The sequence below is a fragment of the Pseudopodoces humilis genome, chromosome 19, assembly GCF_049639895.1.
Source record: "Pseudopodoces humilis isolate 2021_Gansu_Grassland_sample_001 chromosome 19, ASM4963989v1, whole genome shotgun sequence".
In the NCBI taxonomy this organism is placed as follows: Eukaryota; Metazoa; Chordata; class Aves; order Passeriformes; family Paridae; genus Pseudopodoces; species Pseudopodoces humilis.
Window position 1 is genome coordinate 3,478,045 of NC_142218.1, and position 576,716 is coordinate 4,054,760.

The following is a 576,716-nucleotide window of genomic DNA, read 5'->3' on the forward strand; positions in this document are numbered from 1 at the left end:
AGGTGAGGTGCTTTTCAGAGAAATCTCTCAAATGTTATTTTCTATTAGGTGGTAAAGCTGATGAGTTTGGGCACAGAGAGCCTTGCCAGGTTCCCAGTAGGGGACTGATTCTTCAAACATCTTTGAGTGCACAGCCACTTAGTAACTTCCCAGGCTAAAATGCTTTCTCCCATCAAAGCTTAGAGCTTTGTGTTGTTGATTGTTTAGATTTTTTTCTTCTTTCTTTTTTTTTTTTTTCCCCTTTTTTTAATTATTATTTTTTTCAAGACACTCTGTGTAAGTGAGCTGGAAATATCACCCGTAGCTGTGATTCAAGTGAAATTCCTGCTGCTAATTACACAGGCTTTTTGCTAAAGGTAGTAAATAGAAATCATTCATGGGTCCTTAGAGGCCTCAAAATCATTCAGTATTCAGGGTAAATATATCAGGGAGCTTCATAAGAGAATAATTTTAAAACAAAGCTTGGTCAGCTCTTTAATAATTTACTGATTGTGATAGGAAGGAGAATATCTAATAACTAGCAAGATTGGCTTTCAAGTGGAAAATAAATTAGTGTTAGAGGAGTGTTTTTTCAAAGAATCATAATTACTATTAGAGAAACATTTGGTTATCATATCAGTTCCTGATTGCTTTACAAGCACTTACCGAGGCAAAGGCACTTTATGTGATTGTTTAGGAAGCTGCAAAGACAGACTGGTTCACATGACGCTTGTCTGAAACAGGGAGCTCTCAGCAGCCTTATCAAGTCTTAAAATACTGCAAGTGGGCCACTGGAGGGTTTGTGTATCTGGTGGCCACCTCTGTTCACTGTTCTGCCATGGGAAGGGAGGCTCCTGGACTCACAGAGGTGCTCCAAGACTGGAACACCTCTCCTGTGAGGCCTGGCGTTACTCAGTCTGAAGAAGAGAAGGCTCCTGAAGAACTCAGAGCCCCTCTGGTGTCCAAGAGGGCTTCAAGAGAGCTGGGGAGGGCTCTGGAGGGACAGGACGAGGGGGGAATGGCTTTAAACTGAAAGAGATTTGGTTTAGATCGAATATTGGGAAGGAATTGTTCCCTGTGAGAGTGGGCAGGGCCTGGCACAGAGCAGCTGTGACTGCCCCTGGATCTCTGGAAGTGTCCAAGGCCAGGTTGGATGGGACATCCATTTGGAGCAACCAGGGATGATGGAAGGTGTCCTTGCCATGGCAGGGGTGGAACGAGAGGAGCTTTAAGTTTCCTTCCAACCCAAACCTTTCTGGGATTCTGTGACTTTGGCCATCTGTCAGCTATTGAGTTTTATTTCTAAAAGCTGAATTTAGGGTAGCTATAGGAGTTCAGTGGGGAATACAGGCTTGCACAGAAGGCAAGCCCTTGCTGTGGGATATTTTGCATCTGCTGATGGTGCTGACTATGGCAAACCCAGATTGCAGCCTGTAGGAGAACAGTAATGGGAGAAGAGAAATGTGAGCAGTCCCTACCTCCATCCCCCAGGCTTTGGGTCTGTTTTGGTCCAAGAGGCCCAATGGGTTGGCCACTGAAATGGCAGGACCTGGGGGTTTGGTGAACTTGGCTTTATGGCAGGTTTCAGGCTCCTGAATAGGGAAGATGAAGAACCATCATGTGGGAAATGTGGGGGGGAGGCCTTGCACCCTTGTGCAAGTCTTGAGGGTGTCACAAATGTTAATTGCTCACCTAAACACCTTTAGATGGGCTGTGCCATGGGATGGGACAGTCAAAGGAGGAGGGAAAATTGAATTAAATAGTGAAGGAACGGGTGAGTGGGGTTTTGTTTCCTCCAGGTCCTTTGTCCCTAACACCACATTGGCCTGAGGAGGTTGCTCCTGTTTCCCAAGCTGATAAAGCTCTGCTGGGCTCCTGTCTCCCCTGCTAATGACTGTTAATGACACAGCACAGAGAGGAAAATATGGCCTTAATGAACCCTGATGAATGGCTATGTCTTAAAAAGGAATAAAGTGATATTTTTTGAGGGGGGGGGAGAGTGAAGATGCATTAATTCTAATTACTTTTATTTTATGGCACTCTATATTTTCCAAATAACTGATAAAGTTTATACTTGGCTGTAACACTGCAGTAAATTCCTAACAAAAAAATATTTGCTATCATTATGTTAGCTTATAAATTTCTCCGTAGATTTTATTAGATAAGCTTCATGAGCAATCCATTAAGAATGGGGAGCTGTAGAATTTGCAAGTTTTCCCTGTAGTTTACTTGAAAACTTCCACGTTTTCCTGGATGAGTGCATAATGGATGTGACTCTTCAGTCACAATTCATTGGCACATTGCAGGGGCTGGTGCTCTGCTGTGCAGGAAGAAGAAAGGCTTCCACCTCCTGCCAATGCTCAGCTGCTTTCTTTATGTGGGCTCAAATCCCCTGGGTACAGCTCATGAGGAAAAGGGAACAATTTATGGTTTACTCTGAGCTAATGCGCATCGTCATAAATTTTAACAGAACTGGTTTACTTTTAAAGTAATTCCTAATGTTTTAGGCCTCTTGCACTTTCTAGAGAAGTTCCAATCACGGAATTGCTGAGGTTGGAAATGACCTTTAAAGATCATTAAGTCTCCAACTGTGTCAACACAGCAGCACCACCACTTTCAACTAATCCCCATCCTTAGTGCCACATCCACAGGATTTTTGGAAAGCTTGCAGGGATGATGATGATTCCCACACTTTTTGGGCAGCCCATTCCCATGCCTGGCTACCCTAGTGATGGAGAATTTTTTCCTACTTCTCTCTACTCTGTACCTCAGTGTTACTGTGGGTTTCAGTCTCCTCTGGGCTGAGCCCCTGTGGGATTCTCTCTCAAAGGGGAGTTTCCTTTATCTCAGTTCTGTTTCAGGAAGGATACTCCAAAAGGCTCTTTAGCTTCTTGTTTCTCGTGTTTATTAATGTATATTATCAAAAGAATTGGCAGGTCTTCCCCAGATTTTCTGCTCAAGTTCAAGCCACCATTGCCTGGCTCAAATTGTCTCAAATAGCACAAAATGGTCCCAAAATACATAGCTTTTTTATCTTTATATTTATTCTCACCCAATTAACTATAGACAGGTAAATTATTTTTCTTAGTGACCCAATGACCCAACAGCTGTGTGCTGCACTGTGATATTCTCTATTTAATCACCTACTACTACCCAAAAATCCCTAGAAAAAGAAGATGAGGAAGAAAGAAGGAAAAGAGGCAACACCCTAAATCCTCCATCTTGTTTTCTATTTTCTATACTAGTTTAAACTCTAACTTTTTCACCAGTGACTTAAGAAAACTCTCTAATCTACACACACACACTTTTAGCTTTTCTATTTAACAGTTGTTTTCATGGTGTTCTATGAAATTCAGTGTTTTCTTGGATGTCAGAACCAGGTATCAGAGATAAGGGCACACTTTCAGTGCCTCAGACTCCAACACCTCTGGGGTACATCCATGCAGTGACAATTCTCCTTTATATCTGCAAAACAGAGGTGAAAAACCTGCTGTAGGTTCATGTGTGTCTGAAGTGCTGAATGCTTCTGGATTTTCCTTTCTGACAAACTGTGCTTCCCAAAGTTTCACAGGCTGGAGTGGTTGAGACAACTCTGTTGTTTTTCATTGATTAACCTAAATGGTTTATACTAATTTGTTTTGGTTTTGGGGGTTTGTTTTGGTTTTGTTTGTTTGTTTTTTTTTGTGAAATGTACCTTGTAGAACCTTAGTTTCCAAATCAGGATTCTGCAGTTTCTGGGAAGGAACACAGAGTGAGGCAGTGGAAGAAGCATCTGTGATTTGTTGTACTGAACTTGATGTATTTGGGGAGAAAATGACTTTCAGATATGCTAGCTAGAGTTAAACTTCTCATAGGTGTTTATTCTTCCTTCTACCCCTAAAAAAACCCAAGAGATTTCTAAAAGTTTTTAGAATTAATCATTCTTTCATTCATGCTAATGCCTGTTCCAGGAACTGGGCTTGGAGTAGTCTTTAACTGGAATTCTCCCTTCTTTATAGCTGTCAAATACAGTAGCTGTTTGTGAATCCAAATAGATACAAAGATTATCACTTTCAGACGTTTTGCTGAGGTTTCCTATTGCAAGTGGCATCTCTGAGTTGTCTGAGTAGCAACAAATTGATGTCCCCTGCCTGGAGGAGCTGTTCCTTGTGGCTGATATAAAGGCACCAAGTTCCTCTTTCAAAGGCAGCATCCCCTGGAAGGCTGTGCAGAACACCTGCTTGATGACACAAATGTCATCCAGAACCCACTTCACACCATTAATTCAGCTTAATTCTCTATCAAACAAAACTTGCATGGAAGCTTTCAATGAGAAAAGTGAGCAGCACCAAGTACTAGAGCTTGAGATTTATCATGGCCCACGATGGAACTCAGGTAAAACAGGAGTTTTACCTGTTCAGTGCTTTGGAAACAGCTGAAAAGAACGGGATTAGTGGAGAAATATTCCATGCAGGGAAATGCACTCGAGGTCCCGGTGAGTCAGAAGGTGGCAGCAATGACTCTGACATCCCTCTGTTGTGCTTTGCCTTGACAATAACTTACAGCTGGCACTGCAAGAATTGCAAACTTTGGATAACAGTGAAAAGCTCAGAGGGATTTTAAAAATATTGAATAAAAATAAAAGGTTGGCTAAGCAATCTGCTGGTGGCCACTGTTCCTTTAGTCAGCCTGTCCCCCCATGGAACAGCACAGTGCAAACAGCTACTCCTGGTGCTCAGAAAATCCTCTGTGCTCCCTCCAAGGCAGCCTGTGGCTGATCCAGGCTCCTGTTAGCCTGGCTCTGACTTCTGTCCCTGCCACCTCAGGCTGCACATGAGAGATTTCCCCACTGAGCACTGTGTTTTCCAGAGGGAATATTCCCTCTCCCAGAGCAGGTTCCACCCACCCTGAGTCTGCAGCCAGCACAAGGAGCCAGGTGCTGCCCCTTCTGCTCTCCAGCCAGGTGTAGTGAAGTACAGCCAGGCAAACCAAACATTGTGTGTCACAGCTGGCTCTGGAATTTCAGTAATTGTGATCTATAAATTGAGCTACACCCGTGGAAAGTTGTGCTTTCTTTTAGAAAGATGCTTATCAAGGTCCTCTGACTCTTATTCTATTATATGGGAAGACAGTTTAAATTCAAAATTTGCTGCTAATGAAGAACAACTGCTGGGCCTTTTGACATTTTCAGACTATTTTGATGTTGCCTCCTTGCTGTACCTTTCTATTTACTTGTGTCTGCCTGTGGTATTATTATATTGTTTTTCCATGCTCCAGCATTGTTAAAATAAACTGCTAGATCCAGGTCCTTTTAGCATTTCCCAGAAGGTGCCATTGTGTTCATGTCTAAAGGTGAACTTGTATTTCTGAATAATTGATGGCTGGTAGTTAATTTCTTTATCTTCAGAAAGGAAGAAACTTATTAATGAGGATGATGCATGAGAGATCAATGCCAGTGTGTGTGACATCAATTAATGATTTCAACTTGTAACCAGGTTGGGAAAAGCAGCTGGACTCTGTATTTGAGCACATAATTATCAGTAATTGTTCTGATTACTTGGTGGGAGTGAAAAAACAGATAAGGCACCTCTTAAAGGGTACAGAGAACTGGCCAGAGGTCTTCTCCCTGCTACTGAGGTGGATTATTATTAAATCCTCAGTGGTTAAGCTGATGCACAGATGTGGTGTGGGTTTATTTTACCTGTGGGGATGGCATGTCTGGATGTGCACATATAAATCTCTAAAAATGGATGAATCTGCACAAAGAGGTGAAGCCAGTGCTGGAGAGACAGTTTTGTTTTTAATAGTAAAAAATTGTAATCAGGAAGGCAGATGGTGAAGTTGTAAATGGTATCAGGAGGATGGCCTGAGGTGTTAAGTTTCCTTTCTTGAACACCATGACAACAAAAGCTCAACAGATCATATTCTAGACCCAAACCTTCAGTGCACAATATAAGGAAGTGGAAACTTTAATCTGCCCTTTGAAGTTTACCTGAAACTTTCACCCATCAATCCTGTTTTTTAACCAGGATGCTGCCTAATAGGAAGCTCTGTAATGAAAGCTGTAAGCAGGGTGTGTATTTCTTTGTAAGTACATATTTACTGCTTGCCTTGAGGGAGAAAAAAGAGTTTGCTGTATTGAGCAGACTGATCTTGGTGTGTATTGAACTTCTCAAAGCTGAGGTTCTCTTTAAGCACCCACTGGCATGTGGAATGAAGCTTCTCCTGTACCCCTAGGACTCTGCCTAGAGCCAGACTTGAGTGAGAGTTGTGTTTTGGGGATCTGTGCACCCTCAAGGAATCCTGTAGAACTGCAAAAAGATGGTTTTCTACCCTTCAGAAAAAGCACATGGGCTGTGGAGTACTCATGTTCAGGCAGAGGAGCTGTGATGTCTGTAGCAGAGGCAGCCTGGCTGTGGTCTGTGAGTCAGCTTTCTGCTGGAGCTGTGAGCTGTACACACTGCAGAGGACTGGAGGAGTTCCTCTACCTTCCCATTCTAGCCTGGTAGTAGGATTGGATATTTATACACTAACTTTTCTTGTTAAATCCTCCAAAATCGTTTGTATTGATGCAGTTTTGTGAGCTGATCTTGTTGAATCTGTTGCCTTGATTAAAGGCATCCACTGTCCTAACGTGACAGCGCCTTCAGTTGTTTAGCACTTCATTTTCCTCACCACAAATGGTACAGCTTGTCCCTGGAAAACAAAGAATTACATTTTTTTCATCTCATCTGACCCACTGAGGGAACAGTTTTACAGAGTCAAGAAGCCTCGAGCGACAAGCTCAAGAAAACTTTGGAGTTTATGTCAATGTTTTCTTTTTTAAGCCACTTGAGAGCTATTAGTAACAGCAAAAAAAAAAAGCTGTGGTGTTGTACACCAGGATGGGATCACACTTAGAACTTTTCTTCGCCATTTTTAGAAAATAATGTCATGTAATGCACACTAGCCCTGAAACACAGAAATCTAACAAGACCTTTTTGCAGGGATTTTAATTCTTCATGCCAGCTCCAAAGCCACCTATTGCAAAAGCCTTTGTGTGTGTTACTGCTTGGTGAGCACCTGAGTTGCACAGCACAACTTGTCCCTGTCTTGCTTGCTGCTTTATGAACCAACATTATGGCCCTGTTTGAATTTCAGGAGTTCCCTTAGCTGTAAATTAGTTATACTGATGGCATGTCTCTTTATTTTTAAATTACACATTCCTTATCTGCAGCATGTTTTCTCATTTCCCTTCTCCAGCCTTACAACTTCTTTTAATAGCTGGATTTCATCCCACCACTATATATCTAGTCCTTAAAGATGCTGTTGTTGTCTGGAAGACTATTTCAATCCTCCTGGGTTACAAATATCTATTGACTTTGTCATTAACTGAAATAATTTCAGACTTGGGGATTTTGTGCTTACATCTGCCTAATTTTAGTTTATCCTGTTCTTGCTGCAGTCATCCTGCATCTTATATTCTTTGTTTTCCTTTCTCACAAAACTGATCTCAGACAATCCTTCATAAGTTTTTAGCCTGATTTTAGTTCAGCCTAATGTTTGCCTTTGCACTGTTTGGTGTCCCAGACAGTTGTCTCTTGTCAGCTTTTTCTGAGATTCTTGTAGGCAATTTATTTCTAACCTTTCTTCTCTATCCAGATTTTCCCTCCCACCTTTCTTCACCTTGCTTATGATGCAGACTTCTTGGTTTGAAAATCTCCCCTGTAAGAAGTATTAAGTTTCTCTCCTTTTCACTCCCTGAGCTCTTTGGCCCTCAGGAAGTCAGTTTACCAATTATTTGTCATTCCGAACATGAATGCCAGACATTGTTTCTGTTTCTTCCTTTTTATTTAGCTTATATTAAAGCAACTTTAGAGTTTGTTTTTTACAGCTGTTTTTTTGCTACTGTTTTAGTCACTTCTTACCAGCACCATCCCTGTGTTTCAAGACTTTCTGTTCTCATTGCCCAGGCAATTTGCATTGATCTAAGAATTATTCCAGTGGTTTCTATGTCTACTGTGCTGGCTGGATCCTTTCTGCTGCCTGGTAGATTATTTAGCGAGGTTTTCTTGTTGTTCTGTTCTCTGCTGTCCTTTAATCTACAGTTGTACTTGTTTGTGATTGTCCTTGTGCTGAATGAAAGAGAGGCACGCCTTAATTTCTGAAGTGATGTTGACACCTCAAGGAAGGGTCACACATCATTGACTGGAGGGGTTTTAGGACTGGCCACAGGATTTGGTTGCCCAGAGCAGCTGTGGCTACCCCGGGATCCCTGGAAGCATCCAAGGCCAGTTTGGACGAGGCTTGGAGCATCCTGGGATAGTGGAAAGTGCCCCTGACCATGGCACTGGATGATCTGTAAGGTTCCTTCCAACCCAAACCTTCCCCTGTTGAGACACAGGGACCTCTTGAGCTCATTTTTGGCTGAGGCTGTGAACAGCTGAGGGGGGAGTATTGGCTGTAAATCGATGCTGTCTCTGTTGGCTCCCAGGGCAGTGCTCTTGCTTGACCAGTCAAGGACTGCAATGTGCAATTCTTCAGTGCTTACCCCAGAACCACAGAATAGTTCAGGTCAGAAAAAACCTTTAAGATCCTTGACCCAGCAGTGCCAAGTCCACCATCAACCCGTGCCCCAAGTGACACATCCACGTGCCTTTTAAATATTCCCAAGTGCTTCTTCCAGTGCTTGACCATCCCTCCAGAGAAGAAATTTTTCTCTGATTATCCCACCAGGCTGAGTCCGGAGGACATCTCGGCCGCAAAGAAACTTCCGAACTCCCCTAATTACAACTCTCCGGCGCTCTCGTCGTGTTTGAAGCCAGAGGCCGAGCGGTTGTTTGAACCCACACGGGTGCGTTCGCAGGGTGCCTTTGCTGCTGCCGTGCTTTGGAGCAGGGCAGCGCTGCCCGTGCCCGGGGCACCCCCGGGAGCGCCCGCGGCCGCCGCCGGTCCAACACCGCCCCCTTCGGGCCCGGAGCCGCGAGCAGCGGGGGGACAGCCCCGGTAACGGGGGGACAGACAGCCCCGGTAACGGGGGGACAGACAGCCCCGGTAACGGGGGGACAGACAGCCCCGGTAACGGGGGGACAGACAGCCCCGGTAACGGGGGGACAGACAGCCCCGGTAACGGGGGGACAGACAGCACCGGTAACGGGGGGACAGCACCGGCAATGGGGGGACAGACAGCACCGGTAACGGGGGGACAGCCCCGGTAATGGGGGGACAGACAGCCCCGGTAACGGGGGGACAGCCCCGGCAATGGGGGGACAGACAGCCCCGGTAACGGGGGGACAGACAGCACCGGTAACGGGGGGACAGACAGCGCCGGCAGCAATGGGGGGGACAGCACCGGTAGTGGTGGGATGACACCCATAACGAGGGGGTAGCACTGGTAATGGGGGGATGACACCCATAACGGGGGGACAGCAGCAGCAGCAGCACAGGGCCGGGAGGGAGCTCGGCTGCTGTCGCTGCAATCCTCGCTGCAGGCTGGGTCACTGGCCACAGCCTGCCCGGTGCGCTGCTGGCCCCACAGGTGCCCAGTCCGGGTGGTCATTGCTTTCCTTTTCCTGTGCGGATTCCAGCTCAGGTGACCGATCCAGACCGATCTGATCCCTAGTCAGGGCCTTGGGTTCCCCCCCAGCCCTTAGGGCAGCCATGCATTTTGGGTGTAGAAGTTACCTGTGGACAGCAATTCTCAGAATTGCGCTCGGAATTGTCTCCCTGCCCATGCCTAAGCCCTGGGAGTGCCCGGGTGCCGCTCGGTGCTCAGCAGTGAACTCCCGAAAGTAAAGTGAATAAGGATGGCAATTACTATTTGCAGCTGTAGGTGCCCGTGAGCTGCTCGTAGCACCGCCCCATCAAGCGGCAGGGCTCGGGGGCCTACCTCCTCCTTGGCTCCAGCAGAGGGTCGCTCCCTCCATCCCATCCCCGCGCCGCTCCCGGCCCCAATCCCACCCCCAATCCCAGCCCTCCGTTTAACGCCAGCCCCTGCGCTGCCTCGCCATCCCCGCTGGAAGCAGGGCAGGAGCAGCGAACCTGCCTGCGCCAAGCGATGCTGCGCTCCAGCCGCGGGGCGCCGTGCGTGCGCTCAGCCGGGCTTCAGTAGGCACCCAGCACCCCGAAACCTGCCCTCCCCGGGGGAGGGGGCAGCGGGGCCGGCTGTGCGCGGGCGCAGCCGGCGCTGGGCTCGGGGGGCACCTCCCGCCCGCCCCGCGGCCCTCCCCGGCCGAGCAGCACCGCGGCTCCGGCTGCCGGGGCCGCGCCCAGCCACCCATGCGGGGGATACCGGCGGGGAGGCAGCGGCTCCGCGGTAGCGGGGAGGGCAGGTGAACTCCGAGAAAGGATGACCGGCGTCGCCGCGATCGTCTTTTTCCTGCAGCTCTTGCTCAGGGCGGACGGACAGGTTTTCCCAGGTGAGTGATGCTCGCCCGGCCGGTGCTCCGCTCCTCCATCCGCGGGCGGCTCTCCCGGCAGCCCGAACTCCTCGCCTCGTCCGTGCCTCCGGCCCCGCGGGGAGCTGCCGCTGCCATCCGGGGAGCGCCAGGGGATGGACACTCCTCGGAAGGCGCTGGCCAGCGGCAGCGAGCAGCCCCGGGCCCCGCCGGTTCCGACAGCTCCGGGGATGCCGGGGGCTCTGCCCGGCCGAGCGGGGCTCCGCGGGGAGGGGGGGCAGAGCCGGGGCTGGGGGCCGGGGGGGGCTCGCTCCTGCCAAAGTTGCGTGTTACGAGAGGTGACGGCATCGCCTTTATTCCGGATTCGCGATACGTGAGGCGTTTTTTGGTGGTGAGGAGCGTTTGCGAGCCCGAGGCAGGAGTTGGCTCCTGCGGGCTGTGCGGCTCGGGGGGAGCCGCTGCCTTTCCCCTCCGGCCAGGGAAAGGGCTCTGGGCTTGCTCTGGGAAGTTTAGGGGCAGCTGTTTCACCACTTGCATGCCACAGCTCCAGGAACTTTCTCGGGGGGCTCAGCCACTCGGACCGGCTCCTTCCCAATTGTCGCTTTCTCCGTCGCTGATGTGAAGGAGTACTTTGCTCCCTGGCATGTGTACAGTAATAGTAGTCGGCTATTTTCCCACTCCTACGAGTTCCTTAAGGCATAGTTTGAATTACTTGAAGATGACAGGTGCTTATAGAGCTGGCTTTCCCCTCTCGCGCTATTATGTCGGTAATCCAAAGCTACACGGGTCTTGTATGTTGTAATACATCAATTTTCTCCTGGTTCTTGCAATACATTAATTTTCTCACTGCAGTTTGTGCTCATGCTAAAAAAACAAGCAGTTATAGCTTCAACTTAGGGGAAAAAAGTATTTTAAAACTACCTGTATAAGACGAGTAAAATTTCCCTGTGTTATGTCGCTTAACATGGGGATGTATCTCATTGCTTGTGACTCGGGCATGCCGGGGCCACGAAACTAACTTGAGTTCATCACCAACACAAGGAGGTTTTTGAGGCAGCTCGAATCACTCTGTCTCGCCGTTTTAAAGCAGCAGCAGCGTGTTGGAGATGCTGAGCACCGTGCACACCTTCCCCCGAGCCCTCGGCTGCAGGCTGGGCTCAGGGACCGGGCTGCCCGGGGAGGGCCGGACAGAGCCTCGCCGGAGGAGGTGTTGTCATCAACCCAGCTCGCTTTGACACCACCGGGATCTTGTTTACATTGCTAGGCAACTGCACAAAGCACAGATTTATTAGAGACAATCTAACCTAGTTAAATAACTGCTTCCTTGGGTAAGCAATATGTGGAGCTATTTATTTCCCCCCCTTTTTCTCTGCCTCCCAACTGTTTTCGTGCTCTTGACACTTGTCACATCAATTGAGATTAGATCCTGGGCTTTTGATGAATCATTTAGCCAGATGCTTGGAAAGAAGAGTGTTCTGTGAAAATAGCAAAGTTTTAAGGGGGCAGAAGGCACTTTGTATTTGAGGGATATAATGTAATATGAGCTAAATGCATGAAAATGTAACATATCTTAATTATTTTTTAGGAAAGCAGTGAAATATTTTAATTATCAGTTCAGTGGAAATAGTAACTATGGGGTTTTTTTCCTTCTCCCTCCTATTTGAGTGTGCATCCTACCAACCCAAAGCAAAAGGCACTGATTTTAATAACTTTTGTGAGCTGTTTGTAGCACTGAAATTAGGAGAAAGTTTTCTACTCTTAATATAAATATCTGCTGTGGAGTGTATCGGTTTGGACTGTGTCCCTATAGCTGATTTTTTTTTTTTCAAATGGTAAAAAGCAAAGTTTTGTAGGTGCACTTTGTCCCTGAAAATTCGGTGAAGTTTGGAGTGGCTCCAGTCAATGCCGTCGGTGTCTTTCTGCATCTTCCATCAGGTGGTGCTCTCTCCACAACTTTTAGCATGCAAATACCTCCCGTCTCTGACAATTTTTCAAAACCTACTGCGTTTATACAGCAGCCTTTTGTTAAACATCCCGAAAAATACTATGCAAGTTGTTGGCTAGGGTTTTTTTTTTAAATTTTTAAGTGATAGCTGGAGTAGGAAATAAGAAAGGCACAAGTCGAGACGAAATGTAGTCGGTTCCTACCGGATTTGCGCAGCTGCTGCTGCTGCTTTGTGTTATCCCCAAAGTAAAATTAGGAATACTACAAAGAGACAGCAGAATGCTCATGGCTTCTCCCTGGAATACCTCGTTTCATCCTGAGGGAGCTGGCTAACTCTCATTTCTTTATGTAATTTCTCTATCGCTCTATTTATAACTCTTCTCCCCAGCAATTACTTCCCCTTCCCTGCAGTCTCTGTATTTATTTGTAACTCAACATATGCTTTTCGAGGTTCTAAACTTTTTGACAGCCCTAGGGTCAGCTGATGATTTAAATGCCTTACTTTTCCACGCAAGGCACACCAGGTAATGATAGTGGTCCCCAGTTCTTGCAGGATTTTGGAACCGAAGGAGCATCACTTACAGGGAACTTCTCCTGAAAGTCCCTGTGGGGTTTTTCTCCCACCAAAACATGTGGAGTATTCCTGCAGTTGCCGCACACTTTACTGTTGTCTGTTTTGTGAGGATTTTTAGCACAACAGGGGGATAAATAAAGAGATTAAAGTAATTTGCAGCTGTGAGAAAGTATCCTGGGGGGGAAAGTAGGACAGAGGGTTTGCATGGGGGTTGTTGACTTGAACACCAGATTATTTAACATTTCTTTATCTTCTGATGGCGGTGCTTGATTTAATTTTTGCCCCTATCCTGGTCCTTTTTTGCTGGCAGAGTTCGAGGGCTCGGATGTGTAGCTGCTGCCACATCGCCAAGTTACGGCAGCTGAGAGTTCATTTACTCGGGGATTGTCCAGGGAGGAGAGAAGATGAAAAGGGAGCAAACCGCAAGGAAATTTTTTGGGGGAAGCTTTAATTCAGTAGGAGTTCATTTGCTCAGGGTTTGCTGTCAGTAAATTGGCGGTGAAAAACGGGTCCTTCTGAGCGAGCTGCTCTGTGTGGCAGTTGTTAACAATGCAGCCATTTAACTCAATAATCACTTTTCTCTCCCTCTGGGGAGCTGTTAGCGCCACAATTCCACTTTATTTTTATCCCCGGCTGGCTCGATTTGTTTTCTAATACATAAACAATTAATCCTAAGAAGGTGATGTTGTGAAACTGCCTCTTTTGACAGCGGCAACGAAAGGTCACAGTGTGTATAAAGGCGTTTGTGAATCTCTGAGGGATAATCCTTCTCTCTTACAAATGCAGAGCCCTTTTTAACCATCCCCCCTCCCGCGAGTCCCTGAGCTCTGCTTCTCTTGTTTAATTGTACTTTTAAAGTCTGTTATGCTCTGCTTGCAGGCCCACGTGCTCTAGTTTTCATTAAGATTATGGGAATGATTTGGGGCACTTACTGTAGAATATTAAAGTATATTTTTTTTTCAGAAGGCACCATCATCTGTTGCCATGGAAACCCGAATAGTAGTAAAGATGTAGGTCTGAGGCTTTGAACCTCGAAAGCCATGGACAAGGGTTGTTTCTTATAGGAACAATTACTTTTGTATATGAAATCCAGTTAAGTGGAGAGAAGAAAGGGAAATAAATTGATCTGTTCAGCATTGCTCTGACAATCCTCTTGAATAACATTCAGCACAGAAGGATCAGTGTCTGATTCTCTGTGTGTGTGTGGTGTGGGTTTTTTAAAGCTCATTATTTATCACAATAGTTGTTTTATGCCTGTGTTAATTTTCATTGTGATTTTATAAGTGAGGTGCAGGAATGTATTGGCAGGTATTGTTCTTTGCTTGAATGGAAAGTGCTGAATGTACAATGGAGAGGTGTGCAGAGGAATGTAAATATTTTGGCAATGGGCAAATCTGAGACAGATTTAACGTGTCCCTAGCTAAAAAAAGAAAAAATAAAAATACCAGATGTTGTCTGAAATCCACCTACCAAAATGGGATTGTGTACATGGGTTTGCTCACTGATGAGAGCGATAATTCTGTTTTACCACAGAAATCCTGCAGCCTGGTTGACATCCCCACAAACTCTTACGGTGTTTGGGTGACGAGCAGCAGGATGTGTGTGTGCATTGCTATATAAAGCCCTCTGTCTTTCTAGAGAGACGTTCCTTAATTTTTTATGGAAACTGCTGCAGTCTGTTTCCTTGGTGTCGTGTAATGCACAGATTAAATATGTAGCTGAGCTTCCAAAATACGCTTGTAGGAACATTCATAGATAAGAATTGCATGTATTTGAAATAGCAGCAGCGTGCAGGGGTCACCTGCTGCTGTGAACAAGTTGTAGCCCAGGTCTCCATCTGTGATTCAGGAAACCTTCTGTGCCTCCCATTGCCTCGGTGGCAGAGGGCTCCACTCCCCTGAGGAAGGGCTCGTGGGTTGATATTCCTTGGCTCTGTGTTCATATTCTTGATAAGAAGATGGTATATGGCTCTTATGGTATTTCTGGAACGTTTTATGGAGCAGCATTACTTGGCTCATTTAAGCCAATGTATTTGGCCTGGAGTCACTTTTTTTTATACCACTCACAGTTCCTAGTTCTCTTATTTTTCTTTCTTTGGCTGGTGCTCTTCCCTGTTTGTGCTGGATGTTATTGCTTGGATTGTACCTTCATTTAGATGGTCTCTGCTTTTTTTTGAGACATCCTTACCTACCTCTTACCTTACCACCTTCCTGGCCTGGTGCTGTCCCTTACTTCTGAGTGCCATTCCAGGCAAAGCCAGAGAGGAGGAGCAGGCACACAAAGGTGGTGGGTGATGATGGCATCAGTGAGGGCTTCTCACAGCCTGGTCCTTTCTGTGCACTTTCCATTACTTAACAAAAACAGGTTCATTATTGTGAGCCCTAAAGATCATACATCTTCATGGTAAAGGAGACAATTACTGTGTCTTAACTGGACCATGCATCATTTAATCAGTCCTGCTTGTTTTTTAATACCAAATAAATACATCCCATCTATCACTGCAGTTCAGAGATGTCCAATACTTTGTAAACTGGATGACAGGGCATTGCATGCTCCAGAGGAAAATGCTGATAAGAAAGAAATTTCAGCTAAGGAGAACAAGGACCTCTGGAGAAAGAAGGCTGTTAAAGTGTTGTTTAATGCCCCAGTTAAAGATGATGTAATTCTGGGGTGTCCTGGTAAAACAGGACAAGAAACCCCAGGAAGAAAGAACCTACTTAGTGCTTGGTCTTGTTTTCTTTTGAGTAGTGCTTGTAAATCAATCCAAGGCCAGTTGCTTGATTTCTTTTCTCCAGCTGAATCCCCCTGGGACTGCAGCCTTGGGAATTCAAATGGACTTGGTGAATTCTGCTGCCGCTTGAAGTGGTGCAGCTCGTGTAGCTGAAGAATGATTGAGCTGCTTATGAATTTTGGGAGGATGGGACCTGGCTCTTGTTCCTTGATATTTTTGAGTTAATCTCTCAGGAAGGCTGTGGGGTTTGACAGCTGATGATGTTGTGTGGGCACAGATCAGTGCTGCAGCCTGAGCAACCTCCGGTTGCGCAAAGCTCTTTGTTCAGCCATGCTGTTCCCGTGGTGCTGGAAGTGCTCAAAGTGTCCCATATCTCATGTTTTTGTAGCCGAAACGGCTTCAGATCTGGCTTTACAGAGGAAACAGAGTTTATCACTTTTTTTTTCCACATACATCCTTGTCAATCTCAGCTTCGTTCCCGGTAGTGACTGTGTTGAATCACTGGGAAGCTGCTCCTGGCTGTGAATTCAGCTGTAGAGTGAAGGAGGGCTGCTCTGCTCTTGTCCTCTGCAATGCTGTAAAGAACAACAAAATCAAGAGTATTACCACTTCAGGCAGAGTTTACCCATTTTTATGTTGAGGATCAATCCTTCCCTCTTTGAATTTGAAGGCAGCATCATTACCTGTGTGAGCAGAAGTGGGGTTTCGTGCTCTGCTGGGGATATTATTGGAATATTGTGCTTTGACTTCAGCACTGCTGAATTTATTGCTGCTACCTTAATCTGAACATGTGTGAGTCTTCCTTCCCTTAGTACTGACTCAAAGGTCAGCTCTCAATAGCAGAGGGGAGAAAAGAAATCCTAAAGAGGCAAATATACCAACTCTGTGAAGTGGGCTTTCAGGATGGCCTTTTTAATGGCAGTGTGGAGTAGGGGATGGTGCCACGTGGTTTTGTTTATTTGAGAAGATTATGATGATTTGTAGGAGTGAAAAGCGTGTGTGATTGTGACCAACTAGTAGAAGTAGGGCACAAATCAGGGGAGGAAGAAGGGAATTAAAGCAATCTGACTGCTTTGTAATGGGCCTTTCTTCCTTTAAAAATGTTTACTGGAAGTGCTGCAGCATTTGCTGGATAAGCAGAAGAGCGTTTCTGTCAGCGAGATGGGAAGCTGCTGAGCTTGATGGTTTGTTTCTCCAGGAAAGGGATTTGCTGTCAACATGTACCCACTTAGATGTGGGCAGCCCAAATCCCATTCTGCATTTCGAGGTGGGAATTCAGTGCTCTAATGGGAACAGTTGTTGCTGGAAGTGTAAAGTGCAGCGTGTTTCTACCACAGTCAGGCATTTCTCAGGGAAATATTTCATGGTGTTGATGTTTCTGTGGAGGTTTGTGGCTGAGAGGTAAATTTAAAAGCCCCAACCTGCTAATCCAAGAGGCTGTGTCCATCTAACTCCACAGGGCTGCTTTGGGTTGGTACCAAGCAGTTTCACTAAGTTGTTCTTTAGAAAAGCACCAAGATGAACAATAATGAGCCATTTCTGGTGTTTTCCATTCACATCCACCTGTTTAAAAGAGGTGTATCTCTCTAGAAAGTCTGCTCTGTGCTTTCTCTGGCCTTTAGCTTGGGTGTATTTGTCGAGTGGCTGAGCAGAAGTGCTCGTTGCCTTCTCATTGTTACCTTCTCACTCCGGACTCGAGAGGCAATTGCTGGTTTTGCAATGGTACCAACTCTTCTCTCCTAATGAGCCTCTTTAATAGAAACTCCCTTTTCCCTCTTAATTGTTTATTAAACCTGAAGGGATGGCTTTGTGGTGTGGTTAACTTTGGAACACTTGAAGAGCCAACTGCTTAAATGCTTTAGAGGCACAAATTACTGGGTTTTTTATACCCTGAAGAATGTTTTCTTTGCAGTTGTTTAAGGGAGAAACAGAAACAGCAGCAGAAACATGAGCAGTACCACAGTCAAGCAGGAAGGGTGGCAGCTGACAGGATCCTGGTGTTTGGGAGGGGATTAGTGATGGAGAGAGTGATGGGAAGGAGAATATGGTAAATTTACAGCAGTAGGAAGAGAGCAGGTATGAAGAGAAATGGGAAAGGGGATTTTGCCAAACAGAGGCAGTGAGGAAGCAGACATAAAATGAAGCTCTGAAGTGGGCTGCTGGATGCTCTCAGGTTGGGAGGGTGGCTGGCACTTACACAAACTCTCTTTCTTTAAACTAAATGTCCACCAGAGTCATTGTGAGATAGCTCATGGCTGCAATTTTTTCTCCTTAGGCTGAAACATGGGATACAACACCTAGTTCTTTAATTTCACAGTGCTTGAACATCTCCCTTCACAAACCAAACCCATATGAATATTTTGAATTTACCAGCAGCCCTTTCTAGGTTTGCTAGAAAAGCATATATTTATCTGTTATATTTTCCAGTTGCTAATATTTTAAGAGCCTTAACCATGCCAGCAGCAGTTCTCCCTGTTGCTCCTCCAGCTCAGCTGGTATTTCATAGCTCTGCTCATGTGTTCACACGACAGTTGCACCCTGTTTGTTTCAGTAATGGAAAAGAATAAGCATGTGAAAGGAAAAGCCTGTTCTGTTTACACTCTGCAGAACACTGCTGCCCGTATCAGAGTGGCTGATCAGGATGTTCTGGGTACCTCGGTGCATCCCTGGGCCTGGCTCAGAGCCTGTGCCAGGCAGCCCAGATGTGCCTCAATTTGTGCAGCAGCCAATCCTAATTAAACATCCAGGAGCTGTCACCCACCCAAAACCAGTCACTCATCTCTGCTCCTTCCCCTCAAAGGACTGGCTCGGAGCCTTTCACTGTGCAGACAGATTTTTTTGTGTTGTGTAGCTGGCTCTGGCTGCACAGGGCACAGTCACCTGGTTGTCAGGAAAATTAATTCACAAACACCAGAGGTTTATGTCAAGAAGGAGACAGAGGAGTCCTTTTACTTTTTTCAAATAACAGGAGAGGCCATGGGGCATTCCTCTGTGGTCTCTTGATTTTTGGAGGTCACAGACTCCTTTTTATCTCAATTTCCCAGCATCATGTCCCTCTCTCTTTCCCCATTGACTGAGGTACTTGAGAGGTACAGACTTCCTGGAACGCCTGATACCTAACATTCCCCTCTAATGTATAACCCTCCCTCTCAATTTTCAATTCTTATAGAATTTATGTTGTTTCCTCAGTGTCTCTTTCATCTTTCAATGTCCAATCTCATTTACCTGCAAACCTATTTTGTTTGTAAAGGCAAATATCTTTTTTCCATTCATCAATCAGTGGAATCCATCCCATTGCTTCTTTTATCTCTCAGTGCTGGTTTTATCTGCCAGCAGACCCCCGGCTTGTTGGTAAAGACAAACCCATCATTGCTCTCATGCTGGATTTGACTTTGAGATGGGTGGCTCGCAGCTCCTGGGGTCTGGCTGCTGTGCCAGCACTGACTCATTCCCTCTCTGGAAGGTTCCCCAGGCTCTGCTGCTCTCCTGCCTGGCGAGGCAGGTGAAGAGAGCCAGGGCTGCCTGCCAGCATCCCCTGATTTCATGGCACTCCCTGCCTGCCTTCAGTGCTCGCTGGGGATGCTGCACTGCACCCACAGCTTCATTTTGGGAAGGGGGGAATTTATTCATTTGTATAAATTAAATCCAGACCCACTTGAAGTTCTCCCCAAATACAATCTGAATAATTTTTGCTTTGTTTTTGTTGAAAAAGAGTTGCCCTTTATAAATGTGCTCTTTATAAACCAGGCACTTCCCTGCAGCTCTTGAGGTTCAAACACTCCAGCCTGAATCAGGGAGAATCAATCCACGTGATCTAGTAAAAAATAATAGGATTAAAAAAGAATTCTTGTTTTAAAAGGGATTTTTACTATGCAAATGTTGGTCAGAACATTTCCCCAGCTTCCTGAATAAATTTTTTGTTGGCGATAGGGTTTCCTACGCAAAGAGTAAATATTTTTATGATTAAAACATGGGAGATGGTGTATGTACTAACAGCTATCAGCACGTGGTAGGAATGATCAGAGAAGTGGAAAGCTTGGAAATAAACACAGTGTCTCTGTTGGCACAGGGATAACCCTGGAGACTGCCAAGGCCAGAGCCTGCAAAAATAAGAAAGTATAATTAATTGTCCTTAAATGAACTTACCAAGCAAAAATAACCCTTTTAAAGTAAACACTCAACTTTGCATCTTTTATTATAAAGCTTTTCCATGTGGCAGAGCTTTCCATGTTCTATAATATATTTATTGAGATTTCTGTGCATATTTATTGTAAAAAGAAATTAACATACAGAATACAGCTGCACTGGACCTCTGCTTTACCCTTGCACTTTGATTTTCTAGTAAAAATACAAAAATATTTCTGATAATGGCTGGGAAATAATGTTTTGGGATGTTACTTGGTGTTTTCTGGAGTTCACTTGGCCTTGATGGTCACTTGATTCTATATGAATCACTTCTGGGTTTTGGTGTGGGCTTTTTGATGGTGTTTTCTTTTTTTTCTGGTTGTTTGGATTTTTTAAGAGGTTTTTCTTCCATGTTAATGAGCTGCTCCTGCTAACAGAATGCTCAATAAATGAGCGTTTCAGTGAAAGAGATACTGAATTTCCTTGTGTCCTTTAGTGTAATTCCCAGTGGTCACTGACTTCAGGGTGACTTGCAGGTATTTAAAACATGAAAAAACAGCAGCATTAACAGTGCACAAACCCCAGATTTGTACCATCCTGCTTGTCAGGTGTAATTCATGCTAGAATTACTGGAGAGAATACACGAGAATGTTTGGATTACCCAGAGAGCTCCTCCTCATGCAGGGGGTGGCAGAAGGATCCCTCATCAGATTCAGACTTCAGATGCAATTTCCATTAAAGTTGATAAAATTTAGAAGTAATTCCTTTATAAGTTTTTGTTTAGTGATGGTAAATTTTCCAGTTTTCAGTTCTTAAAAAAATAAATGTCAGAGTTGAGAATCTCGAGCAGAAATTTAACAGAACTCCTGAGTAGCATTGCAGTGTAAATCCAGAGTGAAGGTGTATACATAGTGACTTTTGAGTGGAGCAGAGAAATCTGGGGGTGATTAATGCTGTGATTTTTGAGAGGACTGACTGGCAATTGATGGAATATTTCATCAAACTGAACGTGGGTTTGAAAAGCAGCAAGTGCACTAAGGGCAGAATATGCCACCTGCTGTATTTGTATTTTAAAAAGTATATGTCAGGATGTTTTTTCTGCCTGGAATATTCCTCCTGAACATCCTCTTATTTCCAGGAGTGACAAATTAACATATTGAGAGTACACACAAGTGACAGCAATTTCTCCTCTTTTGAACAAAGATTTACAGTATCTAAATCCATTTAATTTCTTGATCTCTAACTGAGAGTGGAGCTGTGAAGGGGAGAGTAACTCAGAGGGAAGGAAGGGGAATAAGGGAGAAATACTTAATGTACAGTGAAAGGAAAAGAATGCGATAAAAACAAGGAAACAATTACTTTGTTAAAGTAGAAATCTTACTGCAGATCCATGGGGCTGTGGAATTGTGTCCCAGAGGAAATGGTGGAAACCCTGTTGTCTGAGTCACTTTAATTTAGACAGGACAAAAAAAATTGAACAACCCACTGCAGGCTTTTTTCCCCCTCTAAATTTCTGACTTCATTATAGTGCTGTTAAAGAGGAAAAAGGAGGAATAGTGAGGAAAAAGGAGGAATAGTGAGGAAAAAAAAAAAAAAGTGATGATGCTGTATTTAGCATAACACATACTAATGCTTCTCTGCTGCTTTTTAATTAATCTGATTATTTGTTAAATATCAACAGCACCATGGTGAAGGCAAGATTGTATCATGTGCTCCTCCAAATCCCCCTCACCCCTAAATGTGCATTCAGACCTTATCAAACCTGGGGAAATAGTGAGTGTGGGATTAAAAACCCAACCAACAGAGCACACCACAAACAAACAAACAACCCCACAAAAAAATCTCCAAAACCCCCAAGCAAACAGAAAACCGGCCCAAACAAAACAACAAAACCCAATTAGAAGTGCAATATATGATTTGTAGGTGCTAAAGCAGCACATAATGTTCCAGCCAGGGAGAGGAGGAGTGTTAAGCATGTGCTGCTTTATTTCTGTACCAGAATTCCTGAGTGGGTGAGTTGGTGGAGAGCTGTGGCAGGGGAGCATCAGCTCTCACCCTGGGGGCTGAGGTGATGCCCCAAAAAGGGATTTAGGTGTCACATCACACCTGCAATCCCTGCTGCTGTGTTTGATGTGTGAGTGGGGGCTGCAGAACCCCTGAAAATCCCTGAGCTGCCGGTGGGGAAGGTGGTGGGGACGTGGGTTAATCCTTAACCTTGGAGCACCTGAAAGGCCAGGGCTGAGCCCAGAGCTCCGAGCTGGGCTGGTGTGTCTGAAGGCATCTGGTGAAGGCCCAGAAATTCTATAGCTGTGGAGAAACCTGAGAGGAAATTAATAATTCTCTCTGTGGAGCTCAGTTTGCATAGTGTGCAGTAAATAATGCATGGGTCCACGGAGCTTACAGTAAAAATAAAACAAAATATTGAGTAGCTGCCCCTCCAGTCAGGGCCATCCATCTTTTGCATAAACAGCTAAAGGTCCCGTGGCAGAAGTGTGTGATCAGGTGATTTTTTTTTTTTTTTTCAGTCAAACTTGCAAGAGGATTGGCACAGGGTTTTTTGGATAACCTTCTATTAGGGCACTAACACCCTTGAGAAAGCTTGATTATTTATTGATGTTAATATTATTCTTTTCTTTGTGGTGGGGAAACCCATCATCTGAGTGCTCAGGAATTTGTGGGCTTCTCTTTTTGGCTGCAGGAATTTACAGGGGGGGCTTTGCTGCTCTGTAACTCTGCAACATCCTCATCTTTTTTTATATCACCCCAGAACTGATAGAGCAGGGCTATGAGCAGAGGTTTGGGGATTTAGGTAAAGTGCTTTTCCAGTCTAAACAATTGTATGGTTCTATGTTGAGAAAGAAGCTCATGACAAGACACAAAAATTTAAGGGAAGTGTGCTGGAATTAATAGATTTATTTGCTATTTGCTGTCATAGGTTTCGATTCCGCTGGCACCTAACTCATGCAGGAAGGTGAAGCTGTCACTTCTCAGGCTCTGTCTGTGTCAGGATGGTCACTTAATTAATTAAGTTAATTGTTCAGAACTAGATGGCACTGGAAACTTTTCTTTTATGAGAATTGAGGAGAAAATAGGAGCCTGGAAACTTGACCTGTATTTTATTGGTAGTTCACATCCATAGAGCTGTGAAGTGACCATGAAGGGCTGCCAGGAATTTTATTGTGGTTTAGACTTGCAAGGAGGCAGTTGGGCTGAAATGAATTGGGATTTGAGCCTTTATGGCTTTGTTTAAATTTATATTTGCTACGTGGTGCACTCAAACTTCTTGCTTGAATCAAAATCAGCATCATGTACACAATTAAGGTCACCCTGTGCTTTGCCAGCCTTGACTGGAGTAGAAGAAAGCAGGGTGGGGAAACCAGTGCTGTTGCAATTAAATGGAATCATTTGAATCCCATTAAAGAAGAAAAGGAGGAGAGAAAACACTGTTATTTATCAGCCAACTTGTGGGAATTAATGTCTTCTGAAAATTAGCTTCAATCTTAGTTTTTTGCTATTGTTCTCAGCGTTGTTATTACCTCAGAGTTAAAGAGAACAAATTATAATGAGTTTTTCCCAAACTTTCCTTTTTCTTTATGCCCCTAGGCTTCCAATCCATTTTCCTTACTCTGCTCTCTGCTTTTGCAGGGCATTTAGTGGCTGTTCATTCCTGCTGTGTTCCTGCAATGCCCATCCATGTTAAATGATATTCTAGGAATTTCCAGTGGCACAGCAGCAGGCGTTTGCCTGTGTGCTCGTTGTATGTGCCCAGTACATCTGCAGATCAGTTCCTGTTCTGAGGCTCTCAGGGTGATTTAGGGTTATTTAGGAAACCTCTAGATTTTTCACTGTGACAACGCTGTTAAGAGAAGTAAAAAGGTAAAAAATAGCAGTGGTTAAAAATGTTTTAGCATATTTTTCTTGGTGTTTGGTCTTGATTTTGGCTTTCCTGCACTTGTTTGATGGAGGGAAGGCAGGAGGATGGAGGCTCATGCCAAACTGTTGGTACCAGGAGGGAAGCCCTGCTAAAGGGGATCTTCCTGTGCTTTGCTTTTCTCCCTGGGCTCATCCCACCCAGCCACGAGTGCTTCACCTCAGGCCTGCCAGAGGCTGCTGGAGAATTCTGTAGAGAATGCCCACCAAGGACGTTGAACTCTCTGGAGTCCATCAGGAGCAGGGCAGTGACTGTCCCCCTGTGCTGAGACCCCAGCTCGGATCCTGTGCCCACTTCTGGGGGCTCAGGACAAAGGCACCGAGGGGCTGGAGCGTATTCAAGGTGGGAACGGAACTGGGGAAGGTTCTGGAGCCCCAGGAGGGGCTGAGGGAGCTGGAAAGGGTCTCAGCCTGGAGAAAAGGAGGCTCAGGGGGCCCTTGTGGCTCTGCACAATCCCTGCCAGGAGGGGACAGCCGGGGCAGGGTGAGGCTCAGCTCCCAGGGAACAGCGACAGGAGGAGAGGGAATGGCCTCAAGGTGTCCCAGGTCAGGTTTAGATTGAGATTAGGGAAAGTTTCTCCACTGCAAGGCTTGTCCAGCTCTGGCACAGCTGCCCAGGGCAGTGGTGGAGCCACCATCCCTGGGGGAAATGAAAAGGTGTGGATGTGGCACTTGAGAACGTGGTGGTTTAGAGGTGGCTTGGTCAGTGCTGGGTTAACAGCCTGACTCCATGGTTTTAGAGGTGTTTTCCAGCCTGAAAAATTCCATGATTCAGTGTTGGGGAGAAGCTTGTGGCAAGTTGCAAAAATCTGGGAGAAGCATGGTGGGATTAAGAATTTGATTTTTGCAAATTTGCAATTTTCTGTTTGTCACGGAGAGGGATTCTGCTGGCATCTAATTCTTGCAGGAAGACAGGGTGGGGACTTAGTTAATTGTTCAGAAATAGATGGAACTTGGAATTTTTCTTTTATGGGAACTCAGTACAAAATAAAAGCCTGGAAGCTTAAACTGCAGTTTACTGGCAGTACATGTCCTTAGGACACAGTAATAAAATAGTGCAAAGTAATGGAAGGAATTGCATCTCCAAGCTAAATATTTATGTATGGATTGACCTTGGCTCTTTCTACTCCCTTCCTTGCCCTTTAATATTTTAAAGAGGAAGTAAATACCAATGAAAAATTATTTGTTGTATTGAATACTGTCCCCATGGATACCTCTCATCAGATGATAACTTTGATTCCAAAGATATTAGGGGGGAGGAAAATGTTTATGTTGCTGTTTTACAGCAAGGCAAATAGAGTACAAGAACATTAACTGTAATATATGAGTAATTGCACAAGGAAATGATTTAAAGAAAATGTATTTAAAGATGAGCATGAATCAAGGTTCCCCTCCCCCAGCCCCTGATGATACTCCACTGTTAATTAATTCTTTCAGACTTAAGGATATTGCAGCTCTCTGCTCCTGGTTTACCAGGAAAATCAAAGTACTCTGACTCACCACACTTGTATTTGGTAATCCCACAGGTGAGAATGAAATCTTATCTATTTTAGCTAACTTGAGCTTTCCTTGGGACAAAGCAGCCCTTTGAATGTTGCACTGAAATCACTGGGTTTGTGAGAGGTGTTCACAGCACTCTCCACACTCACAGGAATTCCTGCACTGTGGGATGCTCCATCAGGGAGCAGGTGGATCTTTGGCTCTGTGTTTCCATCAGGGATTTGGAGGATCAGGTTCTCTGCTCCAAACTCTGTCCCCATCTTGTCTGATAGCCTTGAGCAAGTGCATTTTTCCATGTCTCACTCAAGTCTATTGTAAGGAGCATCCTGGTTTCTTTCCCATCTCCCAGGAGTTTGGAGGTGCTTGATGAACACTCCTGGTGCTTGAAGATCTCCTGATGAAAGCTGACGTGGGGATGTGTGTTTTCAGGCTGGCTCCTATTTCTCAGTAGTATCAAATGATAACTTCTCAAGAAGGTTTGTTTAGATCTTGGCTGTCATCCAGGAACATGTGTTCAATAAAATCAGTGGAGCTACTTCTTGTTCACTTTCCAAAAACCTCATGAGCACTGAGTGGAGCCAGTTCTTTTTTGGAGGGAGAGATCATAGAATCATGGAATGGTTTGGGTTGGAAGGGACCTGAAAGAGCTCATTCCACCCCTCCATGGCAGGGACACCTTCACTATCCCAGGCTGCTCCAAGTCCCATCCAACCTGGCCTTGGGCACTGCCAGGGATCCAGGGGCAGCCACAGCTGCTCTGGACAATCTCCTTTATTCCTTCTCACGGACATGGATAATCCACATTGTTATAGATACATTTTATGTTATTGGCTTTTCACAAATATTAAGATGAATGTTATGTGTATAAGAATGAGAAATTTTGTTGTATTAATATAGTTTTCTTTATTTCTGTTATTTATAAAATTTAGAAATAGTAGTATAATACATATGTTAGGTTATGGCATAGTATTTAAATAAAAACTGTCTTTGTTTGTATAACCCAAAGACTGAGAAAAAAATAGCTAGAGAACTCCTGCATTTGTAAACTATCTTATCCAGATGAAGACAGCAGTGACCAGAGCTCTGGGAGAGGAATTTATTGCATTTCTGCTATCAGGGAATGTGAAACCCGGTGGAGCCAAGCAGATTGATCTATTGGGAAGGGGGCAAGAGAAAACTAAACAGAAGAACACCAAAGATCCTAAGAAGAATGTATGAATATGTATGAGAATTTATGGATATGTAGTAGGATTCTGTTTTTAAGGGACAATCCTTTGTTAGTAAGGTGTGCTCTCTTGGCTGAATGCAGAGACACCCGGCCGGATCTGTATACTTTACTTTATTTTTCTCTCCTAATTGTTTTTTTATTAAACTTTTAAATTCTATAAAAATTACGTGAACCTCGTTTTTCACACACATGACCCCTCCTGAGGCTTTCCCAGCTCTCCCTGTGGGTCAGGTGCTCCAATCCCTTCATTACCGTTGCCTTTTGCTGGATTTGCACCAGGACATCCATGTCTGTCATGTAATACTTGTGTCTGTGTGTCTGTTTTAATCCTCTCTGCATGGATCAACCCTCATACAAAACCTGTTTATACTGTCACGTTTTTCTCTGTGTGTATTTTACACATATATGTATATTTTAGGATTTATTTGGAGGTAGCTGATGCGCAGGGCAGGTTTTCCCGGGTGATTCTTGCTTGATTAAATTTCAGTGTGTGCTTCCTCAAATATTTGGCTTTGCTGAATAAATTGGTGTATTATGCTCATCCTGATTTACTGTCTCAGTGCTGTCCACTCAGTACAGAAAGATAATAATCAGAGTGCCAGTAGCTGTTATATTTTCATTTAAGGGAAAACATACTAATTCTTTTTTTGAGACAATATACAAGGGGAGAGATTTATTTTTTTGTGGCACACTGACTTGTCTAGAACTTTTTTTTTTTACCAGAAGCTGAGTTGTTTTTTTTTTTAAAGACTTCTTGAGCAATTTATTTGGCTCTTTTTGAGAGCTGAAAATGCTTCTAGTACTTGGCCTCATTAAAGTGTGGAGGTATCCTCTCTGTGGCTTGGACACTAGGACTGAACCTAGCTTAGAAGCAAGCTTGAAGTGTGTTTTAAATTTGTGAATTATATAAAAAAAAGTCAGTTTTGTCTCCTGTGGTGTGTTGGGTAGGCTGGGGCTGTTTGTGGTTTAACTCACTGAACACATTTATAGGGAGTGGTGCTACCAAGTGTAGTGCTGCATATTTGACACCTCCAAAAATCCCTTTTTCTGCCAGCACTCTCTATGCAACTTATTTTTGCATTTGAACACATCTTAATATAGCAGAGCAATCTTTGTAGGAGAAAGAGGATTTTTGTTTTTCATTGATGGAGCTGCAGTGGAGAGAGCTCTCAGTGGAGGCAGATTCCTGCTGTGTTGAGGGTAAGGGCTGTGTGCCCAAACCATCCTGCTTTGTCTGGGTTTGCTCCTGTGGCTCCACTGACACCTCCAGCTCCCATTTCAGTGCTGCTGTCTGTCTGCTTGGAGCAGTCTTGTTAAATTGAATGATTTTTGAAATATCCCCCTGCCTGCCTGCAGTAGTGTGTGAACTGCAAGCACTGCAAGTATTCCTGGGAGCAGGTTGGAGAGTATTTTAAATGTGTGCATTAAACACAGGGTAAGAGAGAGCTGCTGTGCTCTGAACTCCCCCTGTTCTGGCGAGGAAAGACATGGGAATTCATCTGGGCTTGGACATGTCCACAAGCCCAGCAGCATGCTTGGTGTAGCTCTCATCTTGCCTGTGTCTGAAGGAACTCCTAAACTTTTTTTAGCAGACGGAAAGGATGGTTTAGGACGAGACTTTCCTGTCTGAGCTGATTGCTGAGGCTGTGCAGGCTCCTCTGGCTGCAGGGAGCCTTTGGTTGATGTTGGAGGCTCCCAACCAGACAGGGTCAGCCTCAGCCGTGTCTGTAGCTGTGCAAATGGGGGTAAAAATAACTTATTTACCTCTTTTGCAGCAGTGTTAGCAAGGCAGGAAGAAAATGTGGCAGTTTTCACCTTATTCTTGCAGCATTACTTACTTTTTTTGGGGAAACTTTCAAGTTTTTTATTACATGATGTAGGAATTGAAATGGAGTATTTTACTGGTGAGTGAAATAGGAATCAATACCCCAACACTTGTTGAGGAGCAATCTTTAGCACAGAAAATCTGCTTCAGTTCAGAACAAAACATTACTTTGGAATGAACAATTAAAATCTATTGATTTTTAACTCGGAGGTATTAAAGTAAGGAAGTTTAGTGTCAGCTGCTAAATTGCTTTCTTTTAGCACTGTTTTCTCATCCAGATAAAGCCTTGCATGTAGAGCTGACTGCTTTTTTCCGTTCCCCCTGGCACTTTCCTCCAAACTTCTTTCCACATCTGTGCTGAGGATCAGCACAGGCTGAAAATTGTCAGAACTCCCGATGGGTGTAGAAATATTTCTGAATTGGGTTGTAAAAGAAGTGCTTTAGTGAAACCTCTGCCGGCTTTGGGAACCAGGTGAATTTTGGCAGGATGTTTTGTCAGGTTTCCCTGCTCCCTGTGCTTCCCATCCCTGCCCTGTGTATTTTGTACTGGGGGAAAAGTGCAAAGTTGTGAATTTACCCCAAATCAAATGTTGAGTCAGATGATTCTCTTGGGGTTTTTCTATGAGTTGAAGGATGCCAATCTGCACAAAATCTCTCCACACAAGCTGGTGATTCTTAGCAAAGCTGAGAATAACCCCCTTGTTCCCACAGAGCCATGTGGCAAATACTTTATTTCAAAAAAAGAAATTATATGAACAAATTTGGGGTTTTGGGGATGATTTTATCCTCCCCCTCCCCTCATTTTTTCAGATTTAAAACTCAAAATAATGTAGCTGCTTGTAATTCAAACAGCCTGCTCTGCACTTTTGTATTTGACTCTAAATGTTGCAGATTTTGATGTCTTCATTTTGCAGTCCTAAAAGCTCAAGAGTATGTATTTATATCCACTTGCACATATATTCTTATGCAGGAGGACAGAGGTTTCAGGGGGGTCTTGAAGACAGTTCCATTCCAACAAAACTGGAAAGTTGATTACTGATCCCATGAATAAATGTGATTTTGTTTGAATGTCTCTGCTGTTAATAATTAAAGGTAAATTACAGTGTTTTAAAAAAAAGTTTGTGGAAAGATTATAATTTGCATATATGGGCCAAAGTCTTTTCAGGTATGATAATTTCCAGTGCAGCAAGAAGGATGCTTAAGAAAAGGCTTGGGGAGGAGATGAATTTTCAGATTTGAAAAGAAAAAAAACTGGGTTTCTGATGTATCTGACTTTCACTGATGCTGCTCACAGATAAAATATAAGCAGCAGAATTTTGCCTGTGACTTCAGCTGTGTAGAGGAGACATTAAAGCCTCCTTTGAATTTACGTGAAGGTTTGTGCATTAACGACTGAGCAGCTGTGCTCAAGGATCTGCTTCAAAGCCCACATGTGGAAAAGTTCCTGGTCACTCCTTGGAGCTGACCCACGGCCGTCTCCTCCCTCCAGCTTTGTTGGACCAGATGACTCTGAGGGTTTTTAAGCCATTTTTCTTCCTGTGAGTGTGGCACCTCTGTTTGTAGGCCTCTGGCAGGATTATTTCCCACACCCCAGCTGGTTCCCCTGGAGGAGGGGAAGGGCTCAGCCCAAGCCCAGCAGGGACAGGGACCTTGTTCTGCTCTGATTGCTGATCCTCCTGCTCCGTCAATATTTGGTGCTTCTCATCTGTTGGAATATTGCCCTTCTCAGGAAAGCAAACATTTGCTCTTCCCTCCTTTCAATATTGGGCTCTGAGAGAAAGGTGGTGATTACTGCTTCATACCAGGGGTCTAAAAGCATCTGAGTGCTGCCGGTTTGTTTTTCTTAAATGCCAACTTGTTTTTCTGCTTGGATTGCTGAAAATAATGTGTGTATGTGTGTAGCTGTTCTGTAACATGTGCAGATGGAGGCCCTGACTAACTGTGAGGTTTGGGGAGTAGCTTGGCCCTGAATTAGGAGGATTAATCACATGTAGGAAGTTATTCCTGCATTTCCATTTTTGCCAAATGTAAAGCTTTGGCACATGCAGTATCGTATTTGGGCTGATGTCCAAAAATAAAAAATGGTCAATAATGACTGCCAGTTACCCTGGCAAGGAACCAATTATCCTGTTGTGTTTGCATCCCTGTGTGCACATGTCAATAAATAATCACTCACCCGTGATCCCAATCAGCTCTCTCTGATTAAACATATGTGTGCTGAAAGCTTCGAAGCTCTAAGTGGTAGGAGATATCAAAATGCCTTTACTCATTTGGTTTTCTTTCCATCTATTAAAATACCCATTGAGGCCTTAAATTGTTTGATTACACTTAAAGTTGACTATGGAAAATCAGTTGCACATTGCATGGACTGATCCATATTGACACAGAAATACCCATGCAGTGTGTGAACTGTGTAATTGCACTGGGAAAGTGTCTCAGTGCTGAATAATGGGATGCTGTGCTGCAATAATGGGATTTCTGTGTCCATTTTAGAGCTGCTCAACTTTGAAAGTTGTACAAAGTGACTTTGTAGTTGTCCTTGTTTGTGAGATTTGTAATAAGCTGTTCTGCATGCCAGTTATGCATGAGATATCTGAGACTTTCAGATAAATGCAAGATCAAAATAATTATTTTATAAGCAGTCAATAGATATAGTAATGGATGTTGGTAGAGATGATTTTTGAGGCTGGAGTGGTTTTAGTGGTAGTTGTGTGGACAGTTCCCAGTGTTCCCTCTGCCTTCCCCAGCAATGAATACTCCAAAATAACACTGACTTTGAATTTGGTCCATATCACCTGCAGCAGGCAGCATCAAATTGACTCCAAGGCTCTGGAAAAGAGAAACTCTGTGGCTGCATGACTTCAAAGAGAAGTGGCATTTCTATTTTTCCATGTGCATGCCCTGTCCTGCAGGAGAGCACAGGGAAAGCTGAGGTGATGGCAGTGGGTGTTTGTAGGGAGCCACACAGCTTTAGTGCTGTTATAGATCCATATTATATTGTTGGCTTTTTGTAAATATTAAAATGAATGTTATATGTAAAAGGTTAGAAAACTTTGTTATATTAATATAGCTCCTTCTATTTCTGTTATTGATGAAACTTAGAAATAGTGGTATAATATACATATATATTGAGCTGTGGCAGAGTATTAAAACAAAAACTACTTTTGTTTGTATAACCCAAAGACTGAAAAAGATAGTTAGAGAGCCCCCCTCCATTCTTAGATTATCTTTTCCAGATGAAGACAGCAGTGACCAGGGCTCTGGGGGAGGAATTTATTGCATTTCTGCTATCAGGGAATGTGAAACCCGGTGGAGCCAAGAAGATTGATCTATTGGGAAGGGGGCAAGAGAAAACTAAACAAAGAAACATCCAAAACTTAAGAAGAATGTTTGAATCATGTATGAGAATTTATGGATATGTAGTGGGGTTCTGTTTTTAAGGGACAATCCTTTGTTAGTGAGATGTGCTCTCTTGGCTGAATGCAGAGACACCCGGCCCTATCTGTATACTTTACTTCATTAAACTTTTAAATTCTATAAGAAATATGTGAACCTCATTTTTCACAGTGCCCAGGACAGGTTTTCCTCAGAGTGCTCAAGAGCAGATGTCCCTTTGGTTTGGGAGTTAACACGTGGATGTTGGGAGAGCTGCTGGAGTACGAGGCTGAGGCTCTGCAGGCTGAGCCTCAAGTTTGCCAGGAGCACAATTTAATGTTAAATGTAAATGCAGGGCTGCAGATGGCATCCTCGGGTTTCAGGCATATGAATTCAAGCTGCTGCTGGGCTGGGTTTGAATTATCTTCCACCGTGGAAAAGCTGAAGCTGCACGAATTGGACCTTGGGTTTGTCTTTGTTCAGAGGAGAACAGATTGCTCATTTTATGACTGACAGCGTTTTGCACTGAAAAAACCCCAAGTTCTCACAAAGTTCCAGGTGCAAGGTGCCTGGGCTGTGACAGATTTTTCCTGTCTTACTGCTTTGTTTACCTGATTCCAGCCATGCTGTATTTCATGCTTCAGTGATTGTTTAATTTGTAATGATCCTGCACTTCCATGAACTTTCTGTGTTCAACCAAACAAAATTTGTCTCTTTTTAAAAAGAAAGTTCTGCTTCCTATTGATTCTCTCAGGAATAAAAAAGAAAAAAGAAAAGGATATAAATAGTAGTATTCTACCTATTTGCATTTAGTTTTTTCTGTTGGATGTGTTGCTTTTTGTTTCTGTCCTTGCTCCAAATAGTTGTGGGCAGCATTAGCAGCTGTTCCTCCTGGCATATGCTGTTTAGTACAGTATGACACCATCAATTAGGAAACCTTTTATTGGGATGGATAAAAATGTTAAATACAAAAGTTATGATATCCTGATTTGATTCTGTCTCGAATTTAGTGAAATTCTCTTCTGTGCTGCACCACCAGTTAGCTGTTGGTATTAATTTTACTGTCTTCCCTAGTGCTTATATAATTGAGGTAAGTTCATATAAATAAATCATTTGAGATTGTGTAATGTAGAAATTTCTGTGGTTTAAAAATGGGAGAGGGGGTGAGGCTCCTATGGCAGACTTTCTAGCCTAAACCCCTTGGATCTACATTGTGCTGCTTCTCAGAGATCATTTCCTAGCAATTTACGGCTGTGTTTAGACCCTGATCTCAATGCTAAGGAGGATCAGCTCTTAAGATCAGCCTACTTCAGCAGGAGTGATCTTCAATATTCTCTGCAAAGTGACTAATATTTATCAAATGGGTTATTCAAGGCTCCCTTTTCTCTGTGCATGGTGCTCCCCCTGATGCTCTCTTTTGGGGAACTCCCCATTTCTCCCTCTTTCAGTTCCTCTGGAGCTCCTGCCTGTGGTAGAATTGATGTTATTTAGGAACAGCCTGGCTGTTTGCAGATGTTCTCTGCAGACTGGTCCTTGCCTGAGCTGTGGGACCTTTTGGTCTGTGTGACACAAGGACACACATGTTCACTCTGTGAAGCTGCAGAACATCAGCTTTAACCTCACCCTGCTGTGCTGCCAGAGCTGTGGATCCCTGTGTAGGAACCCTACTCCCAGCACCACAGCTCAACTCCATCCAGGCAGAAAGAATGCATTTAAAGTATATCTTCTGGTAAAGAATTATTAATTTTCAGTGCTTGGAGTCTGAGAACTGATGTTTGAGTCAGACTTCATCACAGGGCACAGTTTTTCCTCTCTGGTACAAGGGGTGTGTAAGGGCACAAATGTCAGGTGGCAAGTGTTGATTCCTTAATACACCAAAAACCTTTTTAGTTACTGCTGTGTTGTTTCTATTCTTCCACATAACAGGATTTGAGAAAAATAATTTGTAGAAGCAAGTCTCTTTTATTGGAAGAAGCCAGCAGGGGAGCTAGATTTGTGGTTTTGTTCTCTGACTCCCTGAAAGTAGCTGAGGAGTTCAACAGGAGATACTTCCAAATGAAGGTTAAGCAAGATGTGTAAATTGTTCTTGAAGCCCCCTCTGTGCTTCATAAAAGCATAAAGCATTTTCATATGTTGTCATTTGGCTCCTGGATTTTGCAAACCAGCTCCTCTTTTGGGCTGCTCTGTTTGGGGGGGAGTTCACTGGCCATCCTGTGAGGCTGGGCAACAAGATGTGCCCAATCTAAACAGGCAGATGTCACAGTAAAAATGATTTGTGCGTGAGAGAATGTGTGTGTCCAGAGGGTAACGTGCAAAACAGTCAGGAAGTTTAACTTTTACTACTTTGGGGCAGGTTAGTGGCAGATGTCACTGCACTGAGCACGGAAAATTGCACAATATGAATGTACTCTGTGCCAAAGGAAACTTGATGGGGCTGTAGATGACATGATCAATAGAAAAAGAAATATGAACAGATCAATAGCTTCAGAAAGCTCTTCTAATTCAGAGAGAGGCACAGCATTGATTTGTAAAATAAGAGTATGGATGCAGCAGTTAAAGCACCGTGTGTGTGCATGTACTAGATAATAAAATAATGTACAATGCCCTCAGCCTCAGTCAAAGGCAGAGAGGAAATCAGCAAACGTGTGTCCTCTCTGAAGCAGGAGGCTGTGGAGCATGTAAATGAACAAACTGTCTCTGAGGGAGGGAAAACTGCACCCACAGAGGGTGTTCATCAATCAGGAAGATGAACAATCCTTGCTCCATGTTGTGCAGTTGTCCTGCATGATGCCATGACTGAATTAGAAGTGTCTGGAGGATCCCACAATGTAAAAATCAGCGTTTCTTATTGTGGAAAATCCAAATCTCTCACTGGCAAATGCAGGCAGCTGTTCTGGGAATTAATATCTAAAATCAAGGAAAATTTATTCTTCTCTCCTGAAGGATCCTGCATCTTGCCAGCGTAGATATGCCAAGAAGTGCTGACTTTAAATGGGACTCATTGATGTGCCAGAATTTTTAAGTTTATTTTGTTCTTAGACTTCTGTTTATGGCTGAAGGGCTGTGACCTTTCCTAGGCTCAGTTTCCTGAGTGGGTACCTGTTTTCTAGGGACAGATGTTGCACATGGGTCCCATATTAGGAGTGTATGAAGTGGGGAAATACAAGAAGGTTGCAGAAAAAGGTTCAGCCCAAATAATGGGCCTGAGGGGAGCAGCAGAAATTCCTCACCTGGATGAGAAAAAGTTATCATAGAACAAAACTTACCATTAAAGGAATTGTACTGTTAAAAAAGACCAGCCCTTTGTGTTTTATACCAGTTTTTTCAGTGCCCCTTCCACACCTAATTCTACCACTGCCTTTTCCTGTTGCTGTGTTTGTAGGAGAGCATTTCAGTTCTAAGGTGTGATAAGTTACATTACTTCAGGTTTGGATTTGTGTAAAGCTGAGCTAGGCAGGGTTTGTGTGTGCTATGGGTATGTGCAGAGGTGAGTTATGAACTGCCTTTATAAATTTCCTGCTCTGAACACCTGATTGAAATAAGGAATCTGAGGCCTGTGTGATGTGGAATTGCTCAGAATTTCATATTGCAGTTTTTCTGGCAGTTCTCATTTCAGGTCGGCAGTGGCAATTAATTATTAATGACCATACGTAAAGTTGTGGTCTTTAATGATATTAAAGTTTCTTTCATTTGTGGTTTTTAAAAGTGGGGGTGTCTTCCTAAGTTCTCCTCAGCTGAGCTGAGTGTGCTCCTCCTTGCCTTAGGGAAAATTTATGATATTAGTGAGAGTGAAAAGCTGCAGCTTTCTAGCTGTACAGTGCCTTTGCTGCAGTGGTGGAGGGAATAACTGTCCTTGAAAGGGCAGATTTTGCCAGATTCTGTGTTGTCTGTCAGAAATGCTGCAAGGTGAGTGACTGCAGGTGTTTGTGCTATCCAGCTGTTGGTTCTGTGTGTGTGTTGGGAGGGAAACCCTTCAGATACTGAAATCACCTGGACACCGAGATTTTCTTGTCCAGCCAGGTGGGACTCCAAGGTCACACAGTGCCAGTACTGTTGTTATGGTTGTGTAACCTCACAGAAGAGAGCAGGCCAAGCCCCACGTGGGGCTGCTGAGGCTTTGTGCAGACAGGGATGGTTTCCTGAGGTGGTGACCGGTCTGTAACCGCGGTCTTTGCAAACAAACACCCGTGTGAAACCCCCGGGCGACTCCTCCGAGCAGAAACTCTACTTGAGTATCCTTTGTTGGGATTGGGAAAGCCTAAAACGAAATAATCCTGCCAGAACAACTTCTAAATAAGCAGCTTTAGTTATTCAGGCTTTCTGTGCATCTGAATGATGTGTTGTCAGAGATAACGTTGTAGAGAGATGCTGGTGTATTATAAAAATGTTATCGAATTAAAATGCGAGCACGATCCAGCCCAAGCCATTCTATAAATATCTTATTATGAAAGGCTCAGAGATGTTTCTCTTAGCAAATTTAAAATAATCATTAGAATCCTTCAGCAGATTGCTGTTAATTGGATTGAGAATTAAACAGCTTTGTATGAGTGCAAAGTTAATTAATAGCTCATTACTTTTTAATAAGGCAAATTCATTTGGAAATAAAAGAGATGCCATGGAGTTTACCACAGATTTGAGATGAGATTGGGAATATCAGCTATTCTTTGTGAGAGAAAAGACTTATAATTAAGTTGCCAAGGTTGGCTGGTGGTGAGGGAGATGGAATGAGAAGATTTGGTGACTCCTCCAGAGCTGGAGCCCTTGAGGTCTCGTGGGATGCCCTGAGCTGTGGTGGAGCACCAGCCACAGCCTCCTGACCTCTGGGAAGCTCTGGAGAAGGGAGGCACTGTGGAGCAAGAACAGGGATCTAAGGTGCCCCAGAGCATTGTGTAGTTAAGTTAAATGTCTGAAAAAATGAAAAAATAAATTCTGTTCAAAAGTGCCACCTACATGAAATGTTTGTGGCTTTTTTCCTTTCCTTGACAACTCTTTACCTCTCCCAGTCCCTTCACTAGAACCAACTCCTGACTTTCCTTATTGCTCCTTCCTTTCTCATGTCCCACATCCTATTTCCATCTGCAGACTGCCTCCTGCTCCCATCCCTTTTCCCTGTCCATTAAACCCCCCCAGACCTCTCAGGACTCAGGTGAGCTGGTTTATCTCCACACCAGCAAACTGGGGTTAAGGGGCTGCACCTCATCTCTGGCCCCTCATGTGCATTCCCTGTCAGCTGTGCTGAGGGGTGTTTTGTGCCAGTCATCCCAGAGCAGGACTGGAAAGCCAAAGTTGATGAGTATTGGAGAGGGAGAGGATGTCTTCCCCATGAAGGAAATGTGGGAAAGGTCCCCGCCCTGTGTTGCTGCAGCAGATGAATTGAGCAGGTGCCACCTCATGCCAAGGGAAATGCCCTGTGGAAGTTTGAATTAGCTTTATCAATATTTCCCCTTCCTGGCATTTAAGAAATTTTTCTGGAAGGGATCCTGTTACTATATCATTTATTTTAGTGGATTATTAGATGGATTTCTGGATTAATTAATTTAATTCTATATTATATTAATTTATTATATATTGATATATTATTATATATATGATATATTATTATAATTGATTTCTGTATCAGCTATTCAGTTCTTTTACCTGGGGCTGATGCCACACTGATAACTCTGTGGTTGCTCAGGTCATTTAAGTTGTCCTTTAAAACTCACAAATAAAAAAAAACTAACTCCACTGAAAATATAAAAAACTTGCACATCTCCTCTAGGCTAAGTCATGGTATTTGGATTTTACTCAGTACATAGTATATTTAATAATCACATAACTTCTTTATTTCTCTTCCTCTGCAAACACACCACAGATTTTGGAACTTCTTAGGTTCTAGAGATGCTTCTCCCCCATTCCCCATCTGCAGGGGCAGCAGGGTTCATCCCATTCAGTGGATGAATTTAAGTCTCAGTTTTCTGTATGCATGAATCCAGAATCTGTTTTGTCACCTTTCTCTTTATTTTCTTGTTTGGCTGCAGTTAGCAGAGTGTCTTCCAGTCATGTGGAAATAGGAAGAGATTTTGTACCACTCCTTAAACCAGCCTGGTTTTGAAAATCAGTTTTTTCCCCTCTGAAGTCAGGATAGAGCCACCATCTGCTCTCCTCCCTCCCATTTTTCCCCTCCCTGTAAAATACAACTGTGAATCTTGGCCAGGTGAGAGGCTATTGCAATGGCTCTGATGTTTCCTGATGCTTTTGAGGGAAGGAGATGCCCTTTGTGTCACCGTGCCACGGCCAGTCCTGCAGGCTCCTGAGCCACAGCAGCCCCTGGGTGAGCAAGGTGCTTTTACAAACAATTACATTTACAAATGAATCAAGAACAGAAGCTGATGAGTTTTGTGGCTTCATGAACTATGGCTTTTGGGATGAGGTGGGAGACTTGATGCAGATTAAAAAACCCCAAGTCTGGGCTGGCCTCACACGGAATCTCCAGGGTGTGTTACAGCTCCTGATAAAAGCTGAGCATTAGCAGGAACTATTTTTAGAGTGAGAACAAGGAAAATAATTTCAATATAAAGAAGCAGTTTTGTTCCTGAATGAAAGCAAGCTCCAGTAGCATCCCCCTGTGAACTGGTGTGTCAGGTAAGGAGTTCCACCCATGGGGAAATACCTGACTGGGCCCTTCTGGCTGCACCCATCTCTTCAAATCCTCGGTGCTTGCTGTGCCAAGAGACGTCCCTTGCAGATGGGCCCATCTGTGCCCTGACCCCAGAGGTCTCCAGAGGTCAGTGGTTTGTCATTTGAATTCTCTGCTTGAAAACATGGCAGAGACCACTCAGACACTTGCTCATCCCATCCCTCAGCTGATCTATTACTACGTTTTGAGGAGAGTTATTGAAATCACTGGGTGAGAAATGTAGCTGAGGATTTCCAGTGTTACCTGGAAAGAAGGGAGTGGGGAAATACCTCAACCCCCTCTAGGCTTATTTAGAAATAATTAGGTCAGAACAAATGCCTGAAACACACAGCTGATTTTTCTAGGTTATATTTTCAGCTGTATCCAGATTTGTTTTCAGGACAGAGCAATGTTCTTGGGAGTTGTCTAAAGCCATGTGGACTGTGCAGATGAAGTGATGGTCACTCTGTTGGTGATCAAGTGTCCCAGGCCAGGCTGGGCAGGGCTTGGAGCACCCTGGGATGGTGGAAAGGTGTCCTGTCCATGGCAGGGATTTGGAACAAGACCATCTTTAATGTCCCTTCCAACCCAGACCTTTCTGTGATTCTGTGATCCAAGGCAGAACTTTGTGTTATCAAACACGAAGTGGGGAAGTTCTCCTGTTGAATCTGCATCCCTGTAGCAGCAAATCAGGGGTTTTGCCTTTAGCATTGGAATTTCTCTGGTCTGTGTAAAGCAGATCCTTTTCCATTTATCACTGCCCACTTTTTAGCCAGGAGAGCTGCAGTAAGTCCTGAGGTGATATCCACAGCTCTCTGATTGCCATCCAGAGCAGGCCCTCCTTTTTTTACCTGCTGACACGTTTTGCCCCAGTGGTGGGGAGAGATGATAGTTCAAAGACTGAGGATGCACCTCCAGGCCTAATTAGAGCAGGAAGGAGTCCAGGAGCTGCACTTTGGGATTAAAGAAGCCAACATGATCCTGCTGAGTGCTGCAGGCACTGAGTAGGTGCTTTATGCAGCTTTTACCACTTAATCAAGAAAAATACATTGTCTGGGCATCAGTATCATTGTGGGCTCCTAGATGCATCAAACCTGGGCTCTATCTTTTTACTTTTTAATTTCAAGATATTTTTGAAATAAGATTAACTGATGCTTTTAATTCAAATGTTGTGCCCCAAGCTTTAATGAAGGAGTGGGTTTATGAGGGCCTGAAATAAGGATGTGATTATTCTAGTGACGTGGTGAGAAAAATGTCTGTCTTTAGGTGTATGAAGGTCTTAAAGAGCCAGAAGTTTGTTTAATGTAAGAAAAACTAATAAATAAAATTCCCTGAAAGCTATTTATGGCTGAAGCTGTTATAATTTCTGACTTTTCAGAGAAAAAGCCTTTTTTGTGTGTGAGCATCAGGAGTGCTGAAAAAAAGACATTCAGGTGTGAAGTAAGCTGAGCATTCTTTGGCAGAAGAGCCTGCGATTCAAAATTTGGGTTGCCATCCAAATAATCTCTCAGTTTTGAGGTCATTAAGATTTTTTTTTCCTAGGTGATGTGATTTAAAAACCTGGTGAAGCCCCAGTTAATGATAATAAGTTGCTTCCTCTCCTTATGTGTAGAGTATCTAATATTTGCTGTAAGATTGGATTTTCCCTGGCTTTTTTGAACGTGTTTATTTTCTTCTGTGATTTTTTAATTTGTGATAAATGTTAAAGTAATGATAAATTTGGCTCATCTTTGTGTTTTGCAGCCTCTTAATTGCAATTCTTACTAATGGTAGTAGGAACTTAATCCATGTAAATGCTCTGAAGAGCTCAAATTTTAACTGTTATTGTAACCTAAACCATTGATCATCCTACAGGAGAATGAATAGGAATTGAAATAGCTGATGGTTCTGACAAGGAAGAAGAAAAGAGTTGTTTTGATCATATTTTTTTTAAGATTTTTTATAATTTTTGTTACATTTTGAATACATGCTCCAGCCACGAGTTGTGCATGTAAAATGTATTTTGTATTGGGTGCAGATAACACTGCCTTTATTTAACTTTATTTTTGGGAAATGAAACCATCCTGAAATATTTTCCAAGAGGAATTAGTAACAAATTTGCAATATGTCTCTCTGCCCAAAGCAAGTGTCTTCTGAGGTGATGAATTGCTGGGAAGATGAAATTTGCACCTTCTGCAGACTGTTTTCTACCACTTACCTCCAGATGTGTATAAATCTTCCAACATTTCCCCCTCCAGCCTTGCTGTGAGATGTCCCAGGTTTTTTTATCTGGCATTTTCATTATGTTCCAGGAATGCTGGAGAACAATTTTTATTTTATCCTGGTGAATGCAGCCAGAAGATGGGCTTGGGCACTCCTTCCTTCATAGGTCAGCCTTGTCTGCTGTACTAAGCTTTTCCATAAAATGCCAGCTTTCATTCCCTTAAATCTGTATTAAGGAAAATCTGCTTTCATGGATCCCCAGGGCACAAACTTCTCTTGTATTGCTCGTGGCCAGCCCTAAAGTGATACTCCAGCTGCAAGACCCAGTGATCCCTAGGGAGATGTAGGTGATGTTGGATGTCAGTTTGGCTTGCCCATAATTTTGGTGGGGTTTGTGTCAAGGTGTCCACCATGGGCTTCATTTCTGCAACATTTTTTATTTTACAGCTTGAAGAGGGTAAAGCACAACCACTAGAGATGAGGAATATTCATGGTTTGGAGCTGGCACATGAGATCATAGATAACAGGAGTTTAAAGCCATAGAATCCTAAAATATCTCATGCTGGAAGCTAAAAGAGGCTTATCTGTGCTATGGGGTGGTCAAAGGGAGCCCAAATCTGGCCATAAACTGCTGTCTTCCCATTAGAGCTGAGCCAGTGACCACAAATACCACAATTGGCATCCAGCACTCCCAAATCCCTGTCTGCCTCCAGGGCTGAGCCCCGAGGGGAGCTGGAGGACAAAGCTGCAGAGTGGGGGAGAGGCAGGAAGAGAAATGAAGGCTTAAGGTCTGTTCTTGCCTTCCCATCAAGCCTCCATTCCAAAGGAGGGAAAGAAGATGAATGTTGCTTTCAAAGAGAGTGATGGTACTGGGGAAAAGATGTTTTGCCTCAAGGAAATACATTTGAATAGGTGCTGGCTTAAGCAAGTGAATAATTTATTTTGAGAATAAGGCATAATTTTGTGTGTTTCAAGTGTATAATTTTAGTAGTTTTCTTATTTGCTTGAATAGTCATAAATTTTTTTAAAGGAATTAAAGGCAACATTAGGGGTTTGTCTGTTGGGTAATGCAGTGTTAGTTGTCAAAAGGCTTAATAGAGTTCTACTCTTTATTTATTAGCTAAGATTGTTTTCACACATGGCATTTAAAGAAGATAGCACAATATAGGTACCCACATGCAGTATCACGCTTCAGTTCCTGATTAAACATCTGGCCCAGCCAATTTATTTTCCCTTTTGAGATACTTCTGGGTCAAACAGTATTTGTCTGAAGTCTTGGTGTGTGAGCTTCAGTTCTATTTTTAAGGGTGTGTATTGAAATAAAAAAATGGTTTTCTTGTCTGGTTTAGTGTGTTATGGGGAGGCAGAATGTGAAATCTGCACCCAAAGAGCAACAGAATCCCCTCCAACTAACCTGATTCAAAGTCACTGTTTGTCAGGATCAGTTCTCCTGAGATGCTCTGGGGTTTTGGGTAAGGCACAGTTTGTGTTTGTGGTTAGTAATTGTAGGGACAGGGAATTGTTTAACATTTAGTGAATTGATTTTGAACAAGTGTCTTCTGTGATGCCTGTAACTGCTGCAGGTGCATTTGAATGCAGCAAGAACACAGAGACAGATTTTGGGGGATAATTCCAGAAGTAAATGAACTTCACCTGTGTGCTGGCAGAGCTGCTCCTCTGCTGTTCAGGGCTTCTCCCACATCCCTTCTGGAATGCTGAACCACGAAACAGCAGCTGGGATACAGGGATGCTTCAGACCAAGCAACTGTCATTTCTTTATTTTTCCATTCTTTTTTTTTTAAATTTTGCTTGGGTAGGACAGATAATTGGTGATTCACAGGTCAGAACCTCAGATTTTAAAACAGAAAGGTCAGGAGTCAAGGGGCTTATTAAATTTTGCACCAGAATTGAGTAGAGATGCTTTGTGAGAAACTTGCATAACTAAGCAGTTTGTTTTATAGAGGTTTGGATTCAAAATGTGCAAGGACAAGCAGGGCACAGTCTCCAAATAGTGAAGGAGTGTCAGTTCTGCCTGGCTGTATTGCCCAGATGTGCTGTTTGATGCCACGTCTCCTTCTGCCCATCTCAGGCTCTGCCTCTGTGTGGTGACTTTTTTTTCAGATGCATTTAGGCATTCAAGGCTGAGAACAAGACAGATGCTGAACTTATCCCATCTGGAAGGGGAGCTGCTCCCTCCTCCTCCTCCTCCCTGGCTGAGCTCCCCACAGTGCTGTCTCTGCCTGGCTGAACATGTCCATTTATCCCCATTTAGCACCACTGATGAGGGCTAACCTGCCTCTGAGAGATTTTTGGCACTTCCCACTCCGTGGCATCTTATTTCTCCTCTGTTGAAGCCTTTAACTGTTTAAAGGATTTTATCTACCTTTCCTTCCATGCATAGCAGTTTTATCAGCACTGCTGATGCTCTCTGTGCTGCTGCAAATGGAGCTGTGGTGCCAAGGGCCACAGATCAGCCAGGGGATGCAAGGCAGTGTGACTGTGGTGGGTTGTGTTTGCTAACAGCATCTCAGAGAAATACTGACTGCTACAGCAGGTTTGAGCTGATGATTCTTAAGTGGAATGCCTTGGCCATGCTGCTGCTGCTGGGAATCCTCTCTCAGCTTTGTAGGTACTTTGGAGAGGGGGGGAGAATCTTTTGGTCCTGACCTTGCTCTGCAACCCACTCAAATGCCTCCTGTGCTGTGTGCCAGAGCTTCCCGAGGGAAAGAGCTGCTGGATCCTCTCCAGCGTGTGGAATGAAGGACACGAGACCTGAGCAGGATTCCTGGGAGGGAGAACTTCCCCCAGGACTCTGGTCCTTGCCTCAAACAGCTGAAAACAGCCCAGCCCATCTATCCTGCTGCTCCTGTCCCACCACTGCTCTCCTCTCTATCCTAGCTTTGAATTATTCCTGGGAGCAAAACACAAGTTCTGCCACAAGAAACATCTCGTTGCCATTTGCTGTGGATAATTCAGGAGGGATACTCTGCTGAATGGGCTTGTAATGTTCCTTCCCAAATGGCATTTACTGGTTTTGCTTGCACTGGTAAAAGAACCATGAGAAGATTTAGCATAGAGAGCTTGCTGCTGTGTCTTGGGGGGTGGGGATTAAATTAATGATCCTGAATTTAAGGATGCTACTTATCTTTCTGCTTCTATTGCAGTCTTCAAATAAATGAAATTCATGAGGTTTATTGGCTCATAGTTATAAAGCATCAATAACGTTCCCCTTGGCAGGCTTTTATATGTGTTTGTGTGTGGTGAATAGAGGGAAATGTAATCTCCAAGTTATCAAACTGTTTTACAGTGTTCTCCTGAACTGCAGAAACCCATGGGAATATTTATGCCTCTCCTGGGTCTTATTACCACAAAAATTATATGTGTATTTTATGGGATAAGAAATATATTGTACTGCTTTCTGATAATAAACAAAACAGAAATATGAGCTCTTACAAAAAAAAAAAATGTAGTGGATGCTTTTGGGCTGGTTTTAGTTGTTCCATCTCTTTGTGATGCTTTTCCCTTGGTTCTGACACCTCTGAAGATGGTTCTTGGGTTCATTTGCCTTCTCCCCCTTTAATTCCACGGTGTGAGCTGGGTGTTCCTGCTCATCACCCTCAGCAGAGCTGCCCCCAGGCTGTGTGAGCACAGGCAGCTGCCCTGGACCCTCCAGAAAAACTCAGGGGTGAAGAGACAAACAGGCTTTATTTTTAATATATTTCTTAAATTTAAATAAATTTATATTATTATATTTAATAAATTTAAACTTTATTTAACTACATTTAAACTTAATTACTGGATTTTATTTTTCCTCCAACTGAAGTGCAGCAGCATGGGAAGTGTCTGCAAATCACTTGGATTTCCCTGTGAAGGGAAAAATCTTAGTGGCATACAGCTCTGCCATGAACCCTCTGAGCTCTTCCTTGAGTTATGTTTATCCTGCTTCAGCCTGTGAAAGGATTGTTCCATGGTGTGAGGCTTCATGTGCCCTTTTTTACCAACTTATTTCCCAATCTTGGGGAACTGAGGCCTCTTGGATCTGTTGGAAATGTGCTGTGTTTAGGCACCTGCTTATCCTGACAAATCTGAGCCCTGGGTCTTGTGATTTATTTGCAGATATCCTGAGGGGACACAACTTCTCTCTTGTCCGAGGACCCAAGCAGGTTAATAAAAGGACTTGATGTGCCCAGGAGCTGCGGAAATGGGCCTACATGATTAATGTAGATGTAACATCCTATTGAATCCCAGCTGACTCTGAGGACCAGGGTCTGGACATTTGTATCTTTGAATTTTATCCATGTGAGAGCTAAATCTGGTGTGAGAAGTAAGGGCAGTGTAGAATAAACTTGCTCAAGTGTTTTCCTCTTCATCTGCTACAGACCTTGTCAGGTGTGTGACCACAAAAAGCAGTGGAGTTTGATTTCTCCTTAAGTGATAAATAGGAGCATGCAAAAGGAGGCTGAAAAAACAATATTCTTTTTTTTTAAAACTGTATCTGACCTGCAATCTGCCTTTTCAGAGAGATGTAGAAAATTGTTTTGTCTTAAGAGCATAATTATCAATTGCTTTCAAGATTTGCGCTCACTTGGAGATTAGGAGAAAGTGGAAACCAGGGATGCCCTCATAGGACGAGACAAATTTAGATGAACCTTTTATTAAGGAGTTTGCTTAGTTTCTGCTGTAATACTGTGCCATCACCAGCAAAAAGGGTGGCTTTTTTTTCCCCCTAGCTCAGTTTCTCTATAAATATTGATCAAACTTCTTTCTTCCCAAGAGACCCTAATCATTTTTAGAAATTTCTCAGTGCTTTCCAGACTCTTTACCATGGAAGTGCAGCTTCCCAGAGTGTGAAATGCAGTTCTAGCTCTGTCAGTGTAGAGCTACTCTGCTTCTACACTTGTTCCCACTGCTTTTGGGCTCTCCAGGCAGCTCTGGCTTGTTCCTGGTGATGCTGGAAGGTGCTGTGCCAGCAATCCTAATTAGGAGTGCCATGAGCCACAGTCAGGAGCAGAGCAGCTAACTAGGACAAACAAATGTGCAAGTGGCACTATAATTCAAGTTGCAGGGGAGTGGAGCAGGAATAGTTTGCAAATGTCAGTGAGAAATTCAGCAAGGGCACAGGGGAGAGCTGTTACTCTGAGGATTTGCTGGAGGAGTTTTCTCAATGACCATCAAAAGGCAGGACCTTTGCTGAGTCTTTCATCGGTTTTGAATTTGCTTTTCCTTTCTGGTGGATCCTGCATCCTCATCCAACGCTCCTCCTCTGTCCCAGCTGCTGTGCTGGTTGTCCTGACCCTCTGGTGTCCCCAGCTGTCCCCACAGCCCCTCCTGCACGGTCCCCTAGGTGGCTCTTGGTGTGGCTGAGGTGGATGCAAGTCTGGGAATTCAGCACTAATTAAGTTCCTGGACATGAACTGCTTCACCAGCTCCACTTAAGGGATTTGTCTAATTGACTGAGGAAATAGTTTGAAGTGGAGGAACATTTCTTTCCATTAATGTTCAAATGAGCTGCAAATGACTGAACTTCGAAGCTTCCATATTTCCTGAAGATAAAAGGTTTTTCAAAAATGGGAATTGAACTTTGTTTTAAATCAAAAATGGATGCATTTTTATTGGGGGGATGTTTTAAGTAATTTTCTGTATAAATTATTTGAAAGCTGCAGATGACCAGTAAAGATGGGCTGTAACATTTCCAAGTCTCAGACTGGGCAATATATATATATATATATATATAAATAATCTTTTTCTCTTCTAGAATGGGAACTGGTTGGGAAAGAGCAAAGACATTCCCTAGACTTAGCAAATATCTCATCATCTGAGCTGTCTCTGGTGCAGAGTTATTCCCTTTATGCAGCTGCCAATATTCACAGTGTCTAGGATATACCTTTCTGTCTTCACGGGGTAGCAGAATTGAGGTGGGAATTGCAGAACCAAGATGTGTTCCTTATGGGATGGGATATCAGAAGAGGCTCAGGGTGGGAGGGAGGGGCAGGAGTACCAGACTGAGCACTTCACACAAACAGAGGCAGGTGGGGGCTGTAGGATTAGTCAGGGACTGATGCAAGAGGAGACCACCATCAGAACAGGCTCACTTTCTTTTCCATGCCCTTTTTGCTTCATGATGGATTAACTCTTGGAAAAGGGCCACAGAAACTTCTGCTGTTTTACCATATTTCCCTTTTTAAAAAATTCAGAGTACAGGTGGAACATTTTAAGGGTAAATGTTGTTGTTCTACAATAAGGGAACCTTAAGATCAGTTCTGTGGAATCTTTAGGCTGCAGCACTCTAGAAACCCCTCACAGCTCTGGGGTAATTATATAAGGAACAGACCCATTCCTTATAATATGGGTTTGTCCTAATAATATCCTTGTATTGTTTTCCCCATCTGTTCTGCAGCCATTATATTCCTGTGCAGAGTGGTGCAGCAGGAGCAGAGTCTTTATGCACTGCTAATGTGGGGACTCTGGGGGATATAAATATCATGACTCTTCCTCTGGAAAGGGGAGCAGATGGCACCTAGCCATGTACACACTGGGATTTCCTGCAGAACCCTCTGGGATTTCCTGCAGAACCCTCTGGGATTTCCTGCAGAACCCTCTGGGATTTCCTGCAGAACCCTCTGGGATTTCCTGTAGAACCCTCTGGGATTTCCTGTAGAACCCTCTGGGATTTCCTGTAGAACACTCTGGGATTTCCTGCAGTACACTCTGGGATTTCCTGCTCGCTGCTTTGATGCTGTCTCGGGTGAAAGGGAAAAAGAAACTTTACTAAGTATTCAGCCTTTTTGGGCCACCTAAAATCAGAGGCCAGACAAAATTAAGAGAATCAAAAGCAGTTCTATTTATTGAAGGGCCTTCAGGTAGATCCAGGACAGATGGAGCCCCCCAGGGGCTGCACCCAAAATGGACCAGGGGTCACAGGGTTTCACACTTTTATAACTTTGGTTCATTTGCATATTGGGGGTTAATATTCCAATTCCAGCTTCAGTTAATGAAGTCATTTACCACAAGTTTGCTCCCCCATAACTCCCGTTTGTTCCCATCTCTGGGGGCCTGAGGCAGTGAGGTGTCCTTGACTGCCAGGCCTGGAGAGGAATTGTTGTGTCTGCCCAAACTGGGAAAGCAGCAGCTCCCAGTGTGTGTGGAGTTTAGAGTTATACACTGAGAACTGCAGGGTTACAAATAGATGGAAAATATAAAAGCTGAAATCCTAAGGAATGAAGCTCTTCTTGCTGCCCTCAGCAGCCAGGGCTGGTGCTGAGCCCTGTGAGCAGGACAGGCTGGTGGGCAGGGCTGGCAGGGGGGTCCCTGCACAGGCTTTTTTCTTGGGCAGGGAGGCTGCCCTTGCAGCTCTGGTCCTCTCATGACCACAACAGCTCGTCCCCATCCCTAAAACAAAGATGAAAAGTGTTTTCTAGAGCAGTGATGCAATATTTACTCAGAAGATGGAGAAGCAGATAAAAGGAGTCGCTTTGTTCTTCCCCTGCTCCGTGTGATGATGCTTTGAAGGATGTTAAAGGAAGCTGGCTGCTCAAAACAAAGCCTAAAGAAAAAATATAATAGGGATTGTCTTCTACAGGGTTTATTCAGGTTTGTAGGTCTGCATCTCATTTTTATTATGGAGAAATAATCCCTCATCCCTTCATCCAATAATAATTGGATGAAGCAAATGCAAATCTACACTGTGTTAGCTTAATTCTAATTTAAAGCATATATTTGATCTATCTTTCAAAGTATTTCACTTCTTGTGATGCCAATTCAGGTTTATAACCCTGTTTTTAACCCTGAACCTGGATGTGATCATCAGTCTTTGACCCAAAAGTGTTGCTGGTGGGAGCTGGTGGATTGGGATGAAAACCTGTGTGCCATTGAAAGAAATCCTGCACATACAAAAGTAATCTGATTTTAGATTATATTTTGAGTATTCCAAGCATCAAGTAATTCCAGGTAACTGCTGAAATTAATCTGCTCATTTTTTTTTTTTTTTCCCCTAGTGTCTTTTTGACCATTTCCTACAACAGGCTCTGCCTCCATGCTCAGGGTGGGTTTTGTTCAGTTAGGCAGCAATTACAGCTCTTGAAAGCCCTTGCCTGACTCTGTAATGAGGACCTGGGAGCTCAGAGCCATGGGAGAAACCCGTCAGCACAACAGCACAGATTTTATGTGTATCTAGTGCTTAGCAGAGGTAGTTTTAGAGGCTTTTATCATTTGTCAAGGAAGAGTTAGGAAGGGAAAAAAAAAATCAGAATGAATGGGTACTGTCAGAAATTTCTCTGGCTCTGTAGTGAAGGGGATACATTCAGTATTCCCTGTGATGCAGGTTCAAAGTGATCTGGGAGGTTTCTCTGCTGGGTAAGAACAATCCCAGGATATGAGGTGGTCTGAGAGGTGTGAGGGATAAATGGTGTGAGAGCATTTCCTGGTCAAACGGAGCTGCTGGGCAGACCCCAAGTGGGGCACTGGGCTCTGTGGGGTGCATGCAGCTCTGGGCACTGCGGCTGTGCCTTAGCAGCACCCTGGGCTCTGACAGCTCAGAGCTGGGTGGTCCAAGTCACTAAACCAGGATCTTGTGGAGGTCTCTGGGGCACCAAATGTAAAAGTGTCTGGTTCTTTTCCCCAGGATCAGGATAGACGAGCAGAGAGATGGTTTTCACGTTTGGACTTAGGATGTGTATTTTACCTTCTCTATATTACACTTTTACAGACGGTAAGCACTTCTACACACTCACCTAACAAGCTCCAGATGGCCACCTCGGGCTCTGTCCACAGGCCACTGGTTATATGTGTTAAATCAGTACAACCAATGCAGGAGAGACAGCTCCCAAACTCAGTGAACCCTCCTGGTGGCCATGAGACTTCCGACAGGAAACTGTGCTAATGGAATTTAAATATAGGCAAAGAATGGAAGTACATAAAATTGCTTTTCAGATGCCTTTGAGCTCCAGTTTCACTGACACATCTGCGTCCTGCTGGGTGAAGACTCTTAGCTCTGTGGTCCTGTGTTTTCCACCACGGCTCCATGAAGGTTTGACTGGTGGCTGGTTGTGAGTGGCAACACACTGTACCTGCCCAAGGAGCAAAGTGACCTTGAGGAGACTCACTCAGCCTAATGTCTAGTACTCATTTGCTTTTAAGCCCAAACTATCCAATTAGCAAATGGTAACTAATTTATTTTTATGTTTAACCCAATAACCAAACACCTGTGTTCCACACTTTTTCACCCAATCACCCATCACCACCCAAAACGATGAAGAAGAAGGAAGAAAGGCAAAGGCAAGCCAATGCCCAAGAACCTCCATCTTGTCTCTTATTCATTATTATATCTCAGCCTCTAAACTCTGTATTTTTCACCCAGTGGCTTAACATAATTCTATTTAATTCACCCATTCATATTCCCAGATTCTCCACTCGGTTATAGAAGCCTTCTCCATGGTCTTAAGTTAAACCCAGTGTTCTCTCAAGTGTCTGAGCCTGTAGATAAAGGGACATTTGCTGGGCCTGGGACTCCAACAGACTCTGACTCTGCTAACAGCTTGGAATTAGGGGTTTTATTCAGGGGCATGCCTGAGGTGTTCTGTAAGAGCATCACTTGGCCAAGAGCAGAGGGAGAATTGGTGATGGGAGCCCTTGTGTGGCTGGGGTTTGCAGGGTAATAATCCCTGTATGCAGTGATGCCTCAGAGTGGCTACCTAAAACAGAGGCTAGACAAAATAAAGAGAATAAAAGCAGGTATTTATTGAAGGCCTTCAATAGGTACACCTTGGGCAGTCAAAAACTACAACCAGCATGGACAATGGTCATGAGTTTTTCATAGGTTTGATCTATTAATATACGAGGGGTCAATTCTCCAATTACAGCTTCAGGTAATGAAGTCATTCACCCCCAGTTTGCCCCATCCCCAATTCACTTTTGTTTCCATCTCTCAGGGCCTGAGGCAGTGAGGTGTCCTTGATTGCCAGGCCTGGAGAGGAATTGTTGTGTCTGCCCAAACTGGGAAAGCAGCAGTGAACTCTGTGTGGAGTTTAGAGTTATACACTGAAGCAGTACAGGATCTGAAAAATAGAAAAGCTGAATCCTAAGGCATCAGCAGCAGGGCAAGGTCCAGGAGCCAGTGCCAGAGAGTTTTGTGTTGAGGAAGGGATGCTGTGTCTCCTCTCTGCAGCTGAAGCATGGCTGAGAGCCCTCAGAGGGTCAGACCTTGGTGGAAATGGAGAACATCCCTTAGCAGGGTGAGGTGCCCCAACTCTGCTGAGGAAACTTCTCTTGAAGACTTCTGGGCAGCTCCTACAGCTCCAGAGGTTACCCACCCAGCTGGAACATAATGTATAGGTGGTATTCTGTTGAAAATTAGTTTTCTTCATGCCTAATGTCCTCAGTTCATTCATCTGTTGAAAGGAAATGATTGCAATAGCACTCTAAATGCCTTTAAGAGACTTTTTGTAGTTCCTGTGCAGTCACACACGTCTCTTATTTTCCCCTCAAGGCTGCTGAGGAAAAGCCCAAATGATAAATCTGTGAAGACAACTAATGGGAAATTATATTGATTGTTCTTTCAGAGTGTTACTTTTTATGCCAGTGGTCTGTGTGTCAACTGCTCAGGTTGGGGGGTTTCTTTTTTTAAACAGGTTCTGTTGAGGGACCTTAGGGATGTTTGGGAAGACAGCAGGGGGTGCAGGAAGTTGGTAGGAGCTTGTTTTAATTGACTTTAAATGCCATGTTTGTGAGAAATAACAGATGATACCCAATTCCTGAGTGCCTCATTTCTGCCTGTTAAGTATCTCCAGTGTAAGGGTTTTTTCTGGCCCTATGAGGACAACTTTTAGCACTCCTGATTTCAGCCTTCTGTGTTGATGGAAGGAATGTTTTCTGATGAGCAGCTCCCACACAGACAAAGCTGTGATATCTATCCATACAATACAACTGGGGGGTAGATTCTATTGAAAAATTTATTCTTTTTTTACATCTCACCATGGCTCTTGCACTACACTGACTCCAGCAGGGTGGGCCCAAAGCTCTCTCTGAATTTAGCCTTTGCCAATATGTCACAGTCCTCAGCATGAGCAGTTGGTTTCCAGAATAAGTGTAAAAGCTGAAAGTTTGGTTGTAACAATACCAAATTCCTGGCTTGCATGTTTGCAAGGGAATGAAAATAAAACCATATTATGCCTTAATAAACCCACTAAATCTCTCCTTAGGATTTTCCAGCTGTCACAGCCAGTTTTCATGGCCATCTCCAGCAACTCAGGAACAGTGGGGTGTATTTCTGATGACAGCAAACAGTTGAGTTTGATCTCCAGCCTGGCTTGACTGCATTGGCATCCATAGGTGCCCTTACAGAATTTCCTATGTGTCTCTAAACCAGCTGGGTATTGCCTTCCCTTAAATTCATGTTCAGCAGCCTTCATCTCCTTCAGATGCAACCACAATATCAGCACCAAATGACCTTTGCTGTATTTTTGTTGCTGCCAATGTACCAGAAAATCCCTGAATTTCCCTACCCTTTATCAAAGAGTTTCCTAAACTGCTCAAGAAAATATTGTGCTGTTGCACAATTAGCATTAATGTGTACAGGTCTCATGGAATATAAATCCTACATCTACTTTCAGTGGAATAAAAATGATGGAGTTTGTTGCCATGGACTGCCAAGAGAGAGTAAATCTCTTACTGGGACTGTAAAGAAGAAGATCATGTAGCACTTTCTTGGCTCCTTGAAATGTCATCTTTAACAAACCCCATCCCATAACTCCAGATGATGTGCTGTACAGCCACTAACACTGAAAAGTTGGTGCTTCTTTGCAGTCTCAGATGTTTATCTTGAACATATGTTGTGAGAAAGGAAGAAAAGCCATTGCAGGGAAGAAACAGTCGAGGCTGTTCTGGGTGGGCAGGAGATGGGAGCTTGGTTTCACATTGAGAAATGTCAGAAGCATTGCTGGAGCGTGGGAGAAGTCACAATATTTGGTACAGGGTTTTGAGGTGCTTTTTTTTTCCCCTTGAAAATCTCTTCTCTCTTCACCATGTGTTTTTGTGGAAGTGTCAACTGATGTTATTACACTTGGCATCCTGAACCCTAAGGTTGCTAAAAAAGAAATGTGAAGTGTGCATTTGTTTTCTCTTCAATAAAGAGGAGTTTTTTGATGTTGTAGGATCTTCGGGGCAGGTTCAGCAGTGTTTGCACACTGCCTGGTACAGCCAGTGCTGCAGCCTTTTCTCTGCCACCAAAATACAAATACACCACCAGCAGCACATTATTCTGAAGGGGAATAAAAAAACCTCAAAGAAAATCAGTCCAATCTCATGGCTTTTCATGTGCTTGACCTCTGCAGGAGCAGTTTAATTTCTGGTTTCAGCTCTTTCCTGTGCTGTGAGATGTGGTCTCACTCCCAGTTGATTGTGCAGCACACAGCAGCGTGGGTGAGGGCTCAGGGTTTGCATCCCCAGCAGCCCTGGGGCTCTGCTCTCTTGGCTCCTGCAGGAGATATTCCCTTCCTGCTGGAATAGGCTTGGTGCAGGGAGTGGGGAAAATGAAATATGGTGAAGGGTCTGGAGGGGAACTAGGCAGGAGTGGTTGAAGTGACTTGTCTGGTTCAGCTGGAGAAAAGGAGCTTGAGGTCAGATCCCACCGGGGGCTGCAGCTCCTCCTGAGGGCCAGCTCTGATCTCTGCTCTGGGACAGGGGCAGGATCCAAGGGAATGGCTGGAGCTGTGTTAGAGGGGTTTAGGCTGGATGTCAGGGCAAGGTTCTTCCCCAGAGGTGCTGGCACTGCCCAGGCTCCCCAGGGAATGGGCACGGCCCCGAGGCTGCCAGAGCTCCAGGAGCGTTTGGACAGCGCTGCCAGGGATGCCCAGGGTGGGGTTGTTGGGGGGTCTGGGCAGGGCCAGGGCTGGGCTGGGGGATCCTGGGGGTCCCTTCCAGCTCAGGACATTCTGTGGTTCTGTGGGACTACAAGAATCCATAACCTGTACAATTTGTGCAAGTGCATATCCCCGCCTTTACTCATTTACAACAAAATCTCCTCTGTAAAGGCAGAATAACTTTCAGGGTAACAAATGGGTGAATGTTAAACACTTCAATTAAAAATGTCTAATTGCCTTAAAACCCAGTGAACCCAGGAAATGAAAGGCAAAGGTGCCCTGGAGGACTGCAGCATGCAGATGTTGTGGTTGCAGTTGTCTGGAGCTGCATCTGGCCGAGCTGGGCTGTGAGGGAGTGTGAGAGCCCCAGTGTTCCCCAGCAGGCTGCCCAGACAGGCAGGCTGTGTGCCCAGCCCCAGCTGCTCAAAGCCAGCATTGTTGGGGACCAGCACTGGCTCCAGGGATCCACGGGAAACCTTCCTGGGGCTGCCAGAGATGCTGGGATGGCTCCTGCCAACCTCCTGGATGCAGCTGGGGGTCACTGGGGGCTTCATGCCGTGCCCCACGAGAATCTGTGTGTGAAGATTCCATGTGCTGTTAGAGCTTTGGGGTAAATGTTCTTATCCTGATTAGATGCAGCATTTCTGTTATTGGTGTTTAATGGTATATTGTGTCTGCTTAGGGTCATTTGGTAAGGATTTGTTTCTTTTCCTCTTGCCTCGAAACTTCATAACCGTGCTTTTTGTTATGTGGTATCAAATCCCCTCTTTTATTTAAAACTATGAACATAACAAAGCAATTATAATCTGTTTTATCCCGTTATAAATTTGTGAATACTATGGTAATGGTGCAGAATGTACTTTTAATCTCTTGTTTAAAGTTTGAGTTAATCTTTTATTTATATATGTATAGACTCAAAACCCCTAAGGTGCTTCAACACCCCTCTCTCTGCAGCAAGCACCACCGAATTTCTTTTTGCACGCAGTGTGTGTAGTTGCGTATCTGTGTGATCATCACTGCAAAGCAGCTCCATGACTTAAAGGAGGTTTCCTGCTCTAGAAACGTGGGTTTGTTTACCTTGTGTGCTTAAAAAAGAAAGTGTCTGCCAACCCTAACAGTGTTTTGTGGCTTCTTGACTTGGGGTTTAACCCCATGTAACAATCAAGGCCCACACAGGGTTTAACCCCACAGAACAATCAAGGCCCACACAGGGTTTAACCCCACGGAACAATCAAGGCCCACACAGGGTTTAACCCCATGTAACAATCAAGGCCCACACAGGGTTTAACCCCATGTAACAATCAAGGCCCACACAGGGTTTAACCCCATGTAACAATCAAGGCCCACACAGGGTTTAACCCCACAGGACAATCAAGGCCCACACAGGGTTTAACCCCATGGAATAATCAAGGCCCACACAGGGTTTAACCCCATGTAACAATCAAGGCCCACACAGGGTTTAACCCCATGTAACAATCAAGGCCCACACAGGGTTTAACCCCATGTAACAATCAAGGCCCACACAGATGCTCACTCAGCCACCAGTGGGGTAGGACAGAGTCAGAACGGGAACAGTGACAGCTCCTGAGGTAACATGAAGGTAGTTTAATGGGGTGTACACAAAAGGTGTACACACAAAGCCAACAAGGAGTTCATTCCCTGTTCCCCATGGCTGGGCAGGAGTTCAGCCATTCCCAGGGGAGCTGGGCTCCAGCACACTCAGGGGTGGCTCCAAATGTTCCCCTCTTCTTTCCTCTTCCCCCAGTGTATTTACAGAGTCTGATGTCACAAGGTCTGGAATATCCCTGGGGTCAGTTGTGGTCACCTGTCCTGGCTGTGTCCCCACACACCCCCAGTGTGTCCATATGAGGAGCAGGAAAGCCTTTGGCTCTGTGCAATCCCTGCTCAGCAATAACAAAAACATCAGCATTATCAACCCTGTGTTCAGCACAAATCCAAACCCCAGCCCCAAAGCAGCCCCTGGGAAGGGAATTAACTCTACCCCAGCTGAACCAGCACACTTCAGTGTCTGAAAGCCTTCACTGACCACGAACAAGGTGTGTTAAACTCTGTTAAACCAAAATTGTGCTTTAATTGGTGCTTTTCTTTCTGCAAAGATGTGGGCAGTGTGTACTGGGTGAGGGGAGTATTTCATCAGCCTGGGCTTTGGGGTGCTGCTCTTCTACCTCCTGCTGCAGGATTGCTGTTTCAGCTTATTTCTAGTGGAAACTCTAAAATGAGAGTGGGAAAAGATACTGAAATTAGGCTGGGGAGAGGAGGGAAGCTTTGAAGGCAAGGAGAGCTTGCAGGGAGAAGTCAGACACGTTTCCCTGACAAGCTGGCAGTCAGAGGGATGTGCAGTGGTGCTGCTGTGCATCTGCTGTGCCTCTCAGTCAAGTTGAAGAATTAGCAAGCAGGGGAGCTGTAGGTGATGTTTTGTAGCTGACTTGTGCAGTGACTGGTTTTACACCCAGATTTTGGAGCCATGAAGTGAGGATTTTGTAGCAGAGATTGTAGCCTGTGAATGGTTAATCTTATCTCCTTTTAAACTTGAACTTTAAAATTGAAACAGACCGTAATAATGCTGAGATTGGGCTCTGCTGAGTTTATAGCCAAAGTAAGTTAATGATGTAGTCCTTTTCTGCCTCCTCATCACTGCCCTCATTCCCAGAACACTTCATGTGCCTGCTTTGATTTTCTTTCAAAATCAAAGACATCCATATTGGGAGGCACTATGAAGTCGCCATAATAAACAACCACGAAGGGATGACACAAAGTCATTTTCTTTAGTGAGAAAAGTCAAGGTCTATAGCAACCTTGTGACAAAAGCAAATCTAGCATCAGCCATTCAATTTAACATCAGCCAGCAAACTGGAAATGTGCAGCAAAAAAAGGTGAGTGACTGCAGAGGAGGGTGGGAGCAGAGGAGTCGATGGCAGATGTTGGGAGTTGCTGTACTGTCAAGCATGGGATGGCCTCTGTGCCCCTGGCTATGGCTGCTGGTGCCTCTGGAAGTGATGCTGTCCAAAACTGGTGATTCCTGCTGGGATCCCCATGTCAGAGGAGGAGAGGAGATGGGAATTCTGCAATCACACAGCAGAGAGGGGCACAGGGACTTCCCCCTGTTACACTGAGAGAGCTCCTGGTTGAAACACTGGTTTGGGTGGAAATAAACACTTCTGAACAAGCAAATCTTGCTGTCTGAAGGGAATTTATCAAGAGTTTGCTTCACTGTAATCGGGTTATTAATGTTCAGTGGGTCCTGACACATCAAAGGCACTCGTGTGTCTGAATGCATCTTAGTGCAAAGCAAAGGCTTTCCAAGGAAAACTCAACAGGGAAGTTCTTCAAAAGGGGGAACGTCAGCCCAGGGCAGCCTGTCACAAAGCAGCCAAGGCTGTTCCAGCTTTTCCAGTCGAGTCTTGGGCTCAGATTTTAAGACTTGCATTCCTGCTCTGGTTCAGTCCCTATCAATGCTGTCACACGAGGATACCTCTATAATATCAATGACATTAATGAGCTCTCCTTTAAAGTCCTGGTTATTCCTTCCCTTTATTGGGGTGGCTGTGCTGGTTATCTTGGGGTGGCCCCTGTGGGAGAGTGCCAGGAGCTGGGGGGACTGCACTGCCCATCTGCTCCCTGGGGCTGGGGCCCCCCTTGTGCAGGTGCCCCCAAAAGTCACTCTGTGAAAAGGTTTAACGGGACAAGGGTGGGAGGACGAATGATCCTTCTGTGGAAGTGGCTTCTCAGCCAGTTCCCTGCACAGCTCAGGAAGGTGGGCACCAAGGTCTCGCCCTGGGGTGAATTGGTGGAAATATCTCACTTTGAGGGGCTTCATTCCTTAGGATTTCAGCTTTTATATTTTCCATCTATTTGTAACCCTGCAGTTCTCAGTGTATAACTCTAAACTCCACACACAGTGTGAGCTGCTGCTTTCCCAGTTTGGGCAGACACAACAATTCCTCTCCAGGCCTGGCAGTCAAGGACACCTCACTGCCTCAGGCCCCCAGAGATGGGAACAAAAGTGAGTCAGGGGCAGCAAACTTGGGGTAAATGACTTCATTAGCTGAAGCTGTAATTGGAATATTAACCCCCAATATGCAAATGAACCAAAGTTATAAAAGTGTGAAACCCTGTGACCCCTGGTCCATTTTGGGTGCAGCCCCTGGGGGGCTCCATCTGTCCTGGATGTACCTGAAGGCCCTTCAATAAATAGAACTGCTTTTGATTCTCTTCATTTTGTCTGATGTCTGTTTTTAAGTAAGCCCAAAAAGGCATCAGTGTTCTTTAGGATAGGAAAAATGGGGCTGTAGTCCTCATGTGCTGGAATGCCGTTTTTTTATTTTTTATTTTTTAAATTATTATTAACAGATGGCATTTCTAGGAGAAAGGTTAAAAGGAGATAATTTGAGCTTTATTTTCAAAGACAGAGAAATCTCATGTCCCACACAGAATAAGTGCAAGGAGGATGAACAGAAAGATTAGAAAAGCTTTCATAGCATTAACATCTGATACATCTATTTATTATGCTTATTACTTGATTTTGTCAAGTGGCAAAGACAGTAAAAATTCTTTATCAAGCATTTCCAGCACACCATTAACTTCTTTAGACCTTGTGAGTGTTGCACAGTACTTATGGCAGAGACACTCTGTAAATCACCATAAAAAGAATACTATGTCTGGAGGTGGATAAGCATGATTATTTAAATAGGAAATAATTTTGGTCAAGTAAAATGCTAAGTTATTTTTTTTTTTTTAAGAAACAGCTTCTCAAGAGAATATTCTGTCTCCTGTATAAATTTAGCAGAGAAGATTATCAGTTGATTTGCTTCTGCTTCATACTCAAGTATGCAAAGCTGCTAAAGAGTTTTTGCCTTAAACTTCCCTGGGCTTTTTTGTCCTAATTTATTCTGTATTTCCAATTAAGCTGTATGTTGTTTAAAAAGAAAAGAAGTTACCTATTTTTCTTTATTTTTTTTCCCTGAAAAATAAGTTTTTCTTCTAGCTGAATAAATCCCCAATGGAATCTTCCTCCAGCTTTTATTGAGACAAAATTACAATAGTTTTTCTGGAAGATCAAGATTGTATTTTTCACTCTGGATTTAATGTGGCCTCTGCAGAAGTCAAGGATACGCACGTGATGTGATTATTATAGCATTCCTCTGCCTCCAGATTCAAATGTGCAACACTTACAAGAGTTTATAGTGTAAGAAAACAACGTATTTCGGTTTTATTTTAAATTTGGGGGGTAATTTCACTGCAGTTAAGCACAGCAGCAGCAATGGGTGCTGGGGTCAGGCTGTAGGCGATTTTCCTCTTGCCAGGAATGACTGAAGAGCAGTGCCCAGGCACCCTAAGGAGACACTGAAGGGTTGTTTTGGGGCCCAGGGATGGTGGTGTCCCTCAGGTGTGATGCTACCCTGCAGGATTTCAAAATCATTGTTAATTTATTGGGTTTTTTTCCTCAGCCTGCCATTGACACCACAACTGCAGGAGCTGAGAAATCACCTTTGAAATATCTTTACTGCTGATGGAGAGGGTTGAAGTGGTGGATGTAAGGGATAATTGTGCATTTTTATGATTATTTAGGAAAAAGTGGTGATGGACAGGGCTGAGCTGCCTGGGATGTGGCAGAGGGGGAAAGCTCCAGCTGTGCTTGAACTGAGGGGTTCTGCAATATCAGATAATGGCTTCATGTTCCCCTCCAGGTACAGGATTTCTTTAGTTCCCAGGTGTGGGTATTTCCCATAAACCTGGAGTTTATGCATACCTGGGAATGGTAAAGCCAAGGAGCTCACCTCTGGGAAGAAAATAGGAAAATTTCTCTTTTGTAGTGCAAATTTTGAATTTGGCCTGGGCTGCCTGGGGTGGCAGGATGGTGAGATTCCTGCAAAGACTGTGCCACAGGATATTTTCTCACTGTGGGACTTGTGTCTGCTCTGTCCCCAGCTCTGTGCAGCCCTGGCAGAAGCTGCACCCTGGCTGGGTGTCCCTGGGGCCCTCTGGGGTCACCAGGACACCAAAGTAACCAGAATGTCCCTGGCATTATTGAGTACTCAGATTTTTAGACTCTCAGGCTGTAACTCTCGAGCCCCTCAACTGCAATGAGGGTTTGTCAAGAACAAAATAATTGGAAAAGCAGGGCTGTGGTTTCAGGTGTCAGCACTATCAGACTTTTTCCCTAAAGCCTGCTTTAAAGACACATAAGGATGCTGTATTTCTGTGCTCATGCAACTTCTTAATGTTGTTTTAAGATGCTTTCAAGAGTGTGACTCTAGATATGTTTTATTAGATACCTGTAGCAAATACCCAGTGATTTACATATTACTATCAAACATCAGTATGCAGAGGAAAATTAATTACTGCACACAGCACTTACAGGCAAAGGCAGGGCACTTTCTTGATAATTACAGTATCACTGCAGAGTAAATACATCTCTCTTCTTTGGACAATGTAATTTATGGCATCTCTGGAGCAGTTTGACTGCTGTACTTCTGTTCCCAGAACAATTTTCTGAGTGGAGCAGCTGTGGCTCCTCAGAGCTGGAACTGGAGCTGTTTGCTCAGAGCCTCTGGAAACCACAGCAGCAGTACCTGCACTTGGTGTGTTTCTCTTGGATTCATGAGCTGCTGAATTTTGGGAGTTGGGAATAAAGCAAATTGGCTTTTTTTTAAAACTCCTTGCTCAACTGAGAGAGAGGGAAAACGGACAAAATAAAATTCAGATATAAAAAAAAAAACAGTGCAAACTTCTGGTGCCAAGTTTTTTGAAAGGTAAGTCACAAAAGTCATAAATCTGAACATTCTGGCAGCGCCTCTACTGAGGACACACAGCTTTAGCCTTTCTGCTCTGACAGGATGTGCTGTGAGGATTAAATATTAAATGTGCCACTGAAGGAATGAGGTCTCTCTGTTCTCTGGCTGATGCAATGCCCAGTTTTGAAGCTCCTAGAGCTTTCACCACCCTGTGCCATTGGTGGTCATCAGCCTTTGGCCACCAAAGCAATATCAAGAGAGGGAATGGTGATTGCTTCAGTGCTTAGAACACAAGAAAATAGTGAAATAAAAAAAAATTCCAAACAAATGGGACCCTACTTCTACCTTCCCAGTGACTCCTGTGTCTGCATTGGTGACCAAATCTTGAGTGTTTTGGACAAACTTCCATGTTTGTCTTAATTCCTGGGGGAGTTATGTTGGTTTTAGTTTAAATCTCTGCTTTTATAACTCACATTTTTCTGTTCCTGTTTGTCAGGGGCATTACTTTACCAACAAAAATTATTTCAACCAACCAAAAAATCCCCCAAATCACACTTTATATGCTTTGTTGGTCAGACCTGTGAAATTTTAAATTCATGGTACTGTTAATTAGTGCCATTAAGATTATGTAGTCTCATCATATTTAAAGATAAGCCTCAGGTAATAGTTAATGGTGCTGCAAAGTATATTAATAAAATTACTTGTAGTAATTAAGGGAGAAATGGAGGAGTGTGAGAGAAGTTTGGAGTGTTAAGTTAGGAAGGAATGGGAATGCAGCCCAAGGGGTTTCTGGCTGGCTGTCCCATCCTCCCCACCGTGTGTGGCTGGTCAGAGGGGATGCTGGGCTTCTGGAGCTCTGGTGGACCATCCCCTGCTCCTCAGTGTGCTGGGAGAGCATCCCCTGCTCCTCAGTGTGCTGGGAGAGCATCCCCTGCTCCTCAGTGTGCTGGGAGAGCATCCCCTGCTCCTCAGTGTGCTGGGAGAGCATCCCCTGCTCCTCATTGTGCTGGGAGAGCATCCCCTGCTCCTCAGTGTGCTGGCAGTGTGCTGGGAGAGCATCCCCTGCTCCTCAGGGTGCTGGGAGAGCATCCCCTGCTCCTCAGGGTGCTGGGAGAGCATCCCCTGCTCCTCATTGTGCTGGGAGAGCATCCCCTGCTCCTCAATGTGCTGGGAGAGCATCCCCTGCTCCTCATTGTGCTGGGAGAGCATCCCCTGCTCCTCAATGTGCTGGGAGAGCATCCCCTGCTCCTCATTGTGCTGGGAGAGCATCCCCTGCTCCTCAATGTGCTGGGAGAGCATCCCCTGCTCCTCAGTGCCTGTGCTGGGAGAGCATCCCCTGCTCCTCATTGTGCTGGGAGAGCATCCCCTGCTCCTCAGGGTGCTGGGAGAGCATCCCCTGCTCCTCAGGACTTGTCTGGGCACTCGTGTTTGCACAGAGGCAGCTCAGCAGTGGACTGACCCCTAAGTGTAACATAAGTAAGAAAGGATGGATTTAATTCTCTTCATTTACTCAGAAGAATTAGTCATGGATCATTTGCAGGGCTTTTGCTGCTACAGACAGGCAGTGTAAAGACCTGAAGATTGATTCCTGCTGCTGCTTTGAAGGAAGCATCTCAAGGAGTTGTGTTGTCAGAGTATGTTGGGTCTGTATTTTAATCAATAATGGGACAGGGCTGCAGGTGGGCACTCCTTGAGCTTTTTATTCAGCATCAGCCTCATCAGTACAGGGTGAGACATGGAAGATGGTGAAAGCTCATGCCATTACATCAGCAGACCACCTTTCTTGGTTACAATGCCTTTTTAAAAACTTCCTAGCCAATAGCATAATGTTAAAAGCTTACAAATGTTTGCTTTAGCCAGTCATTAAAACTAACTATACACTTTGCCTCTGGCAATGCCTGCTTGTCACAGCCTAAAACAATGGATAAAGCTGCATTATTAAACTTACATGTTTCTATTATCTTGCCTGTCTCTACACAGCTCAAAAACACAGCCTAATTGTTCCCTGCCCTTGAATATCTGTACTCTTGCATCTTCTATTCTGAAATCTGCTTTCACACAGCTTCTGAGAGTTTTCTGCCTTTCTTATTTCCCACAAAAGTATTTCCAGATCTGGACATTTTGTGTTATCAACAACTTCTGGCACCTCAAGTCACCCATGAAAGAGCTTTGGCTTTGAGCACAGCGGACTGTCACTGGTCCGTTTTGTGTCCATTCTTCCTTCTGTGCATGTAACTGGGTGCTCATTTACAGCTAATCACTAAAATCAAAGGGGTTTTATCCACTATAGAAAGGTTTCCCATCTTGCCAGTCTGTTTGCTTCTATAATTGATGATATCATATATAATTTATTGCATCAGCTAAACATGGAATTTGGCAGAGTGGAGATGAAGAGACACCCCTGTCCCATTCTGCCTCCCCTTGTAAAGCCCAAAGCACTCTCTCCCTGAGCTCTGTGGTCATTTCTGCCCCTTACAAACATCACTGCTCATCCTCCACTCACCTGCTCTGATTGCTGTCAAGAGGAAAAGGTGGTACCTGCATTGTGCTTTTCTTTCTCTGGCTTCAAGCTGTGGCACTAATGGCATTCCTGTAATTAAATGTTAATAGAAGAGGTAAAATATTGTCTTAGGCTCTCTTTTGAGAGAAAAGGAGAATTGAATGGAAGTTAATGGCTTCATGGCCTCTTTGCAGTCCCGTGCCATGCACAGCTCTGTGCTAAATACCAAAACCTCTATGACTGCAGGATTTTAGTTCCTTTTGGAAGTCCTTCTCTGTATTTAAATGGATTTGATCTTTCCTCCTGATACAATAGTTAACAGTGAAAAAAAGCAGGTCTCCCTGACAGTACATGAATATCTATGTTTGCTGAATTTCCAAGCCATGTTTCTCTGTTCTGGTGTTGCTTGGTGCTATTTCTAGCTTCCTCAGATAATTTTTGTTGTTGTTTTCGTTGTTTTTTTTTGCTGGCTGCTTCAGAACAGACAGAAAAGAAGAAAACCAACCAAAAAACAATCCCCCAAAAAAGACAATTGGAAGATTAATGACAATTGGAATTAATTCTGGTGACCCATCAACCACTACTCAGCCTTAAAGGAACACTGAGGGGAAAAGAAGCTTCAGTGAACAGTTCAGATATGAATTAATTCACAGTTTTAAATAAAAACTGTTTGGGAATTTTTAATTGTAATTGTTTTATGGTAAGAAGTGTGTAAAAGTCAGTTTTTCAGTGGAAGTTTGAAGACAAATTTGAAGACAAACAAGCAACTTCCTTCTTACACTTTAAAGGAAACAGGAGATGCATTTCTCATGGTCCTACAAAAATATTGGTGCTTGGATTGAAGTGTCTGAACTGTCTCCCAGTGATTTCCTTTTGAATTGGAGAAATTGTGGCTTTTTTTTGCTCTCAACTCCTCCCTGCCTGGGACTTGTGAAGCTGCTGAGCTTATGGATAAAAGGCTTGAGCTGCATCTCCTGCAGTAACATTCCCGAATTCTGATGGATCCCCAGTGCTGGAATGGAGCCTCCACAAAGGGCTGGTCCTGCCAGGAGAGGGGAGCTCAGGAGGAAAATATTCCTTCATATCAGGCTGACTTGCAGCTTTGAGGACTCAGAGAAGTGATTCTGAAATATCAAAATGTGTCATTTTGATTAAAAAGATGATCAAAACAGAACCTGACAAGTCCTATTTCAGAGTTTAAAAGAAATTCAGCTCCTTACTCTAATTTGGAATGCAAATATTTTCATGTTTGAATTTTTTCTGACCCAGAAATTTTGAACTTAATTCAACTTCTATTATAGTCTGGCAGAAATCTCTAGTGCCTTTGATTCTTCTGTTCAGTACAGTGAAACGTTAAATTAAAATGAGAATGGCTTTGGTTTATTCAAATGAGAAATTCTTCATCAAAGTTTGGTCTCAGAGCAAACCATCAATGCGAGGGCTTCCCAATATAGATCTGTTGCCTCTTTGGAGATGCAGCTAGAGCAGAAAACATAATGCAGATTGTGTTATCCTGCCCCTGCAGTGGGCTGTGAGAGCGTGGCTGTTCAGCAGGCAGAGGAGCAGCAGATGGAGAGGCTCTGGGCTGTGTGTTCAGCTGAGCCCTTGTCTGTCTTATGGCTTTTGGGCAAATAAATCCCTTCTTCTTCCTTCACTTGCAGGGTGTGAGTACAGACCTTAGCTCTGAAGAGTGTTTCATGTGCTGATCTTTCTGCAGACGTTTGTTGCTGCCACAGAAAGAGAAAAGGCAGTAATGTGCAAAGCTAGATTTCAGCTTGTTTTCCTTAAGCTTGTTAGTTTTAGGGTGGAATTTAAAAACTACTTGATGAGGTTTAGGTTTTATTTCCCCATGGAAGCCTGTGCCAGCTTCATCCCAACTGGAGCTGAACTTTGCTTATTAGAAATCTCTCACTCTTAATTTTCTTTAGTTACATAAGGAAAAAAAAATATTTAACAAGTAAACTGTAGAAAGCAGTTTACTTTTGATGTTTCCAAGCAGTATTATGTAATAATAGATTTTAAAAATAACTATTTCTCCACTTTTTTGTGGGGGCTGACTTGGGCAGTGGGTAGCAGAGGAAGGTCTGTGCATCAGGAGATTTCTGTGTGGGCATTTCTGTAGCTGATTCATGGCACTGGCAGAAACATCCATTGTACTTCCTGCAGTTAATGCAGGGGGAATGGGAATGCTGGCCCAGGCAGAGCCTCTTCAGAGCCCCTGAGTTAACAGGAGTTTGTCTGAGATCAACAGAGAGATGAAAAGAAATTATAGATGAGGTGAATTGAGGGATCATCGCTTTCTCTCTGCTCTGCCCACAACTTGTGATGCTGTTCTAACTGGGCAGAAAAAAGTTTGGGATGAGGTTTTCTTTAGGAAGTTTAGAAAAATGCCAGTTTGCTGTGTCTCTCCAAAGTGACTGCTATGGATCATAAAGAATGGAAATTAAGAGCATCCTGCCTCTGTTCCTGCCACTGCAGCTGCTCCATGTGCAGAATTACTCTGGATGGAGGAGAGGACTTTTAGCTTTTAAATTCCAAGTTGCTATTTTGATCCTGGATAACCTCTGAAAGGCTCTGCCTCTGCCAGTTCTCCTGTGCCGTGGGAATGATTTACTGGCTCCTTTATCCTCATTTAAAAATAAACACCTGTTCAGTGCAGTCCTGCTCTGGCTTGCATTCAGACCCAGGATTTTTACAACTCTAGATGGGATTTTTGCTTTTTAAAGTGGGTGTTCCACCTTGATTTCCTGTTCCTGCTCCTACAGATGGGTGGCTGTGTTCAGGAGAGGCACATTGTGCCTCTGGAACCTGGTCCCTGCCACACAGCAGGTGACACTCCATCCCAGCTCTGGCCAGCACTTGCAGATGACTTTGTGGGACTGTTTTTCCTTCAGGTGAAAGCAAAGCCAGCTCAAGCAGTGAGGAAAGCATTTCTGCTGCTATGCAGGAGCCTAATCCAAACCAGTGGCTGTGTGGTGAGAGCGAGCAGGAGTCATCGCTCTCGGGGAGGAGATGTGGGCTGAGAGAGCTGAGCTGAGCTCTGCACATAGCTGGGATGAAGTGTGAGGTGGAAATATGTCTCTAACACACCACAGGAAGTTTTCTGTTGCAATTTGCAGTTTGCAAACTTTTTCTTGGATTGTTTGGAAGAGGCCTAGGCCAGACACTGCTCATTCCAGCCAGTTCTGAGCTCTGAACTCCACTCTGGAGCCCAAAACAACCTTGTGTTTCCTTGAGAACACTGCCCTGGAAGGGAGTTCACTCCCTCACTAGCATCTCACCAGCTGCCATCACAAAAATCAGGTTTCAGACACAGGGAATGCCTGCTCTAAATCCTGCTTTCAATTCCAAGAACTTCCCCCTTTTAATGGCCATCTTGGGCATTATGAGATCCATATGCTTATGTAGACTGTCTAGGAGGTTTTAGACTTGTGAGGAGGAACTCATGAGCTAAATTTGGAGCCATTAAACCACAGTTCCTCTCTTGAGAGAAATTTTCCCGAAACAAAAATTGGATTTGATCAAGATGTTCCTGTTTGCATTGCAGCTTTCATTCCCTGGAGGGTTATTTCATTACCATGTGACATCTGCTGTGGATTTCGAGAGGTGATATTGAAAATGGAGCTAAAGGAAATAGGGCAAATAAAACATTCTTGTATTGGCTGGGAAGGAATTGGGCATTAAAGGGAACTAAAAGATGGAGAGGAGGGGTGGGGTTATAGTGAGAGACAGGAAGGAGTTAATGTTTGGAGCATCCTGTACCTTAAAGGCATCTTGTGTCCTTTCCTTTGACTTTGGGGCATTGAATTGAGAGGAGCTGGTTTTGAGGGTTCCAAGGTCCTTTCCTTCCAGATGGTATTGAATAACAGAATTGCTGAGGTTAGATGGTGTCTCTAGAGATCCTTAAATATCTTCTCTGTCCTCAAAGCAGGGTCAGCTGGAGCAGGTTGTTCTGGGTCTAATATCTCCAAGGGTGGAAACTCCACAGCTTTTACGGGCAAATCTGTTTTAGTGTTCAATCAAGGTTGTGATAAAAATTAATTTTTATGTTTAAATAACAGCACTTCACCTTTTCCTCCTCTTGTCCTTTTGCTGGACACCAGTGAGAGGAGAGTTCCTCCATCACCTTTGTTCCCTCCTTTAGGGGAGCCAGCTGTACCTGTGAGCTGCTGCTCACCACAGTCCCTTTAGCACAACTTCTTGCTGTCTTCATCTCTTCTTGTTTTTTTGCCTAAATCTTTTTTTCCCCCCTTACCTGTTGTCACACTCCTGGGCTCTCAGACTTTCACTGCTAGCTCACCTCTGATTTCTTGTACCTGCTGTTGGCACAGGGCTGGAACCAGACCCCTGTATCTCCCTCATGCACATCTCCTCCTTTTTGTCAGACTGGTGGTCAAACCTGAAAACAGATTTGAGTAAATCTATGGCAATTGGCATGTTAGGGAATGAATGTGTGGGAGGGGATCAGTCACACCTAGATGAAAGTCAGCAGCCAATTTATAATGGGAATTAAAGGCCATTTAAATGCTACAACAATAATCAGAGTGGTTTAGTGGGATCCTAAAGCTCATCCTTCAGGTAGATAGGAGAGAGTTCTCACAGAAGAATTTCTGCTTTATCTTCTCCACCCTTCCCCTAATAAAAAATCCTTTATTAGCATCTTTGTGAAAAGATTAAAGTTACATTTTAAATAGTGATCAAAATTCAAGTCTGTATCTCCTTTAGAAGCACCATCTAAATAAACCAGGGTATTTTAGAGCTGTGGCACTACTGGGTGCATTATCTTGGTAAGCTTTGTGAGCTGTTATTAACAGAGCTGCACAGATTCCCAAAGGAGCATTTGCAGTTCAGGAGAGGGTTAAGATGAGGACACAAATCACAGAGCTCCAGCCCCTCAGTCAAAACAGGTGGAGATATTTAGAGAGGAATTGGTAAATAAAATAATTACTCAGAATAAATAAGGAGAGGGAAAGCTTTCCCATCCTTACTTTTACTATAAAGTGCAAAATCACTGTTTTCCTGCATGTCACAGCACATCCTGAGCACAATTAAACCTTGCTGTCCCTGGCAGGTCAGGAGGCTCAGGAGTGGTTTGTACAGCCAGCAAAGGCAGCTTCACACCTCTGACCTGCCAGATTTATCCTGGGGAAAAGCCCACAAACAGCACAAGTGCTGCACTTCTGTAGATCCCTTCCTGTGTATGATACACCTACTCCCTGTGAAATCTCCTTCTGGTCCTTCACTGGGATAAATAAGTTGGTGGTAGAGTCATTTATTGGCCAGATGTGCCCAAACAGCTGGAGCTGCCTCACTGCTGCTATGTCAGTGCCTTTCCCACTGATAGTTTTTTTCCCCCTTTAATATTCCCATTATGGCATATTTTTAGCTTAATTAGTAGCAGTCCTAATATGCTTTTCTTTTTTTTTTTGTTTTGGCATTTTGGGGCTGCAGGGGAGGCACTGGGGAGGGCAATGAGTCTCTTTCCAACTTCAGCACAGTTGGCAGTGCTGATTTGATACTGAAGAGCCATGGAAAGTAACTCTGTAAATGATGCCCTTTGCTTCTCAGGGCAGGCTTTTCCTGTTCTCCAGGTATTTCCTCAGTTGTGCACAGCCTGTGCAATTGTGGAGTCAGGAACAGCAAAGTCAGCAGACTCCATCTTTGGTAAAATAAACCTAAATCAAAGACACTGCATTTTCCATCACGATTTACAGCAGTTATTTGTCATCCTCAGTGCCTTATTTCCAGCTGTGTCCAAGACAGACCTTAAGAGAAAGACAGTGCTCCTCCCACCAAGGTAATCCTTTGGATAAAATAATCCTGTCACGATCTGCTTCCTCCAAGTGCAAATCTGAGTGTGAATCTGTATTTTCCTGTCTATATACTATGAGAAAAAAAATGACATTTATGCCATTTTACTTTGTCAGTGTTAGGTGCAGCCAATTATTTCAGCTGATGGATCTGCTTAGTCTCTAGGAGCTGTAGCTCTTTGATATCTACTGAAAGTATTTGCCACTTTCAGTGCTTTACATCTTCAAAGCACTGAATAAACACTTAATTTAGTGCAGAACCCACTAGGGATGGTAAATGAATGAAGAATGTACAAACTTCCGCTTAGAGGACTAAAAGGCCTTTCAGGGAGTTGATGGAAAGTTACTCTTGCTTTACACAGCATGTGATTTATGCCAGTGCTGGTTTGTACCTGCCTGTAAGGGATATCTCTGCTCAGATGATGAGATTAAAACCTCCCCCACCCTCTTTCACCTTGTTTTCAGCCATTCCCTTTATCCATGTGAAGCACCACACTCGATAGATAAAGTTATTCCAGGTTATTCCAGGAAGAAAATTTGCTCCACAAAATTCCAGCTGAACAGTTGGACTTGGTGCTTTTAAAGGCTCCTTCCAAGCTAAATGATTTTAGGATTCAATGAAAAGCCAAAGTTTCATCTTTAAAAATTTCCCTGCTGCTCTTGTACCCAGTTTCACTGTCCTCAATGACCTTTCCCTGGTTTTGCCAGTGCCAAGGTATCTGGCTTCTGGTGTTCTGTTCCTGTGCTGAATGGAAGCTCCTAAGGAGCCTGTGGCTTAGTTCCAGTGGATTTCCAGTGTAGAGCAAATACTTTTTCACAGTCAGGTCTGAGAGCAAGTCCAGGCATCTGGTATGAAATCTCTCCTCTTCTGTTCCTGCTTGCCTCACCTTTGCCTTCAAAAATCAATGTTCTCAGCTTTTCTCAACACTGAGTCTGCTCTACCCAAAAAAGAGTGTTTATTCCAGCTGTTGGTATCATTACTGTTACCAAATAAATCACAAAGCTTAATAAAGGGGGATGATGAGTGAGCTTAATTAGTTGCAATTAAAACTGCTGCTTCCCAGCCAGTTATGGGGACTGGAAGTGTTAAACTAACTCACACTGAACTTCCAGAGAGTTTCTTTTATCTTAATCCAAGCAGGGACATGGAGAGGGGGGTCTGTCCTCCGAGGCCCAGCATATTTTGTGTGGTGCTCTCTGCTGTGTTCTGCAGATCACTTTGGGCTATTTCTCTGCTATAGCTTCCAGTAAATTGATATCCATGTGGGCACAATTAGAGCTGGGGCTCTGAGTGATTACTGCTGGCTCCCAGGGTTTGAACACAGCTCTGCTGAGAGCTAGGCTGCCCAGGGATGGCTCTCAGAGTCCTGTGAGCTGAGGCTCAGCACTGCCTTCCTGCCACTGTCCAGAGGCAGCTGCTGTGCACACCCAGCTCCCAGGCACACTGGGAAATCAATGAAAGGCTCGGAGCAAACATCTCTGAGTGCCCAGCAGACATGATACACAGCAGGATCTATTTTTACTTTATGAAATTTGATTCTCGAGGTGTTGCCATCCTCCTGCAAGAGTTGGGTTGGACATGGTTTAGTCATTAGTGCCTCCAAGCAGCTGGTTCCCTTTGCTGTGCTCTGAATCCCTCATGAGTTTTGTAGTAAAAATCTAACACAAATTACCTTGCTAATCTATCTTTTGTAAATACCACTGCAAAAGAGGCAAACTTTGCATTCATGCATCCTTTCATTATTATGATAATTAATTTCAATTTATAACTAATTAATGCTGCTCTACGTCTAACCTGCCCCCTATTAGGAGTAGCAAGTGGGAATCGGTGAGTGTGTGAATTGCAGATGCTGGGCTGTGCACTGAGAGAAAAACTCCCTGGCAGCAGCCAGGATCCTGCAGGGAGCTGCTCTTCCCTCCTGTCCCACTTCCCAGCGCTGCAAACCGTGATGGATACCTTGGGCTTTCATCGCTGTGAGGTGTGAGGAGGAAGGTGAGAAGTGGGAATGCTTTGTAATTAAAAGTAACAATTTAGCTGACAGTGTGATCAGAAATACAAACCTGTCTGGTGGAGCAAGGAGAGGGGAGGAGGAAATCAAAATCTTGCTGTGCACAGGTGCTCTTTGATCTCAGTTCTAATTCAGAGCAGCCCAGTCCTGCTGCAGGTGGCATTAGATAAGAGGATGAATGCCCTGGATAGATTTTGCTGGCGCTCTGAAGCAATTAGCTTTTGCTTGTTTGTAAAGTGAACTTAACCAGGTACTCCCACTCTTCCCAAAAAAAGGGTTTGAGACGTCCCCATCTCCCGAATGGATTAATTATGGTTTCATCTCCCTCCTGGATCAATTATAGGAGTCTATGCTACTGGCTTTGCTAGGGGGGTTTCTTGTTCTCTTTGTCTCTTTTCTCCCCTGAAAGGTGCTCCTGAAGTGAAATCCCTCTGAATAGGTGTAAAGCAAAAAGTTCAGAAACTCTGTAACATTAAACTGAGTTTAATAGTTTAATAGTTTTAGTTCCTGGGCCAGGAAGCTCCTGGCTGGCATGTGATGACATTCCTGAAGGTGGAGCAGGAATGGGGGGACCATGCAAAAATTCCTGGGGGAAGCAGAGCTGCAGCTCAGGGCTGGGATGCTGCACACCCTGCTCGGTGATACACCCTTATTTTCCAGACTGTCTTTATGATAAATACAAATCTCTGTGGCTGCTTTTCTGTTTTCTCCTAACTTTGTGCCAAACGACCCCTGCAAGGAATAATGATGTGCATTAGGAGCTGCAGCTGCGCCCCTGCAGCTGCAGGAGAGGCAGGCATGACCCTGCTCAGGAAGGTAAACCTAAACCCTGTGCTAAAGCCTCACTTGAACAGGTATTTTCTTGCTGGTGATCTGTAGGCTGGACTGAGCCCAGCCTGGGAGGCAGAGGAGAGGTCCCAGTTTGGGAGAGAGGTGTGCTGCTCCACCAGGGATCAGCTCCTAGGGCTGGAGGAAAGCTCCTGCTGCAGCTTACACAGTGCACATTTTAAACAAAGCTCCTTTCTCTGTGAAGAAATGCATGGGCAAAGAGAGGCAAGAGCTCAGGCTACTTTCTCATCTATTTTGTGCTTATTTTGTACATTTTTCAGGGCAGATCCAAGGACCTTCCTGGAGAGTGCTGTAGGAAGCGCTGGGATTGCATTTGGAGCCGTGGCTCACCCGAGTCCTTACCTCCAGCAATTAGTTTAACAAATCAGCTTTCTCAAGATCCTCAGCCATTTGCTGCCTCACAGTGTAATTGTGTGTGACTGTTCCTCATTAGACAGCAATATTTACCTCCAGGGAACGAGGATTTCAGCCTGGGATGAATCAAACTTTGGCAAATGTCACTGCTTTTGTCAGGGCTGAGATAAATGAGCCGCATGGAGCACACACAGATTTCAACACCTGGGTTTTGTGTTGGGGGCTGCCAGGGGGAGCCAGGGCAGCTTTGACAAGGCTGATGCTTGGGAACCCTTGTTCCCTTCCCGTGGAGCAGGAATTCAGAACCTGAGCAAGGCTGGAGGATGTTTTATTGTGCACAGTCGGGTGGCACTGGGGACCCATCGGCAGGGAAGCCTTGTTCGTACCAGTGCTGCACAGGCTGCCAAACTTGTTAGCAGTTGTGTTTTAGGGTATGCACATCTGTGATCCTGACTGGCATCCAAGTTATTCAGCCCAGTTGTGCAGGAATGCAAGAGGTAAATTCCAGCTTCAAGCCTGAAGGTCAAAGCCCTCCCTTAGGTTCTCTCTGCAGGGGGAGGTGGGGATTCTCCTCTGGTTAGGGTTTGACAGAAGGGGTAAAGCTCTGCTTTGCTCACTTGACCACATCTTATATTATCATTTTATTTATTTTTTGTTGCCTTCATGCAAATCTGTTCCAGACAGTGGATTCTTATCTCCAGGGTCCGAGCACAAGAAGTTAATGAACCGTTTGAACTCCAGTAACCACTGATCTCTGTAAGCTGAATAAGCCAGGCTGCAGCTGCCTGAGCTCCCCTGAGTGCTGCAGAGGGACTGACAGGGGGCAGGGAGAGGAGGAATAGGAGACTTCAGAGAAGCAAACTGGCCTGAGATTTTTATTTTCTTTTACTTACTTTACCAGTGGTTCAGACTTTAGGGTTGGTGCCCTCCATCGAAGCAGAAAGCAGGAAAAGCAGAAGGACCCAGTGGAGGTAATTTGTCCCTCCAAGGGGGATTTTTTTCATCTGGGCTTGGAGGGTATTTATCAGGAGATGCCAGGATATGGCTGAGGCTGCCTGGTGACTGCTTGAATCTTTTCTGTAAATCTCTGGATGTGCTTTGTGGGTAAATAAGGGATTGGAGTTCTCATGCCTCAGCCTTGGGTGCTCCTGAGTTTTGGGATGAGGCCAGCACAACCACTGCCTTCCAATAGCCTGGCTTTTCACAGACTACTGCAACTGTCATGCCATTCTCTGCTGACTGCTTTACAGAAACAGTAAATGGATTTTCCCTCATGGATGGCAGGTTTACAAACAGAAAAGAGCAGGCAGGTAGTTCTGTTAGGATACCAAGGATACCAAGGGCTCAGCCTCCCCTCCTGGTGGTAGAACTTGGGAGAATAAAAAAACCTCAACTCTGCTGTGGTTATAAACTGAAAAACTCAAAACACACCGAAATAAAAGGAAAAAGGGAGCAACAAACCATCAAAACTAAAAAGTACTGAGAAGACTATTTACAAGAGCCTGGCTTCCCACTGCCAGAGGGCAGGGTTAGATGGAATATCGGGAAGGAATTCATCCCTGTGAGGGTGGGCAGGCCCTGGCACAGGGTGCCCAGAGCAGCTGGGGCTGCCCCTGGATCCCTGGAAGTGCCCAAGGCCAGGCTGGACGGGGTTTAGAGCAACCTGGGACAGTGGGAGGTGTCCCTGCCATGGCAGGGGTGGAATGAGATGAACCTTTAAGTTTCCTTCCAGCCCCAGCCATTCCATGTTTCTAGTGGTGCTCTGTCAGTTCAGGATGGCCAAGCAAAGGGAGCCTGGTCATGGCTGTTCTAAGAATTGAGCTGGTACTCTTAAATTTTGATCAAATTTTTGTCCTAAACTTCTCTGGATGGTGAATGTGTCACTTTCATGTGTCAGGTGAAAAATCCTTGCTGTTTGAATTACGACAGTAAGGAAAAAAAACCCCTCACATTCTTTTGATCTTTACAATAAAACAGGATGTGGAGATTTGGAGTAAGCCACTGTCCAGTGATATTTGAGCACATCTTTCTGTATCAGCTTAAAAGCTGAATAGATCCAGATATTCAGAATTCTCAAAGATCTTACTTTGTTACACTCATTTTAATGCTTTTCCAGGGCACCACAGTTCATTCTCTTCCTTGCGTTTCACATGCAAAGCATCCGGTTTAAATACAAATTAGTCTGAAAACAATCCTCTCTTTACTTTAAATTTTAAAAGCTTGGAATTAGCTTTTAGGCTCATTAATATTCACAAACATTGCTTAGTTAAGCTTGCTTTAATTTCTCTGTGTGCTTTGTTAACAGGGATTATAGTGATGTTTGCATTTGCATGAGAGACTTTTAGTATTGTGCAAATTTTGGTCATTATTATGGAAAAAATGTTGAAAATCTGCCTCAGTCTCTCCTGTACTTTCTCTGACTCTTGTGCTTCTTGATAGCTTAGTGAGAGTGTTTCTTTCCATATGTATTAGGTGGATTTTGCATTTCTCTTTGAAAGGTGTTTGAGAGTTTCAGAACCCCAGAGGAGAAGGAGACTTTTGGTCTCCAGGTACGCCTTTGGCATCGCCAGGGGAATGCATCCCTTGAAATTTGGAAAGCACATCAGCCTTGGAAGGGTCCCAGATCTGCACAGCCTTGCCTCAGCCTGTGGCACACTGTCAGTGATTGTCACCAGCCTTGGCCAAACGAGCTGGAAAGCACAGCAGCCTTTTCCTAATGATCTTCTGGAGCCGGCTCCCAGCTCAACACCTGGATGTGCCGTGTTTACAGAGGGGGAATCCTCGGCTGCTCTCCCCCTGCTGAGCTCCAGGATGCTCAGAGCTGCTGAGGAGCAGTGGGTGAGGGACTCTGCAGCTCCTGTGCTGGGAGGCTGCTCAGCCTGAGCACTGCTGGCTGCTCCAGGAGGATCATCCCAGCCCTGTCCTCCTGCAGGGATGGGCACAGCTCCTCCAGCCCAGTCTGTGCTGAGACCCTGACTGATGCCACCAGCCCATCTCAGGGCAGCAACCATTGCTGCTGTTGGCTTGGGATGGTTGGGATCACCTTCTGAAAAGTGGGAGGATTTGATTTAATTTCCTTTTCTTCTTTTTCCTGAATCATAGCTTTAATGTAGGAACATTAAGTTTGGTTGTTTGGGTTTTTTTTTTTTTTTGATTGAGTATACCAACATTTCCAAGACATATATGACTGTCATTGTAGTGCCTTCACACTTAATTTAAAAGTTCATTTCAGCTCCCCAAGCCAAGGGGAGATTCCTATTGATAGGTGCCACAGGCACCTTGATCCTTTACCCCCGGGGAGAAGGACAACTCAGACTGGCTGTTTTTTAATAAGAACTCGATGACAGAGAAGAGTTTGCAACTGAGGCAGAAACTTGAAGCTTCTCATGTCACACCTGCCCAGGCTGCTGGGTGTGACAGCCCCACCACCCGGGGGAAGCTCACCACTTCTCTGGTGAAATGGTGTCCTTGACAATGTCAGTGAGAGGAAGGAGGTGTTATAAACCCTCTTCTGAATCTTGCAGGGTTTTTTACCTGCCCGTTCTTGCACTGTAGCACAGTTTAATTTCTTCCCCCCATCCTGTCAGCCTGATTTAGAGCAGCTCTACAGCACAGCTTTCCTGCTAACTTCGGCCTGGATCTTGTAGAGAAGCAGCTTTTGGCAGAAGTTGTCCACAGAGACCACTCCCGCTTGTATCAATGACCCAGACAGCTCTGTGAGTCTTTGGAGGACCTCAGGTTCTGGGTTTTTTGTCACATCTTTGCTAGCAGGAATATCCAGGTGTGTGCCTGACTAACATTAACAAGGGCTGCTTCTGGTTTAAGCTGCACAGGGAAATCAGTGTCAGAGCACCAGGGCAAAGCTTGAGCTGAGCAAAGCTGCTCTGCCTTTCTCTGGAACTTCCTTTTTCAGCTGGAACTTGGTGCAAGTGGCTCTTGGCAAGTCTGAGAGATGGGGGAAAGAAGAGAAATAAATATTGGACATGTCCTATAGGCAACTTCCTGTGCAGAGGAAGGGTAGCAGGATTCAGATTGCTAAACCCTAAAATCTCACAAATCAGCAGCCAAGTGAAATTTATCCAGGAACTTGCTATCAGAGGGAACTTGTTTTTCTGGCTTCTTTTGACTGCATCTTGCATGTTACAACTTTCCCTGGGATCTCTGACAAGGTGTTCCTCCCAGTCTGTAATTTCATGCACCCCTGTAATTTATCACTCGGAGAGTTTTGGCTTGTGTAGCAAGAGAGGCAGCAGAATCTATAAATGAGATTTATAAATATAAACATTACTTTATAAAACAACATTATTTTGATCACGCAATAAGTGAAATCTTCATTTCATATAATGTCTTCGGTGGCTCTTGGGTGTTGTTTTTTGATGGGTGCAAGGTTAAGGGCAAAAAAATTGCTGTGGAATTTTCTGAGACCACCTTTTTCATTTGGATTTGGCAGGAAAATGATTCATCATTGAGTACCAGCTGTGCCCAGTCCCATTGCTGGGGGATGCATCACAGGAGCGTGGAAGAAACACCAGAGGAAAGTCCTGGTGTAACTTCTAGGGTTGTTCTCTTTCCCACTTGAGCTAGAAAGGTGCAGAGGGTTAATGTGTCTTAGGATTTGTTTATTTATTTATTGAAATTGAATCTGATGGATTTAAGGTTTTCCATTATCCATGTCAGTGTCTAATCCTTTGTTGAATCAGTAGTAGCTGGATGCAGTTCTTTGTTTGCTCCAATTTAATAAATCATGGCAAAGGTTGGCAGGGGGGATAATAGTTTCTGTACCTTTTTGACTTAGAGTTCTTCATCCAAAGTCTCATTAAACTAATCTGTCCTGCTCAGAAAGAGGTGAGAACCTGAAGGTAACTGAAAAAAATCTATGAGAAAAAGCAAATAATCCCTTTATTTAATGGAAGTACCAATTAAAACTTAAGTGCGTGACAGTTCCATTTGTCATTTTGGGCACTGCTCTGAATTTGTGAAGGAGATGCATGTCTGTTTTTCTTGCTTTAATCTGCTTTATAAAGTCAAGTTATGGTGAATATTACTCTGGAGAATCTTGCAAATTTCTGTGATATGTGTTCCTCCTGGGGAAGGTTGTAAACTTGGGAGGTGCAGCTTGAAAACTTGTTATCAGCTGTTCTCTGTTAAATTTCTTGCTAAGGATTCATCCCCTTTTCTGCTTTTACTCTCTATTTGTTGCGTCTTTACTGCAGTTCCTGCTGCCCTGACCCCCAACACTGGTCACAGATGTATTTGAGGTCTGAGATGACATGTGACATGTGACATGTGACATGACACAGGTGTATTTGAGGTCTGAGATGACATGTGACATGACACAGGTGTATTTGAGGTCTGAGATGACATGTGACATGACACAGATGTATTTGAGGTCTGAGATGACATGTGACATGTGACATGTGACATGACACAGATGTATTTGAGGTCTGAGGTGACATGTGACATGTGACATGACACAGGTGTATTTGAGGTCTGAGGTGACATGTGACATGACACAGATGTATTTGAGGTCTGAGGTGACATGTGACATGTGACATGTGACATGACACAGATGTATTTGAGGTCTGAGGTGACATGTGACATGTGACATGACACAGGTGTATTTGAGGTCTGAGATGACATGTGACATGTGAAATGACACAGGTGTATTGCATGAGGTCTGGGGGAGGGAGCCCTGGTGAATGTGCTCCTCCAGGTCTGCATGGAATGGTTTGGGTTAGAAAGGATCTTAAAACTCATCCAGTGCCACCCCCTGCCATGGCAGGGACACCTTCCACTGTCCCAGGTTGCTCCAAGCCCTGTCCAGCCTGGCCTTGGACACTTCCAGGGATCCAGGGGCAGCCACAGCTGCTCTGGGCACCCTGTGCCAGGGCCTGCCCACCCTCACAGGGAAGAGTTTCCTCCTCATATCCAATCTAAATCTCTTCTCTTTTTGTTTAAAGCCATTCCCCCTTGTGCTGTCACTATCAGTCCCTGTCAAAAGTCACTGCCCAGCTTTCTTATAAGCTCCCTTTTAGTAGTGACAGGCCTTGGTGAGGTGTCCCTGGAGCCTTCCCTTCTCTGCATGTCTCATACAGAGTGGATTTGGGCTGGGATTTGTGTATTCAAGTGGATAAACAGATGCAAAACCCAGTTCTCTTCTTGTATTTCAAACCATCAAAACTTTTGGGGACAATATTGCACTAAAAAAATCATTGTTGGCTGTAGTTTTGGAGTTTCTGCTTTCAGATCCTGATTTATTTGGATTTTTTTTTCTTTGGTTCTGTCATTTAAGTAGCTCCAGCAGGGCAGTGGTTGGAGATCAGTGCTGCAAGAGGCAGAACACTTTATCCTGCCAAGTACATGCATGTGTGTTTTTGAGTCCTGCTGACTTGGATCAGAGTGCTTTAGATTACATAAAAGCATATCAAGAGAGTTTAAAAGACTTGAATTAAAACAGAGAATTCTTCACTCCAAAGTAAAGTAAAATAATGATATTTTGAGATTTGGCTTTAAAGTTTAACAAAGTAAGGTTGTTGGAAGTGTAAAATCATAGAGCATCACCAATATGGAACTGATGAAAAAGGCAGAATCATTAAATCTTCCACAGTTTGTTTTGATGAGGCAAGCCTTGCCTTGCTGGATCAAACTGAAATAAAGGGTGATTTAAGAAGTGGCTGTTGAGGCTGTGAAAATACTTTTTTTCATACGTGCTTCCTTCTCTTTCCCTGTGCACCCATAAAAGCTGTTCATATACCTTACCTAAATAGAAATTAGTCACTGAATACCTGACAGAAATTTTAACTATCTTTTATTTAGGGTCAATGAGTCTTTGGATAGCTTTTATTGTGGTATTATGAGGTGACAAAAACATCAATATTGTCCCAGTAGTATGGAATTAATTACCTGAAACCTCACTGCTGCAGACAGTCTCTTTGTTTTGATTTAAACATTTAAGTTTTATCAAAGCTACAAGGTATTATTTGCATCCAGAACATCTGAATTCGGGAATGATTTTGAGCCTGAGGCTTAAGGGATGTTTGTGCATCTGTGTGAGGCTTAATGTAGCATCAAGGTTTAAGAATTGTTGTGTGACACATTAATTTATTATTGTGAGAGAGAAGGAGGAATCTAAGGAGAAGAGAATAAGGATCCCAAAAGAACAATGAAAACATCCAGTTGCACAGATGTGTAAACTGTAAAGTTTAGCACTGGTAAAGGTGGGATTATTGTTTCTGAAAACATGTTGCAATTACTCACTCTGCTTTGGAGACCTAAGTCCTTGCACACACTTTCTCATTTTGAGATGAAAACTGCTAAGCAAGAGGAGTTTAGCTGTGCACTAACAGGATTTCTCTGATTATGTAGAAAGGTAATTGTAAAATCAGTTGGTTTTTTTTTTAAAGGAACAACAATAAAACATCCTACCAAAGCAAAATCATAGTTTTCTAGATTTAATAAAGTTCTGAAATATTTTACTTTAGCTAAGTCTTTTCATTCATATAGTTTAGATCTTCACATTTATGGTGTCCCATGCAGGGATCAGTGTTGGCAGACGTGTTCTTATGGAGCTATGGTAACTCTGAAGGAGGGGAGATTTAGATATTTAAGAGAAACTCCCCCCCATGAGCCCCTGGCACGGGGTGCCCAGAGCAGCTGTGGCTGCCCCTGGATCCCCTGGAAGTGTCCCAGGCCAGGCTGGAGCACCCTGGGGTAGTGGAAGGTGTCCCTGCCCATGGCACAGGGTGGAACTGCATTAATTTTAACATCCCACATAACCATTTTATATTTCTGACTTGAACTGGTTTTCTTAAGACACCTGGAAAACCTGGCCAGAGATTCTTGTGTGGATTGTGGTGAAATCTGGAGCTGCAAGATTGAAATGCTTATAATTTTTTCCTTGTCTTTGAGTTAAGTTCTTACAGTTCAGGACATTTGAAATGTTGTAGAGCAGACAGAAAAGATTACCCAGTTTATTGAATCCTCTTTGCTTTTGCCACAGTAATCACTTTTACTTGAAACAAAGAGATAGCTCAAACTATGGATTATTATACTATCATAAGAAAATGCTTGTTAAGAATGAAAGAATTATGTTATCTAAAGTAAGACCATTTTAATATTCCATGGCTCTGCAGGCTTGAAATCTTAAGTTATTGCCTTACAATCCTCTCACATAAAATCCACAAGCTCTCTGGAGGAAGGGTTCTTGTTTCAGTTCTCTCAGAAATGGATGTCCCACCCCAGCCTGTCACCATCCTAAGGAAAACCCTGTGGAGTGAATTCTGGGCTATGTCCCACCTCTGGGACCTCCCTTTTCTAAGCAGAAGTTTTTGCAGGATTATGTGTGAGAATAGTCCTTACAACTCAGTCACAGGAATTAAGCACAGGAAGGACCATCCAGTGGTGCTGCATCTTCTGGTAGTCAAACTACTGATTTTCACTTATTTTCCTTCCCCAGAGCCAAAAAAGGCTCTGTAGCTCTTACCAAACCAAGATCATGTCTTGTCTAAATGTGTCTTTTGGAAACTTTTCATCTCAAACATCAAGATATGGCAGCTCCAGTCCTTCCCTTTGCTGTTTGCACCAGTGGTTAATCACCCATATACTGTAAAAAATGTGTCCCTTCTTCCTAATTTGAAATTGTCTGAGACTCTGTGGAACAGCAGCTGTGAATCTGACAGAGCAGTGTTTCATGTTCTTTCCCTGAAGTGATCTAATAATATTTAACATCTGTGGACCACTTGGTTTGCCAGGATTTTAAAAGGCTGCAGTGAGAGAGTTTGCATTATAAAGGGCACCCCACTTTTGTACTGCTCTCACACATCTACATTTGATGACTTCTTTAGTATTTTTTGTGGGCTTGCACGTTTGCTGCACATTTATTGAGCTCTGCAGTACCAGTGTAAACATGAATTTGCTGTGTATCTTCATCTTCCATCCCTGGGTGCATTCTGCATTCTCTGTGCTGCCCTAGAAAATAAAAAACTATCTTGGGCAGAAATAGTAACTAGGTTTGGGCAAACGTTGCAAGTGTTTTTCAGTCCTAGAAAACTCAAAATTAAAACCTGGAGGGTGCACTAGTTTGTGCTTGAATTCAGGACTGGTTTAAAAAAAAAAAAAACTCCAAACATATGAACAAATAAAACAGCCTTGTACTCTGAACAAAGATTTGCAGCAGGTATGTTTGTGCTGCTTTTGCTTTTCATAAAGAAGGGTTTTGGTGGTACAGGAAATCAGAGCTCGTTGTTTACTGAGACACATGTATTTGGAGGCAGGGCAGGGGATTTGTGCCTGCAGGTTCCACCTTGTCTGTTCCTGGCTTTGTGAGATGCCCCAAAGAGCCTGGGAGGTGCCAGCAGAGCTCCTGGGAGAGGAGAGAGGCTCTGGGGAAATGCTGAGGGATGTGAGCGGTGTCTGAGCTCATCAGCACATAACCCTGCGAGCCCCAGAGCTCTGTCAGGGTGGGACTGCTGGGAGAGCAGGGCACCAGACAGGGGTACCTGTGCCTGCTGCAGAGCCAAATGGGGCTGCTGGGGGCTGTGTTAACCAAATTAGCTTCCTCTTGGTGGGGCTTTGCTCTGCTTTGGCATAAGCAGCAGATATTGGGGGGGTTGTGTTTGTGGGTGACAGCACAGGCTGCTTCAGAACTCCTAAGAATTAAAAGGACAATGTTTATTGCACTGGAAGCTGCAGAGTGTGAAAAACGACATTCACTTTCCTGGCAAATTTTAAAAGGTTTAATAAAAAAAGACAAGAGGACACAAAGACAATAAAGCAAAGGGTTAAAAATTTCCAGGTGCTTGGCTCTCTGCCAAGAGCACACCTGGTGTTTTGGAACCCTTTAGATACCATTTCTATTGCATCAACTTGATGCATATTTATAGACTTTTATGTATATTCAAACTTTTCTATTAACTAGTTTGCATTTTCCAGGAACTGTTTAGCACTGCCACTCCTTGGATCTAGATTTTTAGAGTGTTTGTTCGTGGCTTGTGAGTTTAATCCTCTTCTTATCACCTTTTAATTTGAGCTTGGCTCCTCCTTTCCACAGACAGTGAGTGTTGATAGCAGCAGGGTCCCCAACATCTGTTCACTGGAGTTATCCTAACTGAGCAGACAGTTCAAATGTACTATATCAACTATTACAGCAAAGCCATTTTAACATTATATATACAGCATTTATCTCAATACTTGCAAAAAGCCAATATTATGCTGTGTATGTATAACAAGAGGCTGAGCACTGCACTCTCTATTGCCTCTTGAAACTTTTCATACCAGGGGTGGTTTGGCCACTTGGGTCTGTTGTAACAAGTGTAGGAATATCCTGAGAACTGGAAATGAGATGAGATTCCCGGCCCTGGAATTTCACTACTTGAGAAATTCGGTATCTTTTCTACTCCCAGGATTTCCACTTGCACGTTAACTTCTCCTCTACAGGCTTCACTCCTCTAGGGCTTTCCTGTCAGTGGCACAGTGGGGCTGGAACAAGATGTTATAAAGGTTCTTTCCAACCCAAACCATTCTGTGGTTCCATGAAATGCTGAGGATTTGTCCTGTGTTGAGCCATCCCTGTCCAGCCGGGTGCTGAGGCTACAATCCAGCACTCATCCCTTATCCTCTCCGGGTGTTCTGGGACAAGAACAAATCACCTGCTGGTAGAGAGACTGGGTGTTAAGTGTCTGGATTCAGCTCTTTGATGTCCTCCAGAGGTTTTGTGCAAGTTTGATATAAATTTCCATGGTGTTAAGGACATGGGAGCTATATAGGAGCCTAATGCCAATTTGAAAAAGGTGTTAAGTGATTAGATCCCACAGGTTTTCAGTAGGAGTTATGTGCCTGGCTGCTGCTTTCAACCTTGCTAATTGCCATCTTACAGCTTTAGGTACATTGCTACACATAAAAGTGTGTCCTGTGGTGCTTATATGACAGTTTTTCACTCACACAATAGGGACAATGTTCCTCCATTCCACAATAATGAAGAGCACGTGAAAAATTATTAGATTCCTGAATGGTGTGGAATCATGGGCTAAACATTTGAACTAATCTAATCCTTTGAGCTGCACTTCATCGTAAGCAGTTCACTGCTCATGGCCTCGGTTGCTTAATTTCTCAGCAACACCTGAAAGATTTTGCATTTGAAAGCTGAGTTTTGTGTGAAAAACATCCAAGTTTAGTCCTTAGCTGGCCTCTGAAGCAAGGGGCTATGAGCACACAATGCTGGGGCAGAGGGATTGCAGGGAACCACAGCTGACACAGAGGATGCTGAGAGGGGAGGGGATGCTCGAGTTAATTTCCTCTTGTTGCAGAATACTCAACAGCCTCTCTTCTGCATGGCTGCAATCCCACCGTGCTTCCAGTGGCTCTGGAAGGGATGGGATTAGAGGAGCAGTGATTAAGATTATCCTTTCCTTTTAATGCTTGTGTTATGTCTGTATTGGAATAGTCACTGTGATTATCCCCATACCCTGAGATTGATTTGTTGTCCTCAGATGATGGAGTAGGAGTGTGGCTTTTATGCAGACATATTGTGAGTGTTGAACAAACTCAATATTGGTTCAGAGCTCAGAGGATCTTTCTCTAGGCATTGGTGTGATAGAAAATCTTCTTTTATTTTGCCTTTACATGAAAGATCTGCCTCTGGCCTTCAAATACAATATTTTGGTCCATTCCTGCTCTTGGCCTCCTGTGGAATTAGTTTTTTTCAGATTTGAAGTGCTGTTTTGTTGGGTACCAGTCTGTAATGCATTTAGCTTCAAATTATGTTATATTAAAGTTCAGTGAAGCTGAATCTGTTTTTATTTCTCTGCCAGTCAAATCAATATCCTTCATCTATTTGCCAATGGGAGGCAGAAAAAAAAGAATGGCTTATGTGGGTGGCAGTGCCTTGATTGGCACACGAGAGGAACAAACAGGAGCAGATAAATTGTTTTCTGTTTTTCATGTTTCTTTGTTTTCCAAGTTCCAGGGTTTTTTGTTTTGTTTTTTTTTTTTTGTTCAGTAGGGTCTTAAGCAGCTCTGGAAATGATGGAATTTCAACTTGTGAGGAGCACATGCTGTCAGTGCAGGGTTTGTTGTCAGCTCCTCCCGAGTGAAATCCTTGAGGACCATGAGGTGCTGCAGGTGTTCCTCGTGCTGACACAGGTGATTTCCCCCATGACTCCTGGATCCTCACTAAAAGGCTGAGTTTTCTTGCAAAGAAAAACATGAATATGACCAACTGCTTAAACCAATCCCTGCCTAGAAGAAAGGCTAAGAAAGCTTCTTTCATGCTTAAAATGACAGAGATGCAGCCGTTTGTTACTGCTCTTTTTGAGTCAGCTAAAGCTGAAATGCCACTTCAGTAGGCTGTGAGCAGAAATGAGGGAAAGCTGCACCATGGCACCAGTGAAGGATTAGTGGAGGTTAAGGATTTCAGGAATATTCCCTGATTCTGCTGCTGTCAGGCTCAGTGGGGAGAGGCTCCCTGGCATCCCTGAGAGCCAGTGTGAGCTGATGAGGAGTGCTCTGACAACTCCATCATGGAAAAGCTGCTGGCTGCCCTTGAGCCCTGCCATCTCCAAAGTGAGGTGACATCTGACATCTCTTGTGCTCAGACAGCTCTGGAGTGCCTTGATCTCTTAAGTTTTAATTTAACATCTCACTTTCTAACCATGATTGTAAAACTGGCAAGCAGGATGTAGCTGTATTCTGCTTTTCTACCTGGTTATTTTCCCAGGTAAGATTCTCAAAGCATGATAAATCCATTTAAAGCTTAATGCAGAGTGTATTCTTAGAACTGAGTTTTTTAGTGCCAAGGCTGCGATGTTTAAGCTATAAACACTTACTTAAGCAGGTTTACAGGTAGGTGTGGATATGGGTTCTTAGTTTTCTGTATGTTCCTGTCACTGGCTGAATCGAGCATTATTTTCATTAGGTTTGGCTGTTACTTTTGATTTGTCTGCTTGCATTTGAATTGAAATTGGGAAAAAATGGTTTCAGGATGATTAAATACATAAAGCAGTTAAACTTACTGTCTGCAGAAGGAGAAAATAAGCTTCTAACTTTTTTTTTTTTTTTTAACATTAAAATTGATTTACCAAAGTAACTTGGTAGATATAAACTTGAAATGGATGTAATAGATGAGCCATGCAGAAACTTCCACTTCCTTGCCTTGGGGGTGATGTAGAAGCAATGGGGGCATTTCTGGCTCTGTGGGTGGGGGAAGGTCAAGGAGGAGCAGGGAGCTGAGGGTTCCTGTGCTGGGCACACTCCTGCCCTGCCTGGTGTTGGTAATTTCCCTGGATTGAGCAGCTTCATCCTGCTCTGGGATTAAGAGCTGTTTTCCTTTCCAATTCTCTCTCAAGTCAGTAAGCTTTTTCCTAGCAAACCATAATACCTTGCTAGTCATCTCTAAAATGTTCTTCTGGGTGAATGCACACTCCAGATTTTTACTTAATTCCCACATTTTCACTCTGCTGGCCTCCTGATCACCACAAATCCTCTTTATCCTGGAGAATTGTGGATATGGAAAACTTCTTTTAAATAATGCTCCATATGAGCAGGAGATAATTATGTTTATCTGTGTCGTGCAAGCCCAGCTTTCACACCACATTAAGTCTGAGAAGTCAAGCATTTAGAAAAAGAGCAGCATCACAGCTGAGCAGCAAATCTATGGGCTGTTATCACCACTTGAGAAGGATGCTCCTGCCAGCTCCCCTTCTTCCTTGTTGCTTCCTGTGATTTTTGGTCAGCAGAATCCCTGTGAGGGTGGGATGAAAACTGAAAACTCTCTTTTTCCAGCAGGAAGGAAGCTGCCTTCCTTTACTACAGTGTCTGGACTCTTCCCATTGTTTGGATTCACCTGTTGGGGCTCTTTTAAGAGCCAGGGAGTGGGGCTTGCTAACATTTTACTTTCCAAACCTGTATTTCTGTCTGGCTTTGTGCAAATTCCACTTTTTTTTTTTTTCACTCTGGGTAAGTGCAGAGCTTCATCAGGCTTTCAAATAGAGCAGAAATTATCTGTAGGTGAACTCGGTTACTGATCAGGAACAAAATTTATATGCTTTTGTTTTATTAACACAAGGCTTAAGATTGCAGCTGCCATGCCATAAATTTTAAGTAAGGCTGCTGAAGTGGATTATTTTATACTTTGTGAAACAGCACAGAATGTAAACATTTAACAAGATTGGACCCAGCAGCAGCTTTACAGAGCTGGCGTGCACTCGCTGAAGCAAAAAATGAACATGGAAAGGCCAGACGTGTTTTGAGACACAGAAACCAGCACTGATTCCCAAAGGAGAACCTTCAAGTGTTGAGATGAGCACCCAGACAGGTGTAGCTGTGCCTGATGAAGAACTGAGGGGTTTTGCCCTTTCATTGATAAATATGTATTTAATAACTCAGGCTCACTTTTGCTCCAGAAATCAATCACGAGGTTTTTACTCAGCCCTTTTGGTGAATTCCTGCTCCTTAATGAGCTGTAACTCTGGATAAGAAACCTCTCTAACAGTGCTTGGGTTTCCACCAGTTCCATGTGGTGATAATTCAGAAAGGTAAATTTTGCAGTGTGTGATACAAATACAGTCAAGAGAATCTGTGTCCCCAAGTGGAACTTTAGGAGAGAGAGCCTGTGAATTCTGATGATGTACAGAAGGATATTGTGGACCAGGGCTGCTTTTGTATTGTCTTGGAAGGGGGGAATGTGGGGATTGGGACATTCTGTTGGTGTCAACAGGTCAGGTTTTTCCTGCTCTCTGTACAGATGTAAAATCACTGCTTAAAAAAAAAAAAAAAAAATTATGGCACTTGGATTTGTGCTGCTGTAACAAAGTAGAACATTCCTCTCTGTGCACTGAACAGATAGAGGTTCAAACACTTTAAATATTGAAATTGTATTATTTTTTCCAGGATGCTAAAAGATGCTAGTTTTGCCAAAAACTAACAAGGAAAATATGGGACAATCCATCTTTATGTACAAGGAGAGCACTCCAGCTCAGCTGGAGACTTGGGAGCTCTAATGGAATGTGTTCCTTTCCAAGGACCCAGCTGTGGAAAAAGACTTCCTCTGGACTGGCAGCACTTTTGTAACTCATCCTCCTGAAGTCCAAGACTGAGAGCTGCTGCTGTTCCTGAGAGATTTTCAAAATCTTGCCTCACATTTTGGTTTGATCTATGCACTTAGTTCCCTCCTTATGTACATTGCATTATCAACAGAGAAATAAAGCAGAGTTTGCATTGTGTTCTTTGTCTGCTGTGGGGTTTATTGGAATTCATAATCTAAATTGTGTATTAAAAATACTGGTAAGTGTTGATACAGCATCTTCCCATTTTAATTTCCTGCCTTTTCCCAGGACCTCAGCATCAATTGGTTGTTTTTTCAACCACTGCCACAGTAGCCCTGACCTGAAGACCATTCCAAATGATGTTCCCTCTGTTCTGCCAAGTCAATATTTTCTGTCTGCTGTTCTGTAAATACCTCATGTTATTAAGTCCCTGTCCTTTATTACATCTCACTGTGGTCTCCCTCCTGGGGTAGGACAAATATTTGCCTCCTTGGAAAGGGAGAGAGAGACAAATACAAAGAAGGATCTGAGTAAGGGATACAAAGTGGTTTTTCCTTGTGCCTAATTAAGGTGGTTATTTGGATGTGTGTTTCAAAGCAGTGTAATTGGCCACATCACCCTGCACAACATCAGTCTTTCTGTAACTGTGCAGCTATTGTAGAGCTGCTGCCTGTCCTCTGTCAGTGTGTTCCTTCTGTGTCTGCTCACTGATGTGCATTTTTTCATTATGTCTGAGTGTTTTAGGTGTGTGACAGCATCTGAACTCAGTTTTTGATAATGTGTGTGTTGTGTGCCTGCCCTGAGGATGGACACAACATAGCCCATTGTATTTACTGGAAGCAGAAGGCAGCAGGAAAAGTGCAGACACAGCTGGGTAGTGATAATGCAATGAAACAACTTCTCCCCATGTCCTTGTTCTGCAGCCTCAACTCTGCTTCCCAACATGGAATAAGCAGAAAGATGTTAAGTACTTAATTTCCTTAAAATGTCAATGCTATTGAAATCTCAGCTCTTAAGATCAGAGGAGACTCGAGTGAGTTCTGTCATTTTAAGTGTCTTTGTCAGCAGGATGCCAAGAACAAACCTTCATTTTCACTTGATGCTCTCAGCAGTGACTGGATCAGGCGCATCTTTTATGGTGCAGCCCACCTGAGCATCTCAGAGATCGCTCACTGTGAACCACTCTGTGCTTGATGTGTCTTGGGCATGTGACACATTTCTCTGCTGCTCTCCCCAAATCCAAGTATCCTCCTAGGGATTTGTTGGATGTTTGCCTTGGTCACAATGTCTTCTCCTTTCTTTGAACTGAGGAAGTCAGAGATGATCTTTGGCTTCCTCTGCCTTTCTTCAGTTATTTTCTGTGCACTCCAATGACAGAGCAAGGGAGGAAAAATTTAATTTACAAACTATTTTCCACAGAGTTTGAAACCAGCTCCAAAGTCAAAGATGCAATATTTAACAATTAGAAATGGATACTGTGGGGCACCTCCTGTCAGAGTAGCTTTGCTGCTGAAGATGTGTGTTGGACAATGAATTGCTTGGCTCCTTGATTCCAGTGCCCAGATAAGGGGATTAAAGTTGAAAATGGACTTATGGCTGTTCTTTAAAGCTTGGTATATCTAAAGCTGGTTCAAAAGGAATTATTAATGTCTATGTTGAGTGGGAGGACTGATTTTTTTTTTAGACTTAATTTCTATTACCCCCTTTGAAACCTCAATATAACTCAAAGAGGTCAAGAGCAAGTATTTCCTATGGGCAGGCACTAAGGCTCTCCCACTCGTGCTGGTTGGAGTTCTCAGCTGCCAAGAGTGGAGGAGACTTCATATTATTCATATTCATATTATTTGATGTGTGGAGCATAAGCTGAGAGAAATTTATATCTGAATAAATTTTACCTTCTGTTTCTTGTGTACTTTGGGAATTTCAGAAGCTGAACTGGGTTTTTTCTTGCATTTCTCAGCCCATGCTGGTAAGTTTGGTTTGAGTGTGTTTGCTTTGCTGTTCAGCTCTTCAGGCTACGAGTCTGAGCCTTTTGGCAGCATCCTGAAGCAGATCTGTGTAATCAGAGCCATAAAGGATTTCCCTGTGTCTGCTGACACAGGGCTGGGGTCAGGCCACTGCCTTAGACAGGGAAAATGATTTTTCACTCAGTTAGCACTTGGGATTTCCTTTAGGTGATTATTTTTTTAAGTGGCAGACAGAGCACCCATGGCAAAGTCTCACTGTTCGTGGGGTGGTCAAGAGGAGAGAGGCAGAGAGGGTTTGTGTGGCATTGAGTCAGTGTGGAGAGAAAAGAGCTGCAGGAGCTCTGCTGTGCCTTTGTGTTCTGGGGAGAAGAGTCTGACAAAGGAGAGCTGGATGTGGAGGGACATTATTGAGGAAAATGTCACCTGTGAAACTCAGCATTGTCTTCCTGCAGCCTGTGGCAGGGAACTCTCAGCAGTGTTGGATGGATGGCAACTCTCCTGTGAAGTAGAGGGGGGAATACAGGGCTTGTTCCAGCCTTTTAAGTATAAACAGGACACAAAAATGTTGTGTTCTTGCCATTAACTAAAGAATTTGGGTTTTTTTGCACCCCCTTGTTCTTTCTCAAGTGAGATTGCACACATCAGCAACTTGTATGTCAATTTTCATACCTCTCATATTTGAATTACAGTCATGTCTCTCTTTCCTGGACCTGTTCTTGCAGGAACAATTTATTACAAACTACTTGAATTCGATAATTCTGTGAGTTTCAAACTCAGAAGATACTGTATATTTCTGTGAGTTATCCATCCTATTTATAGTTACCATCCCTCACTGTTTTTCCCTTGCATGAGTGCTGGGCATGAGCTGCAAATCTGAACTCCAGCAGCCTGAGCTGGTGGGGGCTGTTCTTGGTCAGCTCCTCAGTGCTGAATTTGAATTAACCTGACCAGTGGGGCTTCTAAACTTTTATCTTAGTGCTGTTACCTTAAAATGTACACTTAAAATTATTTCTTAAGCTCTCTGGCTCTTTCCTGTTAGTTATATAAAAGCAAAACAGTGTCTTGGGCAGAATGTGCTCCAAGATGAGGATGAAACAATAAAATTCAAGTGACAGATGTTGATCACAAGGCTGAATTCTCTGCTGGAACAGCAGTGACGAGGGCTGGGTGAGAACCCACAGCTGCTGCTCCTCTCATTAGCACAGAGGGCTAAATGAGGGTGCAAGGTAATTAATGTCAACAGAGTGGCTCTACTCTGATTTACACCGATGTTACTGAGCTAAACACCATGCCCTTAATCATCTTTGAAGTTTGGCAAATTGAAAAGTTTTCTTGCAGATTGTAGCTGTAACACTTAAAGTAAAATCATAAATCGTTTTTGCCCCTGCTCCTCTTGCTGCCCTGTCCTTTCAGGTTTCTTAGAGGCCTGAGGGGGCCCCTTTCATCTCCTAATTGAGGTAAAGGGGGATACTTTTTCTGCTGAATTCAGGTTTTACTTGCTTAAAAGCTCTTCCTTCAGGCAAGAGGCTGTGCAACACTCCATTAATGTCAAGTGGCAGGGGTTTTCCTCCCCCTTCAATTGGGAGAAATCACAGAAAAAGGGAAATAAGCAACTTCTGTAAAAGTCTAGAAGTGAAAAATAACTTTTCCATTTTCATCTAAGCCTAGAATGCACGCAGGAATTTCAAAAAACTTGTTTTTTTGTCTAAGTTGCAGAGAATTCCAGGGAATTCTGGAGCAGGATGCATCCCTATGGAGTGGATTTTGTTGTGCCCTCACTGTCCATCTTCTCCCTGCTGCAGTCTCAGGGTGCCAGCACAGAAGCTCAGCAGTTTTAGCTGCTCCCAGGAGACAACTCTAGTTTTTCTTTAAACAAGCAAAATGCTTTGTTGTTTTTTTCTTCCCCCCTAAAACTCTAAATCACTGCAGACTTTATTTTATAGAAGTTACTCAAACTAAAATTTGTTGATATCCATTAATTTTGCAGAACTTGGGGAAATCATAGCACACAAATAAATCAACACCCCTGAGTTGAAAGAGTTGGAATTGACATGACCTGGTTGTCTGCAGAATTTTTGGGTTCTGCTCTTTTTTGAATGGAATAATTTAGCAGCACTGAGAATGTTCATATCGAAAGTGCCTGGCACCTGTTCCCTCCCAAATCACTTTTTATTGCTTCAGAAAAGCGTGGAAGATTTCTTCCAGGGTTATAGATGGGGAAATGGTGTTGCAAAATTACTTGTTTAAAATTGTAATGAACCAACTTACAGGTAATTAAAAATGTGAGTACTTAAAAATTCATTAACCTTTTTAGGTTTCCAGAAACCAAGTCCAGTCTGAAGGGATGTCAGACATTCTGCCTTGAACTTTGTTGCAAATGCTGTTGTTGATGTCAATGAATTTTGCATCAGGTCAAAAGGGTTGTGTGATATAATACATTGAATTTTCATTAGCTTTGCTTTTTAAAAGGTATTCTGGAGATGCACAAATGTTTTGTGCCTGTCTAGAAAGGAATTTTTATATGTAATATCTTCTTGGAAGCTATCTCAGGTAACATTTGTATGAGGAAACAGCTTGGGTTTGCAGTGTTGATTCTGAGAGTAATGTTGCGGAGATCACACTTAGACATTTATTGTAATTTTGTTGTTTGCTGTTACCTAAATGAGAGGGAAAAAAAGCCAAGGATTTTCCTTCCATAGATGACAGTGGAGTTTTTCAAGTTCCCAACAGTAAAAAGATCTTAGCACTCTGATCCCTTCTTGTAGCAGTGGTGTCATAACCAAACTGAAGATTTCCACTTGTGTACTGCAGGTATTTATATTCACTTTTAGTGCCTGTTTGTCATCTTCAGATCCTGTTCCCAGTCTCAGTACAAGAACTCTGAGGAAAAGTAATTTTTTTGATCTACAAGCATCCTTTCACATCCCTGTTTACCTCCCTGTGCTCCTTGTGTTCACCAAGGCTCCTCTCTTCCCTGGTTCTCCTTTCCAAGCTAATTTCTTCTGTGCTTTATTTAATGTGCATTTGATCAATTAACTAATCTGGAATGAAAATACAAGTCAGTGGTCTTTAATTTTTGTGCCTTATAATGCACAAAAAATCCATCAGAGAGAATGCAACATCTGTGCAGTTCTTTTTAACAGCTATTTGCCACTCTGGTAATGTGGGAACAAAAGGACATCCAAGAAATTTGGAAGGTAATGTATTTAAAACTGAATAAAAAGGAGCACATATTTTACTTGTGCCACTCTGTCTTGAGGCATTTCAGGAAAATAAGTCAGCTGGCTTGGCAAAAGATTAGACATTTACTTGAAAATCCACTGCTAAATTATGTAGGATGAAGTTTTAGAAGAGAGATAAAGCTGCCTGCTTTAAGACATGAGCCAAGCACTCATGGCCTGGGGTTAGGCACTGCCTTCCTCCCCAGGAGCCTTGTTACTGCCTGTAATGATCTTTTCTGCTGCTTGCTTACACCTTCTGTCAGAGCTCCAGCCCTGGACAAGCCGCTGCACTGTTCCAATCCAGTATGCTCCTCTTCCCTTAGCTCACCTCAGTACAGCAATTAATTGGTCACCAGGCTGCTCAGGCTGTTGTGGAGTGGTGTGAGTGATTTAGGAGCCTGGGGTGGTGTGTCAGGGCTGCTCAGGCTGTTGTGGAGTGGTGTGAGTGATTTAGGAGCCTGGGGTGGTGTGTCAGGGCTGCTCAGGCTGTTGTGGAGTGGTGTGAGTGATTTAGGAGCCTGGGGTGGTGTGTCAGGGCTGCTCAGGCTGTTGTGGAGTGGTGTGAGTGATTTAGGAGCCTGGGGTGGTGTGTCAGGGCTGGGCTCTGGGGCTGCCTCTGCTCTCCCTGTGCTCACACCTCTCGCATAGCAAAGAGCTGAGTGCAGCCATTGCTATTCGAGGAGCATTGCCCAAAGGGAATTTAAGGGAAAAAAAAAATAAATGATGGTGTTTTATCCTTTTCCTCCCCTCTCTCCTCAGGGTTTGCCTCTGATGGTGGTGAGGGGTGGCACAAGGCTGCCTCCCCCTGCCCCAGTGCCTGGGCTGGTTGTTGCCAGGGGAGGCTGGGGCGGTGGCAGGGAGGGAGGTTACCAGCTCAGAGCCCTCAGAAATACCAGATGAAACCAGTGGGAAGGGATTTAGGTTGGGAGTAAATGACACAAAGCCCTGTGTTGGTTTTACACGTGTGTGGGGAAACCTAAGCAATCAATCTCTCTGTGCTGACAATTGAATAATTCTTCCTTTTACTTTACGATGGTATTTCTGTTTCTATGGCAACCAGTTTTATTTTTTTTTTTTCCTAGGCTGGCAAACTCTCCCCCAACAAATCCAAGGAAACAGCCAAAGCTTGGCCAAAGCTTTTAGATTTGCAAGTTAAAGTCCCCAGAGGAGGATTTGGCCCCAGGGATGCTGTGCCACCCCTCAGGCCAGTGCAGCCCACAGTGTGTTGTCTGCTTTTAGGCTGAAGGTGGAAATCGTGTTATCAATACTCCACTTTTAGAGTATAAGGCAGACATACAGAAAGGGTCAGAAAGGCCTGACTTGTGTTTCATTCACACAATCTGGTGGTGCTGTGGTATTTTAAGAAGCTGCTGTTTCTCCTTCAGATTAAATGTGGTCACTGCAGTTGCAAGTTCAGTCACTTATGGCCAGGTGGAGCATCGTTCCACATTGTTCCTAAGAAGCTGCATTAACTGACACATTATCTTTGGTTGCTAAGGAGTGTAAAAACTTGGCTTAATAAATTAGATCCAGAAACTGCCTCTGGAATCATCGGTCTGGGCAGGCAAAATCAGAACTGTGCCATTCCCTTTCTGCATATTCTCTGCTAAGAAAGACTAAGGGCTGTAAGCTTTCCTTAGCTCTGTGTCTGTAGGCACTGAGATCTTGTACAAGGGGAGGGAAAACTGTAAATTCAGGCCTGTGTACTTGTATCTCCAAAGGACTTTGAGGTTTCTTTGTCACACATTGGGAAGGAGCTATATTGTATTTATGCTGTGATTGTAGTATTCTGCTCTCCACGTGATTTCCCAGCTGCTGGATGGGAAGGAGGAGAACTGGGTGAAAGAAATTTTCTTTTTCTTAATGTGTCTCTGTTGCATTTACAGCAGGGAGTGAGGTATAAAATAGTCACTAAAGAAAAGGTTGGTTTGGTACAACACAATGCACTTTCCTTGTTGATGAAAGAAGGTGGGATAAAACAACTAGGGATTGGAAATGGTTTGTTTTCCTCCCAGCACAACAGTCAGCAACATGAAGGTGTGAGCTGTAAAGCATGAAATGCTGTGTGTAACACTCAGGAAAAGCTGGCTATTGATGGCAGCAGACTTGCCTCCTCCCCTGTACTATCCCCTGTAAAGTGGTTGGGAGAGACAGGTGAAATTAGGAAATATTGGGTTTTAGTGAGGCACATGAATTGCTAATGTGTGCCCAAATTTCTCTAGGTTTGGTCTAGAAGTGCCACTGGATATCAGGCTCCCGTGGCAGGGCTGAAAATGCTCGGGACAACCCTATCTGGTGAATTTGTACATGTGTTTCAGCTCCTAGGCAGGCTCTGGAGGCAAAGGCCAAGTCTTGGAGGAAAGAAAAGACAGAAACTGGAGCTTTAAGGTGTTTGGTAGCAGCTTAGATGTGAGTGTTCTGTGCTCATATCTCATGGGAAGAAGAAGCCTCAAACCACCCAAGTATAAATGTGTTTTGCAAGCAAATGTAATGGGGTTTTTATTGACTCCCTGTGGAAAGTTTTTCTCTCTCAGCCTGGCTGGAATTGTGGATAGTTTGTAGGTCCTGTGGATCCCTTCCAAGAAGCTCATCTCTCTGGTCACCATGGTGTGGAAGCAGGATTTATTTGTGCCAGGCCTGGAGGGCTGGGCTGGCTGAAGGGACAGGGTGGAACCCCCAGCGTTGGGAGCTGATCTCTGGAGCAGGGATGGTTTGATTCTGACCCTTCTGGATGTTGTCACCCTGCCCATGCCATCGAGCCAAGGACGAGAGCTGAGGGGCTGGAACAAGGTGTGAGCTATGTCCTGTGCTGGCTGGACAGAGCAGTAGGGCCACTGAGTAGAAAGGAGAGTGATGAAGGTTCTGTGCTGGGCATTTACACTCCTCATGCTGTCAAAAATGTAAAGAAAGGCTCTTTTCACCCTGTGCCCTGCAGGGATTAGAGAGTCCAAACATTAACATTTAAGAGTTGCAGGAGGATCCAGTGCTTGGATTTGCAGGCAAAACCTTGAGTTAATCTAACCAAAGCATTGGGTGGGAAAAGACCTCCAAGACCCCAAGTCCAGCCATTAACCAGGCACTGCCAAGGCCATCACTTGTGTCATTTAGCAGCTGTGTGGGGATGTACTGGGGGTGTTAGCAGCACGTGGGGGCAGAAGCACAGGAAACAGGCCCTTATCTGTGGTACCTGGCTCTGACACCCAAGAGAGCGCTGAGTTTCACATAACACCATGGAGACAGCTTTTAGAGCTAAGTAGAGAAACTGGGAATGTGAGTGTGTGGGTTAGCTAGAGTTTTCTTAAGTCACTGGGTGAGAAAGTTGGAGTTTAGGGTTTAAGCTGTTTTAGAGAATAAGAGAGAAGTTGGAGGATTTAGGGTGTTGTCCCTTTCTCCTTCTTCCTTCTTCATCTTCTTCTAAGGGTTTAGGGGTAATAAGGAATAATTGGATGAAAGAATCTGTAGGGTCATTTGGTCACTAAGAAAAATAACTTGGCATTTGATTATTGAACAAATAGACACATGAAAGACCTTGGAGAGATTCTTCATCCTCCATTTTGCACCTTTCTATCTCAGTGTATGTAGCTCCTTTTACTCTGTATATGTGTAATATAGATAAGGAAAGAATAAACAGCTAAGCCCAAATGTGAGAAAACAGCCTCTCTCTCATCAGTCTTGGTCCTGGGAAAAAAAATCCAGCCACCAGTGTCACACCCAACACTAGCACTGCTGAAACATTTCCTAGTGATTGGAAAACAAAAGCTGCAAGTTCAGCAAGGCAATTTGTCAGATCCTCTGGCAAAAGAAGTCTGGTGCTGGAGATCCAGTACCTGTTTGTCTCATGACCTGACTCTCCTTTTAAATGAGAGATTTGTCAATATCTTTATTCTACTGTGGCTCCTCCACCTTAGGAGGGCACTTCCAGGTGCTTCCAAAGCTTTCAGCATCATGCTGTGTAAGACTTTCACAGCTTGCTGTGTAAATCTGATACTTCATTACCAGTTTGGCTCATTGTTGGGGAATTAATGTTTTTACAAAGTATTAAACAAAGGGGACATCACTAAAATGAGCAGATTTCAGAAACGGTTTAGAAGGCTGTTTAGAGACCGTGGCAAAAGCCTCACTTAAGTCTCAATATCTAGCTTCTGTTATTCCTTTATCCAGGCTGTTTATGGCTGTGGGGAAAAAAAATTGGATTGATCCATGACAATTGTTGGCAGTTACTCATTTCCTTGTCATCCAAATAGATATGGGTGATTTGTCTGTAAATATGTGCTATTGCTCTGTGGAAGAATCTTAAATTAAGCCAAACTGGACTGGAATCAGCACCTTTTTTTGACAGGTACAATGTTTGCCTTTGTACATATTCTAGACTCTCATCAATCCTCTAAGTTTTATTGAAAAGAAGCAATGAAACCACCAGTTGTGAGAATTTTATCCAGCCAAATTACAGATATCTGACGTTTGTAGAGATGTTCAACTGTCTTCCCTCACATTTTATCTATTATCACAGTAGTGTTTTCTTAATGGCTGCTGAGGTGTTGTTTCTTTAATATAGTCCAGGGGTTTCTTGATGGGTTTTATAATATTATTGTAGCTGTTTTTGTGTGCCACTGGCCTGATCTCCATTTGCTCCTGAAGGGAGCTCACTGAAGGAATATTGTCCATATTCACTGTCTTCAGTCTTCCTGCTTGCACATGAAGTTATTGAAGAAATTGTGATTCAGTTCTTTTAGTTTCTCAGCTCTGTCCATTTTCTGTGCCGTGAAAGTTTGCTTTAAAGAACTTCAAGGTCTCCTCATCATTCCATGGCTGTTAAAGTTGCCCATAAGATGGAATAATTTTTGCAAAGCTGTGAACGCTCTAGATGACAGGTGATAGGAATATTAGGCAATGAATTTTGGGGAAATTTTCCTCCCACAGGTGAAATTCTGTAGCCACTTGCCCTCCAAAGAATAAATCTCAAACAGCACCAGCATACAGAACTGGTTCCTGATGGTGTGGTGTGTCCACCTGTGAGCTAAAACAAGAAGGGAATTTAGCTTTAGGGAGCTGTGAGGTTGGGATGGACTTGGCTCACCCAGAGCTGGATTTCCAAAGTGGAACAGAGGGATTCAACCTAATACAAATGACAGGAAATGCCTTGCAAATAGTGGGGGGATTGGAAACACCTCTCCAGTTTCAGCAGTGGCAGAGGTTTCATGAATAAATATTTCTCTCTTGCTGATTGAAGTTTAATTTTCTTGGGTTCCTTCCAGAAGGAGCTTGTGCCTTCTGATTCAGGCTCTCTCCACCTCATCCTCGCAGGAGAGGGAGCACCTAATTAAATTTCATGTCCCTACCTAGGAACAACCTCTGCTTTTGGCTGCCACTTGACAAAACCACAGCGAGAGGGTGAGGGGGAGATGAGAGAAAATAGTGATTCAGGAAGATGTTACAACTTCACAAAAAGGAGGGAAGAAATGGGAACACATTATTTTCCTCTAATTATTGCGGCAGTGCTTAATACCTCACTTTTCTTGGGGGCTCCCAGCAAGCTCTGGGGTACTTGAGGCTTTGATTTCAGGTTAAAGTTGAACATCCTTATTCTCAGGTGTGTAGAGCTCTCTGTGTCTTCTCAAGGCAGAGAAGAGATAGATGCAGGAAATTTAGAGCTAAAGGTGGAACACTTCAGACTGCTCGAGGAGATGGAAGGTATTCATCTCTATTTTCACCTTTTCCTTCACATAATGGTCCTGGTGTGCTCTTTGATCCTCTGGCAGCTGGGAAGTGCAGCCATTGCTGCCTGTTAAAAGTGACATCTTGGTGGCATTACAGGAAATTCATTTCAATTCTTGGTTGGGAAATAATGAACAGTGAGTTTAGGGAAAACCTGAGTAATAGGAGACCTTAAGCAATGTGGGATTTTAAAGCTGTGTTATGTACCTTTAATCTTTCTGAAGATTATAGGGTGACAGGATTTTCTGGAAATGGGCAGGCTTGTTAAAACAGTGTGTGGAGATCAGCAATGAAATAGCTACTTTTATCATAACCCCTCAAAGAGATCTCTCTTCGTGCAGTTGGGAGATAAGCGTAGGTTGTACCTGGGAAGTTATAATAAATGCTAATTGTGTTTAAGAACTACTTCTAAAACTCCTGCTTTTTCTATTTCATGGGAGGAAAGAAGGGGAAAGAGGGTTGGATGGTGACTCCTTTGAGTGGTGACTGAGCTAATTGACAAAACATGTTATTAGACTCTGTGTGTAAAAATATATTTCTGTGCTTTGTAACAGATTCCTTGAGTTTACAGGAATGCTCTTTGTTTGGGAACAGCTATGGTTACAGTAGAACTTCCCTTACCCACCCACATGGCTGTAAACACAAACACACTAGAGTGAGGAAAGTGCCACCATCCTTCATTTCTCTCACAATACCCACTGAGGTTCACGTTCCCTCTGCTTGCAGCACACACCAAACCCCAAAAGTGGCTCCTGCTGCCTCCCCATTGCACAGTTTTCATGGGTCTGCAGCGAGTGACATTGTTCTGGCAGGGGGCTGAGAGGTTTTCTCACAGCTGACAGTGCAGCTTCGTAGATCTCTCATGGTGGCATCTTGGAATTTTCCTGCCTTTTAATTTGGATCTGGGCAACAAGCATGAGTCTTCTGGCTGACCAGTTGAGATCTGCTGCCTGTGGAGCTTTGTCCTCTCTGTAGGTGTGACAGATGTGTAGGACATGTAGACAGATTAAGAAAGGCATTATGAAGAATAAAACGTTTGGTCACCTTGTGATGTGAGAGGTCAGAGGTTAAGAAAATATCTTGTTCACAAATTCTACCCATCCATAGGGGTTAAAGGACAGCAGCCTGATAGGGTGGCCTCAGGTGCTCTGTCTCAGCCTGATGTCTTGAATCAGGCTTGCCAGCACAACCCAGAGAAATCTTTGCAGTTTTTATTTCAGGTCCTCAGCTGGGACAGAACACATCTTCCCTTTCCTAGAACCAAGGTGAGTTTGTCCTTCCCAATGTGCAGCTGAATCTGATACGTTTTTGGGACCCTCAGAGTGTTATGTTGGAGGCATATTTTTGCTGCCTTCTGCTTCCTTTGCCTTGTAATTAATTCTGATCATGAGACACCCAGTGCCACAACAGAGTATTCAGAATGTAGGTTAGTATTAAGCTATTGGGAAATTGGTTCCCCTCCTCTCAGCTTTTGCAGGCTGGATGGATGTGAGTGCCAGGGACTCTGTGCAAATTCTTCCCTTTTGGTTATGTGGCTTTCCCAGGAGCAGGTTTTGCTTCTGTTTGTGCTCTCCCATGCTGGGTGGAGGGAAGAAAACTGCACACTGAAGCCTGTTTTTGATGAAAGGAGCAGTGCCTACGACAGCTAAATGTTCCCTGTGGGCCTTTCACACTGTCAGGGAGAAAACCATGTGTTTTCTCATGAAAATTCTACTTCAGACATGTGCAACATCAACAGCACTCTGCTCCTGTCCCTCCCCTGTGTCGCTGTGCCATCTGAGGAGCTCAGTGAGGCCCAGGTAAGCAGAAGGCTGAGATGTGGCTGTCAGTATCCCCAGAGGTGGAGCAGTGAGCTCTGCTGCCAGCAGTGATGGCAGGAAAGGCAAGTATTGCCTGTTTCACTTCCTATTTGATGGTTTATGTGCACACACCACGGGATTTGGGTCCTTTCTCCACTGCAAGCTGTCCATAGCACCTTTTCTCCCAACCCTGGAACCCCTCTGCAGCTCTCGGTGTTGGCAGGAGCAGCGGTGCCCGCGGAAGGTGAGAGCCGGTGCCTGCCTTTGACCTACTTGCGAAACTCATGTTTGGAAATCCAGCCCACAGTACTCACTCCCCTGGAGCAGACTTCAAGCAGAACGTCATCCCGCATAAAGCAGCTGCGGGGAAGGCAGGAAAGGTGGAGGAGCTGATGCTAATGCACCGTGCAAAGCGCCATGTGCCACAGAAATGTCAGCGTGGGGACGCGTCCTGCGCTCCCAGGCACAGCAGCAGCGCCCGGCTCTGGGCTGGGGGAGTTTGGAGGGAATAATACCTGCCAGCCTGGATAGAGAGGCTGGGAAGGACACAGGGAAAACTGCTGGTGGAGCAGAGCTTACAGGTTCCTTCCAGGTGGGGAAGGTTTGAGCAGTGTTTTGTGAGAGCAAAGAAGGAATTTCTTAATCTGACAACTTCATTTTCTGTGAAGGGAAAGCATTTGTCTCTTGTGGAAGAGAGGGAATGTTCAAATTGTAGGACAGCCTTCAAATTGTGCTTTCTGAACTTGTGCCTGATAAAGAAAGAGAGAAATCTTGCACCAATAAGAGTTTTATCATTAGTTTGTTACAGGAATGTTGTTTGGGGTCCTGCTCTGGGCAGTTACACCTGCAGCATGTCAGCAATGCCATCAGTTAATTATTACAGTGGTATCACAGCTTTTACACATCAGAAACCATGAAAATCATAACCATTAAGCAATATCTGTTGGAACCTGAAAGATCTTTGGTACAGCAACATTAACTCTGTGTAAGACTTTGGGTTTCTGTCTTCTATACTGAGGTCTCCATGGAAAAATAAAACAAAAAACAAAACCAACCAACCAAACTGGGAAATAATTGCAGCTGATGGAAACAGCCAGGTTTAACTGGTGTTTTTTCAATGCAAAAAGAAGAAAAAAAAGAAAAGAAAAAAAAAGAAAAATATGTTTGCAAGGTGTAATCTATAATAAACATTCTTTTGATGTACTGGCTTACAGTTTGAGCTTTTTTATGCCATTATAGTAGAAATTCTGAGCAGCCCTGACTCTACAACAGGAAACTACTCATTACTAGCAGGAACACAGAAATACAGCAGGTAATTTCTCTCAGCTCTCGAGAGAAAGGTAAGTGGCTTGCAGGGAATGGGAGAGAGAGGAAAGTCCAATTTTCCAGTTTTTCTCTCCTCCCTGTTCATGTGAAGCAAATAATAGGGCAAAATTTTTTAGATGTAATTCTGGGTGGGTGAGTGAGTGTGCTCTGCTATACAGAGGGCAGTGGTGACTATGGGACACAAATGTAGTGCTTTGAAACTTAGAACCCCCCCAAAAGAAAAAGGGAAACCTGAGACCTCTACATACTCATATTTTGGATGCAAGATGTAGAAATAATCTGCAATTTCACACTTTAAATCCCATCCATTTCAGAGCACAAGACAATGAGAGCTATGGCTGTGTTTTGTTCTTATGCAATCTCAGAAATCTTTGCTGTCCCCACTCCCAGCCTGGGACAGGCAGGGCGAGCAGGAAGCTCTACACTTCTCTGTGGTGCCTTTTGAGGTTTTAGAGAATTTGGAGCAGCTCTGCAGACATTTTTAGCTGGCCAGATCAGACCTCTGTGACCTACTTGTCATGGTGTGAGAACAGGTTCTCACCCACGTGGAGCCTGTGATCTGCACTCCTGTCTGCAGCTGCTGCTGAAGGATGGCAGACAGCAATCATAGAAAGCATTTTCAGTCCCAAACTTCGCTTCCATGGCAAGTTATCTTTACCAGATGCTCTCTGTTCCTTTTCCCTGATCATTTTTTGTACCAAATAACCAAGTTCAGATGAATTCCAAACAGGATTTAGTCTTGGGTAACATTTTGCAGTGGTTAGGGAGTAGTACCAAATTTTGTAGTACCAAATTAGTGAGCACCCAGCTGTGTTCAGTCCTGCTCTGCCTGGCTCAGGTCGGTAGGAGGGGACAGGAGGTGCTGTAGTGAAGTTGTGGGGATGTGAGGAGATAAAAGGAATGAAACTACAGAAAGTTTATTTCTTCTGAATATCATGTCAGGGTTCTAGTGGTCTATTGTTGCTGTTTTGGTGTGTTTTAATGATACAATTTCATTCCTGTTAATTAACTTTGCTTCACAAATCTTTATTATTTTATTATTTTTAACACCCCTTTTCACTAAGACCTTTTTTTTTGGCAGCAATCTCCTGGTTCAGCAGCCATGGATGTACATTTGTGTTCTTCTATTTTTGTACATATTCAGTTCAAAGAACAGGAAGGTATTTGCCCTGCCCTGGCTTGAAGTCTTAGGTGGCAAACACTTTTTTGACAAACTCCAGAAGTTTAAGTCTAGCTCTAAAACTACTTTTATGTCAATGTCCTTTCAAATTAGCACTGTAGTCAAGCACTAATTAGCATCCCATTCCTCACAATGGCTTCCACCCAAGTGCTCCAAGAGTTAATTTTGGCTCCACATTTAAAGTTGAAATTGCTGGTTGTGAGCGTGTGTGACCAGCAATTTATTACTCACGGGATTTTGAATCTTCCCAGCATGGAGATTTCCAGCCTGGCTCTGACTTCCCATCAAGTAATGCTTGTCTTCAGCTCTGATTCCTTGTTTAAGGCCATCAAAGTTAATGCTGTGGTTAAATTTTTCATAGCTGCTGCTTCTCTGAAGTCCTCTTGACCCACCTTAGTGTTTGGCATCAGCCAAATTGGGGAAAAAGGTAAAGAAATCACCAGAGGCTTCTGCTCTGGATTTTGCTGTGCATTTCAACTCCCAGCTTCAGCCTGGTGAAGTCTGCTTGAAGTTGGTATTCTTTCAATGGCTTCAGAGAACTATTGCAAAAGGAACTTTGCTTTCTCTCTCTCATCTAAGTGGAAATGGTTTTATCAGCTCTTTAAATCGTTCAGTGTTTGTACTTCTTTGTTCGAATTCAGGACTGCTGATGCTGCTTTGATTTCTGAGGTATGGCTTGCTTCTAATAGCATGTTTTAAAAAGACAGAACACAATGCAAATCAAACCCCTAGTTCTCTTTTCCTGTCTCCTTTCCACACACAAAACAAAAATAAATAAACAAAACAAAAAAACCGAGCCAAAAACCAACCCAAAGAAGTAATTCCAGCTTGAGTTGAGTGCTGTGTGGGTCTCGTTAGAATTGTGCCTTTACACATTTGGGTGTGTGTGGTTAGAGACACTGAAATGAGTAGAGAACAGCTCTGTTTGACAGCCACAAGCTTTGGAACAAATCTGGTTATTACTTCTGCATTTTTAGCTGTAGTTGTCTACAGGATTTTTGCCTCAGAATATATATATATATGTTTCCCATCTTGTGTTTATTTGCAATCCTAGATTTGTAAGCAACTGATTATTTCCTCCCTGGTTAAAAATCATCCCAGGCAGTATTACAGATGTAATTTTTTTTTTTTTATTGCAAGACAGTGTGCATCTGTAAACATATTTTCAGTGAATATTTGTACACAGAGTTGAATGTTTTCTTTTTGCAGAGAGTGTGCCAGGAATGATTGTATTTAAAAATTATACACCTGGCATCGGTGTGATTAGATTGCTTTCCAGCTTCTGAAGGAGTTTTTGCTGTTTGCTGCCTTGTTGCCATGGTGGCAGTAGTTTTGTTTCTGGAAATTTAGACTGTCTTCTTTATGAAGGCCCTATCAGTGCTATATTTACTGCTTAGAGTAAAGATTGGTTAAATTCCTATTGGTTAAAGAGGCAGGTCCAAACATCTTGCACATAGAATTGTACATAAAAAAAAGTTTAAATAATCTGACAGAAAATTGCTATACCTGGTTTGAAGTTAGTGTTTCAAAATGTTATTATTTTCTATTCAGGACTCATTTTTTTTTATTCAAACAAGTGAGGGTAATGAGTGAAGGTCCTGCTGTCATCAGAAGAGCAGAGAGCTGTCTGCAGTGTGCTTTCCTCTTGTTCTGTGTGTTAGGCAATAAAGAAAGCCAGAAAATATTCTCTCCATCCTTTCTGTCCTCCTCCTTTTGGGAGCTGCATCATTTGACTGAAATGGGCCATGTGTCTCCTGGAGGTAAATCATCTCCTGGTTATAGCAATTATGGAGGAGGTGTTGGGGCAGCTGAGAAGTTCTGGATGAGTTGAAGGCTGTGGAGTCAGTGTGAAGCGAACATGCACGTGGCTGCTCTGCCCACTGCCGACACCTTTAGAGGGCTGGGTGTGTGACAGGGGGTGAGGGCTGGCAAAGCTCAGCTTTGTGCAGAAACTCCACATGGAAAGTGCTAATTTCTGCCTCGTTTTGATGTGCTAATGATAGCAGTGCTTTTGCTCTGCTGTGCTGTCAGCTGAGCCTGGAAATCAAGGTTACCTGGGTCGATGATGCTTTCTGCAGCACTGGGAGAAATGTTCTCCTTCCTGCTGGCTGTGCCTCAAGGTCTGCTCAGGTCTTCAGAGCCTCAGGGCTTGGCTTGATTTGCTGTGTGCAAAACAGGTCAGGAAAACAACTGATGATACTGATCTGTGCTTGTTGCACTGGTGAATAGGAAGAGTAACATAACGAGACCTTCTCTCCTGTGGAGGATGTTTGAACATTAAAATCCCCATGAAAGAAAAGAAATTTTCTTTGCTCAAGTGCAGTTGTTTCTTCTTCTGTGTATCATTCTTAATGTAGATAAACGTGAGGAGAAAATAAAAGCATCCAAAGGAACAATTTAGGATTTTTTTTTAGCTAATATAGAAGTACTTTGTGCTTCCAGTAAAACATTTCTCTAATACCAAGGCTTGCAGCACCTAAGTGGGAGAGGCAGGGACAGAAATCTCAAGTGTCACAAGCATCCAAAAGCTCTTTGCTTCCAGGAGTTAATCCTGCAAATACATCTACTTTGCCTCATGATTTAAGGCAAACTTCGGATTTCTCACACCTTAGATTTTGAGAACCAGAGTATTGTACTTTCATTGCCACTTGGATTCAGTACATGATCCTAATTCCCTCCCTTTGCTTTCCCACTAGCTTGAAGCTGCAGGTGGTTTGAATGGTGACTTTTCTGAATATTGACAAATTCTCTAAGTGTTTCGGGGCAGAGAAACAATAGATTTTATGACTCCTGAGTTTAGCAAAGCTTTACTGGCTTAGAGGCTTTGGAAAAATCGTTAAGAATTAGGATTTGATCTGCACTTCCATTTGCAGGATCACAGCTATGAGTATAAAACTGTCAGAGAAAGTTCAATGTGTGCAAATCTCAGAGCATTCAGCAGTTATTTATTTTTTGCTGCTTGTTCCTCTCTTGCACTGTTGCTTCCTCATGTGTAGAAACGTGATCTCAAGTTGTGCTGGGGAGGTTTTTTGGAAAGGGTTGGAAAGGGAACCTGGGCAGTGCTGGAGTCACCACTCCTTAAATCCCTGGGGGGATCCCTGCAGAAGTGGCACTTGGGGACGTGGGGCAGTGGTGGCCGTGGGAGTGCTGGGGAATGGTTGGATTCAATCATCTTGGAGGTCTTTTCCAATCTAAATGACTCTGTGAATTTTAGAGATGGAACATGACTGCATTGCAATGGGGCAATGCTTGGATTTGTGGGAAGCATTAGGAAAATGGAGAATTCTCCATTTCCACGCTACTTGTGCAATTCCATCCCAGGGAACAGTGGTCACAGCAATCTCCTTCTGTGCTGTAAAGCAGACTCATATCTAACTCATCCTCTGAGGGGAACTGAGGCTGTTTAATTTGAAAGACGGTTTAAAGTAGTTTGTTTTCCTCTAGAACAATCAAACATTCTCTGAGGAATTCCTAAATTACAAGATCATGTCATTGCTTGAATGCAGTGAGCACGAGGATTCTTTGAGGAGAGAAAGCTGCTTGGATTCCTCTGTTGTGTGAATGCAGAAGAGATCCTGGCTCTCCTAAGTGCAGCTCAGCTAACAGAGAAGGTGATCTGTTCTCCTGATGGCCACGGCTTCTCCATGCCTGTGGTGGCTGGAGGAATGGCTGTGGTTATTTTCCCACCTCGTTTTCTCTTCCAGATGATGCTCAGAGCTGCAGGTGGTGGTGGCATAAGGGAAGCTCCCATGCAAACTGCAGCAAAGCAAAAGAATTTTGCTGCCCTGCTGTTCCTTCCTTCCCAGTATCCCGTGGTGGTCTGTCTCCAGAGTGCTGCTTGCCAACAGCAGCTGCTGGCTGGAATTTTTAACAGGCTTTTGGTATTTTAAATTCAAGAATCTTCAATTATTTGAGATCTGTTTATAAAGAAAAAAAACCCCACAAAAACAACAAACCAAAGAAAAAAGAACCCAACCCAAACACCCCAAAACCCAGGAATATACCAAATGTTTGGTATATTTGGGATTTGCAGGAAAGAGCATAGGAATTTTCAGTAAACAAATGCTGTGTGATTAACAAATATCACAGAATCATAAAATGGTTTGGGTTGCAAGGAATCTTAAAATTCATTCTCAGGGCAGAGACACCTTCCACTATTCCAGGTTGCTCCATGCCCCATCCAGCCTGGCCTTGAATGTTGCCAGGGATCCAGGGGCAGCCACAGCTGCTCTGGGCACCTGTGCCAGGACCTGCCCACCCTCACAGGGAAGAATTTCTTCTTAATATCCAATATATATTTGGAGACAACAGGATGAGGCATCTTCAAGACATTCATATTTCTGTTATATTTCCCTTGAAGCCCCAAAAGTTTCCACAGCCAATCCCTGAATGCAGGGAGGGCTTTGTGGGGTAGCTGCTCAGAGTGGCACATTGTTTTGAAGCTGCTCCTCAGTAGGGATAATGTGAAGTTTTTGTGGGCAGTTCAAGTTTTTGCACCTACACAAGCTCTGCCATTTAAATTGTGTTTGTAGGAAAGGTTATTGCTGCTCCACTGCATGCCAGCATCCAGAAAGGGATAAAAACACCAGGAGATTGTGTAACGTTGGCAGAACGGGATGAAATTGAGTTTGGCACTTCTGGGTTCTCTTTTGTGAAGTTGGCATCTGTCTGATATCTTACTTGGACTGATGGAGAGCTCTTCATACTTAGCAATCATTTTTAAAGCAATTTACCAAGGGATCAAGTGACATTTCTGCTTGTGAAACTGGATTAAAGCCGGGGACTTGCTGGGGCTTTTGTGCAATGCCATGACAGGTTCAAGTCCCAACATCTCATCAACTCTGCTGCATGACAGTAATTGGAACCAGGGGACATTTTCTTACACAGTCATGAAAATATTGCTGTTATTTGTTTTATTTTGTTTTGGTTCAACCACTCCCCCTCAGATTTTTGTAATTTCTCAGGAAGGTCAAGGGTTTTGATCTTAGAAGGAGGGAAAGAATCTATGCAAAAGAAAACAGCATGTTATGTTTTGGGTCTGTGAAGAGCCCTCACAAACATTTGTATGGATCAGCAGTGTCAGTGGAAAGAGCTCTGGGATGCTTTGATAAGACTAAGTTGGAGGGGAGGGAGAGGGGAAGCTCACACTGTAGTATTTTGCTTTTTAAGTACCAGCTGTCCTTTCTGCAGCCCTAGAAGATTTATCAAATTAACTCCCCTCTCTCCCCATGCTTAGTTTTAATATGTCCACTTGTACCACAGAAAAAAATGCAATTAAACCTTTGATTTCACTCAGGCATTGGTACAGTGAGAACATTTGCTCATTTACAGCGGTGGCAAGGTCATGAGCTGCACACTTACTTCAATCTAATTTTTGTGATTCTGTAGGTGACTTCTTAACTCAAATTTTCAGCTCCATTAATTAAATTTAAGCAGTCATTTATTTATTTTTTTTCCCACCTAGGATTATCAGTTGAAAGGGATAATGAGCAGAGAAAGCACAAACATTGCTTTCTGCTTTTACATCTTGATTTGAACTCTGTGCTGCTACTACTAGAAGAAAACATGAAAGAGTCTGAGAGATGAAACCCAGAGCTGCTGGTGACAAAGGAGGGGAGGTCACACAGCTCGTGGTCACTTTAGTACAGCAGGGACATAAAGGAGAGACAATACAATTGTGTCAGAACAAGACAATCTTTTCAAGCAGCATTAATTCAACTCCGAGTTTTAAAAGCAGTATTGAAGTTGTTCAGAAAATCCATTATCAGAGGCCACTGCTGGAGCTAAACCACATTTTCCTAATACACTGAACAGTTGTCAAATGAGGTCTTCAAACTCTTATCTTCCCATGTGTATGTCCTGCTCCTACTTTCATTTGCTTGCCTGGCTGACTCCTCCTGTGTGTAATGTTAGGGAGGTCTGCAAACAAGCCCAAATTGAAAGTGTCTCAGTGTTTAAGTTTCTCACAGCTAAGTGAAAAGCACTTAGTAAGAGTAATGCAGCATTATCCTTAATGCTAGAAAATTCTATTAAAAGGGTCTATAAAGTAACACTTAAAGACCTTTTCACATAATCTAAAGTGAAGGTAAGTACTGACCAATAAAACATTGTTTTTTCCAGAAATACTGCTTTTTCTGGAAGCTTAATATAATTATTCTTCTATTTAGCTTTCTTTTCTGAGGTAGAATTTGAAAGGGAAATGCTTGACCTGCTAATTGATAGGTCTTATCCGTGATTTTAATGTAGTCACATCAAGATGGATTTGAATCGTTTGTTGATGTGTCTGTCCCACAACCCCACATTATGAAAGTGTTTCCAACATTGTCTGCCTTGCAGGGAATTTTGTAATAACAACTTGTAGATGAAGACTATAGCCATGGGTGTTAAGTTTGCTCACTGAATGTGAGCATGGCAGCAGCGTGAGAATTCCTGCTGGGATGGGGAAGGAGCTGCTGGTGTTCTCCCTGTGCTCAGCGGGAGCAGGGCTGGGCTCTCCAAGGCAGGGCTTGTGGGAGCTGACAATGGTCAAATAAGAGATTTTTAGGCTTCAGGCACCGGCTTGAGCCTGTGGGAAAGTCAAGTGCACAGCTTTCTCACTCTGGCCTGGAAATCGTAAGGAGTCCAAACATTCCTTGGAGATGGAAAACAACCTTTGCAAGGTGTTGTTTGTCTCCTTGTTGTTCACTTGTAAGAAACAGTCAAGAGGTGTTGTTCCTGATTGTCCAGAGATGGTGATGTGTTGGTTTGATGGCCAATCAAAGTTTTGCCTTTTTGGACCTTCTCAGAACTGTCTATAAAGGAAGATCTGAAAGAATAAAAAGTGCTCTCTCTTTGCAACTAAAGCTAGAGAGTCTGTGTGGTCACTTTGCCGTTCCTGATAGAGTGTGACACAGGGCTCTGTGTGTGGAGGAGCTCTGGGATCCGTGCAGGGCAGGCTGGGCTCTGCTGGGAGCGCCCAGAGGCCCTGAACAGCTGACACTTGGCACAGTGAAGGGCACAGGACCTGTGGCACAGCCAGGGGACAGTCCCAGCGTAGGAAGGACACGGACCTGTTGGGCAGAGCCCAGAGGAGGCCACCAAACTGATTACAGGGCTGGAACACCTCTTATAAAGACAGGCTGAGAGAGCTGGGTTTGTTCAACCTGAATAAGAAAGGCCTTCATGGAGGTCTCAGGGCCTCTTCCAGGGCCTGGGGGTCTCCGAGAGAGCTGGAGAGCGACTTGGGACAAGGGGTGGAGGGACAGGACAAGGGGGATGACTTCAAACTCAAAACAGTAGTTTTAGATTAGATATTAAAAGGAAATTCTCCCCTGTGAGGGTGGTGAGGCCTTGGCACAGAGAAGCTGTGGCTGCCCCTGGATCCCTGGAAGTGCCCAAGGCCAGGCTGGACAGGGCTTGGAGCAGCCTGGAATAGTGGGAGGTGTTCCTGCCCATGGCAGGGGGTTGGAACAAGATGATTTTTAAGGTCTCTTCCAACTCAAACCATTCCATGATTCTGGGATTAACTGCCAGGAAGTTTCGGAGTCTGCAAAAACGTTCACAGGTGGAAATCCATGCGCTCTTTCTTGCTGCAAAAAAACCCCACTCTGAAATAAAAGTAAATGAATGATACAGAGAGTTTAATTTATTTGAATGTGGTATTTCATACCTCAGGGAGGAAAAAAAAGAAACAACAATTCTTTCCTTAAAAAGTAGCTTTCTGATTGAAAATAGTGTTTGAACTTTATGTTGAAGATCTGGGATCTCAGAAGAAGTTAGATATCCATTAGTTTGTAGTTTTCCTGGAGCTGCAACACAAGAATAAACCATCATTCCTGTGCCCTGTCTCTCTTATAGGTGGCAGGGTGAGGCTGATGGTAGTTCAGACTTTCAGTCCAGTTTCTCTTAAGGCTTTTGGATCTTTCAGGCAGAACAAGTGTGATATGTGGGTGACAACAGCAGTGTGATCATTTTGAGGAGCAATGAAAACACCTGATGACCTGAATTGGGTAAAGACTGTGTGAGGACAGGAGATGGACAAACCTTCAGACTTGAATTCCTCTTTATTTTTCTTAATCTGTTCTTGTCAGTGTCTGTAATCTGCCTCACAGTGCCATGAAGGAGTCAGCTCAGAAGGAATCAAAGCAAACAGCTGGAGCCTTGAATTAAAAACCTGTGACACCTTCCTGAATGAGACTGGCTTGCTGGTGAGCAGGCAAGTCAGGATTGGGTGAATCGATGGCAACTGCTTCTTTACTTGCCTAGGAAGTATTGGTGTAAACTTGGGGGGTTCTGGAATGGGGAATGAAGGTACCAGCCAGGCTGTTAAAAACAGGGTATGGATTGTATCCCCCTGAATGTATCCTGACAGCCCAAATATTGTATATTGGGGTGGAACGGCAGGAACGAGGTGCTCTGCCGTTTGTACACAATGCCTGATTCCCAGAGATCTCTTTTCCTGAGTCTCCAGCACAGGGGTGTGCCACCCTGAAAACGAAGCCTTCTGATCTTGTTTTTCTTAGTTTTAGCTGCTTTCCCAGGAAAGTAACTGTAAACATAAGTTGTTTATCACATTCCTTCTAAGAAACGTCTTTTGATGGACATTTCGCATAACCAGTGTGATTGGGAAGGTGGTAACTTTATTATTCAATCCTTGGTCATTGGAGAGGATCTATAAATACTGGAGTCAGACAATAAAGATTACTTTTTCCTGTCATACCACTGGGAAGTGTTCATGTGAATCATTCAGTGTCCTTTAGCAACAGGGGTGTAACCTAAAAAGGAAAGCAAAGTTGTGTTGAAAGGCCTTGGACATCAGTATTGGCCAGTGCAGCTTCTAAATTGTGTTTTAGGAACCTAATTATAGCAAAAATAAGATGGTTTATAATCCATCAAGTTTCCCCTCCAAAGAGTCCCCCTCTCCCAAGGATTTCTGGCAGTGTTTCTTTGTTCAGCCACAGGAAAGCAGAGTTTCAGCAGGTAAATCAGCGTTTGCAGCAAATCTCGGACTTCCTAGCATTAATCCTAAACTCCTTCTCTCCCAGCACACTGCCAGCATCTCATCCATCCAGGGAATCCATTACTGTGACTCAGAGTATAGATGTAATAGAGATTCCAAAGAAGTGAAGGGCTTTAGCTCAGTAACCTGCATTTGATCACATTCTGGTCCTCATTCAGGTCTCTGGGGTGCTATGATAATACAAATAATGGAAAGTTGCATATTCAGCTGGGTATATCGTTTTCATCTCCAGCATAAGGAAAAAGGATGAATATCCATTCCAGGGGACATTTTTGGAAGAGGCCTGTGATTGATATCTTAGCCAAAAAGATTTAAAACTTAGAAAAAACATTTTATAATTGCCTCAAAATGCTGGTACTGAGTGGCAGCAATTTTAATAATTTAAAGATTAAAATAAGAACATTATAATTTAATGAAGTCTCTTTATATGCCTGTGGTGTGTGGTGTTTCAGGCAGATCATGGGTTTTTAAAGTCACATAGAAAAGGAACATACTTTAAAAACTTTATAATAATTAAAAAATGTGAAAAATGGGTTGTTCAGTAAACTGCTTCCTGTATTTCCTAGAAACCTTCTCCTGTTGGAGTACAGAAAGTCCACAAAGCTCACTGGAAGCAAGTAAAGGCTTTTTTTAGGTTGTTGTAGAAAATCATGGATTAATGATAGAATTATGTGACCTCCATAGGAATCTAGAAATCTGCTGAGCTAACTGAAAAACAATATTTTAAATAAACTAAATTCCCTGGTAGACAGGGAATTTATCTGTTCAGAGCAGCTGTGGCTGCCCCTGCATCCCTGGAAGTTTCCAAGGCCAGGTTGGACGGGGCTTGGAGGACCCTGGGATAGTGGCAGGAGTTGGGCTGGATGGGCTTTAAGGCCCTTTCCAGCCCAAACCATTCTGTGTTTTTGTGATTTTCATGTGTTCAATCTCTTCTTTTTGAGAGAGTAAAGGTATTACAAAATTATGTGGGATTGCTGGGGTTTTTGTGGGTTTTTTTGTGTATTTTTTCATTTGCTTTTGTTTATTTGTTTTCACTCTGAGCAAATTCCTCAGGAAATTTTAAGTTTGCTGTTGTGGGTGACATCTCTTCCACTCCAATATAAATACAATGTGCACAAGTAGAGGGAAACTGTCATGGTGCATAATTTATACTCCTCATTGCCACATCCCTGTTCAATTAGTAATAAGCTTTATGGTAGTCTGGTCCACTGGGATTCATCAAAATCACCTTAAAAAGGACTTGAGTTATGTTTCTGTGCTCTGACAGCTTTCTTGATCATATCCCAAAGATTGTGTGGCACCACCTCACTGCTCTGTAAAACAAGGGGCAGACCTAATGCTTTCACCAAGTTTCCAGGGTTTGTTTCCTGATCAAGCTCTCTCAGCTGTCACCCTCATGTTTGTACACAGGTTTTTTATACAATAAAGGAAAATAACTTTTGGCACCAGGTGCAATGCAGATCAATTCCCTCCATGTGACATTTAGCAGAAAGAGGAGAGGCTCTTTCACTAGGTCTGTATATTTATATATTTGTTATATTTGTATAAAAATTAAACTTGCAAAGCTGGGGTAAGAACCAGCATTTCTGCTCAGTGTGTACATCAACAATATTTTGGAATTCTCCCAAAATTCAGTAAGACAAAAATCTAACTTTGTAGCTACTAGTAAAGGTACTTATTCTAGATTATTGATGCTTCATATCAAAACAGCAACTGCAAGTTGGGGAAGTCAATTGGAGCTTGTTAAATGAAGGGTTTTAGAGGAACTCCACTTGTTTTTATGTTTCTCATTGTCACCTTCTTACCTGTGAAACACTGTCAGTTTGCCAGGCCTGAAAGTCAGGTTCTATTTTATAATTGCCCTGTTTAATTAGTACCAGCATGTTAGTGCACTGACTTTATCTAAGATATTAAATCACATAACTGACACTTTCAATGTTGTAAAGTGTGGGATTGAATCATGGAGGATTGGTCCAACAGGGTATAAATTCTTTTATTCACTACTGAATCTTTTAATGTTGATTGCTAAAGCTGGAGAGGTTTAACTAAAAGTGTAAGTTTTTGGAAATATTAACACAGATCCTAAAAGACAGACTTTACAAGGGAATTGGTAAAATTGGATGCACTGTTTCCCTGGATGATACCAAAAGATTATTTGTGTGCTTGAAATGCAGTGCCAGGGGTGGGCAGCCTGGTCTAGTGCAAGGTGTCCCTGCTGGATGAGCTTTAAGGTCCCTTCCAATCCAAACCATTCCTGGATTCTGTCACTGGTTTGGAAAACTCAATGTAGTAAATTTAATTCAAGTTTAATTAGCATTGCTACAGACAAATGAGTTAAATGTGTGAGTCTAGGACTACCCTGGGCATTGTAAGCTTTTTTTATACCTTTCTACTGGACCAGACTGGAGGAATGGAAGTGAAATGATAATTCTTGAAATCTTAGTTTATTTCAATTCTGCTCCAAACATAAAAACAAGGAATGTGTTGTTACAGGTAGTCCCTCACACACAGCTGGAGGAGGATAAAACTATTAGACAGGAAGAATTAGGATTTTGAAATGTGATGAAATGAAAAAAAAATGGGATGTAATTTAGCATTACAGAATGCAAGGTCATGCATCTCAGGACTAATTAGTTTTTTTTTGTTTGAGGTTTGAGATCAGTTGGAAGTGACAAGAAGGTGTTGGAGCATTAAAACCAGGAGATTGAGATGAGTCTGAGATGTGCTTCTGCAAAGAGAATGTCTTTCTGTAAGGCAAAATGGTAAAACAGAAATGTGTTATATAGATCAAAAATTATTTTATCTGGAGTATTCTGGAAGATGATTCCATCTAGACAGCACAGGTACTCCTTCAGAGGAGAGATGAATTCAGCACATCACAGATGTAAAGAAGGGCTATAAGGAGATTTGGCATAATTGAGAATTTTTGCCATGGGGAGACTGAAGTGAGTAGCTTCCTTAAGGAAAGCATGGAAAGCTCCAGCCACTCCAGGTTGGAAAAAGAATGAATTGAGCAGGACTTCACTGGCTGTGAGGATCCAGCAGTGCCATCACAGGACTTCTAGTTCCAAAGAATAAACAGCAGAGGTGGGCAGGAACAGGAGGCAGTGGTTGGAACCTGCCTTAGCACCACCCTCAGACCTTGTGGCTGGGATGAGATTTCTTTAGTGTGGGAACCTCACTTGAGAACAGCCTTTTGCTACAGTGAAGCTATGGTTTCACAAACTGCTGGTGCAAAAAATTGGCATCCAAACTCCTTCAGAATGAAATTGTTTTCTTTTTCTAAGTAGCAATAAACAGTGTTTCACTTCTGTCCTCACCATGATGTCTTCCAGCCATCCCAAGAAAGCTTTGGTGACATTGACAAGAAAATATTTATCTGTGTCATTGGCCATTTTTCTCTTGAGGACACCTCATTATTGCCTCCATCATTCAATGTAAGTTAATAAAATCAAATCAGATCAATTAGCTGAGGATCTGCTAATAACTGTTGTAATTTTGACTCCAGGCACCCAGCCTGTGCTGTCACCACGAGTTCAGTGTTCCTGGGGCTGCTGTCAGCACTGGGGAAAGAGGTCACTTTTTAATAGCTCAGGTTTTCACATCCTTGTTTTCAGCTCAGAGTGCCATCAAATCCCATGCTTGTGGTAGTTTCTCCATCACAGAAGTGCTGTGGCAATTAGCTCTGGGCAGGTGAGAGATCTCCCAGCACAGCTGGCTCTGAGCTCTGCTGCTTGTGTGAGGAGCAGGTCACCAGGGTAAGCCAGTGCAACTGTTTGGAAAGCTGGTGCTGGGACTGGGATTCAGGTCAAGTGTGTTCAGAAAATCTCTGTTCACACCTGTCCTGCATCTGGAGGCAGATCTGTGGTTTGTCATCTTCACCACCGAGGAAAGAGAACATAAACCAAAACCTGATTAAACAACAACTCCAGTATTATCTTTATATCTGAAACCAAGTCCCCTCACTTGGATTGTTATTAGTCTCTAAGATAATAAAATTATATCTGCTGGTTAAATAATTATTATTATTTTTTAAAATCCATATTAATTGTAGTCTCTGTTCTGGGAAATTCTATTAGTTTTCGCCACAGATGAGTGTTTTCAGATAAACAACATCTTTATTCCAGCTGGGACTTCATCATCAAGTTTATCTTAATTATCTAATCTTAAAATAGTCTTAAACTGCGAGAAAGGCTGCAGTGTAGTCAAGTCTCACAATTATTTGCTCCCTGTGAGACAGTACTTTAGAATTTAAAAACAAAACAAACAGAAAAACAAAAAACAACAAACCAAAGCTGATATTGATAGTCTGGTGAGAAGTCTGTCTTGTATGAAGTGCAGAATGTGATGGAAAACAGTTGTGTCTCCTGGGTACAGCCTGCCAGGTAAAGTCATTTCCATGGAAAAAAAATCTCCTGCAGTCCCTGTCTCCTCCCTGGGGTGTTGGCTCAGCACATGGCAGATGCTCTCTCTGCAGTGGCACTGCCCCATGCCAGTGCCTGGCACGAGGGCAGAAACAGCCCTGTCCCCTCTGTGAAGGTGACAGCCAGATGTCAGGCTGTGGCAAAGGTGTAGAAGTTATCCTGGGAGTTTACAAATTCCAGAAGTGCACAGAGATTCTCAGTGTTTGAATATCAGTGAGGCTTGTCCATGGAATCACAGAATAGCCTGGGAGCCACAGAATACCCCCAGGATCCCCCAGCCCAGCCCTGGCCCTGCCCAGACCCCCCAACAACCCCACCCTGGGCATCCCTGGCAGCGCTGTCCAAACGCTCCTGGAGCTCTGGCAGCCTCGGGGCCGTGCCCATTCCCTGGGGAGCCTGGGCAGTGCCAGCACCTCTGGAAGGTGGGAAGGTGTTTGAGGCTGGGAATGTGTTCTGAGGAAGATTCAGTGGGTCCTTACCCTGTTCCTGAGTGTTCCCAGGTAACCTCTGGCAGGTGTCTGACCTGATCCAGCTGTTCTGCTGGTTTTCAGCGGACTCTGTGGAGTTCCCTGTTGACTTTCCCTTTGCCAGTCACAGAATGTGCTGATGAGGGGATTCTGAGAGGACTCTGGGTAAAAAAAGGTGTTTTGATGCCATAATTGTTACAATAGGCTACAAAGTGCACAGATAACAAAAGGAGACTCCTGATTACCTTATTTTATTATTGTTTTTATCTTTAGCCTTTCAAGTACAAACCTTAGCACAGTGAATAAAGATCAACGGAGGCCATAGGACTAAACAAAAGGAAGTAATAGGAACATGGAATGGTTTGGGTTTAAAGGGACCTTAAAGAGGGAGGAAGGGATATCTTCTGCTGTCCCAGGATGCTCCAAGCCCCATCCTGCCTGGCCTTGGACACTTCCAGGGGTCCAGGGGCACCCTGTGCCAGGGCCTCTGGCCATCTGAATAAAGAATTTCCTCTTAAATTCTAATCTGAATATCTCCTTTTTTATTTTAAAAATGTGCTTTCAAACATTCTTTCACTCCATCCTTCTTACATTTTTGGCTGCAGTGCCTAATGTGCAGTTAGCTCAAGTATCAGTATAATTGCACTCTGGTTATAATTGGATAAGTATATTTAATACCAATTCAGTTGATCAGAAAGTGAATCTAATTTCTGAATGACTTAACGTCATGATCATAATCTTTTGAAGAATCATATGTTTAATAAATCAGATTCTCACAGAGGCATCTTAAAATTTAAATGACTTGTATGAAAATGGACAATGAATTTATTGGAAATTTTATACTCAGTTAAGCTGTGGAGCTGAAATCATGAGGAGAACACTTATTAAAAATCTTTGCTTCTGAGAAGCTGCCCTTTCACCTGGGGCTCTGGGAATGCATTACATTTTAATGGAGTTTCCTGGGCTGTTAAATACTGTATGCAGCCATACTCACAAATACCCTTTCATCTACCAGAATCAAGTGGAAAGGTGCTTTATGGGGCTTGGTGAGGATGTGGATAAAGCAATATCATGCACAAGGTGTTTGTCTAATTTCTGGAGATGGCGTCATTCAATTTCAAGTGTAAAGAGAAGTCTTTAAAGCAAAGACAATTATCTTCTTAAATTGCTGGTAAGACCTTATTTCCAGATGTAAATATCCAGTAAATGAGCTTTTTGTGCATCTGAATTGCACTTATGAACTTTGACTATTTCACTGTAAGAACAACAATAAAGTTTGTCTGCAGTACTACCAAAAGTGTGGGGTTTTACAAAATCCTCCAAGATTCCTGAAAAGAAATACTGATGTACTGTCAGTGAAACAGCTTTGAAGCCTGTTTCAAATTTAGATTTTTATAATCTGACCTTTACTGGGCCATCTCTGCTCACATCCATCCCAACTGCAACACCAAGGGCTGGTGAGGTTGGGAGAAAAAGCTTGGAGCACTTGGTTCACATGTCTTGATGGACCAAGGATTAAAAGCTGACTGAAACCATGGTTCATATGACAGAAAAGGGCTTCTTATTCCAAACTGGTCATTCAGTATCGCGAGAAGTGATTGCTTTTAGATTCTTACACCTTGTGCCTTTCAAGTCTTAGAAAGAAATGTTTAAAGGATTTAATGCTTCCTGGCAGAGTTCAGGCTTGACGCTGCTAAAAAGGAACAAGAGTTCAGAAAATCTGTCTTGAAAAATATTTTCCCTTGGAAATGTATTATTCTAAGTTTCAGCCTTAAACCAGAGGTTATCTATAGCAAAGACAAGAATAAGGCCTTAGATGATGGAATAGGAATATTTCTCTGTGTTTGTTACCAACCTGGTTTTGTATAACAGGGACAGTAATGCCTGAAACTGTTCCAAACACACGTGCACAGTGAAAGTAAGATGTGGAAATCTTGTCCATTCTAAAGATTGGAATTCCTCTAAAATCAAGAAGCTCAGCAGATACTGAGCTGTTCATATCCTGTTATTAATAAATCATTTTCCCCCATCAGTAGATGGGGCTGGAGTGGCTTGTGGGGACTCCTTCAGCAGCATGTGGCTCATGGGCCATTTTTGAGCCCACCTGTGACTTGTCACAGGCTGCAGGTGACCAAGGATGTGGCAGTGTAACACCCCAGGGGATGAGAGAGGCTGTGACAGCCCCCTAACAAAATCTGAGCTGTCTGTAGAGATAACTGCACTCATGCTGAAGTTACCCTGGATTTTCTCCTCATTGCCACACTGCCCCACATTAATGCAGAGTTTGGGATGCTGCAGCTCTGCTAAATGCACATTCTGGGTCAGGGACTGTGAGAGGAAGATTCATGGCTGTAATTAGAGAGGCACTTTGCACATATGCTTATGTAGTAGTAGGAAATTTGGTTAAACAGATGAGGAGCTCTGTATGTTTCCAAGAACTCACAAGTGCTGTTAGGCAGAGACCTATTTATTCCTGGCACATATTTCCTCTGTGTTTTGCTCTTTGGGCAATGAATTTACACAGAGGAGGCTGGAGGATAAAAGCAAACAAATCTTTTTTTTTCCTCACACTGTTTCCAGTGTGCTGCAGAGGACAGAGAGGCTTCCAGGGCTTGGGATTCTGAGCAGCATCCTGGGTACTGCAGTGCCCTGGTACATCAATGGGCAGAATAAATAAACTGAAAAGCTATTAAAAGTCAGGTAAAAAATTACTAAAATTCAAACCTGGCTGGCTGTTAGTGCCTCAGCCATCAGTCAAGAGATGGAACCTTTCAGGAGCTCTTACAGAGTCCAGGATTTGCTGTCCTGTTCCCAGTCTGACTCCAGGGCACCTGGAAGCAGAGCAGCTGGAGAGCCACTGTCACTTCTGGGGCTGACTTGCTCCTGACACATTGAATGAAGATCATGGTTTGACTGAAAACAATTTAAAATACATGTCTTTAAATATCCTTGACACTGCACTTTAACTGTAATTCAAAACAGTCACTGTCAGCAACAAGTGAAAGGGCATTTGGAAGAGATAACCTTGATCTGAGATATGTATAAAGTTGGAGCTATAGGAATTGTTAGAACTCAATAAAAGTTATTTATACAGCCATTCTCTGGGAGTAGCTTCCAATAACAAAGTTATTAAATTTAGCATGATATACCAGTGGCAAGACTCATTGCAAGTTATTGCCATTGTATTATTAGCCAATTAGATTTTGTTTGCTGATACTCAATAACAGATGATAGCTCTCTTTTTAACTAAATCTGATATTTAACCAGGGTGGACTTCAGCTAATACTTGTCAACCTTAAATATCAGGGAGTTTTTGGAGCTCTGCACAGTGCTGGATCTTAATTGCACATGTTCAGAAGCAGTTTAAACAAAATATCAGTATTGTCCATCAAGAATCAACCCACTTTGTTAGAATCTTCTCCAGGAAAACATTTAAATTACTGATAGCTCTTTTTGGAACTGTTTAGAATACAGATGGAATGTGTGTGTGTGCGCAGACATTTTGTCCTCATGCAGATTGTGGGTAGTTTTCTGTGAGTGCAAAAGGAAGATGCATTTTGGAAGTTCAGCACTGAGTTAATTTACTGCACTTGGCCTCATTTGGGAAGTTAATGGGATTATTATAAAAATGTCAGTCCAATAAAAAGTTAAATTCTTCTCTGAAAAGGATATGTCTGTTCTTGTTATGTTTGACTACAACCAGATTGTGTTTAATTTTCTTCTGTGTTTGCTGGTGTGGCAAGAAACCAGACTTCCTACCCTTATTTAAGCTAATCCTTGTGTTTTATGACCATGAACTTCCAAAGAAACATCTCTGTTGGAAGGAGATCTTCCACCAAAACAGGAGCCTGAACAGCAGAACAGGGAAAGCAGAAATACTGGAAGTTTTGTAGTTGCTGTTGGGATTCCTGAAATGGTGTCTGTTGAGACAATATTTTATTCATCACCAAAGATAATGTGAATCAGTCAATGGCTGCTTCTTGCTTAAAGTTCAAACACATTAATTTGAAGTTTGTATGAAAGCTTATTGAGAAAGAGAGGCTTGCTAATGGAATATAAAATAAGTGAGAAACAGCTACTTTCAGACAGGTTCTTCTGCTCTGTAGAGTAAAATAAGGATGTCATTTAAGAGTGCAGCTTGAGCAGTATCAGTGTGACAGATAAAATGCTGAAATGAAGCAAGTCCATAGAGAGCTCTGACTTATCAACGCTCCAGTGTAGCAGCTGAGGTAGAATTTAGTGGAAATGTACTATAAATACAATGTTGGACAAGCCTGTTAGGATTCACTGAATAATTAGCCCAAAGAATTTTCAGATAATTGAAGAAAAGAAAAGCAATGTTCTTTTTTTTTTTTTAAGAAACAATGAATACCCACAAATAGTTTTTACTGACCAATAGAACTAAGCACATCTTTAGCAATCATGGCTAACAATTTAAGGTGAATTTTTGGAGTACAAAACAGGATTATTTTAGGAAAAAAAAAATGTCCTGTGACTTAAGAAATGAATTGAAGCTAGGTAAGACTTTTCTAATATTTAGTCTACAGTATAACAGCAAGTGTGTGCTACAAATCTGTGATTTTAAAAAGAAATCTTCATTCTGTTATACCATGACTAAAGCAGGAGTCTGCTTCAATGGTGGAAAGCCATTAAATTTATGGATTGGAAGATTATTAGTTAGAATCTTGAGAAAAGTTGGTGGGGAATGTCTGTTTAAGAATCTTTTATGGGTTTGATAACATGTTAATTTCACAAGTTTCATTTCCTTGGGACTGGCAAGTCTGAAAATTCTTAGCATCAATCTTGGTGTGTTGCAGCAGACTGGAACTAACTGAACTGGGAAATTCGGGGTTCTTTGAGAAGGTGCAGGGTATTAACTGACTTTTTTGTAGCTTGAAAAAAATAATTCAATCAGATTAGAAATTTGTACAGGTCTCTAATATTAACTTCTGCTTAAAGCAATAAAATGTTAATATTGAGCTATTGAAATAGTGACAGCTCAGCTGTCAGTAGCAAAAATGTATTCCTGGTATTAAATAAAGGACGTACATTTTTGCAAGGCAAGTTAGATGAGTCATCCTTGATTTGGACATAGAAATTGAAACAAATGACATTTAGTGTTAGTTCTAGTCCTGGGATACTTCAAAGTGATTTCACTGATCCGTGGTGGATTATGAAGTACAGAATTAGTAATGAGTGTTTGAGCTGGTCTGGGGCTCAGTGATGAGACACAGAGGGAAAGTTCAGCAAAGAGAAACCTGTAAGGATGAATTTAAGGAAGAGAACTCAGCTTAAACCGACAAGTTCAGGGAATGGAGCTTAAGCACTCATTCCATGCCTGTCAGGATCCACGGTGCTTGCTCTGCTCCATGGGATTAGGAGCAGAACTGATAAACTCTGCTGGGCTCTGCTGCACATTTGGCACCAAAACTTCCTGCAGGGAAGTGCTGGGAGAAAAACTTGTTATTGCTGGGAGGGCACTGGAGGTGTTTCACCTGACAAAGCTTCACCTGGCTGTTCCTGGTGATGTTCCTCATGGACACCAGGTGTGATCCCTTACTTGGGGGAAGCAATATTTTGATTGTAGCAAGGTTCCTTTGCAAGGAACCTCCAACTGTTGATTTCATCCCTGCATGAAGGACATGTGTGCATTGAAACTGTGCTCAGAGCTGCTTCAAAACATGTGGGAATAGATATGTAGCGCTGAACCTGCAAAGTCAGCAAGGTCACAAGGTGTGTAATCAGAAAAAGGCTTAGAAAATACATAAATATATGCTGATGAGTGTCTTCCCTAATGGATTGATAGCACTTGAAATCACAATTCCAGTTTTGAACCAAGAAGAGCTTTTCTAAACTGCTTTCAGGATTTTCAAGGATGACACTGATTTAGGGAAAAAAAAAACCCCAAACCCTATACACATATATATATATTAATTCTAAAGAGAAATAATTTTCATTGTTGTTTTTAAAAATAAAGACAAGTTTTCTGTATGCTTTCCCTGTAATCTGGATTGCCAAGGCACAGAACACGCAAAAAGAATGAAATTTAGCCAACTCTAACAAGAATGATTCAAACCTTGGCCAGGCAATTGTTGCTGGTATCTCAGAGAACTGGCACCTTCCAGAGCATAGATAAAACTGTCTCTGTTACATGTAAATTTAGCAAGAATATGGCAAGGCGAGAACAGAACTGTCCTGTGGCAGGTGAATCACTCCTCGACCACGGGACTGACACTGGAAGCAGAAACCAAACCACATGGGATGTATTTGAGGCAGTAGAGAAATCACTGATGTTTGTTGCTGACCCCCAAACATCTGGATGCCTCGAAAGAAGCACAGAGAAGCCTGGGATTTGTGTTGAATGGTTGAGTGACTCGCCTGAATTTGCGCGAGGTCTGAGCCCAGTTCTTGAAGAGCTGCCATCAGAAGAGGAAGCTGTGAATGCTTTACTTCAGTTTATTCCTTCTTACACACTGGAGAATCTATTCCCCAGTTTCTCCTGGTGTGGATCCTCTGTTAGCTAATGAGGCCTAAAAAATGATCAAAGCTTTCCCTGCAGTTTGAGGAGTCAGAGCATCTTTGTCTCCCTTGCAGAGTCTGAGTTTAAATACCCTTTGACTCAGTAAAGATGACTCTTTCCTCCCTGCAGAAACCTGTTCTTTGAAAATCCATGGCTATAGAACAAACATTTGGTTAGGATAATAAAGTACTCATTGAAATTGGCCAGGTGCAAGAGCAGGTTGATATGCACTTGTCTGATGTCTTCTGTCTTCATCTTTCTGGAAGGAGTAGAAAGCACATAAAGGACTTACTGCTCTTCCTGAATGAGGAAATTCCAATATTCTTTGATTTATCCCATCTTAAAGCAACTCAGCACAAGCTTTACATGTACATTTTCATTCTTCACTCTTTCCCACTTCCAGAAGAATATACAATGAGATTTCTCAGGAATCTGCTATATGAATTCTACAGTCTGAAAAACAAGTTACAAGTGGATTTTTGTACAATAAATCCCACACTAGGAGTTACTTTAATGAGTCAAATGCATCTTTTCCGGCCCTGGTAAACAAGAATGTCTTTGGAAGGGATGAGAATGAATGATCAGAAACAGCAGTGGATTAATTTGTAGAGTTTTATAGTTCATAAGCACTGCCTCATCCTAACAGCATTTGTTTCTTCCTTTACTTTCCATTTTGTGGGTTTAAGATAAAAATTGAGAGACTAGATCTCAGCTCTCATGAAAGTTTCCAAAGGATTGTTTACTAAAAAGTGTTCATGCTTTCTTAACTTTTGCCCATTTTGTTGCTGTTTATGGGTTATTGTTGTTTTTATTAGGTTTATTTTTTTAGTAAATGAGAGAAGTAACTACTTCTTTTTGGAGGAATGATGGAGTGGATCAGTGAGACTGATGTCTCTTCTCATTGTGTCTATCCCTTTCCCACTTTGGGATTGCTCTAAATGCCTGTTCAAATTATATCTACTGCTCTGTTTCCTGTGTGTGTTTAGAACCATGGGATAACTGATGAGGCTTCTCACATCAGTGTGTTTCTTTATCCCCTTTTAGAAGTATTGTGTTTTTTATCTGGTGAGTCTGTGAGACTTTGACATTGGATGACTTTATAAAACATTCAACTAATTGGATTTGTTAAAATAAATAAATCAAACACTAATTGGAATGTGCCCTGCCATTATTTTTGCTTACTGAATGAGATATTATGGCATGAAGTTCTTTTTATCATATTTGTGCACTTATTTAAACACCCCCCTGGCGCACACTTCTGCAAATTCAATTATATATTCAAAGGAGCCATTCAATTTATGCAAGGCTGGTTTACATTTAATCCAGGGGCAAGTCTCAGTAACTGATGATAGGTCTGCTCAAGATTAATTAGCATCATTCAGATGAGCAGTGGCATTGTTACAAGCCCGCAGTGTAAAACAAGGGATATTTTATTCTTCTTATGTGAGCCATTATTTGCTTCAATATGACCCTTTTCAGGAAGGGAGAAGCTTTCTTGTTTAGATTTCATTTTGTGGAAAGGTTTTAACACCACCTGTGTTATCCAACACCATCAAAGCTTTCACCATTCCCACTGAGCAACTGTGTTTGTTTAATTTTTATCCAAGCAGGAAAAGGTCTCCAAACATCCCAATTTCTTGTCTAAAAATCCTCATTCCTGCTAACTATTTATGAAGATCCAGCACCCCATTTTGGTGACTGTGTGAAAATTGTCATTTTCCTCAAGCTACGCTGTGATATGTGGCTGAAATGATGACATGCAGACTTGGTAACTAAATTCATCCAGTGGTCGGTTTTCCTTTCTCTTCAACCTGAGGATTATTTTTTCAAGGTTAATGGATAGCCCTGTTCTGCCTCTAAGCAGTGAGATTTCAGCCATGGATGATTTTCTTTAGGGATGGATCTAACCTCTTCCTGTCTTTATGTTCCATCACATTTGGGTGTAGCTCACATCCAAGTATCTGCATAGGTGAGGTGTCTTTGGAAATATTGAATATTAAGCTGATGTTGACATCAGTGAAAACAACACTTCTGCCTGTTGCAATTCCTACTTTAGTGAACTCCTAAAATCTCCAATTTTCTGAAGCTGGCTGCCTGTAAGGGAAGCTGCAATGTCCCACATGCCAACTTCTGCAGGAAGGGGGCTGCCACTGATGTCCTTGCTTGGCAGATATGAACACACCACTGTGGCTACGTGGCTTTCCCAAGGATTCGATATAAGGAAGAATTTTTTTACTGAGAGGGTGGGGAGGGCCTGGCAGAGAGCCCAGAGCAGCTGTGGCTGCCCCTGGATCCCTGGGAGTGTCCAAGGCCAGGCTGGACAGGGCTTGGAGCAGCCTGGGACAGTGGAAGGTGTCCCTGCCATGGCAGGGGTGGAACAGGATGAGCTTTCAGATCCACCATAAACCATCCTGTGACTGTGACAGAGCAACCCCAAAATCTGTGATCTTCTGATATATTGTACTACTTTCCTGCCGCTTTCTGAAGTTTCTCTCCTGTTCCATAATACAATATGCACTGCAACAGTGTGAAGAGAGGAGTTGTTGACTTTTTGGCTCACAAGTGACTGAGGCTCTGGCTCCCAGCTGAGCTTTTATTTCATTTTTAATTCTGCTCACAGTGGGACACACCAGAGCAAGAAGCTGGTGGGCACTGCCCCTCTCTTGGTAGGCAGGACTCACACAGGCAATCTGCTCATCTGAGCCCTTAAAACTGACTCCAACTTGTTCTCTTTGTCCTCATTTCCTGCAAATTCACCTCCACATTCCAATTCTGCTGCCTCTAGTAAATTAATCCTTCTGGCTTATTGCCCTGTCACTCTGTGTTTGGAGGTTTCTCCACTAACCTTTTCTTTCTCTGAAATGTAGGTGTCTTGCTGCTGCTTTTAAGGCTGTCCATGGTTTATCCTTTCCTTTCCTATTCAGCTGTACTACAAGGTTAGCTTTGGCTTTCAGGCAAGGCACTTTAAAGCTTCCTCAGCTGTTGTCTTCTATCAGCAGATGCTCCCAATTAATTTCCACAAGTTCTCACTGTGTCCCTTTTTCAGCTCACACTCCACCTTCCTCAGCGAGGATAAAATCACCTCTTTAGCTGATTATACAACTATTGACAACATTCCCAGTTCATTGAGCTCTGCTGCCCTGTATTTTGCTATTTATTCCTTGTTTTGCTTCTGGGACTTTGTAGCAGCTCCTGTGCAATTCCTCTGTGCACAGGAGACCTCGTTGGGCTGGAGCAGAGAACGTGTTTGCAATTCCTTCAGAGGAACAGCTCCCAAACATCCCTGTGTGCTGAGCAGGGGAGTGGGGATGCTTTGTGTCTGAATTAAAGGGAATCTTATCAAAATGAGAATGCCCCGTGTGGAGGCTGAGAATAGAGGATTTGATTTCGCCTCTTGCTCCTGCTCCCTGGGATAAAGATGATTTTCACTGCTCACTCCCACACAGTCCAGGCTGCCTGGATCTTCTCTCAGATTTTTTTAATGAGCCTGTTCAATATTATAATTTTGAACTTTTTCACCTAAATTAATTAAAAAAAAATAAATTAGGGAAACAGTTTAAGTGTAATCTTGCTTGTTGTGACAGCTGGGAAGGCTTCACAAATGCAATAAATTAAAGGCAAGGATTATTTAAATATTATAAAATCATGACAACTCAGAAATATTTGCAGAAGCTACTGAAACATGCAAGTTTTCTAGGGTCATAAAATCTATGAACAGATCTATTTATAATGAAAATATAATATAGAAAATTTTTAATTTTTAGGGCAAGTGTGATATCTCTAAACATTTTTCAGCAACAGAGTATTTTGGGGTGTCAGGTACTCTACCCAACAAACCTTCCTGAAATATACTTGACTGGAAATGTTTGGTGAAGTTTTGCAGAACCACTTTAAAAACAGTTGCAGTTGGAGTGCACAGAGAATCATTTAACAGAGTAAGGGATTGAGAAATATTAATGACATACATTTGTAATTTGTGAGGAGTTCCACAGGAACTGAGACAAAGTTTGGGCTTTCCAGGGGAGTGGGTAGTATGGGTGAAAATGTCTTTAGTGTTGGGTAACCCTTTATTGCAGAGGAACCAGAGGTCAGTGATGCTCCAGGTGTTTATTGTGGGAAGGAGGGTGGAGTCAGGAATATCTCTGTCCCTGCAGCTCTGCTTGGTGTCAGGAGCCATTGGTGCTTGGCTGGCTGAGCTCTGCAGCCCTGGCATGGTCCATGTGCCCAGTTCCTTTGGAGGGCTGGGATCTGCAGAGAAAAATGGTTCTTTCTTCCCCAAGAGGAAACCAAACCTTTATAGCCACACCTTGGGCATGATTCAAGCCTAAACTGAGGGACCCACACACCCAATCCAATGGATCCAGTAGTGAAATACTTTGGCAGGCTGAGCTGGGTGGAGCTGAGGAGTGCATGAGATTGTAAGGGACACCAGTGTGGGAACATCCTAGGGAATAAACATCCCTGTTTCTCTGTGTGACCCAAGGTGCAAAGATCTGCCCCGGAATACAAAATTTCATTCCTCAGTTCCTGGATTTCCCTTGATTCTCAAGTTCTCAGGCAGCTGCCAGTGTATTTATGAGAGTTAAGTTCTTCCAAGTATTTCAGGAATTGCAGTAAAGATCTCTCAGTCAACAGTCTGGAAGGTGTGAATGCCAGCCGACATCTGCTGCTTCTCATTCTCTTGTTCAGAAACTACAGGGCCATGCTCAAAAGTATTGACTTGAAAGACCTTGTGGAAGCTCTGTGTGTTTGTGGACCACACAGAAATTTGTGTTGTTAAGTTTAGGAGATGGTTAAAGATAATAATATAAATAAATATGAATAATGAATATAATAAACAAATAAATATAAATAAATATAATCTTTTTGCTTTAAAACCAAAAGAAGTGAGGCTTTGCTGTAGTAACAGTGATGCTGTGCTTGTTTGTCATTTGCATTCCTCCTTCCTTTTCCTGATTTTTTAAAATATCTTTCTTGGAGGTTCATGCAAATATTCTGCATGGGGGTATCCTGTAGAATTGTCCTTGAAAATAACAGGTTGAAATAAAGGGGACTGATCTTAGAAACAGTGGTGTGGAGGGAAGAAAACAAGGGCTTCCAGTGGATGTAGAACGTGGAAAGTACAAAGATATTTTTTTGGACATCACCTTGGAGCTGCATGAAAAATAATGTTCAGAAAATTACTTTTATTTATTTTTATTTCCTGTGTAAGCTTGGGTACAAAATATCTAAGTGAATGGCCTACCAAAAAGAGAGAAAATTAACCCAGAAATGTTTTCATTTTTCTTGGTTTTAGGTGGTTGTTCATTTGATGAGCACTACAGTAATTGTGGGTACAGCGTCGCCTTGGGAACCAATGGATTTACCTGGGAGCAGATCAATACCTGGGAAAAGCCAACAATGGATCCTGCTGTCCCAACTGGTGAGTGAGGAGCCTCATCAACAATGATGACATGCAGGTCTTGGCAAGAATCAAATGTTATTCCTATGTATGTGTGCACTGGCTTGGGGTGCACACAACAGCGGAGAAGGATTTTATTCAGCCATAAAATGTAAATTTTGTGTTCAAAATAATCTGGCAACAGAATTCCTAGATGTGAGGTTGCTTTTTCCAACATCTGCCATTGGATATCCTTGCAGAATTGTTTTACATTTCTTATTTCTCATTTAGCAGAGAGGAAATGTTTTGGATATAAAACTCCAAGGTTAGGCCAGCTTTTGGCACGTTTCTGGATGAGAGAATTATCTGGGCAGGTTCATTTTGGACAGGCCAGATGAGTAAAGCCTTAAAAGGTGTGGAAATATTGGACATTCCAGTTACCATTTAGTTTTCAACTGATTGTTTTAAATTCCAATTTTGAGAAAGACAAGAAGGTTCCTAGAGAATGAATTGTGGTAGCTAACGCTTGATTAGGCTGGGACTTGAGGCAGGAGAATTTTCATATGCAAGAAAAACATTTCCAGAAGAGAGAGTTACCAGTTTCTAATTTACTAATATGTCCTGAGTAAATGTAGACTTCCATACATGTGATGGTTGGAATATTCTTAACAGAGCTCCCAATGGTGATAATTTCCTGCTTTTGTTTTTCATTGGAAGTTACCATTATGCTTTATGTAGGAATGCTACATTTATGCTTAATGTAGCAACTTGAAGTGCTGTGGAATGCTTTGTTTACATTAAAAAAGGACTTGATTTAAAAAAACACTTTAAAGTTCACTAAAAATCCTACTTTGTCCATGTTGGTTGCCACCTAAAATAGCAATACAAGTCTCTTTCAGGCACACAGTGGCAAAAAGACTTCATCAGCCTTTAATTTCATTCCTAAAAAAGCAATATTTGTTCTGGTTAGTGCATTGCACTGTGAGAGCATGAGCTATGTGGAAGAACAGAATATAATGTTGTTCCAGACATATTCTTATGCCTGTAATTATTGGGATAAGAGACTTGTAATTGCTGGCTGCCTGGCAAGGACGTGGTGTGGAGCTGAGACAGCAATATCTCCCTGCCACAGCCACTGACAGACAGCCCAGAATTCAGCCCTGGGTGCTTGTCAGTAAAAAACCAGCACAGGAGACACCAGCCCGCCTGGGCTTCCTCCAGCACTGAAAGCTGTTTAAGTTCTGTGGGTTTTATATCATTTTATCATTGGAAATTATTCAGAATAGGAGCTTTCAAAGTCTGTTATACCTGGCACTACTTGGTTTGGCATCCCCAAAGGAGTTGATTGTGGAAGTTGCAGATTTTTGGTCCTGTATGTAAGAGTGTATTTCATTATTCTGGATGTTGTTGTGCTTTAAATGATGGCAATTTTATCCTCAGCTCTTGGTTCATTGTTGTATCCCTATTTTGTGTCCTTGGTAAAGACCAAGCCAGAGAGACATGGCAAATCTTTGATTTAGCTGATCCCAGAGGGAAGGAGTAGCAATTTACACAGTTCTGATGCAATTGAGAATGTGGAACAAATGGGAAGGTTTATATGGCTTGCACTGGATGAGTTTAATGCTATGTTAACTCTAAATGTTAAAATAAACCCTTCCTGGCCTCCTTATGAAGGTGTATTGTCATCTGACACACCCTGGAACCATGGAGAGGTCAGCAGAAATCACAGAGCTGGAAAAGACCTCCGAGGTTATTGGCTCCACCACTTCCCTTGGCAGCTGTTCCAGTGCTTGACAACCCTTTCAACAAAGAAATATTTCCTAAGATCCAATCTAAACAATATTCAAGCAACGTCCTAGAATAGCATGATTAAAAAACCCCAGAGCAGCAAACCAACCCCAAAAAACCCAACCCCAAACAAATCACTGCATACACACAAAAAACCCCATGCCAACCCCAGAACATCACAGTGTAATTTCTCCAAATACTTGTGGTTTCCTCCTTTCCTTGATATCTGCTATAATGGAAAAAAAATTATCTAGAGATACTCCAGCAGCTGCAAATTTAATAAAGGTTAGGCCTCAAACAAAAAAATGTGGAAAACTTCATTGAAGTTAAGAGGCAAAGGTAAAGCAGCCATCAAGTGGGAATGTGCTGATAAAGAAATACTGTGTAAAAAGGTTTTAAGGAGCATGAGGGGAAATGAGTCAGCTCCTGATGTGACTGATGGATGTCACAGGACTGTCCACAGGGAACAAAGGATAAAATCAGCAGGTGGCAGATCACTGACCACAGCAAATGGGTACAGAAGGACCTGGTGTGACAAACCCCTTGTTCACAGGAGCTGTCCAGTCCTGCTAACCCTGGAGGAAACTGCAGTGTTCAATCAGACCCCCTGAAGCTGGCAGAGATTTTTGGAGCTATTATTGAGAGCCTGTTGCTGGCTAGAATTGTGATGTTTGTGTTGGTTACTCTTGGAAAAGCTGTTTGGTGGGAATAAAAGTTGTTTACTTAATATTCGTGTAGTGGCAAAGCCAGGTGGATAAACTGAGGAACAGCAAGTTCCACTCATCTGAGTAGGAGGAGTGGGACTCCACTCCAAGCAGGGACATCTTTAAAGCTGGAGTCCTAGAACATGTGAGGATTAACTTTCCTTTCCATTGAATTTCTCCACAGCAACTGAGAGAAGCAGGGTGTAAATTCACTGAGCTGCAGGGTGTAAGAGGTGGTCACAAAGAGGTGTTCATGGAATAAGCATCCAGAGGCACGACAGCACAGCACAGAGAGTGGTGGCAGGAGTGCCAGCAGGGCTCAGGGAATGCACCAGTAATGCAGATTTTCTTCGTTGGAACCGTATTTTAAACGCTGCCTTGCTTTTATAGCTGGAAATAGATTAAAATTCTACCTTGTGGAAATGGTCAAAACAAAAAGTGAGCAGGAGTTAGGTTGGTTCAGTGGCACTGAGTCAGTCTGCAGTGCTGGCAGCATTGCTAGCCCCCACCTGCTCAGCCCTTTCCTCTGGAAAACGTTTTGGCTTTCCTAAGTACCATCAGATCCCTTTGAATTCAACCAAACCACAGAACTGTGTCCTCCTGAATACTAATTATGCTGTCTAGCACTTTCTAAAGTCCTTTTCACTGCTAGACCCCAGAGTGCTCTTCAAAGGAGGTCAGCACCATCAATGAGAGCCCGAGTCCCCAGAGCTGTGTAATTCTCTGCTGACACACTGCTGCAAAGGTCTCTGCCCAGGGATGTCTTTCTGGTCTTTATTTTTTTTAATTAAAATGTCAAAAAGAAGAAAAAAAAAAAAAAAAGGCAATTAAACTGCCCCATTAGCAATGTAGAAGTTTGTAGGCAATTTGTTTTACTCCCTTGCCAGCAAATAAACAGTTTCCCATGAATTCTGTGATTAAATCCTTAGGGCTGGAAACAGTGTTAATTGGGGGATTAAGAACCAGATGTTTGTTGTTCTGAATAAATGTTTCAAAAATGTGGAACACATGAATCGTAGGTATCCAACCCCCAGACTTCAGTGGGGCTTTGGTTCCACCTCCTTGCACAATAACAGGAGTGATTATAACAAAATATTCTTTAACAGATGGGTGTTTACTTAAGCCTGAATCCCTCAGTGATGAGTATTCTGCAGCTTTTGGGCTGTTTGTTCCACTCTTTGAATTGTAGAAGTTCTCAAACGTTCATTTTCCTATCTGTGGCTTCAACACATTTTTTATTTTATTTTCCATTGTTGAATAGGGAGAATAATCAGTTGTTGCTCTCTTATAACCTCTCCTATGTAGTAGTATGCAGCTAAATCTTTATTCTGCAAGACTAAAAGTGACCCAGTCCTTTTAATCTTTCTTAATTATCTTGTTGTGTTCCCTGTGCCTTCAGACATTATTCTATCACCTTTTTTGAGTGTATTTGTCTGAAGCTGTGCTACCAAACAAGGAACCAGCACTCTGCTTGGCAGTGCTGGATGACACAAAACCAGCCCAAGCCAGTCTGGGATGCTGTGAGAGTAGGACTCGAGCTCTTTGTGGGTCTTTTTTGAGGCAGATGTTTGGTTAGCACAACAAAGAAATGTATTTAAATCAACCAGGCAAAAGTACTGCTCTTATTCTCCATGTCATCACTTTCCACTTTCCACCACTTTCCAAGGAGCCAGGATCTGGCTGCTCTTGTAGCAGTTGCAAGAATAATATTAATAATCAAAGTATTTAACATTTAAAGTTCAAAGTATTTTACTATCATTTGCTAATTAACTCCAATGGAGACTTAACCAGGGCTGACTAGACTGAAGTAATTACTTTAATTGTATTAAATACGATTCTATCTGAATGCCAAGGCATCGTGTCTTGTTCATTTGTGCAGCTGCATTCTTTGCTGTTATATTTTAATCCCACATTTACTTTGTGAAGTTTTTCCTGCTCCCACTTAGCAGATAAATAATCAGCACACAGAGGCTGAATTTCTGAATTTCTGGCCCCATCTGCCTGACTGCCCACTTCCTTTCATCTCTGTAGCACTTAGAGCAAGTGCTACTTTGCTTTCACAGAAACAAACAATAATTCTTGCAAAAGAACTGGAGTACATGTGTATATAAATATAGATCTGCATCTCTGCATGCTCCATACCACTGCTGTTTCTTGCTCAACAGTTTCCCAGCTGGACATTGTCTAGGAAACACAGGTGTAGCTGTGAAGAATATATGGATTAGCAAAATGTTTGGAATAAATGGTACTATTCAGAACGACATCACTTCTAGGTTACCTTGCATGTGCACATGGCCTCACTTTGCATCCTTATTCCACAAAACATTTTTTGCAAAGAACAACAGGACCTGTTATTGTTGAAGGGTAATTTTCTGATAGAAATTGGTGCATTTTTATCTCACATAGAGTTATTTAGGTTGGAAAAGCCCTCTAAGATCATCAAGCCCAACCATTAACCCAGCACTGCCAAGGCCACCACTGAAGCATGATCCCAAGTGTTTCCATGGCATATTTTTGAATGTTTCCAGGGATGATGATTCTACTGCTGCCCTGGGCAGCCTGTTTCAATGTCTGACCACCCTTTTGGTGAAGAAATTTTCCCTGAGAACCAATCTAAACCTCCATCTAAATGGTGGGTGTTTTAGGTGACATTTTTAGGCACAGCTGAGTTCTGAGTGTGGCCTTACAGAGCCAGCATCCTGTGTCCCAGCTGGAGTTCTGCTCAGGGTGTGCAGTGCATCACCTCCCCTGCATCACTGAGAAGTCACAGCACAATTCCTGCCTTTCTTCTTGCAGCAGAGATAAGGGATGGAGGGCTCTTCCCACACCTAAATGAGCGTGATCCCTTGTTCCAGGAACTGGAGGAGTGTCTGAGCTTCTCACTGGAAGAACAGAAGGGTCATCATCATTAGTGTTGCTATGTGAAACACTCATTTAGCAGGCTAGCATTGAGATGTATCCAGGAATTCCAGATGGCCAAATTCCACTCGGGCTGCACTGAACTGAGTGAAGTTTTATGGGAGTCTAATGGGCCAAATGCTTTCCTGTGTCACCTTTCTCTTTTTGTGAGTGGCACCACGGAGTTACAGCAGGAATGGGTAATTATCAAACAGCTTTCCTTCTGGAAGGAGATAGCCCACACTGGGTGGGCAGGATCCTTTCATTCTCTTCAGGAGATGAGAGATGTGAAGCTACTGCTGACCTCTAGAAAGGCCAGAGACCCTCTGTGCATAGGTCAGGCATTTGTCTCTTCTCCCTGCAGGCCAGAATGGTGCCAGCAGGAGTTAGACTCAACATTTGTAAACTTGGAAGGCGAAGCAGTAAAATTAACATTTTCCCTGTGTCTGAGTGTATTAATTCTTGCTTACAAGAAAATACAAAAATAAACTTGTTAAAGGAATAAATTAAAATTCATCTGTGTATATGATGAATCACGATCCAGTTTTGTCTGGGAGGGAGAAAAAAAATTGGCTCAGCTGCCTGTATATTTTTTTTTCTCCAAAAATATTTTATGCAGGGGAAATTACTAAGAATGAGTCAAATATGTTTCTCCCTACTCTTTCACTTCCATACAAGTAAATAGATTAGTCTGTGGCTTGTTAATGAACTCCAAGTAATTTCTCAGCTGTTAAGGTCTAAAGAGAAAGGGATCTCTGGAAAGTTTCCCCAATGTGTTTTTATTTTGCTATTTACTCTGCAGCCTCCTGTCGGTGTTTTGGAATGCTTTCTTGTAGTTGTAAATAATTCTTCCCCATTTCCAGAATTCCACCCCTGTTTGATGCTAACCTGAGTTGTTTGAGGTTGATTGCAGGTGTTGGGTTTATTTTAGTGGATGTGCATGCCAATGTTGAGGTTTCCAGGAAAGTGACCTATTTATGAATGCAGCTTTGGTAGGAGTGCCACACTGCAAGCAACGAGAGGGATTTTATTCTGTACTTACAGCCTTCAATTGCTCTGTTTTACTCTCTCCAGACCCTAAGCCATCCCTATAACTCCTCCTGTGATGGCTGCTCACAGCCCAGCACCAGGATTTAGGTGTCCCTTGGAGGATGTGTTGTCACCCATCTGTTTTTACTACCTCATGTTAGGTCTGGGTTGTCAGTAACTAAATCCCACCTGTATATGTAGAAAATCTTGCTTATTCAGCAAGGAAAACCATGAGCACTTCTGCACAGAACTGATTTCATACAGGTACCAGTTTAAGAGTGATTAAGTGTTTTAAGAGTGATTCTTACCAAATATTTGCTCTGTCTGGTGTTGCTGTGTTCTAACACCCAGGAAAACCTTTCCCTTGGGATGGGCTGTACTGGTTTTGATGAAATTGAAACAGTGGGGGACTGTTTGACCTAAATCTGTGGGGAAATTGCAGACCTGTAAATTAAGTATATCACACTTAGCTAACTCAGTACTATTACTAACTCAGTAACTCAGTATTGCTTTATTCAATGATGTAAAAATTAATGTAATGAATTAATTAAGAACATTTATCTCTCTAGAAGACTTCTGCTGAGAGGAAGTTACATCCCAGTTTTTAATTCTCTGTCATTCCCACTGTAAAGGTGAGAGAGAATTTCTCCTCACATGCTGCTATCAGAGGTCAGCAGAACCATCCTTCCACTTAGAGGGAGATGGTGTTTTGGTACTGAAATCAAGCTTAGCAAGGATATGCAGCCTTCAATGAGCTCACAGGGTAGAAAGAAATGATATCAAAGATCGGAATGGCTTCTAGGAGGTGTTTTAATGGCCCTGCAGGGATTGCTGTCTGCTGGGAGCACGCAGTTCCTGCACCTTGATGTGTTAAATGGTACATTTGAACTGTTGTCAGTCTCTTTCTGACCCTTTCCTGCCAGAGCTTCCCCAAACAGAGCTGTTTGTGAGTGTCAGGACCTTTCCATTATCACCATTAGTGAGATCATGGCACTTTTAAAGCACTGCCACAACATCACTCAGCATCACCCTGGGAGGAAGGACAAGCAAGCTGCTGCTGTACTCATTTCTCCTGCATGGTTTCAGCACAGAAACATTAATTTTTCTCAGCACCTGTTGGGTCTAGCAGGATCTGATGCCTCTCAGCATCTGAGCACACAGCCTGTATTTTTTATAATGTGTTATTTTGAGCTCAGCTAGGACATACTGTCCAGATGCCAGCATGTTCAAACTGGTTTTTGTTTGAGGGCTAAGTTAGGGAATTTTATAGCCATACCAGTGGAAAAATATTTCTTATGAACGACTTCAAAATCTTCAGGAGCTGGGAAATAGAAGAGAGAGAGGTTTCTTCCACAGAGATGAATTTTAATATGAATTCTATTGAAATAAATGCATCTACAGGTGTAAACAAGGTGCATATGTAGGATGAGGGATGGGGAAGGTCTTTCTGAAAAAAATTAAATACTAAAATTGATAAATGTGAATGAAATTAGTGGATATTAAGGAAGAGGCAAAGCAGTGAGTAAATAGGAGAAGAAGTTTTAGGAGGAAGAGATAAATTCTAGTGCTTTTGAAGGAACTGACAGGATTAGGGAATATTGCAGGTCTACTGAGGGTTGATATTTGTAACAACATTTGAAGAGTGAATTTTTGAGTAGACAGAATTCTGGTTTTAATTTTATTTCCCCTCCCCTTAAACTGTGAACAAGCTCTGCATTGGGTATTTTTCCTTTTTTTCTGGAAGGTTTGTGAACAGCCTAGAGATGGACAGGTCAACAGGAAAGAAGTTCTTAAAGAAGAGAAACCTGCGTGGGGCAGGTGGCCAAGGTGGAGACAGAGCAGATTTGAGAGAGGGAAGGAGAAGGCCATGAATGAACTGACAAACTCTGACAGAGAAGGATTTAAAGAAGGAAATGTTGGGGAAATCAGAGGCAAAATTACTCCTCAACATGATTCAAGAAAGCAGCTGAGGCATTAAATAGGGATTCAAGGCAGAGGGTGGGCAAAATACAGGAAAGGCAGGAAATATCACTAAGGTTGTTGCTCAGCCCCTTATGAACCTTGGTAGCTCTGAGTCAATTTTCAGCTTTTTTGGAGTTGTTTAACATACAGTCAGAGGAATTCACCTGAAATACCTTAAATTCAGTGGGAGCTGGGTGTAATCTCTTAGAGGGACTCTGTGCTGCAGTGCATTGTCTGGTTAATGCACTTTCCCCCCTTTGTCTCTTTTGCCCAGTGAACTCTCTTCTTTCATCTTTATTACTTTTTTCTTTAGTTTTTTACTTCTGCCACCAACCATCACACCACTTAACAGACTCCCAGCACCTGAGCAAAAAGCTGTGGAAGAATATCTGAGATTGCAGTGTTAAGGATTATTTAACTAATGCAACTTCTTTACCACAAGCTTTATTCAGAGTATAGTGAACTAACTGTTAGTCTTTCTGCCAGCTTGAAAATAAACAGGATGGAGACTCATAATGAGCAGATTTTCAGATGCTTTACTATTTAATTAGAAGGATACAGATTGTTTGATGGAATGATAATAACAACCTCTGATCACTGGTTCCAATGAGAACTGTTGCTATTGAGAATTTGTAGGGGAAAGACAGTTCATTTTTCATGCTTAGGAAATATTAGCATTTGCTATTGCCAGTATCAGATATTTAGTGCATGTAATTTGGCACATGAAAAATGCTGGCTTTTAAATCTCTTTTCCAAAAGTCATTGATGTATGTACAAAAGCAAGTTGTTAGCAACAATATTAATATATACTCATGGGAAAAAAAATAATATAAGCTTCTCCTGCATAGGCAATCTAACCTCCTCTGTGTCATTCACCTCCTTTGGAAGGGACTGGAAACTGTTGTGCTTGTATTCCTTTGAGATGTAAAGCTGTTATATTACAAATTATTGCTTGTTTTCAGTATTGACTAGATAAATAAATGCAATTATGTTTATCAATGTTGAAAATTAAGCAACAGAAAGCAATTGTGTGTGTTTGAGGATCTTTTCAAATGAAAAGCTGTATTCACTGAATTCTCATCGGCTCTTTTTCTCCCTGACATGTTTCATGATGTGAGCTCTCAATTGAATGAACAGCTGCAGTAAAAATGGCACCAGCCAAGTCACAGGGAATTCACAGGAAATTGAGATGCTTCAGGCTTCAACACAAACCATTTGGGTCCTCATTTACCATGAGAAATGCTTGGCTTTTCCTTAGTAAAATGTCTACAAACATAGGAAGGTGTCAAGCCCTTGGGTAAACCTCATATGGGTGGAACGAAGACACTTTGCTGGGTGGGTTTATATTTCTAATGGTGGAAAAAGCTCTTCCTTCTGGTCTTCTACTTTGGATTTACTTACAGAGCATGCATGAGGGGGTAATATGAAGGAAATGTCAGTGCTGATCAGAAAGATGCAGTAAGGGAAGCAGAATAAGAAACCCTCAGCACAGCTCAGGTGTCTAAGAACCTCCTTGATTCATCTCATTCTTCTAAAACAAGATCATCCTTCACACTGAAGATCTGACCCATCCCTTAGATCTTTGGAAATGCCATCTGTTGCCTTGTAGGGATGCTGGCAGAGCCAGGATGTTTTGTCCCAGCTTCCCACCCAGCCCTGGCACACACAGCAGATGTGGCAGCACGAGGAAAGCACCAGCCTGGAGGCAGCAAGTGGCCTGCTCTCTTCAGAGCCATCAAACAGCAGAGCTGTTTCTGATTAATCTTCAATGCTTTAGAACAAATGTTTCATGTCCTCAGAGTTTATGCAGCGCTTCCATTTTTTAATTTAATTTATACTTCTGTGCCACTCTTCTTTAACAACCAAGTTAGTAGAGCTTTAATGAGCGTGATGAACATTGTCATGGGGTAACTGCTCCTGGTGCCTCCTCACGACTCAGTCTGCCCCATAAACTCACAGTTCATGGAAATAGAAACCCTCCAAAATCTTCCTCTTGTTTTCCATGTATATGAGACTTTTTTTGTATTTCTTTTTTCCTTCAATACCATCTTCACCTTATGATCTCCTCTAGTTATGGTAGTGAAGATCAAGCTGTGAAGAAATTTGGCAATAAACCCCAAATCACAATCTCCATCAACTCCAGCCTAATAGGAGATAATCAGAGTATTAAAAAACAAACAAACTATAAGCTAAATTAACTTCTTACTAAATTTGTTGCAGTCTAGGGTGACTGAGTGAAGATGTGCCATGGATATTGCTGTGCTTTCTCATGGCCAGTTTTACTACTCCATCTGTCCACAGCAGAAGAATCTCTTTCCGTTTCAGTTTTATAGGTTTGAGTTGTTTAGCAGTACAGTTATGGGAATATTCAAAGGAGGAATCAGAACCAGAGAAAAGTGGTTTAGCTTAGTTCTCATTAGCTGTTCATCTAGAACAGATTGCCTAGGATGGACTTCTGGAGTGTGTCTGATTGCTGCAGCGTGGTGACTTAATGGGGAGATGTTTTTATCAGCTTGTTTAAGTGTTCCTGTGCCAACTGACCTCACAGCTTGGTGTGCAGTGAATGAGCTCTAGAAACTACGGTTTCAATCTAGGATCTCATTTGTATGTCCCCCTTTGAACTTAATTTGCTGTTGTGCATTTGTTTGGTTTGAATTTGGCATCTGGCATTGCTGATCTGAACTAAACCTCCACCATCCATCCATAGACATTTGTTGTTCTTCAGTCCAGCTTTCTAGTCCAAAAAATCCTGGTCTTTACATTTTTCCATTTCCTTATGCTCTTTCTTCTGATGTAACATTCATGTTCCTAATGCTGCTTTTTCTAGGAGCTAGGTTTTACTCTTTTACTCAGAAGCGTTCTTATACAGCAACAAACCAAGAAGCTTTCAAGCCTTACTGCTGCAGCTCTTATTAAACCACCAGGACCAGGCTGGATGGGGAGTGGAGCAACCTGGTCTGGTGGAAGGTGTCCCTGTCCATGGTAGGGGTTGAATGAGATGAGCTTTAAAGTCCCTTCCAACCCAACCCATCCTGTGATTCTGTGACTTCTGCTTGTCTCCATTCTCAAGACTGTGTGTGAATCACCTTTCCTCCTTTGTTCCCTTCTTTGCCTTCATCCCTCAGGATCTGCCACTCGCAGCCTCAAGCCCAGGGAAGAGACAAATCTGCAAAACTCTCTCCTTCAGCTTGTCAGGAACACAGCACAAACACACTCCTGCAGCTGAGCTGAATTTGTACAGAAAGCATTTCCCAGCCTTGTAGCCTTCAAGTGAGAAACAGGATTTCAAAAGCTAATTTGCTTGTTTTTGTAGCCCAATCTTAATTCTACAAGGGAGAGAAGATGATCTAATCTAATTTAATTTTGCTCTTTGAGGAGAAGGGAGATCACTTGGCCAGCTGCTGCTCTGAGCAAACACTGAGCGTGCAGGCTACAAGATAAGCTTTGAACTTAATCAAGTCTCTCTGCAGTTTATGCTAATGTGTGCTATTGGGAGAGTTCTGAAACTTTCACCTCTGATTGTATTAATTAGTTTGCTGCTCCAAATGAGCCGTATCTCACTATAAAATAAGGAGCTGTTACACATCAGGCTTTCCCTGTCCCTGATGCTTTAGTGTTTGGGAAGAGTGGACCATGATTTCAAAATCAGGCCAAGCCCATGTCCTCACGGTACTGCTGCTGTTTTGATTTCCTTATGAAACTTTAGGCATAATCTATTCAAGCTGTTCAATTATTACAAGAGGGAAAAGCATGGTCTCCAATCCTGTGCTTGAAGAGGAAGACTTTTCCTCCCAAAACATTTTAACTTTTCAAACCCAAGGAAAGGAAGCATCTCTGAGCTTCTGTGGTCATATTGTTGAGGCAGTGACAAACTCCTCCAGAAAACAAATCCACTCTGATCTGGGGCCACAGGGTTCTTAAAGTCTGTTCTTATCTCTGAGGTGGATTTGTTGCATTCTGAAACCTGCAGTTTCTACATGAGGTAAACTGACCAACACATGGGGTTTGTTTTCACGTCTGTCACTTTTACAGCAGCCTGAGACTTTCCACCAGCTGGCACTGCCCCACACCCTCCAAAGCTCCTGACTGGAGAGGGACACCTCTGCTTCCATCCCTGCTCTGCATTCCCAGCATGAGATCTGGCTTCCTGTGAAATCCACAGAGCTGTATCACAAGGTGCACAGTGTTGGCAGGCGTGTGTTATAGACATGTACAGTAATAGAAAAGTCATTCATGCTTTGGAAAAATTGGAGTTCTGTTGTGATTATCATCTTAGCTCTTCTTGCTGATGAGCTCATCCAGGTAATTAGCAGTGTCCTGACTCTGATCCTGTCCATGCAATATTGTCCCAGGCTGTTTGACAGAGCCATCCCTGGCTTCAGGAAAACACAACTGACCAGGGGTTAAATTCAGGGTTTCTGTGCTGCTTTTCTTGGTGGCACAGCAGAAGTCCATGACTGTTCCTAGAGTAGTCAGGATTTCAGTGCTTGGGAGACTTCACTGCAGCCTGGATAACGTGGGCTGAGAACCAACACCTTGTGAGGTGACTCAGAACCCCAAAACTGCTCACCCAGGCTGGGAGGTTCTGACTGTCTGAAGATGGTGGCTCCAGTCTGTCTCACTCCCTGCTTTGCAGAGGTTCTCCTGTCAGCATGCTCATTTTACAGATTTGCAGTCTGTTAGGATAAAAATCCTAACTTTCTCTTCCTTATATCACCTTAAAGACCATATAATTTCCCCATACATGTGGTTTAAGTTAAATAACTGACCTTTTCATCACGTTTTGTGAGCAAACATAGGTCCAACCTACAGCTTCACAGCCAGGCTGGCCTGTTGCTAAACTTGATACACCAAATGCCTGCAGGTTCTTCATTGTGCTTAGACCCCTCAGCCATCTCTCTAAGCAAAGAGATTGGATAAAATCTCAGTTTTGGCTCAAGGATAAGTGTTCAGAAATGCTCATTTGGATCCAGGCACTGCTTTGTGAGAGCCTTTACAACACAGGTAATACACTGGGAATTATTTTGGCTTTCTTATTCTATCAGCTACCTCTTTAGATTTCTTTTTCCCTTTGTTTAAGACTTAAGAAGTAGCTGAATCACCAACATCATTCTTGTGAAATAGGGATTTCATACCTTCCATATTAAAGATAAAACTTCATCTCGAGTCCTTCATGAAGACTTCACTCAGCCTCCATATTCTTGTGGAAAAAGAGAAGATACTGAGATTTATATCTGAAATTAACTCTTTGCTCAAATTGCAATCAGCCCAGTGGTTTTCCCTTACTCCTTTTAATTAAAGGAATGTGACCAACAGTAGGGTTTTTTTAAGCAGCCTAAAGCTTTCTGCCTGCCTTTATATTTCTTTTTTTTTTTAGCTCATGAGATAGCAGACTCCCACCTGCTTTTTCTGAATACTTTTTCATTATTCCAAGAGCAAAGGCAATAAACATTATCTCACTTGATGATAGTTGTATTTAAAGCTTTCTTAAGCTGAGGTCAGATAAAAAATCTGAGCAGCATAAACTGGGGTTGTGAATGTACAGTGCAGCAGCCTGGACAGATCCCAGTGGGATGTGGCAAATTTTCTACAAGCACAAATTCTGTTCTGTGTATTTGATGTCTGTATTCACATAAATCTACTTGAACTTAAAGCAAGTGATAAAACCTGTCAAACTTCAGGTTGGAAGGGGCTCGAAGCAACCTGGGATAGGAGAAGGTGTCCCTGCCCATAGGACATGGCCAGGGGCTGGAACAAGATGAATTTTAAGGTCCCTTCCCACCCAAACCATTCTGTGATTCTATAAGCAATAAAGTCCATTCCATATTCTATTTAATAGGGGGGTTGGGATAGTAACTGAAGCATTTTCCTTCAGTTTGTTTATATTTGTGCCTGAAGACTGGCTGTGTAGGTGTCTCCTTGTTAGAGTGGAGGGATGGAGAATTTCCCCTCTGTCCCTCTCTCTGCCAGGTGCTTGGAGCAAGGCTGAGAACCTTTTCCACCTCTGTCCAGCTGTGTTTCTGCAGTGGGATGAGCCTGTCAAACATGTGCTCAATTTGTTATTAAATGGGGTTTTTTTCTGTCATTACCTCATTCCCCAGCCTGTGATCCAAACACCAACCTGCATTTCCCCCTTGCTTATTTACATCCCTGTAACTAATAATGCTTTCACAAACCAATTATGCTTTCACGAACTGATTATGCTCTTACAAATACATGCATAATCATTTATTGTCTCTAATTGAAAGTTTGCTGCAAAGACTCCATTCTCCAGGCCGGTGTAACAATTTCTGCTGGGTTATTCGTGCTTAGCTGGGATTGTTGAGGCAGTGCAGCACTTCTGTGCTGCCCTACCCCAGCATCTGGGTGAAATCAGGAAATCCCTGCACACAAATAATAACTTCTGCAATCCTTTTGTGTCAACAGCTGTGCTAAAACAGGGCAAGTGCTCAGGTGAATAGGTGAAAGCTGAAGGTTTGGATAACATCTTTACCAATTAGTTCAGGCCTGTAAGATAATTCTGCTAATTTCTGATTAGTTAAAAGTGGAGGATGGTGCAGAAGGGAATTATTTCAGCCTCAGTTAGCACACAGCAAACTAACTTTTCCAGCCTTTTCACTGCAGACTTACTTGAGAATATTAACAGTTCAAAGTACTTAGCTCTAAAAATCTCATAATGAACATTAGAATTATTTTTATTTCAGGATGCTGTCCTAACTGCAGCAGCAGTTCAATCAACCTTACAGCAGTGCAATCTTATTGAATTTCTGCCAGGAATGCAAATGAGAAGCCATTCTTCTTTAAAAGCTTCAGCTAATATAATTAATTGCATTCATTTCCAAGGTGATGTCTTGCTTGTTTGGGCGAGTGAGCAGTAGGGGATAAAAAAAATGGAAATTTCATCAGTGATTACAAAAGAGATAGTGATTTACTAATTGCCTTTCACCTTTTGCTGACAGTTGGTATCTCTTACCAGTCTGCCTCCAGTCACTGGAAACAGTTGTGTGGTGAGAGATTAGGATAGATACACCGTGAGGAATTCTTTAGTGGTGAATTTGTTTTTCCTTCATAGGGAACTACATTTGTCTCCTGTGCTTTGTAGCCAGTGCAGCCATTTAGGCTGTGACCCCTGTGCTTCAGGTTAAAAAGTGTTCCAGCAGAGAACTGGAGCTGGGAACAATCCTCCTTTGCAGGGTGCTGCAGACCTTGTTGGTAGCTGTGTCTCATGTTTTCAACTCCAGAAATATAAAATAAAGAGTGATTTACATCAGTTCACAAAGGTGCCATGGGATGCTGCAGATGCTGCCCATTTCCTCCTGTTTCTGCCTTGTCAAAGCTCAGCCTCCCACACATTAAATGAGCATTATCAGATTCCACAGCCTGATGTGGGTGTTGGTACCAGGCAGGGCAGCAGCTCTCACCTGCTGGGATCTCTCCTGCTCCTTCTGTTTCTTTATTTCTCCTGCTCCTTTTATTTCTTTGCTGCTGGGGGGTTTCAGAGTGCTGAAAAAGTGACCTGTGCTGGGGCAATGTTTCAGCTGCTCACAGGTGTGAAGAAGCAGATGTTTTCCTGAAAATCCATGATTATAGAGTGATGTGCATTTAAGGAAACACTGCTCTTATATGAATATAAATAAATACAGCTGGATCTCTGCTGCTCCAGTTCAAGGCTGGGAAATTGGCTTAGGTTTTACCAGAAAAAAATTAAAAAGGAAAAGCTTCAGTCAGAGAACCCTGAGAACAGACATGATAACACATTCAGGAAACTTTTAAAAGCTATTTAAGCTTTGATGCAAAATATATTTATACTCCTGACAGTTATACTTCTTACTCTTCCATTTAAATGTCAGATATTTCATATCTACAGGAAACTCCCAGTGATATGGCTCAGTAGTGTCAAGGAACCACCTGCACAGAAAAAGAGCACAAGAGTTTCATTTGAATCCCACCTGTGAGGGGGAAGGCAGGAACCACTAAAACAGGCTTTGCCAGTGCTCTGGGGTTCAGAGGCTCTGTGATTCCCAGTTCTAGACATCAGGATGAGAGGGGACACTCCCAGCAATTTCTTTATTTCTGGGGAAAGGAAATGAGACCAAAGGGAAGCCATGGGATGCTCCAGCAAATCTTCTGTTGTGGAAGAAGAACTGGAGAAACCTTGAGTAAAGGTCCATAGATGCCAGGTGTGCCAAATTCATTTGTCTCTTAACAGAAATAGAGCTTCTGTGACCATTTCACAATAGCTTTAAGTCTCCTCCTCTGCTCTTCATTTGCAGTAGCAATTTAGACAGATTAAAACATATCAATTATAATTTAGGATGATTTTTCCAATTTCTTTTGCTATTATTTATTTGTTTTGCTAAAGGCAGGATTAGAGCTCGTTGCAGCCCAAAAGCTGGGACAATGTAAGGCTTGGGAGCTGCAGAGAAATGGGATTTTGTGTGTTAGGTGACTGCAGCTGTGCCAGGTGCTGAATCAGGGCAGTGCTTCCTCCCTTGCTGCACCCTGTCCATCCTTGCTGGCAGCCTGCAGAGAACTGGTTAAATCCATCTGTGCAATGAGATCTGTTTGATGCAGTTTAATTTTGCAGAAAAGTGTATTGAATGGAATCAGGGGAGTGCATCCTCAGACAAACCTCTGGGCTGTGCTGGGGCTCCTTGGGGCATCTCCAGGTTTCACTTGCCCAAAGAAAATGTGCCAGCTTTGACCCCAGTGAACTGGCAGATCCAAATCCATCAGCCCATGGATCCAGTGAGGCAGAGCCCCTGCTCTGCCCCGGATTCCCAGTCCCAGAGCTTTAACAAACCACAGCTGGAGCCTCCAAAAACTATCAGCAGATAAACAGAAAGTATCAGAAGCTGAATAAACACTGAAGAGCTGGAGAGTGTAGTGAAAAAATCACAAACAATGTTTGCTGCTTCACTGAGGCTTAAATCATTCCCCTGTAGCCTGTTCTATTTGGAAATGAATAAATTAATACTTTGTACTGCAAGAATGGTTGCTTCTCTGGGAAAAACAAGTTGACAGTTGGTTTTGGGTTTTATTCCTAAAATACTTTTTTTTTTTTTCTGGGGAAAATCAGTACAAAAGAGCAGACAAACCTGGCAGTAACAAAAGTAACAAGGGGTTAAAGGTCTGTCTCTCCTACAGCTGTAAATAGAATATCATTCTATGCTATTTCCTTTTGGTTTTGCTGTTATCCTGGAGTACTTTGCAAGCTGGTTCTGGTGTAAATTCACTTTGTTTACTCCTGGTTCATCTGTTCTTCTTCCTGAGGGTAAAGTGGGGCAGGAAGGAGTGAAATGGAGTTCTGCTCCTTTGGAGGATCCCTGTCCCTGCAGTTCCAGGTTTGTGCATCGCCCACTCAGCCTTGAATGGTGGCAGAAACCTTAAAAGGCTTAAGGCACTCATTAAACTCTGAATTCAGCATTTACCCCTTTCCACCCCAGCAGTTGTTGCTGGCATTCAAAGCCCCTGGGCCCAGTTGAGTTAACTGTGGTGGCTCACCCAGTTGTTCTTTCCTGCCTAAATCAGAGATGTCTCCCCTGAAAATAACACAAGTCTGGGGTGCAGGTGGCACAGCTTCAAATGTTAAACAGACCCTGAGTTTGTCACTCTTTTGCAGTATACCCAAGTTTTGAAGTTGTTTTTTTTCCTTTAAAGCAGTTGTGGTTGCTACTGGATATTCCAAGACTTGTTTGCTTTTGACTGGTTGCTAAAGCCATGGACTATTCTCATATATATATATATATATATATATGGGAAAGGCAGTGGAAAGCTCCAACAGCACAGAGGGACAGGAGGAACCTGGCTGGAATGTCTCAGTACATAACAGGAGACTCTGACCTGCTCCCACTCAGAAAATCAACACTATTTCCATTTAACTGCTACATTTGCCATATATCACATTTCTTTTGTTTTGGAGCTTTTAAAAAAATTGCCTTTAAAGCTATAACATAGAATACAAACCAAGGCATGAGACTCTCCAAAAACTGATTTAACTTCAAGTTACTTGGCCTGAAGATGCTTTGTGGAACCTCTTTGCTCTGGAAATGCCCATCAGAAAGCTTTGGTCCCTCTCCCTCCTCCAGACAGGAGACACAGTTCTCCAAGCTGAAGAAGCAGAACAACTTTATTTTCATTTAATAGGATTTTAAAATAAATTAACTTTGGATTATTACAAGAGTAATGTGAACTTTTAAAATGTGAATATTGGTTTCTGAAATTTAAAAAGCAGGTGATATTGTATCATTTCTCTGCAACAAAGGAAATCATCTCATCTGGAAAGGGGAAATGTAGAAGAACTTATTCTGCCTCCACAGAATCATTCTGCCTTCTGTAGCTGCTCTTTGATCTGTGTGGAGTGTGGGCTGCAAAGTGAAAAAGAAGTGGTCAGGATTGTTTCAATACCTTCAGGAAGATTTTTTCCAGTCTGTAAAACACATGGATACTTCTGTGTGCCTTCTGATTTGTAAACTCAGTTTATGTTTCGTGTCCTGGCACAGCCCTTAAGAATCCAGTTGGATTGAGTAGTCAGTGGAAATAAAAAGTGGATTCTTTTTTGTGTTGAAGTGATAAAAGAATAATGAGTGTAATCTAAAGGAGGAGAAGGAATTGCATCGTCCTCTGGAATTAAGGTTGATGTTTGTATAGATTAAATAAGCTAAACAGAGATATTTATGGAGGAGGAATCTATCAAAGATCCAAAATCTGTGTTTGAGCTGGGCTTCAGAACATATTTTATCCCTTTACAAGGCAGTAAATTGTCAAAATAAAAACCCCTAGAACGGGCTTGTGGAATTTCTTACAGGAATGAGTGGGAAGTCTGTAGCAATATGTTGAAAATACAAACTTTAGGTTTTGTATAAAGGTTATTTATAATCACAGGAATTAAAAAAAAATAAAAATAGAATTTGCTCTAGCCCAGGGGTTAAGACAACCTTTGGTTTGGGAGTTGTAGGAAAACGTAAGGCAATGAAGCTGTAAAAGTTGAAAAGAATGGGAACATAAATAATCATACAGTTAAAAGTAAAAACACAAGGCAGCAATAGAAAAAAGGGTTATAAAGGATAGGGCTGATGGCTATGATCACCTATCCCTGAGCCCAGCTCAGCAGCATTAAAAGCCAAATGAAAAGCAAACAAATTCTGGACGGAATGAGCAGAGTGAGGGAAAATTGCAGCTGTCCTGTCAGGGCTGCTGGGATGAGCAGAGCTCCCCTGCTACAGAAGGGCTGCTCCAAGAGAGATCAGGGCACAGCCAAGGCCAAACTGGGATCATCTGGGGTTCTGAGGATGTCAGATTTGAAAATTTGGAGTTTAATAGCCTTTGGTAAAATAGAGGTGGGAAAAGGATTAATGGGGGCTCATGGATGGATAAAGGTGTTCTGCTGGGAATAAAATGGGAGAAGCTCCAGGAATGTCTGAGCTGGTGGGATGAGCAAGGTGGAGGCTCTGAGAACTGGTGTGAGAAAGGGATGTATGCACCAGATCATGATTCCTTGGAATAAAGAGAAATACACCAGAGGCTTTCAGGGAAAAGAGTGGGATAAATGCTCTGAGGACTTTAAAAACACTGGCTAAGCCATAACTCAGTGCGAGGAGGAAAAGGGAAGCGTATTTCACCAGACTTTCTTTGCAAGAGTGTTTTATGCATCCAAACTCTTTGCATGTTGTTGGAATAGCGCTGGAGAGTGGAGATTATTGAGTGGTACTGGGATCAGTGCTGAAAATCCAGGCTGAAGAGTGAAAGAAGAGGGGAGAGAGGCTCTGAAAATTGGTCATTGCTGTGATTTAGTTGTTAAAATGGCCCTTCCCCCAGGGTGTGTGCCACTTCTAGAGGTGTAACATTCTTATACGAATTTATTTCAGTATTTATGGCATCATCTATGGTACTACTGTGGTTTTCTAGTCTCTTTTACCTCTCAGATTGACTGCTTTAAGTATACATTAATCATGTATTTAGACTGCAGTCATAGTCAAAACAATGTGTTTGTACATTCTGTATTTGCTAAACGTGACATTTGGCCAGGCTCTGGGTTTTTCCAGTATTTCATGGATTTTTTCTGCTAGTTTTAAGAGACATTCTGTTTATTAGCTTGTCTAGATGTTTATTGTTTATATGTCAAATTTTTCAACACTTCAGTTGTACTGATGATGTTTTTCTGGCTGTGAAGAGGTTGCTTTGTCCTGAAGGAATGATTGTTGTTTGTCTTGTGGATAGGAGTTAACATAAGTATCTTCATAAACAGAAAATACAACAAAGCCATCAATATTGATTCTTATATTAAAGAAACATTTATTTTTTTACTCTGTTTCCAAACTAGTTCTTGCAGGCAAAAATGAAATATTTAAGCATTATTTCTGTTCTTGAAAGTATAAGTTTTCCCAGAAGGTGGGCTTCAGGTTCCTGGGTTGATTTTGACATCTGTACACAAGAATGCAATTACTGAAAAGTAAAATTGTCTGGTAATATTTGAGAGCAGAGTAATAAACAGCCCTGTCTGTGACCCTGTTCTTTGGATGCTGGTAATGGGAATACTTTTCCATCTCTTTGTCCTGCCTCATCCATGTATGACTGGAAATTTCTGCAATTCCCATGAAATGTCCCCAGTGGCAACATTTCCATGGGAAGTTGACTTCACTTTGAGAAAGCACTGTCCATTATCCAACACTTTTGTTTATTGGATTAATTTGATCTCTTTGGAAGACTGTTCTACTGTAGGAAAAGAAATAAATTTCCTGTATCAGGTGATTTTTTTTCTTAATGATACTTACAGATGTGGAGGTTGGCTGCTGTTACCTGGAGCTGTGGTGTTAAAGGAGAGTAGAAGAGCCTCAGTTTGGAGAAGTCTCTTGGTCTTTCAGTGGGTTTTCACCTGGCCTCCCAAAGTGTGTTGTGAGGAGTAGCCTGCAGCCTGGTCCCTTGCAGATCTCATTCCTGTGGGCTGTTTCCTCTTTCAAGAAGGAATTCCCTTGGGAAAGGTGAAGATGGTCATCCAGAAACTCTTGGTCATCAGTAAAGAGGTGGCTTGGGTGGGTTTTGGTGAAATCCAGGATAATATGTGAGCCTTTGAGGTCTTTTTTAAGGAAGAGATGGGTTGTTCACTGTCTTAGGACAATCCTAGCACAAACTTTGCCTCTTGAAGTTCACCCCTTAGGATGAGTTCTTAAATCCCATTGGCAGCTAAGGAACTACACCTGAGAAACACCAAAGGTCTGTGCTCCTTTTATGATCTTTGCAAAAAACAAAATCACCATTGTCTCCTCATGCTGAACTAAAGCTAAATGGACCTTTGTGGGCTTTTTGGTTTTTGGGCTTTTTTTTGGTATTTCTCTTTTCCATTCCCACATGGTGGTTTCAGTGCATCTCTTACCTCTCTCAGCTTTCTTGGAGCTTGGCCAGTTTGCAGCAGTTGAGGATTTTTTTTCTTGAAGGTCTCTCTATCAATTGCAGTTGTTTTCCCAGGAGTGGGGGGGAAAGTATCTTTTCCTGTTCTGCAACCTGTCTTTCTCATTCACGGCGCTTCTCTAAAGCCATAACATCTTAGCACATTCTAAATGTCACAGAGGATTTGAATAACTTCTACTTTAACATATGGTGTGGATCAGCTGTGAATTCCACTACAAACACCAGGAGCAGAAAGCAAACTGCATGAGGGAGGCAAGGCAGAAAGCAAATTAGGTGGGGGGAAAAAAAAATAAAAGAAGTGGAATTAGTGGAACAATGAGATAAATCAATACACCCATACTAGATATTTGGATAAAATAATACGAAATTCAAGGAGAAATTAATGGCTCATCTTGTCTATGCCCACCTTCATGTAATGTTTTCTGCCTGCCTGTAATGTCTTTTTAAAAAAACTATTATTGTTTCACATTTTACATAATTTTAAGTATTGACAGAAATGGGGACTTGCAATTTAAAAGTAATTGTTTTTATTAATTAAAATCCAGAGATGAGCCAGGTTGAACTCGTTTGTGGTCAGACAAGGTCTGTAGATGACTAGTGAAGGAAGGAGCATTTCCTTTCATGGCCCCAGACAACCCTGTGAAACACAAATTATTTATCAAGATAACCAAGGTCAGAGGGTGACCTGCCACTTAATGGAGTTTTGTAGAAATTTTTTCTTTTTCATGCAGTTATTTGCAGTTGATGAAATGCTCCATTATGCATCAGTGTACAGTGGGTATATATATATAAATGTTGTGTGTATATATAGTCTTTGTACACTCATGAATAAAATATTTTTTGTATGAATAAAAAATAATAAAATATGAAAAAAATAAAATATGCCTATATATATATATATATATATATATAGGCATTTTCTGCTGAGGAAGGATGGAACAGGCAGGACTATATGAATGAATTTCCATGTAGGTTGTTCTGAATTCTGCTTTTCCTGTTGACTCTTTCCGTGGCAGTGTGTGACTCCAGCCTCCCCCAAGTGAGCTGGTGTAACAATCTCCAGAATCCCCAGTGGCACCCCAAAGGGTGCAGCTGTACATTCCCTGTGGCACATGGCTGGATGCCTTTCCAGAGTTGGAAGGAGGCTGTTTTAAACACAAACTTCTGCATCTCAAAATATGAAAGAAGCAGCTGAAGTGCCCTGGAATGGCACTGAGACAGCTTGTGGAGGTAACTTGTAGGAGGTTGATTCTTCTCCACTTCTAACTTAACTCTTTCTTAGAATGGTTTGGGTTGGAAGGGACCTTAAAGCCCAGCTCAATTCACCCCCAGCCATGGCAAGGACACCTTCCACTGTCCCAGGCTGCTCCAAGCCCCATCCAGCCTGGCCTTGGGCACTTCCAGGGATCCAGGGACAGCCACAGCTGCTCTGGGCACCCTGTGCCAGGGCCTGCCCACCCTCACAGAAAATTTACTTTTTGTGATATCCAATCTAACCCCACCTTCTCTCCATTTGAAGCCATTCCCCCTTGTCCTGTCACTTCAGGCTCTTGGAAACAGTGTCTCCTTCTTTCTTGTCAGTTCTGTCAGGTACAGAAAATCCACATTTAGATCACCCCGAAGCCTTTTCTTCTCCAGGCTGAACAATCCCATCTCTCCCAGCCTTTCCTCCCAGCAGAGCTGCTCCATCCCTCTGATCCCCCTGGAGCCTCCTCTGGGCTCTCTGCAGAGCTCCAGGTCCTTGCTGTGCTGGCCCAGGGCTGGTGGGGTCTCACCTGAGGGGGCAGAGGGGCACAATCCCCCTCCTCTGCTGCCCAGGCTGGGGCTCAGCCCAGGACAGCGTCTCTGGCTTTTAAAATTTCTTCTTGCAGCGCATTCTGCATTCATATCTGAGAGATTAATCTTATTTTATTGTGTCACCTGGCCTCTGTCACCTCGTGTTTGGTGGAAATCCATTGTCCCCCCCAAGGGCTTCTTTGTCTCATTGTGCATTTCTGGTGCAGTGAGTTATGGAGAAAAGGGAATGCTAGGGAATTGTTCTCTGGGATTCTCATAATCCAGTGAAAATTATTTCATTTAACTTGTGGCTCTTCCTTCTGCTCTGGACTGAGCAATGTTCACTTGTTTGGTTTTGCACAAAAGGCAGAAATACTGTGGGCAGTTTGTCTGAATCACCTCAGGCTTTGGCTTCAGCCCATCAGAGCAGACCCTCGAGCTGAAATCCTCTGACAGCAGCAGGAGTTGGGACTCTTTAGAGGGTCCCAGCTCATCCCATGCATGTACAATACATTTTACCTCACTTAATCTGGACTTTCCTACATTTAACTAATCTAAGATGCTGTTGAAAGTGTTTGCTGCTGGTGGGTCTCACTTTATTGGTTATCCAAAGCAGAAAATTTAAAAAGCAAATTAAAGCTGAGCGAAAAGCTGCTGGAAAATGAAGTGCAATAGGAGGCAGATATCACTATATGTTTTACAGAAATAGACCTGTCAGAGGTATTTGTTTGTGCCTTTACAGCTGAAATTGAATTTTCTAAACCATGTCAAAAACTGAAGAATGACACAGTGTAAAGACTTAAAGATGCAGATAAACACAGAGCTTCTGTGTGGAGGCACAGAGAGGATCTGTGGTAATTGTAGGAATAAATCCCCTCATGTGAGTGACATGTGTAACTCCAAAAATCCCATCACCAGTGACACATGTAACTCTAACAGCCCTGTCTTTCTCCTGTCCTCAGCTGTGTTCTTTGTCCAGGCACAGGCTGCACCACAGCCCTGGAGATTTAAACAGCTATTTAGAAGTGTGTCAGAATTAAAAACAAACAAACAAACAAACATGAGATCCCCGTGTTTTGAAACAGCAACTTCAATATAGGCTGGCACTTGTTTCCAAATGGTGATTACAGAAAATTTGGTGTGTGTTTCCACTCCTGGGCACTCTCTGGTGGGCTGACAGCACAAATGGTTTTGTGCCTGTGAGAGATGGTGCTGGTGGAGATGCAGATCCCCATGGATATTCCAGATCCCCATGGATATTCCAGATCCCCATGGATAGTGAGGCAAGCTGAGTGCCCCTGTCACAGACACCCAGCTGAAACAGAGAAATTAAGAATTAGGAATCAAGCGTCAGGAAATGCTTTGACTAAAAGAGGGGGCTACCAAAACCGTATGAAATGCTTACTGCTCTCAGAAGAGCAGGATGAGAGCTAGACTACAAGATGAAGAGCTAGAATACACAAACAGGATGCAAGGACAAAGACACCACGGGATAAGGGGATTCTTTGGACACCTAAAACAGGAGAAATGGTATCCAAGTGTGAAAGATGGTCAAGGGACTAAAAGGAGCATGTGCAAGGAGACAAAGTGAAAAGTTCAACTGAAAGGAAGATTGCTGACTCCATCCCAAAGACCTCCAGACGACCCCCAGAGTGACCAACAAGGAGCAGAGCACAGTCACAAAGAGGTGTGGAGCTGATTTTAATATGAATTGGGACAGGCAGGGTTTGGAAATGAATATGTATGAGGTGTATTGTGTAACCCGAGTTTGTGGAGAATAAAAAGAGAGGGGTAAATCTCCAGGATGTGCACTTTGGAAGAACTATCTCCCATATAAGTTATCTCTTATAACTTGCTCTGCAGGTTATAGAGTTTTCTCTCTGTGTATCACAGGGTGATGATTTGGGAGCAGGTTTGTGTAGGATGCCAGCTGAAGTCATGAGCTGTTCTGTGCTGCTGCAATGATATTGGATGTTATTTGATGTCAATTGATATTCCTGTTCACACCCCAGTAAGTTCAAGATCATCTCTTTTCACGGGTTAAAAGAGACTTGGAGAGTTGCAGGAATCAGGACACTTGTGCTCTTTGGGTGATGCCATGGGCTGTGTGGGTGCAAAAAGGTCAGAACAGAATGAAAATCTAAAGGAGTTCCTGAGAGGAGCACAGGGCTCAGCTCTGTAATTGAGGCTCCAGCTGAAACATTCCTTAAAATAAGCTTGGAATTGGGCACTTAATTGAAGATTTGTTATCTATGGCATTGAAAGCCACAGTCCCACTCCCCTGCCATGGCAGGGACACCTTCCACTGTCCCAGGTTGTTTCAAATCCTGTCCAGCCTTGGACATTTCCAGGGATCCAGGGGCTGCCACAGCTTCTCTGGGCACCCTGTGGCAGATTTTTTATTTTTTATTTTATTTTTTATTTTTTTCTTCTTTTTTTTTTTCTTTTTTTGCTCTTTTCTTTCTTCCTTTTTTTTAAAAGACAAATACTTTTAAGGTGCTTGCATCTTCCAAACACAAAATATTAAAAAACAAAATAAAATATTAATTTTATTAGATTTTTTTTTTTAAATTAAAACCCTTGCAAGCCTTTGCTTTCCCCATACTGTGTTGGGAATGTGTTGGTTGTAGTGCCTTTCTTCCCTGTGCATCCATCAGTGCTTATAGGGCTTTTACAGATTTGTTCTTTTGCTAAGACCAGATTGGTGTTTCTTTCTGCCACTGAAGGAAAAGGTTGGCTCAGCAGTTGGAAAATCAGGTTTTCTTCTGTAAATACTTCCCCAGCCCCCAAAGCTGCTCAGTCCATTCAAAATCAGTGTATGTGCTCCCTCTGGCCCCCTTCTGACCCTGCTGAGGCTGATGGTTCTCAAGCCTCTCTGAGGACGTTCATCTTATTCTCTTGATCAAGGACAAATAAAAATCAAATTGGACAGAGCAAGAGAGATATTGGGAAATCAATCACAATGTGAGTAGGTTTGGGGTTTTAGGAGATGGGAAGCTTGGAAATTTGGGCAAGTGGCTATTACTGACAATTTCAGAGTCTGCCTGAAAAAAATGCATCTGATATTTGCTATTTGTTGTGGGAACAGTTGTTCTTCGCTTGTAAAAGTCTCAGTGATCCAATCCAGGAATAGAAGCAGTGTTTTTGTTGCTTGGAGGCACATGTTGTGATGAGCAGAACTGGATAGTGAGTAACCCATCAGCTGAAAAATGCCACAGACAGGATTTAGGCTATTACAGAGCCCAAACAATGTCCAAGGCGTCAAGCTGGGTTGGTGAATAATTCATAAATGAGAGAATTGTCCATGTAACCAGGTAAAGCACTTGCACAGGGTTTTGCTGAGCCTCTTCTCATGGTGGTGACTTATGAGCTTGTGTGATGTTCCCTACACCCCCACAATAAAGCTTTTTTGTTTCATTTATTTCATAGATGGGTCAGGAATTCAACTGGCATCCCAACCCTTCTGCCAGAATTTCACAGAGACTTCAGACATTGCCCTCCATGGCCTTTTCTTCAACAGATGGCCTGATGGGCTAAAAAAAAGCCTAGTTTACACCAGGGTGGCCACATCCATGACCTCCCTAAGATCCTTCTGCCGTGAGAGCAGAACCAGAAATGCAGAGCATGTGCTGTCACATTCCTTCCAGGGGTTTGTAGAGCAGCATGGCCTGGAAAGCTGATCCTGCATGGAATGCTGATGTGAAGAGCTGGGTGTTTGCAATGTTTTTTACACTTTTCCTGTGGATTTTTTCCTTCTCTAAGAGATACTTCATAGCAGGAAAGTATTAGAATATCAGTGATTTATTCATTTTTCTGAGCATAACATCACCCATGCTGAGATTAAATCTTCCAGGGAGTTACAGTTTCATGTTTGTTTGGTTTTTGATGTTGTAGCAATAAGCAGAAAAACTCTGGCCTTAAGGGGTGAGGAAGGCAGCCGGCACATGAATGGCAGAAGCAGCTGAACCCCTGAGATGTCTGAATAATTTCCAATGTATTATCACCTCCTTTTTCATTACTGCATTAGAGTTCATTAAAAAGATTGGGTCTTTGAACTGGCTGACACGGTGTTCACTGAAATATTTTGCCCAGCTCCCACCACTGGCTTGCATGTTAATAAGTGAAGCTCAAAGTCTGGCCCTTGGTTTTGAAATCCTCTGGTGGCATGTCAGCACTGGGGAATAGGCTTGTAATTGGATTTTTAACAGATATGAGTGTGTTTTAAGCCCTCCTTGAACTCTGTGAGTAGAACTGATGGAACACACCAGTAAATAGGGAAAAGACAAGTAAACACAGGATTTGGAGCATAGTGATCACTCTGTGTCCCTGAGTTTCTGAAGGAATCTCTGGGATGCTCTTCCACCAAGTGCAAATAAAAAAGATCAAACAGCTGCTGTAAATAATACTGGTGGCCAGTTCAAATGAAGATTCAGGTGAGACATAAAGTTATTCTGTTTTTTCTTTCTTTTCTATTTTATTATTCAGCCTAGAAAATCAATGTATGTATGTATGCTGCATGCATTAACAAGGTGTTATTTGTAGCACCTGGATGCCTTGAGAGGAAAAAGCCCTAGAGAAAATAAAAAATAAAATTTATGAGTTAATATATTGAGTTTAGACAATATCAGCCTTGAAAGGCCTTGTGAGTGGAATAGGGCTTGGCAATTGTTATCCTAATGACTTATTCATTAAAGAGAAGAAAATCTATATGGAAAGAACAAGAGAAATCTGTGTTTCTTCACAAACATATGCATCAGCACAGACTCCAGCAAGTGCTGTAAGAGTGTGTACTCTTCCCTATGCCCATCACAAGGGACTGAATAATGCTGCCCCACTCTGTGGTGGGGTAATAGATTTGTGCAGTGCTGACTTCAGAACACTGAGGACATGTGTCTGCATTAATTAGGGAGCAGATTCTGTTGTGTTTGCTTTTATTCAGGGAAGCTGTGGTGGTTGGACTCTTTGGGGAAGAAGGACTGACTCCTTTCCTTTCCCACTTTTTGTACCTGCTTTCAAATTTGCAACATTTTCAGGGCAGAAAGAGGCAACTCCCCAATGAAGCTGAGGTATCAGGACAATAAAACCTCAGGAATATGTCTATTGATTTAGGAAAGAAAGGCAGTTCTGAATTTTATGGTGTTGGAGATGGCCCTCAGATCCTTGACTTATTTAAAATTTGTCTTAGCAGCAAATTCTCTGGTAGCACATCTTTGAGCAGTAGCGGCTCTGCTGTGAGTCTCAGTAGCTGAATAGAATTTCCTCTCCTTGTGATTTCTCCCTGTATAATAAGCCTAAAACATCTTCAGTTTAAAGGTTTCAAGGTTGCTAACTAATTACCCAGACTTAGAAGGCTTTCTCTGGAAGATGTTGCACTGCAACAGTTCAATATAAGACTTCAGTACTATTTCATTTGAAAGCATAGCTGAATCTAAGGAGCAAATACCAGACTAATTAGTTGCTTATCAAGTGGGATCTGTCAATTTTTATATTCTTTATCTGAAGTAAAACCCACGGTTTCATGCTGTTGAAATATCAAACAATTGGGCTGATTTCAGGTTGGCCTTAATGCTCACTCTGTCTTTGCTTTGAAAGGAGAACTGTTCTGCCAATATTTACATTTATTAAGAAAGTGTTGATTTTTAAAAGTCTCTGGTATATTTGCAGCACAAGGCAGCAGCAGAACTGATTTTCATGGATTTAGTCCTGTTTCAACCATTGGAGACACTCCTGGCTGTGCACTGAGAGGCTGGAGGCCAAAGCCAGGTTGTGGTTTATTCTGTGACCCTCTTGGCTGTGTAAATGGCATTTCACACCTTCTGTCTGACTGTGATAAACGTGAGGAACGAGTCCTAAGAACCCTGCTCTTGGCTCTGGTTTCACTGGGAGCTTTAGCAAGAGCATGGTTCCAGCTAGGACAGCTGAGAAGTTCAATGAAAAAGTGGAATAAAATTAATTTTCCTTGTGATTTGTCCCTGGACAATAAACCTAAAACTTCCTCAGTTGTGTTTTGCTGTCAGTGTCATCATCTTTCAGTGCTGCCAGAATGTTGGTCAGAATACCTGGAATTACACAGGTGTGGTTTGAATGCTTGTGAAGGCTTTGGTTTTTTGGGAGGTGTTTGGCATGGCAAAGATGAGTGAGCAGGTGTTCCCCAAGTGCCCAAAAGCTCTCTGGAATTGGCTGTGCAGCCCTGAGCATCCGAGTCTGGAAATTCCCCTGGCACGCTGCTCCTGATGCCTGGGAGCACCACACTGAGCAGGGAAACCCAGAGATTGTGGCCTGACTTACCCGTGGAACACCTGAGACATCAAAGCAGCAATAACAACATTTCTGAGAGCTTGATAAGTAATTAAACTCATTTCCAAGTTGCAGGTAAGCAGTGCTTCACATTTTAACACATCCTAGAAGACTTTGGCTGTAAAATTGTGTGGTTGAATACATGGAATTTTAAAATCATAGAAAGGCTTAGTTTGGAAAGGACCTTAAGGGTCATCTAGTTGCAAAAATATCCCAAAGCCTACAAAACACTTCAGAACTTGGTGCTATTTGGCATTTTAGATGCCTTTTGATGCTTGATTTCTAGCACCACTGTGTATGAAGGACACAGTAGTCCAGTAGTTTCTTAAATATCAAATGTTTAAAACAATATTTTACACTGAAGTGTAAGAAAAATATGTTAGAGAAAAATAAGTATGTTAAAGACCCAGAGAATTCCAGGGAGGTTAAGGGTATGCTCTTTAGAAATACAGCTCTTAAAAAACTGATGGGGAAATGGTTGCACGCTGAGCCTGACTGAGTCTGGAAACAGGAAGAAATTACATTGCACTGTTATTCCAAATTAGTCCCTTTGATAGAGGCTGTATGAGTACAAAATAGAAACTGAGCCAAATGGGGCAAATTATCTCAATTTTTGTTAATTCGTTTATGCCTTGTCACAATACACTGACTGAAAAAAAAAATTCTGGAACTGTTTAAAATGGTGCAAAAATAGATCCAATGTTTTAGAAGAAAAGTAGGATAAGATTCTTAAAGATGATTTATTTTTTTGAAGAAGGATTACATTTAGCATGTGGTACCTACAGCACTATGAAATCAAAATTTCATAAAGATATCTGTGTTGCAAGAGTAAATCTAGGGCATGTTACCAGTTTGTACTGGAATATGCTGAGCCTTTGCCTTACAAGGGTGAAAAGTATTTGTGTCTCAGGAAAGCACAAGCTGCAAGTGGTACGTGTTCCAAATGGAAAGGTGTGTTTTAAATGGACTGCCTGGAGATTTGGAAATTGGATTCTTCCTTCTAGCATAACCAGGCAAATCTGCAAAGCAATTTTCAGATGGCAGGACTGCTCAGTCTCGGTTCCTCTGGTGGCTCTCATCATGGGGCTCAGTGTTAGAGAGCACTGAACAAATGGAAAGGAGCTTTGTTTTTCCACAGGTCATTCCTACATTTGCCTCCCAATCTGAAGTGTTTCATCTCGGGTACATTTCTTACTCAGCCACTGAAAATAGTGTTTGCAGAACTGGTTTGAGCAGAGCATTAAGCAGGACTATCTTAAGATTTTTACTGTTTTGTTTTTTTTTTTATTTTAAACAAAATGTTTTGATGTAGCATCTTCCTTATGCCTTACAGTTGGGAAGGGAATAATTCTGCACGTGGAGCAGCACTGAGCCCTTTGTGTGGTTACAGCATCACCATCCTCTGAGTTACCACACATCACTGACACAAATAAGATTCCAAACTGGAAGCCTCAGTGCATCTCAGTGCTTTATCAAAGGACAAGAGGAGGCAGGCTAAATGACCTTGCTTTTTTTGGGTTTTTTTTGAGAAATTTTGGTAGCTTGAGAAATACTCAAGTGACCCAGGATCTGATATCATTGCTTCTAATAAATCAATTATCCTGGCAGCACAGCTGGCTACCTGTATGTGCACTCCCATTCAAAGGAAAACATTATGGGTTTGATGAGGTTACTCCTCACAGTGAATTTATTCTGGCAGTGAATTCACATTCTGTGAATGACAAAGTCATGAGTAACCTATGCAGGTTACTCTGGTGGTGTGTCAGCAGAACCTCCAAGGCAAAAACTGCTGCTGCCAGCCTGTCGTGGCTGAGGAGGTTGGAATTAGATGATCCTTAAAGTCCTTTCCAAACCAACCTATTCTGTGACTGATAAACACGGAGGTCATTTCAGCAGTTGTTTTTCAGGAGTACAAACTTCCTAATTTAGTCCTTATTAGGGTTTAGTCTGTGAGTGGAATGTCATTCCAGCAGACAGAGGATGTGTGCTGACCCTGCTCTGGTGCCCATGGAGTTAACACCAGTAGCAGCCAGTCTGTGGAAGGGTCCTCTGGAATGGGAACTCTAAAAGATCTGTCCCAGGTTTTTGCTGTTGGCACTGCTGCATTTTTAACTGCTGATTTTTTGAACTGTGTTGCAAGCTTAAGTAATGTTAAAAAACAAGATTTTGTAATGTTGAACTATTGTTTTATGTTGAAGTATTGGAGGAATAAATCTTATTCATTTATGCATTTGAAGATGTTTTCTTATTTCTCCTGTGATTTTTGTCACCACAGCTGTCTGGTTCAGTGCAATCTGAAAGACAACAGGGGCACTCAATTTTCTTTTGGAGTTGCCTCCTTAAGCCAAGATGGTTTAGGTTAAAGTATCCTGCTGATTCTCATGCTACCTGTGTTCTGCACAGATCAGAAAAGAGTTCTGAACACTTACTTGACAAATACTTGGCAGATTTGGGGATGTATCTGGAAAAGATAAAGTTACCACGGTAGTTTTCTTGTGTGAAGAGATCTGAGAGCTTTAATCACTTCAGGGAAATATCAGCAACTTGTAACCATGACATGCAGAGACACACATGTTTATCAAGAGATATTGCTGCATTTTCTCACAAGCCAGACATCTCTTTAATTCTCCATGTGGTATTGTGAAGCCAACCAAAGGAATAAGTGACACCAAGTGGCATTTCTAGTGGCAGAAGTACAGTGAATATCTGTCACACAGTGCATGATTTGGGTAAATCTGATGTACATCCCAAATTATAATATTATTGTCAGTGGATTAAAAATTCTTATGTCCAGAGGCTGACAGGAATCTGGGGTGTGTGTTTGTGTGTCTGTATATGAAAGATGGCATCCAAATTCTATTCCTTCTACTCCTAGTTGGAATTTACAAGCTAAAAATGGAATGAAAATCATCCTGGTTTGCTTGAATTCTTTAAAGCAGGTTCTAAAAATGAGCAGGATGTGGATGTTGGGAAAGTCTCCATCCCCAAATCCATATCAGAACAATGTTGATGCTTGGAACTGTCTAGAACACAACTCTTCAGTAAGGGTAGAATTTGATATATTAAACTGGGAGGAGTAGAAATATGATCCTGGATTAGATATTTGTGTAGGAATATGATCCTGGATTAGATTTGTGTAGTAGAGATTAATGGGAAAACTGAAAGCTTAACTGCATCTGTGTGCTTAGAAGGTCAGGCTGTGTGCAGGAATTTGTGAGCTAACTCTGTGTAAATCTGCATAAATGGCTTGTTTGTTTGCAAGGCCGTGAGGAGTAATTATTTTTCAGGGATGGATAATCCTACTGAGAAAATGCTTGTTAATAATTTGGCACTGATGCTGATCATGCTGAGTTTGGGGGGAGGTTCATTTGTCTGGGTCATTTAGAGCAGGATCAGAACCCCAGAGAACTGCTCAAGTGTATTTTAATTTGAGTTCTTTCTACTCAAGGTGTTTACAACCTGTTTCAACTGCAAAGTGTCAGAATTGTAGGATAAGCCTTGCCTGTGGAAAAATCCCTGTTCCTGTTTGAAGTCCTGCCAGTACTGAGGCTGCATTCAGGTTCTAAAACATGACAGAAGTTTCTGCTTCACCTCTTGGCCATCTGAAATGCTCTGCTGTAATTGCCTAACATCCAATCAAGCCTCAATGTTTTATATTGTTCCAAGATGTTTAATTTAGAATTTTAGTTTTTAGTCCTGTTTATGCCAGGAACATCTCCCAATATTCTTTGTCTGTTAATGAGCAAAATGTGTAATCCCCCCAAATGTTTTACACCTGCCTAAATTACAGCAATTTTGATAAATAGGGTTAGTGAATTGGAAGCGTGTCAGAGAGCTGCTCTTTTACTGAAGTGTGTGCAGATCTTGCCATTGCTTCCAGTGGAAGAATTAAGATGAATCTGTACACAGGAAACTACTGCCTGCTGTAGCGTGGATCTGGATGTGTTTCAAGCACAGAATCACGGGGATTGGGTTGGTTTGGGATGGAAGAGACCCCAGAGACCTCATTCCACCCCCTGCCATGGCAGGGACACCTTCCACTGTCCCAGGCTGCTCCAAGCCCTGTCCAACCTGGTCTTGGGCACTTCCAGGGATCCAGGGGCAGCCACAGCTGCTCTGGGCACCCTGTGCTGGGTCTGCCCACCCTCACAGGGAGGAATTTCCTCCTTAAATCCCATCTAACCCTGCCCTCTGTCAATTTAAAACTGTTCCCCCTTATCCTGTCGCTCCTGGCTCTTTTCACAAGTCCCTCTCCAGCTCTCTTGGAGCCCCTTTAGGTTCTAGAAAGGGCTCTAGGGTCTAACCAGGACCTTCTCTTCTCCAGGCTGAGTAGGCCCAAATCTCTCAGCCTTCCAAGTGAATGTAAACTCTGAGGATAAAAATGGCATTCAACTTTCCAAAATGAAAAGGATTCTACCAAGAATAATTTCCAACACAAGTGTAGAGACTTGAAATTGGGGTGAAGGGAAAAGCTCAGAATAAGAGTAGGAGATTCTAGGTTTATTTAAATCTCCTAGTTGCAGGAAATGAGAACTGGTGAGTCAGTGAGAATAGCAGTAATTATCTGCTTCACTTAGAGAAAAATGCACGCTTCAGAGGGTCCAAATGATTACTTTGCACTAGTGTTAATTCTAGAAATTACTGTGTCTTTTTATGGATCTTCCTTGTGGATGTCAGACCTAGGAAGTGTTGGGCAAATGACCAGTTATCATTTTGGTGAGGAACAACAAGTCTTTGATCATCTGAGGAGATTTTGAAGTGAAGTGGCTGCTTTGCCAATGTATTTCTTTCATAGCTGTTTAATTGACCAGTAAATAGAAAAGCAGTGGGAATTTTTACTTTGAAGAAGAAAAAATGGGGATGATTCCAGGAAGCTTGGAGGGAAAATGATTGAAACAATAATAAATATTTTAATCCACTTAGGGAGGGTCCAGCACAGTAGACTCATCACCAGAACCTTTGCAGAGGAAAACTCTGACTTTCCATTGTGCAGAAATGAGTGTGCCAGTGTAATAATGGATTTAAACTGGATTTACCGGGTATTTCAGAGCTTTTGAAATACCTTTCAGACTTTATTATCTGAAGTAATCCTCAGGGGGAAACAAAACTCCCTGTTGGTTTTTAAGGTCAGTGCACGCAGAAAACCGTCAAAGGTGGCGGAGGGTTCACAACAGGCCCCAAATGTCCTTCCTAATAAAGCATTAAATTCCATTCTGTGAGAGAATATGGACAATTGGACAAGTAGAGTAGCACTGAGAGAAAAATGTGTGGGGAGCTGTGAAGAACTAAAGCTAACAGCTCATCAGCTTGGGGTAGGCTGGGGGCAGTTTCTCATATAGAACTTCTGAGTTTTGGTGAGCACTGTGAACTCTGCTTGCTCTACAAACTCAGTGTATTCCTGGCCATCCAAACCAATCATTTTGCTGTGGCAGGAACCAGGGGAAAAAAGTGGATTTAGATGGATCAATGAGATCAGCAGTTACAGTATTTCAAGTTCCCACCCAAACAGTGGCATCAAGTCCATCTGCCATGGCCTGCAGAGCTCAGAATGGCTCTGGTAGAATCCTGCCCTGTTGGTTTTCATCAGGAAAGTCTGGACCAGAAAATGTGATTCAGTAGATACCATTAATTTCTAATAAAAATTTAACAACATGCATATACCACTGTTTATTTCTAAATGAACTGCAGTCCTCAGGAAATAAATCTCTCTGTACTTTTGAGCAATTTAGTAAAAAATGCTTACACAGGCGTCCAGCTCGAAAAGCACATGGGAGTAACAGCCTTTGTAGATACTGGTAATCCTATTTCTGCCTAATATCAAAAAGACCAGAAAGTGAAACATGATAAAATATTACAAATTATGAGTCCTTTAAGTGTACTGAGCCTATTTGATTAAAACAGGGGTGTGTATACAGTGGCTCAAAGGCAGCGTGTTTCAAGCTACTCGAAAAGATGCTTTGTTACTAAACACAAGTGTCAAGTTATTTGAGCAAAAATACTTGTTAAGTTTTAGTACTATCAGATGTCTCCTTAAATAATGATTAAACTTTGGTGTAATGATTGGTATGGTTTAATAATCTTTAATTATAACTCTATGGTTTTGGGTTTCTTTAAGCACAAATACTGTGTAGTGGTGTGAACCGGTCACCAAATTGATCATTTGATGCAGAAATAGCTTCTCTTTGGATTAAATTATTCTGTTATCACAGAGACTTAGGCACCTTCTCTGAGCACCAGGACAAGCCACTGTTGGCAGCTGAGCTGCTTCAAGGTGGCATTTCCTTTTCTCTTTTGAAATATAAGTCAGAAACCTTCAGCTGGACAATGTCCCCCTGAACTGTACAATCCCCTGAAAAAGAGGGTGCTGGTAGCAGCCCCCCTGTTTAGGTTGCTGCAGTTCTAACAGGAGTTAAGACAGGCAAACAAAATTGTTTAGAAGAAAAATGTGGTGTAATTTAGTTCCCATGGGAATGAGCAAATGCTGGTAATGTCAGCTGGGAAAGCCGTGGGCTGGCCATGGCTCCTTCCCCCCCGTGCCAGCACGCCCCCACTGGGGTCTGCACCAGCCTCTGCTTTGGCACTTTGGAGCTGCTCCTTTTGAGAAATTGTTGTGCTGCCATACTCTGTGGTGCCTTGTGAGATGGCCCTTAATTATTTTTGAATCCACTCTGCCAGATTCCATCCTTGGCTATGCTGCAGCGCTCCCAGAATAGCAGCAGTGACTACAGCAGCACCCAGTGCTCAGAAACTGAGCTCATCAAAGTTGAAAATTTGGTGCAAAAATAGCTCAGCCTCTGACCTTTAACATATTCTGAGTTTGGAGCTGTAGTGTTGATTTCTTAGATGTACACAGAAGTGACCATATGGTTAGAGCAGGGTTATGTAAATTTGAAGACACAATTCCTCTTCAGACATCATTTGCTCTGTTTGCCTTTTGGCATTACATTTAATATGTGCTTTCTGTCACAAATAGAAAAGGTAATAATCCCTCTGCAGTTTCCTGGAAAATGTTACATATACAAAACATATGGAAATGTTAGCTGAGTTGCAGAGACCATAAATGTTGGCTGGCAATGGAGCTGCATGCCTGCTAATGAGACATTTAATTCTGGCTGACATGGAAACCGCTCCTAATACTCTAGAATTATGTAATAAAATATATTTAGCTATTTGTCTTTAATGATTAAGCAAACAGAGAGCCTGATGTATTGAAAATAAATATGTGCCTGAACCGTGGAGCTCAGTGCTGCCCAGGAAAGCGATGTTTGCACCAAAATACTTCTGGCAGCTGCCTGGCTGATGCCAAAGGCAATTCAAGAGTGGTTTTCCACAAAGCCTTCGTTGGTTCAACCTTTAGGGTCCAACTGGCCCAGCAATTTAGATTTGATGTCAGTTTTAATTAACCACAGCAGCAAGAAGATAAGCTCAGTTTATTAACTTGCCACGAGCAGGGAGCTCTGGGTAGAGCTGTCTCAGCTGATGGTCTTGTGAGGCTTTGGAGACACAGAGGTTTTTTTTAGACACAGTAGACTGGAGCCTGAGAACCTTGAACAACACCAGGGTGACAACCTGAGAGCATTCAACCTCAGAGGCTTTAGAGTATCCAAATTAAATAAATTCAATTGTGAATTATTATTATAATAGCAAGTTGTGAACCTGGAACCATTCATCCACACACCTCTCACCAATGAGGCTGCAGCCAACAGCTGCTGCATCTTTGGGAAGGGAGAAGGAGGCAGAATGGGGTTTGTAGTCTGCCCTTCATCTTTTAAGATGTTGTAAGGGAAAAGGATTAGGTAAAAATAAAAAGATGTGTTCAGAGAGAAAAACAAGCTGGAAAATAAGATCAACACAAAATAAAAGCCGAGAACAAAGGCTGCCCTGGCAAAGGACTGTTATTAAATTTGTAATGGTTTAATTGATCAGCCATTGGATCTGGATAATGCAGAGCAGTCTATGAGGATTAGCATGTGTTATTAGAAGTTGTTTTCTGTGTCTTTTCACCATTACATAAATCAGACCTTCATGGGATAGGGAGCACTGGAAACATGACTTTTAAATGTAAATTTTGTGCATTTCATGTAAGTTGAAGCATATCAGATCCTGTTTCTGGAGAGAGGTTTTACACTGGGAAACAACAGACTTTTTTGGCTTGCTGCCCCCTCCAAGCAGAGCTGATGTTGCAGTGCCAGAGATGCAGTGATTTAATTATTCAGTTGCTTGTAGTCACCAACCTAAAACATGTTTTCTTTGCATCTGTATCCACCTGGTTGGAGAGATTTTTATTTTTAACCATAGGGTTTTGACAGAATACAGAATTTAATTTTTAAAATAAGCACCGTGTTTGAATAGAAAGCTGAGGCACACAGAGTAAGTAGCAATTGCTCAAAAAGGACTGACCATTTCCTCTGAACTCCTTTCCCGTTGGTATTTCAAGGGAGAGGTGCCTTTGGCAGCAGGTTATGCCCCAGGTTAAATCAGGTGAGGAAGGGATGGTGTTCTGCTGAACCCTTCTTGAGCAACATCTGTGTGCGAGCCTTCAAGCAGAGATTGTGACTCACATCCCCCCAACATCTCTGGGACTTCAACCTTCAGCTGCAATAAAGCTCTTGGGTGCTAAGAACAGGGATTTTGATGTCATTAAATTAAGACATTATGTTGGATAATGGCTGTTACCCCTATTTTTTATTTTCCCATTTAATTACATAAACATTATTAACTGTTTAAATCAATTGCCTACATTTTACCAGAGTGGTAAGCTCCTGATTGGTAGGATAAGTAGTTGTCAGGTTACTGGAATTAAAAAGCAAATAAACCTGTTCAGTTTGCAAGGTTTAGTGTACATTTTCATCAGTTTTGAAAGATAATCACATAACAAAATTAAATTTGCAGAGAATTCTTGACTATTGTTTACAGTGAATTGTATGGTTTTTATTAGAAATGCCTTTACCCGATAGACTGGTGCAACTCCATTGTTAATGGACTCTTTTTTTTTTTAATATCATTGCCAAACAATTTATACCATGTTTATAAATAATAGAATAAGGACACTGTTGAAGGAAACTACTGCAGTGACCTTAGCAACAGTGAATGCTGGCATTCAGTCTATTAAAAAGGTTTTTCACTGCTGAGATTTATAGAATTGTTTCTGATTCTACAGCACACATAAGTTTTTGCTTCTCAGTGAACCCAGGCTCTCAGCTGTGGCAATCAGGCTTTTATTAAAGTTTATAAAATGTGTGAGGAAAATTCTAGATATAGCAGTGGACTCTAGAGATAAGCACAAGATACACTGTGCATGTGGACACCCCTGGATCCCTGGAAGTGTCCAAGGCCAGGATGGACAGGGCTTGAAGAGACCTGGGATGGCAGGGGCATGGAATTAATATTTTTTAAGGTTCCTTCCAACCCAAATCATTCTGGGATTCTCTGATACACATAACAGCTGCCACATGGCTGTAAATGTCAAGCAAAGGTGCTCTCCTGAGTTCTCATGGACAATGATTTGTGCTGTAAATAAAAATGTGAGTTTGTTGGTGAAGAGGAAAATGTGATTTGAGTTCTGGTGCTATTCCAGCCACAGTTCTCCTTGGTGATTTTTAAGGAGGAAAGGACTGTGTTCTAGAGATGCAGGTGGAAAGCGAAGCTGGACCACCTTGCACCACTGAAGTGAGAAATTTTGTCATGAATCTTAGTGATAAACTGTCCAGTGCTTGTTATAGACTAGAAATGTTAGATGTCAATGCCTTCAGGAGCTCATTGACTCAACAAATGTCTTTAGAACAAACATCTTGAAGTGCAGGGAAGTATCATTGCTGTGTTTGTGTCCACACCTGTGAGAATTAATTTTTTGGTGCTGATTTTCCACACTGGAAACAGGTTTCTATATTGAGTAGAGACTACTGGACACCACTCTGGCCTGTACCTGAGGCCAGAAACAGGTAATAGAGAAAGAGATATTATATTTTTTTCTGTCTTGTCACTTCTGTGGTGCTACAGACAGTTTTCTTGCACTTCTAGATCATGCCTTGGTGAATAACTGAGGCAATACATCCCTCCTGTGCTTAAAAATTTCCTCTTGTCTCTTCTGTGCTGGGCACTCTCGCTCTTCCAAGTGTTGCTTTTCATCGCTATTTTTAAGAGTCCTGTCTTCATGTTTCAATTGAATTTTCTTCAGGACAATGAAGAGTAAAAACCTGTGTCACTGAGGAAATGATGAAGTCAGAACCTGAGTCCTGAATGTTATCTTTCTCTTGCAAATCTTGCAGTCTGTGTCGTTGGCTGTCCTTGTCAAGGCCACAGAATGACGTGGCCAAAAGTTGCACAAAATGTTACACTGCTAGAATGCTTCTAGCAACAGGGAAGCAGCTGTTTTTATTATTGATTTAAATATTCTTGCAAGGTTAAAAGAGCATCCCATTAACAAATGGAGTCCTTCCCAGCCTCTTGCAGAAATCCCATTATCCCCCTTAAAGTCCTCTGCTAATTAAGCACTTGCTGGCTTATTTGTCACTTGATCATTTCCCATAAGGGCTTTGCAGTTGAAGAGGGTTTGGTGACTCTAAACCACCAGCAAGCCATTAAAATGTGATTTATTTTTTTTCTTTGTAATCCATGATGTATTTTCATCTTGTTTCTTCTGTTAGGGGTAGTTTAATCTTCCCAGGTCGGTGAAAGCCTCTGCAGTAGATGTTCCTTTCTTCAGCACTAACTTCAGGGGGGGATGAGGGGAAGCTGCCACTTGGCTGGAGACAATTCCTGTGTTGTGAGCATCTTTCAGCCTCTGTGGGTCACCACCATTCACACTTTGGACAGCATTTGTAAAAGGAGAGTGGTTTGATAACAAAGCACTCGTGGTTTATGGGAAAACACACTGGAAATGCAGCAGCCAAGCATGGCTCAGTCAGAGGAATCTGTGGAAAAGCAGCTGTGGACCTGTGGGAAACCTGCTTTTCTTAATTCTGAGCATGGTCCCACATTTATTTGGTTTTATATACAAAGAAAAAGGGTTGCAAGCTTCCCCCATCCTAAGGCCATTTGGAAATGGGCAAACCAGACCCACATTTGCCATGCACTTCATCTCTCAGAGAGGACTGGGGAAGTGTTTATGTCACAATCGTCACTTTAAATATCTACAGCAAATATTTGAGGTCATATGAGATCAGTCTCGTTCTGAGAAGATTTTTCTTACAAAAATCCCCCACAGCATAATTCTTTTCATAACATTCCTTTCCAGAAGAAAAGCTTTTTACAAATAGTAGACGGTTGCTTTAAAAAATTCTTCCCCATTATTCAATAATTTCCCAAGTGAATGAATTGTCCTCATGAATGAAACCGAACCCAAATTGCCATTTATATTCGTATTTATCAGAGAATCAAATAGTTTCATTGGTAGATTAATTCAGTATGGCTCACATTTGAGAATTAAACCCCATGGGTGTGATTTTGCCCTAATACATGGAAAAGGGATGTGGTTATGAAATATAGAAATTCTGGGTTTGTACAAACGCTGCTGTCTGTAGTACCTCAGTGAGGGGAAGAGAATTTCTGAGCCTTTCTCCAGGGTTATACACAAATAGGGATGTAAAAATGTGGGAAGTGGGCAGCAGGTAGGTAATCATAAATTTCATAGAATAAGAACTACAAATTAAGTGACAGAATCTTAAAGTGCATAGAAATAATAATTTATTTCTCCCAGCACAATGTATAATCAAACTCTAGAGCTCGTTGACAGACTCTTACTCCTGACTCAACAAAATTGGTGAGAGAAAGATCATTCTGTGGTTAATTAATGGATGGGGTTAATGCAGCTTTTGACTTCAAAAAAATCTATATATTGCTGATTGTCAGAAGATTGAAATGGTAAATTCTGCTTAACAGCACCCTATGAAGAATTTACCTCCTGCTTAAAGTGGCTGCTTTGCCACTGCTGTAAACCAGCTGTGGGGGTAGGTGGACTTTGTGTTTTACTGTCCACAAACATATTTTGTCATATTTAGCATGGAAAGTGTTCAATATCTGTTCTGTGGCCTTCAGAGTGACTTAAAGGCAGCTCAGAGAGACCCTTTGCTGTTCCCTGTGATAGAGATGGGAAAGGGAAAGGATCCTATTCTCTGTTTCTGTGTTTGGGGTAGGGGAGTGACCCTGGTCCTGTCCACTGGGAATGGAATACTGGGAAAGGGTCAGAGCGCTCCTGCAAAGCAGAGCCTCACCCCACAAACCCTTTCCTGCCCAGGCTGTCAGGAACACTGAGTTAGTTTGTACCACAGCAGGTGCCTGGAGGGTGAGAGACAAAGGATCTAACTGGAAATGAGAGGTTTGGGACTGAATAAAAGGGGAAAAAAATACGAGGGTAGTCAAGCAGCGGAGCGGGTTTTCCAGAAGGGATGAGCAATCCTCTGGAGATGTGTGGAACACTCAGCTCTAAGCTCAGGGCTGATCCTGCTTTGAGCAGGGGCTTGGCCCGAGGCCCCTTCAGCCCAGATTATCCCACGTTGCTTTGTTCTGCCTTAACAAGGACAGGTGTCAGACTCACTTGCTCGGAGATAAAGTTGTTCTTTGGCAGTAAACACAAGCGTGTCTGAAAACACACCGCTGCACCTGCTGGAAATCTTTGTGTCGGGAAGTGTGTGCTCTTTAAAACTACATTGTACACCCGAGTTTGCTGCTCGGGGTTTTAGAAGCCTCATTTTGCAGCGGAGCATTTTGACAGCTTCCTTTTTTCAAGTCTTTGCTGGTTGCTGTAATTTGACTTTGGGAGCAGCTCAGCTCTTGAAAGCCAGCGGTGAGACAGCACCAGCCAAGGTCTGCCGGGCGCTGCCGGCGGCTCCTCGCGTTCCTTCAGCTGTCATTTGTCAGAGCACGCCCGTGTAAACTTAATGAACAATGTGCAAAGCCATTCAAAACTCAATTATGGCCTTCTCTTTACTGCAGACGTGCGAGAAGGCAAACATAAAGTGCTGATGTGTAAACACAATAGCCACCATCTGCTGCAGAGCACCGTTTGGGCTCCGGGAACAGGAGCTCTGCTGCAGATGCATCAATAATAGGACGCTTATCAAGGCATCATTATCCACCAAGCAGGGGAAAAAATTGAAATTTATGGCCAGCTAGAGAGCACTTCATGGTTTAATTCCCCAATTTTCAGTGGTATGTTTAATAACTAGGAGAGAGTGGTGTTTAATGTTCCTGCCATTGGAAAGGATTTTTGAAAATGAATTTATTTACAGTCTTCCCATCCTCCTTGCTTCAGACTGATATGAGCATTACACATTCATTTTTACATAGTCAGGATAAAACCAGCAAGATATTAATTAATTTAACCTGTTGATCCAAGAACACCATGTTTAATTGACCTTACACTCAATTTGCTTTAATGAGCTTATACTTCCCTGTCAAATAAACATAAAAAAGAACTTTTATCCAGCATAGATAATTTTTCTTCCCCAAAATTCTTTTTTTTGTCAGTTTAGTGTAGGCTTGAAAACTTGAACTTTTGTAAGGAAGTCACCAAAAGAATGAAACTCAATGATATTTTTCTTTCTTTTTTTTCCCCATTGGATATGCAACAGTCTAAACAAGAGTTTCTCCAAGATACCTTTTGTTTTATTCATATTCTTGCCTGGAGCCATTCAGGAGGCTTTCAGTCATCTATTAGTCGATAATTTCCATTTGTGACATGTTAATTCATTCCTTAGTCCTTTGTATGAGTGGAAACTCTGACAAGTGATTTGTTGGTGCCAGAGCAGATTATATCTCTTTTATTTGAACACATAGGCCTATAAATTGAGAATAAGTCCCATCAGCTTCAGCTCTGTGCTCAGCCTAAAGAAGGCTGTCAGACCCTGAATCTCAATATGCCAATTTTTATTAAGGATAATGAGGAAAACCACATTTGTCTTTAAAAGGCTGGCTTGTTTTTTATTTATTTTCTCCTGGTAGGAGCTGTTTTCATGATCTCTCACCTACCCCTAAGTGATGGATCTTGCCCACACAAGTTCCATAGACATGGAAATTTGTAATAGGACAGTGGATCTCATCTGTTCCTCTTGGAACATGCAGAGCAACTTTGTGAAGGTCCTGGAGGATGGGATACCTATTCAAGTTCACACTGTAAAAATAAATAAAAATAAAAATAACGATAAAAATAAAATAAAAATAAATAAAAATAAATAAAAATAAAAATAAGAATAAAAATAAAAATAAGAATAAAAATAAAAATAAAAATAAAAATAAAAATAAATAAAAATAAAAATAAAAATAAAAATAAAAATAAAAATAAAAATAAAAATAAAAATAAATAAAAATAAAAATAAAAATGTGTCTATTTGGGGCCAATTTATAGGATAGAGGGTATCATATATTCACAGCTGAATTTTATAGAAGGAATATTTCATGAATTTGATTCGTGTGCCTGATGTCTGTGGTTGTCTTGATGGAATTACAGGTTTTCAGCCCCTAGGATGGCCAGGCTTGAGGTGTTTCTCTGGATCCTGTGGGATGAGCTGTGCCTGGGGTATCCCAGGAAAGGGTTTGTGGGAGAAGCTGCCACTCCAAGGCTCTGCAGAAACAAAGGACTGTGGTAGAGTTCCTAGGGAACAAATCCCTCTAAACAAGGTGTGATTTCTCTTCTCTGTCAGAGATGGCTCTGTAAGTGGAAATTCTTCATCTTTTCCACCACCATAAAACAATGCCTCTTATCAGGACTTTTCCTGGGAAAGTTGTGTTTCTTACAGTGTTTCCTCCAGTATCTCTACATTGTATTAAAAAAATCCCATATGCTATAAATAAGAAGCTGGGAATGGTTTATCCATGGAAATTGTTTGCAAGGCTATTTTTTTAGCAAATACAACTAATTATTTTGGTAAGTGCTTTTTGGTGGATGGGTATTCTTCTTGCTGGTGTTGTCACTCGCTGGATTCAGGCTCCCCACTCTCCCCAGAGCTGTCAGCACAAAAGGCCATGAATAGCTTGTGATTCATTTTTTTGTGGGTGGCGAAAAATAAAATTGCAATTATTGTTTGGAACTTTTTATAAAAGCTGATGTTTTTTTTCTCCCAGAGGAAAGCTCATTATTCTTACATATGAATCTGTAAAAGTGAAATACTCCCTAACTTTTGCTGCCACTGAGCACTTACCTCCCCCGGTGCAGTTCAGGGCTATATTGTCCTAGAACAGCTTCAGAACAGTTCTTTAGGGCAGGATAATTTATGAGTTATCCAAATTAGAAAGGTTGAGAGGCATTCCCAGAAGTGAAATGCTGTGCCAGGTGCAGTGCAGTCAATTGTGGTGTAAAAATCCCTTTTCTTTGGTCTCTCCCCAGTGTAGGAGGCACTTGGTCAAAAACCTGCTGAACTCACAGGAGCTCTGCTGCTCCTGGGGTGATTCTGGGCTGCTCTGCCTCCTCCAGGGTGAGATCTGGCACTTGGGGAACTTGTCTTCATTGTACTCAAGTGGCTCTGAAATGCTTCAGGCAGAGCAGCGTCTCTCAGCAGCTGCTGGGCTCCTCCAGACTGTGCTGCCCTTACTCAGCAGTTTCACAGGGTCTTCTCTCCCAACATCTCTGCAGAAAAGCAGTTCCTGCAACTGTGACCTGACAGTAATTCTGGAATCCCAAAATGGGTTGGGTTGGGAGGGACCTTAAAGCCTATCCAGTCCCATCCCAGCCATGGCAGGGACACCTTCCACTGTCCCAGGTTGCTCCAAGCCCTGTCCAGCCTGGCCTTGGACACTTCCAGGGATCCAGGGGCAGCCACAGCTTCTCTGGGCACCCTGTGCCAGGGCCTGCCCACCCTCCCAGGGAACAATTCCTTCCCAATTTCCAATCTAAATCTCCCCTCCTTCAGCTTAAAGCCCTGCCGCTTTTCCTGTTCCTCCATCCCTTATCCCAGGTCCCTCTCCAGCTCTCCTGGAGCCCCTTTAGGCCCTGGCAGGAGCTCTGGGGTATCCCTGGAACCTTCTCCTCTCCAGGTGAGCACCCCCAGCTCTCCCAGCCTGGCTCAGAGCAGAGGGGCTCCAGCCCTCATGGATCTGGGTGTCACAATCAGCCTCCCCAAATCTGGCTGTCTCAGGTTCCCAGCCTGCTGCCCCTCCAAGCCTGCTGGCACCTGTGCTTTCTGATAATAAATGTTCTCAAGTCATAGAAACAGAGCCCAAATTCCATTTCTCAAAAGTTCAGTTTATATAAGTAGATTTTTAAGATTAGTGTGTATATGTTACATGCTGAAGAGAGGGATTTTATGATTGACTGGGAGTAGAGTTACATCAGCAATGGGCATTTGTAGGATCCTAATTTTTAGAGAGAAACCTGAAAGTTTGGATTCAGCTCTAGCATTTCTCCATGTCCTTTCTGTGAATCTGGAATTTCTTTACTTGGGACCATTTTGTTTTTTGTTTTTTATTCATTTCCACTGAAAGACAGCATTGCCAGAGACTATCTTGCCTACAAACTTTCTTAGAGTCTCTTCCTCTTCCCCAGCTGTGCTTGCATTGTGCTGGAATTTTCCAAGGTCTTTAGAGTAACTTTATTTATTTATTAAAATTTTTTTAAAGATTAATTTCCTCCCATCCATCCTTTACAAAAAGCATATATGTCATATAAACACAGGGGGGAAAATACCCAGTGAGAGAAAGTTGGTGGTAGCTGTTATAAATTTGTAATATATTACTGTTCACTGCACAGAATTGATCCAAATGTTTGCCTGGCTCATCTGAATCACCTGCTATGGCGAGGAAGAGGGAAATTCAATAGGTCAGAAGTGAGGCAGGGCTTTTCAAACTCAATCTTCTGTGAACTGCGAGAGGCCAGCAGACAAACACGTCTGTAGCATGGCTTGGCAGCAGCATCAGAGCCAGGAGTGTCAAGAGGGCTGTGTTTGATTAAAAATTATCATGCCTGGCTGCTGACACTCAGATTCCCCCCTCCCCATCCCGGTGTTTTCTTTAGTTCTTTCTGAGTGTGATTGTCTGCACCCACATGAAGGAGATCCTGTAACCAGAATTGAATCAAATAACTCTCATCATGTTCTCCCTTATTGCTGACATTCGTCACCTTGATGCATCTGTGAGGAGATGAGTGGAGACACAATGTGCTGTAAAATAACTGCTTGATGAATCCAAATGCAAGTTCAACATTGAGTGCCATGGTTAATATGATGCAGACTTCCAGGTTAACAAACTCATAAATTGCCTCAGTATACATTTTCCTCCCTAAACTCAGCCTACCTTCCCTCCCACAAGAATTATTGTCCTGTTGCATTATTACAAGTTGTTGCTGTTCTGTTGACAACCCTCACTTGGTTGTGCTCTGAAAACTGGAGTTTTCTTAACATGACCTTCAAATATTCAAGTGCCAGAGTTCCCAGGTATGGACTGGCATGAAGGGTGTTGGGGCCATGCAGGCAAATATCAGCTGACAGTATATATCTGCTGTTGGTTTTGTGTTGAATCATAGAATTGTTAAGGTTGGAGATTACTTTCATTGATCATCAAATCCAACCATTAGCCCAACACCATGCTCACCACTAAACCACATCCCCAAGCACCACATATACGCATTTCTTGAACACTTCCAGGGGTGGTGACTCCACAATCTGTTCCAGTGCTTTACAACACTTCCCATGAAGAATTTTTTCCTAATATCCAATCTAAGCCTCCCCTGGTGCAACTTGAGGCTGTTTCCTCTCATCCTGTCACTTGTTACCTTGTACTGAATGTGCCTTTGGGAACTGTGTGCAACAGGAGAACCTGGCTGTTGCTTGAAGTGGGAATGTGCTTTTGTTTAGAGTGACTGTGTGATCACAAGGTGATAAAATAATACAAGCAAGACAGTATTTCTATTTTGGTTTGCAGTTTATTTAATTAAAGTGGTTCTAGCTAGCTCTGAGTCTAGTGGTGTGTATACCTGCAATGTTAATATCCTTCTCTCCCTAACAGCTGACACCAAACAGCTGCTTCCTTCAGAGGAATGGTTTGTTTTGTGGCTTGAGAGGTTTACACCAAAAATCCACACAAACCCACCCTTTGTTCTCTTTTTCCTTTGCTCTTCAGGCTCCTTCATGATGGTGAACAGCTCTGGGCGAGCATCAGGGCAGAAAGCTCACCTGCTGCTGCCCACACTGAAGGAGAATGACACCCACTGCATCGACTTCCACTATTACCTGTCCAGCCGGGACCGCTCCAGCCCCGGCTCCCTCAACGTCTACGTCAAGGTCAACGGGGGCCCCCAGGGCAACCCCATCTGGAACGTGTCAGGGGTGGTGACCGAGGGCTGGGTGAAGGCAGAGCTGGCCATCAGCACCTTCTGGCCACATTTTTATCAGGTAGGGGTTTGTAATATTTTTCCCCCTTTCTCTCCCCTTTGTTAGTTTGGAAAATCGACACCTCCCTCCCTGGTTTTTCCTCTCAGAATAAATTCACCTGCAGTGGTTCTATAGGCAGCTTAACATATTTCTTCCCTTCTCCTTCACCTTTTTTCTTGAGTTGTTGGCAGGCCACAGGGAGATGGATGGGAGGCAGTTATTGACAAGACCCACTCGTTCATGATGAAATTGCCTCTTGTATTGGCGCCTTCCATGGCACTGTGTGACTGTAAACAAAACAGTTTCTGGTTGTGCATCTGTGCTCTGCAAAAATCTCCCTGCATTATTTTTGGACCTTGGTTGGTTCCATAGGAAGGAACATTTTGTGACTTGGCCTTGTGTCTTATACCCCTACGAGGGGTGTAAGCACATAAGGTACTAATAAATTCTGATACCACGGTATCAAATGTGGATATCTTTCACTAGATCCTCAGTTCCTCCTCTTTCTAGCACAGCTTTATTTATTCTGTTCGAAGATTATTTTTTTATTTAGAAAAGGACAAAGCCAAGGAATGTAATGGCTACACTATTTTTTGGTTTTATTAGCTTTACACCTACTTCTTAGCTGCTTCAAAACTTCATGTGGCAACTTTGCAGCCATTGTTTTAATTTCAGTTAGATAATTTGCACACAATGGACTCACATACTACTTTTTATTTGTTGAAGGAGTACTTTTGTCTTGTTTTATATTCAAGACACACACACAAAAAAATAAGCCTGGAAGGTAATTGTATCCTAAACCTTGCAGGAGATTTGATGTAATAAAAGACATGAGTGAGATAGGGACTGAGATAGAATGAGCTATGAAAAGGCAGCAAATAGTCTGTGTATAAAAAACAGCAGGTAGAAAAGCCTCTCTTTTTCTTGCTTCTAATAACTGGGAAGAAGGTCTATAAAGTCTGAGCTGGAGGAGAATGCTTTAATGTGCTGCCTCTGAAAGAGTTGTGGGTACCAGCAGAATCCACAGAGTGCACCAGGCAGGCGAGAGGGAAGGATAAAGAGATGCAAATGTGTGGAAAGTGGTGTTTTAAGGGCAGTGCACAACTTGTGACTGTTCTGAAGGCACACTGGAGTGCTCCTACTCCATTCATATTAACGTGATCCTGGGCATGAAGCAGGATTTGCTTCATCGTAGGTGCTCCACAGAGATAACAGAAATGATCTTTCACCCAGAAAATCAAAGCTTGAAAAACCTGCAAAAGGCAGTCTGATCTCGTACTAAGAGGGATCCTGCTCTCAGATATATCAATAGGAGGCTTCCTGAGCCTCACTTAGGTCTTTTACAAGTACTTTGGCAGGTCAAGTTTGCTGGTTTTGGGCAAAAGAATCTTTTAAATCAAACAAGAATTTTACACTAAAGCACAAAAATGAATGGACTGGAAGGCAGCAGTATCTGCCCAGGAGTAGTTCCTTCCTAGAAAATGCAAGGGGCTTCTTTTTAAATTTGTGATGAGTGAGAGTGATGTTTCCTTCTAGTCACACTTGAATTTTTGTTCCTTAAGCATGACTTTTAAAGTTTGAAATCTGTCCTGGATATTATGGGGGTCTGGTAGACTGATTTCAATCTCTGGTTTTACAAATCACCTTATTGGTGGTCTGTAGTCCTGTGAGTTTCTACATTTAAACAAGGTTTAAGAAAAAATTAAAAGAAAGAACTTGAAGCTTGTAAAAATGAAGAGGAAAAATTGTTAGTATTTGCCAGCCTAAAGTAACACTTCTATTAAGTCTACTAAAGTAGACTTCTACTTTCACTTTTTCTTCTACTAAAGTAACTTCTGCTTAAGTCCAGAGGTGGGAGGACAAGAAAACTTGGGTGTGTTTCTGAAAAATGTTGTTGATACATGCTCCAGAATGTGCCATGGCAGTGTTATTTAATAAAATCCTAAATGGGTTGGGTTAGAAGAGACCCCAAAGCTCATCCCATTCCACCCCCAGCCATGGCAGGGACACCTTCCACTGTCCCAGGGTGCTCCAAGCCCTGTCCAACCTGGCCTTGGACACTTCCAGGGATCCAGGGGCAGCCACAGCTGATCTGGGCACCCTGTGCCAGGGCCTGCCCACCCTCACAGTTGCCATTTCTTTGCCAGCTTTAAATCAAAATTGCATTCCTGGAGAACTCTCTGTGCACAAGAGGCCTGACAGCCCATTCTGTATTTTGGAAAGACCGGGTAAAACCAACATTTTCCCTAAATATTGAAATCTGCATCAGACAAAATGTCAACTACCCTCCTAAGGCACAGAAACCATACCACCCTGGATTGGGATGTACATCAAAAATTCAGCCAGACAAAACAATCTGAAGCTCTCTGTCCTGGTCTGAGGTTTTGGCAAATTCCTTGAGCTTTGGAGATGTGGCTAGTGGAAAACTGGCATCCAAAGCAGTTGCCAGAGGTCATGTTTTAGGTTTGGCAGTTCTGTGCAAGGGTCACAGGAGTCATCAGGCTGCAGAAGCACCTAGCTGAGATAGAAATGTGGGGAGATTTATCATGTCTACACTGAAGTTTCTTGGATTCCCAGCCTGCAAATGTTTTCCAGCGTAGCGAGAAAAAAAGCTCTAATGGTTCTTGGAGAAAGGTAATACGTGTAATCTTGAATTACTGCTTGCCATAAGGATGATCTCAGCCCCAGAATGCACCAAGGGCAGCACTAGAGCCTGCCAGGAGGTGTTTTTTTGATGTATAGCAAGGAATGTTATTGATCCATGCTTGGAGAAAGCTGTTGTAGCACAACAGATGAGCTGGGCTACGCTGCTAACACAGACATTGTTGGTAAATCACAGCGCTGAACTGGGGCTTGTTTGGTGGGAAGGAAACATGAAATGACTTTGTATTTGCAGTCCTCAGGAGCATTTAAGAATTATTTATTTTTTAAGAGTGAAGCTTTGTATTTTGTCAAGAATATTAATTTCTTTGGAGTTCTTTAAATGCAAAGCATTATTAATTGCAAAGCATTTTCTGTCTCAACCATCATGCTGCGTTTCCAACTGAATTTAAAAGGACATGAGTGATACAGAGTGTGAGATTTGCAGAAATGGACCCCATAAACATTTATTCCTGCCTTTTCCCCATGCTGGGTCTCAATTCCCAATTTTCAGGAAATCCTGGACGCTTCCATGCTTTTCATTTTGATAGGGATGAGATGCTGCAAAACACACATAAATACAAAAATGTTTAAGTTTGAACTGGGGAAGGGCAGGAATATCTGAGTGTAAAGCAGAACAGAATAAAATAGTCAAACAATATTGCTTGAATTGAGAGGAGTCCTCTACTCAGTGGATTCTGCACCAGTGAACAGGGATTTTTTAGGGGCTGAGTTGGTTATTATTAACTTAACTTATTATTAAGTTATATTGTACAGTATGAAAGACCCTGAACATGTTGATAATTAACCAAAGTCAATTCTCTGTGTATTGGTCCTCACTTTTGCCACCCACTCATACCTGATGCCAATGCCTTGGAGAACTTAACAAGTTCTTGCCTTGCAGATAATTGAGAATTACTTTGTTGTGGCTTATGACTTTTCACAAATGTAAAGCTAAAATAAGATTTTGTAGCTGTAATGTTGCACTTGTATTCAGGTCTGAAGGGAGTTGCAGTAGAGCCTTGCATGACCTTCCCAGTAAATGTAATTTTTATCATGAATGATATTTAATTGCTAAAGTAATTATAATTTCCATACTAAAGACTCCTATTTTATAGTCTTATTTTATACAGTCCCTAAAACCCTATCAAGGACCTTATAACACAGAACACTTGCTAATGGTTTTTGGCTTATTTTATCTTCCAGTGGCTTGCTGAACAGTGACAGGCTGGGAATGCCAGCTTTTATTTAGAACAAAAAGGACTTTTGAAAACTGTTTTTAAATAGTTAACTCAGTGTTCTAGTAGTGAATTTCAGAAGTTACAAATGACTGGAATATTTTCTCCTGTGGAACAAGTAGCTGCACCAGAACACTGCTCTAATGGCAGTAACTGTGCTGGCTGAACATGTAATTAACTCTGTCCTTGGAAAGCTGATTATTTACTCACAAAAGAATCAGCAATCCAGTACAGTGTGAACATTGCTTCAGTCAGACAGAGTGAGTGAGAGTGGGAATTTCCCTTTCACATGGAGAGGACAGTGCCCATTCCATCTCCACCCATTCATTTTTTAATGTAGTAAAGGAAATAAAGTCTTCCTTTGGGAAGAGAATCACTAATTTGGGAGGTAGCATCACTGATTACTCAACATCAGGCTTCAGTATTATTATTATTATTATTATTATTATTATCAATATTAATGATAATATTATTGTTGTTATTATGGTTGGACATTTCTAAACTTCCTGTTCCTTACAGAGTCAGTGCATGACTCAAGTTGGAAGGGACCCATAGAATCATTAAATCCAACGCTCTGCTCCTCACAGGACTGCTGAAAACTCAGCCATGTGACTGAGAGTGTCCTTCAGATGCTCCATGAGCTCTGCCAGGCCGGTGCTGTGCTCATTTCCAGGGACAGATCTCACTCCCACTGAGGAACCTTTTCCTAATGCCCAGTCTGAGCTTGTCCTGACTCAGTTTTGTTCCATTTCCCCTTGTCCTGTTCCTGGTTCCCAGTGCAAGATCTGCACCTTCCTCTCCACTGCCCCACTTTCCAGCAATTAACTTATTTTTAATGATCTCTTTATCAGATTTTTAGTTTTTTATTGTTTGGTTTTGGTTTGTTTTTTTCCCTGTGCTGCTGATTTTTTGGTAGTCCATATATTTTTATAACAAGATACTTCAGGGCAGTTTTCCAGGTTAAAATCACAAAGCCACAGAGAAGAATGAGATTTTTATTAATCTGTGATGGAATATCTGTCTTTTCAGACCCACATTACTGGAATGTTTTCATAATCCAGGTACAAAGATTAAAAGAAGTTTGTTAGTGTACCGTTAATGAAAAGAAATTGTACACATGTTTTTTAAGAATATTCCTTCTCAGATCATGCTCATGGAATCCAGGGAGAGGCAAAAACAACATCATTATATCTGGGAAGATCTTATTTCAGTCCAGAATCCAGTGCCATCCTTTGCTTGTAATTAACTTTCTGCAAGGGCCTGCACAGAAAATCAGGTTTTTCTCCAGAACAATCTGTGCATGGTCACTGGCTCAGGAAGAGAATTCTGTCTCGTGTAGGGCTCTCTCCAATTTCCCAGGCATTCTGAGAACAAGATATCAAATTATTACCAACCTAATGTTCTTGGACTGGTGCTTAAGTGAATATAGGTGTGCCCAGGGCACTTTTTGCTTTTCCAAATCAGGGATGTCTTTAATCCTATTGAACGTTGCTCTAATCCTTTCTTTTTCTTCCCCAACAGATTTGGTATTGCATTCACACACTGAATTGCCCTGGTGTCCCTTCATTAACAAAATGCCTCAAATGACTCAGAATAACAGCAGAATGTGGTGACTGCTGAAATTACTGGTGTAAATCTTCTTTCTCAGATTTATTTTCTTCTCTTTTGTATTTCAGGTGATATTTGAATCTGTCTCTTTGAAAGGACACCCTGGGTACATAGCTGTGGACGAAGTCAGAGTTCTCGCCCACCCCTGCAGTGAGCACTCTTTATTTTTCTGACTGTACCAGCATGTTGTAGGTCACAGTTTGCAGACTAAAGGAGAGATTTACCCAGTTGGGTCAGCACTAAAATGTCTTGTCTCCCTCCAAGACCCCTAAGGACAGTCAGCCTTGCTTAATTACCCACCTTTGCAAGCTGTGCAAAAAAGTCAAAGCTGCTCTCGCTGGAATTCTCTCTTCTTTACTTGTTAATAAACTGATGGCTTTATTATTTCTTAACCTTTTTGCTGTAGAAAACAATCTAAAAACTTCTCATAATAACCTGTGAGGTTAACTTCTGAAAAGAACAACCAAACAAATTGTTTCAGTGTTTCCTTGGTAAGAAGCCTGTCCCAAAGGTTGGTTGGTTTCACTGCTCAGAAAGCTGTGAAGAGATTAGAAATTAATCTTATTCAGACACTGCACTTATCCAGGAGTAGAAACTAATGCAAGTTCATTACATTATTCAAAAACGTTAATGCTGCATTTCTTCTATTACAGACACAACAATAAGCTGAGATTTATTTACATTTTATGTTTAAAGAAGCATTGGGCCTCAATCTTTGAGTGTGAACTCACCTTCAGTGGGGCTTGAGGACTTTGTATATTTTATGGATGTAATGTACAGCTACTTGTAAAGATTTTTTTGTTAACAGTCCCTCTTTCTGGCTCATGGTTTCAGTAAGTCAGTGACAACTGCTCACAAAAAAAGATGATGGATCATATGGATGGAGTGAAATCAACTGTTTTCGCTGTGATCAGAATGTCAAAGAACATCTGCCATTCAATGTGACAGACATGGTTCTGCTCAAGTTTAACAGGACATTTCTGATAACTGCAGCATGGTTAATTGCTGCTTAAGTAAATTATATTTGTATTTACCATGTGCTCATTGCTCAGGCCTTTGGGTGCATTTACTTCATTAAGGAATACTTACAGTCTGTATTAACCAGATGTTGCTGATAACTGGCAGCATCCAGACAAATCCCCAAATGGTCTGTGCCTTCCACAGCGTGTTGGGTGATCTCTGGTCCCTTCACTGGGGAAGAGGCCACTAAACAAACCATGGGGCAGAGTCTCAACAAGAAAATGATGGGATTTAAAGCAGTTGGGCAGGATGCTGTGTTGTGTCCCTGCTTAATGAAGTAAACTGATTTTGAATCAATTTCTTCAAGTATACAGAGGTCCTTCCCCAAAATTAAATGCATTCTTGGTGACTCAACAACAAAATGATTCAAAGTTGGTTGTTTGGGGTTTTTTCAATCTGTTTGCAGCCCCCAGCATGCAGAGCTCATTACAAGCTGCAGGTTCTCTGCAGTCTCTGTAAATGCTGCCCCTGCCTGGTTCCCAGTGCTGCTTTTGTTGTTCAGCAGTGACAGTCACCAGGGTAAATGTCACCCACGTGTTCCCTTTCCTTGTACAGCCTTTGCCCCTCAGATTCCTTTTACAATTGTTGTAAATCAAAACATGGGGACCATGAAGCTCCTGGTGACCCTGGAGGTTATTGAAATCATTGGTCTTATTTCTTCATTTCTGCTTTACCTTCACAGCTGACAAAGGCAGGCAAACCACAGTCAGCAAAAACAGTGAAATGCCCCTAATGGCACAGTAATAGTGAAAAATAAATGTATTGCTGGTGCTGCCTCTTTTTTCCCTTTGTCCTGTGAAGCAAGACACTGGAATATCCATTTTCCTTATGCTGAAAGCTCATTGACTGTGTGTGCATGAGCCCTTGCCACCACAGCACAGCCCATGCTCCAGATGCTGGGCAGACCTAAGGAGCAGGATGCTGGCACTGGTGGGACTCTACACCTTTGGATTTGTAGCTGACTTACAGCTGCACACTTTAGACTGCAGCCACAAATAAAAGGATTATCCTGAAATACCGAAGGAGCCTTCTGAATGTCACCCAGAGGGAGTTTTCCAGTAAGCCTGGATGCAAATTCCTGCTGCAGAAAGCAGGATAGTGCAGAGCCCCTGTCCTTCAGGAGCTGTCAGTGTGTTGGACAGGGCACAGGAGCAGATAAAACATTTGACATGGTGTATGAACATGTGTTCTCTGTTCATGTGTCAAACACTTGTACATCAAGTTTCAGCCATGCACAGCCACAGATGCCCACATTCCTTTAAAGCTGTTTGATTCCAACAGAAGAAAGGTTACAATGCCCTCTGAAATGATGAATTTCAGTGTCTAATCATACCAAAAAATGTGCAGATGATGTTGAAAAACACTGACCTTTATAGGTGCAAGTTTTTTCAGTGTGTTGCACTAAAATTTTTCAAATGATGCACAAACCTTTTTCTGAAGCCCTGCAAGAAAATAGCCCACTTAAAGGTGTTGCATCCACTGCTGTAATCTTGTTTATATTTTTTGTTAAATAGACACCAGCCTGATATTTAATCCAAAAGATAACCCCCTCATCTAGTTTATTTGTAAAAAAAACACCAACAAACCCTAATGTCTGCATTTTTAATATCACTGGTTTAATTTTGAACTAATGCTGAATTTAGTGTCAGCAAAACACTGATATCAGTGATCTTAAACTAAACCAGTGGTAAAATGCTGTCAGGTAAATGAATATTTCATTTAATATCTGATTTGATATTGATGATGCATTATTCTAAAGGTCTAGGACGTATTTGATAGTCAAGAAAAGGAAAAGGATAAAAGACCCTTGTGAAAATGGGGTTTGGGTCAGTCATGCTTGACAAGCAGAAAAGCAGTTGACTTTTTTTGACCTTTTTAGAAATATAGTTTTCTGAAGAAAAGAGATTACTCAATTACTCTTTATAGCAGGCAATAAGAAATTGTTCTGGTGACCATGAACTTGTGATTTGATGCAAGTCTGTGTTTTCAGGGGTGCCAGGGCTCTCTGAGATCCCTCCAGCCTCCCTCTCCCAGCTCCATCACCACTTGGGAGGAGTTAAACACCCAAGGGCGGCTTCATTTTGGGAAGCCACTTTGGCAGGGAGAGCACAGAGGCTTTGCAGAGTGTTTGGGGGGTGCTCCTGCCTCGCTCTACCCTTGCAATTCCTCTTTTGTCAGGAAAAGCCCCCCATTTCCTGCGGCTGCAGAACGTGGAGGTGAACGTGGGGCAGAACGCCACCTTCCAGTGCATCGCCGGCGGGAAGTGGTCACAGCACGACAAGCTCTGGCTCCAGGTAATGAAGAGCCCTGCTGGCTTCTCCTGCTTAACTTGGGCCTTTCTTTGCTTTTTTCAAGGGAAATAAATAGGTAGAGAAAGACTGGTGGTGGTGAGGAAAAAATCTTTTCATTGAGATGCTTTGAAGAACAGCTTTAAATCACTTCTAGGGGAGAGTTTGAGGTGACAAAGCATGGAATTAGGAGACAGAAAAAGGAAAAAATAGCCAGTGACAGAAAAATTCTATTTTCAAACAAATGCCCGTGTACCTGTAAACACCCAGCCATAAAGCAGAGGAGAGAGGAACAGTTCTCTTCTGCTTTATCATGCTAGCTGCTTTCCTTTCACCCTCTAAAATTGTTCTCAGCCTGGAGTTGGTGACAATTGTTAAGAAGGAAATCTCCAAGGTCTGAAATGACTTACCTGGGTGGTTCAAATAGCCAATCCCAGGTTGCACCCAGTTCTACTTGCTCCCAGTTTCCCTTGGCTGTGTTGACAGCAGATTTGGTCTCGTTCCTTTTAGTCACTCACTAAAAGACCAAAACATTCCCTCCCTGGATGTCTTATTTGCAGCCTAGTGATCAAACTCATCTGGGTCCTGCTCTTCTGCTGGGTGCAGCAAAACCCTTGGGAATTCCTGGTCAGTGTTGGAGTTTGAAATGGAAGAGACCCCAACGTCAGCACATGGGCTGTGTGTTTCCCAGTGGACGACACAATCATTTCTCCTGCCCCTTCAGTTTCTCTGATATGTGGACTCCCAGCATTACCATTCCAGGAGCTTTAAAAATCATCAAGTTCCTTAATGTTTGACTCCCAAACAAGTCAAGAGGATTCTTGTTGCACGTACGTAGGGCCAACATCATTTGCAGAACACTAAAGCCAGTCTGAAAGTTTTATTCTCAGCTTGGGCTGATGGGACTGAGGGTTTGATCACCCCAGAGTTGTAACATCTGGGGCAGACAGGAACGGCCTTTGTAGTCAAATAATTACCATATTTTATCAAATTTTATAACTGACTTCAGGTATTTCAATAAAATATAAAAATAACATTTTCAAATCTAGTTTAAATCAAGGAATTGGTTCATCTAATCATAAAAATTAAAATAAGTACTGGGAAAAAGGCTTAAGTTGGTGAAACATGTAGTTGGCATTATATAAAAATGATTTTACATTCAGTAACTATGCTCTCATCATAGCTGTTCTCCTAAAAATTACATTTTTAGCTTAAATTTATTTACCTATGGTGTATGTCTGGCACCCACTGAGATATATTTTTGACTTATTTTATCTTTTTTGGGTTCTTTCATTAAAGTATTTCCCCAGTTACAATTAAATCCGTGCAAAAACAATTCTGACCTGCAGCAGTACGAACCTTTCCCTGTGAGGAGAAGAGTTTGGGGAGGAAAGAATTGCTATTGTTAATGAGAAAACCTGCTTTCCATTCTCTAAAACTGCAGCATTTAATGAAAATAGCCTTGGAAACACCCCTAAAAACTGCTTAGTGGAAACTGCCAAAACAGCAATGTGCTTTCCTTTGAAATTCCTAATAAAGTGGACAAATGAGCAAGCTGAGGTGTTCATACTGCAGAGAACAATTTCTGGCTAATTCTTTGCCTGTCTCCTTTCCAGTTGGAAAAATGTGGTCTGGCATTGGTAGAGAGGTTTATTGGGGAATGTTGGATATACAAGGATGTCTGCTCATCCAAGCAATTTATTTAAATTGGTCCAGAATCAGAGTTTTGCATCTGGAAAGGCCAAATTTACAGAATCTGTTCATTTGTAGTGCTTTCCCAGGTGGGCACAAAGCCTTCAGCTGTTGTGTTTTCACATCCAAGCCGGGCCTCTAATTACACTGTGTGGAGCTGCAGTCTGAGCTGCCACTCTGCAGCCTTTGCAAGAACTAATCTTTGAGTCAGAGAATATCCTGAGCTGGGAGGGACCCCCAGGATCCCCCAGCCCAGCCCTGGCCCTGCCCAGACCCCCCAACAACCCCACCCTGGGCATCCCTGGCAGCGCTGTCCAAACGCTCCTGGAGCTCTGGCAGCCTCGGGGCCGTGCCCATTCCCTGGGGAGCCTGGGCAGTGCCAGCACCTCTGGGGAAGAACCTTGCCCTGACATCCAGCCTGAGCCTCCCCTGGAATGGCTCCAGCCATTCCCTGGGTCCTGTCCCTGTCCCAGAGCAGAGATCAGAGCTCAGGAGGAGCTGCAGCCCCTGAAGGGATCTGACCTCAGTCTTCTCTTTCCTACTCTGACCAAGCCAAGTGTCCTCAGTGTCCTGGCCCTCATATGGGTTCTTTGGGTTCTTTTCCAGACCCCTTACCCTCTTTGTAGCCTTAGAACACACCAAGAGCCCAGTTATATCTCAAATATTAAATAGAAACACAAACTTAAATATATCATAGAATCTCTGGTTTGGGTTGAATGGGACTTAAAATTAATCCTGCCCTGTCCCCTGCCCTGGCCAGGGACACCTTCCCAGGTGCTCCAAGCCCTGTCCAACCTGGCCTTGGACACTTCCAGGGATCCAGGGACAGCCCCAGCTGCTCTGGGCACCCTGTGCCAGGGCCTGCTCACCCTTACTCATGTATAAGAATATTTGGGGCCCAGCTCACACAGCCCTGAGGATTTCCTGAGGGAACAGCTGAATCCTTCTCTCGGAAAGCTGTGTTTGTACAAAACCCCTCCAGCAACGTGAACAGGGAGCTCTGACCTGTGTTAAACACCCCAAGGAGTGAATCACACACAGATGCACCAGTGCAGAGCCTGCCTGTCTCCATCATCACATCATTTCTCTCTGCAGCAGTGGAATGGGAGGGACACAGCCCTGATGGTCACTCGAGTGGTCAACCACAGGCGTTTCTCAGCCACGGTCAGCGTGGCCGACACGTCCCAGCGCAGCATCAGCAAGTACCGCTGTGTCATCCGCTCCGACGGCGGCTCCGGGGTCTCCAACTACGCCGAGCTCATCGTCAAAGGTAGGACAGCAAAGCCTTGACTCAAGAGAGGTGTTTCTGCTGTATTTTATATATGTTCCCAGCCTCTTTGCAGCCACAGTCCGCCCAGCTGCAGCCAGGGAGGCGGGAAAATATTATAGCATGGACCAGAGGGACTGAAATGAGGCTCTCTCCCTTGCTGAGATGGTATTCCAGCTTTATTCTGGGGATTGCGTGGGGAAAGAGGAAGAAAATTGATAACGTGCTCCTTTTTGAAGTCAGGGGAAGGGGAAGGGTTACATTCACACAGCCAATAAGGAAAACTGGGGAGGAAGAGATAAGAGGGAAGATTCTGAATACATTCTGTATTTCAGGAGTACATCTTGGGTTATACCATTTTTCTCAATGCATTATAACATGTTTCTTCCTGGAGGGTAACTGTCGCCCTGAGAATCAGACCTTTCCATATTGTTTTCATAATTTCTGGCCACTTTCCCAGGACAATAACTATAAACACAGGTGTTCATACATTCCATTAAAGATTTGTCTTTTGATGGATGTCTGTCATGGCCAGTGTGGTTGGGAAGGTGTTAACCTGACTATCCAATCCCTGGTTGTGGTCAAAAACTTATAAATACTGAAAGAACAAATAAACTTCCTTCTTCTTTCATCTCACTTCAAGCTGTGTCTGTGTGAATCATTTTGTGTCCAACAGTGACAGGTAACTGTCTATAAAAGCTGCCATCCTGTTGGACCTTCTTTCATTCATGTAAATATGAGAAAAAGGGTAAAAGTGTCATGAGTTTAAGTTGGTATCTGGAATATTTGAATTTAAACTTTGGAAACAGCCCTCTTTGTAAGCTTTTATAGTAAAATATGGTGGCTATGGGGATTTTTACTGTAGTCAGCTGAACAGTGTGGTTATCAGCTTTACCTGCTCTCCTTTCCAGTATTTTATCAGGCAGAAATAATCTTGTGGTGGAGCATTGCATGCCAGGGGAGACTGTCCAGGGCCTCTGGCAGTAAATGTTTGGATTGATTCTGCTGACGTCCTCAAGTCCAGAGTAGAAGCATCAGTAGTTCTTGAAGGGAGTTTGGATTTTAGCCATGTTGATTACTGTAATTCAGGAGCCTGACACATGCAAGGTGTGTCATAATCTCACCAGGCAGGTGGTGAAGTGCTATCCCCTACTCTGGGTTCCTCTTTATTTGTTTTTAAATCTCACCTCGAGCTGCACCACAGGAGTGCTCACTGACTCTTCGGTGGTGAGCTCAGAAGGTGGCTGAGGGCACTCTGTGTTTGGGGTGAGAGGAATTTGAAGTCTGGGTCTGCTCCCAGGCTATAATTTCCTGATGGAAATGGAGGGTATGAAAATGGATGGCAGCTGTAGGAATGAGATCAAGCTGTCCCCTGTGCTGCTTTCTGCCAACTGGTTCAGGCCTTTGTTATGATGCCTTTGTTGTGCCTGGGAGTGCTGTGTGGTGCAGATGTTTGGATGGCACAGACCACGAGGAGAATGCTTGTGCTGGATGTGCTTTTAATTCCCACGCGGTGATCTTGTATCCTGTTCAAATCTGGAGGAATTAATTCACTATTAAGAGGGAATTGAGCTGCCAGGAGTGGCACACCTAGGATTGTACCACAGCTAAATAGAGGGAGGGCAGAGCTTGCAGCTATCAGAGCATCCCAGGCTCAGTCAGGTGCCTGGAACTTTGTGTTTGTTGATAGGAGCAGGGAAAAAAAACAGAATAAATTAAAACCATGAATGGCTGGATGTCCAGCAAGAAAGATGCTGGGGGCTTCATTGCTGGATTGCTCAACAATGCACCTACCTGGAAGAAACTTTAACAGGATAATATTGCTGTGCAAGATCCCATCCTGTTCCTCATGCCTGATTAGGATGCAGGTGAGGTTAAGTGGCTCATTTGAGGTCGGTTTGGTGTCACCCCATGACACACTGGGACTTCCAACCAGCCTGACTAATTTTAGTGTGAATAATAGCAAATTTGTAATGCATGTGCACAGGCGGAAATGAAAGCAAATTGGAAGTGTTTAATTGTGAAGAGATGATTATTGAATTGCAATAATGTACTTGAGCATACATTCAATTAGCCTGTAATTGAGGTTTTGCTCAATTGATGGGCCTGTTCCTAAACCTGCTAAATCCAAGCTCAATCTCTGCTTCTCATGTGCTTTTTCTTGAAAAGAGGAACATAAAATCACAGGGTGTTTCTTCAACAAAAATTAAGATTTAAAAGTGTGTCTATGTAATCTTTTTAACTGGAAGATCTGTTTGCTTCCCTGTGCATAGGAAGTTTTCTTGAAGTATTTAGAACAGAAAGTAGTTTACATTCCTCAATATTAAATAAAAAAGCTTGCTAGATATCAAAATAGAGGTCTGATTTTGAAATGTGCATGCTCCTAAAGCCCAGATTGGACAGTACATACCTGTTTCAGCAAATGGAATTAATAATTAAATGAAACACACAACCCCTTGCTTGTCTCTGGGCACCTTCACAAAGAGCAATGTATTACTGAAAAGAAATTCCTGGCAATCTTACACAAAAGAATATAACAGTATTAGTTCCAAATTATTCCAGTATGTTTAGTGGCAGGAGATACATTTGTAATCCTGTGAAAATGCTGTTCTCTAGGCAGCTATTTGCTGTATGTGCTAATGCTTCTCTGTCTCCTGGCTTGTATAAATGACAATACATTCATTCTTCTCTTTGCACTCTCCAATCATAATTTCAGGCCAGAAAAACCTATCATTTCCATCTGCACCCCTTGCCATCCTTTGGTGCTCTAGTGGAAATAGCTCTTCTCTATTTCTTCTCTCTCACAGGTGCCCATACAGTAATTTAATACAATTTTGTACAGGGCAGCTTAAAAAAACCCCAGAGATTCTGTGTCTCGCTACACTGCTCGCACCTGAATGGAACATTTCTTGCCTGTAATTTTCTTTTAAGTAAAAGCTGTGTGGCAGTTACTTGTATTCTGAGCAAATGTAGGCCTTCCTTGTGTAAAGATTGTTTAAAATACTGTGGAAATTGGCTAGAATTTTATCATTTAAGGTCTGTATTAATGCTGGTGTCCTACCAGGACACTTGTCACATTAGGTAAGGCTGTGGATAACATTTTAAACTCTGTGAGGGTGTGTGGAGAACTGTTGGCAGTTGTTTCTATTTTTCCTTGATCCCTTTCAGGTACTCTGGATGCCCAAATTAATCACTCAATATATTATAAGAATCCATGCAGAGCTGAGGGAATATTACAGCATCTATAACCTATTTTTATGAGCCAGTTTTCTGAGATTTTCACTCTTCAGAAGCCTCTCAAAATTATTTTCCTGCTACCTGTTGCTACTTTTACCATTCTTTTAAGGCTCCTGGCATTTTCTTAGGGTTTGTTCTGCTCCTGCAGGGGTAGGAAGATCCTGTTGGGCCTCAGCACAACCTCTCCACTGACTCCCAAGTGGATGTTCCAGTTCTCTTCAGTTTTGTCTTGATTTTCAAAGTGTTTGGTTGGAAAAATAACCTGTCTCTTAGCTGAGAGGCTTTCTGTCATGGCTGTGATATGTGGGACAGCTCTCTCTTGCTTTTATCAGGTTTTTATCAGTCACACAAGGAGCTGATGCCTTGAGTGACACCAGAGGGAGAGGTGGGTTCCTTGTCACAGTTGTTTACCATTCTCTCTCTGGGTCTCTTCTGGTGTGATGCTCGTCACTGTAATTCCACCATCTGTTTATGAACTCACCAGGTACACACTGAAATCTGCTCCAGTGATTGAGTCTCTTCCTAAAAGCAGGCACTGGAATTTACAAAAAAACCCAACCACAAAACAAGGGAAAACAGATACAAGCGCTGAACAATGAACTGAATAAAAAAAAAACCCTGTCAAGTTGTTGGAGTTGAGATAGTCAGGTGTGAAAAACATGATAAATAACTACCTATTTAAAGAAATCCATATATGGAAGCTTCTCCATATGAAATATGCTGTGAAGATTTCAGATTTACAGTTCTAAGACAGACTCATCAAGGAAAAGCTCTACAGGTGTTTTGGCTGTCTCAGTATTTATGACTGGAGATGACTCCAGAATAGTTTCAGTTAATTATTCAACAGCAGGAAGTCCTACTAGGAGAAGGAATTTTCTGGAGCTTAAAACTCATAAGAAATGAAAACATCTTTGTTCTTCAGCTGAGCCTGATCTTGGGCTGGAGCTGGTTCTAGAAATGTCACATCAGCCTCTCTCCATTGATTTCCTTGCAAACAAGAAGTTCAATGAGGGTAGGAAAGTATGTGATTCACATGTGTGTAACATACTCTGGAATGTGTTCCTGGGAAGGAAAGTTACTTGTCTTCCATGTAATCATAGAGGAAACTCACCAGCTCCAAAGTTTTTCACTTCCTACAGAGCTGTTATGGGGAGATGTGGTGAATATGAGAAAGACCCTTTGAATATTTCCTGTATTGGTTTTGTTGTTGGTTTCTTTTTTAATATTTTCATGACTGATACACAGATAGTTCTATACCCTGAGATATTAATTCCAAATGTGCTCATTAAAACTGACATAACATCCTTGCCATCATGGGGTAATATAACCTCTGTTGGTGATGCTTAAGTGCCTATACTTCACCCAGGAGATTGGGGATGTTGATATGAAAAGTATCTTCTGCATTGCAGCTGTCCACTTTTGCCATCAGGGTGGCTGGAGGACCACGTCCCTCAGTCCCTTCCAACTCTTTGGGAGACAAGCTCAGCTGTGGCACGTCTGCTTAAGATGTTACTGTTAAAAAAAGCATTTTTTTCATGTGCATTAATAAGTAGCTGGCAGGTGTGAAGATCCCTGTCTGAATTGATCAGGTTCATCCAGATCACAGATGTTTCTGGGCACGTTTGAATCCATCTGCCTGAGTTCTGCACATTGATCAAGGCCCTCTGAGTTATCAGCTTGCGAGCAGGAGTCAGTCCCTGGCTGGTGCTCCCAGCAGTGTCAGGACACTGATAGAAAGGGTTTCCTCCAGCTGCCTGCTCTCTCTTTGCCTGTTTCCTCCCAGTTTACACGAGCTCAGTCAGTTCAGAAGGCCCCCGTGCTGTGCTGTGGGGAGCTGACACAGATTTGATGAAATACGTAAGGCAGCACATCCCGGCTGTTCATGAGGCTTCTCCTGCCTGTGAAATACCTGAGTGAGGGAGAATGGCTCTGTCATTAATGGAGTGTCTGAAAAAGCCACTTCTTCCTTTATTTCTCTGCAGTCACAGTGGTGTAGGGAGTGTAACAATCCCTTTGGTGGTGTTGGCTGGTAATTACCTGGACTTGTCACCGCTCTGTTTAATTCAGCTCAGCTCAGTTGCTTTAACTCAGTTTTAATCATGGGGTGGCATGTGGTTAGGGAAAAGAGGAGACAAGGAGATTACAAACACTCACCAAGAGCTGTAACTCCAATTTCTCTTCTTTCCATCCAACTTAATATCTGTGAAGCCAATGAAGGAGATGGGAGACAACGCTGTTGTATTGAAGATGTTCAGCAGTATGAAACATGAGTCCTCTCAAAAAGAAGTATTTCCCTCTCCTTATGTTTAACTTCCAAAATAGAGCTGGGAAATGAAGCTATTTCTTTGAGAAGTGATAAATGTGGAGTTTATATAAAGGAGCCAGTTTTCAGCATTGCTTCCAGTGCCACACAGACTTGCAGTAATGGTCCAGAAATATGTTTTCTTGGTTTCTCTTGTTGATTTTAATCAACAGGGTGTAAACAAACATATTCGGGAGGAATACAAAGCTGCAAGGGGTACAAAACAAGTTCATAAACCAATGGTGTATTCTCAATTCAATCTATACTTTTCCCAACTTTTTTTGTTTCTCTCCTCAGCAGGATTTTTGTTGCTGTGTAAGATGAGCAGGGAGTACTGCTTTAAACTTGACTTTGTTTCTAAAATCTGGGAAATTATAATGGCTCTCCTGTCACACCACTGAGTGTCTTGACAAAATGCATGATATGCATGCAAACCTTTTCATTTCTAGTTAGAATTATTAAGGAGATTTAAGGCAACTGCATGGAAATTAACTCAGGACTGTTGATTCTCAGAAAAGAACATAAAATACCAAGAACACATCCCCGTGCCTTTGCTACCTGGAAGTGTTCTTGCAGTGAATGACCACCAGATATGTGCCATATCAAACGAGCCTGGCAGCTTTCCATTCTTTGCTCCTTTTTAATGTACAAATTTTCATGCAGGATGATTGTTAATGATGCTCACGTGACATTAAAATTCAAAATTGCACTTTTATTTTTTATTTTTTTGCTTATGACTGAGCTTAAAGACGGGTCACATTCACTGATAACTCTCTACTGCTCATCCTTCCTCTGCCTCCTTAATTGTAGGGAAGTTATTCATGGGTTTCTCCTGGAAAATAGGATCTAAAACTGTTCTTCATTTATCCACCCTGTGCTTACAATGCTGCTGGCTGCTTTCCATTCAAGGAAACTCCCTTGAAGTGTCATCTGTCACCATTTGTGGATGGTGGTGAAGATTCTGGCACTTATGGGATGTAATTGTTGATCATGTCCTGTTATCTCAGCAGGGCAGGGATCAAAATATATTTCTTTTGCATCAACATATATTTCTTTTGCAGCAGAAAAAAAACACCCAACCACTAAAAAGTAATGTTTTATTTGATGTAAAATGCAAGCTAAGGTGTACCAGATCTCTTAGTAAGAACAGATGATTGTTAGTATGAGAATCTTTAATAATAAACCTGGAAAAAAAGGGGTGTATTTGTAATACAGTGAGATCTGCTGATCCCATGTGTGTGGGGGAAGCCAATTAATTTCCAAAGAAAGCAGAAAACTGTAGATGCAAATACCTAAACCCAATGTGGTTACTGGAACTTCTAAAAATTTTGCAGCACCAGATGCTAAAGAAGCTGATCCTGATCTCTTCCAGGCATGCAGAAATTCCTGCAGCTAACAGGCTTTCTGCAAAAGTCTTGCATTTGTTGTAGGACACTGAAATAAGAAGTTGATCACCTGTGGAAGGGACAACTTCTGCCCTCAGTCAGGTGCTGATGAATTCCCTGGCTGTCTTTGCCTTGATTTGAGCTTTCATTTTTTGCTGGCAGCATCCTGTCAGTCTGCACAGCGCATGGTCGGATTTCTTAGGATGTGTGAAACGTGCCCAGAGTTTATTTTTATTGTTTTTAAACAAACTGCAAGGCAAGATAGAAAACAGTTAAAATTATTTGTTGTTTCTTTACATTGTCCTGACTTATTGAACTTAGCTTTCTTTTGCTTTGTATGTGTTGAAGCACCGTGCTGAGGTCTAATCCTTCCTTAAACCATCTCTTCTTGTGGGTGTTCAGCCATCAGAGATTCCAGGTCTGGGTGCCACACACATTCTTCTCCCTCCTTTCAAAACACCTCTACACACTCTGCAAGGTGAAACTCCTCTGCTGGTTTAGAGATTGGCATTTACAAGCTGAGCCTTTAATCCCAAAGTAAAAAAAGTTGAAGGTTCAGGAGGAAAAAAATGATGGGAGCTCTGTAAACACTTGACTGATTTGGCTAAGGACACTGGCATTAAGGCAGCTCCAGAATCTTCTTTCCTTCCAATCTGGGAGATGGCAGAAGGCTTTTGAAGTCTGTGAGAGGTGCTGAATGGAGACCATTGTGAGGGTTTGTGTCAGGAATCCAGGTGAATGGGATTTTTAATGTTTGCACAGCATTTAGCTCTGAATGCTGGAGCTGAGCTGAATTGCTTTCCCAGCCAGTGTACCTGAACTCCAGCTGATGCTGGTGATGTTTGCATTTATCCTCTCTGAATGAAGAGACTGCAGAGCCTGTTGAGGTGTTAAGGAAAGAATGATCACTCTGAAGTTTGTTCACCTTTCAACACTGAGATTGTGAGACAAGGAAACAGCCAAATCTGCAGTTTGGAGTAGAGATATTGCAGCTCTCCTTTTCCATCTCTACCCAATGAAGAATGCTTCATTTTCCAAAGCAAATAATTTCCCAGCATCCATTCTAGCTGCAAGCTAATTAAACACTCTTCTCATAGACTCACCCCCTCAAACCTGTTAATTCCTTTCCAGCTTTGCTCTGATGTGCTGATTTTCTGCCCTCTGATACTGGAGACTGGTTCAGGTCACACCCTCCCCATCACCCCTGTCCAGCTGTGACTTTTAAAGATGCTTTAGATCTAAGATCAGAAACCTGATGAGCAACAGTATGATGGCTACAGCAGGTCCTGCAAGTATTTTATTAATTGGCCTAGGAATTTGAGAAGAAAAACCCCTAATATGATGTTTCCTAGCTCCTGAAGTCCACCCTTCCTGCTGAGGAGCAGCACTATTACACCTTCCAGGTGAACAGGAATGGCTTTAAACTAGAAGAGAAGAGATTTAGGTTAGGTGGGATGAAATTCTTTACTCAGAGTGTGCTGAAGCCCTGGCACAGGATGTCCAGAGCAGCTGTGGCTGCTCCTGGATCCCTGGAAGTGTCCAAGGCCAGGCTGGATGGGGCTTGGAACAGCCTGGGACAGTGGGAGGTGTCCCTGCCATGGCAGGGGATTGGAATTAAATGGTCTCTAAAGTCCCTTCTAACCCAGGCCCTTCTGTGGTTCTGTGATTGTGATCTGCTCTGGTGCCAAGAAACACAAAATCCCTGTCTAAAGAAATTATTCCAGTTTTCTTCTTTTTTTTTTTTTTCTAACCAGGTTTCTCTCCAGTGCATCTCTTGCTTCTCTCTCTGTTTCTCAGCAGGAAACTTTCCATCAGTGCTTGTTTGCATGTAAGGAAGATGCAAATAGCTGCAAGACTTGGGCTCTCTCTGTTTGGATCCCATAAATCAGAGTTTGCATATGCTTTCCTGTCCTATTTATTACCCTGCAGCTACTACTGACTTACATGACAGACTACAACTTACAAACTGTTTGTTCCCTCAGCAGGGTACAGACACAAATTAAAATGGAAGAGGTTTGGATTACTTGCTTCTATAATTTTCTCTTTTCTTTCCTTCTTATTACAGCAAAACCTTCCTTTGCTGCTGCTGCTGCTGACTATTTTTTGTCTGACCCTTGTGAACACTGCTGACCATATCCTGCTGCCTTTTGATCAGCAGTGTGGTGTTATTGAGTCTTCTGACCCAGTCTGCTCATCAAATGGTGATTTATCAGCATTTCCCATGACTCTGAGGTTGAAACTCTAAATTTAAACACTTCTGTGCTTGCTCTTACATTGTTTTTTCCCACCTCCCTTTTACTTAACCTTACCTGTGCTCTACTTAAGGAGCCTTGTGGATAATTTGCTTTTTACTTGTGTCAGGAACATGGTGCTTCAAGGGTGATCCAGAGTTTTGGTGCATGGATTATTCTGCCTTTTGCTGAGGCTATTCAGAGCATGCTCAGCTCATGGAAGGTTTTATGCTCATTGGTGTAGTCACAAACCCAACTGCTCTTGAGAACTGAAATCTTGTCATAAACCAGCATTTTATACAAAATTATATATATATATATAAACCACAGGATTCTTTAAGACTGTTTCATTTACTTCTCTTACAGGATTTAAAATGGAGTAATTAGGAAAAAGACATTTTTTGTTTCCAAGATAGAACTTTCCCCCCACATTCATGGTCCTCTCAAAGCCTGTCCAGTGGGATTTGATTCAGCATTAGTTGACACTGCATTTAGTCAAGGACACTAAGGAATATCATTCTGGCACTGAATTGTCCTTAAATTCACCATAATGTCTTTATATCTCATCTTCATGGAATGACAGTACTGTTATAGTCTTTAGAGTGGGATTATTGGTGTTTCCTGAGCAAAAAGGGAATTTTAATAGCCTTCATTAGAGCTGTGATAGTTTCAATAGGGACTAGACTATTCTATCTTCCAGTATTTACTTTTAACAGAGAGGATGTGAATTTTCTGTGTGGCTCAGCCCCCAGGTGTAGCAGCTCTACACTCATAAGGAAGTTTTATTGTTTTTCATATATCTCACCTCAATTACAGCTGTCATGACAGGAAGAAAAAGATGTTTAATGTCATCTGACCTTTTGTAAAATGCAGGCCACAGAATTCACAAGTCCTCCTTGCAACATGAGCACTACTGTATAAATAAAGCAGAAGAGTCTTCAAAAAAGATTGTGATTGAAAGGTTTTAAATTATAGAAAATCTCACCAGCCTTAGATAAGCTCTTTAAATACTTAATTGTCTTCCCTGTGTAGTGTTTCTACCTTATTTGAGTGGGATGTTTCCAGCTTTTGCACCTAACAGATCTTAAGCCTTTCCTCTAAATATAATCAATCTTGAAGTATTGAATGTGAATTCGTATTGACCATGATCCAGGCTTTGTTTGGTTAATTTATGTGTCTTAAGTGTCTTTGCAAGGTCCTTTATTCTGTTGAAGAACTGCTGTCAGTTCTGGGGAAATACATCAGTCTGGACTCTCAGGTATATTTGTGAAATATTTTCTTTTGTATCCACAATGAGTACGTTTCCTTACCGGGTTTGTTCCGTTTCTTGCTGGGGAATAGGGAAACCTTTAAGCAGATGGATTTTATTAATATTTCTTTTCCCAATTCTAACACAAACAGCTTCAGCAGAGACAAGGAAAGGCATTTAAACATGTCCTACATGGTTAAGGCAAAGCACTTGTTCCACGAGCAATGTTTAATGTGACAGGAGACCATTGCCTACGTGGTGAAATTCTGCATCAAACAGTAACAAATAAAACATTAATTATTGCAAAAGTATCCTGGAGACCTCAAAAACAGCTAATGGAACTTGATGGAAGTCACTGGTTTTCAGTTCAGGTGTGGTTAAATTTAACATTATTTTTAATTAAGCAGCCTTTTGGTGTCAGTCCCAGAAGGAAATCCCTTGAGCCCACCCCAGGAGGGATTTCTGTAGCACAGAAAAGCTTTCACAGCTGGGATGTGCAGAATTTTTGTGTGTGCTCCTGCACCAGGTTTCCAACCCTGCCTGCCCACCCTTAGGGCTCAGCTTCTTCCCCAGCACCAAAATGTGTTCCCTGGCACCTTCAATTTTGGGTGTTTTGAGGGAATATAGGGCCTCCTGCTCCACCTACTGTCCCAAGCCTTTGGATCTGAACATGAGTGCTGTGGGAATCCTGTGCTGTTTCACCAGCTCTGAACTGTCCAGCACAAATGTGAGCAGCAGGAATGAAGAGATATTGTGTGTGACCTTGTTGTTCTGAGAGCTGTGAACTCCAGCCCTGTCACCTCTGTTCTCAGCTCCAGGAATTCATCCAGGAGGTAAAATTCCCAGATCTGTAGTGAGATTGGAGTAATTTTTTTATTTTTTTTTTTCAGAATTCCTTCTGTTTCTCTACATATTTATGCCTTTTAACTCTGACAGGAATAAAGCACAGAACGTATTTTGAGATCTGGCAACCAGCAGTGAGCTGAGCTGGTAGTTTGGCCATTGTACATATTCTTTTGGAGTAAATGAGGCTCATATTTTGTTTGGGGCTGTCTCTCCCACCCTTTTCCTTTTCTTTTTTTCAGGAATATTGAGTGGTAGTTTCAGTCCTCCCCAGTTTCTCGCAGGCTCTGGAATGCTTTTTGTGAAATACCAGCACCTATCACCCATCATTGCAGCTCTCAGGGTGAACAGCACACTGTGCAGCATATTGGAATTTTCTAGCATTTATTGCTGCCTCAAAATGCATTTTGTGAAAAAAGAAAGAACTGATCTTTTGGTGTAATACTGTGGAGTCTCTCTGAGGGAACAGCCTAAATCAAGAAGTATGTTTCAAGGCTGAGTTTTAAACTGGAAATAAACAGAGATACAGCCCAGGAGGGGGAAAGCTGGAAGGAATGTTGTGGTCTGCAGGGTATTGTGAAACTCTCTGTACCATAAAAGCCTGAAATAAAAAGAGAAGTATTGAGTGGTAAAGAAAGATTCACCTGGTTTTCCATGACTTCACTGGTTATCAGTCACTTGTGGTGTGTCTGCCTGCTACATCTGGGACATCAGATTACTAGAGCTGGTAATACTACTATTGCTGACTTTTTATGGGAGGTGTGGGGGATTTTTGAACCAAATCCTGAAGTTGCTTTATCCCTGGGTTCTTTTTTATGTGGGCAGGGAGAGGGAGGGCTCCCAGCCAGAGTGATCCCTTCTGGTTAATATCTTGGGTTTTTGTTTGATTTGGTTGGGATTTTTCACATCCAGAACTTACTGATGCTTGGAAAAGGCTTTGTTTTTATCATCTAAGTTTTATTTTTGTTGCTTACATCCCAACAAGTTGCCAGCCTTAGCTGTGAGTTTGTTGGGTTTTTTTTCCTGCCAGCTTTGCCTTGATCATTTTGGATAAGTGAACCTGCAACCTGACCTGAAATGTGAGGCCTTTCTCTGTGGCTCACAGTGCTTGAGACAGAAGCTCCCTGGTCGTTTGAGCTGGAGGATAATCAGATGGAGTGAAACTGGGAGGGGGGAAGAGCTGAACAGATGTATTTACTTGGAAAATACAACTTAGTGCTCACTATCCCAGCTGGCATATGAATAGACATATGTAAACCACAGAGTGTCTGTGACCTCTAAGCACATGCAAAACACCCCAGAATATTTTTATACCATGTGCTCATAGCATTTGCTCAACTCTCTAAAGTCTAAGCAACCTCAGAGCCATCTTTACTCTGTGGCAGCTGAACTTACTTTAGTAACCTGCATTTCACTCCTGGGATTTTTGGGGTGGGGGATGTTGTAGAGGTTTAACAGAGAGTTATATTTCTGCTTCAAGAGCAGGAATGAATGGCACAGATGGATCAGATTTATGTGAGGTTTCAGCAGGAAAAATAAATGATATAAATATATATCAGCAATGGACTTGCTATTTAACTGAGCATGGCTTCCACAACGATGCTGCCAGGAACTACAGGAAAATAAACTTTCTAACACAGAGCATGACCTGAATATCACGTGAGAGCATGAAGAAACAGCCCCCTGAAGTTCACACTGTGCAGCCAGGGAGATATTCTGATGAAAGCTATTTCAAGTGCCTGTGTACAGTAAATTAGCAACCTCCTGTATTTACTGCACTCGGTGGTATGTACTGTACTGCCTGCTTGAAAAGCTGTAAAAAAGAGAGGGTTCTGTCTAGGGTAAAACCATTGTAGGTATTTGTGTCAGCTCTGAGATTTTTATAGGCACCTGTTCCTTGCCTTTCTCATTAGCTGCTCTCCAGGGCAGCAATTGGAGTGACAGCTATAATGTTATCCACTCCCCGACACCTCTGCCCACATCAAAATGTTTTGCTGCAGGTGAGGTGATAATTTTCCTTGCATCAATCAAACTTCTGTCAGTAAGATCAGACAAATGGCCCTCTGGTTCCTGCAGCATATATTTATCCTGTTTTCAATCTGAACAGGAGAAAATACAGTAGGTAATTCTGGCAGAAGGGGATAGAGGAAATGACTAATAATTGGCCAGTAAGACACTTGCATTGATGGGGTTATTCCACAGTAGTGGTGGTTTATTTGCAATTCCAGCAGTGTGTGTGAGTCCTTGTATGGGGGCTGCACTATTGATACATGTGGCTTTATATGGGTTTTTATGGAAAACAGAAGAGGAAAGGCAGTTTATTTCAAAGTGTAATGTTAAAATTGTATGTAAAATATGTATATTTTTAGGTGTGTTTCTTCAGTAGGTTACAGTCTGTACCATGTGCTTTCTCTTACCATTTGTGCCTATTGACCAAACCAATGTTCCAGGGGGTTCTGGCCCAAACTGAGAGCAAAAAGGAGTTCAGTTTGTTGTTGGGTATGTGAGATACTGTGCTAGTATCCTTGGGGAGAAATGGGTCAGCTTTTATGATCAAACTCTGAAGTGCTTTGTGACAAAATGTGTTTAGGTAACACAAACCAAAACAATCCCTGGATCAGAACAAAGCACAGAGGCATCAGTGCAGCACAACTTTGATTACAGCCCCGTGTTCTCCTCGTGCCATTGACCCCTGCAGACACCTCCAGGTTTTGCTTATCCCAGAAGTTCCTTTCAGCAGAAAAAGCCATCTGTACTTGCCAGACCTGGCCTGTGTGTGTAGGGATTGGCCCCTGGAGCTTTGTGCTGATACAGGAACAGAACACTGAGCTCTTCCCTTCTGTTTTCTCCCAGGTATTACCTCGTGGTTGTTCAAACAAGGCTTGTCACAGTTAGAGATAAAACCACGGAATAATTATGGTTGGAAAAGCCCCCCAGGGTCATCAAACCCAACCTGTGCCCGATCCCCACCCACCCCAGAGCACTGAGTGCCACATCCAGGTTCTTTGAACATCTCCAAGGAGGGTCTCCAAGGCTCCTGAAAGGAAAACGTCCTTTTGTGTGCACAGCAGAGCCAAACCGGGTATTTGCTGAACTTTTGTAAACAGATGGAGACAGGAGACAAACTAAAAGGCAGCAATTATGGCAGTGATTGCAGTTCTCCAAACAAAGAGAAATTTGCTTGTTAGTTGGCAATATGAGACATTCACCTGCCAGAGCTGAGAACCCAGAGCTGAGCAGGGACTCCAGACACCTGCTTTGCTTTGTCTGGAAAAGTGACCTTCTCTCTGAGGCTGCTAAAACAAATGCTCAAAACAGGAGTACTTGCTATCACTTCATGTGAATATTTCAGATTGTTTCTAGAGTGGCTGTAGCTCTATGCAGGGGTAAGCTTGAAATCCCAGTGTATTCAGGGCAGTGGCTGTTGTTACCCAGGAGCACAAGCACAGGGAGGTCCTGCCATGCTGTCTATCGTGTGTGAGAACAAACATGCACTTTAAGCCTGGATTTGTTAAACTTCTGTGAAGAACTGAACCCAGGGGACTTAATGTGGTATTTAACTTAAATGACTGTGATTGAGGCCCTGAGGCCAATGGCATAAAATGTGACAGTGTGTGAGGATCGCTTACCTGAAATTATACCTCAAACAATTTGTATGCTAAATGAGTTGTCTGATGCTTTGGTAGGGTCTGCAACCTGTTTTCTACTGCAGGTGTTGGTATGTTCCTGTTTGGAAGCATCCCTTGAAGAGAAAAAAAAGAAAAGTGTTCAGTAAAACCCTGCAGGATTCCATTTTCAGGAAAACTTAAAAATACAGACTTAATTAGAGGAATAAAGTAATGAAGATGTGGAGTGGTAAATCTTACCTGAAATCAATATTCAGGAAGAAAACAAAATTTTGTGGGGTGTACACGAATGTGCTGGTCAAATATCTGCACACAGCAGATCCCCACAGGTAATCCAGTGCAGCAAGCACACTCTTTGGGGATGGTTTGTTTGAATATGTGGCTCAGGCACCCCTACCCCTGGAACAGGAAAATTCACTTTTTCATTTAGTTTTTTATGGCTCCTTAGCACTGAGGGTTGTTTCAGGATGAGACCTTAATGAATGTCAGAGGACTTGGCTGGATTTATCAAATTTAGTTGTCAGTGGCCACCCTGTTTCTGTGCAGGAAATCCACCCTTGCTTGCTTTCTTTTGCCCATCCACCAAATCAGAACTTCCCACCCTACACATCTTCCTATCCCTTCTCTCCTTTGTTTCCCAGCCTCCCTGCCTCACTGTGCTTTGATTCTATCTATCCCGACCAGGAAACAGATTTCTAATTCAGGGATAAAAGGATGAGACTTGGAGTTGAGAGTCCTTGATGTCCTTAGGGAGGAATTACTCTGTCTGGAGCTTTGTGCAGTCATCTGATTAACTGTGTGAGGGAAGAATAAGTTCCTCTCCCCTGCCACAACTTGTGCAAAAATAAGCCATTATATCTTCACCTGAATCCCAGAGTTTCTTGGAGTGGGTGACCCAAAAGGAGGCATTTTTTAGATGAATGTTGCTGCCTGTATTGAGCCACAGGCTAAAACTCCTGGGCTAAAAATGAGGTTTGAATTCTGTTTTTCCAAGGGAAGATAATTAGCACAGTGCCTGGGATAGCTGGAGGTCACATCAGTTGTAATCAATTAGTGTTTTACTTATCAGTTGGAAAAAGGTGATTTCAAATGTAATTAGTAAACAAAAGCCTTTCATGTTCTTTAAAGGCCACCTCAGGGAGTGCTGGTTTTGGACAGGATGAAGCCAGCTGATGTTTCATATGATTATTTGGAACGTTGCAACAAAGTTTATTTTAGTGCAAGACACTTTGCTATTCAGTGGTTAGAAGGAAACTTCTTGAAAACAGCTTTTTTCTTTGTGGATTTGTGGTGCAAAAGAACCCACAGTAAACACCACTGCCATCTGTTTTGAAGAAGAAATGTTGGGCTATGAATTTCCTTGCAAAAACTGAAAGCCTTTTTAGTAGCTAAAAATGTATAACTTTAGAATTTTTGTTTGATTTTTCATTGATTTGATTGCATTGAACCAGATGGGTTTGTTTTTTTTTTTCATGAAGAGCCTTCACCACATCCATGCTTTGAGAAAATACATGGCTAGCAAATTTGGAGCTGATGGTGAGGAGATGCAGTCTCACAATTGCGTCTCACAATTTTCTCAGCACTTTTGGAGGAACGCAAACCTGCTGTACCACCAATGGTGAATGTTTGGCCAAAGAGATTTGCTACGTGTAATGCTCATTTTTACATCTGTAAAATCCACCAGGAAAACAAAGGAGCTTTGATTCCAAAAAGTCTTTTTATTTCCCCCAGGGAATGGGCACGGCCCCGAGGCTGCCAGAGCTCCAGGAGCGTTTGGACAGCGCTGCCAGGGATGCCCAGGGTGGGGTTGTTGGGGGGTCTGGGCAGGGCCAGGGCTGGGATTGGACTCAGTGATCCTTGTGGGTCCCTCCCAGCTCAGGATATTCCATGATTCCATAAAGATTTTCCCCTCACTAAGTTTTGCCATGTGAATGGAGCTGCGTATAGACCCAAACAAGTAAAACTGGAAACTGCAGATATAATCAGGAATGCTTTTATGTATCTGGAAACAGTGTGTTCCTCTAAAAGCTTGCTAATTTTATTTTTAAAAGGGAAAATAAATATCTGACTCACTCTCCCATACGTCTGCTGTTCTTCTATAGAAGATGCCTTTGCTAACAATACTTTATGTGGCTTGTCTTTTTAATGACTAAATAAGGATTTCTGAATAGCAACCATCAAACAAATTAGTAGAGATCAAAAACATCTATTTTATTAATCCTGATAAAGTTTGCTGTGATTTCCCTCTCTGATTCAACCCTTTCTTTTATTGATAACTGTATTCTGAGGAGGCTGTGCTTGCAGATCTGCCTGACCCCTCTAATCTTCTCTCCAGACTGACCTGTCACACTCCTTTGGGGAAGGATTTGAGTTCTCATTCTGTGTGCTGGATTAAATAAGTGTCACTGGGTTTCTGAGTACCTTCCAGGAATTTCCTCTGAGCAAACCTTAAGTACTCTGTCTGTCAAGAGCCGCAGTTCCTGCCAGCTGCTGGGTTTGGACTCCAGTTCTCCCAGTTGGAGCCCGCCAGTAGCAGGGTTCAGCACTCATTGATATTCATGGAGCACCTCCAGGCTTTGTTCCTCAGCAGCACCCCTGGGCTCTCCCAAAGCCTTGGACCAGGTGTGCTCTGCGTTCTTCCCCCTGCATTTCATCTGATTTGGCTCCCTGATCCCATTCCTTTATTTGTTTCTTGTCACCAGCTGTCTCCTGAAGTCTGTTCCTGGAATTTTTTGAACCTCCTCCCCCTTGTTAATGTGGAGAGCTCGTTTGTGGGTGGTCCTGCATTCCCAGTGGTTTTACTGGGAATTTAATATTAATTCATACTTGGAGCCTGATGAGGTTGTAAATACATACAGAAAACCACTTTTTCTTTTATTTTCGAGGGCTATACGTGCCAGTATTTAACACGTAAGAAATAATGAAATTTTGGGTACTCTCTTGCTTTATTTTACCTCAACATTGTTTTCTGTGTTAATAAGGACTCCACCAATAGTTTTCCTGTCTTATCCCAGTGGCAGGAGAGTTGGTGCCTCTCTGCTGGTTGCTGACTTGGAACTACACATGGTTATACTCACAAGCCATCACTGCTGCTCTCTAATGTATCCAGTTCACAGGCAAATAAAATATGCCATCTTTCAGGATTGAATTACAGAATGGAAATGAAAGAAAAAAGATTAGTAAAAAAAGTAATGCCTAAAGAGTAGCCTCATTCTTCAGGGAGAAAATAAAATACCTGCTGACAGCTTTTACCTTAATGATGTTCTTGCTTCTGTCAAAACATCAGACACCCCATCATCTTCACTGGCATTTGCAAGACTCTTTTAAGAGATGCAGAGGGAAGCAGAGTGTTTTGATGGGTGGGTTTTTTTTTAGTTGGAATTCCTTTCCATAACCACTGCTTCTGAAAATAATATATATATATATAGATAGATAGATAGATAGATATGGATATATATATATATATTTCCCATCTGTCCCCTCTCAGGTTCATTTGAGAAGGATTTGGGAGCAAGAGGAAGTAGATAAGGTATAAAATATAACCAGAGAACAAGTGTTATCTCATGTAATGTCATTAATGGTGGGAATTGCTGCTGCACAATATCAGTGGGTGCAAAAAGAGATATTTGTAACAGAAATGGGAATGGGAACTGGGATATTCTGCCAAAACCAACCACTCTGGTGTGTTTGTGCTTGCCAGGGACTGCAATTCCCCCTGTGCAGAGGTGCAATGTCTTCAAAGAAGACCTTGGAGAAGAAACTTCAGCAAGGTTTCTCTCTCTTCCTCTCTAGAAGCATCTCCTAGCAGGAGGTGTGGTTGTATCTGTCTTTGGGGCTGCCCCCAAGTGCTCTGTCCTGGGGCAGGACACCACAGTGGGACTGAGCCCTGGGAGCTGGGGTTTATGGAGTGCCTGCTGCTGGTGCAAAGGATGGCACACTCACACATTAGTGACCTGTTTGATTTCTTATTTCCTCCAGCAAACACTCTGACACACTGATTTTTCTGCCCACACCCACTCCCATGACAGAGAGAGGATGGAAGAGTGGAGAAACCAGAGTCATGGTGCCTGGGCATTGAGGATGAGGGAGGGATTATTCCCTTTGATCCACACAGTCACTGTCAGTCCCTGGGCAGGGAGGTGTGGGAAGGATAAGAGGGAAGAGTTGGACAGTGTTTTCTCTTCTGAAAAGCATGTTCAGCACTAAGCTGCCTCTCCCTGAGCTGAATCAGTTTGTTCTTTACCTCAGGTATTCTGGTATTGATCTCATCTCCTCCCTCACTGTTCTCATGTCAGAGTTCAGGAATCAGAAACATTTAAAATTGATGTGCCATTGAAAGCAGATCTATTCCAGCTGACACAGAGTGGATTCTAACTCTGATTTTGATTCATGTGCTGCTTCCCACAGGTAGTATTGCTTCTTTAATTATCTCTCTCTCAGGACCCTGCTGAATCTATCCTGAAAAACTTCAAACTCTACTACCCCTGGAAATTAAGGTGATCTCAGCATTCATGTTTCATGGAAAGACAAGATCTTAATGTAAAAATTATCAGTTTCTCTTTTCTTCAGCAAGTTTTCTGTACTGGAGGGTTTATACAGAGATGTGGTGAACAAACAGTTCATTGTAAGATGTGTGGCTCTTGATTCATTCAAAGTTTTCACTTAAATTGCAGCTTTATGAAAAGTAGTTTTCTCCTTTAATTGTTTTTTTACTTTCTTTCTCTATTTTCTTCCTTGACCAGATGGAGTAAAATTCAAATACAGGCAACTACATTCATTCTAAGGGGCTTTTAAAGGAAATAACAGATCATGGGAAATTATATTCTTCCTCATCTCCACTCCTCAGCAGATTTGGATTGCCTCATTACAAGTCCTATTTTCTTTACTTTGAGAAATTTGCCTTCAAGGCTTTGTTTTCCCTTTTATACCTCTACAGAGTGGAAGTTGCCTTTCTACTTTCTGGCTTGTTTTGTGCGTTTTTTTTAACAAGAAATGTTAATAGGGCTGATAGTTTAGAATGCACACTTAGGAAACGCATTTGGGAGCCCCTCTAAATGTAGGAGGTTGTTTAAAACAAGCTTTTCCAACATTTTTTCCTCCTTGTTAAATGAGCAATTTTCAACAGCTGCCCCCCTTAGCTGGAAATTCTGCCACATTTTGCAACCCACCTTAAAGGCTGAGGCTTGATCCTTCAGGCCAGCACCTGTGAAAATATTAATGAAAAACATGTCCTTATGTAAAGACAAATTTTGCTCTGACAGAACTATTGGATACTGGAGGGGAACTGTTGCTGCTGCATCAAATCCTGATATTCTGCCCCTGCTCCCCACAGGTTCCTCTGCTGGTACCTGTTTATCTGATTAAAGGAAATAAAACAAGCAGTCCTTTAAGCCACCACATTGGACATAAGGGACACAGAGCTCTGTCAACCAACCAGAAAATATAACTTGATAAGCAAACTAGCCCGAAAACTGAATATTGCAGGCATAAATCCTGGGGTGTTCCTGTCAGTCCCCAGTGCCACAGGTGGAGTCACAGAATGCTTTGGGTTGGAAGGGACCTTAGAGCTCATCTTGTTTCAATCCCCTGCTGGGGGGAAAAAAAAAAAGGAAGTTGTGCTCTTGTAGTGGCCTGTTTAGTTCTTCTTCTGCACTTCTGGCTCCTACCAGCTCTTCCTTGGTTGTATTTGGAAGTCTCTAGTGTGTTGAACAGGTTTAGCACAATTAAAGATGAGTAAATGGCTGGGTTTGTGATCAGCAAAGCCCAAGCTGTGACCATTTGTCCCCAGCTGTGAAGTGATGGGGCAGAGGGCAGCACACGACCCTTTGGAAGAGGGGGCAGAACAATTCCTGTGGCCTCAGGAATGAGCCCCTGTCCATTCTGAGAACCTTGTAGGAAAAAAGAGAATGGAATCATGTCATTAATAGAGGTGGAATGAATCATTTAGCAAGGCTGGATCCTTTGGGTTGGACACACTGACATGGATTAATGAGAAACTCTAAACCAGGTAAGGAGGAGCAGCAGAATATAGATCCTACCAGCTGTGCCTTTTTAGGCTAAAGCACATCACAGAATTTACCACTGGAAACAACTTTTTGTTATCATCCAGTCCTGGTGGTGCAAAAAGAAGGGCTTGTAAGAGTGTTCCATATTCTGTTTGCAAATCTTACCTGTTCCATGGGTGGCTTGTCATTTGAACCACCAGAAGCGACCCAAAATCACATTTTGCACTGCTATTCCCAACAAATGAAACAACAGCAGTAAATCCCATAACACAGATCATCTTGGGACAGAGGCAATGAGAAGATACTTTTGCCACTCTGAACCCTGCTGCAGTTCTTCAGTGCATTTGATGTGTCAGATTCCACCTGTGCCACGTTGGAAGGAGTTGGGCTGCATTCAGCTGTTGTGCTTGTACCTTGTCCATCAAGACTCTCCATCTCCTGCAGGGGGGAATTGTGAAGTTTTCCAGGAAATTGGGCCTGTATGGGAGAGCTGTGATATCTAAGTGCTGGTTTGAGTCACTGCATTTGCCTCCTGTGTGAGGCTGCAGTTAATTCTGCTGGACACACCACAGTGATATCCTGAGGGATGCTTTTTATCAAGGAGCACAAGAATCCCACAACTGCAAACCAGCTTCTCCTCACATGCAGCTACTGAGCATTTCTGTTTGTTTATATGTAAGAATACAATGCCTTTAGATTTATTTCACTCCTAATTGTGAGATGCATGTGCTGCTGTCATCCACATAAATTACTTCTCATTGAAAGTCCTTGTCTGCAAACACAATTGAGTTTAACATCCAGGCACTTCAACTGAGCCATGAAGAAATATGTCCCAATGTGACATCAGCTTAAGCAAAATAATTCATTGTCTCTTAATTCCAGTGAAAATGAACACAAGACAGGCTGCTCAGAGACAAGCTGGTGCTGCTGCCTTACCTCAGCTCACCTGCAGGAGTTTGTTGTCCTGACAAAGGGAGAGGTGTGTCTTAATTTTCATCACTGGCTCTTTTCATGTCTGAACACTAAAACTCCTGCAGAAAATGTTTTGATTCACAGGTTTAGAATCTAAATCTGTGCTGTGATTTTTGAGGATAGGAATTGGGTGCAATTCAGAGGTAAATTAATCTAGCTGAGTAATTAATTGTGTCAGATGAAATATCTAAAATCTCCACTTTCATGTACCTGTGCTGCTTTCACATGGTTACCTTGGGTCTCTTGAGGGATCCTGCTGATTGAAGAGGCAGATACTGCTGCTGCTAAACACATGGAGGAGATTGAACTTAATGAATCAAAGAAATGAAGGGGTTTGCAACACCCAATTCAAGTAAAAAGCCACTTAAAAGATACTTGAAAAAGGCCATGCAGGTCAAGTTAGCTAATTGTGGATAGCAACTTGTGGATTCCATTCTGGCCACAAAATAGAGGCACAGCTTGGGGTACCTATGGGATTTTGCCATGGGAGCAGAGTGTGTGCTGCTTTCTTCATGATCTGTTTTGTTGCCTGCTGTCTTCACACAATCAAAGCTTAACAAAAGTCTGTGTGTACCTTATGTTGGTAAGGCAAACTGCACCACAGCCTAGTTTTAATTCTTTGGTATATTTTGCTTGCTTGTGTTGAATAATGCAAAGGCATTTTTTCATTTGGTGTATTTTTTTTTAGTTTTTTTTTAATCTTAATGTGTTTTTTTCAGGCAGCTGGGGACCTACTCTTAGTTGTTGAGAGTTCTTTTTGTCAGGTGTTACAGGTAGATCTTTAAAAGTCCAGATCTTTAAAAATCAAGCCCTTGTTTATGCCTGCAGTGAAAACAGGCTTTAACATATAAGTGTAAATTATAGCAGCAGCTCTGATGAACACAGACACAAAACCTTTATGAAAAGATTCGTTTTCTGATGAATAGAATCTTCAGAACACTGCAAGCACAAAACTGACACTCTGTTTGTGGAGCTGCCAGCAGCTCCCCACACCTGCTTTGACTCCTCTCTGGCTTTACAAGTACAGTATTTCCCTAGTCCTGAGCTCTTTCAGGCTGCTGTCATGGATTTTCTTGAATTTTTGAGCTGTGTGTGCCATTGAGTGTGCTCTGCAGAACCCTGGAACCAGTCCCAGTAATTCTGTTGTCTGTGGGAAGAACTGAATGAGTGACTTAGCAGGGAACATTGAACTTTGACAAGGTGCTCCTTGAAAATCCAGCAGTTCTCCTGGACCACTCTTCTTCCCAAGACCCATGTCCAGGACCTTGAACAAGCCAAAATCTTCTTTCCTGATGCCTGGGGTTATGATCCTGCTCAGTTCCCTGTTCCTGTCTCCCAGGACCATGAGCTACTGGAGGGTGTCCAGCTTCACCTGCAGCTCTTCCAGATGAATTGTGCTGGAATTTCCCAGCAAAAGTAACTCTTCTCTCTGCAGCAGGGGTGGCAGGGGACATTGCCTGATGACCTTCCTGTTGTCTCTGATCACCCTCTGGAATTTTTCCAGTAATTTCAGTGGTTAAGATGGAAGAGGCAGCAGTATCCTCTTTTTTTTTTTTTTTTTTTATCTGTTCCTACCTGCTGTGGCAATGCCTCATAAATAAGGACCTTAAACTCATGGTTAGATTTAATAACTATCTGTAAAAGTCATTTTAGTACTGAAACCCTTGGTTGTGGGACAGAGCTCACTCACAGCCTCTTGTGTTTGTGTTTCCTTTACAAAATGTGGGCAATGTTCCTGCAGAAGCACCCCTGGTTTTGGGAGGTGTGATGAAATGTTAACAAAGTGATTTTCACAGATCCACCAGATTATCTGAATGTAAGAACTGGAATCCAGAGCTGGTGCCACAGGCAGTAAGGAGCTGTAAGTTAAAATTGCAGGGCTTGGTGTAATGGATTGGCAGTAACGCAGTACTTGGAATTCATTTGGCATTTACATGCACAGTAAATTCCAAATGAGCTCCTAAGAACCCTATAAAAAGAAAAAAAGGGTGTATGTGAAGCACTTGTTTCTCCCTGTAACATATATCCTCTCTGTTCTACGTTATAACCTGGCTTTGTATCATTGGGAAGACCTTTTAATTTATACAAAGAGGTGATTTACATTCCTAGATAAAATCCAGGCATTTCCAATAACATCAGGATAAGTGAACCACTGTTTCCTTTGCAGCTGAAGCTTGGGGATTCTGTGTGAATTCATCTCAGTTTTACTGCCCATGTTTCAGGGCAGCTTGCAGTGAATATTGGTAGATCTCAAAGAAATATAGCCCTGGATTTTATTACCAATGAAGGGAATGCCTGCCAGTGGCGTGGCAGATCGTGTTCAAACTGGCAGCTGGTGACAGATGTGGATGTAATGGCTCTAAATCACTGTGTGGACTCACTGTATTCCATATTTTACTCAACTTCCAATAAGAGTCGTGCAAATAAATTAAAGTGCAGCTGTCGAGATCAGCAGCAGAGTTGAAGGCATACATATAATATAAAGTATTCAAGAGCTGATGCTTTTTCCTGGAAAAATGTTGAAATGTATTTTGTTAGATGAAAGCAGCAGATTTGTTTCCCCTGTTTGTTTTTCTTGTCTCGCTTTTAATAATCAAGAGCACTTGTAATCAAGTTTCAGATCTCAGAGGGGTTTGTTATAGTTTTGGGCTGGTTCTGTCTCTGTTTCTTTACTCCCAGTGCACTTCTTTCTGGTTATTCCTTCACTTAAACTCTGCTGGAAATGAAATCCTGTAATGCTGTGCTCAGGGAGTGGAATACCTGTGTGTGAACCAACCAGAGCTGCTAAGAAGGTCCAGATGGGTTTAGCTCAGTTCTTGCCTTTTATGAAATTACTGCACGATCCTTAAAATCAGGGTTTTTTGTAATCTTATCACAAACCATCAGCAGACAACTCTATTAAAAGGCCTGTTATTCCCTGTGTGCCCCAGAGAGGCCAGCCCTGAGTGTCCCCAGGGTGTGCCTGGCAGACTGATGAGCTCCACAACAATTCCATTTGTCTCCAGACCTGTTTTAGCCACATGGCACTGCCTGTTTTGTCTGTGAGCTGCTGGCTCTGCTCTTCCCTGGATTTGGGAGGGATTTCAGCCAGACTTGGAGGCAAGGCTTCCCTCTCTTGCCTTGCAGCTCCTGTGTTGGCTGAGCAGCTCCTTTCTTGACTCATCTCATATTTCCTGATACCCTGAGATCTGCTCAAATATTTGTGTTGTGGTGGAAGGTACAAGCATCCATGCAGAGCTTTCTTTTCCCTTGCCCCACATTTTGTTCCTGATCCTTGCAGAGTTTTTGTCAGCCATTAGTTAATGGAATTAGGACTCTAGGAATTTGTGCTGGGATCCACAGAGCTATTGTTTTTTTAAACATTTTTAGAAAACATTAAGCATTTTCACCTAGCATACAGTGCTCTTCCCTCCAGCCAGGCTACAGCCACCTGTTCAATGAACTAAATTCATCAAGTCATTTTTAATTGTGTTCACTGGAATGTAGAGCTGTGCCAGGGTCCTACTAAGCAACAAATGGGTTCAGAGTGGGCACAAAGCAGATTCTGTTAGAAAATCATTCCCTGTGGTGCTGGCTCCTATCAGCTGGTCTGTGAAGGATAGGGAATCATCAGCATCTCAGGTTACTGAGGAAGAGCAGAAACTTGGCTTATTTGAATTACGGTGGTAATTTCATTTATTTTGGGCTTTGTACCAGCATAAACTAGAGAAGAATTTGGTTGGCAGAGCCAAATAATCATTGTATTTCTTAAATAATTAAGTGAATCTACAAATAGCTAAGCTGGTGAATGGCTGACAAGCTATTCATTAAATCCAAGCACTGCACCAAAACCTGTGTCTGCCTGTTCTTAACTCCAGAGATGTTCTACTGTTCTTAAAGGCACCTTGGAAAGAGGCACTCTGAGTCTAACATGAAGAATTTAGCTTGAAGCAAAAATAATTTGTTTTAAGTAGCTTTACCAAGCAGTAGAACTCTTTGGTGCAAGTATTTTGGGTAAGATTTGACCTACAATATTGTTCCTCTGAAGGTGATGATTATGTCTAACAATTCACTTCAAGAATTTTGTATTTGAGACCCACGCAGGGAATGTAAATTTACAAGTTGGAGCAACAAATGGTTTTTTGTGGCAATGAACAAAGATCTCATCAGGTATTAACTGGAGCTTATTTGGACAATCTGCTTGTGAAGACAGGAAATAGAAGAAAAATGGAAGAATTGAATACTTTACTGTATTTATTTGGGTCAGGTCCTTTCAGAGAGTTGCACAAGACTGTTTGAGGTGTTTGTGTTGCTGTTCCTCCCACAGGTGCCTTGATTCAGTTTCCTGTGGAGATGTGTAAGGATTGAATGTTTCCCCAGGTACCTGACAGGATGAAGGGTGAATTTTGACCCCACACTTGATAATTACATAGTGATAAAATCACTAACAGGCATTCCTGGTGATAGAAGTGACAGCTGATACAGTGACTCCTCTGCTTAAAATTTTGCTTTGATCTGCATCAACAGGAATTCCACACGCACAAAGTAATGGGAAAATGAACCCTTGTGTGTTCCAGCTCTGTTTTATGTATGCAGCAAATGCACAATCAACTTTGATATTTCGCTGCAATGTGAAAGGTGCAGCTCTAGAATTGGAAATGTAGATTTCCAAACTGTGGCATTTCCTTGCTGATCTTCCTTATCCATCAGTGCTTAAAATCACAGAGTAATATAATCAAACATAATGACTCCTCTACTGAGTGAACACATACAGTCATTGTTATCACCAAGTGATAAGCATCCCTTACAAGGGAGAAAGAACAATTTTCTAAATCATGATTTGAAATGAAGGTAGGAAGAAAACTTCTTGTACCCACTTCTGTATTGGTCACTTTGCATTTTTGCTGCTGATTCTTCACTTTTGCAGGATGACAAGTTGTTCAGGCTGCTGCTAATTATGTGCTCACTATTATGGTAATTGGCATCTCTCAATTTTGTTGTTATGACTACGAAGTCCTTGGTAACAGGCTGCTGCTGCAGGAGGGCTGCAGCCTGTCCTGCTGGCTGACACTCATCTCTGCTGCTTTCTGCTCTGCCTGGCCACGTGTGCAGCTACAAACTGGTGCAGAGACTTTGCAGAGTGCTTGGCACCAGGATGGGATGTAGGAAACATCACAGAAATGCAAGTTCTGCAGGTCTGTCCATGTGTAAACACATATAATGCACTTTTCTCAGTCAGAAGTGACCTTAAATCCCACTCTGCAGCAGTGGAGTGCAGCATTAGGCTTGGCCTTATGCTTAGATAGTCTGCTGTCCTCATTTCAGCCAGAAAACTTGGGTGATTTACTGTTCCTTGATGAACCTTGACCTCTTTGGTAGCCATCCTTAGGGAAAACAGATCCTGGGAACTGGAAGTTTGTACATCAAATCCTGTGCACCCCTGTGCATCATCCTGAAATGGTGACCAGGCAGCATAATCTTTGTACTGTTGTGATTAATATTAAAAAATAAGGTTCCCTTGTGTCCTAATAGACTTTCCATCCTTGTTCCCCCTGTGCTTTTGGGTTTTGCAGCACATGCAGAATCTCAGGAATTTAGTCAATGTATGCCTGTAGGGAAACAGACTATGTAAGGAACTCTCAGCTGATTAAATCAGTAAATCCAAATTGAATCTGGACCTTCTCAGGAAAGCCCAGGTTCAATCTGCATTGATTGGAGGAGTGATAATACACTGTGAGCAGAAAGCTCTGCACAGGGAAGTGCTTCAGTGAGGAAAGCACTGGCACTCATTAGTCATATATTCAAATATTGCCTGGACATCTGCAGACTCTGCTTTAGGAAGATTTGTGGCACAGTAAGTATTTGTCTTACAGCTCCTTGAAAAAGGCTTTGATCATATAATTTCTACTTTTAGAAGATACATTTTGTAATAGGAGTTTTCTTTGAAGGAACCTGACTCAAGGCCTTGGTGCATCTGTATAAAATTTGATATTATGGGAGTGAAACACAGCTTCTCCTCTAGCTGGACAGATTTATCTTACATAACCCCAAATGCAGAGGGATCCAAGTTGTGCAGGACCCAAAGCTGAATTAACACTGGTTTTGAAATAACAACCCATTAAAAATCACTTCAGTCCTGTAATTCAAACTCCATAAGCCATAAGGCATCTCTTTCAAGCCCTTTGTCTGGTGGTAGGAGATCTTGTTTTTATTAACTGTCCCAGGGGTGAGACAGCAGCAAATAAGAAAGAATGAAGAATTTATTAACTAACTGCAGATATTATTGGGAATATTGGGAGTCTTAGAAAAAGAAGTAAAACTCTAACATCCAGAATCTTGGATCTCTGGTGGCCTCTAAGTTTTCAGGGTTAATAGGATCGACTCTGAGGTATTTTTGCTCTTCCGTTCAGAAGCAGAATGTTTGTTCCTTCCACTGGGGGAACAAAACAGCTGAAATACATCAGCTTAACTGCAGTCAGTCAGTTTTGGGAGTACAGCTCTGTGCAGCAGGCAGGATCTCTCTGGAGTATGTTGTACACTGGAGATGCTGCTCCATGCCTTAGAGGTAGAAGAGATCCCTTTCTGTTCTGGAAATTACCATGGAACTTGTTCTTCCTGGTGTTTAACTACCTGGACAATGATTTTGCCACCACAAGCAGATTGTTTCCATGCAGACTTTGTAATAAACTCCTAGTTTGCTTAGGCAGCTGTGTAAGCAGCATGGCTTTTGTGGCAGCAGAACAGTTATTGGTAATGGACCTGGCTCTTTTTCACACTTTGTTGTCAATAAGAGTGGAAGGATGATTAACCTTCGTCTTGAATTTCTGGGTGAAATGTGGAGTACCAAAAAAGTGCAAACCCTAGGACAATTCCTGTAGGTGGTATTTCTGGGAATGTTTTGGAACCTGCCTGAGGAAAATTTAAATATCCCTGATATCCAGTTATTCAAGTAGTTTCTTCTGGTTTCCTGGGGTGCCAATCTGTTCTTACCCCAGAGAAAAGAGTAAAGTGAGAAAACTTTTAAATTTGAATGAAGCATAGCTGTGATAACAGCAAACCCTGCTCTTCCCTTGGGCTATTAATGTTCCCAGGTCTGTAATTTCAGTCAGTTAAGGCAGGAGGAATGACTGCCCAAAATGAGCACTCGGCAGAGTACCTTTGGAAATTAGTCATGTCTGCTTTGTTCCACACTGAGATCAGAACTGTGCTCTTACTCAGACTGCTATCAAACAAACCTGCACTCAGGTGAGCACCCACTCTGAGACTGGGTAGCCTGGGTAGTTTGTCAGGTGCTGTTTCAGGATCTAGGACTGAAAATTTCCCTGGGAGCTGCCCCCCTGAGATCCCTGCTGGCACATTTGTTATCTGCTATTCCAGCATCAGCTCTTTTTTGTTAAATTTTGTTAAATTTGGCTTGCCTCCTCATGGTCAAATGTGATCTGTGTTTTTCACAGATCTGTCACAGGAAAATAAATGCTTAAGTGGAACATTTTTCTTTATGGACTGAGAAACCCTAAATTTGTATGTCAAGCCTGGCACACGCTTCTTTGTAGGAGGTCATAAAGTCTGTAGGCTGGAACACAAGTCTGCATTCAGTCTCTGGCCCTGCAGCCATCCATTAATCATTATTTCCAGTTATAAAACAATATATTCCTAGTTGCTTCACCAAGGTTTATGGGGATTAACTGTGAGCAGAGCCTGGAAGTGCCCTGGGTGGACCCAGCTCTGGGCACAGGCTGTGGCTGGGAGAGGAGGGGTCAGTGTCAGTGGTTGGGGACGTGGTTGAGTCTGACTCACTGCCATGGAAACTCTGTCCTGTTTAACTCCAGCCTGGCTCTTTCCTGTTTCCTGACTGCTCCCCAGCAGCCCTGCACAGGACAGGGATGTGAAGGACAATGGGACTTTTACTGCCCTGCTTTGCCTCAAAAGAAGTGAAGCATCGTGCCTCAGGCTTTTCCTGCAAACCTAGCAGGTTGCTATGGATTAAGCTCCTTAATCAATCCAGACAAACCATTCCATGCTGCTTCCTGGTGGTCAATACCTCCAGTCACTTGCCATTTCAGCAGCTTAGAGACTAATGATCCTTCATTCTGCAGACAGAGATGTGCCAGAAAGCAGAAGTTGCTAAATAGCCACTCTAGACAGAGCTGTAAAATCCTTTTGCCTCTGTCCTTTCCCACCACCATCAGCTGGTAGCATAGCAACTGCTGAAGCTGCTTGAACTTGAGTTGACCTGAAATTACATATGTCTCAGTTTACTTGTTTATTAAAGCCTTTCTACTTTTTTTGGGTGCTTGTTGAGATTACATTTTTCAGTCCCTGTGGGAGATTAGCAGCTTGTTCATGCAGAAAGTAGAAATAGACTTAATAACATGTGATGGATGAGCTCAGATGGACCCTGGAGTTAGAAACAAGAGGGAGAGCTGAAGGTGGCCCTGAGTAGTGGTGGAGAGACCCTTGGTTCTGGCAGGATGTGGATGCAGTTTTCCAAATAATTGTAGAGATTTAGAGGAGCCATGAGGAAGAGCAGCATCTCACAGGCTGTTTTTTGAGACTGTAGCTGTGGAGAAGTGCCTGTTAAAGGAAACAGAATGAACTGGAAATCAGCAGAGATTGTGGTACCTCTGGGATTTCTCACCCTGGGGGGAGAGAGAACTCAGACACAGGTTCATGAGTAACCTGCAGCTTGAATGATTGTTGGTGCAGTTGCAGCAATTTCTAGTGGAGGAATCAGTGTTTTGACCAGAGTTTCTGCAAAGCTCCTGTATTTTCATCTTTATAAAAATGAGATGATGCTTAGTTCTCACACTTTTGTAATTACTGTATTCAGATATGTTCTTATGTTAAAGTCTAACTTGTATTTCTTCATGGGTCATTTCCAGATTACTGTAAAACCTTAGCTCACATATAGCTGATGTGCCTGTCATCAAATCCAGGAAATGAGGGAAGGAAAATAAATTAAAAATTACTAATTGTTGTGTAAGGAAAATACATCAAAGATAAGTCTGGAGGACAGGAGTTGGTTCAAGCATGTTGGACATGTTCCTTGTGGAGCAAAATGGAGCACTCAGATGCTGCATAGAGAAATTCATGTTCTTTTTACTTTTACTGGTATTTTGGTCAAATGAAACCTGAACCATTTTTCTGTGTGTGACACATCTCAACAGATGGGACTAAGACACTCCATTCTCAGAACAGTCTCAGTAAGAGAATGAAATCCTTTCCCTGACAGGCTCTTTGAATGATTAAATCAAAGAGCATCACTGTCACCAGTGCATGCTCTGGCTGCTTCTATAAAAGGAAAGTGAGTTGTGCTCACCTTTCCCAGAGAAAGGCATCGTAATTTATCTTCATGTGATGGGTTTAGACTGCACCTGAGTTCTGCTGTCCTGACTGAGGGCTTTCAGAGAGAATTCAAGGGGCTTAGAGGTGCTCAGTATTATTTCTTGGCATTCCCCTTAATAGACTGATCCAGTACCTCTCTGTGTTTCATACTGAGGGCCATGTGCTGAGGAAATAAAGAGTGAGGAGGTAAAAATGCATATTTTGATACCAGTCAAGAGATGGGGGATCAGGGAGCAGTTAATTTTATCTGTCTTAGATATGTGCCTTAAGGTGAGCCCATTCTCTCCACTGGCCATTAAGGGAACCTGAGATAATTAGAGCAGGCTGGGACATGGAGAATTTACATGGTGGAAGTCAAGCTAATTGCAATCAGCTCATGGATGCCCAAAGGTCCTTGTGTTGGGCCTCTTGTGGTCCATGAAGGATCCCTGTAAGGAGAATCCAGACATCCAGAAGCAACAAGAAGCACACCACTGCTCTTCTCTGTGATGTGTTTTGTAGCTATTTCACAGCTGACAAACTCAGAAAATTACACGTGCTTTAAAACTGAGAGTTAATTGTCCATGATTCCAGCCCTGGGGAGCTTGTCAGTCCTGGAGATTACCTCCAGAGCCTGCCTGAGCACTGTGGAGGGCAGCCCTCCCATCCAAGTGGGAAAGGCTGCCTGCTGGCACTCACGGGGCACAGGGCTTGGGATGTGTTTTGCTGCAAAATTGGAGATTCCTGCACATCAATACTGAGTCTATAGCCACCTTTTTAACTCTGTTACAGTGCAAATGATGACTCAAAGAGAAGCATTCAGGTCTAATCTATGTGAGTTCCTGTAATAAGCTTTACAATTAGAGCACAGACTCTTCCATCTAATTCACTTAATTTACGCTGGGAAATGAGATACTGTTCAACTAATCCGATGCTATTTTCTTTATTAGAGAATGAAAGCATCCTCTGAGGCTCTGGTGGGATTCAGGCTAAGCTTCTGAGGCACAAATAGTGTGAAATGCTAATGAATTAGCACGCTGCTGTGATTCCCACTTGGGATCTGGTGCCCCTCTCTGCTCTCTCCCACCACTGGAAGGGCTGGCAGGAGGCACTGGGTCTGGACCAGCTCTTGGTGCTCTCAGGCTGACTCTGTAAATGTTTATTTGATAAGATGACACTGACACAGATGAACCTTCTTCAACCAGGATTTGTTCCAGCTGCCTTGCCTGGTGACTGCAGTGCTTTCAGGGAAGGGTTAAGAGGTTTTCTCCTGCTTTGCAGTAGCTCCTGTAAACGTCTTTGTGTTCTCTTTAATCCTTGACAGCCCAGTTGCTGAGTTTAGAACACATGTTCAAGTCACCAAGGGGCATTTCCTCTTCTTCTTGAGGGGAAAATACGGAAAGAATGTTTTCTCTGTTTTCATCAGGCTGATGGATCAAGTTCTCCCTTCATATCTATGTACTACCTGTGCTCTTAGGAGATGTTGAAGGAATAGGCTGTAGATTTTGACTTTGGGGTTTTGAGGGCATGATAGGAGATAAGCATCCTGCCAAATATTGGGTCTCTTGCTCCACTGGCTTTCTTTGGTGTTATTGATTGCTCTTCCCCGGCTTCTCTCTTGTTTTCTTTGCTGTTGTGCTGATTCTCTGACCACTTTGCTCAATTCTTTCACACTTTCTGGCTCATTTTTACTTTTACTTGCTTTTTGTACATGTAATGTGTAGTGAGTCCCTGTGGACAGAAGCAGCAGCTCTTGAGGGAAAAGCAAAAGGAAAAAAGCACATTATTGTGGCAAATGAGCATTTTATATCAGAGAGTACTAAAGTCACTTATTGCTGTGCTGGTAAATTGTGTGTTGGGAAGAAGCACCAGGTGGAGAGCAGGGACATGGAATTTTCACATGATCCAAAGAACTGGGCTCCATCCCACAGTACAGGAAAGCTCACAGAGGAGAAGAGGTGGAAATGGGATGTTTGCCTTCTGGGAATGCTCTGTCCATAATGGGTGGTTTGAGTGCAAAACTAAACAGTAAATGCTTTGCACCTCTGAAATTTATAAAGCTATGAAACCATTGCCCTTTGGTCTACAGGCTGTAGGAATCCTAAATCTTCCTTTTCCCTCAATTTTCTGGATTTTGGCTTTAATTAAATACTCAGAATTGTTGATTTCAGAATTGGTTCTGGGCACTTTTCCTGGGGCTCAGGCAGACCATATCATTCCCTGGTGCAATTTACCTGTCCGGTGAATTAATGATTCATTTATTGCTGCTGCTGGCACATTCTTATAACAGTTGACACGTGCCATTGCTGTCAGCCTGATACAGTACTGAGAGAGAGATCTGAATGTCTCTCTTAGACAAAAACTATTACTGCAGTGTCAGCACAGTGAAATCTTCTCTTGCTAAATATTGTAAAAGCCAAGTGCCTTTTTTCTTTTGTGTAAAACATGGAACTGGAAGTTTGGACCATCACTAGAAAGATAAACTTACCTGCTGCATCTATGACAGTGGTAGGAAGTGTGAAAATAAGCAATGCTGGTGTAAATATTGACATCCAGAGCTCTGAAGACTCATTGCTATTCTATAAATCTAGAAAAGGTGCCCATGGATGCTGCTCAGAGAGTCTGGCTGTTGTAGATAACTATACAGATACTTTGTATTCTGTGTTTTCTGCTTAAAAGAGTTTTGAGAAGCTTAAAATTTGGTTTCCTTTCCTTTCAGTCCCATCCTGATCAGTTTGACAAGCACAGTTCACAGCTGCTCCCTTAGGACTTGGTGAGAAAGGCTTTTATAATCCCCACGAGGAGGGGCACGATCAGGATCATGTTGGAAACCAGATCCTGCTTGTCAGGGAAAGGTCTTTGTGCAGCAGGTCCCATCTTCACCTTTTCAACCCTCAAAGAGTAAGAACCACTGTGTCTCTTCTGATCTTGTTTTTAGAACCTTGGCTCTGTCCTGTGCATATGAGAAAACAAAACATGGAATTGTTGCACTGGGTGGTACACAAGCCATTAGGGGTTCTTTTTGTCTAAAATCAGCCACAACCCATCCCATGCCAAAGAGAGTTCATGGTCACCTTATCTGCACAGTTTATCAGATGATTTTATTACTAAAAAGGAAGAAATTAAAAAAATAAATCATATAAAAGTCATAGTTTAAAAGGAGTATCCAGCTGTTTTAAGATTGCATTTTCTATAATGTCTTTCTGTATGGATTATTTCACAGGAGTAAGTGGTAACAGTTGTTGAGGATTCTTCTCGAGTTTTTCAGTCTTCCCAGTGGCATCTTAAGGATTCACGGAGCCAATTATTCTTCCATCATGTAAAAATTGCTTACAATTGCCTTGCTTAGAAAGCCAAATAGAGAAATATTCCAGCAGTTGAGTAGAAACACTCAGGAATATTTGCCTAAGAGTAAAATACATTTGTTTTCCACAACAGTTGGAAAGTAGAGTGTTAATGGTATTAAGAGTGTAAGAACTGAAGTGTCTGGATGATGCTCTTTGCATTGTAGAATCCCAGAATGGTTTGGATTGGAAGGAAACTTAAAATTAATTTCATTCCAGCCCCTGCCATGGCAGGGACACCTTCCACCATCCCAGGCTGCTCCAAGACCCCTCCAACCTGGCCTTGGACACTTCCAGGGATCCAGGGACAGCCACAGCTGCTCTGGGCACCCTGTGCTGGGCCTGCCCACCCTCACAGGGAAGAATTTCTAATATCCAACCTATGCCTGTCCTCTGTCAGTTTAAAGCCATCACCTCTTGTCCTGTCACTATGGATGATAGAATTTTAGGTGGTGCTGCAAGGAACAGGGATTTGAGCTTGATCTTTGTGGGGCTTCAGATCCTCTGTGATTCTGTTTGGTCTATTCTGGTCCTAGATGTTAATTTTGTTTTCTCACACTCTTTGCATTACTAGAATTCATTTCATTTTCAAGCTCTAACAGTGTTCAGCCCTCTGAGCTGTAGATGGGGGCTGTATTTTCTGTTCAAACAGGAGGAGGAAGACACACCCCAATTCCCTTTGTGGCTGCACAACTGGACCTGGTTTTAGATTCAATAAAATATACCCATGGTCAAAAACTCTGGTTTTTGGGGATTTTTTAATGTTTGTTTGTGGTTTTTTTTAATTTTTTTTTTTTTAATTTTGAAGTGAGCACCCATTTTTCCGTGTCATTCCCAAGACTGGGGTTCAGCTGGATATTCCAGCTGCAGGAATCCAGTTCCAGATGTGCTGCTTGCAGGGGAGCCTTTGGTTTCTTCCTCTCTGTCTGGAGGAGGTGAGAGAGTGGCTGAAAGGGAGCACCAGGCCAGGCTTGTAATATAAAATGCTGCTGGGATGAAATGGGGCTTAAAATATGGTTGTTCACAATTATATGTGTACAAGGCCAATCTGTCACCATGTTTATTTAATCAAGGTCAAACAGAGATTTTAATTAAAATAGTGAGCTCATAACATCAGGCTGGTCATCTGTAACTGGCAAGCGGGTTTTGAAACAAAAAAATGTTCTCATTTATTGTGCCAGTTTTGCTAAATAATGGGTAACTTGTTTAGATCACTTGCAGTAATTTGGCACAGAGTGATATTAAAAAAGTAAAAGCTTTTGCTCCAGTTGGTGCTAGTAGGAAATAATCCATTGTTTTCAGTGAGGTGGGACCTGTTCTTTAAAAACTACTGGAACAGCTCCTTATCTTAGTTCCTTAAATTCAGAAAACAGGAGCAATAGTTTAAATTCCTACTTTTACTACATTTTACAGCACCTGTTTTTTTCAGTGGTAGAGAAAGGGTGAAATAAATGGGGGAAAGATGGGAAAGATGTTTGTTTTTTTTTTGGTGGGGATGATTTGGATTGGGACAGAAGTAGGGAAGATGGGCGTGTTGGGTGACATCGTAATTTACATCGGTTTGGCAATAGCAGTTACTAAACTCACTAGATGAGACCTTCATGTCTGCTTAGTAGGATAAATTGCTCTATTAATTAAGCTCAGTCCCATAAATCTCTTCTAAGTTGCCATCAAATCCCAAAGTAACCTGGATCACGTCGCTATTGAAATCTGCAGCCCGGGAGAACGGAGTTTAATATTTCATTTGTCTTGTTCAGCTATGATGTAACTTGTAAAATGTAGTTTTTACATTGGGAATAAAAATAACCAAATCTATCTTTTAATTGCCTTGCACCAAGAAACAAGTAATAAACTGCTTGTGATCTACAATAATTTGATTTTTAATGAAAATGTATGCACATATGCTTTTTGAAAACAATTTTCTTGGAGAAATAACTTTGTAAGTCAAAACATAATCAGCCTGGCATTTCATAGCAGAAAAAGATTCTGACAGGTGTTATGGATGTGCAGAATTAAAGCAGAAACAGACATTCCACAGAAAACCTATCTGGCATCACTGATTTTTTGTTCATGTTGGATACCTGCTGCAATTACAATTTAGATTGTCCTTTCTCCAGAGGTGCAATGCACAACTCCTGCAGTCAGTCTCAAGGAGATAGAATGTTTTGTTGTAAACAGTTTAAGGAAATGAAATCAATCATAATTTCAGTTGATCCTTTTGTACAACAGTTTCTTTCTCTTCACTGAGCAGATCTTAACCTGCAAGAATTGTCCTGAAGGGAAAATCCAATCTTCCTCCCATCATGTCATGCTCAAAGCCTTTTCTTCCACATTTCTGTGGGTCCTGGATTCTTCCAGTTCTTTGAGGAATCACCTTTAGGAGACAGGGGTTTAGAATGACTCCCATTGAACGTGAAATTTCTTATGTTGTAACATTTATGTGTTTCTTTTTCTGAGACAGAGATCACAGGATGGTTTGGGTTGGAAGAGACCTTGAAGCTCATCCCATTCCACCCCTGCCATGGGCAAGGGCACCCTCCACCATCTCAGGCTGCTCCAATCCCTGTCCAACCTGGCCTTGGACACTTCCAGGGATCCAGGGGCAGCCTCAGCTGCTCTGGGCACTCTGTGCCGGTGTTTTAAGCCCTTCTTGATAAAAATATTCTTTTTTTGTCACCTGATTTTCATGAGAGAATAGAGTTTGTGTCCTCTGGGCTAAGGGCAAACCACATCAGAGTGTGACAGAAGGGAAGGTTGGGAAAGATTCAGGAAATTGCTCATAATCTTGCAGAGTTCAGCTGAGGTTTTCCAAGGTGTATGTTATTCATGTGGTTTCCAGAATACAAGTGTTGTTTACACTGAGAGAAATGGGGGACAGAATAATAAAAATCAGGAAGGCAGCCAGAGCTCTGTAGATTTTATTTATTTTTTATTATTTTTTTTTAATTTTTTTTGTGGCTTCCATCAAAGGGAGCTGCTGAGATGTCTTTTATCAGCTTGCTTTGCTTTTTCTCACGGAGGTCATACTCAATAGCTGATTCCTGCCTCCTCATGCTGCTCCTCAAACATCCAGGCACTCTTCAGGTCTCATGCAGACTTTCTTGAGTACCTTTGCCCATGAAGTTGAGCAAACTTTGCAGTCAAACACCACAGGAGGTATTGATTTACTGTTGCCTTGGAGTTTTCTTAACTCTGAGCTACCAAAAGCCCACTTAGAGCCAGTTCCAGCTGCATCCTGGCTGCTGGGCATGGGAAGATCACTGGTGTTTAAATTTGCTAATATTGTCTCAGCCAGTGCTTTGATTAGAAAATAAACCCTGGTGTTTATCTCTGGTTTGGGGGTTAAGATCAGAAAATGAACAAGTGACTTGAGTTTTCATCTTATTGCTAGTTGTGTCATGTTAAGCACTAGAATTTGGCTGAACCCCAGCACCACGATCAGTGACTGGGATATTCTGCTGTGTCAGGTCACAGGGCAGAGGAAGGGCTGTGCTGGAACCCTTTTATTCATGGTTTGTGCTAAGGGCACTCTGTTCTCTCTTATTTAGGATTTCTTTCCCCCTCCCTCACCCTCCAAGATTCTGTGAGTGCTGTTGTTCATGTGCTTAAAAGAGGGATCAAGTATAAACATCATGATGATCAAAATTAATGATTAAAAGACATTTTAAAAACAGAAAGTTGCTTTGTGGTTCCTGTATTTTCACAAGTGTTTCTCAGTTGCTAACACTACCCCTAGTGCACGGGGGTTGAAATTTAAGCACAAAAAATTCAAGCCCAATTCTTTCCAGTAATTAAATTTCCAGATTAAATTCTTATAAAATATTCTGTAAATGAGAGGGGAAACTGTGCTTTTGTTACAAAAGGTTTTGGGACAGCCTTACTGCACAGATACATGACGGAAATTTGGACATTTTCTGACTCCTTGTGATTTGTTTTTGTCCCCAGAGCCTCCCACCCCGATCGCCCCTCCGGAGCTGCTGGCCGTGGGAGCCACGTACCTGTGGATCAAACCCAACGCCAACTCCATCATCGGGGACGGGCCCATCATCCTCAAGGAGGTGGAGTACAGGACCACCACGGGCAACTGGGCAGAGACTCACATCGTGGACTCTCCCAACTACAAGCTGTGGCACCTGGACCCCGACGTGGAGTACGAGATCCGAGTGCTGCTGACGCGCCCCGGGGAAGGGGGCACGGGACCCCCCGGGCCCCCGCTCACCACCAGGACCAAGTGTGCAGGTAAGGCTGCTGCTGCCCCACTCCCCTACAGCTGCTCTGCCTCCTCCTCGCTGCAGGTGCTTCGTCAGGGCTCTGAAATGACAGCGTGAACTTGGATCCATCCTTTCGTTCCACAGGCAGGTGTTGGTTTTATGCCCGTGGTTTATCTGACAAACTCTTGCCACAGTGTGAGGCTGCTTTCTGTTGGAATAGGCAAATTACTTTTTTTTCTGACCAGTTCTCCAGAAAGAAAATTGTTCTTAAGACCAGTCTGTGATAAAATTTTCACCTCTAAGTGCAGAACAGAATTCACGTTGTTCTTGGATAGTGGATCTGCAGTGGTTATTCAAAACCTGGCGCTGGTATCTGTTTGAGTGAACTGGGGTGAAAGAAGAAACATTTAATTTTTAAAATATGCTTTTGTGTTCCATTTGATGGAACTGATTCCCCTCCTCATTTCTGACAAAGGATTGTGTTCAGACACCATGCAGCACCCTCCTTTTCTCTTTCATATTAGAATGGATCAATTCTGATCCAGGGACAGAGTAGTCTATCTTTCTTTCTAAGCCGTATTGGACTTCCCGTGAAAAACTGACGGATGGTGTTGCTCATGTTTCAGATATATCGGTTATTCATCCTGGTGTCATGCATTAATCATTAGTCATTAAGGGAAATCAAGCCCTGTGCCTGGCAAGGGGATGAGCAAAGCACTTTTCTGCCTCACAGGTTTTTTTTTCCACCACACAACTTCATTTTCTCACATTTCTGTAATTTTTGCAAGGTCCTTCCTGTGGTGTGAACAAAGAGCAGGGACTAAAAGGCTGCTCTCTTTTTGCTACAAACCCTTCCCTCCCCACAAATTAGTGGTTTACAACATCTGGATTTAAGTACTGAAAACCTTATAAGAACATTCTGTTTCCTGTTACTCTTTCTGATCAAACAGCAAATCTGAAGTGGGAAGAAGGCATCCAGAACACCCAAAATCATTCCAAGATGGGATTAAGCAGTTATTATGTTATTAACTAATATATTAATATTAATATATATACATATTACTGACAATGTTAGTGTTCCTCATCCACTTCATGGCAGGAACACTTCCTCTTTCTCCACCAAGAGAGGAAGCCTGGCAGGCTGACTGTTTTGGGTAGCACATCCTTTATTTTGAAGGCTGTAAATTAGCAACCATTCAGTGCCCCTTTGAGAAGGTTTGGTTAAAAATCAGTAAAGCTGAGCACCCTGACATGGAGGTGTTTCCTTGGTTCAGCACCTGTCCTTTGGTAGAACACAGATGTTGAAGGCTTTGCAGCAGCTGTGTGGAAAGCGTGAAGTGACATGGATGATGTCCTGGCCTGTTTGGGAAGTTGGCACATGTTGTGCTGCTCACCTTGTGGCTTTCTTCTCCTTCCCTAGAGTGGTCAAATTCTCTGACATCACCAGAAGTCACTGCAGGCCTGGCCTGGGACTGTGCATTTACAGATGGAAATGTGACATGTTTAGATTTGGTCTGGGGTTGATGTGTTGTCACTTTGCAGTCACACTCTCTGCAGCAGCAAAATGTTCACACCTCTCTGTCTTACCTGTAAAAAATGCTGGGTCTGGCTTAATTCAGGATTTAAGATTAAAAAATATTGACTTTGTGCTTAATACTGTCCCGTGTCCCAGATCTCTGCATTTCCTGCCCAGCTCAGGTATCGACTGGCACAGAGAAGGATGACGTGGATAATTTGTTCAAATTGGCAAAGCTGAGGCACTTTCTGGTTTCCATCCTATTTTACTAATGAAAATCTAACTGGAGAAGGTCATTCTGTTAATGTTAGCTGTCATACAGGCCTTGTTGAGATTGATGGTGATGGCATTTATGTTTTGTTTAGGGCACTGGGTAGGAGAAATTGTAATGATCTTGATCTAAGCGTGGACCAGGAGGAAGGAAGAGATTTAATAGCTAAAGATGTACAATTTCACCAAATGCCAACTTGAAATGATAGAAAAGAAAATGCAACTCATTATTCCAATTTTCCTATGTCGTGGAACTCCTTCAGAACACCGTTTTGAGGGTAATTACACAAACCTTTCACAGTGAAGATTTTCAAAAATGTGCTGAACTGAGAAAACAGCTCTGCTGCCTTGATTTTCCTAAGAGTACCTAATGAATGACATCAGGGAAAATTGAAGTGTTTTAAAATAGTTGAAGGATGAGTGATGCTGCTTTTTTTTTATGTGAATTTTTTTGGTTGTTTTATTATTTGTCTTTAGTTTTTCTGAGCAAGAGGGAAGTGCCAAACTCCTACACATTTTTATGCAATCAGCAGGTGATTGGAGCAGCCCACTTTTACTGCCCTGGTTGTGCTGTGCTTATTGAGCCCGCAAATAAAGGTAACAAAATTGATTGCATAAGTAAGAGTAGAGAATATCACCTGTACTGGAGAAGCATTTACTTATTTAAATTGCTAGAAATCAGTGCAACAATAAACAGAAAGTGGCTGCAACCTTCTAAGAGAGGGAAGTCAATATCCCTTGCACTGAATACTCTTCCCAGGCTCTTTCCACATGGAGACTGTATATTTTTTGTTCTAGGGAGGCTGAGTAACTGCTGGCCTTTAATTTAAGCACAAGTTGCAATGAGATTCTTATTTTGAGATGAATATGAGAAGGATTTGGGAAGGACCATGCTCCTCTTGCATTTCAAATCAAGCAACAGAATTTCATTTACAAAGTTGTCCTTGTCTTCTGTGTGTTTCTTGACTGTCAGCTTTGTATCAGAGGAAAAGCACGTCCAGGATGGTCCAGAGTGAACTCAGACATCATGACAGCTCTTATCAAAATCATTCATTAGTTTCAGATTTTGATCACACTGAATGGAAGGTGTTTATGTGGACTTGAAAGGTTTTTTTTTTTTTAATTAGATAAAACTCATAAGCTAATTATGGAAGGTCATGCTCTAAATGAGCATAAAGAAGTTTTATTAAACCGTATAATATCTAAATTTCTGTTTAGCAGTATGTGCCCAGACGTGCTATCCCACCGGTGATGCTTTTTGGTGTTGTACAGGACAGCATTACAAGACTAAACTAATATTTAATCTATAGAAATAATACTGAAAATTAAATTCCACTTTACCTCTGAGGAAAAGCCAGTTGCCTGAAAATACAGCAAACCCTGCACAAGTGGTTTGTTTGTTTGTTTGTTTGTTGCAGGTTTTGTGTTTTGGATTTGAGTTTGGTTTTTCCATGGACTGTGACTTGGGACAGGAAAAGAGGAAATGACCTTGAGGCATAACCCAGGGAAGTGTCAGTCAGAGGGAAGAGTTGCTCAGCAGGGAATGGGGAAAAGAGAGAAATTATTTGAGGTTAAGACCAGACACGGGGTTGAAGGTTGGTTAAAGGAAGGATAGATATAAAACATGAATGTTTATCCCCAAAATAATAGGTTGAGGAGATAACAGGATTAGAACAGTGTTTGAACACAGCTCCCAATAGTGCCTCGTATTCAGCACTGGTTCTCTGAGTGTGGGGCCTTTTTCACCATCCTCTATAGATAAACAGAGCTTTTAAAATCCTTGTTTCATGGCCTTTGTTCACAAGAGTGTGCTTTGGGAAGCTTGAGGCTTATTTTCTTCTCTGTGCTTATTGACTATTCCTCTGCCTTTTTTTTTTTTCCTTTCTTCAGTTTCCACAGAAAAGCAGAATAGGGGAAAAGTTGTTTTTAGCTCTGGTGGATAGAAGAAAGGAAAAAGTTTGCATTTGAGGTCATCATCAGGCAGGGAATCTCATCTGAAAACTGCTTCTGGTGGGGCAAACTCACATGAAAAACAAGGCCAAAGAGTAATATTTAAATGAATATTAATAAAGGGACAGAGTAAATACTTTATTTATGATCAATACTTACTCCTGATTAAAATACTGTCTGGAAAAGCTGCCTTGAAGATTTGCTTCCCTTTAGGTCCATTAGAACATTGTCTGATCTTCATTAGCTGTAGAGATTAAAGAAAGGGAGCCCCAGGGGGACCTTCTCCCTCTCTAAAAGTTCCTGAAAAGAGATTGTAGCCAGGTGGGGATCAGGCTCTTCTCCCAGGGAACAAGTGGCATAAGGAGAGGAAACAGCCTCAGGTTGCGTTAGGGGAGGTTTAAATTTGATATTAAGAAAAATTTCCTCACTGAAAGGGTTGTCAGGCATTGGAAGAGGCTGCTCAGGGCAGCCATCCATCCCTGGGCTGTTCAAAAGCTGTGTGGATGTGAGCATGGTTTGGTGGTGAGCGTGGTGGTGCTGGCTCAATGGTTGGACTCTGGTCTTAGGGGGCTTTCCCAGCCCCAGTGACTCCATAATTCTCTGCCTTTTTGGATGATGACAGCAGGTCACTTGGTGTTCGTGGCTGGATTCTGATCTAGAGGGCTTTTCCAGCCTTGATGATTTTATAATTCTCTGTCTTTTGGCTGAGAATTGGATGTTGTTGCTGGATTTGTTGCTGGATGATGACAACAGGTTGTAAAATGATTTGTAAAATGAGGATAGTTTCATAACCTCATGGCTTGGAAGAAGGAACTGTTCAGTCTGACAGGAGAATTGTTTGGTAAGGAATGGGAGGTGAGAAAAAGTCCTGAGAAACCTCATCATCTCCCCAGGAAACACATGGCAACGATTCCTCATGGAACAGGGCTGTGATCATAGGAAGTTTGTCCTCCTATGAAGAATTCCCGTGGCTCACACACAGCCTGTCCCTTCAGATAAGCCGCTGGAGACTGCCTTAATCAGCACAGGGTGATTTAGCTCCTGCAAAAAGGAGCAGTTGTCAAGATCAATACTCAATTTTTGGTGTAGGCCTAGGGAAATAAAAGTTCGTCTTGAATGATAGGGCTGGATTCAATACTCCTTTTAAAAACAGTCTGGATTCAGTGGCTGATACAAATGCAAATGATCTGAACATTCTGAGTTTGATATGGTGCTGCCAAGTAGTTGGGAAACTTTTTCCTCTAGTGGTTGTTACCAGGTGGCTTTGTTGCCATGAAATCTAGTGAAGTTGATGGGTAGTAAGCAGATCTTGTCACGTTTTGTTGGTTTAAGACAATAGTTCCAAATTTATAGAAATATTTCTGGTTTTTACTCTATTACAGCTGCTAGAAAAAGAAGGTGTTTGCACACTGTTAGGAAATGTATGAGCTGAACAACCACAAGCACGTGCACTGAGTATGAGTTCAAAAAAAGCTTCTTTCTGGTTTAATTTTAAGGTGATATCTCCCATTAAATAGGAAACTTCCACATGCTAATGTTGAAAAATATGATTCAAGGTTGCAACACTGCTGCCTTCGTTTTTTTTGTTTTTTTTTTTTTGTCAAGCTCATAATAAAATAAAAAAAATTATAACTCAGATCTATGAGTCAAAGCACTGCACAAAAGGCACATCAAGCGATTTGAAAGAGTGTTCTGTACAACTGATTTTTTGGTATTATTGAAATCACTGAATCACAGACTAATTTAACTTGAAGCTACTCTAAGCCTTGTGCTGAAAGACACATTCATTTCCCCTATTAATATTAAATTTTAGCTCTTGGCTCCAGTCTCCTGTAACTTCAAATGGAGAGGGTAGGGGAAATAGAGGCTTTTTTAGCAAGTGAGGAATATAGAATATAGAATATCCTGAGCTGGGAGGGACCCCCAGGATCCCCCAGCCCAGCCCTGGCCCTGCCCAGACCCCCCAACAACCCCACCCTGGGCATCCCTGGCAGCGCTGTCCAAACGCTCCTGGAGCTCTGGCAGCCTCAGGAATGGCCCAGCCTCGGGTCTGACTTGGGTTCTGTGGATCCCCCAAAGCCTGGGAGACTGCTTCCCATTCCAGGGACATTCCCTACCTTGATGATTGAAGCTCTGATTTCATTCCACCTCGAATAGCCTTTGGCATGTCAGCCAGAGGGATTAGACTTACAGAAATACAATATTCCTTCATTTTGATCCTTGATCCCCAGTTTGTGCCTGGAAACAGCCTGGTAGCATTGCTGAAAGATAGAGGCTTCATCCTAATGGATTTAATCCCTTTGCATGCAAGATGATGATTTTTAAATAGATGAATATATCCTGATTTCTCCCTTATTCTTTCCCCTCCTCATTTGTTTTTTGTTGGAGTAAAAAGACAGCATCTACCCTTTGATTAGCAAGTGAAAAACGTAGGAAAACAAAGAAAAGGTGATGTATTTCTTGATGGCAAATGTATTTCTGGTTTCTCTTCACGTTACAGCTGGTTTCACACCGAGGTGTCCCAGGCAAAAAGAGTCTCTGAGGAACCATCAGGATCACGTTATGGCTGTGTTGGTTGTAGCAGTGTGATTGCCCTGGAAAGGCACCTTTCAAAAAACAGAGGATAGATTGGATCTGTGAATTATTTACTGGAAAAGAATTGAAAGAAGGAGCAGCTCTGTTGTCTGAGATGTAACAGTGATAACCTGTATGGGACAGAAAGAATCTGGGAGGAGATTCAGTGGTGAAAGGGGAGCAGAGTGCTCTGGTGTGTTTGAGTGACTGAGGGAATCCAGGACTCTGGAAAAGCCAGATTGTTGGAGCTGACAGGATCCTTGGTTTGGTGTTAGGCTGATCCACCCAGAGTTCAGGCACTAAATTCCATGCCTGGGAAAGCAGCAACAAGCAGAGGCGAGGCTGGGATTTACTGCTGGAGCCCATCAGTGTGCCATAAATCTGATATTTGTTTCCAGCACTCACCAATCCCCAAACGTTCCTGAGTCTCCCAAAGCGTGCCCCCTATTGCCTTTAACCATGGGACATATGGTGAGGAATTTTCTTTATCCTGATCCTTGCAGAAGATCAGCTTTTTGTCCTGAGGCCTGGGGATTGATTGCCCTTATCTTAGTCTGCATAAATACAGTTCTGAATATAAATCCAGCCACAATAGTTCTTGGTCTGGATTTTTTTTTTTTCCAAAGGGATTTTGCTCATGATGGATTTAAATTCTAGGGATTTACTTTTTTATCTGCAAAGGCAGTTTGTTATCCAGAAATGTTTTATTTTTATTTATTAGGAGGAAGTCTAGTGACTAATTTCCACATCACACTGTTTCTGCCTGGTGCTGTTGCTGTTTAATTGAATATTTTTTCCAGAATGTGGTTTGAATTTAGCATTGTTTTTGGAGTGGGCAGGCTGGTCAGGAAGATGACAACTTCCAGAAAGGCATAAGGCTCTTATGCCAAGAACTGTTCTCACTAATGGTGGGATTTCACAACTTCTCCCAAAAGAAGTGAACCTTCCCAGCTCTTGCTTTCACACCAGCTGAATTTAGGACACTGTTCTTTTTGATGTTTCTTGTCTCCCGAGTTCCGTCCAGGCTTCCTCCCAAACAGCTATTTTTAATCTGAAAAGGCAAAAACAGAAGAGGAGAGAGGAGAAAACAAAACAAAAAAAAGCCTAAAACAAACCCAACAAAATCCCATTCTGTTTTGTTGGACTCAGAAGAATCCTCGAGCACGACTTGACTTTGTGGGGTTATAGATGTGAGGCAGCTGAACATCTGCTGTGTGCACACTGCTCTTCTAAGGGAAAAGTGGGTTTGAATCAAATTTGGAGGGAATACAAACCAGCTGGATTTTTGCTGTAGTTTTTCAGGGATGTATTTCAACAGCCTGAGGTGCTGGAGTGTTCAGGGAAGGGAATAGAGCTGGGGAAGGTTCTGGAGCCCCAGGAGGGGCTGAGGGAGCTGGAAAGGGGCTCAGCCTGGAGAAAAGGAGGCTCAGGGGGCCCTTGTGGCTCTGCACAATCCCTGCCAGGAGGGGACAGCCGGGGGGGTCGGGCTCTGCTCCCAGGGAACAGAGACAGGAGGAGAGGGAACGGCCTCAGGCTGGGCCAGGGGAGGCTCAGGGTGGACACCAGGAGGAATTTCTTCACAGAAAGGATGGTTTAACATTGGAAGAGGCTGACTGAGGAGTGCTGGAGTCCCCATCCCTGGAGGAACACCTGGCTGTGGCACTCAGTGCTCTGGGCTGGGTGGCACAGGTTGGACTTGATGAACTTGGAGGTCTTTTCCAACCTCAGTGATTCTGTGTGACTGTGCTGGGCACACGTGGAGGCTCTGTACAAGGTCACTGACAGGACAGGCCACGTGAATGATTCCAGATACTCAGGACTGGGGCCTGGACACAAGTGGTGCCCAGAGAAACCAAACCAAACCAAGCTTGCCTCAGCTGCTGTGTCACCCAGCCAGCCTGGGTTCACCAGGGACATCCTGGGTTCACCAGGGACATCCTGGGTTCACCAGGGACATCCTGGGTTAACCAGGGACACCCTGGGTTCACCAGGCACATCCTGGGTTCTCTGTGCACAACACAAAGGTGGTTGAGTTTTCTTGTGTGCTTTTGGATAATCGTGTGATTCCTCTTTTCAGCTCTCTTAACAAAATTGTATGTGGAGGGAAGCAACATAAGCAGATATTTGATGTGTTAATAACTTCTTCCCTGCTTGCTTGTGCAGCTTCATTTCAGAATTCTCAGTTTAAAGGTTTCTCCAGTGTGGGCCTAAAAATGTGGCTCCCTAGCTCGTGCAAACCTGGCACTGCTTTGCCCAAGTCAGCATTTTACACCCACTGAAAATCTGCCCCACTGTTTGCAAAAACAGGCCAAGCATTTTTCCTCAATTGTCACTCAGTCCCCTGCTAAAGGCAATTTTATTTAAATTGCATGGCGTCTTTTAGTCTTCAGTTAAGAGGCATCTCTCATAAAATCTCATCCTTTATTAGCATGTTATTACTGCCTCTGTTGGCTTTGCGAGCGTGCACGAGATGATCGCTTCCAGCTGTGGCTTTATCCGAGTGTGAAAAGCCCCGGCAGTGGGAGGAAGCTGGGGAAGGAGGATGCTGTGTCTGTGTTCCTCATTGAACTGGGGCTCAGGAGGACCTGAGGGAGGTGGCTTTGCCTCCTCTGTGCCATCACTCATCTCAGGAATCAATGACAGACCCATCCTTGCAAAGCATCCATTCAGGATTTGCATAGTCATGATCCCATCTTTGTCCTGGGACAAGCGTTGCTTCCTGCTTGTGTTTCTCTTGTTGCTGCTCCAAAGGCAGCTGAAACATAAATGATTTTCATTTTCAAACCTGTTTTTAATACGCACAAGTCTGCATTGAAAAGCACTCAAATAGTAAGAGATGCTGAGATTTTATATGCTGAAAGTGGCCAATTTTAAACGTTTCAAAGAATAAAATGCACATTAATTGGCTTTCATGGATGCTTTAACATAGAGTACAAAAGCCAGGCAGAGGCAAAGTGGAAGAGAGCACTACATTTTTACTGTGCTAAAGCTTTTAACCCTGAGGCATTTGCAAGACATTTAGGAACAGTTTTCTTCCTTACATGTTTAGCTGTTTTACATTTTGTCATAAATATTTTACCCTTTTATTTTTCCCCAGTGGACTCTGAAATGTTGAGATGAACATGACTTCTTGTTTAACACTTGGCAACTCATCCAGATGAGCAGGGGTTTTGCACAGCTGGGGAACAAAAAGGAAAAGGCAGGTTGGTCTCAACTCGTGTTGCAGAACCAGCAGATGGAGCATGAGAGTGCAAAACCCGGTTTGCAATGGTGTGTCTGTCTGTCTGCACGACCGTATTGCCTTTTCATATTGTTTGAGCTTGAAATGGACATTTAAAAGTCATTTTTAGCCACTTATTGTGTCCATGAGCATTTCTGCCACCTGTTAAAGGCAGTACCTGACAAACCCAGAGCAGAGCTCTCAATCCCCTTTGGGAGTTCTGGGATCCTTTCACAGTTCCCATTGCACAGGAGGAAAGCAAAGACCCCCCAGTCCCCCCCAAGCTGTGGATTTGGGGTCCAGCTGATTGCCATGGCCACGGGACTGGGTTGGAGTTTCCACACTTAGGCACCCATTTAATTATTTGTTACTCAACTGAGAGCAGTGAGGAAAAGGGAATGCTTTCAACTCCTTTTAACTTATTTTTGTTTTTTAGTTTCATAAGCTAAAAGCTTAAAAGCTTTGGGCTATTATTTATTTTATTTGTTTCTCTTTAGCTTTTTTTTTTTTTTTTGCTTTTTTTCCTTTTTTTTTTAATGTAAAACAGTAGAATATTTTCTGACTTGAGAAATAATACTGAAGTACAAACCATAGCTGTTGACTGCATCAAAGTACTGCAATATTGCTGGGGAGACTTCGAGGCCTGAGCATCCAAATCAGCCTGACAGTTGTTATTACAATGTATTTTGCTCAAAAAGCCACAAATCCTCATTTCAGCTGCCAATAATCCTTCAAATTATTAAACAAAAATCTTGGTGCAGAAACCATCAGAAGGGGGTTGAAAGCAAGATCACAACTCACAAGATAACAAAATCTGAAAGCCTGAACCTCATCATTTCCTCCCTGTGGCACTTTCTAGCATTCCTTAGAGAAGGAAAAAAACAGGAGGGAAATAAATCTTATAAACAGATCCAAACCACCAGAAATTGATTTGTCCATTAATGAAGTTTGAAGAAAATCTTTGGTGAGCCTGGAAGATTAGATTATATATCAAGGAACTCCACCACTTGGAAGATAAAGCCTTCAAGTGATAACTGTACTTAATAACATTTTTAATAAGATAAACTGTTGGTATGAAGTTGGCTGTTTTAACGGGAGGGACTGAGGCAGAGGACTGGGATGCTGGATTTAAGACAAGGAATGCTGCACCAAAGGCAATGCTGTGTATGAACTTCTGTATTTGAATAAAAACAGCTCTTCACAGTCAGTTTTATCCCCTTCAGATAGATTCTTTTTAACCAATTATAGGAATAAATCTTTGCACTTGCTGTTCTATAGGTCCCTTTGGTTTAGCGTTTATGTTTATATTCATAACACATTCCTCTGCATAAAGATCCACACGATTCTTTTTCCTGGACAGAAAGAATCCTATTTCATTAAAGAAACAGTGCCTGAAAGCAACTTTAGAGCTGTGATAGTTTTTTATTCCATATGGAATTAAAACTGTCTTATGGCAGCTCAGACATAGCAGTTGCTGCTCTAAGATTGCATAAATGTCTTTTGAGTTGTTGTCTGATAGGTGCCATAGATTAAAATCCATGTCTGCAGTGCTGAATTTCCATTCTATAATTTGCTCTGTGGTGATGGAAGGGGTTTCAGGTGATAAGAGTTAAGTTTCTTGTAAACACTGATTGCCATCACATCTCAGCATCAGACAAGACACTCATACAAGTTTCAGGTATAAAACTTCCCTTTCCTTTGTGAAAACTCAGCTTTTCTGATTCTGGCTTTTGTCCTGCTCTTCTAAAGGAACCAGGAACCACAGAGTTAAAAGATGAACTTTGCAGTACCTGACATAAAATCTGCAGAGTGAAAATGAATTTTGTATCTGCTTTTGTTGTTCCCGTTTCTGTTCTGAAGCTGTTTTCAATACTTGATGCTTCCAATTAATGTTGTGTATGTGAACTCTGGATAGGCACCTTCTGCCAGCCTTCTCCTGTCTAGGAGAGGCAATTCAGAGCTTTCCCCTGATCCAGCTGGCACAGCAGAGCAAATATTTACTTATTTTCAAACAGAAGCAAATAGCTCAGCGTAAAAGAGTTGGAAGCAGGCTCTGTGCAAACAGGTGCTTCATGTTCATATTGGTGTGTTATGCTGCAACCCATCAGGCATTTATAGAGAATTTTCCACTGGCACTGGTGGGATTGAGGCTCCCAGGTTGGTGTCAGCACTCCCGGGGTTTCAGACTTGGTTAATTAATTCGTATGAGCAATAATTTGTCCCTATTTGTCTCTGCCTGTCCCAGTGTAAAAGATGATCTTGTTTGTAATAAGAAATGCCCAAACCTGACTGTGGTGGCCTGTGCTAGAAGTAACATTACCTTGTTAAAGTCCTCTTTATGCTGTAGGAATGTGCCTGTGTGCTGAATGCACAATCATTATCTGCTTGTTATTCTGGCCTTTTGTGTGTCCCAGGGGTGGCCCTTGGCAGTGAAACACTGAGAAGTTTTAAAAACAAGGGCTGGTTACCGAGAGAGGGGAGGGCAGAGCATTGTCTGTGCTTCAGGTGTGTTCAGCAAAGGTAACATCATTAAAGGTACCACGTCAGAAAAGAAATTTAAAAAAAACAAACAAACAGGTGGGAATTTTTATTCTATAGCAAAACCTCTCAAATTCTTTTCAAGCAGCTTGTTGGGGTGTGTGTTTTCTGTTCCAAATTGCTTTGGTGCTGTTGGGTTTCTTTGTTCAGGAAAAGAGGTCTTTTGTGTTTATTTTTTTTTTTTTTTCTAGTTAGAGCAATTTGGGCTAAAATATTTGCACTGCATCACCTTAATTTTGAACAATGAAGAAGCGTGCTAATGTGTTAGTTCTTAAACCACAATATTCCAGCAGCAATCAGGTCCTGTGGCTACCTCCTCTTATGTGAAACACAGGGCTCTGAAATATCCACTTTTTGCCTTATTTATCACAGGTTGGTTTGGGTTGGAAGGGACCTTAAAGCTCATCTTGTTCCACCCCCAGCCACGGCAGGGACTCCTTCTGCTATCCCAGGTTGCTCCAATCCCCATCCAGCCTGGCCTGGAAAACTTCCAGGGATCCACCAAAAAGACCCAAAAATTCCAATGTGAATTTGTGTCTGAGGGCTTTGTCCACACACTTCAGGAACTCAGGTGGGCTTTTATTTATTCAGCTTGTCGGGGTCACATCTGCCATGAAGAATCTGGAGTGTGCCTGGCACAAGATCCCTATTTTTAATCTTTACAGGGGGCACAATGTTGTTTTTCATGGCAGCTGTCTGGAGGCTCATCCTCTACAGCTGTCTGCCAGCATTTGTTCCACTTAGAAGCTGGTGAAGTTAAAAGGAAACAGGAGGAGCTGTAGAAACTCAGAATATTAATTTTTGGATATTAATTTTTCAATGAGAAGATAATTATTAAAATCTATATATCTTCTGTGCAATGTATTTTTGTCCACCAAAAATAACTGAAGGCTCTCTGACCTGCCTGTGACACAGCCATGTTGGATATTGCTTTTGTGCAAAAATGGAATTTTCTGCTCAGAAGTTCTTTCCTGTGAAGCCATCACTTAATGGGAAAGGGATGAGCCTTCATTTAAATTTTACCAGAGTACTCAGGCTTCAGAAACAGCAATTTTTGGAAGAACATGTAGAGAGGTTTGTTTTTTTCCAGCACACTTTCCTCATTCATGGTATGAAAAGGGACCTCACAAATAATTCAGGGTTTCTTTGGTGTCCCCACCCATGGCAGGGGGTTGGTGTGAGATGAATGTGGAGGTCCCTTCCAGCCTAAGCCATGCTGGGCTCAGCTCTGTAACCTCTGGTGCCTGTAAAACAGCTTTTCCTCCCTCAGGGATGTATTTCCCTCACTGCAGCACCCACCTGTTAACCATCCCCCTTGGCACAATCCTTTTTATCCCTTCAAGCCTTTCCAACTGGATTGCTCAGATCTTTTCAGCTGTCAGCAAATCTTTACAGTTCCTGTCTTTAACCCAGACAGATGTGTTTGTGTGACCCCACCAGAGGTAAATAACTCTAAGAAGAGGTTATCCTCCAGAGGCTAGGTGACAAAAGCAGGATGGGATGAAATTGCTGCCTGAGTTACAGACTTGGAAACATCATGCAGAAATCCCTTGTATTCAGCACGGGAGGACAAACCCTTCCACCCTGCAGAGATGTGAGCAGGAGTCACAGAATGGCATTGCCTCTGATCTTGTACTCCAATGTGTTGACAGACAGAAACGCTTTTAAACTCAAATGCCTTTCAGACTTTATGAAACAAATCCCACCTCGAGTTGTCCCCAGGGTTAAGGACCAGGGTACTAATGTTATATCACCTTCAGCATTTCCTTCCAATTTGTCTCCCTTAAAGGAGCTGGGCTGCAGTAGCAAACTGTACCTGCAGCACTCCTGAGAGCACGAGGACACCCACAGATGCTCTGGGCCCCTCACACCACTGCAGGGCTCCTTCTTGTGCATTCAGAGCACAGACACAGCAGTGACATGGTCACATTCTGGGCAGCAAAGCTGAGTGATTCCCAGGCTGCTCTGACAGGTCTATCCATAAAAATCCTTCTTGCTTGGCTTTTGTGATATTTATGAGAGTTACAGTGCTGCTGGTCCAAAGAACTGAAAAACCCTGACTCAGAAGCCAACCCTCTCTTTCCCCACTCTCATGGGGGAATTCGTGGACTCTCATGAGATGTGGCCAGGATTTTTTGTGTGTGTTTTTAAACCATCCTCTTGCTTTTCCTTTCACGAGTGACAGGCACAAATCATTCATTCATTCTCCATACGAAACTGCAGGCAGTGACCCCCTGCTTCCAGGCTGCTGTCTGTGTTCTCCTGTCTGCTGTTGCTCCTCCTCAGGATGGAAAACCTTTCCAGGGTGGCAAAGCTGTCAGCTTTCCCTGTGATACCCTGGCACAGGAAAATGGGAATTTATTTCAGCTGTGTCCTGGCTCCATGTCTATTCAGGCACCAGGGAGATGAAGGTGGGAGCAGGTTGCTAAAAAGGCTCTCTGAGATCTGTTCCTTGTTCTCCCTCATGGCCAGCTCCAAGAGAGTTGAGTGTGGAATGTGGAGCCAGAGCTTTGAGGCTGGCTGAGAACCTGGCTGGAAGTGCTTTCTCCAGCCTGACAAAGCTGCTGAGAAAGAAGCTGCCCTCACTTTTCTGTGCTGCAGGTGGAGGTGAGGAAGCTCTGTTGCCTCTTCCAGAGGTGCCCAGGGAGCAGCAGGAACGCCTCTGCTGCCGCAGGAAACACGCAGCACTGGGGCTCCTCCTGATCACACTTAGCTCAAACAATCCCTCTGAGCTTTCTGGGTTTCTTTCAGAGGTACCCACCAAATTATACAGCTCGCTGTAATTTTAGCTTTGCTTACACTAAAATACCACTCTGGACTATCTAGGGAGCCCTGCTTTGTGTTGTCTGCTGGAAGAGAAGCGTGGGAGCCTCAGGATCTGTGCCAGTCTGTGTGATGTGCAGAGCTTTACATGTCCTACACTGCTGAGCATGCACCACACTGGAGACATCCACCAGGGGAGGTCTGACAGGACTTTCAGCAAGCACTGCTCCTTGGCAGCCTCGGTTTCTTTTTGTGTATGGTGGTTTTTTGGGTTTTTAATGTGCACAGTTCAATTTAGAGGGGAGCAGCAGTGGATGTTGGGAATGCTGTCAAGATCAGTGTGGATATAGCAGCCCTGCGTTGAGTTACATTATCATCTCTCACTTTTATTTCTTTTCTTTAAGTTTTATTATCTCTCATCTGGTAAAAGCAGTATTTCTCATTATTCATAGTTCTCATATTATTTCTCATGCTGGAAAAAACAGTATTTGAATTTCAGAGCTGAGCTGGTGCTCTGTCCTGTGGGAATAAGAGTTCTCCTCCCTCAAACCACCGATCTCTGTTTCCTTCAGGTGCTGTCCCAGCTTTCAGCTGTCTAGTTTCTGTTTGCTTTGGACTGGTGCATTCAGTGGGTACTGAGTCCTGCTGCCTTCAGATTCTAGGAATTGTCCTAGGAGGATGAGGCACTGTGGAATAAATAGGATTTTTTCCATCCTATAAATTGTGTTGTCTGGGTAAGACTTCTGGGTTTTAATTAATGTTTTTAGAAACTTGCATGGGGAGTTAAACAAGCTGTTTTCAAACAATAACTCAGCCATTATATCATTCCTTAGGCACAATTTCTTAACTGGGGAAAAATTGCCTGAAGATGTATATTTGAAAAGGTGTTTGTAGGGAGGGGGACGTAACCTCTGAGTAAAATGTGTGGCAGTTACATAACTATAAGTCAGGCCACCTGTTAGAAGCAACTTAGGGGAGGGTTCCATTATTTTATCCCATCTAATGTGTTAATATATATGTATTTTATAATGTCTTTGGGAAAGGCCCTGTGCAGAAGCACTTGGGGATTCTCATGGGTGAAAAGCTGGATATTTTATGTGGACAGAGGGACAGGACAAGGGGGAATGGTTTTAAACTGAAAGAGGGCAGGTTTAGATTAGATGCTGGGAAGAAATTCTTCCCTGGAAGCGTCCAAGGCCAGGCTGGACAAGGTCTGGAGCAAGCTGGGACAGAGGAAGGTGTCCCTGCCCATGGCAGGGGTTTGGAATGAGATGGACTTTGAGGTGCCTTCCAACCCAAACCATTCTGTGATTCTAAACACACAAAGAGGCACAAAACGTTTTAAGATCATTGTTTTGTCATTGCATTAAAATCTGGAGGAGACGATCCAACCCCCAGACATGGCAGTTCAGTTCAGTTGTGTTTCTAACCCTTACTTCCTCAGAGAATCACTGTCAAATCTACACAGACACTGTGTAAATATTTATTTATTTACACACTGATATTGCCATCTAAATCTGAAGTGTGAAGATGGGTAGTGTGTTCAGTGTGGCTGAGGCTGAAGTAGCAGATGAAAGAGGAGGAGTCACCTAATTATTGCCTAATTCCAAGCACTGGTGTTCAAGTGTGAAGTGCTACTGCTGTAATTAAAGTGTAGAAAAGCAGTGCAACTTTCCTATTGTCAAAATGTTCAGTTTGACATACAACATGGACAATAGAGGAACTTCTTTAAGCTTTCAATGTTAATCAGTGCTGAGAAGCTATTTTCTTCCTAATACCATCTGTAAGTCTCCATCAATGCTGTGCAAGTGTTGATTGTGTGCTACAATACTTCATTTTAATTAGACTCCATAGGAGATAGTTAAAGGGCTGATGGGGGAAGATATTGTAGCAGTAAATATTATGGCACATTTGCAAATGGAGAGGGGAAGAAGAGCATGTTGGCTTCAGTGTTGGCATAAGCAGTGCTCTGCACTCTGGGACACACGTGTCACTGCTGGGGACTGCAGGCACTCGGTGATATACTGCATTTCAGTTCAGCAAATCTCCCCTAGGGGACTGGTTTGTCACTGAAACACCCGGTGAGGAGATGCAGCAGCCGTGGCTGAGCTCACCAGCTACTGCTGGGTCACCTGGCAGGGGAGGGGTGGCCATGGGAGGTGAACAGTGGCCATGGCAGGTGAACAGTGGCCATGGGAGGTCAACAGTGACCATGGGAGGTGAACAGTGGCCATGGCAGGTGAACAGTGGCCATGGCAGGTGAACAGTGGCCATGGCAGGTGAACAGTGGCCATGGAAGGTAAACAGTGGCCTTGGCAGGTGGTCAAGGGCCATGTGGCCACAGAGCAGAGCAGACCCAGCTGGATGCTGAGCCAGGACCAGGGCACCTGGGTGGGGTCAGGGCTCAGTCTCAAGGTGCTGTGTCTGAGGAGGTTCCTTCCAGAAGGGCTTGGTGCCATGAGGAGCAGCTGGACAGGGGACAGCCGAGTGTCTGTGCAAAAGCAAAGATGCACTCAAGTGACTGTCCCAATCCTCCAGTCCCAGAATTAGGCAGTGATGCTTTTATTGCCATTTTGCTTCTGTTTATGGATCAGGCTTTTCTGGCCCAGAGGCTGCTCAGGGGACCTTTAGCCCTTTGCATTGTGTTTCATTGAACTCTGAGTTCTTTTTCTGGCTCTTTGGCTGTAACTCACTGCAGGGTCAGCAGGTTATGGCATTTATTCACACTAAATACTGAACAGACACTAAAACCTAATTAGAAAACAGAGCAGCTTCCTCCCTATCCTCACACAGGATAGGGAAAGTTGTTTCAGGGAAATAAGTAACCTGGCCTAGCTTCTAAAAATAGAGACATAAATAAAACCTGTGGCAAATGTGGATTTCAGTGTGACTCCTGGGCCAAGCACTAACTATCACATTTCTAATGCAGTGCAGGTTCTCACATGGATTCTCAGTTACTGGTTCTGCCATCCCAAGATGAGACAAAATGAGGTTTCTCTGTGTAGTAGGTGGCAGTTTGAAGCATTAACTGCTGTGGAAGAAGATTTGGAAGGCAATTTTCCATCTCAATTTTCTCTTCAGTCATTAAAATTCATCTGCAGTTCTTGAAGTATCCAAATTTCTGTTCTGCTTAGGTATCTGGGTTGGAGATCTTATTGCACTGAATATCCCTTAAATTTATGGCAAACTGTTTGACACCACTTTACAAGCCATCCCTGATTCTCCAGATTTATCTTTAGGCGATTAATTTTTCCCTCCCCACAAAATTGATGCTGATCATGCTATGAACTGAGTTTAAAACTACTTAAACCTGAAGTTACTTCTTTGCTCTTTACTTGTGAGAGTTTAGTTCTGCTCAGCTCCTTGCTTGTCACTTGTCTACAGGCTGTTCTCGTTCTGTGGTTCTTTAATAAGTTCTTCTGTGGCACTGATTACTCTGGCATCACTCAGGTGAGCGCTGTGAGGAGCTGAGTGTGCTATTTACTCCTCTATCCATTAAAAGCATCTACTTGGGAAGTGAGGGGACTCAAAGTTTGTCCTAGAGGTGCAGAAGAGAATAAAAATAACTTAATAACTGTGCCACCTTATTTGAATTTAAAATAGCTCTCTATTTAATTCATAAAAAGAGAGTTGTCAAGCTTTGGGTGACAGAGGGTGATGAATTTGCGTGGGAGTGTGGACTTCCTGCACTTCCTTTCTTTAGGAAGCTTGTGGAAGGGAAATAACCTTTTGTCATGCTCATGTCACATTTTATTTTGGCTTAAGTCTGATGAGAGAAGAGAGAAATCTGGCTGTCAAGAACAGCCTGTTTCCTCCGTGTGTCTTTTTTGTTCCTCTGATCCTCAGCTTCTGCGAGAAGCAAAGCTCCAGCTAATCCAAGCAGAAGCATCCGTGGGGCTTTTCCTCTGGCCCCTGCTCCCATCCCTGACCTTTGCCTGCTGCAGTGTTTTACTCTCGTCTCTCCTTAATGCTGGCTCCACACCACACCTGGTTCTGCTAATTATGTTTAACTCCCCAGGCAGGTTAATTGTGAGCACTCTGTGCTGTGTTAATTCACCTGGGGTGTGGGAGCTGTGCGTGGCTCTTTTGTCTAAGCAATAACCCTCATGAATGATAATTTCAAAGATTTAAGGTTAATCACAACACTCTTGCCGAGGTACTCTGATAGAATTAGTGGGGTGGGAAACATGGATACAGAGAGGATTTATTTATATCCCAGCCATGGCACTTTGCTCTCCTGGAAGGCACACAAGGGTCTGAGGACATCAGTGTTTTTCTCTGACATTCTTTTGTGTTTAAAGGCACACACTAAAGAAAAAGGTTAAATGGATGGTGAGAACCTCTTCTTTTTTCCTTTATTTTTTTCTTTGATTGTGCCCATAATTTTGTGCTACTCATTAAGTAGCCAAAGGACTTTTGAAAAGTCCTTTCATTTGAGAAAGATGCCAGGCAGAGCTGCTTGTGAAATAATTACAGAAAATGAGTGTTGATGCATGTTTTGACTCTGCTGTAGAAGTAATTCTGTCTTCTCTAGCTGAAGTAATTACATTTGTTTCTAAATAGAAGAAGAGAAATGGCAATTGTCAAAAAAAAGCATAGATCTCACTTCTACATTTATGTAGTGGCAGATAGATGGGTAGCAAAAAATTAATTATGATATTAGTGTAGTCATTATTGTGTGTTATTTATTGAAGTGAGGTACCATTATTAAACACATCAAGTCATGGAAGATTTGTGGGACTTACAGACTCCTTTGCTTGATGGTTACTTTCTTTAGCACTAAGGAGTATAAACACTTTTACAGTGTATTAAGGTAATAATTAATTGAGGATAGATATCTGCAACGACTCCCTAGCTATTAATTACTTTTTATTTTCTTCAGAGAGAAAAGGTTTTCAGTTATTATAATCCAGAGTGCTCATATCAGGGAGGGTTGGGTGCTTGTATTTCTGTGTATGGGAAGTTTCTCCTCAGTTCAGGGGGGGGAAAGCTGTGCAGCAGCTGGGATGCTGCCTTTGCTGGTTTTGGGGTGGGATGGATCTGCTGTGTTTTTTGGGGATCAGGGAACAGTCATGAGACAACACTGCTGTCATCCCAGGCAGCATGGACCTGAAAATCCTGCCAGACAATTCCCATTTCACTCTCTATATTCTATTTTCAGGAAATCAACTTTTGTGTTATGCTGAAAAGGTCAACTTACATGGAAAGTAAACTTCACTGAAAATTTGGATTAAACTTTTTGGAGTAAACCTTGGATACATTCTGGCCCAGGGCACTAAAGTCTTGGCTCCTATGTGAAAGCAGAATTAGGCACCTGGAATACACACTGCATGCTTACATGAGTTGTTTGGTGAAAGACTATTAATTACTGAGTGTATTGTTAAAGATAGAAATTAAAGTGAAAGGATTGAAGTGGAAGGATGCTTTGAGTTCTCGATGAGCTGCCTGATTCTCTGTTTAGTATCAGTTAATCTACATATTTCCTGGAGAGGCTTCTTATCTCTCTGTCTTCCTAATGTTTTCACTCATCTGGCAAGAATAATTTGCATTTCCAGGACTTGATATTGAATGGATGTACCTTGATTTCAAACGGAAAGAGCAGAAATTTAGGGTAGATATAGGAAAGAAATTTTTCCCTGTGAGGGTGATGAGGCCCTGGCACAGGGTGCCCAGAGCCCCTGGATCCCTGGAAGTGTCCCAGGCCAGGCTGGATGGGGCTGGGAGCACCCTGGGACAGTGGAAGGTGTCCCTGCCTTGGCTGGGATGGGACTGGATGGGATTTAAGGTCCCTTCCCACCCAAACTGTTCCATGGTTCCACCTGAGTGTGGTGCCATGAACTCAAGGTTGGTCATGGGTTTGACCTGGCACTTTCACATTTCTGAGATCTGTGTTGCTTGGGAACATTCCAAATCACCCTGCTGGCCACTGAGCATGGAAAACCTGGCCATGTAAGATCACTTCCAGGATTCCAGGATAAATTCAAGGAATTTGCTTTGTCTTCCAAAGTGGACAAAGTGTTCAGCTGCGAGCTGCCCTCTGTGCGGTAAAGGGAGCAGCACAGGAGACAGCAAACCTCTCTGCTCCGTCCAAAGCAGACCCATATTTTAGATTTTAAACAAAAACATAATACCTCTCTTAATTCCTGTGGCATCTTATCATCCTTCAAATTGAATTCTATTTGCAAGGCATTTTTTTCAATTTCTAAGGGAGGGCTGTCAAAAAGTGAGGCAAGAACCCTCCCTACTTTTTGCAGAGCAGAAGGTCAGAGTCCTGAGAGTTTTGCTTTAGCATAAAATTTTGATGAGTTGGCCAAACCACTGTGCAGAGTTGCATACAAATTTCTCCTTAGCAAGTCACAAAATAATACTCTGCTTCCATTTTTTCCATTTTTTTGTTATTTTTTCTTGCTTGTGCTGGAAAGCTTTGGAAGACACATGATGCTGTCAAGCCTGTCAAAACTCCATACAGACAATTTCAGGTTTTTTTAAAAAAAATAGTTAAATAAAAAATACAACTGGTGTGAATGGGAACAGGGAGAAGCTGGCAATCTCGCTGACATCAAGGAATGAGGAGGGTGTTGAGAGATTCCCCCTCTCCAAAATCAGGAGCACCATATGTTCAACTTGGATTCTCTTGGTTTCTTGGGGAGTAAAACAAAAAGGCCATCTTCCCCCTCCTCCCCCCACATGCCTGTGAAGGAAAACAGAGTATGTTACACTTTTGTGCTAGCACAGCACAAATGGGGAGGAAGGTCTGTCTCTAGCTGGCTTCAGGTCATGGGATAACACTGGGCTGGGGACTGACAGGTGTGAAGGCTGATTTTGGGCTCCTCTGGAGGCCTGTGGGTGACTGGAGCTTCTTGGAAAAGCTATTTCCATGCAGAAAGTTGATCACCACTGCTGGCAGGGCAGCATGGCAGGATCCAGGCGTGCCAAGAGGTTTTGGAGTGCAGCAAGAATCGTTCCAGGGAGCCAAAAAGGGGATTCTCAGCTGGAGCTCCTGAGCAGTTCGGACTCTGGAGGGTGGTGGCAGCTTCAGCTGCTGGGACCAGGATGGGACCTGAGGTCCTGAGGGAAGTGAGGAGGGTGATGGTTGTGAAAAAGAGGATGAGCCACGTAATTCTGGAGATGTGCAGTGAGAGGACTAGAGAAAAAATGGATCTGTTTGAATTTGTATTTCAGAATTGAATGTAACTTTGAAGTTAGCTGTGCTTTTGGCAGGGAGTTGAATCAGATGACTTGGAAATGTCTCATCCAACCTGAATTATTCAGTGACCGATTTTACTCATTTTTCATGGCCTTTAGTGGGGTATATCACAGGTAATTGTCTTCTTGTTCAACAGGAATCTTTAATTTGCACTTCCTCTCACTCAAAAACCTCATTCTTCTGTTCAGGAGTCTGAGTTCCTTCATCCTTGGATTTTTAATGTTGCAATATGTGTGTGTTGGAGGGGGAGTGATGAGGGAAGGAGTTGCAGAATAAATCAAGGATTCTTAGTCAGGAGATGAGGAGAAATGGGATAAAAAGCAAGACTTTATGGTCATCCTGTTAGGGGATTGTTGTTCCTAGGGACACCCTGCAGGAAGAACTGCTCCAGAGATATTCATGCAAATACTTTTCTCTATGCTGTTCTTCGTGAACCTTCCCTGTGCAATTTTAACTTGGAAGGAAAGACATTTTTTAACTCTATTGTGCAGCCATTGTAAACTGCCTGAGCTCCCAGGTGGATCACACAACCGGGGAGCAGCTGTGTGAGGAGTGAGGTCCTTTTACTCACTGGGTAGCTGCATACACTGGGTTTTGAAAGATTCCATTTAAGAGAAAATAAGAGATCTTCAAAGCTGGCATTTTTCAAGTAAATAACTCCTTAGCTTTGATATACTTGCTTCATGCTGCCTTGTCAGCAGAGAGGAAAGATGTACCTTAAATCAAACTGGACAACTGAGAATGAAAGTTAATAAAAGATTACAATAAAAGAAAGGAATTCCTGCCACAAAAAATACATAAGACATGGGTTTGTATCCATTGCAGGAAGCATTCATAGGAATGAATAGTCAAAGAATATCCTGGCCTCAGAGACTATTGGAGTTTTATCAGGTACTCAAAGCTCTGCAGAGTGATGTGAAAAATAATAATAGGGGGAAAGTATCCCCAGCCACTCGGTTGTACAGTCACCTTGCAGAATTTCCTAATGTTGCCATTAGAAAAGAAACCCCCCTAATGGCTAATATCAGTTTTGCTGAGCAGGCAGGTACACAGCACCTAGAGCAGGATTCATTAGCCTTGTATTTCATACCTGAAATCATCATGACTAATATTTAGGAGAGCACATTGACCCTGAGCAGCCCTGGAGAGGCCAGTCATCATTACAGACCCGTCGTGCAGGAGGCACCAGGCTGATGTTGTAATTGAGAACATTCATCACTTTTAAGGAAATTTGAGCTCCTGGACTTGGGGGAGTGTTTCAAACGAGTGGTGACTGCTGAGAACAGGGTAAACCAGTTGAGTTTGCTGTAAAACTTTGCCATCCTGTTGTCTTTGATGGGGTAAATTGCAAGTCCTGTTCTCAGAGACCTGGGTGTATTCCGCACTTGTAGTGTTTGGAGTTTGCTTCCTTCCTGGTTGTACAGAGGATGTTGGGCCAGGTTTACATGCAGAAAGATTTAGTGCATCTGGTGCTGATGGCAATTAAAATTGTTGAGGGAAGGGCCAAAACCCCAAAGAAAACAAAAAGGACAGTAAAATAAAAAAGGGAAAGAGAAGGGAAAGGTCTTAGTGACCAGCTGGAAGGGGAAGTGATTTCATTCTCCCTTCAATACCTCTGCAGTGAAATTCTACAATTCTTTGGTAAAGTAACCATGAACTTGTCATCAGGATCTTCTCAAACTCCTGGTGGGTTGCAGCAGCTTAAGTCAAGGTTTGTGCTGGCTGGAGCATGTTTTGGGCAGAGCTGAGCCATGGAAAGCCTCAGGACCACAGGGATTGAGGCACTGGAGACACTGTGTGCCTGTGTGTCCTGTGCATTCCCCTGCCTGGGGCTGTGTGAACAGCACCTTCTCATGGCTGATTTTCCACCCTCTGCTTTCCTTATCAGGAATTCTGTAGGAGAAGGTGGTAGCATGGAAAAAACCTGCAAATAACCGTGTTCTTCCAGATAAACACCTCTGGGACTTGACAGGGAAAACTGGATGCTGCAGTTGTGAAGCAGAAGACACAGTACTGTGATGAGTAGGATTTTGGCTGACTCTCAAAACAGTGTTGGTGCTGGTATTTCTATCTTTTATAGGGAAGAATTGCAACAAGTTTCACTCCTTCAGGCACAGGCTCTGCGACTAAGAAGAATCTGAAAAAGCAGTAAAGCAGTAGTACCAGCCCATCCCTCTGCCGCTAACGTCCTGCTGTTGTACACATCCTACAAAGCCGTTCTCACAGTGTGTAAAGCTGTCAAAGATTTACAGGGTGCTTCCTGCCAAACTGCACCAGAACCGAGCTGCTCAGTCCTCTGAATGTCATCACTTGTTTTGTTTTCACAGTCAATGTAAATGAATTAGTAATGGTTTGCCACTTACTATAAATAATGCCCTATTTCCTGCCTGTAGCTGTGCAGATCCTGCAGAAGATGATGTTTCTGACAGTCCATAGGCCTGACAGAGCTGTTTGTCTGGAGACACTGGGCTGGTAGCTGTGATGTGTGCATGGTTTTAGGCATTGCAGATCTGGGAGCAGCTGGTTTTGACTTCCATTTTCCTGTGGTATATCCTGCTCCATTAAAAAAAACAAAACAACAGCCAAGTGACCAAACTGTGCTTGGCAGAGCCTCAGGTCTGGAAAAGTGAAAAGCTTGGAACTCTTCAGGAGAGAATGAACATTGAACAGAGGCCAGGATTCACCTGGTGATGAAATGACAGATGAGGAGTAAAAGGGAGCAGTTTCTTTAGGGAGAAATAGCAACAGATGCAATATGGTACATGGAAAATGTGTTACTTGATAGAAAGTATTCCTGTTTCTGCCTGTGTATCAGTCCTTCAGTGGATTTCCCTGAGCAGAAACTTGGCATGAACAGGATTCTGTCCAAGCCCATGGAGTTCTGTTCAAGTCAGGTTCATATGATTAGAACCCATTGAAGTTTGAGATTAAAATCTACAAGGATGGATTTTAGTAAATTCTGGAGCATCACATAAATAATTTCAAATCATAGAATGTATTGTAGGTGATGCACCTTTCCTAGGAAGTCAGGCAGAGAGACTTGGGATTGTTCTGCCTGGAGAAGGCTCTGGAGACATCTTAGAGCCACTTCCAGGGCCTAAGGGGAGTTTATAGAAAGATGGAGAACAAATTTTATATGGGCAAATAGTGACAGGACAAGGAGGAATGGCTTCAAACTGACAGAGGGGAGATTTAGATTAGATACTAGGAATTCTTCTCTGTGAGGATGGAGAGACCCTGGCACAGGGTGCCCAGAGCAGCTGTGGCTGCCCCTGGATCCCTGGCAGTGCCCAAGGCCAGGCTGGACAGGGCTTGGAGCAACCTGGGACAGTGGAAGGTGTCCCTGCCATGGCTGGGGGTGAAATGAGATGATCTGTAAGGTCCCTTCCAGCCCAAACAATTCTGGGATTCTCTGCTCACTACAATGCTGCAAAGCAGTAAAATTGAGACTACCCAGAATAAAATATCTGGGGAAATAAACTCCGTCCCTGTTGTGCCTTGCTAACCACCCCAGGCTTGTTAAAGCAGGCAGGGGTGAACACTCCTCTGTAGCAGCAGGCTGTGCCTCAGGACTGGGGACAGCAGCAGCACCAGCTAAAGGTGCTCCCAGCAGGAGATATTCACAGGCTCCTGAATTCTCCTCTGAGAGCAGTGAATCACATGCAGTGCAGTCTGTTCACTGGGAATCACATGGCATTGGGATAACATCCCTCAAACTGCCTCAAACAGTCCCTAACTTTATAACCTGGATTGGTGGTGCCTAAAAGTTTATTTTGAGGAGGCTGGGTTCACTGGGAGTGACCTGGTGTTTTAAAATCTGTTGTTCTTAGCATGAAAGGATCTTAAGCCAGAGTACATTCAGTGCTGCAGCAAACTGTGTGCAGTGATATCCAAGGGAATGCGTAGGCTGTGAAGTGTTTGTAAATGTTTTGCTTTAATTTTAGAAAAAACATGTGGTAGAGAAGAGATAAATAAAGAAAGAGAGGCTGAAGCAGCTATAACAGTCTTTAATGGAAAACTGACAAGTTTAAATGTCAAGGCCATAACAGCAATTAATTCCAAATGCTTAATTATCATTTTATAGCCAAGATTTGATCTACATTCCACAAAGCCAAATACAAATTAAATTGCCTTCTGTTGAAATACGGCCACTGAGAGACTAAGACCTAAGCAAGAGTTTTACTCCAGGAACATTATATAATAACCCATAATTTTGGTGAAAATGAGCTGGAAACATCTCTTAAGGCTCTATTTTAGCAGACAAAAAGACAACATTTTGGAATATCTCACATAACTGTGTTCGGTATTGGCCAGAATGGCTCAGGACTCACCTCAAAAATACTGGATATCACACTGGGAATGAGTTTTTGTGCTCAGCTAGATTTGCAGAGGCACACAAATGCTTCCCTGCCCTGGGTTTTCTGGTGTGTGTTTTGAGAGAGAAGAGAGTTTGTCAGCAAACAATGCAGCCCATTCTGGGAGAGCCACGAAAGCAATTTTCCTGGCAGGCACCCTGGGCTCAGAAGCTGGCACTGCTGTGGGGCAGGGAGCTAATTGCTCCATCTCTGCTCAGGGCCAGGCTGTGTCTGGTGCCCAGCACACTGAGCGTGCAGGGCTCTGTCCAGAGCAGGCAGCAAGATCTTGTTGGAAATTTAAAAGTGCAATTTTGCCATTATTACCTTTGTTTTGCTATAACCTCGGTGATTTCCAGCCCATCGCTGCAGCAGCCAGAGCCCTTGTGTGTGTTACCTGTCAGCCTGCAATCAATGAGCTTTGCTGTTTGCTACCAGAACTTGTGCTGGGCACATTTTCCTGCCATTGCTTCAGTAGGAGCCTGATAAAAAGTGGGGAATATCACAGGTTATTGTCTTCTTGTTGAACAGGAGTCTTTAATAAAGCTCAGTGTGTGTGCAAACTGCTGGGCAAAAATGCATTTTGCTGCCGTGGCCCAATATTACAGCTCCATTTGCAAAGGAGCCCTGAGAGAACACCAGTGTGTATTGATGGGCTGCTTTACTTGGTGTGAAAAATGCATGTTGGCTTTGCCATCCTCAGACTCATCCTGCAGTGTCTTTATGTCCTTATCCATATGGATGATGTTCTGATACATATTAGCATTGCTTTGTAATCTCACTCTTCTGATCTGCTTGGGGATTCTGCAATGGCACTCGCAAGATATTTGTGAATTAAAATTAGACTGAGCTGTTTCCTCGTTTATGCTCTTTGTTGCTGTTCACACTGCAGCTTGAAAAGGAAAAAGCCCTTAATGCACCTTTCTCAGCTCATGTGCAGGCAGAGTTTTTGGCATCTCCTATTATGGTTTTAGGAGCTTAGAATAATAAAAAAAAAAACCACAAAACCAAGAAAATTCAAGCCCTGGCAGGGAGAATTTTTGGTTATTCAGAGTTTATATCAATGTCAATTGGTAATTTTTACTGATCAGTACCTTCTATTCTTTATGATTCTATGCCTATAAGAATTTTAAAATTAGTAAGGTTGGAAAAGACCTCAGAGAACAAGTCCAGCCCTTGACTCAGCACTGCAAAGCCCCTCACTCAGCCATGTCTCTAAGCACCACATCTGTGTGTTTTCTGAATGTTTCCAGGGCTGGTGATCTTGCTACTTCCCTGCTCAGCCTGTTGAATGCCTCAAAACCCTTTCAGTGGAGAAAATTTTCCTAACATTCTGCCTTAGACTCCTGCTGTCTAAGATAAAGTGATGAAAAAGGTGGATTTGTATCACCTGACACAAGCAGCTCTCCATTGCATTCATATTTCTTCCAGGGAGCTTTTTGGTTTGAGAGAAATCATAAAACCTACTTTTGTCCTGCTCATGAATGGCTGCTGGCAAAGTTTGTCAATCACTGCAGAGTAGGCAGGAGAGGAAAGAGAGGAAATTATTAATATTCAGCTATAATCTGCTGCCTGCATGGCTTGGACAGAGTGTGAGCTGTGGTTACACATCTCTGGGTGAGTCAGCTGGCCAGGTTCAGGTGAAGATGTGTTTATGTAGACACATCCCAAAAGCTCTGGGGGAATGGCAGTGGGACCTCCTTCTCAAAATGAGAATGTCTTGTGGCTACATTTGTAAATATTAGCATTGACCTGGTTAGGGAAGTTCTGTTAAAGACTGTGGCTGGAAGGAAGATCTTCTCAACCTCTTGAGCAAGGGATGAGGGAGCCCTCATTCATTATACCAGACTCCAGTTCACTGTGCTGTGTCTCATGAGAAAAGAGAGGTCCTGCAGGCTGAAATCAGTCAGTTGTCAGAGGCAGAGCCCTGGAAGGATTGCACTGCTGCTGACAGTGCTTTCTGCAGGAAACTTCAGTTGTGCTGTTCAGGTTCAGATTAACAGAACAAGGAGGTGCTCACAAGGTGCTTGTAGAGTTGTGGTTTTAGTTGCCTTTTGCCTTTGTTTCTTACATTATGCAAACCCCTAAAACTCGAGTCAATTCTGCTGATTAGCTCATCAAACAGATGAGCTCCTCAGCACCCAACTTTGATCTTTGCTGTGTTAGAGATTTAAATGATAAAGCAAGTCTGTGATTTTCTGTTGAGAAGTCAGAAATAAAAAATGTACAAATTTAAAGAGCCCAGGAGGTTTCTTAGCAGTCTAACATTCTATTTATGGTATTTTATTTTGCAAGATGCTCCACTTAAGTGTCTCTTCTTTAAATACCATCACCAAGCCTTCCAGCTGTGGCTGCCCCTGGATCCCTGGAGGTGTCCAAGGCCAGGTTGGGCAGGGCTTGGAGCAGCCTGGGACAGTGGAAGGTCCCCTGCCCACAGCAGGGGTGGAACAAGATGAGCTTTAAGGTCCTTTTGAACCCAAACCATTCTGTGATAATTCTCAGCCCCTTTCTGCTGGTAACAGCAAGAATTTAGAGTGAAATTGCACATCTTTGATTTAAAAGCTCCATGGTCAAAGGCACCTGAATAGAAGGAGCTGTGAGCTGCAGGTCCCATTGCTGCAGCACACCCTGCTCTCCCTGGGCAGGGAAAGGTGCCTGTTTCTGAGCCTGAATCATTCCCCTGAGCCTTGTTCAGTAAATACACTGTGCATCAGGTCATGGTGAAAAGGTGAGTTTTACTTTATTGAACTCTTTCAATTTTTATGGTCTGAGGTTGAGAAAAGAATGAGTTACATTCCTAATTTATGAGGTTAATTTTTAGAATTTATAATTTATGTGAGCGTGCTTTTTGATGAGTTCTGGTACTTTCAACTGAAACTTAGAAAAAAAACTTAGAGTTGGAGGGGTTAGTTTTCAGTCTGAAGTTAAAGATAATTGAACTGGCTACAGGACAAAAACCAGGCTTGCATTTAAGGCTGATTTTTGATGGATTGTTTGCTTATAGCAAATAATATTTATCTGGTTTGGAAGATGCTACAGTTCAGAAAGAGCATGTTTTATCCAGTGCCTGGTGGTGCAGTTAGACAAGCAAAACCATGAGAAAGCCTTGTTGTTTTTCTCCTCTTTTTTTCAATACCCAGGTACATAACTTACATAATTAATCTGTCCAGCTAAGTGACATGGCTGCAACATCTTGGCCCCTGCAATAGTGGATGCAGGATGTTCTTTCCTGCAACAATTTCCTGAGGTGTGGGACTTCTTCCAGATCATAAATTAGATTTTGTTTAAAATGTAACAAATATCTACTTCTTGAAATACTAAAAAGTCTGCAAGAAAATGTATTTAAACTAAACCCAAAACAAGGTAAGTGTCCCAAAGTGTTAAACTATAAAAACACCAAACAAATAGGAAAAAAATAAATAAAAAAATAAATAAAGAAAACACAGAACAAATCAAGAAACAACCCAAGCAGATACTGAGAAAAAACTACCTCCCACATGAAACAAGTTTCATGATCTAGATACCATTTTTGTTTAAAGATCTCTGGGGATGTGTGAACTCACTGCCTGCAGTGGCAGGAAGGTCTGTGAGGAGCAGATTCCTGAGGCTGAAATCACAGGTACTTTCCAGTAGAGCTGCATCCAAAGAAAGCTGGAGCATCCCAACAAGGCCCACGGGGCACAGGAGGGTTTTTTCTAGGATTGTTGCCTTGCTGACACCAGTTTCCACAAGAGTCAGAACTGAAACCTCTCCTGTCACCTCCACAGATGAAAAGAAAGTAAAATCTGAGGCAACAACCACCCTTGGTTTGATTTTTGTAGCTCAGTGTAGAACAAACATGACAGGAACAAGCTTGCTTTCTTTTCTTTTAAACCAAACAAAAATGTAGGTGCAGGGTTGTTGTCTGAAGATGTATTTCATGTGCAATAAGACATACAACCTAAGGAGTCAGGATTCATGTGGAGCACAGACCAAAGGGGAGAGAAACCAGGCAGACACGTGGGCTTTAGGATTTGGTTTTATAGACATGAAGGTCAATGGCATGGAGTAAATTGTGACCACTTTAAATAACTTTGTGATTTGCTGGTGTTCTGTGTTCTAAAATGTGAGAGATTTTAAATGTAGATGATCCTGGCAGAGCAAACCTGTCTCTTGTGTTGGTTCAGGGAATATTGCTGGCAAAGTGATAAGAAGAATTGCAGAAAGACAAAATTTCAGTTCCTAGAAGAGGCTTGGATAATATAAAGGTGCAGATAATTTGACATTTACCTGTTTTAAATTTTGATTAATTTCTGTGGATGCTCTGTTGGTGGAAGTGGGTGTGTGTGCATGTTCTGTGTATAAAGTAATAATTTCCAAAGGTTTCAGGGAAACTTGGGCATCAGAAAAACAGGATGAGTGCACAGCCAGGCAGCTCTGGTGGTGAGGAATTGTACTCTTGGCTCTCCTTCCCCCCACATCATGTCCTGCCTGTCTGCATGGACCTGCAGAAACTTTTTCCCCCTGCTTTTTAGCACTTGTGAATGTATTCCAGGAACAGCACTTTGCCTTTTTTTAAGTCCCCATATGCACACAGCTTAAAGAATTAGGCCATATTTGCATCTCAGGCCACAGAGGATGCAGAGCAGAATATAGAAATCCTTTTAACAGCAATATTTAACAACAAAACAGCATCTGTTTTGTCATAACCAGACACAGAATAGCAGCTAATTATCTTTCTTAAAAAAGAAAATCCTGAATGATCCCGGATCAGTGACCCTGAATCCATGGTTGCTCTTTGAGATTCAGGATGAGGATTTAAATGGGAAACAAATAGAGTGGTAGATGATATATAGGTAGGTGAAAGAGGATGAAAAAAATGTCAGAAGGATAAAATGAATGTGTCAGTACAGGCAAATGCACAACTCTGCAGCAGGGATGGGGCTGATGGTAATGGGAACCACAGAAAAACAAGTCTGGGAAACAGCAGGGGTCTTTGCCACTGTTAAACCCATGAACCTTTAGGCTACTCTCTGTTGAGGGCATGCAATAAAACACTCTCAGGTGTCTCCAGACCACGTTTTATGTCAGTGACCACAACAATACAGTGAAAGCATTGTCTGCATTTTATAGAGGTTCTGGAATCAGAAGTATTGATATTATTGAAGTATAATATTGAGAAATATTTTGGAGAAGTGCTTGAAAACACTCTGGGTCTGCCCTCAGGCCCCTGCTGTAATGCTGGGCTGCCTTTTCTCTCCTGCACTGTCAGTCCTTCCTCTTTCTGAGTACAGAAAATCAGGCTGTCCTTCATGCCAAAGATGTTTGAGGAGTGTCTGTGCTGGCAGGGAGCTGCTGATGGTGCTGGCTGGTGGGAGGTGGGTGCTCACTGCCCTCTCAGCACCATCCTGTCTCTGGAACTGAAGATCATTAGTGAAATTAAATTTAGCAATGCATTTTTCCTTCGTTTTGAGGGTGGCTGAATTCGACTGTGTTTTGATGCAGGAATCCAACTGGATTGCACCTTAAAATCCTTCATTAAGCAGGTATTTAATTGCCCCTGTGCCCAGTGTTGCTGCTAATCTTTCCCATCCTTCTCTTGAAGTGACTGCTGAATTTTCAGGAAGGTTTCCCTTCTCCCCTAGTGCTGTATATTGAATTATGTGGCCCATTGTGGTCTATTTCCACATTAAGTGTTAGGTTTCTTCTGGCAGTTGCATTTCAAACCATACTTAACTGAAAGGGGCACATCAACTGCTTTCATAGGAATTGGCTTGGGGTGGGGGAAGAATTTAAAGCAAATTCATTGTTTGACAGTTTTGGCACTTCCTTGCTGTCCTTGTGGCTCCTCAACAAATGTCATAAATAGTAAATGATGTTTTTTGGCTGAAGGGTCTTCTGCTTCCTAAACATAAAATGAACATTTTTATATTTTTTGAATGTTTGAAAATCTGGCGATTTGGAAATTTTAAATGCTGAGATGAGTTCCATTCACTAACCCCTTGTTTTTCCTTAGCCTCATTAATTCTGGTTTAAAAATATTATTTGTCATGAAAGTTGATAGCTTGTAATTGATCCCTTGTGATCACAGCATTCATAAAGAACAAGATGTAGGGTGATATACATATAAAAATGTAATATAATTTCTTTGAGGACTCACAAAGGACACAGCTCAATGCATCACGCACAAGAACAACTGAACTCTTTCTGAGCATGTGGTAAAATAATTGGCATGAAAAGGTTAGAGAACCACAGAATGGTTTGGCTTGAAAGGGACCTTAGACATCATCCAGTTCCACCCCTACCATGGCAGGGACACCTTCCACCATCCCAGATTGCTCCAAGCCCTGTCCAGCCTGGCCTTGGGCACTGCCAGGGATCCAGGGGCAGCCACAGCTGCTCTGGGCACCCTGTGCCAGGGCCTGGTCACCATTTCTTGTGGAGTCATTAATGTGCATTCGGGCCTTGCTGATGGGAAGCAGCACCTCACGTCTCTCAGTGGAGGGACAATGTTTGTTCTGAAAAGAAGAGCTCGTTTCACATATTTTTGTGGTGGGTGAAGAAGCTGGAGCTGAACAGCAGTGTTGGCTTCTGTTTGTAAATAGAGAAATAATTGAGTGACCCTGGGCAGCTGAACTCAAACTGTTCCACCTCAGAGTGGGAACATGCCAAAGTTACTGTGCTCTGTATCCTCTGCACGTGCTCAGACAACCTCTGTGAACTATAGCTGAAGAATTTATGAAGAATGAAAGCAAAGAGGTCCTGCAGGAATTACTTTAAAACCAGTAGAAATTAATAAAGAATTATGTCTACTCCTAAAGATTTTTAAGGCCTCCCTATAAAATTCTATGGCAGGAATAAAATTAAGTGTTAGGTTCTATACAATGATATGAAAACACTACATATAGAATGCAATAGAAAATTAAATATTTTGTAGGGTACTTCCTCATAAGGGATAACTAAACAGTCTGCCTGGACCTTTAATCAATACTAAATTCAATTTGAAAAGGGAATAAAAGTGGTGACAACTCTCCTGCAAAGAGAAAATTACTATATATCACAGTCCTGGGAGCATAAGCAGTTCTGAAGTAGAGCAGAAATGTTTCAGCAGCAGAAAATGACAGGGGAAATGTCCCCTGAATGGTATTTGCACACCAGGGAGGAGCTGCTGTCACAGTGCTCCTGTGTTTCATGGAGGGAGTGAAGTCATCGAGGATACAGAATGTGAAATGAGGGAAGGGCAAGCTCCAGGCTCTGCAGTGTCACACAGAGGTGACTTTTTTTCTTTGTTTTTTGTGAATAGCCTCAGTAATTTTACCTGTGTTCTTTATTTATCTGTAGAACAGGGACTGGAATTGCAGGTGACTGCAGCCAGGCAGACCTGGGGACAGGTAACAATTCAAACCCCCAGAAACGCTCCGACTGCAGAGGTGGAAGATCCCATTGCAAGCACACCGTTATTTTTTGTACAGAAGAACACTGGTTATTTTTGGAGACTACTGGCACAACCTGTGTCTGTCTGGGTTCTCAGTTACCTCAGTCCATGAGGTGTTATTTTACCTGTAATTGCATAAACCCCAGAAAATGTGTTAGAAACAACACCCAAGTTGATGATCTGTGCTGTGAGGAAGGAATTGCATTTTCAGTGATCTTTTCTGTGAAATATTCACCTTCAGATGGTTGGTTTCTTCAGCTGCTTTGTGAAATGACCAAAAAAACTCCTCTTTGTTGGGCATTTAGTACAAAAAGTGCTTTTTTTTTTTTTCCAGCTATCTGACATTTTCCAGTTCTCTTTACCATAAATGCAGCTAATGTTCGAGTTTCTTTAGCGTTACAATAAAAAGAAATGTCAATGGCATCTTACAGCTGATTTGATGCTTTGAAAGAGATATATAAGAAAGGAAGAAATAAAGGGGAGAAAACAGATGATTTAATAGAAAAGTGGGCACTTGGAGAGGTGCTTCTTATCTGCACATGTCATTGTAGCACAGCCGTACTGATATTTTTTGGTGTTCTGTTTCGCTTGTACTTCATCAGGAATGTGGTAGATGAGATGTATTTTACTCCAAGATATTTCAAATAACTTGATCCTATTTTAAAAACTAATTTTGAAGCTGATGCATTGAAACACCACAAAGGTGTTCAAACACAAGGGCTCTCAAATGTCCTCGTGCTATTGACCATATCTTAATAATATCTCACACTTGCCTCACATCACATTAAAGTCACATAAATCATTTCTCCCTGCACCCTGTCCCTCTCCCATATCAGAAATGAGATTGCTGTGTACCTGCAAGACATTTTTTCTCCTCAGAAAATGAAAGCAAAATAATTCAGTTGCCAGTGTTTCAGAAGGCGCCGGTAGATGGTTTCAAGTAGTTCTTTTAGATTTAAAGTAACTTCTGAGCAAAATCCACAAGTTTTTAACATTAAGGTCAGTACTGAGAAGTAGAAAATGGCAAAAGAAAAGAAAATATTTTATTCTTTGGGCTGTGTGTGTAGCTGTAAATATTTTATAAAGCCAAGGCTAGCCCATAGGTAAATATTCAGTTTACCCATTGTGACTAATTAGGAGATATCTGAGCTTTCTACTGCCACAGTGCCTTCAAACACCAATGGCCAGGAGCACAGCAAAGACATATTCCTTATTGACTTGGGCTGGTTTGTGTTTTACCTTTGTGCTGTGCTGCTGCAGACAGCATTAGATATCTGTCTGCCCAGCCCAAAAATCTCATCAAGGTTCCTGCTCTTGTCCAAACCATCTTAGAATGAACAGACTCAAACTCTGCTTTCGCTCCCTGTGTATTTAAAATTAAACAATAAGGAGCAAGCAGAATATCTGTATTTTATGGCTGTAGCTGCTGGCAAGAGCAGTGTTTGTGTCTATGAATTCTGTTTGATATTGTTGGATCTCTTAGGTGGCAGCAAGGTTGAAATGAAAGTATTGCTGCAGAGAATCCAGGCAGGAGTAACACACCAGCCTAGTGGTGCTCAGATGTGGGAAGGTGGCCACAGCTTGAAAACAAAGATTTTTGCTTTTTTTTCCTTTCTCCTTCCTCAAAGACTGGGAAAAATATGTTTGAATGTAACTTGGCTGTTCATGCAACCTTCATTGTCTTTTTTTTTTTTTCTTTTCCCTCTACAAATAACTTGCTGGAGGAAAGTGTGGCTGGAGAAGATGGTTTTTAGATGCCTTTGAAGATGTAAGAACAGCAAATGGAGCCTACAGTGGCATAAACTTCAAAGATCAGCCCAAGGAAAATCAAAGCATTTCTTTCAGTATATCAGCTTGTCCATAAATTGAAATTTTTCAACTCCTGGATGTATGCTCCATAGTGGGCACCTTACTATTGATTTTGATGCCACCCAAAGATAAAAGGATATGCAGTACTAAAAATCTGTTTTGTTATTTTTTTCCTATAGAATTCTACATCTCCATTCTAAAACAGAAGTTTTGCTGAACTGTCAAACTTTTTTTTTTTTTTAAACACCCCATTTTTTAAAGTTTAAGGGTACAAGCAGCAACCTTCCTGCTGAAAAATGAAGAAACCAGCTGCTGTCATCCCAAAACTGTACTGGGTGATGATAGCAATCGGTTTGTCTGGTTGAATTACATTTTTTGATCTTGGTACCTACAATATTTTGTTATTAAATATTAAATGCCACTATTTTTACGTAGAGGGTATGTGATACATAATAAATAGTTCAGGATTAAAGGTGTAGTAGTGGTGCTCAGCAGCTGCTGGTTCCTCTGGGTCCTGATTTCTGCTACTGTGCAGGAGGAGATGTGCTCATGGCTTTGCTGAGGGGGGTGAAGGAAAGAGGAATATTCCACCATGAGCTGGATGTGGATGTCATGGGCACTATAGGTTGTCAGCAAAACCCACCACCAGCTCCTGTATCCCAGTCTTTGTCTCCCACAGAGTTACTCCTGAATCAGGGCACTCAGGGATTGATTGATTGATTGATTGATTGATTGATGCCAATGGGACGTGCACATTATATTCTTTTTGTATTATAATGAATGTTTTCCTCCTAATGGCTTTTCAGAGTGAAAAAGCAAATTGACCTCAGTGAATTGGATGTTCTGTTGGCCAGTCCTGCTGTGTGACCCAAACTGAGTACAGCTGTTTTGGGGACAATGGTCTGGTAGGAGCAGGAGAAAGCTCCTTCTCAGAACAATGCAGAGAGTGAACTCCCTGGTACTGAGCATGAGGTGTTACAGGGCAGGTGATGGTTTCTTGAAGGAAGAGTGAAATTCTGCTTTGACACAAGTGTACATAATGGTTATCTTTGAGTGTTTTAAACTACTGGATATTAGTGGTGGGTTTTAGCTGATTGTTTTGGTTTTTGAGGTTTGTTTTTTTAAAAAAATACCATTTTGTGAGTCAAGTATATTTTATGCAATACCACCTCCACTGCTATGTATTGCTTATAACACTAATTTTAGTTTAATAGTATTCTGATGATGTCAAAATCTTGTTTATTTGATAATTTTCACATTGCCATAGTCCCTGTGGCTATTGCTCAAGTTTCTGGGCCTGGAGCTCCACATTGGCAATGCCAGGGATAATTGTTGATGTTAAATGGATAACAGTGAAAAGAAAAGGACCAATTATAGCAACTGCCCAGTACAACACCAGTTTTGTGACTGTACCCTGGGGAGCCGTGCTGCTGGCTCTGGCCTGGTGTCCCTGCCAGCCTGGCCTGCAGACCAAAGGCCCTGTGTGATCCATCAGTCTTATTTCTTTTATATGTGAGAATATTCCTCTTATGTTCCCACCCTTCCCCAGCCTTGCCCAGATGCAGATCAATCCATTTAACACCTCTCCTTCAGCATTAATGGAGTTAGGAGGGTGTGATAATTGGAAAGGGTTGTTTAACTCTTTTCTGTTCTCTCAATCACCCGAGGCTGGCCCATTGCCATGAGTCCTCGGTTGAGCATCCATGCGAAGGCTGAAGATGTTTAATCTAGTTACCATTTGCACTGCCTGAACTAAAAGCCTTATTTCCTTTTCCCTGCCTCACCTCAAAAGCTTTCCCCCTGTCCTCTGAGGATTTTACTGCTTTTAAAACCTGCCAAGAAATATTCTTGACCAGCACGTCAGAAGTATGGGGGAGGTTTTACAAGCCATTGGTTTGGGAGAAAGGGGGAAGATTGCGTGAGATTGGTACCCTCTGCCAAGCTGGATTAGTTGGAGATGTCTTTCCAAATGAGCTGATGCACACTGAGGCATTGCTGCATGTCCTGCTGCTGCCCCTGTATCTCATTTTTTAACAAGTTTTCCAGTACCTTTCTGAGAATTAGTGTGTTTTCCTCAGCTGGCGCTCATTTCAGCAGGTTCTTCATCACACTCACAAACAAATGCTGGGTTGAAGCTTTTCTGGTGCTTGTAGGCCAAGGTGGAACACCAAACCAAGGGACATCTTCAAACAGCTGCAGCCACAGGGGGGACCCTGATTGCTTCTATCCAAGGGTCTCTGTTATCCTGATATGATGGGGACACAATTCCCTGTCACCAAACTTCACGTAGGGTTCGCAACTTGCTTTGGTTTCTGTGGGTGTAACCCTGGTGTGGAGCAACCCCCTTCCTTTAGGTTTTTCTTCTGTCCCTTTTGTTAGGTTTGCTTTTTGATCTGTCATTCTAAACGTGCTTTGACACCGAGTTTGTCTCACCAGAACAAGAAACAAGGGGCTGTGGTGTCCTGTGAAACACCTTTTGTTCCTGGAGGACAAGGTGCTCTGCACTGCTCTGCTCACGGGTTTTTCCAGAAGGGCTGTGAGTATGTAACAAATCTGAGGAACATTTGTACTTGACAGTACAAAATACTCAAATTTCTGTTATTTATTGAAGACTAAAGGGCAATTTTGAAACTACCAGGACTATTTGGAGTGTCTTTGGAGATGTAGCATAATTCAAAGTAGATTTTTGTGTTGCTGGGAGATGTAACGTAACTCAAAGTAGATGATTTTGTTGCTGAACCAGTGTTTTATGTCATTTTCTGTCAATCCCAATGGGATAGAAAGCTAATACAATTATCTAGGTTTATGAACAGAGTTGAGAAAAATACCTCTTTTGCTTTGCTAGGGAAAATAAGAAGTGTGCACTTTTTTGTCCTGGTGCAAGAAGTAAGACAGAGAAGGGAGAGGGCTTAGAGCTAGAGAGCTTCAAACCATGGGGATGGACTTTGCACATGGGTGCAAAGGCGCAGTGCAGCAAAATCTGCCTCCAGGCCTCTCAGGAGTCTGCAGTGGAGCATTCAGGGTGCTCAGTAGGTTAATATTGTGTCAGGGGTTGTTTAGTTGTTGTGTATTGGTAAAACCTCACAAAGTAAGGGCCTTGTTACTCTTGGAAAACCATTGCTCGGGCCTGCTCCTCTGGCTAAGCAGAAAAGGACTCTCTGGGAAAGTGACTCAGCTGAATTGGAGGTAGAAAAACAAGTTATAGAACCATCATGGGCTGACATCACATTTTTGGTGGTTGGTTGAATCACATTTGTTGTGCTTAAATGGGAGGTAACTGCTTAAGGAGGCCTGGGTTTTGCAGTGAAGGCTCCAGCCCGGGGACTCTGCGTCCTTCTGCTTCGGAACATTTAGTGAAGGTTTCTGTGATGTCCCATGACAGTGGTGCTTTGCTTTCTCACTCTTTATTCCCTACAGCTGTGTTTGCTCTGCTGAGGGGTCAGGGGGCTGAACTGGAGCTGGCTCTGGTGGCTCAGTCACAGTGGGCTCATTGGGACAGCAGTGCTCCGCTTTTACAGCTGCTAGAACATGAGCATGACTGAAATCCTGGCTAGCAAAGGAAAACATTGACTTCTTTCAATGACATACATCCATAAACTCCTCATAACTGCTGTGTTAACCTGGCTTTACAGGCATCCTGAGCTTTTCCATGGCATAATGTCCAAGGATATCTCTGCATTTTTGTGCCTCGGGATGGGAAAAGTTCATGTAAGAGTCCATAACTGTTAAATTGCAATTAAAAATCTTCCAGACTCTAATTTTATGTCTCATGGCTTGACAGGATTGGAGACTAGATTTTCATTTAAGGTCAAAAAAGGAAAAAGAAAAGCTTTCTTTTTATTATTTGTGGTGTCTCTGTATAGGAGAGGTCTTTATATTGGAATGCAGCTGGTCTACTTTTGAAGTGGGCAAAATACAGCAGGACCCAGTAAGAACTTTTAATTTTTTTTTTTTAATTTTTTTTTTTGAACATTCCTGTGTTTTGTCTGTGACCTGGAGGAGGTTGTTTAATGTGCATTCACAAATTAACCACTGTTATCTGCAGAGATGTGACTGTCCCTGGAAATGCTCACAGCAACACTGGGTGAAATTCAGGTGCTTCTTGGGCAGAATACAGAATTCATTCAAGTCCTGCTCCAAGGAATGTCCACTGGGTCAGAAACAAGGGATCAGACATCCTAAAGCAGTACAAGGATTACATGTGTGATTACTGGCAGATCAAACTCACTGTCCTCTATGGCAAAGTGAAACATCTGAGCTGTTCAAAGAGTTCCTTTTTCATCACCCATGCTCACTGCAGGCCTTTGAACAAAAACCTCTTTTGAAAAGTCTTTCCCAAGACTTTTTTTCGCTGTTGCGTGTTAAAAAAGGTGTTTTGGGAAGAGAGAAGTGTGGGACTAGGAAGAACACTGTTATTTTAAAGGCAAAACACATTTTACATGCAATTCAAGAGGTGCTATAATTAAACCTCATGTCTCAAAGATCTTGAAAACCTTATGTCTGTTTCACTGGAAAATATTTGGAAACTCTATCTCACTGGAAAATGTTTGGAAACTTCACTGCACAAGCAAGTCCAGGGCTGGTAGAGTTCACTAAGTTCAGTGATTTTCTGCTGTGCCCTCACAGCCTCTGTAATCTGCTTTTGCAATTACTTTGCCATATCAGTTCTCAGAAATACATGTGATGCCACTACTTCAGGCAATACATTTGGATTTAGGGGCCATTTTTGATCACTGATGCAAGTTCAGAGGTTACTCCATGCAAAATCCAGGTTGTCACACAATTAATACAATAATACTGTTTTCCTCTCCTCTACAAATGTAAATACCCTTAGTGCAATTGGCAAAAAAAACCCCACACAAACAGAAAAGGGGAATCTACAGATGTCTCAGCCCCTGGTTTGAGGTGAAAATTGTTGTCTGCAAAATAACAGCTTCATTTGCAGCTCTCTAGTTCAACTTGCCATAAACTTTGAAGAGAAAATTACTTTTGTTTTTGCAGTAAGTGCAGGCCCTGAAGTATCTGGGGAAAGGAAGAAAGAAATTAAAATGGTTTTTTAGGCTTTAGACAGCTAGGTTCAGTGTAAAGTTAGAAATTTGAAGTGTAGATGGGGAATGGACTCTTTCTAATCACTTCAGGTGATCTTTTGGATGGGGCTTGCCTGAGGTCCTGTGTGACATGGAAGTGCCCTGGTTTGGTTTGCTGTATCTGGTAGAGAAGTGGCACCTTGAGCAGGAGGAATTTTGTGTTTTCTGGTGTAACCTGTACCTGTGGTGGCTGAAGGGATGTAGGAGGAAATGAAGGGACAGTACAAAAGAACTGCATTAATGTCAGGAGTGGATTGGTCGCATCCTTCAGGACTTAGACAAACCCACCATGATTTATCTGCTCTGAAAAGTGTTCCTGCATTTGAAAAAAATGCTTGGGATTGTTTCTCTCATACAGTGCTGGGGGATGTTTGGGTTATTTCCATTCCAAACATATCAATATATATTGATATATTTCCCATATTTTTGAGCAATAAAACATTTGTGTTTCTCCTTTATTACAGTCTTTCTATTTCTTTTTCACTAAGTCCATCATTAATCTTGCAAATATGCCAGAGTGGATGATGACACCACAGCCTGTGAGGGCTGAGGCTCTTCTCTTCCTGCTGCTTTCCTGATATTCCAGAGAAACAGCAGTCCCTTCTGACTCAGTCAGTGTTGTGGGACTGCCTTGCTGTGTCTTTGGTTAAATATGTTAATGAGACATTAAATAAATGAAAATCTTATTTCTGTGATATCAGAATATGCAGTGTTACCTGGGCAGCCCTCTCCTTGGAATATGTTCTTTATTCTGTACCTGAAAATCTGCAGTGACCAAACTGAGCTCTCTTTCAGGAGAGAGATCCATTGACAAGGAGTGAAGTGAAAAGCCCCGAAAGCAAAGAACTCCACACCCACTGAGTACATTTCTGACTGTGTGTGCTTTATGACAGATTTCTTAGAACAAATTCTGAGCTCTTCCAGCAGATTTCCCCTGCCCTGCCTGGATCTATGACCTGGGTAATGACTGAGTTAGATCCTGGAGAGGTGAAATTGCACACTGCAGTCTTTGAAATGCTCTGTGCAAAGCTGGCCTGCAGGTATTTTGGGAACAACACCAAACTATAAAATTGACTAAGTATTCTCCCAAGGTTTTCTCCTTGTCACTGTTGCTGTCAGCTCATGCTTCAAGGCAAGCTGGAGATGATCCAATGGATGCTTAAGAGGCTCTGGAAGTCTCGAAGTACAATGTGCCTTGGGTTGAATCTGTCTGGAATGTGCTGAAAGAGAAACTGCCTCTGTCATCACCCTTTTTACCCACTAAAAAGTGTTGCCTGGTGCTCTATGGCTGAAGAGCTACCAAATACCTGTATGCTTGCTTAATCTGTGCTCTGACAGGGATTTTTGCAGTGTTTCTGGTTTTCTTTGGTACATGAAGCTGTTGAGAGTTTTTCTTAACACAGTTACTCTTGATTGTAGTAAGATTTTAGTAATGCTTCAAATGACGAACCTAATCCAGTTTTGGACACTGTAGAGTTACACGTGGAAAGCAACAGAAAAAGCCTGGAGGAAAACAGTAAGAGCAACCTGGAAGGCAAGATTCAGTCATTATTAGAACAGCTTTGTTGGGATGACAGCACTTAAAGTACATTATATTCTTCAAGAACATAAAAGGAAAGAAGAGAGTAATCCCTTCTGTCCATAGTGGACAGGAATAGAAATTAATGGGGTTAAATAGCAGCAAGAAATATTTGGTTTAGGCTTTAAGGAAAAGCTTTTTGACATTAGGGTTAGTGAAGCACTCAGCTGGGCTGTGTGAGGAGGTTGTGCCACATCACTGAAGGAGAGCTGAGCCAGTCACCTGTCAGGAATGACACAGCTACTGATAATTACGGTGCATGTAACACACCAGGGCTGTTTCCCATCTGTTTTCTCTGTGTCTCCTCTCACACTGTGCCTCACAGGCAGTTGGAGCCTGTTGATTAATGAAGTGGCAGTACTTTTGCCAAGTGGGTTGTTTTATAGGTGCTGATCAAGCCTGGGAGGGGAGGGCTTGAGGGGACACATCTCACATTCTCAGAGATGCAGGACAGACCCACGTTTCCCTACACAGGGCACAGCAGGGCTTTAGAGGAAAGGGTTTCCTTCTTACACCCAAAGAGATTTGGGCTGAACCCTACTGGGCAGGGTTGTGATCACCTTGCTCTGATATGAGTTAACTTCACAGAGAAACTCGTGGAGGAGAGCCCTGCAATTAGGCCTGATATTAACAAAGGAAAGGCAAAGCTTGGTCTGTAATTCCTGCTGCAAGACCCATTTGGCAAATTTAAAACTATGCTCTGAAATATAATTTACTGTCATGCAAGAATTAAATTACATCAATGGGAAAAAAAGATGAATTGTATTCTTTACCTTGGGAAACTTTTGGTGGTTATGCTTGGAGATGTGCATACCTGTAATTAAATGCCCAATTTAATACATCTCACCTTGATAATTAAGCAATAAAGAAACATCAGAATGTATTTTTGGGTGCTTATAACCTGACTTAGGTGGTGCTGTAAGGCAGGAGGCCAAAGATTAAGTGGCTTAAACCACCTGAGAAATTCATTAATACCTAGAAATTTGCTGCCTGGAGTGTTTTGTTGCCACTGGGAACCAGACTTGTACATAAAACTGAGGAAAATGGATGGTGTTACTGGGAATTTCACACAATGGGCCTGAAAGCTTTAGGATTCTTCAGCAATGGGTATATCAAATGCTGCCAGAGAATCATTTCAGGCTTTAGGGTACTAATTTAGGATGACAATCTAAAGGGACAGTGCTGTTTTTAAGGACATGGGAAAAATACTGAATACAATAAAATTTCTCCACTTCCTCTTGTTTTATCTTTTCCTTTCTTGTATTTCCCTTCACTTTTTTTTTTTCCTCCAAAACCCAAAGAATTATGTGTATACTCCACCCAATAATATGCATCTTATATATAGCAGCAAAATCTAGGTGAGTGCTCATGCATCTTATCCCAGTTTTTATCTCTATAAAACTTCTCTCAATATGAGAGAATCACTCCAAGTGAGTGATTTCTCCCTGTGGCTTCACGCAGCTCTGTGCACATGTTGGTGCTCACCAGGATTGGGCACTGAGCAATGCAGCATCCTGGGCCCTGAGTGCTGAATTTTAATGCTTTTGTGATTCTCTGAGTTCACTTCATAGAAACAGAACTAACACCAGAGTCTTTTCTCTGGCTTCCAGCTTTCACCAGAGCTCTGATGGTGATGGATTTATGCTGGGTTTACAGGCATGTAGGGAATCTAAAAAAAAATAAATAAATCAAGCCATTGGAGTATATTTTGACAAATGAAACCATTATACATTTTGGTGTTTTGGGGGTCTTTTTCACCTTTGATTCATTCAAGATTTATGTTCTTCATTTCCCCCTGTTTCCATGCGCATGCCCAGAATATCTCTCTGAAATTTTGTTTTCTGATTACTGCAAGGTAATGGATTCCTAGAAGTAGCACACATACCCCTGCACAATTTTATGTCGGTGGGGACTTGATGAGAGCTGTAGAGATGATAGTTTCAGCTGTCATCAAAGATGTGATGCCTGTCTGTTTATTTTTGGTTGGATGAAATATAATTGCTCTTCTGGTTGACATTAATAAATGGTGTTGACTGGAGTCTGTTCTTCTGATTGCTTCAATGAGTGACATGTATCATCTGCTGATTTTTGACTGTGAAACAAATATCAGGAGAAAGCAGATTATTAACCTCTTGCAAAGATGTGAGAATTAGACCCTATAAAATGGAGTAAAGAAGGGTCTCATTCTCCTTGGTGTTTAGTGAAGATGAATTAACATAAAAGGAAACTATTAATTCTCTCTCGATTCATGCTCCCAGGATAGGATATGTGCTTATTTTTAAATTCTAAATATTATTTTAAAAAATGAAACTAAGATATAATGTATAACACAGCAGGAACTTTTGAGTCAAATTTATTCAGAAATCTCTGTTCCACATTTTTTTTTTTAGTGCAAAATTGACATATGTCAGCAGAGATGTGTTTGCAGTTCCAGAATTAGAACTGAGATTTGGGATGCACTAAATGTCTTTGGTTACATTTTGGCCCAAGTTCTGTTTCATTTGAATAAACAAACTTTGGAAGGGCTTGGGGGAAAAGTGATTGAAAGAGAGAGAATAGATTTTCCTTCCCATTTGCAAAAAGGAATATATTCCAGGCTCCTTATTTCTGCAGTGTCTGAAACATTCCCCTTTCTCTTGTGGCTCTACAAATGTTCTGCCTGGCACTCATCTCATCTCCCTCTGCGCTGGATTTCTAAATTTATTTCCTAATGATTTATTTGTGACATTTTTCTATGCTTACTCATATTCCTACAGTGATGCCTAAGGTTGTGCACTAAAATTTATCTTCAAGTAATTTTTTTTTCAGAGAATTTTGTGATACTGAGTTGAAAATGAGGGCAAACATCTGTTTCTCAATATAATGGAGTACCTGCTACCTTCCTTTGGAATATCTAGAAAAATTTCTCACACACACATCTCCTATGTGTAAGAATTTCCCAAAAGGCAGCAAAAATCCTTCTTTATAGGAATTAAGATTTTTCCATCGTTTACATAATCTCACTTAAGTTGTTTTATAACTTAGTAAGATGATTTTATTTGTTGCATTTGTTGTACTGCAGGATTTAGGGAATGCTGCAGATCCAACTAAAATCTTGGTAATCAGGAACAATGCGTTTTTTGCCAGCTGATATTTTTCTTGTGCCACTTTTAGAATGCTTTTTTCACATTTACTTACATAATATTCCAAATGCAACTTCTGGACCTAGCCATCTTATAAATTAGGAGGATTACTTAATGCTCTGGTTCAAAGTATGGAGAAGAGGGAGAGGGAGAAACGTTCCTGTGCATACAATAATAATCATCATCATCAGTAATTATCCTAGAGATGATGAAAAACTGGGAGGCTTTGAAATAATAGCACTGAAAATGCTCAGGGAAATAAAAGTAGATGTTGTGGGCTTAAGGAGATAATGAGACATATATATTGTGCCTCTACTGGGCAGCATCTGGGCAGAGTACAAAATAAAGATTGTATGCAATACAGGCACTTGTAAACACTTAGGAGGAAGAATGTAGGCTGATACAGAGAATGCAACTATGAATAGCTGAATGGGAATTAAGAAAGGAAAAAAGGAAACTAATTCTATTAAAGCTCAGTCCTGGGAAATGTATTAGAATGAGTCTCCTCTTTGCCTGGGGCGTTCTAGCCTAGCATGGAAATGGTGTGCCAGATCATTTCCTGCAGTGTGCTATCAAAGGCAGGGGGGATTATCCTAATGATCTGTGGGCCTGAGGCGTTTGTGACTTAAACTTCTTGCTTCATGTAAACATAATGCTGAGGAGAAGATGAATAATATTATTTTTCCGTCACCTTTGCTGCTCTTTGTTGCTGTTTGTTGTTCAAGACCCAGTAGCAATATGAGTATTTGTGTTGGATAGGATCACATAAGATTGTCACTCCAAAAGCTGTTCCTTTAGGAATCTTGCTTCTGAACCTCTCGCATGGAGGTGAAATGAATGGGACACATAATTTGAGCTGTGTGTGGTGATACCTGTTCATTGAGTAGCTGTACCATCCACCTGAGCTGCAATTTTTGAATTAAAAGTCTTTGGTTAACAGATGGCCAACAAAAATTCTTAGGAAAAGCTGTATTTAAAAGTGTATGTGTTGTAACCTGCGGTTTGAGGACTTCAGAGCTTGATGTGATTGATCTCACTGGTACCTTTTCCAAGAATTTCCATCTTTAGCCTTATCCTTTCTGGTGCTATCTGTGCTATTGATCACAAAGTAAAGGTCAATCACAGATCAGTAGCTACTAATTTACAAATGTGCTTTCAGCCTCCAGAACTCCTGCTACACTAATGAGAAATCCCAGTGTCATTAGTGACTGCGCTGAGAAATATCCAAGGCATTGTCCAGGGACCACTGGGAAACAGCCACATCAGGGTCAGCAAACCTTCCTTGTGCAACTGCTTGCAGGGACTCTAAAACACCCTTTAAAAAAGCAATTTTGAACATGTTGCTTCCTCTGTCTGAGGTTTTTTGTTCTTCATTGTGTTTCTGCTGTAACAACCCTGGTACTCTCCTCATAGTTCACATCTGGGCTACGGAGTTTTCTATTGCCTTGGGAGAAAAGTGAGACCTTTAGATGCATTCCTTGCTTTAGCTGCTCCGTGTATTCCAGCGTGCACCTGTTTATATTGTTCAGTCTGTAGCATAATGTACATACAAATTACTGTAACTTGAATGTAAAGCAACCTGTGAAAGCAGAGGGAAATAAATGTCTCCAGTTTGCACTCGGATGCAGACGGAAAGTATTCAAGACAAATTCCACGCTGCAGATTGCACACAAGCAATCCCTTTGGAAAGGGAGATTCCAGGGGTTTTGTAGCAATTACACAGCAACCACCCAGCCCTGAGCCCTGTGCCAGGAGCCTGAGCATGTAATTGAAAAGGCACAGATACATTGACCAGCCACCTGTTTCCTCTCAGGATTATAGAGGGATGTAAATATTGCACTTCAGAAAGTCTTAAGAACACACAGAAGTGTTTCCTGATTTGTGAAGAACTTATCTCCAAGGTTACCTACCCTGGGCCACAGGCGGAGTCAAACACAAGCTAAAATATTTTGTAAATGGTGTGAAAACCTCAGGAAGTTGACAGTGGCTCTCACTTTGGAGCACAGTGAGTGCTCCATCTCACACACAGGCATTTCCTTCCTCAGGATTCCCTGCCCTGCCCTTCCTCACTGAATATGAAATCCATAAAAGTTGAAGACCCCTTTTGAAGGGCACATTCTGATCTGAAGAGCTGAACATACTCAACTTTAATTTCTTCTTGAGCAGGCTGGAACAGAATGGCTGTCCTCTGAGCTGGGGTAAAATGTGTTTTCATAGTCAGCTATTGAAAGATTGGAGAGTAGCTAATTTGGAAGGAGTTTGTCTGAAGTCTGCTTTATGTCCTAGGTCTGTGCTAAAGGGCAAACTTGAATTTTTGACAAATGGGACCATTATGCTTTTTGAATAATGCTTCTGAAAACTGCCTTTTAAAAATCCTCCCATCCTATTAAAACCATTTGAGATTTTAAATAGGTCAATATAAATACATCAACATCTGTGATTATCATCTGACAAAAGCTTTGCCTGCTTTGGACAAAATAACATCTGAAGTTCAGACCTTCCTATTAAAGAAGCAAACTAAACAAACATTTGCTGAAAATTCAAAGGCAACAAAAAGCAATATGGAAGTGCTGAATGATAAGACTGATTTATTAATATAAAGGCTTGTCTTAATCTCATAGTTCAATGGCAAATACAGGAATAGTCAGGGATTTGCAACAGGGGCTGCTCCATGAGGGTGGACGAGCTGGGAGCACTGGCAGAAATTAAGCAGCAATTTCCCTTCCTACGCAGAATTCCATTCATAAAAACACCCCTTTGAGCACTGACAGAGAGAAGAGCTCCAAGTGCCAATGTCTGTTAATGTTTGTGGCTCTTGTCTACACAGAGAACTTCTGCTGCCTTTCATCAGCATGACATGCTCATCAAAGAAAACTTCTTTTATTCCCATTTGATTGCTGGTACAGTTTTGGACTAGGAAAAGCAAGTACAGAGATAAAAGCAGACTGTCAGCAGTGACTGAGAGTTGTTTCTCTCTATTTCTGGCTAGCTGGAGACAGATCTCTGTGAGCACTGATGCTCCAGTGACAAATTCAATCCATGGGCCAGGTTTCTTCTGTCACTTCATGCTCCCAAATGCAGCTTTTTGGGGCATAAGTTCTTGAGGGTGGCTCCTGCAGAGGGGCCACTTCATTCCTGCTGTTGCTGTGAAACAACCGATTTTAGTAACACCCATGATCTGGTTCCAGAGCTTTTGGTAAAATTGGAGTTATTGCAGTCCTTGAGTCAGCTCTGGCATGGTTTAGGGCCTGGAAGGGGAGTAGATCCCCCCAGGTAGCCAGTGTGGATTCCTACTGCTTCTTGCTCAGCAGCAGGATTTTACCAATTCTCTGACCTTTTACAGGAATTGTAAAGGAAAGAGAAATTCATGAAGTTACAGCACTTGTGGTGTAAGTTGGAAGCTTCCAGGTGTGAAGCAGAGTGGCTGTCTCTAATGCAGTGATTCCAATATTTATTGTATCAAAGGCAACCTTTTTTTCCTGTTCAACCTGGGGAGCATTTTTCCTGTTAGATACAGGTAGAAATTGAATCTGGAGCCATTTAGGTGTTCCCATGTCAAGCTTACTTGGTGCTATTGATGTATAGCACACTTAAGATTTTAGTATTTTCCAGCACTCTATTTAAAAGTTCTAGGAAAAAAAATCAAACCGCTCCCCTCACCCAAAAGAAACCCAAACAAAGCTAAACAAAAAACAAACAAACAAAACTGCAATAAATAAAAAACCCAAACAAACAAACAAAAACAATCCCCAAAAACAAAACAAAACAACAAACCAGCCAAACAAACAAACAGCCAAATAGAAACAAACAAAAAAAGACCCCAAAAAACCAAAAACCAAACAAAAAAAACCAAACCAAGAAGAGGATTTTTCCCTTTGCTCTCTATTCCGAAGAAGAAATTTGTTCTCCAGATCATCAGCTTCTGAGCGTGCAGCCTTCATCTCTGTCTCTTTCTGTATAACTTGTTTGCTGTGGTTTTTTATTCTTCTGAAGCATTAGAAACAAAATGAGGAAAAAAGACAGTTACAGACTTTTTATCTAATATGTTTAGATTTGGGTCTCTATTCAAAGCACAGACATCAAGTTTCTTTGTTCTTTTTGCACCAGTATATTGTAGGCAAAAGTACAGTTATAACTGCAGCAGTTGTCTTCCATGGGAGACTCTTATCATGTTAACCTATTGAAGTAGTTCTGTTTTCTACCTGAATCCTGTGGATCTTTATGCACATGTAATGATTACTTGCATAAGAAAATCCATAGCATTCTTGAATCAGGCTTCAACTGCTGAGTGCTGCATTTGATCTGCTTCATCATCAAGTTCCTCCTCACTGTTGATATATTTGATTTTGGAGCTGACATCTGGGGAGCCTGACACTTTCCGGCTTAATTCAGGACCTGGAATCACAGAATGTAAGGGACATTAAAGCTCATCCAGTTCCAACCCCTACCATGGGCAGGGACACCTTCCACTGTCCCAGGCTGCTCCAAGCCCTGTCCAGCCTGGCCTTGGGCACTGCCAGGGATCCAGGGGCAGCCACAGCTGCTCTGGGCACCCTGTGCCAGGGCCTGCCCACCCTCACAGGGAAGAATTTCTTCCCGATATCCAACCCAAATCTCTGCTCTTTTAGTTTCAAACAGCTACCATGAGGTTGGTTTGTTGGTTCATGCCCCACACTGCAGAAGGAAGGACTCTGCAAAGGTCAAGTCACTGCTCCAACTGGAAGGCTAAGGAACTGGTGAACATTCCCAGTGCAGACAGCAGACTTGGACTTTGTCTACAAAAGTTCCCTAGGAAAATCTGAGACCACTTGCTCCGTGAGTTTGAGGAACTTCTGGGTTCTAACAAGCAAACAAACCCCCAAGAATCTGAATTATTCACTAAAGAATATCAAGTTATTTTCCTGCTCTTTTGCTCAACACTGTTTTATGAAAGAAAGCTGTAATTTCCCATTCCCTAATCCCCGTTTGTTGTGGAGGCCTGGAGACATCCTTTCCAGCTCCCTTTCCAGCTCCCTTTCCAGCTCATTTGCATGGCAAAGCAAGTTATCAGCACACAGCCACAGCCTTACAAGAGTAAGAGCAGGTTTAATGAATAGTCATGGCAGTCTCCCACAAGGGACAGGAGTTGTGTTACTCCCACACACTGCCCGGGTCCTCCCTCCCACAGCCAGCTCTGCCTGAGGAACATCCCCAGCTCCCTCAGAGCATGGGACTGGAGTGGCCATGAGCACATTCCCTGCAGTCTTCCAAAGGGAAAATGATGAAGCACGTAATAAAGATCATTATCCCTGCAAAAGTGTGTTGCTGTTCTGTTTCTAAGCTTTCCCACAAAGTCCTGTATGGATACATTCTTCTTGGAACTAAAATAATTCATAGAATCACAGAATATCCTGAGTAGAAAGGACCAACTGGGATCATCCAGTCCAACTCCTGGTTCTACACAAGACAGTCCCAAGGATGCCACCATGTGCTCCTGGAGCTCTGGCAGCCTCGGGGCCGTGCCCATTCCCTGGGGAGCCTGGGCAGTGCCAGCACCTCTGGGGAAGAACCTTTCCCTGAAATCCAGTCTGATCCTCCTCTGGCACAGCTCCAGCCATTCCCTGGGACTTGTCTTTGTCACAGGGAGCAGAGATCAGAGCTGCCCCTTGGGAGGAGCTGCAGCCCCCAGTGAGGTCTGACCTCAGTCTCCTCTTCTCCAGAGTCCTTAACAAATTTGGTCTTGGTTTTAATGAGCCAGACAGGAAGGTCAACCCTAATGGACTTAAAAGTACACCCAGAGGATTGTCTCTATAGCACAAAATAGTCATAAAATCTTTGAGATTAGAAAAGACTTCTAAGATCCTGAAGCCTGACCTTTGACTGAACACCACTATGCCCACTAAATCACATCAGAGAGCCCCATGACTGCTCATGTCCTCACTTCCAGGCAGATGGGAATGCAGAGGCTGATTTACAGCCCTGCCTGCTTCCATCATATCCTGTAGGCAGGAGCAGGGAAGTGGTCATCCACCAGCTGGGAAAAAAAAGAGCTCTGTTACTGCAGCCAACAACTCCAACACATCTCCACAGCAGCCCATGGAAGGGCTTGGACTATCTACATGCACATGGATCACAGCTGGATGAAGCTGGATTCACAAGAGGCACCTCTGGTTCTGTGGCTGCACTGCCCTCACCTGTGACTTGTGAAACAGAGATGATAAAAACAAGGTTTACAGCACTGCTTAAAATTATCCTGCTAATGAGCAAGTTAGTCATGCCATAAAAGTTAGGGAAAAGCTCATTTGTCCACATCAAGATCTTTTTTACTTTAGAATGGGTTGGTTTTGGTTTTTTTCTGTGTGAATAATTTCTTCCACTGGCTGTTTCTTACTGTGCTTAAATAAATAAATAAGTTAAAAGAGCTGAAGTGGAAAAAAAGCAGTGTGTTCTGTTTTCGGCAACTATGACTCGATTCTTTGCTGCCATGGCTTCAGCAAGGCTAGAAGGAAGTAGATGGGCATTCATGTGTGAGAAAAAGCCTATGTTTTTAACAGAATTAGGCAGCTGAGCTCATTTCCACCCCATTAGGATCACTCTATGAGACAGTACTGCCAATGAAAGTGCAAGAGATTAGTTTTCTCCTCAGTAGCTTAAGCAATGCTCTGGGCACCAAATACAGATCACAACACTTTTCAGGGATATTGCAAAGCTCATGCAGGGAACTGATCCAGATCCTGCCTTTCAATTTCTCAGCAAAGACATTTCCACACAAACACGCCACTGTGCCCTGGAAGAGTTTATTTGGAAATGGAAAGAAGAGAAAGGATCTAGATGCTTATTGGAAATCCATTTGCTGGAAGTGTGTTAAAGAATGCTAAGGGTTTCCGAGAAAAGGTCTGTTAATAGGTTACTGAAACATTCCAATAACTACTGCCACAGCTTGGCACCACAGGTCTGCATGTTGTAACAGCATTTTTGCTGAGACACGCTTTTTTTCTATTTACAATGCCATTGAATTTATATAAAGAGCATACTTTATTCCTAATCTCATTTTCCTTTAATATTCCTGCCTACAAGTGCTGAAAAACTCAGATGGATGTTTGGTTGTTCCCCAAGTGTTAATGATTTCCTCCTGTTCAGAGTAAAGGCAAGCAAGAAGGGTATAGAAAAAAAAATTACTGCTTGGCTATTAAAATAACAATATTCCTACCAGAGATCTGTTAGCATTTGCTCCCTAGGTGGTTATAACTTATCCTGAGAAGAAGATTAGAAACATCCTGGATGTCCAAGTGGCATCCATTCCATTCCACTCCAGATTTACAGATACAGCCACTTTCTCTTCCCTCTTCATCTTCAGAAAATCTCCCGTGAAATTTAAAACTCAAGAGTGTCAGGACTGCAAAGTGAAGTGTGTCTGGTTAAAGTGAAGGCACTCAGAACCATTCTGTGAGGATTGTCCATTTTTCTCATGATTTAGGAGAATCAGCTGTGGGTACTCACAAGGAATCTCTGTGTGATGGGGACGATCTGATTCCCTGGCCATCCGGAGGGGTTTGCTCTCTACACCATTTCATATTGGCAGAAAACAATAATAATAATCACAGGAAAAACAACAATAATAATGAAAACCCAGTAACAACAACCCCAAAATCTCCAATTTCTAAGGCTGGAAAATGACTTAGAGCAATGTAGAATATGCCACAACCATAATAATGATTAGGTTAGGCACATGGGGAGTCCTCAGGAATGTGGCTGGAAATTGAGCTGGGGGAAGAGAGGACAGCGATGCCAACTGTAATTCCCCAGTCATTCCCTTAACCCGACCAAGAGATATTGAAATTCCTGCAGCTGAGCTCTGGCTGCAATGCACTCCAGCAACATGTGTTTATGAAGGGTCTAGATAGAATTTATGACCAGCTGTTTAATTCTAATTTCACGCTCATGTCCTCCTTCCGCCAGGGTGTTGAAGTCAGCAGTGCGGTGCCATTAAGGCCATGGATGGTTAGCTCTTATGGGAATGTACATATTTGAACAAATGTGCATTTCCAAATGCTAGAGACACTTGTTGGGGTAGTGGAGGACAGATAAGAGTTTGCTCTGAACAAAATCAATGCCCTACATTTAGCCCAATAATTGCCCTTTTCCAGGATGTGCTTGCATTTTAGCTCAAACAAAAATAAAGCAAAACAGTTCTATGCCCAAGGGAAGTGTGAGGAGAGCACAGGGGGAGGGACAGGGTCAGCACTCCTTTAACAGCATTTTTATCTGATCAGCCTGACACTAAGAAAAGACCCTTAAAGGATTTTAATAGAGGCATTATGTGGGAGAAAATACAAATAAAACAGCTTCTCAGACACATTGTCAAGCCTATAAAAATGTAGCTCCTAACCCAGCCAGGGCTCTCAGTGTAATCTGAACATACAGCAGTGTCAGGATTACAGCAGTCTGGTTAATACCCCCAGCAGACATTTTTTAAAGTCTCATCGAAATCCAAGCTGTTTTCTCAGTTCAGAATAACTCTTTAAATGCAGCAGTCTTTTTAGTTATTATTATTGTTTAAATGCAGCTGGATTAATTGCCTGCTCAGAAAATACCTCCGTACTAAGCAATGCCAAGCTGTTCTTAATACCTGTAATCTCCCTGCTGTCAGAGGGGCCCACTGCACATCCACAGGTTTCTATCATCAAACATAGAATCATGGAATGGTTGGGGTTGGATGGGACCTTAAAGCACATCCAGTTCCACCCCCTGCCATGGCAGGGATATCTCCACTATCCCAGTTTGCTCCATGCCCCATCCAGCCTGGCCTTGGACACTTCCAGGGATCCAGGGGCAGCTGCTCTGGGCACCCTGTGTCAGGGCCTCACATCCTCACAGGGAAGGATTTCTTTAGGCACTGGAAGGGGCTCTGAGGTCTCCCTGGAGCCTTCTCTTCTCCAGGTGAACACCCCCAGCTCTCCCAGCCTGGCTCCAGTCCTTGGGCCTCTGTGGCCTCCTCTGCACTTATAACAAGAGGTCTAAGTCTTCATGTGCTGGGAGCCTCCAAGCTGGGTGCAGTGGTCACAGAGTGCTCCTTCTCCCTCCCAGCACCTGGGCTGGCCAGGAATATCCCTGTGCTGGGCAGAACATCTCCCCTTGTGCTGGCAGAGGACACACTGAGCAGTCAGATACAAGCTCCACTCTCAACTTCCCTCCCTGCCCCAGCAGCAGCCCAGGATTAAGTGACAAGTCTGGCTTTTTATCACAAGGAAGTGTAAGATTGGAAATGCCAAAAATGTATTCTTATGTGAAGGCTGGCATTTCAGCTGATGAACTAAATAAGGCTGATTTAGGGTTATTTCTACCTGGGTATTAATTTCTGCTTATAATAGAAGCACCAGACATGTGCTGTCCAGTGCAGCTGAATGCAGCTTTATTTCACGTCTCAAAGCCATCTCCTAGCAAGTTGGATTTGTCACATCCTGGACAGGAGGATTATCCTCACAAGAGTATTACCCCTGCAGATGAAAATTTCTGGTTCTTAATTTCTGGTTCTTAATTTCTGTTTCTTCTTTCTTCATACCTTCCTTTTTTTTCTGGCTGAGGGACTGTACACACACAGTACACTGGTTTTTAGCAGTTTGATGATATTGCCTCCTGTTTGTGAAGAAATGCTCAAGCTAGTTTTAAATTGTCTGTTGGATGCATATCCCAGAACAGAATGGGATCCAACAGGAAATAGCCAGCCCAGTATTTGATTAATTTATTCAGTGACATTTGCAGCATTTATGGAGTTTCAGTGGCTGCACTGCTAAGGATGCACAGTCCCTGCATTTGAGAGCTAGGCTGGTATAAGAATAAAGCAGGCTGGAGAGGTGACAAGCACGTTGCTTTGCACCCTCATTCCTGGAGATTAAAATTTTCCTTTGGGAAGGAACAGAAAGGAAGGAACTTTCCTTTTAGAAAGTGATCAAATATGTGTTTGCTTTGACAGTGGGGAAACTCTTCATGGCTTTGTAGTTTCACCAAATTATCCCCAAAATCTGTTGTGGTTCCAGTGCTACATTTTCATGCCACTTTACTTTAGATAAGAATGGATTAAACAGTAATGTTAATTGATATATTTATGCATGAGCTTGTAAAAAAAGGATTTCACACATTCTGAGACTAAACTGCAAGGATGTCAGGCCATCTAAAACTTGGAATTCTGCATGAACCTGAGCTTAGATGTGGTACCTGGGGACATGTTTTAGTGGTGAGTTTGGCCATGCTGGGTCAACACTTGGACTCAATGATCTTAGAGAGTTTTTCCAACCTTAATGATTCAGTGATTCTAATACTCTACAACATTTCTTTTACCACATCTGACACAGGCCCCCTTTGTTTGTGGGGTCAGCACGAGGGTGCTCCCAGTATTATTAAGTTATTTATTAATGTATAGCCCCTCACATGGATGGTTTGAAGGAATTCAGTAAGATGGGAGACCCTGCGTGGTGCCAGGTTTGTTGCTTTGCTCTCCTGAGGTTGGTCACATTCCTCTGATGAGGCAGCCTGCGAGGGCATGGCTGATTCAAACTGACTCTGATGAATTTGTCCCAGCCAACTGCAAGTCTTGTTGCAGTAATACCTTCGACAAAAATTGAAGTTAAACTGCTCTGAGTTGGGACAGAAATCTCCTTATGCTGCTCCCTGTATAACAACATTAACTTGTGCAGAAGTTGCTATGGGAGTGTATAAAGAGATTTGTGCTCTGTGGGTAATCTATAACTCAGAACTGTTCTCAGGATTTTTAACTCCTTAATTAACTCTAATGTGACCAGTTGGCTCCTATTAAATACACATTCCTGGTATCATCTTTATCACACCCAGGCAGCACAGTCGTGAGTACAAAGTGTGAAAATCACACTCTGACATTCCCATTATGGTCCCAGTGTGAGAGAGAATACTCTTTCTGTTTTGTTTTAATTTCCAAATAGTTGATGCTCAAAATGGTTATTTAACATAAGTCTTATCTGTGTCAGTGTAATGACAAATGTAATCTTCTGAGCCAAATAAATAAATTTTGGTTCTCATTTTAAATGAGCGTCTTGGGCCCCATGGTTTCCTTTCTGGTATATTTGGGGATGGGAGCCTCTGGCTTTCCCCCTGCAGCATCACAAAGCCCTGCATGCATCAAAAATGGAGGGTTCTAATGTGGAACAAGAAGCCAGAAAAAAGTTCATCAGAACTTAGTTCACTCTGGGTGTCTGAGCTGTGCCTGATGCACCTGCTGTGAATTGTAACTTACTTCAAGGGGTTTGCTCAGGTATCTTTTTATATTCGCATGTCAATTCATACAACTGAGAACTCTCTCTGACACTATCAAATCTCATTGCCTCATATTGCTACCCATTATTACATAAAGTCTTCTTTTCATACAACTACTTAGGTTCAGTTTGAAAACTAAATAGGTTTTATTATTTTTTTAGCTACACTTAAATCAGGAGATTATTTTTTGCTGGCATTTGGAAATACAAGAGTGTATTTTTTATACTTTATTGGTTGATATTTGGCCTTCGTTTTCCAATGGAAATAAGAAAATAAAGGTAGACAGCTCTTTCCCCATCCATCAGCCATTTTCCCCCAGGATCTGATCACTGGATTATATCATGTTTGCTTTTGGACAAGGTGCTTCACCAGCACTGGCTGATGTGGATTAATTACCTATCACCCCCCTGAAATTGTGAGAGCATTGGGAGAAGAAATGAAATTTATGATTCTTGATCCTGATTGATCTTATACTCTGTCTGTCTTCCACATAGAAACACCACCTCTTCTCTGCAGCTCCAGGAAAAAGATCTTTCCTGTCTGGAGGTGCTGGAGGGTAAAACAAACAGAAGGCACGAACATGAACACCAGAGCAGAGATGAGAGGCAGTGTAATTCGCTGAATTCGTTCATTTTTGTGTCTGAAAGCCACCAGTGCCATACATCTTGTGCCTATGTTAAATATGCCTTGTTGGGATAATGGGATGTCAGCCAGGACAGAAAGGCTCCCAAAACTCTCATTTTCTTCAGTGCAGAGGGCAGAATGTGCCGTGCTATTGATGTGAGTTAAACTGGTGTACAAGGATGCTCAAACTGCCTTACAAGGATGCTCAAGAGCAGGATTTCTAACTGGAGTAGCCAGGCTTGGCCTGTTTTCCATATAGACTCATGAAGATATTGGAAGATTTAGCTGAGGAAGAGCACACAGCGCAAATGGAGATTCAGGCTAAGGCAGCAGACACACTGCAGTTGGCACATGCTGGATTTGCCCCTTGTATGTGGTGGGTACCCAGCTAGTGAGCTGTGCCCAGGCACCTGGTGCTCCCTGCAAATATCCCAGGCACTATTTGTGGGACAGATCACAAATTAAAACCCTAAACCTTGTTCTACTACAGAAAAAAAATCCCCAGTGTGTTGTGCAGTTCATCATCCTTTAAAGCAGACACACAGAGTGTGTCGCTCCTTATTTCACCTAGAAGCCTGTTTAGTTGCTTAAGTTACAGCATAAAGTTATTCTACATTTTTACTGCTTTTTTCTACTTTCTCTTCACATAATTTCTGAGTGAAATAATTCCATTTGGTTGATTGATTCAGGAATTTGACTGTCACATTCAAGGCATGACATTTGAAAACGCATGGTAATGGACTTGAAATGTGTTGCTGTAAGTTTTAAAGTGATTTTTTTGTAATGTTGAGGTGGAGCACTAATATCCCTTTGGGTAAAATCTATTGCCCCCTAGAAACAATATTTCAAAGTTCACTAATATTCATGACTGCCTTCCCCTTGTAATTGCATCACTGAAAGAAAACCAATGTGCTTTACAGGCTGGTTGGAAACAGCTTTGCAAAGATTTTTACAACACTCTGTGACAAAGACAAAAGTAGTTCCAGAGCAGATGAATGGTTCAAATGCAGTAAAGATCCAGCTGCAATGGGCTGGAACTCCTGTGCTCCATCTCTGCCTGGTGGCTTTCCGGTCCCATCTCAGAGTGGCTTTCTGGTCCCATCTCAGAGTGATTTTCTGGTCCCATCTCTGGCTAACCCTGATGCCCCTGATGTCCCAAGCACAGCCTTGCTCACATCAGTGCAGGGAAGAATGCAGGGATGCCCCAGGAGTGCAGAGAGCAGCTGGATTGCCCCTCTGACCTGTTTGTGTCAGGATAGTTCCTCTCAGAGCCCAATAAGCAGCAACTGGTCAAAAATGCAAACTGGGAGTGCAATTATTTATTTAAATTCATCATTTTACTTCATGTTGAGCTTTACCAAAGCTCACGTTCATGCTGGCAGTGGCTGTGGTCACCCCTGATGAGTTTTGAGTGACTGAGGTCACCCCTGATGAGTTTTGAGACTGAGGGCTGTGCTCACTGAGGGCAGTGTTTGCAAGCTGAGCTGTGGCCTGAATGTCCCTGCCACACAGAGCACAGGAACCATTATCCCAGTGCACTAAACATCTTAAAATTATCCTGCTGGGATTCTAAGCTTGCAGTAGTGTGTATTTTCATGTTTGAGGAGCTGAGGCCAGTTTTGCCTGATGACTGCACAGCAAAGCTCACCTTGTGAGTGAGAGGAGCACCAGGCAACTGCTGGCTACACCTGCTCCTCAAAAAGGGAGCAAGAGCCTGATTCCAGGTGCTGCACTGCTTGTGACATGCAGCAAACCAAAAATGGTGTGAGTCTGTGTCCCAAAGAGGGTTAGCAATCAAAAATACCTTTTTTTTTTGTTTTTTATTGCAAGCAGAGCATGAATAACCTTTAGTGAGGAATGAATGCAAACCAGCAAAATGAGATGTTCACCATCTCTTCACCACCACTACCAACACCATGTTTTAACCTCAACAGGGCTACAAGTTAGAGGTGGAAATTGTGTGTTTGCAATTTTAAGTGGTGATGAATCACTAAGCATAACAAAAATTAGTGAGCAGCTCACCTGATAAAGAGGAGACAGTTTCTGCAGACTGTCACTTCTCAAGGACAAATAATGTGTTTTACAGGGAATATGCTTCAGCCAGAATAATTAGTGAAAATACAGATGAGAGCTGTATGTCTGATGGAGTTACCCTCTGCTGTTGCTCTCAGAGGGCCCTCTTGAAAATTGTATCTTTAATGGATGTTATGGAGATTTGAGAGAAAATTTGAAACATGCGACTTTTTATCTGCTTTTGATGTTACACTCAGCTGCTTTCATCTCGGAGGATAAAAGTAATTGAACAATAATCCCAAAGAGAGTCAAATACACAAATCAATAAACTGCTCTCATAGGAGAATTTATTCTGATGAGCACACTGGTACCTCGCACTTCCCCAGGCTGTAAGGTTTCCATTAGGTGGTCTTGTTCTCTTTAATACAGATAGTGTGCCCTGATTGGGAACATAAACAATGAATGAGGCAGATCTACTCGCTGAGTATCACCAGACAAGAACAGCTTTCTGCCTCCTTTGAGTGACATCCTAAATCTTAATTGAGTGTTGAAAGCTTGGCACTGTCTTTTTATTTTTGTGTTCTTTTGGGAAGTATAATGAAAGCCAGGGGTTAGTGCTTCCATTAGACACAGTGAGAATGCAGGCTGGGGTCTGTTGAGTGTTTTCCTACCTTGTCTGTGATGTACAGAGGAATTTTTCATCCTTTGTATTCCTTTTCTCTGCAATGCTTTCCAGTAATTTCAGAGTTTGGTTGGTTGTTTTGTTGTTGTTGTTTCTTTTTTTTTAATCTATTATGATTTATTCTTCTGAACTGTTTATGTGCATTCTTTAATAAATCCCAGAATGGGTCAGGCTGGAAGGGACCACGGTGGGGTCATCTGGTGCCACCTCCCTGCTCAGGCAGGGCCATCCCAGAGCCCAGGGCACAGGATTGAGTCCAGATGGCTCTGGAATATCCCCAGGAGGAGACTCCACAGCCTCTCTGGGCACTGCCCAGGGCAGAAGTTGTGCTCCTGTGCAGGGGGAATTGCTGGGCTCAGCCCCTGCCCGGGGCTCTGGTGCCATTGCTGGGCCTGGGGCAGAGCCTGGGCCTGGAGCAGAGCTTGGGGGAGAGCCTGGGGCAGAGCCTGGGCCTGGGGCAGAGCCTGGGCCTGCTCTGCCCCTCCTTGTGCCCAGGGATGGACAGGGATGGACAGGGACACCCAAGGACACCCAGGGACATGCAGGGACACCCAGGGACATCCAGGGCCGAGGGCCCCTCTCAGCTGGGGCTCCTCTCCAGGCTGAACAGCCCCAGCTCCCTCAACCTTTCCTGAGCACCGAGATGCTCCAGGCCCTTCCTCAGCTCCAGCAGCTCCTGTCCCTGCTGTGCTGAGGAGCCAGGGCTGGGCACAGCACCCAGAGGTGCCTCCAGGGCTGGGCACAGCACCCAGAGGTGCCTCCAGGGCAGGACACAGCACCCAGAGGTGCCTCCAGGGCTGGACACAGCACCCAGAGGTGCCTCCAGGGCAGGACACAGCACCCAGAGGTGCTGGATCACCTCCCTTGGTGGGCTGTTGAGACCTCAAGAGCTTTAGGACAATTTGGCTCTTCCAGTAGTGCTCTCACAGCCACTGTTTGAATGAAATATTTTCACTTTTAAAAATGTTTGTTGTTGAAGAACATGATTGTGAAGGAACAGTGAGGATTTCTCTTGCAGATTGTACAGACATTAAAAAAACCCACAGCTACAAATGAGAGAAAACATGTCTTGAAGAAGAAGAATGCTTTTTTCTGCTGCTCAGAATAATTGAAGAGCCCGGTGCCTGTGGAGAGGAAGCCTCTCTTTTAGTCACTATTTTGATTACCTTATTTATTTTTATAGAGATAATTTATGTTTTGTCAGTATCTAGCTTCTGTATTACTCTGAGTCTCCTCTACTTAGTCCATTTGAGGATAACAGCAAAGCACACAGAAGAAGAGGTAATAAAAATAAATTCATGTATGTGTTAGTAAAACAAACAGTTAAATATTTTATTGATGTATAATGAAATAAATTTTTAAAATCTGATTTTTTACTTTTGTTTGGCAAAATACAAGCGGTTTACCTGCTTTCTAATCTCTCTTTCATTAGCATATTTAATTATGCTATTGTATTTAATCATCAAAATGCTCAGTAATGTACATTTTGTTCCCAGCCATGGATTGCCATTGCTATGTGTATCCATGATAGATATTTTTAATAAAATCAGTAATTACCCTTTATTGTTCTTTTAAATTGTTATTTTTTAAGTGTGTTAAGGAACAACAGGTTTGGGGTATAAAAGAAAGCAAGCTCTCATTTTGCCATTTCATAATATTATGAAATAAATTTCCTTTAAATAGATGCTAATAAACCTTTTTTAAAAAGCAGTGCTTAATTATCTTGAAGTTGTTTACAAGTGGAGTTTTGGCAGCTGAGCTCTGGCTGTAGCAGTGCTGGGGCAGGTGTTGGGAAGGCTTTGCTGGCAGCTCAGGTCCTGCACAGCCTCTGCTTTCCCTGTGCCCTTGGCCAGCACCTGGATTTGGTCTGGGAGTGTGACAGGCACATTTTGTAACAAGGGGAGAGGTCCAGCTTGATCCATTTAAGGGCATTGGGGTTGTTTTAAACTTGTTTTGTTTGGTTGTGTTTAACAAAGTAAAAGTCTGAGATTAGAGAGTGTTTTATGGGATTTGTAATGTATCAAATATTTTCTTTTTTTATATATATTTTATATATTTTTTTATATATTTCCTTTTTATTTATATTTTCAAGTAGAAAATATCTTTCAGTGCAGAACTCTAAGTAAAATTTGCAACTGAAACAAAACCAGCTCAATAAAATAATGAAGAGTATTTGCAGTTAACTGAATTGAAATGAATATGTGAGTTGTGAAGAGAGCTCAGTCCCTGGCTCACCTAACCACATAATCCATTTATTTAACTTATTTCCTATTTCTTTTATAATAGTGTGGTGGCAATCCACCTTCTTTATTGCTCAGAGAATGCCCTAAAATAGCCTGATTTAGTTTATCAGCTGTAATGACACCTGTTTCTTTGTACATGGTTTGGGCTGTAGTGATTGAAGGCCTCACAAACAGGTTGTGTGAGGCCTTCAAAAATCAAAAATCTCTGGTGATTTTTGTGTCAGTCTCACTCCTTTCTTCTCTTTTCTCTGTTGCAAGTCTTTCAGAACACCCCTTTCTGTATAATTGCTCACTTTCATCTCTGTCTGCACCCGGTGGACCAGTGATGATATCTGAAGTGGTTTAAAAGAAAGCAAAAATTAGATCCAGATATTAGGGGGATGTTCCTTCCTCAGAGAAGGGCAAAGCCAAAACAGTTCCACAGCACTGCAGGACTGGAGAACTCTGTTTAATCAGTATTTTCATCTGTCACGTCTGTATTTATGGCACATTTTGGCTCAGAGGCACTGAAATGGGATGGGCAGGAGCTGTGAGGGCCGAGGCTCAACAGGGGAACTGCCACAGAAGGACACATTGCACATGGGCTGTCCCTCACTCAGGGAGGTCTGTCCACAGGACAGGGCTGTGGAAGGTGTTTGTGGGACAGGATCTCTTCCAAGAGATGAGCAGCACACACTGTGGAGGGGCTGGGTTTACCCTGAACAGCCACACACCTGGGAATTTTGCATTTAAGGTAAACCTCTGGATTATTTTCGCTCTGTTTGCCTTGCTGCTTTTTTTTTTAATAGTAGGTGTTTCATCCTGTGGAAATTAAGAGAGGAAGATGAGGAATAAGGAATAAAGTGGGGAGAGAGAGGGCTTCAGCTTTTATCTTACACCCTGAAAAAAATCATTGTTGGACACATTTCTGTTTGGTGTTCCTCCTGTAGACCAAGAACACTGTCTTTGAAAATCACAAAGGAAACCTTCCCACTGCTGGTTCCAGGAGAGGTTTGGTGGGGCTTGCAGCTCCAGGTGTCCCTGCTCATGGCAGGGGGGTTGGAACGAGCTTATCCTCAAGGACCCTGACAACCCAAGCCTTTCAGAGATTCTGTGCTTATGAGTTTTGTTGCTGTTGCTTGAAAAATGGCCACTGTTTCAATGTATTGTGGGACTGGAATATTCTGTGAGTTTCTCCACCACTCTGTGATGCTGACAAATTTATATTTTGTAAATAAAAATTAATTTCAATTTTTCCTGGGCTACAGAGAGAGGCTGTACTGTGCTGATAGTTGGAGAACACAGGTTTTGGTGGCATTACCATCTTCCAGTGCACCCAAGTTTCTCTTTATCTCCTCCCAGTCTGTCTAGAGGAAGGGCTGGGGACTTTCCTGAGGTTTCCAGATTCTGGATGGCCTGTGCTGGTTGGAGTGACTGACTGACTGATGACCTCAGTGTGGGTGTGCAGAGGGGAAGGCAGAATTCATGGTTACACCTGTTTTCTCTTTCTGTATCTGAAAGCATCAGTTCAGGATTCACACAAAGCTGCTGCTCATGCCACGCTCCTTTTTCTTCCCTTTGTGCATTCTCAGTCTCTGTAACCTGCTGCTGGGAAACAGAATTTAATCAGTGCACTGCTAATAAACTCTGCCTGCTGCTCTCCATGGGGTCAGGGGACACAGGCACAGGGCCCCAGATGGGGAGGGACATCTCCACCCGCTGTGGTGTCTCTACTGACAGCAGCAATTTCTTGCAATTAGGCTCCTGCAGCAGGTACTTAACCCGGGGGCAGCAGCTGATTGTCTGTGTTTAACTTCACTCCTCCACTCCAGCTCTGTGTTCAAACCCCAGTGTCCCTCCATGGCTTCCTTTCCTCTCTGTTCCTCCCCTGATGGAGGGTTACAGAGCTGTGACAATTGTTATTGATAATCTAAACCAACCTTTTCTTTTCTATGCCTCACCTTGAGCGAGAGGATGGCAGAGAACAAAATGAGCTGTGTGACACACAATAAGGAATGAGCAAAACTGGCCTTAAAAGTCAGCTTTTCTGTGAAATTCTGATGGCAGAAAAAGAAGTTTCTGGGCATTGTTTGCTCAACAATGTCTTTTTACCCGGACTGAGAACAAGATTCCACTGAAGGAATTCCACTGAAAGTTTGTTTCATTCAGGCCACACAGAATCATCAAATCATTTAGGTGGGAAAGCCCTTTAAGATCGAGTCTAAGTGTTAGCCCAGCACTGCCAATCCCCAGAGGAAACCATATCCCAAGTGCTCTACGCCTACATGTGTTTTAAATCCCTCCAGGGACTGTGACTCCACAAGTTCCCTGGGCAGCCTGTTCTAACACCTGGCCATCCTTTCTGTGAAGAATTTTTCCTCATATCCAATCTAAACCTCCCCTGGCCCAGCCTGAGGCCGTTCCCTCTCCTCCTGTCGCTGTTCCCTGGGAGCAGAGCCCGACCCCCCCGGCTGTCCCCTCCTGGCAGGGATTGCGCAGAGCCAGAAGGGCCCTCTGAGCCTCCTTTTCTCCAGGCTGAGCCCCTTTCCCAGATCCTTCAGCCCCTCCTCATAGCACTTGAGCTCCAGACCCCTCCAGACCTGCACATCCCAAGGATCCCAGAAAGGTTCCTGGCTGCTGAGTATTTGCTAAAGCCCACCAGAGTAATGAAAGGTAGCAAAGCATCAATGGGTGATGAGGTATTAAAAGCACTGTTCAGTCCTTGACTTTGATGTGAACGTTCAAAATGTAATTAATGGTTCAGCCAGGCTGAAATGAAAATACAGCATTTGCACAGTGAAAATCCCAGAGACTGCAATTTTCCTTGTGTGGGTTCAGGACTCGTTTCAGTAGATCTGTGGCAGCTGTTTCATTGCTTAAGCTTCTTAAGAATTTCCTATTTTTTCCCCCCCAAGCTCTTAGGACACATAGAAAATTTTACTTCAGGGTATACAGTTCACACAGTTATCTGATCTCTTAAGTATTCAAATTGGCCTAGTCTATATCTTGGTTTGGTGGGTATCTTTGTATGGTTGATGCTGAGACACTTATTAGCAGCTTTTATTCCATTTCCCAAGTGCAAAGTTACTACTTCTCAAATATTTTCTTGCATTATTTGGAAGCTATCATTTGAGAATACAGAAATGAAGACATTTGTCCAGTTTCAAATATCAACACTACCAGAGAATTGTACGTGGATTATAAATTTTCCTTATCTCTTGGAAGAAAACATTATGAAAAAGGTGATGTCAGATCCCATGAATAGGTGCTGCAGACCTTTTGAGACTGAATACTCACAGAGCTAACAGGCAGAAGGAATTATACAGAGAGGACAGTAGGACCACTGCCCTTTAAAAACAACAATACAAAATCTCATCCTGGAAAAGGAGGCTTCTGCTGCAGAGGAAATCAGTGTGGCAACAGGAGAACATTTTCAAAATTATATAGCCTCAGTATTCAGAAAAAAAGGAGATTGAGACACAAAAGAAAACTGGAGAGAATATTAAGCTTTCCAGGGCCAGCTTCTATTTGTTTATTTAATTCCAGTTTGGTTTCTTCCTGAAACCTAAAATTTAAGTAGTTTTTACTTACTTATTCTCCCTCTGCTTAAAGATCTCAACAGCCACCAGATGTCAAACACTTACAGCCAGGGACAGCTCAGGACATGGGTATTTGAGAGCTGGCTTAGGACTGCCAGCCTGGGAACAGATGGTTCTTGGGAAAGATGTGGTGTAGTGGGGTCTGCACTATGGGTTTTACCTTCTTGCTTTGTAACCAAACCCCTCTGTGCTTCACGGGCTGGTTCTTCCATCCAGAGATTGTTTCAAGCTCTGTGTGTGTGATGGAGCTTACAGCATTTCCAGCAAAGTTTTGAGCAGGGTTAGAAGCTGGTTGCAAGAAACTTTTAACACTTAGATTTTCGGATAGGAAAGGAAAGGGCAAATTTGGACAGGATAAGAAAGGAAGCTAAAAACTGCAGGAAATCTTCCCTAACCCAGCTTTAGGCAGATGACTTGGTGAGGTGATGATCAGGTTGTTCCTTACTCACAGAACATCTGACATCCATTAACCAAACACCGTCTAATTGCTGATTCACGCCACGAAATTACTGATTTAAAGCCAATAATTGTAATTAAAAAAATAAAATAAAGGCAATATAACATTAACATGGTGGTGAATTGCCATTTTCAGCTGCCTTATTGCATTTCTGTGAAACGTTTTTGCCCCATCTCAGCCACGTTCTGAGCTGGGCTCTGCAGCTGAGGGCTCAGTGCTGTGCAGAGCTCAGCAGGGCAAATATCTGCATTTGCTTTTGCTTTTCTTTCCTTTGGATACATCTCAGAATGAGGCTTGGGATTGCCTTTGCTGTTTCAGAAGCTGAATATTTTCAGAGACCCATTCTTTTGTTGACCTAATTTATCTGTACAATTCATCTGCTGAAACATAAATTTCAGGGATTTATAGAAAATTAATGCTTAGCACCTCATGCTAAGTACATATCTGTATATTCATGCATAAAAAATTCCTAATTTCTAAATTAATCTTTTTTTTTGTTTGACACAGAATAAAAGACTCATTTTTAAGAGGTGTTTTCTGGATGCTGAGGGATTGACATGATTTATAGGGAAACCTAAACCATTTGCTAGCTTTAGACCCCTGGTCTCTTAATATCCACCCCATTTCCAAAGTGTCTGCACATGTGTATATCTATAAAAAGATGTAGAATACTTTCCCATTGCCAGTCCTTAGGGGATTTTTAGAAGTAATACAGAATATGCAGGTTGTTAAAATGTATTTTCTGCTTATGCATGACTAGATTGAAGTCAGGGTGGCTGGTGCATGCTTTACTTTCAAGAATTACTAGAAAGGTTTTTTCTCACTTTAATTATCTCTCAAAGAAGTGTGACTGGTATCCAGGAGTCCTTCCAACTTTTTTGTTCTCATGAAAACATTTTTTGCATACGTTGAAGTCGTGAGAGGCTATGAGAAGTGGGAAGAACTCTGTATTGTGCTATAAATTAAGAAACTTCATGTGAAATTATGTATTTTCTGATTACCTTGTTCAGATTGAGCAAAACAGCAAATACAAGAAGAAATGTCAGATAAACAAACTGACATCTGTAGAATTTTTATGGTCTGACATCTCAAACACTGATTTTGCTCAGTCATCCTTCATTCTTTATATCCACATGTCTAGTGGCACATGCATTTATATTTTATATAAAGGGCAGAGTGTAGTCAGAGCATTTGAGTTAGTCTGTTAAAAATAAATTAAGGAACAGCAGGTGAAAATTATTCCTCCACATGAATATTCAAAGTGTACCTCAGCCAGATACTGCAGAAAGAATAATAAAGAGCAAAGAAACTTTGATGGGACCAAGGCTTGGAGATGATCTGAAATTAAAGTTTTATAGGCACAAGGTTGAGATGACTCAGAAAACCTACTCAGGAGTGGCAGGATCTGTCACCGCATTGCCAGAACATCCAGGAGTTTAACAGATGAGAGGACACTGGGATGTTGAGCCCTTAGTCTTGATTCTTTCACTCTGGGGCTTCAGTGGGAGCAGAGTGAGTTTGGGGGTGCCAGGAGGGTGGAGGGGCCATGGAGCTGAATTCAAAGCTCAGAGACTTGAATTCATTCCTTCCCCAGGGACCATTTCCTGTGTGTTTGCTTCACTTAGGGCTGGACTCACCAAGGTCATTAAACACTGTCAAGAAGGCCGTCAGCCACTATTATAATATTTTTTTTGTAAGAATGAAGAAAGCACAGCTTACCCACCCCTTACCTGATGGAATCCTGTTGCCACTGTTGGGTTCAGTGAGATTTCACAGGAATCAGGAGCACGACCACAGCTCAGGGCATCAGGAGATTTCCAGGAGAAACTCAGGAATCAGAATGCAGCTGTAGATGTTCATTTCCCAGTCATTGTACAGCAAGAACACCCAGGCCTGTGGAGTGTTGGGAAGGAAGCATGATCACGGATGGCTGCCTCGTTTCAATCTCAAACCGTGTTTGTATTTCTCCTCCCGCTCCCCAGACCCCGTGCACGGGCCGCAGAACGTGGAGGTGGTCGACATCCGCTCGCGGCAGCTGACGCTGCAGTGGGAGCCCTTCGGCTACGCCGTGACGCGCTGCCACAGCTACAACCTCACCGTGCACTACCAGTACGTCTTCAACCAGCAGAAATTCGAGGCAGAGGAGCTCATCCAAACTTCCTCCCACTACACCCTGCGAGGGCTCCGGCCCTTCATGACCATCAGGCTGAGGTTGGCCCTCTCCAACCCCGAGGGCAAGATGGAAAGCGAGGAGCTGGTGGTGCAGACCGAGGAGGATGGTGAGTTGTGGTGGGGTGGCTTGGTTGGGTTTGGAAGGAAGACTCATCTTCAAGTTGTAAATAACAGTGTAACCCTCTATTCCACCGGATTGGTGCAGTTTCCCTGGACAGTGTGTCTGTTTTGAGTGTAAGACTTGTAGATTTAAATGTTTTCCATTTCACAGCCATGTTCTTGAAAGGGCAAAGGTCCCTGAAGTGCTTGGGCATTTAACAGTCTGAGCAACTGTTAAAGAGCTGTAGGTTTAATTCAAGTTTGGAACCACCCAGCAGCTTCCTTTATCATATGGGAAAATTCAGTCCTGCTGTTTATTGATTTTTCTTGTGCCTTCAGACAAAAGAAAACATCCCCAAAAAAATGAATAGTTCCTTCCTTTCCAGAGTGTAGCTTTTCTTAATAGTGATCTTCTGGCCATCACATTTTATAGAGATCTCAGAAGCAAAATTAATTGTGGGTATAAAAGAATGGTTGTGGATATAAAAGAACAGTTTTGTAGATGAACTGATGGAAAGCTTCAAAGCATTGTTATCCCACCTGAGCTATTTCAGACCAAGGACTAAATTCCTCTGCCTGGGCTGTAGAAGTTGCTGTCCTAAGCTTCAGCTGAATGTGGCTCCTCCAGCCCCATATGTCACATGGGGAGACATGAAAGGATGGCAGATATTTCAGAAAAATGAGCAGACAGGCATGGAAGTACATTTAGTTTGTTATCTCTCACGGCATTAACATTTTGCTGGAGTAGGTGGATTTTTGAGCTGGCCTTGTAGCTGTGATGAAATATAAATCTTGCATTGTTTCTTTACTAAGCAAATCAATCTTTCCTATTGATAAAGGTGTGCAGCCCCATAGTATCTCCATGCCAAGGTGCAGTCTGGCTTTTTAGGTGGAGAGTTCTGCTCTAGGCTTTTAGGTGGAGAGTTGTGTGGGTGGAGAAGGACAAATTAAATTCCCAGCTGCTTTGCTGTACTGGAATAAAATCATACTGAAATTAGCATCATATTTTCATGGGTTCTGATTTTATTTGTCACATAGTGGTTACATTAGGGTATTGTTATTTGAACCAAAAGTTGAAAGATAAGCCTTTCACATTGATTGTAGCTTGGTAATGGTAGTGCCTTGAGGGATTTTAATTTTTAATTTTATTTATTTTTTTTAACACTCAGCTTTCTGTCTGGTGGCCTTTTGGTGTCTCATGTGTGTGCAGCTGGAGCTGGTGGAGTTTTTAACACAGTTTGTTGGGGCTGTTTTTCCCCTTGCAGTTCCTGGACCTGTTCCCTTGGAATCTATCCAAGGAGGACCTTTTGAGGAGAAGATCTACGTTCAGTGGAAGCCTCCAAATGAGACAAATGGCATCATTACACTCTATGAGGTGAGAAGAACAGATTGTTGTCAAGGAATACGTGCCACAGGGCCCTTTTCATGTGTGTTTAAGCCAATCCTGAGCTCTGAGAGATCTCAGCAGGTGCTAAAAGAAGCCTGATTAAAATAGATAAGAATCTTCAAGATAGTCTGTTGCTACCACTGAAAAATTTCCCAGTTCAAAAAAGTACAAGATTTCCTTCCAATATTTGTAGCAAATTGAGAGCCACAGATTTCCCTGCGTCTCAGGTGCCCTGTTTCCTTCTGCAGCTGCTCCAAGGTCTGTTTTCATTCTCTTTCTTCTTGAGGTAAAACACTGCTAGGTTTTATACCTACACACTGTAATGATTCCTCTTTCCCTCTCACCAGTCACAGCACTTCCTGGCAATACCAGCAGAGTGGAACCATAATCCCTTACCTCTTTTTGAACATTTCAGTGATAATATTTGTCCATCCCAACAATTTTTCTAATGACGAAAAAAGTGTAGAGCAGGATATGGGATGATCACTGAACCAGCCTGTGCTGGATGAGAAATAAACAATTAAATGTGATTCTAGAGTGTATCAGAGGTGGTGCTTCTTGTGAAGGTAAGGAAGTATTACTTCTGTCATGTGCTCCTGGTGAAACTCTCTATAATGTCATGTACACCCAAATATGTGGAACAGGAATATAAGAGGAGGGAGTCTTTAGGAGATCATGTGAAATGAAATACAGTCCTACAAGAGAAGGTAAAGGCACTCGGATTAAATAGCAGAAGGTGGTGCACTAGTGCTGGTGAGTGTGTGTCAGTTTATGGGTTTGGTATTTATCTCTGTAAGATTAGAGAAAGTAAAAATAATTTTGTTTTTATGGTGACATAAAACCCCTCACAGCGGCTTGTGCAGCATTTTTTGACATAGGGGGACAAATTTTGTGCAAATTCACTTTAGAAAAGCCACAGGTGCAAGAAGCAGCTCTCCCACCAGTGATGAGGTTCTGCCCCTTTCCTGTTCCACCCAGCCTCTCCATTTGGGACAGGATGTCCTGTGATGTGTCTCTCCCAGATGTCCTTACTAGCACTGGCTCTCTCTGTCACAGTCCAAAGGGAAAAATGAAGCTGGTTTAACATCACTGAGATCTTACACTCCAGCAGGAGCAACACATGACACTTTCTCCTGTAACTTTTATGTTGTCATTTGGCTCACAAAGGCCAGACTGAGTTTGATACAACAACACTAAACAGATGAACAGAATTTCCTCCTCTAATTTAGTGTTTCAGCCGGGCTGAAATCCTTGACTAAGTCTGGAGTCATTGTTGGTCACTGTTGAGACACTTATGAGTGCAGGGTGCATATCATCTGTCAGTGCTGAAAGAGAACCAAGCCTCATCATTTCATGGTCTTTGAGGGTGTCTGTGTAAGGAATTAGGCAATAAACCTGGCTGTGTTTTAAAGCAGTTAATCTGAAAAGAATCAGTTATGAGTTCATTTCTTTCTGGCAACACAGGTGACCTATAACAGAATGTATTATAAAATAACCCAAGTCAAATGATGCAAATGATGCAAAAATAACTCCTTTTAATTTTTAAAGAAGCAGTTTCTTACTAAAATATTGCCTTGGGCTTAGCTTGTTGAAAGGACTTCAGCAATCTGAGTAGCTTTTCTGTCTGAGCAGCTGCATGAGGCACTTTAATGCCTGCAGGGTTGTGATGCATCATGACAGTGCCTTTGCCCCTGAAGTCACATCATTGCTCCAGTCTCAGCGGAGACACAAACAAATTTTTCTTTTCTGATAATGACTCTCTGCATATTTGGCAGCTGGAGACAAAGAGAAGTCAAGGTGAATTCAAACTCTTCCTCCTTTTCCTACTCTCCCTCTTCTCCAAAAGGATGAACATCCGAGTGCTAGAAACACCCTGAGAAACAGAGTGACTGGAGGTTGTCATGATGAAAATGTTTCCCATTCCTGTCCCTTCTTCCATATGAAAATTCCTAGAGAACCTTTCCACTGTCCATGGAAGCCTGAGACAAGTACATGAGCTGGAGATAAAAACACAGTAGAGCAGGTGCACAGCCTGCAGATGGCCAGGGCACTCTCAGGGTGGTTTGCTCCCTTTGGAACATGGGGATCCCTGCAGATGGAACCCACACAATTCCTGACACTGTTCCTGGTGTCACTGGGAATTCTGCTCTGTCCTGGGAGATTCAATGATCTTCCAGTGAATTTGCAGCTCTCTGGAAGCTCTGCAATAGTGTTGCTGTTATTAGGGAGAAAGAAAATACAAAGGCCTGTGAGCATTTATTAAAGAAAAAATATCCCTGGAAAATATTTATTATATATTCTCTTTATGAACTTGAGTTTGTGGTGTCAGGTCCTGCATTACACCTGGAGGTAGCTGGCTAAATTCACACATAGGATTGTGAGAATCTCTCAAACCCCTCTGGGCACAAACCCTCCTAATAAAAACAAATAAAACCCCACCTTCTCCTCCTAAGTTATAGGTTCCCTCCCCACCATCATCATCACAATCTGATTAATTCTATCTGGATATTGTATTTTCCCTCTAATTCTGTTTAAAAAAAATGTTATAAGCTTCTAAAATGCTTCAAAATAATCATGCTGTCTATTCTATTTGCATCCACTTGCTTCCCTTTGGGACTGATTTTTTTCTCAGATCCCTAATCATTCCTGCAGCTCCCTGCCAGATGCCCCTATAACCCAAATTGCCATTGCAGTTTTCACATCCACTGCTTGGGTGCCAACTGGGCTGGGATTCAGCAGCACAAGCTTCAGCAAGTTTTTTTTCCAGCCAGAAGCGCTAATTTCATAATGACTGAATACTTCTAAAGAGCCTAAACAGAATGGAAGGACCTTAATGAACCTTTTTGACTTCTGGAAGTCTCTTCTGAGATTTTTCCTTTAAAATGCTATTATTGCCTTTTAACAAAGCAAGAATTTGTATTTAAAAGTGGTTTAAATCCCTCTGCATTCAGTTGCAGAATTAATTGTTTCACTGGGTACAGAAACAGCTGGATTTTTAAACAGAGGGACATTTAGATCCCTTATGATTGCAGTTCTAGATCCTTCTCTAATTGCAGTCTCTTTCTGGGGAGCAGAAACCTCTTGTTCAAGACAACCTGGGAAGCTCTGGGAATTACAAATCAGTTAACCACTTCTGGAAAGATTAGGATATGAGCTGTGTAGAAAGGGAGGATGGAACAGATCATTCTGGGGTGCTGGGGAGCCCAGCAAAGCTCCCAGGTGTGTGGTGAGTCAGGAGGTGTCAGCCTGTCTGTCCATCAGGAAAGCCAGGGAGATGCACAGGCTGCTGTTGGAAGGTTTAAAGCCTCTGACAGGTCCCCAGGTGGCTTCAAGGTGTGTAGGCACCTACAGGAGGCAGGCAGAGCAGTCTGTGCTCAGAAACTCAGCTGACAGCAGAGCTGGGCTTTGCTGGTTCCTTGGTTTGGGTAAAATGCTCCACACAGATGATTCTGTGTGTGGCACTCATGGAAGAGGCACTATTACACTGTTATTGTTCTTATTGTCTCTGGGAGCAGCCTGTCAGTGGCATAATTCAATAATATCTCAGTAATCCTGCCCCACAATCAGTCTCCTGGCACACTGAAGACACCACAACTTGTTGAAATTTTTATTTTACTTTTTTTTTTTAAACCAGTCCTGAAAAGCTGCTGTGCTTTAAAATCCCTGATAATCAAATGCTGCTCGTTGTCCTCACACCATGTGGGAATTAAGCTTCAAAGCCTTTGTGTACAAAGACATGCAACAAAGATTTATTCCTTTTAATTTATTTTTTCCTAAGTGTGTGTGAAGTCAAACTACTGTCAAATAGACTTACACTGTCATTGGGCTACAAGGGCAAGCAATCTAATTTAAGGTCATGGACCAGCTCTGCCACTAAAATTCTCCTGCTTTTAGATGACATGAGGTTGTCTTACATGTATGTTTTGTGCAGACTTGCACCTAGAAAATTTAAGTGAACAAAACTTATTTATATCTGCATTTTGCTGTTCCTTTGGGCTGCTGAGAGCTTTCAGGAGCACTCTGTAAGTGAGGCTGCCTTTTGCCTTTATCAATACATTTTTTGGTGTATTATATTTCTCAGAATTGTCTGTTTTTAGAATATTAAACAGGAAGAAAGAAAAAGAAACCCACCTATCATTGCTGTCTGCAGTACTTGTCACATTGTTTGGGGGAAGGCATTGTCAGGGGTATTGCAATCCTACCAGCATGGAAAGGGAGGATCCCAAATATTCAGCTCCTTGGCTGGAAAAGTGGCTCCCAGACTGCTGAAGTCCTTTCTGTGAGCATCTAGGGGCAATGCTGAAAGAGCAAACTCTCTTTTTTAACATTGTAAGGTGCAGTCCTGTAATCACTTATGTCCTCATCTTTAGGATTGTTAAATCCCTGGTGGTTTGGGGGAAAAAATAAGGATGCATTTGAAGCTTCTAACTAGCTAGTTTTGTCAGTCACTGTTTCTGAAATGCTGTAAATCTCTATTTTGATGCCAGGAATAATAATACAAGGGACTTTCATACACAATTTCAGCTCTTTAATGGGATGCTTGGAGCCTAGTACATCTAATCCCAGCGGATTTGAGTTTAAATTGCACTTCAGAGGCTACAGATCCTCTTAGTTACCATGTAAAATTGCATTCTGCCCTTCTTCATCTCTCCAGTTGCCAATACGCCATTCCTTCTCCATCACCTCACTCCCTTTTGCTCTGCAGGAGAGGTTGTTACACCAAACTGCCTCTTTAGAGCATCTTGCATAAGGTCAATATTTGTGGGATGCATTGCCTGTATTTATAAAAGGATGGAAACAAATTTCTTCCACCCTTGGCCCCTGAAAGTGCATGCCTATTATAACAAAAAGCAGGATTATCTGGTGTGATAGCTATGCAGGGATATGCATCCATTTCTATTCATAGCCCTTTTCTAAGCTGTTCAGGAAACCTGATTTTTTAAAGATAAAATCTTTCCAGCTAAAAGATGTTGCAAAAAAAGGTTTCCCAGGAAAAAGCTGCAAGGATTGGGAACTCAGCTTGGCTTAGTCATTTTTTTCTTTATTTAAAGGGTTTGGGATTTTTTTTTTTTGGTTGTGAGGGGTGAAAAATGGCTCCCACAAGAAGGAAAACAGCGACCACAAAATCTTGCAACCGATTTATATAAAACTCTACCATTGAAATAGTGGAAAGATGACAATTCTTGGAAATTGCCTTCAGTGAGAAGTGGCTTTGAATGTTCCCATGAAAATCAATCACGTTACAGCCTCTCAATTGCAGTCCATGGATGCAGGAGACTCCTGGGATGGAGCTTTCTCACTTGAGCTCTGCTTTGGACCCTGCACAGCTGGGGCTGCGTTTAGCTGAACATTAGTGGAACACCCTGGAGAGCTGTCAAGGGCTCAAAATGCAGGCAGTGATCAGTTAAAGATGGGTCTTGTGTCTTGACTTTGTCACTCACCTGCAGGGACGTTGTTGGGAATTATTCCCTGTCCATCTGCAGCACTAATGCTGTTTACCTCTGATACTGGATTTATAAGATGTATTGTTTGCCCAGAGCCCATGAAAGTCGATTACATCAAGAATAAGGGGTTTTCTGCATCTGTGCTATATTGAATTAGACTTCTTTAATAATCTAAACTAGCAATGGAAGTGTGTGGCCATATATCATCTGTTAAGTCTGAAGCTCTGTCAGCCCTGTTGAAGGCTGTGTCACCCTCTCAGTGACATGTCAGGAAAGCTGTTCCCATCTTCCCAGCTCAATTAGATCTGGAGTTTATGGCTCTTTGCACAGAAGGGCTCTGGAACAGGGCTGGGCTGGCTGAAGAGAAATTGTTTATTTTATGCCTGCTGACTGTAGTATTTACTGAGCACTTGGTGAACAGGTTGGTTAAACGCTGCCAGTGTTCTGGGCTCCACTTAATAAAGATTCAGTCCAGAATATGGGAAATGAACAGTGCTGATTGCGCTGATATATTATCATTTCTTGGCAACTGAGAAGGGTGATAAATCTGAGCATTGCTCGCTCTCTCAGTAGCTTGGGATGCTGTGATAGTCACAGATCCTGTGGCTCTGTTCCTAGAACGAGGCAGGGCTCAGTCAGACAGCTTTCCAGTGAAACTTCAGCATCACAAGCTCACAGGAAATGTCTTTCCCCCCACCCCACAACCAGTGACATCCCACAGAGACCTCCTCCTCCCCACCCCCATGCTGTTTAATCAATTGTAATAAATTAATAGTGTTTATAAGCTCCTGTGTCAGCACCAGGGTGTGTGCCTGAGTGCCTCTCCTGCCACACACAGGCCCTTCTCTGATCCCACAAGGAAAGCGCAATTTGCCCGTGTGCAGTAACACAGAGGGCAACAAATGCAGCTGTTCTGGTGGAACAGGATGGTTTTCCTTCCCCATCATGTCTGGAAACATCAGATGCCATGGCAGGACTGGGGTTGGTTGGGGCTGTGTTGATTTTAGGTGCTGTGGGGAGCAAATGGGAATTAGGCAGGGCTCTGTGTGCCTGGAACAGCCCGGGGTGATGGCTCTGCCTGGCTGCTCCTGCCTCCCCAGCCAAGGAGAGCAGCAGCAGGGAGGATGCTCCAGATGCAGGCTGGGGGTTTACTCAGGGATTACTCCCTGTTGGAAAGAGCCTGCTGTATGGGTGCCTTAGAATTTTAGCTGTTGTATTTTCCATCTCTTTGTAACCCTGCAGTTCTCAGTGTATAACTCTAAACTCCACACACACTGGGAGCTGCTGCTTTCCCAGTTTGGGCAGACACAACAGTTCCTCTCCAGGCCTGGCAGTCAAGGACACCTCACTGCCTCAGGCCCCCAGAGATGGAAACAAAAGGGAGTTGGGGGAGCAAACTTGGGGTAAATGACTTCATTACCTGAAGCTGTAATTGGAATATTAACCCCCAATATGCAAATGAACCAAAGTTATAAAAGTGTGAAACCCTGTGACCCCTGGTCCATTTTGGGTGCAGCCCCTGGGGGGCTCCATCAGTCCTGGATGTACCTGAAGGCCCTTCAATAAATAGAACTGCTTTTGATTCTCTTAACTCTGTCTGGCCTCTGATTTAGGTATCCCCCACAAGGCATCAGTTTTTTATTGCTCCTGTTCCTCTCCACCCTGTCCCAGTTACTTTAACACAGCTTTAACTTAGGAAATGTTTAAATGGTTTCCTAATTAGGGATGCTTTTCTGAATAAGAACCTCAAAGAGCTTTTGAACAAACTTCTTCCAATTATACAGGATTCTTAATTGTGTGTTACTCACTTGCTGTTACTTGCAAGATGTGCTTAACTTGGGAGCATTTCTTAATGATGCTTTTTAAAATCCTATGGTTTCCAGTAGCATCTTAGGGAGAAAATGAGAGGGTTTTTCTGAAAACTCAGATGTCAGGGTTTTTCAAATGTATGACAACCTCCAGGTAAGGAGCATACTTGTGTTATAAATAGAATGAGTCAACTGTTTAAAAAAAAATTGCTTGATCAAGCTTTTCAGAAATAAAAGCATAATGTGGTCCCTTGAGCACAACAATTTCTTTGATTACCTTTTTATTGTTCTTTTGAAGCCAATAGACATGCAGTGATATAAATCCCATGCAAATGAGAAGATATTTGGTTACAACAACACTTTCTTTATTTTTTTTAAAGAGTTGAATTATTTTAGTGTGCATATTGTGCTTTTTCTAAGCTGAACTAAATGATAAGAAATTAAAAGAATTCCAGCTTATTCTTTCTTGTAATGAAGTTCAGTTTTAAAACATCATTTCTTAGATACATTAGCATGTTGTCTTTCTGCCTTCCAATGCTTTGTTTTTCCAGAAAAAAAAATATAATTTCAGTCTATTCTTCTTTCTTCTCTATATTGCTCATTCAGGAGAACATCTGATCCATAATCCCATTTCCTCCATCTCATCTTTTCACGTGGCAGTGTACCTGTGCAGTTAGAGTACTACAAAGCTCTTTAACAACTCCATTTTCACATCTTGCAGTATTTTGTTTATCAAAATGTAGCAGTTAGCTAAGTTGAAAGCAAACTGCAGATGCATGTTTGCACTTCCTTCCTAGATTGTTTGGTTTGTTTTTTTTTTCCTCTGCTTCATCTTCAGTATTGTTTAATTTAGAAAATACATATGACTGAATAATTCAGGTGTGGTGGTGGTTTCATCCTGTTAATGGGTACTTTGTAAAGGGGGAGAAGCCAGTCAAGGTGATCTTTGCACCACCTTCAGCAGTCTGTAGGTGTGGATGCACGGCTCCTTTTGGGAAGTTCACCTTGTTGCTGTCCTTTGTGTTTGTGCCTTAGAGCCACTCTTTATGATCCTGCTCTCCAGTGGACAGGATGGGTTTGGGTTTAGATTTCTGTGCCCTGCTCATTTACCAGTTTGTCACTTTGAGTCCCTGGTCCCCTTTCCCCTTCCCCTTTTTCCCTTCCCTGTTTGTTACCACTTTTCCCTGATCCCACTCTCCCTGCTGTCCTGGTGGTGCAGATGGATTTCAGAGGAATGAAGGCTTTAGCACAGGGAGAACAACTTTTCCTTTTGTTCTCAATTCACTTGCTTTGGTCTGAATTTGGGAAAAGTGGCTTAGGGTGAGCTTGGGTGGGGCTTGGGGCAACCTGGCCTAGTGGAAGGTGGCAGGGGGTTAAACTGGGATGATCTTTAAGGCCCCTTCCAACCCAAACCATTCTGTGGGGCAGACACTTGGAGAATAAATGCAAATGCATAGCTTAAGATTCAAGTGAAGCTAAAACTGATATTTGATGTATAAATGTGGCCAAACCATTCTGTATACACGTGGGCCTTGCTGCTGCTGCTGCTTTCTGCTGTGCAGCAGAGCCAGCAGCTGTGTGTGAGGCTGCTCACACCCCACTCTGTGCTCTGGGGGGCTGTTCCTTGCCCACAGCTTTCCCCACACCCAGTGTATCATGGCAAACCACAGTGGGGGGGTTTAGGCAGAGCTTTCAGCATCAAGGAATAACTGAGGAACAAGATGGAGATTGAATAACTGCCTCAGTGCTGCAGTCCTATCAAAGCAATTTCTATAGTTGTCATTTTCTGCTATTAAGCTGAACAATGAGGCTCTCCAATAAAATCGTATGAAATAACAGCTCATTAAAAGCTCTCCTTAATATATAGCATGCTAATTAATGTCAGTGGGGTGCAAGCTTGAATGGCAGAATAGACTATAATGTTTAGAAAGTAGGTAAAATAAAAGAAGATATTTTATCATTAATGACCTTTTAGTAAACCTAATGAAATCCTTAATGGCCTGAATACATTACTGAGGCACTCCTAACTGCTTTGCTACCTAGTCCATCCTTCCTCCTTTTCTCACAGACATTAAACTTGGCTTTGTTTATAAAAAGCAAAAAGCCATAACATCCCAAGGAAAGATGAACAGGAAGAAAGAGTCTGTGCAAAAGGAGAGTAGAGGAGACTGCTCAGCCCTGCTGCCCCTGGTCCTGGACAAGCCTGGCTGCAGGATCATGTTCTGTCCTGCCTTGGCTGTGCTGCCTGTGTTTGTATTCAGGTTTAATTGCCCCTGTGTTTACGTGGCTCTCAGTAAATAGGCCAGGGAGCAAATGGGTCTCTTTTATTCCCAGGGTCTCCCTAGGTTAACTTCCATATTCATTCCTAATGAATAGCTGTGCTCTGCCTTTTTATACTCCCACCAGCCATGCTGTGCTTGTGCTGTGACTCAATTAAAGGACTTTATTCTGCTGGGCTTTTAGTCTTTCACGTGTTGCCAGCCTTAAATATAACTTGCAAATGCTGATTAACTCTGCCTTAACCTTATCCCAGAAGTAGCACAAGAATGGAGAAATGAGAGGCCTTTGCTTCCTCCCGTTTCCTGGATGAAATTCAGTGGGCTGGGAAAGGATGTAAGTGCAATAATTGACTGGCTTAAAGTGAGTAAATGTTCCCATTCATCTGATCATAAAACACATTCTTCAGTTCTTTATTTTTCCAGCACTGGAGAAGGATCAGGATTGTTCACTAACCTGTTCACCAACTCTTCCCTGTCATTGGAAGATAACTTCCTCCAAATCACTCCCTTTGTGCCGTACTTGATGCAATTAACTTTAGTCTCCTCACCCAAAATGTCTGAAACTCCCTGATAAGATTGAACCTAAGTCCATCCTAAGCTGGAATCTGAAGTCACCTGCAGTAATAATTGTTCCTAAGAAGCACAGGAGACTGGGGAGGCTCAGAGGAGAGGCCCTGGCTTGCTGTGTAATTGTTTCAATCAGCTTCATGGACCCATGGCATGGATTGTCCCCCTGACATCCCTACACACCACAGCACACACTCTGCTGGGTGAGTTAATTCCTTGTTTGGCTCCAAGCACAAAAAGAGTTTCTGGCTTCCCCTCCCATCCCTGTGAAATAAGGAGGAAGGGAGCACAAATCACCTTGAAATCAGAATTTGAGAGTGCAGCAGCACCAGCCAGCCCTGTTTTGTTTTCCCAATCATCCAGTGAGAAGCGTGGTGCTTTAGGAGAAAGAAGCCCTGGCTGTGTAGAGGGGGGCTTGGATGAATGACAAACCAGCAGTGGTGAGGACTGGGTGGTGATCAAAGAGCTGCAGGAGCTCCAGTCTGACAGGAAGGAGAACCCAGCCAATGTCTTGTAAATGTGGAGTCCTCTTGGATGGAGCTCCTCTCTCCTCTCTTCTGGAGCTGGAAAAAAAAAGATGCTGTGAAGACACAGTCCTGAGGCAGTGAAGGATATTCTTTTTCAGACACCTGCAAGGAAGGTCTGGTCATGTCTTGACAGAATTTAATTTCCATTTCCCCCATTTCAGGAATATTTTGATCTTTCAACATTAATGAAAATTCATTCAAAATAAATCCAAAATCAGCTCACCAGTGAAAATTCTAGGAACCCTTTCTTACACCTGAGTCTTGTCCTTGGAAGATTTAACATGTCTGACAGTTTTGTATTTTGCATTGAAAAATTCTCAGTTCAGGGTCACTCTGAATTTCAGGTCTGAAACCCTTATGCTGATGGAAATGATTCATTAAGCCCTGGGCTTTCATGGGTCAGCACTAAAGTTCACAGGAGGAAGCAAGAAACTGTCGTCCTTAGAATCCTTCCACAAGGCCCATATCTTGGAGAGAGGACGCAAGCTAAAAAATATCTAATAATAAAATAAAACAACTTCCCCTTGCTGAAACAGCAAAACCTGTTTCTACCCAGATTAATGTTATCTTTTAGAATGAATGATTTTCCCTAAGGCTCACACCTTTGTGCTTTTCAAGGCTCAGGAATGTTGTTCCCCAAACTGCAGGGCAAGCACAAGTTTTTCCTCCTCCATGAGTCCCTGCCCAGGCCAGGTCCCATGTGAGGATGATGTCCAGCCCTTCCCATGGCTGCAGTCCTGGCAGCAGAGCCATGGCAAGAGCTGGGCTTTATTTGTTCTCTTTTGCACAGGGGCCTTGTGGCTGCCCAAGCATTATTAGTCTGTCTGCTGGAGAGGAGAAATCCAGACACAAGTCATGCATGCAGAGCTCCTGCATGTTACTGTCTAGAATATTTTTCCTTTTAGTGCTTGATAAGTTCCTTTTGCCACTGAGCCGAAAGGTTTTTCTGAGCTATTTAACTTTGTCTCTGTGACAGTGTTGAACTTGCACTAAATTTAAAGAGGAAAAAATGCATATACAGCATTATTAACATGCCATTTTCTTATTCAGGCCACAGACAAATTAGAAATTATTCAGGTTATCCAGACAAAAGCTACATCCTCACCAATCCAACATCCTTATTATGGGTGAACTTTGTGAACTCATTCATGTTGCTGCTGAGCAATCACTGCTGCTTGCTGGCTGCAACTCAGTCCTTTCCCTCACACTCTAATATTTCTCATTTTATTTTATAAAGTCTGGCTTGTAATGCCCCTCATTCCAGAAACATTCTTTCTTCTTTCCAAACCTCTCTGCAGCAGAGAACAGCTTTCCAGCTGGATAAACCATGGCTCCAGCTTTCAGAGGAGTTGCCAGCAAGAGAAGCCTGTGCTGGAGTGACACCGAGGTTGTAGCAACCTTGGTTTGGGCAGGAGTAATGAGGCACAGCCCTGGGCTATGAATTGCAGAGATTTGGGAAGGAGGGGAATTCGTTCTGCTTTGCCTGAGGCAAAGGGCTGCCATGCTGTCAGCTGAGTTTCTTAGACTCTCCTTTTCCTCTGTCATGGTAATAAAAGTACCAAGAAAGAGGCTTGTGAAAGACTTTTGAGGAAATCCCTTGTTACCTGCTACTAGTTTGTGTAACCCCAGCAGCACAGCAGAGGGACATCTATTTCTGGCTGCTTTGCTGACAGGTTTAAATAAAGACTGTGGCCTTTGTGGGACTTGGAGCAGCCTTTCTGGACCACAAGAAATTCCCTGCAGCTACAGTGGTTTGCTAGGAGTTGTCAAGGGAAGGATGACAATCGATGAGCTGCAGTTCTGCCTGCTGCATGGAGATCTTGGTGTTTTCCTTTACCCTGAGCTCCTCAGCGGTGTGAGAGAAAAGCTGTGTCAGTGTATCTGACATTTCTTATAGGGAAACACGGTAGCAGTGGCTCTGTTTTTTCCCCAGCAAATCTGATGAAGAGGAAGCCCTGGTGAAGCATTTGTGCCCAGGAAGAATTAAGATGTGCAGTTTACCCACTGCTTTTTCACATAATTACATAATTGTTTTAGCAGCTTCCCTCCTCACGGGCTCCACACACATCTCAGTGACCAAGTTATTTGCTGGGATTTAACACAGTGCTGTCTAAACAAAGTATCTGTGAACATAATCTTTAATGATGTGCTGGGGGCACACACACTGCTCGTGGAAGTCTTGCCTGTGATTAATCAATTAAGCATAAGATAAACCTAACAGAGTTTTGGTAGATGATTCGAAGCCTGCCGAGGCTGAACGTGCATCTCTTTTGTTTGCAGTTCCACATTGGTGCTTCAGTGTTGTCTGAAATTAGATAAGCACAGAAATAAAATAACTCTCCAATTGTTGCTGTGCACAGTAGTGGTTCTTTCAGGAGTGATAGCATCTGCTTTTTGGAGAAAGCCACCTTTTTGTACCAATAGTAGCATTTATTGTACAGGCCTGGAGAACAGCTCCACTCCTGCTGCTCTGTGTGCAGGTGGGTAAGAGATTGTGGTTTGAGTTCGCTGATCTCTGTATTACTGTGCTGAACAGGCCGAGTCCTGGATGAGATGGGCAGAATTGCCATCTGGTCAGGAGATCTGAGTCCTCACCAGTCTATTACAGGTCTTTTCTGAACTTGTGGGCTGTGTCAGTGGATTTGAGAAAGCAGCTCCTAGGGAGTGAAGTGTTCCTGCTGGATGGCACTGATCCCTTTAGGATCCCTTTAGGATCCCAGAAAATGCAGCCCTGCTGCCCCTGAGCACCCAAGTGTTGTCATTGTGAGCAGTGCATGTCTCTCACCCCCTCCCCAGGGGAACAGAGGGAAATCAAATACCAGCAGAAGCAGTGGACAGCTGTGAATTAGTTTTCATGCTGCACAGTAACTGTTGGAGAGGTGGTGTTTCAGAAGATAGAGGTGCATTTTATTTTTCATTTACTTGCATTCAGAAGATGTGGTTTCTCCTGCTGATGATGTTTCTGAGAGTTCATACTGATAAAGGATAACTAATAGTTTCCTATTATATATAGTTTTTGCTTTCCTCTGCATCCTGTTCCCACCTAAAGGGATGCAGGATTTGTGCAGAACACGCTGTGACATGGCTTGTGCTGCTTTTACCAAAATGACAGTCTCCAAGTTTACTGTTTATAAATATTTCTGCATATAAATTAGTGATTATAAATATTGCCTGCAGCTGAAAACAAGCTGGTACAACCCATTCAGCCTTGTCTGCCCCTCAGAGAGCCATTGTTCTGCTGAGGAAGGTAACAGATGAGGAGACAGAGCTCTTCTCTGAGGTGACACTTGTTTTTCCTACTTGCCATTGCAGGCAGATATGTCTCTGGATATAAATGTAGAGGAAGATATGTTGCCTTCTGTTCAGCAGCTTTTCCTTTTCATGCCCAAGTCCCTAGAGGGAAATAGGCTTTAGTGGATTGGGACTCTTGTTAGGAATCGATGCAGCCTTGTGATATGAAATGAAAATTAATGGCACTGCCAAGAGCCTGCTGTGTTCAGGAGCCAATGTCACACATCTGAGGCAGGGACAAGAGAAGACCACAGAAGACATGATGGGTTCCTGCCTTCTTTTCAAAATTTGGAAGCTGAAGTGATGGCTAGAGAAGTTTTGTATCTCAAGAAGCCAAATCTCTTTGCAGTTTTGCCTTCTAGAGAGATGTCTGGGGTCATCCCTTTCATTCAGGACACACGCTGCAAGAACTGCCTGGGCTGTTGAATTTTTGGTTGCACTTACACCCAAGTTCTAAATATTATGATGGTAGGCTCATCTAATAACAGCAGACTAGGAGTTCGATCATCAGTTTTACAGAATCACAGAATAATCTGAGTTGCAAGGGACCCACAAGGATCATCAAGTCCAACTCTTAAGTGAATAGCCCATACAGGGCTTGAAGCACCAAATGTGGTGTTTTTAGCACCAGGCTCTGACCAGCTAAGCTAATCTCAGGGTCTCTTCACTAAAACTGGCTTTCTTCCTTTTTATTTTCCTGGAAATGCTGCCATTTCCTTATCCTCTTTTGGGTGTTACAGACACTGCAAAGGGAGAGTTTGTGTGGGGGATCTTGAGTTGTATCCAAGTGTCTCTAACAAGTGTTTCTAGCAGCTGTGTTCTCAGTTCATTGATTTTTGCCGACGTGACAGTAAAAATAAAAGTAACTGTACGAGGGAGTGAAAAAGGGTGAACAAAAAGCTCACAAACCTCCCAGTGTCTGAAACTAAGCCAGTCCTCGCTGTGAGAGTGGGAAGAGTCCTCTCTCTGCAGATGTGTTTTGTGAGCAGCAGGTCATGCAGACATCAGAGACTAGGAAATAATGACTTTGTGTCAGAGCGTGGCATGGGCTCTTGTGCTTCCATTACTTCTGTTCCCACTCAGAGTACTCGTTGTACCATACTTCCAACATGATAAACATACCTGGAATGGAAATGTCTTGGCTGTATCCACATGGAGAAGCTCCTAATTATAGGAGGGGTGCTGAGGCTATGATGACAGTGCTGTATGAATGCAAAGTGGTGCTTTCCAAAAGTCTCCTCAAGAACCCTCAATTCTGCCTTGTCTTGCATCTGTTCACCTCAGCATTTTGAGGTCAAGTTGTTCCCGTGATGGGCGTGTTTTCAGAGGGCATCTTGACTTTTGCAATGTTCTGGATAGATCTGTCTCACCACTCTCACTCTAATAGCTGAAAAGAGGAGCTGCAAAGGCAAGTTATTAGTAGCATCTCTCCATGGTTCTATTTGTGACCATATTGCATAGCCTGAACGTAGTAGGTGGATGTTGGGAAAGGAAGATGTAGTGAGAAACATCTGAGTTAAGTAATACTTCTGGAGGGAGTTGGACTGTCTTTTTCACAGACATTTCAGCTGAACATTGTGAGAGTGAAAAGCTCTCAGTGAAGAGTTTTTATCACCCTTGCACAGCAGCACCCTGGGCTTCCCTGGCCCTCCATCACAGGCTGCTCATGTTGGGCTTGTGTGGATCAGTTCAGAGAAAAGGGGTAAAATAAATAACAGTGCACATTTGGCCTGCAGAGCCAAGATTGGAGAGACAGGAGATGAGCTGGACCCAGCTCAGCACTTGGAGTAGGGAGTGGATTTGCAGGGCTGGAGCTGTAGAGGTCGAGTACCCTGCAAACACAGCTTGCACCAACAGCACAGCATCAGCAAGGTTCCCCTTTGCATCAGCCAAGATGTTGGGTCAATATTTTCTTTGCCAGCTTCAGTGCAGGTTATTGCTAAATTCAAGCCATTAAGAATGAAAGTCTGCAATCCACATGTAATTTTAAAAAATTGCTTAAAAATGAGATTGTAATTAGTGCAGCAGGAGGCAGGGTTTTTTTAAAAAAAAAACAATTGCACCATGAAAACTAATAGAACCTTGATGCAATATTCAAAGTGCCTGGGCCTGTTTTTAGTTATGCTGGTTTTCTCCGAAAAAGGCCCATAAAATTTATATTATTTTAGAGCTTTAATTAGCTAAGTATGTAAACTAAAATAAATAAGAGTTTTGGAGACATTCAGAGGGGAAGACAAGACAATATAAATGTTCATTCTAATTCTTATTTAGATGAAGAGTAATTATTTCCTTTGATGTTAAATCACCTTTTCTTTTTCTCACTCCATCCATGAATTTTCTCTCTGCTAACAGAACCTTGGGATTTTATTCCCAACACTTTGGCCGTGTCATTCTGCTTTATTAAACTGGCAGTTTGTTTGAACACTTCAGTTACTCATTAAATTTTACATTTTCTCTAGCTGTATTAATCACTGCTTTTTATGAACTGGGAATGTAAATGATCCCTTTGCCATCTACGCCGTGGGATAATTTGCCTTTGTAAGAGGCTCCTCAGCATTTCATGCAGTTTTCCTAGTCTTGTAATAAGTGGGTTTTTCTCCCTTCACTGTAAGATTTACTTTGGATCCTGCTTTTTACTAATGTTTTGCACAAAGCAATTCCCCCCAAAAGTCAGATTTTCATAAAACTAACAGTCCTGTTTACGTGCTGCTCTGGCATTAAACTGTGCATATGCAAATGGCAAAATGCAAATGTGGGAATGTGTTAAAGGAGCCACTCTGTGGCTGGGGGAGAGAAATCACTTCTCTCAAATCCCCAAGCCTTCCAAGCATGCTCACACAGATGAAAACTGGCTTAAATCCCTTGGGAAAATTTAGCTTGCAGAGATCAATAATGTGGGAACGTGGCACAAAGAGCCTGGTCACAGAGATTAATTCCATCGCTGATAACCCGGCTGGGCTGTGGCACAGGGACGGCAGTGAGGGATGTGGGGAACGCAGCAAAATGTCTCTGTCTCTCTCTTGGTGTTTTACACTTGGCTGTTCCCAGCACATTTCCAGGAACGTGGAAGCTCCAGGAGAAATGGCCTGGTTGTCTCAAGAGCTGGGGAAGGGAATCCAGTCCTCTGGATGGGGTTGAAGTGTTGGGATCACATGGGAATCTCATTCCTTGCCACAGCTCAGGAGGATGAGGAAACAATCAGAATATCCTGAGCTGGGAGGGACCCCCAGGATCCCCCAGCCCAGCCCTGGCCCTGCCCAGACCCCCCAACAACCCCACCCTGGGCATCCCTGGCAGCGCTGTCCAAACGCTCCTGGAGCTCTGGCAGCCTCGGGGCCGTGCCCATTCCCTGGGGAGCCTGGGCAGTGCCCATTTGGTCCCATCCACACTCCAGTAAAACTCTGGGATTAATTTTCTGTCCCTGTAACTCTGGCTGTAGGGAGTCTGGCAATTAAAAGATGAATATTTAGTTTAGGAAATGTTTCCATGTGCACAAGTGCCCCAGAGTTGCTCCAAGACTGCTGTAATATCAGTTTGTCCAGTTTTACCCTCAAGGATTCGATCTACATTTGAGAAATGCCAAACCTGGAAGAACTAAGCAGCTTCCCCATGGAGCAGCAGGCTTCCCTTGGCAAGTGGCTGTGATGTAGAAAACACCAATGTTTTTAGGTCTGAGACACTCAGGTGTCCCCTGATCTCCCTGGGATAGTTCAGGTTTGCTCTGTTTCCAGGAGCTGTGCAACAAAGGCTCCTCAGACTTTAAGGACAAAATCCACTGACTGGGGGTCCTGGGACCTTCTGAACCAGAGGATAATTCGATTTCATGGCTTGGAAGGGTCAGGGAGGAGAGGAATGACCAGACTGCTCATGATAGAGTAAAAGAGGGGAGAAACTTGAAGTGCCAAAGGATTGAGCTGTCTCAGGACCAATTGGTTTTCTCTTGCTGGATGCTGAGGCAGTGACTGCAGAGCTCTCTGCACCCACCAGGCTGTGTGTGTGTGAGTCAAATAGATCAAAACACACTTAGACTGCTGCGTCTTTCAGCAACATCTTTCATGCAAATTGTGGCTTTTTTCCAATAAATTACCCTTAATTTGAATCAATAAAAAAATCTGCCTTTCCATTACTGTGTGATGACTCTCTCTGGCTCCCTAGTGAATTCAACAAATCTGTTTCATGTTCAAGCCTCCAAATTATTTTGATGAGAAATAAGGCAAAGCAGTATAAACTAAGTTTTCTGCATGACTTTTCAGGACCAGGTGTCTGCACTCTAATTCACCACATTTTGATGACACCCTCCTTGTGTTTTAGATGTGGGAGCTGAAGCTGAGTCTCATTCAAATTTGTGTTCTTGTTATTGCTATTCAGAGCCTGAATACTTGTTGGTGAAAGGCTCTAATACTCCAGTAAGTCCAGGAGCAGCTGCTAAGTTTATTTAGATTATACTTTGTACCAAGCTCAAATTGTCAATAATGGAACTTTTCCCTTCTTATGATATTCCCTGATATTTTTTTTCTCAGGGTAAGTTTAGGCAGAAACCACCTGAAGTATTTTACCTTTCAGGTATGGGTAAGCATAATATTTCTACACTTTTTATTTTTATTGCCATCTTCAACTGACTTACCAGATCTGGAAAACTCATTTCAAGGGTCTGTAAAACCCTGAAATCAGCCTAGAAGAACATGGTGCAAAATACTTTATTCACAGCTTTGATATGTCCAATAACAAGCAATTATTTTTATGTTCTTTGAGGCTGAACCTCTTTGAGGCTGAAATCATGAATCACTTGAGACAATCAGAAAGTAAAGGCTTGCACTGATCAAGGGCTTTTATTGCTGAAATTACAACTGGAGCTTGACCACAAATAGACATCCCTTTTCTAGTGGTGGCATTTAGATTTTTGAAGTCTGTATTGTGAGTCCTAGAGGAATTGGTATATCTTCTACCCATTTTGATTTGTGGAAACCCCTGGACTACTTTCCTTCCCCTGGAATATTTCTTATGAAGAAAACCACTGTACAGCAAATTTAACTATCCTGGGTAGCTTGTTTTTCAGTCATCTTTAAAATAGTCCGCAGTGTGTCAGACAGCCAGAAGAAAAAATTAAAGAAACTTTGTTAGGATTTGAAAAGTGTGATCTGGGTGGATGGGGGAGAATGTGCCATCAGAATGATTTGCTGCATGAATCACCGTGACTAAGTGTCCTTTACTTATTTGCCTGGGGTTGTAAAAGTCTGGAGTCAGAGCCTGAGGGGGTTCCTGCCTTTTCCTCCCCCAGCCCTGCTGCAGTCATCCTGCAGTGTAGGAAGCACAGCCCAGGGTCACGGTGACTGGGTATATGGGACAGTGTGGGAGAGAAAGAAATTACATAAAGAGGGAGAAATACCCACCATTTCTTGTTCTGTGCTCCTCTAATTGTGCTTTATAATTGAAGCCTAATGAAGTACGCTTTGGAAAGTGCCTGAGCCATTCAGATTGAGTTTTATTTTGCAGTTTCCCAGCACGGGAAGCCCAAGTCTGCATCTGCAGAATTAACCTTGGTCACCTCCTGTTGCCCTGAGAATTAAACCTTCTGATCTTGTTTTCATGGTTTCTAGCCACTTTCCCAGGAAAGTAACTATAAACATAGATGTTTATACATTCCATTAAAGAAATGCCTTTTGATGGACGTTTCTCACAACCAGTGTGGTTGAGAAGGTGATAACCTAACTATCCAATCCCTGGTCATTGTCAAGTATCTATAAATACTGGAACCACGGAATAAAGCTCTCTCTTTTTCCTGTCACGCATTGAGCTGTGTCTGTGTGAATCACTTGGTGACCAACAGGGACAACCTCCTCACCAGGACATGTTAAAAACTCAGGGTTCCTCTGGCTGCCCATCGAGGCAGCTCCATGCCCGGATCCTGGCCCAGCAGAGGTGGTGGCACTGTGCCTTTCCTTGGGGTGACAGTGGCACCGAGGAGCCATGCTGCTTTCTTCCCCTTCCACCCTCTGCAGACACCCCAAATTGTCTCCAAAAAGTTGAGGGATGTTCTTTATGGAGGCTTTTCTCCTTATTTATAAAGCAGTGGTGGAGCTAGTCAGACTCATCTGATTTTACATCTCAGTAGCAAAAGGGAAGAAGCAGCAGAGTGAGATCATCCTAAAAGGGGAGTTGGAAAAATAAATGGGATTATTTTAAAGTTTGTCCTTTGAGACTCTGGGCTATGAAGATAATGCCACCTAAAAATTTCAAATTATCTTTGGAGCATCATAAGGGTGAAGAGTGCTCAGAACATTGCTGTTAATGCAGGGAACAAAAAAAAGGAGGTTAAACCAATCTAATGGATTATCCAATAAACACAATTAATGGTTGACAATATTCCTACAAATGAAGTAGTAGGAAAATCCAATAGACTGTTAAAAAAGGAAACAGAGAGGTATCTTTTTTCACTCCTGTTTGGAACTCGAGGGCAGGCAAGTGTAATGAAGTACAGCAAGTGCATTATGCCAAGGGTTTTGCAAAACATTTTTAAAGTGTGATTGAAATGCTTTTGTGTGGATTAGAAGTTGATTACAGCACCATAAAACCAGAATTGGAGTTGAGAGGTATCTAAGGATCTTAACAGTTCACTTTTCATTCGCGAGGTCTCCACACTGTGCCTTCAGAAAACAAAATAACACAGCTGAAATAAACCTTACAATGTAAAATGGACCATAATGCACATAATACAGTTATTTTTGTGCTAGTCAGTGTTTGAGTGAATGCCCATGTTTTCTCAAATTGAGTAAAATACAAAAATCAATGGCGCATGGGGAGAAAGGTCTGGGGTTGGCTTTGGTTTGTCCTTGTGTGAACAAAGTGAATCAGCCTCTGCTCTGAGTGCTGTGTGAGGTTTGCTGATGTGGTTCCTGGGGCTGCCCATTTGGACACCCATCCCACCCTGTGGACCAGCAGTTTTGTTTGAAGACAGCTGGATTTTACAAAATGAAGAGATATTTGTACAAAACAGCACACAAAGAGCTGGGTCATGGTATATTTTTCTCCCTCCAGCTTCTTTTCCAGTGGGCAAGAGGTTTGTAAGCACTGGATTTTTAAGTCTTATCCTTTGAACAAGCCTGTCTGGCCAGTCCTTTCCTGTGTCCTGTGCCCAGGTCAGATGCCCCAGTGATCCTGGAGCACTGTGATGAGTTGGGGAGGAGCATTGCCCCAGTTTCTGACTTTGGAATACATTCTCTGCACTTGCTGTGTGTTTTCTCCCTCTACAAAGAGTATTTAGTTGTTCAATGAGATGTGGCTCACTGGGAGCTAATGGATAGCTCAGAGACACCTTTGTGTGGGAAGTCACTTAAAAAAAAAAAAAAAAGACACATTTGTTTTGGTAAGAATTTTTTAACTTGCTTTATAAACTGTGGATTTTACAGCCTCTGGCTTCTGGGAAAATATAGTGCAGGTAAATAAAGAATAAAACTTGCTGCAGCAAACCTGATTTGAGATGACCTCTTCAACAATAATAATGGGATTTTATTCACGTGGTACCTAATGTGCTATACCCCACGTATTTACTACAAAGCAGTTGTGTCCTGAGGAAAAAAGGATGTTGTTTTCCCAAGGTGATGGAGGATTTCCAGATGTCTGCTGCCTTTGGATTATCCTCAGGACTTTAGAAAATCAGGTCCAGGATTAATTCAAGAGGGAACCAGCAGCAGTGAGTTTATTTAGCAGAAGCTGCAAACAGTCAGTGCATAAATGAAAAGCCTCTGGATGTGAGCACTGGAAGTCTTTTAAAGGCTCTGTAATGTCAGGAAAAGGATTTGTTCTTTCTGATGATGTATTAGAGGGGAAAGCAAAATGTCAGTGTCAAGCCATGTGCACCTGAGAGAGGGAGGGAGCAGAAACTTTCCAGCAAGGGTGGGAAGAAGGAGGGTGTTGCGTGAGTTCAGGAACTTAGAGACTTAAATGGCTTTTTTGAATGAAAATATGGAATGAATCCTTTAGGTTTTCACTGATGCAACATGTAGAGATGTAGAAGGAAAAGGTTCAGATAAGATTTTTGGGATTGGGGCAGTTGGTTGTTTGCCCCTCAGGCTCAGTTTTTTGCTCAGAGATGGGGTTTGGGGAGCTCTGTCTCGCCTCTCCCTTTCCCCAGATCCACCCCATGGCTGGGCCTGGATCCTTCCCTTTTTTCCCACTGTCACAGCAAGATGTGGCCAGCAGAGAACTCTGCAAAGCCCAGCTCCATCACAGGCTGAGCAACATTCCTCAGAACTTCAGCCTTGTCTACCTTTGCAGAGCTGCTCAGGAAAACCTTTCCCATCTTGCTGTAAATACACAAGACAGCTTCTTAAGCACTAAATTCCAAGTGAATATTTTGCATATAAACATTTATTTTCTTCACTGTTATCTAGCTTAGAGCTGACCATTTTTCTGCTAGAATGTTGCAGAAGCAACTTGGCTTTTTTTTTTTCCTGCTGGCTGAAGCAGTTCAGGTGGATTTATTTGCTATTACTTAGAGCACCGTAACAAAGTTTTTACATTGGCTTCAGGAGGAATTTCTTGCCCTCTTATTTATGGCAGGTGTGTATGAATGGGGGAGCTGGTTTGGCTTCCATTCTGTTTTGCAGAGCTGATTTAGACTTGCAGCAGTTTTCAAAATCTTTGCAAGCGGCCAAACTATTTTTTGGCAACTATGCTAGACAGGAAGGGTGAAGGTATTAATTTAAAAATTTGGAAAATGGGTTGGAAAATTGCACAGCCTATTTTTACCCTACACCTACTCCACCCAGGTTTTTTTGTTGGTTTGTTTTTTTGCTCTCTGGTGAAAAAAACATTCCAAAGTTTGGAAAACTTGATGGTGTAGCTTGAGAGGCAACTGTAAAAAGTGCAGTCAGAGTCATTGTTTTAACACACAATGTCACAAAATGATTGTAGCTGCTGTTGTGATGCTTTGTCTTTCTGGCATGGCAAACTCAGAGTGCAAAGAGCATGGTGAGGTACAGGCAAATTATTTTGTGATTAGCAAAGTATGTGTAATAATAAATCTTACTTATTATTCATGTAAACTTTGGGTTTGAGATGCTTTCAGTTCTGCTCTAAGTCTGAAATTTTTAGGATAGAGGCCAAAAGGAAGGACAAAGAAATTAACATAGAAAAGTAAATTTTGTTTTAATAGGTTTCAAAACTGATTTACAAGTGAGTTCTTATCCTTAGTGCTCTGCCATTCTTTCATTGAAGAAGAATTGTTAAATTTTTTTTGTGTGAGTGATCACAGGTTGACCTTGGGATAAGAACAGAGCTCTGGGCTTGATTCACTTATCCTCTGCTTTTGAGATGAGAATGCAGAGATGCACTTCAGATCCCCTTGGCAGGAAAGGAGGTTAAATGTGTGTTTGAGGGGTTTGCTGGGCTCAGAATATTGGCTTAGTGCTTCCAGCTGGTGTTCCTGTGCTCCTCCTGTCCTTCAACCCTTGCAGATGTATCCAGATGTGCAGCCAGGCTTCTTACAGTTCTTGTGGCTTAAGAATATTAGGATTTTTGTAAGACTTCCCACATGGTTTGGGATTAAAGCTGTGACTTGAGCACTCTGTGCTGCTTTTGCTGCTGTGTTAATCACCTTCAGTCTGTGACAGGGCCAGTGATGTTCATAGAATCCCAGAATGGTTTGGGTTGGAAAGGACCCTAAAGCCCCCTCCAAGGGTCAGCCTGGAGGAGAAAAGACTCTGAGGAGACCTTAGAGCACTTGCCATTACCTAAAGGGCTGCAAGAGAATTAGAGAGGCTTTGTGAAGGCATGGAGAGATAGGACAGGGGAAAATGGTTTTAAACTGAAAGAGGGCAGAGATTTAGATTAGATATTAGGAAGAAATGCTTTACTAAGAAGGTGGTGCAGCACTGCAGTTGGTTACTGAGAGAAGCTGTGGCTGCCCCTGGATCCCTGCAGTGCCCAAGGCCAGGCTGGACGGGGCTTGGAGCAGCCTGGGACAGTGGAAGGTGTCCCTGCCATGGCAGGGGGTGGGACTGGATTAACTTCACATTCCTTCCAACTCCAACCATTCTGTGATTCTTTGAACTGAGTCTCATTACACCATTACATTCCTTACTTTTAACAGTGCATGGGGTGCTGTAGAGGGATCATGCTTCTCTCCTGTTCCCTTCAAGAAAGCAAGCAGCTCTGATAATATATGTGGAAAAGAAGGGATTCCTTATGTTCTTCATGCCTTATCTTTCACACCCAAGTGAGGCTTGTGCTGGAATGTGAAGATGGAGGTGAGCTAGACAAAATATTAGCATGCTTTGATGCAAAACACAGATCTGAGTCCTCCACCTCTGACACTCTCAACTTTGAACTTGAAATCAAATATAGAGCCCACATTCTGGGCCCTGGTTGTTTGTGATTTACACTCTGCTTGGTACCAGCCTCAGAACTGGAAGTGACAAGTGCTACCAGACATTCATGCTGTAAACAGGGATGGGGACTGTGCCAGTCCCCATGTGACTGGGAACCTGGAGTGGAATCTCTGTAGCTACTTAAAATGATACAAAACCACAATTATATTTCACCTTTGGAAAGCAAATGGTCTTTAATTGTCTGCTAAAACTGCGGTTTGCTAAGATTAAATGTAGGATTGATGACTGAAAATAAGGATTTCTGCAGAAAAAGCAATATAACCACAGTCTGGGCTTTGTCCCATAGAGTGTACCTGCTTCTTCTCTTGGGTTCAGCGGGCAATGACTCTGTAATTCACTCCTTAAAACACCAGTAGTGGTGGTTTATTGTGGAAGTGTGCTAAACCTTCCTGTTTACCACAGGTTTAGTGTGGAAGTGTGCTAAACCTTCCTGTTTACCACAGGTTTAGTGTGGAAGTGTGCTAAACCTTCCTGTTTACCACAGGTTTAGTGTGGAAGTGACCCCAAGCACAGGGCTATGGGGGAGAAAAGAGCTGATTTTCATTCTCCTGTGAGTTTCAGGGGATGGCTTGCCAGGTTTGGATTCAGAAGTGCTAATTGTCCTTATCCAGCTTGAGCCCTGGTGCTCAGAGCTGTCACTGCAGGGCAGGGGGCAATGAACCCTTCATGGCTCAGCCTGCTGAGCAGTGACTGGGGAGGAGCCACTGGTGATGCTGGGATGATCTGTGTGAGAAATAAAATAATTTTAAAAGCATCTTATGGATCTTGTTGTCAAGAGGAAGCAGGAAGGGACGGGCATGGTTGGGAATGGCTGTTTCATGTTGTTCTTTGCAATGAAATCTGAAGCTGCTTTTGATGTATCTTATGAACAAAACTCAGGTTCAGAAAGATGTGTTTTGGAAACTCAGTTCTGACTACATGAGAATAAATCCATAAGTGACAAGAGCTATGGAGAAACCTTATGAAATTTCTGGAAGGTCAGAATGATGGGGAGTGAGATGTTCAGCAGAATGTGTTCACTTTGTACAAAAAGTGAATTCAAAATAAAACATTTCCAGCAGACACCCTGAGCTACAGCTGGTTTTCTTCCACCATAAAAACCTATTCTAGTGGAAGGTGCCCCTGCCCATGGCAGTGGATTTGGAACAAGATGATGTTTAAGGTCCCTTCCAAGCCAAGCCATTCTGTGATAAAAGTTCTTTTCATGGTTAACTCACATTGCACATGGCATCTTAACACCTGGCTGGAGGAACACTGCTTCCCCGAGGCAGCAGCCAGGGAAATGAATGGTTATGTTTGTATAACTTTGAGTTCAAGGATATTTCTGTCAGACTTGAATGCATCGGTTGATTTGTGTTTATTTTTGGGATACGGGGGAAAATGAAGTTTTCCTGTAGGCTTTATTAGAGCATGGAGTGGAATATGTAAGGCAAGATTTAAAACTAAATAGCCTATTGTTTCCTGAGGTGTTTTCAATCATGAAGCCTTGCAGTTGGTTTCCCCTCCCCTCCATCTGCAGAGCTGAACCCTGTGAAACACATCCAGCTCTCTGCTGATACCTGACTCCCTTATCTCTGCCCTCTTATGAATTGCAGAATGTTTTCCAGCCCTGGAAAATCACACTTTGCCTGTGACAAAATTTTTCCGCATCTATTTATGTAGTCTCCTGCCAACACTGCTATGAGTTTGAAGCAAGTGGTGTGGCAAAGCACAGGGGAATGTTCCTGGTGTCTGCAGGTGCTGGGCAGGAGCTCAGCCTGGCACTGCTCTGTTCATGTTCGGTGTGATGCACTGGAGCTGGGCTCCTGGCAGCTGAACACTGAGCCTTTCTAAAGCTGCTCTGAGGAGGATTTAACCACCACTAAGTCAGGCTTGTTGGCAGCTGAGTCTGCCTGGGTGTCACCTGGGTAAATGGAAGTCACTCCAGCTCCAGAGAGGATTATCCAAATGGGACCAAAGTGGTTTTCAAAATGAGAATTATAGAACTCCAGGATGGTTTGGATTGGGAGGGACCTTAAATCTTATCTTGTTCTACCCCCTGTCATGGGCAGGGGCATCTATCCCAGGGTGCTCCAAGCCCCATCCAACTTTGGATTTATCCACATCCAGGGGTGGCATGTCCACAAACTCTCTGTGCAACCTGTGCCAGTGCCTCTCCACCCTTACAGTGAAGGATTTCTTGACAATATCAGATCTAAATAATTCCCCCTTGTCCCATCACTACATGCCCTTGTGAAAAGTCCCTCTCCAGAAGGCTCTACTTTAAAAAAAAAAGGCAGTAATTAAAGCTGAGACTGGTTTACAGCTTTAATTTTCTGGGATGCCTATAGCTTTGTTGTTTCAATGGGTTTGGTCCCAGGCTTTTCCATCAGCTGAGCAGGGCACTCAGCAATGGAACAGGTGGGACCTGGTGGCAGGACACAGTGCCCTGGGGCAGGGGGAGCTGGACCCAGCCCTGGTGTGGGAAGGGACTCCAGACAATGGGATTTTCTGGTCGGGTGGACATTCTTCCTCCTCCTCTTCTGCTTGCTGACATCTGTGACAGGCACTGGGATCTTTATTCCCAGTGCAGCCCACCTCCCCGTGCCCTGTGTGCAGCACAGTATGATAAGAACCCAGGGATAAAAAAGGTCTTGATGCCAGGTCTTGCTTCACAAGGCAGGAGTGAGTTCAAAAAGCAGCAAGAAGTCAGGAAAAGCTGCCTTTTCTTCTGGCTCAGTAAAGGGACAGACAGCAGAGGGTGTCCCTGCAGACCTCGCTCCCGACCTTGGCACGCTCATGCATGGAGTGGCTGTGTCAGCTGCCTTGTCCTGCCTCCTCTCCTGTCCAGAGTAAGAGATTGTTTTAGTCTTGAGGCATTGCTGAGTGAAAAAGGGGAGAAAAAACCCCTATTTTCTATATAGAGATAGCTACTGCAGCCACCTCTCAGCTCCAAATCATCCCCAGATGGGAGGGGTTGCAGGAGGGGTGTGGAGAGGCAGAATGGGCTCTTTTATAAAGACAGGCACATAAAACATCGGTGGGAATGTAGTGGAATAATGCAATGGATTTATAGGCTTCAAATGCCTTCCCCAAACTGCTATGCAGGCTGTCACTAAAATGGAAAATGGATATAAGGTTGTATAATGTACCCACAAAGTAGTGTGTGATTTAACAGCAGTACTTACCATTTGCATTGAAACAGGCTGCAATTGCTAAAATCAGAGGGGAAGCTTAAAGTCCTAACGTTTGATGGTGGATAGGGCTGTAGAGAGCAAAATTCTGCTCACTGGGGTTGATTAGTTCTATGTGGCAAAAGATGTAAGATAAAGTGGTCTGCATACCAGGATCAATTGCTGGGGGAAGAAAATATGAGCATATTTATTTTCTTTTTCCCTTGACTGGCAAGATCTCAGTCCTGAGACATTGCAGTGTTCTGCCCTCAGTTTTAAGGTTATGAACACACAAAATCCTGACAAGTCTGTTATTCATCAGGCTGAAATCTTACTCATATGTACCAAATGTCTGGGCAGGCTAAATGGATCCATCAGCTTTGGTTTGAGCAGAATATTCTGCCTTGTTAATTTATTTATTTAAGGGGATTAAAGAGAGTCTGAACAGCTATCCTGGGTTCCCTGAGGATTTTAGTAGTGCGGGGCAAGAAGGGCCATTACAGTGGAGTGATGAGATCTTAATCACAATGTGTTCTTGAATCAAGCTTAGAGGCTCCTAATAGGTTCTTCCAAAGGAACTTCTAAACCCAAAGTGAATTCATCACTTCTCTTGATGGTCTATTTCCCTGTTTAATTACCACATTTTTAACAATAGGTACTTTTTTTTTTTCTTTAGGGATTCTTTTACGCTAATTTTCATCTCTTGCTGGCATTTCTATTTTAGAAAGCACAGGACAAAGCACTTTCTTCCTCCACCCTGCAAAGGAGAAGTAAAATTCCCCAGACTTGCACACTTGCTTGTTTCAAAACTGGAGTTTTGAAAAATCCAAGTGGGTTATTTTTGTTATTTTTTAAATTATGTGTTTTGTCTCTTGCACTGGGAAATAAACTTGTGCTTCCTAGTTTTGTTAATACCTCTGCTATTGTCTCTTCCTTCCCCATGAAAGTTTCATGTCCTTGTAAGAGAAGTTCTGCAGATGATGACAGTTAGCAAAGTGTTCACATCTCCCCAGAAAATTGTGTTAAATTGGGCTCTGTGAAGGAGAGAAGAGCTGTGCTTATGCTCTCAATATTACATCTACATCTCTGGGGTTGTTAGCATAGCTCAGTGATTTCAAGGAGTTAATATTCTGAGCCCTAAAGTGGATAAAAAACAGAGGGAAAGATGGAATAAGAGTGGGTTAATGGGGATTAGAGAGCACTAGAATTGGTTGCTTAAATAACAACCAGGAGTGAACTTGCTCACCAGCCTGCTCCTTTATGTGATCTTTCCTTGTTTTATTCTCCAATCTATCACAGCAATTATACGTCACTGAACACCTGGACATTAAACCTATAAAGCCTTTTTTGACAGTTTTCAGTAGACTCAAACTTGTACTGTCAGTCTGTTTTATGTTTTAGAAAGGGTTTGGACTCTTGTAGCCAAATTTTGCACAGTTGACCGGGGATTTCAGCATCTGAGCCCCTCCTGAGTACATCCCCCTTGTCCAGCTGGGAGAACCCCAGGCTCAGCATTCTGCCCCTCTTGTGCTGGTGGGAAAATTGCTGTGTTCCTTCACCATTTGGCTTTTTTTTTTTTAATTTTTTCAAATTTACTGTTTTTATTACTTCAGTATGAGAAGCACTTAATTAACTCAGTGAAGGAGGTTCCAAGGAGATTTAGGATTTATTAATGTGTATTTCTTTCCCTGATTTTGCTGGGTTTAGATCCATAGCAGTGACGGCCACTAAAATTTTCCTTGGGACCATCAAGTTCCCCTGGAGGTGATGTGCCAACTCTCCATTCCCTATGGAAATCCTGGACAGACATTCCAGTTTGCAGAGCAAAGAAAACTTTCCACTTAGGACAGTGCCTGGTCTGCAGGGAGATCAGGGAGGTGGTTAAAAACCAGAGTTTCAGTCTTGTGAGAAATTTCCTCATCTTTGTATTTGCATTTATTCTGCATCAGAATGCAAATAAATATTTTCAATATTTCCAATCAGAATTGAATTTTAAAATATGCTTTTGGATATTTTTCTGTTTGTTTTCTGTCTATGCTTTTAAACTTTTAAATTAATAATGTTTTTGTTTCTTTGGGTTTTTTTAGAATACAGAAGTATTAGATGACTCAGCTTGTCTTTAAAATAGATTATTTAAAAATCATTTATAACAGCTGCTTTTGAGCAATTGTGTCATCTCATTTTTTTAGATTAGAATCTCTTGTTTGTTTTGTAATGAAATGCTTTGACACTTGGAACAGGAAATTAAGATAAATATTCAGCATACAAACGACAAGACAGGTGTTTTTTCCAGCATCCTTCTTGTTCCAGAGAAATGCCATATTTCTTCTGCAGACACGTTTCCGTGCTTTTATAAATTACCCCAGAGCTGGAAATTTCCACAGTTTCTTGAAAATTTTTCGCTCTCTGATTCCCTGCAATTTCTCCTGCTTCAGAAAATTGAGTTTGAATCAGTTGACAAGACTGGAAACTTCTTTGGCACCTTCCCTTTCCCCGGCTCTGATTGAGCGCAGGACACAGGCGGGTGGACGTACGTGTGCTACAGGGATGTGGGCACACACAGCCCCCGTGTGTGGCACCTCAGAGTTTCTCCAGGGGGATCCTGAAGAGCTGGATTGTGAGCAGGGTGGCAGAGCAGGAGGTGCCAGCCCAGCCCCAGGACGTGCTGCTGGCAGGGCCAGCTGTGGCTGCAGCTGGAGCGGCAGCTGCTGTGGCTGTGCCTGCAGGTCCAGGGAGGAACGAGGCTGAGACAGAGCTGTCAGCTGCTGATCCACACTCAGGGCAGCACTCACAGCTAAGGAACAGCAGGTAGCTCACTTGCAAGAGAAAAATGACTGGTTGTTTTATTTTCCTGAGCTGGAAGAGCTTGCCTCCATTTCCAAGCGGACAGTTCTGTTTCCAGGGCTGCTTCCTCTGGCTCGCCTGGGGTTTGGCTGCTTAACCAGCAGCACTCAGCACTTCCAGAAATCCACTGACTTCTCAGCCACACAAATGCTTGTGCAGAGCAGTGTAGAAGCCCTGGTTTCATAAATGGCAGCCTGGAGACCTGGAGAACATCAGGTCCTCGTGGTGGGGAGGAGAGCTCTCCCAGAGGTGGGCACACAGGGCTCTCCTGGCAGTGTCTGTGTGCACTTTCCTGCCCACTCCAGCCCCCAGAGCCCTCCTGGAGGGAAGCACAGAAGAGCTCAGCCCTGATGAGAGCAAGAGTTGGTTGCTGTACCTGCACCATTTGCATTTATCAGCCCCTGCTGCTGAATCACCCTGGATCTTGCACAGCTTTGCACTGTTGTGTTTCTGTTCTCTGTGCTGCACCCAGGTACTGTCAATGTGTTAAAATCAAATGTTCTGTTTTGGGGACAAGGGTGGCTTCCTCTGAATGTCCTCACACCACCTGGTTTAACAGGGACTGTATCCACTGGGCAGAGACTCTGCTGCAGACAATGTAAACTCACATTTGGCTGTGCCACAAATCCAGAGTTTATATATCCTGGAAAATCTTGGAAATCCTGAAGTCTGATTTGAGTGAGCAGTTGCTCTGAACATTGACCCACACACTACAATATCAAACTGGGGACATTCTCCCAAGTGCTGTTTCCTCCTTCCCTGATTCTTGTGAGCTGACCCACGTTGTTTTAAGGTCCCTTGTACTCATTCTCTGCTATAGTCAACAGAAAAATAAAGATTGGGTTTGTTTGTTTCTTTAAATCATTGAGTTGATTTTTTTTCTTAAGGTGTTTTTTTCTTCTTGAAAGATTTCTAGCTCTTTTTGCTTTAAGGGGATAATTTTTTTGACTTTTTTTTTTTAATAAGGAAAAAGAACTGTTTCTGTAATGATTTTGGAACTGCTGAAGGTAGCTGAATACATTTATTTATATGGATGGAGATTGAGGACAAGTTCATCTTGCACTTGTATTCATAATCTTCAGTAAAATGTGCTTGAAAATAAATACCACTGATTTTGCATAGGCCCCTGCCTGACCTGGGCATTCTGTGAATGTTCTGTTCAGTGCCCCAGGTGCAGGAAATTCCCTTTCTTTTTTGCCAATTCCTGTTTTGCTGATTTCCCTTTGTAGTTTTATAGAATTTCTATTTCTCTAGCTCCTGATGTGCCAACAGAGCATACAAGATTGCATTGGCTCATTCCAACATAACATTAAATTAAATGCATTTTTCTTTCTGGATTTTAGCTATGGCACGGACAGGGTCATGTTTCTTGATTTAAGAATTTGTTTCTCAATTTATTGCCAATAGTCTTCTTACAAATTCCCTTGTCTTGAAGTGCCTTGATGCAATAGGAACTCTCACAATACTGTCCCATGCCATTGCTGGTCCTTGACTCTCTGAGGGAAAAGCAGTGGGTGTAGAGATTTTCCTCCTGCTTTTAATTTTTTGTTTGTTTTAAGAACCATTTGCTCAGATATCTCTCTTTCTCAGGTGTCTGGCATGTAATAAAAATTTAAACCCAGGTTGTAATTCCTGGAAAAAAATTGGTTGGTTTTCAATGAAATCACCTGCAAGCTGTCTAATTATAATTCCTTCAAGATTTCTGCATCTGTACTTTCTTGTTGCTGTGTAATTCATGCCCCTTCTCTGTTACACTGCCTTATCTTGGATGTCAGCTCTGTCTAAATTGTTCTTCTCTCTTCAAATAACAGGATTCGTATGCTCTCCCCCTTCTCTGGTGTCACTAACGTCAGTCTCGGTCTCTTATTTATCCTGTTATTATTAAAGCCTCCCTTTTTAAACACTGGATATTTCTTTTTTCCCAAAATGCAACATTTTCCTCCTGTCATAAAGCAAGCACTTCAAGATTTTCAAAGGCTCTTTCAGAAAGGCTGGGAATTAGATTCTTGTGGAGACCTTAATAAAAAAAGACCTCATGTATTAACACACATTGATTTATTCATGGTGTTTCATTACAAATAAGTGAGGATCCCATAATATCAAAAAAGGTTAGGAGAGCAGCAGAGCACGGTACATTATATTGACAGCTCTGTTGAAACTGAGCTGCCTTGGGATTGAATTTGGAGCTCAGGCAAGGAATTGGCTGGTAAATAAGTCATGAGTTTCCCTTGAAGTGTCTGTATATCAGAGGGTTGCCACGGGTGAGCGTGCTGAGCTCGAGAGGCTTCAAGGTGTGCTGGCACCAGCTCCAGGTGTACTCAGGACATCCCTCCAGGTCTGGCACCCTCCTGGCTTAAACCAAGCCCTGCACCACGTGTAAATCTGCACTCTGAGGCTCAGAATGAGGCAAAGAAAGGACAGCAGAAGCTGGTTTCCACAGAGAGAAGGGCTTTTGCCTAAAGATGTGATGGTGTTTATTTCATTTAAACATATCATTTCATTTCAGCGTATTCTCTGTAGCAGAGGAAAAGACTTCCAAAGCTTTTGTTGTCAGAAAAAGGTAGCATTGTTTTCAGCTGCCTTTTGGGGAGATGAGTTGCCAAAAGGAAACGTATCCATGTTTGCACTGAGGGTTTTCATAAGCTGTGGGGCTTGCAGGGGCGATTCTCACAAAAATCCTGCCGGTCGTGCTGTGTGCTCTGGTTTGACTACAGAAGTTCTGAGCTTGGGAACAATCAGCAGTTCTTTGCATCTTTTGTTGGAAGTCAGCACGTGCTGAGGCTTTAGCAGAGAGAGGAAATTAGTTTTTCTCTAAGTAAAGCCTTGGAAAAATTGTCATGTTCGTTTGACAGCGCCTAAATACAAAACCGCTCACGGGAGATACGGAAATAATCCTGGAATAATTCCTGACCTTGTGTTTGCAGTTCAGGCTCAAGAGGTGCCAAAGCAGGGGAGCAGAGAGAGTTGCCAGGTGCAGGAGGCCCCTCATCACCTTCCTGTCCTTGTCCTTCATTTGCAGATCACATACAAGGCCGTTGGGTCCCTGGATCCCAGTGCTGACCTGTCCAGCCAAAGAGGAAAAGTCTTCAAGCTCCGGAATGAAACCCATCACCTTTTTGTGGGATTGTACCCCGGCACCACCTATTCATTCACCATCAAAGCCAGCACAGTCAAGGGCTTTGGGCCACCCATCACCACCCGGATTGCAACTAAGATTTCAGGTACTGCTTTGGAGAAGAAGAAAAAAAAGAAAATTTCTAGGGCTTTGTGCTTTAGACTCCAAGTTGATGCATAAAATTATAAAAAATACTGAGCTTAATATCTCTCCAAGTGTAATAGGGCAGAGTTTTGAAACAGCCACAGACCTTTGTTTGTTTGGGCTACAGATACAGGGTTAATTTGTGTCTGTCCTAAATATCCCTGGATATCTGTGGAGCATTTTAAATGAGAACCTTCATTAGTTCCACAAATGAGCTACCCTTATAGTAATTATTGTTAGCATTATCTGCCTGGCTGGGGAAGCTCCTTCCATAATGTGGTTTTTATTTTCAGTATGTACCAAAATGGATGTAATGAAGTAATGGAATTAATAGTGAAAAGAGACTAAAAATAAGGGAGAAAAGCTGTTTTCCTTGGGGTTTTTTATGAGTAAGAGCAGAGGGAGGGCTTGAGGCAGACAAGAATATGAGAGACACTAAAATAAGGAGGCAATGGCAAGGAGAAGGTGGAAAAAAAAAAAAAAAAGAAGGGGAAACAGGCCAGTAATCAAAAAATTTTTAAAAAAAAGGGATGGTAGTGGTGCTATTGGGCAGATATATGTGGATTTTAACCTTTAGTTGATAGCACTAAAATAGGTTCTCTAACAGAGCGAAAAGCTGTCATTTTTTGGACTATTTTAACTGTTTTTTCAGCAAAGTCAAAATACACATCTGGAACATTCAGGACACTGGTAATGCTTGAAATTATGGCTGGTTATTGTAGAAAAGATTGCACTAGAGTATAGATTTTTCCACTGCCCTATTTCAAAATCAGTTAATAATAGCAAGTTGCGAGCAGTAAGTGACAGGGCAAATTTTAAGGAAGCAAAGCACATCTCCTCCCTCTGCTTGGGGTTTGAACCCTTCACATTTAGCACTAAAGCCCTGAACCACTTGAAGTAAAAGCCTTTAAGTGTCCAAACAGCTCTGTGGGCTGTTGGGGGTTCTGCAGCCCTGCTGGGAAGGGACAGCACAGCATGCACTCCATTCCCTTGTGACCAGAGAAATAAAAAACCACAGAAATGGTCTAGGGGCCTTTTCCCCTCTGATTCAGTTTCTTTGCATTTTATCATCCCACGAGTGCTCCAGCTGCGTCAGCAGCCTGCATAAGTACCAACTAAATGCACACTGAGCTTGGGTTATTGACCTTTTTACCCCCCATCTTCCAAGCATCTGACTCTCAATGGGTGGGTACAAACTCCATGCAAGCATTAGGCTATCTCATTGCACGGTCAAGTTTTTGATACATTTTCCAAATAATTTGAAAATGACCATTAAACTTGCTCTAAGAGGCAGCCTCAAGGTTATTGGGGAGCAGGAGGATTTTTTCATTGACAGAATGTTCTTGTGAGGCTGTATTTATTTTTTCCCATGGAAAGACAGCTGTGCTGTAGCAATGTGGGAGTGTATTTGTTCCCATGGGTGCCCCAAGCTGTGCTGCAGTGCTGTCCCCTCGGGCCAGAGCAGGGGCTCTGTAATCCCTGCTGTGCCTTTGAGGCCAGCAGGGTGAGGAAGGGGATTTTCCTCCTCTCCTCTGCCCTCATGGGACCTCGCCTGGAGCTCTGCTTCCAGCTCTGGGGTCCTCAGCGCAGGAAGGACCTGGAGCTGCTGGAGCGAGTCCAGAGGAGCCCACGGAGATGCTCCAGGGGCTGGAGCCCCTCTGGAGTCAGGCTGGGAGAGCTGGGGGTGCTCAACTGGAGGGGAGAGGACCTGGGGAGAGCTCAGAGCCCCTGCCAGGGCCTGAAGGGGCTCCAGGAGGGCTGGAGAGGGACTGGGGTCAAGGACCTGGAGTGACAGGACAAGGAGAATAGTTTTAACCTGACAGAGGGCAACATTAGGTTGGATATTAGGAAGAAATTCTTCCCTGGAAGGGTGGCAGGCCCTGGCACAGGGTGCCCAGAACAGCTGTGGCTGCCCCTGGATCCCTGGCAGTGCCCAAAGCCAGGTTGGACAGGGTTTGGAGCAGCCTGGGATAGTGGAAGGTGTCCCTGCCATGGCAGGGATGGGACTGGATGGATTTTAAGATCCCTTCCAACCCAACCCCTCCTGTGATCTCCAGCACCTTCAGTGATCTCTGGTGTGGGTGGTCACCGGGGATGTGTCTCCTTTCAATGAGTCACTGCTTCCCCTTGATGAAGAGCACCTTATTCCAGAGAAATCCTTCTTAAGCAGTTGACATTCACTGTGAACGTATTCCCAGTTTATTGACAGGGAAGCCAGCAGCTGAGCTGATAATAGCAGCCCCCATTCTTGACAGTTTTCAGGCATTTAGATAAAAATCCTGATTGTAAACAGGATTATAGTGGAAGTCACTATGAGAGGATTAAATTTGGGATCCCCCACAATGCAGCTTGCCCTTGTGAGCTACAGATGAACCATTCATGTGAATTCTTCTGTTTGCTTTGTACTTTAAAGTTATTTCAGCAAAACCTGCATCTTTGGAAGAAATTTGGTGCTGCTTTGACCTCATGATCTCTTCAGGTCTTTAGCAGTAAAACTTGTCCCAAACAGATGCCTGCTCCTGGGGAATGAAGAAGTAATAAGTGAAATATATTTCCTAAGGAAAGCTGTCCTACTTTCATGGAATGGTCCTAAGAGAAGATAACAAAGCAGAAGGAGAAACTAGAGTTTGGCTGAGTGGGTTTTTATTCAGTGGGTTTCTGTATTGCTTGGGGGAACACATCAGAGATGGGGTTGCCATGGCTGGGCAGTGCCCGAGGGTGGCACTGGGATCTCTGCAGCCACCTGCTGAGTCAGCAGCACTTTGGGGTAAAATGTCCTGGGTTTGGGTGCAAAAATAACCTGGCTAATTTGTGCTCCTCTCTTTTCATCTTTTGTGTTTCCTAGCATACCCTCCAGCTAATCAAGGGGACACAGCTTAAGTCTGTGCATTAAAATCCCTTAAGATGTGAGGGCTAATCCACTGACCAGAACAGGGAAAAAGGTTCAGGATTCAGGGGTGCTTTTCTTAGCTCTGCCACTGATTCACTCCTGCTAATAGTTTGGGTTTTTTGGTAATGTCTATTTCCTCACCTTTAACACTGAAGGAATGATCCCATCTCAAGGGCTTACTAAGTCTTAAAAATTCAAGACAAGATTTTCAAAGCCAGCTTGAAGATTGTCCTACTCCCATTTAATTGGAATGGGTAAAGGGTGTACAAATAGTTAAGCAGTTTTGATCATCCTGGTCAACTAGGAATGATTTTGTTATTTCATTTGAGAAATATTAATTTGTTGTTAATTAGTGATGCTGCCATCACTACCAAAGGCTGGTGCATGATGAGCGTGTTGCTTTGTTCCGCTGCAGCGCCGTCCATGCCGGAGTACGACACGGACTCTCCCCTCAACGAGACTGACACCACCATCACGGTCATGCTGAAGCCTGCTCAGTCCCGGGGAGCACCTGTCAGGTGGGTCTTGTGCCTTTTCTTTTCACATTTCCCTCCTCTCCTTCCTCCCCAGGCTTCCCACACTCCTCTCTCATTCTCCTGTGATAATGGAGCTGCGGAAAGCAAGCTCTGACTGAAAGGCCAACTCAGCTGTTGATTCTGCCTTTCACAGTCTCTTTTCATCAACGCTTCAGCCTCCTTGCCTCCCGCTGTTAACCTCCAGGAAGGATTGCTGCTGGCACTGTCGGGGTTATTACCCTCTCAGCATCACTTCAGATGCCTTTGCAGTGCTGGAGCACAGCGGGATGTGGAGCTGGAGACTCAGCATCCCCACACGAGGGTGGAGGAGGCTCCAGGTCTCCGTCCTGCCCTCTCTTCCGTGATGAACAAGGCCTGCCCTGGCTTTAATGCTTGTGGAGGTATTTGCTCAGTTTCTGGCTTTAACACACCTCTCACATTTGTCATGCAGCCGTGCTGCTGGGCTGGCTGTGCTGTAAAGCAGAAACAGTCCAGCAAAAAGGAATTTTGATTTAGTGGGGCTTTGCTAGCATTGACAAGCAGATCCTGCTGCAGAGCAGAGGATTTACAGAATCACAGAATCGTTAAGGTTGGAAAAGACCTCCAAGACCATTGAGTCCAACCTTTTACCACTCACCACTTTATCACCCAGCCCAGAGCACTGAGTGCCATCTGCAGTCATGTCTCGGACACCTCCAGGGATGGGGACTCCACCATCTCCCTGGGCACCCCCTGACAATGCCTGACCACCCTTTCTGGGAAGAAATTCCTCCTGTTGTCCAAACTGAGCCTCCCCTGGCACAGCTTGAGGCAGTTTCTTCTTGTCCTGTCCCTGTTCCCTGGGAGCAGAGCCCAACCCTCACCTGGCTGCCCCCTCCTGTCAGCACATGGAGAGGGAGAAGGTCTCCCCTGAGCCTCCTGTTCTCCAGGTTAAACAACTCCAGCTGCTCCTCCCATGACTGAGTCTCCAGCCCCTTCCCCAGCTCTGTTCCCTTCTCTGGACACCCTCCAGCCCCTCCATGCCTTTCCTGCAGTGAGGGATCTAGAGCTGGACACAGGACTCAAGGTGTGACCTCAGCAGTGCCATGCCATCCCTTCCCTGGTCATTCAGGAGCAGGGAGCTGCCCAGGCACCCATGGAATAGAATGGGCACCTTGCAGGGAACCTCGCTGCAGCTGGGCTGTTCTGAGTGCTGATGTGGGACACCCACCTGCAGCTTGCTCCCTGACTTGGAGCTCTGTACTCAGCACTCTCTTCCATCTCAGTGAATTTGTGTTTGGTGCAAGGCACCAGCACAGGTGACCAAATTTCCCTTCTGAGCCCACACTGCCTGAGCTGTTGGCAGTGGCAGGAGTGCCAGCTGCTCCTTCATCCTGCCACTCATCCTGCCAGGCTCCTCTGCTGGCAGCAGCAATTGGAATCACTTCTAAAAACAGTGGCCTTGCAGAGGGGTCCAGCAGGTATTCGTTACCTCCCTGTGGGATCTTCAAGCTTTTACCTCCAGTTTTCAGAGGAGACTCTTGAAGTTTTTCCCATGGGTGTTATTTTAAAAACACCATAGCTCCTCCTTTCGTAACTCTTGGGTTTCTGTATCCCACTGACAGGTTCTTAATCCTTTTGAAGGATGCTCACAGAGTATTCAGGAGCAAATTGTTCCAGATGCAAACTACTGGATTTAATTAAATATCCTGTATCAGCTGGTGGTCCCCCCATTGTGTTGTGGCTTGGCCCCAGATTGCACTGACAAGCTCAAACAAACAAACAAAAAAATCTGTTCTTTAAGTACCATCCCTTCTCTGGTTTTTCTGAGTAATGTATTTCAGAGTTTGCCTTTCAATCTCTGGTACTCCATATGAGCGAATTTAGGAGGCTATTTTCTGAGTCCTTTAGGGATGTTTTTCTGCTGGAAAAGAGCAGTAAAATCACACAGCTTTGTTTTGTTTTATTTCTTTATATGGGGGAACATTCCTGTATCTCGTTTTACCACCTGCTGTCTTAGCAGTGTTGCTATTTTGTCTTTTTATTGAAAAGTCCTGTGATTTTTCTCAAAGTCGATTTACTGCACTTTAACTGCATTCAGTGAATAATGCCTTTTCCAGCAAATGCATCTGTACATAAAATTGGTAGAGATTTTTTATAAATTTTCACTCTGATTTCTTTAATTGCATCGTAGCCTATTACACACGTTTGCAGAGAGTGCAATATTTACATGCCACATCTAAATGATAAAATTATTTCCTATTATGAGTCCATTTCATTGACTTACAGATGTGTGTGAGAAAAGCAGAAGGGCAGGGGGAGTAAGGGGGAGGGAGTCTTGGGAAGAATTTTAGCTTTTTATTAACTCTGACAGGCTCAGAATTCTTCCCCTAAAGAACCATCCAGACTGTTCTTAGGCTAACCTTAATAAATCCACTTATTTCAAGCTTCAATTCTCCCAACCTCTTCCTTTTTCATTCAGTCTGCTCTGCACACTGCCCCATTTGTGAAATTCTCTCAAAATACCATTTCCAGAAGTGGGCTCCATTCCCTGAGAGGAAGATCAAAAGAATAACTTGAGTAACCTATTGTGAACTGCTTGTGGCACCCTTAACACACAAGAACAAGGTGGTTTTTCCTCCTCAGTGTGTTTTATTCATGCAGCTGAGATCAAATGTGTCCTCTGCTGTTGTCTGGTTAGGTGTTCTACCTTTCGGTTGTGTGGGGTCTGTTTCTGTCATTAATTCCCTCTCAGAGTGATGCCATGCTCTGCTCAGCTGCTGAAGGTGTTAAGGCAAGGTTTGAGACAGAAGGACTGAGCAACGTCCCTGCCCAGCGGTGAGAAGGTGCAGAGGATCCTGTCCAGTGTAAATCCTGGAGGGATGGGCTCTCCTGGCCTCTCTGGTGGATGTGACCATGCTTTCCTGGATCCCCTTCCCCCTGCACACCGAGCCTTCCTCTCCCAGCCTGCCTCAGATGGGGCTGAGCAGCTCCTGAGAGGAGTCAGAAGGGGATTTTCCTCACACCTTCTTGTAAAAGCTCTGCTGTTCAGAGCTTTCTCTGGGCAGGAATAGGATACCCTTATCCCATCTCTTTCCTCTCTGCAGTTCTCCAGTTTTTAATATAGTCCTTCCAAACTGTGAAGATGAAAAACAATTAATATACAGTAATTATTCCAATATTTCTTCTTCTCTTCAGGGGATGGGGAATCAGAGAACACATAGGGATGTGACTGTAAGGCAAGATCTGTACTTGGTCTTGAGTTATTTCATTCTGCTGTAGCTCATCTGTGGAGCATGGGCTGCAGGAACATCTTCAGAATGATACAGAAGGATATTTAAAATAAGATTAATTGTGTTTTATTTCATCTGAAATGCAGGTATACCAAATCCAAAGTCACTTTCAGCATTAAGACACTTCTGATGTTCCCCAGTGCTCATGATAAATAATTTAAATGTGGCTGTTTATAAAGGTAACAATCATGAACTCAGCGCTGTTAATGATCTATAGATAACAACGAGGATGCTTTCATGCAACATAATAGGATTAATATAAACTTAGATATTCTTTGATCTATTTTGTCCTGTTGCCAAAAGAAAGGTGAAGCCTCAGCAAGCAGGAATATTCTCTCTTGTGGCACAGGCGTTTCATTTTTGCCTTTATTTTTCGTGGTATAACCTGCAGAGTTTGACTCCACATTGCCCTTTAAAAATAACTTTTAGGTGTTCTTATATCAATCTAAACGCTGTGAATGGTGCTATGATTGATTTGCTGGAGGCTGACATTCATCTATAATACATTCACAAGAGGAAGGAAGAATGCAAGTGTTCTCAATCTTAACTCCTCAACTCTTTCCTGAAAACCTCCAATGTGATTTTGAGGATATTTCTGCCTTTGAATCTGTTATTGTCAGGAGGGCTGAGTCAGTCCTTCATAGATTATTCACATATGACATCTTTAGACCTCTATTTGAGAATTTATATCCCACTCCCAGCTTGGAAATAACCCTCTGAGGGGTTTTATCTGCAGGACATGTCCACAGGCTGGTTTTTGTGTGTTGGATATTTGAAGGTCCATATGGTTTATTTACACACAGTTGGCTCTGTCAATCTACCTATACCACTGTTATGGAGAAAATCGAATTTCCAGAGCATGTGTTAGTTCTGAGGATTGCAGAGTTTAGATAAATGCTCCCCTTAGGTGTGATTGCCTTGTCAATACCCTGCCCTGTGTGGTGCAGCTGTAGGATACCACAGAAGGACGTTCAAGAAGGGCCTACAATTATTTTGGGGTGGGGTTCAGAAAGTAGAAAACTTTTTTTGTTGGAGCCATGTGGATTTGGTCTCTCTTTCTCTTCCTGCAGTTCTCAGAGGTGTGTCAGTAAATAATCTGTGATATTCTTTTGCGTGTTGCCAGCACACAGGTACAGATGGGTCAGTTTATTAATGTACATCTCAAAGGAAATACCTAAATCTGAATAAGAGACTTTAAATAATTAAAATATATTAAGAAGGACTGAGAAAAGGTGAAATAAATAGTTTCATATCAGCAGCCAGCCAGAAGGAGAAATTAATTTATATGAACCAAGCCCTGTGTTACACTTGAGTGTTATTATTTGATTCTTGATCTTCCAAGCATGAAATAAAGGGAAATTTTGTTCTACATGATGCTAAAAAAATTAAGAGAAAATGGCTGTAGTGTTATTTACAGAACACCTAAGAACAGTGGGTTTTTTCTGGTTTTATACTCAAGTTATTCTCCCAGGAAAAAGTCCTGTAGGATGTATTGTGCTCTTAAGTATTACTAAATACAATAATGAGTAAAACTTGCCTGGAAGGAAGGGCCGTGGTATTGCTTCCATCTTATGTTGGAGAACTGAAAGTAGCTAAAACTTGTCTCTCTATCCACAACAAAGTAAAAATGGAGAAAATTTGGAGCCATCAGCTAGAAATTTAATCTCCAGGTAATTCTTTCTTTTCTGTGATTTTGGGCATTATCTGTTCATCCTGAGCCTGCCTTTCCTGCATCCCTCTCCCTGGCATCTTCAGTCTGATTTTGCCTTTACTGCACAGTAGTTCTTCCCAGCCTTACAAAGAGTGGTTTGCAAGCCCAGTGACCTTGACTCTGCAGTGGAGAAACTCTAAATTCACAATATTCACTGGTGCTTTTGTTTTGCTTTGCCGCTGGTGACTTTGGTTTGCAGATCTCCGTTAGTACAGAGGGAGCAGTGCTGCTCAGATCTCTCCTTTGCAGCTTCTCAGTGGCATCACATGAACCACTGATAATTGATTTGTTAATGCCAGAAAAGGGTGGCAATTTCTAGTTCTTAAAACTCCCACATAGAGTACCTTGTATATGAAGATAAAGACTGGAGTGGAGGAGCAGCAAAACAATAAAAAGGGTGCTAAGGGTGAAATTATTATGCCCTTGGTAATTCAGAAAGTTAAATTCCCTTGATAGGCATGTTCTTAGTACTTGGAAAAGAAAATTTCTGGTCTGCTTTTTTCTGAGCTCCTGTTTAAATGTCTGCATCACTTGAGTTGGTTGATTCAATACAGGGCAAGCAGTCATCACTTTAGATCTTTTAATTTTGTAGTATTTAATGAAAAATTAGATTATCAATCAAAGCTTCTGATATAATAAACCAAATTATCTGTATTAATTAACATCTCCCGTAATATACCTCAGGGAGATTGTTCTGAAATAATTCAAGCTGAGTTTCTCCTGCCTGACACGCTGCCTTCAATTTAGCTGAGAGTTTGGAGGTACATGAAGAAGTTTCTTCTTAGAGATAAACCAGATCTACATTTTCTTCAGCTGTGTGTGAATGTGAGAGAAGGGAATTGAGAATTTTGGGTGGAAATTGAGAATCAAGTATGTGAAATGATTATTAAATAAATTAATTAATAGATTAATAAATGAGTATAAGAAGTGCTTTACTTTACCCAGGAGAAAAGCAAAACAGAGATACAGGTGTGTTAGGTACAACCATGAGCATCAGGAATAGGAATATTTATGGCAGAATTAGTTAAATAGGAGCTTAAAGTTTAGTTCCCTGAAGAGTCAGGTGTTAGTCCCAAAAAGTGAGGCTAAAGGGCATTTTGGGTCAATTTTCTCATCTGTTACAGGAAATACATTTTCCTGCTGGATCAGCACAATGTGCAATTGAGATTCAGTTCCCTAAAGGGGACAAATCTGCCTTTTACCATTTATCAGCCATCCAAACCATGGCCATTTCCACAGCCTGTGTGACCTGCTGTGTCTCTGACCATTCCACTGAGAGCTTTGGCAGTGGGCAGAAATGAAAAAAAAAAAAAAAAGCCATAAAATTTTATCTTATTTGAATGATAATATTTTAACTATCAAATTACAAGTGGAGCCAATTCTTTGGTGTCAAGCAGGATTATATTAGTGCTACAGGGAGGCTTTTGCTAGCACTTTTTAGTGTGGTGAATCACTGAAAATAGGGAGTGGGGAAAGGAGGGGTTTTGCATAAATCTTTCATGCTATGTAAACTGCCAGATTTAATTCCAGCAACCAACTGGTTAATGAATTCTGAGCTTTAAGCTGATACTCACAAATTGATGGCCATCTCTTCACATCAGCCTGTCACCCCGCTGGATGTGGGAACAGGAGAAAATACCCATGGTTCCAGTTTGAGGGTTTCTTTTCCCAAGACATTTCTTTGCTCCACCACTCTCAGAGCCACTGTGCCCTTTTCTTGTTGTCACAGAACGAAAAGGTAATAACAAACAGCACAGAAGACTTTAAAAATCAGGAATTCTGATTTCCAGGAGGTGTAGTGCCAAGCCTGTGAGAACTTTTGGATCAGACCCTTTGATGGAATGAGCTGGGCCACAGCTGCTCAGGGGTGGGGAGCCCACAGGAAGGACCTTGGCTCTTCTGGAGGATCATCAAGGATGATTTGCTTAATTGAAGCAGCTCCTTAAAGCACTTAAAATGAAATGGGATGAGCCTGAGCACAAGTCCCTGGCAGCTGTCCACCCTGAGGAGCAATGCCCAGCTTTACCCAGCAGTGCCTCTCCCAGGAGTGAGGGTGCAGAGGTCAGAGGAGAAGTGGTCCTTCCTTCTGTGCTGCACGTGGCAGGAGATGCTCACACAGGCAGGTGCCCCTCCATGTGTCTGTAACAACACAGAAACACAATACCAGGGAAGATGAGTGAGCTCTGCTCTGCTGTTGCAGACTAAGGCATTTCAGGATTTAATTATACCACAGGTATATAAATTCCGGAAACATGTTAATGCTCCCGTGATTAAAATTATAGAGGGCCTAATTGAAAAAGCATAAACCGAATTGAAGAATTCCTAATTATAGTTTGCTTTGAGGTGTTAATTTCCTCCATAATGAATGCATAATTTCTTGGAACCAGAAAATGGGGTTGCTGCACCAGTGCGTGGGATGCAGATGGAATGGAGGGATTATCTTAAATGCAGCCAGACCATTCTCAGGAATAAACCTCTGCAGCCATGATGCTCTTCTGCCTCCCTGTAATTTCAGCTTTCCTTGCACAGTGGTTTTCCAAAGCAAAAGGCAGAGCTGGGAGCGGTGAAGGATTTGTTTACAGTGCAAAAGGAAGGGGAAATAGGACTGGTGTCGTTCAAAGTAATCATGGTGCAAAAGGGAAGGAGAGGAGAGAGGCAGAACATGGAGCATTTCTAGTGGCAAAGTCAAACAAAAGAGGAAGACATGCTGGTTTCCCATGTGGCCCACCTTGACAGATCCCTAAAGAACTGCAGGAGCTGATGTTGATGCAGGTTGAGGGCTTTTTTCTGCCAAAAGACATAGCCTATGTGAAATGTTTGCTCTTTTGTAAAAAATACTCTTAATTTTGAAGGGAGTTGGTGGACTGCAGGATTGCCAGACACAATCTCCTAACATTTAAATCCATCCCATTCCCACTGTGGTAGGGTGGGAGGTGTTTATGGATGAATTGCTGCAGAGAAGTTCTTATCCTTGGGACTTTCCCACTCCCTCTATCCTCAATTTCCCTTCATTCTGGGGCGGGAGATGTTGTAGTGAAGGCACCATTTTAGATCTCTCCCTGGTATCAGAAGCATGACAATTTTTGCACTTTTTGAAAAGCAAAACATATCCAGAAAAGGTGGAAAGGAGCTGGTGGATACTCCTGCAGCTTCAGGTGCTGAAAATCTGTGTTAGCTCTCCCCAGGAGAGCCCATCATCACTGCACAGGACTGGGAGTGACTGCATGGGCCTTGTTGAGTAATGAAGTTTATCAGAAGGTTGTGAACAGAGCAGGTTCCCTCTTTTTTCCTTGTGTTTTTCTTAGCCTCTTAATTTAGAAAATATCCAAATATATATGATACCAATAAAAGTATTTTCCTAGTGTTTTCTAGTGTTCTCTCTTAAGAAAAAGGCAGCAGATTCTTCTGTGTGGGTTTTCCCTGCATGGTCTGCTAGCTGCGGCTGTGGAAAAGGCAGAGGGAGCTTGAATTCCCAGCTAGATTATTTCTGCATCCAAATGAACCTAATTTGATGGAAGCCATTGGAAAAGCCCAAATTAATTCTGACTGAGAATATATGCAAATATCCCCATCCTCTTGTTCAAGCTGCTGCTTTTATGCAGGACGTGGCAGAAGGTGCTGGACAGTCCCAGTAAGGGTTTGCCGTGGTCTCTCCTCGCCCTGCAGGTTGTTCAAGAACCTCTTTGGCTCTTCTTGGCCTTAAAACATCCTCCTGGTCTTAAACCAGCTCTTGCTGAGGATGACAGCACCTCAGTCAGCCAGGCCTGTTTAATACAAAGCAACAGGAACAAAACAGAGGCTGGGTTTGGGGTATTTAATGTAGATTAAACAGATGGCAGGTGGCTCAGGAGGGAAGAGACACCTCCAAAGCCACTCACACCAGCTCCTGTTGCAGTGAAAGCTGTGTCTGTCTGCACTCATTATCTTTAATCTGCCAGCAGAAAATAGCATTGAGTTGGAGAGAGGGACTGGGCCAGTTCCACAGGGGAGCAGCAGCTATTATGGCTAATCTGGGTTGCAAGCCAGGTCAGGCTTATGGAGATGGTTGAGATAATGGAACACAGAGCTTTGAAATTTTATTATTTTTATTTTTATTTTTTATTTTAATGTTATATTTTATTTTATTTTTATATTTTTTTAAATTTTATTTTATCTTTAATAATTTTTTTACATCCCAGAAGATTAAATAGAGAATTTAAAGCATTTAAGAGAGCACAAGTAATACGACATGTACAAGTAAACAGATGCAGAGCAGAGTTCTGGTGGGCTGGGGGTGGACTTTCTGCAAGTCTGAATTGCAGCTTTTACTAGGGCAAATGATACAACTGGGAAAAAATGGCCCTTTAAGTACACAAGACCTTCTTTAAGGTCAGGGAATATATCTGTGCTCTGAGCAGCTCCTTAGGTTTTGTTCCCACATTGCTGTTTGCTGTGGGCAGGTGCTGTAGTGACGGCCAGACCTGCTTAGAGCTACATGGGAATATCTGGATTTTTGGACACCTTTCCATAGCTGTCATAACCTCTTCAGTCAGAGAAGAGTCATGGTGGGTGGAACCTTATGAGGCTGGAAATGCTGATTTTAATAGAGATATTTATGTGTGGCTACACACAGGGCAGCTCAGATGTGCACATGTAGAATCATAGAAGCACAGAATGATTTGGGTTGAAAGGACATTAAAGTTCATCCAGTTCCAACCCCCTGACACAGGCAGGGGCACCTTCCCCTATCCCAGGCTGCTCAGAGCTCTGCTATTTAAACCATCATTACTGGCACAATAAACTGGAGTTTATGGCTCTGCTGCATCTTTTGTGTGGTGCCATTTTAGGACAGAGCCAGTCTCCAAACACCTCTTTCCCAGCCCTGTCTGCTCCTCCCTTATCACTGCAGATTCCATCCCTAGTGATGCTCAGAAGTCACATTTCTCTCCTTTTCTTTCTGATTTGAAAGGTTTGGTAGGAGTAGCATGTGTTCAGGCTGGGTGCTCCAGACTCCATTAGACAGGACATATTGGCTGGTGGGTGGATGGAGGAATGTTGGACAGGAAAGTGTGGATTTGTTTACATACAGCTGATACTGTGATAGCAGGCAGAGTCACATTCCCCATTGTTTATATATCTGCAACAGTGGCATCGTTTCTACTGCACCACAGGAGTCTGTCAGCATGAAACCTATGCAAGCCAGGAAGGCCATGGAATATTTGACATTACACTGCCACTTTTTAAACTAAAAACCCCACCTAACCCCCACCAAAAATCCCCAAACCCCAAGCAACCCAAAACAAACACCCCACACACCTTCCAACAGAGTTTTCATTTTTTCAGTCAGCTGTGGGAGTTGTGAGACTGCAAACAATTCCAGACAGAGCATCCTGGCCCAAGACAGCGTTTGTTGGAGTGGCGCTGGCAGGATGCTTTTCTGCAAATAAAAACTTTTTGTTTGGGTTTGCTGTTTTCTCAGTTCCTGAGCAGATGTCACTCCTGTCCCACAGGCAGCTCATCCCAGCTCCTGCTGCTGGCTGGGACAGCACAGCCCCATCTCTCTGTCCTGTACAGGAACCATGCAGTCATTAAACATCCTCACTTTTACCAGAGCCCCTTGCAATTACTGGAGAAATTTAACAAAGCTTGAAATTTCAGCGATAAAAGAATGGCTGTGTGAAAAGGCTGAGTCCAAATGGTTTTATCCAAGTGTGAAATCACCACCTTTTGTTTCATGGATTTCAGGGTCTGACATGCCCTAGTGGTGACTCTGGAGCACTGAGTTGAATGTGAGAGTGGAAGAAAATGTGAAGAGACTCTCTTCCCAGACTTCTTGATTATTAAATGATTTCATTATTATTGGCTCTATCTCAGCAGGTTTTTTTCATCATAATGGCAGTAATTACCATCTCTTCTTCCTATGCCATTTTTTACAAATTTGGCTGTATTTGAATCTTTTATTTTTTTGGTATTCTTCAACTTCAGTGAACGTAGTACAAGAGTTGTTTAATTTAAATGACTGCTAAAAGAACACGCAAAAATAACTCCAAAATGAAGGCTTTGGTGTGAATAACTTTGCAATATGAGAGACTATTTCCTCAAGTAGCATCACTATTATCAGCTATATTTTTGTGAATGCTTTGCAGATGCGAGCAAGCTGATTGATGGCAGTGCAGCCCAATATTCATAATGGACTACTTTTTGAGTCTTTGAAACAGCCAAGCACATTCCAGAAGATGACACCGTAGAACAATCTCTTTTTCCCCCCGCTCTTTCTTGCATGAAACTGTTTATTGAAAGCAAACCTTTACTTCAGCTTATTGTATTCTGCATGGAGCTGTTCCAGAGTGCAATGGAAACAGCAGCAATCTTTAATTGATTTTAATGTGTTTCAAATCAGTTCTTAAATAGACAGAAAATTGCAGAACAGAGCACTGGGTCCTGTCAGTGTGTCCTAGGTGGCTGCGAAACGCAGTTCATTATGGTTTGTAGATTAGTTTCAGAGCTTCTGATTAAAAATGCTATTGGAGGTACTGAGGGTGACATTTTTTGAATATGTGAAGGCAGTAACTCAATTCTCAGGAATATACTGGCAGCTGTTTGCACCCAGAAAACTTCATGAACTCAGAAGCTCTCTGGGGAATTGACTCTTGGGTGCCTGAGTGATTGCAGGAGGTGCCTGGTTGGGAAATTGGAGCCCAAGGAAGGCAGTGAGCGTCAGCATCAGCCTTTATGGCAGTCCCTTGAGTTCTTGTAAACTTTAGGGGAATGTATGTTATATAAAGCTTTTTTTAGACTTGGTTTGGGTTGAGTTTTTTACAAAATCTCCCATATGCAGATTCATGGTGGGGCTGATGGCATATTGTGAGAAGGATCTATTTACAGTTTAATGTCACATTTTAGGATAAACAATACAGAGTACTGATATATGGAGTACCTTTCTTTAAAATTCCTATTATTTTATTTCTTACTGTCTCTGTGGCAGAATTCAGTCTTTGATCCTGATATCTTTGAGGGGGAAATAAAGACATTGATGCTCCTGTCTCAGTGTGCATCACTGAAGGCAGCTTGGCCATAAAACAAGCATCTGCACATCCAGTGGCTAATCTGAATTCTAAATGTGGGTGTCAGGCAGCCCATCAAACCCTCTCCCGTTCCAGTATCCTGGGAGATGGCTCCATACTGTCAGAATAAATGTGATGAACCTTCATGGATATATACAGATATTCTTACTTTGGCTCAACCAAATTTAACAGGATCACAAGTTAAATGGAATCATCAAATGATAAAAAAGCTGGTGCTCAGTATCTGGGGCTGGATCCTTGTGTGGCCCACAAGGGAAAAGGAGGTGAAGTGGTTGCTGGTCCCTCTATTTATTGTGCCTTTGTCCCTGTTCATGTGCTGCTGATGCCTTTTCTTTACCTTTGTGCAGCACTGACCCTTGTGGATTGGTCAGACAGTATTTGGGGTTTATTCTTGTGGATTTGGATGGCCTTTTTTGGAATAGTCGGATCTGTTCCTTCCACAGAATATGTGCAGGAGTGAAAATTCAATGTCCAGCTCCGCATCAGCTGCTACATCCCACATGGGGAGGCAGAAATCTTTTCTGTCCTTCTTTCATTTGCTCCTTTCTGTTCTTCATTCTTTGAATTAAAATAACCAGTAAAAAGAAAACTACTACTCTCTTATTTCCTGTAGCCTATCAAAGAGTTATTCTGAAAGTAACGTGAGCTAGAAGTGGGAAGTTCCTGTTCTCTGTAGGATGAACAAAACCTGATCACAGTAGTCTGCTAAAAAAAAACCACTACAAGATCAAGCTGTACTAATTGTCACTTATTTTTGCTCCCTGGGAGGAAATAATATTGGAAATAATATGTGGCTGATAATAAATTTATGTGTTAAATGAAAATATATTAAATCTTTATATGATAAGAAGGAAAGTTTAATAATGAGATTGGTCCAGAGGGAGTACTCAGCTGCTGAAACATTGTTTCTTTTAAGCTTTAATAATTCAGGTGAGTGGATCACTGCAAGGTTACAAAGAAATGATATTCCTTTTCCTACCCTCTCATTATCAAGAGTATAGAGAAGGTTGTACCTTGTTGATGTGTCAGGAGACCAAAGTGCATGGGCCAGATGTTGGATGCTTTATGGAGAGAGCTCTGACTCAGCTTTTCCTCCCCACATTCCTGAGCATCCTACATTCAAAATTTGAGACTGGTCTTAATACTTAATTTGTGGACAAGTTGTCTCAGTCCATCCTCAAAAAGAAATCAAGATCAGGGAAAGGACAAGCCTGAGGCAAATATTTGAGAGCTTTCCATGACAGAAACGGGCTGTGACTGGGAATGTTGATTTTTTTTCACACTGAATAGGGAACTCATAATTTAAAAAATTACCTTGTAGATGATGATAAGGGCACCTTTCATTCCTCTGCAGGCAACACTTGTGCTGTGGCCCATTAAGGTGGGTGCTTTTATCAGTGATTTACAGCCAAGCTGTCAAAAATCTTTAAAAAGCTTCTATAAAATTGATGTGGATTTATCTATCTAAGACCTTTGAAATTTATAAAAGGGCCCAGTTTGGGCCTCCTTTTCTAATCAGAGTGTGCAGCTGCACACAGGGCAGTCAGCTCCCCAGCCCTCCAGGAGGGAAGGCATTTGTTTTGTGGCCCAGATTTGAGAATCCCTCGAGAGCTCTCTGGAGAGCAGAGCCTGTGAATGTTTGGAAAGCAGTCCCTGGTGGTTTGTATGGAGACAGCAGCGTTATTTGGCTGCACCAAAGTGGGCTGGGGTGGCACTGGGAGCACAAAACCCCTGCTAACACCTGCAGCACATCCACGTGTGTTTGATTGCTGCTTTTCCAAATGTGTCCTGACTTTAAAAACTGGAATGCAGGAGTTAGTGTGGCTGCATCATCTTTCATTTCACTTTCATTTCACAACTTCATGGCACTGAAGTTGTTACCTCGTGCAGGAGTTTGAAAGCTCTGTTTTTGTTGTCTCTTTTGATATCATTTCTGTGTACAACACCGACACAGCCGAGGCATTGATTCCTGCCAGGAATGCCATGTTAGCTGATCCTGGATGGGAGCAGCACCTTTGAAGCTGAGATGTGGAGAGCCCCAGGAGATCCATGTTACTGCCTACCTGCTAGATGGAATAAGAGCTATTAGAATAGTTTGGATATCTCCTCCTTATTTCCATTGCCCGCTTGCTTTTTTTATCCTTGCCTCCAGCACCACTTTTTGGAAAACCACTTCTCCTTTCACTGGTGTTACAGAATATTCAGGGACAGCAAATTGCAAAGGGTAGACCCTGCTCAGCCCTGGCCCAGAGATGTGAGTGCAGCTGAAGGGCTCTTTCAGGCCAAAAGGGCAGATCCTACTCACCAGGTTTATCCTGAATTAGTGCCCAGCCTGGGTGGGGGTTGTGCTGTATCCCACCAAGTTCCCATCTTCTGAGCAAAGCTGGATTCATTTTACTCTTTTGAGAAATGTTGTAGTACCACAGATGGTTTGCTAAACTTTAGGATGGGTAATAAGATATTTGCTACTCAGAATTCCCACGGCAGTTCCCTTTGGGTGTAGGGTTGGTGGGTTTTTTCTCCAAGTTACAAGAGCACCTCAGTGCAGGTGTGGAAGCACTTGCTGTGCTTTGCAGCACTTCACTGGTTAATGCAGAGAAGTTGATCTCTGAAAATGAGCTTAAAGGCAGGCAAATTCTGCTTCTAGGTATAAACAAAACAGGAGGAGAAGAATGTAACTCAAAAAACAAAAAAACAAAACAGAAAAAACACCAAAACAAAACAAACAAAAAATATAAAGAAACCCACCCAAAACAAAACAAAAACACCCAAAACCAACAACAAAAAAACAACCAAAAAAACACAAAGCAAAAAACAAACAACTCACCAAAAACAAACATAAAACCACCACCACCAAAAGACAAACAAACAAACAAAACCACAATAAATTATAGGAAAAGAAAAAACATCTGTACCAGTCTGTGTCCTTTCTGGGGTGAACTGGGAATCCTGCCCTTCTGGAGGGTCTAGACAGATCAAAATACTTGGATCAAAACAGAAAGTGAGACCCTTACCCATTTGGTAAGGGAACCAGAGTGATAATCTTCAGCCCAGAGCAAACTTGGAGCTCAGAATGCTCTTGGCTGCTTGAGCCCTTCCTTTGGGAGCGGCCTCTTGAGCAGGAGCAGGGAGGAGCGAGGCTGGAGGTGCTGCACCCCAAGCCAAGCAGTCAAAGCAAAGATGAGGATGCTGTGTCAGCTGTGTGAGCTGGGGCATCAGGGAGGAAAATGCCCTGAGAGCAGCCAGTCCCCAGCCTCAGTGTCACCCGAGGAGGGCTTTTAGCCAGGGGGAGCAGTGACAGCGGTGTCAGATACCTGCTCCATGGAAAAGGAGGCAGAGTTTGAGCAGGAGATGAGCAGGGTTTTAACTTGAACACAAATTGGGCAATTGCTACACCCCAGCTGAATGTTCGTGAACACACCTTTGTTCTTCCAGAGGAACCTTCATTCACTTCAAAAGAATAAACATTAAAAGTAAAATTTCAGGCCGCTACAAGAGCGAGTTATCCTTGTGAAGGGAGGAAGTATGTTAAAAGCTAAGTGGGAAAGAGAAAATGTGAAAGAATAGAGGCAAAAGAGTATCTGTGACTGGGTTTGGTATGTATCAAAACTCTTGCTCATGATAAAAAGTGTCTGTAGTGCTCTAATGATATGGGAAAGAGTTCAGTTACCTGGCAGTTCATGTCCCTGGGAACTTCCACTTCTCCAAAGACAGACAGTGCACGAGTTCGTGGCTTGCAAGTGGGATAACCGAGAGAATGAGCATCCCCCTTGGGTCTGGGGAGAGAGGATGAGGGAGTTCTTGGCTTCTGTGCAGGCTGAAAGCACATTAATATATCTCTATATATATATATTTGTGTATATACCTTTCTATGACCAGAAAATGCAAGTGTTTAGGATTGGATGAAACAGAAATCAAATTTTTAGGTTAGAAGGCATCTGCCAAGTGTCCCTAAAAGTGTCAGCTACAATTCTGCACATGGCTGACAAGCAAATTGACAAACTTTTCCACTAGTGTAGATTATTATTGCCAGAGAAGGGTCAGAATAAGAATGTACACTGTCAGTAAAGAGTGACCAGAGCAGCCCAGCAAGAGTTGCTATTGCTGAGCTGAGGAGAGGGTTTGTATTGCACAGGCTCGCAGCTCCCACTGCATCCTCAACGTGTTGCTTGGAAACCTGTTTTTGTCTTTTTAAAATTGTAAAATAAATATCAGAGAAGATCTGAAATATTTTATTAAAGGCTCTGATGAGCAGTAGGAGGGGGACAGCTTTCCAAAATGCTGATGGGACATCATTAAAGGCTGCAGGCCATGCAGCTGGTGCTCCTGCTACATTAGCAAATGCCAGTGTAAGGAGAGCTTTAGTACTGAGTAATTCATAAATTGCTCGTGCTTGTTCAGATTAGCTGGGATTGTGTCTAGCAGTGGGAGCCAAATGGTTTCCAAGTACTTCCCTGCCAGAGCCAGATCCCCACGGGAATGGGAATTCCAGGAGCTTCTTCCACTCCTGAGTGCTGGAGGAGCCAGAACTCCGCTGCTCAGGGGAGCATTGATGAACTATTGCTATGTTAGAAAATTCCCAGACCAATCTCTCTGCAGCAATGAGCCTGTGAAAGCCGGGACAATGATACACTGCAGGCTGCTCCCAATCTCTTAATCGATCTCCCCTGTCTGGGGGAACAAAGGCCCAGCCTGACACAGACAGGTGAGGGCAGCACATCTGAATAGCCTGACACCGAGTAAAATGACTGCAGCCCTATCTCTCTTTGTCAAGTGTGTGAGTGGTGTTAAACAGACAGTAAAACCTGCCTGGGCTATGGCAGCATTGAACTCCAGGGCTTTGTTAGCTGCCTGAGGAGGAAAGAAAAAAAAGCAGACTGCATTTGAATGCCTTGCAGGCTCTGAGCCTGGAATAGTAAGCTAGAAATAACAAGATTGCTATTATATATCATAATGGCCAAAAGCTTAGCAGGAATCAAAAAGGATTACCATTTCATAGAGTCAGAGAGAATATGAGGAGTTGTTGTTGTTTCTTGAAACAAAAGTGGATTGAGAGAGCTATAAAGCCACCTTCTCAGTACATAAACAGTCCTCAAGGGATGGAAGGTAGAAGGAGACTTGCCACAGGGAATTAAAGAATTCTATGTTGCAGAATATCCCAAGAAGAGGTCATAGAACACGAGAATGGTTTGGGTTGGAAGGAAACCTAAAGCCCATCTCAATTCACCCCCTGCCATGGCAGGGACACCTTCCACTGTCCCAGGCTGCTCCAAGCCCCATCCAACCCTTCCTTGGACACTTCCAGGGATCCAGGGGCAGCCACAGCTGCTCTGGGCACCCTGTGCCAGGGCCCCACCAGTTGGTTATGTGGGCATCAAGATAAGAGGGAGGGCCAAAAAAAGCGATGCTCAAGATTCTTTTTGGCCTAATCAGCTTTTTGCACCCTGAAACTCTTTCCAAAGGCACCTGCCACCATTGCCACCTGCCCATGCTCTCCTCCACTGCAGCCACTGTTTGGCCCAAGCAAACAATTCATGTTTCCTTTTGGTGGCTGAAGGAGAAACCATCTGCTCACCAACCTTCAGCACATCAAAACTTCATTCTAGACTGGATATTTTATTAGTTATTCCTTTTCCTAGAGAGTGACATGCTTGAAATCTAGTCTGATTTCACCGGGGTTAATCCTGCTTTACTCAATTAAACCAACAGAGCACATGGCCAGCACATTTCCCAGCACATTTCCCAGCACATTTCCCCCACGGTGACTTCCAGTGGCCACACCAGGAGCTGTGTTTGCTGGGGCGCCTCAGCTGCGTGTTTCTGACTTTGCTCTACTCTTGTCCTCTCATTCCTGGGAACATTCCTGATGTTCAAGGCTCTGGGGTCTCTAATCTCACCTTTCTGTCTCCCTCCCAGTGTCTACCAGCTGGTTGTCAAGGAGGAGAAGCTGCAGAAAGCCCGGAGAGCTGCAGACATCATTGAGTGCTTCTCTGTGCCAGTGAGCTACAAGAACGCCTCCAGTCTGGACTCCCCACACTACTTTGCAGCCGAGCTGAAGCCCATCAACCTCCCTGTCACACAGCCCTTCACCGTGGGTGACAACAAGACCTACAATGGCTACTGGAATGCTCCTCTTTCCCCCCTGAAAAGCTACAGCATATACTTCCAGGCTCTTAGCAAGGCCAATGGAGTAAGTGCAGGGGAAATTGAGCTGCATCTGTTGGTGTGACTGCATCTCTCTGTCCTCCTCATCACTCTCCTTCCTTCTCAATTGGATGCTGGTTTAGCTTCTTCTTATTACCCTCTTACAGAAATCTGATGAAAATCAAGCATGCCATTACTTGTCCTTCACTCAAATCTCTCTTAGATGCTCAGATCCAATGAGAAATCTGTTGAGGACCTGATTCTGTAAAGGCACATGTAGCCATGTGATTTACTAAATGAGCTCCTTAGAATTTAGATTCTTTTTTTTTTTTTATCCTTCCACAAGAGTGAATGTCAGAGTAGGGGCTATTGTGCTTTTAAAAGCCATAATTGCAGTATCTTGAGAGTTCGCAGTGCTTGTGATTTTGGAGGAGATGCTATGAATTTGGATTACCTTGGAGCTTGCACTTGGCCATATCATAATGCAGCACTTGTGGTTGGGAGTTTCAGCTTGAGGAAGTCAGGTACTACAGTGGGGACTGTCTGCATGTCTGTCCCACCCCTCTGCAATGCTGTATTTTTATATATCTTTACTCTGTGATATTGGATTTAAAACGCCCAGGAAATGCAGCCCACCCCATGCTCAGACTCAAATGACACACACAATGCCACAACACACCCCATCCCACCACAGGAAAACAGGAGGCCTCTCTTCCCTCTTCCAGTTGAGGATAATTTGTTATATTTGTTGGACTTTTTACCTCTCCTGTTTCAGCCCAGATCCAGCCTCACCTTCCTCCCCTTTGTCTCCCCAGCTGTTTTCCATTCATACACAACACAAGAGAATTTGCCACTCCAGCCTTGTGAAGAGTCTTAGAGCATTAACAAGGCATCACCAATCTGGGTAGCAGAATCTGCTATCATTAGCATGTTTGCCAGTGCTTTCAGGAATTTAATTTTAACATAGATAAATTCTCTACCATATCACCCCCTGAGAGAGCAAAATGACAAGAATCAGTCAAAGGTGAGCAGTGCAGGCTTTAGTGGTGTTTGTAGCTGAGCTGCAGCTGCACATTGCAGAGCGCTGGGATGGTTTCACAGGCTGGCAGTGCTAACGAGTGTTCACAACACCTCTTAGTGCTTTACACCCTTCATTTATCACCATTTTCCTGAAGCTGCAGAGCTTCAGCTGTGTGGCTGACAAGTACAGAACCTCCTCAACACTGTGCTGGTTTTCACCTTGGTTTCCTTTCTAGCCAATAGAGTTTCCTTCCAGCACTGCTCAATTAATTCAATTTTGGATTTGCCTTTATAGAAGAAATTGTGAATATATGTATATGTCTCTCTGTTTCTAGGTAGTTCCCCCGTGTGTGATTGTTAATTGCTAGTGAATGGGATCCCAGGGAAGAAGAAACTTTATTTGCTTAAGTACAATATAATATTCCATAAATGGGTTGGGTGGATGGGAAGTGTAGGCTTCCCTTGGTGTTCTGCACTCAGGCAGCACTGGTGCTCCTGCTTTTCCTGCATCTCACCCAACACTCCAGGTGTTAAGGAATCAGAAAAGGATGGCTTGCTCAGGCTGTCCTAACATCAACAAGATTGTAAAGGGCTCTTTAAGTATAAGTTAATCAAATAGTCTTAATGCAACAATGCACCGTTCATGACAGGATGAGAAGTGTCCAGCCAGACACAGTAAATTCCTATTTGAGAAAGCAATTTCCTCCCATAGTAATAATTTATATTTCTACAGGATATTCTTTATATATATCTTCAAAGTGTAGTGCTGTGGGTAAAAGCATAGAGGAAATGCCCAAGAGTGGAATATGGATCTTCAGAGGAGTAGCTCCTGTTCTGATCCCTTCTGCTTCTTGGTACAATCATCAAACACCACATTTCAAACATTAGGGTCAATTAGCATTCACACTTTTGAAGCTGTAAATGGTAGGTTTTTGTTCCATTCCCAGAATTATTTGCAGGTATCATTTGTATTTAAGAGTTCTGGGTTTTGACTTGTCGGTAACCTAAGCAGCTTTGACTGGTCTTGGAAAATACTGGGAATAATTAAGGCTGCAACATGGCATTTCCATCCCTGGAAGTGTCCAAAGCCAGGCTGGATGGGATTTGGAGCAGCCTGGGATAGTGGAAGGTGTCCCTGCCATGGCAGGGCATTGGAACTGGATGAGCTTTAAGGTCACTTATCCAACCCAAACCATTCCATGATTTTTGATAGGGCACATCTGTAAAACCCTGCAACAATAACAATGTGGCATGGTTAAAGTAGAGCCTTATGCTCTCTAACAGATGAAAAAACATAACAGAACATTGCCACTCATTTTTTAATTAGGATATTCTATAGTTTCATTAATCACTGACGGTTGTGGAATGATGAAATTTCTTTCCACACCTGGAAGCTGCAGTGAGAAGCCTTCATGCAGTGAACCAGAACATCTTCCTTTGGAAACAGAGGGCTCTGGGGAGAGCTTAATTTGAAGAAACAGCCTGGATTTGGTCAAAAAGCTTGATTAGAAGGAGGTTAAGAGTGTCGTAAGAGTTCTGCATTGTTTGAGCTCCTCTGTACATGGAGGGTTGTGCTCATTTGGTGTTCCCGTCTGCTCTGCAGCCATTAGCTCTGATTGTTACACTGAAAGGAACATAATTAACAGCTGGATGCAAAACAAGTATGGAAAATTGCTGCAGAAGCAGATTACGAGCTCTTCTGCCGTCTCTTGTGCACTGTTGTAGTTGTCTCAGAGTCTGAATGAAGAAGCTGTCTCTGGCTGGATCCATCTCCTGGGCACTTGGGCGCAGTTTGGTCACTGTGGTGCTGCCTCCAGACACGAGGCTGAGCAGAATGTGGTGAGACTGAGTGCATTTCAGCTTTGTCACACACAGTGCTTCCAAATCGTGTGACCTTCCCTCCTAGGCACTGCTGACAGCCAGCTGCTGAGCTGAAATGGGGCTGAGTCTGAAGTGAGAGAGGGGAGAAAGAGGAAGGGGACACAAACTCCAGGCTTTGAGGTGTGGGAAGAAGCACTAGTTCTTGTTTGGTGGGTAGAAGGAGTCAGCACAAGGGGTGGCACAGAAGCAGAGGAGATGTTTGGCTTGTCTGTGCTCTGGCAGGATCTCCAGGCACTGCCACAGCCATCCAGGTGGGGATCTGATGTTTGCTGCTTGTCCTGATCCCAGCTGCTGCAGATGGCTGCCTGACACAGCACGGAGATTTGCTTGTCTGAAAACCCTCCCTGAGCTCAGCCCCTTTAAAACTCCTGCCCTGCCAGCACCTTTGCCTCTGTAAGGTGGGGCCAGGCTGGGAACCCCATGCTTCTCCTTACCCTCCCTCACCCTTTCACTGCCCCAATGCTCACACTGAGATGCTGCAGGTTTGATTGACCCCAGGTCTTTATCTGGCTCACTGCAGGTCTCTGGTTGCTGATCCAGCACCACGCTCCAATGGGGAGAATTTCTGGCTGCTGTGTGAAACCTGCCTGAATTTTTGAGCAGCTCAGAAACCAGAGCTCCTTAAAAAAATCCTTTCTGGAACTGAATTTACCTCACTGAGTTAAAATGAAATCTGTAACGGCACAGTTGCAATCAATAACTCTTGGCCATTTCTCCTGTAAATGGGAGATGAGCAGGAGCCTGTGTAACACAGCTGGGAGTGATGGGGGATGCTGCCAGCTGCTCTGCCAGCCTGGTGGTCCAACAGGTGACTGATGTCTTCAACCCAGAATTGTGAAAAGTAGCACTGCAGGAATCAATGAGAATATTATTTTTTTGAGGGAATGATAGACTCTACCGAGATTCCTATTGATTTTTTGCCTCTCTAATGACTTGTACTACATGCACAATTGGGCAGCTCATTATTATCAGGGGACTTGAGGCTGGATTTCTTGATGCTGACAGGTCTGCTCACAGCACACAGCATTATTCTTCTGGGACATTTTGGAGGTATGGATAGAGCTGCCAGCAGAGAGGTGCCATTCATCCCTGTGGAGATGACAAAAGCAGGGAGGTGTTTGAGTTCAGCACGAGCCGTGCTCTGAAAGATGAAATGGCACCAGGGCTGCCTGCATCATTTCTGTGAGCTACTAACCAGCTTTGGGGAGCTCTGTGTTCAGGAGGATTTTGGGTGTACAGATTTATCCACTTACATTCACTCCTTAATCTCATCTTGGAGCTGCTGGCACAGAAATAAAGCAGCTGTGGGAACACTTCACTCTTTGTACACCCCTGTCTCCAGGTCTGGTTGACCAGAGGATGTGGGCTTGAGTGTTTTCTGCATAATAAATAAAATCCTTCTCCAGTTTACCTCATTTTTGAGAAGCTGAGAGGAGTGGGTACCCAATCATCAACTACAGATCATTGAAATAACTTCCTATTGTAAATAATAAAAGCTCTAACCACTTTGTTAAACCTCCCTTCTCCAAATGACACAGATACTAAAAAAAAGCTGATAATTGGAATAGCAATAATAGGTTTGGCTTGGTTTCTGGAAGGAAATAGCAATTTCCTGAAGCTGGCAATAAAAATTATAGGGGAGTCCATTGACCCTGCACAGACGTATTTTAAGACTGCAAACCACTGGCTGCAATGGGATAGAAAATAAACACACAATTTAGAGCTCTCCTGAACTTGGACAAAATTTATTGAGGACCAAAAAAATAAGTTCTTAAGTCTGAACAAACCCATGGTTTCTATCCTGTGTGAAGCAGGTTGTCAAAAAGTCCCATGTTCAGCTCTGGGAACTAAAGCTGGAGCTGAGGCCAAGGGGACAGTGGTGATTCTTTGTCTGGTCCATGCACCAGCAGCAGATCAAATTATCAAATTGTCTGTTCCCAGTTGGAGCTGCCCAAAGAGCTCTGCCTGTTGTAGGGCAGCCCCAGGGGCACATCTGGGGACAGCAGGTCCCACCGCTGCTGGCAGGTGGCTCTTCAGGCAAGGCAAGCTCTGTTTGACTGCTGCAAAGTCATAATCATAGTAAAGGAAAGGGAAAATGGTGGGTGTGGAAACAGATGGAAGGAAAAGCTTTGATGCTTTCATTGTTGTTTGTAATCTGTAAACAGCAAGCTGTCAGTTTCAAAGAAAAGGGGGAAAAAAAAAATCATGTGGCTTTTTAGGTTGTGAAGACGCAGCTGTCACATAAACATATGTCCTGCTGCCCTCGTAGCCCTTTTCTGCAGAAAATTGTTCCCATCCAAACACTGAAGAGACAGAGGCAGAACTCGTTATCATCCATTTCACTTGAGTGAAATGTGCATTTAGGAAGCTCAGTAATTAGTAGACAGCAGCAGCTCCTTTTGCTTCTAAAATCAAAGAATAAAGCTATATTAAAAGAATGTTTTCAAAAGCCCTGGAAATTCAGGGGAATGCTACAGGAGGCTCATGGTGTGCAGTTTCCAGGCTGTGGGCAGGAGCTGTGTGGGCAGAGAGGGTTTGCCCAGCTGCTCAGCACAGGACTCTCTCCAGAGGGTCCCAGCTTGTGCTGATGGTGGGTGCAGGTGGGAACAGGCTGCCAGCACCCTGAAACACAGTGCCCACGTGTTTCCATGGAGTGTGGACTTAAAAATAGAGCCAGGGTTCAGCCTGGAGTGAGGTACAACATAATCTTCTTTTATTCATTGGTAAATAAGTTCCAGAAAACAAAGTTCCATCAATATGTTGAGGTAGGCACGTGGATGGGCTTATTCTGCACTGAGATTTCAGGATATGGAGCATGTTGGACAGTGAGGGTTGGATCAGGAGCTGCAGGATGTAGCCATGAAGTGCTTTCCTATTCCAGGATCTCAGTAGGAATGTGCCTACATTGTTCCATCCCTGGCTGTAAAATGTCTGCCTTAACCTGGCAGTGACACAGAGCTGAAACAGTACTGGCATCTTAATTTTTATTCCAGTGAGTTCAGCCATAACATGAAACAGATATGCAGAATATGTTGGCTCTCAGGTTATTAAGATTGTTGTAGGTATATAAGGCTTTGTAAAACTTCTGTGATACTATAAAATGGGAATTAAGCATGACAGCGTTTAAAAGAATGTCCAGAAACAACACAGAGACTGAAATTCGGGGAATTATTTGGGTTTTTTTCTAAAACTTCTATTATTATCTCTTTATTTAATTATTTTTCTTGCCATTGCTTTAAGCAATTGGGATGGATCATTGACAATTACCAACATTGTTTATTCCTGCTTTGCTGGTGGCTAAAGAGAAGCACCTTGCAGTGATAGGACAAGAAGTAGTGTGTACAAATTGAAAGAGGGGAAATGTAGCTTAGGGAAAAAAAACCCAAAAATAAAAGCATTGTCCCTGCCTATGGCACTTTAAGGTCCATTCCAACCCATTAAAAATTTATGCTCTTTACTGTGTGCAGGAAAGCACCTTGAAGCAAAAGCAATATTTTTCAGAAAGCAAATATGATTGTGGGAAAGTGGGTTTACTGTTTTTTGGGGGGATTATTGGATTGGGGTTGTTCTTTATTTTTTTTTTTTTTGGGGGGGGTATCTATTTATTTATTTATTTGTTCTGTTTCTTGTTAAAAAGATTCATTCAAACCTCCAAATCTCAGTATCAACTAAAATGAAATAGAGTAAATTGAAAGGGTTCTTGTTTTTACGAGATACCAAGGAGATGAGTGGGGTGATCAGTGGAAAGCAATGGAATAATCAGCCTTAATCCAGAATATGGACTAAATTCAAATCTTTAAACTTTAGCACCCCTGGGATCTAGGAGCCCTGTGCAAGTGCCTTTATGTTTTCCTTCTCAGAAGATTTGAAGTTCTGAAGTCCACATGTCTCGTTCCTCCAGCCCTCTCTTTTGGCAGTGCCAGTTCTCCTGAGAGCTGTGGTTGTGCTCAGTGCAGCCATCAGTGGATGCAGATGCAAACAACAAATTCTGGTTTCCAGATCACCCTGTGGGAGGGTCTTGTGCAGGAACACACACGTGTTCAGATGAGACCACTCTAGACTTCTTTTTCCAGCACTGACTTCTCCAGCTTTCTGTTGCATTCAGAAGCCAGCAGAAAGCAACAAATACACAGGAAATTTTTCCTCAACAAAATGTGAGCAAGTGTCCACCAACTTGTAGTCTGGAAAAATCCTGTCTCTTAATTTTTTTATTTTACTCTTCACTGCTGATTTTCCGGGTCCCCTTGCTGCAGATCAGAAACTACATCAGGATCTCTTTGTCTTCTGGTTCCCAGAACTAAGTGCAGAGTCAGAAAACAAAGCTGTGTTTTTCCTGCTTTGTACACCACAAGTAGCAGCAAAGACTTTGGACTTCCAGAATAGTTGGCTTTTCAGACTTGTTTCCCACTAGACAGAGGGGAGTGGGGAGCCCTGGTGACTTTGCAGTGCCAGGTTGTGCAGGGGAGCTGATTTTTGAGGGACAAAGGGGTGTAACTAAAGAAATGTCTTTGCTTTACTGTGATAAACAGGGCTTCAGCCCCACTCTGGAGCATATATGGTTGGGAAATAGACATGGTTTGTCCTCAAGGATCCAGGAATTCCTTAAGAGAGTTTGAAGGCAAGGTCAAAGGGAGGATTTGTCCTTCTGAGTATCTCATTGTTCTTAGACTGCACACAGGCTGGCTTATATCCACATTGTGTGGCATCACAGAAAGGGATCAGAGGGAATTGCTCCTGTGATGGATGGATCCAGCATGGATCCAGCAATAATCTCTTTCTTGTGTGCACCAAAAGCACGAGGAGAAAGGCACGGTGGGGCTGTGTGTGTCTGCTCCAGCCAAGGAGGATCTGTCACACATGAAGCAATTCTCTCCAAGAGCAAACTCAGATTTCCACAAGGTTTGTCCAGTTGTTTGAGGATGGAAGGAGGTGATCAGCAGTGCTTTGCTGGCCTCTTATTTCCAGAGCACAGACAGCATCCATATTAATGGAGCATTGTTAGCACAGTAATTTATGCTGGATTCATTACACCTGAGACGTGCAGAGGCATAAAGTGCTCTGCAAGCCCTGCAGCAGATTAGAGCCTGACAGAGGCAGCTCTTTAACCAAGCAGCACATTCCCATTTGGATGGCAATCACAGGCTGGACAGCAGCAACCCCTGCCAGGAAGGGCTGGGCAACGAGGAGCTGGGGACTCCACAAAGGTTGTGTTTGCAGTGGAGGTGGCCTGCTGAGTTTGAGCTGTTCACGAAGCCAAATACAACATTCGGATCCAAATCCTGTTTTTGCAGCTCTACAGGCTCTGGGGTGGATTGAACACAAAGTGTTGGGTTTTGTCCCAGCTCTGCAATGAGGAGCTGCAGTGGTGAGGGTTGTTAGAACAACTCATTTGGCAGAGGCAGCAGCACAGAATGTTGGTCTGCTCCACATCCATCAGAGAGCTGAAACATTCAAATGACTTCTTCGGTGTCTGTTTGCCATGTATTTAAATAAATACCCAATTTACAAAATTTGCAGTAATGGTGCATGAAAATGAGATGTACAGTGGCGTGTACTTTTGACCCAAGGCTTGTCAGTCTATTACAGAGCAGGTCATTTAACTGGGAAATTCTATTAGCTAATCAGGCACTTACGTGGGACCCATCACTCACACATGGAGCGTGGAGAAACGTGCTGTCACTCCCAACTTTTCAATACTTAAGAGAACCAACTGCAGGCAAGTCCAACAGTGTGGAGTGTTTTATGCAACAAAAACTGTCGGTATTTTCAAAGATGAAGTGCAATAAGAGATATATGTATTTTTTGTAGCTTTTTAAAGTAATGTATGTTTATTGTAGATGGGCAAATTACACGCTGTGATGTTTTCCTATATATTTTTCTTCTGTTTTTTTTTTATTTTTCAGGAAACAAAAATCAACTGTGTCCGGCTGGCAACAAAAGGTATGTGGGTTTCTCTTTCCTGCAAAACACAATACCAGAAATGTAAAAACTGCAGTGGTGGCACAACTTGATTACAGTTCCTAACCATAAGAACCAGCTTCTTTATTTCCTCTTTTATTTTTATTTTTTTTTGTAAAGGAAGATTACCAAGGCAGAACAACAATTTCCAGGACCACTCCTCTATATTTGTGGCCTCTGATATTTTTTTAACGCAGGGTATAATTCTCTGTGGTTCCTCCCTCCCCTCATTCTGTTGACAGCTTTTCTGTCCTGAGGATGGTCCTTGCTGTTGGCAGAACATCACTGAAAAAGTGACATTAACTTCCTACTCAATTTGTTCTCTGCACAACTGTACCAAGAGGATAAGAGGAGATCTCGTGTAAGCCTAACCTCGTACACAGCGGGGCACAATTCCTGCATCACACCATTTTCATGGTGTAAGTGAACAAACTAGGAGAGAGCAGTCCTGATTTCCATTGTGCTGAGCTCAGAGCAGGCTGAGCTGCCAGGTCACACAGAGCAAACCCAAGACAAACAGCCCCAGGTTGGTTCACAAGGTGTAGCTCTTGGGGGACCAACAGCGACAATGTCTGAGCTCCTTCTCAGAGTTTACAGCTGCTTTTAACAACTCTTCTAAAGATTTCAAAATCACCCCAGGGGCTACTTTTCCAGAAAAGATGTCAGACATGAATTTATTTGTAACACGGTGTAGCTGTAAAAGGATTTCCCCAACATGTTGTAGTCTGCAAAGGAGCTGTAGGGAAATGCTGGGGCATTGCCATGGGCTGTGCTACAGATTGCTCTCCATTCCCAAACCTAGCTTTGCCAGCCTGTGCTCTTGCTGCTCTGCTGTCATGTGAAATACCTGCATGGCTGCCTGTGGAGGCTTTGAGAGTTCACCAAAACTGGCAGGAACCCAGAAATCCTTTGAGGCACCATCCCATTTTTTGCCATTCTTTTCCATCTATTTTGACTTGTGGCAGAGTTTAATGACTTCAAGGTCCTTTCTCCCGATCCCTTCTGCAGCTGAACTCGTAGAGGAGTTGGGAGGGCTCAAAGAAACCCCATTAGCCATGTGGGATCATTTTCCATCTCCCTGTGGAGACAGCCCCAGGCACTGGGGTGTCTGCCTGGAGTTCCCAGCTGTGCAGCTGTTTTCCCTGCTCAGGCTGGGGAGTGCAGACTGGTGGGGCTGTAAGCAGTTGTGTCACCACTGAAAGCCGAGGAGGAGGAGCCATTTCTGCCATTTCTCCTTCTCATCTCTGGCCCTGGTGCTCCCCATACCCTCTTGTTCCTTTCCTGTTTAAAGTTTATTGTGAAATCTTTATTTAATTCATTCTCTGGGTTACAGTCTATGTGTCTCAGTCTGTGTGTCTCCTTCCTCTCAGTTTTGTCAGCCGGTAGAAATGTGACCATTTCAAATACCTGATTTTGGCTTTCTGGTGGTAGAAAAAGAGCAGGACTGGGTGAAATGAATCTCCACAAGCTTTTCCAATAGCATGGTCTCTTCATGAGATCAGAGATACTGGATTAATTAAATTTTGGAAACCTGTAGTTCCTTCCATTTCAGTTGTTTATTTTTCTGGAGCTGGTGGAAGAATGTTGTCATGCTAGGAGGAAATATATTTGCTCTGTGACTATTCAAAAGAAATTAACTTACACAACTTGAAAAATCCCATTCTGGCATGACCTTTTTCTTGCACTCTGTGATTTGGGTACCTCAGTGAAGTGTCCCAAAAGTGTTTGACCTTCAGGTGACTTCTGCAAACTGAGATAATTTTCATTATCCCTGTTAGGTCACCAGGAAGAGTCACTGAGCCACCCAGTCACTGAGTCCCCCCTTCTGTTGGTTCTGAATGCCACCTCTTTTTAAAAAACAATCTCTTGCAAGGATTAATTTAATAAGGGATGGCTAGAGCCTGAGGATGTCTAGAGCCACTGCTTTTTGGTGCTCTTATTCTTTAGTTTTTTCTTTATTGACTTGAATGGAAAATGACAAGAAATGATGGTAGTTCTGGTGTTTATTCTCACTGTCTCAATTTATATCACTTTTGATTTATATCACTTTTGATTCATATCACTTTTGATAGATAGTGATTCGTATCACTTTTGGTAGATATCTTATTCCTCTGTGTGGAGTGCAGAAATCTCTGTGGAAATTCTTTTCCTCTTGCCCTGGCTCTGAGTTGCTGTAATTCCAGTGCCTGGCCCTTAGCAGGGAGCCAGGAGTGCCCCAGCTGTGGCTGATCTGAGCTCTCCAGAGCAGCTCACAGCCAGGGGAGCACCACGAGCTGGGTAACACCTGCCAGGGCACCTGGGCAGGGCCAGCAGCTGAGCAAAGGCAGCTTTCCCACACTCTCAGGTGTCCATCCCTCCTGAGGCTGCATTCCCACCACAGGTGAGCTCCAGATGGATAAAGGGACCAGCCCTGGGGAGGGGTGTTGTACCTGGGGCAATGCACAGAGACACTCACAGAACTGTAATTACACCATGTCCTGATCAAGGGCTGATAGCTGGAATGTTCTAGATGACCTCCTGTGTCTGTGCTGTCTCCTGTCTGCTCATTAGATTGATTATCCTTAATGGCATTGCTCTGTATTCCCCTTTATTTGCATTGGTGCTTTTCTGAGGATAGAATGAGCAAACCTGGAGTCTGCCTTGAACAAAACCAACAGAGCTGCCAGAGAGGATTCCACTGTGGTGTCTTTGGTAGGAATCAGGAAAAAAAAACCTTTTTGGATTCAGGATTAATCTCAGCATAAAAAGCTCTGCTTTGAGTTGGAACCAGAGGAAGAAAAAAAATTTTGTTTTAATGCAAATAAATAAATAGATAATACTGGTGCCAGACTAAATGCTGATTTTGGAATAGAGGCCTAATTTTCCCATTCCTAGACATTTGTCACTGCAGCAGCTCCATTAGCACCAGTGAAATGAGTTCTGATTTACACCAGTGACAGGAAGATTAGGATCGAGTCGTGTTTAAGCAAGGCAAGAATTCTCTTGAAGTACTGGATTAACAAGGGCACTAAACGTGAGTGTGGGAGTAATTAGGCAGTGAAATGTGTTAGGCATGTGTTACTGGGGGATTGTAACACATCCTGGGTGTTGCTGCAAGGCACCTGCTCAGAGCTGAGTGTCTTTAATTACATGAGAGACGCATGGAGCTGTTCCTAAGCAGGCTGCCAGGGAGCTTGCTTTCTGTGTCCCATTGCCACAACACCAAGAAAAGGAAAGCAGAGCACTCTTTAAAAGTGGTTTATCCCACAAAAAAAAAAAAAAAGAAAAAAAATATCTTTGGAGCTTTCCCAGCTTTCTTCCCTCCTCTTTAGCCAGACATAGGCTGCTCAGATGAGCCCTTTTCAGTTCAGCCCAGCTCTGTGCAGGAGCTCTCCCAGCTCTCTGGTGGTGCTCTCTCCTCGTGGCTCTCCGTGTGCTGCTCCTGCTGAACTCAGTTCTTGCGGTGGCAAGAAAAAGCTCTCAAATCCTTTCGTATTTGTTTATTAAACATTGGGAGGAGGAGGTGGCATCAGCATTTCAGAGCAGCAGGTCCTCCAAAGCAGAGCCAGGAGGTCCCCAGCTGGGCCAGCACATCCCCAGGGCTCCTTTCCCCCCATGCTCCAGGTGAGGGCTGGCTGCTGCCATGGACTCACCACCAGCCTTTGCTGGGGTGACCTGGCATGATCCATCAGAAAGCTCCCTGCGTTCCTCCACTCTGTGTAGCCATCCCACACTTTGCCAGCATGTTAAACATTATTAACCTTTTGTATCTACGTATGTATTTTTTTTCAGATTCCTTGGTCTCAGATCTCTTGCCACTTCCCTCCTCACATGGGCTACTCTTTTTTTTTAATTACTGGACTAATGTTATCTTTCACAGCATTAGGCACTTGGATGCATCTCATTAACATAAAACACTCTTTAAAAATGTTTATAATTAAACCCCAATTTAACAGCTCTCTGCCATACAATTTTCATTCAGATGGGTTATTTATAGGTTTTGCCATTTGGTTTCCTTGACAGCGTTTGTTTTAATATGTCCCATTCTTTCTGAATTAACTGACTTGTTCTCCCTGTCTTAAAGCAACATATTTATATCGACACTTTATTAGAGAAAATTGCAACCTCTTACCAAGAGAGAGCGATTACCTCTTGTATTCCTAAAGTGCATTAAATTAATTTCACAGTGTAATTGAAACCAAGGCAGAGGGCTCATTAATGGTTCCTTATCTCCAAATACCCATTTCTTCTTGCCTTAAAATGTGAGTTCTTGCAAATGAAAGAATGGAACTATAATAACCATTATGAGGTACATTTTTATTTTTTTTCCTTTTTTTTGTCTTGTGCATGCTGCCTGGGAACCATTTTGCTTGTTCTTAGCAGTGATAGGTAGACAACAGGTGACCACGCGAAACCCGCCCAGCCTCTTGAGCACAGGTGATTATCAGTTCAGGAAGAGGAAAACTGGTCAAACTTCCAGAGGTCTGAGCAGCTTCATGACTTCTTGTTTAATACTTGTTTTGCATGAGAAATTACTTTTACAGTTGCTCCAAGTACTGTATAAAGGGGGGCAGTGCTTTCATGGCACTCCTGTAGTGCCGAGGTGGAGATCTGCCTGTGCTGAGGGCTCAGCACCTCTTCAATCTTCACAGCAGCACTCGAGGGTGATGGAAGAGCCCCCTGGACCCCTCTCTGCACAGGATGAGTGACCCCTGAGCCTGCTCGGAGCTGAGCTTGCATTCCCAATGAAAGGAGCTGTGCCACTTTTTGGGGCTGATTATTGTGCTGATTCGTAGACAGCTGAGTCCTGCTGTCAGAGAAATGGTGGCAAGGAAAGGAGAACTTGATTCTCTAAGCCCTCTGTAGAAGAACAGAGCAACTATAGAAACTATAGAAACTGTAGTTTCTATAGAAACTTCTGCTGGAGCCAGAGATGCTGCAGAATTGAGCCTCAGCAGCAGCAAGTCACTCACAGTGGGGTGTAAAGTCACTCACAGTGGGGAGGTTCAGAGCCTCTCAAGAGTTTTGCAGTTTCCATCAAAAGGAATTTAGAGGTTTGTGTGCCATAAAATTGCCCCATCTTATGTAAAACTGGGACTGGATCATTGCTAACTCCAGAAAATTTAAATATAGAGGGGAGATCCCATCAGCTTGTGGAAACAGGTGCTTCTTCTTCAGCCTGGTGTGGACAGAATGAGTGGCTGGGATGTGACAGTGTAACATGAGATTAATGGGAAAGGAGGGCTGTTTTTCCAGTTTTTAGATGGTTTCCATTTCTCTAGGAATACTCCTCTCCCAGTGCTACATGGTTATTCCTGCCTAGCTGTGACTTCCTCACCCAACAATTATTTCAACTGCACATCAGGACAGCTGTGATGATACAGGGGCAAAAAGGTGCTGGGATTACTGGGAAGTTCAAATGCACTGGGAAAAAAAGTCCTGATTTTTGGTAGTGCATCAACATGGGAAGAAGGAAACTTCCTGGGAGAATGTTGGGACCTCAGTAAAGAACCTGGGTCTGAAATGTGACCAGGGAAATCTTGGGCTGGAGTGGGAGACTGCAAAAAAATCACTGGAAAATGAGGAAGGAAAATGTTCCTGCTGTTCCCACACAGTTTTGCTGCACATGAAAACTGTTGATTTAATAACTCCTGCTCCCTCAAATCCATTGAAGAGGCTTCTTTTGTTTCCTGAAATACATTCTGGTTTTGTAGACAGATAATGTATTTTTTAAACAGATCTAATCCCACTTCAAATCTGTTTGTTGCTGCATTTTGTCTTCTAATACACTAGAGTATTATTCCTTTGACAGGTTTATTCTGTTTTGTGCTATTTACTTCAGAGGAGTTTATCACACTTTTTAAGTTGAATGCATGAAAATGTTTGTTTGGGTTTTTTTTTCCCCCTGAACAAATTTCTGCCTTCTGAAAGTTATTTTTTAGCACAAGTTTTGTGTATCACAATCCCTTTTGGGGCTTCGTTATCCCAGGGCACAGCTTTGAATTAGTGCAGAACCTGCAGAACGGGATGAGGCCAGGAGTGAACTGAATTTGGTATCTCCAGCCCAGTGTCCAGAGGTCATTATCTACCCCAGAGCTCTCCTGCATTGCCAGACCCTAATCTTGGGCTCCCCAATTAAAATAAGCAGCTAGAGGGAAGGGGAAAAGAAGCACGGTATTTAAGATAAAATTTTGGGTAGTCTCTCAACAGGAGACTGAAAACATCACCTTTTTAATTCAAAGCATCCACTGCCAGGACACAAGTAGCTTCAGGAAAGAAAGGTCTTTGGAGAAAACTAAAATAAAATATATTATAGCTGTGTGAGCCAAGCCCTCCAAGAATTAAAGCAGACAAGGATTTACCTGGAACACTGTGAAGGTTCTTGTCCCTTTTCAAGACCCAGCTGGTGGGAAAAGGTGCTCTTGGCCATGTGTTGGGGCTGGCCCTGAGCCAGTGTACATTCATCTTTGTTTGCAGATAAGTTGGTAGCCAGATAAAGGAGTGGAAGTTAAAGAAAAGTCAGTAGTTGGACATGAAAGCCACAAGTGGAGGTCAAATTAAGAAAATATTTCCTTTGGTTTAGTTTTACTTAGTTTGAGTGCAGGGAGCATTAGGTGATTCCTTGCTTATAAAATGTAGGGGCTTGCTTTTCATTTCTTCAGCTTGAAAGTTTGCAGGAAGAGCTCCTTGGGCGTCCCTTGGAGCTTCTTCTGCACAGGGCTGAGAGGGGGCAGCAGCATAGGCAGAGGCAGGAGGAAACTCTCATGTTTTAGAGGACAGTGGGGTTTCATGTTCCTGTCCCTCCCACCAACTCATTTGAGTGATCAGGATTTTGTCTCCATTTCCTGATACCTGCAGATCCTTTCTAGGTGGGCCAGCCACTGGGCAGGTACTGCAGATCACTTAAAAGGATTTTCATAGGGTTCTTTAACATAGGGTCTTTAACAACACTCCCAAAGGCATGACAGACCCAGGACTGTTACAAATACACGGTGCCCCTTTCCTTAAATAGAAAAGCCAGGATTCAGAAACGGGGCTGATATTAACGAGCTCCTGAGCTTCTTCCAGGAGCAAGGCATTAAAACTAAACGGTTGCATTAGGGTATGTGACAAAATTACAAGGTAGGTGTGAGACTGTTTTGTAGTATTATTATTGTAGAGGAAAAGAGAAATCTTCATTCCAGTCTTGCTGCTCCAAGCTGGCAGAGCGCGGGGAGCGCGGCGGTGTCGATGCGGCGCACGTAGGGTGTGCGCACACTGACTCCTAACGCTGCCCAGCTGGCTGCCTCCGCTGGGAGAGAGATTCCTCCTCCCCAAGCTGCTGCCTCAGCTCGGGGTGAAGCCTCACAGGGCAGGGGTTCGTAGGTCACCCTGCTACTTGAGGCATTTTTGTCCAGTTGGGCTCAAAAGGTGATTTTATTTCAGTGATTGCTTTCTGCCCACCCCTGGGCTTTGCTCGCTGGTTTTACAGCTGCTGTGGGTGTGGATTTCTCATGATAATCATGATGAGAGCAGGGTAGCTACTCAGAGGGAAAAGTCAATAATTGTGGTGAATCTGTTATTTATCCATAACATTGTCAGGCACTGAGAAGCCTTTGCCTGTTACCATTCAAAACGTTGATCTCCCTGTGTCTAAGACTTTACAAACAATAAGTCATATCTATACATTTGAACTTGTCATGTTGGTAATTGTACTTGGTTTCCATTTTTATAATTTTGAGCTGGTTTTTAAATACAGTTCTGCAAAAGTGAAGAGTTAAAACAGAAAAGTGCTCTCACTCCCTGAACCATCACACCACTTGTTGGCATCACACCAGCTCTCTTCAGCTGAGCTCTTCTTCCAGGGAAATGTTATAATCTTTCTTATTCTTGGGGACCATATATCTGCTTTTAGCACAAATTAGGGGCTGCTGTTCTGAAGAGAGAGGAAGAAAAACTGGAAGAAAAAGGAAAAGCCTTTGTGCTGTATTTGCCTGGAATCTCCAGAATCAATTATTTGCTCAGAGCTATTTTTTAATTCTCATTCAGCTTAGCAATGCTGATCTTGATGCCTCACTGTGTGTTTACCTTCATCTTCCTACAGATTCCACCTGTAAGCCTGAAAATCCCTCACACAAATTCTGGTCTTTCTCTTCAGGACCGCTTTGTTTTGCTGCTCTCTCTGCTCAGAATATGGTTGAAAGCTTTTGGCTCACAACATTCTGTCTATTCCTTCTGAGCTTTGTTAAAGAAATGAGTGTGTCTCGTTATAGTCTTAAGCCCGTGCTGTTTGCAGCCCTCAATAACTGGAGGTGGAAAATTGCTGTAGTGACGTTGTGTGTGGTGATCCTTTTTGTGATATCCATTTTCTAATGAATTGCAACACAGAAATAGCCAAAGAGGAATCTGGCTTTTAGATGTGATGAGCTGTTCCACTCTGTTGGCTTGTGGTTCATGGAGACACCAGCATCATGCACAGATTTCTTTTCAGTGCTAATACACAGCTGGAGGGTGTGGTCAGGCTGATGCTGGGTATTTCCACATCAGGATATAAAAAAGTGCCTTTCCACCTTTACCTCAGTGTTATCATTCCTGGAGGTACCTGTCTGCCCCTGTGTTTGCACATCAGACTGTGTTTTATAGATACAGATATTATCAGGAACTGCAAACATGAGGGAAAACATTCCTGCATGCAGAGCTGCTTTAATAATTTGTAGGCCACTCACATAGAAAGCATCATAAAAAAATAAATAAAGGAAATCGTGTTTACAAGTGATTTGAGAATAGCTGTCTTTTGAATACAAGCCTCTAGGTCTATTAGGAGATTTTGCATTCAGCCCACTGCCTGGCCATTATGTGCTGCAAAGAAATTACTCCGATTGTGCAGATCATTTCAAAGCATAATGACTGGGAGCCCAATATTTTTCATTAATTTTTCTGGGTTAAATAATGCTCTGAAGTAATTTTTCTGATTGTTTTTTGTTCCAAGATTGGATTTCTTTCTGAAGAAGCTGTGTTCCTTAGGTGTTACAATTTTTAAACCAAACCTTATCATTTCCAGACTCGTCCCCTTGCTGGTTCTTTCCTGTCACCTGGATGTGGCTGAACCTCCCATTTCTTGTGTTGCTTCTCTCATTTTGTCCCTCCCTCCTTCACACTTGCATTTCCCTTTACTTGACTCTGAATATTTGACCCAGCTATCCTTAGAATAATTTTACTTGATTTGTTTTCTCCTCCTGTAAGCTTTGGGATTCTCTCCTCCAGTGTCTTGGCTACTGGTGATTGTGGTGCCACTTCCATTGCAGGATTTTGTGCCTCACCAGCTGGAAATCTCACATAAATACCTGACTTTTCCTCCTGCTTATGGCTCTCTTGAATTCTTTTTCCTGGCAGCGTCATTTTTTTAAATAGTAATATCGTAATTGCTGCCTAAAGTAAAGAATGTTTCAAATTGCAGTTTGTGAAATAGGTTTTATGGAAGAAACTTGTATTATCAGCCCTGCCTAGCTACATGCACTCAGTAATCATTCTTTCCTGGATGTTTTCCAGAGTGCCACCTCCACAGAGGAGGTTGCTTTATATTTTGTGGCTTATTTTCAAATAATATACCTGTGCAGAAATTGCTGGGAGAGAGATTGCCACGGTATCTTTTCCCTTAGATGGCACTGCTGGTTTTCCCCAGAGGTGCTGGCACTGCCCAGGCTCCCCAGGGAATGGGCACGGCCCCGAGGCTGCCAGAGCTCCAGGAGCGTTTGGACAGCGCTGCCAGGGATGCCCAGGGTGGGGTTGTTGGGGGGTCTGGGCAGGGCCAGGGAATGGGTTTGAGCATCCTGATGTGTCTCTTCCAGCTCAGAGTATTCTATGATTCTATGAATCAACAGCAGCATGGCCAGATTAGACCTTAATTAAAACCTTAATTAAACCATCAGTGTGTGATGATCCAGAAACCTGACTTCTCATGGGCTGATGAGCTGGACAGCTCTGGGAAATTGGTCATTTGCCCCTGCCCTGCCCTCTTTGCATCTCTGCAGCATCACCACAACTGCAACTCCCATGAATGTGCTTCCTGTACTGTCTCCTGCCTCACTGCAAGATGCTGGATCTGGGAACTTTGGAAGGGATTGAAGAGAAACAAAGTCATTTGGGCAGCTAGGAAAGGACTAAAATGTTGAAATAGCTCTGACTGACCTGTGAAGTGCTGGGAGAATGTCAGTGCCTGTGAAAGCCAGAGTCTGGCCCCTGCTGTGGCTCCTGGGATGGTGCATTTTGTACACTACATCAATGAGTGTCTCTGAGAGCAGCAGCCTGCTGGAGTAGATAAGGCACAGATAGGGAGTCAGGGGACCAACAGTCTTCACTCCTCTGGCACTGCCTTCTGTCATTTGCCTTCCTTATTAAGAAATGCAGCTTAGGGCAGAGAATTGTGCTAGTCTGTGTTAGTGCAGAGTAATGGGGTCCTGGCCTCTGTGGGGGCTCTGGGTGCCACTGAAATACACACACTAATAACAGTGGTGACCTCTTCTGTGTCTTACTATTCCAGTAATAATATAGGTATATATATGAAAACTATCCAGCTTCTGTTACAAGGAACAATTCATTCCAGGAAATGTGGTGGAAGTAACCAGTAGTAAATACAGTTATAGTTTGTTTTCATTCCTTTTTAATGCCAGCAATATATAAACATGTTTTTTTCAGAAAGAAAAGGGTGGCCCTCAAGTGCAGTAGTGCAGAGATTTGCAAGTGTGTTTAAAGATATTTGTATGAAGTGGCCATCAATGGGCTGTTGTGCTGAGAGGATTTCAGATCCTGCATCTCTATAAAGGAGAGAAGCAAAACTGGATTCTGAAACAGCGTTTGTCAGGAGCAGCAGAAGTCATCTCCTGCGAGAAACAGCTCACACAGCTCCTCCTGCCAGGACAGAAATGTTCTTACCTACAGCTGGGGCTGGTGGGAAACCAGAGCAAGCAGAGGAGATTTCGACATCTGCATGGAAAATATGCCAGAACAGCAGGAAAACAATGGACTTTAGCAGCAATGTTTCATTGCAAGGCTTTGAGAATGAATCCCAGAGCCAGGAGTTTGCTGACACTGTCATATTCTCCATTCCTAGGCACTATTAGCTGAGACAACTTACAAATGGTTGGGCTGGTAGCCTAAAGGAATGGCTGGGCTTTGCCAGGAGAGATAGAGTTGCCCAGAAGATTGGAGTGAATCAGTCACTGCAGTGTGGAGGTGTCAGGATGGATAATGAGCCTTTCTTCTCCTCCTGGAGCTGCAGGAGCCTGCAGTGGGGTGGGAAATAGATAAAAACACTCTGACCACACATTGCCTGGAGTAACGAGCAACAGGCTGGCAAAATCAAACCTATCTGGTGGGCTGGAGGATGGACTGGACAGAATGTTCTTGTGTCTTCTAACACAGCTCTCACTTCATCAGGGTATTCAGATGGTGCAAAAATGAGGAGTGTCTGACGGTGCTGTTTATAGTAGAAAACCATTCTCCAGCACCTATTATTTGGGGTCATAGGAGTAACTGCAGCTCAGCTGAAGGATAATTTGGAGTACTTCTGACTTTCACTTCAAATGTATAGAGTTTTAGCCATTTTCAGGGAGAAATTGTACCTTTCTCATTGCCTTTGTTGTGTGACAGTGTGGGGATTGCCTGTCTGATGGTGTATAGCTCACCTCTTGGACACATTTGCTGCAGGATTGTGGGAGAGCTTGTCAAATAAAGATGGAAATATGCAACTGATACCTTATTTTATTTTCACGCTCAGGAGTCCCATTAATGCATTTCAGACATGTGAGCACAGAAGTTATCAGTGAACTCTTAACTGAATGGGCAAATTGGTGTCTGCAGCAGAATAGCAGAGCTGTCAGGGGCAAAAGCTGACAATGATATGTGTGAGTGCAGGAGCCAGCCCTTTTTGCTTGGTAAATGTTGTGTTTTGCTCTGGCTAAACCAGATTAACAGCTTAGCTGTAGGTAAAGTGAAATCGTGCTTTTATCACTGCATTGTCTCTTAAAGCATATTTAAGCAGTTTAATGTGTGGCAAAGAGGCAAAACAACACCCCAGTGACAATAACACTGCTGTCTCACCAACATATGGACTTGATTGAATATTATCTCCCCAAGCAAGTGACTTCATGAGCAGAAGTGATTCAGATTTCCTGAAGATCAGCAGCACAGAGCTGTTAAAGGAGCAAAACATTACTGTCTTCTGATGTCAGCCCTCTGTGTTCACCTTTGATTCCCTTTCCCCACCACATTTAAGCTGCAGAGGAAGACCTGGCTGACTCCAGCAGCAAAGGTGAAGCCCAGGATAAGAGTGGATCTCATGTAACATGAATTCATTTAACTTTGTGGACTGAAGTGGTGGTATTTTTAGAAGTAGTTAAGTGTAACAGGAATATAATGAAGATAGGCTTATTTAGTCTTTAGAGTAGCCATGACTCAAATCTTGTGGGGCTTTCTAAATCAAGCTCAGTGGCTTAAGCTATATCTGGAAATATTCTGTGCAGCAAAAGTGAAGTCAGCAGAGCTAAGGTCTGCAATGAGGACTAATGAGGTCTCAACAACAGGTCAGCTTTCTCCCAGGTGCTCAGAGCAGAAATGCTGTGCAAATAATGGTCCTAAATATGTTTTATTTTCAGGTGTGTAGATTTCACTTGTTAAAAAACAAACAAAGCAAACCCCTCCCCCCCCAAAATTTCAAATAGAAATTACCATCTCTTGTTTGGGCTGGAGAAGTCATGCCTGGTGTGTGATGTTAAAGGGTGCACCCTGGGACAGTGGAAGGTGTCCCTGCCCGTGGCAGGGGGTTGGATTGAGATGGGCTTTAAGGTCCCTTCCAACCCAAATCCTTCCATGATTCTGTGCTCTGTATGTGGGATTGTTACATGTATATCTGTAATGGCTGGTTTGAAAAAGCCAGGCCTCCCATCCATGGAGAAACACAAGTGTGAGCTGATTTTAGAGGGAAGAGAGTTTCTGCCAGAAGTATTATTACTATTATTGCATGTTACTGTGCTCACTATTTCGATGAGTGAAGACTGCAAGTTCATTTAAACTATTTGAGATTAAAATTAGAACTGTTCTCCTGTTTCTGGGTGCATGCTGAGTGCTTCAGAAGAGTAAATGCCCCATTACAGTATAACTTAGTAAAATATTAGACTCATTTGCACTACACTGGGATTTTACACCCTATTACTGCTCTGAATTATCTGTCATTAGCCCTCATTAAAGGCAGATTTGGTTAGATGGACAATTGTCTATTGCAATTTGATTGCAAATATGTTGTTAGGCTTTCAAATGAATATTTAAAGTGGATCATTGCACAGTTTGCCTACAAATTCTTTTTTTTTTTATCTTGTCCTTCCTCTCCCTCCATCTTTTAAGGAGCTTCCACCCAGAATTCCAATGCAGTGGAACCCGAAAAGCAAGTTGACAGCACGGTGAAAATGGCTGGAGTTATAGCTGGTCTCCTGATGTTTGTTATTATCCTCTTGGGAGCAATGCTTACCATCAAAAGAAGGTAAGTTTCTGCTTTGCTTCCATCGTGCACCTCTGGGCTACATTGTTGGAGTTTCCCAAGGGAGAGTAAATAAAGATAAACATTCTTTATGTGTGACAGGGAGCAGCAGTTAATGCCTGTTACCTAACACTGACACTAAGGGTTGTAGGCCCAGAAGAAATACCAGTTCTGGGAGATCCAGCAGCAAAAGAATGGTTGTTATGCAAAAGAGATAATGGTAATTAATTGATAATTAATATCAAGGGATAAGTAGCATGGAGAAGTACAAGGGGGTAAAAGAAGAACCTCTCCTATCAGGAAAGGCTGAGAAAATTGGGATTGTTGAGTCTGGGGAAGAGAAGGTCTGGAGTGACTCAATTGTGCCCTTCCAGTACTTGAAGGGAGCCTACAAGAAGGATGGAAGAAACAATTTACGAGGGCCTGGAGTGACAGGACAGGGGGGAATGGCTTCAGGCTGGCAGAGAGGAGGTTTTATCAGACATTAGGAAGAAATTCTTCCCTGTGAGGGAGGTGAGGCCCTCACACAGGCTGCCTAGAGAAACTGTTCATCCCAGCCATTTTCCCAACACTTGAGTTTTCTGATGCTTTGGCTGTCATAACTGCTAAAACATAAGTTATTATCTCCCAGATAGCACAGACAAACCCCCAAGCAAAATTACTGATAATGCAGAATGAGTCCCAGAGGTTGGACACTGAGGATCCATTTGCTCCATGTGAAAGTTCCCAAGCTCCTGCTGAGCTGAGCTGGCCCCTGAGACACTGCACAGGACCTTCACCTGGACTTGCCTGGTCCCTGAAGCAGCAATATTTGGTGAATTTGGGTGCAAGGTCCCATGGACAGAACTTTGCTCTATCTGGTTTTGCCACAGGCTCTGTGAACCTGGGCAATTTCCTCCAAAGTTAACATTAGAAAGGAGGTGAGTTGGGAGTATTAGTAATCTAAATTCTCCCTTTTCTCTCCTAGAGCTGGAAAATTACAGTTTCCTGTGTGTTGTTTCCCCAGCCCCTCCCAGGGCAGACAGGCAGAGTCCCTGCAGTCTGTACCTCTGCTGCAATTTGCACGGATACCCGCTGGAAGACACACTGAAATAAGGAATAAACTGGCTCATTGACTTTAAAATCTTTTCCCATTTAGAAGCTCTGAGTGCAGGAGGAGGTTTGGGAGGCTGTAGCACACCTCCAGCACCTCCAGAGCTGCTGAGCACATCCATTCTGGGCTCCCTTGGATGGGCTCCACCAGCCACGTCCAGCTGGGGCTCGGGGCTGCATATGGACAAGTGTTCCCTGGAGATGAACTTCAGCCTGTCAGCCTCATTTCATTTGTAAACTAGTGTGGGTTGGGACCAGCTTTTATAAAAGGAGAAGCTGATTTGGACCACAAATTGATTGGAACTTCTGGAGGAGCAGAGCTGAAAGCTTGAGCTCTTCTGAGAGAACAGTTTAACAACAGAGTTCTCTTTTTATTTTGCAAACAGAAGCATTTGGGGCTTAAGCTCTTTCATTCCATGTTTGCATTAGCTTCATTTTAAAACCAGCTCCCTTCCCAGTGCACCAAGGCCTTGGTGTACAAGCAGTGTAGACTTGCAAGGCAACAATTCAGAAAAATAGGTTTAATGAGCTGAACTTGAGATGTTGTCTTCAAATGGAGACAGAAAATATCCCAGTGACATTTGTCCATTGTCCAGGGCATCACAGCTCAATGGGAACAGGCAGGGAATTTCCTGGATAAAGCATTATTTTAACCATTGCAGAGAGCAGAGGAAGGAGAGGGATTAGAAGAGAAGGAAGACATTGGTTTGAGATAAGCACTGGTATCATCAGGAGACTCTTTTATTTCCTGTGAGACTCACCAGGTCGGCAGCACGCTGCTTGGAACCTTTCAGACACAGAGCATGAGCAAGCAGTGCTCAGCTGCTCACAGTTTCAGCAGAACAAATTGCAAAAATTCCAGGAACTCAAAAAATTTCTGGGGGCTGATAAAGTTTTAGATGGTTTAGTCAGATATGTGAAGCTAAATTAAGCCAACCAGTGTATTTATGCAGTGGAAAATTTGGGTTTGACTCTATGTTTGTTGTCTGAAAGTTTTAGTTGAAACTTGGGGCTGTCTAAAGCCTGCTAAAGTTTCCATATCTGTATATCTATGTCAAAATTGTGTGTACATATAAATTTCTGTTTTAAACACGACTGTCTTAGAGTATTTAAAATCAAAACCATTAACAGTTTGTTTTCTTGCTTTTGGGAACCCACTAACTCCAGGAGTTAAGTCATAGTATCATCAGTACATGTATATGACATAAAAATTGCTGCCACATAATGGACAGAAACTTTATCCAAGGACTTGTAGTGACAGGACAAGGGGGGCTGGCTTCAAACTGAAAGAGATTAAATTCAGATTGGATATCAGGAAGAAATTCTTCACTCTGAATGTGGGGAGGCCCTGGCACAGGTGCCCAGAGAAGCTGTGGCTACCCCTGGACCCCTGGAAGATCCCCAAGGCCAGGCTGGACAGGGCTTGGAGCAGCCTGGGACAGTGGAAAGGGGACTGGAATGATCTTTAAGGTCCATTCCAACCCAAACCACTCTGTGATTCTGTGATAATTTAGCCTGTTAATTTAGAGGTGGTTATCAGTGGCCACAGGAGTGTATGTGCCCACAAAAGACACAACCACACTCTTTCATTAAAAGATACATATCCTGAAATATCTCATTTTTATTGTATGAAAATATTTCTAATTCTCTAAGGAGCTTGTTGTTCTTTCCTTAGTATTATTTAAATACATTTGTGTAACAAGAGAATACAGAATCATTTTGTAAAAACCAGAAAAATAAAGACTTTTTTTCAGGAGAAAATACCCTTTGACTTTTCCCCTCCCCAGAGGATTTAATTTTGGTCAGTTCTGATTTCATCAGGGCAGTTTTAATTCTGATGTAATCATGACTTGTATTTCTCTGGAGTGAAGAGTGTGACACCTCTCAGGCTGGTGTGTTTGAGCAGACAAAGCCTCCACTGACCCCTTTAAATATAAGACTGAATAAATAGGATCAGACAGCCTGTCATGGGTGCACTGTAAATAAGTTCTTTAAACTGCTATTGGTAGCAAAAATGGAGATTTGGGGCTATGTAGGGTCTAAGATTATTTCCTCCTATGAAAATTCAGCTCCTTATTCTGGATTAGGATTTAGGTTGTTACCTCAAACCAATTAAATAAAACCCCAAAGCCTCTTGGGCATACCCAAGCTGTAGGACAGATTTAGGAAAAGGGACATTTGAACATTCAGGGAGCAGTGTCCCTGCTGTGTTCCTGTTTCAGGTGGGAGACAGGCAGGGGTTTGGGTTGTTTTGTACATTTTGGTTTTTTCTGAACCATAACTCTGACCAGTTCTCACAGTTAAACTTTGAAAAATTCTTTAATAAGTCCTTATTTCAGACTGCGTATTTTGGAAGAATTGGAGTCAAAATGTCCAATTCCAAAACACAACCCTCCTTTTGTTTGACTTCCTTTATTTTCTGTCCTCATGGAGCAAACCATTCTGAGCTTTCCTCTGCAGCCTGGAGGGACGTGCAGCTTTTTAATGAGGGCTGAGAGTCTGGTGGGACCCCAGATGTCTGTGGCCCAGAGAGGACAGCAGCAGAAAGAGCAGCAGGATGTTCCAGGGAACAGTTCCAGTCGATAGAGCTGTGTGAGCTCTGGTCCTGGCCTCTCACAGGACTTGGTTTAATTGAATCACTTTGGGGCTTTCAGGGGTTCAGCTCTGAGTCCTCTCATTTTCTACATCTTGGTCATGTTTCCCTTTCTTTAGAGGCTCAGTGGAACTTGGATTTCCTCAGGGAGGCTCAGTGGCAATCGCTGCTCCTTACCTGGTGCATTGCTGGGGTTTGTAGAATTGCTGCTTTCAGGAGATAATAGAATTTACTTAAAATACATCCAGATGTTTCTTGGAATCAGTGCCATTCAAATCACTTGGCATACATCAGGAATCTGGCCAGAATAGCAGGTTTATAGCAAAGGCATCATCAGGAAAACCATGGTTCAGTTTAATCCTCGTGAACTGTTCTTTACCCCATGTGTGCACAGCACAGAGGGTGATGAATCTGTTCTGAATCTGAACCTGCTTTCCACATGTGCTTATGGAAGTTGTGTTGAGAACAACCACAAAAGTGAACACTTGAAAGCTGCATTTGTATTTCTAATTATTCCTCATCATCCTAGTATCTTCAAGGATGGCATTTTAAAGCTGTGCAAAAGGTTGAAGTTTGTGTTTCACTGTTTTTCCCTGTCTCGACCACTGCTGTGGCTTCTTGTGACTTGTGGTAAATTTCTAATACCCTGGGCTAGGTCTGTCTTAAGCCAGTCTTTTTAGAGAAGCCCCCTTCCAGCTGTAAAAGGAAAAATATCTCCTCTTAAGCTACAACTGATTGCCAAGGCTCAGTTTGTGTTGCTGCTCAAAATGTTGTGAAATGAATTGTTGAGAAACTGTGGTAGAAAATGCTTAATCACAGTGATGCAGAAAGCTAATGCCTGCCCCCAGTGCTCAGCTATAAATATGGAGTGATGCTTGAATTGTTAATGAACTATTTGCATTTTAGAGTTTGATGAAGCTTGATTTATCATTAGACAATTTGCTCATTGTCTAAATACTCCAAAATTGTGATGTTCTTACATTGTCACTTCCCTATTTATTATTTGTATTAATAGCTCTGACATCTTTCTTTCCATTTCAAAAATATCAGAGCACTTGAGAGGCAAAATTGCCCATGTTACTGACCTGATAAAGTGAGGGAATTAAAGGTGAGGGGATTTATTCATGGTGGCAGAAGTGGAAACACAACCTGTCTCCAGTTCAGTATTTATTTATTCCTCACCAATATACGGCTCCTGAAATAAGCGTAGGCAAATAGTACAGAAAACAACACAAATACTTTTTATATTGGAAAAGAAGCCTGGAGTTCATCTAAATCTAATTATGTGCTTTTCTCTTTTTCTTCTTTTGGATATTTTTGTTCATCTGACTGGCTGTCAATATTTAGAAGAAATGCATATTCCTACTCCTATTACTTGTAAGTACTTGAATGGGAATGAGGTTTTTCGAGCATGTTCACCCTGTGGTAATTTTGTGCTTTGTTGTATTCTTTTCTTTCTTTTTTTTTTTTTTTTTTTCCATTCCATTTATCCTTGTCTTTTCAGCAGCTCGTGTTTTATTTTCCCAGTTGCACATTGTTATGTTTTCCCCGTTTTCACACTGCACCTGTAGCTGTGCCTGCAAACATATGAATGTCCACAGATATGTCAGTTATGGTTTACAGCTCTTCAAACTGGATGTTCATCTTTAGATTGGATATCAGGAAAAATTTCTTCACCAAAAAGGCTGTCCAGCACCAGAACACGTGGCCCAGGGAAGTGATGGAGTAGCCACTGAGGCATTTAAAAGTTGTGTAGATTTGGCAAGTGGGGACAGGGTTTAGGGATGGACATGGCAGTGCTGGAGGAACAGTTGGAGCTGATGATCTTGAAATCTTTTCCAACATAAATGACTCTCTGATTCTGTAAATGCTAATGGACAAATATAGTGTCCCAAGTGCTCCTTTTTAATTGCCCATTGCCCATAGCCAGACTTCAGGGAAATTCACACCTGAAAGTTATTGTTGGGACTTTCTGAGCTATGGATGTAAGCTTTGTAAAAACCTTAAGGTTTCTGACACCTGGGAGTTGACATTATCCCAGCAAACATCCCTGTTCCTGGAGCTGCCAGGTTCTGAGTGTTGGTTTAGATCATTGGATGATGAAGTGGTTCAGATATTCAGATCTAAATCACCTGTCCAGTCCTAATGACAGTGCTGCATAATGAAGGCAGTTGTTAAGGCACATGAAAATGCTTCACACATCGATACTTCCAGAGCCATCTGTTGCCTAAAGACTGAGGGGCTGGGAAGCAATCAAGGCCAAGCTGTTTCTGCCATGATAATGGCTGCCTGAGGATCCGGAGGAGGAGAGGGCTGGATCAATGATGTGAGGAAAAAGCCCTGGAGAAGTGAGTTGGACACCTCTGCTGCCATCAGAGGGCTGGGAGGGAGGAGAAGGCAGCTGCTGCTGTGGACAGGAGCAGCTCTGCCCTCTCCAGCTCTCAGAAGCAGCAGGAGCCCTTTCCCCAGCCCCTGCCAGACCTGTCAGGGCTCTGAGGCCAGCCGAGCTGTCCAAAGAGACACATCAGCCCTGACAGCCCCTCCTGGTCTGCTGCTCCAGGAACTGCCTCCTTTGCCCCTTCCTGCAGCTCCTCTTTGTCTCCTCTTGGCTCTTTTCTCTGGAAGATGTTCAGCAGGTCAGCAGAATGACAGGTGCTGCCATTTTAAGGGGAGCTGATTTCTTTTCCATGTGAGTTGCTTTAAGTCCAAAGAAGAGGGCAAAGGAGGATCCCTATGAACCACTGCTTAGAGGGATTTTGTTTCTCCATGACCTGTCAGGACGCTGTTGGAAGAGGAACCTTTCCCACTTTCCAAACCTGTGAGGAGCCTTAGGACACCATCACGAGTCTTGACTTTGCCCAGTGATGTAATTGTAAATGCAGAGTAACTCCATTTCCTCTAGACCTCACCCTGGCTACCAAGAATGAAATTTGACCTCAGGTAGTCAGATCAAAGAGGAGGTTAACTAAGTGTGAAGTAGGGGATGGTTCTGACCCAAAGGTGCCAGAGCTAGTAGAATTTATTGATAGAACCTTTCCTCTTCTGCACATTTCTCACGTTTTACTGTTTGGTTTCCTTACAACCAGTAGCCCCACTGCCTGAGAAATTCAGTGCCAGGTTTCCCATTATAATTGTCTTTTTCCAGCAGGCACTATGTGGTCAGCATGTTCCCTGCTTCATTTTATTTTGAGATCTATGTGTTTAAAAAGATTAATCAACTTCCAAGCCCTCTGTGACCCATTTTACAGCTGCACAGCATTGCTGTAAGCAGTCAGCTGAGGATTGCTCTGCCAGAGCAAGCACAGGGGTCCCTAAGGGGTCTATTTGCTGTGGGTCAATTTGCTAGACCCTTTTTCCTTAGGGAGCAGCACAGTGACTCAGGAAAAGTGAAGAGAAAACCCTCTGGAGGGTCACCCAAGCCTGGGGTTGCAATGAGCTCCAGCAGAGGCAGAAGGAAGGGTTTTAACAAGGTTTAACGAGGCAGATGTCCAGCCTGCAGCACATCACACAAAGCCAGAGGTGCCATCAGGCAAGCTGAGTGTTCATAGGAGCCACTGGAGATTGGAGCTCAGCTTGCACAAATCACAGAGCTTTTCCTCCCCAAATTTTTCTGCAAAAAGCTCATTCTCAGCTGTGTGCTGCTGGTGTCCCAGGGCCAGCTCTGCAAGCTGGAGCATCCTGACTCAACAGCCACCTCGCCAGGAAGGCTCCCAGCACCAGGCTCTGCCAGGCAGGCTTTGGTTCATGTGGACACTTGGGAAAACCAAGCTCTGATTTGTTTCTTTTTCCCCTTGAACAACAATTGAGGTAAAAGGGATGTAGCAGTAGTGGGGGAAGAAAGCAGGAGAGCCCATGTTGTGAAGTTCTACTGAGTTTCACATTTCAAGTTTCACATGAATAGGGTGTTTCATTAGAATTGCAGATGAAGATCTGAAATTGCTAAGGACTGTGCAATTCTTAGACAAGCTTGATTCAAATTGCTCTGGACTCCTATGAGCAGAAAGGTTGGATTCAAGTTTATTTTAAATGTTGTGGAAATAACAGCAGCAATATGGTTATATACAGATTTTTTTTTAAAATAGAATTGGTTTCTACGCTATGACCTTGCATGAATTATTTAGTCCTGAAGCAAAATTCAGTTGAATGTGTTACCAGTATTGAAAAGCAGGTTCCCAAATAGATCTGCTGGCAGATCCTTAAATGTGACCATATGGACTGTATCACTTCACGTTTGGTTTCGGTTTCTGGACTCCAAAGCTGTGCTTCTTAGAGCAACAAAAGTCTGATTCAGATAATTCCTCCTAACCCTTTGTGATCTTCTATACAGGCATTTCTTCTTCTTAGGCAACAAAGTCTCCCATCTTAACTGTTCCAAATGACTCTGAATGATAATTCTATTAAAGTCACAGAGACTTTTTTCAGGAGTACCTGGTCTTTACAGAGACAGGCCACAACATTTTGGTAATCTCTAGACTGGAGTTCTGCCCTCAGCCAGTCTTGTCTTCTGCTGTAATTCAGGACTGGAAAATCTGATTCTGTGAGATGGTTGAGTACCTGCAGCTCTGACTGGTGAAACCAGTCCAAAATATTCACTTACAAGAGCAGCTGTTTTGGGCATGCATGGTTATGGTTAAATAGGGATTCTTGTATAGCAACACTTGATAGAAAACTTCCTACAACATATAGGAAAGGATGAAAGAGAAGGCCATAAAGATCTTTAACAGGCTTTAAGTGGAAATACAACGCAGGAGGCCTTGATTCCTAACTTGTAACTGATCGTGCAGGGTCGACATTGTGTTGTGTGCTTCAGTTTACCCATCAGCAGTGGCTTCTGAGTTGAGACCCTGTGAGGAGAAAAGGATGGAATTAGGAGTTCTTGTCCCGGTGCACTCCTTGCATCCCTGTGCCCAGGGTGGTGCCTGAAGATTTCCAGAGGAGTTACTCTGTATTTACACCAACATTTACACAAATGGTGTCCAAGGTTGGGACAGAATTGCTGCTGTCTCTGCACTTCATTTAATGGGCAGAGTAAGATACTGACCCAGCCAGGTCTGGAAGATGTTGGTTTTACTCCTAGCTGAAGCTGTAAAACACTGACAGCAATTCATCCAGTTTACAGAAGGGTTTGCATTTAGTGACAGGCTCCTCTTATGCAACAGTATTTTCAACCGCAGCAATCCATATAATGATTTTATTATTTGCTCACCAGGAAAATAAATGGAAATGTTTTCTGTGTGTGGGTTGTTTGTTTTGGTTTGTTTCTTTCTCCTGGGCTGGGTAATGGCTGCAGAATGAAATTTAATCAAGAGGAATATGAGACCAGGGAAGAATTTCTGGAAATACAGATTCATGTATGTGTTACAAGCACTCAGTTTAATGTTATTTATAAGAAAAGAGCACTCGATGGCCAAGATGTTTTTCTTTTCCCCTGAACTGGCCAGAGCTCCAGGGACATGATTGCAATGTAGGAAGTCCCTTCAACTCCCTCTGGAATTTCACACCAATTTTAATTGTTGGGTGGTTTCAGCTGGGAGTTTCTTTCCATAGGAGAGATTGCAAAGGTTATTAAGCTAAATTTATACTTACATTTTTTGAAATAACAGAATTTATGCTGGATTTATTGCCACCATCTGTGGGACATTTGAAAAGAAAAACTTCCCTTTATTTATAAGCGTACCTCTGTATAACCACATTCACACATAAATATCTCCATGTATTTCCATGGATGGTGGGATCTGCCTGCACAGGTCAGCTTGCTAAATCAGGATTTTAAGAAGAAACATTCTCATTAGGTGCTTTTCTCATCAGATGATGGAAAAACAGGATCGTTAATCAGTGGCTATGCCTGTCTAATGAAAGCAAATTAAAAAAAATAATATATCAAAATGCAGCAAGCAGATGAGATGTGATTTAGGACGTGTCTGCATGGTGATTGCAAGCCTAAACCTTGCAGAGGGCAGGTTTGTGGCTGTCTGTACCAGCCCAGACTTATACTTGGATGGCTCCTATGTGCACCTGGCTTGTCTAAACTTTCTCTGGTTGTACATAAAACTAAATAAATATAAATTAATCTTCCACAAGCAGTGATTAATTTGATCAAGTGAAGCTTAGATCACACTCTCAAGAGCCTGTGCTTGCATACCCACAGTGCAAAACGCTCAGGGCATCTTTTGACTTCTCTCTACTCCCTTTCTCCTGTCCTGTGCAGTTTGCTCTGTGACATTGGCCTTTGCTCTTTGCTACACCTTTACTGCAGCAACCTCCCTCTGCTCCTGCCACAACCTGGCTTCATCAGGGCAGGTGCTAAAGCTATCAGAGCACATGCTGTGGTGGGGATTTGCCCTTGCAGTGGCTCTGAGAAAGCTGCCCAGGTGCTTAGGGCAGAATTGCTTCCCAGCCCTGCTCAGGAGGAGACACTTCCCATTCCCCAGCCCCTGCAGGCAGCGCCCCTCTGGTGTCTTTTCATGTTTGAAGACCTATCAGCTCTACTTGATTTTCTTTTCTCTAGATTAAAGGTCCACATTTCTTTGGCCTTTGCTTGTAGATCACATTTTCCAGCTTTGCCTCTCGTGTCCTCCTTTGTGTGTGCCCCTGTAGCACACGCCTGCTTTGAAGAGCAGTGCTGCAGCAGAGCCCTCTCCAATCCTCAGAGCAACAGGATCACCCAGATTATAGCACAGCCCCCCTGGTTTTAAACCAGCATGAAACCATTCTTCTCAATTGGATTTGTCACCAGTTTAGGGCATGGAACCCCTTTTCCAGTTGATCTGCTGTTTGCCCAGTGCTCTCTGGTATTTGCATGGCTCATCACTGCCTGCCTTAAATCAGAGCAGACTCCATCACAAATTACGTGTGCTCCGAGGAGTTTACTACGCACAATTCTCTAAAAGGAATTTTTTTTTTATTTCTTTTTTTTTTGGCTTTCTCAAATTGCTTATTGAAAATGAGGGCAATATGCAATTTGTGTCTGTAGGAGGAAATTTCACATTTAACTTACATGATCTATACCTAATGTCTAAATTACCTGTGCCTGCAAATCTACACCACATTGTACATAATGCATCCTGGCAAAACATCTAAAATTAAATCTGTCAACATATATGCATGAGAGTTCTCCAGGAGTGGCAGCTACAGATTTAATGTTCATGCATGTAGAATTGATAGAAAAAGTTAGAGAAGAGTTTGAAGCTGATTTTAAAAAATAATCCCTGACAGTCATCCAAACCTCCACGAAACAGGAATCTGATCCTGCAGATACTTCTCACAGAAAATATTGCTGGAGCTGCCTGATTAATGCCTATGGCAGTAAATGGTTTGTGCTTGATACTAAATTTGCATTCCTTGACTGTTTAAGTGGAACTCCCACAATTTTAATATAGTGCTTCAGATTTTACGTCTAGTCTCTGATAAGAGTCGAAGTTTCAAAAAAATAACCAAATCAAATCTCCATAACTTTTTTCCCCCCAAATTCACACTTAGTTGTGTCCACTGCCAATGGCTTTTCTCCTTTCTTTAGTGGGGTCAACATCAACTGCCTGATTATACAGCTGGTTTCATTTTTTCACTTAACTTTAAGCATCTTTCTGTCTCATCCCTCCTCTGTGTGTGTGGTGCTTACAAAAATCATCTCTTCATTTCCAAACCTTCTCAAACTGAAAAGAGCAACCTGGTGAACTCCATCCATGGCCTCCTGCTTTCTTCTTGCCACATTTCCCTTGAATGTAAACCAGCATTAAGATCATGTTATCCACATCCTGACATTCTGTGCCGAGTGTTTCAGACTCTTCTTCCCAATATCTGCCTGGTCCTTTATTTCCTCCCCTTTTCAGCTGCATAATGCATGAGTGGGGAAGTGTCTGCTCGGTGTGGGGTGTCAGCTGTGCTGGGGACACGCTGGGCACGCAGCCAGCCCCTGGCTGACACTGATGCTCCCACAGCAGCTTTGTTGGGGTGTTGCAGTGGCTCTGTGCAGGGCACTGGGGACAGCAGGAGCCGTGTCACCGGCCTGGCTTGTCAGCGATTCACAGAGATCTCTTGGAGCGCCCTATTTTTGGAAACAGCATTTCTAGATAAATGCTTTTCCAATTCCAAAAGGCGTTTTGACGTGCTGGGAAATAAACCTCTACCTAGCTGTGGGTTTTAAGTCACATCCCTAACATTCTGGAAAGTGCTAGTCATTTGATTTTATAATCTTTCCTATGAATTATAATGATGGTAAGGACCAAATAGGCTTAGTCCTGTGCTGCCACTCTCTCCAGACACGGAGCGGCAGCAGAAAAGGCACGTTTAGAAACCGAGAGCCCCTTGATGTGTCTGGCAAGCTTAGCTCTGAAATCCTCAAAAGAGATCTGTCTTCCTTTTCCCTCTAAATTTAGATGAAGAATTTTTACATTCTTGGAACAGAGAGGGAGAAAGGTGGAAACTGATAAGATGCTGTTGAAAGAAAATTGTAGCATTTTCAGATGCAGACCCGGGTTGTGTGTGTGAGGTAGATTGAGAACTTTAAACTCATGTCACCTTTTCTTTTTAGGCATTCAAGCCAATGTTTTAGGGGCCTCTCTGTCTTCTACAGGACCAGGTAGAACTCCTTTGCATAGGGCTTTTGTAAGCAGGCCTTTGGGGACTAAGGGGCTTGGGTTTGGGGTTATTTTTTTTCTGCCTAGGACATGCAGAAATGTTGTTGCTCATTCACAAAAAGACCAAACAAGTTTGCCAATTCTGGCTCTTTGTAGCCTGTTGGCATTTCTGAAGAGATACCAGGCAATGGGGACTTACAGATAATTACTACCACAAATAATTTCACTTGCATTGAATGAGGAAATCGCCCCTTTTGACTCACCATTTTCAACCATTAGGAGAGGTCATCTGTAGTGGCTCACCCCAGCAGTCCAGAGTGCTTGTTATTAAGGACTTCTGCATTTTGGATTAGTGTTTCCCACTGAGTGATTTCAATTCCTGTTGCCAAAGAATTTGCACAGGCATGTAAAATTAGCAAACCATCGGGATTAACAGAACCACACGGCAGGGTTAACACACTTCCACGCTATTGCAGTTACCTCAGGTACCACAGCACAAAAAATAGGGGCTCCCATATCTGCAGCTCACAGCTCCTCAGTCTGGCTGTGCCAGCGCTGCTGAACACTGGAAGCAAAGCTTTTAGCAGCATTAAACACCAGCTTTTTGCTTCAACACTCGAGGACTGCTCCCCTCTTTGCATCTTCACCTGCAGGAGTGGGTACACCCTGGGGCCTTGGGAGATGTGAGGCACCCCTGGGGGATGGACACAATTTAAACAGCTCTGGGCTTGGGTTGGAACCACTGATTGTAAATGAACCCCAACTGGCTGAGCAGATGAGACACATGTGTTTGTTTAAAAGTTTGCAGCAAACATCTGAGTTTTTTTTCCATAAATCTGTGCTCTCCTGATCTGGATTATCTTTCTTTAAAACAGGCTTTTCCCACAGACATAGGCAAAGGATTTAGCTCTCTTTGACCCTTCTTTGCAAACAAGTATTAGTCGCCAAGCTGCCCATCTCCTGAAGTCTGGGGCTCAGCTGTGTGCTTGAACTTGCCTGTAAATGCCACTCTGACATGTTCTGTGCATAAACAGAGCCTGTTAGACTGTGTTGGAAGGAGTACCTTTTTTTTTTTTTTAGAATCTAATTAAGTTTAAAAGATGGGTAGTACTTACCATAAGCATGTTGTTTTAGAGAAGAAAAACCTCTTTGCAAAATGATTCAGTTGTTAGGATTTTTTTTCTTCTTTGAGTTGGAGAAAATAAAGAAAACTAAAGCTCCTTCTTACAGTAATCTGTTTTTCTACCTTTTATTTTATTTTATTTTCTTATCTAGGGAAGTCGTGTAAGCAAAGTTCTTTGCTGGTGCTAGGGATTTGTGTGATATTTTTTCAAGGTGTGGATTGTAGAATGTCACACATTCATTTTTAAAGGGTTTTGTTCTCTGATACGAATGAAGCACAGGGCAGTCAAATGTCAGTGGAAGCTTAGCAGCTCACTTTTCCTGCTTCTCTCCATTTTATTATTCTCTGTGTTTGCAAAAGAGGAGCCTCTTATGTTCTCAGCTTTGTTAGTGTTTTCAGAGCAGGCAGCCTTGCTGCTTTTGACGAAGATTTTGCTGTCTCCTCAAAACAAGACCCTTTTTCCCAGAACAGAGGCTTATTTGGACATTGCTAAAACAACTTCAACCTTTAACGTGCCCCACCCTCCCCTGGCTGGGGATCCCAGAACAGTCTGGGTGTGTGTGAGGATTCAGGAGGCTGCTGCCCTCACTGCTCTGCTTGGGGACAGGACAGAGCTCTGCTCCAGCTCTCCAGTGGCACAGAGCCGGGTCTCACACTCCCTCAAAGAGCATCCCATGGGATGGATGCAGATGTCCTGGTCCCCTGGAGTGAGCAGTGCTCCCACCCCGAGCCCTCTGCTCCTCCTGGAGAGAGCGGCACCTGCTCCAGGGCTGGATCTATTCCCTCCTCCCCAAGGCACCTGCTCCAGGGCTGGATCTATTCCCTCCTCCCCAAGGCACCTGCTCCAGGGCTGGATCTACTCCACCTCCCAGAGGCTGAGGTAGCACTCCCACTGCTGGGGTGATGCAGGTTTGTGCCAGATGAGTGACTGGCAGGGAGAGCTCCAGGCTGGTATCCCGATGTTTATGGCGCTCCACAAGTGACGTTAAAAAGCCGTGGGGTTTCCTGGCGTGCGGCTCGTCACGTGCCTTGCATGTCTGACCAAGTGGGGTAATTCTGTCAAAATATTTTGCCATTGCTTTGCTTTTAACGAGGGCAAACTGACCTTGCTTTCTCCCCTCTCCAAACCACCCCAAAGGAAGCTAGCCAAGAAGCAGAAGGAGACTCAGACCAGCACGCAGAGGGAGATGGGTCCTGTGGCTACTTCTGACAAGACCTCCACCAAACTCAGTGCTGTTCACAATGAAGAAGCTTTTTCTTCCAGCTGCCAAGATGTTAATGGATTCAGTAAGTTTAACTTGCTTGCAATGGATATGACCCCCTTGGAGAGCTCTAGGTTCTTAAAAGGACCTATTCCTTTGGGCACAGTGTTGAGGAGTTAGGAATGGCAGTGATAGAGATCATTGCAAAAGCTCCATAGAAATCTGGAATGTCTCTGATACTGGTTTAACTGTCAGACAGGTGGAGAGCATTCCTCTGGCTCCAAATCTACTGAGAATAATTTATAAAGTCTGTTCTAACAACTGCATCAGAATAAGAGACACATGTTTATTTGTTGTTTAGAAATACTTTTCCTTTGTGAGTAGAAGAGTCAAATCACTTAGCTGACTTGTAGGATGAAATAACATTTTCTGTATGAAATTGTTATGAAAGTAGGCCTGGTCTCCTGGCTAGAGAACTGGAGTGGAAAGACAGCATTTCTTCCTTTGTCTGTGTCCTTGGTTTATTCTTCACACAGGTTCAGTAATAATGATCTTAGTTAACATTTGTAAACCACTCAGACCTCTGTAGCTAAAAGAATTTTGTGGGTAAAGCAGCACCAAGTCCTACTTTAGCCTCACTAGATCCAGGTTGAGTGCATGGTGGATTGCATGGTGGATTTGTAAACTTTTTTCATATTAAATAAATTTAAACTTAGACACTATGGGCATGTCACTCCTTCTTTTGACACTCAGCCTGTTAGTTTGGACAAGGGACAGCTCTGAAACTCAAGTGTGTTCTAAAACTCTTGTCTTTGTTAAGCATCTTTAGTGAAGGGTTTCTTCCCCTGATTACTAAAATGGAAGTGCTCATGATACAAAATGCGGTTTATCATTGAAACCTCCCCTTGCAATGTGAAACTGAGTGGGACAGGTCGAGTGAATTCTTCCTTTCCCCCTCTGCAGGTCATGTCAAATTCCATCTGCATGTGCTGCTACTGCCACTTTGTGTAACACACCTGTGAGATGGACAAATAGGTGTTTGGGACAGCCAAGGCTGGCAGGGAACACTTTTCTCTGATATTAAATTGATTTCAGTCAAGATCTAATTTTCTCAGGTGCTGAGTAGCTCTATCCTAAGGAGGCAGCAGGAGTTCTGTGGGGTTCATATCTTTGAAAGGCAGGACAGACAGTGTTGTATCAGCCATCCCCAAAACAGCAAAGGCAGCTTGGCTGGAGTATCTGGGGAAAATCAGGTGTTTAACACTTCCCTCAGAATCTGGGTTTCTGAAAGTTTGGGGATTCTTTTTCCATCCAGAAAATTAGAAAAGAGACAAGATTGAAATGTGACCTCGTTTTTCCTGCCTCCCCTTCTTGTTATTTTGACAGACTAATTAAAAGTGTTGAGTCATTTGCTTGGAATGGCAACTATAGAAAATATGATGTATCAAATTTTGTAAAGAAACAGCACTCCAGCTTTTCAGTTTTTTAAATCAGTTAGACCTTTACTTGTCTGACATCTCTGCAGATTTTATCACTGCCTTCCCCTATAACCTGAGTCAGTCATGGGTGGATTATTTTTATTTTTTTTTCCTCTTTATATCTATGAGAAAGAATTATCAATAAACCTTCATGATTTCTCCAAATTTCTTACTGCCAAGTCCAGGATGCTGAGGTGTTGGAGGTAAGTTCTGTGCAGTAGTGTGCACATGCTGATGCAGGAATTTTATGGGTAAAAGAATTCCTTGAAAAGAAAAATAATATAAATTGCCTTAATAGAGTTTAATACTTGTGGGCTCTATACAGGCCTACTTTGGAATAACATAATAGGATTATTTCTTAACCTTTCTGCTAACTAATAGAGTTTTACAGGGTTTATCCACCAGAGCTGTTGAAATCAACTGTCTAAAGCAGCAGTCAGATTCCTTCTTAAATTGTTTTTTTGCCTGCCAACAGTAAATAGCATTTACAGCATCTCACAATGGGCAGTCACCCTCTCCATCCCTCCCTCAGCTGCCTGTATCAGGGATGTGGAAATGCCCCTCTCCTTGGGAAGAAGAGCCCACCGAGAGAAACAAGTGTTTTTAATGCCAGGCTCACCTTGCCAGCTCACAAAAGCAAGCAAACAGCACAAGACAATTTGCTAAGTAGGATCCCTCAGTTATTGAATGACTTGCAGGCAAGTTTACCTGCAGAATACAGCACCCTTGCAGGGCTCGTGTCCTTGCCTCCAGTTTTTACTTTCTGTCACAATCATTTTGATGACTTTTCAGACAGAACAAATTCAGTGAGTACCTACAGAAGCTTTTCTTTTCCCATGCTCTCTCCAGCTGGCCACTGGTCTGCTCCTGGGTGAGTCCTGTCCATCCTCCTGCTGTTGCTTTCCCTGTCTCCCTGCCCTACCACCACACAGGACTACTTTGTAAAATCACTTAGATTTAAAATTCCCACTTTCAAGGGTGCTGCCTGATGCTCTGCACCACGAGGGAGATAAAACATGAACAGCTGCCCTCCTTCCTACCAGTCCCTTGTTTTCTGTTGAGGCATCAAGACCTCAGGTCTTGCTGAAAAGAGGAAGAGAATTGGGCATTTATCTTTCCTGGCCCGAAGCAAAGTCCCTCATCCCTCTTTCCATTCTGCAGTGTTAGTTGTTCTCCTGGCAGGATTCTCACTGATACATACAGGTGTTGAAATTAAGGAGATTTTTTGGATTCAGCCTCTAACATTCCACAGAACCAGAGAAGGTGTTTGCTAAAACATAGATTGGTCTGTGACTGTTCCAGCTTGTCTGCTTTTACTCAGGGGTTATGAACAATCACAGTTGTTCATTTTCTCAATATATTGGTTTTTTTTTAAGATAAAAATATATCCTAACTCCATTAAAGGCAGATGATGGCCCTGGCAGTGGCTGAGCAGTTTCCTGGAGTGCAGGAATGTTGGGAAGCAGCACAGTCACATGCAGACATTGGCTCAGGGCAGGATTATTATGAAATTAGATAGGAAATGGGAAACCAAGTGAACTTAAATTTGCTCCCCAGTGTCTGCACTGACCCAAAAGGCGTGCAGGGGGCTGTCAGCACACAGAAACCTTGGGCAGTTTGGCAGTGGTGGCACAAGCAGCAGTGGATCAGCTCAGCAGGGATGCACTGCTGATGTGCTCTGCACAAAGGAACTGCTTTTCTGGCTCTAGGTGCTCAGGTGCCACGGACCAGCCTTGTCCAGAATTCCCCAGCAGAGCCATCCTGACATCCTTGCAGGGGTTCTGGCAGGAACTGTTTGATTCTGAGGATTTAACCATTAAAATGCAGCCAGTTTTGCTGGAGACTGATTTACTAAGGTGTGCTTTACCTGTGTGACATCTCAGTCTGGGGGGAGGCAGCTCTCCAGACACCCTTCAGGAAGAACACTGATACAGATTGAGGAGTGGCTTTAATGCTTCAGGAAGAGCATTTTGGAGGTGGGGGAACTGAGCCTTGCAGTAGGAATCTCTACCATAAGTTACCAAGTCAGTGTGATTTCACTTATGAGAAAGAGAAGATGGGAGGGAGCTGTAGGCAAGTGGCACTCAGGGCTTAAAGGATCCATTTGTACTAAGAGACATCAAAATTCACACCATTCCTTAATCCTTCAAGATTTTGTGATCAAAGATGCAAAGGTCTTCACAAAAGATAAATAGAGCAAGATGTAGTTCTTAGTCCTGCCCCAAAGATAATTTTCACTCATAATTAGGTGACCAGCTAAATGCAGTCTAAGGACTTGTAGGGTCATGGACATGAGATGTTTCCTTTAGTAAAATAATTCTTAAAATAATTTAAAAATAAAAGACAAACCCACATTTTATCAAAGACATGAAAGGAAAATATGCTAACTTCCCTTTTATTGGCTTCCATGGGATTTTTGTGGGGCTTGCTAGTTTAGGAAATGCTATAAAAATTAAAGAATAATTTTCAGACTAGGAAGGAGCCTTCACCACTCTGCATGACTGGAGGGATCTGTGTGGCCTCACATGCCACTCCAGGGAGCACAAAGAGAATTTTTAATGAAGTCTTAATCTCTACCCTGATGTGAAATCCTCTCTGGACGTGTTTCCTTTGATTACAGACCCAAGTGCCTGTAAGAAATGCTAGTTAGAAAGCAGCACTGTGTATACATCTCATTATGAAACCTGATTGATTTTGGAAATAAGTTCTCCAAAGTTTTAAGAAACTTCTCTTTTGTGTTTGTGAATTTGGGGGATCTTTGTTTCGGTTTAGTTTTCTTTTGTTTGGTTTTAAATTTGTTTTTGTTCTGGGTTGGGTTTTTTCTTGGTTTTGGTTGTTTGGTTTGTTTGGGGTTTTTTTCCCTCCTTTTTAATCTGAATCTAGAAGTCACATCCCTGTGCCACAGACACAATTCATGTCATAAACCTCAGCTGGTAACATCTTTAATCAAACTCACTGACACATGAGGTGTTTATCTGGTAATTCATCAGCAGCTCTGGAAAAGCTCTATGGCCCTAAGAGTTCGTTTATACTCCCAAATTCCAGAAAAACCTGAGTGCTGCCCCAAGCCCTGAGTGTTGCTTGCCCTGTGACTCTGGGCAAACCAACTGCTCTGTTTATATCTTATTTTATGTTATCATATGAAACATGGCCACGGCCTAAGTGTGGTGAGAGAAGGGTCTGATTTAGGCTGGAAACAGCAGAAAAGTCTAAGGGGCCCCAAAGCAGAGGAACTTTGTGACTTAAAGCAGCTGGGGCAGAGCTCCAGCAGACCAAACCATGAGGAATTTGATTGTTTTAATGTGTTTCCAAGTCATGTAGATCTGAAAATATGGTTTGAGAATGCAGAAGGAGAGTGAGTTCATGAACTAGATGATTATAAACTGCTCAGGAGGGAACTCTGACTTTATGGAACTCCCTAGACCTTGGGTTCCCTCATAGAATAACTTGAAATTTTTAAGCAGTGTTAACTCCATAGATATAAAAAATTGCTTCTGAAATTACTTTCATGTACACTGAGTTTTATCTACTTCTGTTGGGCTATGGAATAGTTTTTCCTGTGTTATCTGTTGTCATCTTTCTGATGTACTGAGATTTGTATTAGCTTGTTTCCCAACATTCTGAGGAGGAGATAAATAAATGCCTGTAACTCTGAGAGTGAATGCAGAGTGATAACAAAAGAATATGCCTTCAAAAATGATGGATTACCATAAGAATGTGCATGTTTGCTGTTGTAGGTATAAACCAGCCTCATAAATTTACTATCAAGACAAGAATCTACCACGAAGATGTTGAGCCCTTCCTCCTTTCAAAAAAAAGTATTTGATTAATATGGAAATACTTGATTTGATTAATATGGAAATTTGTGGATTCTTGTCCAGAGAAAGCTAATGCTGTAATGGGAGAAGGCAAGGATGCTTGTCCTGCTGAAAGAACCCAGCTCACAGGGGAAGAGATTATAGGATTTGCTATGAACAGTCCTGGGTTGAAGAACAAGTCCCTTTTAATCTTGTAACGTTTTAACTGAAAAATTGCTACCCCACCTGTGTATTTCTGTGGTACATTGTGTTTGAGTAGGTTTATTTTATGTCAATACTGATTCTCTGTAGTTTGCATTTTGGGGGTCATTTTTGAGGAATTTCCTCTTAGAGACAAAACCCTAAGTTTGCTCCTTTGGTTAAAAAAAAAAAGAACATTTAGAATATAGAGCTGTGAATGTAGCTCTGTGTGTATCCTGTTTAGGAACACATTGATTTACAGTAACTATAATCCTATATTTGGGGTCTGGAGTGCTCATATTAAAGAAAATCCATCATGATGACAATGTAATAAATGTAATATGCATGTTGAAATGAAAAATATAATTCATTTTGATAAGCCTTATATATCCCATATTACTGTGTTCTTTGAGGAACATTCTCCCTCTTCTCTTTCTCTCTCTTAATATATGTCTAAAGTCTTTTCCTTATGTCTTTCCTACCTAGCATCACCCTCTCCTTGTTCATTTTCTGTCCAAAGCAAAACCCTTCAGAGCAAATCTATGTTGAATTCCTACTACTCAGGTACTAGTGCCAGACTTTTCTTTGATTCCTAAATTTTCTTTGCTTTTGTTCGTTACCCAATATAACCTATAATAGACCGAGGCTTCTGAGTGTGAGACACTGCTAACCTTGTTTTCATTTTCTGTAACTTTTCTTTTCCTGTTGATCCCCTGTTGATTTCCATTGATCCCTGTCGTGTGGGTGAACGGAATTCCATCTCAAAGTTTCATCAGACACCGTGCCATCGACCACGCTGTTAGGTAAGAGGACAGGTATGGTGTGCTGGGCTGAGCTGGAGAGCAACTCACTCTCTGTGTCATGGAAATAACACTGTGGAGTGTTTGGCTTCCAAAATCAGAATTAATCCTGTGGTTGTGTTAATCAGAAAACCTTTGTTTCGTTCATGTTTTGTTATATTAATTGCTTTCAAAGGAGAGAAAGATTCCAAAAATTAAGGTTCAGCCATTTTTTCAAGTATAGGCTGTTTCTTTTCTCAGTGAGACTGGGGTTCTGGGCCACATCCCCACACACTGCCTTGCCTTAGGCTTGGTTCTGACTCCTGCAGGTGGTGCTGCCTGTGCAGCTGACACAGAAACACAGGAGGGTTTGGGTTGGGAGGGATCTTTAAAGGCTCTCTAGGCCAATCCCCTGCCATGGGCAGGAACACTTTCCTATAGACCAGATTGCCCAGAGCCCCATCCAAGCTCACCTGGAATGTCTCCAGGCTTGGGGCATCTTCCACCCCTCTGGGCAACCTGTGCCAGTGCCTCACCACCCTTTTTATGTGAAGTTTCTTCTTTGTCTGTAGTCTGAATTATGCTGTTCCATTAAAAACCACCACATGTGCTGTGTGTGAGGCTGGGCTGTACCTGCCCCAGGGGTTGCAAATTTAAGTGAGGATTTGCATGTCTGCAGCAGGTGGGAGCCTGCAGTTTGGGTAAAGTTCCATGTGTAAAGGTGGAGAAATCCCTGGCTGGGTTTTGGGAAGTGGCTCCACCTGATTCTGTGTATGCTGGGAGTTAAATGCTAAATCTTTCAGGCAGTCAGGTATGGATTTGAGAGGATAACAAACAGGCAGGTCCTGAGAGGCAGAGGCTGTTCTGTGGCTGTGTAAGATATCAGAAAGAAATTCTTCCTTGTGAGTGCGCTGAGGCCCTGGCACAGGGTGCCCAGAGCAGCTGGGGCTGCCCCTGGATCCCTGGAAGTGTCCAAGGCCAGGTAGGGTGGGGTTTGGAGCAACCTGGGGCAGTGGAAGGTGTCCTTGCCCTTGGCCAGGGACTGGCACTAGATGGGCTTTGAGTTCCCCTCTCACCCAAACCACTCTGATTCTCTGATTTCTGAATTCCTCCTCTATGGAGAGGAAAGATGATGTGTGGCTGATCAGAATCTAGCCAGTGGGATTTATCATTTTGGATTATCTCCTATAAACGTTCCCTCCAGACATAGTAATGTACCATGACTGCTTCAAACATCACTCAGAACATGTGGAAGGGCCACAGTTAGACCAGGAAGAAATGACAACCTCTGGCTGTTCCTTGGTTTACAGCCTGGCACAGAGGCTTGGAGGGGCTGCCACAGCACACACATCCATCCTGCTGCCTGCCAAAATGCTGATGGCAAGGAATGAGGCCTCTGAATGGGGTGGGCAAGGAAAGGAGTCCATTTCCCAGGAGGTTTGCTCTAATTTCCCAGAGACTCGGTGTCATCAACAGAAGAGCCTAAAGGCAGGTTCTCTTTTGGCTGTACATTAGAAACAAGGCCCTGACCTGCAGTTTGATGGAAGATATCAAACTCTCAGTCTGGTGTTTGGCATCTGGGAAAACCTGGCCATTCTCTGGGGGAGCTGGATGGAATTAATGTGAGAACTGCACTCTTGGTACGCTGAAGCTCAAGGAGCAATGAACAGGTTCCTTCAGTGCTTCTCCTGGCAAAGCAAAAACCCCCAAAATTATTAAAACCCCAAGTTTTGCAGATGAAAAAGAGGAAATAGTAATCTAACCAGACTTGTGCTTATGTATTCAAAACTATTTCAAATTTCTATTAAGCACTATGTCTGAGTAAGGATTGATATCCCTGTTTTATTCATGGGAATTTAAGTATAGAGCACTTTTAAGACATGAATTACACAGACTGGTCACTGTCCCAGTTCCACCTGAATTTAACAACCTGTGAAACAGCCCCTGACACTGGAGAAATTTGTATCTTGTGACTTGAAGACAAATGAAAACCTTGGTGTTCTGGTGTCTCAGAGAAATCCATCAAATGTTGGATGTTGCTGTATGAGCAAAGTGAGTTTAATTTTTGATGTTTATTAATATTAATTCCCAGGGAAGAAAAACATATCTTGAAAAAGGATCAGTCATCCCACTACCAATATCTGTACCTGCAATTCAGTACTGTTTGTTCCCGTCTGTTATGCTTTCTGCTAATAAATGTTCTATATTTGCAGTATTGCACGGCTCCCTAGGCTTGGCTATGACATGTAAGATACAGGAGATTTGGGATTTGTCTCTATACCAGTTCCTGATTAATACTTTTTATTAATGAATGTTTTTAGTGAAGTAATTTTCTTTTCCAGTTGTGGACAAGTCTGGATTTTAAATGTTTTGTTCAAACATCTTTACTAGAGAAGGGAATATCTAACACTGAAAAATAAATGAGGTAGATTTCCACTTGAAGATGAGGTAGCACAACCTTAGGGATTATTTTTGGAGAAAAGATTCATATCCAGTAGCTCTTGAAGATGTTCAGATCTCATCAGGGCCATCCCTTCAGCGAGGCCAGCATGTCCTTCCCTTGCATCCCCTGGCATCTCCTGGCAGCAGGAAAGGATATTTGGCTTTGTTCTTATTCCAGCTGCTCATAAGGATCCTCACAATAGTCACTACCCTCCAGAGAGGGATTTTAGTGCCTTGCTGATGGGCAGAACAAGCAGAGAGAGCTCTCACAGAAGTCCCAGACATAGCCACAAAGTCTCAGTCACAAAGTCTCAGACAAAACCTGGCTGTGCTCAAAAAGACAGAAATTTTCCATGGATTTTAGACTTCTGTAGCTTTTTTGCCCAGCCTTAATCAGTCTGCTGTGTGTACATCCCCAACCTAGTCTGAATAACTAAGATGTTAAGAAGCCAGGATTGCTGCTTTAGCAGGTGCCTCCTTCACTGACTTTTTAAGTTGTGGGATGAGTTATTTTTATCCAATGGATGCTCAAAAATTCAATGGCTTGACCTGCTCAGTTTCACCAGAAGCCCCCCAGGTCAAGTCAGCCTCTAACAGGGAGCTGTGGGAGAGGTTTTCCCAGCTCTTCACTGTGCTGAGGTTGGCCAGGAGCAGAGTGAGCTCCAAAGGTTCAGACCTCTGTAGGCTGGGCCTTGAGCTGAATTCCTTTTACATTTCTTCCTGCCTGCAGAACTGGAAAACCCTCTCTTCCAGTCTTTAGTGGTTTGTAGGTTTATGTGCTGTTTTGAACCTTCCAGTTGTTTTCCAGATGTAACTGAATTTCTCTGGAAGTTGGGTTGATCTGGCAACCTCTTTTCACCGAGGAGGCAAAGAGAGATTCAGCTTGGTGAGCTCCACACATCCAAAGAGCTTCACAGTTACACTTGTACCAAATAACCCCAAATCATTGTCCACCTCACCAAAGCATCTTCTTTACATCTTTAGCAGGATTTTTTTCCATGCTACCTGATAAAGAAAAATGTATGTAATAGTTTTTATAAGATCAGAATACTCTTATGTAAGAATACTCTTATATTAGAATACTCTAATATTCTTACTAGAATACTCTTATAAGATTAGAATACTCTTATGCTTGCTGTTAACCAAGCAATTCTTACAAAATTCTAGAATCTAGAAAAGAATTACTTACTTTTTAAAAAAAAATTATGGATGTGTGGCCTCTCCATGCCTTTGAAATGAAAGGTGCATCCTCTGTGCTCTGTCAAGACTGCTGTCAGAAGGCTTTGTTAAGGAATGTGCCCTTTCAGAGCTCAGTTGTTATCTTTAGATAAATGATGTTTTGCCTTTAGTTTGCCATACCACTGTTGGTATTGTAGATAGAATATTAGAGGTGGGTATTTATCATATAATAAAGCCTTGACACACACAAAAAAGCAAATTATTTTTCATCTTGCACCATATCCCTGGTGTAAGGGGAAGAGGTATTAGCCATGCTCTAGTCACCCTCGGAAGATGTCAAAGAATTGACAGCCTTTGCTCTAGTGTGGAGAGACTGGCTCTGTGTGTAATTAAATCTATCACAAACACCACTCAAAACATAATTTATTTTGTGCAAAGGGTGTCGTATCGCATCTTATCACTTGCCAAGGCTAAGAGAATAAAAATTATAAGCAGATATAATAGCCCTGTCATTTCAGTCACAGGAGGAATTTGTGGACATTAAAGCAAAAGTTTTGAGAGAAACTTTTCCACATGTAGAAGATGACACATCAGTGCAGTTTTGCTTTTAGTTGTGAGGCATGGATGAGTTTTCTGGTCAGGAGACAACACCATACTCTGTGCCCAGATACCCATTTCTCAGTCTAACTATGTTTACAAAACAAATGATCTCTATAAAAGCATCTAAAGCTTTAATCCCTAAATGTGCTCTGGATGAGCAGGATCCCTCCCAGCAGCCTCACTGAGGTGTTGCACAGGGCTCTGATCATACAGAGCCACTTCCAGGCTGGCAATCTAATTTCTCAGCTGCACTTCATCTTATCTGTGACATTTATGGAGAAGTTCATCAGTTTTTCTGTGGAGGCAAACATATTTATTTTACCTGTCTGAGTAGCACAAGAGTACAGAACACAAGGTGGTGTAGCAGCAGGCAAAGATAACTCACTGTGAGGGCTGCTCATCAAACGGGGGAAATTCCACTGAAGTGACCTCTGCTCCAGCTCCCCTCTGTGTGCTGGACTCTGATACTTCTTGGCACAATAAGACCTCAGGGTTGATTTCAGCAAGTTCTTGATTATTTATAAAGACACAAAAAGCACCATTTCATAGGCAGGGAGAACTTGTGAATATGTGGAGTCAGCATTGGTACATTTGCTTACTGCAGTTACACACTAAACGCATGAGCTGAGATACCTGAAGAGTTCCCCAATCTGCCAAGTCAGGTAAGAGACAGGGAATCACTGAGTTGCTGTCTTCTACAAAATTTCAGGGTGTTAGGTGAGTTCTTAAGCTGATCCCAGAATGGTTTGGGTTGGAAGGAACATTAAAGTTCATCTCCTTCCACCCCTGCCATGGGCAGGGACACTTTCCACAAGACCAGGCTGTTCCAGACCCCATCCACCCTGGCCTTGGACACTCCCAGGAATGGGGGAGCATGAAAATGCCAGCTTCCAGAATCAAAACATCAGAGTTGGCACAGGACATCTCAATATTGGGAGTAAGCGTGGCACTGAAAAGGGTTAACAAACAAGCTGGCAACACACTTTGCCATCACAAGCTGCTGATGTTAGAAACAATCCTGTCATAAACAGCACGTTCCCAGCCACATGCAGAATACCTGCCTTATTTACAGCTGCACAAATAGAACTGTGGAAAATTGGAAATTGTTCTAGCAAAGAACCGGAGCCCTGAGCAGCCTGCTCTAATGAGACTTCAGAAGCTCTCAACTGATTTACTTTATCAAAGAGAAAATGAAGAAGTGATTTGATCAGTGCCTGCATGGGTCAGGATTTCAAATGCTCAGAGGGCTCTTTAATCTAACAGAAGGTATAATAAGATTCAGGGCCTGCAATCGAAGCTAAGCAAAATCAAATTGCAATTAAGAAATGTTTAGACAGCAAGGGTAATTAACCATTGCCACAATTTTAGGGGTCAGAATGGAATCACCACCTCTTGAAAAGTTTTAATTTGAATTATTTCTTGGAACGGTATTCCATCTTTGGAATGCAGTGAAATGTGGTGGTGTGTGTTTCTAGCAAAAGCACAAGGACCTATGACTAGGATAAATGTGCATATGAAATATAATTTAAAAAACCCAAAACCGTGATGCATGATCCTGTACATTTAGTAGTTTCTGAGTATTAGAGTGAATTATTTCCTGCAAATTTTCCCATTAAAAAACCTCTCTATTTTCCTCTTTTGCTTTTCTCACTGTAAACTCACCAAAGGCACACATGCTTTATAGGCATGCCAAAAATTTAGTGAAAAGTCTTGGCCAATTTGTCCTGCAAAGGGGACTGGGGACATGTTTGTGAGATGCAGACAGAGAAAAGGGACTGTGGAAAATTACTTTAACTTGCTTTTAGTGCAACAATTAAACAGCAGCCTGACTTTGTGGAATCTTTGTTGTCTTTCCCAGTAACAGTGGTGCCAAAAGGAATGAGATGTGTGTTATAGCTGCAAACAGAAGAAAAAGCAAAGCCTGCTTGCCAGCCCTCCAAAGACTCTTTTGGTTGATTGACCAAGTGAGAGATCAGTTCCCTGCCACCTCCCCTCCCACCTGCATTTGGAATTGCTCACAAAATTGCTGCAAACACATCCTGAGAGGTGCCTGGCCCTGCTGAGCTCCACACTCGGATGGAGAGGGAACAATGTGTTATTTGCATCAGGCTTTATTAGCAGAACATGGAGGTGTTAAGCTCAGCTCACACACAGCAATTCATGTCCAGAAAAGCCCCTCTTACACTTTCTGTGGCCCAGATAAAATGCTGGCAGGAACAACTGAGAGTCCAGAGCTGCTGCTGTGGTTGGGGTTGGGATTTCTTTGCAGGTAGCACAGGTGCCATGCATGATGTGTTTGTCACAGAGGACTGGAGGAGGTGATGGCCTCAGCAGTTTTAGCTGCTGTCCCAGGGTGGAGGGGGGTCACCCACAGTGTGTGAGGCTTTTCTTTAGGCAGAAACACCTGACTGGGAGAGGCACACAAACTGTGCTGCCACAGATCACACTTTGCACTCTTCCCTGGGAGGGTGGGCAGGCCCTGGCACAGGGTGCCCAGAGCAGCTGTGGCTGCCCCTGGATCCCTGGAAGTGTCCAAGGCCAGGCTGGATGGGGCTTGGAGCAGACTGGGATATTGAAATGAGATGGTCCCTTCCAAGCCCAAACCATTCTGTGCCTCTGTGCCACAAGAGCTGTTCTGCAACCACTGGGGTTTGCACCAACTTTTATCTCGACCAAAGAGACCAGCTGTCACTCAGAGGCCAGAGACAGACCCCTCTTTGCTGCTGAGCACTCTTCTAGTCCCAGCTCCATACCATGAGTTTACCTTAAGGGAAGTTATTCTGTAAAGAAGGGGCCCCCACTTTCCTGGCTCTCACCTCTCCCTGTGACACATTTCTCTGAGAAGAGAGCCAAGTACACCGGAATTAAAGGAACTGATGAAGAGAGAAATTAGTAATTGCCTGCAAAGGAGCTGGCTGATCTGAGCTCCGTTTTACAAGTCGCCTGTGCTCTGCGTGTGCCCTGCCCAAATTAGCACCAGAACCACACATTAGTTTTAAGACTTTAAGGCTCTCGAATTGGGATCTCGTAATGTTTTTTAATTGGGGCTGATAAAAATGTGGCATTACTTGCAGGTTCCTCAGAGAAGCCAGTTGTGAAATTGGGTTTGTATTAAACCTAATGATGGAAAATTAAGCATAGTACGTCTGTCGGAAATGGTCTGCGATAAAAATCTTCTCCTTTTCATTACAGGAGGTTAATAGGGAATAGGGGAGCAAAGATGCACTGGGAAAGCGAATCCAACTAGGGGAATTAATAAGCCTTGAAATTCCCTCTGTTCAGAGTTCTCACACTGTCATTAGTCAGAGCATTAGGGATGATTATACAAATGCTTTGGATGTTACTCTTCCTTAAATCCCAAATTTATTCACATTTTGTGTGTGAGGGTTGCTTTGTCTGAGCCATAGTTCTGTAAATCTCCGCGTCCTGGGAATGTGACTGTGTTTATGAGAACCTGGCACTCAGAAATCCTGAAATTCAGGAGTCTAATCTTTAAAGCAGATGATCACTGTGCTATTTTATTTCTGAGGAGCAGGCTGTGTTCAGCATCTTTGATAATTTACCCCCCAGCCGTGTTTATGTCCCACTGGTGATCAGCTTGCCCTGCAGCAGTGCCCACTGCTGGCATTCCTGTCTCCTCACACTCCTGCAGCTACCAAACAGAGCATATCCCTGCTTTCCCATCTTCCCTAACCTAATAATAAAGCAGCTGAAGTGCTCTTTGTCACGTCTGTGCTTCGCCAGCTGCTGAGGACGCAGTGGGATGCCCTCAGCTCTCTGCTCCTGCCCACCTTTGCAGGATGGACATGGGCAGCCCCTGCCCAAACACCACCGTGGTTTCTCAAGGAGAGCAATGTTTACAAGAGCATTCCAAGACTATTTCTGCATCACAGAAATCACCCTGAAATTGCAATTTGATTTATTTATTCTTTATCCCCTTAAAAACGTGGCCGTAGTGTTGCTCTCAAGGGGTGGTGGCTCAGCTCTTTGTCAGTGAACTTGCTATAAGAAACAAATCCTGTGTGTGGAAACTCAGGGGGTTTTTGTGAATAATCTGAGGGAGGTGCATTTTCTGTTTGCTAATACCTTGGTTTGGGTAAGGCCAGAAAGGATTGATGCAGGTTGTATGTGTGAAAGGAGCTGAGCATCTCAGATCCCTGCAACCATAGGAAAAAACAGTGCTATATTTGGGCAAGTACTTAAATTTGGACAGCTCTGCTAGATAAGTCATTGAATTTTTCATTTAATCTGAATTCCTGTTGTTAAAGATTGTTACAGTCAATTGTTTGGTTATTGAAGTTATTATTTCTTTTCTATTAGTTCACTGGGAATATTTTGTTGTGCATACAGGTTTGCTGTGAATATGAGGTTGCAATTCCATCTGCATAGTGATAGATTTCTTTAAATCCACTTCTTTCAAAAAAAAAAACTTTTCTATTAAGTTTACATATCTGAAATCTAAATTTCTGCACACAAAATAACTACACTTTTTTGCTGGTTTATTTTTGTTTTTTTTCCTGATGATATTACATCTTTGTCATTGGCATACAAAATTTTAGGCCTGAACTAGCAGAGCAGTTGAATTTGCCTCAGCATCCTGACTTATTTGAAATGCTAATAATTTGCTTGCCGTTCACTCGAGTCCCTCTCAGTTATCTCATGCTGTACACCCCAAATCCTGCTGAATCTCTTGCTCATCTATATGTATCTCTGAGCCCTGCTCTTGGCAGGTTTGGGAAGACAGTAGCTCTGTCGGAGCTGCTGTGGGGGAGCTCACCCTTGATGTGCCATATCCTTGTTAGCCTGACTGGCTGTTCACTCCCTTCCTGTCTTTTTGGCTTTGACTGCTTGACACAAATAAATATTCAAGCGTGATTTAGTCTTCCCAGGCATTCTGGATAAGCACGTGCTTTCTATTCATTTCTTTACTTCCTTTTGCCCACACCAACCTGCAGGGTGGTGTTAAACACACGGAGAGAGGATGAGACTGGGAGTAGCAGGTGGTTGAAAGCTTGTTTTGCCTCCTGTCTCTCCAACAGACAGCAGCCACGGCGAGCTGGCCCAGCCAACCCTGACCATCCAGACCCACCCGTACCGCAGCTGCGAGCCCGTGGAGATGTCCTACCCCCGCGGACAGTTCCAGCCCGCCATCCGAGTGGCAGACCTGCTGCAGCACATCACCCAGATGAAGAGGGGACAGGGCTATGGCTTCAAGGAGGAGTATGAGGTGAGAGGAACCTTTCTCCACGTGGCTGAGTAGGGAGGTTGCACTCACGAGGGGTAGAAGCTTGGGAGAGGAGAGGAGCTGGTTTTGAGAGCTTCTTTTCCTTAAGTCACCCTCTTAATCCTTTTCTTTCTGATTTTGGTTTTGAGGGCAGGATTTTGCAGCATTATCAGTCTTTGGAGGCCCTCTATTGCAAAGAGAAGGTGTTCACCACAGCAGTAAGTGGGTGACACTGTGCTCATCCCTCTTTCCCATAAGGAGCAGACAGTAAATGCACAGCAGGTGCTGAACCCAACACAGGACACGCAGTCCCACAGTCCCTTCCTTATCAATATTTTCCTTGAGTAGTGTAAGCCAGGCTGTGGGAAAAGGAAGGGGCTTTGCCTGAGCTTTTTGGGAGCTCCAAGCCCTCTCTCATTAAAATTAAATTAAATCTCATTAAATCACATTAAATCAGAGTGCAACAACCCAAATGCCCAATTGTCAAGTCAAGGGCAGGTATTTTTGTAGTTTAAATGAAGGTGAAATTTTCCAATACGATCAAACCTCTGGCTGAGAATGGGCTTGACTGACATCCTCTACCAACTCCATGTGAAGTAAGGAGCAAAGGGTAAGCTGGAAAAATGAAAGCTGCCTTCTTTCCCCTCACCTCTTCCCCCTGCCAGCTGGAATGACCAGGAATATAATCCACATGATCAGGAAACACGATGTTGGGGATGATTTGGGAGAGGAAAACACATTTAGAGCAGAGCAAACAGAAGAGGGAAATAGCATCAAACATATGTGAGACTCAGCTCTAGCAAGCAGTAATTATAATGAATGTAGTAAGCTCGTGGGAAGGCAATAATAAATTAATATGCATAGTGGCATTAAAACTATTTAAAAATAATGTAACAGCTATGAAAATAAGTTATTTAATGAAGACAGCTCACTTTTCCACCCTGCAAGTGAGAGTCCATGGGGTTTATGTCCACAGTGCTGAGAGCCTGTCTTTTCCTGGTCCTCACCAGGGAGCATTTTTTAAATCAGATGGCATCAAAAACTGTCATAGCAAATGTTTCTGGAGCTGTATGTTAACCAGGTCTAGGCACTCTTGCCTCATAATCAAGCGTGCTAATTAAATTATCAATATAAAGAGCTTTGTTTAATATTGAAAAAGGGTAATAATTCTCTGAGGAGATTTACTTAATGCCCCTTGGCCTCCATTTCCATGAGGAATACCTAACACTACATTGATCTCAATTACAGATGCCCAAAGATCCAGTTCTTGATGCTCAAGAAGGAAACAGGTGCTGGCATATATGTAATTTTCTGGCGCTGGCATCGGTAATTATCAAAATAGCACATTAGCATGAAAAATGTCAATGCAACTTTCAGCTCCAGGAGCTCTGCCTTCCCCACAAAGTGCTGTCTACAGACATGCACAACGATGATGACATTGCATAGATTTGCATAATTCCTTTCTTTACGAGGAATGGCCTGCACAATGCCACGAGCTCACAACTGCTCCGGCCTTCCATCCTGCGGAATTGCGTTTCCCACGGTGGGATCTGGGGCTGGAGCACGGGATGGAGGCAGCCCTGCAGCTCCAAGGAGCGGTGGGGAGGATGTCAGGGAGCACGGGAGCTCCTGGAAGGTGGGAGGTTTGAGGTGCTGGGGGCTCAGCCTGGCATCTGCAGGAGCACCGAGCTGCAAAATTGGCTTTGCAAGACACTTTGCAGAGCAGCTGATAAAATCACGAGAAAGAATTTGATGTCTCTTTTAAAATGTGTTTTCAGACACTAATATCAGTGTCACCTCCAAATATGCTCCTTTTTTTCCTTCTAAGGAGCTGATTTTCTACTTACTTTGCAAATTGATAGCATAAATTGCAGCCTGTTTAGTGACATGTTACCAAATAATTTTACTCTCATGAAAAATCACTTTGAACGGAGCATATCAGTCACACATGACAATCTCTTATCTCTGTGCGTTCCCATCTCCACCGAGTAACCTGGAAATTGCATTCCATATTTGTTTAAAGGATGCCTGCACCTCCACATTGGAGCACAAGCAGCTTGTTTTGCTGAGGGCATCTAGAGGAATGTTCCTGGGAGCTCCAGGCGGAGCTGAGAAGCAGGATGGGATTGTGCAAGGGGTGTCGGTGCTGGTGTGAAATGAGAGTTAACTGGCTGTGGGTAATGGGAGAATCTGTCAGCACTCCTCGTGTCTGGGTTATTTTGGGGCTGCCTGCTGCACCTGAGGGCAAAGTGTGACTTTGGGACTTTCTGGCTGCTGCTTCTGTTCAGTGATAAAAGAAGTGGAACAGAAGAGAACAATCTGTCAGTGGCGCTGGGTGTAGATGGCGCTGCTTGGGGTTGGGAATAGCCATAAACATTTAAACAGGACACATTTAAATGTCACCAGTTCCTTTTGCAGAACATATCAGCTCTGATTTGTTGGGAGCCGTGGGACCAGTCCCACAGACTTATTGTGAGCACCAATTACTGGCTAAGGAGATAATAAGCTTAATTATCCAAACTCATTTTCCATTATGATTTAGGATGCCACTAATGCACACTCTCCTGCTGCATTACTGAGACTGTTCAGTTATTTTAGATTTTGTGTCTCCTTTCCTCAGGCCTTTTAGTGCTGAGAGCCTTCAGGTTGTGGAATTCACCCCTGGACTTTAACCCTTTATTTTCATGTGGCCCAAAGAACAGATCTGGTGGTCCAGGCTATGATGGAACACTGTAAAATGAATGGCTGAAATACTTTTTTTTCTCAGATTATGTTTTTTAGCCAGGTAATTTTTAATTCTGGCTCCCAGAAGATTTGTGGGAAGAGTTTTTCCACCGCTGTTGAGAAGGGAATGGCTTCAGGGAAAGGGCCAGGGCTGGGTGGCACAGCTTGAGATGAACAGGAAGGTTTTGAATTGATGTCATTGCCTTTGGCAGCAAAACTGCAGCATTGAGGTGGATCAGTGAAAATGAAGGATTTGAGTTTTTGTATTTAAATTAAAAGCAAATAGCAAACTAACTAAATTCATCTATCCAAAATTTAAATTGGCTTGCAGTGAGCCTCAGTTTAATGGGAACACTTCAGTTATGTCTGGGCTGTGGTGCTTAGGAAGCTTGATTGAGATGAAGCTGACTTTGAGAGATCTATCCTTATAATTTCAGCTAAAATTTAGTTTAAAAAGCTTCACTGTAACCTAAATTCCACTAGTGGGAAGATATTTCAGTATAAATTTCACAAAACTTCTCTAAGAGAAGTTTAGAGAGTTTTAGAAGTAGAAAAAGCTTAAAAATCAAGTATAGCTTTTTGAACACTAAAATTCTACTGTTGCCAAGTCAGTGAAAGAAGGGGGAGAATTTCCTGTGAAAAATGGATTAAATACCAGTGCCTGAGTGATCTGTCCTGATTTAACATTGCTGATAATGCAGATAGAAACAGGAGCCTTTTTACAATTATAGAGATACTTATTGTACCAAAAAAAAAACTGAAGGAACAAAGCATTAGCTCTGCTCCTCATTTTCTGGATGCAAGCCAATTATAATCCATATTCTTGTCTTTATTTTTAATGTAGTCCCAATTCTCGGCGCTGCATTTTTAGGGATCTCATGGGTAAATTATTTGGGTTGTACATGGAGTTACTGCAAATTGTTCATGTGATGTTTATAGAAGTGGGGGTGCCCCTGCAAAGGTGGTTTGTGTTCATCACCAACCAGAGCTGAGCTCCCTCCAGAGCTGGTCAGTTCTGTCAAAGCACGGATTTCTGTGGTATTGAATGAGATGAAAAATCCTGGACTCTTAAATCTTCAGAGGCTCTATCAGCAAATATAAAAACATCAATTTCAGCAGAGAATTGCATGTTCAAATCAAATGAAAGGATACAGTTTGTTGAAAAGGGATTTATTGGACCTGAATATATTTTCTCTAGCCAAGATAGCTTCTCCCATGTGGAAGTCATGAGAAAGGATTTTCTTTTATTTCTTTTCCTTTTGAGATGGCTCTGATTAGGCACCTAATGACTGTTGCCATTCTCTGGTCAATCTGCTGTAATTCAATATTAGAGGAAAAATAAGGCACCTTTTTCCTTACTCTTTGAAGATGAAAATGAGCCTTCTTCACATCTTTTCTTTCACTTGGGGATTTTTTTTTGTTGTGTGTGGGTTTGTTGGTTGGGTGTTTTTCCTCAGAAGATGAGTTGCTCTTTGGAAACAACAGTCTGCAAAGGAAATATATGTGTGATCAAAGCCCTCACCAATTACAGAGTTATTACTCTTTCTCCTGGGCTTTTGAATAGGAACTCTGTGTCCCTGTCTTTGTCAGCAGAGCTCATGGCAATGCTGCAGTGCCTGACATTTTCTGTCCTGGAACCCTTTGGGGGAAATTCACAGCGATCTGCTCTGCCAGGGCTTTGCTCATATTAAGTTTAATTGTAACATCAGTGTTGTAGATCCTAATTGTGTCTCTCTGCTATTGCATTCAGGCACATAATAGACCTGGGTGGCTTGTGAAGATGAATATAAATTCATTTTGTAACACAGCTGTGTCAAACTACCGGCTGCTGGCTGAGGCAGATGTGATTCTACAACTACTGTGGTATAAACCCTCTGTAATTCCTCAGGGACCAGGAATAATAAAACTTTCAGTGATGGTTTTAGTGATGTGGAATTGTGTTAGGGGGTGCATCTGGGAGGAGGCAGATCTAGCAGAGGCAGTTCAGGAGGGGCTGCTCTCTTCACCAGGTTTTTTCCAAGGAAGGCAGGACCATCCTCCAGCCTTGTCCGTTGCCAGCTGCTGCTTTCCAGGCTCTGTCTTGAAAATCCTCCTGGACTTGTCTCTAGGATGAAGTGGCTCATTTGAGGGTGTGCAGAATTCCTGTAGGGCTGAGCTGTAGGGATCATGGCACTGTGTGCTGCCAGTTCCTTTCCCATTTCCTTCCTCAACTAAAAGAGCAGATTTTAGGAAAATGTTTATTCTCGTGCTTCATGAGCATGCTTTACCTCGTTTTTCCTCTTTCTTACACATGATCTGAAACCCTGAGCTGCTTCATCTTTCCCCAGATGAGAAATCCAGCGAATGGCTTGTATTGCATCACCCATTGTTAACACAGGAATAGGTGAAACCACTCTATTTTCAGTGTAAATATGAAAGGCTGAGCGCTGGGTTTCAACCATCTGAGTTTCCTAGAGGTGTAGTCAAGTGAAATCTCCCCAAGCCTTGTTCTACAGGGGAAATGAGGTTGACCTGTGACTGGGCAGCCAGAAACAAATTCCCCTGGTCTTTTTAGATGTGAAGTAACAGGAGGAAAATGATTCTTGACTGGCAGAAGCCAAGAGATGCAAATGGTCGGCACTGAGCTCTGCTTTTCACGTTAGTGACCTTTTCCTCACCAACAGCCGTTTCCTCAGGCAGCTACTGAGTTATGCAGCTCCTTTATTTTTTCCCTGCTCTTCTTCTTTAGGCCTCTTCACCCACCTGAAGGCATTGGGCAGATTTTTTAAACCCTCCCTTGCTGTTTATTTTGCAGGCACTCCCCGAGGGGCAGACAGCGTCCTGGGATACAGCCAAGGAGGATGAGAACCGCAACAAGAACAGATATGGAAACATAATCTCCTGTAGGTGTAAATTCACATTAAACTGAGCATCCTGTGAGATCTTACGTGTGTGCTGTGGAGAAGGGTGTGTTTGAGAAGCTCACCAGGAGCTGGCTAACAGTGCTGAGCATTCAGTCCATTTGTCACAGGCTTTATTCCTGTTATTTCTATTTTCACCACAAAACCCAGAGCCACAAAAGGGAGCACAAAGGAGCTGCAGATAGATCAGATTTTTAGCTGTGGCTCAGAGCCAGATTTTCTCCTTTCTTGTGGTCAGTGTGGTCAGTAGCCAGTGCAGCAGTCACTGTTTGTCCCCAGAGAGCTGAAGGGTGGGACAAGCTTAACTCCTGCCTCAGGATCATAATAAGGCAACTGAAAATGCACTAAAGCTTCTTAGCTTACTTCTTTCAGTGATCAGTTCCTGTTGATGTTATAGGAATATCAATACACAGCAGAACTGCAGGGCAGGGAAGACCCCATAAAACCATTTAGGTCCACTCTATTCTCCAAAGCAGGACTAAATTCACCTTCTTCATTCTTGTCAGATATTTGTGAAGCCTCTTCCACAGTGGCTCTCCAAAACTGAGCTTCCCACAAGCTCTCCAGGCAGTTCAGCAGTGTTTCATTATTCCTGATAATGACTGGGGAGAGGAGGTGTGAGAATTAATTCTTTTCAAGGGCTGCTGACCTGCATCAAGTTGGAGAAGCCAAGCTTGAAACCATCAGAAGAAGAAATCAGAATATAAATGAATGTGCCATAGATTTTCATGACTGGGAAAATCTATAGAATGCTCTAAGAGCAAAATTAAGTCATGCTGAGTGATATATTTCATACTGTATTTTTTTCTTGTGTTAAAAATGTATTTCTTTTAGAACAAATAGATTTTACTAAAAAAGTTAAAAAAAAACAAAGGGAAAACCACCAAAAAAACCCACCAAAACCACAACAACAACAACAAAAAACCCAAAACCTCAACTCTTCATAAAGAAACCTCACCTCACTCCTCTCTTTGAAGCCTTGAAATAAATGATTTGTGTGCCAGTTTTGGGGGATGACATAGAACATGGCAGTTCAGGGGTCCTGTGGTAAAGATGAAGGAATCTGGAGATGAAGATTGAAGTTTGTGAGCCCTGATCAGATCCCAGTTCTGCTGCTGGCTTTGTGTGGTGGTGAGCAGCTCACCAAGTTCACCAGAGCTCTTTATCCACGTGGAAAATGGAAGTGACAGTACTGGAATATTACAATTACTGTGGAATTTGTCTCCCTTAATTTCAGCTCCACCTCACTGAGCTTTCTGTGTCCTAGTGGCAGAGAGAGGTGTCCAGAAAAAGGCTCCATTTACCTGTCTATGCAATTAACTCCAATTAAATGAGTCTAAGACAGATGACTCGTCCAGCTACAAACTCTGGATTGAAGGTGGAGGTGCCATGGTATGATTCAAGGAAGGAAATGTGAAAGACTTTGTTTCTCTGTATGATTTTGAAGAAACACTTGGCGTAATTCAAAAGCAGAGGTGAAAAGAGGCAAAACTGTGTGCAAAAGCTTCCATCTCATTTTTGCTGAAAGTCGTCATGAAGAAAACCTTGAACTCCAAGTGAAATGTGAGCAGCTCAAGAAGCAAAATCAAGGAAGATAAATGGGATGTTATCTAAAGAGAAGGTGTTCACAAAGACAAATTGTTGTCTAACGAAGAGTGACGCGAGCCTTTTAGCTCTAAATATAAATACAGCAGCAGTGCAGATAGGAGGTGATGAACTCAAATAAGGGAATGCAAAATGTAATCAGAGCTAAGGAACGGGAATCTGCACAGTGTAAAGTGTCAGAAAAGGAGCTCAAGTTTGAGGATTGTTGGGAAAGAATTTGGAATGGGGCTGAGAGTGTGGAGTGGGCTTTCTTCTCTTCAAGTATTTATCAGAACAAAGAGCTTGAGAAGGAGACAAGGGCTCTTTTAAAAGACAGCAAGGAAAATTTAGAAATATACAATAATGATATTGAGAAGGCTTGGAAGGGAGAAGGAAAGAAGGTTGCCTAAGGAAGGAACATATAATTCATCAGATATTTTGTAAAAGCATTGCAAAGTTATCAGCTGAGCCTGGAGCCAGACCCCAGTGGTGGGGGTAAGTCAAACTGGTAAACTGGACATGTGGATGAAATACAGGGAAACTCCTGCACACAATTTCACACCTGCAATCCAGGCAGCAAACTAAGCTTGTTAGGAGCCACATGGAACAAAAGTAAACTGGTGGGGTCTGAGTAGAGTCAGTGGCAGGATGCAGAGCAGAGGATGGAGAGCAGAGCTGAGAATAGCAGGGCAGTGGTTCCCTCCAGGCAGGTCATGAAAACAAATTGTGCTCTGTGGGTATAAACTGTGCAAAAGCCTGAGCAGAGGAGGTGGAACACAGTTATGCCCTGAGCTGTTTTGTTGTACTTCAGTTGTAGTGGCTGGTGAAACCCAGAGCAGGCACTGGGTGCCCCTACCAGTTTATTTGGTAAAAGGCTGCATGTGGCAATTAACATTATTTATTTAACCACGGCTGCGATTTCATCACTCCTGGAACAACAAACCCCCTTCCTTTTCAGGAGTGAATTGGAAAGTCAGATTTTGATCTGACTTCTGCAGCAGCTTCAGGGACTGGTGTTAAAATGTGGGTTTGTAAGCCCTTGCAATGAGTGGCATTGCTCAGTGAATCACAGCAGATTAGATCTTGTCTTTACAGCCTCATGGGTAACAGCACAGTTCCAGGAGTGTTTTACTGGCTCACTGCTCTCCCAGAGCTGCATTAACATCGTGCCTCTCTCTGAAAACCCAGACCACACTGCCAGCCCCAACACCTGCTCTTCTTTCATTTGCAAAGCGAAGCTGCAGACCAGCCTGAGAGCTGATCTCTCATGCAGAGGAGGGGCACGAGGACTCAAAGAGCTCTCCCAGCTTTTCACGGTTCCCTCCCATCTGAAACAGTTTTGGAGCAAGGGAAAAGCTGAGCAGTGGATTTGGGGTCTGCATGACCACAGAAATCCACTGTGGATGGTGGGAAGATGAAGACAGACTTACCATGGTGAAGGAAACTGTCCTGCTTGAACCTTTTATTATATGAGCAGAGTCCATGCTCCTGCACTTTTATAAAAGCTGTAAAAACAAAGACAGTTGTAGAGATGCCAGGTTTTTCTTTAGGGGGCAAGCGTTGGCAGTGTACCCATTTATGTGCTGAAGCAAAATTATTTAATTCTGCTTTAGGGCCCAGATATTGAAACCTTCAAAGAGCATCAGAAAGTGATTGTTGGAGGAGGGATGTTGAGCTGAATCTATTACAAGAGAAGAGAAAATGTCCAGAAGCTATATAGGACCTTTGGTTCTATTTGATTTCTCTCCATCTTGCTCAGATGTAGAGCCATTACATTACAGGAGAATAAAAACTCTCAGATGAGAGCTGAGGATGAGAAGAGATAGGATTGTGTTTTGCTTCAGCCCATGGAGAGCACTTTTGTGCCTTTCTTTTTCCCACTGAGGTACCCTGGGCTTGAAGTCTCATGATGAGCCACTAAAAACTGTGGAGCTGGTGACAAAAAGACAGTAGAGAAATTTGTTTTGTTTCCTTCATGCTCTGACTGCTGTATGCTTTGGGTTGGAAAACTGTGAATTGATCAGAGAATTTTGGGGTGGAAGAGATGAGGAAGCTTTCAGCTGGCACTGAGTGGAGTCTCCTGCCCACAGACAGGGAGAAGGCATGAAATAAAAAAACCTACACAGAATTCCAGCCTGGTTTGGGTGGGAAGGGACCTCAAGGCTCATCCAGTGCCACCCCCTGCCATGGGCAGGGACACCTTCCACTGCCCCAGGTTGTTCCAAGCCCCATCCAGCCTGGCAGAGACAGCTTGTGCCAGTGCCTGACATCAGTATTGGATTTAGACCAGAAATCTTCCAACTCCCAAGCATTTTTATTCCATGATTTCTTCTGTAGTGCCCAAACTCTTGCATGTCTGTGTGTTACCCATGGAATTTGACCCTGGCAGGGTGGGATTTATCCTACCTGGATGTTACCCAGCTCTCATGGCACAGTGCAGGCTCTGTGAGGGCAGAAAGGGGAGGACAGAGTGAGGATAAATCACATTTTTATCCCAGAACTGGGCTGGATCTCCAGAGCTGTCTGTGTTTCTCCATTCCTGTGTGGGAACATGACAGGCAGTTTAGACGAGCTGTGTAATGTTTCGATGGCGAAAGTTGTGTGAGATTAATCCAGCGCTGGTGTCAAACTGAGACGTGGAAAAATTGCAATGATACTTCAAATGATCACTAATGGGAATTTTGACAGGAGTTTAAAACAGTAACAATTTTGTGCTAAAATGGGAGCTCAGAGCTTTTCTGTGAAATTCTTGTCATTTCTGAAGTCTGCTTTAAGACCAATTTTCAGTCAAACTACTCTTCATATAAATTTAGAATTCTGCTAACTTGTAGACTGAAGTAAACAGGGAGAAATAAAACCATTTACACATTTGTTAAGGTTTGGTGGGTTTTTTTGTTTGTTTTTTTGTTTTTTTGTGGTCCTGAATGCAACTTTTTTTTTCCTGTTTTTCCCTCCATTTTTAATGTTCCTTGGAGTTCATTTTCAACTCACAGGGATATGATGTCTGATAAATTTAGTGAAGAGTTGAGTAACACTTTCATTTCAGCCTGCCAAGAATACTGTGTCCTTGGCTAGAGGAGTCCAGTGGATGAAGAGAAGAATCAGAAATAAGTTTTAACCACTGGGAGAAGATATAATAAAGGCATTTGCTGTTCTTTAAATAGCCTTTTAAAGTCTGTAGGCAAAAAAACCTAAGTACAAGATCCTTACTACTAAGAGCATAATGATTTGCCTTTTTTTTTCCTTTCTTTTTAAGTCAAATCCCAAAGTTTTTTTGTGAAAAAAATATATTTACAAGGGAACTTATTTTATGAACTTTTATCCAGACTGTTCTCCTAAACTTTGGAACAAGGTTAAAGATGCCATTAAGACTTCATTAATATTTTGTGTGCTTCACATATACACAGATTTTTTATTTTTTTTTCTGCTGCACTGTTCTCACTTGTAAGAGCAATAAATCTCCCTCAGGAATTAATCTCATTTTAGTAAAATATGCAATGAAATATTTTGAATTCTGTCCTCCAAAAGCAAAGTTCAGCTTAAAGCATTTTTCATTTGCTCCCAAAATATGATTAGACCTGAATGTCTCCTTTTACAAACAAACAAAAAAACCAACAAAAAAACAAAACAAAAAAAAAAATCATTAATCTTCATTTAAATTTCTTCATCCTTTATGTTTTTTCCCATATTTCACTTACAATAAAAAAGGGAAAAAGAAGAACAAACCAACAACACTTTCTTACACCTACATCTTTTCCTCAGCCATAATTACCCGTAATTGCCTGAAATCCTGGAGCTGCTCTGCACTCTGCTTCCCAGTTCTTCCCCATTCAGCTCCCTCTGGATGCATTCATCCTGCCTGCTTTAACTTTCTGTCCAAAGAGTGGCTCAAAGTGCTGAAACTTAATTTTGATGTTTGGCTCCATTAAATGAAGACAGGCAGGTGCTTCCTCCAGGGTTATTCGGAACGCTCCAGCTCCAGACATTGTGTGTGTCCCTCAATAAAAAATGAACTGAGATTCTTTTCCCCTGTCACTGGGGACGTTTTTGGTCTCATCATTGGGGACATTTTTGGTCTCATCATTGTGACATTTTTGGCCTCATCATTGGAGATATTTTTGGTCTCATCATTGGAGATATTTTTCGTCTCATCATTTTTGGTTCTGTTGTTGCAATGAGTTGAGACTTCCACGGTGGTGTTCTCTTGGGAGGAGTCAGTGAATGTTCCCCTCCCAGGCATTTGCTCCAGGGTTTGCTTTTTCTTTGTTTTCATTCCATGTGGCTCCTAACAAGCTTAGTTTGCTGCCTGGAATTGCAAGTGTGAAATTGTCTGCGGGAGTTTCCCTGTATTTCATCCACATGTCCGGTTTAATCAGCTTTTTGTCTGTCTTTCTGAATTGCTCTAAGTATAAATTCTTTTGTTGTCTGTCTAACCACATGATTTACTGTGACTCCTCGTGCAGCTGCCTTGAGTGCAGGTAATTGGGAACATCAGCACTTGGAGAAATATTCCCCCTTCCCTGTGTCTACAAAGGTTATATTTATTAATACAAATATAGCAGGGCTTTTGATGGATTCACCTGCAGAACCTTCTTTGAATGCAGATATGGGATTTGATAAATGCAGCAATGTGGTTGTATTTTTTTTAGGTGTGTAAATCTCACCCAATGGCTGAACAGAGTAGAATCATTCCTTTACACAGCCAAATGAATATTTAATATATATCCAAGTCTTGGTTTTCAGAACTGCTTGTGCATCTGTCTTCACAATTATTATCCAATTCTACATTTAATTAAGACATGACTAAACCCCTTTTGACTGAGTTACTGCAGAATCACACCTCATATTTTTATGTGTCATTGCTATGATTCTTTTTAATTGAATGTAAATCATGCTTAGGCCTGTGCTCTGCAAAGTGCTGCTAAACATTCATGCTTCTCTGACTGAGAGCTTTGCTCCATAGGGCTGGTAGGGAGGAAATAAACTTAATGGACTCGATATTATACTTCTTTTAAAATATGATTTAGAAATGAGCACAGCATGGCCAGCAGTGACCCCCATAACCCAGTGGCCTCTGCCGAGCAACTGGCCCTTAGAAGCAGTTCTGCAATTAACTGCATAGCAGTGCTGGGATTGCCAGAGCAAATCACATCAGCAGCTTGGCTCTGGAGCATCTCCTGTGACAGAGCCCAGCACCAGCTGTTCCACAGAAAGATCAAAATATTCCCCTGTGGAAAATCACGACATAATCTGCCCGCTGGGGTAGTTCCTTTCTGCGCCTGAACTGGGAGCGTGCTGGGAGATGGAAAGATTGATCTCTGCTATTTTATTGCCTTATCTAAAGTAACTTTGAATCTCCTCAAAATGATGAACATTTCTGATTTTGTAGGGGTTTTTTTCAGCACTGCCTCGATGCCATTTTGCTGCTGTGAGTTCTGTGGGTTACATAAATGAATGTTACCCTGATTTAATTTGTATTTCCTTCCAGTTTCTGGGTTTTTCCATTTCTTATTTGCAGGGTTTCATTACCATTTTACCCTCCTTAATCTTTTATATCTCTGTCGTGATCTATTTATTTATGTCCTGCTCTTGTCAGTTTTAGCCCTTGCCTCAGTTTCCATAGATCAGATGAAGCCAAGGGAGTTTGTAGTGTCCAAGCAGGAAAATGTTTTTTGTCATGGAATTCCACCTTGCAAAGATCTGTCCCAAACCTCCCAAACCTCCCAAACCAGGCGATGGTGACCTGTCTCAAATCCCCAGAAGGATTTGGTGACAGCAATGGATTCAATGAATACAGAGCATGACTGACTTAAGGATCTCAACATTACATCTTAAACACAAAACAAAGCTTTGGCTTTTAGCAACAGGAATACACATGATGCTATTCCATTTTTCGTTATTGTAACTATTCAATCATTCAGTTACCATGGTGGGATTTTTGAGGCCAGGAGTTGCACTTTGTGTGTCCCTTTCAGCTCAGGGCATTCTGTAATTCCATGCCAGCACCACTGCAGGAGTCAGCAGATCATTTAGAAACTCCTCTTTATCGTTACTGTCACTTTTTTTTTCCTTTTCCTTCCTTCAGATGATCACTCAAGAGTGAGATTGCAGCTGCTGGATGGGGACCCTCACTCTGACTACATCAACGCCAATTACATCGACGTAAGGCTCCGGACATTCCCCCTGTGACAAACCCGCCTGTGACAATCCTGCTCATGAATTTGGTGCCCCTGACACAGGGCCAGGCTGTGGATCTGATATGAATGACAGCTGAACATTGCACAAACACCCTGTTGTGACAGGGAGAAGGTTCTCAGTCTCCACTTTATTTTGTCTGACCAATCTGGACAGATGGAGATTTCCCTTGTTTGACAGATCCACCAGCATAAGTGGGCTAAGTGATGGATGCAGAAATCGATATCAGCCCCTCACAATAGCATTAGTAGATATCAGAGACTTGCCAGCTACTCACAAAGTTGTGGTGCAGAAGGCATGCATGTAAACAGATTGATTTTTGTTTAAGTGTTATAGAATGGCACTGGAAAAGCAGCCTCTGTCTCACACACGGGGTGATCCAATGGACGTGTGTCTAGAGAACACAGCTCTTGAGCCACAGCAACAGGAAATGTTTAGAACAGTTTCTTGAAAGGATAAAAGTTGCCCTCAGAATTTTCACAGAGACAAATTCGTACCTTTCTTCTTTTCAAACAAGATGTTGTGTTTTGCCTATCTGTTTTTGGTGTTACCCACAGGTAATGCAGGATTTGTGTTTCTTGTGTGCCCCATTCCTGCCTTGTCTTTGGCATGAAGAGATTGTGTTATTCAGTCTGAGGGATTTGCCCTCACCTAAAATCTCTCAGGGCAGCCCAGATGCCCATTCATTCATTCATTCATTCCATAACCAGTTAATTATAATATATTACACAATTATACACTGTCCAGAGGGCAGCAGTTGGCACCTGGAAAGTATCAAATCCCTGGTGGGCTTTGTCTGAGCTGTGATCTCACAGACACTCACCTATTTTCTTTTTTTTCCCAGGGGTACCATCGGCCTCGCCATTACATTGCAACTCAAGGCAAGTTCACTCTTGTATGTCTAAATATTTGTAAGCCCACTGCTGGTTTACATTGTTGTAGGAGCTTTTTATGGGGTGGCACCATCTGTTTTGGGGAACTTTTATATGGGCAAAAGGGGGAAGGATGTAGAGTTTTCCAAGATCTTTATGGCACTTAGACTTAAAACCTCAGCTGCAGGAATAGAAAATGCCACTTAGAGGTGGCAGTGCAGCCTAGAATGTGTAATTTGTGATGGAGTATGAGAGGACAACTACGAGGGACTTTGTGGGTCTTGGCTTTACCTTGCTGGTGGTGGGAAGTGTGAATAAGCTGTGACTGATGAGCCTTTGAAGGGAAATAGTAGGAAATGCATTTGAACACCACCATCTGTAAGTCACTTGGTGAGTTTCCTGTAAGAAAGGAAATAAGGTCAGGGAGAGGCTCGAGGCTGACAAACCTCTTGTGAGCACTGGTTGGTTGGCTATTGGAACCTGAAATTCTTCTGGGGAAAACTTCAGAAAAGAGCTAATTCCTGCATGTTTCCTTCCTCCTCCATAATCAGTCAATATTGAACTGTGAAGTGGTGTGCTGCATCAGGTGTGAATTACAATACAGGTTCAGTGTGGGGCACATCCTTGTCCCAGTCATTTACTGGAGCCATCACTTCTGCTGCCACCATGCTGGAACCTTAAATACCTGCTGTGAGGAAGGGTTGGACCTCCCAGAGAGCTCCAGGCTGTGGGTGTCTGTAACCCTGAATGGCAGGAGATCTCAGAGAGAGCAGCATCCTGCAGGAACAGGACAAGGCTGGAGAGCAGCTGGGAGGGGTTATTGGCATTCCCTGCACTCTCTTGAGATGTCCTTTTTGTCTTTCCTGCCCCAGGACCAATGCAAGAGACAGTGAAGGATTTCTGGAGAATGATTTGGCAAGAAAACTCTGCGAGTGTTGTCATGGTCACCAACCTGGTGGAAGTGGGCAGGGTAAGGTGCCACTCCCAATGTGCCAAGCCAGACCAGGGCTGTGTTTAACACGGAGCTGCTGCTCAGCAGAGCTCAGCAGCAAAATGCCTTTTGCTTCCTGCAGGAAGGAAATTAATTCAGCCACTCTGGGTTTTTCTGTAAAATGCTGGCTTTTATAATACTTAGCTGCTTCCCTTCTAGACTAATAAGGATCGTGTTCGTGCTGTAAGTCTGGGCTTGCAGAGTTACACAAAATTATGCTAGCTCAGAAGCTGTCTACCTGTCGCCTTCCTCAGTACAGAAGGAAAAATGTACTTCTGTAATAGTTACTCCTTATCTGATGATTTGAATACTCCTCTAAAAATCCAGAAGTATGAGGATGTGTATCTGCTGCTCCAACCATCAAAAGACCTCTTTACACGAGAGTCCAAAACCTGGAGTTCCTGAGGTCACTATTGCTGGTGGTTGAGGTTTTTGTGGATCCTGGGACCACCCTAAACACCCACCAATCCCTCTCCTGGGCTGACCTGGACCAGGCATCCCTGTGCCAGCACAAAGCAACTCCCACAGCCCATCCTGGGACCAAATATAACTCAAAAGGTGTTGGCTGGACCTCAGGAAATAAGGCAGCAGAATGTCTGGGGTGGCTTTTCCCAGCAAGGTTTTTGTTTGAGAGGCATTTTCAGCCAGAAACTGGAGATCTAAAAAAAATTTGTCCTGATGTTTGTAGCTTTCAATTGCTTGGGTACTAAGAAAAATTTAAATTGTCATTTACTCAGAGCCATTAGAAATTCAGCTCCTTTGTGTCTGATTTCCCTTAGATCTCATGGTTGAATGCCAGCTGCTTGTATTCATTTATTACTATTTATTCTATTTTACCTTCTACTGACACTTCAGTTTGAAATAAATGCCTCTGTGTAAAAGAAAAAAACAACCAAACAACAACAAAAAAAACAACCCACAACAAACCTACATTAATCATATTTAATATTTATAAAACCCCTTTCAATTATGACTGGAACTGGAACATGAAGCCTGCTTTGCAGCAGCTAATTGCTTCAGCTTTAGGTATTGTTCCACGCTTTCATGCTAGAGCATTTAATAACCTGATAGTCTTTGTTAGCCTAAATATCCCTTCTGGAGTTTCACAGCCTTCCTTTTATTTCTTCTGGTGTTTTTGCACATGGCTCCTAGAACTGGTTAAGCTGGGATATGTTTACCTGCTCAGGAGATTTCTCTCTTGAGCCTTAGTTGAAGCCTGTTACAGCTGGTAAAGTGCCAACTTTGTGTCCACATCTGATAAAGAAAGCTCAGAGTCAAACAAATTTAGTGTCTCAACATGTATCCCACAATCCCCATGAACTGAAATTCTTTGGTTAAACACAGAGAGTTCAGAATTACAGGAACAGTAGCACAGATTTTTCTTAAAAGGGATGGTGGTGGTGACTGTCAGGTGTTCTGTACATCTGATATGGGCCAGGCACACATGGAAATTCAAAGATTTAAAAAAAAAAAAAAAAGAAAGAAAAAAAAGATAAAATGCATCATTTGCATTTGTGTGGACAACAAAGGAATCTTTAGAAAAATCCTGCCTGTGGTTTCTATGTGTGGTAAAGGAATTTTGATCTAATTTATACAGTTAATTTTGGCAATTCTGCACATCAGAAGAAAGCCCAATTTGCATTGGCTTCAGCTTGGAAGTGGAGGAAAATATAGGTCAGCTCTGACTCAACTTGAACGAGTTCCTCTCAATATTTTCCTTCTCCCCCCAGGTGAAGTGTGTTCGATACTGGCCAGATGACACAGAAGTCTATGGAGATATTAAAGTCACATTGATTGAGACAGAGCCATTGGCAGAGTATGTCATACGTACCTTCACTGTCCAAAAGGTAAGGAGGTCTTCAGGCAGCTGAAACTGTGACACACTTCATTTGTGCTCAGAAACACATCCAGAACGCTCTTGGAGATGGGAGCTGTGCTATTTGGACAGGCTTCACATCAGCAAACTAAATTTTTGACAGGGATTCCATTTTTGGACAAATGATTTTACAGGAACATCTTGATGTAACCACAAAAGTAGAATCCACAGTGCATAAAGTTTAACTTGCATCCAAAAGGCAGCAGATAGCTGATGGTATGCCAGGAATAATAACTGCCTTGTTTCACAGTGGCAAATGGCAGAGGAAAAAAGGTACCAGTTCAACTGGATGCCACAAAGGGTCCCCTTTCACCAGAAATGAGAATATAATAAAAGCAAGAGTACAAAACCTATCCCCAGACCAGCAGGATTTGGAAGATTTTGTTACTTGTAATTAGAAATTGGAAGTCTAAGTGTCAGAGTATTCCAGGTCTGTCCAAATTACTTTCCAAACACTCAGTAAGTGGTTCTAAAGCTTTTCCAAAATTTCCTGCTCAATGAACTTCAGCCACACTGGGAATATTGTTTCGGTTTTCTGATACATCAGCTCCATATTTCATTAAATCGTAGAAAAACTTGGTGAGAAATGCTAATGCCAAAATCTGACAGGCTAGAGGAGCTGCTGCTGGATTCCATCCATAATTCCTGGACAATAAAACACAGCTGAGCCAGAGTTCTGGGTTACCCTTTGCAGGGCACATAAAGGTGTGATTTTCACATACCAACACCTTGTTCTCCCCAGAAAAGATGGTTCTGGGTACCAATTTTTGCCCTTTTCACTGCCAGCAGTATTTCAAACAGAGAATTTTTGGCAGAAGGTGGCAAAAAATCTGCTGTTACCTGGGGCATGCCCACTCTCGAGGTGTTCACTCCCCAGGCTCTTGCTTCAATGCCTCAAACAGGATTTAAGAGTGAATTTTTGGTGGTTTATGGCTACAACACGAGAGGATGAGGGTAAATACAGTCATGGAGAGCCAGGGCTGAGGTCACCTTGATGAGGTGGGTTTGAACTCTGGGACCACTGGTTGGAAGGGGGAGCTGGTAGCCACCTTCCCATCCCTCAGGAGAGCATTACCCACTTCCCTGGGAGCTGGAATTTGGCTGAAATCATTTTTAGAGCAAAAAGCATCTTCGGACACATTTCCACACGTAGTGAGAGCTCAGTGCTTGTTATCCCTCTGCTTGAGTGAAGGCAGCAGGGAGCAGAATACGCTGATTGGAGTCTGATGGAAGAAAAATAGAGGCTGTGTTGTCTCCTCAGAAAGGCTACCATGAGATCCGAGAGATTCGGCAGTTCCACTTCACCAGCTGGCCGGACCACGGCGTCCCCTGCTACGCCACGGGGCTGCTGGGCTTCGTCCGCCAGGTGAAGTTCCTCAACCCCCCCGAGGCAGGACCCATCGTGGTGCACTGCAGGTAGGCCAGCTCTCCACCTGAGCCCCTCCTCCAGCAGCTCTTCCCTCTCTTTTCTTCCTCCCTGGCAATCACCAGCCGCTGTTTAAGGGAAACAGTTGTGGGCCTCGCCGGGAAACAAAGGGAAATATGTTTTTCTTCCCTAAAGTGGCAGATCTAGAGCCAAGCTGGCATGAGTTGGAGATGATGGGAGTAGGGCAGAGAGGGCCTCTCAAATGTAGAAGTCCTCCCAGATGGTCATAGCAGAGCATCCGGCTCTGCTCGGGGAAGTGGTGAATATCTGGGACAGCCACTCCAGGCCCTCAAACCTCATGTGGCAGGATGGAAAATGCTGGGCACAAACGCAGAGAATTTTAAAGCACCTTTGCTTTTCTGTACCCTCATGTGCTGCAGCTCAGCTCTGTACCAGCATGAAAGGCCTTTCCTGGTCTGGAGGAAGGTGACCCTGCCCACAGCAGGGTGTTGGAACTACACCATCGTTAAGGTACATTCCAACACAGACCATTCTGTGATTTTATGCTTTTATGGTCTGAAATATTTGTCTGGCTGGGTCTGGCTGCCAGCCCTTGGGCACCTTGGCCTACTGAAAGCCCAGGAGCTGGGGTGGGAATCTCAGATTAAAAACTTGCCCAGTGACTTCCAGCTACCAAATAAAAGGAGTTAAATGCCTTCAAATGCAAGGAAAGGCATTGTGACAAAACCAGAGTTTGGGTTTGCAGCAGCAGCTACGTCTGCAGGGCTCAGGGCGTGTGTGAGCAAAAGATGTGGCTTGAGCACAAGGCCAGAGAGCAGAGCTGGCTGTCCCAAAATCTCACCCTTAATCCATCCACAGGGAGCTGCCTCTAGTTCCTGCTCTGTGTCTTGCAAAAGAGAGAGAAAATACATCCTACAACTACTTTAAAAAGGAAAATCAATCAAATCTTATCTTTTCTAAGCAGTTTTGGATTGGGTGGGTGTTTTGTTTTGTTGGATTTTTTTAGCAAACAAGCGAGTCAGTTTTATAATCAAGTACAGCTAATCCAGAGGAGTTGGCAGAAGAGATTTCATTTACAGCTGAGGGCCTGAGTTTGTTACTTTGGTGCCATGACACAGGGCTGGCCCTGAAAGGTGTTTGAACCTGACTCACTGTCACCAAGAAGGAGAGATTTTTCATCCTTCCCATTTTAATGAATAAATGCCATTTCCTCCATGTTATTTATCTGCTTTTGAATTTTAATGACTTGCTTTAAGTGGTAATTACCAAATTCTCCTCACCGATGCCTGGCTGGATAATATCACTGTTCGATATTTATGAAGTGCCAGGATCCTCTAAATATAGAACTGTTAAAACTATTTGTTAAAACTCTGAAAAGCTGAGAGATAAAGGGAGAGGAAATGCCACTTATTCATTAAAATTCTGCAAATGAAAAATATCTTCTCTCTATTCAGCAGTTGATTAATCTGGACCATTAATTTATGGTCATTCATATCTCCTTGCTTTCGGCTCTGGTGGAGATTTCAGTGCGGCTGAAGTTTCCCTGGTTTGAGCTGAGTTCTGTTTCCTTCAGAGTAATGTGAAGAGACATTCTCCTCTCTCCATCCTTCACACCTAAGCAGCTTGGATGATTTCCCAGAGGGGAAGGAGGACACGATGACAACACGGTTTTGCAGGGGATGGCCCAATTCTCACAAGCACTGGGGAGCTCTGAACCGAAGGGTCCAAGTAGCCTTGAGCTCCTTTCTCTGTAATTTACAATCCATGACTTGAAATCACCCTCCTCAGGATCCAAACTCCTCAGGATTCAAAAGGGAAGAGAAGCATTTGAGGTGGAGGACTGAGCTCCTTTCATCATGCCCACTGGAATAAATGTATGCACGCCTTCTAGAGAGTCCCAGGGAAGAAAATGTCTGGAATTGTGTCTGCAATCTGGAGGCTGCTCTCCCCTGTGTGATGAGAGGTGTGCAGGTGACCTGACCTGTAAAATTATAAGTATTATTGCAATATTTTGTTGATGTTCAATAACACAAAGCTTTTGTTTCTTCTCCCCTTTCAAGAAATACTATTTCCCCTCATTCCTAAACCCTAAAACAGAAAAACTAATCCAGAAGGGAGCGGGACCAGCTCCTGGGAGGAGACAGCTGTGTGCGTGCTGCTGCCATCCTCTCCTCCACAGATCCCTGCCTCTCCACCACCCCTTGGTCACACAGACCCCCCTGGCTTTTTCTTTTGCAGTGCTGGGGCCGGGAGGACAGGGTGCTTTATTGCCATCGACATCATGCTGGACATGGCAGAGAACGAGGGCGTGGTGGATATATTCAACTGCGTGCGAGAGCTGCGCTCCCAGAGGGTCAATTTGGTGCAGACAGAGGTGGGTGCCAGCAGCTCCCCCTGCACGAGGTGCTGCTTTCCTGTCAGCTTCTCTGCCCAGCAATTTATTAAGTCAACACTGGCTCGCTCTGTGCCTTGAATATGCAGAACTTTCTGTAGCTAAACATGCCCGGATTTGCACCGAATCAATTCACTGGCAACTACTCGAGGCCTCTAAGACAGCAGGGCAAACCTTGAAGTTTAGGTCTGTGCATTGCTGATTAATTTTATTCTCATAGTAGGAAAAAAGAGCTCCTGAAGCCTCTCATGACTCATTCATAGGAGCACTGCAGGCTCCAGTAGTAGCTGGTGTATATCAATTACAAGCTAAGCAAACAAAACATCTTTGATTCAAGCTTTGGGTGCTGGTTGAGCAAGGTGCTCCATCACAGAGTGTCTGGCAGCTGCACAAACTCCTGTGTTAGCCTGTTGCACAGGTTTTATGTGTGTCCCTTAACCCCTTCCTCTCCTGAGGGACAGGACAATAGCCTGGACCAGAGGAGGGCTGTTAACTTTGTTGGACTTCCCATATTTACTTTAGGGGAAGAGTTTTACCCAAAATACCCAGATCCCAGGGTTCTGAAGAGACCTGTTAGTTCTGTACAGTTATGCCAGGGAAGGTTAAATTGAATACTGGGAAAAGTTTTTTTCATTTAAAGGGCTGTCCAGCCCTGGCACAGGCTGCCCAGGGCAGTGGTGGAATCACCCTCCCTGCAAGGATCTGACAGACATGCAGTTGGGGACAAGTTCAGTGGTGAATTTGGCAGTGCTGGGTTGGACTCAGTGATCTTAGAGGTCTTTTCCAACCTAAGCAATTCTGTGATTCTCTGGTGTTGTTGGAGGTCCATCCCTGTCCACTGCCTTGTGGGCAGAGAGGCTTTACACCCTGATGTACTCCTCAGCCCACCCCCATTTTGTCCCAACACTCCTGAGAGTCCCCATTTTCCTTGTAAATCTGAAGTGAACACGTGAGATGATGGATGAAATATGCTCACAAAGCTGTCACACAGCACACTGTGTAATTTGTCTCCACATGAAACAGAGCCAAATATGCATATTGGGCATGACTTAAGGAAAAAAAAAAAAAAAGAAGAGTGATATTTGATGATCTGTATTCAAAATATGATTTTAATATCTCCTCCCCTGTGCAGGAGCAGTACGTGTTTGTCCATGATGCCATTTTGGAGGCATGTCTCTGTGGCAACACAGCAATTCCAGTCTGTGAGTTCAGATCCATATATTACAACATCAGCAGGCTGGATCCACAGACCAATTCCAGCCAGATAAAAGATGAGTTTCAGGTAATTTCATATGTCTCAGTCACTGCAGTTGGTGTATTGAAGGTGTTTAATCTATTTCTGTGTGTTATTTTGGGATTTCCAGCAGAGCAGACAAGGGGGACACTGAGCCAAGGTCTGATTTCAGTTGATTTTTGTTGCTGTACGACTGGGTCAGGTAGAGGTTTGTTTCTGAGCACGGGCTATTCAGCCTTCAGCAGGGAAAAAATTGCCCCCATCACTCTAGCAGAGCAAGGGTATTAATTTTCACACATAATGCTGTACTTCTTATTCTAATGAGTATGGTATTGTTCATTTCCTTCCATAATTTATACAGAAACATTTATGCCTCAAGGTGCCTTATTATCCATTCTTGTGGCTCATATGGTGCTTGGTGCTTCCAAGCTTTGACAATCAACTTGTTGACAACCTTCCACACAGGGGAGAGAGGGAGCTCAGTGAGCGTTATTTTGGCTATTGCTAATTTTCAATTAAATGTCAATGAATCCCTCAGTTCACTGCAAATGTTTGGCCAGGTTCATGGTGATGAGACCCAAGATGATGGACAGTAAAACTCACAAGTGCTCCATTAGTGCTCCTTGCCCAGGGCAAGCAACAAAATAGGGTCCCCTCCTTTGTTTCTGGTCTTTGTTTCTTACCCATCCTGGTAAATAGGCTTAGGACACTCCAGCTATGTGCAGCTGTTCCTCTCACAAAGTGAAGAGTTCACCCAGAATTCTGAACACTGAACTAAGTTTTCCAGTCTTATTCCCCATGAATCTATAATTATTTACTGTGAGTCTGAAGAGACACTGGCACAGGGTGCCCAGAGAAGTTGTGGCTTCCCCAGCCCTGGAAATATCCAAGGCCAAGGTTGGAGGAGGCTTGGAACAACCTGGGATAGTGGAAGGTGTCCCATGACAGTGGTGGAATGGATGGGCTTGAAAATCTCTTCCAAACCAAAACATTCTGTGGATCTGTGATTTTGAGACAACATCGATGTAGGAAAGAAACAAGACTGGGGAATTTGCAGCAAGGTGAGTTTGATAGGAAAGAGAGAGACATCTACTATTTGTATGAGGCCACTCATAGTCAGAGTAAAAAGGTGGAGATTGCTTCAATTGTAGTAAATTCCCACCCCCTCTCCCAGGAAAGTGTATTTTGCAGCAAGACAATTCATTGTGGGATCCCCAGCCTGAGTCAGAGGCCTCTTTTCCTCCCTCTCTATGCGAAGGGAGAATGTGTGTCTTTTATCTGAAGCTTTACAGGGAATCATCAGGGTTGGTATAGTGAGATAAAGAACGTGGATCCCAACTGATGGCAGTTCAATTAAAAAAAGATCTGGTTCTATCAAGTGATAGCAGGTCTGTCAAAGTGTTTCAGGTTCTGAACGCTTGGCATGAAGGAGCCAGAGTCGAACTTCATCAAATGCTGTTTAAAAAAAAACACTATTAAAAAAAAAACACTATTAAAAAAACCAGCCACTGCTTGCTGGGTGTATTTTGTCATGATATGAGATGGGATTTGTCACCTCTGTGCTTGTTCTTTTGAGCTGCCAGGGGCTGGCAGCTCCTGTGGGAAGGAACTGCTCCAGTGTGCTTTGCATAAGAGGTTCAGTGTCTGTCTCGTCGTGGAATCTATTTTTACAGGATTTTGGCTCAGAGCGTTCCTCAGCCCCGATTGTCTGGATTTAATGCAAAAGCTGGTATCTCTGCTGCAATCTTTAGGAACCAGTTGATATAACTATAGATCTGTGCTTGCAGTGTGTGGTATTTAGGTCCCTCTGGCCCTGAGGTAAGGCTGGATGTATTTCTCATGCTCTACATGTTGTCTGGACAAACAGAAGCTCACTCGGGAGTTTTTGTAATCTTAATCAGTACAGGAACAAGGAAGAGAGGGGAGTAGCATGAAACAGGCAGGAGTAAATCACTGTCAAGTCACCTGCCTGATTATCTGCACTGTCGGAGATCTGAGATTCCATATTGTTTCTCCAGACAGACTCCCTGCTTTCCATCTCCAGACAATGCAGAACCTGAATAATTTAGAGCAACTATATTATTTCAAGTTTTATACTTCGACACATTCTTTTATCTTGGATTGTTTGACCTTCCTCTTTTCTTCATTCATAACCTCACTGTGGCAGATGTCCAGCTCTTTGTAAGATATTTTTTTTTTGCCTCTAAATATTTTGTATTCTTCTGGCTGCAGGGAGTTCATTGTAGGACTCCACGGGCTTTGCTCAGGAAGGGGAGATGTAAAAGTGAAAATACAATGACATCAGACAGCCACTGATCTACCACCACTTCAGCACTGATGCAAAGATGCATTCACTTTGATTCTTGAGTTTTGATCCTTGCTGACCAACCTGGACTGGTTTGTCAAGAGGCTTCCACAATGGGGAACACAACAGTAAAATAGATTCAAAGAAATATAGTCTGTCAAGCTGTGGAAAAGGCAGATAACAGTCAAAGACTGACATCAAGGCCCCAGAGATTAGCTATGACTATGTAAGTGAAGCATCCTACATGTCACATCAAAAGGAATGTAGCAATCTAAATAATATATGAAACAAATAGGCTTTTCTGTTAAAAAACCTCAAAATGACATTTTATCCTAGGTTTTTATAAGATAAGTCAGTAGTGTGAGGAAACATCAGGGGCTCTGAACACAGTCTGACCTGCTGGGTGATCATCACTCAGGGGACACCTGCACAGGACCCACGTGAAGAGAGGGAAGGATCTGTGCTTCCACCCTAAGGATGGTAGAAACAGGAGGAGGTTTCACTCCATCACCACCTCAAAGCTGCATCTTATTTATACCTGTGACACCTATTTCCAACCTCCAGGAGAGACCAGGAATGTTGTCTAGCTGCTCTGTGGGCTTAGAGCTGGAAGTGTTTGGGAGGTGCTCAGTGGTTAAATTTTAGCTGGGGCTAACAATGTTTGGAAGAGTCCCTCGAGCCAATCTGCAAAGTGCAATGTGTTATAACAGCAACAAGCTCCTTACTGCTTCTTCCTTTTTATCTCTGGGATGCCAAATGCTACAAAGCCCAGTAAGGCAGAGTCCCCAGGCAGGTACAAAGGAGAGCCCTTTATTGCAAAACCCAGTCCTCTTTAAGCAGTTACTTCCCATTTAAGCACAACAAATTAAATTCAACCAACCACCATGAACCACGATGTGAGCTATGATGGTTCTGTAACTTATTTTTCTACCTCCAATTCAGCTGAGTCACTTTCCCAGAGTCCTCCTCTGCTTAGCTGAAGTAGCAGGCCTGAGCCATGGTTTTACAAGGATAACAACGCCTTTATTTTGTAATTATTTTGTATCTTTTTTTCACCTTTACGCAACTGCCAAAGCTCTGCTGCCCTGAGTCCCTTTAAAACGAACATACTGTACATATGGCATCCTTCTTGGAAGTGAACTGCAAGGCACTCAGGCTGTTTGTGTCCTTGTTCCCCTGCTCCCTGCCCCACACAGACCCTGAACATCGTGACGCCGCGGGTGCGGCCGGAGGACTGCAGCATCGGGCTGCTGCCCCGCAACCACGACAAGAACCGCTGCATGGACGTGCTGCCGCTGGACCGCTGCCTGCCCTTCCTCATCTCCGTGGATGGGGAGTCCAGCAACTACATCAATGCTGCACTCATGGATGTAAGCACTGCCCTGGCACACCCAGAGAGGCCCGCCACCGGTTTATCCCCGCTCGGGATGCTTTTCTGGGAGAATGGGTTTAAAGAAAAAATTTACTTAGCTGAAGTTGCTGAGTCTGATATCTCCAAACCGGGCAAAGCACGTGAATTTTCTCTTTGCCACCAAAATATGTCCTCTAGACTATGATTATCCCATGGAAGTGTCACAGCACTGGCCTGACAGAGTTCAAGAAGCTTTCAGACAATATTTTTGGGCACTCTGGGGGATGGTGCTGGGCAGGGCCAGGAGTTGGACTCCCTGGTTCTTTAGGGTCCTGTCCAACTCAGCACATTCTGTTACATTCTGTTACATTCTGTTATTCTGTGATCACACACCCTAATTCTGCACCACAGTCACAGAAAATTTTTGGTAAAGGCATCCCTCAGTGTGCAGACTGAGGCTGGATCACAGAAAGGTGGACACACAAAAAGTGGGGGGAAGCTCTTCCCATACACTGGTTTTTGTATCCATTGGGATGAGAAATGTTTGCCAGGTCAGCTCTTTGGAAAAAATAATTTGCAGTGTGGAGTGAGTGACTGATTTGATCTTATGCAGTTAAGAATGTGGGGGTGCAGGGATCAGATGTACAAAATATTTTCAGGCTAAAGGATGTGAGTTGAGTTGATGTGACTCTGTCCGAGGGCATTTTCCCTCGCTTTGTTTATAGCCTGGAATCTCACAGCACGGGTCATTTGTGGAGGATGAATTATGTTGATGGCTTCTTTTTGCTGCACTGCCTTTGGACACAGATGTCTTTAAAGCCACTAATTATTGCAGTTGGAGTATGTGTAAATATGATCCAGGGTGAAATGGCATCATTTTTTCCCTGGCAGCAGCATGGTTTCTATTTTTTAATTTTTCCTGTTCTTCAGTCTGGGAAACAGTGATACTGCTGCATTCAAGATATTCAGTCAAATGGTCACAGAATTCAGATTTTTTCAGCAAGATTGTGTATTGCAAACATGCCTAAGGAAATTTGTTTTTTAAAGTGTGTTCAGTGCTGTTGCACATCTGCAGAAGCACAATCCAGTCTTTGGTTTCTTAGGGATTGGGAATATTTGTACATTTCAGCCCTCGTTACCTCAAATCACTTTGCAAATATTTGGATCCTTCCCCACAAAATTCCAGTGGATTAATTTTTTTAAGTCCAAAGCAATTTTTCACCCGTCATTGAAATTCAGCCACTGAGATGTTCTCTGACTCTCCTTTTTCTTTCCATAAAGGATCCAGGAACTTTTGGGGACAAAAGTAATCACGGTGGAACATCCAGGATCCTACATTTTCATAGCTGCTCTTGCTGAGGACAGATCTGTGTGTGAAGTCTTGCACTGAGCAGGGACTCTTAGAGGACACCCTCCATCCATCCCATATGGCCTTGAAAGGAGCAAAATTGTCCCTCAGCTTCCCCCAAAACAATGGAACTTAATCCTTAAAAAATGAGACTTGAGTCACATCATGAGTCAAGCCATGAAGAAGTGATGATAGATTTGTGTTTAATCCATGGGGTTTGGAGAAAAACAGGAATTTATGTGTCATCATTCCCCCATAATCCCACACATGTTCTCTTGCATGAGTAATTCACACCTCTGTGTCACCTTCCCTTTGAAACAGGACAGTGAACCTGGTTCCTTGCCTGTAGCAAAGAGCTGGGGAGGGTTTCTTTTTCTCCCAATGGCAAACCCCACAAGCACATGTGACCTTCAGCCAAGAGTTCAGTCAGGTTTGCTACTGACGTGGTTTCACACCATGAAAAAAACCATAGCAGGAACATTCTGCTGTTTAGTTAAGAGATAAAATTCAGTATTTTATTTGCCACTCTGTTGCCACCACTGGTCTGGTACTTCACAACTTTTGACCCATTCTGGTGTTTCTACATGTGTAATGCAGAGTGGGGAAAAAGACAAAAATCTGTTTCAGACTAAAATTTCCCATGGAGTCATTTTGTTTCCATCATGTCCTGTCACCCTCCTCACAGGTGCACACTCAGGAACCCCTTTTTCCCAGCACTGCCTGCCCAGAACTTCCACCCACACCTGCCTCACACAGAGAAGAAAAGGCAAACCCCCATAGCCAGCTTAATACTTCACAATTTTATTTATTTCTTCACTTTAAATCCAAAATTTTATTCTGCTGGAGGGTTTTTTGTGCTTTTTTGTCTTCTTTACCCCAGAATTAGTGTGCCTTTTGATTCAAGTCTGCTTCACAGATGTACAGCACAAAGGACTGTGCAGTTTCCAGGCTCATTTAAACCTTGCCTGTCATGGTTGGGAAGCGATAAAGTTTTCAGCTTGTTGCCTTTCATCCCTGAGAGTCTCACAAACTCTCATTAACTGAGCCCCCAGAGGTTGGGAGCACAGCTTCACCCCTCCGTGCTTAGGGAGGCTGAGGTCAGGGGGCCTTTTTGAGGTGAAAGAACAACATCAGAAATTAAATGCCAATGTCACAGGCTCTGAATGCTGCCCCACAAGCTCATAAAGGATGGCTGGGATCCAAATGTGCCACCTTTGTCACCCTGCACCCCCAGGCAGCCACAGCAGCCGGGGCTAATCCCTTCTGGAGCTCCTCGAGGCCACCGCAGCACAAAGGAGAACATTTGCTTCCAGCTGTTTTCCTCCCAATTATTAACATTACTGATAGTCGTAGTAGTAGTAATAGTAGAATTAGCATTATTTGCTGAGTCTCAAAATATAAATAATTGATTTGGGTAATCTCTGCTCTTGTGACACTTCTTTAATGAAATGTCTTTATTGGGAGCAAAAGAATCCCATTAGGAGGCGTTCATTCATTGCGGAGCGATAACAAGGAGCAGGAGATGTGATTTGTATAATCTGGTTAAATGGCTCAGATTGCCTCCCCACAGCCTCCTGGGTGTAATATTCCTTTGAATAAAAGTTGATTGAATTTTTTTTTTTTTTTTTTTTAACTAATCTTATTCTTTTGTTAGAGCCACAAGCAACCTGCTGCCTTCATTGTCACCCAGCACCCCTTGCCCAACACCATCGCAGACTTCTGGAGGCTGGTGTTTGATTACAACTGCTCCTCCGTGGTGATGCTCAATGAGATGGATGCAGCACAGGTCAGTGGCTCTTCATTCCTGGCATGTCACTCCCTCCTCAAATCCAGGGGTTTGCAGAGGGTCCCTGCTGCCCTTTTCTGGTTCTCTCCCACCCCAACAGATAAAAGAGGGGGAGCTGGAAAGTGATAGGTGGTGTTTTGGGGTTTTAATGGAGAGTAAGTCCACATGCCTGGCTCTTTGTAAGGTAATTTTTATTGTAATTAAAAGGGATCATAGAAGGGTTTGGTTGGGAAGGGACCTTAAAGACCATCTTACTTCAGCTCCCTGCCATGGCAGGGACACCTTCCACTGTCCCAGGCTGCTCCAAACCCCATCCAGCCTGGCCTTGGACAAATCCCAGGGATCCAGGGACAGCCACAGCTGCTCTGGCACCCTGTGCCAGGGCCTGCCCACCCTCACAAGGAGGAATTTCTTCCTGATATCCCATCTAATCTGCCCTCTTTCAGCTTAATGCTATTCCCCTTTTTCCTATCACCCCATTTCCTTCTGAAAATTCCCTCTCCAGCCTTCCTGTAGGCCCCTTTTATGTACTGGAAAGTTGTTATAAAGTCTCAACATTTATTGTACAAATACTTTGATATGAAATCATGTAAAATAGATATATTTAAAATTGTAAAAAAGTTTTATATACATACTGTATATGCTACAGAATTCATGTTTGCAGGCCAAAATTTCCCTCCCAAACCCACTTTCTCCCCTTTCATATTTTTGTTTTGTCTGGTTAAGGAAAATGCTTCCTACCACAGCCCCTGGGTGCTTCACACTTGTCTTTTTCAATGGCATTTCCAGAAGAATAAAACCAAGAGAGCTGAAATAATTTGAAGGATCGTTCCCCTGAGATTTCCAGAATGATTCTGTAATACTGAGAAATGTGCTTTGCACAGTTTGAGGATAATATCTCTTTTTAATCTTTTTTTATTTCTTTTTAATTCCATGTCTAAGTTGGGCTTTGGCTGTTGGACACAGCATTATTTTCAGGATTTGAGTTTTCCAGGGAGGAGCTTTTGCCATTCCTCCTGCCCTGGTGTCTCCAGCCACCTTGCTGATGAGTGGCAGAGGATAACAGCTTTCAAAAAGGCATAATCATGCAATTTGTGTGGAGAGTACATTTGGCATGCTTAATTCACCCATTACAGCCCTTGTTCAATGAGAGGAGAGGAACTCTCAGTGGTTGGTACTTCATGGATTTGTTTTTCATTTGTCTCTTCCCTGTCTTACCACACTGAAGGCAGTGAGCTGTTGGTCTCTTTTTTGGATGGTGCTGGAGAAGTCAATCACCCCAGTCCTTCAGGGGATGTCCCATCTGGGGGAATGTGGTGGGAGTCCCATCCAGCCCCAGTGACAGCTCTGTTCAGCACTGGGCTCTCCTGGTGCCCTGCAGAGTCCCACCACTCTGTGAGGAACCAGAGGTCCTCTGTATCTTCTGTTTTCCTCTCCCACCCACCCTCCTTGATTCTGCGTTTTGGAATTGAATCCAGAGACAAATTTCACCTTTTTTTTCCTGACACTTCAATGCAAAACCCAGCTTTTTCTGGAAATGACACACTTTCTCACTCTTGGTTCTGGGAAAACACAAACCTTTCAGCCTCAGTGTTATTCTTGTGACTATCTTTCTGCACAAAGCTTAGTTTTTTTCCTAGCAAAGGAAAAACAGTTTCTGGTTTTTTTGCTGTTATGATGTGGTCTGTAGGCACCAAAAAGGGGATTTGGCAGAGCATGAAGTCACTGTGACAGTTTCTGTAGCACGGTGTCACCTCCCTCGAGAGTGTAGCCAATGCCAAAACACCCAGGTGGCACTGGAAGTTAAGGAGGATTTTAAAGTTTGTATTTTATGAGCTACCAGGACACAGTGAGAGATTTTGATACCATAGAATAATTTGGGTGGGACAGATCTCTAAGACCATTGAGCCCAGCTGTTATCTCAGCACTACCAAGGCCACCACTAACCCATGTCCCCAGATGCCATATCAATGCACCTTTTAAATCCCTCCAGGGATGGTGACTCCACCACTGCTCTGGGCAGCTGCTCAGCTGTGCCTGACCACTCTTTCAGTGAAGAAATTTTCCCTCATATCCAGTCTAAACTTCCCCTGGCACAGCTTGAAGCTGTTTCCTCTCATCCTGTCCCTTGTTCCTTGGGAGCAGAGCTTGCTCCCCACCTGGCTGCACCCTCAGGGAGCTGTGCAGAGGGAGAGGATTTCCCTCCTGAGCTTCATTTGCTCCAGGCTGAGCCCCTTTCCCAGCTCCCTCAGCTGCTTCTAGGGCTCCAGACCCTTCCCCAGCTCTGCTGCCCTCCAGACCACACACACCCGTTGTGTGATTGAGTGGCCTCAAGGCCATCAATCCAGATCTCTCTGCAGGTCCTTCCTACCCTCCAGCAGATCATCAGAGCCACTGTGGAGATGAGTTTTCTGGAAGAGATCTTGGCACTGTGCCTGCACTGTCCTTGCATGGCAGTGCTGTCATTACCTGTGTGTAAATAACCCCTGTGCAGGTCAGGGCACACAACAGGCAGCTGGCAGCACTGTGTACACCTGTGGGTTTGGAGAGGTGGCTGTTCACAGACCCGCTCTGGGAGAAGCAGATTTTCCATGCTAAGGAAAGGTTTAATCCTTTTCTGCTTCCCAGTGCACCTTGAGGTTGTTTTCCAAAGCTCCTGTTCTGCTCACATCTCCCTGCCTGTGGGACAGGTGCTTTGAGAGCAGATCACTAGGCAGCTTGAAAGTCTGAATGAAGAGTAAAGAAACCCTTCAAAGGACTTGCTTGTGTGGTCTTGGCTGGCTTGCTTAATCTTGAAAAACTAACAAGGGCAAAGATGCATAAGATTGTGTGACTATCCCACCCAATTTCAATCCTATATGATCAAAGGAAGAACAGGAGTGCAGAATTAATGCAGTCTCATGCACACACTCGACGTTGTTGCTGGCAGTGATTGAACTTGAAAAGCTCAAGATCAAGTTCAGATGAGCATCTTGGGGGTTTCAAAACTTGTACAAAATTACATTTGAAAATAGTCAGAAAAAAATGCCCACAAAGAAATACAATCTTAGCAGAAACTGCTAATGAGATCTCATGCAAAACATTTTTGTGCCATGATGTATTTCCAGCTGGATTTAAAATCCTTAGATTGTAATTTGTGTGCATAGGGTGTTTTTTTGTCCTTTCAACTCAGTTATATCAGCACAAGAAAAAGACTTCCAGCCTGCTTCACAAACTTCAGAGGTGCAATTGTGGTTCACCCTGAAACCAGACTGGCTCTTGTTGCTCTCAGAGCAAACTCAATCTCTATCCCCTGCTCACTGGTAGAGCCAGAAAAATAAAAAATTCATTTTACAGAAAAAAAAATCCAGTTTCTTTGAATTAAGATTAAATTTCTTGGTGCCTGTACTGTTTCCTCATTTTTACCAAATCTCTATGGTTCCTATTAAATTTATCTACAGACACTAATCTTTTAATGCTCCTGTTAAATCTCAGCCCTTACAGAAGCTTCATTTGTCAGCCACTTTCTCTGCACCTCTAGAACCAGAATTCAATCAGTTCCAAATTGTGTTCATACAAAAATAAAGAGGAAGAAAAGCCCTAAAAATACATTTCTTTTTTGCTTCATATTCAGGATATAAAATGCTCTACTGAGCTAGAATGAGATCTTCTCTGAACAAAGCCACGATATACAAGAGTGGTGATGGGTTTTGAGCTGGTTATAGATCCAAAAGCAATGACTGGATATGTTAATAATTAAGATTTCTGCTTGTTTTTGTGGTTTTTTTCTAGCTCTGCATGCAGTACTGGCCAGAGAAGACATCCTGTTGTTATGGCCCAATCCAAGTGGAGTTTGTTTCAGCAGACATTGATGAAGATATCATCAACCGGATATTCCGGATTTGCAACATGGCCAGGGTAAGAGAGGAGAACTACCACGTTCCCTAGTTATTCTCAAAAACACATTTTGGCTCGAGGAAGAGGAAGAGCCAAGACTTGTGGTGTAGAGATGCAGAATCTCTCACCTAGGAATGAAATTCTACTGCAGCTACTTCCTTTAATTAACATTTAATCAGCCTGCATTGCTAAAGGACTCTTGGCTGAAGGCAGCAAGTGCATGATATGAGCTGAAAATCTGTATTTAAATGGTGAGCATTTTTCTGTGTATATTTGAGAACAATTCATCACTTAGTAGCCAATATAAAGCCATCAGTATTGCAGGAAATAAACTGGGATGGTGTCAGCAGCTCTCCATCTGTCAGCTCCCAGGCAGCATCTCTGAAGACAGATGCAATGTTTACTGGCTAGACTGGGATTCCCAATTGCCACTGCTTTCCCTATAAATAAGCAACTGCCATTTCTGTAAGCAACTCTTTGTCTGTGTCCCTCAGCCCCAGGACAGCTGAAATGATAGAAACAAAGTTTATCTGCACACTGAGCCCTGGCAATTCGACTTCAGGGCTGCAGGAAAGGGCTTCAGCAGAGGATTTTTCTCTCATTAGATTTTTCCCAGATTGATGATGTTTCCTTTGTTGTTCCTCTTTCATTTTTTCTAGTCAGAAATGGAAGCAGGCTCTGCAAATTATATTTCCATGCAGTTTAACACATCAGTGTCTGCATGGTCAGGTGTGGCACTGCAGAGGGAACCTGGGGGTCCAGCCAATTGATAGATTGATAAACTGGCTGGATATTAGACACCTTCCTGTGTCCCAGGGGTCACAAAACTGGTCAGGACAAGGCTCTGTGCCTCTCAGATGGAGCTGGCTGATGCTGCGGGGCTGGCAGGGCGGGTGCTGTGTGCTCACAGCTCTCTGCACTCGTCCCTGTCCAACACCACGGCCACTGCCAGCAAACTTGTGAGGATCTTTTCCCTCCACAATCCCCAGGGAATTCTTGAGGGCTGCCTCTACTTCCTATTGCACAGCACAGTCAAGCAGGAAAGAGACTTTTGATATGTTTGTGTGGTTTGATGAAACTTTATCCTGGAGACCAAACAAGGCTCCTGTGCACTTGGTGTGTGCTTGACTCTGTCATAATCGTTATTGCTTGGCTCTGTCATAATCGTTATCCAGCTGAGAGCAAAGCCCTTGTCAGGTAGGCAGGTGCAGGTGCAGAGGGGAGGATGCTGTGTGAGCAGTGCTGCCAGCCCTGCCCTGTCCCCTGCCCCGCTCAGCCCCGCTCAGCAGCTCTGTGTTGCAGCCGCAGGACGGGTACCGCATCGTGCAGCACCTGCAGTACATCGGCTGGCCGGCCTACAGGGACACCCCTCCCTCCAAACGCTCCCTGCTGAAGGTGGTCAGGAGGCTGGAGAAGTGGCAGGAGCAGTACGATGGCAGAGACGGGCGCACTGTGGTCCACTGCCTGTAAGTAGGGCTGGGGAGCGTCTGCGGCCTCACGTGGCGCTGTGTGAAGACAACTGGTCCTGGATCTGGGAATCCAGTGCCTTGCCAGGCTTCAGCTGGGGAAAATGGAGTTAAATAATACACTTCAAGTTGAATATTGTACTGCATTCCAGTATCCTGGCCCAGTGCAGTCTGACTGCAGTGAGAAGCAGCTCCAAGAGCCCCGGTACAGTGTAGGTCTCGTGACTGGAGCTCAGACGGAGCCAAGGCAGTCCTGCCATGTACCAGCTCTGGGCACAGAGCTGCTGAGAGCCCAGAGCAGGGATCTGCAGCACTGCACCCCCTGAGCTTCCCTGTCCCCCACTCCAGGAATCCCTTATCCCTATCCATCCCTGCCCCTGTTCTACAGATCTCTGCTTTCACAGACTCACACAATGGTTTGGTTTGGAAGGGATTCCAAACTTCACTCAGTTCTAATGGACACCTCCCACTATCCCAGGCTGCTCCAAGCCCTGTCCAGCCTGGCCTTGGACACTGTCAGGGATCCAGGAACAGCCACAGCTGCTCTGGGCACCTGTGCCAGAGGCTCACCACCCTCAAAGGGAGGAATTTCTTTCCAATATCCCCTCTATCCCTTCCCTCTGGCAGTGGGAAGCCATTCCCTGTGTCCTGTCACTCCATGCCCTTGTCCAAAGCCCCCCTTCAGCTCTCTTGGACGCCCTTTAGGCACACAAACCCTTGAACATCCATGACCAGCCCTTCCATTAGAGACCACGGGGTGTGAGCTGTGTGTGCTCTCCTTCCCTCAGCCTCACCCCTTTTCTCCTGCTCCCAGGAACGGTGGAGGACGCAGCGGCACCTTCTGTGCCATCTGCAGCGTGTGTGAAATGATCCAACAGCAAAACATCATCGACGTGTTCCACATAGTGAAAACACTACGGAATAACAAATCCAACATGGTGGAGTCACTGGTAAGGCTTTTTTCTGCTCATTCCCCACCCAGTATGTGCAAGGGACTTCAGCATAGGTCAGAAACTGTCAAAATGGCTTCGTTTAGGATGAATCAAAATGAATGGGAACATGAAGACACCAGAATTAAACCAGACTGGTCCTGTTTTAGCATGTTCAGTGAATCCTCCTGCTTCTCCTGCTGAGAAGAGGGGATGCCCTGGCAGAGTGATGGACCCTGTGTCCCATGCCTCAGGAGGTCAAACCCCACAGAGTTGTCAACATGGCTGTGTGAAGAGTGGGATTTGTTCTCCTGTCCATGCAGGGATTTGTCCTCCTGTCCAGCCCAGGGCAGGGTGCTGTGACACGTCTTAAAAGCAGGAAGGGAGAACAGTCCAGCCCCCAGGCCTGGCTCCCTGCAGCCCAGGAGATTAAACTGTCCAATTCAGTCATCTCCATCCATCACACTGAGGTCGTGCCTCAAAAGCAGCATGTGCAGTGAGGGCTGGAGGCAAATAATGAATCCTCCAGACTGGGACTGTCTCTTTGGGTGTTTCCGCCTCCACTGACGACACCATCTCCCAGCCATGCCTGCTCAGGATCACCCAGAAACACAACCAGTGTTTGCCTGCTCCTGACAAAGGGTGTAAGAAAGAGGGAGGAGGTATTTGGGCTTGTGGAAATTCTGAGGAATTTTCCCATTTCCTAATGCCATTCCTTTGTGTCCTCTCTTCCAGGAACAGTATAAATTTGTATACGAGGTTGCACTGGAATACTTGAGTTCCTTTTAGCCCGGCGAAGGGAGGGGACCCCACGATGGGCCAGACCCCAAACTCTGGCGGATGCTTCTCCCCTGCCCCGCACTGGAAGGCAGTAACAAGTGTGGGAAGGAAAACTTCTCCTTCCTTCTCAGCAAGAGACTGAGGTTGCAGAGACCTCGCTGGAAGGAGGAGACGATGCCTGTGTGTGCTGCTGCCTGCTTTCTATCGGAACATCTACTGCTTCTTAAATAACTTACTGTAAACATTAGCAAAATGGGAGACAGGCTGAAAGACTGGACTTTCTAATCCCCTCTGACTTCTCTTTTGGATTGTGTTTTTGTTCTGCTTGCTGCAGAGTGGGGAAGGAATGAAACCCTTAGGAAATTCTCTTTTAAATGTCTCCTTTTTAATTTATAATTTTGTTCTCAAATCCCAGCCTTTTAATTTTTTAATTTCATGCAGCAGTCATTTGGGAAAAATGAGATAGCCATAGGGGATACATGAAATGTTTCATTACAATTTGTCTACCTTATCTGTTTCCTTTTATTTGTTTTTCCAATTGAAAAGGCCAACACACACAAAAAAAAAGAAAAAAAAAAAAAGAGAAAAAAAAAAGACTACACTGGAATTCTCTTCCCAAATGTAGTCCCTTTAAGCATGAAAATAGGTGGTGGAGATGAGAAGCTGTTCATGGATTCACTGCCTCCACACCAATATTTCCTCCCAGTTTCTGCTTGACTTCCAGGGCTGTGCATGACCCAGTTCCATCCCTCTGCTCCGTGTCCTTTCGCTGCTGGTGAAGCTGTTGAGGTTTCCCAGCCACTTGAACCCGAAGGTTCAATATTTGCATCAAACAAATGGCATTTGTCTCACAAATTCAGGAACATGGTTACCACATTTCCCAAGTATTGGGGGCAGTGTGTCTTTGACAAACAGGGTATGAAGTAGGTATTATTGCTCATATATGATGTATGACTATTTTTTATTTATTATTTGTATTGCTGTAGAACTTAGGACCCCTAGTCATGCCAGGACCCTGCTGAACTAGGCACTGTGCAAGCAGACAGCAAAGAAAAGTTCCTGCTCAAGAGTTTAAAGTCTGAAAGTTCTTAAAATTTGGTATGGGCAAGATTTCCTCACTATTTCCAGGCCCTACAAACTTCAAACTTGTAACTCAGTGGAGCTGAAGGAAAGGTGATGTACATACACAGAAACCTGTTCTGACATCTGAAAAGAGAAGTGTTAGCCTAGCACAGCAACTTCTCTTCTTAAGCAAAACAGCTTTTGTTTTCTTCTGCAAAAATGCCTGTGCAAGTTTCCTCCTCTCAAACAAACACCAGATGTGTTTTGCCACGGTTCTGGACCCCATTCTGCCTTCTTAGCAGCTAAGAAATTGCTTTTCTGAAAAAGTATGTTTAAGTAGTTAATCACTAAGGTCTGCAGGGTAATCTTGGGAAAAAAAAAAGGAATGAACAAGACTTTACAATAATTAGTATTTCAATTTAGCCATTTATCTTGAGGGTGTGGGATATGAGGTTGCTCTCTGTGTGTAAATTAGATTCTTGGGTGTAATTTCTTCAAATTCAGACTTGCTAAAAGATAGACTGAAGGTAAGACTAAGGAAACTCCAATTTTATTATCACCCTGTAGTTTTCCACCCTCAGGTAAACATTCAGAAGCTGCTGGGAGCTGTGTCCTGCCCATGCCTGGCACAGAGCATGCCAGAAGTTCAAAATACTTTGCTAACTCTATGAATTCAAAAGGCACCTCTGTTTTCTGGTCATTCTTTCTTCAGTAGTCACACACTCACCTTGACCAGGAGGGATGGAAGTGAAATCTGGCTAAAACAGCTCTTGACTCAGACACACCAGGACCCAACCAAACCATTGTCATTCACCAGCACCTGCACCAGCCTAGGGAAGGATGCTTGGAGTTCCATTAATACCCCTCCTGATAAGCAAAGGATGCTGAACCACCTGGGGTTTCTCTAAGGAGCTTTGGATTCTTGGCTTTAACATCATGAAGGTCTTAACTGATCGTGAACCACCTCACAGGAGCCTCTGTGCTGTTTCTGGCTGGTCCTTTCTGTTGCCTGCAGAAGAATCATGAAATTAACTTTAGTTCCAGCTGGGGCTGCCCCTGGGTGTCTGGCATCTCAAGGGACAGGCTGGTCTGAATTGGGTTTTTTATTTTATGCAACTAAACAACACAATTCAGCAGGAAAACTAGAAGGCAAAGTGAAACTATGAGATAACAGTGAGAGAAGTACAATACTGGTGTTTTGATTACAGGCTGGATGTGACAGTGCAGGTCAGGAGCTGGGAGAGGGAAAGGGAAGAGGGAATTCTAATCCCAGGATGGGATTTTTCAACAACTGCCCAGGTATGAAGGAGCTACAAGTCAGCAAAGTGGTTTTGACTCTGCTGACTCCAGAAAGCCAAAGGGAAACACTCCCTGTGGATACAATGGAAATATTAATTAGTATTTAGCATTCTGTTAATTTTACACGGAAAGTGGGACAGTGACAGGTCTCCCCCGTGACTTAGGGGAGTGAAGCCAGCACTGAAGGTGACAGCTGGGATAAGGGAACAGAGAGGTAAAGAAATGCCAGTATCACTGAGGTGTGAAGTGTAGGAGGTAATTTAGGCTTAACTTAAAAGAAAGTGGATTGAAATGCCAGAGTTAAGCGCACAGGAGGGGTGTGAGAGTGAGGGGAAGGAGGTGTGGGATGAGCAGAGCAGAACAGCACTGTCAGTGCAGAGGTTTAGGGTCTGGAGGTAGGTTTGGATGTGTTTTATGGCATGGAAAACACTACTAAAGGGTCAGGTACCTGTGTCAGCTGGCTCACAGCAACTCACTGTGTGCTCAGCCCTCTGCAAATGCCAAGTGATGTTGGCACAAACTGCAGGGAAAGATATTTAAGCTAAATTTTACATTTTATAGGAGTTCAATGCAAATGTTGGTTACCACAGCCCAACTGTTAGCCACAGCTTATTATGTGGCCACTCAACCATGTGTCTGAAGTTCCTAATGTCCAGCCTACAACCCATATGGAAAGATGCTCAGCAGACACTGCAGATTGTGTTGCCAAAGTGTTATAAATTCCTGCAGTTACGGTGCTTTTGGGGGACTGACCCAGCTCCAGATGCTGTTGGCTCAGGGATCTTCATGCTGTTCCTCCCTGCACAGTGCATATATGCCAAGGGTGAATTAATGATGAAGGGAATTGTGTGGAAAAGCTCACTTTAAATCACTTTATTACCTTGAGGTTGTTTAAACCCTAGAGAACAGCTCATAGTGAAGTAGGTAATGTGTTTGAAGCAAGATTATGGGTGATGGGTTTGTTTTCATGGGGAAAGAAAGAAATTATGAGAAGAGATAAAAGAGGTTTTCTCACTCCTGGAAGGATTAATAGTCAGTGTGAGCTTTTCAGCCTAAGCATCCCCTGCTGTGGATGAAAAGTGATAATATGCAGTAAAAAAAGGTGAATTCCTCAGTGATTGAATTTTAGGCTGGAAAAAATACCATATTGAAAATATTTGAATGGACATCATGAAGATGAACTTACTCATTTGGAGACATCCTTCAGGGCTGAGGGGGAACTGTGTGTGATAGCACAGAGTTGGTGTAAAGTTTGGTCTGCAATACAAGGAAGTAGAAACAGGTGGCTCAGGGTCACTATCTCATATAGGGCATAACCAACATCTTAAATTATTAATGGATGTAACTGCAGCAATGAATTCCACTGGTTATCAGTAGTTTCTAGCCTTTTATTCTGCAGCTGTAAACTCTCTGGAAAAAAAAAACAAAAACAAAAAAAGTCCTGTAGCCACTTAGACCCCACAGTAGTAGATTTAAGCCTGTGGATATTGAACTGGCTTTTCTACTTTCCACGGGACTTTTAGCAGTAGTTTGTGGGATTTCTCTTGGGAATCTCAAGCCAGGGATTTCTGGTCACTGCTCTTGGTGTGCTGTAGAGCAGGAGGAAGGAGAGAGTCTCCTGTAGCAGGTGGTTCAGGAGGCAGTTAAACCAGTTTCCATCTGAAAAAGAGAAAGGAGAGGAAATCTCCTTTGGGAGAAACAAAACATTGGAGAAGGCAGATGTATCCTGACACAGGTAGGAAATTTGCACCTTGCTCTCTCATTCTTGCACAGCTGCTCTCATCCCTCTCTCACTCTTCTGAGTTCCTGCCAAGACCATAAAAAACAGGTAATGTCACATTCCATGCTGTGGAGATGGAGCACTTGGAGTGTGACAGAGGGAATAAATCCTGAGGGACAAAGATAAAAGATTTGCTCAAGAGAGGAATCTTCAAATATGAGGTGCTTCTATCTGTCACACTCGCAGAATTTTTAGTGAAGTCGTCACAGAGCAGTGCACAGTCCTGGCATGGGCCTGGATGGGCAATGTGGTGGAAAAGTTCCCCCTGGAAAACTTCATTGTCCTGTAATAAATGTGAACAATCAGCTCCATGATGTTGGCAGCACAGTTAAGCTTTGTGATTTCTCCAGCCATTGCAAGGGGCGTCTCAAAACCTTGGTGTCAAACTGCTGCATTTTCATTTGAGAATCTTTAATTTGTCTTAAGCGTACAAAAGACAGTCAACCCCATTTTTTTTAGGAAAATAAAGGCGGCCATGTGGCAAAGGTGACAACATCTATTCACCATAAGCACTGCCATTGGGTCAAAAATTCCATTTTCCTGCTGTGTGAGGGCAGAACCAAGCTTTGCAGCTGCCCTGCCCAGACAGGGGAACGGGAGGAGCCAGCTAAGTCAGAGGCAGATGTGAGTAATGAGGATTCTGTTAACCCTCCTGCGCTCCTGCTTATTTAGATTGCAGTCTTCTATAGCCATACATACATAATATACAACTTCAATGCAAGTGCTCTTTCTTTCCCTGTTCCCAAAAATACCTACAGCTCTTTTTCCTTGAGGGTGAGCCAACAGCATAGCGAGCAAAGCCCAGTTCCTGCCGTTTTGGCAAGGACCACAAGGAAAATCCATCATGTATTATCTGTTCATTGACTTGGAAAAGGTATCAATCATCTCCCTCATATGCATACTTGAAGAATGTACAATTTTCTCAAACTGTCAAGCAGAATCATACATTTTCATATACTAAGACCAAATCCTGGTGGTATGGAGTGTGATGGAAAGAAAAAAAAAGAGACAAAAACTTGCTGGCTTCCAGTGACCTCTAGTCTATAACCTTCATTTGCTGTGTTAAAATATTTTAAAAGTTTCTCTTGTGAAAAAAAAAGTAAACTATGCTCAGAATATCCTCCAGTTTAATTGGGACTAGCAGAATGTTAAAACCTGGCAGCTTTTCCAGTCTGTAAAAACACGAGAGATCTAAATTAGTCTTTCCATCCTTTTCCCAGTTCATGCAGCAGATTTTCCAGCACTATTCTGTTTTCAACCTGAGCCTTAAAAGACAAACTAATGCAGCAGACTGAATGCCAGATGCTGGTGTTCCCATAGTGTTTCCTGGCAGGGGGGGCGGGAAATAAAAAAAAAGATGAAAAGGGAAAAGAACAAGCTAAAATGTTTTTCTTCTTGGAATCCAATTCAATGAGCTGTTTCTGAGCAGTGTAAACATGAGCCAGTCCATGCTGCTGGGGAGGTACAGGGTGAAGATGCTGCTGATGTCCCTTAGGGTCCAATCCTGATATTTCATATATAGGTACCCAAGAGTGCAGTGGCTCCTTTAGTGGAGGCAATTGTCACAGAAGTGTTACAGTGGAGGTCTGTTACCCTGAAATGCCACTCCTTGGGACACCCTGTGAGACACCTCAAGTGTGTTTCACTGTGGAGCTGGATTTCCTTGTGTGAGTACATCATCTTTCAGTGGGGACCTCCAGGAAATCTTTGTGTGAAATAACAGAAAGGAGTGTGTTTTGGGGGATGGAAGAGGAAGTGGGGCCAGCACTTTACAAACTTTCATGAATTTAGGTACTCTGAGACCCGCCAGGACAAGCACAGCTCAGTTTTTCACATTGCTGACAGTCAACCCAAATTTCATGTGCTGGACTTCCCTGTACCTGGAGCAGGACTGGAATTACCCCCTCATTGCCCCTCTAGCCCTTTCTTGCACTGCCAGCATTTAAACACTGTACTTCTATGCCAAAAGTTTCAGCTGCATCCTTAACACATCCCTTAACCCACCCCGACTAACCGCAGTGACAAAATTCACTCCCACACTGATTTAATCTCCTCCCTCCCCGCACCGACCCTGTGGGAACCCAAATGTGCCAGCATCACTTCTTGCCAGACTTGTCACCACTTCCCAGGGCGATGCTGTGGCTGCCTCTGGCTGAGCAGCCTGCCATTCCAGCTCCCTGGATGTGTTTTGGGCAGGGAGGAGTGCTGCATGAGAGCCAGTCTCTGCTGTTGCCATGCCGCCCCCTCTCCTCCCCTCGGCCTTTATGGATTACTGGTGAAACTCACTTGTACAGTTTGGATGTTTGATAGATAAAGCACGTATGAAAAAAAAAAAAAAGGAAAAAAATATAAATACAAAACTCTCAACACTGTGCATTCAGTGTCTTTTCTTTCTAGCTTAAAAGAAGGAAGGTAAATAATGTCAAGTCAATGAATATCAGATATATTTTTTGACTGTACATTACAGTGAAGTGTAATCTTTTTTTTACAACTGCGAGTCCATCTTATTTATTCTTGTAAATGTTCCCAGACAATGTTTGTAATATGGGCTGTGTTGCAAATCCATAAAATAAATCTGTGATCTGAGATTAATGTTTTACTAAGAGACTCTTGTACTTGTGCCTTTTCTTTGCTCTTAGAGAAGACAGGGCATTGTGAGCAGCACTGCTGGAAATGATGGGGTGATTGCATGACAAAAAATAAGACCAGCATCTTGTCACAGTGATGGGCTTTGCATCATGGTTGTCATTAAGGAGATGAAGAGCAGCAAAGAGAATTCAGCAGGCACTTCAGCCTAGCTGCACATTTTGTGTCAGTCCTCTCAGAAATCCTGTGGATGTGAGCTAAGTAGTTTTGAAAATTACAGTCTTAGCAGCATGGGTTAGAGCAAAGCATATTTTTGCAACTTTTTCTCTCTAGCAGGTATTACTGTATTGTTTCCTTGGTACTCAGTGCTGAATGACAATTGCTGATAGGTTCCTGAGATTTTTCTGGTGGTTTCTATAGACGGGCTGTGCTGGTTCAGCTGAGGTAAAGTCCCTTCCCAGTGTCTGGTTTGGGGCTGGGGTTTGGATTTGTGCTGAACACAGGGTTGATAATGCAGATGATTTTTGTTATTGCTGAGCAGGGATTGCACAGAGCCAAGGGCTTTCCTCGTACAGCCCTGCTGGGGAGGGGCTGGGGGTGTGTGGGAGGCTGGGAGGAGGCACAGCCAGGAGAGGTGACACAAACTGACCAAAACAAGTCCCAGAGTATGTGACATCAATGCATAAAGTGGGGGAGGAAGATAGAAAAGGGGAACATTTGGAGGGATGGTGCTTTTCTTCCCAGGTAACCAATTAGTGTGATGGGGCCCTGCTCTCCTGAGGATGGCTGGACCTGCCCGGCCATGGGAAGAGAGGAATGTACTCCTTGCTTCGCTTTCTCCTTGTTTTGCTTTCTCCCTGTTTGCACAGCTTTTGATTTCCCTGTCTTTATCCTGACCCACAGGCTTTCTGGCTTTTATCCTTCCCATTCCCTCCCTGATCCAGCTGGAGGGGGGTGAGTGAGCCCCATGTGGGGTTTGGTTGTTGCTGGGGCTAAACCATGACACAGAGCCATGGAAATCATGGAATATCCTGAGCTGGGAGGGACCCACAAAAATCATTGAGTCCAATCCCAGCCCTGCCCAGACCCCCCAACAACCCCACCCTGGGCATCCCTGGCAGCGCTGTCCAAACGCTCCTGGAGCTCTGGCAGCCTCGGGGCCGTGCCCATTCCCTGGGGAGCCTGGGCAGTGCCAGCACCTCTGGGGAAGAACCTTGCCCTGACATCCAGCCTGAGCCTCCCCCAAACAGTTCCATTTCATTTTCCTGAGTCCTGCCACTGGTGACAAGACTGAAGAGCTTGGAGCTGTCCTTCCACTGCTCCTTGTGTGGATGATGAAGCCCTCAGTGAGGTTTCCCCTCATCTCCTCCTCTGCAGACTGAACAAACCAAGGGACACAGACAGGGAAGGGATTTTGTGCAGGTGTTTGGTGCTGCCAGACCCAAACAGTGGATGTGGGTGTCAGCAGTGAGTGTTTTCACGCATTTCCCATCTTCTGGTCTTCCACACGCATTCATCAACGATTCCCAAGGCAATGCTTGGCCCCTTCAGTCAGTGCAAAGCAGAAGATTGTAGGAAAGGGAGTAGACGAGGCTGCCCTGCTCTGGACACCACTTTATTCCAACAATACAAGCAGGAGTGCATCGAGATTCACAGCTTAGGGTGTCAAAACAGAAGAACCTAGCCATGCTACACCTGTACAGCCCTGCTGTGATAAGAACTGCTCTTTTAGGCATTGTTCATTAGCCCCAATTAAAAAAAAAAATAAATTTAAAGTAAGGATTACTAACAAGAATACATATCTCCTGTTTTTGTCAGAGGAGTTGGAGTTAATGATCCTTGTAGGTCCCTTCTAAACCAGGATTATCTATGATTAAAGCACTGTACATGTACCTTGGAAGTGTAATTTAATACTTCTTTCTGTATCATTATTTTCTTTTGAAAATGCTTCATTTTAATTCTTCATTGCTATGAAAAAAGCTGATTCTGCTCTGGATGTTTGACTTAGATATGAGTGCTTTGCTTTTTTTATTGGCCTAATGAAGCAAATCCCCCATCTTAATTGTGGTGAACATTCAGATCCAACTGTTTGTTTGAAGAGTTCATTATAATGAGGTCAGACTGTATGAGCTCAGAGTTGTTGTTATACCAGGGAGAATGTTGGAAGAAGTTGATACCAAAAAAAAAACGCTCCTCACTGAACTGTCAGATTGAGGGGAAGTTTAACTGAGAGTCCCAACTGTGTAACAGAGACATGTGTGCTCATAGTGATTAATTGCAGTTCAGCCTGGCACTTTATCCAGATTTATCCAAAATATTTTGCTGACACTTGATATTAACAACAGGTTGCATTTAGGGAAGGTAAACAGCAGAGACAGCTCTGCCATATTCCAGATGGTCTTAGAAAGATCTGCTGAAGCACCAGCACGGCTCCAAATTCACCTTTCTGTCCTCTCATCTGCCCAGCACAAGGATAACAATGGGATGAAGCTGCTGGGGAACACATGGAAAAGCCTGAAGCCCAGTGGGGTTCAAAGTGTTTCACACCCTGCTCCTGTTGCCGTGGCTGACGTGTGCCAAGGTGTGAATCCACAGGTATTTCATCCAGGTCATCACTGCAGCTGCTTTTCCATCCATCCCCTCGCAGCCAGGATCCTCGTCCTGCTCCTGCTGCAAGGTCTGGCAGGTTTGACAAACACTCTCTGCCTGAGCTGCAGATCTTTGTCTCGCAAGCTGAACCTTTAAATATCAGCTCCCACACTGAGCTGAGCATGCAGCTGTTGTTTTCCAGCAGGCTCCAGAGCTGGGACTTACTCAGGCTTGGTTGCTTACATGATAGTTAGAAATTGTTTAGATTGGAAAATAGATAGAAATTGGAAATAGATAGAAATTGTTTAGATTGGAAAAGACCTTTAGGAGCCTCAAGTCCAACCATTCCCACAGCACTGCCAAGGCCACCACTAACCCGTGTCCCCAAGTGCCACATCCACACGGCTTTTAGATCCCCCCAGGGATGGTGACTCCACCACTGCTCTGGGCAGCCTCTTACAGGATTTGACAACCCTTTTCCTGGAGTAATTTTTCCTAATTTCCAATCTAAACCTCACCTGGCACAACATGAAGGCCATTTCCTCTTGTTACACAGGAGAAGACACCAAGTTGTCCAGCTCTAGAGAAGGAACATAAAAAATGACCTTGATGGTGAGAAAAAGGTCTCTCCAGAGGGTGAGTCTGTCTTGGGTAAATCAGCCTGAGGCACAGGGGTTGGACTGTCCCTTGGATGGGCCTGTTTGAGTTAGCTCAGGGACAAACACCAAACACTTGATTCTGAGATGGTTGCAGTGAGATGTGAGGTGCTCCCTCATCAGTAGATACCTGCAGGAAAATTATCTGTGTCATAAGTGAAGCGGCATAAAGACAGAAAGAACAGATTTAATGCTTCTTATTTGTGCCTGGAAATACTTCTGATCTATCTATCTTGACCATTTCAGGTTCTCTTCTTTTGTTAAGTCACATATTTGAAAAAAAAATTGAAAAAAATCTCTTTATTTATATTATTTTATATTTATTTTACTTTATCAATTTAAATTCTACTCTGTGTAAATTTTACTACTGTACACTGAGGTAGAACTTTAATTTGCAGAAGCTGAACCAAATAAAAAGACTTTTAGTCTTTCTCGTAATGACCTTATTTCCCTGTGAGTTATTTCTGTGTCTGTTTGGGAGTGTGTCATATTTCTCACTAAGAGTGTTTTTATAAATGGCTTGTAAAGGTTTATCCATAAAGTGCTTATAAATATATATATATATATATATATATAGTGAATCAGTAGCTACAGGGCTTTTATGTTACAGGTCAATGGTTTTACTTAAAAGTCTGTAACATTTACTGATGTGTTTATAAACACCGATAATGTAGTCTTTATGCCAAAACCAATATAATATTTAGTACCCCTTTATTAGTACATTGTAAATGATAGACTGTTAAGATAAACTATAACCTGATGGAATTTTCAGCAACGTGGTGAAATAGCCTTTTTATTGCATATATAAATGGTTGTGTCTAAAACAACTGTGAGAGACAGCCTGGCTTGCACAGAAAAGTCAGTGAAACATACAGAACCTGATTCTGGAAATGGGAAAACCCAGAAGCTTCCAGCAATAATCTCAGCAGGATGAATGTGAGCCTTGGTCTGTGTAGGATCAAGAGACTGAAGAGCTTGTACTAAATATCCTTTTATTTGAAATTTCCAGAGGTGTTCCTGAGATCATCCTTCCCCTTATGTATCATGGGGTGGGAGAAGCCAGCAGTTATTTCTGAGTCTGGAAGCACTGAGTTCAGCTCTCAGGGTCACTATGGATTTACCATTGGTTGTTGAGAAAGTTGTGTGGGTGGCACACAAAATGATGAGTTTTGTCCTCTCCTGGTCCTCCCTGAGCATGGGATATCACAACCGTGAGGTGATACCTGGATGGATTTTTCTTCCAAGTAATGAGCTGAATTTGAACTTGGCTCAGACTTTTTCCATCCATCCAGTCCTTGTAGGATTTGTAACCCCCCAGCTGAGCATGCCAAGAGCACAGACAGAAAGAATCTCCATTCAGGATTGACACAGCCCAGCTCTGTGCATCAGTCTTGGAGAGGAAGCTGTTTGAGTAGGGCAGTGATTGTGTGTGTGACTCTGTGTGTGTGCACTCACCTCTGTCTTCTGACCAACCTGGCCAAGTGGACCCTGCTTTTTGCAGAGATATTGGATTAGGTGGCCTTTAAAGGTCACTTCCAACCCAAACTGTTCTATGGTTCTGTTACCTCCTCCCAAGAGCTGAGCATCTAAACCCAGTGGGATCACAAAGCTCTATCGGCAGAGACTGCACAGCCTGACAATGTGCTGACAATGGAAGAATGGGCTGTCTAGGAAAATGCTGGTGGATGTGCAAAGATCCAAAATTATTGTTTATTCTGGTGCTATAGGAACAATCTTGCAAAGAAAAATAGGCTCTGACAAAGGAGGTAATGAGCAAGCCCAGTTCTCTGTGCCTGTGTGTACAGGCAGTTGAATTATAATTGCACCACGCCGCTGAATGTGCACATTCACCATTTGTAAGCAGCCAGTTCCCAGCTCAGCCTGTAACTGGAGAACATCACAACATGTGACACTGGCTCCTGAATCACTTGGGATGTGAAGGATTAGGTGTGGCCTGAGTCAAAATTAATATCAAAATCCCAAATAAGTACTTGGTTTGCTTTGTGTCTGATCTGGATCCTAAGGAAATTGCTTTTTTCTTCAGAAGTTGTGTGTAGAAACTGTGTTGATTTTTATGGATTTGTTTTTTGCTTATTCCATACAAGTTGTAGCACTGTCTCCATTGCTGCAGACAGGAACTTTGGTGAAGAATTTGTGTGGTACAGGAGAAAGGTAGGTTTGATGTTTGGGGAGGAATTTATTTTTTCCAGTCACGCCAGTCATCCACATACTCTGTAACCCATCTTGTGCACAACACTGAGAGCTGCTGCTTCCTCTTGTGTTGCTGGAAAAAGAGTCAAGTGCCACTATTCTGATTTAGTGACATTTTTACACCAAAGTCTAGAGCCTGAAAATATTTTATAACAAATAAGACCTGCTATGTGTGTTCAGTGCATTACTGGTATGTGATCCTTTTGTTTGAATATGGCTCAATTCAGGCTGCACCATCTAAAAATGTCATTTTCCTACCAGGTGTTGCAAAAAAACCCTTACCTCTAGAATTCCTATCATCCTGCAGCTGGGTCAGGACTGAAGTGTGAATCTGGGGCTTGGCCCAAGCTCAGGGGTGGAAAATGAGAAGGGAGGAGGCCTGGGGAGGAGGGCTGTGCCCACATCAACTCCCTCCACACCTCTCAGGGAAGTTGTAGCCTCCCACCATCCTCCCACCCTCAACTGTGGGCAGGGTCCAAGGCAAATTGTCGCCTTCCCCCATCCTCCCACCCCTTTTTGGGACAGAACAGCTGCAAAAACTTTCATTGTGCCGTGGACAAGTATTAAGTCAAAACTCAATTTGGGCTGTAAACATGCAAATAATTCTCTTTGACAAACTCCTGCTGCTGCTGCTGCTGATTACATGAATCAACTTTGCAAGTCTGGAGATTTAATTTGTGCAAATTGCAGATGGAAAACCATAGGACCAGGCTAAAAAGACAGACATACACTGCAGAAATATAAAGCAGACAGCACCTTGCTGGAAGAGAACAGATCTCCATCAGTACCTGTTCTTTTAACAATTTTGGGGATGAGAGGATGTTGAATAATGTCACAGTTGTATCTGCATCAGGATGTGGAAAACAATCCTCTTTCTTTGATGCTGCTATGTTTTCTTTTTTGTCTGCAGCTTTTAAAGTAATTTTGCTGCTGTGGTCCCCGTGTGAAAGTGAGGGGGTGGTGGCAAGCATTGGAAAGCAGGGTCCATGAGGAGATCAGAGAGGAACTTTTATTCCTGGGAATTGTACTGGATTTTTTGGGAGATAACTCCATCACTTCAGGATGTAATTATTTGCAATTTTCCTGCTCTTTCACAGACTTATGAAAAAAGGAGAGGCTTAGAAGTTATCAGCCCCAAAGCCAGCTCTGAGGGATTGATAAGAACACGCTGCACCCTTTGAACCTGAGGGGCAACCTGAAAAAAAAAAGGTATTGCAGATGGATTTAACCTCTTTGGCAAATGCAGTGGAAAGATGGAAATGAAATGTTTTCCTAACACGTTCCATCCAATTTGAAACAACCTAAGCACTGAAATCACTTTCTGGTGTTTTTCCCTTCCCTGGTTTGGTGGTCCTCCCTGGAAAGCAATTTTCTGTGGTCATTATGTCCTCGTGGGAAGCTGCTCACTTGCCCAGGTGGTGGCCCAGCATTGGATGCTCCAGCAGCCTGGGAGATTCCTGGGCAATTGGATTAAATATCACTTTGATCTTGCTGGCCTTTTGCACCTTCACTTTGGGGCAATTCAGGCTTGTCTTTTACTTACAAGTTGTGTAAATACTGGCTTGTGTCAGGATGTGTATCTTTATGTGCTACAGATGTGTACAGAACACATCAAACTTAAAAACACTGCTTAAATGTGTGTATAGATGTGTGTGTGAAAATAGATTTTGTGCTACTTGTAGCTTAGCATAAACCTGCAACTTGTTATTTAGCATGCCATATGTATCTATATGCAACTTGTAAACTCTATTTGCACATATATATGTGTGTATGTGTATATGTAAATAATGTTGTGCTGCCTCCTGAGGGGGTATCCAGCAAGCTGGGTGTTCTCCTGGAAAGGTGTTATCCAGGCAGGATGCTCACTGGAGTGATACCTGCTGGAAAAAGGGGTGTGTGGGGGTTCTTCATCATGACAAAAGCCACATTGTGATGTGCTGGGAATTTTCTCCCAAAGCCTCCCAAACTTTGCTGTTTATTCTGTGTCTTTCCTGTGGGAACATCCACACTCCAGACCCACAAGGCTGAATCATTATGAACCAATATCTTGTAATAACAATGTAATACACAAAGTCTGAAGTGTCCTGGACACCTCTATAGTGTTAAAAATAAGTATTAAAACAGGGCTCCAGCTCCCAGATATATTTAAATAGTTCAGTATCACGTGAATGGGTTAACCCAGGTGTGCCAGGGCTGTGACTGGTGAGGTGACAGTGACTGGGTTTTTGTTACAACCTCACATCTCAGCTGAGTGTGGAACATCACAGAGGCTTAGACCCCTTTCCCTTCCTGCTATTCCCAGTGCCCAAACATTTCCCTTAAGCTGAACATTGAGACTTTGATTTACACCCCTCCTTTTGGAGGAATATCTGTGTTTTAGGAGGGGTTTTGTACATCAGCATGGTAGGAACTGTGTGCTGAAAAGCAGAGGAGGCTACCAGGTGGTAAACAGAGAATTTAAATTTCTGAAAGCTCTCCTAAACCTGTTCAAATCTCTGCACTGTGCAGATAAGGCCAAGCTGTTGTATGAGCTGACACAGTCAGAACAAACTTCTGGCATAAGCACAGCAGTTACAGAATTAGAATTGTAAAACACCTATTTCCCTCCTGCTTTTTTTTTTTTTTTTTTTTTTTAATCAAGGTAGGAGCAAATTTGAAAGGATGATTTGTGTTGTGTGTTTTCAGCTACAAACAAGAAAAAATCAAGGGTTGGAAAGGAGCTGAGGAATCTGAGAAAACACAAGAAGTCTGATCTAATTAATCTGCTTGCCTCAAAATGTCATCACTATTTTACCTCAAATATGTTTTAGTCTCAGGATATTACACATGTTAGTGTTGTTTGAATGAGGAAGGAAAAAACCCACAGAAACTCTTCTCTGATGGAATCCTTCCTTCTGGGAAGGATTAACCTAAAATCTGTGCCTAAACTGACTTTTACCTTTCTCTTGGTGATAGAAATGTACAATAAGAGGGAAGCAAGTGTTTGTTTATTTTTATAAGTGACTTGTTTGGGTTGGCTCAAGCAGGTGACAACAGGCACTGGTCCTGCCACCCTCCAGGACAGAGAGTTTGTTTCCTTTGCCTCCACAACCATTTTTTAGCCTAAAAAACATTGGAGACTCTGATTTCCACCCAGAGAACATCGACATATTTTAAAATTCAAGCCTAAAACTCACACAGAGCAAACATTGCTGCCTTGTAAGGATGTGTTGGGTGTCACTCAGCAAAACACCTCCCAGCAAAAGCCACTCTGCATCTGCCTCATCCCCTCCTTCCCTGTCCTCCCTGAGACAGACTAATTGCAAAGCTCTGGGTTGTGTTTGATGTTCTGCCTCTAAAATCTGTGCCACGGTCTGGCTCGTGTTATAGCAGTGCTGCAGGTAAGAAAAAGAAATGTATTAATGTCATTTTTGATTGCAGAGGTACTAATTTAATCTGAAACTCAGGTGTAGCCATGCTGCTTTAGAAATTTACAAGTTGGAATTTTCTGGTTTGATGTTACAAAAACCACTTGAAAGGAAAAGGAAAAACACTGTGTGTGTAAGGTCAAGTGCATTATTCCGTGGTTGTGTTTTCAAAGCAAAATGCTGAGAAGTATGAAGGTGGAGAGAGCAGGGAAATGCTGTAAAATGGATGGAATCAGAGGAAAAAAATGAAGACCTCTGAGCAATTTCTTTAAAAACGTGGGCCACACATGTTGCACCAGCTAGATTGTAAAGACAACCTCCAGATGTCATTCAGGGGAGCAAACAAAGCTGTTCCCCTAGACCTGCTTCTTCAAAAAGGGACCAAGGGAAGCTCCCCTGGCCAGAGGTTCTGTGTGTGAGAGCTCACAGTGATGCTGCAAACTGGGGCATCCCTGCAGGCAGCTGACACCAGAGAGGAGCAGGGATATTTATTTATTTTATTTTATTTTAAATCATCTGTGGATGATTTAAAGCATAAATATTCAATGTCTAATTAGGCAGGAGGTGACAAGGAGGCCACTCTGGTGTTCCAGTCTCTCAGTCCACCCTTGATGCTTGGTCACCAGTGATGCTCTGTGGGCTCTGTCACCAAACCCATCTGTGTCACAAGGGGTGACCTTGTTCCTCCGGTTTTGAGGGGGAATCCTCGAGCTCAGCAAAGGGGAAGAAGATGCCAGTGGCTGCTGTTGTCACAGGACTCGGGGATCAGCAGAAGAGGTGTTAAAACTGAATTAATGAGCGCTGTTAACAAAAACAAAATTTTTGCCTCCAAGCCAAGCTTTGCCAGCTTCAGTTTTCATCTCTTTCAGCTCAATATACTGATTAAACTATGACCAAAGCAGAAAATTATGTATTTTTACTTTTATTTAATTTATTTTTAAATTAAATTAATTATTTTAAAGAACATAAACAATAGCATTTTACAAATGCAGCCATTTCCCTTTGTCCAGAAGGAATGAGTATTTTGGCTCCCTCTACAAAATGCAGTTGCCAAGTGGTGTTCAGCTACTGTCCCAGCTTCGTGATCCTCACAGCACTTATGCCCCCAAAAATGTAATCCTTCTGCTATTGTCTGCCTGTGTCTCCTTCTGAATGCATTTCCAAAGCAGTTGGAGATGGGGACATTTGTTGGCTTTAAAACTGGCTGGATGACAGCTCATCCTGACTTCCAGCACAAATGATCAGGGGAAGAACTGATTCTGCCAGGGAATATGAGGTCCCACGTCCTCACAAGAAGAATTCTGCTGAGTCTTGTGTAAGGCTGTCGTTCATTTTCTCCTGATATTAATTTACTCTGCCTGCTTAGCACTGTTAAGGCTCTGCACAAACTTGGTTTTCTTTTGTCCTCCACCGCTCTGACTCTGTCCTGAATACAAGAGGGTTCTGGGGGAGAATATCCCATTGGGCTGTCATGTTAAACACACTCTATATCCAGATAATAATGTTGGGAACTCAATTCTCTGGGATAGGTGGGCAAGTAAGAATGATTTTTCAGCACAATTCATTGCTTTCTAGCACTGCAGACAATCTGAAATGCCTATTTCTGAAATTGAGTCTCCCATTCAAAGCACTGGTGTTTGGTGGTGGTGATGTGTGTGCACTGGAAAGGAAAAATACTGCTAAAAATCAGTTTTCTGTTTCTCCCTTTACTGAAAACCCAGGTTGTTTTCCTTCTATTAACTCTCCTGAAAGTCTAGAGCTGCCTATTACCTTGGACTGCAATGGCTTCAATGGGCTTTTATCAACCTTTGGCCCTGTCACTATAAAACCCTTCCATGTTTTTGCCAAACCTCCCTCTGAAAGATTACTTTTGCTTGGAGGATGCCAATAAAGGAAATTGCTTTCACAAAGAAAGAGGTAGGAAGACAACCCTAGACCCCTTCATTTGGATTTCCTCCAATCTCAAATTTATTGGGACTGAAGAGCAGTCACAAATATATTATGAAATGCACTGGGATCCAGGAATGTGGTCTCTCTGGGCAGCGTTTCAGTGCCTCCTGCCCCTCCAGCTTTTGAGCAAAATGCTCCAAAGAAAAAAAAAATCACTCCCAAGCAGGCAGCCGAGGTACAAAGTGCTTGGCTTGGGGCTGCAGTGGCCACAGGGAGGGGACGAGCCCTCCTGCCACATGGCACAGCCAGCATCCCTCAGCTGCCGGGGGGTGAGAAATCCCAGCTGGTGAGTGGCAGACCTGGATCCTGTCCCTGCGTTCAGGTGGCCCTGAGCCACTTCCTGCAGTCACAGGAATTCATTCTTTCTTCAGCTGAGGGGCTTGCTGCCATTTTTCTTTTACTCCCAATCCCTCTGTAGAATCTGAGGAGCAGCACATGCTGCTGGACCAGCTGGAGGCTGCTGCATCGTGGCATAAACCTGGAAAGATGAGACAGAGAAGGCACTGTCTTTATGCAGACTGGAGTCTGGTTCAAACCAAAAACTGAACAAACCTGGGGAGTTACTGGGAGTTCTGGTCCTGTCCCAGCCAAGCCCAAAGCAAAGCTGTGCAGATGAATGAATGTTCCCTTGTTCCTGCCCAGATTTCCTCAAGGAAACCTGGAGAGCTGGAACCAGCACCAAGAGCTCCACAGGAGGTGAGAAGTGCCTTGGAGCTGCTCAGGGCTGCACCTGCTGCTGCTGCCAGCTCTGCTCAGATCCTGCAGCCCTTCAGCAAGCTTTGTGGCAGGCAGGTGACAGCATGTGAGAGCACCTCTCGGCCCTTTCATGAAGGTCAGGAAGTCTCCTGTGTGCTGTCACCACATCCCTCAGCTGGAGGCAGCTGCAAGGACACTCAGGGCACCTTTTGCTGCCCAGCTTCCAGCTGGACCAGCCTCTCCAGCACCCAGAGCATCCTCGGTGGTGTCAAGGGGCAGGTGAGCGAGGAATCAGTGCTGCACACACCCAGAAACCAACACACCTACACCCAAACACCTCACCCCAACCTCCTGCACTGAGAGGGGGCCTTCAAACGGCTTCTTTTAACATGGGAAGGGCAATGCTGGGGAGGGAGACAGCTGTGATAAATCCAAGGGCAGGGCAGGGCAGGACAGGACAAGAAAGGAAAGGAAAGAGGAAAGGAAAGAGGAAAGGAAAGAGGAAAGGAGCAAAAAATATCTGTATGCCTGAGACCCTGGATCCCTGTGAGTTCCCTGAGGTGCCCAGAGAGGTTTTGTGGAGCTGCCCTGGCTCTGCCTTCAGGGAGCCCTTCCAGAGCTGAGCCCTCCACTGGTACACCCATCACATCCTGTGTTTTCCTGGTCTGGTTGGTCTCCTCTGAGGTCAACTCAATCAAATCACTGCTATTCAAGGTTTGAGAGTGCAACAGAAAAACAGGGACCCCATTCTTTTCTGATAACACATTCTTCAGATTTGCCTTGTAGTTATCAAGATGCTTTTCTATATGCATCAAAGCAGGAATAATTTCACTTTTCTTCTTTGAGTAATGATTTTGCCTTTCAGTTTTTTCACTTACATTTATCTTCAAGGCATTGATTTCATTCCTTTTTAAATTTTTTAAACTTCTTCCTCCTCACCCTTATTTTGTAGTGATTCCGAATGAATTATCCTGGCTCTGTAATTATTTTGAATAGACACTACACTTAACATGTAGTGCCCAAAAAAAGGTAAAAACCTTAGGCTAAACTCTTCTAATGATAACTTTCCCTGCACCCTCAGAAGGTTTTTTGAAATCCTGCTTTGTTAATAGTTTCACTGGATGCATAAACTAAAATAGTTGATTGATCCTTGGAGCCATTCCTAACCTTTCCACATGGCAACAGCCACAGGAGCCCCCCAGAGCTCCCTTGCCTGGTCAGGGTGGGACTGGGGGCCAAAGGAGCACATGGGAATTACTGGAGATCAGACTGGCTGATTTAATTCCCCCAGATTTCAGGGTGCAACATTGATCCAGTAATTCAGCTGAGAGAGTCGCTTGGACCTGCAGGCATCAGGCTGGGAAGGGGAGCAGGGAGAGGTGCTCCCGTCAGGGCAGATTTGCTGGGCAGGTGTTGAGCTGCTTTGACTCCTCAGAGAGTCAAATTTACATTTGCATTCAGAGCACACAGCCAGTTGTGTCAGTCCCTGCAGCCACTGGGATAATTTATTTACATAACTTTGGTTTTCAGGACTGTGCAGCCAGATCAGATTATATAACCCAGGACCAGAGCTCTGCCTGCAAAGCATCCTGTGGTTATTGTCTTGGATATTCAGCATCATCAGAAGAGCAGACCCCACCTCTGGGACCCCAAATTAGGTGGTCTAGAGGCTGGGCATGGTCAAATGGAGCTCCTGGACTTTGGGAGTGCTCCTAACCATGAGCTGTAGGAAAAACAATAACTCTTGTGTGATGGTACAAACTGTACTAGAGAATGTCCCCAAGTGCTTTTTATTTTTTTTCCCCCTTCATTATTTTGTTCTTCCATCCTTTTATGTTTTATGTGATGGTTCTAAATGTTTCATTGTTAGCTCTGTTCAAACATAATTTTGCACAGAACAACCAGCTGACCACCAAATCCCATCATTTGAGATGTAATGTTCTCTGTAATAACAGCTCCATCACGGAACTTGTGACAGTGATGGCCCTGGCTGCTGTGTCAGGAGAGAGGCAGCATTGTGACAGGGACTGGGGTTTTATTCTGGTGGAAGAAAAAGCTATAAAAAACCGTGTGCAGGAATTCACATCCATTTGAGTAATTTCACAAAATTGCCAGTGAGAAAATTAACTCGTCGAGACCTAGAAAAGAAGTGTTTGAAGCATGGCACACATTTGACACCTCAAGACACCTATCTAGGCCTCAGAGAATCCAAAATATCAGTTCCAAATCCTGAAGTATAGGTTTCTTGTCCAGAAAGGGGTCTGATTATGAAATAAACTTCCAGAAGAAAATGGACAAGGCCAAATTCTGAGTGACTCAGGGAATTGCTGCAGCTCCATCCCCTTAGGCAGCACTGGAGGAAAATGGAATTTGCTCTCAGCCCCCCTGGAAATCCACACACATGGACTCACTTCCCATGGGATTCTGCATACACAAAAAATGCCAAAGAACCAGGAGCCCACAGAGAATCAGATTTTGCTAATCTGCTTTACATTTCTGATGTTCTGATACCATGGTGATGGGCAACAGCAGAAAGACCTAAAACAGAGTTTAAGTGTTTTTAACAGCTTTCTCTTACTAAGTGCACTTCATACTATCATGAGAAAGTCCTCTTGGGTTTTCTTTTTCTCTTTCTCCCACTTCAAAATAATTGTCTAGTACCTAAAAGGTCATTTTGAAGAACTTTGCTTTTCTATAAATTACTGGATTTTGTAAAAACACTGCATATAATTGACAATTTCTTATGTGTCTTAGGTATTTAATATCTTCCTTTTAGTCTCCTAAGAGAGGGCCTTTACCAATTTCCTCAAAAAGAATGGGGTGAGGGAGACAAATGGAGAGGGAGGAGACTGAACTGCATTTTCCTTCTGAATTTTCCATGAATCTTGAACACAAAAGGTATTAATATGCCAGAATAATTTGTGTAATGATAATAAAGAAGACAGAAAAGCCTTATCTTCTGAAACCTGAGTTTGTTCCTTCTCTTTGCAGGGTTGTACATGGCCCAGCCTGCCGGGGGTGCAGCTTCTCCAGGGAGTTGCACTTGAGTAGAATGTGGTGAGTTTTGTGGGATTTTGCTGGGTTTTTTTTATTTTTCCCCTGCCTTCTGGAGCTAACTTTTTGCCTGGCTCCAATCATTTTGAAGGCATTTGAGGGCTCCATGTTAATTGAGGGGTTCAGTTTATCAGTGCTTCTGTTTAAATGCACAATGTGATGCCAGGGTGCCAAGCTGGCAGCACTGGGAGGTGAAACTGCAGTGCAGGGCTGGCTCCCAACCTGCTCCACACAGCTCAGCCTCTGTGCACCACAAGGGGGTTCAAGGCCTGAATTTAAAGTCAAACCCCATCATTTTCTGTTAAAGGAGCATTCTGTGTGTGTAGGATGTGCTGAGCCTGTTGCTGCAGGGAGGCTCCTACCTTTCAATTTTTTTCATACTTTTCCCCTATTTTCCCTTCACCTTTCAATTTTCCTCTCTGTGCTCTGGATAACTTCCCCTTCCTTTGGTGCTGTTGCAAGGCTCAATGGCCCATTCTAATGCAATATTTAGGTGCCCCCTGGCTGTGGTTTAAAAGTTGCTTTAACATTTTCTGCACTGGAGTGGATTTTTCTGATAGCCCAGCAATTCCCAGCTCTCAGCCCCTTAGGCTCTGGGAGTTCAGACTTCCAGAGTCAAACCAAAGCCCCAGATCTCAGTGGCTCACATCTCATTTTCAACATCAGGTGTTTTATCTGACAGTATCCTGTCTTTTTGCATCATTCAGAGTTGTTGTTCCTTCTTATTTTGCAAGTGCTAAATGGCACTAGGAGGCAAACAAGTGTTTATATGAATACTTGCTATATCACTTTTGTGTGTGCAACAGAGGTTGAGGCTGAGTGCGAGGCAAGTATTTAAACCCATGATGACAGAATTTAAAAAGACTCTGAGAAAGCAGAATTATTTCTTTTGCCTCTGTGCAACATCTAACAAATCCCCCTGGTTTTCCATCTCCTACTGAGGTCCAGGAAACAGCAGAGGGAGAGCTCTCGATGCCTTCTCGAGATGATTCCATTTCAGATGTCACTGAAGCACTGCATAAATTGCTCCTAAGAAAGCACAGGATCACTTGACCTTTCTGAGGCTCACAGTGGCTGCTGTGTCATCTACTCTTCATTTCAATACCATTTTCAGGGGGGTGAAGCCTTTAGTATAATCTGCTGCTCCAACATTCGGGGCAGTGCCCTACTTGCTTTCAGGCCTGTCAGTCTTGGCAGGCGAGGGGAAATCTCTGGGGAAATTCTGGAGCTCAGACTTTAACAGGCTAATCTGCACTCCAGTGGAGCTTTTCAGTGCTTTCCAGGGACTTTGCTCCAGGCCTTTGAAGTCTGTGATTTCAGAAGGTGGGGGATAGGTAGGAATTACAGTTTGAGTTCCTTCCTCGCACATGCCCATTCACAGAGTCCCACGGCTGTGGTGATAAAATGCTGGTTATGGATTTATCCATGCAAAGCTGGGAAAAGCTGGGAGATACCAATAACCCATTTTGCTGAAACAGAGGTGAGAAGGACTAAATGATTTCTCCTGATTGATGCATGCAGGGTAAAGCGCTGCTGAGAAAGGCAGCTGAGCTGCTGCTGCTGCTGAGCTCTGTTCTGCTCAAAGGTGTCATCCTTCCCCACTCTATTTCTCCTTCTGGTGATCCCACAGCCCCGCTAAACAAGGCCATTGAGCTTTCTGAGCTGAGGAACACAATTATTTTTCCTCGGTGAGCAAAGGGCTGCAGGGTGAGCTGAGGGTTGAATGGGAGTGGGCAGGTGCCTGGCCAGGGGATGACCACGAGGTCATAAACAATTTTTCCAGCGGCACCTACAGCTTTGAGGATCGAGACCTGCAGGTCTCCCCCTATCCCCTGCCATTCCCAAAGTTCAGACAGAATTTCTTTACGGAAAGCACCTGGCTTGAGTGAAGAAATAGGCAGTTCATCCCAAATTCTGAGACCCAGCTCTTTCTCCATCTTGGGCTGTTGGGATGTGTAGTGTCATGCAAAGGCTTCATTTGGTGGTGTCCTGACGTGTTCCTTCAGATGCTGTTTTGTCCACAGGGCAAATGATATCTACAGTGGTGGAGCAGACCCTTTCCCCTGTGTTGTGGCACCCCAAACTCCCACGTGGCTCCTTCAATGTGAGGCACGAGCACTCATAACAGGTTGAGATTGGATATTGGGATGGAATTCTTCCCTGAGAGGGTGGTGAGGCCCTGGCACAGGCTGCCCAGAGAAGCTGTGGCTGTGCCATGTGTTCCTGCAGCCCTGCTCACCTTGTCCCAGCCAGCTGAGCGCAGGGACACCAGCACCACACCCAGCTCCTGCCCCTGCTCTCCCCAAGGTGCAGGCAGCCCATCTTTCTGGCACTGTACTGCATGAGATGGCGTATTTGTAATCCATTAATTGCACACTGGAAGCACACCCATCACTCCTGCAGCATATGGCAGCTAATCTCTCCTTAAGCAGTTAATTAGGCACCATTTGTATGCACATCGGCCTTTGCACGCCAAAGCAGCTGTGATTCCTGTAGGAAGCTGTTTATTCTGGGCTGTCTTTCTCCTTTGTGTGGAAAAATGAGGTGTTTCCCACTCATTTCTTTGTGTGTGTGCTTTTCAAAGAGCAGGTGTGCTGAGGTGCTGCCTTGGGTGAGAGTGGCCCGGTCTTTAGGGCACTGGGTGCAGGTTGAGATGAACATTTTGGCTCTGTTCTTGATTCAGAGAATCATGGAATGGTTGGGCAGGACCTTAAAGCTCATCTTGTTCCAACCCCTGCCGTGGGCAGAGACACCTTCCACTAGACCAGGTTGTTCCAAACCCATCCAAAACATCCAGGGGTGGGGTGGCCACAGCTTCTCTGACAACCTATGCCAAGGCCTCAGCACCCTCACAGGGAAGAATTTCCTCCTAACACCCAATCTAAACTCACTCTCTGTCAATTTAAATCCATTCCCCCTGTCCTAATATTGCATGTCCTTGCAAAAAGCCTCTCCATCTTTCCTGCAGGCTCCCTTCAGGGACAGAGAGGCTGCAATTAGGTCACCTCAAAGCCTTCTCTTTTCCAGGCTGAACAACCCCAATTATCTCAGCCTACTCCTGCTGATTACAGGGGGTAATGGTTAATTTGGCTGGAATTGCCCTCCCTGTGCTCCAAGGAGGGTTGGGCATGAGGTGCCTTGACAGATCTGATCAGCAAAACTTATTTAGAAGGCACTTGCACCTTTAAGAAAATTTACTAGCCAGCATTATTTATTTCTAACTTTAAAAGTATTATAATCTACTGCATTTAAGATTTACAGGATGTTACAGGATGTGCTCGATCTTGAAAAAAAACCCAGAAAAAAATCCTCCAAACCACACAGATTTGTGTAGGATTTGGACTTGATAGTCCTTGTGGCTCCCTTCCAACTGGTTATTCTACGATTCTTAGTTCTGCACTCCCAAAATTGGAGCTCTTTTCTGTTAGGCACTGTCCAAACCACCCCATGAGCACAGCCATCTTCTCAGTGCACTCATAATAAACATGAAAGGCCATGAAAGTTTGGGACTAGAAATGGGTTTGGGTTTCCATTATGAATGGGGAGGTACAGCAAGGATTAATTAAGATCTAGGGGTAAACATGGGGTCTGGATTCCTGAATGTCAGGTTCAGTGCTGGACCCAAGGATATCTTTGTTCCCTGGCTGAATTTCTGCTTTGCTATCATGTGTCTGACACCTGGATGGCATTCTGAGAACTGCTGAGGGAAAATGTGTAATGGACAATCAATAAACTGTTTGTTGGGGAAATTTTCTCCTACCAGGATGATAAAATCAGGATCTAAAAAGGCTTGGGAAGACACCTCAGAGCTGTTCATCAATTATCACTGCTATTTATTTCCTGAAATTGGAACGGAGAACTCGGCGCCTGAGTTGGTTTGAAGACACAGGAATGTTGTTCCACTGCCTCCAACTTTGGCAGACCCCTTGCAAGCCTGTGACAAATTACTAATCAGTCTGCAATTTTTCACACCTGTCCTGTGTCTGTTTTGCTGTGCTCTGGTGTGATTACTGCATATTCCATCTCCCAGCACCCCGTAAATGATCTATCAGCCTTACTGAATGTGGAGCTCCCTCCTGCATTCCGTGAGCTGAGCTGGGCCCGTGCCAGGCCTGAGCCTCCCCTGCTCCCTCCATGTGGGAGGCAGATTGCTAAAGTTAGGATGGTAACTAAAAGGCTCAGAAAAGCCCCCACCAAGCTGAATTTCTCCCCTCCATAATAACAGTGTGCTGTGTTTCAAGTGGCTTCTGATTTTTCCCTAGTTTTTGCCGGCTTCTATGAAGTTAAATGTCCTGTTTCTTTCAGAGCAAGAGTAAATCCATTAACTCCAAGTCATACGCAGCAAAACAATGTTGTAACATGATTGGTTTGCTTAATCTGCCTGTGAATGACTCTTTCCCCACCACCAGCCTCGTTAATCCAGTGTAATTTTTGTCTTTTCCCTACAGTGATTGGTTTTGTGTTGTATAGAGCTGATAAATTCCAGTCTTCCAATGTAATATATCACAGATTTCTCCGTGAATTCTTCAGAATCCTTCTGAGGAAAGTGTGAGACCCGAGGTGCAGCTGTGAGAGGGCTTTTCATGATCCTTGCTCACCACTCCCCACGAGCCTCACCTGGACACAGGTACAGCTGCTGTGGGTACCCTGTGCCCGTGACAGGAGGGCACTGCCACCTCTGCCAGTGTCCCTACAGGCTGAATCCCCACGAGACTTCAGATGCAGGAGAAGACAAACTGATGGGAAATCCACTGAGGCCAATTACTGTGAACTTTCTAGAAGAGTGAGTTACAAATAATACGAGGAAAACAGCAAGCTACAAACCAACATTACAAGGCGCCTTCATGTACCAGGGATAGATAAAAGAGAGAGAAATTTGCTTTGCAATTTTTTTTTTTTTCCCCCAGCTATCACTGTAATGTCTCCAGGCTGCTGTTGGAGCAGTTTAGTGAATCCCTTAGCACACAGGAGAGGTTTGTTGCTTTTGGAGACACAGGTACAGCCCCAAGGCCGCCCCTTTAATGGGCTCTCTGCTCCCCATCCCTGAGCCAAGGGGGAGGATGGATGGTGCTAAACAGCCAGCAGCTGTTATCTGGCTGCCCCTTGGAGTCTGAGGGGATGGCATTGCTGTGAAAGGTGGCACAAAGGTTTCTACCCCAGGAGCAGAAGGTCCTCGAGGCAGCAGAGAGCAGCACAAAATCAAGAAACCCTCAGTCATGGTAGGAGACACTGCACAAAGGGGGCTGAGTGATTGAACAAGCCCTGTTGGCCACACTCCTGCAGGGATGAAGATGTGTTAGAAGGAGGTTTGAAGTCACCCAGCCCCCAAGTGAAGGAAACAGTCAGATGGGATTATCGTGGTGATGGCTATTTGCATGCCACAGTGACACAAGGGTGAAGCTAAAGGCCAGCAGCTCAAGGGAGAAGTGGACTCTGTGTCAGCTGGGAGGAAAAAAAAGGGATAAAGAAGAAAGAAGGGAGAAGGTGGCAGAGGTGAGGGAGTTGAGAGGCTGCTACAGCTTGAAAGAACCATTAGAAGTTCTACTGTATTAAATGGGGAAGGGCATCAAGGGGGAATATTTTGCTTTTTCAGAAGTTTTGAAGAACTGTACTAATAAAGTAAGGTAAGCAGGCAAGGTCAAGGAGGCCAAAAATGAGCAATGAGGCAGCTCTGCTGTTCTGACAGATACATGGCTCTGCACCTGCCACGGCCCAGATGTGGGACAAAGGCGTGAAGCAAGAGGCAGAAGATAAATAATGGTGCAGGAAGGCTTTAAATTACAAGTGATCAATTCCTCTGACATAAATAAAGTTTCTTTAACCTCAGTTCCCCCATGAGTCAGCATTTTGGGCTGGAAATGATTTACAGAAAAACCCAAGAGATGTTTGAGATGTGATTGCAAGTGGAGAATGTAAATTTAAGGAAAACAGTGCTTAGTGAGGGGAGATGAAATAAGATGCTACTAACAGTATTTAAATTAATTTATTTAATACATTTATTGAACCTGTACTTTAACAGGTTGTGAGGCTGTGAGTGTGGCAGTGTTCCCCAAATTAGGGGAACTGCCTGACTTCAAGGGCAATCTCTGCTCATTCTGCCTCTGTTAAAGCCAAGATCTGTTTTCAGCCAGGCTCTGAAGGGGCTGAACTTTTCCAGACTCCCACAGATCCACCTCCTTTGCAGAAGTGTGGAATGCTGACACTTGCCCATTAACCCATGAACTTGGTGTGAGCAGGGACTCAGCTCCACTGTGCTGCCACCTCAGTTAGCCAACTTTAGCTCATTTGCACACATAATTTTCTGCCAAGGTGACATTATCGAGCATTCCTGATGATGAGGACGTTATTTGGGCCAAAGGAAAAAAAAAAGCATAAACACAGGCTGGAAATCTGAGCTGAAGATAAGGTTGTTTGACAACAAAACACAGCATGGGGATGGTTGTAGGGCAGAGCTGCTTTGGTCTCTGGTTGAGATGCCTGTAGGTCATAAATCCATGGAGGTCAAACTGCCTGGATGATACCTATGGCCTGCTTTTAAAAACATTGCTAGAGATTTGTTAAGGATTTATTTTTGTCATATAGGTTTTGGGTTGGGGGGGAGTGTTGGTTTTGCTGTTTTGTTGTTGTATTTTCCCTTGTTTGTTTTGGTTCTCAAACACTGGGAAAGGATCAGCACAGCTCCCCCAAGCCCCTGACTGCCCTAGGTCCAGTTCAGCCTGAGCCAGTTGTTACTGCAAAGTAAAACATGTAATTTTACATCCATTTGTTTTAAAGGTCACATTTTCCTGCTTATAGTGTTTCTACTATATATATCTCACTAGCTTCAGAAGCCAAAAAACATCTTTCAGCCTCAGTGGTCCTAAAGGACAGAGAACTGGAGGAATTTAAGCTCACTGCTCACATTACCCACACATCAGGAATGGTGGGAGGTCAAGGAAAGCAAACAGGACGTGGAGGAACTGCTGGAGCTGAACTTCCCAGTGCATTCTCAAGGTCAGAAATCCCAGCTGCTAATCACAACTCACGCTCCCAGCCTTGGGAAATCCCAGGATCTGCTGGGCAGGAGGGCTCCTGGAAGAAGGAAAAAGTAGAGGAGAGGAAAGGCTGAGACTGATCTGCCATTTCTTGTCATTTTGAACTATTAAAATAAATGGGGGAAAGTGCCCATTGTTAAATGCTGAAATAAGTCTCAATAATTTTCTATGTTTCTCTTGATTTTCCAGCACTAGCTGTGAGTACTTTTAATGACTCTTTTTATGAAAACCTCTTCTGGTGTGGGGGAAGTTATTAAGCCTGTTACAAAGGGATTTTATGGTTTTAATTATAAACAGGTAATAGAGTCTATGTAAAAAATTACCTTTTGACTTTGCAATAAACCCATTTCCCCCAAGGCAAGAGCTCCATAAAGAGAGAATTACATGGCAAGGGAGTGGAGAAGTCAACTCTGGAATCACAAGGTGCCTCCACAAGAGCAGCTTTCAAGAAGCCCTGGGGATGCACCAACCTCAGTCTGTGTGTCTGTCTGTCTGTCTGTCTGCTGGAGGCCAAGGGAACAGCAGGGGGAACTGCAAGGCTCAGGCTGCCCAGAATGTCTCTGTCTACCTCAGAGCAGCCTCAGGACTCCATTAACCTCCTTAACAGTCACATCTGGACCACCCAAACCCCACAGCTGGAGACTGATGCACAGTGGAGGGGTGGAACAGCTCTGTGTTTTCCCTTTCAGCTGTGCAGTGATGCCACAGTTGGAGAGTCACTCCTTTCTTTCTGGATAACACTCCTAGACTTCACCCTTTCTTGCTGTGATTTGTCAACTCTGCAGCAGGAATTGCTTGTGTCTCCACCACAGAGAGAGCCCCTGTACTGCCAAACCTTTCTCTTTCAGTGTTTTCACCACAAAGAAAAGGACTTTTCTGCTAGCCCTGTTCTGGGGAGGTTGGTCAAACGCTGAGCTCTCAGTGCAGCCAAGGCCAGTAGCCACCACTGCCCTTTTTTCTGTCTTGAAGGGGAAACAGTGTTTCACCTCCTGATGTCAAACATACATTTTCCTGTTTATTAGAGAAGGCATTTTCTTGGCACAAGGTCCCAGTGCTGGCGTTCAGCACTGAGCTCAGCCGTGCTGGTCCTGCAGACTCCTTGTGCCCTTCAGTAAGTCACTTAATTTTCCTTTTGCTCATTGTTTCTCCCCTCTTCCTTCTTTCCTTCCTTCCCTTCCTCGCCTGTGCACACGGAGGACAAGCCTTTGATGAATGGGTTGTCTTTTAGCATAAGGTCAAGTGATCCAAAGAGACCGAGCTGCTGTGACTTAATGAGTTAATTACGTCACCTGCCTGTCAGCAAGACCTGATGGAGGTGAGCTCTGAGCTGGCTCCTGCCAGGAAACACAGCTCAGTGGTTTAAAAACAGAGTTTATGCTGTCTACAAGAGGCTACTGCATTTCCAGATGCTCCAGTCCAGACCAGCTATCTGTGCCACCCACCAGAAGTGATTAGTTATTTGATTAAGTTGATACACAGTTGGTCAACATAAATTTGAATTCCTTCTTTCAGCTGGAAGACTGAGAAATGAAGAGGTGAAGAGGAAAAAGCACAGCAGTGGAGCCTGCATTTTGATGTCTTTTAGCTCTCCCTGTATATCATTTATAAGGATATATAGACTGTTATGGCTCATCTGTATCCCTCTAATCATTAATGAGGTGCATCCCATGCCCTGAAGTTAAAGTCATAAAAGTAAAGTGTGTTTTCTACTGCAGGTCCATTTCAGTTCTTTATACAAATGTTCTGTTGCCCTTTATAATGTATTTGCTATAAATCTTGACAGCATTATTTGTTTTGTTTTTCTATCTAAACGCGGTGTTGAGTGGAAATGGCCTCATTACCTCCCTATTTCTAAAGAGAATTCACTGTCTTTAAAAGGTGCTGTATTAGCAGCCCTAGAGATAGAAATCCCTGCTCAGAGGGAAGAGGCACAGCACAGTCGTGTTCCTGCCACTCCTTGCTGAGCTTTATTGATGAAAGAGCTGCGCTTCACTTACGTGTCCTGGTCTTGTGGGCTCCCCCACACCTCATCTTTCTCCTTGCCAAAAGCAGTGCCTGGTGAAAGACTTTACCAAATCTAGGGAAATAAAAATTCATTTTGTACAAACTAGGTTTCCTCTTTTTCAACTTGGAGACGGTTAGTGTGTAACAAGCTGAGCCTTGTTCTTTTATTTGTAATGATCACACTGATCACAATTGCACCTGACAGGTAACAGAGCTAATGCTGCAGCAGGCTCTTGGCTTCTTTGAGGTCTCGCTCTGACAGTGTTTCTGTGGCTCTCTTGGATGTTTGCTTGCTTTCCTTTCCTGCACTTTGCTTTTAAACACTCCTGCAAGCTGCAATCCCAGCAGTCAACATCCATAACCGTGCTGCAGCAGCAAGGAAATTCTCCAGGTGACATTCCCCAGCTCCAGCAGGAGCCTGCAGGGCTCTGGTGTGGACAGGGCTTTGCTCAGCTGCACTTTCACCACAGCTGGAAAAGAAGAGTTTATCTGTCCCAGCACTGATGTCCAGGTGGATCCCCAAGTGAGATTTTCCTTTCAGATTGGAGGCTGTGTGCTCAGTTTTAGCTCCTAATCTCACTTTTACCTTTCAGTTCACCTGATAGCCAAAGCAAAACACATCTTTCATAAAAATGGATGTTTACAACTAACAGGCATATTTTTAAAACACAGTGATTGCCAAAGCCTGCTGAATGAAGAGCCAGATAGGGAAGTTTTTCACAGCTTCAGAGCTAATGAGTTGTAAGGCATTGGCAAATACTGACTTTTTAAATTAGAGCTGCTATAGTTCAAAGGAGACAGATGGTTTTATTTATGAAAAGGGATTTAAGGACCACACACAGAAGAGTCTACAGAAATACACGTTGTTGGAGATCATATATCGTAAAAGGTGATGCTTAAAACAGTTCAAATTTCCAACTCCCCTTTTCCTCCTTGCCAGCCAGATTTGGTGCAGCAGCTTTTTGAAATCCAGGAACATTTGTGCTCTGATAAAAACAAACACAAAACAAGAAGGAACTTTGAGAGGTCACCTTCAAAGCTGAAAATACTTGAGCCTGACTCAAACCCCTTTGAACTAATTTCTGTTAATGACAGTGTGATTCTCTTCCATTCAATACCCATCATCTCAAACTATGGAGACTTGAGTGATCAATACTTTGTCCTGTTTCCAGGTTCCTCTTACACAACATCTGGAGCACACAGCTCCTGCTAGAAAGGCTACAACAGCCATTTGCCAGTGTTGTACTTTCAGTTTAAACTAAAACTTGATCATCGTTTAGGCCAAAGTTACAGAGATTTCAGCTGCTGTTTTTGAGCAGAACTCAAAGCAGTAATAGATAACATGTTTTTGGGAGCACAGAAGGAATAAAATCATTCTTCAGAAAATGACTTTCATCTCACAGGAGAGGTCAGAAATGAGGTAGACATGGAGAGGCTTTTAATTCACCCACAAAGCATCCAGCTCTGCCTCAGCCTGCACAGATTCCAGTGGGAAAGAGGAACTGGAGACACTGCTGGGAAAGCTGCTCCTGCACAGGGGGACAGGGAATGTGCTAACACTGTGATGGGCAGGGCTGTGAGCCCCGTGCTTGGGTTAAAATGAGGATCAAATCACAGCCCAGGCTGGTACATAGCTGGTGGTGCTCTGAGGGGACCAGCTCCTCATAGGGGAAGATATTTGTCTCCTGCTGCTGTTATGTTCTTTGCCAGCTTTAAGAAACCTCCAACAATCTCTTTGCTGTCAGCACAGCATATGTCTCCTCTGCTCTGCTGTTATCTGAACAGAATGCAGGATGGAAGCAATTTCCAGAAAGCACAGCAAATATTAACACATGCAGAAGTGCAGGGCACGGAATAAAACATATCCCAGCAGTTATTTGACTCTCCTGAATATAGTGTGACAGCTCAAATATTCATCAAGTTCACACTGCTCCCACCACGGAAGCAAATTCTGAACCTTCAGCTGTACCAAGTGAGTGGTTTGTCTGTCTTGCAGCCTTCATTTGTCAGTGTTCCTTCTACATTTGCCTGGTTTAGTGCCCACATCTCCTGAAAAGCTGGGCAACCTGCACTGCTGTGTCCCTGCATCAGCCTCTGGCTCTCCCGAGGCCATTTGTGGCTGTCTGAATGACAGAGATCATTTGTGTAAATCATCCTCTGTTTTCTCCAGTGTGGGAACAGCATTGATGCAGTTATGTGGGTCCTGCAAAGGGCTCCAGGGTAGTCAGGAAGTTCTGAAGTCCTCATCTCTGGAGATCATCACATCCCAACAATTCAGTGAGCAACATGTTCTGATTCGACCTGCTTTGAGCTGGGTCCCTTCCAGCCCAGCTGTTGGTGGGAAAAGCAGCGTATGGCAGTGGCTGAATTTTTGCCACCCCACTGTCCTGAACAAAATGCACCCCGACAAGAAAAGCTGCTGGTTTCTGCTGGCAACCTGTTCCATACAAGGATGGATTATTTTCTCATCCTAACCCAACACACTCCTGTCAGCCAAGCACAGAACTGCCTTAAAACATCCATTTGCAGCGCTGCTTTTCCCACGTCACCAGGCAGATGTGTAAAGCATCTGTAGAGGGGAGATTGGAGGCTCTGTGCCAAGTGACCCCTCAGTCCCCAGGTGGCAGAGGAGCCAGCAGTGCCCTGACAGTGCCAGCCATGCTCCCAGGAGGAGGTGATGGCCACCACTGCACGCAGAACCCTCAGCACCCATCTCGTGCCACAGCTGCAAATTCCTCAAACCATGGTTCCAGCTGGAGTCACCGTCCCCAGGCAGTGACTGAGGCCAGGCCAGGTCTGGCTCCTGTTTTAAAAGCTCCTTCTCTTAGGCTTGGTGGCTGCTCCACCCACACTGGCGTGCTCCATCCCTGGCAGCGCTCAGGCCGCGCGTGGATGGAGCTCTGGGGACAGGGGTGAGTGGAGGGCATCAGTGGATGCTCTCAAGGATTTGGGGGCCTTTTCCAACCTAGAAGAGTCTGTGATTCTGCAATTTATGGAATTTATTGGAAGATCATCCTCAAACTTGTGCTGTCCTAATCACCACCATGACAGGATTGCAGACCCATAGACAGACACACCCAGGGTGTCTGCTAATTAAAGAGCATTTAGGGAATCCCGGGCTGGATTAGTGCTAGTCTGGATGAAAACACAATTGATATGAAGATCTCCCCACTGGAAACAAGACTTGACACCACAGGGGCAGGCAACAAGCTGCAAACTGCTGCGAAGGGAAAGGTCTGCTGGGCCTGACATTCTGTAATCTTTAAATAAAGCGTGGTTTAGTCAACGAATAGGAACCCTTACAGCTTTAACATTAAGATCAATCTGACTGCTGGCACTAAATGTAGCTGGGAATAAAGGCAGTAACAAGAAATTGCAGGAGAACAGCACAGGAAAGTTAATTTTCAGCAAAGCATAAGGAGAGGGAGAGTGTGTGTCCATTTATTTTAGGATTATGAAATTGCAGTTGGTTTGGGGATTTTTTTTTTTAAACAAGATTACAGCAGAAGAGGATAAATGAAGATAAGTGGCTGACTCAGGCATTCTGAAATTAGCACTGAAGCTCTCTGTTATAGGCTGTCATTATTCTGTGGACTTGCAAAGTGAGAAAAAAATTGAAGTATTAAGTGAAGATGCCATTGAAACACAATGTGCAGTTATAAGGGCTAAAAAGCAGCTTGTTTTTATTGGCCCTTACACTTTTTTTTTTTTAATTTTGCTACTCGTTTCTTGTTTTACAAGACACTGCTCTCCAGAGAGAGGGAAAAGAGACACACGACCTACTGACCTCTGTCTGTATTTAGAGTTTGTGTGTGCATTACTACACCACGTGGATTTATTACAAACTAATAAAAAATATCTTAGATTTATGTAACACCTTTCTATTCCCAGAGATTCCAAAGCACTTTGTAAACAGCAGGACTTAATTGTCTTCTCACTTTGCTTTTATGCACTCTTGACTTCAGGGGGATTGCTCTTGATTTACACTAAAAATACACAAGCATTGGGTATCTTCCCTCTGGACCAGAGCTAAGAGGAGCCACAGCAACCTAAGATCACTTAGAAACATGAAAAGCCATTTAAGACAGAGGAAAAAAAATAGGGATTTTGACTTAACAGGAAAGAAGATGCTGTAGAAAAGCAAAATGTTCTAAGCCATGCCTGGAATTTGGTTGGGAGGTGAGGCTCAGAATGATTTTGTCCAAAGCAGCTTTTATCATCAGTGGCCATCCTTGAATTAATGTCTGAGGGAGTAGAGGGCACTTTTGGGACAGCCCTGGAATATCAGTTTGGTGCCTATGGCTGCTCAGCCACCTCCTGTTCATGGGGTTTCCTGCAATGGTCCCTCCCTGTGGGGCTGGGAATGTATCAAATTCCTTCCCATCAAAAGGCAATTCCCTGGGAAACAGGATTTGAAACCAATATTACATTGTTTTCATTAACCTGTGAAGTGTGAATGTTCTAATAGGAGTAGCAGAGATCAATGTCCTATAAGGAGGACAGCACAAATTGCATTTCTGAGAGCAGTGTCCTTGGCTGGCAAAAGGAAAGTTTTATTATCAGAATGCTTTAAAAGAGCAGATTTCCATTTTTGCAAAAGCTGATGCTTTAAAAATCTTTGCCAAACCATTCAATCCACAAAGAATTATTCATTAGAAGAGAAATCAGACTACTATGATGTTTAAAAATGTTTTACTATTTTGAACTTTCCCTTAAAGTGACTTTTTTTGTCCCACTTGATATTTGAAGTGGTGTAGTGCAAATAGCATTCAACCAAAACCAGGACATGGGGGGAAATCTAATTGCTCCTTCATATTGTTTGAATTTTCAGGCTTCCTAAAAATGGAATATTTTTATTTTGATTAGAAACACTTTTTATTTCCAAGGATTCCAGCTGGTCTCCTTATTATCTCAGCTCTGCCACATGGTGGTTTGGTTCCCTAAAGATGGAAATGTAGACAGTGTGGCAAAGATGGCTGATGGATGACAAAAATCATTGGTAATGGACAGAGCTGCTCAGAGAAATTGGGGTAACAACATTCCCATGGGAAAATCCTGCATTCCCTCTCCCGTGCAGCCTTTGTTAGGAGCAATATTTGAGTTGTATCAGCTGTAAGCTCAGGTTAGCACGTGAGCAAGACTGAATAAATCCATTTTTTTTCAGTTAGATTAAGCACATTAATGCTTCCAGGGCCACCAGGGCTGTTTTCCAGTCACTGCATGAAGAACAGCTCCTGAGCTGGGCTGTGATAAGCTCCCCTTGTGCATTCCATGGGGAGAGCAGTGACTCCAGTCAGAAGCCCCAGCAGCTTTGGCAGTGCTGGTGCCCTCCCAAGCACCAGGAGATGACCCCAGACCAAGCCCCTGGAGCCCAGGTGGGGGGATTCACTCAGGTCAAGGTGGGCTGGCAGAAACTAAAGTTCAAACTGCAGACACAAAGCGTGGAATAGGCCACAGGTGCCTGTGGTGGTGACAGAAGGAGGAATCGTGAGCATCTGACACGTCTCCTCCAACTGCAGGGAGCCAAGCATGGGCTGGATCCCATGGCAAGGTCACCTGCTCCATCCAGGGAAACACATGGATTGTGCTGGGTTTGTACCTGCACAGCTTCCCCGTCTCTGCACAACCCCTTCTGCTGTGAGGCCCCAGATTCTGAAGCAGTTTTGTCCAGGAAGCCACAAGTCCATGAAGAAACAGAAAAGGTTTGAGAGTGGAGGTTGCATCTTCCCTGAGGAAATGAGGAACGATCTGCAAAGTTCACAGCACAACACCTGGGAGCCACTGGGTGAGGGCAAAGGGCTCTGGCTATTTAAAAAATATACTTGTTTGTTCTAAAGGATGAAGTGGTGCTTTGGAGAGAAATAAAAGCAGGATGAGGAAGGAGTAATAAACCAGGGCTGTGTGCAAGCTGCCTTCCCAAAGGAGCATTTACAAGCCCTACTGACGTGTGACAGACTCCTTATGGCTCGGTGCTACCAGCTTTTGGAATAAAAGTGGCCTTGGGATGGTTGGATTCGAGCTCCTGGATGAGGTCTGACTGCATTCAGCCCTCTGGGGAGAGGATTTGCCTTGGATCTGGCAGGGTCTGTGTCCAAGTCTGTGTCTCCTCGTTTGCTATTTATTGATCCCCAGGGAGAAGGCTCCATGGAGGGGAGGAAGGGTCATTTCTCACTGCCAGCTCATTAGTGGCATAAGGCAAACAGCAAACATGAGCAGAAGAAAGAGGTTTTAATGAGTAGTTCACACCTGAGATGTGATGGTTCTTCACAAACTAGAGGCTGAGTAACTCCTGAACCTCTGCAGTGTTTTGTGTCAGATGTCTCTGCAGTGCTCCCAGGTGGGTTCTTACAAGGGACTGCAGTAGCACCTTGGAAACAGATTCCACTTTGAGGAAGTGGTTAATAAAATACTTTCTCTCAGAGGGAATTTACATGTAAATTCTGCTATTTTTTTTTTTTTCAAGGCACAATAAAGAGTTTGATCTCTTGCTGTGCTGAATGCCAACATTTTAAAAAAAGGTCAGACATAAATATATGGAACTGTTGCTTTTCCTGAATGTGCCTGTGGTATCAAACCAAACTGGTTTGCTTCAGGCAATTCAGCCTCCCATGTATTTCACAGAGGTGGGAAAGGTAAATTTGGTATATTCTTGCTCAGAGCTCTTTTTTGTGGGTTTTTTTGGTTGCAGGGATGAGCCATAATGGAATGAAGACTCGGTGTCCAGAGCCTGCAATGAGCAAAGCATTCAAACCCCAGGTGTGGCACCTGCTTCAGACCAGATCTCTGATGCTCACAGGGTGTGGGCATGTCCAGGGAGGTCTGGTCCTCCACGAATTCCTGAAGGAGCCTGGCAGACTAAAGCACACTGTTTAAGTGGCAAATGTTATGTGAGGTGACTTTGTGCCCTGGGGAGCTCTCGATGACCTTGCCAGGCTTTTGGCCAGACCCTCAGACAATAAAGACAACATCCAGAATGATGTGTTCACAGCTGCTTTTTGCTGACAGTAGCAATCTGCATTGCTAAAAACCCAGTTCCTCATTATCCCTACAACTGGATAATCCTGGTGTTGCTTTAGCAAATGGGATGTTATGGAACATTGCCTCCAGAGCTGAACTTACCAACTCAGTCTGTCTCTAGGTGCTAGTTAATGTTGTAGGAGAAAGTCCAGAAATACCCACAAGTCATGCTCTAAGAAGAACGAAACTTGTGTTTTTTCCTTTTTCTAATTTAGAGATACATTGGTGTTCTGCAATTACACCAACACAGAGCTGTGGGGATGCTTCTGATTCACTTCTTAGCTGGTCTTTATCCGTATTTCCTTTACCAACTCATTAATTTAGTTATCCTTGGGATCCTCTGCAAAGGGAAACTGAGGCACGGTGAGCCTGAGGGATTTCTCTCAGGTTACATGAGGATTTGGAGAGAGAGGGGAATTAGTCTCAAGTCCCAGTGTAGTTCCCCAAGCACTGAGCCTCCCTCCTGCAGCATTTTGGGACATCACTGCAGGGCTCCTAATAAACTCGTGACACTTCACAATTCTTATCCTGCTTGCAGAGTGCTCCCCTTGGAAGTGCTTTGGCTGGAACTCAGAGTGAGGATTTTCAGAAGTGACTACCACTTTTTGATCCTTGGAGTTCACAAAACAAATCTGAGAAGTAGCAAACCTAAATCTTTCTCCTCCCCTAAAAGGACAAAATATTCCATTTTCCACAGGTTCCTGTTCATTATACTAGTTAAAATCATTATCAAAAAACCAGCTGGGGAGTTCACATGTTTTTCACTCCCTCTCTCTGGTGCCTGGGCTGGAGAGGGTGTGGTTGGAACATCTCCTTGTGTTTGCTGCAGTCTATGGAGATACAAAACAAATATTTTTGATCCAGTAATTCTGTAGTATAGGAATGATAATGCTCCTACTGAAATAATATTATGAGCATAATTAAAAGAATTCCCAGGAGAGAGTCAGCAGTCTTGGGAAAAAATTTTCAACCTCATGCAAGCAATAATATGAAAGGGCAGGACACAGGCTCCTGAGTGCTTTCATTTGTGTTGACTCTGTAGTATTTCTGTAGGATTCACAAAGATTCTGTAAAGTCATCCTTCTCCACCTAAATACCACAAAACTATGCTTAATAGTAGAGCATTCAACAGAAAATGGGACAAAACATAGTTTTGTCTCATTCAGCAATGGATAAGAGCATCACATCTGCACTGTCCTAAGGAATTGTAAAATATTGAGGGCTAAAAAAGACCTCTGAGATCCTGGAGTCCAACCTTTGACCTGACACTGCCAGGCCCACATCAAACCATGCCCCTAAGGGCCAGAGATCCATGTTTTTTGGACACTTCCAGGGATGGTAATTCCTGCACTTCCCTGGGCAGCCTGGGAAAGGATTTCTCTGCCCCCTCTTGCTCTGGGGAAGACGGACCAGAAGAAGAAGAAGATGCTCCCTGGATCCTGACCTGCAGTCCTTTCCTCTCTGCCTGCCATCAGCTTCTCATGCTCACCTATTGCTGTATCCCCAAAGCTCACAAAAACACTTGGGTGGCTCTGTGCTCTCCTGAAGGCAATGGGGAAAAGGCCAGACCAAAATCCTGGGCCTAATTTCATGCACTGAACTCGAAACCAAAAGTGGCTCTGGACAAGGATTTATTCTTTTGGTTTGTATAGTTTCATATAAATAATCATATTTTAGTCAATCAGCTGGATAAGTCAGGAAAGCTGTTTTGGGGTTTTTTTTTCCCCTCAGGAAAACCTGTGTGAGTTAAACTTTGTGACCAGCAGCACCCTTGCAGAAATGGAGTTGGCTCCATCTGCATTCAGATACACGAAACTGATACAACATAATGGCTCTGCCAATTTATTCATACAGCTGATATTTGCTAATGTGCTTTGATTTATTGGCTTTCTCGCCACACAGTAAAGCTGTATTTTTATATATTTTATTTCCTCCACAATCCCCAGCATGCACAGTTCCTGCTGGGCCTTCACAAATTAATCTCTCAGATTTTTTCCTTGCGTCTTGAGCGAGCAGAGAGCACCATCCATCTCGCTTTGAAATTGGTTGTGCTCCAACTTTCTCCTTTTGCTTTTTCTCTTTTAGGCTTCTCTGGTCCCGTGGCACTTTCCAGGGTGGATTTGTGTCTGTGCACAGCAGACATGGCTCACATCAGCGTGGAAAGGGACGTTGTTAAACACATTTATGTGTCCAGAACTTCGAGATGCACTTTCAGAGGATGCTCAAAAAGAATTGCAGTTGGACTAGGGTGCTGAGGTTAGGTTAAAATTGAGATGTAATTGTCTCTTTTTGCTTGCACAAAATCAGGGGAATGATAATATCTAGAAAATTTGCCTTGCTATACCTCATTTCTGCTGCTGTTGTTCTTTTAAAACTCTTTGGGTTGTGACACATGAACACCTAAAAGAGGTGATGGGCATTGTAAGCTCCAGTCTGGATGCTTCCCCAGGGATGAGGGAAGGGTGCATAGGAACAGCAATAAAAGCTTTCAGTTTGTCAACCATGTTTGAAAGCTGGATTCACAGAATAGTTTAATGGAAGGATTTGGATGCTGGATAATTTTTTCCCCAACGCTTTTAGATGCACTAATCGAAAGAGGGATAATCAAATTTAAGTGACTCTGCTTAATTCACTGGAAACCATATGATCCACCACTGTGACAGCTCTTTTACAAGGCTTGGGCCATTATCCCAAACTATCTGGGACTCCCCGTGCACACAACTGAGTAGAGCAGAGAAACCCAGCAGGACTATTTCCCAAAACTGCCGGGTTTTTTATGACTGCTGTATTTTAAACTACTTACAAACTCACTGTTGATCTGCTCACAAGTACACCTCTGCTTTAGGATCGATCTGAGTGTGATTGAATGCAAATGTGGATAATACAATGCAAGTTGCTTTAATGAAAGGGAAGCTGCCTCTTTGAGAGCATTGGCATTACCAAGAGAATCCAGGGTAGTGCAACTTCCCAGAATCCAGGAGTTGGCTTTCAGAACTTTCAGACCCAGACACTCACCAAGGAAGGTGCATTCAGTGCATAAACTAGAGATAAGAACAGTGAAAAAGGAATAAAAATGGGAACAAAGAAGAGATGAAGAGGAAGAGGAGGAGAGAGCAAAGCAAGAGGGGAAGAGGGTGCTACAAGAATCAGCAGAAGATTGAACTTGTGTTTGGTCACAAAAGAAGAACTACACTGGTGCAGCCTAGATGCAGCAATATTTATACATTCAAAGAAAAATGAGTCTATCAGGGAATGGATTTAAGCTGACAGTGGTTTGGAATGAAAATCCTGAGGCCCCTCCTGTTTCAAATCTGAACCTGAGTGAGATGGACAGGAATCCCCCAGTGTTCCCAGGCAGAAAGGTCTGTCCCTAGCCTGCTGCACAATGATCTGTAGCTGCACTGGGAACCTGACTTCCTTTTTAATCTTTAATGCCAAGTCTGAAATGTAAAATGGGAAAAAATATAATCAAGACCCCCTCCATCTCTGCCTACCAGAAACCCAGAATGAATCCACTAAACAGTAAGTGCACTGAGATTTTCATAGGGATGGCAGTAGAGCCCTGGCATCCTCCCTGGTAATCAGCAATATCCGTGTCTCACGGTACCCCTGTGTACAGGAGAAACAGTGAGAGAGGAGCCCTGTTTGCCCTAAGGCCTTGCTGAAGTTCTTTTCCTGTTCCATGAAGCTCTAAAACCTGTGCATCACCCCACTGGCTTTGGTGAAAATGATGCAAAATTTCACTTTTACTTTGTAGTTTCAAATCCAGTGATCAAATTTAAAAAAATAAAAAAAAAAAAGTGTGAAGAAGAGGTGTGTGAAAGAGAAAGGAGGGAGGCACAGTGATTCCTGCTCCAGATGTTTCCTTCACCCTGCCATTTGGTTTCTGCTCTTTCTAAGCACCATGAGTTAATCTTCTACAGTGAAGTAACAAAGCCGAGTGACAGCTGCTGCCAACACCTCTCTGCACAGCCCTGGAGGGAGCAGTCTGCTCACAGGTCTGGAGGGTATCAGTGGTGACATCCTGATTTACTGATACTCGGGTTACATCTCTGTGAGGGAAAGGGCTGTCTCTGCCAGCTGGGACATGGAGGCAAACACAATCACAAGCTGTGTGGCATCGTGGTGGGGGTGACATTCTCCTCCAAAGCCCCAAAAAAGGTTGGATTGCAGCACATGCTGCTGGATCCCTGGCATTCGGGGAATGTAAATGACATTGTCAAGTTTCTTCTGTAATAAACTGTCTGTGGGGCCAGGCTGGTATGAAACACTTTGCTGGGAGGATGGTGACAATGACACTGTCATTTGGACCTGGGTGATTTCCATGGGGCTCTGCAGGCTGAGCAGAGAACTCTACAGGGTCCCTGTGGTTAAAGTTCAATATTGGGATCAGCAGATTTTTGTGCTGTCTCTCAGCTTCCATGGTGATGTATTTTAAGGACATTTTTGTCTTTGTATGTCTGTAAAAGCCATCTGCATGAGAATAATGGAAATGTGTGTTCCTGTCTGGTGTCTTACTCATCTTCTTAGGACAAGGAAGGAAGAGGCAGAGCTGGGGGTGGGGAACACTTGGTTGCTCCTCACCCTGGCCTTGCTCTGTCCACAGGCAGCAGGACGAGGCAGGACAGTTTGCTATCACAGCAACCTGCAGAGATATCCCTGAGCCGGAGCAGGAAGCAAAAGGATCAGCCTTAGATCATGATGGATACATGGACAGGCCTTGGACACTTCCAGGGATCCAGGGGCAGCCACAGCTTCTGTGGGCAACCTGTGCCAGGGCTTCACCAGTGGCACAGCACAGAATTCTTTTCCTGATGTCTCCTCCCAACCTGCCGTTCCCCCTTGTCCTGTCACTACTTGCTCTTGTAAGAAGTCGCTCTCCATCACCCCAGCCCTGCTGTAGGGGCTGTCCTGTGGCAGTGGGGCTCTGGACAGGTGCTCTGGCCTCTGCCAGGTGCCTCTCTCTGCTCGGGGTCTGTACCAGGAGCAGCCGGCGAGCAGCAGGCGCTGCCCTGCAGGTGTCAGTGCCAGGAACAGGTACTGTGGCTGCTCTAGGACACTGAGCCCACCACCACACCTCAGACACCTCAGGGAGCATTTCCAGTCCCTTTCATTCTCCTTTTTTGTTTTCCCTAAAGGTGATGACATAGAGGTCAGTGACAAAAGCAAGAGTAAATTGTGTATCAGCTCCCAGGATGTGCTGCCCCTTCCTGCCCTGGATTGCCTACAAACTGCTGCGTGAAGAGAAACTGAACACAGCTTTTGCCAAGGAGTTTGCCTTCAAATGCTGATTCCAGGACAGCAGAACCACACAGATCCTTGCATTTCCTTTCAGGCCCTTTGCTGCCTGGAGGACACAGCTGGAAAACCTGTGAGTCTGGGCCGTGGTGCTGTGGACAGGGAAGCACAGCAGGTCAGTGCAGGAATGAGAATTCCAGCTCTCCCTTCTCTGCCTGACAGCGTGAGGCACCAGCACACCCTGCTCAGTGCCTGTGCTGTGGAAGCTGCAGCTCTGCACTCATGTGTGAATCCTTTCCTGCAGGGTCACAAGTCCTGGAGTCAGGTAATCTAGGCTGATACCAGTTTTCTGCTCTGTTGGTTTTCCTTGTAACCCATTACCTGGGATTGAGATGGATGCTTTCCCATAAGAGCTTTACATTAAGGCACATTCCCCATCCATGCTGAGACTTCTGGGTCTGACCCTCCCTGGTTTCCAGATGTCCCAGAGACATTAGGAGCAACATGGGGAGTGCAGGAGGAAGGATGAAACTCTGTTGTATTTCTTTTTTTCTCGGTGTTGTCAATTAAACAGGATTTATGTGTTATTTCTCCGTTCTGTAATTACCCCCTGGGATTTATTCCAGATAGCTGGAGAAAACAATATACCTCCAGAACTTTCTGGCTGCTGGGAAGAATTATTGCTGCTCCTCCTGATTGTGTAGCAAAATCCAGCTCCCTTCATTTCTGGCTTTACCTCAGTGAAGCATGAGAGGATATCCATTGTAATTTTGCTCCCTTTCAGGAGGGGACATAAGAAATGGCCCTGGACATGCCAGGTACAGTGATTCTACAGGACAAATGGAATCACAGGTCACAAACAATATTATTAAACCCCTGTGTGTTGGGCTCTGAGAGCTCCCCTGTGCTTGCCTGCAGAGTCAGACTTCACAGCAGAGAAGTTGTCATTAGTGATGATTGAAGGCCAATCTGTTGTTTCTGATTAAACATTCACTAATGATGGTCTGATGTTACAGGGTTGTTTTTTTCTTTTTGTGTTCGTTTCGAAAGCAAAAAAAAAAATATATATTTTCTTCTTCTCCTTACACTTTGAAACCTATGATTGACTGGCACTTGAAGAGGATATGTGGTTGCTTGATTTTTTTTTGAAAGCTGAGGGGTGGGAGAGGGATTTGTTTGCATGTGAAGGAGGGCTTGACAAAAAAAAAAATGAGAGAAATATTGATATAATTTAGGTAACACACACTGTAAACAAGCTGCTAGGTTTTGCTTACAGTAATTTACATCCATTCCTCTGCAGAGCACAGGCTGTGCATTTCTCCTCATCCAAGACAGAGCCAATCATCCTGACTTGCAGGCTTCCTTGCACACATTTCTGCCATGTTTGCCCTGAACTTTGGGGCTGATGAAACCCCCTTATCAAGTCAAGCTCTGCTGAAGTGACCAAGGCTTTAATCCAAGATAATAAATTGGATTTGTTTTATTCATGTGTATCTCTGCTTCCTGCAGCTCGGGGTGAGTTTGCGGACAGATTCCCTTCCAGCAGGATTGTTTGGATTGCAGGTTAGCTGGAGGTCGGGCAGGTCTGCTGCTGGAGAAGGCAACCCAGGAAAACATTCCCAGTGGGAATGTGCAGCTTGTCCTTACAACTGCAGACAAGTGGTTCTGCCTGCAGCCGTCCCCGCCGGCAGGAGCAATGCTGGAAAGGATTCCAGTGGCACTGGCGCTGCAGGCAGGGACACCCAGACACAACAGCAGCTCCCAGAGCTCCCCTGGGCTCTGCTGGGCACCCTCAGGGGTTAAATGTTTGCCCAGGGGGACACCTGGGCCTTGGACAGGGCACATGGATGGGCACATGGATTATTGCTGCCCTTTGGCTGTGCTGGCCCCAGGCTGGGGCTGGCACATGTCCTTGTCACTGCTGGTCCTGCTTTAGTGATGTGGAAGAGCAGGACAGACTGTGAGGAGCATCCTTGGCAGAGGCAGCAGAACAAATTGCCTCTCTCCTGCCTTTAGATCCAGAGTCCTCCAGCCCAGCAGAACACTTCTGCTGGCAAAGGCAGGCTGCAAGGTACTGCTGTGCATGTAAAGCCTGCCTCGCTGCTCCAGCCATAAATTACACTGCAGCTCACCTCTCAAGTTATTTTGCCAGGTCTGAAAAGTGTGATATAAACCCAAATTATTATTTTTCTCAAGAGTGGCTTTCTGTGGCAATCAGGCCCTAAACAGTTCCTCCCCAAGGCATGTGTCCCCAGTCCCTCAGGGCTGTTCCCCATGATGAATGTCACTCGTAGCCTTTTTCTTTCTTGGTTATTCTTCCTCTGCTTTTCATAGAATCAAAGGCTGGTTTGAGTTAGAAGGGACCTTAAAGACCCTCTTGCTCCAGCCCTCCATGCCTTCCTCAGTCCCTTCCTGGAAGGGACACCTTCCACTAGACCAGGTTGCTCAGAACTCCATCCAACCTTGGCCTTTTGGGGCAGTTCCAAGGCCTGTTCTCCTTACAGCTCCATGCTCTGATGTTCTCCCGGTGTTGGGAAAGGCACCATCATATCCCAGAGGGCAGAGGGAAATGGAGATGGCAGTGCAGGACAGAGCTTCACCTTCACCAGTACTTGGGGAGGGTTAAAGCAGCGATGGTGGACGAGGGTTTCATTGTAAAATCAGGAGGATGGAGGCTCATCATTTCTGACTTTGGTGTTTGTTCCTATTTATGAGTAGCTCTAAATTGATGAGGAATTCAACCCTATGCAGTCTCCAGGAATTCAACCCTGTGCTGCAAAGGTTACTCTTGCCATTAAAATTCTAGGAATCAGAGTTGTTGCTGAAGTTTCCTGCTAATTATCTCAGAAGATGGTGCTCACATTGATTTGTCATTCTGAATAGGGCTTCATTCAGAACTTCTTGTTACAAAAAGTGCTGTTTGCTTGTTAAAAATAGCTGACTGACTTGAAAGATACCTGGGAACAGCCAGAGAGAGAACAAACAAAATTTTTTTATTATTATTTCCACATGAAAATGAAAGGTCCAAATAAGATCTCTGGCATGTATCTGTTGAAGTCTTCATAAACAGTGCTCATACCACAATTGAAATTATGAATATCATATCTGTGAGATCCTTCTGTCCTCATGCAGTGTTTGTAATGTCAGTGCTTGTTACTCAAAGTGCTTGGGCTGAGGAGCTTCAGGCATTTTTACTTGTTGTTATTTCCCTACGAGTGCCAACGAGGTAATAAGTTCTTCTGGTTTTAACACCTCTTTCTCTTAAGTGTATAAGTAACCATCAGGGTTTCTGGAAAAAACAATCATTAGACTTTTCATTTAAACAAATTAATAACAAACTGGCCATTTTCAAGTTTCCTTTTGAGGCACTGCCTTATGTTTTCTTTCCTATGGTAACTCTTGAGCCAATTGATGAATGGTAACCAGTAAGGTCAGGAGCTCTCTACAGTGAAACTGTGCACAGTAAATGGTAGCAGGATAACAGCATCTCACTGCCTATATTGCAAATCAAGGGGAAGCTGCCACCCTGAATTGGTTTGTTAGCTGAATAAGTCTGGAATGGATGTCAATGTACTTTCCCCCCTTGAAAAAAAACCTTTCATTTGAACTGAAGTGAAAGAAAGTATCATTTCCATCAAATAATCAGCTGTAGAAAGTAGTTTCCCAAGCCTGTAATATTTGTATTTCGATACAAATTAGATCTGTAAACAAAAATTAGGCAAAAAAAGGTAAAGAATCCCAGAATTCTGCTGCAATTGTCACAGATTCATCCAGGAGCTGGGAAGAGCAACTCCTCAGGCAGGTCCGGAGAGTGCCTGGAAAAGCTGGTGTCTGGAAATGAGAAACACATCACTTGGCAGCCTCTTTCTGCATTTCTGTCCTTAGGGTCTATAGGCTCTGAAAAATTCCTCCATTGCTTTGACATTTGCCTTACTATATAAACAGAAACATTCAGGTTTCTGTCCTCACTCCCTGTGCCATTCAAACCCACGGAGGGAAGGGAAAACCTCTGCCTCATGCTGGGTAACTCAGGAACAGATGGCAAAAGTCATCTGCTGGGGAGGCTCAGGCTGGATGTCAGGGCAAGGTTCTTCCCCAGAGGTGCTGGCACTGCCCAGGCTCCCCAGGGAATGGGCACGGCCCCGAGGCTGCCAGAGCTCCAGGAGCGTTTGGACAGCGCTGCCAGGGATGCCCAGGGTGGGGTTGTTGGGGGGTCTGGGCAGGGCCAGGGCTGGGCTGGGGGATCCTGGGGGTATTCTGTGATTCTGTGGTCTGCCACTGCCTGCTCTATGTGCTGTGGAAGGGGGATGGATTTTACTGGGTTTGGTTCCTACTTGTGTGGTGCGGGGAGTGTGAACTCAATGTCACAGCTTTGTGAGCAGAGATGGAGCTGAATCCTGGTGGAGATTGGGTAGAGGGAAGAGAGCAAAGATGTACCAAAGATGTACCATGAACAAGAATGTACAAAGCAGGGAGGGTGGAAGTGGAAGACAGCAGATCTGGAGGGTCTTTGGGAAGCTACAACACTCAAGGAGCTGCAGCAGGAGCTGAAGGGTCAGAGATGGAAGAGGCAGCACCAGGCACGGGCAGCCAGCAGCTGTAAACCCAGCTGTCACCACGGCTTTGGAGTCACATCCAGACACTGGTTCTGTATTTCCAAACTTGTGGTAGCACTCCTCAGAGAGCTCAGATTCAGGGCTCCTTAGGAAAAATGGCAAATGGCTCACACAGTTTTTTCCCAGTGACTTTGGATTCAACCAGGATTTTAGGCAAACAATCCTTTCTTGCTTCTATATCCTGTAATCTCTTGTTGCTATTTCTGTTTGTATCAGATCAACACTGAGAGAAACTGGAGCAAATCTTGTGCAAGATTTCCTCTCTCATATGGCGAATTCCTCTGCTTCGTATGTTGGTTGGGTGGTTGATGAAGAACACTAGGAGGAAAAAAAGCAATTACATCCAGCACAGGCACTCACAGCTGGCATCACAGCCATGTGTTCACAGTGATGGTTGCAGTACTGCTGGGAAGACATAACATTTACAGTTTCCAGCCATGTTAAACCCTTCCCAGTAAAAGCCACAATGTTTTTATCTTCAGAGTTAAACCCCCAGATCTGGGCTTTAAAGTCACCACAAGCCTCCGAGTCTCTCTCAAGGAGTGGGGCAACTGCACTGTGGATGGCAAGAAAATGGAATTGCATGGGTTCATGTGAGGCTTGTCTGCTTCAATTATCTCTGCTCCTGGGCAATTACAATCTTCTTTTGGGTCTTTCCAGGTTCCCTGCTTCTGCCACCCACATTTTCTGTGGACAGCCGGATTTCTCAGCCTCGACTGTGCACTGCTCCCGCTTGACATGTTGTCAAATGACTGCTCCAGAAGTGAAAATAGCACAAAATCTCTGTAGTGGATTAAATGACTGTTAGCAGGTAACTCCAAATTAGACTGTGTAGGTAGGCAAAAGGCAAGGAAATGAAACACTTCACCGATTGCCATGATGAAAGATTGGTGACGTTCAACAAGGGAGTACAAGCACTTAAAAAAGTATGGCAATCTTGAAATCCATTGCTCTTCCTCCCCTCCAGATTTGGGGCATTTCTCAAAGGTTGTTGGTTTGTTTAGGCTGGATGTCAGGGCAAGGTTCTTCCCCAGAGGTGCTGGCACTGCCCAGGCTCCCCAGGGAATGGGCACGGCCCCGAGGCTGCCAGAGCTCCAGGAGCGTTTGGACAGCGCTGTCAGGGATGCCCAGGGTGGGGTTGTTGGGGGGTCTGGGCAGGGCCAGGGCTGGGCTGGGGGATCCCAGGGGTCCCTCCCAGCTCAGGATATTCTATGATTGCTTCCTCATCTTCTGTCCCCTCTGCTTTCCTTTCCCCTCTCTCACATGAAGCAGTCAGCACTGTCAGTTAAGAAATGGGGTGTACACTAATATAGTTTTTTAAGAATATAGATGGTACTTTGATTTTCTTGTAAATCATTTTGGACAAACTTTAGGTATGTTTGCAGCACATGGGATCTCTGCTGAATTGCAGAAGAACTGCCACTTCCATCAGAAAATGCCCATAGCCATGGGACTGCCGGGTCTTTCCCAGGGATGGGTATGGGATCCTATTGCCCTGATAAGGCCAGACTGCAGATCCCCAGCTTTGTTTTCTGCCATCATAGAACCACAGAATGGTTTGGGTGGGGAGGAACCTTGAAGCTCATCCAGTTCCACCCCCTGCCATGGGCAGGGACACCTTCCACTGTCCCAGGCTGCTCCAAGCCCTGTCCAGCCTGGCTTTGGACACTTCCAGGGATCCAGGGACAGCCACAGCTGCTCTGGGCACCCTGTGCCAGGGCCTGCCCACCCTCATGAGGAAGAATTTCTTCCCAATATCCCATCTAGCCCTGCCCTCTGGCAGTTTGAAAGCATCCCCCTTGTCCTGGCACTACATCCCACAGGAAAGGTTGGGCAGCCTCTGACTGTTGCACAAAGCCCAGGAAAGCCTGGCTGCCAACCTCCAGGTTTTCTGCTTCATCTCTGCCTCTAGAAGCATATGGATATCTGAACCTTGCACCATTAAATTAGTCCAACCCTTTGGCCTGGGAAGGAGGGATTTGCTCACACAGACAAGTGAATTATTAATACAATTTGCAGGAGGTAACCTCACTGAATCGCTCACACGGCTGCTTCCCTCTGTATGGAGGGCTGCAACAGCAGCAAGGTTAATACAGGGCATCCATCATTTCCATTAATAGATGGCAGAGCTGTTTGGATCCCTTGTGTGGTCTGCCTTTAATTATGTTTTAAGATGGCCTCTGCATATTTCTTTGCAGTGAAAGCTGGGGTGGAGGACGGTGGTCAGGCCTGTGGACTGACTGATTAAACCTGCCCATCACATCTTCTGTACAGGGGTCTTTCCAATGCAAATAATACCTGGTAGCAGGAGAAACAGATAGGAAAATTATGTCCAGCCTGTATTTGTGAGGAGGCAGATTTCAAATGGATTTTTTTTTTCTGCTTCCAAATGTATCAGGAACACTGAGCTGCCTTTTGTGACTCCAAATCCTATGTGCACCAAAGATGGACAGAAAATGTTGATATTCTTTGTTGCTGCCCTGTTAGTGGTCAGGATTGCCCTCAATTCTTCAGTTTAATAATATAGTTTATAGTGCATGTTATATTTTTAAATAGTGTCTGTTACCTGAGAATGAAATTACATTCAAAGATTACATTGTTTTTATCTGTCCTGTGGGCATCCAGTTGACTTTCCAAGATTTGCACCACAGGCACATGAAGCACAAAATATCTGGGATTTTCTAGATTGTCACATTTTACCTCACGCCTTTTACAGCAGTATTAACATGCAATAGTCCATCCAGAACATTTCTTTCACATGTACTGCTCTGACAAGGAGGAAATGATTCATGTGAGGCCTGTGTGTGCACAGGTACATAGGAAAAGCAAAAGAAGAGAATTAAAAACAGCAGTCTAATAAATTCATTTTTCACATATCAACCATATGAATAATACAGGAGGAACAGCACCCCTGGCCCAGACAGAAGGAGAAAAGAGAGGAAAAGAATTGGAGGTTAAACTCAAATTTCTGTGGTAGCTCTGGCCCCTGTTTCCATTGATTTACAGGCTCTTTGTCTCTGCCCTCACAATGGCCTGTGAGGTACAACTGGATCCACTCCCTTTCGGATGGTGATGACAAGGCTGAGCAGCAGTGGAATGGCCTCAGGTTTATTCCTGACTCACTTTTTCTGGCAGCCAGAGGAGCCAAGAGTGTTTGCACTCATCCTCAGTGCCCAGCTCAGGTGTGCCGTAGAGCCGTGGGCCACGTGTGCAGCTCCACTCTGGAGCAGAAGGGCCCTTCCTTCTCCCTCTGGGAATCCAGAATTCCCCCTGGGAATCCAGGAGAGAGAGGTGTGCATGGGGACCTGCTGGACAGTCCTTCTGCAACCCAGCAAGCCCCTCCTGACATCAGGGGCACCAGCACACCACTGCTGAGCCCAGCCCTGGCCTGCTGAAGGCATCTCCTGATACAGGTGAGGGAGGGATGTCTGCTCTTTCTGCCTCCCTACAGATCCATAAAAAATGGCTTACGGGAGATCTATACAGCTGACAGAAACGTGGTGAGCGGTGCAGAACGCTCTCATCACGTGATGGGCTGAAAATTGCGTGGCAGAGCTTTGGGAGCTGCTCCTGCTGTCCTGGCTGGAGCTGTGGTGCTCTCCTCTGTGCTCACCTGCAGCTCAGGGTGTCACCAAGCCTGAGACAACTTGTTTGCAGAGGATGTCTCTAATCCACTGCTCTGATCAGCCCAGCTCACCAGCTACTCCCACACCACTGAATAATATCCAACCTCAAGTGAGCACAGGCTGCTGAGGGGTCATTAAAATTCCTCCTCAGTCGTGATCATTAAACAAACCATACAAGAGGCAGACTCCATACCTGGGAAAAGTGGCACGTTAATGGAGATGCACCCAGCATAATTGCTGTCATCCATCACCCCCGTCCCGCTGCTATTGACAAAGTGCAGCTAAATATTTAAATAAGCCATTTTTCTTCAGAAGCCAAAGGATTAGCTGCAGCCAAATTTCTCAGTCTAGTCAGCAAACGATACAAATCCAAGGATTAAACAGGATTTGCTGGACTGAATGAGAGCTGCTTCTGCATTATGCTGTATGAAAAAAATATTCTTTGCTGCCAAGACTGTTGCTTGGGGCAAGAAGGGGAGGAGAGACAATTCTCCTTCCTACTGTAAGCAAGAAAAATAGAATTAGTTTCTCTTTACTCGACACTCTTGATTTACTTTGAGTGTGTAGTGGAAGGAAAATGTGGCTTTCCCAAGCTCCATTAGACACCTACACTTCTTCTAAAAAGCAAAACATACAAAATGAAGATGTAGGTGTTGCAAGGCTCTGTGCATCTGTTTTTCTTCAGGGTCAGCTCCCTGGAAGGCTTGCCAGGCTGTTCTCAGTAAAATAAAGGAGAAATGCTTCCTGAAGTAATTTTTACTTGGATACATGTTGGTATGCCGCAGTTTTCCCACATCTGGAGACACGAATATTGAATTTATTGGCTGAGATAGGAGATCTTCATTGAAGCACTACAGGTACTTGTAGAGGGAGGCGGGAAGGATTTAGAAACACAAAAAAGATGCATTTGCTGGTGCTTTAAATTTTTTTTAACAAAATTCCATTTCATTTGGAATGTCTGAGTTCATGAAAAGTGAACAAAGATATTCATAGGAAAAAATGTTACTGATTTCTTTTTTTTTAACAATCCAAGTGTAAATTTCTAGGCTTTTCCATTTTTTTCATTTTCCATGATAAAATATCTTGGTTTTATTCATTTATCCTTAAACTTAATAATAATTTGGTAAAAAAAGCCAAACAAACCAGAGGAATGGAGTGAACTGAGCTGATTCAAATTAAATTGAACTGAAATATTTAAAAATACCCAAACCACAAAAGGCAAAAATCTTGAGCTTTCAAAACTGATGTGAATTAGAAGTTTTATATTGATTTTAATGCTGATATCTCACATCATTCTTTGTGGGACAGAAAAAAATCAGTTCTTGGCCTTTCTTAGTGGTCAACTCAGCTTGGCATCTCACAGGACTGATTTGTGGGTTATTTTTTATGGAAGTGTGAACTCTTTAAATCTTGTTTTTTCTGATGGCTGCATGTTGGGGGGGAGGAAGAAGAGATTTGTCTTTGCAGGGATAGCAGAAATGCTTGCATGTCTTGGCATTTTGCAGGAAATGGCCCAGATTTGTTGGTCTGACCGATTTGGAAACCATGGAAAAGTTCTGTACATTCACTTTAGGCAAGGTGTGAATCTCAAGGAGAGTTATCATAAATGAGTTGTCCAGAGCTATTCAGTTTGTGCAGGACTTGGGAAGATGTTTTCTCCCACAGGTTTTTTCTCTTCATATATTCACAATAATTCCTTACAGGATCTGGACTCAGATAATGTCTGACCAGAGCCCTGTTCAAGATAAAAATATGACTTTTCACCCTGGTACATCTGTCCAAGGATTGCATGTGCTTACCTTGTCAGATCAAATGTACAAACTTTTCCCCCTTGAATCAATAAATGTCAGGAATCTGAGCCTCAATGCCCATCTCTGGGGAAAGACAACAGCATGTATAAATCATGGGAAAAAAATTATAGTAAGATAAGTATTTTTCAGCGCAGGCTTGCAAGGGACTGCAGAGTGAATATTTTTCCCTAAATTATGAGAAATAAAATTGTTCTACCGTTACACAATAGAGAGAGGGTTTGGTGGAAATTAAGTAGATTATTCTGTATGGCTTTATTGAAATTCGACTAAGATGTCTAAAAATTCACAAGCCTGTTGCTTTGCAAGTGAATTCAGTGTTTCATCTTTGTGAATTGATAGTGATACATAAATGTCAGCTTTATTGAACATGTCTCCACTGTCTGGCTATCCAAACAGTATTAATTAACTCCCTAAGTCCTGTTCCAGCATGTATTTGAACTCATTTAAAAACTTGCTTTAAAGCAGTTACTGCAGAAATGCAGACTAGAAATATGGTGCACGTTTTTAGCAGAGAGTAATTAACCACTGAAATAAATTACCCAGCAGCAAGGTGGATTCTCCATCATTTGAAGCCCTTAGCTGGAGGCCGAATGCCTTTGTGAAAGATGTGTGGTGACAACAGGAGCTGGAAGCTTGGGGCTGTGGGAACACGTTTGTGTATTTACAGTTTGTCGAGCAGGGTTTGTAGGGGAGTCATCCCCGTTCTGCACCCCAGCTGTAGGAATTCCTGCTGGGACACAGCTCTCCTGCCAGCTGGGAGCAGGACACAACCTTTTACCTGTTCTCTGGAAGATTCTCAGGATGGAATTGTTCCCTGTGAGGGTGGGCAGGCCCTGGCACAGGGTGCCCAGAGCAGCTGTGGCTGCCCCTGGATCCCTGGAAGTGCCCAAGGCCAGGTTGGACAGGGTTTGGAGCAACCTGGGACGGTGGAAGGTGTCCTTGCCATGGCAGGGGTGGAACTGGACAAGTTTTAAGGTCCCTTCCAACCAAACCCTCCTGTGTTTCTGTGTTACCCACAGTGAAACCAGCTGACCAAAGCATGAGCTTGCTTTGCTCACTGTATTTCTCATCCGAGCTGAGCAGAACACAAAAATCTGTTGAATGTCACCAAAATGGAAAATGCTTCAGAAATACCTTAAGTAGATTGATTGATTTTTTTTTTTTTTAATGCTTATTTTGACTGAAGGAAGTCTGGCAAACCTTGATGGGGGCTAGCCTGGAAAAGTTGTGAATTGGCAAAAATAAAAACTTCTTTGGATTTCATCTCCAGGAAGCAACAAAATTTCACATAAAAACGTGAAAAGGAATCAGAATCCCTCTTTGAATGTGGTACCTGTTTGCTGCTGCCCTGTTTCCATTCACCTGGGTGGGCAGGAAGGGAGGGTGAAAGGAAGGGAACAGGTAAAACCAGCAGCCAGGTTAGCAGTAAAGGGAGGTGTGGTGCCACTTTCAGGCGCTGAGCCTCACCTGAGGCCAGCAGGAGCATCCCAGAGCCAGGAGGCAGCTCCTGCTATCCCCCATGGCAGGTCTGTGTCACATAAACCTGCCTCAGCCTCCCTGAGGCTGGCAGATAATGTGATTAAACAATAAACATTTTGTCACAGTAATGAATCCTGGCATCCATCTTTCTGATATGATTAAATCCGTGTGGAGACGAATTCTTCATTTCTGACACCAGGTCACCGCACGTGCAGCAGGTTGGGTTTTGTTCTTTGTTTATTTTTATTTAAATACTGAGTTAAGCAAGGTGCTACCAGCAGTAATGAGGTCACTCTGGATTAATTCCTACCCTGTAAACAGCAGGGACCACAGAGCTGTTTTATTTTCTCAGCTGTGCATGTTCACGAGCCTCTGCCTGGCAAAATGGGGCTGGTTTCTTTCTCCTAGAGGACACTCAGCCTGCATGCACAGACACACAGAACTGTGTTCTTCCCATTCCCTTGGTATTCCTTGGCTCCACTCGCCAATAATGCCCTGCAGAAGCCAGTGGGAGTAGCTGCACTGGATTATGAGAGCTGTTAAGGGGCCATATAATTATTGTGGTTGATGAAAAGTCCCTTTCACAGCAGCTCTGCTGCTCACAGGTGAAAGAAGGCTCTGCAAATACACCATCAGCCATTCACAATTAACTTGGTTATGGATGGCATTCCATAAATATTTAAAAACACTGAAGGAGAAGTAATAAATGGTTGATTTGTTTTCTTGACTGCAGCTGCTGCAGGCTTGCACTCTTTGTGTGTAATTCTTTATTCCATTTAGCACCAATGGATATATCTCCCCTTGCCTCCCCCTCCTTTTAAACTTTTATCATCTCCTGAAACCTGTTTTCAGCTTCTTTCCTGGCCACTGCACTTGGCTGGAGGATCTGGGGTGATAAAGAGAAAGTCTTGGCTCTGCCATCCGTGGAATGCACTGCCATTAACTGGAGCTCACAAATACACTCACCCTTCTCCAGATACCCTGTAAAGCCAAAATTATCTGCACTTTCCTGTCCTCACCTGGGGCTTCCTTTCATTCCTCATTAACATCTGCAAATATGATTTTCACTCAGGTGCAAGTCCCAGGAGGTCAAGTGCCAACAAATGAATTTTGTAATAAACTGGTCCCTTCTTTCTCTTTGGTAGCCACTGAAATAATTCCTAAGGCACAGACTGCAAGTTTGGCTATAGGTTTGGAAAGAGGAAAAATAAACGTGTGATCAACACAAAATCGTAACTTTTGTGCTGTTAAATCAGCATGCAATGCTGCTGCACAGCTTAAAAATAACTGTCCTTGCTCAACATCCTTTTTCACTTCCAGCTATAGTTTTAGACTCTTCTAATCACTCAGTTTGTTTTCCTCTGGGCTGGCAGGGGCATCAGCTATTGTAAAAAATAGTCCATCCAGTGGAATATATCTCCTCTGAAGGATAAGATTATACTTCATTTCTCTTAAAAAAAAAAAAAACCTCAGAAAAAGGGAAATGTTTGCTAAAATTCCCTTCAGCCTTGCTGTTTGTGTGTTTGTATTGGTTTGTGTTGCACTTTCCCCTTCCTCCAGCCCTCAGGGCACTGAGGGCTCCTCACCTTTGAGTTAAAAAGGCCAGATCAATAATAGCCATAGGCTCTCTCACTTCCCCAGTGTTTGGCAAGCCTTTCCATGAAGAAGTTTTCCCTAATATCCAAACTAAACTTCTTCAGGTGCAACTCAAGGCCATTCTTTCTGGTTCTGTAGCTTGTTCCTTGCAGAAGGGGTGCTGTGTGCAGGGGACAGCCACAACCCTGTAGTTAAACACAGCTGCTGCCCCTGGGAAGGAAAAGAGCTGATGGAACCACAGGATGGGAGATCCTGCCTGGGAAGTGGCCTCGAGGGTGATGGTGCCACAAAGGGAGCTCTCAGCTCTGCAGCACAAGGACAGCCCTGGGCACATGGAAAGGATGGAGTGGAATTAGAGGAGTAACCTCATCTCTGTCCTGAGGACCGAGAGGTGGCTCTGGAGACCTGCACCCACTTCTGACACTGACTCCTCAGGAGCCTTACAAAAAAGGCCTTTTGGAAGGTCTTACACAGGGCTCAGAGGAAGGCTGGGAAAATGATTCAGGGCATGGGAAATGAGTTACATGACCTGAAGCACCAAGAACTCTGTTCATTATCTTATTAAAAGATGGAGAGGAGATTTTTATCGTTAGTTTTAAGAGTATCTACATGGAGAGGAGTCTTGAGAGCAAAAGGCCTTTTGACCCTGCAAAATAGAGCCTAACAAGAGGGCTGGAAAATGAGCGTGGAGAAACTCAGCCATGAAATACAGCAGCATTTCCCAGCGGAAAATCACCGAGCAGAACTGGCGGTGGGCTTGCAAGCAGATTGTGTATAATGAGATTTGGTATCTTAAAAGAAAAGGATTCCCATCCAATTTTAGTGAGAACCTCTCCTCCTTGTGCTGGCAGCAGCCAGGGTTGCTGGGATGCTCGTGCTGCTGTCAAAGCCTCGGAGCCACAGTCCCACAGCACCATCCCTTCTCTGCTGCCTTCTGGGCTAAACTCACAGCCTGTCCTCCCCAGGGCAAAGAGCAGCGTGCTGGAGAACTGGCACAGGCACAAAGGGACATCTGACCCCTGCCTTCTTGCCTTTATTTGATGTTTTTTGAGCTTTAATTGAGCTGCAATCCTGGGCATTTTAAACAAATCCGAACTTTCCTTATGCAGTAGTAGCAGCCAGGGAGAAGAAACAGAAAACTGTGCTCCTCTTTTGGAGACTACTTTCTCTCCCAACTACATGGGCATGAATGGAGGCACCAGGCATGAATTTAACCATTTCCCTGGATGGGGTTTTGTAAATAGCATTGGCAGGTAGGAAATGATGGATGTGACTCGTTTTCCACAAAACCTCACTGAAAAGTGGAAGCACCACGTACTGGCATGTGAAAGGGAAACCAGGAAAAGGGGGACAAGACAGGTCTTTATTTAGATTCAGTTCTTTGTTCTTTTCCCTTTTTTCCCACCATTTCACTTGCTCAACAGCTTAGATCTAAACAAACTATCAATACACCCCACTGAGTTACACCAGGGACACATCTGACCCATTTATTTTTAAGTGCTCCCGCTCTCTTTTTGGTATCTGCTCCAGTGTGAGCTATTAAAAAAGCAGCTTCATTAAAGCAAAAGGTATTAGAAAATGCCTGTGTGTAAAAGAACTAGTTGGGAGCTAATGGGATCTTTCAGGAGACTTGACTGTACCAGTGATAATTGAAACAAACAGACCTCAGTGGTCTAAACTAATTCAGAGGAGCTGTATTGCTGTTTTTTATTGCACAGGCAGTAGTTCAGCACTCTGCAGCTCCCCACTGGCATGAAGAGACACTTACAGCTGTTCTCCTCCCCTGATCCCAGCACTCTGTGGAGCTAATGGGGGGCTCCTGAGGCCTGATGAAGTGCTCCAGGGTTCCGACTGCAGCAGCCAGAGGACTCGCCATATGCCTGGGGAATTTCACCTCAATTCAGACTCAATTCAGCCCCAACTCCCAAGGTGAAATTCCATTTAGGTCGGTACATTTGGGCACTAACAATTACAGTGATGTGGTGAGCGTTCCCTGCTCTCTCTGCTGGGCTGGTGTCTGTTGGGTGTAACCAGGCACTCGCTGCCTTCACCCCTGCCGTGGTGACCCCATTGCAGCAGGGAAAAGGAAATTGAGGTCTAAATGGGGAAAACTTTGCTGCAAATAAAAATAAATGAAAACACGAGAAAAAACAACAACTTTTTGTGCTGATTTTGTCAGCTGCCACTCTCACAGAACAAGGAGGAGTATAATGTAAGATTTTCTAACCTCTAGCTACCTATCAGCACAACAAATTTCACTGTTCTTCCAATTTCTTTATTTTTAAAAATCTTCTTATGTGTGTACCTAAAGCTGTTTCTCTGGTGCACTTTTGGTAAATTGCACTGGAGAAAACTCTATTTTAATGTGGGGCCCAGGGGAATCTCCCACCTTGTGCTGTGCTGGCCTGTGTTGGAATGAATTTCCCCAGACCTCGTCCTCCCCTGGCTCCTTTTGCTGCTCCCAGGGAGCCAGGACTGGATGTTGTATGGAATGAGGGGCTGGGTGTTGTATAGGATCAGGGGCTGGGTGTTGTATAGGATCAGGGGCTGGGTGTTGTATAGGATCAGGGGCTGGGTGTTGTATAGGATCAGGGGCTGGGTGTTGTATAGAATATTGGGTCTGTTGGTACCACCTACATCTTCTGGGTGCAACGTGCCTGCTACAGACCTGAACTCTTGGTGGAGGTTTTAGCTCCTTTCAGGTCTGATGCTGTGTGCAGCTGCTGTGAGCAAGGAAAGCCATCCCTGACCTTTTGAAAGCATGACTTCCATCACTCATCTCTCACTAATTGCTGCTGCAGTTCATGGCCCCGCCTGGAAGGGAGAGCAGGACAAAACTGCCCTTGCGAAATATAAATTATTTTAATTACAGTCAACAAGCACTTAATGGGAAACACAGTGGGGAAAAAAAAAAAAGTCCAGATGGCTTTTTTTAGCTGCATCTATAGAATTCACATTTTGGCTGTGCAAAAGCTGGGTGTGCTCCTGGAGGAGCTCTGGAGCTCACAAGGGCGCACCCCTGCCTCAGTGAGGACTGTTCCCTCAGAGAACAGGCAGGCTTGCTGGTTTTGACAGATATAAGTATGAAAACGCTAAAAATGCAACCTAATATTTATAGAATCATAGAATCATAAATAGTTTGTGTCAGAAGGCATCAATAAAAGTCATTTAGTCCATTTGGCTGTTCAGTTTTTTGGTGTTTATCTTTTTATTCTTTCTTTTTGCATTTTGCAGATCAGTATCAATACCAAATATTTTTTTCTGCTGAGGTGCTGCAGCCAAGTAATAAACTTCCCTGCAGGCTCATGATAATCTGGCCTCACACCACTGATACCTTCTTTTTGAAATGGTGACTTTCCTCTGTAGCAAGGTTCAGCAAGTCACTAAAGCCCTGGCTTGTAGTTCATTCCTATTAGACAAAGTTTTAAGCACATTTCTTTACTGAAAGCCAAAGATCTGCATCAGTCTTGGCTGAATAGCGATTGATTTAAACTTGTGCATAAATACCTTGTGGAAGGAGGCTCATCCACAGAAATACCCAGCTGGAATTTTTCTTCATTTGTACTGATCTGAGTGAGGCACAAATTCCCTGCAACCGGTGCTGCATGTGGGAGAAGAATCAGGTCCTGGGCATTTTAATTTTGATTGTCTTACAATATTAACACATATTTGTAGGACACTATCAGCCATAGCTGTGCTGCAAAAATCGAGCCCTCAGCTGCCTGCAGCATAGCCCTGTTCCATTATCCCACACCTCCTTCCCAAAAACAAGTATTTAAGTGTTCATTCCATCAAGCTATCAAGTTGGCTGAGCATCCTTCAGAGCTTTCCAGCACACAATAGTGTGGCCATCACTTTGTGTCTAATGTTTCATTAAAATGCCATCTATCCCCTCCACTTTCTTGGCTTCCCATCTTCTTTAATGAAAGGTTGCAGGATTTTCACTTCCAAATGGTTACTTTACCAATGACAAAAAAATAAGGAGGTAGGATCCTATTGTAAAATGCTCTGTGATTGTGATGGTGCAGAGGAAATTTGGCATCCTGTTCCCTGTAGTACCTCAAAAGCAGAAACATAATGAATGTATTATCCACCACAGTAGCCTCCACATCTCATTTCTGCAGTTAGATGTGATATTTGGGTTTATGTTTGCCATTTCTTATGTCTCCCATGCATAAGCACATGAGCTGGGATTTGGCAGGTCACAACAGACACACCAAGCCCTGGCCTGGCTGACTTTCCTCCCAGGTATTAATTAATGGATCAGAAATATGTGGATATGTAGGAATTGGTACAAACAGCTTCCTGAGCAGCACACAGAGCTGGTGTTTGTTCCTCCTCTTGCCTCTGCCCAGTAATGTTGTTCTGTGTATTCAAAGAGGATTTCTCATGGGCAATTACCTCCCCATGCTGTGCTTCCTGCCTCTCTCAGGAGCAAGCTGAACTCTGGTTTCTGAAAAATAGGCTTGTGGGAGATTCATTTTTTCCCCCCCAATCATTTCTGATCCCTGCCTCCCTTTTTATAGGCTTGGAAAGGCTACAGACATTTATACTCTAACGTTTTCTAGTCGAATATTGTAGGTACCTGACTTTGCACATCTCTAATAAGTGGGCAGACATCTGAAAAGCTGCTCACCATTGCTGTGGTTTCATTGACATTTGGAAAATGGGCTTCTTTTTATCATCTCCAAAATGCCTTCCCCTGCAAACATCATACTTAGAATGATTTATTAGCCTTTCTGGAGATTTCTGGGGTTTAATGCCTGCAGGGGAATTTTCCAGGAGATTGCAAGGTTGTGGAAAGATTGCACAGGGATATATGTACACCTGTATGTGCATAGATGTGTGTTTAGCACCACATCTGGCTAACAGCAAGAGGAAAATCCTTTTTTTAAGGTCTGCAAAGAGGAACTGATTTGAGAATAAATATTTTCACATCTCTGTCAACACTTAGGTCTGACTTTTTAGATTCAAGTGTGACTGAAGCACTCATAGCCTTTGTGCTGAATCCAGGCTCTTGCACAGCTGAATCAAGGCACCCAGCGAGTCTGAACAGGCTTCCCAAGGGGGAGTGCAGCTCTTCTTGACCTACAGCAGCTCTGACTCCTCATCAGTGGAGTTTTGGTCTGAAATACTTGTTCTTTTACCCACCAAGGAGCCAACTCTGAGCTAAGGAGACGGCTGTTGAAAGTTCAGATGCTTATCCATCAAAGTTGGAAGTATAAAAACAGTGACTCCCATATGTCTGTCCAGATTTCCTCCCCATTTCCCAGATGGAAATGCAGATGCTGTGCTGTGTTTCCAGAGTCAGCCCACAGAGTCCAAAAAAAGACATATTTTGGGCCTCTGCAAACCCAAATACCTCCAAAAGTGTTGGTGTGTGCTCCCACAAGACACACGTGTGCCTGTTTGCCCACACTGGCTGAGAGTGTCTGTGTCTGAGAAGCTGGACAAGTGTCCAAAAGAGCAGAAAGGAAGCTAGCAACATGGGAAAAATGCAATTTGAGAGCAAAGGATGAAATGTGACACACAAGGCCAAGACAGGGCATTTTGATGAGCTTCTAGCACAATATTTACTTTTGTGACCAAGGAAAGGGCAGACTTAGCAGTTCCCTGCATGACTTGTGCTGCTGGGGTGACACAAAGAGGCAGAGTGTGATGGTGCAGCTTTTCCCTTTGAGCACCTCTCCAGCACCACAGCATCACCCTCTGCACCACCCCTCGCTCCTGTGAACGCTTTCTTTAACCTTAACAGGATTTACTGGCTGCTGGCTGGCACTCTTCTTCTTGAATCCTTTTGGAGATAATCAGGCTGATGTGCTAATCACATTTGTGCTGTTTTTAAAAATAGCGGGATAAAGTCTCACCTGCAGCTTGTTTACAAGGGGAACAGAAAGGGAAGAGGTGCTGGGCAGCATAGCAAGTGGGGATGTCCGGGTGCTTGGCATTTGAATTAGAAAATAAGCTGAACTCTGATTATTCCCCTCACTGAGGTTTCCTTTGCCACGGTGGAAGGTGAGCAGGGGAGAAAAGTTGTCTCAGCTTGATCACATCCAAGGATAAACACCCCAGGCTGATCCTCCCTGTGAGCAGGCTGTGATCTGTGGGATTTATGCTGCACATGATTAGCTGTGAAACAGAGAGGAAGTTTATTGCAGAGTGCCTGGCATGGGCTCAGGGAGCGAATTGATATAGACGAGGTGTACATCGTCAGCTTGGGTGTTCTTAATTTATAGAAACCCTGAGAGTCATCACTCAGTTCCACCCGTGCAGTTCTCCCTGCCACATCCTACCCTGTTTACAGGAATAAGTAAAAGGGAAGAACTGGTTAAAGACATGCAAAATGCTCAGGTTTGAATGACAGTTTTTTCCTTGATGAGAGAGCTCTTACACCACAAACTAGCTGAGGCAGAGGTGTGCAGAATGAATTAATTCTCCAGCTTTCCTCCACTCAGAAAGTCTCTTGGGTGCAATATAAACCACTCTCCCCAGTCACATAATTGGGTGCAAAAGTGGAAGGAAAAAGGCAATACACCTAAAATTTCCTAGAACTGTTGGTGTATATCACATGCTGAAATAATCACCCTTGATCTCAGTGAGTGCCTGCTCACAGGGGGGTTAAATCTGTTATTCTCACTTCACAGAATCACAGAATGACCAGGCTGGAAGAGACCTTCAAGATCATCGAGTCCAACCCATCCCTAACACCTCAAATAGACCATGGCACATCCAGTCCTTTTTTAAACACATCCAGGGATGGTGACTCCACCACCTCCCCGGGCAGACCATTCCAGTGCTTTAGCACCCTTTCTGTAAAAAACTTTTTCCTAATATCCAACCTGTATTTTCCTTGATGCATCTTGATTTCCAGGTGCATTTGGAGCTGCTCAGAGAATAAATGGGCTGCAGATCCCTTTGTGCTGCCCTGGAGCACACACAGAGAAGGAAAAGGCTCCAGCTCTCCCTGGTGCTGTGCTGTGCCTCAGCCTCCTGTGCCCACAGTCTGGGTCTGGTGAGCTGGGCATGAGGGCACTGCACAAAGGGAGGATGTCAGGACAAACCCACAGTGTCCCAGCTGCCCTGAGCCACGAGCAGCAGCAGCTCGAGTCAGAGGAGCTCCAGACCCAGGAGATGCCCTTGGTGAGGAGGCAGTGTCCCTGCTGGTTTGGGATGTCTCTGCTAAGGAATGTGATCATTCTGGGCTGGCACATCACCTCTTGTTGCTCTGTAACACCGCCTGACACCCGAACATGTTCCCTTTCTGCTCTGCACAGGCAGCCCTGCTGCAGAAATGGCAATGCAAATGTCTCCCTGATAGTTTTGTCACAGCAGATCTGATCACATTTATCCGGTGTCATGCACACTCACATGCACACACTCAAAAACTTCTGCCTTGAGGCCTCAAAGCCAAACTCTGCTCTCCTCGTTAAAGAAACCCAGCAGGAAGTTGTCCAGAGTGCTTGTGTGTTAAGTGACCTGTTTTATTCAGTTTTATGGGCTGCCTGAGCTTTGTGGTACAAAAGCACTTGTGGCAGTGAAAAAAAACCACTGTCTAGTGGTGTGCAGGGAACAGAGCTGGGAATCAGCCTTAGCCACAGACTGGCATAAATCACTTTGTGGCTCTGTGCCTTGGTTTGATAAACTTTCCCTACAGGTTTAGTTACTGCAGGCTTAATTAATCTGTTTGCCACGTCCTTTGGGATGAGGTGTGCTCAAATAATGTCAAGACAAGAGTAAGAGTCACTTAGAGAAAGGGCATCAGCAGCCATTTCTCAAACCTGAGCTTCCTAAATCCAGATCTGCTCCACAGATTTCCTGAGAGAACGTGGGAGGTTTTAGGTGGCATCAGTTCCACAGGCTGAGCACTGCTGGACTTGTTGATGTGATTGCCTTTCTCAATTTCCTTCCCTTCCTAAACAGAGGTTTGTTTGGGTTTTTTTAAGCACAGAGCTGTTCCAGACCTTGGGAGATGAAAGCCAGGCTGAGCCACAGTCTGAGAAGGAGCTACCAGAGTTTGAGCCCCACTGCCAGCTTCTCCTCCTGACATCAAACCCCATCTACTCTCATTTGCTATGGCCTCCATATTTCAGAGAGTGGCTGATTCCACTTCTCTGCCCTCTTGAGACCTGTAGTTCGCTTCTCATCTGTTTGAAGGTTTCATTTCATATGTGTTGTTGGAGGAATAGGTGAAAGTCCCTTGTACCAGGAGGCTGCTGGCAAGGTCCAGCTTCATTCAACAACTGGCCCCCATCTAAAAAGCTGTAAAATTTAATCAGGAGAAATCAAACATCCTGAAGGCAAGCAGGAAAACCAATTTGGCTTCCTGTGATATGGGCAACGATATCCAACTCTTTCTGATGTGCAGAAACAAAAGGTGAAAAGCATTCCCTGCTCAGAAGTGAGTTTCTTTCTTCTTTCTGATGGTGGATTTATGTCTGATTGTTCTCTGCAATGTGAGCTCAAGTTTCAGGACCCTGTGCAAACCCAGCAGCTGGAGCTGATAGGAACAAGATTTTAGCTGAACTCTCACCCTTTGTTGATGTATTTAACCCGGTGTGACAGTGGTGATGCTGGAGAGAAGCACTGCCCTCCACACTGCAAAGCTGAGCATTAACAGCTGCTCAGCCTAATGCATCTTTATTTTCTGGAGCATTTTACGTAAAAAATTAAACATTAACAGCTGTTTGTGGGTGAATATGTAGCAATTCCTCATTTGGCATAATAGCTCTGAAGGACCAGTAAAACTTTTATCTGTTCCACTCAGTGACGTTACCAGGCTTACACAGATCTGAACGAGGGCAAGGAAGGGAACATTGTAATCAGGGGCTTATTGATTGCCTTAAAATAAACAAATAAAAGGGTTTGTGCAGTGGAAATGCATCCTTCTTGTCAGTCATTAGATGAGTCAGACTGACACTGAGTTTGGGACTCTCGGTCCGTCGGGAGCCTTGCTGCGGCGCCGAGGCACAGAGCTGCAGTGAAGTTGGTTCCAGGAGCACATCCCAGAATTTCCTGAGCTGTGGGAGAGGGTGGAAGAGATGGTTTGGGAGGTCAAACAGGGTGGCAACACCCAGTATCCTGGAGGAATGTGAGGCAGTGTGGCTGACAGGCCCAGGGAAGCAGGGTGCACCTTCCCCTTCTTCTGCTCCCCTGCTCAACCTCAGGCGTGGGTGACGCTGGGGTCTGACCTGGGCAGGGAACACAGTTAAACTGCACATTCCCACCTCAGCCTACCCTGACAGGTGTTACCTGCAGCCAAACATTTAAAGTTACTTCACCAGCCTCAGGTAACTTCACCAACTCTTCTCAAGGCTCATTTGTGGCTCTCAGAGCTGTTTCATGGCTGCTGGTTGACCTGAGTGGCACCACAGTCTCAGTGACGTGTTGGCCACATTTAAACTTTCCCTTGTGTCCATGGGGCTGTGGAATAGGCAACCCCTTCCAGTTTTTAGTCTCCTGCATTTTCTGTGTGTGTTTAATCCCATAGGAAGCAGGCTTTGTTCTTCTCTCATTAGTGGATGTCTCTGTCTCCTTCACTCCTGTGCATGGGAAATGATGTCCTTTCTTTCCTTCCCTCCCCTCCTTGAGTTCAGAGAATTGTGTCTCTCAGTACAGAAAGTAGCCCCTGTTTCCTTGATAAAGACACAGATTAGATAAATCCCTCACCCCTTTGTTGGTGGTCTGACCCCAAGGAGATCCCAGGGTTGCTTCACTCAGCTGCTCCCCAAAGAACACACAGCTCTGTGCCTGGAGGGTGGCTTCCCGTTCTGGGGGTTCAGAGGTAGCTTGAGGCCGCTTAGTTCAATGTTTAATTCTGTTATATCTAATTCCTGCTCATGCCCAGACTATTTTTGCACTGGCAAACTGGTAATTGTGTCAGATCTTAATGTATGGATACAGAGATAGACATCCAGCTGATGTGAATCATTGCATGCCCCTGAAATCAAAATTAGGAGCTGGCCAAGTGTTGCATAAGTCTGTGTTAGGCCCTTTATTTTGATTTAATTATTTTTTGAGGCAAATTGGGCATAATCCTTCCTGGAGCCCAGGAACTGCCCTATTTCCCATTTTTCTCCTGTTTTTCCCTCACTGGGGCTGAGCCCTGTTAGTGCAGGCAGAGGAAGAGCAGGGCCCAGGGTGATGCTCACAACCTCTGTGGCCCAGCAGAGCTGAGGAGGAGCCCAGTAACGCTGCACTAAAAGCTGCAAAATCCAGAAATGCTGCAAAAAACAATAATGCTGAATAAATAAATAATAAAAAAAAAAGGCTTTAGAGCTGCTTTAGGAGATCAAGACTGGAAAGATAACATGGGGCTGCTCTGCTTTATGAATTGTCCTTGCTAATCAAATTTCCTAATTTGTGCCATTTCCCCTAGCAACAGTGTGTGGATTTTTGTTTCTCATGTCCCCATGGAGCTGTCAATGTGGAATACACATTTCCACACTAACTGGGATCCTCTGAATTTTGCAGGGATCTCCAAGCTGCCTCAGCAGGCCTTTTAAGTGAGCTTTTACTCTGATGTGATCAGGCACATGGTGTGGCAGAGCTCAGATGAGCACAGGCTGTGTGGCTCCAAGTTTTACCTGGCACTTACACAGCTGAGCAGGGAATGAGGATGAAATGCTCTGTCCAAAGCTTTCTGGTCTCCTGTCTGGCAATCAATGTTTTGGGGGAGCATGGGGTCAGACCAGGTCAGACTCTGACAGCAGTGACAGGGGGAACTAATGAAAAAATGAGGTTGCAGCAACATCAAAAGATTGCTGCATCAAAGTGTAGTAATTACCAGAACAGGAGAGATTTGAAACATCTGATAGCTCCTTTATGAGATTACCAGTTATCAGAAAGGAAAAAAAACAACCCAGAACTGAAAAACTCATGTGCAGAAAATGAGGAAAAGGCACAGAAATGGTAACACGGCAGCTTGGATCCTGTTCTCAGAAGCAGAGCATGGGTGAGACAAAGCCAGCAATGAAACACTAATAGAGACATTAGCAGTTCTTCCAGACTGGCAGAACCTCAAGGATTTGTACATGTCTGATGGAAGGATTGCTCACTTAAAATCTGTTTTTCTATGAGGAGATGATCCTGGCATCAAATCCAGTCTCACCCGAAGGCAGCCGAGTGTTCCTGTTGCTGTGAGCAGGTGGAGCAGTCCCTGCTGTCCCACTGGAGGACAGCCCCACGGTGCTCAGCCACAGCAGGAGATGACACAGGCTCGCTGAGGAATAAATCCTCCAGAGGAAGCTGCAGACACTCAGTGGAACCGGGCAAAACTGCATTTATCACAGGATGTGCAGTTCTTATTCAAGGCAGGTGAGGCATTGATGATAACTTCCGAATGCAGAAACTTAATCTACATCCAGAATAGTTTTAATTAACACTCTGCAGCTACAAAAGGCAAAAAATCAGCAGATGATTTACCAGTTTGCTGTCAGCCCTTGGATGAGCCCAGGCTACAGAGCTTTCCTCTGCTTTCTTTTTGCTGCTCGTGTCTGCTCCACCAAGTTGTCCTGTGCAAAGTGAAGGGATGTGACAGAAGTGAAGCTGTTGTCTGTCAAATTGTGCAGGGCATAAATATATTTCCCTCTTAAGTTCAGGAGAAAACACATATGGTGAAAATTACTGTTGTTACTTCACTATTGTTTCAGCTGCTCCCCTACAATACCAAGTGCTAAACTTTAAGTTCATTGACTGAGGGTGATAACGAGCACATAATTGTTAAATCTACAAAAACAAAACATAACAAACCAACAAAAAACAATAACCAAAAAACACACACACACAAAAAAACCAAAAAACAAAAAACAAACAAAACCAGAAAACAGGGCAATGTAAAAGAGGGGACGTGAGAATATTAAATGATCTCATCCTCCCATGCTTTAATGGAAATGAATCGAGGCTGCTAGACAGCTCAGGAAGGCAATTACAGGGAAATAATCTGCGGTGTTTAGTGAAGCAGTGATGTGGGGCATGCTGAACATGATGGATCTGGCTGCTGTTTCCAGTTAATAATAATGCACTTTTAGAAAAGGCGGTGCTGCACATGTTTGTGCTTTTGTGTCTGTTTGTGTAGTGGAAGAGCCAGCCAATTTTTTATTTATTTTTTGTCCTCCACTGGGAATTGCCTTCAACCCAGTGGCTGAAGTGGTTTGTAGCAGTGCAAGTTTCCCCTCAAGGCAAAGCTTCTGTAAGGCAGTGTTTGCTTTTGTGGAGATCTCGGCCTTTCCAACAATCCAGCTGCTGGAAAATTGTGCCTTAGGGAGCTGCTTGCTCTTTGGGAGTTGGGATGTGCCCTGGTTGATAGCCATTCTTGGCTGAAGTCCCTGATATAGGTCAGAACCAGCTGTGAAAAATAGAAACGTGTGTGCCTGGGAATAAATCCACTTATTAATAGAATCAACCAGGGAAAGACTTTTTTCCCTCTTCAGTTTCAGGTCCTGGTTTCTGCTGCAGGGCTCTGGAGGCAGCTGAACAAGCTGTAACAAAAGAGACTCTCAGAACTGAACTATTTACTGGGCTTGAAAAATGGGGTTAGATTTTCCTGCCCTTGGTCTCACTTGAAGCAGGGAACAAACATCACCTGTAAGAAGGGCAGCTCAGAGGAGGAGCTGCAGGTCCCACAGCAAACAAACTCTCTCCTTTTGTAAGAAAAGTGGAGAGGGACTTCATGGAGTGACAGGATGAGGGGGATTGGTTTAAAATTTACAAAGGGCAGGGTTGGATGGAGCATTGGGAAGAAATTCTTTGCTGTGAAAGTGGAGAGGGCCTGGCACAGGGTGCCCAGGGAAGCTGTGGCTGGGAGTGTCCAAGGCCAGGTTGGACAGGGCTTGGAGCAAGCTGGGATAATGGAAGGTTTCCCTGCCCAGGGCACGGGTGGAATGAGATGAGATTTAATGTCTGTTCTGTTCTGTGATTCTATGATTCTACTTTTCTAATTTCTTCCCCAGTAGACCCTAAATCTAAAAGGATTTTTCAGACACCATCCCTTGTCAAGCCGCACAGCCCAACCACCAGGCACCACTAATTTATTCTGCATTTCATTTGTGGGCTCTGTCAAGCTGCTACAGACTCCAAAATACTCAGTCTGATTTCCAGGCCAAACACATTAGAATAAGCCCAGAGAAATGTAATAAAGACAAACACATTTAAATATTTATTTGGAATGAATGGAAAGAAATTCCAAACTCTGGAGATTTGCTTGTTGCTAATCATTTGCTAATAAGTCAGTCTGATGCAGGCCGAGAAAATTCTTCTCCCTATGTGACAGGCTTGTGTTCTCGTTTTTTTATTTTATGGAAGAGTCTTCTTCACCCCTAAAAATCTGGAAACCAGGTGAGGAGGGAAAGAAAGACTCAGATGATACCATGCAGCATCTCCAGAAGATGCTTTGCAGTAAGGAGAATTCATATTTCTATTGTCCAGAAATTTGCTTATGGATAATATTTGGTAAAATCTCTATCTCCATGTTTCATAATATCCAAGAAATGGAAAATAAAGCAGGATTTTATCCTAATTTTCTACAAAGGTATCTGTGAAGTTAGTTTAGTGCTGGAGGGATGCTGCAGCCTTGGATCTTCACTGCTCCATAAACACCTCTGGTCTGTAATTACAGAGATGTGTCAGTCGTTCTAAGCCAGGCTCCTTTAGACTTTGACTCCTACAAGGGTAGGAAAAGGAAAAATAAACTAGAACCATGAGGAGTGAATGGCTGCTTACAAGGAGTAAATGTGAAAAGAATTTCAAGAAGGAAATTAGAGGGATGAAAATTATACACAAAATAAGCTTCAACTCAGTGCACACCTTTGGTTGGAAGAAATACAAGTGTGGATTTTGAGACTGCCATTACTTTTCTTAGCATTTCAGAACATCACTTTGCAACATCTCAGTTCTAAAATGCCCACCTTTAAAAATTAACCTTCATCAAAAATATTTTTTGAATCATTAGGAAGTGAAGCCAAATTTCTAAAGGAATATCAGATATTGGCTGATGAAAAAACGTTTCCATTTTTATTTCATCAAACACAACTCAAAGTAAAATACATCGAGATTTTACATAACTTTTTTTCCCCCTCCTGCCTTTCAAGCAAACTGCAAGGTTCAGATGGCATTGTTTCTTTAATATCCATATTATTCTTCTGATCTGGAAGTGTAAAGGTTAAAAGAATTCATTTTTCATCTGGCTAAGTTTTCTGTGGAGATTTATTTCACACTGAAAAAAAAAAAATCAAGGAAAAGGCAGATGTGTTAAAGAATGTTCTGAGCCACTGGTTGAGGTGGAGGAGGAGGGAAGGGAAGGGAAGGGAAGGTGCGGGAAGGGAAGGTGCGGGAAGGGAAGGTGCGGGAAGGTGCGGGAAGGGAAGGTGCGGGAAGGTGCGGGAAGGTGCGGGAAGGTGCGGGAAGGTGCGGGAAGGTGCGGGAAGGGAAGGGAAGGGAAGGGAAGGGAAGGGAAGGGAAGGGAAGGGAAGGGAAGGGAAGGGAAGGGAAGGGAAGGGAAGGGAAGGGAAGGGAAGGGAAGGGAAGGGAAGGGAAGGGAAGGGAAGGGAAGGGAAGGGAAGGGAAGGGAAGGGAAGGGAAGGGAAGGGAAGGGAAGGGAAGGGAAGGGAAGGGAAGGGAAGGGAAGGGAAGGGAAGGGAAGGAAGGGAAGGGAAGGGAAGGGAAGGGAAGGGAAGGGAAGGGAAGGGAAGGGAAGGGAAGGGAAGGGAAGGGAAGGAAGGGAAGGAAGGGAAGGGAAGGGAAGGGAAGGGAAGGGAAGGGAAGGGAAGGGAAGGGAAGGGAAGGGAAGGGAAGGGAAGGGAAGGGAAGGGAAGGGAAGGGAAGGGAAGGGAAGGGAAGGGAAGGGAAGGGAAGGGAAGGGAAGGGAAGGAAGGGAGGGGAGGGGAAGGGAAGGGAAGGGAAGGGGAGGGAAGGGAAGGGAAGGGAAGGGAAGGGAAGGGAAGGGAAGGGAAGGGAGGGGAAGGGAAGGGAAGGGAAGGGAAGGGAAGGGAAGGGAAGGGAAGGGAAGGGAAGGGAAGGGACCTGTCCATATTCTGGGTGTGGAGAGGGAACACCCTATGCCAAAATGAAACATCTGAAAGTGAGCTGAAAGCAGTCAAGGACATGAAAAGGAAAGGGAATCTGGCAGCAGGGCTTGGTGTCTCCAGAATAAAATGTCCCAGCTGCGTTCCAAGCATTCAGAAAGTCAGACACCCCCAAAATTCCACCTTCTCCCATGGCCATGGTGCTTCACAAGCGATGGGGAAGGGAACCTGCAGGAAGGTGATTCCAGCCCAGTGCCAACAGCTCAGGATGAGCCCGAGGGGGGATGCTCAGGCAGCAGGGATGGGATGGGGGGCACTGAAGGAAAATGACAACTGCATCACCCTGCATTCCCTCTCAATTTCTTTGGATTTGCCTTTTGATTTCCAGCCTTGATCCTCAGACTCCACCACCAACACGTGCTCTCCTGCAGCCTCTGGCAAAGGATCCACCTGGAACGAGACCCAGCCGGAGAACGCTGAGCATTGTTTGTGTTCTGCATTTCAGAGCCATCCCTCCTGCTACAGGAGTGTGTGAGTGTGTGTGTGAGTGTGTGGAGGGGGAATAATCGTGCCGTTAATGATTGCTACTTTGATTACAGGATGCAATTGTCACTGCGGTTGGAAGCCAATCAATGCGTTGTGAGTGGGAGCCCGCTGGTGCTTTCCAATGGTCCTTGATTAAAAAGGAAGCTCTTGGCTATCTTCAAGCAGCAGGAGAGGAAACAGCACGGATGAAGGTGAGGCAAGTGCCAGACTCTCCCTCCCGATGGATCACAGCTCATTTTCACCCGAGTTTAGTCATGCAATCTGCTTTTCTCTCAGCTCTTCGGCCTCCTTTCCCCTTTGCTCCCCACCAGACTGGCTACAGCAGCTTCTGCTTTTCAGGGACCGAACCTAAGTGCTGAGATCTTGGTTCTGCTGTATCTTCCTGCAAATTAAATACTCACTGTGCCCTCACAATCCATCTCCAGTTTATATACACCATTCCTTCCATTACTTTCAACTTGCTCTTTCTCCATGCAGTTGGAGATAAGAAATGGTGCAAGAACCAGCAACAATTTACAGGTGCACTATTTTAGTCCCACAAGAGGGCATTTTCATTAAAGGGATGTCTGAGTGCAAAAATATGTGGTGTTTCTCTCAGATTTTCTGAGGATTTTCAGACAGCAGAATTTCTTCTATCAGGGATTTTCTGTCATTGAGTGTGCCCAAACTTCTCCTAAGAGGAATGGAAAAAAAGGGGATATAATCTTCTGTTGGACTTTCTTTTTCCTAAAAACAAATGAGAAAAAGTGAGTAAACTCATCTAAACTTCAATATTTTATCAGACTTATGTCACAACACAACAGTGTCTTTTATGGGGAGAGGAAGGAATGGGGACAAATTTGCATTGAAGCCATCACAAAGTTTTGGGTTGTGAACTTCAGTCCTATACATTTGAAATGAGGTACCTGAAATATCGCCTCACCTTAGGTGCTGCAAATGCACAGAACCCATGGCCCCAGAAAGAAGGGAGTACCACTGAAGAGCAGCTGAAATCAGATTGTGATGATATAATCCTGCTGAGGTAATTTTATGTGTTTAATAAATTTGGTCTGTCTTGAGACACAGGAGATGCACAAAAGAGAAGTCCCAGGTTCATCCTTGGGTTCCACACTGCTGAAATCCCAGGGGATGGATGTTGCCAGGTCTCTGAGGGCTGTGATATATGATGGGGATACAGGGTTGAAGCTTAAAGCTTCCCTTAGTGCTCTCCCCTCCAAGCAGATACACAGAGTAGCAATCCCTACCTTGAGAAAATTGCTGTAATTTTTAATGTACTTGTACAGACCAATGCTGATATCTTGTTTCTAATGACTCCTGGCTGAGAGGTTGGCTCTCACTCCAACCCACCATAAAGATGTCAATTCTCTTGTGGAAAACACATGGTCTCTGGTACCTGGAGGGCTCCTGGCTGGCTGGGGAATCATCTGACCTCGTGTTTTGCTAAAGCTAATTGAAAGCGGGGATACATTTGAAATGTCAAGGTGTATGCTCCTACATTAGCAGTGTTATCCATTAATATGAATTTTGCTGCTATAAGGGCATCATTTCACCTCACAGCCTTGAGTCACGATGTGTTTGTTATGTGGTAAAAATACAGGAGAGGAACAAACCCAAGCTGTCCCTCAGGTAAACTGCATTTGCCTGTATCCTGTGCTTTCAGAAACACCCACACAGCAGCACAGGGCACTAAACACTCTGCCACATTCTTTTCTCCTTTGAAACCTTGCTGATACATCCATCTTTTCAGCTTGTTAAATACAGGATAAAGCTGAAAGGTCAACATCCAGATACCATTGTCATAGCACAAATAATATTAAAGAAACCCCAACTTACAAGCTCCCTTGAGATCAGCAATAATTACATGTCTCCAGCAGCAGATCTCAGGCTGTTTTCCGTACCCTTTCATTACCCAACCAATGTGACAAGGCAACCCACACCCTCCCAAACAATTGTGAAACAGCAGCCCCTTTGGGATGGAGCTGGGAGCCAAGACACAGAACCATGGGGTCCCTGTTCATTGACAACCTGCAAGTGTCACCTGTCAGGGCAGTGGCTGCCAGCAAACACCAGCCACAGAAAAGGAGGAAAGGGATGGAGCTGGGTCAGCTTAGCAGCTCTGAGGGGCGATGGGCAGGAGGGCAGGACACAGATTGAGCTAAGCCAGGCTCAGGGAGTGGCAAACTGCTCTTTTCTGTCTGGGCAGTTGATTTGGATCTGCAATTAATGGCTGAGGAAGGCAGCACAGCACTGCTTCTCTGCCAGTTATCTGCCATGGATAATCTGCTCTGGGAGCTGAAGCCTGAGCACAAAGTGCTGCAGGAAAGGGCCCCTTTGACTCCAGTGGTCTTTGAACAGGGGTGAGAGCAGGATGTTTTCTGGATGTCCTTCACAGCCAAGCACCTTCCAAAAAACTTAACTTTTACAGTATCAGGAAAGGAAGAGAGGGCTGGTTTGAGGTTCATGGTGACAGTTCCTCAACTCTGTTTTTCATCACTTCTTTTTTAGTGTCTCTGTTGATAAACATCCCTGGTTTCCCACACTAAGTTTGACTCCACCATAATCCTGTCCCTTCAACAACCACTTAGCTCTCTCCAATGACACCATTAAGATGAAGAAAACTTGTTTTTAGATACAGATAGGGACATTTTATTAAACCAGACCATTTTCTATGCGGTGATATGCCATATCATTGCAAAGAGAAAATGCCATTCTGATATAAAGCAAGGTATATTGAAGACAAAATGTGAGCAATCTGAGGTATAAATGGGTACAAAATCCAGGATTATTGTAGCCTCCTACCCCTATCCAGGTCCAGCTGTGGCTCAGCTCCCCTCCAGGCACTTCACTGCCAGGCAGGCTCAGGTGGTGGCTGTGCTATGGAATTACTCCCACAAAAATGGAAGAACTGCTGTACTATGCTGGATCAAAGACCAACTCCCTGTCTTGATCGTGATGGGAGTGATAGCAGGTTCTCTAGGATGGAATCTACCAGAAGAAAGGTAATTTTAAATTGATGATTTTCTCAGCTTCTGGAGTTCAGGGTTTTTGAGCTTCATAATGTGTAATAGGTGTAATAGCTTTGTGCAACAACAGCAGCTTATCTCAATGAATCTTTTTCCAATCTGTTCACAGTTTCAGCCACTGAAATATCCTGGGACAATGAGCTCCTCAAAGCAATTCTTTATTTTGTGCTAAAAATATATATTATTTACTTTAACCCTGTTTTCCACTCTTTTCGTTCAATACATCGCTGTTTTTATATTGAAAGATATAGAATAATCTCTAAATGTACATTTTCTCCCCACAGCCAATAATTTCATAGGTTTACCTCATCTTTTACCCTTCTTCATCCACCACAGTTGAATCATTACTGCCTATTTAACACAGTCCAGACTCCTATAAATTATCCGGTCAAAAATTCCCCCCCAATATATTTCTTCTACTATTTTTATATGTCCTGGGAGCTTTATACACTTCTTTGAAATAAATTCCAAGTCTGGTTATAACAAGTACATTTCTATCCTCAGCAATTTGCCATATTCATCCCCATTTTGAGGTTATGTAGAACTACTGAATAAAAACAGTTCAAGCAGACAATCTTTTACAACCTTGTTGGAAACCAGCAAAAACCATCCTTACCTTTTGTTCCTTATATTATAACCAGTTCTTAATGCACAAAGTGGGAAGTTATTTTATCCCATGGAGAACTCAGTTTTTTAAGACCCCTAGTGAAGAGATTTAATGGAAATCTTGTGGATATACAACTATGCTGTGCTGACCAATCTTTTTCGTTTACAAGCTCATAAACACCCTCAAAGAACTCTAGAAGATTTCTGGTCCAATCTGACTTAACAAAAGCAATATTGACTCATTCTATTTATTCACATCCCTGCTAACTCTTTGCTTTATTATTCTGCTACGAGTTGTCTGGTACAGACAATTATTTCCCTAATGAAAGAGAAATAATGGAAGAGACTAGTCTCTCTCCTTTAAGGATGAGAAATGTCTCCAGGAGAGCACATCTTGCTATAACACACATTGGTTTTGTGTCTGCCATTCCTGATTTCAAGGAGTTGGAAGGAGAAGGAGAATCCAGGACTCCCTGGTGGAAATAAAGACAATGATACAGGTGCTTACACTGCCATCATGGAGGTTAAAATAGGGAAAAGGGATCTGGAAGTGTAGGAAAGTATTTTACATCAACTGGAAAAGATTTTCATGGTGTGGGCCGAAGTAATTTTGAAGTTTTTCTGCACAGTGGAGGTGCTGGTAGTAAAGTCAAAGTTCCTCTGATGTGAAAATGCTTGTTTAGCTTTTAATTTTTTCTTGAACATTTAACTTTTCCATTACAGTACATTTATTTCCTGGGTTTAGTTTGCCACCTGCAGACAAAGTACAAATGAGAGTGCTGTAGCACCTGCCTCTATGTGATGGATCTTCATATGTGACATATGTTGTGCAAGGAGAGCAGTTATTGAATTTGGATTTTATTTATTACTTTTTACCCAGAAATCAAAGCTAATGATAAATGCTGATGGTCTCAAGTTCCTTAACTGTCATTGAGGAAATCTGCAATGCTCTAATAGGGCTGGAGGAAGCCTGTCTTGGTTGGAAAATTTAATTTGATGCTTCTTTGTGGCTGTAGCAGTAAATATTCCTGGGTAGGAGTTGTCAGAGTGTTTAGTCCTATTACAGGAGAGAAAGCACACAAGCAACAATTCTGACAGCCCATATAGACTTCTACCCCAACACAGCATTTACCACAGCACTGGGGTGGCAGCAGTAATAATAAATCACCAGCTCAGACTGGTCATCTGGAGCAGATTCCTTTTAAGCTGCAGCCTGTCCTGCTCCTATTAAAGTCAGCTGCTGTTCTCTGCCCTATTTTTTTGCCATTGATGCAGAAAATGGACTTTTTCAGCCTTCAGATAATGTCTGGTATCCACAGTGCCAGATGCACTCTCAGAACTGTGTTTTACACTGTCTGGCTGATGTACTGCCCTTGAAAATAAGGGATGGGTCATGTGGGCAGTGGGTGCTGTTACAGCACCTCCTGCAACAGATTCTTCTAGATGAAAGCTAAAATGTGGTGTCTTCTGGGCTCTCAAAATGATACTGAGAGCAGTGGGTAAACTTCATGAGCAGAAAAACAAATCAGAAAACCTGGCTGCTGTAGTTCTCACATGTGCTGCAGGGACTTGCAAAGGCAGAAGCACAGTCAGGTGCCAGAGCTTGAACTCTCTGCTGCTGGCACTTTTGCCATTTCCATGGAGGTTTTCCTGCCACATCAAAACCCTCATGATGCCATGAGCTCATTTACCAGTCCAGATGTGGAAAAAAAACCCAAAGAACCACTTCTGAGTATTTGTGATATCAGAGGATTCACCTGGATGTAGACCATTGTTCTGATTTTTAGGTACAAGCAAGGTAAAAGAAAAAATAATTGTCCTGTTTCACATTAGACATTGCAAAATAACAATTTCTACATGCTTCAAGATTTCATTTCAGGGACAGATTATCCATGAGCTGAGTGTTAAAGATCAAAAATTGTCCCTTCTCCTTAAAAATAGATGCTTAAAGTGTAAAGACAAAGAAGGGAGCCCATATCAACACCAAAGTCAACCAAGCTGCAACCTGACAAAAGGCACTGGGATTCCTCACTGAGCAGCTGCAGAATTCCTCCCTGTCATGTATGAACACCTGTTGCCTGCATAAAGAGTGAATTTGGACTCCATTCTGATAGGAGAGTTTCTAAAAGGATAGGGAAAAGAAAAAGAAAAACAAAAGCAAACAAAAAATAAAAACAAAACCAAAAACAACCCAAACCTATTTGTTTATAGGTGGTGTCAGGAAAAGAAATAACGCCTGCAACAGTGTCTGGGTCTCCAGGGCAATGAAGGTGGCATTTTCCACCTGCACAAAATTTACTGGAAACATAAAATCCAACAAGGAGAAATGTATCATTTGTGCTGAGAGTCTGTTACAGAGGTTCTGTTGGAGAATATTACCTCCCCAGGACTCCCTTCCTCCTAATGCAGGACCAGCCCTGGTATTTCCATCCAGAAAGACAAGCTAATTAATCAGGGCCCATGGTCAGAGTGTTGGATTGTCCTCTTGTCTTCTCATTTGGCCACAAGGAATCGGCTTCTTTTGCAGAGCGAGAGGAGCTGAGATTTACACAGATGTGAGGAGCAGATTTGTGGGCAGACATGCACTCAGTGAACAGTCTCTAACACATTCTTGGACAAGGCAATTTATCTGAGCAATGGGTGGAAGGATGCAGAGGGAGAGGCCTGGCCAGGAGTGCCAAGATTCATTTCATCTCCTGTGTAGAAGTACATCATTTCTAGCTAGATTCAAAGAGGACCATTAAAATATCTAAAAATGTAATAGTTAATCAAGAGGGAAGCCTCTGAATGTATTAAGAGTTTCAGGGCTCTTCTCTAGATTTATTCTCTATTACACTAGGGATTTGTTGCATTATTTTCTTGGGTGGAAGGTTTTATATTTTCCTATGAAGTTTCTTTTTGATCATCTCCTGAGGTAACTCACTCAGTGAAACCGTCACTGATCCTTATCCAAGCTGGCAATTGCCACGTTACTCTAAAAGCTTTTTTGAGAAACGGTGTGAAGGGAAATGATTGCAAGAGTGACCCATGGCTGCCCTGTCCCAACCTGACTTTGCAGCACTGTGGAAAGGAACCTGAGCACAAATGAGCTGAGCTGCACTGCCCTGAGCTGCCCGCAAAAAGCTGAAACCCAGCCCTGCTTTCAAATTCTTCTCTCTGTGATTGAAGACAAAAAGGAAAAAGGGCAGAAAGAGAAAAGCAGAAGGTTACCAGAAAAGAAATCTTACTGTATTAGCAGAAATATTTTCTGTATTAACAGAAAAGAGGAAAAAAAATTCCATTCTGGAGAATACATGTGCTCTGTATTAACCTCATTCTGCACCACACCTGCAGGCTGAGGCTGAGCTATGAGCAGGAGGAAAATCCCTCTCTCCCACATAGTCCCACTTCAATTCCAGCACCACTTGCTTTCCTCCCTATCCCATGGGGTCATTCCCTGCTTGGCAGTTCATTATCTCATCCCTGGATCTCCTTAAAGAGAACCATCCCAGTCATTTCACAATTACAGGATGATTTATCTGGAAAAATAACTTCTATTAAACAATTTTGGGCCCCTTGCCTGCACTGTCAACCTTCTTTCACTTGGGGCTGCTTCTGACAGCCTGACATCCCTGTAGCTTTTATAAGACCATCACTGTTGGAAGAGTGAACTTTTCCAAAGCAAAATTAATCCTTATTGTTCAAAAAATGGAGTTCTAGCCTTGTCTCCTCCATGTCCACGTTAATTTGGTCTAAAATAAAATGATGGTTCCCTCTTCTATGCAAAAGCGAAATATTTCTGAATGGAGGTGACATTGGTGTTGCCGTGGTCCAATTAATGAAATAAATGGGATGTTTTAGATTTATATTTTGTCCTACCATCCCACCCACAAGATATCTCAAAGACTCAAACAGAAATTGACTGTCAGGACAAAAGATTTTTCTTTTTTGTGGTGTGTTTTTTTTTACTTCCCATTAGGACAACCTCTTCTATTTATTTCTTTCTCCAGTATTTGTAATTTGTATCAGATAGGTCTTTATCATCCATCCCTAATACACATTTGTCTTGAAATTACCAATGGTTTAAACGCCAGCCTATGTGAAGAATGGTTCTGTGTTGAAAACAAGATTCAAGCATCCAAACTGAGCTGTGCTCCCAGTGGTGACGCAGATTTTCCCTGGGAATTTGGGTCATTGCCTTGTACTGTCCCTGAGCTGGTGGAAGGGGCAGCCAGTTCATCCAGAGTGTGACTGAGCTGGGTCACAGCCACGCTCTGCCAGCACTTCACTGCTGAACTTGGGTGCTTTATGTGCCCTTAATCCCTCTGCATTTCCATTTAACCCCTGAAAAGCCAAACCAAGAATTCTCTTCTCCTCCTTGCCCAGGTTCGTGCTGCACCCATGGGCAGCAGCTCTGCAGTGAGCAGACATTCCTGAGCTGGGCTAGATCCGCATGCACATGCCGGCGAGTGTGTTTAACAGATTAAGTTAAAAACAATCTTCACCGCTTCATTTAACTAAAGCATTTTTCCAGACAACTTCCTCTGCTTGAATGTTCCTTCTAATTATCATTTTCCCTTTACAATATGTTGTGTCATGCTGCTTAGGAGAAAGCTCATGGCGAGAGGCAGCGCTGGGGTTGTGAAGGAAATATGTCCTGGCTATTAGGAAGTTCAATGAAGCGCTGACTTTTATATCATCGTGTAGGGATGGGTGAAACAGTCCAGAAAAAAACACTGCCATCTGAGCAGCAATGTGGGGCTTAAAATAACCCTCCGTTTCACAATGTTATTTTAAGGTTTCTCCATCGGTTGCAAGATTATTTTTCTCTCTCCAAGTGTTTCATCTAAACGGATTGGACTTGGCTGTGGAATCTGGCTTGGTGTGGAATTCCAGCCTGGCCAGGCTGATTGCTTTGTGCCCTCAGCACCAGGGGCCTGCTCTGCTCAGGAGGAATGATTTGGAGTCACGATCATTCACTTCCATCTCAATTCTGTGAGCTGTTTGCAGCTGTTAATTTAACAGTTTAGTGCTTCCATCTTCCATGGGCAGGAGCAACCGCGCCGATGCCTGAGACATCAAAACTTCATTTCCAGAACAGGACTTGGAGGGCTGGGAGATGGCAGGGAAATGCTTTTTCTCCAGTGAACAGGGACCACATGGTGGGCACAGAAGTCAACAGAGAGAGATTTTGTAAAATGAGCCTCTGCCAGCTACAGCTCTACAGGGATGAAACAAGAAGAGGCAAGAGCCATGAAAGCAAATCCATCTTGGGAGAGTTTTTTCTGGGACAGTGTCTGCAGTGCCAGGGGAGCTCAATTAGCCCAAACAGGAAAACATTTGGTATAATGAATATCTGCTAATACAGGTAGAGTGTGTCCCTAAATACCTGTGTATTCAGGATTTTTCTCACACCTCAAGCTGAATTTAGGACAGACCCTGTTTCCAAGAAGAATTTATACCAAAGTGCTAGAGAAGGAAGAGTCGAACTGCTCTATGGCACCTGCTTATGGGAAGAAAATATATTTCCATTTTATATCATCTGAAGGACCAATACACTTTATAGTCATGAAGTTATACCTAAAATTCTTAGCCAAAGGTTATTCATGAGTCAGTATCACTGAAGTGTAAAGAAAACTTTTCAGTCATTTCAAATTTCATTTTTTTTCCCATTTCTTTTATTGAAAAAAAAAAAATATTTTGTTTGTTTTCAGCCTTTGTGATAACTTGTCAGATCTGTTGTCAGGCTGTGGAAGAAGTTGAAAACTTAATCATTATGCTTCTTATTTTTATTTTGAATGGTATTTATTTAATCTTTGTTTCACGAGGTTTTTGTCTCATAAGGTGGACGTCATCCTCCAACATTGTTGTAGAATTATTTTCTAAAGTTGATATTTCCATTGCAAACACCTACACTTGTGACAAGTTCTCCCTTTCAGCACCTCTGCTGTGCTGCTCTGTCATACCTGTGCTCTGATCTGAATTCAAGGAAAAATAGATGTATCCAGGATTTTGGTGTTAATTGTCACTTTTCATTTTGCTTTGTTTTGCTCAGCCATTCTACAGCATTTGAACAGCATTTTGTGCAGAGAACTTTTAGCAAAAGCAGCTACCAAAAACCAGCAGCAGTTGGAAAGATTGTGCAATTCTTGTTGGGTGCAGCTCAAGGTCTTTTACAACTCCCTGGAAATTGTGTTAATCTTTCCATTCTAGGGCACTTTGCAGGGTATTTGTACCAGCAATTTCAGACAGGTAATTTAATCAATTCCCTTTGCTACCTGATCTCCTTTACTTCCCTCTGTAATCAATGGGGAGCAGGGAGAGCTCCCAGAGGGTGACCTGGAGCAGCTAAATTAGGTTCACAGCATTCAGGCTGCTTCTCCTTTAATTACAAAGAGTCAAATTAGCCCAGCTCATCATCTCGGACTGGCCAGTGTGAATTCCTGCCTTTCCACACTTACCTGTAGCACCCAAATGAGAGAAGATCTCAACTCTTCAGTCCTTCAATAAACACACTCCAGATTTCTCTGTGGCTTGCTCCACCAGGCAAAAGCAGGAGATTGTGATGCTGTGAGAAGCCCTTGTTTAGCACTGAATTTATTCTCAAAAAGCCATTGCACAGCCTGGTCAGGAGAATGTTCTGGTGGCTCTCCACAGGTGTCCAGACCTTCACAGCTCCCAACCCAGACTCCCAAGAGAAGTAACTTTGTCTTTCTCAGTTTTAACATCTACATTTAGACAACATAAGGCCAGGTTGTATGGGACTTTGAGCAACCTGGGACAGTGGAAGGTGTCCCTGCCCATGGCAGGGGGTGGAACAAGATGAGCTTTAAGGTCTCTTTCAACACAAGCCATTCGGGGATTCTGTGAACACTGAGTTACAACCCCTGAGTTTTTACTGATTCAACAATTTCAGTTCCTGCCCTGCTCTACACTGGAAAGTGCCACTTCAAAGTTACTTCAAAGCTCAACAAGCTTGTCACAAGCCTCAACTCCTGGCTTTATATATTTCTGCATTTATGTACAGAAGCTGATTTCCAGGCTGTTCATTAAGAAAACCCAATGACCTTTTCAGAGTCACTGGAATATATGGGTTTGTCCTCTTGGGAGCTGCTGCCAGGTTTGTTTAGGATCTCAGTATTAAGAACGTTGTTTTTTCCTCTGATGTGCTTAATAGCTCACCCTGTGCTTTCAATATCGGTGTGTTATTTATTGGCAATTCTTTATGCTTCTATAATTCTCCTTTGAATGGTCATTTGCTTTGTTGGCCAGCTTTTTAGTCCTGAGATCAGTGATTTTTCTCATGGCCCATAAAATAAGAAAAGTAATTTTGGACTTTATTTCTGCCTGGTGGAAATCCGTATCTGGAAAAGCAGAGCAGGCTCACAATTCACTGGCAACTTATATAGGATGAACTCAAACTGCAAATTATTTTTCATAAATAAGTGGGCACTTCTTTAAAGAATCCATGTGACCAGTAAACAGCTAGGTTAGGTAAATAATCCCTCAGAACAGAACTGTAATGTGGATATTTTAGGTTGCCTGCTCAGACAGATGCAGTCGTTATATGAGATGTGATATTTAATGGGAATTTCCCTACGCTTTATTGATTTGGATTATTTTGGAGTATTTATAATATCTCAGAGCTGCTGAGATGTAGTGGAATCCAAGCATGAAGCTAAACAGCTTCTCCAATATTATCTATTTATCCATCTTCCTGACAGACAAAGGACAACCTTCCCCATTCAAGGATGCCTTTTAGCTCTGCTAAGTGGTGGGTGGTAAGTGTGGGTATTCCAAAGTGGGTAACCTCAGGGTCGAAGGAATTCAGCATTTAAAAGCCTCTCCCAGCAGAAGGAAGAGGTGGGGGAGCAGGAGGGATGTGCAGAGACCATGGGTCACCAGAGGGGCTGGGGACAGCCTGAAGGACCCGGGCAGAGGGGAGAAGCAGGCTTGTATACAGCAGCTTATTATTTTTAATGTCACTTTTCTCTGACAAGCTTTTATTTTAATGGATGGTAAAATATTTTAAAAGACTGAGTATGCAGTTGTAGGCTGTTTAAAATTTCCTCCACGATGACCATCGTGCTGATGACTGTCTGTCACATGAAGGAAGAGCCAAAAGCTGCAGCTCTGAGCAGGGAAATGAAAGCAGAGACCTGAGGGACCAGGTGTGTGGCTGGGCTGGGAGCTCAGGTGATGTTTTGTGTACCTGGGCTAATTCTGGGCGTTGGAATGACTGTTAGACATGCTCATGGGAAACAGCTCAGTTTACAGAAATATTCCTAGAAAGGGAATATTGAAACCAAAATCACACCCTTTTTTTTTGGAAACCTGATTCTAAGGCATCTGTTCATCCCAGAAGAGACCACAGTGATTCCAGGTGGTCTTTGCATCTTACTGAAGCAGAGCAAGCACTGAAGATCCCAAGGAAACTGTTCCCTGGCAATGTATCAAGTGAGAATTGTTTACTGAGGCTATCCAGCAAATAATTCCAATAGTGAATAAATAAAACACAATCACCATCTGCCTGAGGATAATTGGAAAACAGAACCAGAGGCCAAATTCACAGAGCAGATTATTTCTCCAGCTCTGTTAGGAATGCTGAATGGAGCTGTTCATACTATTCTTTTTTCTAGACCAAATAATCTTTTACTTCCCTGAATGCTGAATTAATTCCTAAGCACTTCAGGTGATTACAGACACATAAACCTGTGTTCTTTAGTTAACCAATGTGTTTACACACCCACTCAGGTTCCTTGTGAGGCTTTTTCATTCATGAACCCTGGAAAAATATTTTCTTACGTTTGCTATTCAGTTCTGCTTGCTATTCTGTTGGCCTTGGATGCTTCCAGGGATGCGACAGCCACAGCTTCTCTGGGCACCCTGTGCCAGAGCCTCACCACCCCCACAGGGAAGAATTTATTCCCAATATCCCATCTAAACCTACTCCCCTTCAGTCTGAAATAATTTCTCCTTGTCCTCACAGCTCTCCTGGTCCTACCTCTACCTTTGTGCCAGAGGCAGGATTTGGGCTGTGGCTGGGATTCTCCAGGTCCCTTTTCCAGAACCAGTGTTGACTTTGGGACTTATTCTGGTGATGAAACTGCATATTTTACATTGGGTACAAATGAATCCTGATTTAAGTGCCACAGAAAAAAACAGATATCCCAGTTAGAGACGCTATGGGATTCAATCTAATAACTAGTTTTATTGAAGCTTATGGATTTTATGAGTACATCTATGACTCAAGGTTTCCTCAAAGCCTGGGTCTAGCATTGAATGATGAGACTTCTGGGAAGAACCCTCTGACTCCTTTTCCTGCTTCTTTTGGTATTATAACCTGAGATGTATATTTTTAAATTGATGGATTGGGGTTTTTTTTACATTTGGATCTAGCTTACAGCCTTGATTCTTTCTGTAGAAGAAAAGTGATCCTTGTCTCAACCCCAAGACCACACAAGCTTTGCTTTTTGGGGGAAAATTCAAAACTTTCACTCCGATAAGACATGACAAATATTCGATAATAAAGGACTGTAATTGTAAATCTCTTGCTTACCATCAACCAACATTAAAATTGAGTGGAAATATTTTTTTCCTGAAGGTGAAAAGGCAGATTACATTCTGCCATCAGCACCAGTGTTTTGTGCCTTAGAAGTCAAAACATTTGGCCTTATGACTGCAGACAATCATTATTTTATCACTGATATCATATAATCTGTGTCTGTTCTATGGATTCCATTGCAACGGAAAACTGAAATAATGCTTTAATAGTGTTGATAGTTATGGAAACCATATTATATTACTTATGGATTCTGCTCTTCATATTTTGTCTAAAAATATGATTACTGGTCAAAAGAAGCATTAGAGAGACAGAGGTTTTCATATTCAGAGCAATGCTAGAATTTGAGGAAATGTAAACTGGGAAATCTTGAAAAAAGAATTGGAATATATAATACATATATCAGAATATATAAGTCACTTTGTCAGATTGACAGGAAAAAAAAGACATTTCAGTGATCTGGGAAATGAAGCTCCTCTCCAGAGTTTAGAATTAAAGACTGGGAAAAAACCCCTACCACTTAATTCCTGTCCCCCCAGTGCTTATTCAGATTTATCACAACCAGGTGGGTAATAAACGGGAAGGTAAACATCCACTTTGGCAGCTAGATGATCAACAATAATGATTATTTCATTTCATTATTACTTCCAACATTTAAGCAAAGAGAAAGATTTTTGCTTTGTCTATTGTTTCTTTTAACAGCAGTTTTGCTTTGTTTTCTGTTTTTGTCTCTCTTCTTCTTGAAAGATATTTAAAAAAAGCTTACAAGAGACTTCCAGGGTTGCATTTTGCATTAAAAACATAGATATTTTATTTGTTTGTCTAATTTTCCGTTCACTTCCTTTCATTGCATGAATTGGAAGATGACAAATAACCCTGTGAAGGAATAAGAGAAGGAGTTTCACAGTGACATTTAAATTTGAGCCCATGCTTGATGGCATGCAGATGATTTAAATACATGTCACCAATGCACAACTCTAGAAGCAGATTTTAAAAATGCTTTTGCTTCCCTTATTGCTGTTTTAACATGCATCTGGAGAGTGCTACAAGCCAATGGAGCTGTTGTAAATAAGCTGCAACCATCTTTTAAACCTCTTTTTTTTTTTTTTTTTTGTGCTGCTTAGGTGAGAGGTGTAGTGTGGGTTATAAATAATTATTAGAATCAAAACAATTATTATGCATATAGAGTTGGCTGTTCTAAAGTCACCTCACAGGCCACAGTCCTGACCCTGTTCCCAGGTTTTCGGTTCAGCAGGGGTTCCTGGCCTGTCAAACTCCCATAATTCAGATCTCCACATCCATTCAAGCACATTCCTCCCTTTCTCACCCCATATGCAGGGCTAGAGCTGGGATCACCAGCACTTTAGGCAAATAAATTATCCTCTGCTATCAGCACATGCTTCACCTGTGGGTTTGACCTTCTTTCATCGTTCTCAGGAAGGCCTCCATCCTTCTCCAGCTGCTGTCACGCCCAAATCCAGGAGCACTGCTCTAATACCCTCTCTTTTCTTGTTAGGAGTAGGTTTGAATTCAATTCAAGCATAGAAGCACCACTGACATTTGGGAAGGTCTGGATCCCTACCAGCCTGTGATGGCTCAGGCCTGATTTGATTTAGTGCTGAAGCAGAGGGAGGTGTGTTAATGCTATTGCTCACTACCAGAGCCAAAATCAAACTCTGAGGTGAAAGCCCTCCAAATCCAGGGCTATTGATGCTTAATTGGCATGGAAACCCCCAGGTTCCCTTGTGGTTTATTATGTGCTGATCCACTGTGGTTTGAACAGCTTTGCAGACTCTATTAAACAACCTCTATTAAATAAAGACAAACCCAACGATTAAATGTCTCTGGGTACCTTGCATGAACTTGCTGAGACATTAACAGTGTAAAATCTGAATATTTCCCATGAATCAGCTGATGCAAATATGTGATATGATGGTGTCAAAGAAGGGATAGTTTAACACCTTTTTTTCTTGTTGAGGGTTACGTTTCTTCCCTTTTGTTCCTTTTTACTTAGGGAATTTTTTTCCCATAAGTTGCTAGGAAACACTAATGACTGGAGTACTTATGAAAAACAAAAGTGGCCAACCTCAGGGGAAGAGAGAATCTGGTTGCACTTTTCTTATCGTTGAGTTTTTCTGCAATGGGCAGAGATACCATGAGGATTGGGCAGTAAAGGGGTGAGGATTGGGCAGGTAAAGGGGCTGGGGCAGCTGCTGTCTCTGTCTTGGCTTCTGAGAAGGATGGTCGGAGCTGATGCTGGGGGAGGGAATTCGCTGCTGCTGCCAGAGCCCAGCTCGGCCCTGCTTCATCTGCCATGGGGTGAGCGTCTGCTCATGAGAGCAGCCACTGAACTGGGCCCTTATTATCACCAGTCTCTCTAAAAGAGAGAGCTATCCCCATCTGCTCGGTGCCTGGGATCCTGGGCTCACCTCTCCCTGCCCTGCTCAGAGCCAGGCCGCTGCTGTCCTGCCCCTGCCGCTTCTTTGGCACTGCTCCCAATTTTCACTGCACTGTAGCCCTGCACCCCCTGCCTGCTGAGACATCCTGCCAGCCCAGCTCGCTGCTTCCATGAATCCTGCTGGAACACCAGGACAGGCTGCCCCAGCGGGGTTTGTGAAGCAAAGCCTCTCTGCCATCCCTTCCCCTCAGGGCCGAGCCGCCCATTACCGCGTGCTGCTCCCTCAGCCTGCACCACAGCGCCCCTGCAACCGTGGGGGAGTCACTGCACCCGCCCTGCCTGGCCGGGAGCCAGCAGCGCCCCCCACAGCCGCGGGGGAGTCACTGCACACGCCCTGCCTGGCCGGGAGCCAGCAGCGCCCCTACCGGCCATGCCCGGAACTGCACCAAAGGGGGAAACGCCTGCAGTCCTGGTCTGTTTGGTGTTTATTTGCTTTATTACACACACCAGTAAAGAACTGCTGTTCCTAGCCCCGTATCTTTGCCTGAGACCCTTAATTTCAAAATTATAATAGTTTGGAGAGAAGGGGTTTATGTTTTCCATTCCAGTGAAGGCTCCTACCTTCCTTAGCAGAGATGTGCCTTTCAGACCAAAACATTTCTGTAACCTCCCTTTGGGGAATGGGAGATGGAAGGGGAAATGGCAGCTGTGCTTCAGTAGGAATGCAGCTGATATCCGTGCAGCAGCATTTCTGCTCTCCAATCTGCGCTGCACAGTGCCTTGACCCCTGTCTGAGAAATGCAAGCCAGGAAAACAAAGAATCGTCAAAATTTTTTACTTTTTTTTTTTTTTTTAGTGGGTTGGATTGAGGGTCAACCACTCTTCTGTTCTCTCTATCCCCTGGCCCTGACACATCAAACAGCTCAGGTCTCTCAGTGCTTGTGTGGAGAGTTATGGTTCCTTGTCACACCAGAGCTGCTCTGGAAAGGCAGCAACTTCTCCCTGCGGTGTTTTCATCCTTTTGTTTTGATGGAGGAATGTCTGTCTATCAATGTATATGCACTTATTTAGACTGAGACTCCTCACTTGTTAACTCAATTAATCCCCTTTGACCTCATTCACTGTATGAAGAAGTTCATAAGCCACAAAGTTAACTCTGGTCCTCATTAAATAAGAATTGGCCTTTTCTGTCTTTCGACATTTTACACCTCTGTCTCTGCTCCCAGATCAATTCCATTTTACTATCTTTTACTTGGACCATTCTGAAAGCAACTGTTGGGAGTTTTTGCTCCTTGCACCTGATAAGTTCCACGTTGTCCACAGCAAAGATGTTTCCAAATCTCCTCTCTCATGTCCATATTTTGTATTTCACAGCCCTTTTATTCTCCAGTTCCCTCAGTCTCTTCTCTGTCAGTGTTATTCTTTCAGCCATGCTGCCACTGCTTTGGACACATTCCTTTCCTTTTCCCCAGACAACATTTCCTCTCCTCCATCAAGTCCCTCTTTCCCCACATTCCCTTCAACACTCCATTTCTTTCCCTTCACCCAGGTGTCTCCACTCCCTCCAACCCTCAACTATAATTTAGCACACTGCTTTCCCTTGTCTGACTTTACTGGAAGCTCTGCTGGGCACAGACCCAGTCTTATTTCAGATTATTAACGGGGTTGGGAACCCCAGGTGGGAGGATGAACTCCAGATTTCCAGGCCTGCATTGCAGAAATGCAAGATCACCACTTGAAGGTTGTTTCTTCACTTGAAGGTTGTTTCTTCTCACCAGTGAGATGATTTAGGATGTGTTTCATTGGTCCTGAGCATCCCTTAGAGCAGCAGAAGTGTCCATTTGTGTGAAGGTTATTTATTTATTCCAGAGATGGCTCCAACCATGGTATTGCCAAGCCAACTGCGGCCAGCAAAGGCAATCTGGCCCAAGGCTGAAGCAAGATCTGCTAGGATGGCTTGGAAAGGAGTGTTGAGTCTTTGGGCTTCTGGGCTGGTGCATGGAGCAAGGAGCAGCACACGGACTATCAGGAGGATTATCCCAGAAGCCAGCCAGCTCAGGGTGTTCCAGGAAGATGCTGATAGCTGGGAGCAGCAGCAAATGGAATTGGAAGGGGTGAGGGTGGCAGACAAAGGGAAGGGCTTTCTCACAAACACAGAGCTTGAGGTGGTTGTTCCACTCCCCATCTGCACAGCAAATATATGCTGAGCTCAGCAGGGCCACCTGGACTGGAGGTGATGTGCGAGGAATGTCACACCCTTGGTGTCACCACGGAGAGGCTGAGCCACACAAACACCGTGGGACAGCCCTGTGTCACCAGCCTGGGACAACGTGAAGCCCAAAGTGCCTCTGTCTGCTCGTCACCACAGGCTTTCTGTCCCCCCAGGCCTGCACTGGGTGCTCAGGGCAGGCAGAAGGAACTGGTGCAAGATGTTATGGAGCTGCTAAAATTCCTTTATTTCCTGAAAATGCACACCCAGTGCTGTCCAAATGCTATTGAGAATCTGGACCCAAACATATAATGCAAGAAAGGACAATTTGGGACAACACTGGAGAAGGATTCATAGATATGTGGGCCAGGAGGGACTGTTATCATGTAGTCTGGCTTCCTGCATGATACAGCTCAGGAAGCTTCAGCTAATAATTTCTGCATCAAAACCGTAACTTCTGTTTGAGTTATAGCACCAATTTTCAAGAGACATCCAGTCTTGATTTAGAGAGGATAAACTTTGGGTTCTTTTTATCTGTCTTCCAATGTCTGAGCCTTCAGGGTGCACTCAAATCTGGCTTTGAGCTCTCTGAAAACCTGAAGACTCGATACCAACTTATCAAAAACTAAATTAAATTAAAGCTGAATTTTTCACCGTGCTTTTTCTTTCACATCCATGACTCGGGGCTTTAAACAGTATACCCCAAAATTTGAAGCTTCTGATAAGAGCTCAACTTCTGGCAAAACACCTATCTCCTTCCCAGAGAGATTAGCTGGATTAGTGGCTTCAGAAGGCAACCCCTTTTCTGAAGATTTCCACCCAAGAGGAGGCGACCTGCCAGGCAGCCCTGGCGCCCTCAAACAGCAGAGCTTCGATGGCGAGATGCAGCTCTCACATCCCGCCTGAGATCCGACTGGCTTTTGATCCAAAGCACCCAGAGCCACTGATTAAAAAGGCATAAAAGGGCCTGAATAAAAGGAAGGTTAATAGATGCTGATGTGGGAGTAACCAGGGCTGTCAGGGAGCGATTAAGCTGCCGGATAATCTTCCACCTGGAGCTGTCAGGCCGGTGTCTAATGTTTCATTCAAAGAAGGAGCTCTACATTCCTGATGAGTAAATGACAGAGAAGTTTCAATTAGAGCTGCTCTGTGACTCAAATCCTGACATAACCTGATGGTTTACTTTCAGTTCTCTCGCTGTTCTCTGTTCTCCGGGGGATGCCAACCCGTTAATGACACTTTTTAGGATGGAGGGGGGATGGCTGCTGTAGATTAGCAGGTAGCCATCAGTGGGGAGACAAGGCGCACCTTTCCCGAGCTGGGAATTGCCTTTATTACAGACATTTGGATGGGGCAGAAAGGAGCTCCAAGCTGCTAATTTGAGGGAGCTGGTGCTGTTATTACAGCATTGCCCAGGGAGGCAGGAGCGAGTTTCCTGCAGTGCTGTTAATGCTCCGCCAGCCTGGCCATACACCAGGGCGGGAGGGCTCAACCTGCAGAAAGGTTCCCCTTCACTCTCCCACATAATTCAAAAACAACACAAAATAATTTGCAAACCTGCCTTGCATCAGAGCAGAGTTCCCCAGGCGAGGGCAGGAAGGTAAGAAAAACTGTTCAGCTAGACACAAAGCATTTTGCTTGATTGGTATTTCTTGTGTTGAATTTAGCATGAATTAAGAAATGGTTGAGTACTGTGGAAACAAAATGAAAGCTTTCATTTTGGGTCAAGCAGAATGTTTCGCTTGATTGAAGGTGAGTATTTGCTCCTTTTCTCTCATTATAGTTGAAAAATATTCCAGGTCAACACAGAACAGCTCTTGTTTTGTTTTCCAAATGAACTGAAAAACCCATTACACTCACAGCTGTACCTGCAATATCTCAGCTACTCTGCTACTGAGGTCCCCTATGGAGCTGTCAGCAAAACACGAGACACAAGACAGATTAAACCATACGTTTTCTTGTGTTCCTTGCTCTTGTAGAGAGGGAAGTGAGCCACACCTCTCAAACCTCAACCTCCCTTTGGATCCCACCATACTCTGACCCTTATCTCTAGGCAGGTTTTAAGTGAAGCTCAGGAGTTTGACCCTCATTTTTTAGTGTAAAATATTATTTGAGGAGCTGTGGCTCCCCCTGTTACTGCAGGTCATGGTAAAAACAGCCAGCCCAGGTGAATCCCAGGGAATTTCTGTTCCCAGCACAGTCTGTCCTTGGGTCCCTGCTCTTGGCTGTGTTCCAGCTTCCCGTGGATCACCAAGCTGTGTCTGGGCATCACTGGCTGTCAAACCCCACCAGGACACAATGCAGGACTGGGTTTTCATGCTGGGATATGTGAGGTTTTTTTCATGAGTTTAGAGGGACAGATTTTTTTAGGAGCTGCAGATTATGAAAAGACTGAGTGCTTCCACAGTGGCTGGACTTGAAGAAAACAGCCTTTGGTGCCCTGACTTTAGGAGGGTTTGTATGGGACAAGCATTTGGATGTCCCTGCAATCTGTGCATGGCATGGGGTGGGGACAGCTTTCCCATGGGATGTGTTTGTTCTGTTGGAGAGTGGCCACAGGGGCAAACAAGCTGATTTAATAAAGTAACTCCATGTAAATAACCCACTGTGTCAGAGAAAATGACATTTCACAGGTATCCACTCCTCCCTTTGCATTTCAGTGACTCCCTGCTCTCCCTTGCGTGTATTCGGAATACTTCAAGCTGCAAAAGCCTGCAGGAACCCTCAGTTTCTCATGCTAAGGGGTGACAACACGTTCCTGCATCTGCTGTGCAGGAGAGCTGCTGCTGCACTCCGTGCTGCTCTGCCTTGTGCCATCTCCTGGTTAATCCCTTTCCCACTGCCCCAGGGGCTGCAGTGCAGGCAGTGACTGATGGTCCTGGGAACTCACTGCCAGCTAGGTGAAAATCATTTCCCCACTCTGTTAAACTTGAGAAAAATAGTTCTCGAGCTGTTTCTTGCTTCTCAGGGAGCAGTCCAGGGTGTATCCACCACGTTTCCATTCACCCCAGTGCAAAGCAATGGGAAAGCCAGTGGGAAACACTGCCAGGGGTGAATGTGTGGAAGGTCCAGCTTAGAAGGTGGACATGAGTGCAATCTGCTTTTCCTTTGGAGTGTGAAAGCCCAGCCTGGCTGGGAACAGCACGATTATCTCTATCTCTCTCTTTTCAGCACTCCTTGGCTCATGCCCATCACCAGGCCCTGTGTGCAGTAAATCTCAGTGAAGAAGAGCCAGTTCTGTGTGAGCTTTGCTTTCTTTCCCATTTGTGTTCTGCAAAGGGACACGTGAAGTGACACCTCTGAGTTCGCTCCGGACCTCAGGCAATGTTGCAAGGAATGAGCAGGATTTTCTGACTCACTCTTTCCTCTTCACTGGGCCCTGGAGTCTCCAGCCTGGATTTATTGCCTTGCTCTCTCTGCTGTCCATCGGGTCTCACGTTAATGAGCACTCAGGGGGTCATTTGGATTACGTGGCTGTGCAAAGGAGCACAACCTCAGTCTGAGATTTAAGAGCAGAGCCCCACTGCTGCAAGGTTTGTCCTTACCTCAACTTTAACTCTGCGGATAGCACTGAACGTGTAAAACCCCGTGAGGAAGGTGGATGTATGTTTCGTAGCTTGTAATGATGTTGTGTATCTGGGAACAAAACTGTTCTGTGAGTTTCCAAGTTGTCAGGATGGACTCATCAGGGAAAAGTAAAATTTGGGGCAAATGTGCTGTGGACTTTGGTACCTCCCAAGCCTCATCAATAGAAGGGACCCAGCCAGGGACAGGGATTTCCATTTCCTCAACTCATCCAGAGCACAGAAAGAGGGAAGAAGAGGCCCAGGGTTTGGCTGATATCTATATTTTGATTTTGTCTACATAAGCATTTGAATGACGATAAATATCAAATAATTCTAGTGATAATTTCTGGGTTCTGGTATTTTTAGAAAGCAATTTGTAGAAGCAGAGGCAGAGCTGAGAATTTCTTTCCAACGGGCTTATGGGGACTAAAACCTCTCACATGTTTTGGAAGGCAGCAGTAGGAAATGCTTTGTAAGTTTCATCTCTTTTCCTCCCCCTCTTCTCATGTCTGTTCATGTTACCTTTATCTTGACCCTCAGAAGGGCTGCCATATTTTTAGTGTCCTGCTTCTCAAATGTCTCCTGCCCTGCTTTTTGTGTCTAGGGCTGCATCTGCCCAATTGATCTGGGAATCTCAGAGTGAGATGTGTCATTTTATCTGAGGGATGCAAGTTAAAAACTAGACCTGCCGATGGAAAAGTCTTGTGCATCTACCACGAGTACACTGGGGGTTTTGTTTCTCACTGTGCCCTTTCCCAAGGCACTCTCCCCTTCTGGAGTGAATGTTCTTCCAGCATTCCCACACATCAGACATCAAATGAGCTCTGCTGTCCTCACAGTGATGATACTCTTAGAAACAACCTGTGATGAAAGGTCTTGTCCCTGGATACGAGGTACTGCTGTTTCTTTCCCTTTTCAGCTCCCCTGCATGTAACCTTCAATCTGGCTTCAATCTTTGGGATGTGCTCATAATTTTTGGGAATGGGAGAGGCACTCAAAGGAGCTCCAGAATGGAACTCACACAATTCTTCTGATTGGAAGGAACCTCCATCTCATTCCAAACTCCCTGCCATGGGTAGGGACTATCTATCCCAGGCTGCTCCAAGCTCCATCCAGCCTGGCCTGGGACACTTCCAGGGATCCAGGGGCAGCCACAGCTGCTCTGGGAACCTGTGCCAGCACCTCCCCACCCTCACAGAGAAGAGTTTTATGCTAACACCCAATATAAACCTACTCTCCTTCAATTCAAAGCCATTCCCCCTTTTCCCGTAACTCCAGGCCCTTGCAAATTGTCTCTCTCCAACTTTCCTGCTGGCTCCCTTCAGATGCTGTAATGTCACAATTAAATCACTCCAAAGCCCTCTCTTCTCCAGGCTAACCAGTGTCAATCCTCCCAGCTTTTCCTCATAGAACTGCCACATCCCCCTGCTCATCTTGGTGACATCCCCTGTGCTTTCTCTTCAGGCTGATGTCCCAGGTGTGCCTTCCCCTCATCTGTGAGTGATGGTTGGTTTATACCTGGAGGTCAGCAGCAGATTAGACAGAATGACGCTTTCTTGCCTCCAGTTATTTTGCCCTGACGTGTCCTGCTCCCTTTTTGAGTGTCTCAGCAAAGGAAGGGCAGGATTTGTAGTGGCTTCCCATGGTTTCCAACATCTGCCCGTGGAGGGGAGGTTTTGCTCCTGTGTGCACCACTCATCCATTTAACAGAAGCTGTTCCTCAGGCTCTAAGTGGTGAATTGCTACTCAAACAGGCTCTTCCCAGGAATATCCCAACATTAAAAGTTCATGTAATATACAAATATTTATTTCTAAGTGTCAGGAAGATTAATCCACAAACACCAGAGGTTTATGTCCAAAACAGAGGCAGAGGAGCCTTTTTACTTTATTTGAATAAAGGGAGAGACCATGGGACATTCTCTTGGGGTCTCTCAAATTTTTAGAGGATGCAGCCTCCTTTTTATCCCAATTTCCCAGCATCATGTCCCTTTCTTTCCCCATTGACTGAGGTACCTGAGAGGTACAGACATCCTGGAATACCTGATACCTAACATTCCCCTCTAATGTATAACCCTCCCGCTCAATTTTTAATTCTTATGGAATTCATGGTGTTTCCCCAGAGTCCCTTTCATCTTTCATTCAATCAGTGGAATCCATCCCATTGTTTCTGTTATCTCTCAGTGATAGTTTTCATCTTATCAGCAGACCCACAGCTTGTATGTAAAGACAAACCTGTCATCCCTCTCATAAGGAAATTCTGATACTAGGTATGTATATACTATATAGATAAATATTTATAAAATGTATATATATAGTGCATGTATACATATATGTAGTATGTATAGCATATATATACTAGATATACTGGATATATATAGTATATATATATAGTAAATATATATATATGCTATGTACACTATATACTGACACCAGATATGTATATACTATATATCTAGTATACAATACTAGATGATGAGTATAGATTCTTTTTTTTTCTGAATAGGATATGGCAAGACAAATGTTAAAGTGAGACTTTGCAGGCTCCAGCTTGAGGACTTTAGTGTTGCTAACAGGTCTTGGCTTGGACAGAATTACGTTTTAACTGTAGGGTGAAGAGTGCAGGGAATTCATAGGTGGCTGCTAAATTCACAGATCACATCAGCCTCAAAAAACCCCTGAGATAAAGGAGGGTGAGACTGGAGTGGTACCAGGGCCAGCACACAGGGCTGGGTGGACACTTGGTCTCGACCTTCCTGACTCTCCCTGCATCCCTGGCAAAGACAAGTCTGAGAGCGGATGTGACAAAAATCAAGGCTAGAGAGGGAAAACAAGAGGCCAAAGTGGAAGTGCCATCCTTCTGTCCTCATGTCTCATCTTCTCCACCAGCAGCATGTCCTGGGGGAAAAGCAGGGCATGTGCACAGTGATTTGTGAGCAGCGAGAGCTGGAGGAGATGTGACTGGAGAGCTGGAGGAGATGTGACTGGAGAGCTGGAGGAGATGTGACTGGAGAGCTGGAGGAGATGTGACTGGAGAGGTGGTGGAGATGTGACTGGAAAGCTGGAGGGGATGTGACTGGAGAGGTGGTGGAGATGTGACTGGAGAGCTGGAGGGGATGTGACTGGAGAGCTGGAGGGGATGTGACTGGAGAGCTGGAGGGGATGTGACTGGAGAGCTGGAGGGGATGTGACTGGAGAGGTGGTGGAGATGTGACTGGAGAGGTGGTGGAGATGTGACTGGAGAGCTGGAGGGGATGTGACTGGAGAGCTGGAGGAGATGTGACTGGAGAGCTGGAGGGGATGTGACTGGAGAGGTGGTGGAGATGTGACTGGAGAGCTGGAGGGGATGTCCCCTGAGGGAGTCACTGAAGGAAACATCTCTGTGCAGGCTCTGGGGTGACATCCCCTGAGCCAGTGTCTGGTGTCATTGCTCACCCTGCTGAGCCTCCCTTCTCCTCAGCCTGCTGCCATTTATTTAGGGCTTTGTTTTGTTTTATTTTAGACTGGTGGCAAGCAGGGACTGCCATACAGACGACTCTGGAGTGGAGTCAGTGTGCATAAAAACCCAGGGAGATGGGAGGCATTTGTCTCTGTAATGTTACCTTGACTCTTTCTGGAGCTATCTATCTGCTGCCAGTGTGTAGGTCCACAAGATGATGAGGCAGATAAAACGGGGTGATAAGCTTGTGCTAGAAGACAACCTATCAACAGACCTGTTGATGTATTGCACTTCTCAGCTCAGGTGGATTTAGGGGCGAGGAGAGGATAAATTTTTCCCTAACTTTTTTTGCTGCTTTTGGATATCCATTAGCTCTCCACGGACCATGACTTTCATTTCCCATCAGCTTTGAATTACTCAGTCTGGGACTGACCTGGAAAGTAATTTCAAGAGACAAAAAAAAGAGGTGGGCAGAGCCCCATTTTTTTATTTAATTCTGACTGTGACTGCCTTAAATTCTGCCCTTTATCAGGGCTTGCATCAAAAACAGGCTGATGGAGGTGCTTCTGTGGGGAGATGACAGATTTGCCTGGATGGTCAAGGGATTGTGGACTAGTCCTGCAAGGAATTTAGAGTGACAAAAAAGATCAGCAGAGGTATAATCAATATTACCTTCAAGATAAAGGCTTTGGTAAGTCCAACCATGTAACAAAAGATGAATAGTACACTGATTTTTGTGTATAACTGTAGAAGGACCAGGGATCTTTTCCAACCATTTAAAGGCTGCAAATACCATAAACCCTTAAACTGTGAGGGTTAGGAATGGTTTTGTTCTTCCCACAAATTCAGGCTTTGTCTCTCTCCTTCACCCTGAAATAGTGCTTAAGGACAGAAACAAACCCACTGCTTCACTTGGAAGAGACAAATGACTCTACATCTACTGTGCCCCCTCTAATGGATTTAAAGCTCTTGCTGAACTGCAATCCAGGCCCTCTGGGCTGGTTCTCACACCTCCCCAGCCATCCCTCACCCTGCTGGAACCAGCGTCAGGCAGGGAGCTGGGTCTCCACACAAACACCAGCTTTTGCTTTCCTTCTCAATGGAGCTTTTTCTCCTCAAACACACACAAAATTCTGGGTTATTTTTTCTGACACTGCACAAACAGGAATCTGTGGCAAAAATCTGATGGGAGAGCTGGGTCATGCAGGGCAGCTGAGTAACAGGGAGATCTTCACCCACAATCAGCATAAAATCAGAGAATCCCAGAATGGCTGGGACTGGAAGGAATGTTAAAGATCACCTCTTTCCACACACCTGCCATGGCAGGGACACCTTCCACTGTCCCAGGCTGCTCCAAGCCCCATCCAACCTGGCCTTGGACTCTTCCAGGGATGAGGCAGCCACAGCTCCCCTGGGCACCCTGTGCCAAGGCCTCCTCACAGGGAAGAATTTCTTCTTAATATCCAATTTAAACCCTTCCTTCTGTCAGTTTGAGGCAATTCCCCCTTTTCCTGTCACTCCATGCCCTCTCCAGCTCTCTTGCAGCCCATTTAGGCACTGGAAATACAACGAAGTGGAACAATAGATAAATCAGGAATAAGAGAGAAGGTGAGAGAAGGTTTACCTTATTCTCTTTCAGTGCTTGCTTTCCCCTCTTTAGTGGAGATTTCCCTATTCCTGACTTGCCTACTACAAAAAAAAAAGCCTACCAAATGTCTGACCACCTGGTTTTCGAGCCTGAGAATGTCAGCACTGCCTGGTGGCTCTGTGCTGGCTGTGCTGGTGGCACAGTGAATCCTGGCTCCAAGTAGTGGCTCTTGTCAAAAATGTAGAGGGGCACTAGACATTAATGTCACTCATTGTGTTCACAATGCTTGCATGCACATTAGGAAGTGTTGTCAGTGTTTAGTGGCTCATAGTTTGCTCAGTGAAATTGCTGTTGAAGCTGCTTTTCCTACTCCTATTCTTCCCACTGCTCTCCTCTTCCCCACTTAGCAAAGATAAAATTCAGTTAATGTTCAGATTAGTTAATTAAAAGCTAATTGATGACAAGATGACAATACCACTACAACAGCCTGTGCTCCTAAGTAACAACAGGCTCCTAAACACCAGTTTTAAAAAGGTAGTGTCAGTCAATATTCTAGTACCTGAAAACTGTTCTCACTAATTGAGGAAAATGATTAAAAGGTGCAGTTTGGTTTTTGTCTGGGTGTGGGATGTGCCCAGGGCAGAGCCAGGAGGGGACAGGACAGCTTGGTAGGGTGAGATTTGCAGCTCCTGCTGCTGCTGCTAGGCAAGGAGGGATGTGGCAGGGAGCAGAGCTGCTGCTCCCCATCCCAGAAGGAATGTTCCTTTGTAAACACTGTCCTGAACATTCCAGTGAGCAGCAGGAGCCAGCCAGGCTCTGTGGGCTCTGGCACAGGTGCTGTGGGCAGCAAAGCAGGCCATTGCTGCTGTCCCTGGCAGTGCCCTGCTTCCTGAGCGTGCAGCTGGCTCTGCCTCAGGCACGGCTGGAACCTCGGCCACGCTCACCTCGCTCACAGCAGCTTTGTCCAGGCTCCCCTGGACTCCCTGAGCCTGGCACTCTGTCCTGAGGGGAGGCCAGAGCTGCTTGTGCTGCTCCCTCCTGTCCTGGGCTGGGCAGGGCGGGGTGACAGTGGCACCACAGGCTGGGACCAGTGCCCGCTGCTCTGGGACTGCAGAAGGGCTGGCACTGTCCCACTGTCCCCTTGTAAATGTTCCCCATGCCCAGGAGCCTGCAGCTGGGTTCAGATCACTTCAGCCCAGTGTAATCTGCAGAGCTGTCCTGGTCCCCCTGGCTCAGCTGAGGGCAGCAGGCTCCTCACCATGGTCCTGTGGCAGCTCCAGGAGCTCCCAGCTGGAAATCCACGCCTGGCATCCAAACCTGCTCAGTGGAGTGGCCCCAACATCGCCTCTTTGTCACAAAGATCCATTTCATAAGGGTGATGCCTTTGAAGGACTCAGACAGTAAAGTTGAGGTAGAATTAATTCTGCTCTTTTTCTTGATTTATTTTCTGTTTTTTATTTGTTCTGTGAATCAGCAGTGCTGGGTCTTATCAGGGGAAATACGCTCTGACACGTTAAAAGTAAGGTTTCCAAATTTTCCACTTTGTTTCCAGGACCCTGTGGGCTGTATTAGGATCTGGGATGGACTGGAGAATGAGGTGCTCCAGCTTGGCTGGTCCCACTCCTTACCATGGCTTGTGCAAATTCTTACACAGCTTTGGGATCCAGCAGTGCCTAAATGTCAAATACTCATTTTTACAAATGTTCCTTTTACCCAGGTGTGCAAGTGACTTCAGCATTGTTCCCTGAGGGGTTTGGTCACTGTCAATATCCAGCACTCCCAGGGCTGCTGTGGGAAGAGAAGCAGCCAGGTGAGGCCGCCTTTTGCTGCTGACGTCCAGACTCTCTTGCATTCATCCTCTTCAGCAAACAGCAATAAACTTCGCTATTGACTTCTTGTGTTATCAAAATCATGCAAGGAAAAGCATTCACTGACCTGTTCCATAAACTTTAAATGGTCCTGAAGACCATAAAGATGGACAACTTGTTAGAAACGCTAGAGAGAAGCGCTGCACGCTCTGTTGAGTTTTTCATTAGGAATTTTCTCCCCTGTCTCTGTTTTTCACACACACAAGACTATGCATTTGCATGCATTATAAGGAGAATAGTGACAATAATGATAGATTTATTTTATTTTTTTTTAAATCATTACTCAAAAAATATTACGGGACATAAGCAAATTGTCAAAATTAGAAGGAAACATCCCATTTTGGATCTTGTGTTTTCATGTCTCTTGTGGTGAAAATGCAGAAATGCAAAGTGAGCCAGGGTTGCAATCTAAATTTCATAGTTGACAGGAATGAACCATGTGGTGAGGGTGCCACATGAACTGAACATAAACATGAATTAAATCCTGCAACTGTGACGGAGCAAGGCAAGGGCTGTTGCAAAACTAGTACTAAAAATGTAAATTTGAAACCAAAAAAGAATGGATGGAAAGAAGATTTAATTGCCTCAATAAAGGGGTTACATGAAAATTATGGGTGTCAGAGAAGATGAAATGTACCTCAGAAATCAGAATAGACTGTTAATGTGTGATGGATGAATGGCAGGAACCTGGCAGAAGGCTATTAGGAAGGTGCAATTACACAGAAATTGTGGGTAAGTGGTTATAAAGGTAAGTGGAAGGCAGGTGCTCTTGCTGGGTGCAGCAGGGTCTTTGCACCATGCTGAGGCCTTGGGCTGAGTCTCATTTTGTGCATGTGTGTTTGGAGTGCCACCCTTGGATCCTGGGGGCTGTGTGGGTTCATCCTGCTGGGCAGGGCTGGGGACAGCCTGGGATGGTGGGAGGTGTCCCTGCCCATGGCAGGGGGTGGCACTGCATGGTTTTTAAGGTCCCTTCCAACCCAAACCATTCAGTGATTCTAGGTTTATGCTGCCTGTGTCACTCCCCCCTTTTCTGTTTGTATCTCCTTCTCCTCAGCTTTGGGGAAATCCTTTAATCTTTGCCAACTCCTTTTCCCCCCAGTTTATGCCAGTCCTGGCTGAGGCCAGCAGCACACCCAAGTAACTCTGCCCGTGGGTTTCTTGCCTCCTTCACCCACCTTTTAAAGCCCTTCAAAAGACCTGCAAGGAAGCCATCATTTGGGAAGTTTTCAGACCTGCTTGAAGCTTTTTTGCCTGCTGCCACGCATGACAAGCTGAACTGACGGGATTATTCATTGGAAACAAAGCGTACGAGGAATCAATCAATTGATTGTTATGAATGATTTATGTATTGTTCATGTTTCTGTAGCCCCTAGTGAGTCCTTCCAGGCTGAGGCTCCACAGGGTTAATCTTTGCACACACCAGCACTAAGACAATGTTTAGTTAAGGGTGGTAAAACAGGAAGGTGTGGGGCAGGACAGGTAGGGGAACAACCATGGTTGATGTAGTAAGTGACTGTCACAGCGCAGCCTGCTCTGCAAATGTTTTGTAGGCGTCTGTCACAGGTAAATCTTAATGAGAAATTTGGAGGTGGACAATATTTGCATTCCTCCCATGGTCTGCATGCTAATATCTAAAAAAAAAATAAAATAAAAAAAACCCCTATTAGGAAATATAATTGATGGGCAATAAAAGCTGGTGTTATTATCAGAGCAGGACGTGGGCTTGGTGGTTTTTACCTGTCTGCAAGCAGGTTTGTCTTTGGGGCTGTTCAACTGCTCATCACTCACGGCTGCCTGGTAATTCTCAAGTCCATCTGTGCTCTCTCACACACATTTTAGCCCACGGCCTGGCTTGCAAAATCACACTTATGCATATTAACAGTTGGTTGCTCAACCCATGGGGGAGGATTCCAGCACTGCCTGGTGCTGTTTCTATTCCCTGGGTTACACACTTAGTCCAGTCCTGTCTGCTTATGAATAACTCAGCCAGGACTGAGCTTCATAGCTCTGCTGAAATTAATGAAGTGAACTTTTGAAGATGACAGGCAGGATCCTTATTCAGAGTACTCTAAATTCAGTGAAAATAACTCAGCTTTGTTGAATTGTAAAAAAAAAAGAAAGGCCCAACTTCTCCCTGGAAGATTAGTATGTGCCCACAGGAGTACCTGAGCTTGGGCCAGGGGCTGAAGCAGACCCCAAAATAATAAAAGGTACTTGACAAAGTCAGGAAACTGGGGGAAGAGGACTGAACTCGCAAAAGTTAAAGGACAATTACAGTAAACTGACAAATTTGATTTAAGTAATATTAAGGAGTAACTTCTCTGGTGCCTCATTATCTCTGCCCAGGTGATCAGCTTATTTGTTTCACAGGTGCTTTTCCAGCAGCTCCATATAAAAAGTCCTCTTTTCAATTAATATGAAACAACAATATGCATAACAAAGCCTCCCACCTCTTTCTGCATGTTCAGTGTTTGCACTGAGCTCTCTCTCTGAACACTCCTGTGACAATTTCTGCATCGCCCCCAGCTTTGCTGTTTTCTTTCAGGCCCAGGGATTTCAGTGCCTTGGCAGAGCCCTCAGTAAAGACATTTTTATTTACATGGCCATTATGTTGCTGTCTTCCATCAGGCTTCCAGCTGGCTGGGCGCTCATGAAAGCATTCATCACTGGGGTGTCTGGACACCCACTCCAGAATGGGAAATTCAGAAGTTCACTGCAAGATTTTACATCAGATTTCACTGCTTCAAAGGGAGATTGATTTTACTCAAAGGAGAGGAGGGAATGCTTTGAATGTTTTAATGACTTCACCTTTCTGGGTTTTGTACCTGTATTCCAAAGCTGGGCACTTTGGCCATTTCAAATGGGTTTTTAGTTATATCCGAAGCATCCTTTTCCTGAAAATGCTTAAGCATGAGTTGAACACATGGAATTTAATAGGCTTCAACAAGAGAAAAGCCTGTGAACTTCCACAGGCTGGATCCTTTCAGAATTAGAACCTGTGTGCTGGAACTTCCAGCTACCAAGTAGCTTAATTTAACCATAAAGCCTCTGCCTTTTTAGCCCTTGAATTCATGGATTTACAGGTTGGCTTTAGGCTTTTGTAGTGTGTTTTTGCCTTGGTATATGTGCAATTGCTAAATTCTAGCTCTTATTGAAAGCAATATAACATCACTGAAAAGACATCATACACCAGAGCTGTGTGTATTTAACAAATATCCAAGGGCCATCAAGAAAGAATTTTGACCATGCCCCTGAACATTGAATTTTGCCTGAGAGTAAAGACAGAAATGAAAGATAATCCTGTAGCATCTGTTCTGCTGCCATCCAGCAGCAGACAAAGAGGCTTTGAAAAAAAAAAGCCTGAGATGGCTGAAAGCAAAGCAGAGTGTGAGGGTGAGGTGGAGCTGTTCTGGCTGGTAGCTGAGGCTGGGAGGGATCTCCTGAAAGCAAACATTGAAACTGTAGACCAAAGGAGGGGGTTTTACCGTTCTGAACTGCTTTGGAAATCTAACAGTGCTGATGGGAAGGACAGTGTGAGAACACCTCCCAGGAGATGAGGTGTGAAGGCTCAGAGATGCAATTTTTGAGCTGCAGAAATCCTTTTGCTGGGGTAACAGAAAATAAAGGAGAAAGTACATTTATGGAAGGGCCTAACGTGGATTCTGTGTATAAAGAAGGAAACCCACGAGTCATACTAAAGCAAAAGAAAAACAAGAGAGAGTCAAAATCCCTAAGCCATCTTCTGATTCTTGGAGACCAAGGGTTGCATGGGTCATTCTCCAAAAGCAAATTTTGTTATTTTAGTAAAAGCTTTGATAAAAGAATCAGATTTCTGTAGAAACTCTCAGTTTTCATAGAAAAAAATGAACCTCACCTCAGAATCAACACCCATGCACATAGGCCAGTGCTCCTGCAGGACCAGAACTGCCTTCACAAAACCCTACCAAAAAAAAAAATAAAAACCCGAAGTTTTACAAACTGCTTTATTTTTATTGCCTCTTTGTCTCAAGCTCAGAAAAATATTAGAAAGTCCCAGAGAGATGAATATGCTCTGTGTGAGCTCTGTGTTTGAGGGTACCCTGAGGACTTCCAGATCAGCCCAGCAGTTTTGCCTCACACCCAGAACCCCCAAATCAGTTTGTAACCTCAGTGTTTCCCTGGCATCAAATCTTCCTCCTGACTTGGGTGTTGCCACATGGGATTCCCTAAAGGTTTGTAATGGCTTATCCAAAATACCTTCCTTGGTTTCCTAAATATACATTTGTTCAACGTTTCCCTTTAATCAAGAGCAAAGTCTCCTTAATAATTCAGCATCATGAGAGTAATGAGTTAATTTAGAGATGCTGTATGGATTAAGTCATTCATACGGGCTGGAGTTAGAGGACAAGAGTAAAACAACCCAGTGTATCACTATAATTGGATTATAGGGGTTATAGTAAAGGAGCACCAAAAGGTAATTTTCATTTTGGCTAAAACTACCATTTTGCCAAACTACCACACCCTCCCTTATTCCCTCCAGCCACAAATGATCATATTTGTTCTCTGAAACAGACCTCCCCTTTGTTTTCAAGCTCCTGGAAATTCCATGTCATTAGAGTAATCTCAAATCCTCACACAGACCACTGAAATTCTCTTTTCTTTTTGTTTACACGAGCTATGACTCTGTGAGCTATGGACTGCTGAGAGCCCGAGCTTGGCTTCAGTTCAGCTGATCAGTAGGCACAAAAAGACTTTTAGATTCGAGAGACAAATAAATATTTGAAACTGATTAAGCTGAAGGAAGGTTCAAGCGTATAATATTCCGGGGCTGATTGAGATACACGAAGTCAACGGCAAAGAGAAAGTGAACACAGCAATCTCTTGGTCTGAGATGTGAGATCCTGCTCTGAGGGGCTCCCACAGGCTGGGAAGAAGGCAAATTTAAACTTATACAGTTTGTTTAAACTGGCACAGCTGTGCTGAACAAAGGCAGGTGGGGTAAATCTGCACACCAGTGAGATCTGCCACAGATCTTTATGCTTTGTTATTCCTTTCTGTTATCCTGAATACATTCTATATGGGCAAAGGGTCCTGAGACAAAAGAATAACTTCAGTTGGAGGAAGAACTCGTGCTTAATATAAGACAGATGCACGTTTCAGCACTTAAAATGAGCTTCCAGGGAAGGTGCAAGGAGGATAACTGCATCTGCAGCTGCTTTTGTTGGAAATAATGAGTGTTCGAACAGCACATGAGGTTCAGTTTCCAGTCTAGGAAATAGGTCAGTGTGATCTCTCTCTGGGGCCTGTGCTCTGTGATGGTTCTGCAGCGAGTGGAAGGTTTCCAAATACGTGACATATTGGCTTTTCTGCCTTTTAATGGATGCTCCATGTTCCATAATAATAGTGACATACGCAGCCCGTGTTCCTGCCGCTGTGCACTGCCCTTTGAGGGGAGGCAAAACACCTCAGGCACATCCCCTCTTTTTCCTGAGCAATCCCTTAACAGGCTACAATCATCCCGAAATGCATTCAGTAAATCATCTCTGATTGCACAGTTAAAGAGCACTACTACGTCTTGGTCATTTAAATCATCTTCAAGGGTTTCACTGATGAAGACTTTCCGAAAAGAAAGATGTAACAGGGAAGATCTATTGAATTTTGAGTCACTGGATGCTGGGTGTTACAGAACTTAAATCAGACCCAGCATTTCACAGGGAAAGGAAAACAGAAGAGTCAAGTGAGATAAAGGGCTGTTTATCCATAGGGAGATGTGATATGTGTGAGAAGATCCACCTAACAAAAGGGTGAGCTGTTGGAAATGCCCCCTTAAAGAAGATACAATTAGCGCTAAATCGCTGCTTTCTGCAGCTCCCAGCTCCCCCATCTCAGCTGATAAATGTGTGCAGAGTCAGCCCAATCCCTACCTGGGCTCCCTGGACATTAGGCAAGGCTGGCTCGCTGCTGCATCCCTGCGCTCCTCTCGGGACAGAGATATCCCTGCTCAGGATGGTGAGAAAAACGAGGCTCACATATATTTTATATAGAATTTAAAATTTTAATAAAAAGACAATTAGGAGATAAAAATTAAGTATACAGACGGGTGTCTCTGCATTTAGCCAAGAGGGCACACCTTACTAACAAAGGAAAACAGAACCTTAAAAACAGAACCCTACTACATATCCATAAATTCTCATACATATTTATACATTCTTAAATTTTTTTATGTTCCTTTGTTTAGTTTTTACCTTGCTCCCTTCCCAATAGATCTAGCTTCTTGGCATCCCTGGGTTTTATATCATCCAATAAGGATGCAATGAATCCTTCTCTTGGAGGGCTTGGAGGACAAGATAATCTTAAGAATGCATGGGGGAGTCTCTGACTATCTTTTCAGTCTCTAGATTACATAAACAAAAACTAGTTTGTGCTTTAATATCATGTTATAGTCTAATATATATGTATTATACCACTATTTCTAAATTTCATCAATAACAGATAGAAAAGAAACTATATTAATACAACAAAGTTTTCTAACTTTATACATATAACATTCATTATAGTATTTGCGAAAAGCCAATAATATAATATGCACTTGTAACAATGGGATGAAATTGCTTCCTTCCAAGGAAATCCTAACGATTAATTTACAATTAAGTGGATAAAAAGCTAATGGATGCTAAATTAACCACGGGAGGGCTCGTGATGTGTTCCCTGAACCACAAGAACAGGGCAGAGCACTGCAAGGAAACAAAAATTGATGGAGAAAGAAAGTTGGAGCCCAAAAAGTAAAAGGAAGGTGCAAATGTCACTTGTCGGCAAATTCAGAGCAAATTTACTTATCAATGTGCAATGCTGCACCACGTGTTTGAGGCTGTTGCATGTTGGGGAGGAGCTGCAGTGAGGAGTCAAGCTCTCAAAGCTGATAATTTAAATATTCCCAGTATCACTGTCTGACACTGGTGCTGGCAGGCTCATCTCCACACATCCAGCTCCCTTCTCCTGCAGTGTAGGCTGCTGTTTGCAGGGTGCTTGCTGAAATGTTAAATCATGAATCTTCCTCGGGAATTGTGTAGAAACACGTTTTGTTACCCTGGGTCAAATTTGGGGATTGTTGCAAAGAATTTTGGCCAGCAGGCATCTGCCATGAGTGCCTGGGGAGGAAGGAGATGGGACAGAAGAGACCCTGGGCTGAGCTGTGCTGGAAGGTTGGCTGGAACCTGGAAAAACCCTGATAAATTCCCAGTGTCTCCAGGCTCAGACACGCTGTGTCACATTGTCAGGCACAGACTCAGACCTGCCTCCTTCTGAAGAGCCAAGTCCCAGCCCTGTGTGTCAAAAACAGGGCCTGGACTCTTGGGAGACGGTAAAAACAAGAAGCCAGATCCTTTATTTGATGACAAAATAAATACACCCACGAACCGGGAGCCAGGCTAGCCTGAACTCTGCAGCGACAGCCCAATGAGGACGAGCTCCCCAACCCCGTTCTGCAGTCTCTTTTATACATCTCCTCCACCCACGATTGGTCCATTTTCCAATCCGCTCCCCCATTGGTTCGTGTTCAGGGCTCTCATTGGCCCTTCCCATGGTGCATCCTGGGCCAATCATTCCCTCAGGGCGTCCAATGATTGGTCCTTCTCTCCACCAATAGCTGTCCTTGGTGTGACGTCATCCTCTGGGAGCCTGTCTTCCAGAATGTTCTTTGCTTTACTTGAATCCTTCGCCAGCAGACATCTTATCAACTTCCAGCTGTTTCCATCCCTTCTGTAGGATCCCCAACATCCCAATCACAAGTGAACAACCTTCAACTCCCAACTCAACGCCATTCATTAACTTAACTCATTAAAATATTTATCTTACAACACTCATAACACTGTGCACGCAGAATCCCTTTCCAGAGTCGGGCTTTTCCCTTTTCCTGCCCCAGATGGGTTTCTCTTTCCCTGTTCCACACACAGGACCTCCCGTTTCTCTCCTCAGGGGATGTTCCTGGGGAGCAGTGCTGGGGTCAGCGGCTGGCAGCGTGCACATTCCTGAGGGCACGGCTTTGGTGCTGGCCCAAATGATCCATTGGCCTCATCCACCTGGAACTGTGCAGGCCTTGGGGCAATTTTGCTTTCCTCCAAGTAACTGAACTCTTTCCTCTTGTTCTGCCCGTACAGGACATGCACACAGCTCGCATACACACAGATCCCCCTGTCCATCAGTTACTGACATTGCCACAGGATTCTCCTTACACCTGCCCCAGCAGGGTGCTCCAGGTGTGTTTTTCTGTCAGAGCCATGTCCACAGCAGTGTGTGCAGGGCTGTTTTCATTTGCCAGCACACCGGCTGCAGCTGCGGCAGGACAGGAGCGCACACAGGTCCCCCACGTGTGTCAGTTCAACACTTACAAATTGATGCCCATCACACTTCATCAAACATGTTTTTACAGCCCCCAGGAGCTGCTCATTCATCCCACAGCCCAATAACACCTGCAGCACCCAAGGTTTCTTGTAAGCAGTGAAATCCAATCCCCAAAGCCTTGTAGTAGTGATGTGCAGAAAATCACAGCAGCCAGTATTGGAAAAATAGGAATTCAGCTAAAGCAACAGTACCTTGACAACACTTGGCACTGCAAACATCACTTAACTTGACAAACAACCAGTAATAGCTAGAGTGAAAATAAAGGGTTAGGCAGGTAGAGAGATAAAGTATGAAGAACATGCTGAGCAAATAACAGCCTTTTGAGAATCAACATTAGCATAATTACTAAACATAGGTAATTGCTGAAATAGCATTCGCTGGCAGCGTTTCTGTTTCTAAATGCAACACTTTCTCTCTTCAGAAGGTAATCTTCTGCTAGGACTAGAAAGCGTGCTTACACTGCTTTTAGCTGGGAGGGAGCTGCTGCGGAAATTGGCTCCATCTGAAAGCCGAGGGCACGGGGAGGAACAAAAGCACTTAACACCTTGGAGTCCAACCATCCTTCTAAACAAGGCTGTCATACTCGGGGTACGTGCCTTGTTGGATGTTACAGCACCAGCTCAGCCTTTGTCCCAGCGCCCTGCTCCATACTTGATAAGATTGGACATTCTCAAATCAATTGCTATTGATTTCTCACTGCTGAAATAGGATAAGCATGTGACAGACACAATGAGTGTTTAGCACAGCAGAACAAACCATTCCAGCACTAGAAAACAACTTGCTTGATAAAAATTATAAACCAAACCCCCCCCAGCAGACACAAAAGCAATGTCATGAATAACCAAACATCCTGGCTACAATCAAATGCATTATCTGGTTCTGCTTAGGAAAGCATTTGGACACAGTTTTGCTGGAAGGGAAGGTAGAAATTAAAAAGAAAAAAAAAAAAAAAATATAAAAAAAATTAACACCCCAGCAACAGATGAGGTTACATTTGTGAAGGTTATAGGTCTGATCTGTAATTATTTATGAGCACTATATGTGACCTGGGTACTGAGATGATGCTTTCAGCACCTCTCTCTGGATGTTGCCTTGCTGGGCAGTGAGGATGCTGTCAGAGGCCCTGGCTGGCCTCTACCTCGATAAATTACCTAAAAATGCCAAGGGGAGGGGAAAAATTACATGTGCACAATTAATTGTGATGGTTCCTCTGGAGAACAAGAAGTAGAAAAGAGACTCAGCCTGGGTTTTTTTGAAAAGAAGCAAAAAAAAGTGATTTGAAAGTAACTGCAGAGGGCAAAAATAGGGCCAAGTCTGGCTCAGAAGGACAGGACACCGTGGAGACAGCCCCCATGCAGAAGGCTGCAGCAGTCAGCCCTTGGTGCAAGATACAGAAAAATCACGTGTTGAAACAGTGAAAAAAGCAGGCTGAAAATGGGTTACTGTGTTTAAAAAATTGCCATATTCTTAATGTATAATTTCACATAAATTCTCACGTGAAATTGTGATGTCAGTATTTGATATTCACCTCTGGACCACTGATCAGGCCCCTCTTGCCAATCTCTCATCTGGATGAATGGATGGGAGCGGGTGCCAGCCTGGCAGGAGCTGTGGGATCCCAAAGCCTGCAGCCAAAGGATGAATTCTCCCCTTGACAGGCAGCCCATGACTGTCAGAATTCTGCCCTGTGGGCTCCAGGGGAGCCTCTGAGGGGTTTCACCAGCTGCAAATGTCTCGTGGAACACAAATTGCACTCTCCTAAGGGAGCAAGCCTTGAAAATTTGCACTTGCACATGGTGTCCTCAGAGGAAACTCAAGCACAGGAAGCAAGAGGCCATTTGGTGATCCTTACATAAAGAGATAATGGCAGACCCTACAAAAATAAACCATAAAAGCCTTCTACTGCCTAACCCTTTGGTGGCATTTAGACAGATGTTTCTTTAGGCAAGAGGATCAGTATTTCACTGTCATTCATTACAGATTTACCAGTTTTGTATTGATTTTGTTGTGGCCTCCTATGTACTTTAATTGCTGCAATAGAAAAACAAGTTGCTATACATGACATTTCCTTTCTGGGAAGCTGGCAACAGAATTGCATGAACCACTGGTAGATTCACTGATTTCCCTTGTGAGCCAGTAATAAAATGATGACTGAAACAACTTGTCCTTCTTTCTCTTCCAAAACCGCTTTTTTTTTTTTTTTTTTTTTTTTTTTTGAGAACTCTCACTAGCTGTGTATTTAAAAGCAGAAATCTTCCTAATTGCTGGATAATATGGCAGAATGTGCTCTAGTGTTTCACAGTTATTAACTCTGAGGTGTTATTGATTTATGCTGAGGGACATGCACCTTGGCTTGAGCAGTTGCTGCAGGGGAGGTGCTCCCAGAGTGGCCAAGGGCAACGGGAATAATTGATAAAGAAATTTCTGGTGCTCTCATTGTTAGATTGAGGCAGAGTGCAGCTCTCAGGAGTGTGGGTTGAACGAGAAGCGCTGCCTTCCTCTGGGATACGAGCCACCAGCTCCAATCCAAGGCTCCTCACCTGGGAGAGTGGCAGCAGCTGGAAACCCATCTGGTGTGGGGCAAAAAAATGTCACAGTGTGCTCGTAGATTGAGGAGCAGGTAAGTGATTAAGTTACCTCACTTCCTCCTTCTATTCTCCTTAGGCTGGTGTGGGTCCCACTGCATGAATTAATGTGGTAGGAAAAGAACCACCAAATTCTCCCCTCTTGCAGCTTGGTGGTGCATATTTAGGTCCCATAATGAGAGGTGTTACAAGAAAACACAGATAGATGAGGGCCTGCGAGGTGATCCATTAAAATAATTCAGCGTGTCCATAAATAAATTAAGTTCTGCAGCAACCCCAGGAGGTAAGTCAGTATTACAGATATGTTTGAGATGGATAAACTAGATTCCTGGAGATGCAGGTGGTGATGAATTGTCTCAGCACCATGTCAGAAGCAGAACCTGAGCAATCCCTGCTGGGATTTTAGAAGCGTCAAAGCTGCTGAGGAAGAAGAGGATTTGTTAGAGTTGGTCAGTTTGATAAGAAACAATTCTATATAATTAAGCAAATTAAAATGAGAACTGTCAGCCTGGAGGTGCATCAGAAGGCTTGGAGGAACCTGGTCCAGGGGAAGGTGTCCTTGATCTTTAGGGTTCCTTCCAAGCCGTTCTGTAATTCCAGGATTTGTACCTGTGTTTTGCAGAGACACGGGGTCTTCCTCCTAAAAGTGTGACTAACAGACAAAAACTTGCTCAGCCCAGAAAGAAGAGGTGTGCTGAAGGAAAAAACCAAAACAAGCCAACTTTCTTTGCCTTCTGCTGATGCTGCTTCAGATCTGAGTGTTGGAAAGCTCCTCAAGGAGTATTTGCATGATGCTCTGCAGGGCCATTTCAGCACAGCCCAGCTGGTTAATGATAGCAAATCTGGGCTGGTAACAGCTCCTGAAATAAAACCCATCTTGCCAGAAGAAGAAAGTCTAAGAACAGGAAAGTCTGGTTGTATTTTTTTTCCATCATTGCCTATGTACTTCTCAGAGCCGTGTAAACAAAGCCAACTTGTTGATGAGAAATATGTCAATCAAAGAGCTGCTGAATGTTCTGGAGACAGTTACCACTAGATGTTTTGACTAAATGTCTGGGAGCTTGTGCTCCTGGGAAATTTCCCAATAGATCTGAGGATAAACACACAAGCTCTTGGCATCTCTCCTGCCAGGATGAGAATCTGAGAACTGATAATTGTTTACATTTAGCCTGTGCACCTTGTAAAAGTTGTGCTGTGTCCTTTAGAAGGCAGCGCTGGAGAATTTCACAGCGGTGTTTATTAAGGACAAAGTCCCAGTGAATATTTAAATTCTGCCAGACTACTTGTCTACATTTCAAATCATGTCAGAATAAAAATATTACTTGCTGTGTCACATCCATCTACAGTCATTTTGGTCACAGTTGAAATACAGAGGTAGTAAAAATCAGAGGAGTGAACCTGTTCTGGAAAGCTCTGCACCAGGAGGTAACACCTCAGGCACTTGGTGAGGCAGCAAGCAGAAATTTGGTATTCAAAGCAACTTTCATAAGTTTTCATTTAAGCCAAGTATTTAATGATCCCCTGCTGCTACAGTTGTGTACTGCTGAATGATCCTTCTTTGGGCAGAACTCTGCTAAATCCTCGGGTTTGGGCTTCAGGGAGGGAACATGAATTGCTGGGAGGTCGGCCTCAAACAGCAAGAAGTAAAGATTCCCAAGCAGGCACCCCCAGAAGCACCAAAGCAGTGAGTAGCAGGTCTTGATTGCTGCACAGCACTCTGGAGATGGGCTCAGAAATGAAATGGGAAATGGGCTCAGCTCACTGGCACCTGCCTCTCCTCCCAGGGAAAGGGCTTTGTGCAGGGACACCCTGGGACAGCTGCTCAAGCAAGGGTGTGGGGCACTGGAGGACAATACAGGACAGTGTGTGAGAAAATGACACCCCTGTAATCTGACAGCAGATAATATTTTTTTTTTCTGCTTATTTTCCTTTTATAGGCAGTGTGTTCTGCACAGAAATCTTGAGGAATGGCTTGAACCCCAGAGATGAATCAAAAGCAGAAAATTTTAATCCAAAAGTTCAAATTTTTGCCTCTGCCAGTGACAACATTTCCATTTTGTTTACCAGGAGTGATTCTTTCTGTTATTGTGGTGACAAGAACAGCAGTGCATGGTTTTGTTCCCCACCTCCAGTACAGATCACTCATTTTAATTTTACATGTTGCAATCAGTCTCTCCTCTGTAGCACCCACCTGACTGGCAGAAACTCAAACCCACACAGCCCATGGAGTAGTAAACATAGCTGTGAAATGTCACAGCAGTAACCAAAATCTCACAGATCAGCACAAGGAATAAATATCATGAACAAATTGTTCACCTATGAGAATTAACCAGTCTCCATCAGTGGGAGTAAATGACTGTCTGACTTTATTCCTGGAGCCTGCAGAGCTGGGTAATTCTTTGTCTCAGCCATGAGCCTGTTAGTGCCTTGCCCAGGCTCTGCATCTTTCATCTCAGTTAAGCCACCAGAGCAGTCTGGTTCAGAGTAAGCTCTTGCAGGTACACAGTGCATTAGCACAAATATCAGTGCAGTTTTGCAGCAGGATGAGCATTTCCTCTGACCTGCAGAGCCGTTCTGTCCCCCAGAGCAGTCAGAAGATGGTCAGTGTAGTGTGCACTGCACTGCCCAACGCAGCCTGGCCAGTGGGAGAAATGATGCTGACGTGATTTATACCCCAAAAGCACATCACTGCCAGGACACTGCTCCACTCTGACTGTGTGCATGTTATAGAGGTGCTTCCCTCTACTTGTAGGTATAAATATGTATAAAACACAGGCCACCAGCCATGCATAACTCTAAATCCAGTTCTCTTCAGGAAGAACTTCACTGGCAGGTTGGCTGAGGGACTGGGCTCCCATTTTTGTAAATTTGTAGCTTAAGGGATCACTTCATTGTTTCTTACACACATCCACCAACATGTAGGATGTCTCATGACCCATCAGCAAGACCTTGCCAAAATGAATTAAATACAAAACCTGAGGGATGCTGTGCATCTTCATTTTGGTCATGAGCTCCCACATTTGTAGCACAAAAGGGAGCTCACAGGAGCCTTGAACGGCACCAAAACTGAAAATGTCCAGAAATTGCTCCCCCAGGACAGAAAGCTGTTCCTGGCCTCAGATTCTGCTGGAAGGCCATCATCTGCACCACCAACACTGGGGCTAGGTGCTTTCCTTACCAAGGAAAGATACTATTACCCCCTCTCAGGAGCCCACCTCCAGAACTGGAAGCAGTGATTGCTCCCACCCTAAAGGTGCCAGAACTGAAAGCTGCTCCTGGCTTTTTCCTCCCTGGCATCCCCCTGCCTTCCAGGGAGCTGGCAGGCAGCATCAGAGCCCATTCCTGTGCTCCAGCTCTTACAACCCACAGCTGAATTAGCTCCTACTCGGTAGTTCCTTCACTCCATACCTGGAAAACTTAAATAAGGGGAGGCAGAGCCCTTCACAGGCTCAGCTTACACCTTACACAGACTATCAGTGACACCATCTGTTCCTCCATGACTCTGCTTGGTTCCTGTTCTTCCCCAGAACACAGGGGTGCTCCAGTGGGCTCTGTTATATCCACAATATTAGTTTTGGATTGTATTGCTCCTTTTCATCTTGAATAATCAACATAGGCCTGAGATGAACAGAGACCAGCTGTACTGCAATCCTGGCATTGGGAGTGGGCTGAACTAGAACAGAAGGACAATAAGGGGATGGGTGCCTTCTGCCTTTTTCTAGAGCTGCAGTTTGCCCACCCTGCAACCCAAGACAAGGTTTGGGACCATTCTGGAGCTGAAAATAGTCTTTCTTTGCTGATCTGCAGAAGTTCCCACAAAGAACATTGCTGAGAGAGCAGGTATCCTGGCTGGATGTCTGTGTGTTTGTACTTATGAACAGTTGGGTAACTGTTCATTTACAGTGGTATTATGGGAACAGTTAATAACAATAATTTGTTTGCATAAAAACTCTTCTCTGTGCCTAGATCTAAACACGTGAGTTTTCAGAACTCATAAAAATTAAACAACTCCAGAACAAACAAGCACAAATGATAATTAAGTTTCAAGTCTTCCAGCGTTCCCAAGCCACTCCTGGGACTTGCCAGCCTTGTCAATATTTTCACATGTTCAGCAGCTCTTGAAAGTAAACAAATGGCCACCGGTGGGTAAGCACTTCTGTGTTTGTTTTGCAGAATTACTTGCTCAGGTAGGTTGCATGTGTGTGACAGACTGAATATATTTGCTTCAGAGGCTCCAAAACCAGGCTTAGGCATGTGGAAATGCTGAAATCTCAAACGTGTTTGTACCAAGCCCTAGCTCAGATTACATGAGGTGCTTCCTCTTCCAACTAATCAGCAAAGCATCCACATAGGGCAGATGGGAACCAAGGGCTCAGACAAATCAGTCTCTCTGCCTTCTAGTGACCTTTAACAATCTTTTCTGCTAGTATTTCCTTTGGCAGATAATGGGAATTTCAGAACACTTCCTGAAGGAATCAGGTTCAGTGTGTGTAGATTCAGCTTGACAGTATCCCTTATAAATCCCTGAGAAAGAATATTCTGAGTTCTGAGGGGCACCCTTGTCCTGTGGCTTCCCAGATTAAAACTCTACGTGATCAGTGCCAGCTGCTCATTTTTTCAGAACCCAAAGTCAGTGAGGGAAAATCCACATAAAATCATCAGAAACAGATTACTGATACTGGGAAGAAAAGTTCATAATCAGACCACAGCTCCATACAGGGAGTGAAGTTACAAGAAGCCTCTGAAGATGGTTTGATGTAGACAGAGATGCCCCTGACAGCACCTGATGATATGAGGTGGAATAACCAGTGGGGCTGACACGAGTTACAGCCCCACAGCAGCCATGCAGCTCCCACATCTCTGGATAAATCAGGCCCCGTCTCCATGGATGAGAAAGCTCCAGAGGATGCTGAGGCAGCCAGGTTATTTCCAGCCCTCCCTGCAGAGCTGATGCTCTGCACAGGGCATTTCCCTGCCCTCCTACAGGTGACTCACGGCCTTGGCTCCAAGGGGGAAAGCTGCAAATGCAAACACTGCACCTGGATCAGCAATGGCATCCCTGCCTGCCCGGCTCTCCACATCATAGAGTCACAGAAATCCTGGGAGGGCACAGGGATCCCCCAGCCCAGCCCTGGCCCTGCCCAGACCCCCCAACAACCCCACCCTGGGCATCCCTGGCAGCGCTGTCCAAACGCTCCTGGAGCTCTGGCAGCCTCGGGGCCGTGCCCATTCCCTGGGGAGCCTGGGCAGTGCCAGCACCTCTGATGCAAGCAGCACTCTTTGGAATAATTAATGCAGCCAAGTCCTCTTAATTCTCCTTTTTCCCTATCTTTATAGCAGACTGGAACAGGCTCTCCACCTCCCCTGGGTCTCTGTGCCCCTCATGGCCTGAATTGTGCTCGATTGTCATAAAACAACAAATGATGGATCCTTGCTATAAAAGCTGATCCCATGATAAATCTCAATGTCCTGCTCCAAGGTACCAAAAATGTTTTACCTGGACAAAATCCATATATATTTGTTCAGAAACAGCCACACAAGCAAGATGCAGGGTTTTGGTTTATGGGCTGGTGTAATTCTGGGTCACTGGAAAGAGCTATAAATGTATAAGCACCAGGCAATTATAATAATAAACAGAACCATTTCAGGTGCATCACCACTCACAAAAATCAGTGTCTGGGCTTCTGTAAATATTCTTATCCATATTTAATTATTAAAAGCAGCAATGGGCTGGGTATGTATGCACAGGATATAACTATGTAGCCCCCATTACTACATATAAGCACATTTTCTTAATTGCCGTGTGAAACTGCTGCCTCCTAAAATTCTGTGGGTGGTGTGAAGCAAAATATTGAAGATTAATACGGTTTTAAACTAGTAAATTACTTCTTGTATAGTTTAGTTTAGCTTTATGTAGCTGCAATAATAGTGTATCTTGGTGATATGTTGAATATTGCATTACATTGTACTATTTTCCATTGTGCTGAATTATGTTTTAGCACTTTCCTACAATGTAAGATGACAGAGATCAATTACAAACCTATTAAATGTCAATTAACATCTTTGCAATCTGAATCCCAAATGAACTTGTTAAAGCTACCTTGTTATACGTCACTTATATGTATAAATGCTGGTTAAATGTTTAATGAATGCATGAGAAAGTAATTACCTGTTTACTGTTTATGTAGCAGCAGGCTAATCCCATCACTGTTAGTTATGGCCACTGGAAAATTAACACTGAATTTGCAAAACTGAATGGTTAATATGGGGTCTGAAATGCATCATTCATTAATCAGGTGCATTTCTATGTAGTGCCTAAATATAGATTTGGGAATCTAATTTTCAGCATTTCAGCAGGAGTATTTTGTCCTATTAAGCTGTGAAGTTATTTTTAGTGTGGTCTAGTCAAACCTGTTGTTCCTTATTCTAGAGTTTAAGTGTTGTGCAGCATTTACAAAGCCTTGAGCTTTCCTGGAAAAGGTCGTAATCACATAAAAAATTCATCCTTTTTTAACAATAACTTAGGTTAAAATGTAGTCAGTACAACAAGGTTAACACCTCCACTCACAGGAAAATGTAGTCATTGCCCTTGGGATAAGAACTTTCCCCTTGCAGAATATTAAAAATAGGATTTTTATTTATTACAAGTAGTGAAAGACTTTGCTTTGGCATCTCAGCTGAAAAATGGCACCTTTAGGAACACTGCAGAGATCACATTGCCTACATCACTTATCAATCTCTGCTGCCTTTGCTGATGACCTGCTCTTTTTTCCTGGTCCTTGGAGAGCTCAGGAGTGCTCCAAAACAGGCTCTGGTGGCAGCCAGACTCTGCTGGCCACAGGGGATAGCAGAGGGGCTGAGCTTGAGACAGGCACCTGTTCTGAGCTGGGAGCAGGAGCAGAGCCCAGCACAGAGCAGAGGTGTCCCAAGGAAAACCTCTGTGTGCTCCCCACAGTCAAAGGAAACAATTTAATTTCCCATGGGTGTTGTTCACACATCTCCCTTCCCTCTCAGATGAGTTATTTGTGTGGGAGAGATCAAAAGGGCTGTTGGAAAGGGAAGTCAAACCAGCGAGGAGACAGCTGCAAGAACAAAGTGGGGAATTCTGCTGCTGTGCCCTCCTTGCTGCTAAAGCAGGGTCTTCTAAAGCTGAGCTGAGGCTCAGAGTGGGACAGTGACCCTTGCAGATGACAGAATGGACAGGGAAGCTTGTCAGGTGGGGCAGGCTGGCAGATGGAGAGTTGGAAACTCAGGCAATGCAGGACTCCATGGACAAGTGAGACCATGGCCAGCACCTGAGGGAGCTGCCAGCCTTCAGGAGGAATACAGTCAGCTACATCTCATTGTGCCTTGCAGGCATCCTTCTGTTCCTCTTGGCAAATACAGCATCCTTTGTACTGAAAGAATCGTCTCTTTGTCACCAGAAAATAGAGTTCTGTCTCTCATCAGCAAAAGGGACAGAGCAACCTTGAGAACAGCAGTGGGGAAGAGCCCACAGAGGGATCATGCAGCCACCAGCCTGGAGCACGGAGCAGGAGGAGTGACATCCCCAGGGGCCAGAGCCTGGGCCTGGCTCTGGTGCAACACGGTGATAATTTGGGAATAAAACTGCACAAACCCCACAGCCTCTTGTGCTGGACAGGGTGCTAGCCTGGGTCAAAAGAGACCAACAAGCTCAGAGGTGCCTTTGCTGCTGAAAGCTGTAGCTCAGGAAAGGATTTGTTTGTGTGGATGGCAGGATTTCTATCAGAGGAAACAGCATGAAGAGTGCTGCTCAGAAATGGGTCTCTGCTGAGCAGATCTTGCTCTTCCATAGCTGCTGTTTTTCTGGACTCATTCTGGTGGGTCTAATGACAGCAGATGTTTCAGTACAACTCCCAAGGAAAAATACTGGGTGTTTGGATTTCCCCCTCAAGAAAAGAGTCACAAAGGGGCTTTTTGTTCAGTTGCTTTAGGAATGCAGTTTGGTAATTCAATTGCTCGCCTGATAAATGTCTGCCCTCTGATCCCAGCTACAGGAGATGGAATAAAATGTAACCGGATTTGACAGGCAAAATTAATCTGCTGTGTTTGAGGCACGACAAAACAGCCTGGGGAGAAAAACATTACAGCAAATTATGCTTCCTTATCTCCCTATGCTAACAGTGCCAGGTCAGCTTGGAGCAGTGCACAAGCCTTTGAAAGGACAGCAGCCACCCAGCTTGAACATCAGCACTGCCCTGCTCTGACTCCAGGGCTGGGGAAGCTGCTGGGATGTCCCAGGTAATCTGCTTTCCCTTTTTGGTCTCCCTTCTGTGCTTAATTTGCAAGTTTGGGTCTTGCTCTGAGGTGTGGCCACCGCTGGCTGCTGCAGCCTGTGTGACTGCAGTGTGCCCTCTCTGCCAGGGCACTGGGCAGAGTTAGCAGGGCCATGGGCAGGGAAAGGCTCTGCCATCCATTTTGCAGCATATTTCAGTGTTTTTGGAGTGCTCTCACACTGCAGATATACCCTCTGCAGATGCCCACATGCCTCAGAATCTGCATAGCCATCACAGTTGTTGGGTTTTATTTTAATTTGCCAATGCAACATATGTTTATTCTCCTATTACCTTTTAGGTCAATTCAGTTCTTAGAGCTGGTTTAAAACATCACTAAGCACACCTGTTAATTGGATGTTTTTATCTCAAACACACTCCAGTTTGCTCTGAACTGAGCCCTATTTAAGAGCAGTGGATGGCCATCAGTCAGTCTGGAAAGACTGGCCTATCCCTTGCTGAGCCTGCTCCCAGCCTGTGGCCAAAGTTTCCTGTCTGCCTTGCTGCTTTCTTAGTGGCTTTTGGGGTGGTGTTTCGGGCTTTTTAGTGGTGTTTTGGGGACAGGCAATGTTGAGGTGTGGATGCACAGTGCTGGGAAAGACACATCCAGGAGAGACTCCAGCATTCTGCCCAGGGGGGACCCAGCTCAGCACCACTACACTGGGCTCTAGCAACAGGTGACTTTATATTGGTGGTTTTTAAAAAGGTGTCTGGGTGCCCTATAATTTGTGTTTCAAACAGCCAGAGCAGTGTGAGTGAAGGAAAAACCCTGTTATCCCCTCTGCAAGAGGAAATGTTGCTCCAAGGTATTGCAACTCAATCCCTAATTTCATATAGAGCCACAGGGACTTTTCTGTCTGTCTGGTGACTCTGAGGCACCTTCAAAGTGATGGGGAAAGGAGATGGGAGTAATCTTTTTTTCCTGTGTTTACCACCTGAATTGTAGCTATCTAACCTGACCAGATGTTCTCCATTTCTCCCACGTCAAAGCTGCCTGCTCCTTCCCTGAAGCATCCATCACACCGTGGGTCAGCTCTCCCTTGATTTGTAGGAGATGGTTGCCCAGTCTGCCTCCCCTTTAATCATTCCTCTGACAACAGCCACAGAGATGAAAAGCTGGGGGGATCTAAGTAATCCATTTCTAAGTGTAAAAAGCCTAAAAAAGTGAGGGGGAGAGTGGAAGAGAGCGAGTGTGTCTGCTGAGCAAACAGACTGATTACGTCAAGGGACAGGAAGAGCAGCTCCTGGAAATCAATAGGGATGAGGCTTTGAAAAGGTTGACTGACTGCACTGGATTAGCTATCGATTTTTGTCATTTTCACAGCCAGTGCCACGCTCTCCACCCGTTGAGGCCATTAAACTCCGAGGCATTAAACTTCTAATTCCCCACAAATAACAAGACAATGGCAGGCAAGCTCAGGATCTAACGGGATGTCCAAGAGCTGGAGAGGGTGTGAGCACCTGGGGAGCAATCGTGGGAGCCTGGACACACAGAGTGGGAACAACACACCCAGAAGGATTCAGATCATGCTCCAAGGTCAGCTGCAAATCAGTGTTTATTGGCAAGAATTTCCACCTGGTTTCCAGTTAGCACCAGCAGCATGGGACACGTCATTTTTGCAGGATCTCTCTGAGCGTGGATTTTGTTAAAATAACCACAGAAAAGAATTTTGTTTTCAGTCTCCCCCAGGCAGGGATGTGCAGCACTGTGGGCCCCAGCAGCTCAGGGGCTGCAGGTACATTCAAACACCATCACTCTGTATTCAGCACACCCAGCTGTAAAGAAAAACTGAACTTATGTAAATGTAGGGCTGTAAAAAAGGAGCCAAGTCCTGGCTATACACCCTGAATGGAGACAAAACACAGGATTAATGGCAATGAACCTCTGAGATGGATGGGAAAGGTGGCTAAGGAGTGTCTAAAGAAATGGGCAGAAGATGCCTGGCTTTGTAGGAGTGCTCCAGGGCTGGGGAGCTATCCTCTTCCTAAAGCACCTTTAACATAGAGTAGAGTAGATTTGCCAGGTCATGTCAAAGAGCTGATCAATCTCAGCTCAATTTCAGAAAGTCTGCAAGTACCAGCTCTTGTGTGAACATGCTCATGGATGTGACTTAACAAATACCTTTTGTACAGCTGGCCTACATCTCACTGGAAATAGCTTATTTGCAAACCCTGGGGCCTGAAATAGAGATCAATCCCACAAGGAAAGTCATCCACATCTCCCAGCTTTGCTCTGGATGTGGTGGGCAGAGGAGTGCAGCTCACTGTGGGAGCACCCAGCTCTTCTGCCACCCACTGCTCCAGTTTCTCTCCCTCTGCAGGGCTGCTGGGGCTCAGTGCAGCTGGGGCTGAGGGGCAGGGTATGCCCAGAAGGAGAGAAAAGCCCTTGGGGATCTGCCATGTGTCCCTTGGTCCCTCACACAACACCCCCTCCTTTGCTGCAGCCCCACATCCTTCCTCAGAGCCCACATGGTGAAGAACACACCCCTCCAGCAGCCAGGCACCTGCTGTCCCACGGGGCCCTGTCCCACATGCCCAGAGTTGGGTTTATTTTTCAGAGAACCTGGGAGATCTGGATGGAGCCAGTGCTGCTGGCAGAGCTGGGTGCAGTGACAGCTGTGTCCCCAAACCTCCCACGTGCAGCTGTGGGAGCAAACATCATCTGTGAGCTGATGGGGCAGCACTTCCAGCCCTTTCTGCCTGTCTTATAAATGTTCTGCTGAGTGAGAGCCCAGCTTCTCTGAGAATCTCAGTCGAAACGTTGGCAGTTTTATTTTGCTCGGCTTTGGTATTTATTTTAAGGGCCTTTGTGGTTCTTGGAAACAAAAGGATTATTGTCAATATACAAACCAAATGGACTCTGCCAGATTTCATCCCTTTGGAAGCAGGGAGATAATGCTCCTGCAGTGTAATCACCGCTGCCCACCCAAACAGGCAGCAAGCAAAGGCTGAGGATGTGCAAGGGAGCAGATAGAACTTCTCCATTCAGCATCCAGCGCTGTGCTCTCCCCTGATGCTTTCCTTCGGCACCTGGCCAGCTGGCAGAAACAGGGCAAATTGAAATGTTCCTTCACATTCTCTTTTCAGAGTCTTTCTCCCTTTCTAAGTGCTGATACAAAGCTGCAGCCTGCACCTCCTGAAGGTTCCCACAAACACAGGAGAGGCAAAAGCACTGAACAAAGCATTAGGGACAAACGGAAACAACTCAATTTTTTCACTTACTTCAGCGCACCTGGAGTGCCTGCCCTGAAATCAATGAACCTGCTCAGAGCCAATACTGGAATAAATGATAAAAAGCTCTTTAAGGTGAATGTCTCCAAGGCTACTGAAGGGAAAATAAACCTGTTTGTAGTGTGCTTTTATTTTTTGCTTCTGATATTAACTAATGTTTATTTTAATCACAAAGATAAACAGTCAACAAATGAGCATTGTACATAGGAGCTAAACTAAGGTGGCCCCTCTTATAAACATTTTAACTTAAAAATAATATAATTCTTCTCCTTAGGAGTGGGTGGAGAAGAGGTAATATGTAAAGCTTTATTAAATCGAAAGTGAACAACAGTTGTAGATTTTTTTTAAAAAAAAATTTGCTTAGACAATTAAAAGTTTCTGCTCAAAATTATTTTGTCAAAAGTGAAAGCAACAAATCCTTTAATTTCTCAGCTCCCATCAGCATCAACTCCCAGAGATTTAAGTGAGGTGGGCTTTAGAGAGTCAGTACTATCCATGTTTATCTAGAAGGTGCCAGGTGTCTTTGACCCTGTGGAGGGACTCGTGGTCACCTGGCTGCTTGTCCCTGCCACCCTCAAAGTAAGGGGAAGGTGCAGCCCGGTACTTGTTTCACAAGAGGCAGAGCACTTCTATTTTTTGTTTTATCTCTTTCCAGACAGTTGGCTCAGTTTAATGGACTGTCTTTCAGCCTGTGCATAATTCTTCTCCAAATTAAATTCTCTTAGAAGCCCAGCATAACATAGACCATGTTGTCAGCTCATTACTTTTACATCCTTTCTTTTCTGTTTATGTGAGCAGAGGTTTAATTAACTATAATCTACTGCATAGGCAAGAGGGGGAAAAACCCACTCTACTCCAAGGTATGTATTTATACTCTATTATATTTTTTTAATATTTTTGGAGGGCGAGGAGAGTTAACCTTTTTGTCTACAAGTGAGGCTGGTTGCTTCATGTTGCTGTGCAAATGCTTGGGGAAGTCTAAGGCATCCTGCTCATCTGCCACCCTCATCAGCCTCTGCAGTGCACGGGGCTTAAACCTGAGAGACAAGGTGGAGCCTTTGCTGTGTGCACATCAGCCTGTGCCAGCAGGCAGGGCAGGGGTGGCAGGGCAGGGATGGCAGGGATGGCAGGGCAGGGGTGGCAGGGCAGGGATGGCAGGGATGGCAGGGCAGGGATGGCAGGGCAGGGGTGGCAGGGCAGGGATGGCAGGGGTGGCAGGGCAGGGATGGCAGGGATGGCAGGGCAGGGATGGCAGGGCAGGGATGGCAGGGCAGGGATGGCAGGGATGGCAGGACAGGGGTGGCAGGGCAGGGATGGCAGGGCGGGGTGGCAGGGCAGGGATGGCAGGGCAGGGGTGGCAGGGATGGCAGGGCAGGGGTGGCAGGGCAGGGGTGGCAGGGCAGGGATGGCAGGGGTGGCAGGGCAGGGGTGGCAGGGCAGGGATGGCAGGGCAGGGGTGGCAGGGATGGCAGGGCAGGGATGGCAGGGATGCCAGGGCAGGGGGGGCAGGTCAGGGGTGGCAGGACAGGGCTGGCTGGGCAGGAGTGGCAGGGATGGCAGGGCAGGGGTGGCAGGGATGGCAGGGCAGGGATGGCAGGGCAGGGGTGGCAGGGATGGCAGGGCAGGGATGGCAGGACAGGGATGGCAGGGATGGCAGGGCAGGGATGGCAGCAGGGCAGGGGTGGCAGGGCAGGGATGGCAGGGCAGGGATGGCAGGGCAGGGATGGCAGGGATGGCAGGACAGGGGTGGCAGGGATGGCAGGGCAGGGGTGGCAGGGATGGCAGGGCAGGGCAGGCACAGCCCCTGCTGGTCCCAAACATGGCCAGGGGCCACTGGAGTGGGACAAAGTGCTGCTGCTTCCTCTGCAGGGCTTGCTGGGAGGCAGCAGGAGCTGCTCTCACCCCTCTGTGCCTGCAGAAGACAGCTGAAGTGCCCAGCTGCTTTGTCCTGTGTACCCTGGATCTCTGCTCAGGATGTTTTCTATGTCTATGAGGCCGTTTGTCCTTGTCCACCGTGGCAAAACCCCCACAATTTCCAGCTAATAGGATAAGGTTTATAGAGACACTTCTTGGGTCTCTCAAACCATGTGCTAAAAAGCTGCAAAAGTTTTCCTGGTGACAAGTTTATAAAACAGATGCTCTCGCCCAGAATATTTATAAAATTATCTATTTCATCCACAAATTTGGCTCTTACCTGAGAGCCTTGAGTGCCCAAACAATCCCACACACCTTGGCAGAAGGAAATTCAGCAGAAGGTGTTAATTTTTGCACAAATCCAAGGATTAGGTGTCAGATTAAAGTGGGATTAGATAGGGGCTGCCACTTGTTACTTGAGCTAAATTTAGATCTCACCAGGCAGATTCCAATTCCCTCAGAAATTCACAGTTTCTATTCAGAAGATAACAGGAAGCTAAATTAGTGTTGCTTATTATTAGTTTCAAAGATCAAATTAAGTAATTACACTAAATTTAGAGAATTTGTTCCTACACATCTTTTACCATTGTGCAGTGCTATTCCTATTTCATATGCCAACAAGGACTGGCATTTTAAAGGTTCAGTTGTTTATTCCAGTGTGTCAAAGGTTCAAAGGAAAACTATTCCTCATCCCAACTGTGCCCAACAAACACCAAAGTCATGGTCCTGCTGGCAGGGGTGATCCTTTTGCATCCACACTATGTCCAGCAAGGCTGGTGCTGTGGGATAGCTGAAAAAAACCCTCTGAACAAGTTTTTACTGAAGCTATCTGATTTATAGATAAAGCTGTGCCATGTATTTGGTCATGTTTGTTGTATTGGTTAAATGACAATCAGATTATCCAGCTAAGATCACAGTAATTTCACAAATAATTTATCTCCATTGCTAGGGTCAAAGCATCAGAGACATTACTCAAAATAATCTTAACATTCAATCTCAGCCCATCTCACAAATAAATATACACAAATCAAATTAATCTGGTGGCTTCTGAGTCCAGGGCAAATCATCCTGCTCCCACATCCTTTACACTTAGCCAAGCTCTTGCCTGATGAATCCCCCTTGGTGCCTGATTTCTTTCTCCTCATCTCCCCGTGGTTTCCAGAGCACTTCAGTTTACCAGTACTGGTGTGTGTGCACAAAGCTGGCTCCGAGAGCAAACAGAAGGCACCACCAGCGCCGTGCCCACAGTCACAGAGACGGTTTGACCCAAAATGTACTTCATTATGGTTTTCCAAACAGGAAAAACTGGTTAGACATGACCTGGAAGGATGTGATTCCCCAACCTTTCAGGTGGTGAGAGGCTCTGCTGCACACAATCATCATGTTGGAGATGATTTAGCACAAGTCCAACAGCTGCCTGTTACAAGAGGCATGGCCAAGGAAGAGTTTGTGCAAAAAATCTTTGGACAATGTCTGGTCTCTTGGAGTTCTTTGGCTTGAAAGTTCTTTGGCTCCAGCCACAGATGTGGGGAGCTGCAGGAGATGTTTTGCACTCTCACCTTGAGCAATTTTCAATAGCTATCCTTTCCTCCCACCCACAAACTGCTCACCTTTTTCCTGTCAGCTCAGCTTTATGCAGACTCTTCCCTTGCACGAGGGCAGAATGTGAGTCCTAAGCATCACATGTGAGTCCTAAACATTTAGAACTGAAAAATCTGGGGTTTCTCACACGTGGTGGATGGAGTTGCCTGTTCCCTGCCATGGGAGGGTGACCTTTGAAGTGGACACTGCCACTGCACGTGCTCTCCCAGGGGATGCACACTTGGCTTTCCTTCCACGCTTTCCAGTTTGAAATGTTCACCCTCCAAATGGCTGCAGGACTGAATATGTTGGTTCTCATATTTACAGAGCACTGCTGCACGCTCCAGTGAGCAGAACTCTCTCTCATGCCAATGAGCACCAGTGAGCTTGGAGCCAATCCTTTTTAATATCAGAGACTATTCATGCAGCTACTCCCTGGCATTCCTTTTGCTCTAATTACAGCTGTGCTTTCCCCCGCTTTTTCTTCATTAATGAATGAAGACACTCAAGACTTAATTCACAAAGGTATTTAGGCAACTGACTCCTGCTGAAATCCCTGGAGAATCTGAGCATTAGGCACAGCCCAGCTCCCCTCTCACTCATGAAATAACACCAGGGACTTGCGAGGTGTTTGCTCCTGATTTACACCCAGCTTGGGTGAGTGAAGAAACAGAGTCTGTGTTTTGAGGGAGAGGAAGGATCACTCAGTGTTTGAAATCCTAACAGGGAGGTTGGTGATACAAATGCTGTTTCCCAGCTCTGCATCTAACATTGTGAATGACCTTGAATAAATCACATCACTCCATCTCTGTTCGTTTCCACCCAGCGTGTCTCTGCCTCACAGGTTTGGGAGGCTCTGCTTTCATGTTCACAGATAGTCTAGCGTAGGCTTTCCCAAGGGCACTGGATGTTTATGTCCCTTTTGGGACTCTCACTTCCTCAGTCTCTTTGAAAATGCCAATATTGGAGATTACTGCAAGGAAACAGCAATAGGATCCGGAGAAGGAAGGAAGAATCTGTCACTCAACTCGGTGTTCCCATCTTTAAAAACAGTAAAGAGGACAGCACAAAAAACCCATAGGAAATGTTAATTGCCTTATGTTTATACTGGAGGATCTGGAGATTCCCTTCAAGGCTGCTCATTTGCCCACATCTGTTCTTAGCAGGGCTGGGGTCTCCCAGCACTGAGTGACAGCTCTGAGCACGGGATGCATCAGCAGCTGTGGGCAGAACCTGTTGGCTGCTCACTGCTGCGTCTCTTGTTTGTCTCATGCAGCTTTTCAAGGGCAATATTTGCCAGTAATCAAGAGTTTTGCCATTAAAAATCGGTGCTTTGACTGACAGTGCTGAGGAGTCAATCCTCCTCTGTACAGCACTGCTGTCCCATCATGGAGGGGAGAATTTCAGATACACTCTGGTTTATGGACCTGTTTATTGTTCCTGTCATGCCCTCAGTTGTGCTGTTGGGTTGTGTTACCCTACACATTCATTAAACCATATTGGGGTTTTATAGTTTTTGTTTCCTTCCCTTCATGATTCTGCCTTACAGCCATCAGAAATGGTCGATCTGGCCCCACTTTGCTGGACAAAACAGCTTCAAAATACTGAGGAAGCACTGCTAAAAACCCAGCTCAGGCAGTTCTGCTCTCTGTGAGTCCAGGAGTCCATCAAAGAATTCTTCAGGAAGCAAATTTCAATAATTACCTCAGAAGTGCATCCATATTTCCTTTAGCTGACAAAGATTTCCTTTCTTGTCTTTGTAAGGTCATAGTGTACTTGTTCTCCAGCCTCACAAAACACTTCATTCTATGATAAGTGGCACAAAAAGATGATTGCTTAGAAGTCAAAGAGGACCAAAGTGCAAGATCAGGGAGCAGCCAACCCCAAATTCTTGCAAAAGCCTGATGCAAATGTGCTCATCCTGTCTCAGCACAGCTGAGGAGGAGGTGCTGCTCCTGGAGCTGCTCTGCTCCCCTCACCTCTGAGCAGGGGGCTGGCACAGACCTGCAGGAGGTGCTCACAGTCTTGTAAGAACAAGCCATAAATTCCAACCCAATGAGGTTTCTGAGCAGTCACACAAGACAAGGAATGAATTACTGAACCCATTCATGCTTAGTGAGTTATTAAGTGTAAGGGCAAAGACTGCAAGTGCTCTCTACGCAGCAATGTCTGAGCTAATAAAGCATCACTCAGCCACTGCAGAACCTGACTGCAGAGCTGAATTGTTATTATGAAATTTATTTTTTTAATAGTCATATTTGTTGGTTAAGGGAAGGTGTTCAGAGGTTCTGTGCAGTACATTATCCTGAGCCTGCTCTGCTCTGCTCCCCTCGTCCCTGCCTGCTCTCACACACACAGGGATGGGACCTCTGGGGGGGCTTTTAGGAGCTGTTGCCTCCTTCACAGAAAGGATCAGGAAGGGGAATAAAACAGCAAAGAGGAGGCTGCAAGCAGGGCTGATGGTAAGGAAACAACTCTGGTCTGAAAACAGGCTCAGTTTGACCTCTTCTTTCCTCTGCCTTCCTCCTCTTCTCCCCCATGTTTTTTGCAATTCAGGGGCACCATTTCAAGAAGACCCACAGATCCCTGTAGCCATCCAGGCCACCACATAACTCACTCTCAGAAAATGCTGGTGAAGGCTTACACACAAAGCAAATACTCTCTGAAAGCACAGCAGTGGAAGGCCTGGGATCCAAAGCCACCCCGTCTTTCAGAACCTCTCCTCCTGGGGTTGAAGTTCTCTTGTGAATGGCTGCACAAGCTCAGCCATGGAAAATTGTTACTTCTTAAAAATGTTCTAAATGAGTAGCAAAATCAAATACAGCTCATCTGAATACCCTGAAAACTTGCCAAGAATGCACAAAATATCATTGCTTAATTTTATTTTTTTTTTAACACATTGGCCCCTCCTGCTGTGGCTTATGAAGCTCAACTCATACCCTGAGCAGTTTCCACCCTGCCTTCCCTACCTGCCTTCCTTCCTAAAACTCAGGATTTATAATCTGGACCAGTTTAGAATTGCAGAGATATTTATCAGAAGCACTAAGCAAAGGAAAAGCTGGAATATTTGCCCTCCATGCAAGGACTGTTCTTGCCCAGTGTTTCTGGTACGATCTCCATGGGGGCTCCAGATGCATAAATCTGGTTTTCAGAGCTAAAATTATCTCTCTCCATCTTTCTTCTCAGCTCCCTTCAGGCACTGGAAGGCCACAATTAGGTCATCCCAAAGCTTCTCTTCTCCTGGCTGAACAATCCCAGTTCTCTCAGCCTTTCCACAAAACCATTTGCATGAACCTCAACACATCTTAGATGGAGCATCAGAAGTAAATGGGAAATACCTTCACATGTTTTCCAAATTAATTATTGTGGGCATTGTTGTTTAGTTTTGCAAATGTTATGGCCTTTTGATGCTTTTGGTGAATTGTTACACTTCTCCACATATTTCTGTCACGTCCTATTCCTGGCCAAGACAATTCCTTTTGCCTGATGCACTTATAACACAGCAGAAAGCCTCTTTCCATAATAGAATAATTCTAATTCTACGTATTATTTGATATTTCAAAACAAGGATTTTTAACTATATTTTGAACCTGCAACTTGTAGGACTGTAATGTCCTGGCAAGATTTTCAGTATCTTTTTTCCCCAGTGAGTTGAGCACAGTCCCATTCATTGCTGTTAGAGGAGCTTTGGTGTTTTCATGCTTATGCAAAAATTCAGTGTTTGCAGTAAGAGTAAATTCATTATTTTTCCCCTAGCTTGACAGAAGCTATGTCATCCAATAACTTTTTTTTATGGCCTGTATTAACTATTTCAGAAAAAAAAAAAAAAAGAAATTATATTTTACAGTTGTGGGCTCCCTCTAGGGTGACATTTCCTAACATGGCTGAGCACTGTTTTCAGTGGGGGTTAGTGTGTTAAACACCTTCAGGGATTTGGAGTCAAAATCTCAGATGTGAGGACATGCACAATGGAGCCATGAATTTTGACAGGGATAGCACTGAAATGCCTGTAGTGAATAAGGAAAAACAGAAGAGAAGCTCCTCAGGCAGAGCATAAATCTTGCTACACCCTATGAGATGCTGTGTATTCATCATTTTTATGATTACCCAAAAGTAACAAAAGAAATAAATAAAGGCAATATCGCAGGAACACAGGGTCACAGAAGGTTAAGGTGGGAAAGGACCACAGGAATTGCCCAGCTCAACCTCATGCTCAAAGCAAGGTCAACTTTCAGGCCTGGGCAGGTAATCCAGGACTTGTTCTCTTTGTTCTTGGAAATTCCCAGGGATGGAGACTGCCCAATCTCTCTTGTTTGACTGCCCTCCTCCAGGCAATTTTTTTCCTTATATCCAGTGTGAGCAGCCATTGGAATTTACACTCCTTGTCTCTCTTGGCCTCCCCACCTTTTGCTGCTGTGACCTGAACTCCCTGAAACCTCCCCCTCTCCCAGTTAAACCAGCCCTGAGCATTGGGACCCTTTGTATGCACATGGACCCCACGAGTGCTATGCTGGGGAGGAGGGAGATGCTCCTGATGTTCTCAAAACCTTACCAGAAGCAGAATGAAAAAACTGTTGCTCTGGTCTCACATTATTTGAAACAATAAAAAAATTAGATTTAGCACAAAATAACCTCAGACAAAATATGGCAATTAATGTCAATTACTGTGGTTGGCACAGAAACTTGACTGAAACAAGTGAAAGTTACAGATAAATTCAAGGTGAACCACAAATGTGACTGGCACATTTTTTCTCTCTAGCTGATTAGGGCTTTAACTCTTCTGGCTGACAACCAGTTATCGATAGAACTTAATCCATTTAATAATCCCATAATCACTTTAATCCAGTTGGCTCAAAGTATTTTGCAATTGGTTTCTCTAACTGATTAACAAGTGTCTTTTAGGCAGTAAATAAAAGCTATCTGTGCCCTGCACAGCAATGTTTAGCACAGGGCTGGTTCCTGCAGGGCCAGATGGAACGTGCAGCAAAACCTCTGTAATTTATAACTGCATAACCCCAGGGCACAAAGGGCTTTGGGGAGTCTTTGATTTCATTAACAGGCACCAATATCTCTTAAACTTTCACAGAATATAATTGGGAGGAATTTGTCAAAGGACACCCCCTCCACCAAGTACCCTCAGATGTGCAGTGAGGGCATCAGTGTGAGGGAGGAGTGAACTCAAGGTGCCTTGGAGGTCAAGGACAGGCAGGACATTGACTTTGCTCCTGATCTGCTTTACTGAGAGGTGCTGAAATGGTTGCCTGATACTTTCATGGTAAATGTTTAAGAGTTTTGGTTTGGAGCTATACTTGGCTATTTGCAAGATTTGTTGTAAACTGTAAATTCCTCCCTGCCCCCTCTCCTCTCCCCCTCGCTATTTCTGGAAATTCCATTTCAAACACAGCTTATGGCTCAGATGAAAACCAGAGGTGTTTTTAAATCATTCTAATTTTGTAGGGCATTTCACGTAGTGAAAGAAGAGGGAACACATAATGAGACATCTCAGGTTTATTGAGGCATCATTTCCCAGTGGAAAACAGTTTAGATGAAATTATGCTGACCAGGTCTATAATCACATACTTTGTCAAATGCTTTGAAATCTATTAGCAAAAAAGAGCATTTTATACAAGATCAGTATTAATTATTATGATGATTATTTGGTTGCTTAGCTCCTGGACATTTTTGTGGTGCTCTTGACTCAGGATTTATTGTGTGGTGATTTATGAGCCTTAGGATCTGTTATAAATACTGTCTAGCCAGTGATTCCTGTGCATCTGTACAACGCTCAGAAGCTCAGATGTAGCACTACCAAGAGTTTGATTAATCACCCTTTGGCAGTTTGTGAGGCTGAACTTGTTAAAATTTTAAAGAAAGGGATTTCAGAGAGATTTTTTTGATTTGGGCTGTCTCACCATAAACTTGCTGTAGACGTCTGGCATGAGGGGAAGTACAAAGAGATCACTGGGCAGGTTGGATTTGCCAGCTGAGATCTCCTGAGCCGTCACCTGTAGTGCCTGGGAAGAGCAATCAGCTTGGGGTGCATTTCCTCACTTACCTGAGGTGTTTTCACTCAGCACAGAAATCTCTCAGCCATCCCATGCCAAGGGGAGCTTTTGTCTGCTGACACCTCTCTCAGTTGTCAGTCACGAGGAAATTAAACACCGGCAGAGGCTGTAGAGCCCACAGGAGCAGATTCAGGGATTGCTTCTGCCTCTTGGACTCAACTCCACCACTTACACGGGCTCTCTCAGGCCAGAACAAATAGAAAATAAAGAAGACAACACAGATCAATGGCTGACTTGTGTTTACAGCTGTAGGGAGCTTTTGGATTTCATTAAATTTCCGGCTGAAGTTTCGGCTCAGTCGAATTTAAGATGTGGGTGATTCACAACAGGATTTCATCTCTGGATGAGAAAAATGGATGGGAATTGGTCTCTGGAAATTGGACCCCAGCCCCCAGTGATCCTGGGTTCACTCTTCAAGGGAGGTGGAGTTCATCTTCAATTTTGGAAGATCTTCATAAGCCGTGGAATTTGGCAGCAGCTGCTCTGGAGGCAGGATAAGAGAGTGTTCACACTAAAAAAACCCCACAAAATTGCTGAAATAAAACTTATTTCGGGCCAAACTGAAGTAGAATACAGTTTGAAATTCTAGGTAAGTCTTTTGGCAGGGATGGGGATAGAAAGGGTTAATTAAATAACCATTTTTATTTTTTTCTTTTTTGAAAAACCAGAAAATAAACCCTGAATTGTAAAGGTTTCGGATCTGCTGAGAGCCCTTCAAGTTAAAAATGATGGTGTGTTTTTCCTTTCTCCATTATTGAAGCATTTTTAAACTTTGAAAAATCTGTGCCAGATTTATTTTTAGGAGTCCAAGAGAAAAAAAATGCATTTTTAAAGAAATAATTTTTTAAAAATATATTTCTATTTCTACATCAAAACTGTTTGCCAAACTAAATGAACAAAAAAGGATCCTATAAATATCTTTCTCCTAGAGCTCCATTCTTCTACAATTTCTACTTTGGTAAATTAACCCAATTATTGCAAGAAGCCTTTGCCGATGAAGGGAAATTCAGTCCAACTTTGTGCTGTTGCTTCTTTGCACCCATTGCTATTCATGGCAGATCAGAACAAAAGAGTTACAAGTTTATTTCCCCTTGTAATTCATTCCTGAGTGGGATTAAATGCCCTTCCCCACTGATGAAGAGATCTTCCACATCTCACTTCTCAGAGTGAAGATTTATCTATGGTTTGTATTAATTCCCTCAAATGAAAAGGGGTGGATTTTCCTTTGTTCTGCTTGTAATGAACATTTTCTGTTTCTCCTTTGGGGGAATTATGGAGCAGAATTAATGGGGCTTTTAGGCCATAAAGCAGAGTACATCTTGGAAGTGGGTTACTTGCACCTTGGTTAGTACCACATATTATTTTATAGAAGTAATAAAGGGAGGAAAAACTCCAAGCCAATGTTCAGAGAACCTTCAGGCTATCGTTGAGACTTGTTTAAGGTGCTGTTTTACTGAAGATATTTGCAAAATAATGAAAAATAAAAAGAAACTGCATTATATATTACATAATACAGGCATGGAAAGGAAAGGGCTTTCTTTTAGTGGGGTTTATATAAAGAGTGGGAGGAAAGTTTGGCCAGAAAAGGGAAGGTTGAATATCTGGGGGTGAAGATAGGAGCAGCTAAGAGTGAAATGAACTGAAAAGCCACCTAAGCATTATTTATAGAAGTGAAGCAGGGGCAAACCAATTGGCAACAGTCTGTTCTCAATAAGAAACAAAGGTATCACCTCTGAATTAATGAGAAAGCATCCAGCCTCTCTAACACCCCATAAACCAGTCCTGGTCCAGATGAGGGTAAAGCAGGATCACTGCCTGCTCTCCTGCTCCTAGAAACAAATCTTTACATTTGCCTTTCTCTTGGTCTGGGTAAGCAGCTGATAATTCCAGCTGAGTGCAGAATTCCAGTCTTTCTGGGGACTGCAGAAGTAGGTTTGATATTATAAATGAGTTCTAGGACTTCCAGATATTTGGGAATATCCTTAAGAAATACCAGTGAAGGGGAGGTGAAGTAGCACAAAAAAAAGTTCTTGTTTGAGCTCCCAGTGAAGTTTGCTCTCAGCCCAATTAATTTTGTGTCAATGACGAGCTCTTACCCAGTCTTTTCCATTTCCCACTATTCCTGAGGATAGAAAAGGTGGGATCTGTGTGCTTGGGGTCCTGCACACCCACTGTGTCACCCCTGCTGTGGCTGTTACCTGCATGCCCAGGTGACACCAGCTTGTGCTGCCTCCTGTCAGGGGCTGGTGCTCTGAGCAGCCTGGGACAGCTGAGGATGTCCCTGCTCACCTCAGGGAGGCTGGGACTGGATGGCCTTTACAGGTCCCTTCTGTTCTCTCATTCTGTCCCCAAACTATTCTGTTATTCTGTGGAGCACACCCTTCACTGCTTTAGCAGCTCTGACATGTCATTGTCCATGTGGCTGATTTTCCCCTCTGCATCAACAGTAGCTTTTATACAAAGATTATAAAGTGAGTTTTCCTAGTAAGAAGAATTATATTGTTTTGTATTTGGGTCACTTTTGTTTGATCCTTATTAATTCCTCTCTCCAGAAGCAGCGACATCCTGTCAAAGAAAGCTTGGAAGAATCTCACAGACGTAACTTTCCAGAGAGTTTATATTTATTCTGCTTGCTGGCACTTATTAATGCCCAGAAACTACATTTGCATGAGGCAAGCACAAGGCAGCAACTCTTTGCCCATGCAATTACTGTGATTGTCTGCCCAAATCAAGTGGGTTTGTATGCAAATGGCCAGAGAGCAGCGGCTGGGCGCAGCGGCTTGAATTTTAATTTGCAGTGAAGAGTCACATATGCAAACACAAATAAAAATGTGTTTGTGTATTAATATCTGACCAATCACCAAACTCCCTCCCAAAGAGGTTTTTTTTGGCTCGTGGCAGTTAAAAGCTCTTGGCTGGGCCACACGTAACCCCTGCAAGAGAATGGTGGCTCTTGCGAAAGCAGTGATTATTGTCAACACCCAGGCACTGTAATGCTTCCAGATATGCTAGGAAGCTGATTCCCAATAATTAGCAATTAGCAGTAACTATTTTATGGAGCAGAAAAGAGTTGATTACAGTTGTTTTATCAGCTGGTATAATAATAGAAAATCTTGTTTCAGAGAGGGGAGAAAAAGGGACGATTTCAGAAAGTTGGGTCTCACTTGCCAGCCGTCCATCACCAAAACAACAGCTTCAGGGAGCAGGAATTATTGATTTTGAGGGGATTAACTCTCAGCTACAGATAGTTCCGTTTCAGGGCATCATTTGTAAGCTGAGCTGTAGCCACACACCAGCTGGCACTGGGGGCCTGGTCCAAAACTCCCTCAAATGATTTGGACAGCAATTTCAGGGCCACTTTGGAGTTAATAAGTCCCCATCTTGAGAGGAGTCTCAGATCTCAGAGCATCTGGCACCAGGGAAAAGCCCATTTACAGACAATTTCTTCCAAGATGGAAGAAAAGTGATCTCTGAAATGAGGAACAGGTTTCTTCCATGGAAGTGAGCTGTGAGGTTTGCAGCTGGCACACATCGATCCCTGCACAGCCCCCAGTGCTGTCTGAGCCAGCTCAGAAAGTGCAGACAGGTAAACAGTGTCTGCAGACACCAGACTCTCCCTTCTAATGCTCACCCAGTTAATTAATTTTTGCTCAATTTGATTTGACATTCAGATCTGTGATATGTTTATCCTCCTAATGGGCACTTCTCCATATTCCTGGCTTCCTCTGAAAGGTTTAACAAATGGCAGGCACTTTTTGGGGTGGGTAATGAGCCTTTAATTTTGTACTTATTTATTCATTAAGCTTCAGTAGTATCTGGAAAACAACATATTGAAAGGCTCTCTGTGTATTTAGTCTCTGTTCTTTAAAAATATAAAAAATAAACCACTTGCAGCCACAGGTCTGTTATTGCCCTGGAGAAAGTTAGAGCTCAGATATCTCAGGGATTGCATTTGTTACATTGCAAGCAAGACATCTATCATTGTAATGAGCCACAGTGCCAGGAAAACCTCCCTGGCCCGCTCAGCCCCTGGGCTTGTTCTGCAGGGACCTCCAACAATTATGCCAAGCAGCAGTGGCTCTAAATGTCCTTGTGCAGACCTGAAATGAAACTCATTCCCCATTTCCAAGCAGTCCCTGGCCGTTTCTGTCACCAGGATCTCATCCTACACGAGGAGGCTGGAGAAGGGGCTCTGCTCCCATTTGAATCCTGTGGATCACCCCAGAATATCAGTGCAGAAATGAATATGGTTATTGGTACCAGGGGGACTGGGGGATGGAAGAAACAGGATGATTCAGCAGTGGAGATTGTGACAGAAAAAAATATGGCAAATGAGAGAGACAATGACAGACACAGGAGAGAAAAGAGAGGAAGGACTGGGTAGAAAGAAATAAGGAAATAGAGACCAGAGCCAGCCCTCCAAAGCACTTTGCTTTGGTGACCATCGAGACAGGACATTAGACAGGATAAGCCACTGTACAAATCTAGTTGGACAAGTCCTAAGAACTGCAGGCAGGCAGAAAAACTATCCCACAACTATAATTTTAGATGTGGTGATGTTAGCAAAAGCTGGCAGACAGCTGGCTACCAGGCAGAGGCATTCAGCAAGAAAGCTGACTGGGAAATTATATTTTTTCCCCACAGATAATTTGTCACAAATAATACTGAACTGTTCCATCTCCTTGGAAAAACTTATCCTGTCCTACATATGGAGTGGACTTAAAGGACTCCATTTCATTTTATTAAACTGTTCTGCCCTGGAGCCTCCTGCTCCTCATTTGTCTGGGTTAGGAGTCCAGGGGCTTTGAGCAGGGACACCAGAGGTGACAGGCTGAACAAAGCCACCAACAGCAGCTCCCACCTCACCCTGCTGCTCCTGAAGAGTTGAGGATTACTGTGCTCTAACATTGCCCCACGCTGCTTGTGAGGATGGCTCACATATTGTTCATGACACCGGAATGGTGGGGCGCCCTTCCAGGGGAGCCCCATGGCAGGGATGGGAACAAGATCACTCTGAAAGTCACCCCCAAGCCACCACTCTATGATTCTATGAAATCCAAAGAGGAGCTGAGTCCCTTGGAGACACCTCTAGGTCCCAAACAAGCCCTTTAAGCTTTGCAATCTGATGTTCTGCACCTGGCAAAGGCAAACAGAGGCTCCACCCGCCCACCTCCAGCCTCCTTTCATTTACTCATTTCAAAGCAGCTTCATTATCCCGCTTTTACGAGTCCTTTCCCC

General features: G+C 43.5%; 1 protein-coding gene across 7 annotated transcripts; it reads left to right on the forward strand.

Moving 5' to 3' along the window:
* Positions 1 to 10,163: 10,163 nt before the first annotated feature.
* Positions 10,164 to 446,641, forward strand: PTPRT (protein tyrosine phosphatase receptor type T). Of its 7 annotated transcripts, XM_088064391.1 has the most exons (35): positions 10,164 to 10,355; positions 127,510 to 127,635; positions 175,503 to 175,774; positions 181,308 to 181,389; positions 184,438 to 184,553; positions 187,335 to 187,509; positions 225,949 to 226,242; positions 294,460 to 294,756; positions 296,014 to 296,123; positions 329,455 to 329,656; positions 333,000 to 333,102; positions 351,063 to 351,336; positions 360,095 to 360,131; positions 364,509 to 364,565; positions 373,506 to 373,641; positions 378,671 to 378,700; positions 385,854 to 385,901; positions 388,161 to 388,309; positions 394,187 to 394,264; positions 394,468 to 394,503; positions 403,740 to 403,927; positions 409,443 to 409,530; positions 417,218 to 417,294; positions 418,172 to 418,208; positions 419,072 to 419,169; positions 420,921 to 421,037; positions 422,328 to 422,482; positions 424,692 to 424,827; positions 425,978 to 426,127; positions 429,581 to 429,754; positions 432,738 to 432,869; positions 436,641 to 436,766; positions 438,048 to 438,211; positions 439,026 to 439,161; positions 439,876 to 446,641. In XM_088064391.1, exons 1-35 carry the CDS (start codon positions 10,286 to 10,288, stop codon positions 439,927 to 439,929), a joined length of 4,524 nt encoding a protein of 1,507 aa, XP_087920517.1. In that variant the 5' UTR covers positions 10,164 to 10,285; the 3' UTR covers positions 439,930 to 446,641. The 7 variants fall into 7 exon arrangements, with proteins under 7 accessions (XP_087920517.1, XP_087920521.1, XP_087920518.1 ...); XM_088064395.1 differs by lacking the exon at positions 394,187 to 394,264; XM_088064392.1 differs by lacking the exon at positions 385,854 to 385,901.
* Positions 446,642 to 576,716: the final 130,075 nt, after the last annotated feature.

Excerpts from the sequence above, each read along its gene's own strand:
- PTPRT (XM_088064391.1), top strand. The coding sequence starts at position 10,286 with ATGACCGGCGTCGCCGCGATCGTCTTTTTCCTGCAGCTCTTGCTCAGG. Across the intron at positions 294,757-296,013 it reads GGTGCAGACCGAGGAGGATG|TTCCTGGACCTGTTCCCTTG; the intron begins GTGAGTTGTGGT and ends TTCCCCTTGCAG. Across the intron at positions 429,755-432,737 it reads TCAATGCTGCACTCATGGAT|AGCCACAAGCAACCTGCTGC; the intron begins GTAAGCACTGCC and ends TTCTTTTGTTAG.